The 542,249-nt window shown below is 41.4% G+C and overlaps 80 protein-coding genes, 5 long non-coding RNA genes, 6 other non-coding genes and 3 pseudogenes across 153 annotated transcripts in view; 53 read left to right on the forward strand and 41 right to left on the reverse strand.

Annotated features, from left to right (window-relative positions):
• Window positions 1-1,553, forward strand: part of LOC115746074 — a 2,124-nt pseudogene extending 571 nt beyond the window's left edge.
• A 6,016-nt stretch (window positions 1,554-7,569) lies between these two features.
• On the forward strand, window positions 7,570-9,817 carry LOC115746026 (scarecrow-like protein 14). 2 transcript variants are annotated; one of them, XM_048281429.1, is made up of 2 exons: window positions 7,570-8,329; window positions 8,366-9,817. In XM_048281429.1, the coding sequence occupies exons 1-2, from the start codon at window positions 7,620-7,622 to the stop codon at window positions 9,789-9,791; spliced, it is 2,136 nt and encodes a 711-aa protein (XP_048137386.1). In that variant the 5' UTR covers window positions 7,570-7,619; the 3' UTR covers window positions 9,792-9,817. The 2 variants fall into 2 exon arrangements, with proteins under 2 accessions (XP_048137386.1, XP_030537582.1); XM_030681722.2 differs by having other exon boundaries at window positions 7,570-9,817.
• Window positions 9,818-20,696: 10,879 nt separating this feature from the next.
• LOC115745906 (scarecrow-like protein 34) lies at window positions 20,697-24,744 on the forward strand. Of its 2 annotated transcripts, none has more exons than XM_048280497.1 (3): window positions 20,697-20,823; window positions 21,685-24,244; window positions 24,348-24,744. In XM_048280497.1, the coding sequence occupies exon 2, from the start codon at window positions 21,778-21,780 to the stop codon at window positions 24,145-24,147; it is 2,370 nt and encodes a 789-aa protein (XP_048136454.1). In that variant the 5' UTR covers window positions 20,697-20,823; window positions 21,685-21,777; the 3' UTR covers window positions 24,148-24,244; window positions 24,348-24,744. The 2 variants fall into 2 exon arrangements, with proteins under 2 accessions (XP_048136454.1, XP_030537392.1); XM_030681532.2 differs by having other exon boundaries at window positions 20,704-20,823; window positions 21,722-24,244.
• An 11,866-nt stretch (window positions 24,745-36,610) lies between these two features.
• On the forward strand, window positions 36,611-38,948 carry LOC115745907 (annotated as a pseudogene).
• Window positions 38,949-41,736: 2,788 nt separating this feature from the next.
• On the forward strand, window positions 41,737-47,157 carry LOC115746076 (scarecrow-like protein 34). Its single transcript, XM_030681799.2, has 3 exons — window positions 41,737-41,811; window positions 44,211-46,729; window positions 46,828-47,157. The coding sequence occupies exons 1-2, from the start codon at window positions 41,737-41,739 to the stop codon at window positions 46,632-46,634; spliced, it is 2,499 nt and encodes an 832-aa protein (XP_030537659.2). The 3' UTR covers window positions 46,635-46,729; window positions 46,828-47,157.
• A 2,486-nt stretch (window positions 47,158-49,643) lies between these two features.
• Window positions 49,644-50,402, forward strand: LOC125315425. Its single transcript, XR_007198678.1, has 2 exons — window positions 49,644-50,046; window positions 50,342-50,402. It is a non-coding gene; the product is annotated as an uncharacterized LOC125315425 (long non-coding RNA).
• A 20-nt stretch (window positions 50,403-50,422) lies between these two features.
• LOC115745931 (scarecrow-like protein 30) lies at window positions 50,423-52,912 on the forward strand. Of its 5 annotated transcripts, none has more exons than XM_048280288.1 (2): window positions 50,423-51,475; window positions 51,512-52,912. In XM_048280288.1, the coding sequence occupies exons 1-2, from the start codon at window positions 50,546-50,548 to the stop codon at window positions 52,694-52,696; spliced, it is 2,115 nt and encodes a 704-aa protein (XP_048136245.1). In that variant the 5' UTR covers window positions 50,423-50,545; the 3' UTR covers window positions 52,697-52,912. The 5 variants fall into 5 exon arrangements, with proteins under 5 accessions (XP_048136245.1, XP_048136246.1, XP_030537423.1 ...); XM_048280289.1 differs by having other exon boundaries at window positions 50,423-51,470; window positions 51,507-52,912; XM_030681563.2 differs by having other exon boundaries at window positions 50,423-51,463; window positions 51,506-52,912.
• A 210-nt stretch (window positions 52,913-53,122) lies between these two features.
• LOC115746066 lies at window positions 53,123-56,538 on the reverse strand. 2 transcript variants are annotated; one of them, XM_030681787.2, is made up of 5 exons: window positions 56,275-56,538; window positions 56,045-56,145; window positions 54,452-54,533; window positions 54,280-54,365; window positions 53,123-53,725 (listed from the first exon to the last, which is right to left on the reverse strand). In XM_030681787.2, exons 1-5 carry the CDS (start codon window positions 56,314-56,316, stop codon window positions 53,470-53,472), a joined length of 567 nt encoding a protein of 188 aa, XP_030537647.1. In that variant the 5' UTR covers window positions 56,317-56,538; the 3' UTR covers window positions 53,123-53,469. The 2 variants fall into 2 exon arrangements, with proteins under 2 accessions (XP_030537647.1, XP_048136247.1); XM_048280290.1 differs by having other exon boundaries at window positions 53,486-54,009.
• Window positions 56,539-63,127: 6,589 nt separating this feature from the next.
• Window positions 63,128-65,801, reverse strand: LOC115746024 (suppressor of disruption of TFIIS). 3 transcript variants are annotated; one of them, XM_030681719.2, is made up of 10 exons: window positions 65,686-65,801; window positions 65,608-65,646; window positions 64,991-65,078; window positions 64,788-64,853; window positions 64,599-64,696; window positions 64,461-64,498; window positions 64,273-64,360; window positions 63,851-64,168; window positions 63,568-63,633; window positions 63,128-63,460 (listed from the first exon to the last, which is right to left on the reverse strand). In XM_030681719.2, exons 3-10 carry the CDS (start codon window positions 65,049-65,051, stop codon window positions 63,305-63,307), a joined length of 891 nt encoding a protein of 296 aa, XP_030537579.1. In that variant the 5' UTR covers window positions 65,052-65,078; window positions 65,608-65,646; window positions 65,686-65,801; the 3' UTR covers window positions 63,128-63,304. The 3 variants fall into 3 exon arrangements, with proteins under 3 accessions (XP_030537579.1, XP_030537580.1, XP_048137134.1); XM_030681720.2 differs by having other exon boundaries at window positions 65,608-65,763; XM_048281177.1 differs by having other exon boundaries at window positions 64,991-65,054; window positions 65,608-65,756.
• Window positions 65,802-67,287: 1,486 nt separating this feature from the next.
• Window positions 67,288-72,720, reverse strand: LOC115745925 (ATP-dependent zinc metalloprotease FTSH 10, mitochondrial-like). Its single transcript, XM_030681550.2, has 8 exons — window positions 72,404-72,720; window positions 72,057-72,297; window positions 71,786-71,857; window positions 70,596-70,720; window positions 69,846-70,325; window positions 68,953-69,720; window positions 68,110-68,337; window positions 67,288-67,932 (listed from the first exon to the last, which is right to left on the reverse strand). Exons 1-8 carry the CDS (start codon window positions 72,452-72,454, stop codon window positions 67,453-67,455), a joined length of 2,445 nt encoding a protein of 814 aa, XP_030537410.2. The 5' UTR covers window positions 72,455-72,720; the 3' UTR covers window positions 67,288-67,452.
• A 139-nt stretch (window positions 72,721-72,859) lies between these two features.
• Window positions 72,860-74,532, forward strand: LOC115746040. Of its 2 annotated transcripts, XM_048279916.1 has the most exons (2): window positions 72,860-73,649; window positions 73,773-74,532. In XM_048279916.1, exons 1-2 carry the CDS (start codon window positions 73,239-73,241, stop codon window positions 74,439-74,441), a joined length of 1,080 nt encoding a protein of 359 aa, XP_048135873.1. In that variant the 5' UTR covers window positions 72,860-73,238; the 3' UTR covers window positions 74,442-74,532. The 2 variants fall into 2 exon arrangements, with proteins under 2 accessions (XP_048135873.1, XP_030537601.1); XM_030681741.2 differs by having other exon boundaries at window positions 72,871-74,532.
• A 2,425-nt stretch (window positions 74,533-76,957) lies between these two features.
• LOC115746064 (abscisic acid 8'-hydroxylase 2) lies at window positions 76,958-97,492 on the reverse strand. Of its 2 annotated transcripts, none has more exons than XM_030681785.2 (8): window positions 97,272-97,492; window positions 96,863-97,184; window positions 96,524-96,673; window positions 96,156-96,410; window positions 95,605-95,694; window positions 95,305-95,490; window positions 94,358-94,476; window positions 76,958-77,191 (listed from the first exon to the last, which is right to left on the reverse strand). In XM_030681785.2, exons 1-8 carry the CDS (start codon window positions 97,490-97,492, stop codon window positions 77,068-77,070), a joined length of 1,467 nt encoding a protein of 488 aa, XP_030537645.1. In that variant the 3' UTR covers window positions 76,958-77,067. The 2 variants fall into 2 exon arrangements, with proteins under 2 accessions (XP_030537645.1, XP_030537644.1); XM_030681784.2 differs by lacking the exon at window positions 76,958-77,191 and adding an exon at window positions 92,823-93,056.
• Window positions 97,493-112,301: 14,809 nt separating this feature from the next.
• LOC115746013 (small polypeptide DEVIL 13-like) lies at window positions 112,302-113,051 on the forward strand. The gene has a single exon (XM_030681697.2). It carries the CDS (start codon window positions 112,457-112,459, stop codon window positions 112,829-112,831), a length of 375 nt encoding a protein of 124 aa, XP_030537557.1. The 5' UTR covers window positions 112,302-112,456; the 3' UTR covers window positions 112,832-113,051.
• LOC115746019 (laccase-17-like) lies at window positions 112,533-117,697 on the reverse strand. The gene is made up of 8 exons (XM_030681708.2): window positions 117,533-117,697; window positions 117,309-117,460; window positions 116,969-117,213; window positions 116,715-116,840; window positions 115,621-116,583; window positions 115,349-115,520; window positions 112,584-112,588; window positions 112,533-112,544 (listed from the first exon to the last, which is right to left on the reverse strand). Exons 1-6 carry the CDS (start codon window positions 117,629-117,631, stop codon window positions 115,390-115,392), a joined length of 1,716 nt encoding a protein of 571 aa, XP_030537568.1. The 5' UTR covers window positions 117,632-117,697; the 3' UTR covers window positions 112,533-112,544; window positions 112,584-112,588; window positions 115,349-115,389.
• A 4,679-nt stretch (window positions 117,698-122,376) lies between these two features.
• LOC115746011 (zinc transporter 1) lies at window positions 122,377-124,368 on the reverse strand. Its single transcript, XM_030681695.2, has 2 exons — window positions 123,697-124,368; window positions 122,377-122,877 (listed from the first exon to the last, which is right to left on the reverse strand). Exons 1-2 carry the CDS (start codon window positions 124,337-124,339, stop codon window positions 122,486-122,488), a joined length of 1,035 nt encoding a protein of 344 aa, XP_030537555.1. The 5' UTR covers window positions 124,340-124,368; the 3' UTR covers window positions 122,377-122,485.
• A 4,655-nt stretch (window positions 124,369-129,023) lies between these two features.
• Window positions 129,024-136,051, forward strand: LOC115745905 (pumilio homolog 2-like). The gene is made up of 10 exons (XM_048280121.1): window positions 129,024-129,488; window positions 129,589-130,277; window positions 131,008-132,539; window positions 132,633-132,774; window positions 132,891-132,998; window positions 133,342-133,554; window positions 133,641-133,751; window positions 134,272-134,466; window positions 135,256-135,430; window positions 135,580-136,051. Exons 2-10 carry the CDS (start codon window positions 129,672-129,674, stop codon window positions 135,645-135,647), a joined length of 3,150 nt encoding a protein of 1,049 aa, XP_048136078.1. The 5' UTR covers window positions 129,024-129,488; window positions 129,589-129,671; the 3' UTR covers window positions 135,648-136,051.
• Window positions 136,052-137,890: 1,839 nt separating this feature from the next.
• On the forward strand, window positions 137,891-141,415 carry LOC115746027 (transcription factor BOA-like). Of its 2 annotated transcripts, none has more exons than XM_048281245.1 (2): window positions 137,891-139,133; window positions 140,777-141,415. In XM_048281245.1, exon 1 carries the CDS (start codon window positions 138,119-138,121, stop codon window positions 139,106-139,108), a length of 990 nt encoding a protein of 329 aa, XP_048137202.1. In that variant the 5' UTR covers window positions 137,891-138,118; the 3' UTR covers window positions 139,109-139,133; window positions 140,777-141,415. The 2 variants fall into 2 exon arrangements, with proteins under 2 accessions (XP_048137202.1, XP_048137203.1); XM_048281246.1 differs by lacking the exon at window positions 140,777-141,415 and adding an exon at window positions 139,455-139,768.
• Window positions 141,416-141,881: 466 nt separating this feature from the next.
• LOC115746042 (protein TOC75-3, chloroplastic) lies at window positions 141,882-146,153 on the reverse strand. The gene is made up of 7 exons (XM_030681748.2): window positions 144,840-146,153; window positions 144,322-144,543; window positions 144,103-144,210; window positions 143,824-144,015; window positions 143,464-143,712; window positions 142,492-142,746; window positions 141,882-142,388 (listed from the first exon to the last, which is right to left on the reverse strand). The coding sequence occupies exons 1-7, from the start codon at window positions 146,013-146,015 to the stop codon at window positions 142,149-142,151; spliced, it is 2,442 nt and encodes an 813-aa protein (XP_030537608.2). The 5' UTR covers window positions 146,016-146,153; the 3' UTR covers window positions 141,882-142,148.
• Window positions 146,154-147,199: 1,046 nt separating this feature from the next.
• On the forward strand, window positions 147,200-149,570 carry LOC115746048. The gene is made up of 4 exons (XM_030681754.2): window positions 147,200-147,590; window positions 147,733-147,990; window positions 148,150-148,986; window positions 149,345-149,570. The coding sequence occupies exons 1-4, from the start codon at window positions 147,494-147,496 to the stop codon at window positions 149,386-149,388; spliced, it is 1,236 nt and encodes a 411-aa protein (XP_030537614.1). The 5' UTR covers window positions 147,200-147,493; the 3' UTR covers window positions 149,389-149,570.
• Window positions 149,571-149,651: 81 nt separating this feature from the next.
• Window positions 149,652-152,407, reverse strand: LOC115746047 (ribulose bisphosphate carboxylase/oxygenase activase, chloroplastic). Its single transcript, XM_030681753.2, has 6 exons — window positions 152,243-152,407; window positions 151,425-151,741; window positions 151,216-151,321; window positions 151,041-151,126; window positions 150,451-150,923; window positions 149,652-150,174 (listed from the first exon to the last, which is right to left on the reverse strand). The coding sequence occupies exons 1-6, from the start codon at window positions 152,279-152,281 to the stop codon at window positions 149,888-149,890; spliced, it is 1,308 nt and encodes a 435-aa protein (XP_030537613.1). The 5' UTR covers window positions 152,282-152,407; the 3' UTR covers window positions 149,652-149,887.
• On the reverse strand, window positions 150,183-157,162 carry LOC115746043 (D-xylose-proton symporter-like 3, chloroplastic). 2 transcript variants are annotated; one of them, XM_030681750.2, is made up of 14 exons: window positions 156,806-157,162; window positions 156,583-156,683; window positions 156,110-156,188; window positions 155,932-155,991; window positions 155,774-155,840; window positions 155,556-155,680; window positions 155,362-155,463; window positions 154,909-155,286; window positions 154,734-154,781; window positions 154,584-154,646; window positions 154,406-154,486; window positions 154,181-154,279; window positions 153,683-153,844; window positions 150,183-150,195 (listed from the first exon to the last, which is right to left on the reverse strand). In XM_030681750.2, the coding sequence occupies exons 1-13, from the start codon at window positions 157,061-157,063 to the stop codon at window positions 153,689-153,691; spliced, it is 1,617 nt and encodes a 538-aa protein (XP_030537610.1). In that variant the 5' UTR covers window positions 157,064-157,162; the 3' UTR covers window positions 150,183-150,195; window positions 153,683-153,688. The 2 variants fall into 2 exon arrangements, with proteins under 2 accessions (XP_030537610.1, XP_030537609.1); XM_030681749.2 differs by lacking the exon at window positions 150,183-150,195 and adding an exon at window positions 153,124-153,635 and having other exon boundaries at window positions 153,707-153,844; window positions 156,806-157,160.
• A 4,771-nt stretch (window positions 157,163-161,933) lies between these two features.
• On the forward strand, window positions 161,934-169,206 carry LOC115746041 (serine/arginine repetitive matrix protein 1). Of its 7 annotated transcripts, XM_048281344.1 has the most exons (16): window positions 161,950-162,094; window positions 162,168-162,289; window positions 162,492-162,648; window positions 162,860-163,027; window positions 163,114-163,200; window positions 163,337-163,467; window positions 164,100-164,144; window positions 164,242-164,298; window positions 164,472-165,338; window positions 165,782-165,841; window positions 165,954-166,085; window positions 166,299-166,499; window positions 166,584-167,212; window positions 167,378-167,450; window positions 167,762-167,836; window positions 168,986-169,206. In XM_048281344.1, exons 2-14 carry the CDS (start codon window positions 162,174-162,176, stop codon window positions 167,386-167,388), a joined length of 2,661 nt encoding a protein of 886 aa, XP_048137301.1. In that variant the 5' UTR covers window positions 161,950-162,094; window positions 162,168-162,173; the 3' UTR covers window positions 167,389-167,450; window positions 167,762-167,836; window positions 168,986-169,206. The 7 variants fall into 7 exon arrangements, with proteins under 7 accessions (XP_030537605.1, XP_048137305.1, XP_048137301.1 ...); XM_030681745.2 differs by lacking the exon at window positions 168,986-169,206 and having other exon boundaries at window positions 161,934-162,094; window positions 162,200-162,289; window positions 162,526-162,648; window positions 167,762-168,640; XM_048281343.1 differs by lacking the exon at window positions 168,986-169,206 and having other exon boundaries at window positions 167,762-168,640.
• Window positions 169,207-170,108: 902 nt separating this feature from the next.
• Window positions 170,109-173,078, forward strand: LOC115746044 (protein PLASTID TRANSCRIPTIONALLY ACTIVE 16, chloroplastic). Its single transcript, XM_030681751.2, has 5 exons — window positions 170,109-170,711; window positions 171,054-171,500; window positions 171,659-171,727; window positions 171,867-171,925; window positions 172,343-173,078. The coding sequence occupies exons 1-5, from the start codon at window positions 170,256-170,258 to the stop codon at window positions 172,881-172,883; spliced, it is 1,572 nt and encodes a 523-aa protein (XP_030537611.1). The 5' UTR covers window positions 170,109-170,255; the 3' UTR covers window positions 172,884-173,078.
• A 3,292-nt stretch (window positions 173,079-176,370) lies between these two features.
• LOC115746077 (transcriptional regulator TAC1-like) lies at window positions 176,371-176,931 on the reverse strand. The gene has a single exon (XM_030681800.1). The coding sequence runs from the start codon at window positions 176,929-176,931 to the stop codon at window positions 176,371-176,373; it is 561 nt and encodes a 186-aa protein (XP_030537660.1).
• Window positions 176,932-180,173: 3,242 nt separating this feature from the next.
• On the forward strand, window positions 180,174-182,886 carry LOC115746050 (tropinone reductase homolog At5g06060-like). Its single transcript, XM_030681761.2, has 5 exons — window positions 180,174-180,662; window positions 180,760-180,967; window positions 181,644-181,860; window positions 181,961-182,067; window positions 182,374-182,886. Exons 1-5 carry the CDS (start codon window positions 180,400-180,402, stop codon window positions 182,560-182,562), a joined length of 984 nt encoding a protein of 327 aa, XP_030537621.1. The 5' UTR covers window positions 180,174-180,399; the 3' UTR covers window positions 182,563-182,886.
• A 187-nt stretch (window positions 182,887-183,073) lies between these two features.
• On the reverse strand, window positions 183,074-184,208 carry LOC125315372. The gene is made up of 2 exons (XR_007198606.1): window positions 184,098-184,208; window positions 183,074-184,041 (listed from the first exon to the last, which is right to left on the reverse strand). It is a non-coding gene; the product is annotated as an uncharacterized LOC125315372 (long non-coding RNA).
• Window positions 184,125-184,198, reverse strand: TRNAV-CAC. The gene has a single exon. It is a non-coding gene; the product is annotated as a tRNA-Val (tRNA).
• A 56-nt stretch (window positions 184,209-184,264) lies between the features above and the next one.
• On the forward strand, window positions 184,265-189,495 carry LOC115746045 (paramyosin). Its single transcript, XM_030681752.2, has 15 exons — window positions 184,265-184,425; window positions 184,547-184,637; window positions 184,753-184,799; window positions 185,059-185,148; window positions 185,253-185,306; window positions 185,622-185,699; window positions 185,785-185,853; window positions 185,927-186,082; window positions 186,168-186,294; window positions 186,414-186,454; window positions 186,647-186,736; window positions 186,833-186,937; window positions 188,422-188,610; window positions 188,860-188,969; window positions 189,111-189,495. Exons 1-15 carry the CDS (start codon window positions 184,375-184,377, stop codon window positions 189,184-189,186), a joined length of 1,374 nt encoding a protein of 457 aa, XP_030537612.1. The 5' UTR covers window positions 184,265-184,374; the 3' UTR covers window positions 189,187-189,495.
• Window positions 189,496-189,970: 475 nt separating this feature from the next.
• LOC115746051 (serine/threonine-protein phosphatase PP1 isozyme 2) lies at window positions 189,971-194,712 on the reverse strand. 2 transcript variants are annotated; one of them, XR_004015994.2, is made up of 5 exons: window positions 194,162-194,712; window positions 192,885-193,444; window positions 192,586-192,804; window positions 191,126-191,186; window positions 189,971-190,420 (listed from the first exon to the last, which is right to left on the reverse strand). XR_004015994.2 is itself a non-coding variant. In XM_048279970.1 (4 exons), exons 1-3 carry the CDS (start codon window positions 194,364-194,366, stop codon window positions 192,631-192,633), a joined length of 939 nt encoding a protein of 312 aa, XP_048135927.1. In that variant the 5' UTR covers window positions 194,367-194,709; the 3' UTR covers window positions 189,971-190,420; window positions 192,586-192,630. The 2 variants fall into 2 exon arrangements, 1 of the variants encoding a protein (XP_048135927.1); XM_048279970.1 differs by lacking the exon at window positions 191,126-191,186 and having other exon boundaries at window positions 194,162-194,709.
• Window positions 193,768-194,003, forward strand: LOC125315371. The gene is made up of 2 exons (XR_007198605.1): window positions 193,768-193,906; window positions 193,957-194,003. It is a non-coding gene; the product is annotated as an uncharacterized LOC125315371 (long non-coding RNA).
• Window positions 194,713-201,384: 6,672 nt separating the features above from the next.
• On the forward strand, window positions 201,385-203,823 carry LOC115746049 (metal tolerance protein B). Of its 5 annotated transcripts, none has more exons than XM_030681757.2 (2): window positions 201,385-201,607; window positions 202,645-203,823. In XM_030681757.2, the coding sequence occupies exon 2, from the start codon at window positions 202,672-202,674 to the stop codon at window positions 203,812-203,814; it is 1,143 nt and encodes a 380-aa protein (XP_030537617.1). In that variant the 5' UTR covers window positions 201,385-201,607; window positions 202,645-202,671; the 3' UTR covers window positions 203,815-203,823. The 5 variants fall into 5 exon arrangements, with proteins under 5 accessions (XP_030537617.1, XP_030537618.1, XP_030537615.1 ...); XM_030681758.2 differs by having other exon boundaries at window positions 202,653-203,823; XM_030681755.2 differs by having other exon boundaries at window positions 202,672-203,823.
• On the reverse strand, window positions 203,767-204,040 carry LOC125315434. The gene is made up of 2 exons (XR_007198691.1): window positions 203,890-204,040; window positions 203,767-203,850 (listed from the first exon to the last, which is right to left on the reverse strand). It is a non-coding gene; the product is annotated as an uncharacterized LOC125315434 (long non-coding RNA).
• Window positions 204,041-204,242: 202 nt separating this feature from the next.
• LOC115746052 (ras-related protein Rab2BV) lies at window positions 204,243-207,114 on the reverse strand. 2 transcript variants are annotated; one of them, XM_030681764.2, is made up of 3 exons: window positions 206,839-207,114; window positions 206,553-206,726; window positions 204,243-205,072 (listed from the first exon to the last, which is right to left on the reverse strand). In XM_030681764.2, the coding sequence occupies exons 2-3, from the start codon at window positions 206,715-206,717 to the stop codon at window positions 204,590-204,592; spliced, it is 648 nt and encodes a 215-aa protein (XP_030537624.1). In that variant the 5' UTR covers window positions 206,718-206,726; window positions 206,839-207,114; the 3' UTR covers window positions 204,243-204,589. The 2 variants fall into 2 exon arrangements, with proteins under 2 accessions (XP_030537624.1, XP_030537623.1); XM_030681763.2 differs by having other exon boundaries at window positions 206,553-206,735; window positions 206,839-207,113.
• Window positions 207,115-208,926: 1,812 nt separating this feature from the next.
• On the forward strand, window positions 208,927-211,633 carry LOC115746067 (protein THYLAKOID ASSEMBLY 8-like, chloroplastic). Of its 2 annotated transcripts, none has more exons than XM_030681788.2 (3): window positions 208,927-209,413; window positions 210,112-210,502; window positions 211,258-211,633. In XM_030681788.2, exons 1-2 carry the CDS (start codon window positions 209,036-209,038, stop codon window positions 210,499-210,501), a joined length of 768 nt encoding a protein of 255 aa, XP_030537648.1. In that variant the 5' UTR covers window positions 208,927-209,035; the 3' UTR covers window position 210,502; window positions 211,258-211,633. The 2 variants fall into 2 exon arrangements, with proteins under 2 accessions (XP_030537648.1, XP_030537649.1); XM_030681789.2 differs by having other exon boundaries at window positions 211,295-211,633.
• A 441-nt stretch (window positions 211,634-212,074) lies between these two features.
• On the forward strand, window positions 212,075-212,156 carry TRNAS-AGA. Its single transcript has one exon. It is a non-coding gene; the product is annotated as a tRNA-Ser (tRNA).
• Window positions 212,157-213,267: 1,111 nt separating this feature from the next.
• Window positions 213,268-215,868, forward strand: LOC115745894. The gene is made up of 8 exons (XM_030681518.2): window positions 213,268-213,491; window positions 213,616-213,856; window positions 214,018-214,023; window positions 214,376-214,458; window positions 214,711-214,871; window positions 214,965-215,043; window positions 215,123-215,185; window positions 215,460-215,868. The coding sequence occupies exons 2-7, from the start codon at window positions 213,726-213,728 to the stop codon at window positions 215,137-215,139; spliced, it is 477 nt and encodes a 158-aa protein (XP_030537378.1). The 5' UTR covers window positions 213,268-213,491; window positions 213,616-213,725; the 3' UTR covers window positions 215,140-215,185; window positions 215,460-215,868.
• Window positions 215,869-216,506: 638 nt separating this feature from the next.
• Window positions 216,507-218,061, reverse strand: LOC115745887. The gene has a single exon (XM_030681510.2). It carries the CDS (start codon window positions 217,983-217,985, stop codon window positions 216,507-216,509), a length of 1,479 nt encoding a protein of 492 aa, XP_030537370.1. The 5' UTR covers window positions 217,986-218,061.
• Window positions 218,062-218,537: 476 nt separating this feature from the next.
• TRNAD-GUC lies at window positions 218,538-218,609 on the reverse strand. Its single transcript has one exon. It is a non-coding gene; the product is annotated as a tRNA-Asp (tRNA).
• Window positions 218,610-220,259: 1,650 nt separating this feature from the next.
• On the reverse strand, window positions 220,260-221,611 carry LOC115745893 (universal stress protein PHOS32-like). The gene is made up of 4 exons (XM_030681517.2): window positions 221,162-221,611; window positions 220,938-221,047; window positions 220,715-220,833; window positions 220,260-220,532 (listed from the first exon to the last, which is right to left on the reverse strand). Exons 1-4 carry the CDS (start codon window positions 221,334-221,336, stop codon window positions 220,442-220,444), a joined length of 495 nt encoding a protein of 164 aa, XP_030537377.1. The 5' UTR covers window positions 221,337-221,611; the 3' UTR covers window positions 220,260-220,441.
• Window positions 221,612-224,587: 2,976 nt separating this feature from the next.
• Window positions 224,588-226,558, forward strand: LOC115745888 (UDP-glucose iridoid glucosyltransferase-like). Its single transcript, XM_030681512.2, has 2 exons — window positions 224,588-225,307; window positions 225,431-226,558. The coding sequence occupies exons 1-2, from the start codon at window positions 224,833-224,835 to the stop codon at window positions 226,333-226,335; spliced, it is 1,380 nt and encodes a 459-aa protein (XP_030537372.1). The 5' UTR covers window positions 224,588-224,832; the 3' UTR covers window positions 226,336-226,558.
• LOC115746079 (18.5 kDa class I heat shock protein-like) lies at window positions 224,967-232,544 on the reverse strand. The gene is made up of 2 exons (XM_030681802.2): window positions 231,969-232,544; window positions 224,967-224,977 (listed from the first exon to the last, which is right to left on the reverse strand). Exon 1 carries the CDS (start codon window positions 232,465-232,467, stop codon window positions 231,982-231,984), a length of 486 nt encoding a protein of 161 aa, XP_030537662.1. The 5' UTR covers window positions 232,468-232,544; the 3' UTR covers window positions 224,967-224,977; window positions 231,969-231,981.
• On the forward strand, window positions 226,452-228,974 carry LOC115746078 (annotated as a pseudogene).
• LOC115745889 (UDP-glycosyltransferase 76E1-like) lies at window positions 226,788-231,805 on the forward strand. Its single transcript, XM_030681514.2, has 3 exons — window positions 226,788-226,825; window positions 230,022-230,560; window positions 230,685-231,805. Exons 2-3 carry the CDS (start codon window positions 230,074-230,076, stop codon window positions 231,554-231,556), a joined length of 1,359 nt encoding a protein of 452 aa, XP_030537374.1. The 5' UTR covers window positions 226,788-226,825; window positions 230,022-230,073; the 3' UTR covers window positions 231,557-231,805.
• A 356-nt stretch (window positions 232,545-232,900) lies between the features above and the next one.
• LOC115745895 (mitochondrial import inner membrane translocase subunit TIM10) lies at window positions 232,901-235,982 on the reverse strand. Its single transcript, XM_030681519.2, has 6 exons — window positions 235,819-235,982; window positions 235,533-235,583; window positions 235,285-235,337; window positions 234,365-234,403; window positions 234,113-234,182; window positions 232,901-233,394 (listed from the first exon to the last, which is right to left on the reverse strand). Exons 2-6 carry the CDS (start codon window positions 235,575-235,577, stop codon window positions 233,344-233,346), a joined length of 258 nt encoding a protein of 85 aa, XP_030537379.1. The 5' UTR covers window positions 235,578-235,583; window positions 235,819-235,982; the 3' UTR covers window positions 232,901-233,343.
• Window positions 235,983-237,619: 1,637 nt separating this feature from the next.
• On the reverse strand, window positions 237,620-242,654 carry LOC115745891. 3 transcript variants are annotated; one of them, XM_048280896.1, is made up of 3 exons: window positions 242,377-242,618; window positions 238,076-238,408; window positions 237,620-237,973 (listed from the first exon to the last, which is right to left on the reverse strand). In XM_048280896.1, the coding sequence occupies exons 1-3, from the start codon at window positions 242,426-242,428 to the stop codon at window positions 237,807-237,809; spliced, it is 552 nt and encodes a 183-aa protein (XP_048136853.1). In that variant the 5' UTR covers window positions 242,429-242,618; the 3' UTR covers window positions 237,620-237,806. The 3 variants fall into 3 exon arrangements, with proteins under 3 accessions (XP_048136853.1, XP_030537663.1, XP_030537376.1); XM_030681803.2 differs by lacking the exon at window positions 242,377-242,618 and adding an exon at window positions 238,511-238,586; XM_030681516.2 differs by lacking the exons at window positions 237,620-237,973; window positions 238,076-238,408 and adding exons at window positions 241,523-241,862; window positions 241,962-242,291 and having other exon boundaries at window positions 242,377-242,654.
• A 527-nt stretch (window positions 242,655-243,181) lies between these two features.
• Window positions 243,182-245,320, reverse strand: LOC115745890 (tubulin beta-9 chain). Its single transcript, XM_030681515.2, has 4 exons — window positions 245,297-245,320; window positions 244,784-245,241; window positions 244,396-244,665; window positions 243,182-244,095 (listed from the first exon to the last, which is right to left on the reverse strand). The coding sequence occupies exons 2-4, from the start codon at window positions 245,175-245,177 to the stop codon at window positions 243,416-243,418; spliced, it is 1,344 nt and encodes a 447-aa protein (XP_030537375.1). The 5' UTR covers window positions 245,178-245,241; window positions 245,297-245,320; the 3' UTR covers window positions 243,182-243,415.
• Window positions 245,321-246,622: 1,302 nt separating this feature from the next.
• LOC115745885 (AT-rich interactive domain-containing protein 1A-like) lies at window positions 246,623-261,516 on the reverse strand. 3 transcript variants are annotated; one of them, XR_007198959.1, is made up of 11 exons: window positions 261,263-261,516; window positions 260,986-261,052; window positions 258,425-258,677; window positions 258,128-258,343; window positions 257,688-258,044; window positions 254,424-257,597; window positions 254,080-254,267; window positions 253,891-253,981; window positions 253,663-253,813; window positions 252,385-252,475; window positions 246,623-248,412 (listed from the first exon to the last, which is right to left on the reverse strand). XR_007198959.1 is itself a non-coding variant. In XM_048281505.1 (9 exons), exons 3-8 carry the CDS (start codon window positions 258,629-258,631, stop codon window positions 253,900-253,902), a joined length of 4,230 nt encoding a protein of 1,409 aa, XP_048137462.1. In that variant the 5' UTR covers window positions 258,632-258,677; window positions 260,986-261,052; window positions 261,263-261,516; the 3' UTR covers window positions 253,389-253,813; window positions 253,891-253,899. The 3 variants fall into 3 exon arrangements, 1 of the variants encoding a protein (XP_048137462.1); XR_007198958.1 differs by having other exon boundaries at window positions 254,424-257,547; window positions 257,632-258,044; XM_048281505.1 differs by lacking the exons at window positions 246,623-248,412; window positions 252,385-252,475 and having other exon boundaries at window positions 253,389-253,813; window positions 254,424-257,538; window positions 257,623-258,044.
• Window positions 261,517-266,820: 5,304 nt separating this feature from the next.
• Window positions 266,821-270,287, forward strand: LOC115746015 (mitochondrial uncoupling protein 2). The gene is made up of 9 exons (XM_030681699.2): window positions 266,821-267,071; window positions 267,893-268,111; window positions 268,198-268,276; window positions 268,402-268,535; window positions 268,770-268,868; window positions 268,973-269,077; window positions 269,266-269,340; window positions 269,662-269,748; window positions 269,898-270,287. Exons 1-9 carry the CDS (start codon window positions 266,991-266,993, stop codon window positions 269,925-269,927), a joined length of 909 nt encoding a protein of 302 aa, XP_030537559.1. The 5' UTR covers window positions 266,821-266,990; the 3' UTR covers window positions 269,928-270,287.
• Window positions 270,288-270,306: 19 nt separating this feature from the next.
• Window positions 270,307-272,305, reverse strand: LOC115746014 (protein GRAVITROPIC IN THE LIGHT 1). Its single transcript, XM_030681698.2, has 2 exons — window positions 271,371-272,305; window positions 270,307-271,290 (listed from the first exon to the last, which is right to left on the reverse strand). Exons 1-2 carry the CDS (start codon window positions 272,038-272,040, stop codon window positions 270,530-270,532), a joined length of 1,431 nt encoding a protein of 476 aa, XP_030537558.1. The 5' UTR covers window positions 272,041-272,305; the 3' UTR covers window positions 270,307-270,529.
• Window positions 272,306-273,511: 1,206 nt separating this feature from the next.
• On the reverse strand, window positions 273,512-273,583 carry TRNAG-UCC. The gene has a single exon. It is a non-coding gene; the product is annotated as a tRNA-Gly (tRNA).
• Window positions 273,584-274,115: 532 nt separating this feature from the next.
• LOC115745998 (DExH-box ATP-dependent RNA helicase DExH11) lies at window positions 274,116-289,942 on the reverse strand. 2 transcript variants are annotated; one of them, XM_030681669.2, is made up of 23 exons: window positions 289,646-289,942; window positions 288,332-288,583; window positions 287,855-288,115; window positions 287,685-287,753; window positions 287,346-287,424; window positions 286,198-286,373; window positions 285,961-286,068; window positions 284,860-284,961; window positions 284,369-284,569; window positions 284,113-284,223; window positions 283,817-283,884; window positions 283,266-283,656; window positions 282,326-282,481; window positions 282,130-282,240; window positions 281,862-281,915; window positions 279,852-280,109; window positions 278,721-278,830; window positions 277,549-277,702; window positions 276,660-277,122; window positions 275,575-275,789; window positions 275,223-275,461; window positions 274,422-274,548; window positions 274,116-274,344 (listed from the first exon to the last, which is right to left on the reverse strand). In XM_030681669.2, exons 1-23 carry the CDS (start codon window positions 289,778-289,780, stop codon window positions 274,132-274,134), a joined length of 4,053 nt encoding a protein of 1,350 aa, XP_030537529.2. In that variant the 5' UTR covers window positions 289,781-289,942; the 3' UTR covers window positions 274,116-274,131. The 2 variants fall into 2 exon arrangements, with proteins under 2 accessions (XP_030537529.2, XP_030537530.2); XM_030681670.2 differs by having other exon boundaries at window positions 287,688-287,753; window positions 289,646-289,941.
• Window positions 289,943-291,399: 1,457 nt separating this feature from the next.
• LOC115745932 (alpha-glucan phosphorylase, H isozyme) lies at window positions 291,400-301,778 on the reverse strand. 5 transcript variants are annotated; one of them, XM_030681567.2, is made up of 17 exons: window positions 301,562-301,778; window positions 301,304-301,355; window positions 300,788-301,020; window positions 300,382-300,561; window positions 299,820-299,996; window positions 299,649-299,734; window positions 299,307-299,496; window positions 298,959-299,051; window positions 295,927-296,111; window positions 295,661-295,778; window positions 295,460-295,588; window positions 294,683-294,901; window positions 294,374-294,577; window positions 293,668-293,826; window positions 293,255-293,518; window positions 292,325-292,515; window positions 291,400-291,744 (listed from the first exon to the last, which is right to left on the reverse strand). In XM_030681567.2, exons 3-17 carry the CDS (start codon window positions 300,998-301,000, stop codon window positions 291,618-291,620), a joined length of 2,535 nt encoding a protein of 844 aa, XP_030537427.1. In that variant the 5' UTR covers window positions 301,001-301,020; window positions 301,304-301,355; window positions 301,562-301,778; the 3' UTR covers window positions 291,400-291,617. The 5 variants fall into 5 exon arrangements, with proteins under 5 accessions (XP_030537427.1, XP_048136973.1, XP_048136974.1 ...); XM_048281016.1 differs by having other exon boundaries at window positions 300,788-301,022; window positions 301,278-301,355; XM_048281017.1 differs by having other exon boundaries at window positions 300,788-301,022; window positions 301,273-301,355.
• A 6,393-nt stretch (window positions 301,779-308,171) lies between these two features.
• Window positions 308,172-310,048, forward strand: LOC115746081 (protein OCTOPUS-like). Its single transcript, XM_048281018.1, has one exon. It carries the CDS (start codon window positions 308,313-308,315, stop codon window positions 309,960-309,962), a length of 1,650 nt encoding a protein of 549 aa, XP_048136975.1. The 5' UTR covers window positions 308,172-308,312; the 3' UTR covers window positions 309,963-310,048.
• Window positions 310,049-310,165: 117 nt separating this feature from the next.
• LOC115745923 lies at window positions 310,166-311,114 on the reverse strand. The gene is made up of 2 exons (XM_030681549.2): window positions 310,973-311,114; window positions 310,166-310,789 (listed from the first exon to the last, which is right to left on the reverse strand). The coding sequence occupies exons 1-2, from the start codon at window positions 311,004-311,006 to the stop codon at window positions 310,335-310,337; spliced, it is 489 nt and encodes a 162-aa protein (XP_030537409.1). The 5' UTR covers window positions 311,007-311,114; the 3' UTR covers window positions 310,166-310,334.
• A 595-nt stretch (window positions 311,115-311,709) lies between these two features.
• LOC115745922 (beta-glucosidase BoGH3B-like) lies at window positions 311,710-316,435 on the reverse strand. The gene is made up of 9 exons (XM_030681548.2): window positions 316,106-316,435; window positions 315,674-315,878; window positions 315,268-315,358; window positions 314,620-314,765; window positions 313,912-314,155; window positions 313,610-313,714; window positions 313,341-313,523; window positions 312,756-312,957; window positions 311,710-312,277 (listed from the first exon to the last, which is right to left on the reverse strand). Exons 1-9 carry the CDS (start codon window positions 316,272-316,274, stop codon window positions 311,793-311,795), a joined length of 1,830 nt encoding a protein of 609 aa, XP_030537408.1. The 5' UTR covers window positions 316,275-316,435; the 3' UTR covers window positions 311,710-311,792.
• A 605-nt stretch (window positions 316,436-317,040) lies between these two features.
• LOC115746020 (sugar transport protein 6-like) lies at window positions 317,041-319,774 on the reverse strand. The gene is made up of 4 exons (XM_030681709.2): window positions 319,302-319,774; window positions 318,803-319,122; window positions 318,046-318,672; window positions 317,041-317,839 (listed from the first exon to the last, which is right to left on the reverse strand). Exons 1-4 carry the CDS (start codon window positions 319,432-319,434, stop codon window positions 317,399-317,401), a joined length of 1,521 nt encoding a protein of 506 aa, XP_030537569.1. The 5' UTR covers window positions 319,435-319,774; the 3' UTR covers window positions 317,041-317,398.
• A 3,734-nt stretch (window positions 319,775-323,508) lies between these two features.
• LOC115745898 (phosphomethylpyrimidine synthase, chloroplastic) lies at window positions 323,509-336,188 on the forward strand. Of its 7 annotated transcripts, XM_030681524.2 has the most exons (15): window positions 323,515-324,769; window positions 325,488-325,553; window positions 325,632-325,766; window positions 325,881-325,946; window positions 326,709-326,894; window positions 326,980-327,066; window positions 327,148-327,261; window positions 327,338-327,462; window positions 327,566-327,678; window positions 332,338-332,647; window positions 332,762-332,889; window positions 333,539-334,365; window positions 334,724-335,403; window positions 335,556-335,659; window positions 335,813-336,188. In XM_030681524.2, the coding sequence occupies exons 1-13, from the start codon at window positions 323,888-323,890 to the stop codon at window positions 335,399-335,401; spliced, it is 3,717 nt and encodes a 1,238-aa protein (XP_030537384.1). In that variant the 5' UTR covers window positions 323,515-323,887; the 3' UTR covers window positions 335,402-335,403; window positions 335,556-335,659; window positions 335,813-336,188. The 7 variants fall into 7 exon arrangements, with proteins under 7 accessions (XP_048135805.1, XP_030537384.1, XP_048135807.1 ...); XM_048279848.1 differs by lacking the exons at window positions 332,338-332,647; window positions 332,762-332,889; window positions 333,539-334,365; ... (1 more) ...; window positions 335,556-335,659; window positions 335,813-336,188 and adding exons at window positions 328,068-328,193; window positions 328,726-329,049; window positions 329,185-329,308; window positions 329,498-330,138 and having other exon boundaries at window positions 323,509-324,769; window positions 327,566-327,674; XM_048279850.1 differs by lacking the exons at window positions 323,515-324,769; window positions 325,488-325,553; window positions 325,632-325,766; ... (4 more) ...; window positions 327,338-327,462; window positions 327,566-327,678 and adding an exon at window positions 331,593-331,726.
• Window positions 336,189-338,178: 1,990 nt separating this feature from the next.
• On the forward strand, window positions 338,179-339,650 carry LOC115746022. Its single transcript, XM_048281156.1, has 2 exons — window positions 338,179-338,780; window positions 338,943-339,650. The coding sequence occupies exons 1-2, from the start codon at window positions 338,315-338,317 to the stop codon at window positions 339,392-339,394; spliced, it is 918 nt and encodes a 305-aa protein (XP_048137113.1). The 5' UTR covers window positions 338,179-338,314; the 3' UTR covers window positions 339,395-339,650.
• A 2,077-nt stretch (window positions 339,651-341,727) lies between these two features.
• LOC115746009 (biogenesis of lysosome-related organelles complex 1 subunit 1-like) lies at window positions 341,728-342,896 on the forward strand. The gene is made up of 2 exons (XM_030681692.2): window positions 341,728-342,171; window positions 342,280-342,896. The coding sequence occupies exons 1-2, from the start codon at window positions 341,791-341,793 to the stop codon at window positions 342,367-342,369; spliced, it is 471 nt and encodes a 156-aa protein (XP_030537552.1). The 5' UTR covers window positions 341,728-341,790; the 3' UTR covers window positions 342,370-342,896.
• A 5,016-nt stretch (window positions 342,897-347,912) lies between these two features.
• On the forward strand, window positions 347,913-349,643 carry LOC115746068 (cytochrome P450 86A1-like). Its single transcript, XM_030681790.2, has one exon. It carries the CDS (start codon window positions 347,934-347,936, stop codon window positions 349,476-349,478), a length of 1,545 nt encoding a protein of 514 aa, XP_030537650.1. The 5' UTR covers window positions 347,913-347,933; the 3' UTR covers window positions 349,479-349,643.
• A 5,863-nt stretch (window positions 349,644-355,506) lies between these two features.
• On the forward strand, window positions 355,507-361,531 carry LOC115746070 (cell division control protein 6 homolog B-like). The gene is made up of 17 exons (XM_030681793.2): window positions 355,507-355,974; window positions 356,383-356,485; window positions 356,579-356,799; window positions 357,288-357,362; window positions 357,435-357,538; window positions 357,716-357,822; window positions 357,941-358,000; window positions 358,334-358,407; window positions 358,795-358,845; window positions 358,955-359,004; window positions 359,390-359,522; window positions 360,084-360,173; window positions 360,377-360,439; window positions 360,518-360,613; window positions 360,722-360,811; window positions 360,908-361,001; window positions 361,194-361,531. The coding sequence occupies exons 1-16, from the start codon at window positions 355,759-355,761 to the stop codon at window positions 360,938-360,940; spliced, it is 1,566 nt and encodes a 521-aa protein (XP_030537653.1). The 5' UTR covers window positions 355,507-355,758; the 3' UTR covers window positions 360,941-361,001; window positions 361,194-361,531.
• A 2,662-nt stretch (window positions 361,532-364,193) lies between these two features.
• On the forward strand, window positions 364,194-369,377 carry LOC115746017 (anthranilate synthase alpha subunit 2, chloroplastic). Of its 2 annotated transcripts, none has more exons than XM_030681703.2 (11): window positions 364,194-364,436; window positions 364,908-365,092; window positions 365,240-365,429; window positions 365,679-365,830; window positions 366,161-366,276; window positions 366,398-366,644; window positions 366,724-366,786; window positions 366,898-367,050; window positions 367,602-367,682; window positions 368,198-368,284; window positions 368,915-369,377. In XM_030681703.2, exons 1-11 carry the CDS (start codon window positions 364,268-364,270, stop codon window positions 369,236-369,238), a joined length of 1,767 nt encoding a protein of 588 aa, XP_030537563.1. In that variant the 5' UTR covers window positions 364,194-364,267; the 3' UTR covers window positions 369,239-369,377. The 2 variants fall into 2 exon arrangements, with proteins under 2 accessions (XP_030537563.1, XP_030537564.1); XM_030681704.2 differs by having other exon boundaries at window positions 366,724-366,780.
• Window positions 369,378-370,481: 1,104 nt separating this feature from the next.
• Window positions 370,482-373,051, forward strand: LOC115746055 (probable NAD(P)H dehydrogenase (quinone) FQR1-like 3). 7 transcript variants are annotated; one of them, XR_007198601.1, is made up of 7 exons: window positions 370,525-370,624; window positions 371,328-371,487; window positions 371,591-371,697; window positions 371,803-371,896; window positions 371,979-372,244; window positions 372,376-372,676; window positions 372,748-373,051. XR_007198601.1 is itself a non-coding variant. In XM_048279967.1 (6 exons), exons 2-5 carry the CDS (start codon window positions 371,672-371,674, stop codon window positions 372,614-372,616), a joined length of 627 nt encoding a protein of 208 aa, XP_048135924.1. In that variant the 5' UTR covers window positions 371,302-371,487; window positions 371,591-371,671; the 3' UTR covers window positions 372,617-372,647; window positions 372,738-373,051. The 7 variants fall into 7 exon arrangements, 1 of the variants encoding a protein (XP_048135924.1); XR_007198602.1 differs by lacking the exon at window positions 371,328-371,487 and having other exon boundaries at window positions 370,482-370,624; XR_007198604.1 differs by lacking the exon at window positions 371,328-371,487 and having other exon boundaries at window positions 370,523-370,624; window positions 371,643-371,697.
• Window positions 373,052-374,409: 1,358 nt separating this feature from the next.
• On the forward strand, window positions 374,410-375,197 carry LOC115746056 (pleckstrin homology domain-containing protein 1-like). The gene has a single exon (XM_030681773.2). It carries the CDS (start codon window positions 374,502-374,504, stop codon window positions 374,931-374,933), a length of 432 nt encoding a protein of 143 aa, XP_030537633.1. The 5' UTR covers window positions 374,410-374,501; the 3' UTR covers window positions 374,934-375,197.
• Window positions 375,198-375,979: 782 nt separating this feature from the next.
• LOC115746082 (LRR receptor-like serine/threonine-protein kinase EFR) lies at window positions 375,980-378,510 on the reverse strand. Its single transcript, XM_048280782.1, has 3 exons — window positions 378,276-378,510; window positions 378,019-378,150; window positions 375,980-376,197 (listed from the first exon to the last, which is right to left on the reverse strand). Exons 1-3 carry the CDS (start codon window positions 378,508-378,510, stop codon window positions 375,980-375,982), a joined length of 585 nt encoding a protein of 194 aa, XP_048136739.1.
• Window positions 378,511-380,779: 2,269 nt separating this feature from the next.
• LOC115746006 (zinc finger CCCH domain-containing protein 25) lies at window positions 380,780-384,232 on the reverse strand. Of its 2 annotated transcripts, none has more exons than XM_030681683.2 (5): window positions 384,064-384,232; window positions 383,657-383,902; window positions 382,734-382,843; window positions 382,416-382,603; window positions 380,780-381,678 (listed from the first exon to the last, which is right to left on the reverse strand). In XM_030681683.2, the coding sequence occupies exons 2-5, from the start codon at window positions 383,827-383,829 to the stop codon at window positions 381,106-381,108; spliced, it is 1,044 nt and encodes a 347-aa protein (XP_030537543.1). In that variant the 5' UTR covers window positions 383,830-383,902; window positions 384,064-384,232; the 3' UTR covers window positions 380,780-381,105. The 2 variants fall into 2 exon arrangements, with proteins under 2 accessions (XP_030537543.1, XP_030537544.1); XM_030681684.2 differs by having other exon boundaries at window positions 383,657-383,914; window positions 384,064-384,231.
• A 2,984-nt stretch (window positions 384,233-387,216) lies between these two features.
• Window positions 387,217-391,248, forward strand: LOC115746003 (meiotic recombination protein DMC1 homolog). Its single transcript, XM_030681681.2, has 15 exons — window positions 387,217-387,326; window positions 387,425-387,507; window positions 388,260-388,351; window positions 388,443-388,514; window positions 388,606-388,644; window positions 388,817-388,874; window positions 388,962-389,007; window positions 389,102-389,147; window positions 389,590-389,651; window positions 389,784-389,850; window positions 389,938-390,030; window positions 390,110-390,178; window positions 390,258-390,336; window positions 390,580-390,746; window positions 391,109-391,248. The coding sequence occupies exons 1-15, from the start codon at window positions 387,310-387,312 to the stop codon at window positions 391,151-391,153; spliced, it is 1,035 nt and encodes a 344-aa protein (XP_030537541.1). The 5' UTR covers window positions 387,217-387,309; the 3' UTR covers window positions 391,154-391,248.
• Window positions 391,249-393,383: 2,135 nt separating this feature from the next.
• LOC115745999 (villin-1) lies at window positions 393,384-405,386 on the forward strand. Of its 3 annotated transcripts, none has more exons than XM_048281392.1 (23): window positions 393,392-393,690; window positions 394,359-394,447; window positions 394,713-394,812; window positions 395,041-395,196; window positions 395,605-395,841; window positions 396,263-396,440; window positions 396,584-396,716; window positions 397,235-397,400; window positions 397,804-397,954; window positions 398,042-398,127; window positions 398,239-398,394; window positions 398,539-398,607; window positions 400,205-400,273; window positions 400,390-400,527; window positions 401,333-401,461; window positions 401,546-401,693; window positions 401,828-401,838; window positions 402,791-402,931; window positions 403,260-403,385; window positions 403,476-403,538; window positions 403,745-403,964; window positions 404,419-404,597; window positions 405,000-405,386. In XM_048281392.1, exons 2-23 carry the CDS (start codon window positions 394,392-394,394, stop codon window positions 405,111-405,113), a joined length of 2,826 nt encoding a protein of 941 aa, XP_048137349.1. In that variant the 5' UTR covers window positions 393,392-393,690; window positions 394,359-394,391; the 3' UTR covers window positions 405,114-405,386. The 3 variants fall into 3 exon arrangements, 2 of the variants coding, with proteins under 2 accessions (XP_048137349.1, XP_030537534.1); XM_030681674.2 differs by having other exon boundaries at window positions 393,395-393,690; window positions 395,128-395,196; XR_007198937.1 differs by lacking the exon at window positions 403,745-403,964 and having other exon boundaries at window positions 393,384-393,690.
• Window positions 405,387-407,318: 1,932 nt separating this feature from the next.
• LOC115746001 (non-specific phospholipase C1) lies at window positions 407,319-410,527 on the forward strand. Its single transcript, XM_030681678.2, has 3 exons — window positions 407,319-408,501; window positions 409,341-409,517; window positions 409,934-410,527. The coding sequence occupies exons 1-3, from the start codon at window positions 407,346-407,348 to the stop codon at window positions 410,251-410,253; spliced, it is 1,653 nt and encodes a 550-aa protein (XP_030537538.1). The 5' UTR covers window positions 407,319-407,345; the 3' UTR covers window positions 410,254-410,527.
• Window positions 410,528-412,482: 1,955 nt separating this feature from the next.
• On the forward strand, window positions 412,483-418,072 carry LOC115746000 (protein DAMAGED DNA-BINDING 2). The gene is made up of 11 exons (XM_030681677.2): window positions 412,483-412,987; window positions 413,091-413,181; window positions 413,917-414,044; window positions 414,694-414,816; window positions 414,915-415,003; window positions 415,087-415,207; window positions 415,359-415,450; window positions 416,203-416,332; window positions 416,524-416,772; window positions 416,860-417,056; window positions 417,565-418,072. Exons 1-11 carry the CDS (start codon window positions 412,748-412,750, stop codon window positions 417,788-417,790), a joined length of 1,686 nt encoding a protein of 561 aa, XP_030537537.1. The 5' UTR covers window positions 412,483-412,747; the 3' UTR covers window positions 417,791-418,072.
• A 545-nt stretch (window positions 418,073-418,617) lies between these two features.
• On the reverse strand, window positions 418,618-420,045 carry LOC115746008 ((S)-8-oxocitronellyl enol synthase CYC2-like). Its single transcript, XM_030681691.2, has 2 exons — window positions 420,018-420,045; window positions 418,618-419,739 (listed from the first exon to the last, which is right to left on the reverse strand). The coding sequence occupies exons 1-2, from the start codon at window positions 420,043-420,045 to the stop codon at window positions 418,646-418,648; spliced, it is 1,122 nt and encodes a 373-aa protein (XP_030537551.2). The 3' UTR covers window positions 418,618-418,645.
• A 2,372-nt stretch (window positions 420,046-422,417) lies between these two features.
• LOC115746005 ((S)-8-oxocitronellyl enol synthase CYC2-like) lies at window positions 422,418-423,582 on the reverse strand. The gene has a single exon (XM_030681682.2). It carries the CDS (start codon window positions 423,537-423,539, stop codon window positions 422,418-422,420), a length of 1,122 nt encoding a protein of 373 aa, XP_030537542.1. The 5' UTR covers window positions 423,540-423,582.
• A 1,729-nt stretch (window positions 423,583-425,311) lies between these two features.
• Window positions 425,312-428,559, reverse strand: LOC115746002 (vacuolar cation/proton exchanger 3-like). Its single transcript, XM_030681679.2, has 11 exons — window positions 428,198-428,559; window positions 427,970-428,037; window positions 427,840-427,868; window positions 427,501-427,697; window positions 427,183-427,404; window positions 426,582-426,698; window positions 426,344-426,460; window positions 426,176-426,229; window positions 425,947-426,063; window positions 425,764-425,854; window positions 425,312-425,665 (listed from the first exon to the last, which is right to left on the reverse strand). Exons 1-11 carry the CDS (start codon window positions 428,477-428,479, stop codon window positions 425,607-425,609), a joined length of 1,353 nt encoding a protein of 450 aa, XP_030537539.1. The 5' UTR covers window positions 428,480-428,559; the 3' UTR covers window positions 425,312-425,606.
• A 4,844-nt stretch (window positions 428,560-433,403) lies between these two features.
• LOC115745921 (nudC domain-containing protein 2) lies at window positions 433,404-436,043 on the forward strand. Of its 3 annotated transcripts, none has more exons than XM_030681546.2 (5): window positions 433,404-433,626; window positions 433,726-433,874; window positions 433,992-434,040; window positions 434,313-434,455; window positions 435,551-436,043. In XM_030681546.2, the coding sequence occupies exons 1-5, from the start codon at window positions 433,578-433,580 to the stop codon at window positions 435,764-435,766; spliced, it is 606 nt and encodes a 201-aa protein (XP_030537406.1). In that variant the 5' UTR covers window positions 433,404-433,577; the 3' UTR covers window positions 435,767-436,043. The 3 variants fall into 3 exon arrangements, with proteins under 3 accessions (XP_030537406.1, XP_048136231.1, XP_030537407.1); XM_048280274.1 differs by having other exon boundaries at window positions 433,405-433,626; window positions 435,663-436,043; XM_030681547.2 differs by having other exon boundaries at window positions 433,415-433,626; window positions 435,680-436,043.
• A 1,975-nt stretch (window positions 436,044-438,018) lies between these two features.
• LOC115745916 (inositol 3-kinase) lies at window positions 438,019-441,475 on the forward strand. Its single transcript, XM_030681540.2, has 3 exons — window positions 438,019-439,171; window positions 441,001-441,300; window positions 441,354-441,475. Exons 1-2 carry the CDS (start codon window positions 438,308-438,310, stop codon window positions 441,265-441,267), a joined length of 1,131 nt encoding a protein of 376 aa, XP_030537400.1. The 5' UTR covers window positions 438,019-438,307; the 3' UTR covers window positions 441,268-441,300; window positions 441,354-441,475.
• Window positions 441,476-442,240: 765 nt separating this feature from the next.
• Window positions 442,241-444,946, reverse strand: LOC115745920 (peptidyl-prolyl cis-trans isomerase CYP19-4-like). Its single transcript, XM_030681545.2, has 7 exons — window positions 444,798-444,946; window positions 444,058-444,133; window positions 443,535-443,582; window positions 443,404-443,427; window positions 443,091-443,273; window positions 442,908-442,983; window positions 442,241-442,632 (listed from the first exon to the last, which is right to left on the reverse strand). The coding sequence occupies exons 1-7, from the start codon at window positions 444,861-444,863 to the stop codon at window positions 442,494-442,496; spliced, it is 612 nt and encodes a 203-aa protein (XP_030537405.1). The 5' UTR covers window positions 444,864-444,946; the 3' UTR covers window positions 442,241-442,493.
• Window positions 444,947-445,876: 930 nt separating this feature from the next.
• On the forward strand, window positions 445,877-456,501 carry LOC115745911 (phosphoinositide phospholipase C 4-like). 3 transcript variants are annotated; one of them, XM_048280272.1, is made up of 10 exons: window positions 445,877-445,894; window positions 451,880-452,276; window positions 452,773-452,969; window positions 453,673-453,808; window positions 453,885-454,118; window positions 454,238-454,473; window positions 454,616-454,733; window positions 455,041-455,193; window positions 455,300-455,386; window positions 455,926-456,501. In XM_048280272.1, the coding sequence occupies exons 2-10, from the start codon at window positions 451,962-451,964 to the stop codon at window positions 456,217-456,219; spliced, it is 1,770 nt and encodes a 589-aa protein (XP_048136229.1). In that variant the 5' UTR covers window positions 445,877-445,894; window positions 451,880-451,961; the 3' UTR covers window positions 456,220-456,501. The 3 variants fall into 3 exon arrangements, 1 of the variants encoding a protein (XP_048136229.1); XR_007198674.1 differs by lacking the exon at window positions 445,877-445,894 and adding an exon at window positions 455,557-455,669 and having other exon boundaries at window positions 451,721-452,276; window positions 455,926-455,962; XR_007198673.1 differs by lacking the exon at window positions 445,877-445,894 and having other exon boundaries at window positions 451,722-452,276; window positions 455,926-456,339; window positions 456,393-456,501.
• LOC115746083 (pyridoxal 5'-phosphate synthase subunit PDX1.3-like) lies at window positions 445,902-447,030 on the forward strand. The gene has a single exon (XM_030681806.2). The coding sequence runs from the start codon at window positions 445,959-445,961 to the stop codon at window positions 446,889-446,891; it is 933 nt and encodes a 310-aa protein (XP_030537666.2). The 5' UTR covers window positions 445,902-445,958; the 3' UTR covers window positions 446,892-447,030.
• A 1,557-nt stretch (window positions 456,502-458,058) lies between the features above and the next one.
• Window positions 458,059-460,853, reverse strand: LOC115745909 (putative serine/threonine-protein kinase-like protein CCR3). The gene has a single exon (XM_030681535.2). The coding sequence runs from the start codon at window positions 460,667-460,669 to the stop codon at window positions 458,243-458,245; it is 2,427 nt and encodes an 808-aa protein (XP_030537395.1). The 5' UTR covers window positions 460,670-460,853; the 3' UTR covers window positions 458,059-458,242.
• Window positions 460,854-462,522: 1,669 nt separating this feature from the next.
• Window positions 462,523-463,983, reverse strand: LOC115745917. The gene is made up of 2 exons (XM_030681541.2): window positions 463,230-463,983; window positions 462,523-463,119 (listed from the first exon to the last, which is right to left on the reverse strand). The coding sequence occupies exons 1-2, from the start codon at window positions 463,981-463,983 to the stop codon at window positions 462,779-462,781; spliced, it is 1,095 nt and encodes a 364-aa protein (XP_030537401.1). The 3' UTR covers window positions 462,523-462,778.
• Window positions 463,984-463,990: 7 nt separating this feature from the next.
• On the forward strand, window positions 463,991-491,487 carry LOC125315423. The gene is made up of 2 exons (XR_007198675.1): window positions 463,991-464,030; window positions 491,371-491,487. It is a non-coding gene; the product is annotated as an uncharacterized LOC125315423 (long non-coding RNA).
• LOC115745908 (U-box domain-containing protein 43-like) lies at window positions 465,840-470,863 on the reverse strand. 2 transcript variants are annotated; one of them, XM_048280269.1, is made up of 5 exons: window positions 470,394-470,863; window positions 469,307-470,095; window positions 468,367-468,673; window positions 467,706-468,170; window positions 465,840-467,157 (listed from the first exon to the last, which is right to left on the reverse strand). In XM_048280269.1, the coding sequence occupies exons 1-5, from the start codon at window positions 470,655-470,657 to the stop codon at window positions 466,046-466,048; spliced, it is 2,937 nt and encodes a 978-aa protein (XP_048136226.1). In that variant the 5' UTR covers window positions 470,658-470,863; the 3' UTR covers window positions 465,840-466,045. The 2 variants fall into 2 exon arrangements, with proteins under 2 accessions (XP_048136226.1, XP_030537394.2); XM_030681534.2 differs by having other exon boundaries at window positions 470,229-470,863.
• On the forward strand, window positions 473,289-475,203 carry LOC115745919 (selT-like protein). The gene is made up of 4 exons (XM_030681544.2): window positions 473,289-473,540; window positions 473,621-473,700; window positions 474,243-474,561; window positions 474,873-475,203. The coding sequence occupies exons 1-4, from the start codon at window positions 473,379-473,381 to the stop codon at window positions 474,987-474,989; spliced, it is 678 nt and encodes a 225-aa protein (XP_030537404.1). The 5' UTR covers window positions 473,289-473,378; the 3' UTR covers window positions 474,990-475,203.
• Window positions 476,034-477,925, reverse strand: LOC125315422. 2 transcript variants are annotated; one of them, XM_048280275.1, is made up of 3 exons: window positions 477,793-477,921; window positions 477,642-477,762; window positions 476,034-476,409 (listed from the first exon to the last, which is right to left on the reverse strand). In XM_048280275.1, exons 2-3 carry the CDS (start codon window positions 477,748-477,750, stop codon window positions 476,258-476,260), a joined length of 261 nt encoding a protein of 86 aa, XP_048136232.1. In that variant the 5' UTR covers window positions 477,751-477,762; window positions 477,793-477,921; the 3' UTR covers window positions 476,034-476,257. The 2 variants fall into 2 exon arrangements, with proteins under 2 accessions (XP_048136232.1, XP_048136233.1); XM_048280276.1 differs by having other exon boundaries at window positions 477,642-477,925.
• Window positions 484,710-486,603, forward strand: LOC115745918 (gibberellin 2-beta-dioxygenase 6). The gene is made up of 3 exons (XM_030681543.2): window positions 484,710-485,272; window positions 485,782-486,106; window positions 486,202-486,603. The coding sequence occupies exons 1-3, from the start codon at window positions 484,785-484,787 to the stop codon at window positions 486,421-486,423; spliced, it is 1,035 nt and encodes a 344-aa protein (XP_030537403.1). The 5' UTR covers window positions 484,710-484,784; the 3' UTR covers window positions 486,424-486,603.
• A 4,540-nt stretch (window positions 491,488-496,027) lies between the features above and the next one.
• On the forward strand, window positions 496,028-498,709 carry LOC115746087. Its single transcript, XM_030681808.2, has 3 exons — window positions 496,028-496,382; window positions 496,717-498,603; window positions 498,677-498,709. Exons 1-3 carry the CDS (start codon window positions 496,281-496,283, stop codon window positions 498,707-498,709), a joined length of 2,022 nt encoding a protein of 673 aa, XP_030537668.1. The 5' UTR covers window positions 496,028-496,280.
• LOC115745910 (increased DNA methylation 1) lies at window positions 498,617-504,046 on the forward strand. 3 transcript variants are annotated; one of them, XM_030681536.2, is made up of 10 exons: window positions 498,617-499,335; window positions 499,474-499,603; window positions 499,688-499,779; window positions 500,442-500,686; window positions 501,021-501,107; window positions 501,241-501,340; window positions 502,244-502,451; window positions 502,536-502,671; window positions 503,387-503,450; window positions 503,536-504,046. In XM_030681536.2, the coding sequence occupies exons 1-10, from the start codon at window positions 498,712-498,714 to the stop codon at window positions 503,665-503,667; spliced, it is 1,818 nt and encodes a 605-aa protein (XP_030537396.1). In that variant the 5' UTR covers window positions 498,617-498,711; the 3' UTR covers window positions 503,668-504,046. The 3 variants fall into 3 exon arrangements, with proteins under 3 accessions (XP_030537396.1, XP_048136227.1, XP_048136228.1); XM_048280270.1 differs by having other exon boundaries at window positions 503,553-504,046; XM_048280271.1 differs by lacking the exon at window positions 503,536-504,046 and having other exon boundaries at window positions 503,169-503,432.
• Window positions 504,047-504,980: 934 nt separating this feature from the next.
• Window positions 504,981-507,900, forward strand: LOC115745915 (protein PMR5-like). The gene is made up of 5 exons (XM_030681539.2): window positions 504,981-505,437; window positions 505,537-505,708; window positions 506,156-506,334; window positions 506,511-506,669; window positions 507,393-507,900. Exons 1-5 carry the CDS (start codon window positions 505,103-505,105, stop codon window positions 507,727-507,729), a joined length of 1,182 nt encoding a protein of 393 aa, XP_030537399.1. The 5' UTR covers window positions 504,981-505,102; the 3' UTR covers window positions 507,730-507,900.
• Window positions 507,901-508,198: 298 nt separating this feature from the next.
• Window positions 508,199-512,579, reverse strand: LOC115745912 (asparagine synthetase [glutamine-hydrolyzing]-like). 2 transcript variants are annotated; one of them, XM_030681538.2, is made up of 13 exons: window positions 512,462-512,579; window positions 511,380-511,518; window positions 511,083-511,178; window positions 510,640-510,781; window positions 510,351-510,541; window positions 510,112-510,273; window positions 509,950-510,030; window positions 509,618-509,839; window positions 509,387-509,521; window positions 509,184-509,264; window positions 509,005-509,091; window positions 508,777-508,884; window positions 508,199-508,682 (listed from the first exon to the last, which is right to left on the reverse strand). In XM_030681538.2, the coding sequence occupies exons 1-13, from the start codon at window positions 512,539-512,541 to the stop codon at window positions 508,440-508,442; spliced, it is 1,767 nt and encodes a 588-aa protein (XP_030537398.1). In that variant the 5' UTR covers window positions 512,542-512,579; the 3' UTR covers window positions 508,199-508,439. The 2 variants fall into 2 exon arrangements, with proteins under 2 accessions (XP_030537398.1, XP_048136230.1); XM_048280273.1 differs by lacking the exon at window positions 512,462-512,579 and adding an exon at window positions 511,578-511,618.
• A 10,219-nt stretch (window positions 512,580-522,798) lies between these two features.
• Window positions 522,799-522,883, forward strand: LOC115746094. Its single transcript, XR_004015996.1, has one exon. It is a non-coding gene; the product is annotated as a small nucleolar RNA SNORD25 (small nucleolar RNA).
• A 93-nt stretch (window positions 522,884-522,976) lies between these two features.
• Window positions 522,977-523,128, forward strand: LOC115746095. The gene has a single exon (XR_004015997.1). It is a non-coding gene; the product is annotated as a small nucleolar RNA snoR136 (small nucleolar RNA).
• Window positions 523,129-525,633: 2,505 nt separating this feature from the next.
• LOC115745899 (probable protein phosphatase 2C 25) lies at window positions 525,634-528,008 on the forward strand. 2 transcript variants are annotated; one of them, XM_048280049.1, is made up of 5 exons: window positions 525,634-526,296; window positions 526,766-526,832; window positions 526,872-527,104; window positions 527,221-527,400; window positions 527,512-528,008. In XM_048280049.1, the coding sequence occupies exons 1-5, from the start codon at window positions 525,802-525,804 to the stop codon at window positions 527,671-527,673; spliced, it is 1,137 nt and encodes a 378-aa protein (XP_048136006.1). In that variant the 5' UTR covers window positions 525,634-525,801; the 3' UTR covers window positions 527,674-528,008. The 2 variants fall into 2 exon arrangements, with proteins under 2 accessions (XP_048136006.1, XP_030537385.1); XM_030681525.2 differs by having other exon boundaries at window positions 525,637-526,296; window positions 526,766-527,104.
• A 5,267-nt stretch (window positions 528,009-533,275) lies between these two features.
• On the forward strand, window positions 533,276-534,883 carry LOC115746089 (mitogen-activated protein kinase kinase kinase 18). Of its 2 annotated transcripts, none has more exons than XM_048280048.1 (2): window positions 533,276-534,313; window positions 534,353-534,883. In XM_048280048.1, the coding sequence occupies exons 1-2, from the start codon at window positions 533,424-533,426 to the stop codon at window positions 534,876-534,878; spliced, it is 1,416 nt and encodes a 471-aa protein (XP_048136005.1). In that variant the 5' UTR covers window positions 533,276-533,423; the 3' UTR covers window positions 534,879-534,883. The 2 variants fall into 2 exon arrangements, with proteins under 2 accessions (XP_048136005.1, XP_048136004.1); XM_048280047.1 differs by having other exon boundaries at window positions 533,276-534,302; window positions 534,342-534,883.
• Window positions 534,884-542,094: 7,211 nt separating this feature from the next.
• The window catches only part of LOC115745900 (ran-binding protein 1 homolog b), a 3,627-nt gene continuing 3,472 nt past the window's right edge, over window positions 542,095-542,249 (forward strand). The window contains exon 1 of the mRNA XM_030681526.2: window positions 542,095-542,249. This exon is cut by the window's right edge and continues 107 nt beyond it. Within this exon, the coding sequence (XP_030537386.1) occupies window positions 542,202-542,249 (48 nt within the window). The 5' untranslated portion in view covers window positions 542,095-542,201.

The following is a 542,249-nucleotide window of genomic DNA, read 5'->3' on the forward strand; positions in this document are numbered from 1 at the left end:
ATTCCGTTCCAGAAAGGATTAGAGGAGGCCAGCAAATTCCTTCCTACCAACAGTCAATTAGGAATTAACCCAGAGGACAGCAAACCACCGTCGGAAACAAAGAAACCCCAAGAATTCGCATCAATGAGGAGATCAACACGATGCGCATGCCTAATGGATTCATGGGATTAAAGAATCACGTGAGGGACAAAGATGCTTTTGAGGAAGGTAGGGCTAATAAGCAAACAGCCTTGTACACAGAAGAGAGTGAGCTTTCACTTTTGTTCGGTAAGGTGTTACTATGCAACGAAAATGGCCGGTGAGAAATCCGTGGAGACAGGGCTGAGCAAAGACATATGTCCACAAAGGAACAAGCGCGGTTTCAGTGGAGGTAGAGGTCGTGGTAAGAAGCAGGAAAGCGGGAATATTGTTGACTTGAGATCTCTTCTGATTCTCTGTGCACAAGCCATCTCTACTAGTGATTTCAGGACGGCTAATGAATTGTTGAAGCAGATTAGAGAGAACTCTTCTCCATCTGGCAATGGGTCTCAAAGATTGGCTCGTTACTTTGCCAATGGGCTAGAGGCACGACTGGCGGGCGACAAGACTCGAAAGCAAGACTTTTATTCTGCTTTGGTTGCCAGGACGACCTCAACAGCCGATATCTCAAAAGCGTACCACCTCCACATTTCAACATGTCCGTTTCTGAAGTTCTCCATTTTCTTTGCAAATTACATGATTTTGAAACTAGCAGAGAAAGCCACTACGCTGCATATAATAGATTTTGGCATTGCATTTGGTTTTCAATGGCCAATCCCCATACAAAAGATCTCTTCTCAATCAGAACGGCCCTCTAAATTGTGCATCATAGGGATAGAGCTTCCATAGGCTGGTTTTTGCCCGGCAGAAAGAATAGAGGAGACAGGTCGTCGTTTGAAAAAGTATTGTGCGCGTTTTAATGTCCCTTTTAATTTCAATTGCATAGCGTCGAAGAACTGGTAATCCATCAAACTTGAGGATCTCAAGATCAAGCAATGAGACAGTTGCTGTGAATAGTTTAGATCTGTTTATGAATTTCCTTGATGAGACAGTCGGGGACAACAATCCGCGGGATGCTGTGTTGAATCTAATTCGGCAAATTAAACTGGATATTTTTGTTCATGTTCTACGAACGGCTCCTATAGTGTGCCCTTTTTTGTGACAAGATTCTGAGAGGCTCTTTTTCATCTTTCTGCTACGTATGATATGTTCGATGCTATTTTAGATGGTAACAGCAAAGAGAGGTTGGTTTTAGAGTGAGTGTTCGATGGATGGGAAATTATGAATGTCATAGCATGCGAAGGCTCGGAAAGGGTTGAGAGGCGGGAAACGTACAAGCAATGGCATCTTCGTCATATGAGGGCTGGGTTTAAGGCGCTTCCTCTGGACCAAGACCTCATGAAGTTGTTCAGGGGTAAGATGAAAGCATGGAAGGATTTTGTGCTTGATGTTGACGGCAACTGGATGCTGCAAGGCTGGAGAGATCCGATTATTTATGGCTCCTCCTGTTGGGTGCCCACTTAGGATGGTCGAAATTTTTTTTTTCTGTCATGACCTGTACATTGCAGGGATTCTTCCCGAGTCGACAGGTCAAGGAGTTTTATTAGAGTAGCTCAGAATGTACCTATTTCCTGCTCCTGTTTGGACATGTATCTTTTTACTTGCAAACAATTTTGAGTCTGGAATGTTTGCTTACTATTTATCTAATTCTTGAGATAGGAAGTTACACTTTGCAACTTCTGTGCCACACGGCATTGTGAATTTTCCTGATAATGTGAATCAGGTTGAAGCTGATGATGGGTATGGGTGCGGCATTGTCGCGTATGGCTTGTGCTGTTCTCTTGATGGCTCTGTTGTTTACTAGTCTCCTATGATACCGAAGGCTGTTTAGCTCTGTTCAGAGCTTGAGGAGCCAAGAAGGGTCTAATGGAGGATGCATTTCAAAATAGGATGCAGACAGAAATAGAAATGCTAAAGTTGGTTCTGTCTTCAAGTAACTTGAGGGCAATTTGAACTTCCGTATAATTTTTCTGCTCTGGCATTCAGGCGTTACATTCATATCTCCAGTTTGGTTTTTCTGTGAAGAAATTCGATCGGTCAAATTGTTGGTTCATGTACAAGGGAGATCGAGTACCTTATTAAACAAAATATTTTTTGTATAATTGAATTCTCATGCAAGTCAGGCTCCACTTGGGAACCACGCTCCCGAAGCCCCTAGCGAAATTTGTGTTTGATGAAATTTTTAGAAACCATCTTCATGAAAAGTGAGCTTTGGGAAGGCTTACAACTTCCACAAGTCAATGAAATATTCTTAATTACCATTTATCACGCTAATTTTTTTAATTAAAATTTCAACTTTAACCCTTTCTAAAATTAGAAACCCTTATCTACCTCTCTTCTGAAAGAACCGGCTCCTCGCGCTCTCTTCGAAGGAAGAACCGGCCGCTCGCCTCTCTCTTCGCTCAGAACCCAGTTGCTCGTCTGACCTCGAGACCAGGTTCTTTTGTTTCGATTCCTTCTCGTTGTGCTTTTTCTATTTTGGATTCTTAAGCGCATGGTGCTTTAGTGATGAGTCTTGAGTTCTTTAATTTTTGGGCAAATATAAGCAAATAAGGGTCTCGGTCACTACCTAATTAGAACCGACTTTCTTTTAATATGAGGAAAGCAATTGGGTTTGTCGGGGTTGCTGGGCCATGCTCGTCACTCCAAAGATTTTCTCCGTGATACTAGTTTCCTATTTTTTTTTTTTAATCGAAAACTAGTTTCCTATGTTTGTTCGTGCCACGGCTGACCATCTCAATGAAACTGCTTGTATTGGTAACTTACAGGGCATATTGAGGAAGGCAGGGAACAAATCGTTGGGCTTCTATTCTATGGCAGTGACTGATAGATCATTGCTATTGCCACTAGGATAAGTTCAGGTATTCTTGACAAATGCTGTTGAGTTGGATTTTGCTCCATTTTTGCCATTTTTAAAGTTTCTAGCAGGTATAACTGCACCACTGAGGTAAGGAAAACTGATGTGGTGGCATATTCTTCGATTGTCATTCGTAAAACATGGCTGCCGTATAAAAACATGGCGCTGTCGTTTGAATATTACGATTTTGCTTGTCTTCACATCAAAGTTTCAATGACTGTTGTTGTATCTTATGGGGCTGACATAGCCTCTACATAGGCAAGTGTGCATTCATGTTTACGGAATTGGGTCAAAGATAATCTTATTTGTTTGCACCTCTCAAATGAGTTCATGTTCATTGTACTAGAGGCTGGCAAGTTTATCAAAGAAAAAAGCATATTGGGGCTTGGAAGATGTAGATACTTTTTGTAAGTTGTGCATTGAACAAATTGAAATAGGCAATCATCCAGCAAACAATAAAAGAGATGGTCGGAATAAGGGTTACTCTTACATAATTGGCTCAAAGTATATCATCTTCATCATTGTGAATTTTCATTTTTGTAGGCCTGGCAGTTAGGGGTGTCAAAACAGAATTGGAACCGAACCAAAATTTCGTACATAAAAAATTAATTGTCTTTTTTTCCTAGTTTCGGATCGTTTTACCGACTAACTGAATTGAAAAATAACCCAATTCACTCATAAAGGGTTGGGTTCTAGGAATGGTAAATTGAGTTGAGCCCGGCAAAAAAAAAAAAAAAAAGGTTAATACCACGAAAACCCAAACTGGTACACCTATGACAAATTTAGCCCAAACTATTTCTTTCCATAAACATCCCCAAACCGGTACACCCGTGACAAATCTACCATAAACTATTTTTTTGACCACCAAAAACCCTAAACTAGTACATTTGTGACAAATTTACCATAAATTAATTTTTTTACCATAACAAAATTTCAAATTGGTACACCCATGATAAATTTACCCTCGGTTAAAGTGGGTTAATACCTCAAAAAATCCTAAATTGTTACACCTGTAATAAACATAGAGTAAAAATCCCAAACCGGTATATCATGAACTACCACATATCATCAAACTCAGCAATTTGATGGGTAGATTTAACGAAAACTAATGGAGGGTAAATTTATCATAGTTATACCAGTTTTGGGTAAATTTTAGATTTTTTGTGGTAAAAAAATAGTTTGAGTTAAATTTATCACGGATGTACCAGCTTGAGGTTTTCCATGATATTAATCCAAAAAAAAAAAAAAACCGAAAAATCGAACTGAACTAAATTGATTTTTTGGTTTGGTTTATATGAGGTTCGGATCACGGTTCAGTTCAAAGTTAATGCACACCCCAATAATTTGATTCGGATTTCTTGAAAAATTGAGCAGAATGGAAACATTGACACCCTCACTTGTAGTATGTGCAAAATAAACCTGACGGGCCTTGCCCAGCTGGATGGAAGCCTAGGAAGAAGTCCATGAAGCTAGACCCTTAGCTCAGCAAGGAGTACTTTGCTGTCATATAGGAGCAGATAATCGGTTTGCCTTGTTTGGAGATGTGATAGAGTCTGCATCTTTGTTATTTATTATTATTTTTTGTTGCATCTTTCTCCGTTGAAATGAGTTTCGAGCGGCATTTGTCATTTCTCGAGCAATGTAGCGATGTTTTTTTGCTTTTGACTGAAAGCCTTGAAATGGTTATGGTTCCTCTCCCAAATCATGCGATTATCTTATGTCGAAGAATAAACCAATTAGCTCAAGGTTTGTCTGAAAATATGAGTATTCATGAGCAAGTGTTACCCCCACCTACAAGTATAAAATTGAGTATAACCCGTCGAAATGCTACGAACTTAAGAGACGAAATGTCAAAAAAATGATGGAGTAATTTCACTCGTTAAGGCTCCGTTTGTTTCACAAAAAATAACTTCTAGAAAAACATTTTTCGGGTCTTCCGAAGTTTGGTTCGCAGAAAATAAATAAGTCTGAGGAAAACATTTTTCCACCCATGAAAAAAAAAACACATTTAAAAGTGAGGGAAATGTTTTTCCCTTTTTGAGAAGAGGAAAACATTTTCCTTCATCTTTCCTCCCTTTACTCTTTTACAGTCATTTTCTTTTTAATTATTAAAAAAATCCAAATTTCTTAATTTTAATAATTTTTTTTAAATAATTTTTTTTTATTGTATTTTTTTTTTTTTATTTTCCTTGTTTTTCTTTCTTTCTTCTTCTTCCGATCGCCAACCATGGTGGCCACCAGCGACTGGCCACAAGCAAGGATGAGCCTCACTAGCTTCAAGTGAGCACGCCAGAGAATGGCGATGCCAAGGCCTTGCCCCGAAAAATTATTAATATGAGTTTGAGGAGAAAAATCAAATCGAATTTTTTATTATCAAACAACAGAAAATCTTTTTTTAGTTCATTTCCATAATTTAGCCAAACCCCGAAAAATATCGTCATTTTCCCGGAAAATGACCAGCTGGAAAATATTTTTTTTAGAAATGCGATTTGGACGGTGAGTATCTTCTAAATTTTTATGTGTTTCTATATCTTAATTAAGCATAATTCTGCATGCGTCGTTGTTGCGCGCTAGTCCTAAAATTTAATGAGAGATGTCTTTGTTAAACCGATAAGAACACTTGCACCTTGCCGCATCCTTGCAATAATATGCTTCGGTGATGGAAAGATCACATTAGTTAGTACTCAAAGTTTCTTTTCCTTTAAGATCTAAAGCTTCATTTCTTTCGTAAAAATGAATAATTTAAAGTATTCTTTTAAAAATGATCTCTTGAAGTTATTAGTTAATGAACAAAAAAATTTATTTTCATTCGTTTACTTTTATAAATGATTATTTTTAGAAAAATATTTCTCAAATTAAATACATTTACCAATCTATTTCTCATTAAAATAAATGAAAATGTTTGTCCAGTGATCTATATCTCACAGTTTCAGCAATCAGTAAGTTTTGGAATCGTGACATTGATGTAATAGAAAGGGATACCGACTATCATGTTTTTTGTTCCTACTAATGTTGTTAAATATTGTAGAATATTGTTCAATTAAATTATTATTTTGCTGTCCTGTCCTGCCTAGTGAAAATTTTATTTTAATTGTCGATGTAATGATATTGACACACGTGTGATTAAAATTTGCTAAATGAATGGTAATGATTTTACGGATTTATGGTGCGCATGTGTAAAAATCTTGACAACGTTTTGAGTGCCCCATAACGACGTGCGGCTCTAATATTAGTGTTGGGTATTTTTGAACCTCTTTCGATTGTTACATGGACAGGGAAGGGGACATTGATCTTCTTTTGTTTTAACCGCGTCGGGAATTTCACTATGCCACTATAATATAATATTGCTGTTTCAAATCTTTTTGGATCTGGAAGTAGGAGTAGTGCTATGGCAAAGCTAGCTAAAAAGCCCTCACTTCTCGGACTATCCAAAATTGGCTGCTCACTCAAGAGTGGACTCACCATAGCTCGCTAAATAAGCATGCACATGACATGTAATCAATATGCTCGGGCTTTTCCTAATTATTATAAAAGAGCCTAGGTCAGAACAGTAATAGATCTAGACTTATTGATAACCTAGACTCGAATATCAATATTTGGGGGTTTTAAGTATCTCTTTCATCTCAAAAGTTAGCTCAAAGAATGAGACTTTCATTTGCACTTATAAATCGACCACGAGCCCTTCTACAATCGATATGAAAAAACCCAAACATTATTTTCCAAATGAAAATCATGTGTTTTCTTCATTAAAGTTCTGTTGAAGCCACATTAGCTCTACCTTTTCTTTTTCCTTTTTTTTTTCAGTCGCTCACGTAATCCACTACGTAGGATTTTTAACAGTGATCTTGTACGGGACTGCCACATATGCTATCGATAATCACAACGTACATAATTTGACATTTTTAATGGCAAAAAAAAAAAAAAAGGCTTACTTCGAGAATTTTGTTGATTTTTCCCGTCACTTTTATCTCTTTGTTTTAACTTTTTCACTTCGCAGACGCCGTTTTTAATTGTCTGGTCGGCATAACACATCATCATCTGCAACTACCCCCAGTTGACCGATCGTTTTCCCGGTCGAAGGGAGAAGAACACGGAGTGGATGATGACACCGATGGAGATCATCCGGCCCGGCTTATTGTCGGACCAAACTCTGCCCAACGCAATCTTTGAAATTATCTGCAGCTTTTATTTTATGTTTTTCCTCGGACATCAAGTTGAAGTGGAGTTTTGCAGCTTGTCCACTTCGGGGAAGTTTCCGAACTTCACACCATCCTTCATCTGCTGATTCCCTCGGATAAAAATCGCATCAGAGACTATCTTTCTTCATCCAGCTTCCAACCCCACTTCTCCATTTTACGGTACGCGGCCATCCCATCTCTGTTTCTCTTTTGTCTGTTGTAAGCGATAAATGAAACGTGGGGTCTTGATTCAGCCATTATTTTCTGAGTCTCTTCTCATTTCATTTGGTTAGATAGGCGCATGTCGACGTTTACTTCCTGCGTGGTACTTTCACCTTTGAAGCACTCCACTTCGATCTGTTATCTTCATCTTTAGTCGACTTGTTTAAGCAAAGGAAGTAAAGTACATTGAAGAGTGAGTTCTTTTGTTGCAGGCTGAGAGCATTCTGGTCCAAATATACTGGTGGTTTGCATCAAAATCTGATTGCTTGTATCATCAAGAGTAGATGACCATGGATTCTTTCTTCTTTGATTACTCTGCTTGTATCAATGTAGATGGAGGCTCATATGGTCCATGCATGAGCTTGAGTAGGGGCCAGAGTCCAGAGGGAGATTCTCTCTCCCCCTCTGGGGACAGTGACTCATTGGATCCCGTTCTAAAGTACATAAGTCAGATTCTTATGGAAGAGAACATGGAGGACCAACCGTGGGGATTTGCCGATCAGATTGCTTTGCAAAATGCTGAAAAATCTTTGTACGATGCCCTTGGTCAGCAGCAATTAGAACAGTCTGATCAGAGCCCCTCACAGCTTGATTTAAGCCATTATATCAAGAGCCCAACTAGCAACCTTTTTGGAAGCAGCAGTGCTCACAGAAGCCATGATTCTACAAACCTTACTTTTAGCTCTAGCGACTCAGCCGATGCCAATATTGGGCATACAATCGGAGAACGTAGCCATGCTGTGCCAACAAATTCTGACCAAGACTCCCAGTCGAATGTGCGTTCCATTTCGAAGTTCTTGGCCAATTCTTCAAGCAGCATCACCAATTATGACGACAGGTCCGAGGAATCTTTGCATGGGCTTGTTGTCAAGAGCATTTTCAGCGATGAAGAGTCTATGATTCAGTTCAAGAAAGGATTAGAGGAGGCCAGCAAATTCGTTCCTACCGGCAATCAATTAGCAATTAATCCAGAGGACAGCAAACTGTCATCTGAAACAAACAAAGGAACTAGCGTCATTGAGGAAATCAACACGAAGAGCTCATCTAATGCATTCAAGGGATTAAAGAATCGCAACAGGGATGAGGATGCTTTTGAGGAAGGCAGGGCTAATAAGCAAACAGCCTTGTACACAGAAGACAGTGAGCTTTTGGAGTTGTTCGATAAGGTGTTGCTCTTCACCGAAAATGGTGGGGGAATGTTTTCTGGCTACGAATCTGCAGAGACAGGGCTGAGGAAAGACATACGGCCACAAAGGAACAAGCGCCATTCCAATGGAGGTAGGGGTCGTGGTAAGAAGCAGGGAAGCAAGGATACTGTTGACTTGAGAACTCTTCTCATTCTCTGCGCACAAGCTATCTCTACTAGTGATTTCAGGACTGCTAATGAACTGTTGAAGCAGATTAGGGAGAACTCTTCTCCATCTGGGGATGCCTCTCAAAGATTGGCCCATTACTTTGCCAATGGGCTAGAGGCGCGATTGGTGGGCAGCAAAGTTCAAACGCAAGACATGTATTCTACTATTGTTGCCAGGATGACCTCAACAGCCGATGTCTTGAAAACTTACCAACTTAGCTTTTCAACATGCCCGTTTATTCAATTCCCCATGTTATTTGCAAATTACATGATTTTCAAATTTGCAGAGAAAGCCACTACCCTTCACATAATAGATTTTGGAATTGCATTTGGTTTTCAATGGCCCATCCTCGTACAGAAGCTCTCTACTCGACCAGAAGGGCACCGTAAGTTGCGCATCACAGGGATAGAGCTTCCTCAGGCTGGTTTACGCCCAGCAGAGAGAATAGAGGAGACAGGTCGCCGTTTGAAAAAGTATTGTGAGCGTTTTGATGTCCCTTTTGAATTCACTTTCATAGCATCAAGGAATTGGGAATTCGTCAAACTCGCGGATCTCAAGATTCAAAGCGATGAGACAGTTGCTGTGAATTGTTTAGATCGGTTTAAGAATCTCATTGATGAGACGGTGGAGGACAACAATCCCCGTGACGCTGTGTTAAATCTAATTCGGGAAATTAAACCGCATATTTTCGCTCATGCTGTACGCAGTGGTTCCTACGACGCGCCCTTTTTTGGGACAAGATTCCGAGAGGCACTCTTTCATTTTTCTGGAGGGTTTGATTTGCTTGATGCTACCATTGATCGTGACAACAAAGAGAGGTTGGTTTTTGAGAGGGAATTCCATGGGCGGGAAATTATGAATGTCATAGCATGTGAAGGTTCGGAAAGGATTGAGAGGCCAGAAACGTACAAGAAATGGCAGGTTCGTCATCTGAGGGCTGGGTTCAAGGCGCTTCCTCTGGACCAAGATCTCATGAAATTATTGAAAGTTAAGATGAAAGAATACCACAAGGATTTTGTACTTGATGAAGATGGCAACTGGATGCTGCAATGTTGGAGAGGTCGGATTTTTTATGGCTCCTCCTGTTGGGTGCCTACTTAGGATGTTCCAAAAATAATGTTTTCTGTCATGACTTAGGATGTTCCAAAAAGAATGTTTTCTGTCATGACCTGTAGATTACTGGGATTCTTCCCGAGTGGACAGGTCATGGATTCGTATTAGAGTAGCTCAGAATGTTCTTATTTGCGCCTCCTCTGTTTGTTGATGCATCTTTTACTTGCAAACAGTTTTGAATCTGGAATGTTTTCTTGCTGTTTATCTAATTCTCGAGATCGGAAGATAGAATTGGCAGCTTCTATGCCGCACCGCATTGTGAGTATGGCATCATCATCATCATCAGTTACTGTTTGTGTTCTCTTGATGGCTCTGTTGTTCGCTAATATCCTAGAAGACCGTAAGCTGTTTACCTCATTTCAGAACTTGAGGGGCCAAGTAGGGGCTTAGATGTAAAAGCGATGCTCATGCTAAAGTTGTTTCCGGCTTCGAGTCGGCTTGAGGCAATTGAACTTCAGGATACTTGCTGCCATTACAGGGATTATAACTTCATCTCCGTTTGGTCTTTTCTTTGAAGAAATTTCGATGTTTCAATTGTTGTTCGCTAATATCCTAGAAGACCGTAACGAGAAATGTCTTTTTTAAACTTGAAATTTTATGTTGTTATCAAACGAATTTTTGTTCCGACAATAGAAATTTTGTGTTGTGATCAAACGCGTTTATTTGCTCAGAAACTCATCTAGAAACTAAAAACACAAAAATGCATTTTTGGCCAGAAATTGATTCTAGAAACATAATGGTTATCGTTCACGTCCTAAAAGTGCTCGCATGTAGCTGCGTCCTTGCAATCATAAGCACCCATGATGGAGAGATCACATTAATTAGTACAGTCGAAGTTTGATCCGGGCTCCGTTTGTTACATGCAATATGATGATTAGGATAATATTGTTCCAACAATGACTCTTTTTATTTCTTATAAAAATTAAAATGATATTTTTTATTGTCCACAAAAATGTATAGAAAAAAATTGTTGTCAATAATGAAAACACTTTTCCTAAGCTATTTCAAGCGATACAAACAATCATTTTTAGGAAAATGGTCTCCCAAATTATTTAATTTCTGTGAAACAAATAGAACCTCATTTTATAATCTATTTCTTAGTTTAAAAAAAAAAACGGAAATGCTTGTGCAGTAAATCTTTATGTCACAGTTTCAATAGCTACATAGTGTTGGAGTCGTGCTCATTCATGTGTAAGAATGAGACAACGATTTCCATGGTTTTACTTCCTATTAATGTAATTGAATATTGTACGATGCTATGCATTTAAATTAGGGTTAATGCCACGAAAAATCCCCAACCGATACATTTGAGACAAATTTACCTCAAACTGATTTTTTTGACCACAAAAAATCCTAAATTGGTACACCTATGACAAAGTTACCCGAAATTAATTTTTTTATCACGGAAAACTTCAAACTACTACATTTGTGCCAAATTTACTCAAAACTAATTTTTTGATCATGAAAAACATCAAACTAGTATACCCGTGAAAAACTTATCCTCCGTTAGTTTTCATTAAATTTTACTGTCAAATAGCTGAGTTGGATGATACTTGACAATTGATGGGTGTACAAACTTGGGATTTTTACCCTCTATGTATCAGTTTAAAATTATTCATGATATCAACCCAATTTAAGGAAGGGTAAATTTATCATAATTGTATCAATTTGGGATTTTCGATAGTCAAAAAATAGTTTGAGTTAAATAAGTCATAAGTGTACCAGTTTGGCACTTTTTGCGAGATTATTTTTCACAATTATACCAATTTGAAATTTTTGTGGTTAAAAAATTAGTTTGAATTAAAATTTTCACAAGTATACCAGTTTGTGATTTTTTATGGTAAAAAAATTGGTTTGGAAAAAATTTGTCACATGGGTACCAGTTTGAGATTTTTTGTGGTAAAAAAATTAGTTTGGGGTGAATTTGTCACAGTTGTATAAGTTTGGATTTTTTGTGATAAAAAAATTAGTATGAAGTAAAATTGTCATAGGTATATCGGGTTGGGTTTTTTTGCGATAAAAAAATTGATTTGAGGCAAATTTGTTACATGTGTACTATTTTGGGATTTTCCATAGTATTAACCCTTTAAATTAAAGTCTTCTGTCCTATCCCGCCTATAAAGCTTAGTTTAATTGTTGATGTAATTAGGGAAAATGATAAAAAAAAAGAAGTCAAAAACCTATTGATTAGAGCCAATTCGGTCATAAACTTTTCAATTGTATCAATTCCGTCCTAAACTATTTTCATTTGTACCAATTGAGTAAATCCGACCAATTTTGAATGGAAATCGCTGATGTGGACGCTAATCATCATACGTAGCACTATTGACGTGTGCATTTTTAAATAATTTCTTGAAACCTTTTTTGTTTTTTTATTTTTCTTTTCTCTACTCTTTTATCTTTATGAGGGGCAGCGAGGACCAGTGACCCTCGCCAATATTGGGCAAGTGTGTCGCGGCCCTCGTTGGCTCAAGGTGAGGGTAATGAGGGTCGTGCTACCGTCGCCAAATCCGGGCCATTTAAGGGCATCGTGACCCTCGCGAGGTCCGGACGAGGGCGTTGCCTCCCTCGCCTAGGGTTGAGAGAGGCTGCAATGCCTAGATCCAACAAGGGTGTGCGGGCCTTGCCCAGTGCTAGCGAGGGTCACTAGTCTCCACAAAATAAAAAGAATTGAAAAGAAAAAGAAAAAAAATCAAAAAATATTAAAAATAAAAATTCGAAAAGTAAAAATATTTAAAAAGTTCGAGTCGGCGCCAGCCACGAAAGACAACCGACAGCCAAGTCAACGATTTTTAGTTAAAATTGGTTAGATGGATTTAATTGGCACAAATGCAAAAAGTATAAAACTAAATTGACACAATTAATTTTAAATTAGTATCAACACAATACATTGAGGATTTTTTTTTGTACACTTTTCCCGTGTAACTATTTCGACACTTGCATAATTAGAACTTATGAATGGCCATGATTTTCTAGGTTTATGGTGCCCATGCCTGAAAATCTTGACACTGCTCATGGAAATTGCTCGGTTCTACTGATGGGCCGCCGTCGAAGTTAACCTAGGAGAAGGCTTGAACCTCAAGCTAGGCCTTTAACCGGCAATGCCAGGTCACCGGTTTCCAGATGTAGAATTTGACCAAGTCGAAAGTAGATGCTCGTATTCGAAAAAGAAATCCCAAATACATCTCCTGAAAGAACGAATATTACCACAAAAAATTCGAAATTACGCTAATTGTGATACTAATAGCAAAAATATTATTGTGATACCAACTGTGACACCGATGCCCTCCATCACGATTCCGTCCAAGATCGCCATTAAAATGACAACAATGGAAAGCTGGTAGAGATTTAGTGAAAAACAACGTTGTTTTGCTGGGAAACAAATGGACATGGCTATGAAATAGAAATGGCGCTGCTTTGGGTGCCGAAGTCGATTTGGAGCAAAAATAACAAATATAGTGGAAAATAATGTCGGCTAGGAATCAAATGGACGTGATCATGAAAAAGAAACGAGGCTGTTTTTGTTGCCGAAGTTGATTTGGAGCAAAAATGAGGATTCATTGCTCTCTCTCTCTATATATATACACACACATGATGTTGAGAGACGAAACCCTAGAATCAAGGTCACATGAGACTCCGGGGCAATCACAGCAATTGGATGCACCCAAGCTCGAATTCCAAGTGGACAGGAGCCTCCATGGGTTGGAGAACGAGTTCTTGAGCTGGATGAGGATCCATTCTTCAAGATCACTCAAAACGACGATTGAAGAAGAAAGTCAAGAACATGAACAAAGTGGGTTTCGCTGATAAAATGGAAGGAAAAATGGCATTAATACTATTTTAAACTTTGGCCTAACGTGTAATGACATCTTTGGACTTTTAATTTATTTAATGTGATCCTTAAATTATTTCTCAATATTCAATCTATTCCCAAATCAATTAATTTGTTCCAACTATTCCCTCACCTTTCCATAAAAAAGGCAAATTAGTCCATTGGCATCATTTACCATAACTGTTGCCCAGATTTCTAATTTCTTTGGGCTTGGGTAAAATATAAGTGTGGGAAACACGAGCGTATTGAGCGATTGTACCTCCGATTATCCTATTATAGTGAATTATTTTTGCTGGCTCTCTGTGTGGATGTAGGTACCGATGTTCGAACCGAATTACGTAATCTCTAGTGTTCTTTATCGTTCCTCATTATTTTTTCTGGGCTTTTCATATTGACTTAATTTGCAAGATCCTGGTTAGTTTTCATGTTATATTACAACAAAAAGAACCGCAAGAACGCGCGTCAATGAGGAAATCAACATGAAGCTCTCATTTAATGGGTTCAAGGGATTAGAGAATCATGAGAGTACGAGGTTGCTTTTGAGGAAGGCAGGGGCAATAAGCAAACGCCCTTTTACGCAAAAGACGGTGAGCTATCGGTGAGCTATCGGATATATTCATCATAGATTTCGGCATTGCATTTGGTTTTCAATGGCCAAACCTCATAGAGAAGCTCTCTTCTCGATCGGAAGGGCCCTATAAATTGCGCATCATAGGGATAGAGCTTTCGCAGGCTGGTTTGCGCCCGACGGAAAGAGTAAAGGAGGCAGATCGCCGTTTGAAAAAGTAATGCGAGCGTTTTAATGTCTCTTTTGAATTCGGTTTCATAGCGTCAAGCAAATCATACGCTGCAGAAAATTGGAAAGTGCCTCTCGGAATCTTGTCGCAAAATATCGCGATTGTGACAACAAAGAGAGGTTCGTTTTACAGAGAGAATTCCATGGACGGGAGATTATGAACGTCGTAGCATGTGAAGGTTCAGAAAGGATTTTTTTTTTTTTGGTCGAAGGTTCATAAAGGATTGAGAGGCCAGAAACGTACGGGCAATGGCAGGTTCATCATCTGAGGGCCGGGTTTAAGGCGCTTCCTCTAGACTAGGATTTCATGTAGCTACTCAGAGGTAAGATGAAAGCATGGCACCGGGCTAAAGTACACTACACGTATCAAAACTTGTGTATGATACTCACTTTAGTACCAAAACTTTAAAAACGATCATTTAAGTGCCAATTTTTTTTTAAAAACGATCACTTCGGTGCCAACTCGGATTTGAGCTGACGTGGCTCGTCAGAAATCCGACGTGACCTGCCTTTTTTATTAATATTTAGGCTGACGTCGCTCGTCAGAGTTAGTATTGAAGTGATTATTTTTCAAAACATTTGGCAGTTTTAAAAAAAAAATTGATACTTAAGTGATCGTTTTGAAAGTTTTGGCACTAAAATGGTTGTTTTTCAAAAAAATTGGCACTTAAGCGATCGTTTTGAAAGTTTTGATACTAAAGTGAACGCCATACACAAGTTTTGGCACCTGTAGTGTATTTAAGCCCATGGCACCGCAAGGATTCTGTGCTTGATGAAGATGGCAACTGGATGCTGCAAAGTTGGAGAGGTCGGATTTTTTGGGGCTCCTTCTGTAGGGTGCCTGCTTAGGATGCTCCAAAAAGAATGTTTTCTGTCATGATCTGTACATTAGTTGATAGGTCAAGGATTTGTATTATATTTCCGGCTCCTCCATTTGTTCATGTATCTTTTACTTGCAAACGAATGTTGAATATGGAATGTTTTTCTTAGTGTTCCTATAATTCTCGAGATGGGAATATGAAATTTGCAGCTTGTCCGCGGCACTGCCTTGTGAATTATGCTGCTAAGGTGCCTGCGATCTGTCTACCATAGATCTCACAAGTTCTGCAAGTAATACGGCAGCTCGAAGCTGATGAAGGGCAAGGGTGCAGCATTAATCAGTCATAGTTCGCGCTCTTCTCTTGATGATCAAAGAGTGTGAGTAAGTAGTTACATTTGTTCATAAAGTGTTCATTGCTCTACACCTCTCATAATCTCAGTGGCAGTTCCTTTTTCGGGTTTTGTTTAGCTCGTTTCAGAACTCGAGGGGCCAAGGGGGGCTCACGGAGGATGATCCATTTCAAAACACGATGGAGACGAAATTATGCTGATGCTAAGGGGGGAATCGTTGTCATTGATGAAATAGAATGGAAATTGACTTTCATTTTCTTTTTTCCTATAGGAAAATTGTCCAAAAAATTATAAACCTAATGCACTTTCGCCAACTGCTTTTTTGTGCTTTTTCTTTGAGCGGACCAGAGTCGTCGACAACCCTCACCGGCCTTGAAGGCCTAGCTCACGGCCAGCGGGGTTGCAATGCCCTCGCCCATGACCATCGCGGTGTCGTCTGTCATGGGCTAGGGCACGAAGGCCCTAGCCAGATTTGGTTGGCGCCTTCGTGGCCAGCAAGGGCCACGTATGACCATTGCTGTCATAGAAAAAAAACTTAAAAAAAAGTAAATAAAAAGTAAAAATTAAAAATAATAAACAATTGAAAAAGTATTGAAATATCATTGCAAATTATCTACATCAACATCTGTCATGCCATGTAGGATGACCAAAGTCTACTTCGGTAATTTTTTAGTAAACTTAGCCAAATGGAATTAATTGACAAAATATGAAAATGTTTAGGACTCAATTGACAAAATTGAAATGTTTAGAAATGAATTGAGAAAAGTGCAGTAAGTTTAGAACTTTTTGGATATTTTTTTGTTCTTTCTAGTAATGTTGTGGAATTCCATAGAATGCTATTCAATTAGATTAATGACTTCCTTTCCCCGCCTAGTGAAAAAAATTGTTTTACAATTTTATTAAGACTCCGTTTCTTTCGCAAAAAATATGATGTTTTCTGAAAATATTTTTCAGAAAGTCATTTAAAAAAAAAAAGACGATATTTTTCGGTGTTTGATCGAGACTTGAAAAGGAACTAGAAAACAATTTCCATGTTTGACAAAGAATTGATTTTCGTATGAAAAATCACCTAAAAATTCAAAATTTTAATTATTTTATATCTTTATATTAAAGAAATATTATTTATTTTTATTTTTATTTTTATTTTTCCCTTTCTTTGGTGGTTGCTGGCCATGGCCAGCCAACTTGAACAATTTGAAATCACCCAATTTTTTAAAAAAGACACTTGCAGCTTAAAGGTTCGGTTATGGAGTTGGGCGGCAAACTCCCTAGGGCCCTTTTTTATAACTTTCATAAAGATGTGATATTGGTGGATCATGATGCATTTCCTGATACCATGCCGATGAACAAGCAGACCAAAACCTCCTGGAAAGGATCTAGAAATAGTGTAAAGACATGGGAATTGCTCCATACGTGGCTAACTCTTGGTCTGGGGAAGCTGTGTGCTATCTAGATAGAAGATTTCCAATTATTAGCTTTGGTTTAAGAAGCTCTATATTTTCGCAATACTCGCGAAAAAAAAGGACTGTTTTATTCGCTTTTTTGGGTGGGCCTTTCGTACTCTAATCTGCAGCGATCGGCCACGACCATCCGCCCGAGGTTCTACCTTGACAGATTTGTTGAGACTAGACCTCGCTCAAGGCCGGTTGGGCGAGTGGCAGAGAAAGAAGAAAAGGAAAAAATAATAATTAGATAATCAATAAAATTAATAAAAAATTAAAATTTTAAGAATAAAAAATTATATTTTTTAAATTAATTAAATTGAAAATGAATGCAAAGGAATTGAGGAACATAAATGAAAATGTTTTCCTCTTCTCCAAGAGAGGAGTACATTTTCCTCATTTTTGAAGGAGTTTTTTTTTTATGGATGAATTTTTTTTTTGGCTAGCTTATTTTTTGCAAACTAATTGTTCGAAAATTCAGACAATATTTTTTTGAAAATTGTTTACGGCGAAACAACCGGAGCCTAAATAAATGGTCACGATTTTCTAGGATTTCGGTGAGCATGTGTTAATTTCTCGATGATGCTTATGGAAATTGCTTAGCTCCATTGATGGGGACTCGAAATGACAGCTCTTGTTTTGATTTTACTACTAGATAGAATGAGGAGCTTCGACTCGTTTGGAAAAGGGACTTCTCTATCAATTGAATTTTAACCCTTTGTAATTGAACATCTTGCTTGCAATCTAGATTGATCTGTAACACAAAGAGGATCAAAATTCCTAATCAGGCAGTTATAAAGAGCTTGGAACGCATCCCGGCCCGATTCCACCTGGTTCGACTTGATTCTCTTCTTATGACGGGGCTGGTTTATCTTGAACACGAAACTCCCTCAATTTCACCACCTTCGCATCAATTCCAGTTCTGATCAATTCATCCGGCATGAGCTCATTATGGTCATACATTAGCCCATTAACCAATTCAACAATTTTTTTAGCTCCATCACGTGACACAAAGGAAGGCGCTTTAATTGTTGTTTTGTTTGTGAAAAAAAGGAGTGAGGGGAGATGATGAACGCAGGTACCTTTCTTGAAAATATGCATACCGAATCTTTTATGATTGGGTTTGATCGTTCGAATTTCTAGTCAGAATAAGACTGGATAGGATATGATAAGAAATCCAAAAATTTTGTCATATCCTATCTATTATTTGATAAAACGTGGATTTAAAATCAGATAAGCAGAGGTAAAGCGCGGCTGAGATCGATTTATTTTGGTAAAATATCATGATGCTTAGTGATTATTCATTGATGAATTCTAATGAGTGAGTTATTGTTGAACAAAGGTTTGTACCATCTAATTCGAGCACAACATCGAGGGAGCAAACCTCGTAGCATCGAGATTCTTGATTTGGAGTCGAATCCTTTGAGAATGACCTGTTAGCATTACTCATTATCTTATTGAGGGAGTTAAAAAGATGAACAATCTAATTATTTGATCTCTTTTCGCAAGTTGAAGATGCACTCTTGCAAGTCATCCAAGAGAGCTAGTTGATGATCAACCTTAACTTCTTCATAACATGTGTAGATCCCTTTTAAATGTTGAAAATGTTCGAGCAGTTAAAGACCGAGAGACGTGATTTTATATCATACCAAACAATCGATTAAAGAACATGGTTGTGGAGATACTCGACTCTACAACAGGAGACCCTTGCCTGGCTCCGCCGAAGAAGCGACCATTCTTAATAACCACCACCGCTGGAGAGGTGGCCTGGTACGGTGGAGAGGCGGCCCAATACAGAGGAGAGGCGGTGATTGTGAAAAAAACCTAGTTCTCCTCATGTATGCTTTCCTAAGAAATCCTATTATGGTCTATCCCATTCTTTTCCTTAGGATTTTTTTGTCTAAGCTATATCCCTCTATATCCTATACTAGATAGCTATCAAATACATGATAGAATAAAACATGTCATATCCTGACGACCAAACGCAACCTATAAGTATAAGTTGTCTAGTATAAGCATTACAACAATGACGCCGCATAATTACATGCATATATCTAATACCGTAAAAAGCCCAAAACTCTAGCTCCAATCACAATTATATTTTAGAATTTATTTGTCAAATAAAAAACCATCAAACTTTAGGTTCAGTCCTAATCTATCCTTAGCTTTTTTTTTGTCTCATAAAAAATCACTAATGTTTACTTGAAGCCAAAATCTGCCTCTGTTAACCCTTCGTCCAAAAGTTCTCTTGACAAGCGAGAGATGAAGAACTCTCGAGTGCGAGCTATTCGAGTATCCCCGAGCCGAGTATTGCAAGTGCGAGCTTTGCAACCGTAGAACTTGTAAGATTCTCGAGCACGAGAGATTGAAGGCTGAGTGCGAAATTGAAGATCTCTGAACGAGACGAAAGAAAGGCTCTCTTAAGAGTAAGAGCAAACGAAGAAAGCAAACCCTAATTACTCTAGGTTTTCACGAAATTTCATATTGAAATGTAGAAATTCATCTCAAAAAGACGTCTTTTCGAATCTTAAATTTGAAGGAAAAGCTATAACAATGATGTGGAAATGCCCTATCACTATGGCCGATTTTTAACGGGATTAATGGGGGAGAGATATATGCTTAGGTAAAAGTTAACGATTTTTTATGAGATAAAAAGTGTTCTGGGTGGGCTAGGGATTGTACAAAAAATTAGGGATTTTTTATGAGGAAGTTTATGGAAGAATTGCTATTACAACTAAAATTGGGGTTTTTTTTTTTTTTTTGTATTAGGCATGTGTGTGTATATATATTGACAAAGCCTCTTTATATTCTATCAAGTAAAACAATTGGTGGCGGCTATCCTCGATGACTTTTCTGGATGAAATTACCCTACTTACCTTATTAACTAATGCATGTCATGTCCGCACCCTTTTTTTCGGTCAAATGTCCGCACTTGAACATCGGACAACCGATAAATATAGATCTTTGGAAAATTATCCTTTTTGGCCCAAAAAGAGGCTTCCTCACGTGGAAGGAAATCGCGAGGGGTCCCCCCACCCCCCACCAAGTTGATTTGGACAGACTCCCTCCGGTCGATCCAGCCTGGATTTACCTGCGGTTTCGGCTTCAAGGGCCGCCAGTCTCCTCCAACAGTCACAAGGGACGCGTGACCGGAGCCCCCGGTGAACCGGTGGGCGCTGCCTTATCTGACCGGGTCAAAACCTGGGGGAAACGTCAGAGCCCACGTGCTTGCTGTTGCTCCGTCGCGTTTCCTCGAGTCTGGTCGGCTCGGGCTCGGTGCATTGTCCTATTGGGTTTTTATTACGTAGGATGACGATGATTACCTAATCCCATTAGACTATACCTCGCGATCAGCGTTCACATCGCAATGCTCACTTGGTCGTCCCCCGCCCCCCCATCATTACACTCTTATAGAGCCGTCTCGAAGCGGCTTGCTGGGACTCGACTCGCCGCTCGCCACGTGTCGGGGTTGGGACCCGCCGCTTCGACTTCCCCCGTGGTCCTTCCTCCGCTCGTTCTTATTCAACGGTCGCAGGACCAAAAAGTACTGGCCACCTCCGGCGAGTCTCCGGGATCATCGTGTCGCTGTCGCTCAGTGCTTCAAAGGCTCATTGACCATTCACCGATATCCCCGAAAGAAAAAAAGAAAACATTTCTTCTTGCGCACGGTCCTCTCTCTATATACATATGCAAGAGAACCCACTGACGTTCACTCGTGCCTGTTGCTCGCGAGCTTCGTTCAGCGGAAACCCTCCTACGAGCTCCATATATCTCGCTAAGGTACGCACACACCACGCAGTGTTCTTCTGTTTACATCTGTTGCTTGTGGTCGTGCGACAGTCATTTCTATTGATCTTTCATGCCAGTGATGATGCGTTCCCTTCGCTTATTCCATACGTTGCTTTTCGCGTACCTGTGAATGGGTTCTTTTGTAGGTTTTTTCCCCCCCTTCTTTTCCCTTCTGGGTCTTAGGACCGATGTTGGTGGTTTCGAGTCCTAACGTCCAGAAGGCTGAGGTTCATGAACGTAGGCGATTGGATCTTAGGTTTCACGTGTACCCATCTTCATGCTTTTATGTTTCTGTGATTTCTATGAGCTGGCGTTTGATTTTGAGATTAATCCTTCGTCAGTCAGTCGTTGTGAATGACTTTTCGACCTTGGTTCCATATGAACAAGTCTGAAAGATTGAGAAATAAATTGAATCATCTGATTTGATTCGTTCTGTATAGCCATGGGATGATCATTTTAGGGTGATCTTTTTGTTGGCGGATGCTCCTATTACACTCAAGAACCAATTATGTTGCATCTCCATCGAGAATTGTGTAATCTCCGATTGACTTTGTTTATGATCCCTGCTTGTAGTTTTAGGTTAGGAAAATTGTGGTTGGACTAGACTAGATACACTGTAACCTTTGATAGGTGCCTGTGTCTGCTCATTCGTCTTGAATTACGACTCTGTGTTTTGCAAATTACTTTAACCATCTCATGCTCATCCGATGTTAACTAATTTATAGTTTGAGTGAATGTTATCCCTTTGCTCTCTGTAGTTTTGGTTGTTTGCCTCGATTTAGGATGTATTGTACAATTTTAGGAAAAAAAAAAAGTTGAATTCTCTTACATCGTGGTCAATATTCAAGCTAGGTTTCAAACGGGTAGATACTTGCTACCTCTGTATCAGACATCTGGTTGAGTTGAGGTGGTGAGCTTCTGAAAGATTTCGAGACAGTGGTGACTATGGAGTCCAACTTCACTGGATTTACTTATGCTGTGGATGATTTCGAGACCAATAGCCTCACTTATCCAGCAAATGCAGATCATTCCCAGAATCTCTCAGATGGATTCAACGTAGACAAACTTTACGTTGATTTCAACTCTGCAGAAATTACCTCTCTCCTTCACCAAGCTGAACCCGCTTATCACGACCCATCTGTTGCAGTTAACCTCGATGGAGACCTTGATTTTCCATCCACAGATGTGAGTTCCAAGGATGGCTCGTTGCACCATTCTACGAGCCCCGATGATGAAAGCCCAAATCAAGGTGGGGAACCTTTCTCCCCCTCTGATTACAGCAACTCGCCCGATCCTGTTCTCCGGTACATACATCAGATGCTCATGGAGGAGAATGTGGAGGAGCAACCCTGGATAATTCCCGATGATTTGGCTCTACAAGATACAGAGAAATCTTTGTATGACGTGCTCAGTGAGAAGTGCACTTTTTCCCCTGAACAGGCTGTACAATTCGACATCAGTCAGTTCATCGGCAGCCCAAGCAGCAACTCTTATGGAAGTAGCAGCGATCAAGGTGGTGATGGCACTACTGACACCAGAACCAACCGTACCCAGTCTCCTGGTGCTAATTCACCCGATAATCCTGAAGGAAAAAACCACGCTTCCCTTCACGGCCCATATCCTGGTGATGGAGTCTTGCCATTGAATATCGATACCAATTCCCAGCTGTATACCAATCCGATAGAAGGCTTGCAGCATCGCGATGAGTTTGGTGATTCCCTTTCGACTAATCTCCTGGTCAGCAATATGTTCAGCAACAGCGATTCTGTCTTGCAGTTTAATAAAGGTTTGGAGGAGGCCAGGAAATTCCTTCCCAGTAGCATCCAATTATCAATCAACCGGGAGGATGATAAGTTGGCTCCAAATGTCAGAGAGCCTGAAAAGAATGGCACTGACTATGAGAAGAGATTGAAGAGTCTCTCAGAGAGTGGATCAAAGGGGAGAAAGAATCACAAGAGAGATGATGAGAGTTTTGAAGAAGGGCGATCCAACAAGCAATCGGCATCATATACGGAAGACTCTGACCTTTCGGAAATGCTTGATAGGGTGTTGCTCGGCTCCTGTGTTAAGGGTCAATTGTCAGGTTGCACACCGACGAACATGAGCCAAACCAATGGCCCACCTGGTCCAAATGGTAGCAGGGGTCGCCGTAAGAAGGGAAATAAGAGCACAGTAGACTTAAGGAGTCTTCTGATTCTCTGTGCACAAGCTGTCTCCGCTAATGACTTCAGGACTGCTTATGAACTGCTAAAGCAAATTAGACAAGATTCTTCTGCCTCTGGTGATGGCTCTCAAAGATTGGCGCATTACTTTGCCAATGGGCTGGAAGCACGCCTCGCAGGCAGTGTCAGTGATAAGCAATCCTTTTTCAATTCTACCGAGTTGCAGAAGAGGACAGTAGCTGATAAGTTGAAGGCGTACCAGCTTCATCTTTCCGCCTGTCCATTTAAGAAATTGCCCATCCTCTTCGCAAACTTCATGCTTCGGAAGGTCGCAGCTACCGCAAAAGTGCTTCACATTATAGACTTTGGAATTGGTTACGGTTTTCAATGGCCAATCCTTATTCAGGAGCTGTCAAAGAGAGAAGGTGGATCTCCTGAGCTGCGAATAACTGGAATTGATTTTCCACAATCTGGATTTCGTCCTGCCCAGAGAATTGAAGACACCGGTCGTCGTTTGACTAAGTATTGCGAGCGCTTTAAGGTTCCCTTCGAGTTTCATGCGCTACCATCAAGGAACTGGGAATGTATCAGAGTTGAGGATCTCAATATCCGAAGTGGCGAGCTGGTTGCAGTGAATTGTCTCTCTCGATTTAAGAATCTTTATGATGAGACGGTTGAGGTGGATTGTCCACGAGATGCTGTCTTAAAGCTAATCAAGAGTATAAAACCGGTCATCTTTGTTCATGGCATAAGTAACGGATCCTATAACGCACCCTTTTTCTTGACTAGATTCCGCGAGGCTCTTTTTCATCTGTCTGCAGTTTATGATATGTTCGATGCCACCATAGCCAGTGACAACGACCAAAGGTTGGTTTTGGAGAAAGAGTTCTATGGACGGGAAATTATAAATGTCGTGGCATGTGAAGGCTCAGAGAGGGTTGAGAGGCCTGAGACATATAAGCAGTGGCAAGTTCGCCTTGCCAGGGCTGGTTTCACACAGCTTCCTTTGGATCAGGAGGTTACGGAGATGGGTAGGACTAAGTTGAGCAACTACTACCACAAGGATTTCGTGCTTGCTGAAGAAAGCAACTGGGTGCTGCTTGGTTGGAGGGGCCGGATTATTTCTGCTTGCACTTGTTGGGTGCCTGTATAGATTACTCCCAAAGCATGTTTTCTAACTTGTCAACTGGCAATTAGTGAGATTCTTGCTGAACTGCCGGGCCAGGAGCACAGGTCGGAGAGAGGCTGAGGTAATGCTAATATTCAGGTCTCATTCTTATGTGCTTGCATTATGTGCGCATTTCCCTGTTGTTTAGCTTCTGTTTGGATAATCACATGATTCTTTTCTTGCAGATCACTTGAAGGAGCACACACAATGACGTGAAACGTGTAGAGGGTTCATTATAATGGCTGCAAACTGTTGCAACAAAAGACTTATATCACGGAAGATGAATATTAAGCAATTGCTATTTTGGGCGGAGCTATGACATAGAAAACTGTGTATTAGAAGGATCAATAGAGGGATTGGGAGCATTTGTGCAAGACGTTTATTACTGGTAGTGGTGGTCAACTGGGCTTGGTTATCCATGTAGTGCAATGCTAACTTTATCAGTTTCTCTTGTTTGTAAAAGTTTGCATGATTTGGGGGGATGATTTGAATAATATCTGCTGTTCCATTACAATATCTGGGATTTGCTTATGATATTGGAGGAAGAATTATGATGGCAATAGCATCGCCAGATGTGCGGAAGTAGACTCTTAGCCTTACCCATCGGATAGCTTTACCAGATACGTGGAGGTAGACTCTGTGCGCAAGCTGTCTCTCTCGACATTTTACTGACTTCGCTAGTTTTATTTCTCTACGATCTATTTGTTTTGTTTCAGTTTTTGAGTCCTCTAAACTTTCTAGTTGACGTGATTGAATCTATTTTCAAAGTAAAACGTTATTTCAGTTCTCTGCCTGAACTTTTAACAACCTGACTTAGGCTAGTTTTGCAAGATCTTTTCTGTGGGAACTCTTGGAATCACTTGCGTAATCATCTATGTTTGCTTTACTTAATGACTAATTCTTGCAATTGACATGAATATTTTGTTGGTTCAATGTTTCTTTGCATTTCCCTTGATCAAAAGCGAACGCTAGCCATTGCTGCACCTCAGTCGGGGCTGTCCACCTTTAACCACCCTTACATCGACTTAGCACATATCATACGTCGCCACATTCCAGAGGGGGCTACGACCTTTTGCTATTTGGTTCTAATATCTAGTTGACTACAGGAAATGCAGCCAAAATTTGCTTGAATCTGCCTAGTCGAGCTTCAATGAGAATTGGCTGCGATCCTTGTTTTCTTTTGCCGCATGAATCTGGGACTGCAATGGAATATGGACACTCAGGTATCTGTGTATTGCAAGCACTTCGTTCTTCCTCTCGGATTTTTGAAAATGCAGTACTGGATCTCATTGACTATGTATGAAGTTTGCTGTTCCCATGGATGCAAAAGGTTCTAAATGCCAATTATAGAGGTGAACGATTTCAGAGTTGATCCAGATTCCACCTCGAAGTTAAAACTTACTTATCGGAACCAGCTTCCCAATTTTTGGAATTTGAAACCTATTCTGTATATCCTGAAATTTGAAAACTACCTAATCACAGATTCTAGGATCTACTAAGGTTCCACTCGTAATGAATCATCACTTTTAATGACAATTATTTGTTATTACAATACATTGATCATAACTCATATTTAAATTGCTAAAGTATATACCCACATCGATTGACAACACGTGCTAAATGCTCTTTATATTCATGTGGCCTTCTTCTACCTATTAATTTTAGCTTTTTGAGTTGGACTTTCTAACATGATATCAGAGCAAGGTTATCTTTTCGCGAATGTATGTGGTCAAAATTCCACGTGAGTTTGTACGCAACAAGAACATCTCGAGAGAGGGAAAAAAAAAGAAAAAAGAACTCCAGCAAAATCTTGAAATGTAGTGCTCATCTGAAGATATAAGAGTTACCATGGAAGTTGAAATTGTTTTGATGTGGTCAAGAGCAAGTAAACTACAAGCCACGGGGCAAATGGCCCGATGGTTGGGTGGGGATGTGAGGGCTGGGGACGGCGGGACCGGTTTGGGAGCCTGGGATCAAAGCCATGATGATGTCCAGATGCGTAGAGAGACTTATCTGCGATCGAATTTCACGTAAAGCAAAGTTTCCCTCCGGTCATTTGATGTCATCAAAGCAACGTAAACAATGACAAATGTAACCTAAGTGAGAATCCATTTCTGAGGGGATGAACTTTTGCCTTATTCTACAAGACAGTAAGGGCGTGAATGATAACCATTCTAGTTCAGAAATTGATTTACGGCTAGAAATAGTTTTTTCTATTTCTGTTTCTGGATGAGTTTCTGAACAAAAAAATGTGTTTGATAACGATATAAAATTTCTACTTTTGAAAAATATGTTGGCCGACCGACGGCAGTGGCGGGCGGCGGGCGACCGGCGGCGGCGGCGGCGGGCGACCGGCGGTGGCGGCCCGGCGGCCGGGTGGTGGTTGGCGACGGCGGGTATTTGAGAAAAAATGAAATTTCTATTTCTGTTTCTCGAAAAAGTAGAAAATTTTTGTTTCACATTTTTTCTTCAAATCTATTTCTGAAACAACTTTTTGTTTCAAAAATAGAAAAATAGAATTGCGTTACCAAACGGATTTCTGTTCTAGAAATAGATTTGAAACAGAAATTCTGTTTCTGAAATGTTTTCATGCACCCCCTAAGTAACTCCAAGTTTCCAACTTCTAGGACAAGCTTTCTACTCTCTCTCTTATCTCATGGGCCAAGCGAGGATCTTGTCGCTTGTTAAACAAGTCTCTTGTCTCATGGACAGCCTTCTTTTACAGTAAGGTAGCAGCCATTCACTGTAATAAAAGAGACTGACCTTTGAACAAAAAGTTTTCAACCTTGGAGGCTAACCAAGCAAATTCTAGTAAAATACCTTTTATTCCGTGTCTGGGGGTGCAACTGTTCCTGGCAATGTCCTTTTGAGCAACGTTTGGGACCAACTTGATGACAAATGGGCACTTATGCAGCACCTCGGGGAATCACCAAGTTCTATTCCAACGACGTTAAACACTCCGGAAATTTAACTAGTCAGAGTTTCTTCCACATTTCACAGCTCAGAGAGAGAGAGAGGGGTGTCACCGTGTCAGGCTTTTCACGCATTGCATGTACCTTAACTTCGTCAATGACAACAATATTGTCTGCACGGCATGCAATTTGGTAGGACAGACGGAGCACCTAAAAATCTCTTCCGGGGTGGGTCAGTGCGCTTTTCCGCCTGCAGAGCATATGCATCTGCGGTTGTAACTCGTGAGCTTCGTTCAGGTACGCATGTCATTAGCAGAATTGCAGTTGTTATCTCTATCCTTGTGTTACGACTGCAGCTTAGTTTTGATTACTAATCTGTATTGATCTTTCATTTCAAGTTTTGATTACTACATGCACCTGATCACACAAGTAACTAATTCCCTAAAAAGCCCTCTGACTTTTATGTCCAGTCCCAAATCTACCCAGAATTTTTTTTTTGTCTCGAGAAAAAAATCCAACTTTCGGTACAATCCCAAATCTGCCCTGAACTTTTTTTTGTCTCAGAAAAAATCCCAAATTTTGAATCCAGTCCAAAATCCCAAATTTGCTCTTCCCAAATCCCATGGGCCATTCAAATTTGGGCGGACATGTCTCTTTGCTTATGCAAACCTCATTCTCAGCAATAGCAGCCATTCACTGTATCAGCAAACGTCATCCTTTCAACAAATATTTCTCCTTGGAGGCTAATACCAAGCATTTAATAATTGCTTCTAGAGAGTCCCGTGTGATGTCCGAACTCTGACATGGTCCAAACGTTACGCAACTGTCTTATGGTAATGATCTACTGCCTTCACACCAATTCCGGGGAAAATGAGTCCAACAACACTGTTCTGACCAAGAATTGAAAATGATTAGAGCAGGTGAGCTTGACTTGAGAACATTAGTAAACATAGTTTACTATGAAAAGGAGATGAATGATGTCATTGCCTTATTCTGCATATGTAAAAAGAGAACAACTCAAAGTTCAGGGGGAGCAGGGGTGTTTGCAACTCGTGAGCTTCCATTCAGTTCAATCCTCCTCAAAGTTCTATGTTTCTTCCTTCGGTACGCCACTTGCAGATTTCATCTTGTTGGATACTAAATCCGATCTAATACATATTCAAAAAAACAGCGGAAACATGCTCAATAGATCACCAGATTCACCGATCAACGAAGATACATCACGAGGACATACCTTATTGATCAACGATTAGATGCCCTTTGCGTTCCCGGAGGATTTCTCTGTCAAACGACAATCGACGATGGGAGGAGCGTTCTGCGTTTTCTATTTTCTTGAAGTGACAGAATGAAGTAACGGGGAGAGAACGAAGGAGAGCACGTCGGTTATTGACGTAAAACCAACCAACGTGATTCTTCACGTTTGAGCAAATAATCGCTCACTGGGGTGTGGTTGCCCGCATGGGCGCACACCGTATCTCCTGTGGACCTCACTTTAATATTTAGTCTAATATCTCCCACTAGCCCATGTAGGGCAAACAACTCCTATTTGTCCACGGAGGACTAACAACTAAACTTTTTATCTTCGCAAAATTCATATTGGCAAATAATCCGTGCGACCAGCATACATCGAGAGCTCGTTGTCATATATCCGTTGGGAGTATATAACAGCTCTAAAATTGGGCATAAAAAGAAATGAATTGTATGCTGTACCCTAGATCGATTAGTCACATATAAATTTCTCACTAGATCTCATTTTAAAATTGACATATCATATTCATAATTATGATCACACCAAATAATCATAATTGACCGGTCTGTGAATATAATTCATAATGTGACTTAAAACTCCAAATCAATCTTCCTCATTCATTAGATCTCTCAATCTCGGTTCGGCTGGCTTTTCTAGAAATGTCCCTTTAGATCGAATCAATTTCATGACCATAGGCAACACCCTAAGATAGCAAACACTAAATAGAGACCTTGAGAATAATGAAGAGTCATGAGGGTACTTAAAATGAGGAATTTTATCCTCGAGAGTCTCACACGGCACATAGAAGTTGAGATCAAAAACTCTTGCCTACTCTCATTGGTCGATAGTGCATACGTAATATGAAATACGTATTACGGTATGTTCTCCTTCCCTATGGAGCGTATGTCTTTCTATTTTAATACCGTACGGATGCTCATCTTGACACACCCAGTGTCTAACTTGAGTTCACGTAACAACTCTAGCCAAGAGTTTTCATCAGAACTCTCATCCGGCGTTTAAGACAGATAAAGCGAAATATGTGGGTTATTTTCACTTCCGGACGTTGTAAGTAATAAGTCATCATCTTAACATCGTGTTAAGGCGGTATTATTATTTTAAGCTTGAACTTTCAATTATCACCTAGATAATAAGCTTAAAATTGCCTCATCTCTATTCACTACATAAATAAATAGAGGCCGTTACCCGTGTGAGTGGGCTAACCTCTCATCTGTCCGACATACCTTTTCAACACATAGTGCACAAAGCATTAATATGCATGAATATCAAATAAACTTATAGACTTTAATATTGATAAACAACATCATCAATTATTGACGTTCATGGAAAAATTACAAATATTCAATACATTAACCTCTACGCAGTCCTAGAGTCTTTATATGACCAAAGAAAACATCTCTAGGAATTAGTTTTGTCATGGGATATGCTAACATTCTATGCGTAGATATATATCGTAGGTTCACTTCCTTTCGTGCTTCCATATCTTTGACATAGTTATACTTAATGTCTATGTGTTTGGTCTTACTATGAAACTTAGGATCCTTAGTATAAACCATTGCTGCTTGACTATCACAATAAACCTTCACGGGTTTTGCAGCATCTCCCGTAACACCCAAATGATCCATAAATCTTCTAAGCCAAACACCTTCTTGTGCTGCCGCCGATAATGCCACGAACTCAGCTTCCATGGTGGATAAGGCTATACACTGTTGTTTCTTCTTGCTCCATGACATGGCGCCATTATTCAGTAAGAATACATTTCCAGAAGTGGATTTTCTCTCATCCAAATCTCCTCCCCAGTCAGCATCAGTGTAGCCCTCTAGGTGCAGATCACTTCCTTGATAAGTTAGCGAGTAATCGGCGGTTCCTTTCGGATACCTCAAGATTCTCTTAACAGCAATCCAATGTGCTTGACCTGGATTGGATTGGTATCTACTGACCAATCCAACTGCATAACAAATATTAGGTCTTGTACACATCATAGCGTACATGAGACTTCCAATAGCACCGGCATATGGAACGTTTTTCATACGTTTTTGCTCTTGTGGAGTCTTAGGACACATTCTTCGGCTCAACCCATTACCTTTTGCAATAAGAGTATCAATGGGTTTGCAATCTTGCATACAAAATCGTTCGAGAATTTTATTGACGTACGTCTCTTGCGAAAGAGATAATGACCTTTTCGAACGATCTCTCGAAATCTTAACTCCGAGAATGTATGTAGCTTCACTCATATCTTTCATTTCAAAATTAGAAGATAGCCAACTTTTGATTGTCTTCACAAACTCCATATTATTTCCAGCAATCAATATATCATCAACATATAATGATAAAATTACAAAATGATCTTTGGACCTTTTAATATAGATGCAATTATCTTCATTAATTATTTCAAAATCATATGCCACTATGGCATTATTGAAGCGTATATACCATTGTCTTGAAGACTGCTTAAGGCCATATATCGATCTCAAAAGTCGACATACCTTTTGTTCTTGGCCCTTTTTAACAAACCCAACGGGTTGTTCCATGTAAATCTCTTCATCTAATTCTCCATTGAGAAAAACAGTTTTTACATCCATCTAATGTAATTCAAGATCCAAATTAGCCACTATTGCTAGAATGAGGCGAATCGAGGTAAATCTTACCACGGGAGAAAAAGTATCTTCATAGTTAATTCCTTCCCGTTGGTTATATCCTTTCGCCACAAGGCGTGCCTTATATTTCTCAATTGAGCCATCAGCCTTGCGCTTTATTTTGAGAACCCATTTGTTCCCAATAGCTTTGCGTCCTTTCGGAAGATCAACCGGTTCCCAAACTTGGTTTGATTTCATTGACTCCATCTCTTCTTTCATCGCTTTCATCCATCTTTCCTTATCGGGGCAAGATAAAGCTTCATTCACATTTCTTGGCTCATCTTCATCTAATGGAGCGATCATGAAAGCTTCCCCTTCAATTTCAAAGCGTCGTCGAGGAATGCTTTTGCGACCAGTTCGTCGTGGAGAAGATTGTACCAAGGGTACTTCATCCTCCAATACGCTCCCACTCGGACGAGATAATGGCATTGATTCATTAAGTGGTTGCAATAGAGATTGGTTTGTATTCAACTCCCCATCTCTCACATTGCTTCCACTTGGATCATTATTTCCAACGATCTCATTATCTTGATCCAATGTCTCAAATAGGGAACAATCTTCACCTATTTCGCCCTTTCTTGGAAATTCATTCTCTAAGAATGTGTCATCTCGTGATTCAAATTCAGTCACATTTTCACTTTCTTGCTCACCTATGAACACATATCCTTTTGAGTGTTCCGAGTACCTTATGAAGATACTCTTTTTGCCTCTTGGTCATAATTTTCCATATTTATGTGAGGACTCATGAGTATAGGCAGCACAACCCCAAGGTTTGAGAAAGGTTAAATCGGGTTTTCGACCTGTCCACAATTCATATGGGTAGAAGTGAGCGATTTGGAAGGCACTCGGTTAAGTACATAGGCAGCGATTAATAAAGCATCGCCCCAAAAGGCAATCGGTAAATTAGCTTGTGCCATCATAGACCTAACCATTTCAAGTAGGGTTCTGTTTCGTCTTTCGGCAACACCATTTTGTTGCGGAGTGTATGGAATAGATAACTGTCTATCTATTCCCTTTTCATCACATAGATTTCTGAACTCATCAAATAAATATTCTCGACCTCGATCGGATCTCAAAGCTTTTATTTTCTTATCTAACTGATTTTCCACTAAGGTCATAAATTTCTTGAAGCAACTAAATGCTTCTGATTTATGAGATATCGGATAGACATATCCATATCGAGTATAATCATCAATAAATGTGATGAAATAAACAGCACCATGCCTTGCCCTAACATTCATCGGGCCACGGATGTCGGTATGGATTAATTGCAATGGGAATTCAGCTCTTGTCCCTTTTCCAAATGGCTTTCTAGTTGTTTTTCCCATTAGGCAATGCTCACAGGTAGGCAATTCAACTTTCTCAATATTGCCTAATAAGCCATCTTTGGCTAATCTATTCATTCTTTGTTGGCCAATATGACCAAGTCTAGCATGCCATGTATTCACATCATTCTCATTAGAACTAGAAGATGCAAACAGGGAATAACATACATTCACACTAGCATGTTCAATATATAATACAATAAAGCAATCCATGAAATAACCAGAACCATAAAAAGTTGTTCCTAACAACAAATCCACACCATTATTGTGAAAATTCATACTAAAACCAAGTTTGACTAATACCAATACAGAGACAAGATTTCGACGAATCTCCGGAGCGTACGGAACATCATGTAGAAATAAAGTGCGTCCACCACGCATAATAAGTTGGCAAGTGCCAATTCCTTTCACTTCTACTCTGGAATTGTTTCCTACATAAATCCATCTCGCTCCACTTGGAATTCGTCTAAATTCCACGAACGTATTTCGATCTCTGGCTACATGGTGCGTGGCTCATGAGTCTACGATCCACAAAGGATGAGATTCAGTTAAAAATACAGAACTTGATACGTAACAAACACTTTTAATTGTGTTAAGGGTTTCTACCTTCTTCGGCTCACCACGATCGCGAGCGAAGTGACCCTTCTTGCCACGGTTGTAACATTTCATCCTTGAAATGTTCTTCTTCATGGGACGTTTCCCTTTTCCATGCTTCTCAAACTTTGGTTTCTTGCCGGATGGTTCAACTCTTTTGCTTGTCCACTTCTTAAACTTTCCAAGATGCTTGCGCTTGAAGCCCGAAGCTCCATGTGAGCTAGATCCAATAACATATACATCGGATTGTATCTTAGCCGCTAGAAGGCGGTCCTCCTCTAGCTCCAAATGGCGCACAACATCCTCAAAGGTTGTGACGTTCACATTGTGGGTCGGGTTCACCTTCATGTGTTCCTAATTGTGAGGCAAAGAGCGAATTACAGCCTGCACTTATTGTTCATCGGACAACACATGTCCAGCATCCTTTGGCTCACTAATCATGTTCGACATCTTCCTCAAATGTTGCTTTATATTCTGCCCATGTGGCATCTTATAAGTGTCGAACCTGATTGTAAGTCGCCTCAGCTTGGTGACGTAAGTCCGACCAAATCTAGCCTTCAATGCATCCCACATGTCTTTAGCATTTTCATGCTGCCCGAACTCCCTCATGATGTCATTATCCATACTACTCAACAATGTAATGCGAGCAGTTGAGTTCTTTTTCTTCCAGGCAGCATAGGCTTCTTTGTCTCTTTCGTGCTGTGCGGTATTACCTTCCTCCGGCTCGGTCATGGTCGGGTTAAGAGCTTCCAGTGCCTCTAGTTCTTCAAGTACATACTGGATTTTCATGCTCCAGATTTCATAATTTTCGCCATTCAATTTCTCACCATTGTTGAGCTCAACAACAATATTCTTAGATGCCGTTGCCATAGTATCTGAGTATAACATTTAGCACGTATTTAAAGTCTATTTGTATGCAACAAATGCAATCATATTCATGCATCTCGATTACCTTGGTATATAGTTTCAAAAAAGGAATTCTAAAATCAACAATTCACTAAGTTTCCCATCATCATCCAGATTTTCTTATCTAAAACCAATACCAATATAATCATCACTTTGTGTTCATCATACGATTACTAAAACTTATGAACACTCCCACTCGAAATATATACACATAACACAATGCATATACAAAAAATCATCAATACAACAATCGCAAGTCCTTAAAAGTCTCCTAAGACATACAAGAAATGAACTAGCTAAAAATAAAAGTCTAAATATAATAACGTGTGATCCTCCTAGCTCCGGTTACAACATGAGCATATGTAATTTCTTTGGTATAAGGAAAAGAATAATTAAGGTCTCGAGGAGGATTATGAATCAAATCAGGGGCCAAAATCAGCTCCTTTGGACAAAACCTTTGAGGACCCTTGCCTTTACGCCATGACGCATTCTGCCTGTGCCAAGATATATTCATTGCAAGCGATGACGTCTTCATCGCTCCGATCCTTATAAAATCGTGTAAGAAATGTAGCACGGATTTCTTATATGTGGCGGCATCATTCCACCACGCGATATTCATCAAACCATGCCATTCTACGGGTATAGTGTTACGTAGTGCATAAAATGCATCTACTGGGGTCATTTCTTGTCCAGCCCATACTATTTCTTGGATCATTTCGTTGACCTTAATAACATGGGTTATAATGTCAGAAGCATTATCCCATTTATAAAGACCCAATATTGTAATCTTTTCCCTTAGAGCTTGCTGAGCTTTAGCTCTCCTTGGCCTTTGAGGTGTTCTCGCATTTCGTCTTACCCATTGCATTGTTCCCGCAACGAATGCCGAACACAAATGGCTTACGAAAAATCCAATTATTTTGTAACTATTATGAACATATCATAATAAATAAAATAATAGGTAAAACAAGACCCCTTAGTATTGACCAACAAGAGTCTTTTTTTTTTTTTTCCGGGTTAACGGTCAACGGTCAAACTCAACGGTCAACGGGTCAACGGTCAACGGTCGCGGGTCAAAGGTCGGACCGGGTCGGGTCTGTAACGGGTCATGGGCCGCGGGCCGGTCCTATTAAAAAACGAAGTGGGCCGGCCCTTTTTTTTTTAAATTAAAACACAAAAGGGGCTTCGTATTGGGCCGGGCCGGGCCCAATACGCCGCGGGCCGTGCACATGGCCGCGGCCGGGCTTGCCCACGTGCGCCGCACGTGCGGCGCGTGGCCGGCAGTCCGGCCTCCTCCGGCGACGAAATTTCCACCAAAATTTTCGTCTCATCGAGACGAACACGATGGTATATTCATAACTCAATAATGACGAACAAAAATGGACATTAAAAGGATGAAACGCCACGGCCCCGCGACACTCCGCCCCGTCGTGACGCGTGGCGCGCGTGCGGCGGCGTCCGGTGAACTCTCGGGGCCGGCGACCACTCAAAACGATCGTCTCGACGAGCCCGTTCTAATGGTATGTTCAATTTACTATTTTGACGAACAAATCATAATCAAAACGCTATGAACAGTAACTTCGCGATTAGGGTTAAAAATCTTCAAAACGCACCATATCAACACAAAACGATCGGGAATCAAGTAACACATGCTCTGATACCAATGTTGGATACTAAATCCGATCTAATACATACTCAAAAAAACAGCGGAAACATGCCCAATAGATCACCGGATTCACCGATCGACGAAGATACATCACGAGAACATACCTTATTGATCAACGATTAGATGCCCTTTGCGTTCCCGGAGGATTTCTCTGTCAAACGACAATCGACGATGGGAGGAGCGTTTTGCGTTTTCTATTTTCTTGAAGTGACAGAATGAAGTAACGGGGAGAGAACGAAGGAGAGCACGTCAGTTATTGACGTAAAACCAACCAACGTGATTCTTCACGTTTGAGCAAATAATCGCTCACCGGGGTGTGGTTGCCCGCATGGGCGCACACCGTATCTCCTGTGGACCCCACTTTAATATTTAGTCTAATACATCTGTTTTGTTATTGTGTTTGCAGCTTTTGATTACTCTTCCGAACAATTTGTTCTAGTGGTTCTACGTTTCCTTCCACTGATTCTTTTCTTTGCTTTCAAACGTCTAGAGAAACTAGATTATGTTCACGTTAAGGACTCAACTTTACGTGTCTCTCACTCTGTTCATTCTGGTTGATCCGGAAGCCATAAGATGATTCCTTTGCTTTTCGTTTATGCTTCTCCAAATATCCGTAGTAATAGACCCGAACATCTTAGATTCTTAGGGGATTCGATTGTCTATAAAATAAGTGAATTATATGTAGATTAAATAGTCTTAGATTACGGTTAAAGTTCAAAGCTAGGCTTCTGACAAGCGGTTGCTTGATACTTCACATCAGACACTCGTTTGAGGCGGTGAGCTTTTGTAGGATTTTGAGACGGTGATCACAATGGAGTCCAACTTCCCTAAATTCTCTTCCCCCGTTGGCGGTTTCGAGGACGATAGCCTCACTCATCCAGCCATTTCATATCATTCCCGAAATCTCTATAATGCAGTCAAAATCAATGAACCTCATGTTATTTCCAACTCTGTAGAAATGGCCTCTCCCCTGCACCATCCCAAACCCATATATTATGTACCATCTGCTTCCGTTGACCTCAATGGGGACCCGAATCTTCCATCAACGGATACAAGACCCTTTGTAGGGATGCTTCGCCATTCGACTAGCTCCAAGTGAAAGCCCAAATAAAGGGGGGAGTCTCTTTCCCTGTTAGATCACAACAACTCAAAGGATCCCGTTCTGAAATACATAAACCAGATGCTTATGGAAGAGAATATGGAGGAGCAACCCCGGGTCGTTCCCAACATCATGGCTCTACGACACACAGAGAAGCCCTTGTATGATGCACTTGGCAAGAAATACCCAAATTCCCCCAAGCAAACCGAATGGGTTAGTACCAATCAGGTCGTCAACCGCACAAGTTGGAGTTCTTGTGGAAGTAGCGGTGATCATGGCAGTGCGGGCACTATCAGCAGAGGCTCCAACTCTTGCCATTCTCTGGATCCAAATTCACATGATGGTCCGGAAGGAAATGATTATGCTTCCATTCATGCCAAAAGTCCAGCTGACTTGGTCTTGCATTCGAACGTGGATCGCACATTTCAGTCCTCCATCAATTCTGTAAACAACTTATCTAAGTCTTGGGAAAAGTTTGGTCACTCGGTGCCAAGGGAGCTACTGGTTGGGAATATGTTCAACAACAAAGAGTCCGTCCTGCAATTTAATAGGGGGTTAGAGGAGGCCAGGAGGATCCTCCCTTGTAGCTTCCAAATAACTATCAATCAGAAGAAAAATGAATTGGCTCCAACCATCGGAGAGAACGAAAAAAATCGACATTAATGGCAGCAATCGGTCGGAGAATGGGTCAAGGGGGAGAAAGAATCATGAAAGGTATTATGCCCGGTTGGAAGAAGGCCGGGCCAACAAGCAATTGGCTTCGGACAACGAAGACTCGAGCTTTCGAGACTTGCTTGAAAAGTTGTTGCTCGGGAACAAGAATGGGGGGTTTCTATCATTAGAATGCAAATCTGAGAAGTTAAGTGAAACCAAGGATCTTCATGGTCCTAATGGTACTGGGGATCATAGTAAGGAGAGGGGAAACGAGAGCACATCGGACTTGAGGAGGCTTCTGATTCTCTGTGCCCAAGCTGTCTCTACTAATGACTTCAAGATCGCTCGTGAATTGCTACGGCAAATTAGACAAGATTCATCCCCCACCGGTGATGGTCCTCAAAGGATAGCCCATTACTTTGCAAATGGGCTGGAAGCACGCCTTGCTGCCAATATTGGTAGAAGTCAAGCTTTTCACCATTCGGTTATCGAGAAGAGATCGCTAGCCGATAAGGTGAGAGCATACCAACTTTATTATTCGGCCTGTCCATTCACGAAATTCCAAATCCTCTTCTCAAACTACATGATGTTGAAATCAGCGAAACAATGCGAAGTGCTCCATATCATAGACTTTGGTATTAATTTTGGTTTCCAATGGCCAATCCTTATCCAAGAGCTCTCAAAGAGAACCCGAGGGGTTACTAAGCTACGAATCACGGGAATAGAGCTTCCACAATCTGGATTTCGTCCAGCCGAAAGAATTGAGGGAACAGGTCGCCGTTTGGCCAAGTATTGTGAGCGCTTTCATGTACCTTTCGAATTCCAAGCGGTAGCATCAGCGAGCTGGGAATGTATCAGAGTGGCAGATCTCAAGATTCGAAGCGGAGAGGTGGTTGCTGTGAATTGCCTTTCTCGATTCGAGTATCTATATGATGAGACTGTTGAGGTGAATTGTCGGCGAGATATGGTCTTAAGCCTCATCGGGAGTATGAAACCTCATGTCTTTATTCATGGTATAAGAAGTGGATCCTACAATGCACCATTTTTCACAACAAGATTCCGCGAGGCTCTTTTTCACCTCTCTACTATGTATGATATGCTTGATACTACCTTAGATCGTGACAATGCGCAGAGGTTGGTTCGGGAGAGAGATTTCGTTGGGCGAGAGATTATGAATGTTGTGGCATGTGAAGGTTTCGAAAGGGTTGAGAGGCCCGAAACGTATAAGCAGTGGCGAGTTCGTCTTACCGGGGTTGGTTTCCAGCAGCTTCCTCTGGATCGGGAGCTCATAAAGAAGGCTAGGGCTAAGTTAAGTGGAGAGTACCACAAGGATTTCGCGCTTCATGAAGAAACCAACTGGATGCTGCTTGGTTGGAGGGGCCGGATAATTTCGGGATGCACCGGTTGGGTTTCAGCATAGTTTATTCCCAAACCATGTTCTCTTATCATAATAACAGACGATGAGAGAGATTCTTCCTGAATTGCCAGGTAAGATTATGTGCGTGATATGCTGAGGTTCTGCTTAATTTCCTGTATTATCTATCTATGCTTGCCTTACGTACCCATGTATGAGCCAGTTTGCTTCTGTTTGGATAAGTATTTGATTCTTACTTGCGGATCATTACACAAAATTTCAAATGTTTCGAAGGTCTAGTATAATTGCTCGAAACCATCCCAACAGAAGATGTTACGGAAGAAGGATCTTAGGCGAATGCCATTTGGGCAAAACTAGGATAGATAGGACTGATTTAGCAGGAGGATACCAATCAAAGAGTTGGAGTTGTTGCTTTGAAGACATCTTGCAGAGTTATAGCACCTCTGCTTCTTGCTTGGGGTTTTGGCCAAAGAAGGGCTTAAGTACACCTCAAGTGTCATAAGTTGTGTACGGCGCTCACTTTAGTGCCAAAACTTTCAAATCGATCACTTTAGTGCTAAGTTTTTGTAACTTCAATCACTTAAGTATCAACTTCTTTTAAAAACGATCACTTTAGTGCCAGAGCTAACGTGGCTTGCCGAAAATTTGACACGTGGTATTTTTTATTAATATTTGAGATGACGTGGCTCGGTAAATTTGACACTAAAGTGATCGTTTTTTAAAAACATTGGCACTTAAATGATCGTTTTTAAAAAAAGTTGGTACTTAAGTGATCGTTTTAAAAGTTTTGGCACTGAAGTGATCGAAGTTACAAAAACTTAGCACTAAAGTGATCGATTTGAAAGTTTTGGAACTAAAGTGAGCGCCGTACACAACTTATGACACTTGAGGTGTACTTAAGCCGCCAAAGAAGTATGACGCAATTCTTGCTTTTCTTCTCTGAACCAGTGGAGTTGTTTCTTGTCTCTTTCCTAGTACACCATTCGCATAAAATATAGTGCAAGTTAACGTTCATTAAGACTTTCCAACATCCGGGACTAGCTTTTGGCCTTTTCTTAGTCCCATGGACCGTTCAAATATCACCTTATAATTTATGCTGCCATATCAACTACTCTTGACTTACGAAAACCTTTTTCACGTCGAAATAGCAACCATTGACTGAACCTGAAATATTATCCTTCGGGAACTTTTCCTCTTTGGAGGCTATTACCAAGCAAGCATTAATAATCACAACGGTTCCAGACTGATGTGGTCCAAATGTGGTGCAACTGTTTATGGGGATGGTCTCCTCACTTGACACCACCATCGGTGATCAACTTGCCAGCATTTTGCAAATCCCTACTTTACTAACATGCTTAGGTACTTACTGACAAACTAATGGAATTGCTAACATGAAATTATTCACGTCTGAAAAAAATTATGATGACCGGAAATGATCCGGGACAAAGCATATAGTTAATGTCTTTCCCTAATAAAAAGCAGGAATATGCCATTTCCTGTTCAAGCAAAAGCAGATTAGGGAAGAGGCATTTTCTAACCTAGTTGGCCCTCCATCAATTATGCAAAAATGATACAAAAAGGATCCTGCCATTCCACGTTGTGACAAGTTCAGATGCTTCTGAGCCATTTCTCACTTCAGCACTGAGGAGCAATAATTGTCTGGCCAACACAGAGAGCAATAATTGGTATTAGTTAACGTTTGTTTGTATTTGCTGTGAAATTCTCTTTGGTTCGACATACCTTTGCAGTTCCTTTATATAGCCGCCCCCCCCCAAAACAAAACCGAACTACGCAAACTATTACAGGGTTACCCTCACATTTACTTAGTATAACCAATCATCTCTTCCAATTTTCAAGATTGTAGTATCGAGATGTCATTTACAAGCTCAAGCTTTTAGATCAACTGCAATTGGTCCCCAAAAAACTTCAAAGATGATGGAGCTTTGAAATTTGAACTAATGTTGGCTCTTGTTATCGAATAAACTGTTGAGAATATTTGATTGATGGGGGCATATTTGTGCATTTCCTTTATTATTTTATGTAAGGCGGCAACAAGGGTGATATTGTGATTTTGACCTCTAGACTTTATTATAAATAAATAACTTAGGGTTACATCGGCCTATCCAAGAATTCAGTGCATTTTTTTCTTCTGCGTTTTTTTTTTTTTTAATCTTCTCATTTGAGATCGTTTCTACCTCGCCATTGGTCTATAATTGTCTCATTTGTGAAGGCCAAAGTACTTCTATTCATGGGCCACCGTGAAAGTAAAGTTCTTTCAAAAGAAATCGAATAATGGGATAAGTACACTACAAGTGCCATAAATTGTGCGCGACATTCACTTTAGTACTAAAAGTTTCAAAACGATCACTTAAGTGCCAAATTCGAGAAAATCATGTCAAATCCATTACTTGGCCTTTATAATTAAAAATTTTATCTAACGTGGCATAACTTTTTATAAAACTCTGGCAACGTGGAAGTCCACGTAGATTTCTAAGCTAAAAAAAATAAAAATAAAAAGGCTTGTTCAGGTGGCGAGGATGGGGGATGGCCAGCGGGGGTCACCAAGCCCCGGCTAGTGGCCGGAAACCCCCGACTACTAGGTGAGGTCTCCTCCGACTTGGTTCGAGATTAGAGTCTACCTTCTATACAAATTGAGGTACGGGATTTTAGGGGCGAGGTTTTGGGGCTATTTAGGGTGAGGATTGTGGATTTAGGATGGCAAGAGCGAAGTGAAGGAAGACGAAGAGGAAAATTGGGGCTTCGAAGGTGGCCATCGTCCGCTTTGTTAGAGAGGGACTTGTAGAAGATGCTGTCTTTTTTTTTTCAAAAAACCTTGGTCGGCAAGAACGCAAATAATACACCTCTTCATCTTTCTTCGTTCCTTTGAGAAGCAGTGCGAATAAATCTCATTCACCACATTGGAGAAGAGGCCAAAAAAGGCTGCCCGTATGTTGTCAAGGGGGGATTCCCTTTGAAGATTCCTGGAGTCCCTTGTGAGTCCAAGTCGATTGCGGATCCGATTTGCAGCGCTCCCACGAGCCCTCAGCGAGCGTCCGAGCCGGCCCCGACTAGTCTAAACCCCAACCTTGCCCAGCCACTGCGAGGCTTCATCCTCGCCCAAATTTGCGAGGTCGAGCCTCGTCATGGCTTGTCAAGGCCTCTCACCTGTGTTGGCAAGGGTCATTGGCCACTGGTCGAGGATCGGCGACCCCCCGCAGGCAATCGCCCACCCTCGCCATCCTTTGTCGGCTTAACAAGCCCCCCTACCAATTTTAGTTTTCATATTATTTCTCTTCAATTTAATTTAATTTTTTTTAAAATAGATAATTTTAAAATTTAAGTCCACATGTACTTCCAGCGAGCCACGTCGGCTTAAATATGAGTATCCAAAAGGCCATGTAGGATTTCCAACAAGCATATCGGAGTTGGTACTTAAGTGAACGTTTTTTTTTTTTTTAAATAGGACTTAAGTGATCATTTTGAAACTTTTGACACTAAAATGAGTGTCATACATAGCTTGTTGCACTTGTGATGTACCTCTCCCCAGAATTATCATCGATCTTTTTTCAGGTTTTCAAAAACCTGCAAAAATTGATTTTTGCGTTCCCTTGAACTGATTGGGCTTATTTTCGGAGGACAACTTCAGCCTGCTACCAGAGGACTTCATTCCAATTTTTGGCCTTTTTCTGGAAAGTTTTGGTAGTTCAATTAATCATTTCACACTTTTTTAATCAATTTCTAAGACACAATGTGTGAGGATTCAACTGTGAACTCTGCACCTACAGGATATGGCCGTGCAGATTATATTGCCTTACTACGATGTCTGTGAAGCTTGATGGAAGCCAACCTAATAATATCAATAATAAAATGAATACAAATCAGTCTATTTGTTCCCTGGAGCATGAAAACATATGTAATCCTCAAGAAAGAACATAAGCTCAAAAGACAATTTGTGCTTAAATTTTTGCCACGAATTAACATGGAACTAGAGGCGTCACATAAGTGTGTCGGGTCTGGTTTGGATCGGGTCGAATATGGTCCAAGAGGAGACACGTTAATGAAAAGCGAGAAGCCGTACCATAGGGGACCGACCAACTATGAATAGATCTTAGTTAGGGCTAAGAGTAGGAACATCAATTCACCGACTATTATATCTTTTTATAGGTTAAATAAAAATCAAGATATAAAAAGCTTGAATAGAATTTTCTATTCCTAATTATTCTGAATCTTCATATTGATTCATTTATCCATTTTGACCTATTTTCATGCAATACAAAACTAGTAACTCATACCCGACTCGGCATGTATTACTTAAACACTTTCAAATTCAGCCAAATTATGAAATATTCATTTTTTTTAATAATTTGTAAAGGAAAATGATATTACTAAACACTTTCATGCAATACAGTTAAATTTATTTTTGAATTTTTAAATTATTTTTTATTTTTAATAAAAAGAAATTATTTGTAAAATGTTTTTAAAAAGTATTTTTTATTTTTCTTTTCTTTTCCTTTTTTTTCTAGGCAACGGCTGAAACAAAGTGAGGGATCTTGTTTCTCAAAAGTGATTCTGGAACAAAAAATTAACTTTTTTATAATTCTTGTTTCTTCTCCAAATCTGTTCATAAGAATAGAATTTAAGAATTTAAAAATTAGAATTATTTACCATACCAAATATTTTCTCATGTTTTTCTATTCCGGTCGTTGCCAAACACAGACAGGCCCTTAGTCTCACGTGCCATTCAAACTTAGTCGGATTGGTCTCTTTGACTTTTGGAAACCTCATTCTCAACCATAGCAGCCGTTCACTGTATCAGGAAACGCCATCCTTTCAACAAATTGTTCCCCGTGGAGGATAATATTAGACATTTAATAATGACTCCAAGGGTCCCTTATGATGTCAGAACTCTGGCCTGGTCCACAGGCTTTGCAATTGCACTATCTCAATGATTTTCTGCCTTCGCACCATTGCTGGGGACATGAAAGTCAAACAACGTTGCTCTGACCAAGAACATAATATAAGTACTGTAGTAAATGTGTTTTACCATCAAAAGGAGGTGAAAAGATGTCTTCTTATTCTGTATCCATAAAAGAAGAACCACTCGAAGCGCAGGGCCGTTTGCAACTCGTGAGCTTCTGTTCAATTCGATCCTCCTGAGAGCTCCACATTTCTTCTTTCGGTACGCTACTTTCAGTTTTCATCCGTTTGTTATTGTGGATGATGCAGCTTTTGATTACTCTTTCGATCAACTTGTTCCCGTAGTTCTACGTTTCCTTTCACTGGTTCTTTGCTTCATTTTCGACGTCTAGAGAAGCTAAGATTACATTCGCATGAATGATTCAAATTTACGTGTCTCTCACTCTGTTCATACTTTTTGAACTGGATACCATAAGATGATTCCTCTGTTTTCCGTTTGCGCGTCCTGGGAATCTCCAACAGATTAGAATCATCTTAGACTCTCGGGGAATTCGATTTTCTAGAAAAAAAAAAAAAGGTGAATTACGTGTAGATCATATAGTCTTACATGATGTTTATAGTTCGAAGCCAGGCTTCTGACGAGCAGTTGCACGATACTCTCTGCATCAGACACTCTGTTTGAGGCGGTGAGCTTTTATAGGATCCTGAGACGGTGATCATAATGGAGTCCAACTTCCCTGAATTCTCTTCCCCTGTTCGCGGTTTCGAGGACGATAGCCTCACTCATCCAGCCATTTCATATCATTCCCGGAATATCTGTAATGCAGTCAAAGTCATTGAACCTCCTGTTATTTCCGACTCTGCAGAAATGACCTCTCTCCTGCACCAACCCGAACCCATATCTTGTGCACCATCTGTTCCCATTAACCTTGATGGAGACCTGAATCTTCCATCGGCAGATACAAGACCCGCTGTGGGGATGCTTCGCCATTCGACTAGCTCCGGTGAAAGCCCAAATAAAGAGGGGGAGTCTCTTTCCCTCTCAGATCACAGCAACTCAAAGGATCCTGTTCTGAAATACATAAATCAGATGCTTATGGAAGAGAACATGGAGGAGCAACCCTGGGTCGTTCCCAACATCATGGCTCTACGACACACAGAGAAGTCCTTGTATGATGCACTTGGCAAGAAATACCCAGATTCCCCCAAGCAAACCGAGCGGGTTGATACCAATCAGGTCATCAACAGCTCAAGTTGGAGTTATGGTGGAAGCAGCGGCGATCATGGCAGTAATGGCACTATCAGCACCGGCTCCAACTCTTGCCCTTCTCTGGATCCAAATTCACATGATGGTCCAGAAGGAAATGATAACGCTTCCATTCATGCCAAAAGTCTGGGTGACATGGTCTTGTATTCGAACGTGGATCGCACATTTCAGTCCTCCATCAATTCTGTAAACAGATTGCCTAAGTACGGTTATAAGTTTAGTTACTCTGTTCCGAGTGAGCTACTAATTAGGCAATTGTTCAACAACAATGAGTCTATCCTGCAATATAATAAAGGGTTAGAGGAGGCCAAGAAGTTCATCCCTAGTAGCATTCACATGTCTATCAATCAGGAGAAAGATGGATTGGCTGCAACCATCAGGAAGAGAGCAGAAACCAGCATCGATGGTTGTAATCAGTCAGAGAATGGGTCAAGGGGGAGAAAGAATCATGAAAGGCATTATGCCAGGATCGAAGAAGGGCGGGCCAACAAGCAATTGGCTTTGTACAACGAAGACTCTGAGCTTTCAGATCTGATTGAAAAGTTGTTGCTCAGCAACAAAAATGGGGGGCTTCTATCATTGAAGTGCAAATCAAAGAAGTTAAGTGGAATCAAGGATCTTCATGATCCTAATGTTATTGGGTTAAGTGGAATCAAGGATCTTCATGATCCTAATGGTATTGGGTTTCATAGTAAAAATAAGGGAAACGAGAGCACATCGGATTTGAGGAGTCTTCTGATTCTTTGTGCACAAGCTGTCTCTGCTAATGACTTCAAGACCGCTCGTGGACTGCTAAAGCAAATCAGACAAGATTCATCTCCCTCCAGCGATGGTTCTCGAAGGGCAGCCCATTACTTTGCCAATGGGCTGGAAGCACGCCTTGCCGGCAGTGCCGGTAGAAGTCAAGCTTTTTATTATTCAGTTATCCAGAAGAGATCGGTAGCTGATAAGGTGAAAGCATACCAACTTCATTATTCAGCCTGTCCAAGCTCGAAATTCCAAATCCTCTTCTCAAACTACGTGATTTTGAAAGCAGCAGATACAGAAAAAGTGCTTCATATTATTGACTTCGGTATTAATTTTGGTTATCAATGGCCAATCCTTATCCAAGAGCTCTCGAACAGAACCGGAGGGGTTCCAAAGCTGCGAATCACAGGAATAGAGTTTCCACAACCTGGATTTCGTCCCGCCGAAAGAATTGAGGAAACAGGTTGCCGTTTGGCCAAGTACTGTGAGCGCTTTAATGTGCCTTTCGAATTCCAAGCGATAGCATCAGCAAGCTGGGAATGTATCCAAGTTGCAGATCTCAAGATTCGAAGCGACGAGTTTGTTGCCGTGAATTGTCTTGCTCGATTTGAGTATCTCTATGACGAGACAGTGGAGGTGAACTGTCAGCGAGATATGGTCTTAAACCTCATCAGGAGCATGAAACCTCATGTCTTTATTCATGGTATAAAAAACGGATCGTACAACTCGCCCTTTTTCGCAACAAGATTCCGGGAGGCTCTTTTTCACCTCTCTACAACTTTTGATATATTTGACAGTACCATAGCTCGTGATAATGCGCAGAGGTTGGTCCTGGAGAGAGATTTCCTCGGGCGAGGGATTATGAATATTGTGGCATGTGAAGGTATGGAGAGGGTGGAGAGGCCGGAAACATATAAGCAGTGGCAAGTTCGTCTTACCAGGGTTGGTTTCGAGCAGCTTCCTCTGGATCAAGAATTCATAAAGAAGGCTAGGGCTAAGTTGAGTGCAGATTATCACAAGGATTTCATGCTTGATGAAGAAAACAACTGGGTGCTGCTCGGTTGGAGGGGCCGGATAATTTCCGGCTGCGCCTGTTGGTTATCAGCATAGTTTATTTTGAAAGCATAGTTTCTACTATATTAAGCCACGATGAGATATATTCTTCCTGCATTGCCTGGTGATAATCATGTGCGAGAGACACTGAGGTGCTTCTAATTTTCCCATCTTATCTATATATATGCTTGCTTCAAATATCCGAGTATTAGCTAGTTAGCTTCTCTTTGGATATGATTCTTCCTTGCAGATCATAAGAAGAAGCCAACACAATATAGGCAAGTTGTTTATAGATAAAGTATAAATGCTGTAAATCATCTCAACAGAAGATGCCACAGGAGAAGGATCTCAGCCCAATGCAGTTTTAGGCAGATTTATGATAGATAAAACTGATTTAGAAGGAGGATGTCAATAAAAAAGTAGGGGTTCTTGTGTGGAAGACAACTTCATAAGTTCCTGTTATACATGTATGCAGTGCCAACTCCATAAGTTCAGATCTTGCAGAGGCATAGAACCTTCTTGCTTGTGGGTTGGGCTAAAGAAGTTTGATGCGGAATGTTGCTTTACTTCTATGAATAAATGGAATGTTGGAACTCTCGGAATCATTACTTGATCTCCTCCATGTTTATATCATTTCCACCGATTCTTGTAACTTGAGTGAGCCTTTTACCAGTTCAATGTGTCTTTCCACTTGTTCGGGTTTCAAGAAAAACACATTTCACAGCTGCCTTTGAGTCCAATTACCTCATGTCCTTGTCCATCCTTAAGTGAGCAAAAGCTTCCAATCATCATTCTCGCAGAAACTCAGAAGCAATCATCTTTACCAAGTCCAAGTACCGATGCTAGATAATGGTGCTTCAACCTATAGTCTGTCGTTATATCTGATTAACTAATGGGAAATGTGACTTCATATGCTTAGATGCACCTAGTCAAGTTCCAGTGTATGTAGGCTGCGATCCATAATTTGACCGTAACAGGATAGGTTCCTTCAGTGTCACAACCCAGAGCACCACACAGAAAAATGAGATTCAGTCAGTGAATACCTGTGCAAGAATCAATGCCATTTCAGAATTTTTTTCTGAAGTGCTGATCTGTTTCTCATTGACTAAATTTATGAAGTTTGCAGTCTCCATGGCAATGAAGGTATGATGGTTGTAACAACTTCTGATATATGGATGCACCGCAAACGACACTTTAAAATTGCCAATTCTAATAAGGGCCAACAGGATTTCCAATTGACATGTCACAATTGACGTACGGCACTGGTAAGATCCGAGAAGTAAGTCGAGGCTTTTTGCATGTATCAAGAACATCTGAATAAGTACGACATAGTAACTATCACAATGAGGGCCACATTCGGTAAACTATGTATGAGACATTCAACCAAAATGAATATTTTTCAGTTTCCAAGTTCCAAGATTTTGTGCAGATAAGACTTTCTTGAGATCCAGTTCAGTGTGCAGCATGCAATTTCCTTCTGACTGTACAACAACATCAATCTTGTCCTGCAGGTACAATTTCTTCCCCACTTCCCCCTCCGGTTATCGCTGGTTCTGAGAACCATAGGCATTAAACATCAGACAAAACATCAACAATGATATATGGAGGCAACTTAGTAAGCATAAAATGTACTGCAAGTGAACATTCATTTCAGAAAGGATGAATCTTATCTAAAACTGAGACTTTCCAACATCTGGGACTAGCTTTTGGCCTTTCTTATCCCATGGACCATTGGACTATGGGTGGACAATACTTGGTGTCATATCAACTAGTCTATTGACTTACAAAAACCTTTTTGACATCAAAATAGCGGCCATTCGCTGAACTGGGAAAAATTATCCTTTCAGAAAATTTTCCTCTTTGGAGGCTATTATCAAACAAACACTAGTAACCACAACGGTTCCACATCCAATATGGCTTAAATGTGGTGCATCTGTTTATGCAGATGGTCTACTCAATTGACACCAATATTAGAGATCAACTTGATGACAAATTTTGCAAAATCCCTACCTTACTAACACGTTTAGGCAGTTGCTAATAAAATAATGGAATTTACGAACATGGAGTTATCGACATGTCTAAAAAATCAACAACCACGGCTGTAAAATTACTGACCAGGGAAACGATGTGGGTCAAAGTATTGAATGATGGAGCATAGCACATATATCTGTCCTTAATAAAAGGCAGGAATATGTCCTTTCCTGTTAAAGCTAATGCAGATCAGGGAAGAGGCATTTTCGAATCCTGGTTGGCCTTCATCAATTATGCGAAAACGCTACAAAAAGATGTTGCTGTTCCACGTTATGACAAACTCAGAAACTACTGAGCCATTTCTCACATTAGCAATAAGGAGCAATAATTGTCCAGCCAAAAAATAAAGAGCAATAGTTGGTATTAGCTATAGCTTGCTCTTTGCGACAACGTAGATGGCAACTTTGTAACCGGACACCGGCGGCTTCCGATTACTCTTTAACAAAAGAAGAAAATGGCAGGCACTGGACTGGTCCAAAAAGACCAGTCGTATGGCAAGATTATGAGACTAAAACCCTAGTTGATGGTTGAAAGACGAACCACTTTCTTGATATTTTAATCTCAGGTGAGGAAGAAAAGGTGGGAAGATCAAGAAAATCTTGTGTGACCGAGAGTGCATGTGCTGGTAGAACCAAGAAGATGTTCATAGGTCACCAAAGACCAAAAGAAAAGACACAAACAGAAACCAATTAAATAAAGGGGGAAATCACGGATCTGCCCAGAAATTTGTCAGCATGAATAGGCCCACACACTATCCTTTCTTTCTTTCTTTTTTGGGTCAGAGCCCCCCGCTATCTTAAAGTTCTCTGAATTGGGTCTAAATGTCTCAGGATTTGCTGATTTGCTTATCCAATCTTGCTCATTAAGTTTCAGATTAGATTAATCATAATTGAGATGTGAGTAAGCAAGTGGGTGAAAAAAAAAAGGGATGTAATTATGGAGCAGTAACAGGGGAATTAATAATTCTTTGGATATCTACCTGTAAAAATCTCTCCTTTACTTTACCCCAAGTTTCTAGAGCATCTCAAAGGTGCGTTCCCACTCGCCCAATAATTGGTCAAATATCTTGATCGGCAAGAAACATTTTCCATCTTGGCCGCACGTACAGAACAGGTATCGTGAAAATTCAACACGGTCGCCAAAAAAGTCAATTCTTTTATTCATAATCTGCACAAGACATCAGCGTCGCCGATCACTGGCTGGATTATTCTCGCCAAGAGTAACCTGTGAGGGTCGAGAGGTGGCGGCTTTCTTTGTCTCGTTTGGGAGATGTTTCCTTGAAGTTTCTGTGCAACTTGGGGCGGGTCTCTGTTGTTATCGTCTTTCCCGTTCCGCTGCCATGTGAGAGAGAGGATATAACTCAAGAATCAAACTTTCACATTAGTCAATAGATTACAGTTTGTCCTTTCAGCACCGTATATTCTCTTGCTTTCTCGAGGTACTCCTCTCTCTCTATCTCTCTCTCTCTCTCTCTCTCTCTCTCTGTTTTTTTCTCTGTTTCTCGTTCCTGTTCCTCCATTTTCTTCTTTTTCGGGGGGATGATCTGAATCTGCGGGTTTTGTGTAGCGTGTTGGCAGTATTATGTGATGTCTGAATCACTTGGGTTGCTTGAATTTTTCTGCTTTTACCCTTTGGCTCAGTGTTGTTGGCGGCGTTGTTGACTTGGATTCAATTACCTTATTTTTGCTTCCGTGTGGATACTGAGTTTCTCCCTTGTTTAACCAAACATTCAGGGCAAGATTTTGCAAAGCTGACACCCGAAAATTTGGACTGTTGATTGCAAGGAGAGAGAGAGAGAGAGAGAGAGAGAGAGAGAGAGAGAGAGAGAAGGAAAAAAGAAGAAGAAGGGGGCCTTCTATTCACTTTTTGTTGCCCTTCTTTTGTTTCTCAATCTTTTGCAAGCAATTGTCTTCTGGGTTTTTCTGGGTTAGGTTTTTATGGAATCCCTTCTCACAGAATATTGTAGTTCCTTGAGTGGGTTGAAGTTTGACCATGGATCGATTTCGATCCACCCGAATCGTATCATTAATGGGTTCAATCATGATGCCGAACCCAATACCCCTATTTCCAATGCATCGCTGGTTTCCGGTAGCTTGGAGGTGGAATCTCCAGAAGATAGTGATACCTCGAATTCGCTTCTCAAGTTCATAAGTGAGATCCTCATGGAGGAGGACTTGGAGGAGAAAAACTGCATGTTGCAGGATTGCTTGGCCGCCCTCCAGGCCGAAGAAAAAAATTGGCGTGATGTCCTCTACCAGAAGGATACCCCTTCATCAGATCATTCATCCCCTTCCGTTAATCAAATCTTCACGAGTGGATATGATCATTATTCCCCTGACAATAGCAATTCTGATGGTTGTTACAACTGTGCGATTGTATCAAACCATGTCAAGTTCAATGGAGTACGCGAGCAGGGTAATTGCAATGTCCCTCGTGCTGCTGTAGTTGATTATCTTGACTCATGTAGTGGAATACAAGCAGCTAATGAGCTCCTTTTAAGTAGGACTACGGATATTCTTGGTGTGGGGAGTAACCGGACAATGTTTCCGGAACCAAAAGAAGTAATTGATCATGCTGGGTCAGAGGGTGAGGGAAGTCAGTGTTCTCCCGACAGGGAAAAGAAAAGTCACGGACGGGAAGATGGAGAGTACCAACAAGGAGGACGAAGCAACAAACAGTCGGCGATTTTCGTGGAAGAAGAGTTTGATGAACAAGCAGCTTTGTTTGACAAGGTATTGCTTTGTCAAAGTGGAAGAGATGACCAATTATGCCCTCTTTTCGATAACCCAGAAAAGCGAGAAGATGAAGAGTTGCAGCGGAATGTAGCATCAAAAGGATCCAGTAGTAGCAGCGGCAGCAGCAGCAGCGGCGGCAGCAGCAGCAGCAGCATCAGCAGTGGCAGCAACGGCAGTGGCAAAACAGCACGCAGGAGGAAAAAGGGAGGCGAAGGGGATATGGTGGATTTGTGGACCCTTTTGACTCAATGTGCACAATCAGTGGCAAGCAATGATCACCGAAGTTCACATGAACTGCTCAAACAAATCAGACAGCATTCTTCTGCCTTTGGTGATGGCACCCAGAGGCTGGCCTATTATTTCGCCAATGGCCTTGAAGCGCGTTTGATAGGCACAGAGATGCCATCCTATTCGATGCTCATAGGTAATGGCGCATCTGCTGCTGAAATCCTCAATGCCTACCAGGTCTATGTCCAAGCGTGCCCCTTTAAAAGGATGTCGAATTTCTTTGCAAACAGAACAATCCTGAAAAGGGCTGAGGAAGCACAAAGGCTTCACATTATTGATTTTGGCATTCTCTATGGCTTCCAATGGCCCTGCCTCATTCAACGTATATCGAGAAGACAAGGTGGCCCTCCCAAGATCCGCATGACGGGTATTGAGTTCCCGCAACCTGGGTTTAGGCCCTCGGAGAGGGTCGAGGAAACTGGGCGACGGTTGGAAAAGTATGCCAAGAGATTCAACGTGGACTTCGAGTACCATGTGATTGCGAAAAAGTGGGAAACCATCGAATTAGCGGATCTGAAGCTTGAAGGAGACGAGATGACTGTAGTCAACTGCTTGTACAGGTTGAAGAACCTGGCCGACGAATCAGTGTCGATGAACAGTCCGAGGGATGCAGTTTTGAATCTGATAAGAAGGATTAATCCGGATATATTCGTCCATGGGGTGGTCAACGGCTCCTATAATGCTCCTTTCTTCGTCACGAGGTTCCGAGAAGCGCTGTTTCATTTCTCTTCGCTGTTCGATATGTTTGATGTGAATTTACCTCAGGAGGATCCCCAGAGGATACTCTTCGAGAAAGAGGTGTTTGCCAGGGACGCAATGAATGCCGTTGCATGTGAAGGTTTTGCCAGGGTCGAGAGGCCCGAGACGTACAAGCAATGGCAGGTCAGAAATATGAGGGCAGGCTTTAGGCAGATTCCGTTGGATGATGAGATATTCAGGAAAGTGAAGAAAACGGTAAAGGCGCAGTACCACAAGGATTTCATCATAGATCATGATGGATATTGCATGCTCCAGGGTTGGAAAGGAAGAGTTATCCATGCACTGTCGTGCTGGGTACCCGCTTAGAGATTGTGCGCGCTTTCGGAGTATGTTTGTATCTATTTTTTATTTTTATTTTTACAGATTGTGTTTTGCTGCTAGAACTGATGCCATGTAAATCCTAGTTCCTTACTGCTGAGCCTATTGCAGAATATTTGGCCTCTGGGTAAATGTAATGTAAATACCTTCTTCATTTTCGTTTCAAGCTAAGGACAAGACTATCATGGTCTTTTGTTCTCCTAACGTATGATTCAGGAGATCTTTCCCGGCTGGGTTTCTTTTTGCTTTGACGCTTTTGGCAGTCTCCTCACGAAATAGCTCACCTAGACAGGATAACGAAAGGAAAGGAAGATAGGATAGCCCTCGTTAGAGGCAATCGCATGAACACCCTTCGAGGCCTTCTCGCTCGTCCATACTAAGCCAAAATCTGGTAGATAGTACATAAAGCAAATGTCAGGTCAATAGCACATCTCAAATAAGCTCCAATAGTTTAGCCAATATCCACAATTAAAATACTTTGACCAAAGGCAGAGATGCTTAATTCTCTGCATTTGATTGACCTCTCTCTCTCTCTCTCTCTCTCTCTCTCTCTCTCTCTCCCTGATTCAGAAATCCATAAGGGAAGTACAGAGCAATTGGGCAAAGAAATTCAATGAACTAGAGATTTGGCATAACAACCCACACAATGCTTGCTCCCATGACAACAATCAACTGCACTATAATTCTATCGATTAAATGTCTAACAGAGACGGTGGAACAACAAGATCAATGAGCATCCTCCGTCAATACTTCATACATTCTTATTTTTCTAGTTGACCCTTCGATGGTCTCAGAATATTCCAATCTAGCTTTTCCCGTTTTGGTTGCTTACGAGAACTTCGACTGCCGGCAGGCGATGACTGTTGAGTATCACTTTGCATAGTTCTTGGCAATTTGCTGGGATATGGAGTCCCTGCTACAACTTCAGTTTGCTTTCTTTTAAGGTCTCCATTCCCTTCAGAATTCTGCTCATCAAAGCTAACAGGTTCTTCTCCATTCATTGCAGACCGATTATCCCTGTGGCATTTAGCAGAGACATTGGATGTCAATGTACATTCTACAAGGTCTTCTCAATCACAAACATTATTCTTGATTCTGAGACAGCAATTTCCCCACTGGCTCACACGAGAATTCTGTAACTCGGAACCAAGTAGCATCACCAAAATTGCATCCTGCTAACAAACCAACTTTAAAGACAAATTCGAACCCAAGTATTCCCCTTATTAGTCTGCCTTGGGAGTGCTGTTGGTCGTCCACAATGCCAGTACTTCTTGATGAGATAAAAACCATCAGTATCAGAACTAGAGAGAAAAGGGGGAAGGGGACAAATCAAGAATTAATAAGCAGCTCTCTCAAACTAAAGTCTGCATGATAGCGTAATCTGCACTATTATGCTTTTTAATAGTGGGGAGTAGCACAAAGGGAGCAGAGGAGATCAAACTTTTTAATAAGCAGTTTATTATTTAATAACAAATCTCCCTTCTCAGATTATGCCTTAAAGGACAACTTCGTGAAGAACTAACATAGATAAAAGGATTAACAATTTCCAGATCTACTCACAATCTTCATACCTGAAAGAAGATCCTTCACTTTGAGTACCAGAAGATGTCACTGGAGCATCTGGCTGACGAGGATTTACCGCCTCTTCATTCATTTTCTAAGGACAAGACACTTTGACATGAACGAGAAACCAGGACTAGAACTACAACTGTTATCATCAGGCTACTAGGATTCACTACTTACATCTATAGAAGGATTAAAACACTGGAAAGACATTCGTCCAATGACTGCTCCAGGATGAGGATCACCTTCCATTATGACAACGCTGCACGAAGTATAGGAAACAGAACCAATTAAGCAAGTAAACAAAGGAGACAATTCATCATCACAGCAAGGAAGAGGTTCTCAATGGACCTAATGCGATCTCACAACTTATTTGCGTCACTCTCTAGAACAATCCTAAACCTAGAGAGATGATCAGAATCAAACAGAAAGGTCACATTGCACCCACACAATTACATTAGCAACCTTTCAGATGCCTGTTGTACCAAGTAAAAATTATCATAGCATGTTGAAAGACTATGACAAATTGTGATAGACATTTTCATGATAAACACCATATATGTCTGAGGCTGTCCTGATGCACACAAATTAGTAGACTTGATAGCTATAGGTCTACCTATAGCCATGAAAGTCACAGATTGTGGGATCTTCCTTACAATCTAGTCGAAGTCATCTTCATTTTAACGCTGAAGTGTTGAATTAAATATTCGGATAAGTCAGTGACCAAAAGTCTTAACAGATACCGCACAAAATACCCAAGCATCTGCAGCCGAGGTAAGACATTAACCCCTCTTAAAAGCAGGTCCATTTGGTTTATGAATTTCTCGGCTGTCCTTGCAGAAGCATCACTCAACCAAAATGAAGGCATAAAAAGCAATTGATCAAACTACTATACAAAATAGGCTTTTAAAGTTGTGCTATGTTGATGCTGTTGGGTTTGGTAAAAAGTTCATCTTTTTCAATTCCACTATACCATTTATTTCCTTTCGCATAAGAAAGTTCAGTAGCTTTTGGTATTTTCTGGGATCAGCCCCATTTGGGCCATGGCCGGTTTGACAATTGTCATTCTGTAAGAAAATGCTGTGGTTCATTCTTTTATTGTTTTCTATCCTATCATTAGATGTTCTTTTTAAGCATGGACTCAAATGTTTAGCTAAGCTTGCTATTTTCTTCAACTATTCCCATTCATCTCATATAATTCTTCGGTCAGCATAATCCATTGTGGGGAGCATCTCAAGTTCATATAACTCAGTGGTGACTAGTGAGGGGTTCCTAGCAACCAAAAGGTGTCGGCATTCATAATTTAATCACGAATAATTAGCTTACATGATTTGACATTAAAATCATTGATCGAAGGAATGATTCTTCTCAACACCAAAACGTGAGTAAAAACTTGTGAATGAATAGGGTGAGATGATCGTTGTGAAAAAATAATCAAAGAAATCTTTTCACTAGTTAGCATCTTGGTTAAGGTTTTGCCGCAATGCCATTACCCCGTGTAAAGATATTGAAAAGAAAAAACCATCGAATCTAAGTGAATATAGTTGAAAGAATTGTCATATCTAGGAAACTGGTGTAACACAAAGGAATCGCCTCCCAGTGGCATTCGAACAATTGAAGTCCGACATCCTACTCTTAACAACACAAATGGTCAAGCAGTGCAAACAAGCATAAGAAACATTCCAACAAATGAATGGATGACTCCAATCAAGTAAGCGAATTCGCCCACTAATCGTTATTAATAATCCATCAAAACAGTTCCTCAAAACGTACCATTTCTTACGAACTGAAGCAGAGGAAAGGAAATCTCCATTAGCTTTCGCTTCACCCTCCTTCTTGGGCTTCTCCTCTCTCGCAGCCGCCCTTTGCATGAACTGCCCAAGAAAGGAACCCGATAAACAACAAGAATCGACATTTACTAGTTAAGCCAACCGCACAGCCATAACCCTGACTGGGTTTCCGGAATAAGCCTCAAGCTCGAGAGCCGGACCTCGGGTCGTTACCTTCAAATTCCTCAAGGTGCTTGAGAGCTCGCGCTTCGCCATATCAGCTATGAGATTGCTCAGATTCACTCGCGGAAAGCCGAAGCGACACTGCAAAGAGTTATTTCGCCAGCGATGTCCCGTTGGGTCAATGAAAATCTTCTCGGAAGAACGGACAATTAACTAAAAAAAGAGGGAAGCCTTCGGTCTCCTTCAGGAGTCGGGGCTCGCGAGTCGCAGAGAAGATGAAGCAAGAGCACCAAACTGACGGAGCAAGCTAACCCTCGCTGGTGGCTAGTTGTGCAGACTGACTGACAGAGGCCCATTTATTCACGGGCCAACCCAAGGGGGCCCCTATTTAGAATTAGTGTTGTGCAACTTACATATTTTGAATAAAAAGTAGATCAACCCAAGGGGGCCCCTATTTAACCCAAAGTAACTTCGGAGGCGGTACTTTGGAAAGTTGCATTTCCGAAATACAACAATAATTTTTTTTCTTTTAATTTTTCCCTCGCTAAACTTTCATAATTCCAAAAATGTCCTCAAAAACACTAATTTTATCGACAAAGGACTCAACCATAGGCGAAGGCTCCGTGAGTGGCCGTCAACCTCACTTGAGGTCACCCGACCTTAGGCGAGGCCTAGGTCACAACGCCTAAGGTCACGCGACCCTAGGCAAGGCAGCTTGAAGCTATGCAACCCAAACGACGCCACCTGGGCTCACTCGACCTCAAGGGAGGCCTAGGTTCGGGTAGCTTGGGGTTGCGCAACCCCGAGAGAGAGCGGCCGATGCCTAAATCTAGCCGCCGACGGTTGGCAAGAGGCTAGATCTAGCTACCGGCGGTTGGCCAGCACATATAATCAAAAAAAGTTTAAATAAATTAAGTAAAATTCATTTACAAACTATAGTTTTTACTAAATGGTATTTACATCAAAGTTACTTTTCATTATGTTTTTAAAATTTGCTTTGCCAAACACTACTGCATTTCGAAAATCCCTTTTAACCCAAAGATATTTGCATTTTTCCAAGGACATTTCCCAAAACTGAACCAAACAAACCCAATCTTATAATTTGTCAACATTTTAACATTTTATTGGGTGTTCGAATATGAACCCTTTTTAACTTGAAAATCAATTTTCTTAATGTCCAGTCTTTATCGGATCGAGGACGGGTTGGAGTTGGGACTAGCCCGACTATGATTAAGAAATGTCAAATTGTTTTAAAGAGAACTTGTAAAATTTGGGTAGGCTTAATTAGGGAAGCCAAGCCCTAGAAGAAATAGCACATGTCTACTACATGTTCATAGGGCCAACAGTTTCAATGTCGATTTAGGTTTCACTTGGAACCTTAAACCTACCATACATATCTTGAAACAGAGAACCTATCCTATCGGGGGTTCCATGATTGGTTCTGAAGAACCTATCCTATCGGGGGTTCCATGGTTGGTTCCCAAGTTCCACTATATACTTAATTGAATAATTGCGGTGAATTATCACCTCTAATGACCATCATTTACTGCTACAATCTACTAGCCATAACTCATATTTAGAGAAACGAAGAATATGAGACATCAATAAAGTAAAAATCTTGGTAATATAAATATTGAAAATGAAAGCTCATATTAATAGATTACAAATTTATTATCAAACGCCATGGAATATCGCAAAATCGTGCGAAGACTTAGAGTAAGAAAAATACAAATTCATGTTCCAAATTTCAGTTTCCAGCTACCCATCAAAATTGGTTTCGCAATTTTTAAAAACTGGAACCTATCCTGCGTATCATAAAAACAAATTACTCCTTATAGAATAAGCAAATACCTGGTGGTGGTGAGGAAATTCCAAGTGAGGAGTCTCAAGTGCTGCCAAGAGCACTCAACAATCCTTGGCGGATCCTTACCAACTAGCATACACAAAAGTAAATTTCATATCAAACGAATAAACACACATCATATTTCGAGTACTAATTCCTTTCCTGCGTCTAGATAGGATCTCCTTAGATACAGGTACAGAAGCATGCACATGGATGTCATCAATAGTGCCTATGCAACCATATCATTTTATCAAAGACTAGCATTATACAAGATTATCAACAAATTAAAATTGATGGTGTAAAGGAATGAATGAAAATCGTACCTTGAAATAAAGTTCATGTTAAGGATTCATAAGAATCTCCCTTGGGGCAACATCAAAGGAAGGTGGTATGATAACCTCTTTTGCCAATTTGAGAACTACATTTAACACTTTAGTGAAGCATTTGTTGATAGTTTGTCCCAAACATTAGAATCTCTCACATAAATCTCTATTGGCCTTCTTATGATAAATCATAGATAAGAAAATCGCAACTTGTTCGTCTACCTTAATATATTGGCTACCTTCCAACCAATCTCTTTATATCATCAAACTACAAAGGTTGAGAAAGACATGTCACTCCCTTCTAAAAGATTCATATACTCTATCCGATTGTCCATAAATAATCTCCCTTACACATTTGATTCCCGACAATATGTTGTCCCTAATTGTTCTCTTGTGTGCATGGACATATCCACTGTAACAATACACAACTATGCTATCACTATATCAGTATCAAAGTCATCAAGGTCCCGACAATACGCTGCCCTTGATTGGTTCTCTTGTGTGCATGGACATACCCACTGTAACAATGCATAACATGATATCACCGTATCAATATCAAAATCATCAAACTCCTCTTGAACTTATTAAACTAATGTTATCTGACCATTATTCACGCTCCTTCCATCCCCCTCCATATTACCTATGCCATCACACGAAAGAAGAACATAAACACAACAGATAATTAAGGAATTCAATGACGTTCAACAATAGCCACAACGTCATGATAATTGCATCATAAGAAAAATTACAGTATCTCAAGTACATAAGTCATAGAGTGAAATTAAGCCAAATACAAATCCATAGCATATTTCGCAACATCTACTTAAAGAGATTCGGGAAGTCTATATCTCCTTTCGGGTAGAGTTATGTTGAAAGTCTCTCTCCAGGAAGCATTAAGGCATGCTTGGTTCACAGCTTTGTTGTAAAGATTCTGGTCCAAGTGAGACATGCCATTTAAGATGCCAACCACTATTCCAATGGAGTAGGGGTCTACCGATGATGAGGCCTGTGAGGTGATGAAGTCACTGTTGATTGACCCGTCCTTACTTTGATCATTTCTTGCGGGGCTTTGCAAGTACTAGAAACATCAAAAGTGTTACTCTTTCTCCTCCTCCTGGAATTTGGAGCCCTATCTAACTTGTGCTTCACAAGAATTGGGGCGAAAGACAAAGTAGGTGTAAAAACTTCCTCATGAATATGTTGTTCATTAAATTCTTCCGGATCACTTGTTGCATGATAACTCTATTTTATATAGAGCTTATTTATTATTTTAGACTTAGTATTTGCTTAGTTTTAATTGGATTTGAAGTCTACTTTATTACAATCTTCAGCCATGCAAATTTGAAATCAAGGAGAATCAAGCTTATTTTGGGGAGAAATTCAAAATCCAAGCTAAATTAGGAGTTTTATTATTGGGAGAAGTCTATCGTTGCGGAGAATCTTTGATTGCAATCCTATTCTGGTGTGATTAAGCTTTCTTTTTTTGAAAACAAAAAGAGGTCCATATGAAGGAAAAAAAAATGAGATTTTCAAGAGGAGACAGAGAAAGGAGACGTCTTTTTCGTAAGACATTTAGGGTTCTGCTATCATTCCTTTTCAATGTTGAATGCCAAGTGAAGAAGAAGAATACGAATTCAAAGTCAATCCTTGATTATCCTTGGTGAACTTGTTCTAGTTCTTCATCATGTTTAGTTTAGTCAAATTTTTTTTTAATCTTCATTATGTTCTAAACTACTTCTTGTTAGAGCTACGATGTAAATTAACTATGATTTATTAATTTTTTAGACTCATTTATGCAATTCTAGAATTCATATGTGTGAGTGATATATCTTGTTCTTAATGCTTTTAAGTGTTTGATCACCACTTGCACGATTTTTGTTGCGTGTTTGGGACCGAAAGGAGATTCCATACGAGTGCTTTATGATATATAGCCATGAATTTAACATTGATAGAGATATCTTAGGTTTTTTGCGTGGTTTCGGTAGTATGTAAATTGAGGGCGATTTATTGAATTCGGAAACATTCATAATCTTAATGCATTTGGGTTTACTTAAATTCACATGGACCAAGTGTGTGTTATTAAATCCAAGTAGGGTTGCTATACCGGACCAAGGATAGTGATTTAAATTAGGAAGTTCTATCATCACACTATGGATTCAATTTGATTGCATGACGAGATTGGTTAATTAATCATGATTGGTGCTCTAACGTTTTTCATTTTTAATAGAAATCCGTTTTTCATTCCTTCTTTATATTCGAAATTTCTATTTTTGATTTTTGTTTCTTGCCTTGGTTAATTTATTTTTCTTTAGAATTTTGATTCATTTATTGAATCTTTAATTGGTTAGATAAATTTTAGAATTGTTCACCTTTAATAAGTAATTTGATTGATTTGTCTACAATCTTTGTGGGAACGATACTTTTATTTATCACTTTATTACTTGTTCGATACGTGTTGCGTTGCTAATCAAGAGAACACTGCATCATTACCACCATTGTCACCACCACCACCATTGTTATCTCCCTCCGATAGCACTAAGTCTTATGCATTTCTTGATGCATAATCCCCAGTAGCATAGTTATCAAACACAATACACAGATCCGGATACCGAGGAAGCCCATCATTCCCGAATCTAGCTCAATCTTTATTTTTCTGCAATTTTTATAATAATGACATATGTCAACAATATAACCAAAGCTCATAAACAATAAGAACAAAATGACCCAAGTAAAGATATATCTCGATGTGAGACTCCCATATACTTGGATCATCCACGACAACTGTTTTGTTTACATTATCCCATCCAAATCCAGATCGTAAAATAAGCTTCTTAAAACTACTATATTGTGTCCTCGGTTTGTTTGTCGTATTCTTCAACCGAACTAAAGTCAAGTCGAGTCTTGTTCGTTTATTGAATTCGATACGTATGGTATTCCACCTTGCTTTGTTGTAGGTATAGATGGTGCGATTTCCCTTTTTTCATCTCTTCTACCAACAAACTTACAAAAATATTGGTCAAAGGCTCAATCCACTTTGCCATAATGGTCTCTTTTTGGGATTTCATTTAACCTTAACTGGTTGAGAATCATAAGTACACAACATCAAATCTGGTTGAGCATTGCTTCAGCAAACGTAGGGGAAAAGGTCACATAAGCATTAAATCAATAGATTTAAACTTGAAAGAAAACTAACGGGATCATCAATTTTTAAGCAAGAAAAGGAAATTAGCAGGATCTCATATCATCTTTCTGCAATTGAATGTCCTCTATGCATTGTCGCTCAACGTCCTATTTACTTGGTAAAACTAGCAAAATACAATCTCTCAAACATACAATAACTAGCTTCAACCCACTTCCAAGCAAAAAGTAGTCAAATCTTGTTACATAGCAAAGCTAAATACAAACTCTAGTCGCAAAGTCATTACAAGAACGACAAATGCACAAATATCTCGCATAGATAAATGTAAACAGCTAGTAGTGAAGAATAAGAACCCAAAACCTAAATAGGGAGATGTTAAACGAAATGCATGATCGACCATAAAACCACTACATCCAAGACAGAATCACGGATCTCGACACCAATAATGAAGTAAATTGACCGAGATTCACACAACAAAAAAGGACGAAAGAGCATAAGCCGCTTGCTCTACCAACCAGCTCGAACAAGCTCGAGCACACAAGAACCCACACCTGGAACTATTCCATGTTCTGCTTTAGCTAATCGAGTCGACGGATCTAAACGCCATCCGTAAATCCAAAAAGCCCTAATCGAGTTGACAGATCAAGAGAAAGGGGGAGGGAGGGTGAGAACTCAAATCTGCCATGGGGAGAGGACGAAAAAAGACGCGAAGAGAACCCTTTCGATGAATGAGAAGAAACCCATTTCTTCCTCGCTATTCTCCACTAAGAGAGAGAGAGAGATAGAGAGAGAAGAGTTATGAGGAGGAGGACTTGAGACACGACAAGGACTTGAGAAAAAGTGAGGGGGTTATTTCTGATTTATGTTTCTCCGAAAAGCTATAATTTTTAGATTCTCATTTCTTTTTTAAATCTATTTTTGGAACAAAAATTTGTTCGAGAAATAGAAAAATAAATTACGTTACCAAACGAATTTACATTCCAAACCTATTCCAGAAATAAGTTTGGAACAAAAATAGAGAAATAGAATAGTTGTTATGCCCGCCCTTAGTATTGTGAAAGAGCAATCGGTTCATCGACCAAAGAAAATCGATAATAATCACGTGGATGCCAATATACAATTTTTTAATATAACTTATGGCATTTTTTCCTTTTTTTTATTTTTGAAATTTTTTTTCTTATGTGGCATTTGGTGAGCAACATGTCAACAGTACATGCCTTAAAAATTAATAATAAAAAATGCCTCATCAATATTTTTCGGAGTTAACGAAATGACTTAATTGTACCAAGTTGGTAAGTTTTAGAACTTTATTATATCTTTTATAAGTTTTAGGACTCAATTGCACTTTAGCGACAAGTTTTAAGTTCTAGTGAACATATCTCTTTTATCAAATTACTGGAACATATCATCGAGCGAACGATTTTTAATCGATATAGCAATCAAGTGATTGAAATAAAAAATTATGGATCTCAAGTAAACATTATATGAAAGTTAATACACTTACAATATTCTTATCATCGCTGATTATTTTAAAAATCATTCCAACGGTAAAGATCGTGGAAACATATCTGCTAATCTTGGCACAACTTAACAAAATCCCTCATGAAGAACGATCAATTAACAATTACCTCGAATTATGGGAGAGAAAAACAGTCGACTCTCTTTTATTTTCCTTACAAAGACAAGTGGTTAGAGAGATGCAATCACAGTGCACCTGCAAGTGAGGGAGGGTTTGGACACAGGCCTTAACATCGTCCAACGATCATCTCGTAACAACTAGGCTTTCACTGATGTCTCGATAGCAACCTCCCCTGAATACTTAACGCTTTCAGACTTCATGTCTGCTTCCCAGAGTTCTGGCAGCGCCTCCCGGATATTATGGATGCTCTCTAATGCATAGTCGACCCCCTTGGTTCGGTGAGCCGTGCCAACCTACATACATCGACATCAGCAACAGCAAATTTTTGAGGATTTCTCTTTGTAGTGATCATCAATGCGTATTCCAAGCAAATAATTCAGATTTTCCATCTATAGCCTACCAGCACAGTATGGAGACCCATCTGTTTCCCGGTCTGTAAGTTGCGGACACTATCCTCAAAGAACACCTGAAATGAGAGAACTGCAATTTTATAAAATGTTTTTGCAAGGTTTGTAAGTGAACGAATCGCGGTGATCCAGACCTAGTTTGAGGCTGTAAGCCATCCAGAATTCAAAATGACAATAACAGATCTGAAGTACCCAACTTTGTAAGTATAGACCACATTTGACAAGGGACTCAAAAGTGAAATGAGTTGTTCTGAAATGTAAAGTCGTGTTTCTTACCGTTCTCTGAGAGTTAATGTTAAGTATCTTAAAAGCTTGTTCAAATGCCTCCTCAAATGGCTTGCAAACAACTGGACTTTTAGGAAGCATCACATCCGCATTGACGCCGCCAGAACAAGCACCAACAAGAGCAGCTTCACCGAGGGAAACAGGCCCCGTTTGAGCGCATCCCAAATTATTGTCTTTCTCATCAGGTGAAGCGCTACTTTTGTTGGTAGGATTTAGAGTCTCAAAGCATATAATCCCATCAAAGCAGTCCTCCAAACCAAGCCTGGCAAGAACTCTAGCTGCGTGAGCTTTGTCTGCATTGGTAAATATCTGCAGAAACGACCATATTCACAAGGAAAAGGCTGTGATCAGCAAACAACCCAGTAATAGAATCCTTCATCCTAAAGAATTCAGTACGAGAGCACAGAACTTACAAACTTGCGGATTGGAAGGCTATGTAAAAGATGTCTTAACACAGGGTCAGGCTTCAATAGATTGTATGGCAATGTCCCATGAACAAAACTGTGAAAAGCGCATAATATAAGGACTTTAGCCCCACAAAACAAAGAGATACGGTAAAAGGCAGCCCAACACAAAACAAAGAAAAGGGAAAAGCAAGTACCCATGGAAGTCATCGTAGTCAAAATTATATCCAAGTGCCTATAATCAATTAGAGCGAGAATAAATGACTCATTAGCATAATTCACCAAGAAGAACATAACGATGACAGCTTGATGAAACTAAAAGGTCAAACGCAAACCTTCAGACCAGCCATAGTCGTCCCATAATTCTTGTAAAGTGATAGACACAATTCAGGAACTGCACTCTCCTCGATATGAAGCTTGTGCACCATATATTCTACGGACAAGAAAATTTAAGGAAAGACAATTGTGAGGAACGCATGTTAACTCAAAGAAAAATCAACAATTTTGATTGCTGAATGTGTTACCTCGAATGTTCTTGGTAATCTGCACTGACAGACCAGAATTAAGTGGATACAAAGTGTCATCTAGATCTGCAATTTCAGTAATCACCAACAAGTTAGATTCATGTCATCGGTCAAGTCATCCCGACTTGGCGAGAAGCAAATCAAAGACAGAATGAGAGAGAATTTAAGGAAGACGGCATCAACCTTGATAAGAGAAAACTTACCAAATAACAAGCACTCGTATTTGGGCTCTGGAGCCTGCTGGTACTTCTTTTCGCAATCCATGGTCTGAAATTACTAGAGAATGAAAACCTGAACAGAACCCAAGCATTAAAATCGAATCAGACAACTGCGCCATCAAAGCTCAGGTAATTTCAGAAAAGCAAAGACTGTTTGCGATGTTTAAATTGGACGCTCCATGAGATCATCCTTTCTGCATAGAAATCCAAAAACCCAAAAACGAAACAATAAATAAAATCTCCCAAGATCGTCCATTCTGCCTTGAAGATTACGGGAAAAGAAAATGCTCAAAGTTTCAACATTTAAAACATCCCCCACGGACAGAGGCAAGTTGAAGACTAGCAGACAATGTAGAATGAGGACAAGCACAAAATTTTAGCACGAAAGCGAACTGATTATTGGACTGCAGTCTTGACCGTTGCTATCAGCAACAGATCTAATTCTCGAGGGTATATCACCAAAACCGCGACGAGAAAGCATAATGTAACTACTACAAAAGAACAGATCTCGTCCAACAAAACCAGAAAGCGCAGTGTCATTTACAAGAGTTCACGAAAAAGCAACCAAAAACCCACACGATGTATCCGGTAGCGAGCATTACCTCAGAAAAATTGCAGAGAACACGAAGGATGCTTTGAACGGAGAAACACGGAGACGGCGAGAGACGTGACTTGACCACAAGATGAGAGGAGAGAGCACTTCAATCGACGAAGGGACCACGTGAAGAAAACAGAGAGAGAGAGAGAGAGAGAGAGAGGAGAGGGCTCGTATAAATGGAAGACGTGACGCTTGGCGAAAAGGGAAGCGGAAAAACAAAGATGGAAATTGCAATAACCCAATAAACAAGGAAGGATGCGAAAAGTGGATTTCCTTCTTTAAGTCAGAAGAAACGCAGAGGTGGGAGCAGTCATCTTCCGACTTTCCGTTGGCCGTGTGAAGCCCATTTAAAGATTGACGCGTTGCGATTCCAAGGGGTTTGAACAGACACGTTCCGACGGACACGTGTCTCCGGTTCGGATGGATGTCTCTCCTCTTGGAGAGTGTGAACGTGAACATGGGAGGAGGAGACCTCGCGCGCACGTTTCGCAGCGCCCGTACGGAGTTTTACTTTCAAAAGATTTACCGAGCAGCCAAAAAGGCAAAAAGATCAGATCTTTTTAGACATTTTCGTTTTATTGTAATGCGATACGATTGGAAAACTAATACTCACCAACTACCCTTTATTTGACTATGTGTTGTACCTATCAGACGGTGAGAAAAGATTAGCTGACAATAGCCATGCAACTTATATTATATTATTAGTGACTTACGCAAGGCATCATGAACTATCAAAGAATCGATCAAGAGTGTTTTTTTATGGATGAGAGATTGCTCAGGTGGGCAAGGAAAGAACGAGTATAATAAAGTTGACCAGTGGAACGCAGACAACCTTTCATCGAAACATGCATAACAAGATATGTTTGTATCTTTAGTTGTATAGTATATCCGATAATTAGTTGTCTACTCCCGGGGCCTTCGATTTGAACATGCACATCGAAACATGTTTCTTTTTTAGCCGAATAATTAGTTGTTAACTGGCTTTACTTGCTTCCTTTTCAATTTGTGGATGACTCCTTGGTCCTCAAAATATGCAAAATCCATATATATATATTGGTTCGTGTAACGTACCTTTATGCTTCCGATCGATTACAACGGAGTTCAAAAATGAAGATCAATCAATTTTCTTTTGCTGCTGCGATTAGGTGAACGCCCGGACAAAAACAACGGCTCCTCGTGCCCCTTCATGGAAAGGCAGAGGTTGAAGGATCGTTCATCACCTTCCTGCCCAGTCAATTTTTACTGGGTCAGAAAATCGGCCGGGTATACACCAACATAATGCAACCTCGGCTTTCTCAGAAAGATTTTGATGAAGTGGAAGAGATGAAAATAGGGTGCTGCAGTGTGTGGAGCAATAATGTCTCTTTCTCTTCTTTCACCTAAGTGAAACTTAATACAAAGTAATCAACATCATGCAACTTGAACAACCACATCAAAGGATCATCACAATCAAATGAAGAAGAGGACGCAGTCGGTGTCTTCTATCAAAACGAATGAACCGTACGGTCCAAGATCTCACATTTCCCTGAAATCATGTAGTATCAACTTTTCATGAAGAGAACTTATCTTTGCTTTCTACTCTGTCATGTCACATGGACTTGATTCGTAGAACTGAATTACACGTGAGATGATAATGCGCTCGGTGCATGCAATGGCGATGAAAGAATTCAATAACACGACAATATGGAACTGCAACCACAGATTTCTCTTGGAATTATTCCACAAGATAAATATAGAACACTGTAATGCAATGTACAGCTTTTATTGTTTTCCTTTTTCGCTCCAGCAAAGACTTCGGGAAACAATACGAATCATTTACAAAAATAGTCTCAGCTAGAATTCCTGAGAACTAAGTCGGGACTACCTGTGGATCCAAAGGAGGAGGAGATTCATCATCCTCCACTGCACCAGTCTCTGAAGTCTCTGCACTCTTCTCCTCCTCTTGAAACCCTAACTTAAATCTGTCATAATTGGTCATCTCACTCGATTTAAATGGCCGCTCACCTAAAACACGGAGCAAATCGTCCTGATGAAGAACTTCCTTTTTTAGCAACAGCTCAGCGATCTGAGCAACATGCTCTTTGTGCTCCGTTATTAACTCCACTGTACGATCATATGCTTTATTTACCCATTCGCGCACCTCGCCATCAATAATAGCTGCAGTCTTGCTGCTGTAGGGCTTGGTCATCTCCATTCCATCCTCTCTTTGAGGAAAGGAGAGGAGTCCCACCTTGTCGCTAAAGCCATATATTGCTACCTGGGCATACGTCATTTTTGTCACCTTCTCCAAGTCATTTTGAGCTCCCGTTGATATTCTACCAATCAAAACCTGCAAATTTACATTAATATTCAACTCATCAGAATCGAAATTTAAAGATTGGAACCTTACAGGAACATATTTGCCTCATTGATCTTCTTCAATTCAATGGGCAAAGATGAAAATAAACATTTTCTTCACTTCTACTATCCTTAGAGTGAAGGACAAATAGGAATTCCCATAAATCACCTGTTCAGCAGCTCGTCCACCAAGGGTCATACATGTCATGTCGAAAAGCTGTTCCTTGGTCATGAGAAGATTCTCATTAGGCACATATTGGGCAAATCCTAGCGCAGCAGTGCCACGAGGGACTATTGACACTTTCAATAAAGGCTCCGTATGCTCCAAGAACCAACTAGCCACAGCATGACCTGACTCATGATATGCAACTGTGCGACGTTCTAGTTTGCTTATTACCTGCTCCAAAACCAAAGTTTAGGTTGACTTATCTCCTTTTGTACATGACCATATCAGAAAGTCAGTATTAGACATCATCTTTACATCAATCTGTGCCAAAAGCAACTAAACCAATTATTGGATCAACCCATAAGACCAAGGATCAAAGAATTTGATGAGAGAAAGACGTTGTCACTGTTCATGATATTTAAATGGCAAGATAGTGAACAGCACCAAAAATCGTGTGTGAAAGACAAGCATCAATAACTGAAACAAAAGCTCACTGTTCGGTGACGCTAATCAAAATAATTTCTAGCTTTACTTTCAACCAATAACCACATAAGAAGATGAGTAAAAAGAATACAAAGATGCTAAGACCAAAACCATCAGTTGGAAGTACCAACTAACACACCCATCTCTATCATCAGTAAAGAAAAGCTATGATGTTGTCCATTCAATAAGCAATCAGCATAGCAGCCAGACAAAGACACAATAAAATTCTTAGTTGGGTCATGATGAGAGAGGATCGTAGAAACAAATAACATGTGTGCAAGAGAACAGTGTGGCTGAAAGAGCAAATACAAGAAGAGACCAAGAATCAGCATGATGGAGTGGAAGAGAGAAAAGACACGTTACCATGTTCTTCTTCTCCAAACCACCTATAATCCTATCTATAGCTGCCTCAAAATGTTCCATGGTCACCACGGTTGACTCGTTCCTGGCAGCAATGAGAGCAGCTTCATTACAAACGTTAGCTATGTCCGCGCCAGCAAATCCAGGCGTAAGGGCTGCAAGCCTTTGTGAATAATACAAAGGCTCGTGATCAAGCTTAATCTTTTTCAGGTATATCTGGAATATTTGTTCACGGCCTTTGATATCAGGTTTATCAATGCTGATTTGCCTATCGAATCGACCAGGCCTCAACAAGGCTTTGTCTAAGATGTCAGGCCTGTTAGTGCCAGCAAGCACGACTACCCCTGAGGTGGTACCAAAGCCATCCATTTCTACGAGCAACTGGTTAAGTGTGCTCTCACGCTCATCATTGGCACCTGAAAAACCTCCACGTCCTCTCGCTCGACCAATTGCATCAATTTCATCAATAAATATTATGCTAGGAGCACACTGTCTTGCTTCTTGAAATAAGTTTCTCACTCTTGAAGGCCCAACACCAACAAACATCTCCATGAAATCGGAACCTGATATAGATAGGAACGGCACGGCAGACTCTCCAGCAGTTGCTTTTGCTAAGAGAGTCTTCCCTGTACCTGGAGGACCAACAAGAAGAGCACCTTTCGGAATCTTCGCTCCCAATTCTTCATATTTTTTCGGATTCTTGAGGAAATGTACAAACTCCATAATTTCTTGCTTCGCTTCATCACAGCCAGCGACGTCCTTAAAGAATACCTAATCAGAATTGAAACAGGACACAAATTTTCTGGTTCAAACATCTTTAACCTCCCACAACAAAATGGAAAAAGAGGAAAAGGTTACAGCACGGAAGCAAGGCAACTATTTCATTCGAAACTGACCTTGTTCTTGGCATTCTTATCCACTTTAGTAACATGAGCCTTTCCAATGTTAAATATACCCCGAGCACCCCTTCCACTACTGCCACCAGCACCTAGGCCACCTTGCATTCTCTGCGCCATGTACAAGAGGGATCCCAAAAGCAGAAGATTCGGTACAAATCCCAATATCTCTTGGTACCAGAGCGTCTCAGAGACATAAGTAACAGGAACGTAGTCATGGGGGTCAACGCCTAATGTTTCTTGGGCTTCCTCCAATTTTTCTTCAAAAGATTCAACACTTCCGATATTGAAGTAGTACTTATACTGACCTCCATGCCCTCTTGCAACATTGCCACTCTCGGGTCCTTTGCTGATCTCATCACTTGTTTGATTTGGCTGAGAATTTCTTACATACACTTTTGCTACAGATTTGTTAGAAACAACTATATGGTCCACCAAGCCTGGTTCCAGAAGCTTGTTTTTGAACTCTTGAAAGCTAATCTGCAATTTAAAATGTTCAACAAACACGAGACCAAGAAAACAGACTATATCTCCATTCTTTAGATGACTCAATCGTGATTGCACTGCTGTAATGAGGAGATTGCATACATGACCCCAATCAGAAAAAGATCACAGTTCAACCAGCAAAATATGGACATAAACAGCAAAACAAAAAAAGACCAAATGACCTGAACCTGAGCATGCTCATTATGGAAAAAAACATAAAAAATAAAAATAAAAAAACCCCAGTATGCTCATTAGAAGATCTACCTGCTGTTGTTCACGAGGACCAAATGAGAAGGAGGAAAGGAACAGTCCAATCACTACCAAGGGCATGATCATATTCTGGAACTGCTTCATGAAACTTTCCTGATTGTCGTCTGTATTTGAATCCCCTGAAAATTGGGTAAAAACTTTAAGGGACCTGCTTTACATAGATTTATTTAAGTGGAAAGCTGGAAAGAACTACAATGCAGTGCTTGAAAGTGTGCATATAATTCACTTTGCAATCTATCTCTGCATCTAAACTGAAGTTTATGTTAGTATTGCAAGGATAACCAAATGAGGGGCCAACGATAAACATGCATTTCCTATTTCAGACAAGAAGGAACAATCTGGTTTGAAAATTGCCTACATAAACGAACTCATTCCTTCACTCAACCAAATTTCATCCTACTGCAATTACTTCTGTTCCTTCAATAATAAATCTTCCCATGTCTCCCAGCTAAATAGAATACTATTGTGAAATACATCCATCCAAGGATCGTTGATAGATCACAACGAGAAGTTACCATTCTTTGGGTCCATCTCAGAACAACTCAATCATATTGGAAGAGTCAGATCAACGTCAAGTGGTCGATCAACCAATTCAGCCAAGAGAGCCTCAATTTCTACCCATGATATAGGTACTTTTCCATAACAGTGTTCGAATAGGGTACAAGCAGGGAGGGTATTATCCAACTAAAATAATGGTCTAGCAAAACAACTCCTAAAAGGCCAGCGGCCACCAATACTATGCCTTGAGCGCACTCATTAGATGGTTAAGTATTGACAAGCTAGGACTAATCCCTTTAACTTTCACATCAACACCCTGGAGATTACAAGTAAGATGAAAACTTCACGATTACGTATAGGATATAAAGAAACAAATCCAATATTGTCAACTTCAGTACCAGACAGGAAGACTAACTAGAAAATACAATATGCAGCTTATATATAAACAATCCGGCATGACCTCATAACCTAGTTAAGTGCCAGGCGATTGATCACCAAACAACAAATGATGCAGCAAAGATCGACAGTGAATGGTTATCTCAAATGTACAATTCTATATACCCGATTGTCGGAATGAAACCACTCAACAATTCAATTCAATGAAAAGGAGATAAGAGAAAAAGGTAGACCCAAACAAAGATTTCAATCCACACATAGAAATTTGTACCATGGAGAAAAAAACCTACCTTTGGACTCTGATTTTTGTTCATTTCCTTTAGGAATTTCCTTCCTCCCCTTTGGATAGAAGTTCTCATAATCTGCGAAATAGCATCAGATATATGTGAGAGATCACAATAAAACCCAACTATTTAGTTATTCTTGCAGAGTTGAAAAGCCAAAAAACTCTCAAGGACAACACTTGCAAACACCAACAACTTCTCAACAGCGACTTCCTAAGAAAGACACCGGCTTTGTTTCGGCAGACATCGAACGATTCAATACGGTGAATGTACTTACTCTTCTTTTTTGGGGCTTCGCTGGAGAAAAGCCGGTGGACTCTGGGATTAGCAAGAACGTAATTTAGATCGGATAGATAAGATTTAGCAGAAAACCCCTTGAGAGCCCCAGCAGAAGCTAAGTATTCCCTGACGAACCCTAACTTTGCATCTAATCCGCCTAGCCCACCATCCAAGCGCGGCGTTTGCAATGACTCGCCATTCGACAGACCGGATCGTCCAACACCACGGTACAATGTATTCTACAATCAAAGGATATGAAACTAATCATTACGCGAAAAAAAAAAGAGAGAAAGAGAGAATCAACTCAGAAAGAAAGCAGAAAGAAATCGAAGCACGATAACAAACCCTCGAGCGGGAAGATCTCGACAACGAACGGCCAATCCTAGAAAAAATCATCGCTAGGGCACCAGAAAGGACGGGACTTGCTTCAACAGATCTGAGAAGGCGGCAGCTTTTAGAGAGAATCGTCTCTATCTATCGGAAAACAAGCGACGAATTAGAAAAACAGCTGAGAATCGGTGTTTCAGAGAAGTTATTTAGGGTTTTGACGTCGGGTCGAAGGTGGACATTAACGACTCCGTGAACGAGGACAAGTTGTTCTCCTTTTTGTGGATGGAACAGAGACTGGTTCGTGTGATGTTATTGTCTGAGACAGAGAGGGAGTGGAGTGTTTTGGGGTGGAGATGTTTGGTGTCCAGCGTCGCGGTTCTTTGTGATTCTGCGTAGGGGCACGTAAATACGTAATCGACTATAGTATAGAGTCAGTGCAGGGGAAAAGGTGAACTTTTGCCTGCTTGGGAAACAAGACAAACCTCAGGTGAAGCCCATGGTTTTCCAACGGAAGTTGAAAATAACGAAAACTACCACACAAATGCAAAATAGTTCCCGTCTCAAGCCACGAAAGACCAGCAAGCACCATACATGGATGATTCTCTCCTTATGGTAAACGAGGTATTCGACCTATTGAAACTCAGTGTTGTTAGTTAAATCCTAGAGCTTCGTTGGGCCGAAAGATGAGATAGACGAGCCGAAGTGAAGCCCATTACCTTCATCTCAGTTCGCTCGCTGATTAGATCCCTACCTAAAATCCCTTCGTTCCCACCACTTCTCGGACGATGGTTTCGTTGGATCAATGTTAGGCTCGCCGTGAAGCTGGCAATTCTTGCCTCTCGGGAGAAACATGGAGGCCACTTCGATGCTTCTTCACTCGAAAACAGTCCCAGTTGGGTTGAGTTTCGACTTGCAAAGAGCGCGCTCTCGCGGGCATTTCATCAAACGTCTGCAGTGCGGCGAACGCACGCGCAGTTTTCACTTCGACCGGACCGGCGATTCCTCCCAAAGCTCGTTCCTTTGCTCGAAGGTCTCCAATGTTTCGTTATCATCAGCAAAGAGGGCGAGAACCCATCTGTCACCTCCTCTCAAATGTTCATACTCGGGCAATGCAGCCGCAGAATCTCGAAACCCCATTACGGAACTCTTCAAGTACTTGTCACTCGATGCGGTGAAAGAAAAGCTTCTTCAGTTAACTCCTATAGATGTTGTCAAGCTGTCTGGGATTCTGTCCATTTCTATTGCGGTGGCAAAGTGGACGGTCCGTTCGCTATTGAACCCTTTCTTCTGGATGTATTTTAGCTGGACTTGGTTGTTTTGGCCCTGGATTGTGGCCATAGCTTTGGCGATTTATGGATTACATTGTCTCCGCAAGCACTTACAGGGCGAAGCTAACATCTATGAGCAGCTTGCTGTGGTCACTTCAGCGTTTACTTGGCTCACCCTTGTCCCCCCCGCTCACTTCAATGGTTATCTCGAAGGTTGGCCTTTTGTGTTTCTCTTCGTGTACCATTATTTCTTTTTCTTCAATATCAGTGTGAGAAGAAGATTGTATGGCGATTACTATGCTCGCCCACATGATCCCAAGTGGGATATTGACCCACCTAAATGGCTGCGCCTATTATTTTGTGTTGGAGTCATGGTTGGTCACTGGCTTGCTGCCTTTGAAGGGCCGGAGCTCCATCGTATCCCAGGTGGATGGAGCAATGTAGGGGTGTGGGTCTTGATATTGATAACTATCTTGATGCATTACAATTCCACATTGTATCTTGCAAAATATTCAGAGAAGGTGGTCGTGCCGACTGCAGTTGTCCAGTTTGGACCATATCGGTGGGTTCGTCATCCCATTTATGCGTCTACAATGCTTCTCTTTGTCACATATTGCATTGCACTTCGGGCTCCTTTTAGCTTGCTGTTTGTTGTTGCTGTATGCTTGTTGTATTATCAGCAGAAAGCAAAACTGGAGGAGGCAGTGATGGTTGAGACATTCGGGGAAAGATATTTGGAGTATGCTGGTAAAGTCAAGTACAAATTCATCCCTTTGGTATACTAGGGTGTCATGGGTGTGCTGCAGTTATCTCTTGTGAATTATTTCGTTCTTGAAATCTATTTTATGACCTTGAGGTGGAAGTTATTATAATTACCAACTTAGCCTTTGACTTATTTTACATTTTTGTCACACATCGTTGGCTATGCCGATATCAGCAAGATTTAAGAAGTGTTATTCACTTTAGTGACGAGGCCTAGCCTAGTACACAGTCATAGAGCTTATGAATACTGTAATTTTCTTTAGAGTTGAGTTTAGATTCTTACCGGCATATCACATCTGGGAGGGGCTTGAACAGCCCTATGGCATTGTAAGTGCTGATGTTGTCTTGAACTCTATATTTTCTGTTGATTTGTAATTATTCTGCATGTTCAGTTGTTACAGCTCAATTTGATGAAATATGTTTGTGTGAGAAACTGTGTTGCTCGGCATCACTCTTGGCATAGAAGCTGCTAGTCTTAACGAAGGTGATTATTCTTGAGTCAAAGTTGCAGAATAAAATGAAAAGCCAGTATCTTCCCTTCTGATCTCACAAAATAGTGCAACTTAAGTATGACAAATCACTTTAAGGAGTAGAGGATCTATGGGAGAGGGTACTGGTCATTGGCATGTGGTGGCGAGAAGGAAAAGCCTTTCTTTGAAAAAATGAAAAAAAACAAGGAACAGGCAAAGGGGAATGCACTTTTTTATGCCGGTTGGAAATTGACTGGATAAATTTATTTGGCAAAATACTAGTTGCAGACTTGCAATGTTTAAAGATAAGGAAGTTGAGACTTGGGAACCAATAAGAGTGTTTTATTTTTGGGTAAGGTAAGAACCAATAAGAGTGTTTTTGTCTTTATTAGTACCTACAAATGTTGGTTGGTGAAGATGAAGTGGGTGTTTACTTCTTTGCTGGAGAAGTACATCCTGTGAGTATAGAAGCTTCGGTAAGTAGAGAATGGTAATGGACTGGACACATGGAAAACAGCTGACACCAATGTCAGAGACTTGAGGAGGAGGAGGGACTGACTATTGATGTTGGACTCTTGGCATAAACTGGACATAAATTTTCGCTAGTACTGTGGGGTTTTGCTTCTTGAAGAAGAATATATAGATGAAAACCAGAAAAGAACTTACTCCAGGTGCATGTGTTTACTTAGTGGTCAAGATCAAAACAGTACTATGCCAATATCTCTTTGCCTTGCACCTTGATAGAAGCAATGTATTCAAAGTTGTCCTCATGATTATCCAACATATATATTTTAGAGTACCTAGAGCAGCACTACACCAGTAACCTCACAAATCAAGTCCAATCACCATTTCTATAGACAATATTGAAAAAATTTATCCTCTGCATCAGACCATACAAATCCAGCATATCTCTCACGACCAAGTTATTCCATGTGTACAGCCTTTTTTTCTTCTCTCATATTATATTTTCAGGCTATGATCCTTGACCTATAAGTGACTTTTATCTAGTGATAGCTTTTGAGCTTTGCAGTCGCGCAATTGGGTGATACCCTTCGGCCTTGATTGAGTCAACGGTTGAAAGCACTTAGAGGGGTGTGTGTGTAACCACTTACTATTGCATGATGTGCGTATTGCATATTGGTATGCGTCACTTGAGAAACTTGGATCCAATTTTACGTTTGTTTGATCCGCTGGAAAATCTTTGTTGCGGAATATAATCAATTTGCAGATATCAAGGATTCTGTAGATCAAGTACACAAAAGCAGTTGTTAAATTTTCCCAGGGCAACTCTGGATTTGATAATGAGCTGTGAAATGGGGTAGGAATTGGTGGGGGAATATAATACCCCATGTGCAATTGTGTGGTGTGACACAGATTTTCCAATCCACTACAGTTCTCCTGATTTTTCACGACTTAGCCTCCGTGTCAGGAGCAAAAGAGGGGAACAATGTAATCAATGAGCAGAGAGATAATTATGCCTACTTCTTACCACAGAATTGACACACGAACTATTCTTGGTCATGAAAGTGTAAACAGTCCTTTCATTTGGAAAGAAATCTTCATGCTTGACATAGAGTTGCTGGTGCTGATCATGAAACCGATTGGGAGCGGCGTTACTGGCCGCAAAACCAGGCTCTTACGTGGTTCCCTTGCCGCATATTCTCTCTAGGTCTCCTACTGATCTTTTAGAAATCACGTCATTTCGGATAGCTCTAGTGAGCATTCTGAACCAACATCTCCAACTGGGGCATGTCTAGTCATCGACCTCGGTTAATGTGAGTGCTTGGACAGTGCGCTTATGATGATGATTCGCCACCCAATCTAAGACCCAGGTACATGGAGATGCTATGGCCGAATTCGGTTGGATATGACTCTGAGTTGGCCGCAGGAAATTGTTGTCTGAGCACACATTTTTATACATAAAAAAAGATTACAAGAAGAGTTGCATCCTTTTCATTCACCCGGTGAACATTTGGAGGTTTCGATGACATCTACTGCCATTCCCATCTCGTCTTCACTAACACTGCGCTTTACATAAATCGAAGAAAGAACATGGAGAGCGATCATACTAAACTTCAATGGCCAATTTCTCCAACAACCCCAAAAAAGAAACGAAATGAAAAGCCAAGAGATAGAATCATGTCTTGGATTGGAACCCTTAAACAACACGTACATTACATCAGATGATCCGGTCCATCCTCCTCTCGTTCCACGGTCGGACTGTGACTCGAATGGGTAGGCCTCCTTTCAGTACAGGAAAAGGCCCATACTGTATGCCATCGTCCTTCCCCGTGATTTCCCACCTGCAGCTGAACGAGACCAGGATGAGAACGTTGGTTGTAAAATACATATATGATATTTATTGTATAGTTGATCTTATAATGTAAAGAAAAGAGCAGAACTTTTGGGGGAAATTAGAATATATAGAGTTGCTTTCGAAATGACTATTCTTGAAAAGAAAAAAATCACGTAATTTTCATTCAACATTGTCTTTGTAATGAATTTTTTTTGTAGAGCATGTGAAGAGGAGAGATCTCAAAGTAATAATTCCTAAATTTACTAAACATATATACCAGGGGACAAATGCAACGCCAGAAAATGGACCTCGATGGCTATGGTGGATGTTTGACCAAGCATGTGATTGAAAAACGAGGACGGCAATCGTTTGGTCTTCACCAAAGAAAACAAAAGTGAATTTTTAAGTTTTGAGGTTGCTAGGTAACAGGAAAACCCAGAAATACAGATAAAAAAAAAAAAGATCGAGAAAGAAAAGGAAAAAGAGGACGTAACATGACAAGACATCATCAATAGGTTTTCAAGATCTCGAAGTTAAAGCAGACTTTGGATCCCATGCAAAGAGATGAGGATTGCGTTTGACTATAGCATCGTGCATGAAGGACACGTGTAGGGTTCTCGATGGGACCAGATGTGCCACATGTCGACCTGTGAGTAGTTTAATACAAATCTCATGTGGCCACGTGTATGGTTCTTGATGGGACCAGATGTACCACGTGTCAACCTGTAAGTAGTTTAATGCAAATCTCATGTGGCATATCTCAATTATGGGATATTTTCTCCTTGACCAAAATCGCTATTGGGATTGCGCAACAAAAATCTGATACCTCCACCCTAAGAGTTCGCCAAAAGGGAGCCTAAGTCCGAATCCATCAATATATCAATTGAATCCATCTTCACTCAAAAATTTAAACTAATGAGTCATAAGCCAACATATTAACTGCTCCACGTTATATTAATTTTTCGATGTGAAATTTCTCTAACACAACTCATACGTATATCTCAACAATCTTCCTCTTACATGTGAGCTCAATATTAGGTCTGCTCCCCCTTAATTCAAGTATCTTTCTGCATCAACATATCTCAACTTGAATCTTCATCAAAACCCACCTTCATTTTAGTCTCTTCCTCCAAACCGAACCATGAAGGCTTGCTATCGGGCCCGCATTGCTACATCACAATGCTCACCACTCAAAAATCGTGTCGACCGTGAAATTCTTTCCTTGAGATATCCACCAAATACCGAAACATATTGTGGGCTCACCAATTAGCCATTGGCTCTAATACTATGTTGGGTGATCTTTGGTAAGTTGGGCTCAACACCCACACGAGAGAAATACAGGCTGTTGTTACTTTGATTCAAGGCCTAATATGTGACGATAAGATTATTGGAGTTATCCCACATCGGTTGTGGAATGGACTGGTAGTCGATTTATAAGTGTGAAGGAAAATCTCTTCTTTTAAGCTAGCTTTTGAGATAAGAAAGGTCCAAAACCAAAGAAAATCGCGTCATCTCAACCTCAATGGTTTATTGGTGAACCCGCATAAGTGACTCTTTATCTAGTTATAGCTTATGAGCCGTGCGGTGACTCTTTATCTAGTTATAGCTTATGAGCTTTGCGGTTGAGCAAATTTATGAGCTTTGCGGTTGAGCAAATGTCCTTTCACCGGAAGGACAATATAACTGCTAAAGGTCTCCATCGATAACTCTATCGCTCTATTGGTCGCTAATCGAGGAACCTAAGAAGATGGGGAAAGGAATGTGTGAGCAACTACAGCTTAGTGAATAATGCTTATCTCTTCTAAGCGGATCGAGGGCCCATTATGCATATTTACAAAACCATAACCGAACTCAATAATCCTAAATTTGATTGGTAATATACGCACAACTTCAAATATAAGTTATTTCCTTTCAGCACAAATTCGTACGCATATAGTCAAAATACCCAATAAAGTATGCGGTCACATTGATGACAAAATACTGAAATACAAATTATTTTCAATTACCACAATCCATACGTACAAAACCAAAAGCAGTTACATCTTTCTAGAAAAATTTTATACATATTAGAAATTTTCATCTTAATCAACAACAATGAATCAAATATCTATGGTTTATCCTATTAATCAATCTCATATATAACCAAATGACGATGGTCTATCCCATTGACTAATCTCAAGTGACATGTCAATTGTCCATTCCATTGACCAAAGTCGTGCTCAAATATCTAATCATGGTCTCACATAACGCCACGTGACAAAGACAATCAAGATTTCTCCCTAGCAAAGTCTTCACATATAATGCCGGTGGCTCGACTTACAAGGATATCTTCACACTAGTGTGCACATATCCACAAATCCCTAATTGGGTCCACAGTAATATTGCGTATCACACAATTTCACAACATCATTATTCACACATCACAAGTCCATTCGGAATCAATATCACAAAACGATTCCACAAACGATTTCACATAATCTTTCTCACAAACCAGAATAATTTTCATAACCTAACATATAACTTTTCCCAACTCAACTCATCCACCAAAAGTGAAGCATTTCTCAAATCATTCTAGAACTAATTCCATAAACAAATTCGAAACTTGATTTACACACACATATATAATATGTATAAACATTCACATTACATAACATAACATAACACATTGCTCAAACTACTCACGGATCAGTATGAATAATATTTCATAATTCCTTTCATCAAATGATCGATCTAAAGTTATGCATCAAATGTAGTTTAATCACCACTTTTGCCTTTTAGCCAAAATCAAACTTTGCATATAATACATCTTGCATTTTCATTTTTTTTAAAATATGAATTTACAAATTCAAAGAAGAGGAAGCACCACCCACCTAGGAAAATTGAAAATCAACTTACAATAGTTACTCGAGTTGACGCACTCATCTTCCTATCAAATAATTGGAAAACAGCGTCAAAACTAAGTAAAACAATATTCTAACAAACAACTAGACTAAGTTAAGCCTATTCGTCAATAAAATGACACATACGCGCTAACAAAAAACTCACCTATAGCGGAAACACATCGTTGTCCGCTTTAGATAGCTTGCGCGCTAAAATCATTTGCACCATAACTTCCTCCATGGAACTCCGTTTCAAGAAAAATTATAGTCCATAGAAAGCCCTTTCAGTAAACTACAAAACCCCTAACTTGGGCGACCCATCATCTAGCCAGAAAGTGCCGAATATTGGTCCGGAAGATACTGTTTGCGCATTGTTCAGCATGCATGCCCGACTCTAGAAATTTCTCCAAAAACGTAGGTCTAAATAGAGATCCCTCAATTCTCATGGCTCTACAACACCCTAATATTTCATTTTTATATATTTTACTTATATATTTGTAGACATGCAACCTAATAACTCTTCAAACAAACAGAGTAGCTCAAAATCAACATAGCTTCGAAATTTATACCCTAACACCGAAAATTTATTTAATGGAATGAAGAGAGAGGTCGAGTACTTATCGGACATTGTAATTCGTAGTTGAATCGGCTCGGGATAGTGACCGTTCGTAGATTTCTCTCATTTCCCTTTTTTCTTCTTCTCTTCTTCACGGGTAAGGGTCCCTTCTTTTTCCTTGTTTATTCCGTCGCTTCACAAGTGTGCACATAATTCTGTTGAAGGAAAGAAAAGAAAATTTGTAACATTTGGATTTTCTTCGTAGCTTTATAACATTTAACATATTAAGTTAGTGAAAGTTATTGAGAAAATAGAATTAGCATAGAAATTGTCTATGGCGGTTGATATACTCCTAAATACGCATCGAATAATTTTCAAATGTTAAAATGTTATTGAGTTTAGATGTCTCTATTTTTCTGTACATTTTCTTAACAATTTTAGTAGTTTCAAAATATTTTTTCGATTCACCCACGTTTCAAATGGATACCAAATTTTCGATTTATTTACCCCAACAAAAAGCATCTACTCAAAATAACCTCATATCTCAATCTTTTTACCCTAAATCATAACATTGTCACGTCCCTAGTTTGAGCAAATGGCTTAATTCTCACCTTGTTATTTGACACGTGCCCATAATTGAATCTATTGAACCTAGCTTTTGATGATATCATGCATGATATAATTTTTTAACCATACTAATTTTATATCTACTATTAGCCCTAGTTAAATGACATGATTATTTTTAACTCAACATAATTAATGTGAGTTGAAGTCGCTCTTCAATATAGAATAAATGTAGGATACAATAATTAAATATACTCTTTCTTTCCCCCATTTTCTACATCAATTTAACTTCTTCATCTTCAAGTTCATAAAATTTTCTGTTCTAAGTTTTTTCAAGACAATCAATGACTTTTAATCTAGTGTCTCGTAAGGTATATTCATGAACTTTACTTTTTCAAGTTATCTCTATTGTTTTCTAACTATAAAGGTTGTTAATTTTAATATTTATTTGATTTCAAGGTGATTAAGGGTTTTCTTTGTTGAAGATTAACTCAAGGTAAGTGAAAACCCTAAGAACAAAGCTAAAATGATCTACTTAGTACTCTTTAGCTTAGTTGATAGATCATTTGTTCATGAGTCTTGATTTTATTATATGTGTAATTAAGTTTCAATAGTTGTATGTTTAGTTCTTGTGATCGTGAGGCTTGAATTTAAAAAATTTCCACTCGTCTTGGATGTCTTTGAGAGATTACTAATGATTTTGTTACATCTTAAATGGGAAAAAAAAAGTATGAAAATGGTGAAACTAGGTAAAATAAGGACATCTTAGTCGATTTTTGAAAATTTTAAGGGGCAATTTCGAAGTTTATAGAGGTGAGGGGGGCCGTTAATATAGTTATTTAATAAGTTTTGGTGTTAATTATTGGTAAGTAATATTAACTAGAGGAAACAAAACTGATTCAAAAAAATGAGTTTAAAAGTTTTAGGGACATTTATAATTTCCCCATGATGGAGGACGAATCTACAAATACTGAAAGTTATGGGAACTATTTACAACTTGAGAAATCTTATTAGAGTAAGTGATTAAGTTAATTTTTAGAGATAATTGCTCAATTTAAGCAACGTGTTCAACTATGCAAAATTGGAACAAATTGTAGTAATTAAGTAAAAGCGGGTTGTTTTGATAGATTTTTATAATATGTGATATGTCTATAGTGTAAATAAAATGTTAATAGGTCTTAGATAACAAAATAATAGCCTTTAGTATTTAATTTAATTAAGATGACTTGATTTCACGAAAATCGAAATCTATGGGCAATAATGCAAAATGAGAAATTTTATTAGGAAAATAATAAAATATTAAAAGTTTGGAATTATATATGACGATTCTTCATCTTTGTGGTAAAAGTGGACTTGATAAAGGAAGATTTAAAAGTGAAACGGAATGCACATGAGTTACTTAAATTATAGAGTAGTAACATCTAATGCTAAATACATATCCATAATTAAAGAATTTGTAAAAGTTTGCTACTAAGTGATATTGGCTTGGAGAAAAGAAAAGGAAGGATTACATGTTAAATTGAACATACTTGATCGATTGTCATATTGTATATAGGAAATGCCAATAGATTAATGTTATGTAATTTGCAATTATAATTACTGAAATATATGGGGCATTTATTGTGTTGTAGCTAATCCTTGTTATGTTGCCATATGATAAAGATTTTTACCACGGCCTATTTGTCACCGAGCGAATGTATGTATATTAGACTCGGAGTTAGTCAGATATTCTACCGTATGATATGGTTACGTGACAACTATTCACACGTGATTTTTAATCAGTCCTTCTTTAGAAAATCTTTTAAAAATTCATAAAAATTCATAAAATTGCAAAATCAACTTTGGAAGCATTGGCCAAGCCTAAGGAACCAATTTTGAATAAAAAATATTTTTCGTTATTTTTTACATTTTTTAATATTTTTAGTATATTAGGAAAATACCCAAAAATTACAAAAAAAATCATTTGTGGCCATAAAAATATGAAAAAATAATAAATATTTTAATTTTAATTTCATTTTAATTTTCATTTTGGACATTTAAAATTTAAAAAATTAAATTTGGGATTGCATGTTTCTTCACAACTATGAACCTAAATTGAGCCAAAAATTCATTTGAGACCCTTCTTGTCTTTTTCTCCCTTGGTCCAAGTTTTGACATTTGATTACTACACCTTTAACTGCATTTTGGTCCAATAATTTTCATTTTTTTAGCAAATTGCAAAATGGACCTATTTGCATTTTCGATTTAGTCCCCGGTTTTCAATTAAGGTCAAATTGATGATTTTAAAGACGAACCCATGCACAGATGAACCTTCATCCCTAAATTTTTTGGCTTTCTAAACACTTTGGTGAAGTCAGATTGACATGAACCAATCGTAAAAGTCCTTATTAGTCAAATTCCTATTTGGGGTTAAATTTTGGACAATGGGTTTTTCGTCAATTGGAATCAATTGAACCCTAAATTTTCATTCCTAGATGAAACACATGCCATAGAACCTAATTATAACTTCAATTTCGAGAAAATTGGTTGTTTTTATAATCAATTTGGCAATTTTCAAACGTCTGGATCTTTCGGGTTGGGTGAAGTCAAACCCGACGACCCGGATTGCAACCCATCTTCCCCAAAATGCTCATTTGCACAGGTTGGAGAGCTCATAAGAGACTTGAAGCGAACAAAAAAAAAAAAAAGAATCGTTTGGAAAAGAGGAGTCGGTTGGAACAGATTAGGGACGGCAACGAGCGAGAAGAGGGGATGAGTTCGAGAGAGGGGGATAGAGAGAGCAAGAGGGGAGAGAAAAATCCTCTCTGCAAGCCGTTGGTAGCCATTGAAGAACCTTTGGGTCAGAGTTGCTCAACCTTCGTCGACGCACCTCAAGTGACGCCCAACCGCACCATCACCGTCCCGAGCTCCGCCTCGATCCCGCAAACATTTTGAATCATCTCACTCGTCGTTTCATCGCAAACTAAGGTAAACTTCGTGAAAGGATCTTGAGCTCAGCTTTAATGGTATCTCGCTCGTCCGACCATATCTTTTGAACTTAATTAGTTGAATCTTGTCTCGAGTCATCCCTAAACTCTGTTCCGTTCGTTTTTGTGCATACAAAACCCACCATTGTTGAACCTCCCGAACCTCACCGACATAATGAGCCGGAAAATTTTGTCGAACGATCCCCGAGCAATGAGGATGTCCAAGTGAGTTTCCTAAGCCTTTGTAGATGCTGGTTGTGTGTTTAAGATCGGGCTCGAACGATTGAAAGCGTAGAAATGGGGGTCGCCGGAATCTACAGTTTTGGTGGGAGCCGATAAGGGCTGTTAGAGTTGGCGAACGGGTTTTTTAGGCCCATATTTGTATTTAGATAGTCGGTTTGTGTAGGATAAGTGAATTTGGCGAAAAAATGGCTCGTTTAGGTGATTTTTCAGCAAGATTGCCAGTTTTTCTAGTAGGAACAGTGTCTCCGTTGATATTATTCATCATCTTCCCCGGCGAGGGTTGACTCGATCAACGAGTGTTGACGAGTCAATGCCGATGTGGCGACACATCACGTGCCACGTGTCGTCCACGTCGCCAGGAGAGTTGATAATCTGTTTTAGAAAAATAAAAAAATAAAACTTGATCCAACAGTGGTATGGCTGCCACGTGTTGTGATCCTGCTTTTTTTAAAAATAAAAATGATTTTCTGATATTAAAAATCATTTTTCGAAAAAAAAAATAGATTTTTCGATCATGTGGCCTAGGTTTGACCACACGTTGTGATCTCAATCGTCCATCCTTTTTCTGAAATTAAAAATTCAATTTTTTGATCAGACGGTAGAGATCTTGCCTTGTGTCACGTCCTAGAGTGTAGGATTATATAGGTGGGAAATTATGAAAATTCTTTCGAAAATTCAAACGAAAATGTTGAAAACGGCATTGTTTTTTTCGAGACCGGCCTAGGACCCATACGATTTGGGCCGAGCGCCCGTGAGGCGTGGGCCAGGTCAACTCGATCTGGTCCGGAAAAAGAATTTTAATAAAAATTTTTTAAAATGATTTTTAAAAGTAAAAAAAAGGAAATTCTTAGAAAATTCATAAAAAATTGAAAAAAATCATAAAAAGTTTTAAAGATTCGAAAAAATCCCAAAAATTAGAAAGTGGGCTATTTTGACTCGCCAATTCTAATTTTGATGTTTTTCCCATTCGATTCTTGTGAAAATGACGATTTTACCCCTCAAGGTAAATTGTCCCCCAAATTCCCCAAAATTTCAAAAAAAAAAAATCCCTAAAAATAGGAAATGGGCCATTTCGACTGGCCAGTCCTATCTTTGGTGATTTTTCCTTTAGTTCCCTTTGAAATGACGATTTCGCCCCTCTTGAGCAAATCGGTTCGAAAATTCAATTAAATTCCAAAAAAATGTCGGAAAATAGGAAATGGGCACATTCAACTGGCCAATCCTATTTGTGATGTTCCCAGGTTCCTAATCCCTTCTAAAATTATAATTTTGCCCCTTACGGGAAAATTGTCCCTCTTTTTTCAAAATGACGATTTTGCCCCTCATGGGCGAATCGCCTTTAAATCATTCCCGAACTCCTTCCAAACTCCAAATATCCTTTCTCCAAGATATTACCAGGGATGCCATGGTTTGTATTGATGCGTTTTATCCGCACGTTATTGGATCCTTGATTTGCACACTTTCTTTAATGATTGTGTTTGATAGGCTAAATACTCCCGTCCGCATGAACTCCCAAATTACCCCAAATCATCTGCATGAAAATCTTGGTTAGAAAAATCATTCAACTTAGATACTGAAAGGGTGTCAATAAACGAAACTAGCGTAACTAAGTCCCCGTTTCCAAATCTCTGGTTCCGTATGAGTTGGACGACTCCTCCTACCGCCCGACGAGGTTTTCAATCTACCTTCCCAAAAGATTGATAGCAACTCTGAAGCATGTACACTTATGCACATATCACCCGACCACGCACGTTAAGGTCGAAACCATCTGTAAATTCTGTCATCGCGCGAGGTGAGGACTTAAGAGAGTCCAAGCCGATCCGTGGATCACCACGGATCTATAGAAATGAGGCAATCACCCCTAAATTCCCATCCTAACCGGATGAAGGTCGCAACAACGACCCCCGGACCAATATCCCGATTTATCCTTTTTTCTAATTATATCTTCGAAAAAAAATTATTCAACCACTATTCTTCAAATATTAATAATAATCATTTTCTAATATTTCTTTCATTTAGAAATTTCCTTATGGACTTCTAATAAAACAGCTTATAAATTACTCAACTTTAAGACACTTTTAGTCTTCTCATTTAATTCATTATTTTCGGCCAACCTCTACTGTTAAACGTAGTTAACTTCTTAACCTATTTAAACAGTAGACATAGCAGCTTCCAAGATGATTACAATCTACTTAATTTTATATAAGTGGGTGCTCATCCCTAAACCATCATTACATGTTCCGAACTTTTCTAATTTATCTCATATTCCAAAATATAGGAAAGCCTACACATCATGCCATAGGATTACAAACCACTACCTCCCAACATATCTTATAAGCAAAATTCGTTCGAGGCTATCCTATCGTCCGCTAATCCATTCCATCATATAACAGACATGGGACGGAGTCACCTTTTCTCTTAGAGCAGCTGGCCCGAGGTGCCGCAACGCTATTGCCTAGATACCCAAGTGGACCCCTAATCATCCCATCCTCAAGCGGTTCGTGCCACGAAATAAACTCAATCGGAACTAGATTCACCAGTCCAATGTCAATTCATACGGTCGAGGTGAATATAAATAGCTTCAATATCAACACAAACTACAATGTGACGGTGGTGGGTCGTGCGTGTTGAGAAACCAAATAGATGCTCCCATGGAAGATCCATTTCTTTGCACCTGAAAAATAAAGGAACGAGCGAGCATCCCACTAAATGAAATTCCTAGGCTTAAAACAAGATTATCATAATAATAATTAACTTAGTGGTGGAAATTTTTTTGACACGAAACTATTTTGTTATCCATTTCATAAATGTCATGATTCAACCATCGTAAAACTTTATCATAAAACATCGTATAAAACGATCCATTAACTTTTTCTTTTCACTTTTAGGCATCCTCTCCGAACCACTGGTCAGAATTTTAGGTACCAAGCAACGTCACCACTATACGTGTTCAACGGCACGTCGAATTCATGTCATCATTTAAGTAACGACGTTTACACCATCGCCTCAAGTAAAACCATTAGCAACTGATGATAGATTCATCCGTTATCGCGAACAACGGTCATTAGAGGTTTATAAGAATACGTGGTTACTCCTAAGCCTCTACACCGTTGTTTTTCTCGCTAATAGTGGCACGTCAATGTTTTTTAATGCCATCAACAACATTGCAAGTGCATGATCCATTATTATCTTTTACGTTATCAATCATGCAAGAATAAGTAGATAAAATCAAAATCGAACAAGGATTAAATCAAATCGTTTCAAGTCAGCAAATTAACACGACCAAATCCGAGGCCCATGTACCCATTCAGCCTAATTGAACCAAACCAAAGCAAGCCTCCCCAGCCCGGCCCAAATCGAATCGGGTCTAGTTGGTCCGGAACAAGTCTAGGCCGACCCAATACTGCTCGGGTCGGATCCAACCGGATCCAGGCCCGACCGATGCTGGTTTGAGTCGATTCTCGGGTCCGTTTGGCTCAACGATTTCCATTTTTCCTTCAGTTGACCTCCGCTCGACAACCTCGAATATTCCCTCGCAAAATAAATCATGTAAATTGTAGTTAATGCCATGATACTCATGCAATACATACAAATCATGCGACAATGCACACCGAATCAAGAAATAAACGGATATTATCGCATTAGATCTAGAAATGTCATTTACCTTTCACGTTTTTCTTTACCGTTTAAATAGGATAAAACGTCGTTGGATGAAAATAATGGTTGGAATGATGACAACGGTGTGACGTACAGCGGTGTGACGAATGCATGACGATGGTATAGCGGACAATGGTGGAGTCAATAGTGGCGTGGGGATGGAGGTGAACCGGCGTGAGAGGAGAGGGTGTGTGAGGAAAAGGAAGTTGGAACAAAGGACAAGTAGTCTTGAAGTGGTCATGGAGTTTTCAAGAACTATGCACCTCTATTTATAATAAAATTTCCTCAGCCAAAACTTTCTCTCCATTTTTCTTTGGAGTCAAAGACTTTTATTAGATATCTCTCTCTCTCTCTCCCTTGCTCTCACGTGAGCTTCAAGAAGGAGTCCTCCCTTATTGAACATTTTAAAGTCCTATCACAAGTTTTCAAGACCCTTTATCAACACGATATTTATTATGCCTCTTAGATATTTTAGCTTTGATCAACTTCTTTCTTGTACAAGATTTATTGTTAGCCACACACTTTTACTTAATTTAGGTTGAGCCACATCTCTCCATTCCGAGACTCTCTCTTAGCTTAGTTAATTGTAATCTAGTCTTAAATAATTTAATCATTCATTTATTATATATTTATATATAATCTTATCTTATTTCACTATGTTTAAAGAATTTTACAACAAATAATCGTTGACGAATAAAGGAAAGAATAACGGGTCCATCGACTCTGATCGACCGATCTACGCCTCAAGTGGCGGCGATGGTGGGCGCGGCGTTCTACGGTGCGACGTGCCGGTGGGGTGGGCGATCGACGCCCTTGCCGTTCTTGCTCCAAAGTGCCAATTATTCACTTAAGTGACAAAAGAAAATGATCGTAGAATTTTTCCGTTTCTTAAGACATTATCATAACTCTTTGGAAAGATGGGATAGTTACTTGAGAATGGAGTCTTCTTGACATGAGCATCTTCAGAAGCTATCATGTCAACTTCCTTTGTCATCACATACTAACATCTTAATAATTTATTTTCTTTTTAAAAGACATAACAATAACCTTTTTTAAAGAAGAGGAAAACTTGAGGTCTTCATTCACGTGCATTTCAAAAGCTCTTGTGCCATGATACTCTTTTGTCTTCTCTTATCATGGCTACTTTTCCAAATTTTCAACAACATTTTGATAATTAATCTTTTCAAAAGATCAAGACTTTGTTTATTGCTTTTACTTTGTCTTCTTGTGCTTTAATAATCCTAATTGATTAGTTTATCATTCACTTAAAATTAACTTCATAATATTTCCTTTGGTTCATGTTTCTAAGATGAGTTACTTATCAAAATCTTATAAATTCGTTTACAATACAACTTATGCTAATTATCCTTTTAGATTATTCTTTTAATTAATTAGAGACGAAAGCAAGACGAACTCAAAATCAGCCATTCCTCGTTGAGAACCGCCAACCAGTGATGGCGGTTCGCATGGACGTCGCCAATTTGCGCCGTTCCTCGGCGGCGTGGCTGGTGGCGCTTGCACCGACGATTTGGCCGACATTCCTGGGTCGGCCTTGTGCTGGCCAGGCGCGAGTCGCCCTAACGTCATCGTCCGTCGTTGGCTTAACCATTTTTCTCGTTCTAATATCTTTCGTTTCAAATTAATCTTTTGTCGTTTGTTTTGTAATTTATTATTTTCATACGTTTTTCCTTTGCAATTCTAAGAACATCTTAAATTGACTCGTTAACGACATTTTACCCGAATGAGTTTTGCTATATAAAATTATTCAAGAACATCTTAACTTTACTAGTTTTTCTAATGAAATTTTACTTATAATTCAATTGTAATCCTCTACTTCTTATCTATGTTTTCTTCACTAAAACTTGGCAATCAAGTTTTAGACAATATTGACATATTTATAACACTTTGACTTTACTAATGAAAGTGACATTGATTTTTATCTTAGTATTTAGTACTTGAAAGTGACACTTCTATTTTTCATTTTCTTCTCAACTTTGTATTGACTTAGAAATATTATTTGCTATACATTGACTCATTGACAATAACCTTGTTTTAAATCTTTTAGAAAAACTAAATTGACATAACATTATCTTTTAAAAAACTAACTTAGTATTGATCCAATTCAAGAGCAAATTCTAGGTATCCCATTTTCCTATAGGAATTTTTTAATAGACCTTATAATTTTAAAAGAAATGAATTTCTTGAGATATTTCCAAATTAACTATCTAAAGTTATAGAATAGCCTTTCTAAAATTTCTTAAAGAATTTATCCGTAAACATTTATTTCTCTCTCTGATTATTTCTAATATAGAAAAAATTTGGGATGTCACGGATTCTCTACAATTTTGATAGGACATTAAATATTTTGATGACATGGCTCGTGGAGCCATGGTATGATGTTAAGAAATGGTCAGCATCACGTGGACGCACAATAGTGTATTCATCCTAGCTAATGTAAAGGACACTTGTGAAAAATAAACTAAGAGGTTTGGCAAATGGGTATATATAATTTTGTTTCCCATGAGTTGGTGGTGACGATACCTCGTTAGTTGTGAGATGCCTCCTGAATTGAGACGGTCTCGACCAGTGACAAATATGAACTCATATGTATATTATGTGATATTTGTAATATGTAATATGTTATCCGCTTGCATAGGAATGATTAATCTTATGCAATATTGCTGATGTTTAATTGACATGTCATATTCTCGTCATAAATTGTTATTTTGTACCGCCCTGAGCTCATGATATTTGTTATTGCGGGTTGAGTGATAAGATAATCTCCTACTTTAGAATTAGAGATTTCATTTATTGGGTCTCGGCTCATTCCTTTATTTTTCGGACGCGTAGGATGGATTTCCTCGACTATCACTTTTGGAGATCATGTGCATGTTGAGTATGTTTATGAAGATGTGTTCGTTCTTGAGTCAACTATAGTGTATACGAGGTATACCTCTATGGGTTGATGTTGGACTGGTCGAATGGACTCCTCATTTATATGTTGCCAGGTATTAAAATATCGAGGGTGGGTTAGTTGGATCACTTACTGATTTTGATGATCCTCCTGGTTTTGATGGCAATGACGCATCAATGGGTTTGTCGAACTCTTAGTTGATAGTTCGATGTTTGTTCATGTAGGCATTTGGGAGTAGAGCTATAGTGGTGGAGATTGGTGACCCCGACCCTTCCCGGGACTGTTGTGTTTTCTGTTTTACTTAGACAATGCATTAAAATTGTAATGCTTGTGTTTAACATAGAAGAAGATGCAAATGTATTTTATTAAACTCATGTGATCGTATTGTAATTTGTGTTTTCACTTGCCCATATTAATTCGTTAGTAAAATTGAAAAAAAATAAAGAAGTGCCACACATGACGTTCTAGGGCATCACAAAAACGGGCTGGGTTGAGGACTTGGACACGAGCTGGGCTGTGGGCCCATATATTACGGATATCCCTTCCCCCTTTATCGAATCAACGATCAAAAGCGCCGGGAGGGGTGTGTGGGTTACTAGTTACTCATGTATGATATACATACTGCATTTGGTATGGGTCACTTGATGCACTTGGATCCTCTTTTACGTTAATCGATTCGATGGAAAATTTTTTATATCAAGGATACAAAAGCAGTCACTAAATTTTCCCAAGGAAACTTTGGATTTAATATTGAGATGTGAAATGATGTAGGAATTGGTGATGGAATATGCTACCCCATAAGCAATTGTGTGGTATGATAGAGAGATTTCTCTTGATTTTTCACAATATAGCCTCTGTTTTTGGATCAAAAGAGGGGGTCAGTGTAATGAGTAGAGAGATAATTATGCATATTTCTTAACCCAAAATCGACATACAAGAACTATTCTTAGTCATGAAAGTGAAAATGAATCCTTTTATTTGGAAAGAAATCTTTATGCTTTGCTAGGTTGCACGTGAAAGTTGTGATAAAGAAGTCTCATATTGAAAAATTAGTGTAGTATTAAGCAGTTAATCTATCCACGTTGGTTCATAATTTATTGGCTTAAACTTGTAAGTGAAAGTGGGTCTAACTGGATATGTTGACGGGCTCGGATTTAAGCACCCTCTTAGCAATCTTCTCGAGCAAAAGTGCCGGACTTCTGCTGCACACTACCTAACAAAAATAGTATCATAACCGATAGTTAATTAGTTAGGTGGGTGGATTAAGTTGCCGATGTTGATTGGGAGTCGCATTTCAAGCTGTATGCCAGGCTCTTTCATGTTTGACTTGTCGCATATTTTGTTTCGTTCTCCTACCAATCTTTTATAAATCACGTCTTTTCGGATAGCTCTAGCGAGCATTCTAAACCAACATCTCCAATTGGGCATGGTTAGTCGTCCATGTCGGCTAATATGACTGTGCTTGGATAGTGCGCGCTTAAGTGGACAATTCGACCCCCCACCCCCACTCCAGTCTACGTCCGAAACTGGGCATGGTTAGTCGTCCACGTCGGCTAATATGACTGTGCTTGGATAATACACTTACATGGACGATTCGCCCCCCCACACTGAAATGCTAAGGCCGAATTCGTTTGGTTATGAGTTTGAGTCAGACACCACAAATTGTTGTCGGAGCACAAATTGCTATGTCATGTTAGAGCCGTGGGAAAGGAATGACCACAGAAAAAAGAGATTACAAGATGATTTTGCATCCTTTTAATTCACCTAGGGAGCATTTGTAGGTTTCGACGACATCCGCCGTCTGCACAAACATCGCGCTTTACATAAAATCGAAGAAAGAAGATGGAGAGCCATCATCATAAACTTCAATTGCCAATTTCTCCAATAAACCAGAAAAAGAAACGAAATGAAAAGCTAAGAAATGGAATCATGTCTTGGATTGGAACCCGTGAATAACATGTACATTACATTAGATGATCCGGTCCCTCCTCCTCTCGTTCCACGGTCGGAGCGAGACTCGAATGGGTAGGCCTCCTTTGGGTACAGGAAAGGGCCCATACTGTATGCCATCATCCTCCCCCGCGATTTCCCACCTGCAGCCGAACAAAGACCAGGATGAGATTTGGCCACCCCCCTTCTTTTTTCTACGTGGAAAAAATAAAATCTATGGGGTATAAAATTTACGTGGCTTAAAGATTTGATTTTTTGTTCTTTTTGTCGGGATTCCAAGCGTGGTGGAGTTTAGAACAACAATGCACTTTTACAAAACCAAGGAGTACAGCTGTCCATCTTTGTCCCTCGTACTAAAAACACCCAACATGCAATTGGTTCAGTGAGGATCAGAAAATCTTTGATTTGAAAATGTTGAAAATTTTCGGGATACAGAAGCGATTGCGACGGCTATGGAGGAGAAGGAGACGAATCCACGTCGGAGTCTGCTTTTGATGATGAGAAAAAACATAAAAACGAAGAGATTGGGGAAATCAAAAGGACAGACTAGGTTCAACCTCCGGTCCAGCTGATTGGTCCCCACTTAATTATGTCGCACGTCGTACGAAGGGGTTCGCATATTTGTTCCAGACACGTGACAAGATAAGCCGCTTTGTCACTTGTGTGCTTGTGATGATGAGTTGGTTGCGTGTGTCTATAGATACATATAACGTAAAAAAAAAAATGAGCAGATTTTTTGGGAGAAATTAAAATAAATAGAGTTGCTTTCGAAATCAACATTCTTGGAAAGAGAAAATCACATAATTTTCATTCAACGTTATCTTTATAAAAAAAAATATTATTATTTGTGAAGAGGCGAGACTCTAAAAGTAGCACTTCTTAAATTTAGCCTTACCTTTCGTTTTAAGGCCATGCCATCACATCACGGGGATAAATGCAGAGCCAATAAATGGACCTTGATGGCTATGGTGTATATTTGACCAAGCATGTGATTGAAAAATGAGGACAGCAATCGTTTGGTCTTCACCAAAGAAAACAAAAGTGGTTTTTCAAGTTTTGAGATTGCTTGGTAATGGAAAAAAACTAGAAGTACAGAAAAAACAAAAGCTGGAGAAAAAAGAGAAAAAACAAATTCATAACATGACAAGACCTCATCATTAGGTTTTCAAGGTCTCAAAGTTAAAGCAGACTTTGGATGCCAAGCAAAGAGATGAGGATTGTGTTTGACTATTGCGTCATGCATGAAGGACAAGTGTATGGTTCCCCCATGCGATCGGTTCTCGACCATCATTTGCCTAGACTCGTTACGTTAAAGCCAGTCCAAAAATAAACAGGAAAAAAATCGAGAGACCGTACATTGTAAAACATAGAACGAACCACTTCATTGTTTTTATCTCCACACAGTATATGCTTCAAAGTTACGTATAAGCAATAACATAAGAACCTGTAAGAGATGGTAAGATGATGGAGGAGGATGAGCATTTCCAGCTTAGCCAACTCGCTGCCGGGACAAGAGTGCACTCCGTTACCAAACGGCATGTATGTGTGTGGCCTCGGTGGCACCTGCACCAAAATCATACATTAGATCAATTCATGGCCCCCTGAAAGTTGTACATCATCTGCATGCTCGATTTCAATAATACAACGAGTGTAGTATTCGACACTTGTCTAGGAGCAAGTGTTCATTACTTGTCTAGGAGCATGAAGTCGGCTCGCCACCATGATCAACCGGTGTCGAGGAATAAGAAATTTAGTCGAGTGCCTGAAGAGTCGATCGATCCATTATTACCCAAAACTATTACGAGTCTCTAAATCAGAAAATAAGGGAGACATGACACGGACACACTTCCAATTGGAAAGCAGCTTCACGGCGAGGTCGCTACCTTATAAAATCGACTCACGTGGTGGGATACTTCGTAGGTTTCACGAGCAACATTCCTTGAAATAGTATACACAAAAGATCTATACACACATATAAAGACAGATATTGATGGAAGGGACAACTACGAGGCTAATAAGCCTTGCCGAAAGAAGAGACATTGAACTGAAGAATGTTGATAACATTCGCGATAGACAGTATCTTGTTCCGGTCGTGTCTTTGTCTTGACATCCTGCCACGACTCCATCGAGTAGATACATCCTTCCCGAATTCGACGTACATCGAGGGAAGAAATGGTTAGGGGTGGCAGTTCTTGGCGCGACATGAATCTTACTCTTTCGAGTAGATAATCCCGAATTTGACGTATATCGCGGGATAAAAGGGATGGGCAGTTCTTGACCCGACATGAATCTACAAATTACTTGCTAGACAATGTAGTATAATAGCAGGACAAAGGATAACGATGGCATGAATTTGTTTTATGTGGTATATGCACTGAGAGCTTAAGTCACCTCAAATCTCGAAGGGTCGAACTTGTCGGGCTGAGGGAAGAAATCTTCGCAATGGTGGATGCTTCGGAATAGAGGGAGGACCTTCCAACCTTTTGGGATCACGTACCCTTCGAGCTCCACATCCTCTGCTGCTTCTCTAAATGTGAAGGACAGTATACTTGCCGTCCTTAATGTCTCTTGAATCACCTGACCATAACCATGTTGATCATATGAGCACCGAAGCTTCGTTGAAGCTATAGTATGGAGGAGGAGGACTATTTTCTCTAAAGTAAACATCCTTAAATTAGGGTAGATTTATACCCGGCTTGTCAATGGCATCCGTCTAGTGTCGTCCCAAGTAAGACTGCGGTTCGATTCCACCAATTTGCGTCGAATTCCCTCTTGCTCCCTCTGAAAACATATGTTGGTACATTGTTTCAATATATGTATCAAAAGAATACAACACTAGGCATCCAATTCTGTGTGCTATCTTAAGAACAGATATATCACTATACAGGGCGGATCCTTCTTCTTGAAATAATTCGATATTAACCATGATAGGGGAAAGAGAAATATGTACCCCTGTTTTTAAAATGATCTGCGGAATCTTCCTTAGAAATCTGGATTCCCTTGGTTCAAAGGGTGAAAATTATGTTGAAAAATGAACCCAACATACGGTGTGCATAAGCGAGAACGATTACGTGAGCTAACATCAACCTTGAATTGATAGCAGACATGGGCGACCGACAAAAAAAATTGTGAAGCGTAGAGATTTCAAGAACCGTTTTTCGTTTCCTTTCCCCTCCCAACACGAGAATCACTGGACGAACGACAATAGTAGGAGGAGGAAGATGGAGTGGGGGGCAACTCACGGTCACAGCTTCGAGCACATGGCTGTTATCGTGCAAGTACTTGAGCACCCACGTCAACACGCTCGCGGTGGTGTCGTGAGCCGCGAACATGACGCCGATCACGTTGTCGGCAATCTGCGAATCGGTGAGCCGGTCCATTTTGGGGTCTTCAGCCCTCAGCAAGACTTCCAACAAACCTCCACTCTCGCCCTTGTCGCTCTCCCTTCTTCTCTTCTCTATCAGCCCCCTCAGTGTCTCGTTCAAGAGACCCCTTGCCTGCAAGCAAAACCCAGAATCCGTAACTGTCGAAAATACTCTCACAACCATTAGCAAAACTCAGAATCTGTCTCGATGATTCAGGGGAATTTGTTGTTGTTATTTCGATTCACCTTCATGGCTCTATGAAAGGGAGTTCCAGGAAGATCCAAAGGCATGGAGTTGTAACCCTCCGTGAGGCGTTGATACAAGTGTTTGATGCTCTTCACTTCGAGGTCCACATCTCCTCCGAAGACCGAACTCATTGCCACATCGAAAGCAAACTGGCACAACCCGAGATGAAAAAATAAACAATTAAAAACAGATTCAGACAAGAACAAGTTTGAAAGCTTTGAAGAGATGATTCTTCTTCTTCTTCATCGTCGTCTACGATACCTCCAAGACAAGCAGAGAATAAAAAAATATATAAAGAATGAAAACAGAAGACGACACCCGTAAGTCGCGTTGCGTACCATCTTCATTTCGTGCAACGTGTTGATGATGGAGCGATCTCTCCAAGCGGGCAAGAGCGCGAGGACGATGCGCTCGATCTCGGAGACAGACCCTTTAATGGAAGAAGGAAGGAGCGAGGCCTGAATGAGCTTCTTGAGCCGGGAGTGATAGGCCCCTTGGTGAAAGAAGACAGCGCTTGGTCCGATAATTCGCTCTTTGCTCGCCGGATACGTGGGCCTGAAAAGGTGCGCCTGGCTCACCAGCACCACCCTCGCCGCCTCCGGGCTCGTCACCATCACGCACGGACAACCCAGGATGTGCGTCTTGAACACGTCCCCGTACCTGATGCAAGAACACACATGCACGACGTGACAACATAAGAGTCTCCTCCCAGGAAAGCAGTAATATGCGGGGCTGTGCGTGTGGTACCGTTTCTGGCGGATGGAGAAGAAGGCGTTGGGGTTCTGGGTGTAAAGCTTGAGGGTCTCTCCAATGTAAGGCCAGCCCATGGAGCCGGGAGGGAGGAGGCGGCGCTTGTTGTCGCCGCCCTTCTGGCGACGCCATTGGAGGAGCACTAGAAGGAGAAGATAAGAGAGTACAAAGTAAACAAGAAGGAGAAAAGGCGATGACGCAGAGAACGACGAGGTCATGGTCGACGACGACGACCACGAAGAAGAAGAAGAAGAAGAAGAGGACGAGTGTGTGTACGATAGGTAGCAAATGATCACTTGGAACAGATTTGATCAGAGAGAGAGAGAGAGAGAGAGAGAGAAAGTGAGAGTGTGTGTGTGTTTTGTGAAGAGAGGTTTAGGGGTGGGGGTTGGACTTATGTAGAGTTGGAGGAATTCAGGGACAGGCGTCACCAGCGCTATGACAACGCATCATTTTGCCCTAAGACTTCTGGCTACGGCCCCATATGATGTTCAAAACTTAGACATGAGTAAACTCGTTAAATTGCTTCATGAGATGTAAAATTTGAGAGCATTCCTTGAGATAGAGAGAAAAAAAATATTTTTTTTCAACTTATGAGGTAATGGTGGAAAAAGTAAATTCCACGTCATCTTTATATAGTTACCGTCGGATATGGTCATATAATAGATCTCGCGCCTGGGGTGAATCATCGAAGCTTTGACTCCAACATCGTCAAATTGTGCTTCGCACAATATCTTTAAACTAATTTATCGGTGACGTACTCCTAATTTAAAGACACCCCGCAATGCTTTTACTAGATCACTCCAATGACGTTTTATGAAAAAAAAAATCGAAACCAAATTTCTTGTAGGTCTATCTGTTTTATTGAATTGAATTTGTCCATCGCATTCGTCTTTTCGAGTTGTGCGTCCCCTATCCCACTCCCGTGACTGTTTTGAATGCGGACTCTCTTAGGATGAATGAAGTAGGATCCAATCGGACAAATCAAGGTTTGAGTGGACTCAACCGGCGAGACCCTTGATTGACATGTGAAACTCTTCTAGGACATTAGCTTGATGTCCAATCTTAATGTCCTCTCGCATAATATCCAAAGTTCGAAAGGAGCAGCGAATTTCGAATTGAAGTGATTTCTCCAAGCGGACGATATATGTCAAGCACTACATGTTCTATTTTCTTTATTTATATAACACGAACAAACTGGTTTCACCTATTTAAATTAACTTGTTATCCGAAGAAATTAGCTCTCCCATATGATACTAGCATTAGTTGTGGAGTAATTTGGCAAGTTTGAAAGAGGTGCTTAGACAAACGGGATCCATGTGAATGATTGATTCATCTAAACGTCGATGCGAGATCTTATTAATTTAGCCCGAGCAATCAGGATTGTGTGCCTAATTCGTGCAATGAGGGGAGAAGATTAGTCGGGAATGTCACCAACCACAAATAAAAGAGAACGGACATTGCATGGTTGAGATTTTCCGCAACCTCCTTCCCCCTTGGCCTACACCTTCACCGGCCAGCACAGGCCACACCTACCAATGAACACGGACGCTTCTGACTTCAATTCCTGCGTCTCACGTTTGTGCCGGCCGAGTTACGTGTCGCCTTACCTGGTTTCACGCCTTATTTTATTCTCCTTCATCCTTAGACCTGGGAACTTTCACCAATTGTGGGGCCAGCTTTTCTAATTTTCACGAGAAACCGGAAAGAATTATATAAGAAAATAAAATGAATACCGTTTGGCCATTTTGAGCAAAACATGGGGCATCGATTGGGGGCAACTCATGACAAGTGCCGATGAAGAAAGGGGCGAGGATTGAGCTTGCGCTTCTCTTACGTAGCTGATCCCATCTGGCCCATCACTGTTTTGAGCTCCCACCGTAGTTCTAGATTAGATTGGTTTATGTAAAATGAGCGTAAACTTCATGGTGTTTCTTGTTCTATAGGGGTTGATGCATAGACACTTTGGAAGAAATTTCTGCATCTTTCTAGAGCGCCGTCTTTTGTGTCCGTTCTAAGGCTCCGTTTATTTCATGGAAAGGAGTCTCATCTTTTGTGTCCGCTCCACTGATTTCTAAGACTTCGTTTATTTCATGGTAAACAACTTCAGGGAAAATGTTGCGTTTAGTTTGCGAAAAATAAGCTAATAAAGGAAAATATTTTCTACTCATGAAAAAAAATAACTTCAAAAGTGGGGAAAATATTTTCATCTTTTTGAAAAGAGGAAAATATTTTCCCTTATCTTTCCTCTCTCCACTCCTCCACATTCACTTTCTTTTCATCATTTTTTTATTCTTCTTTTCTTTTATTTATTTTTATTTTCGAGTTTCTTTTACTTTTAAATTTTTTTCTCTTTGTTTCTTCCTTTGCTGGTTGCCCGCCACAACGATGGCCAGCAAGCTCTCGCGCCTTGCCGGCTTCAAGTAAGGCCGAGCCTCGTCAGCCTCCGGCAAGCGCCGCCCCCCCCAACCCCCAACCCCCAAATCCCGGTGAACTCGACTCTCGCTCGAGCTCACCAGATTTCGATGACCGAGCCTCGCCCCGGTCAGCCACTAGCTGAAGAAGAAAGGAAAAAAAATTCACAAAAAAAAAAGATAAAAGAAAATAATAAAATAAATCGATTTTTGTTTTAAAAAATTAAAAATAAAAATAAATTATTAAAAGGCATCTATGTTGAAAATTAATTGTCCTTACCAACCGGCGAAAAAATAATCGGTTCATTTTCAGGATTTAGCGGAAAACATAAAAAATATTTTATAGAGATGACATATATATCTCGTGAAATAAATGAAGCCTAATTGCCCTAGCTCTCAATCCTACTTTTTACCCCCCACACCACCCCCTCCTAGTATCCAAGTATTCATTTTTGAGGAAAGTGCTAACATGTACTACAGCATTAAGACAAAATGCTAATTATTCGCTTCAATTCAGTAGCAATACATCGATAAGAATTTTTGCATGCATATAATGCAGTCCAAAAGTTCGACATCTCATATTAAGCCGGACATGCCAGATATTAAATAAATGACCCGGATTCTTATATTTAGTTATAATTATTTAAGTACAGCAAGACGCTCCTTCATGTTCACGATCACGACCGCCATCACAGTTGAAGTGGTGCAGTGCAGAGAAGCCACTTAGCTCGGCGGCGGAGTCGCCCCTCGGCAACCCAAGTTGGAGTTCTCCTCCTCCCTTTGTCCGTCGGCGCCGCGCTCCGTCGTCCCGCGCGTGGGCCCCGGGGAGGCATCCGCGCCGCACACTTGAGCCCCCGCAAGTGCGCACGTGTAAAGCGCCGACCTGGGGGAACGCGGTAGGCGCGGCCGCAATCGGATACGTCAGATCTCCGGAGCGGGGATGAGGACACGGCGATGGCCCCGATCTCGCCACGTGGCCGCCCTCCTCGGGATGGCCGCCGCGCTTTGATTGCGGACGGGCGTACGTGTGAGTCGTCCAGTGGCCGGATGGCTTCGTGGGGAATGAATGAATGGGGCACGATGGATCCGATCCCCCTCCCGGTTGTCAACGGCGCACGTGGCGATCCGTGGGACGGTGGCGGTGCCTCGCGGCTTTGAAAAAAATTCCATTTCGTGATCATCGTCGGGCTTCGCCAGCAAACTTCGAAATCTTTCCTTTTTTTTTTCTTCCTCTCGGTTCAGCGTCGGCCCTGAAGTTGTCGCGCAAAGTTGGCAACCTCTTGCCGGGATTAAATTCATGTAATTTTCAAGACTTCGGGCCCGACACATCGATGAATCTTTGTCGATGATACCGAAATCTCAACTGAACATGAACTCTCAAGCGCAGAAAGTCGCATCTGCTCTTTGAAAAGACGAACGACACGTGTGAATATGGGGGTGGGGGTGACGATTTTCGATTTTGTTTTCTCTCTTTCTTATTTTTGCTTGGCTGAAGGAGACGCAGAGGAAGATATTTTGCGGGCAGAGATAGGGTCGTCAGCTTAGCCTCAGGGAAATCGTTTTTTCTATTCTTTCGGCTTCGATCAAGAAGATATTCCCGGAAGAAAATGGAACAACATGCGTCATTCAGATTCAGAGAGTTCAAGTTCCGATTTGGATCTCCGCCACCCGAGCCCCAGTGACTGCCTTGACTTTTTGCAAGAGAGTTTTCACGTATCATTGGAGAGGTCTCTTTTCGTCGGACCACGCTTTGTTTCGATTCAATCATATGTTCCTGTTACACCTCTTCAAGCGAAGCGGATAAGTACTAGGGTTCCTCACCTCAAGTTCAAATCCACTAAAGCCGGGCATGCCCTTCTTTCTTCTGCCAGACTCAATCGTATATGTCACCATCTAACTCATATTAGCAGCAATGATATGAACAAAGCCCTACAACATATTGCCTCGAGAGATTGTGATCTAAACCTCCTCCTCGATTTTCTAATTCCAAGGTCCTCTCTCGTTCGCGAGGGCGTAATTTGTTACCGCAGTTATATTTCGCGTGGTTTTGATTGATCATATGGTCACATTCTTATCTTAACGGTAACGCTTCATTGTAGTATCATGTGGGCAGCATCCGTTCGTTGTACGGGGCCAAAGCCTGGCAGGACAGCGTTATCTTCACCATGTCAGGAATGTTCAGCCCACATCGTTCGATACATCTCTACTCTAGCCACACACGAAGAAGGGGTCAGGACGATGGACACGATTCACTCCTAACCAAGAAAAATCATGAATTGGGAAAAACGCACGGCTTGGCACATGGGCCATTATAACAACTCAGAAGCACAAGAGGATGGGAAAATAGGGAAAGCCCTAGCCCTACCAAGCTTGAAGCCCAACAGGCGTCCCCAATCCAACACGAGAATAAAGTTCGGATAAAGAACAGCACCAAAGGCAACCCAGGACTTGCCGGCAGTTCGGAGGTTTACTCAGAAACGAAGGGGGTGACTGGCTTGCTGGTTACTGATTTTACCGTTTTATTAGAAAAATGTTGTCGACACAAGCAGAACTTTGGACTTTGTGATTGGGACTCAAACTTTGCAAAACAATTTGGTTATGATTTATAATGCTGCCTTGATTCGCTTAAAGATGTTAGAAGACCGTTGTGCACTCGCTTGAATGCAAAGTACAACATAACTTTTAGGAAGCAAATCGCTCTACTAATTGGATTGCTATTCTTAAAACCGATAAGCGCTTGGATGCTAGATTCTTTTCTTCAATGAGCATCTTGGAATGTAATTAATTAATTTATTCCTATCTAAATGCTAATTAATTATTTTCTAGAGAGCTACTTCGTGTTTTATTAGGCGATAGAATAGAGATAATAGATCTATGATGTTCAATTATTATATTCGATTTTTATCTCTTCTTCATATCTTTAAAAAAAAAATCTCGAGTGCCAAGAAGAAAATGTCAATCCCAAGCTTCATTTCTCGAGAACTTCGTGACTTTGTACTAGCATCACTAATCATGCGGGTCAATTATCTTTCCGATAGCACTAGAACCATATTTTCGAACTTGAGCAAGTCCTTAAAAGGTTCAAGGGGAGATAAGGGGAAGAAAATCCCCGATATGGTGGATGGATCTCCTTTGTAAGCTCTCTCTGTGGAGAAGGCAAAGATGCAGAGGGAACTCAAAGCCTGGAACGACGAGAAAATGATTTCATTGAAAACATTACCATTTCTGCCTCTGGTAATAGAGATTTTTCCATGCCACAAAAACATGTATATCGATTCAATAGAACATAGCCATTTCGTGTCCCCAATAAAACTGAATTTTCCATGCGCGCATATATATACACAACCCGTTAAGTTTGATTTCTGAAGAAGCTATATAGCTTATCAAAATTTTAGTCGAAACAAATTCAAACTGATTTGTAGCATTTGAAATTTGACTTTATTATTTTCTTTTTGGTCGTAAGGTTTCACTTAATTAGGAATTTTTTTTCCAAATAGTCTTAAACGTTTTGTTTTTTTTTAACAATGCATCAATTTTAGCTGAAAATCGCTCACGTGGCGCAACAAGTGCCGACGTGACTAATTCTAATAATATTTTTATTTTTTTACTTTTTATTTTTCTCCGGTTTTCTCTTTGCAGCGGTTGGGTGAGGGTCGCCTAGATCCGGGCATGGTTGCCTCGCCCATGCTCAATGAGGCGTCGCGGCCCTCACTAGCCGCCATCAAGAGCATCACAGCCATTGTTGCCAAAGAGAAAATCAAAGAAAAGAAAAAAAAATTAAACATTAATAAAAATTGATCATGTCAGTTATTTTTTATCAAAATTGACCGGAAGGATTAAATTGGCACAAATACAAAAGTTTAAGGATTGAATTAGCAAACTTAAAAAATTTAAAATTGAATTGATAAAAACATAAAAGATTTAGGACTTTTCGAAAAAATTTTCTCACTTTATTCTTTGGGACGGGAAAGTTACGCAGTATTTCCCCGCGGGAGGAGGATTATGGCTCATCATAGATATAATATATATATTTCATTTTCATTCTCAAAACGTTGAAGAGCAATCAAGTACACGGACCATTTTGATTGGACAGACAAACAGGAGGCCGACGTTCAAACCGCAAGGGAGGGCAGGTCTTTTCCCGCTCTCCCGTATTCGGCCTCCCCCAGTCGCCACGTGTCCCCCCACGTCGCTCCGGGGCCCGACACGTCAGCCCCACCACCTGCTTAGCTGTCACCTTATCCACCACGACCTCGAACGGGAACCCTCCACCAACTTCCAGAACACGCCACGGCACAGACACGACGCCCCCCCTTTAAAACTTCTACACTACTCTTCTCACGAATTCCTTAAAAAACTCCCACAAGCTCACCTCGGTTTCTCAGAAACGCAACGCGTATTCATAGCCCAATCTCTCGCGTTACTTCGCTTGAGATCCTGAGTTTCATTTTTTTTTCCCTTCCTCATTTTCTTGGGTCGTGTTGTCGTCTCGCTCTGGTTGATTAATTAACCCAAAAGAGAAGATGGGGTGCGAGGATGAGATGCTGTGTGAGGAGGCGATGATGATGGTGATGGAGGAAGAGGGTTGCGCGACGCCGACGCGTGGCGAGTTCAGGATACCGGCGGCCTCGGCACCGCCTCCGCCGCCGAAGAAGAAGCCGGTGTGCGGCGGCAAGAAGAGGGGCCCTCCCAAGAAGGGATTTTTCCAGCCTCCGGAAGATCTCGAGCTTCTCTTCGCCGCTGGGAAGCGGCGAGCTTGGTCTTGAAGGATATATACGATAGGAACGAATGCCGGCCTGTCGATGTTTTTTGGTCGCCTGTTGGCTCTACTGTTGTCCAGAGGGCGAGAAGAAAGAGTTTTGGTTTGTTTTAATGCTTATATTGTAACTAGTCAGGGTGCGGCTTCATTTTGTAAATTCTGCTTATCGATGATGGCCCTTCGTGTTCGACTGGTGCACTTGACATGCTTGCATTTTGATTGAATAAGGTTTAATCGGTTGTTCGAGAAAAAAACCAATTGATTTTGTAGCAACTGAGGTCCATCTATAGCTATTTTCGCTATCCATTAAACATTTCAACAGTCGATTTCATGCTTTGCATAACAAAATTCTCTTCTCAAATTGTTTTTCTTTAGAAAGATTGATTCTCACATTATCTCTCACGTAGTAATTAATCCCATTTCTAAGTTTTTGGAAAGATTCCTTCGCACGTTATCTCTCACTTAAGACTGATGTAAATATTCTAAAAATATTGACAAATTTTGGAACATCAGCTCAAATTGTGTTACAAATTTCAATGTTTCATGTTTTTACCATTTCTCGACTTTGTAGCTTTTGGGAAAGTTGCTTAAAAGAAAAAAGAAACACTTTTGCCCTAGTGTTTTTTCCAATATGCAAAGAGATTTGCGTGTTTTCTATTGATGGTAGGCTATCTGCTGGTGATGGCAAGTGTGGCTCACATCACGTCACAAATCTCTATGAGCGGATTAGTCCGTGATTATTACCGTGCTTCAATTCTGCGACTTGGGTGTTCAATGTAGAGAGTACACGATCGTCAAATCAATGTACGGAAAGTACCCGGCGATCTTGTCCGACTGTTTAGCAGTGAGTTTTGGTTTTAAACCTTTCATTTCGCAGATTTCCAGACTTAGCAGAATTTGGCTCAAATGCTTGTAAAATCAGAACTTTGCCTCTGCGAAGGTTTAGTTTGAACCTCTTCACACTTAACTAACGTCATTAAACAGTTGTACTTAGGCTGTTTAATCATCGAAATCTTTCAGAGTTACTTCCCAACAATCATGAGAGACTCTGGGGTTATCTTTGCTCCGATCAAACTTGATGGCACAAGGCAAGGCTAGGCGTCTCCCACTCGAAACCCTAATTTTATAATCCTTTCTTCGTGCGAAACGACGAAAGCTACCGAAAGATATGAACTCGCATTTCCAATGCAGGCGCGTCTTTTTTCAACAGGTAGTACTAGTGGGGCAATTAAATAGCTTATTAAACACGTGATTAGTGCGGGTTTGTCTAATCCCACTTACACGTCTAGATCTTGATCGTGCGGCCTTTCTGGTGTAGAAAAGCAGAGGGAAAGCAAGGGTGAGATTAGCAAACTCACTGTGTAGTAGCGATCGGAAATTATGCCAAGTATGAAGACGTCTCACTCCCCCGGGGCGGGATATTTAGGACTGTGATAATTACTTTTTCGTTCAGTACAAAAATGGAATTAGCCAATGCTTCACAATGGACGGGACGAGAGTTTAAATTCAGGGCAAACCTGTTGAACCATGCATTTTGGGCTGCCTCTGGCAAGTCACGTCATTTGGAAAAAATATATATAAAAAAAAAATAGTACTAAAATGAGTGCCGTATGAAACTTTTATTACTTTTGATGTTCTTATGCCTTATGTTATATAATGATACAATATCTTTATTGAGTCTGGTACAAATCCTTGGCAGCTTATTAAATATGACTCCTTTCCAAATTTTGGAAAGGAGACATAATTGAAAATTGGAAGAGTTAAGACAAGAATCTCAAAACTCTAATGGATTATAATTTTGTTTTTTTTTTCATTTTTAACAAGTCATCAGTTTGTTTTTTTTTTTTTTTTTTTGTCGAAAACGAGGCATCAGTTTTTTTTTTTTGGACAATACAACAAGGCATCAGTTGAATGGCGTAAAATTTGTCAAAGTAAAGTTAGAATTGCACGTCACCATTATATAGCCAATTCACAGATAGTTCTTCTTCTTCTGAATTTGACGTTTCTTGGAAGGAAATTCTGCTTAACTCTTTTATTCCGATAACCCATTGCAAATTTTTAGAGATTAGATAGATCCGGAAAGCGAAGATACGTGATGCTGCCAAACGAAACTCTTTCTTACATTTATATTTCTATTAGGGGATTAAAATTGCATCTTATACTCCGTTTATTTTCCGACAAATGAATCATTTGAAAAATATTTTTTGTAAATAGAATCGCTTGTATCACTTGAAATAATTAGCTAATACGACTCCGGCCACTACTTTCATCGCCGTAGCCTCTTCTACCGAACATCTCTCTCTCTCTCTCTCTCTCTCTGGGATCACGAACTGCGAGTGAAGCACACGGGGCTCAAGCGACGACCGGTATAAAGGTCGCTTAAGCATCATGAGTTACTCCACGTTCGACTACATAGAGACAGACAGATACGACCGGTGGTAACGAGGACGATAACAGACCGGATGACCAGCACTTTGAATAGTTATTAAACGTGTATAGATGAGGGGGTTACATGATGAAGAGAGAGTCATGTCTATGTTTAAAATTTATTTTCCTGCAATGGTAACAGTGGGATATCTAAAAAGAGAGAAAAAATTCACTTGGAACTTAAATTCGTACAAATAAAGATTCATGAACCCATAACGGGCTTTTTAACCTGCCGTTTCCTCTCGAGAGAATGATTATAAATTTAACATTATTCTAGTTCGTTCATGATTCCACAATCGCACGCTTTTCGTACACCTAAAGATCCGAATTCGGAATCAATTTTTACCGAAATCGAGCCTAACACATGAAGACAGAAAAATTGAAAACGTGTAGGCCTTCATCCCATTACGTGCATGTTCAATTTCAGTCTCGGTACAACCACCAAGACTTAGCTGATAGTTGACAGCAGCGTCTATCCTCCCCTCCTATGCTTTGTCATCAAGTCACGTTGACGTAGGCCTGTCAAATGATAAATCAAATCGAAAATAATCCAATTCAAATAGACTTAATTAACTCATTTTGACCTATTTTCATATATATATATATATATATATATTTATCCGATCAAACACATATCTAATATGATGCATATTCCTAACACATCTTCATATTTAACCTAATTTAAAAAAACTCGTACTCAAATTGAAGTAAACTCGTACCCAAACTGAAGTAAGGATGTCAAGCGAGTGAGCTCGAGTGAAGGCGAGAGAGAATGAAGATAGAATTGTAAATGTGAACTGAGTCTAAGTGAGTTGTGAACACATTTACGACCTATTTAACACATGTATTATGTTTACATTTATTCATCATTCGTTCATCCAATATTGCTATTCTATCTAATAACCAGCCTATCATATGTGGGGGTAGAAATGAACTCATGATCTATTTTGACGTGTCCACGCTGATGCTCACGAACATATCGAAATGTAGCTACTTCAGCTTCGCGAGCCTACAAGGTGATAACAGGATCTACTTTGTAATCTTGTTAACGTCGTTTTCTTCTGGAGGAAGAAGATGGAGAAGCTACTGTTTTCTGAGCACATGTTAGCACGCGGACCGTCAAGAATGCGGGGTGCTTCTTTAACGCACGTGGGCGTGTAGTACTTCCTCGAACGCAGACCAGTTGAAATAGTCCGCTGAACGATCCACATCTGATGAGGTATATACTTCGTTATTGACACATACGTGATGTGATGGACTAGCGATGCGAGGGGAGTATTGGCGAGAATCGCGATAAATTTTTGTATGTATTACTTAAATATTAATTCACGCATGTATATAATAATTTAATTAAGTTTCGAAAATAATTGGCATACATCTCGCAAAAAAATATTTTTATTAAGGAAATATTCGGTGCTAGCAAAGGATTGTGTTGTTAACGCAACTTATTTTACAGTTAATATCACGAAAAAAAATTCGAATTGATACGCCGGTGATAAATTTGACCAAAATTAATTTTTAGGTCACCAAAAATCATAAACCGGTATATACGTGTCACATTTATCCTTCGTTAACTTCCATCAAATTTTACCATGTAATTACTAAGTTTGATAACATATGGGAATAGCTTAGTTGACTTAGCAAGTACAAAGGTAAATATATCTATCCACATGTGCTATTGACGACGGAAGGGTAATAGCCTTTCTATCATAAAGTCCACGATCAGTAGAAGGTTTGCTTAGATATAACTTGAAATTTATTTGTTTATCTCTCGAATTTTCACGTGGATTCGTTAGGTCAACTCAGTTATTGTCATATATCATCCAACTCGACGGAGGGTAACGGAGGGTTAATGTGTCGTGCATATATCAATTTCGATTTTTTATTTTTATAGGTGTAGCAGTTTGTGGACTTAGTGACACAAATATTATTCTAGGGTAAATTTATTGCAATACCTATTTGTAATTTATGGTGGTAAGAATTCATCATTTTACACAATTTTAACATTGTGGGGACATAAAAAGAAGGAAAATTTTCAATTAAGAGCTCAAAGTGCTCTCATTTTTTCAAATAATGGCATAAAGTAAATATTGTTTCAAATAATGACTTGAAACGAGTTCATTATTTCAAATAAGGATATGAAGTGGCTATGATTGTTTCGAACGAGGGCCTGAGCTCGCCGGCTGGCTAAATATTCCGATCGATTAAGAGTATTTTCGTAAAAATACAATTTAAACTTATTTTTTAGTTAAATTAAATTAAAAGAATAAAAAACCAAATAAAAGAAAGAAGAAGAACACATGCGAAAGAAGAAGAGAATACAAGCGGGAGGCCCTCCCGCCTGTTGCCACCGCCTCATAACTAGTGGGGCATTGGGCATTGTCGGCGGGGTCGCCAATGCCTCGACGACGGCTGGCGACCCTGCCGATCCTCGGCAAGGCACCAACATATCTCTTTCATTCGACCTTTTCACCTTGTTGTTTGAAGAAGAGGGAAAATATGAGTGCTTTCCTGTAGATGGTCATCGCCATCATCAAATTGAGGGAAATATGGGTCATGGTTGTCCCTTTCTCTAACAAATTCGTAGTGGTTTTGGTTCATCGCCCATATGACGTCGTCATCATTGGGAACAAGAATTATCACGATCGCTCACATTCGCACCGCGTTCTTCATCACCCTTTCGTATCCATTTTATTATGAATAATCCTTGGATTGGAGACCTGATCAGGTTGAACCATGAGCCGAAATTCAGCTATGACTCCGGCGGGTGAGGCTGTCGCGACCCTCGCCCAAGCGAGGGCCGACCACACTTGAGCAAGGGGAGCCCTCGCCAAATTCAGGTGAGGTCGACGAGGGTTTGGGCGAGGACACCAGCTACTAACGAGCCCCTGTTGATCCCACCACCACCACCCCCAACCCTCCCCCCCCCTCCCTTCCGAGGATTTGGGCAACGGCTAGCGGGCCCTTGCCTCTAGTCGACGAGGTCGGTGCCCAATGGCGGTGGGAGTGGCCCCTGTGTGTTCTTCTTATTTCTGCGTTCGCCATCTTTTTTTTGGTTGCATTTAGTTTTTTTAACATTTAAAAAAAACATAAAAACGATTAAAAAACAAAGAAAAAATAAATAAATGACGAAAACACCCCTAATCGATTGGCGAGCAAAGCCCTTTTTTGAGACCGATATTCACACTTCAGGCACTTCTTTGAAATAAAGACGGCACTTCATGCCCTTATTTAAAACAAAGTCAATTTTAGACTCTTATTTGAAAAAAAAAAAAATAATGACACTCCATGTCATTATTTGAAATTTTTCCTAAAAAGAATGAAAAACATTTAAAAGAGAATCCTTCAATGACAACAGCTACCGCTCACGGAAGAGAAAGTATCGGTATTAAGAAACTTCTTGGGGTTAGCAGTGAAAGAAAGAGCCCGGTATTCACCTCCTAGTGAAAGGGCCAGTTTTTCGAGGGAAAAAAAGAAAAGGAAGAAGAAGAAAGGGCTAGTTTGACTAAATAGCCAGTCCCCGACGACGAGCGGCCGAATACGTCTGCTCGTGCGCGAATCCAGTAAACAACTGGAGGGGTTGAACTGAACTGAACTGTGTAGCGCAAGATTCGGCACCTCATCGAGATGCTCTTGTCCTTGTGCAGCCGTAGCCGTCGGGAATGCTAAGGTTGTTTGTACTAGTTGTGAACGCATGTGGTGCCTTTTTTGACCGGTCAAATCCATGCTCATCGAACTTAATAGAACAAATTCAAAAATTTCGAATTTTTCCTTTTCGTCTTTGTCGTGAGTTGGGACTTCCAGCGAACCTATGTACGAATCAACTAATCCGAGATAAAATAGGTAACCTCTTTCAATTTGGTCGAGTGCGCGCGTCTTTCTTCATGCTTAAGGCCTTTTTCCGTTTTGTTCTCATAACCACGAGCCTATATGGAATCTCACTACTGTGTTCTAGGACTTTGTTCCGCAAATTCAAAACGTGTCTCCCAAATTTTGAATGTGACACTAGCACGCGTTGTGAATGTCCTCTCATGTTTTGGACGCAATTGGTATCAAAATCTAGTAACAGTTTGGTATTCATGCCGACCATTTCACGTCGAGTGTTCGACCATGATCTCCACCACTCGTGTATTTTAGAAACAGCATTTGACAAGAAAATAACCTATTTTCATAGCTTTCTCGTACTTCTATCCGGTTTCGGGTCATGCTAACCACTTCTTCCACGTGTGTGGCTGCCGCATGTGCCAAAGTGTATGCTAATCATTTATGCCATGTGTCTACCAACCAAATGTGCGAAATGTTCGCCACCTGCTCATGCCATGTGTATGTCAGCCGCTCTGAACGTACCAATCTTCATTGCCCTCTTTGATATTAGCCATTCATGCCAAACATGTCGAATTTTGGTGCCAACATCGGCTAATGCCAGTTCGCATACATGAATCCTCTCGGTGGCCAAACCTGCACTAATCACAATTTGGTCGTCATAATTTGCATGATATTTTACAGTTGCAATGCCAATATCTTGCTTAATATGGTCGATTTCTCACGAAATCAGTGTCTTCTCTCAAAATGGTCAACATCTATTTTGCCAATTTTTAGGTTGCCGACATTTCAATTAAAATGAAAAAGAAACCCAAAAATCTAATGATAAATGGCGATGGGTGCTCTTAAGGCAGTCCAAAATCCTTGTAGATTGAATCTATCGATAAGCGATCCGATACAAAAAGAGTGTACTTCAAATTGAACATTGCAAAGGAAGATGCCCTTTTCTGCTAGCATTCTTCCTACTATTTGAACACTTCTCAAAGAAAGCAGATAGGAATCAACCAAAAGTTTATTCCCAAAATGCCCCTCCTATCCACCCTTATTATCAATTTTTTTTTTTTTTTGCTAGCATGACAGTATAACAATAAAATGCTAGGCATAAAATCAAATATGGGTCTCGCCATGATTACTAATTTTTTTTTATCATTCATAATATCAATAGTTGATATTGCACCGTTATACTATTACATCAGTTTTTCAAATCTTTTTTTTTTTGTTTTTTTTTTTGCCTTTTTGAAAAGTTAAATTTAATACCATCATCTCTCATCGATCTCTTATTTTTTATAATGCCTTCCCTTAAAGATCCAAAATCCGAACACCATAATCGACCTCAAATCTAGCTGCATTAAAAAAATAAATGCATCTAGGGTTACCACACTAAGTATACACATCAAACTCATTCCTGCTGGGATTTGGCCGTTCCTTGACGACCTCTGTCTTGCTGAAAAAAGGACTGAAGGTGTACTGTCGCTGTAAAAATCGATTTTTGACCGTTTTCCTACAATGATTGTCGTATAAAACAATCCGTTCGTATCGGTCTTCGAATGCCGATCGCGAAGTTTGTTCTTTTATCTACAGATCAAGCGATCGTTTGCATCTTATTGAAGTCATTTGAAGAGGCATCGCTCCTTAAGAACACCCCTGCTCGCTCACACACACACACACACACACTCTCTCTCTCTCTCTCTCTCTCTCTCTCTCTCTCTCTCTCTCTCTACCTCTACCTCTTCGCTTCAGACACTCATTGGAGCTTGAGCATGGACGAAACGTGGAACAAGATGTCGAAGAAGGAAGCAGGCGCTTCATCGTCTTCATCTTCGAAGCCTCGTCTTCTGAGAAGTTTCTCTCAGAAGATCACCTCCTCCTCTAAATCTTCGCTCCCACGAAGCCTCTCCCTCAAGAACACTGCATCCTCCTCCAACAATAACAACAGCAGCAGCAGCTCGTCTCTCACGAGAAGCTCCTCCTCCAAGAGCGCGAGCGCGAGCGCTCTAGGGAGGAACCCGTCGCAGAAGGGAGGGTCGAACCTGACCCGCAAGTACAGCAACCTCGCCAAGGAGCAGAAGGCCCGGTTCTACATCATGCGCCGGTGCGTCGCCATGCTCGTCTGCTGGCACAAGCACGGCGACTGATCTATCCGAAGAGCACCCGGCATTCGGTCTAGTTTAGGATCCGGCAATGGAGAAGGCTAAATTCGATTGGTCCGCTGCGATCTCGTCACGTAAGTACGTAGAGAGATCAAGAGAATGCGAATTACGATACGTATAGGTAGGTAAATGTAATGTCGTCCTCTTTGGGTTACGCATCTGGGGTCAGGGTTTGGAGGATATTGACGAAATCAGCAATCTCTCTCTCCTTCTCTCTCTCTATCTCTTTCTCTCTCTCGCTCTCGCTCGCTCGCCCATGTGAAATCATTGAGCTGTGAGTTTCAGAGATGGTCGGAGCTGGTCGGTGCGTACAACATGTTATCTCTTCCACTGTTTGTGTTTTCTTGCTCTTCCTTTTCCTTTTCCTTTCCCCTTTTGTTTTCTTTCTCATATTCAATGGCGGAAATCCGAGGGAAGAGAGAGAGTAGATTCCTCTTCCAGATATTGGAACTACCACTGTAAAGAGAGACAATTTTTCACATTGGGAAGATGTAGAAGACGACTGATGAGGGGATTGTGCAGCAACATTCAATAACGCATCGACTGCGTCATGCGGGGCGAGCGCACGATGGGTCGAGTCGAGTTAAGATAGGTCGACAAAGTTTCTTCGAACATAGACATTATTTACTTCAGTTGTACATTTGCTGCATTATTGGTACAACTCGAATAGAATGATTCCATCTTTCTTATTGTATTTAATTTTTGTTTGGGAGGATAAGGGGCTGGGGTACTGCTACCGTGCGCGTTTCTAAGGCATTGATATTAGTCTCTCATGGGGAGTACAAGAGAAACAAAGGATGGCATCGCCGAAGTAAACGACGCGTCGTTTTCATGTGCGACGTAGGCCCCCACCAAGATGACTTCCTGTTGTGGTCCACCCTTTTGAGTTCCTGGACAGGGACGAGTCGGGAATTCACAAAACGGATTCTTTATTTTTTTTATTTATTTATTTTCGGGCGGAGATTTATGTGACATTTATTTTGTCGTTTAAAAGATTTTTTTTTTTTTAAATAAAAGGAAGTCCTAAAGCGGATGAAGTTGTATGCATTATTACAACTTAAATGTACCAACATTACGTGCTTAGTTTGTTAGTCACTTTCTATTAGCTAGTAAAAAGTCGTGCTAGTTTGACCAAAGTGAAAGTAGCCCAAATATGAAGTTGCTAAATGCTGATCGAGCAAAAGTTCATGAAGTCACTAAATGAAATGCTGATGCATTTTTTTTTTGGGCCAAATAGATCCATTCTCATTTTTAGGATCCGGCCCGCTTGATTGGTGCCGAGCCCAGCCTGATTCTGGCTCAGTCCGGTCTGAACATGTTCGCTTAAGATTTTGGTTTGGAAACCTTGCAATCTATATAGTACCGACACGACACGATACGACGCGACACGTGGACACGTGATTTTTTATAAAAATGATGAATTATCAATTTTATGATTATTTTAATTAAATTAATTTGATTCAAATTAATAAATAATCAACAAAAAAAATTAAAACGAATTTACGGTAAAATTTGAGTATTGTTCAGCCCAACAAAAACTTTGACCAAAAAAAAAAAAAAAAGCCCAACAAACACCCTATTAACCCTCAGAGTCACCTCTCCACTCCTCATAGGCCCATCCCCTTTCTTTCTTCACTTCATCCTCAACCCCACGATCTCTCTCCGTCCTCCTCTTCGGCCATGAGCACCAACCCCCTCTCCCTCAATTCCCGCCTCTGCGCCGGCATCTTCCTCCTCTCCTTCTTCCCCGCGGTGGCCGGGATCGCCGGCCTAGCTGGCTACAACTTTGCCGTCGCGGACATGGAGCACCGACCCCGCGATGCCCTCCACTGTCTCCACGCCAGAGCCAAATCCCGGGGTAACGATGGAACCCATCCTCGATCTCCGTCGATCCTCCAACCCTTTTTTGATTTCAATTTTCTCCCTCGAATTTGGTCATTCGAGTCCCACACGTCCCTTTTGTCGATTTTCTACGTCGAATTTCCCAATGGCCCCGGACAAGCGAGTCCCGGCGTGTCCATTTTGTTGACTTCCGACACGCGCAAAATGGCTTCGAAAGTGCAACATAGCGTGCGACCCCAATAATTTTTGGTGGGTTTGGCTTGCAGTTGTTGGACGTTGGGAATAATATATATATATAGAGAGAGAGAGAGAGAGAGAGAGAGAGAGAGAGAGAGAGAGAGAGAGAGATGAAGAGTAATATTATTGCTGAGGCTCTAACCAAAACATCGACACAATCCAGTGCTAAATACAATACTCCCTCAAAGCTACATTTCACTCTATCCCGTGGTAATGGAAACTGGAAAGGAACACGAATTCATCGGACCCCTCGGAGGAAAACAGACAAAAAAGAAGAAAGCAAAGAGATACAGACAGACATGTATTCCTCTATTGCTGAAGTTGGCCTTGGACACAGAGCAGGAACAGTGACAATAATAAGTTAGGGAAGCGCAGGATGAAAAGTGTACGAAGAAATAGGGGGGTCAAAGTAAAACCGACAACAGCCGATGGCGATGGCGGGGGGAAGAAGGGTCAACGGAGAGTCAACACATTGGGAGATCGGACGGCGGGGGAGGGAGCTTCTGGTTGGGGAGCTTCCCGTCCAGCACGATCCACATCATCTTCAAGCCCCAGCTCAGATGGACCTCGAAGTGACAGTGCATGAACCAAGCACCTGTTTTTCACATTCAAATGAGCGGATTCATGTGAATACAATTTGGATATGAACGAGTACGTGGCATTATTCATGTTATAAGAATTCTCGTGACACAAACCTGGGTTATCGGCCAGGAAACGGATAGCCACCCAACCGCCCGACGGCACGCCGACGGTGTTCCTCTCCACGGGGTCGACCAGATTGAACTTGGCCGGGTCCTTACTCTGGTTGAAGTTCCCGAATCCCTGCCCGACGACGAAGAAGTTGTGCCCGTGCAGATGAAGAGGGTGGCTCTCCGCGCCGAAAATGCTCGTGCCTTGCATCACAAGCTCCACGCTCGTGTTGTATGGCAGCACCACCGCCTTAGTCCCGTTGCTGACAAACGTGTTGTTCGGCGGCGTTCCGGTGTAGTTGAACGGCATTAAGGGGGTGGCCGGGAAGTCGGTGGTGAAAACGCCATTGGATTTTCTGAAGAAGTAAGACTGCAGGATCGCGGTCGTAGGGAGGGTGAAAGAGACATTGTTCAGCGACGCCTGAAATTTGGTCCCGTTGGGTCCTTGGCAAGTTTGGTTCTTTGGGCAGGGGCTGCTCCCAAGGCCGATCGTGAAGAAAAACCTCTTTTGGACGGTCAGGGGAACTTGGGCTGGGTATTGCTGGCTATTCAAATGGCGGAACATTTGGCTGAAGTTGGCGACGACGTTGGTCGCGTTCATTGCCGGTAGCATCGGTAAAGATAGGGTAAGGTTCTTGGGAATGGTGTTATTCCGAGAGGACTCGACGTACTCGAGGAATCCGGCCACGGTTGTATTGTCGAAAGTGCCCTGACCCGTGAAGTAGGGCCGGGCTGCCATAAGGTACGTGCCCTTGTGAGGGTTCAGCTTAGCCTTGAGGAGGATGTTGGTGGTCTGGCCCGGGCCGATGACCAGGATGTCGGTCTTGAAGGGCTTGACGTAGACTGCATCGGCTTCGACAACAGTGAACGAATGGTTGGCTATGCGGAAGAAGAGCTCGTCATTGAGGGCAGCGTTGATCAGACGGAGGAGATACGTCTTCCCCGGCTTCACCTTCAGCTTGAACGTATCTGCATGCGTGCATGCAAATAAAACAATCGATTTTCATCAAATTTAGCAACTACGTTGTAGGGATACTCTATTCTTTCCACCTGATAAATTAATGGACTTGTTTAACAGAGTTTCTTATGATTGCCATTGCCTGATGAGCAGTTGTACAGCGGGCCGGGCTTTCCGTTGATAGTGTAAGCTTCGGAGACGTTTGGGCCGCCTCCGGTCTGGAGCGCCTGGCTGATGATGGCCTCTGTGTCGGCATTAAACCACTCTCCTGCAATTTGTATTCCCCCGGAAAAGTGTTCAATGTCATTATTTGGTGTTTATCAAATCAATTCATGCGTTCACTGAACAAAATTCTCCTGATTTTGAAGAATTAAGCGCTCGATATGGTTTATTTACCAAAGAGGATCGGGACTTCCTTGTGGGGTTTAGCAAAGGGATAAGGAACGCCGCGCTTCGGGAGGATGATCAGCGGTCCGTAGACAGTCGCTCTGAGCCAGGAGATGTGAGCATGCCAAAAGAAGGTGCCCCTTTGGCCTGTGATTGTGAAGTTGTAAACGTAACTCCGGTTGGTCTGAATCGGACACTGCGTAATGTAGGACGGCCCGTCCGCCCATCCGCTTTGGAGTTGTCTTATCCCGTGCCTGTGCTCGTCAATTTGCTAATCAAATTTAACGTCTCTGTCCCGAGAGTTTCTAATCATATATATGTTAGAAGTGATTATTCGTCTCCTAATTACCAGTGGATGCTGATGTTGTTGCGAACATGGTTGACCACCTTGATCAGTACCTGGTCCCCCTCTCTGGCAACGACGCGAGGCCCCGGGAACTTCCCGTTCACGGTCACCATGCTCTTCGTGTGGCACAACCTGGTCACGTTCTTCATCTCTAGCTGCACCAAATCAAGAGAATCATCATGTACTAACGAACTCACAGGCGAAGAATGTGAACACATGCGACGTACATTGAACGTGTAGTGCCTCGTAATGCCTGCATGGGCAACCTCAGGAAGAAAGCAGCTCATCGCTGCAAGAAGAAGAGCCAAGAGAAATGCAGAACTCATGTTTAGGAAACTCAAATTCGCTCTCGAGTTAGGCTCTGTCGTCGGCGGCTTCTGAGAGGCAACAGGGTGTTCTTATGTATATATAGGAGGAGAGAGAGAGAGAGAGAGAGAGAGAGGGGGGGGGTGTTTGGTTTGGCTCGTCTGGGTTTCGGATGTGAAACAGAAAGGGTCACCTACTGTCGGTCCGCATGATCACTCTAGAGTGTTTACTAAGTCGACTAATTTAATTATGTTAGATAGTATCTTAGTTTTGGTCTTCCGTACGGCCGCCATCCCTTACCTGCAGAAAAACATCACTTGTCCAAAAGATTTTTGATAGAATTCACTCGTTATTACATGCGTTACCAATTGTTATCTAGTTTCTACGATTTTGTGTTACGATTGTCGGGGTTCTTCTTACCACAATTGAAGGCAATGGAGAATTTTCAATAATTTCCCATTGCACAAGTGAATAGAAATTGTCGAATCTCGAGGTAAGACCGGTCTCCGTCATCAGGCTGTGTTCTAGCTGGATATTGCCAAGAACCAACTTCCATGTTCAACCGTTAAGCCTTGGTGAAGAAGACAATACTCTCTGAAGCTTCTGGGGTCTACCTCCACCAAATCTCCGGTCGTCGTCGGGTCAAATCCATCTCCTTAAGTCATTTTAACGTTCATTTAATCATCATTACCCCACGTAACAACACCCTCCTGATCAACATGGAAGATGGTGCAATGCCTAAGGGTTGGTGCCTGCGTCTTTCTTAATTAACCAAGAAAAAACAATGGACCCTAACCCTAACCCTGAACTGATGCTCAACCGTAGGCGTCCAAATTCGTGAATCTGTCCGATGGAAATCAGCCACAAGAAGAGGACGTTCGACCCACCTTTCTTTCAAGCAACAAAAAGGGAATGTGATTGATAGGTGGGATTAGGTATTATCGCTTTCGTTTGGTTCGTTCTCCCGCTGGAAATTTAACGACCAAATTAATCAATCTCGCAAAGCTTCACGGTGAAGCTAGGGTGCCCGATAGGAAGAAAAGTCGCACTTTTTCTAGGATGGGGTTGCTCGTGATTTTGCTTCATTGGTTAAGGTGAGTGTAACTTCGTCATGTGCAGCGACAGAGATTGCATAGTTGCACCCACTACGCTTCTTGTGGGGTACTAATTTTTAACCTAGCCGTCGTATACTTGCTGCGCAATGTACGCAGGTCAACGACGTGGCTCTTTCACGGACGCTGATCCACTGCTTACTTGATTTCTTGAAGTAAGATGCATGCAAAGTTGCCATCTTTTCCCTCGGACTGTAAGATTTACAGAAGTTTTATAGGTGTGGAGATGTTGAAGTATATGTTGAAAGAAGCTTGCTTCCCTGGTGATTTGGCTATGAACCGAATAAGTGACTTGGTTGCCCTATCTACCTGCACCTCTGGGCTGTAATAGACGTTTGAAAAATGCGATGTGAACTCGGCTCCGCGAATGAACGACGCAATGAAGAGAATCCATAATCGCGAACGGAGACATTTCATTAAATTTATTTGTGCTTTTTCGAGAAACTTATTATGTGGCTCTCGGTGTTTCTTGAAATGTGATTGACTTGATCTAGTAAAACGAGTCTAAGTAATAATTACTCAACTAAAAAATTCTTGGAATTGGCTAACCAAATGAGGAACAAAAACACGTGTACAGATTAGATCGGTGGCCTTTCTGAGTATGTGAAGTAAAGTATAGTTTCATGCTTGCTTACCCACTCATTATCCATAATAAGAAACACTAGAAAGCTCACTACAAAACTGACTCTTAGCTTACGTTACACTAGAAAGCATAGGTTAAGAAAGCTTCTTTTGGTTAATAAATTAGGTATGTTCCAACAATCTCTATTAGATTCTTTTTCCTAAGCTAGTGACACTTCCCATTCTCTAGCTTCAAAATCATGTCTTTGCATCTCCTAATTTTATTTTCCACACTTCACATCCTAAAATTCCACAATGCCGTAAAATACAGTTTTCTGAAATGTCGAAGTGCAAAAGTGTAAATTATTAGACGGATTGGTGATTTTCAGTATTTCTTCTTCTAGCTAAAGTGTTCGTTCTTCATCAGGATCCCGATGTCAAAGAGCTATGTTTTTTTTTTTTCTGTTTGTCCTAGTCTAACTCTCGTCTCTCAAACTTTTGCCGTGTCTCTTTGGCATCGTGAGAGTCGAACCTCACTCCCGAAACAAAACGTCCCAACCCCACCCAATTCCCTTGTCACTGGGTATCAAAAGACTAATTAGTTGGCTAGTTTTTATAGGTCAACAGCATGAGGAAAAGCCCCCAGCCTCGTCCAAACTTTCTCTAGTGCGAATATGATTGATCTTAAATAAAATACAGGTAGATTAATGCGTCTTCATCTTTCTTGCAACATAAATATGTTTTAAATCTACATACATATGACAAAAAGTATTTGTCGTTCTTCTTCTTGTGAAGTAATGTAAAAGCCAACGAATTTTGCAATTTGAGTATAATGTGAGAAGAAGTAATTATTAGAGGAATAAACGAGGAACGGGAATGATACTAGAGAATTATGTGATTTAGTCCCAGCGTCAGCACCTGCTTAAAGGGGAGAGCCAACTGCGAAGGAATCACTATGAATCTAGAGGATTACAGAGTTATAATTTGTAGCATGTCGAAAAACCAGCTCATCGAGGTAGTTCGGCCGCCGCTGCTGCCTAGATGAAGCCGGGAGCCGAGGGAGGTGTTGGGGGAGAAGTCCGCAAGTTTGGAAATTTTGCGGCGTTTTGTTAGATTATGCGGATAGGGGAGGTCCACGTAGCTTTGTATGTGCATAGTTGGGACTAGGTGTTCCCAGTTTAACCATCCTCATGTGTGCTGGTTTGATCTTTTGTGATGTAGTTTCGTACTCACCTAACAACTAGTGCCGAACTTGTGTAAGCCCTAAGCTAATGTGAAATATGAATGTTGAATATTTGATGTGGCACAACCTGATCTTCCTATTCACTATGCAATATGAAACGCACTCTGCACGATAATAACTCCCTTAATGAACGGAATTAGTCAAGCGTGATGACCCGAGTGTCACGGCTCTGCTAGTAGTGCCCGGAGTGGGGGTGCTACATAATCGCTCCATCACTCAAGTGTTTCCAGCCCTAAAATTTACTGAAAGCGAAGTGTACAAATGTTATCTCACAATCTCGCGTGTGTTCACTCAAAAATCGCACAGAACCCTCATCATTCTTCTTATTTGGTCTAGCGTGGAATAACCGAACCACAAGTCCTATTCAAATTTGCATTTTCTACTTTGATTGGATTTCTTTTATGAGCTCAAACTCAATACATAATTTAACAATTCTCTACATTGAGTCGAAGTCATGGTGCTCATCATTGCTTACCGACTTCACCTTAACTTCTTTACTGTTTATACTTTTTACAATCTCTTCTATAGAGCCCTACTTCAGCGCAATAATAACATCAATGGTAGCGAATGCTAAATTTCGACTTAAAACAGCCCATGCATTTGCTATCTCCAAACCCTTTGCATTCGTTGACATGTCATAATATATGTTATCTTCTTGTAACTTTTATTGCCACTAAAAGCAAGGCGGACTTCACCTCTCCCATTGCACTCGTAAAGCGCCCCTATAGTAGGGAATCATAAAAGTGCTAAACAAAATCAAGAGTAAAAGACGCCAACAACATCATGCCCTCTGTTTTAGTAGGCAAGGCCTCATTAACATTCTTCAACTCCATTATGAATTTATTAAACTCATATTGAACTCATATAAAGGGGTACTGACGGATGTCTGTCAACCACTTGAAATTAATACTTGCTTTTTGAGCAGTTACAAGTGATTATTCAAAACCTTCTTCAGATAAAGTGACTCAAGTTTTGCCTACAATGTTGTGAAATCATTGGCTTCGACCACTTCAATTAGCACTTCATCCGATAGATTCAACAAAATTACCCTTTTTTCCTTTCCATGAGCTCTATCTCATCGGCCACTTTCATCGTTTTTGACCATTTTTCCTCACCATCCAACACCTTTGCCAAACTTTTGGTTGTTAACCAAGCACGCATATTAATGCTTTACAATAAAAAATTGCTCCTTCCGTTGAACTTCTCAAACTCAACCCTTGCTTCGAACATATTCTCAAACACAACATTTCAGATAGTGATGGGACAAGTAAACACTCCAAATCAACTCTTGGAACCCTAACCTTAGCTCTATCGTTAATTGCTTTGAAATAATGCGGAAACCGACGAATTTTGTAATTCGAGTTTAACGTGACAAGAATCACCAAAGAAATCAATGAGAAATAATAAGGACATCGGATATCTATGTGATTTGATATAGGTATTGATAGCTTTCCATGGGGAGAGCTAACCACATACAAATCCACTATGAATCCTGAAAACCGCAAAGCTATAACTGCTCGATCGTCGAAGTGTTTCTAATCATAGAATAAACCAAAGAAAAATTCCACATGTGTTACATCACATTCTCCTATAGATAACTAAAAAAACTCCCATACTTTTCTTGTTTACTCTAGTGTGTGATAATTGAGTAGGATAATGTTTCTACATACTTTGATGACATGCCGACTCAAACTAGGAATCCAATTCCATCATAGAAATTGTTTCAATCTAACTTGTTAGAGCATAAAATCACAAATGTAACACTGGCTCGGATTTAAAGTTTCTACTTGGATCAGATGCCATTCACTAGCTCAAACTCGAAACTTAATGTAATATGCCCAACATGTAATTCAACCAAACAGTACGATCACACATTAATTTAGAAATGGTCCCAAAAGCTGTATATATCCGAGCATATTGAAAGAGAGAAATCAACCAAGATGAAGGTAGACACATCGTTAATCCCAAATCATGACTACAGCTATAACAGCCACTCCAAGAAGCACCGCCAGGAACTTATAGAAAGGAGTATCAAAGACGCACTTGTTCTGAGGCCTGAACCCTTTGGCTATGAGATGGTTGATGGCGACGTAGACGAACACCCCACAGGCGAGGCCCATGGAAATGGCGTACATCCAATCGGCAACATGGCCTTCTGTCGTCGCGTCAATGGCTATCCCGATTCCGACCCCGATGGGGCTGGAGACGGCGAACGCGAAGGAATACGCCCCCGTCATTAGAAACGGCCTCTTCGGTAGCATCCTAAGGAGGGCGATTCCCATCGAGATGGCCGCGAATATCTTGTGCAACGATATCGTCCACAGATTCCTCCATGCATCGCTTTTGGTCTCTTTCGTTAAAATGACACAAGATGCGAATTAAATGAATGCGATAATAAAGCCGTGTCAAGAAAAGTTCCTTGGTGCCATGTTAATAATTCGAAATTCAAAGATAGTTGTGGTTTACTATACTTTAGAAGTGGCAATTTTTATTGGCTATTCAACACATACTTCCATAATTAATTAAAACCAACAAAAGCTGAATGCTACAAACCCTAATTGATTTCTACCCTATAGTTCACCTAATTATGATTTGATGTGATTTTACTAGGTTGAATGAACTAGATGTACCTTTTGCTTAGTATTTACATCTTGATGATGTCAAAAAATCTGGATGATTTGCATCTAGATGTACCTAATTATAAAATGCTAATGCAAGAATGAAGCTTGAAGCTTGAGCTTGATGCACATGGCTAAAATATTTGCCGCTTTATATGATTATCAATCCCATAAAAAGCTGTTCTGGAATCAATTCTTACATCCCCTACTATTGGTGGGGTAACAATTTGTTGGTAGCATACTCGATCAAATGGGTGATTTTCTCGCCTACTACGGATCCCATACTACCCTCCATAAACTGAAAATCCATGAATTTAATTGCTATGGGAATACCGTTTAGTCGACCCGTGCATGTTTGAATAACATCAGTTAATCCTGTCTTTTTTTTTATAAGATCAACTACTAATAGCTCAGTCCCTTCCTCATATTTAGCTGCTTCCTAATGGGGAATGTTCACAAAAGGTAAACTATGATCCGCATGCTAGCCACTGTCTTAACTAGAAATTAGTCATGACAAATATATTACACGCGAGCTCATTGAACGTAATTACCGGAAACTCCGACGGCAATGCCCTCGAAGACGGAGTGAATGCAAAGAGCCAAGATGAGCAAAATCGTGTCCCCGAGAGTCGTCGTCTGTAAGAACATGGGATTCACATCCTCCTTTCCTCTCGGATTGCTCTCATCCCGCCTCCCTTCTTCTGCGACTCCAACTTTGTTTGCCGAATCTCCGTCGGCGGCATTCCTGGTGACGTACATGATCACGCAATCCCCGAGCATCGTCAGCAAGTACCCGGCCGACGCCAGCATGAACGAGAACGGGTAACCCTTGTCCGTCAGATCGCCGAAGGTCGACGTGGAATCGCTCAGGAAGTGCATCAGCGAGGTCCCGAGGAAGACTCCGCCCGCGAACTGCGTCCCCAGCAGCAAGAACGCCTCGTTCCACCGGAAGAAGTAGGGCGACACGCCTCCGGCAAAGGTGGTCACCAACATGATGATAAGGCACCATACCTTGACCAGGATGAGGCCCCTCGCGCGCAAATCCGGGGTGCCGCCGCCGGTGTCAGGGGACCCGTCGCTGCCGCCGTGGCTGGCGGAGAGGGGGAAGTGGAGGAAGAGTTGGACGGCGGAGAAGAAGAGGGTTGACTTGAGAGATGGGAGAGAAGCCATCGATGAAGAGGTTAGTCTCATCATAACTTACTGGGTTAGATCAAATTGCGGTTCGTGTATATAGCGGGATGAAGAGAAGAGAACTGATTCGGGGCAATGTTCGTATGGTTCCAGCTTTTAAAATTTCATGGGGGTAGTACAGGTTTGACTTTGTAGCTTTGTACTGCACCATAAAACCAGCTCATTCCCAATGGCCGGCTCGTTCCGGATGGACTCGTTCGTCCTTGCGTTTTCTCGGGGCACCCGACCCGAAATAATCTCGATAATGCAAGTACGAATTAACCCCCAATATCAAACACTCAAATTAAAGAAATGATTATGTGATTATTCTTAGTTCACTTAAGATTAACAATCTACTTAATTTGTGATCCACAACATGACGTGACTCTCACAATCAACAAAAGACTATTATGCCAACAAAACTTCGCAAATTAATTCGCAAAATTGGATTCGACATAATAATAGTTGACGGCTCACTTATTTAGATATCTCAAAGTTTTTCACTTCATTTCATAACTAGCTTTGAAACCGGTCTCTAAATTTCTAGCATTGTTCAATGAGTTCGTGCGTACATCAAATGCGGGGAAAACGATCGGACACGACAATAAAAAATATATGGAAATAAATCAAGCGCTAAATATACGTGATTGGGTTCGTATATAACTCCTTCTATGGGGTGATAATGACCGGATTCCAGTATAATCAAGAGATACAGCGACGCTCAAGTTGCTCAAAGGACTATCAATGTTTCGTGGGCACCAAGCACACACAATAACTTAAACGATGTTTAACACTCGCAATTTAACAATCCATCAATCTCACAAAAGAATTCACAAAAACTTCACAAAATATTTAGTGGCTTCAAAACACTAGATATTTCTCCACGACGTAATTCGCGGGCGTGCCACACTGTCAATTGTTACGGCCGAAAACTCAAATGTTCATTGATAGGCACGAATTCGAAATAGGAAAATTCGTCTAGAATACCTACACAAGTTTTTTTAAAAGAAAATTAAAGGGTTTCTTCTATGGTCTCAAGCTTAATACCGATTATCAACTATCAATATACGTAAGGTTACTTATGTGGACATTATCAACGAAACTTAAGCAATAGGGATATTGTTTTCTTTGGGTGTACTATGGTGGAATTTTATGGTGACGGAGGCAATAACGAACGATAATGACTTAATTGATTTCCATACCTTGGAATTTCGACATGGGCACTTTGTTTATTCTCCGGAGGAAAAAAAGAAAATTTCTCGATGACCTAAGCACGAATGGATTCTGGGGCCCATGATCGAAAACTCAACTAAGTTAGCTGCCAAATGATGTTTATGCATACATAAACCATGTCTCCACTTAATTAATCAGTGGTGGTCCGGTGGACCACTTATTCCTAACTTTGCCAGATGATGGTGGATAGAACTGAATTCATTGGTATATTAAAAAAAAAAAATTTGCCAAATATTTTTTAAGTCTATCGCGTCGGTTCTAAACCTTTCAATATGACAAATTTAGTCCTAAACTTTTCTACGATTTGACGATGTAACCCTTCTGCTCAATTTTGGCCGGAAAGCATTGATGTGGATGTCGGCCGTCCTACATGGCGCTTCCGGAGCTAACGTGGACGATTTCTGAATTTTGATATTATTTTTTCTTCTGTTTTATTTTTTATTCCTTTCTTTTCATTTTTTTCTACCAAGGTCGCCCGTAGGAAAAAAAAAAGAAACAAAGAAAGAAAAGTTTTCTTAACTTATAAAAAGGATTTAGAAAACTTTTAAAAAAATAAAAAAAATATATGTGCTAGTGTTCACCGTCTTACATGGCACTATCGGCGTTCATATAAGCAATTTCGGGTTAAAAATTGACCGTGAGAATTATAATCGTCAAAACATTTATGACTAAATTGGCCAAACTAAAATATCGAGGACTTAATTGGCATAAATGTAATTGGTTCAGGACTTCTTTGACAATTTACCCTTAATATTTTCAATAATCAGCCAGCAAGGCAACACTCGAATGTTAAAAAAAAAGAAGGGAAATAACTATCTTCGGATAACACGAGCTGAAGAAGAGAAGGATTGGATAGCGACTTGGCAAGGAACAAACAATCACATATCTCAAACAAGTTTTTCCACACTTTGCTAAAATGATTCTTAAAATATGTAATTAGTTTATGCACGCACGTAGGTGGTGACGCGACATGACCGAGTGAGACTCGTTTTGGATTCCGAAGGAGTAAACTCGCTCTTTCCCAACGAGAAACCACGTTGAAATAATAAATTCAAAGTTAAGAATGTCAGACAAGAAACGAGGCCGAAGAGGTGGGTGTGGTGGGCCTCCTTGGATCAACGGGACTTGGAATTTAGTGCCCGCATAGGCGGTCCACTAGGCAAAGAGGCCCAATCGCTCTCTAGGGTTTCGATGTCTTGGGGTCCAAAAACGACGTCGGGCTACAGCATAGGTTAAGGTTAAGGTTAAGGAGAAGGAAAACTCCAATTTTTTATGTGGGGACATCGAGGGAAACCCTACGTAATTTGGGTCTTTTCCCTCGTGAGCTGCACGGACATTGGGGTCAAAACTCGTCATAAGTCGCGCCCACAAAAATGGAATCTCCCATGTGAGCCAATAATCCCACCTTCAAAAGGGAAAATAGATGTCGCGATTAACGATTTAGGGCCTGTTTGGTAACGTTTCTGTTTCAAAAAAGTGATTTCGATTAGAATCAATTTTTTTGATTATGTTCCTGAATGAGTTTTAGAGAATCAGAACATGTTTGGTAACTACATAAGATTTATGTTCTTAAAACAGAAACGCGTTTAGTAGCTGCACAAAATTTCTACTATGGGAAATAATTTCTCATCTCAATTTGTCATTTGAATTAAATAATTACATAATCGTATTTGATGACTTTTCTCCGGATTCACAAGTGTGGTCCTCTTACACCATGACATCTTATTGCTCAAAATGAATAAAATCCATCTCTAGCACATAGGTGGCTCAATTTTACTTTTGGATATCATTCGGGTGGTCACTAGTGCAGCACGGTACTCCGACAACAAAATCAGGCAAGGCTTAGGAAAAATGGAAAGGCAAAGTCCCTAAAAACAGAATTGGTCAGTTGAATTGACCAATTTTCTACTTTTTCAGATTTTTTTTTTTGGAATTTTCAGGATTTTTTTGAACGATTTGCCTATGAGGGGCAAAATCGTCATTTGGGAGAAATCGAAAGGCAAAAACTTCAAAAATAGGATTGGCTGGTTAAAATGACCCATCTCCTAATTTTTGAGACTTTTTTAGAATTTTTGAAACTTTTTCTGATTTTTTTTTCCAATTTATTTTAGGTTTTTTTATGAAGTTTCCATTTTTTTGAACTTTTTAATCATTTTTTATTTTTTTTATTAATTTTTAAGTTTTTTATTAAAAATTTTATTCTGACCGGATCGGGTTAACCCTGTCCATGCCTCGGAAGCACCCAACAAAAGTGAGAGAAGATGTCGTTGCCTTTTTCATTTTCTCAAAAGTGTTCCTTTTCTCGAAAATCAAATTTTTTTTTTTGTTCTCAAAAGTGGTCTAAAAGTGTTCCCGATAGCAGAATCGGAATCGGAATCATTTGTGTTACCAAACATGTTTTTAATTCTTTTTTGTTTCGAGGAACATAAACCTTACCAAACAGATCTTTAATAACTAGAAATGTACTATCTCAAGAGGCTTGCAATGTGGAAGTTCGAAAATGGCCAGGTACCACGTAGATGTGCTGCGATACGGAGGCCGGCAAAGGCAAACGTTTTGTGGCCACCTCAAGCGGTGGATCCTTATCGAATCATATCGCGATTTTCTTTTTCTCTCACAGCTGGGTCGAGGGTGATTATCAACATTGCGAGTACATGAGGCGAACTCGGTACCCTTAGGTCCGAATGATCATGCTTCGTCCTCTCGATAAATAAACGAAGAACCAGGCAATTTCCCCGAAAAGAATGAGATGGAAGTCGCTGTACTTGATTGAAAGCTCTCGAGAGATGAAGTGGCTAATAGCTCAAGCATCATATTCCTCGGGGCTCTAGCTATGGACGAGATGAACTATGAGCTGTAAAAGATATATCTGTCCTTATGAGCAAAAGAAAGTAAAAAAGGATAGCAATCAAAGCAAACGAATATCCCCCGGGGGGTAGTGCAAGAGGCAAAAGCCAAAAACTAAGGGAGGAACTATCTATGGCGGATGGTCAAAGATTATGTTTCCTTTCCTACGACTACATAGATAGATAGACAGGAGAGAGAAAAATAAGGAAATATCCGAAAATAGACAGAAAAATAGGAGTTTTAGTTTCGGATAAAAAAAGGTAACCGGAATTACCGGTTGTACTTGCCTCACTTTTTTTTTCACACAGCGAGGCCCCCAATGAGGAAAGGGGCTTTGGGTCCGGAGCGAGGGCCAGCGAATCTATGCGGCTGACGTGTCGCTCCTAGATTCTTCCTCACGTACTCAAAAGCATCTCTCTCTCTCTCTCTCTCTCTATAATTTGGTTTTTGTGCTACTTACATCAGTCGGTTATCGCTTGGTCAATCACCCCTCAAATTTAGGGAAAACGATTAATAGATTTACTTAAAAATCTCTCCTTTTTCAGTACAAACGAATATATATATATATATATGACCATAAAAGAAACCCTCCCCTGAATTTCCTTTTTTTTTTTTTTTTTTTGTCCTTCTTTTAACTTCGCTGCGTGTGATCGCCTCATTCGAATGTAACAAAACCCTAAAGGGTTCTTGTAAGAACCGATCGCCGCCGGATTGATCTGGGCCGTCAGTTCTCTCTTCTCCCCTCCTCCCACCCCACCCCCCGTCTTCACTCTTCTTAAAGAATCCAAGCTCGTATTTATTTTCTTTCGGCTCTTCTTCCCTTCGCTTTGGCAGCAACACTCTTGCTTCCTGCAATTATCGTTATCGGCTCTTCTTGTTGCCGTTACATGGGAACTTGTTGCTGGGAATTTGCTGTCGAGCGAATTCCCCTGACCCAATTCACGAGGACATAGTGTCTTCTGTGTATGTTGTATGTAGATAGTGCTGAGAACCGTAGGTCGAGGAGTAACTGTTTAACATTTCCTGGCTTTGGAGATTAGGAGTTCGATCAGCTTAAAGTAGGCGGTTTTTTTGGCGTGTACATGGAAATTAGGTGTTTCTTCCGTCAAAGTTTGGATTTTTATGCTGTATTTGAGCTTAGGATTGGTTTTTTGCTCATGGGTTTTGATAGAATGAGCTGTTGATGGGTACGTTGTGATGATCGTCAGTTCGGTGGCGAGTTACGAATTGGCTTGAGTTTTTGAGGATTTCTTCTAGCGATCGCCGTAGCAGACCGATGTTGGGAAGCAGCGAAGGATCGTTTGGAGATGAGTTGGAGAAGGAGATAGGGATGCTGCTTCGGGAGCAGCGGCGGGCAGAGGCAGACGATCGGGAGCGGGAGCTCAATATTTTCAGAAGCGGCTCTGCTCCTCCAACAGTTGAGGGTTCATTAAGTGCAGTCGGGGGATTGTTTGGAGGCGGAGCTGGTGGCAATTCCGTGTTTCCAGACTTTTCTGGGGTTAAGAATGATAATGGGTTCGCATCCGAAGAGGAGTTACGGTCTGATCCAGAATACCATTCTTACTATTACTCTAATGTGAATCTGAACCCACGTCTTCCACCCCCGTTACTTTCCAAAGAGGACTGGAGGTTTGCTCAGAGGCTGAAGGGTAGCGGCTCGGCCTTAGGTGGCATCGGAGATAAACGAAAAGTGACTAGGCCTGAAAATGGTGGAACTAGGTCTTTATTTTCTATGCCACCTGGGTTTAGTTCCAGAAAACAAGGGATCGAAGCTGACTCAGAGACGGTGCATGGCTCAGCTGAGTGGGGAGGCGATGGTTTAATTGGATTGTCCGGATTAGGCTTAGGGAATAAGAAAAAGAGCCTTGCTGAAATTTTTCAGGTGATCTCTCTTTGATTGCGTGCGCTTCTAGTTAAGTTCTTCATTCTCGAGTTTAGTGAATCTGAATTATGAATTAGGTCCCTTGTGACATTTATATCAAAGTCATTCTTCGAGAGCCAAGCGCTTGACACTCTACATGTTCCCACATTCGATGGGCCTTTAAACTGATCTTTTGTTCCATGGTACTATATTTTACTTCAGTGCCATGCTTCATTTTGTCTTACTTGAAATTGGATTGTTTAAGATGCTTATCAATGGAAAGCTTTTGACCTCTCCCGTGGGACAAAATGAGGAAATCTTTATGTAGGATTAAATCTCCAAGTGATCCAATTCTTCCAAAGAAATCATTTAGCTCATCTATGGATCATTGTAAATCGAGCTAACGCACATTCTTATTTTCCTTCGCCTTGGAACCAATATATATCTACTTGCATTTTCTGCTTTTTATCAAATATCTAAACTGATGATGCAGTGTTCTCGATAGTCATATGTCTAAGCACTGCATCTATGTGCTGCTGGTTGCTAGCGCCGAAGAAGAATAGTTGGATGTAATGACAGAATAAGATAGCTATATGAGCTGGCATACATTGGTCCAATCTTTAGCCTGAAGCTAAAAGCAATTTTAGTGAATTCTCGATATTTCAATTGCAAAATCAGTATAATGTTCTATTCGTCCTTATGACCACTTCTCTTTCCTGATTTGGCTGGTTTTTGCTTATTGCTCCTACAGGACGATTTGGGACAGGCAACACCGATCACAGGGCACCCCTCTCGTCCAGCAAGCCGTAATGCATTTGATGAAAATATCGAGTTGGTTGCTTCTGCCGAAGCTGAGCTCACTCACTTGCGCAATGAGTTGGCATCTGCTGATACTTCGAGAGCTGGTGCAAATGGTGGCTCATCTGCAGTGCAGAATATTGGTCATCCTTCTTCATATTCATATGCTGCAGCTCTTGGTGCTTCTTTGTCTAGAAGCAGCACCCCTGATCCACAGCTTGTCGCCAGGGCTCCTAGTCCATGCCTCACTCCCATTGGATCAGGGAGAGCTGGTGGCGCTGAAAGAGCAGTTGGTGCTCCTCACTCTTTACATAGCACCTCTTCCAACAATAACAAGCCTGGGGACTTGGTGGGTGCTCTTTCTGAAATGAATCTGTCGAGAAATGGTACAATTGATGAGCAGAACCGTTTGGCCCCAAAGATGGAACATGATGCTGATATCCACCAGGACTATCTCTTTGGCCTGCAAAGTGGTCAGAATATGTTTCTAAAGAAGTCAGAGTCTGGGCATCTACATGTTCCTTCTGGTCTTAGTTCATCTGATCCGGTGAAAAGCAATGGGGGTGGACCTAATATTAGTGCAGCACTGTTAGCTGACAGACATGTTGAACTTCAGAAGTCTCCTGCTGTTTCCAGAAGCCCCTACTTGAGAGCCTCACCGACCTCCCCTCTTAATGGTGGGGGCAACTTTGCTTCCCAATATCAGCATCTAGATAGTCCAAATTCTTCGTTCGCTAACTACGGCTTAAGTGGGTTCTCTTTAGATCCAGCATTAGCATCAGTAATGGGTGGTCAACTTGGAATGGGCAATCTGCCGCCTTTATATGAGAATGCAGCTGCAGCCTCGGCCATTGGAATGCCTGGAACTGAATCAAGGGTGCTGGGAGGAGGTTTGGCTACTGGATCAAATCTGACGGCTGCTGCCTCTGAACAAAATTGTCTTGGTAGGATGGCAAATCAAATGTCAGGTGGTGCTGTGCAGGCACCTTTTGTGGATCCCATGTATCTTCAATATTTGAGGTCATCTGAGTATGCTACTCAGCTAGCTGCTCTTAATGACCCTGTTGACAGGAACTACTTAGGAAGCTCTTACCTAAATTTACATGATATCCAGAAAGCTTATCTTGGAGCATTGTTATCACCTCAGAAATCACTGTATGGGGTTGGCAGTAAATCTGGTGGTTCCAACCATCATGGGTACTATGGTAACCATGGTTTTGGCATCGGAATGTCTTATCCTGGAAGTCCCTTGGCAAATGCGGTCATTCCGAATTCCCCAGTTGGACCTGGCAGTCCAATGAGGCAGCATGACTCCATACGTCTGCCTTCCGGGATGAGAAACTTAGCTGGGGGACTCATGGGACCCTGGCACTTGGATGGAGGCATGAATGAAAACTTCGGATCATCTCTACTGGAAGAATTTAAGGGCAATAAGACCAAGTGTTTCGAGCTGTCAGAGATAGCTGGTCATGTGGTTGAGTTCAGGTAGCCTCCAGCCTGATCATTGGCGCCCTTTTGTTTGGCTCACTACCTACTCTTCTGTTTTTGACCTCTTGTTCATGAAATTTTGTTTTGTAGTGCGGACCAATACGGGAGTCGGTTTATACAACAAAAACTTGAAACGGCGACCACTGATGAGAAAAACATGGTTTATGAGGAAATTATGCCCCATGCTCTTGCTTTAATGACGGATGTGTTTGGTAATTATGTTATTCAGAAGGTACATATGCCTTTGTTATGATACTGCCATCGTTTTTCTCAACTTGATGTTCTAGTGTGATTGTTTTTGCAGCTCGATGTTCTTGTGGGATTTATTTTAATGACTTCCATGTGCAGTTTTTTGAGCATGGACTTGTGTCCCAGCGTAGAGAACTGGCCAACAAGCTTTTTGGACACGTGTTAAATCTCAGCCTTCAAATGTATGGCTGTCGCGTAATTCAGAAGGTACTATTAGATAATTTGGGGTACCGTGTTTTTGGGCAATCATTTGCTTCTACCATATTGTTCTGTTCAATGCACCTTTAATACTCCCACTTATGTTTTAAAGCCACTTTTCGTAGACACTATATGGTTGGACATCATATTTTGAGATCTAATGGAGCATTGGATTGCCATCTGGATTCCCTGATTCACGCGTTGACTTAGCTTTTGATGTTTTGCGTTAGTGATCTACATAGCCTTGATCATGTTTTGGCAGAGTCTAACTTTTTATGATATTCCATTGCTCCATAGCAAATTTGATCGTAATTCGAGGTTAAGCTTGCTAATAGAAGTTTTTTGTCGTCAGGCTATAGAGGTTGTTGATCTTGATCAGAAGATTAAAATGGTTGAAGAGCTTGAAGGTCATGTCATGCGCTGTGTTCGTGATCAGAATGGAAATCATGTTGTCCAGAAGTGTATTGAATGCGTCCCAGAAGATTCTATACATTTTATTGTCTCGACATTCTTTGATCAAGTAGTGACCCTTTCAACACATCCTTATGGTTGCCGTGTAATACAGGTGGATAAACTCTCATATTGCTTAAGACCATTTTTCAGGGCCTTAAATATGTATAGTTCCTGAGATCTTGCCTGTTCATGTGGCAGAGAGTATTAGAGCACTGCGAGGACCCTAAGACGCAGAGCAAAGTTATGGATGAAATTTTAGGATCTGTAAGCATGCTGGCGCAGGATCAGTACGGCAATTATGTGGTTCAGGTCTCTAAATATATCCTAATAACTCCTTTGCCTGCCTTTTATATGCTGCTATTGTTGATTGGATGATATGATATCCATTCTTGTCCCCTGGTCCATGATTACTGCTGTCTTCCTTGGGTGATAATCCCTTAGCACATTTTCACTCTCTTGAATAAGGTATTATTATGTAAGATCTGTTTTTTATGGGAAATTTTCCATGTACTTTGACTGTCTTCAGTCCCTGTCTTTGTCTGTGTTGGCTGACTGTTAATTGGGTGCAACTTAGAAGGTATCATGTGAGATTCATCTCACCCAATAGTTCAGTCTAAATCATCAAGAACTATTAGAGTGATTGCCATTTTCTTTTTCTGCATTCATGTCTCATAAAATTGTGGATATTTTAACATGAATTTCTTATGCAGCAGTTTCTTTTGGACCATTAAGATTAATAAACCTTGAGCTGCAGGCTTTGCTGGTTTATTTGTTGAAGCTTCATGCCAAGAATTATCCCATTTACTTTCTTTTTCTTTGTTTTGTACAGCATGTCTTGGAGCATGGAAAACCTCATGAGCGTTCTGCTATTATTAAGGAATTAACAGGGAAAATAGTTGAGATGAGTCAGCAAAAGTTCGCTTCTAATGTTGTGGAGAAGTGTTTGACATTTGGTGATCCTTTGGAACGCCAGTTGATGGTGGATGAGATGCTTGGCACTACTGATGAGAATGAACCTCTTCAGGTGTGGGCTCCCTGTTATAACTTAACAGGATAAAAAAAATACATAATATATTTCCTGTGAGCTTGAATCGAGAATATTTTGTGTTTGGTCCATAAGATGGAGTAAAACTTATTTTGGAAGTTATGGCAAACACTATTTTTCATGACAATCTTGGATGCAGCACTCATAAATCCAGTGTTTTTTGTTCAATATGGTAAGTGGGATAGCATCCTCATATGGTGGGCAGATTGGAGTGTGAATCTATCTGATCAGATGGAATAAAATGCATCATCTTTCACTAACTTCTGAAGCTGAATTTCGTCATTAAATAAAAACTCTCAATTGGTATTTAGGGCTGATCAATGCTCAAGATGATGTTAAAGCATTGTTTTGACCCACTGAATTACCTTCTTTGCTGCTCGTATAACCTGTGGACTAGGTTGGGAAGTTTGTTCAGTGAGGCTTTTGAAGTCTTGTTGTCTCTCTTAAGATGCCTGGATCATAATGAGGTTCAATTAAATGGTGATCATGCCTATTTCAGCAAATTCACTCTTACATTGGTTGACCATTGATGAAGGAATTGCACGGCCTTTCTTCTGGTTTCGTGTTCTTATTTATTTGAAGTTGCATGGATGGCTCTTTGTAGGGATGAATGCTCGTGTCAGACTTTATGTTCTAGATACTGAAATCTCATTTACTTACACATCTGTTGATACTGTAGTCAGCCTGATATTTTCTTATCATTCTTGCTGCGTATCCTTCTTTTAATCTTGGGCACTTCTGTTCTTGCTGTCGACTATCTTCATCCAGGCAATGATGAAAGATCAGTTTGCCAATTATGTCGTACAAAAAGTGCTGGAGACATGCGACGACCAACAACGTGAGTTAATTCTTTCGCGAGTCAAAGTTCATCTGACTGCACTGAAGAAATACACATACGGAAAGCATATCGTGGCGCGAATAGAAAAGCTTGTCGCTGCTGGGGGTGCGTTTTCTCTCTTGCAAATTCTTGAATGTTTCCTCTGACTCTAGCGAGGAGCTCTTGATTTACTCATCCATTTGGAGAACTTTATTTTGTTCCTCTCTCTCTCTCTCTCTCTGCACAAATGACGCTCTCTGGTCAATCATTTGCAGAAAGGAGAATGGCTCAATCTCCACACCCTGCGCAGGCTGCGCGATGCGAAGCCAGTTTGTATAGCTAACCGACGCTAGTGTGAGAGCTTCCTCTTCATTTCTTTGTTTCTAGAGCTCGTGGCGGTGCCTATCTTTTCAGGGAAGGAAGTGTGAGCCAACTGAAAAAACAAATAAAGCTGATGCCTGTACTGCTAAAGAAACTGTAAATTATGTAGCTTTTACTTCAAGTTTTATACGCGCGAAATCTAGCAAGCCGAGGTTGCTGATGTGGAGAGCACAGCTGATGAAGTTCCTGGTAAGGTAAATGACTGTACAAGTTTTCCTGGAAGAGTGTAAAAAAAAAAAAAATTTGGATCAATGTGGTGGTGGTGGGAGGTGGAATGTACAAAGAATGTCACTCATCTGTGAGAGCTGTTAATGTTGTTAGATGAGGCCAGAATTTTCCCTAAATGAAATGTTTTGACTTTCTTTATTCATTTGGCCCCCCTCTTGGCTTGGCTCATAGTTTTGTTTATATTGTGGATGGATTATAGTTATGAATCATGTTTAGTCTACTCCTTAAATGTTTAACAACTTGGCCAATTCATGATTTAATTTTCTTCCTAATATTGCTTTGGAAAATGAATCTCCAAATTCTTGTGCTCGTCATTTTATCTGGGACGGAAACAATCAAGAGCTTGAGGTTTGATTCTTGGGTTAATGGGCAAGTGATATGTTAAACAAAGTGTTCATATTATTAACAATCTCAAACTGTTACTCTTGGGTTACGTTCTCGGTCCGTTCTCTTATTAGCTTCCATTCAATATTCCCGTTAAATTGTTGAAGTGGGTTTGATTTCTCGAGTGGGAATAATAATTGATTAACTGTCGCACCGGGAGAAAAAGATTTTATGTTAAGTGTTATATAAGTATATGTTGAGTGTTGTACGAATATACCAATTTGAAATTTCTTATGATATGAAAATTAGTTTGGATAAATATAACATGACATTTCATCTTGATATTTTGGTGGTGTTAATCCTAAAGAAATTAAATAGGCATAAGCATCTACCTCTATAGGTTAATGCTTATTATTAAAACTTTTATAAATTAGTTAAGTAGATACCAAGACCTACTTGTTGAGAGTAGCACTCTGAACTACACTATCTATTTGAAAAGAAAATAATTGTCCATTTTGCAGTTTGTTAATACTATCACTTAGAGGGGAGTGAATACGTGATTATAATTAAATTTGATAAAATAATACGAAATTAAAAACTTCAAGTTTGATAGGAGCAAAAAATAAGCTCTAACTAATCAAAGGAGCACCAGCCATATCATAAATTGTTAGTGAGAGATAAAATAACATAAAAAACATTGAAGATTAAGATTATATCTTGCTATAGATGATTGAAGATATCCCCCTTAATGCGTTGAGGGAATTTGCTTCTGTTCATATAACATGTTTCAACTGGAATAGTATATTTGAAAGAATAAGACTTAGCTGATAATGAATACGCAGAGCATAAAGGTATATTCAGATGATGTCCTCAAGCATCTTCACAAAGTCTTTTCAAAATATGATTGCAGCTTTGTCAACTTCAAAATTGGTTTCTCAACACATTTGTTTGAAAAGAAAACTGTTTTGAGGAAATTATTTTTGAAATTTTCGGTGCTTGGATGATGAAAAACAAATTGATCACCAAAAAAAAATTTTTTTTTTTATGGACCGAAAACAGCAAACTTAAATTGGAGAAAACGATTTCTTCTCGTGAGAAGAAGGAAATCACTTTTCTTAAACCACAAAACCAATGAAAAATTAACCATTTTCCTCGACAGTTAATTTTTATTGAAACAAACGCAAAAAAGAACTTGATAATAACGGAAATTATTTTTCAGAAAAGTATTTTCTCTTTTTCTAGTCAGGGAATTAATTTTCCAAAATTTCAAGCATGTGTGTTTTCTTGGACTTTAATTTTTTTTTTCTCGTGAGCTGATCATTCTCAAAAGAGAGAAAATTCGGGAAAATTGTTTCACTCCAACAGAATCACACATGCTTAGATTGTATTATTAATCACTAAATACACATAAAAAATTGAGTACGGATTTGATTAAAGCAGTAATTGCGAGTCTGCATCGGCGCGTCGTGGCAGCTTGTCATAGGTGGGCTCATCTCTCGCACGCTGACGTGTCTTAATGAGAGAGCGAGCACAGTAAAATCGGCAACGCACGGTATCAATTCCGTCACGGGGGCCGGAAGATATTTGTCAGGCAGAGAGAATCCCTAACCCATGCATCATAATCGAAAATATCTTGATAAGTCCTCCACGTCAGCAGTGTGTCCCTGAGACTGCGCTTTCGTCTCGCTTTTTCCTCTTCCCGGAAAAAGAAAATCAGAGACTTTTTCCTTTCCATTTTCCACCGAGTGGAGCAGGACCGGATCGTTTCCTTCGTCGCCAAAAGCCAAACCCTAGAAAAGCCAAACCCTGCAGATCTCTAGCTCAGATTCCTCTCTTCCTTTGCGTCAGTTTGAGACGTTGCTGGACCCCATCGGTGGAGAAATGGGCGAGGAAGTGAAGATGAGCGAGTGTGCGGTCGAACCCCGCGACGACGGCGGTGTCGGTGGAGATGGCGAAGTGGACGACGAGGATCGGGTCATCGAGTGGGAATTCGGCCTTCCCAGTTCCAACGATTTGACGCCGTTGTGTCAGGCGTTGATTCCGCCCGAGCTGGCGTCCGCATTCAGCATCGCGCCGGAGCCTTCGAGAACCGCCGTCGACGTCAATCGCGCGTCGCGGAGCACGTTGACGGGCTTGCACGGCAACAGCGCGTCTTCGCAAGGTTTTTCCACCAACGATAATTTCAAGTCCTTTGTTGATAATCATCAGAGCGAGGAGGAGGAGGAGGAGGAGGAGGAGGAGGAGGATGGTGCTGATAAATCGGATTCAAGGAAATCGAGGAGGATTGAGATGGCCGAAGAGGTGGATTCCACTCCGAGGATGGATAATTCGCCGGAAGATCCGTCGGGGAGGACATTAAAGAGGCCACGGCTGGTTTGGACACCTCAATTGCACAAGAGGTTTGTCGACGTGGTTTCCCATTTAGGGATAAAGAATGCAGTGCCGAAGACAATTATGCAGTTGATGAATGTTGAGGGATTGACTAGGGAAAATGTGGCGAGTCATCTGCAGAAGTATAGGCTTTACTTGAAGAGGATGCAGGGGATGTCAAGTGAAGGACCTTCGTCGCACGATCAATTGTTTGCCTCGACACCGGTACCGCATAGCTTGGATGATGTTGCAGGCAATAGTGGTCATGGTAATGGGCAGATGCCAATGCCTATACCAATGCCTTACGGATCACAGCCGCCCGTGATGCCTATCCCAGTTTATGCGACGGGGCATGGTTATGGACACATGAGAATGCAAGTTGGTAATTTATCTGGGTTGGAGTCAAATCAATACGCAATGCAACAGAGAGATTGGTCCAGTAATAAGTATGGTCCGGTTGCTTCCTACCCACAGCCCGCTTTGAATGAGAGACGACTCTAGTGGAGTTTATCGAAGATAAACAAAGGTTAACTTTTTGTTCTTGTAAAATACTCTTCATGATGATTCATTTGTCGGTGGTTCCTTCGGGCATGGTGGAGTAGGTAATTTGCCTTTTACGGGGTGATTTTTGCTGCCTTAACCACAGCGGTCAGATTCTCATTTCTAAATTTACATTTGTTCTGCAAGTAAGCTGAGAAACTATTGTGCCTCCCAGTCGTGAAGGCATCCTTAGCAGAAAATTTAACTGCTCAAAATAGTCCTAGCCAACGGGTGTTATGATTGTCCTGCCCTTTATCAACAGAAGGATTTAAGACAAGATTGTGAAATCTTATATTCTGGTCAACAGTTGGAGGAGGTGATCCACTTGAATGGATACATCACAGATCTGTTCTGAAGGTGCCGGGCAGGGGGTATTGGGTCATGGTTCAGAAACCCACAAAAGCTCTAAAACCAGAAGTAGAAATATTGGCTACGGCTGTGTGCTTGCGCACATTTACATATGATGTTCCCTCGTGGATAAAGGTTTATGGAGAAATAATTGTTGAATGTTCTGAACCTTGTCTTGCATGTGGATTCATCTCTTTTGAGTTGAATGTACAGTGCTTTTGTTTTGGTTAATTACTCCTTTCCTTCTATTACTATTCATGCCTTCACTATTTAGTAAAGCAAACTAATATCTTAGCTGATATTTTATGACTTTCGCATATCTTGATAACTTTATATTTAGGAGAATTGGCTTGTGTCTTGTTAGTGTTGGTCTATGCTTCAGCTAGTGTACTACGTTGAAGTTATATTTAGGTCAATATGTTCCTTCCTTTCCTTTTAGTTAAAAAGGTTCAAGGTCAATTTCAGCTGCTGCAGATGTTGCGAAAAATGCGTTTATAGCCATCCGAGCATGCATCTTTCAACTTCATCCTTTTCTGTGTTAGAATAAGTTAAACTTGTGGTGTGAGTCTTTATCTTATGGATTTCCAGTTTTACATAGAAATTGATTTTTCTCCTTGTTTTGATCTATTTTTTGTATCACTATTCCTTTCTTGAACATTTTTTGGGCCAAAGATGCTTGTGTTGATTTAAAAGCTTAAATCGAGTAAATTTTCCTGGAGGACCTGAATACTCTTTTGGTTTTACTCGAAAGATTCAGTCTGTTTGCTTTTGTAATTTCCGTAACATAAACCACAGTAGCTCATACATGAGATTGAAATCCCCTTGGATATTGCTTGCCTGCAATTGTGGCCATGTTGACATTTAAAAGATTCGGCTCCAGGAGTCTTTCCAGTGATTAAATTCCTGGAATTTCTTGAATGTTCACTCTGCAGCATTTCTCTGCTATTGAGTGCTTTTGTGTCATGGTTGGAATTATGGGCCCCATCTGGATGAATTGCATTATCTAGAATTCTTGTTGTTCTGGGACAACTTAAGCACGATTGAGTTTGTACCACCTCGGAAACTTGACTTTAATTTGAGTATGAGATGGAAATGAAAGCACACGCTTTGCCCTTTATTTGCCATCTCTGGCTCTGGTTTATGTTCGTTGTTCTCCTTTGAGATCTTCTTTTGAAGCTAGATTCTGACTTTCATAAGCCTCTTAAGTTCCTGACCCGACTTATGTGTTGCCCCTTGCTCGCTGGTTCTTCTCGGATTTTTCGTTTCTTTCGGTGGATTTAGCTTGGAAGTCTTTGGTCGCCTCGTCAACTTCTCCAGCTGTTCTGTCTCAAAAAGTGCTGCATAAGGATTCTCATTCCAGACCGGTAAACCACAGTGAGTCTACACTCCAGCTTCGAGATCTAGGCTCTTTTCAATAAATTAATTCCTTGAACTTGGATTCTTGAAAAGAGAAAGAGGCTAGGACCACTTTTTGCAAGAGGCTTTCTTCTTCATACATGCGTTGCGTCCTCAGCTGGATTTGGCAGTAGCCTGGATCGGACAAACCAATAGAGATTGAGTAGTAAGGCTTCGACAATTTCCTGGAGGCTCATACTCATAGTCACAGGACAACCAAAAAAGAGAGCGCATGCGGAGATTTTTCAGGTGATGGGAAGATCTGACCAAAAGAATTGTTATTCTTCCCAGGATTGTGTAAGGTTGGAATTTATTCCTTTCGACAGAATAAGTGGGGCTGAGAACTGTTGGCCGTGTTGCCGCATTCCTCTTATGTGTCATCATAGTTAAAGTTCGGGGAGAGAACTGCGAGGCTTCTTATTTGGCTATAAAGAAGCTTCACGCTTGTTTGAATCTTCGGATAGGATTTTTCATTTGACTGATTGGAACCAGAGAAAATCTCTAGTAAGAACGTCATAGTTATATCACATTAACACTCTGGGTTATGTAGGATTAATGATCTTGAAGACACCGGAAGACGAGGACACAAGTTTCCAGAAAAAAAAAAAAAAAAAGCAGCAAAATGTAGACATAACCTTCAATTCTATGAAGGCTATCAAAACGATGGGGCAAATGATCCGAACCTGAGACAACAGATGAATTAATCCAAAAATTCATATCCACAAATTATCCCACCTTGTCATTTACTGTCCGTAACTTCCTAAAATCCAAAAAATAATTGTAGTCAGGTCGGTCTAACAACTTTCTAATTTTTTCCCCCATTTTTGGTCGTTTTTTTTCTGTCGAACTTAGAGGACAGCCCCAAAAACGGAGGCTGAAAAATGTAGATCCGTGGCTTCGCATTGGTAAGAATCTGAGATCGCCATCAGGGACCAACATCGGGCCGATGGCAACGGTAAGAAGAAGTCCTGCATAAATGAAGCTGGGCGAGTAAAATCAAAGTTCACCTACGGAATTATGCAAAGAGATGAGGGACATCCTGGATCCATTGATTATTACACGTCTTGAATTTAGTCCATTCATGACAGGGTATCACTACAGAGAAAAGCTTCAACCACTAATTGAAAAGGTAAAGCACAAACTCGGGTAAAAACTATATCTGGTTCCTAACCACCTTTAAAAGATCTCGCGGAACTGAAACAGCTTTCTGAAACTCGCAATCCAAAATAATATGCAACACAATAATGGTCAAAACGTATCAAAACCTCTCTCCGAACCGGAGGAATAAGGACCCGGTGCCTGAATTATGATCGACAGCATATTCTGCGCGTACTAGACCAAACTTAGCACCTAACCCATATGATGAGCCATGACCCATACGCCTGTAGACCTCTGTTGGATTCCCTTTGACCAGTTTCGAACTTCCCAAGTCATTGCCATGTTCTGCAAATACATACATGTGTGTATTCTTCACTGGTATCCGTAGCTCAGCTGCAAGCTGCGCAAATCAAACTAGAATTACTTGTCCATTCCATCAAAAGCTCTCATGATTTCGTATCACATAGCACACGGAAAAGGAAGGTTAAACTATGAATTCCTACCTCGAGGATATTTCTTGCCGCACCTAGCTCGCCCATGTTGTAACCTCTAACAGAATATGGCCCGCCAAGGGTAAATGCGTCATAGCTTGGGAGGTCTCCCACACAACCGCCGTAATGGCCATGTAGAACTAGAACAGGTGGTGGCGGTTTACCAGCACCTTCCTCCACTTGTTTCAACTGAATAAATCCTGTACATGTTAGTTGATGGCGATTGAAGAACGGGAAATTGCTGCCAATTCCAAGACCTTGGTCCAGCTGCAAGTTTGTCATAAGAAAAAAAGACATTATGTTAGCATAAGACCAACATCTTAAACATGAAAGTCAGAAAAAATAGTAACTTTGAATTTTGGACTGTTACAACAAACAGTCAAAAGCTAAACGAAAGAGAGACAAGCACTAAAGATGCAGCTCTTCAGCACCTTAGACACGACCCTCCAACAAACAAGAATTTCATCCATTTCCGTCAATCCCAGAAGAAGTTCTAAACAGTGTGATGATCATGGAGACAGTAACACGTGCACTATAAAGAACCATAAGATATAAATTTTATCCGAATCAACCGGGAAACATGGAAACATAATCAACATGATCAAATAGTAAGCATCTCAATTTTAAAGATCGTCCTGTGAATTCGTGGAGAGGTTAAATTATGAATGAAATGCGCAAACTGTGCACAAGTCCAAGGCATAACACATTAAAAAAGAGACCTCATTCCGCAGTGCTACTAGTTCTAGCTGTTGATTATAAAGTTCAAGCCCCCTCCCAATACAGAATATACAGAAAAATCTTGGTATTTTTCTGGATCCTCACTTCATCCTATAAGAGACTATATAGCATATATCCTGTCTTCAGCGTCATTTAACGAATTTGTTTCTCAGATTTTCTTCCAGATAAATTTACTTCAAAAAGAACGCAAACATCTAAATAAGAAGTGCGTGCTAGTATTGATAAATGAGGGGAACCATGACCCACCTGAAATACATTCCTTTGGCCAACAATAGCACCGTTAACATACTTTGTGTTGTCACGTGTGATATTTGCCTGTAAGAATGCCAGTCTGTCGATGCCGGTTCCACTGAGGGTTGTTGGAGGTCCATCTGCACTGATTCCTCCACTTGGCAAGACTCTTTGGCCATAAGGGGAGATATGACTGCTTTCATCCCGAGTTGTCACTTCTTCCATCACGAGTCCATAAGTGAATTTGCTTTGCCGGGTGAAATTCTGATGATACTCAGAATTATCAGGATTACTTAAATTTTACAAACTGAAACTGATGACAAAAGAATTACATAGTCGTGGGATATAATCAGTGGACTGGACATATTAAGTCACCTCAGTGATATTGGCCTTGAGGCCAGCTCGATCGACCCATATAGGGGGGACTTCATCCACTCCAGGACCACCGGTGAACACAGGACTCAGCTTCCGGCTGTTAAAGCAGCTGGCGCGGAGGGTTCGATTGCGTGGATTAGTCACTCCATCCAGATATGGGTGCACATACTCGAGCTTGAAAGCCAGATCATCCTATTGCCCCAAAGATAATGGTATCAATGACACTTCAACAATACAAGGGTTGTAAGCAAGTGAAGGGAATTATCAATGCAAAACTACCTGAGGATTGAAGAAGTTGCTGGTTGTTACTGAACCAAGAATTGACCTGTTGAGGCCCTTGATATTTCTATGCTCAAAAGAAACAGTTCCACCAGGCTGGAGCGAAGCCTAAACAAGCAATGAAGAAGAAGTGAAAATTTAACTAAACTATATACACACACATACATATATATATATATATATATCATGAATAATTGCCACACTGTTACAGGATCATACCAATGTGGGACGACCTCCTCGACCAGGTACAATGCTCCACTCTGTACTAACTTCAGCCTGCTTTTGCTCTAGTTCTTTGAGCTTAATCTCTACGATGATGCCCCCTTCATTCTTCTCATCAGGACGAGGGTTTACTTCGATATTCGAAAATAGAGCTAGAGAATTGATGTTTCTAAGTGCTTGTTTTCCTGCTTCTATGTTGAAAACATGGCTTTGGCGAAGCTGTAAAGTTGTTCAAACATAAAAATGGCCATGAGAGACAAGCCCTTGGAAAACATTATAACCGGGCTTAGAGATGTGTAACAACTAGAATTATTAAGCTAGAGTCTGTCAGAATGTGAAGCACTTGGAAATTTTCATCAGACTGAGATTATTGGCCGCAAATGGAAGATCAAGTGCATATAACCATTCTATCACAAGTTTCAATGCTCTAAGACTTCAGTATTCACATCGGCATCATCTCAAGCTAAAAAGGGAGAAGAGAAAAAGATCACAAACACATCACGTGTGCGGTATACCTGCTTAGGCAACTCCCTTCTAATGACAGGAGTCTGGGTATTCCCTTCAACCACATTTCCCAGCTTATCTTGGAACTGGATCACAAGCTGAGTGATATCCCCTTCCACAACCTCACAAACCACCTCCTTAGTATTCAAATTCCCAAAGTTAACCACTTGAGCGCATGCATAGCCTTCATCATGGTACCACTTCTGCACTCTATCCCGAATCTTCTGCAGCAGCCGCGCGCTCACCTTACCCTGATCTCTCAACATCTGCAGAATCTCCCTATGCACTGACATTGGCAACATACACGGCCTCGCCCTGTCGATTCTCCTCCTATAATCCTTCTCTTGGCTCCTGTAATACTCCAACTTCTCCTTGTCGGTCATATCCGGGTCCATCTCAATGGGTTTGGTCTGCGGCATCAGCCCCACATTGATACACCTAAACTTATCAGCAGATTGCCACGTACTCTCGGTAAAAGAGATGGTCAAACTCAAAGTCCCGTCCGGTTTGGTCTTCCCTTCCATGTCAACTTTTTCAAACATCCCACAAGTGGCCAAAGTCTCGAGCTCCTTTTGGAGCTGCGCTTTAGTGTAGATGCCGCCGGGCCTCAAGGAGACCATCTCGAAGAAGGAATCCTCAGTCCCCACGGTGGTCCACCTCCTCCGATCGAAGAACAAGATCTCCGAGAGCTTGTACTTCTTGAAGCCGCTGAGCTTGTTGAGCTGGACCACAATGTTGGCAGGCAAGCCGTGGGAGTCCCACTCCGGATTCTGCTGTTCATCGGCGATGGCAGCGGGAGAAGAGAAAAGCCGCTCCCAGAAACCGCCGCCGCTTCCATCTCCACCACCACCACCACCTCCACCGCCGAACCCGTTGCCGCCGCCGCCGCCGCCGCCGCCGATGGGGGAGAAGCGGAGGAGAATGGCGAAGGAGGCGGCCGCAGCAGCAGAGGCGAGGGACTTGGGGATGGAATCGAGGAGGGGGCTAGGGTTGAGGGGCTTGACGGAGAGGCAATCGGAGGTGGGAGGATCGGAAGGGGAGGAGGAGGAGGAGGAGGAGGAGAGGTGGCATTTGAGGGAAGTGAGGGGTTTAGGGTTTTGGGAAGAAGAGGGGAATCTGCGACGGGAGGAGAGAGAGTGAGTGAGGGTCGGGTTGAGGAGGTGGCTGGAAGCGGCGAACGTGGGCATGGCTTCCCTACTAAGCTTCCTCCGATGAAGGAGGAGGAGAAGGAGGAGGAGGAGGAGGGGATAAGGAGCAGAGAGAGAGAGAGAGAGAGAGGAGAGAGAAAGGGTTTTTGCGCCTGTTGCAGAAGAAAACCTTCCGGGCGAGAGTTTGTTGGGCTTTCTTTCTTTGTTACTTTGGGCTTCCAACTCATTTTGGCTGTGGGGTTCTGCGGACTATCCCATGCAGATGTATGTAATCCTTATGCTTCGTATTCATTTTTATCCCAATCCTATTATGCTTAACATCAACCTTGTATTATGACTTCCATGATTATCTACCCGAACATTTTTTTTTCTCGGTAAAAAAAAAAAATCCCCAACTTTAGTTCAATCCTAAATCTGTCCCAAATTTTTACTTTGCCTTGGAAAAAAAATCTCAAACTTTTGGCTCAGTCCCAAATCTATTCCGAATTTTGTTTTTTGTCTAAAAAAGTATCAAAAGCTTTAAATCTATTCTCGAATCTATCCCGTGGTCCAGTCCCAACTTGACATGGCATTTCCATGTCGGTAAAAATCCATATCATTAAAACAAATGGGACGATGAGGACGTGGTATTTTCATGTGGATAACAAATTCACCCCAATAAAAATTATTAAAATTCTCCAAAATGAAACCATTGGGGGATATGGAAATTAAGGACTAACGTCGATTTTTGGACAGAATGCTAATGGGGGCAAACTCGAGATTAGAGTAAAATTGATAATGTTTTTTACTCTTAGATAGAAAAAAAATTCGGAGTAGATTTGGAACCAAACCTAAAATTTGGAGTTTTTTCTGAGACAAAAACAAAAGTTCGGGACAAATTTGAAATTGAATTTAAAGTTGGAGACTTTTTGAGATAATTATGCTCGGAAAGTTGTGAGAAGTAGCCCTGGGCGATCCGTGGAATTCTAATATAGAATAGGCATAGTCAAGTCTCGATGTTTATCCTGACTATCAAACATGGCCACAGTTTGTGCAATAAATCGCGAGTTGTTGTCATATTGAGTCGCAGGGTCAACACAAGCCACTGGCCTTTGCGCTCGTGTCTCCAAATCATCGGCCGATGTTCAGGGACAAACGGTTAGAGCAGTTGGTTCCCGAGGAACTGGGATTTTGAAGGATCTGAATTTGCTTGCTAGTGCCAATAACCACACAACATTCTCCGACTCTGTTCGGACAAGTGTAATGCTTACGCCCGCAAGCTTTATATAGCCCATCCAATCTGGTGGTACGGGGATCTCCCGCGCTTCTTCGTCCTCGGCTTTAGGCCCCGCAAAACAGTGCGCGACCCTCGCTTCTCAGTTCTTAAAGCTCTCGGACCCTTTGGGACGATGCCCTCTTGAGAGTCGATCTTGAAGAAGGGAAGGTCGCAGAGAAACCGAAGCTCATCAAGGGATTTGTTTCTTTTTCTTTTTTTTGTTCCTTCTGTTCTTGTGAGAATTGTCAGAATTTTCGGCGAAATGGCTGAGCGATGGGATGGGAAGCAAAGATACAGCACCAGCAACTCCGGCAGTCCTCGAACTCCGACCACCCCGACGATCGAGCAGCTTCTTTACGGTATGAGATGGATGCTGAAACAGCTACGGCGCATCGGCACTGCTCAATGATTGCTCCTTCGTTCTTGTCGGTGTGATTAGCAATGATGTTCCATTGGCCGCCATGTGATTCACACGCTCTCGTGTTCTAAACTATGTTACAGACGGGCTGGGCGAAAATTCCAGGTGGTCCTCGAGCTCCCCCACGTTCATGAGGGGCCACGACCTGGAAGACGACCACATCCACCAGTACCCCAACAACAAGAAATCTGTTCTTGCCAAAGTGAAAGAGAGGGCTAGAAGATGGCGCCTCGGCCTCGGCAAGAAAAGGAATGCCGATGACGGTAACACCACGCCGTCGTGGGGGGTCAGCTTGGATGAAGATGATGCAGAAGAAGACGCCGAATACCTCGGAGCCCCAAGTACTGCCATCCCCCTTTTTCATTCTCTACCGAGCTCGCCGTGAGAGTATATTTTTCCGAAGTTATAAGGATTAACTTCTAGCAGGGAATCAAATCGTTAGAAGTGTGACCCTGGAGATTAAAGTTCTGAGAGATCATTTTTCCTTTTTTGCTTTTCAGTGTATGAGTCGGAGCTGGCACCTGAAGACTGCAAGGAGAACGCGAGGCAGCATCCAAGAGCGAATCCGGTCATATCAGAGAAGCATATTTTGCCAAACAGCATCCATCATGAAACCGAACCCGATAAAGGGAACCCTCTAAGTCCTAACAAGACAATGACCGAAACCGTGACGGAGAAACAGGCACCGGCATATGCCATGGTCTCTGATGCAACTCAGGCTATCACTTCCAAAACCCAAAACGCACCGGCTTATGCAACTGATGCAATTTACGCTATCGCTTCAAAGATTCAGAATGCGCCGGCTTATGCGACAGATGCAACTCATGCTGTTGCTTCAAAGATCCAGAACCTTACGGTCTGTTCTCCGGCAGCAGGTTCTGCAGCTGGCGGGCCTGCTAAAATTGCTGTTAGGGGGCACGAGCAGGATACTCCTGCAGAGCAGAAGTGGGATGAGGGAGTGTCGGCTAAAACTGCTGTTGGGGGGCACGAGCGGGATATTCCTGCCGAGCAGAAGTGGGATAACGGAGTGTCGGCTAAAACAGCTGTTAGGGGGCACGAGCGGGATACCCCTGCCGAGCAGAAGTGGGATAAGGGAGTGTCGGTGACGGGATATATAATGCAAAAGTTTGAACCAGGGGAAGATGACAGGGCACTGTCTCAAGTGATATCGGAGGCCATAAGTCCTCGGAAAGGTCCTGGCGATGCAGGTGTGGTTGAGAAGGTCAGGGAGGCTGTCAGTAATTTGCTTCGAAACCAAGAGGCATCATCCAGTACTGCTTTTCATTCTGCTAAAAACTCTTCTACGCATATCGCGGCATCAACCAATGCTCACGAAGGTAAATCCTGATCGTTCTATTCTATGCCAATTGTGACATTCCTTCTGAGGTCAAAACAAACAAATGCACTAGCTTTAGTTGATTGGCAACTGCTAATGAGAGAGCAAGCGCATAGACAAACCATCGTAGCATTCCAGGAGGTAAAATTTCATGGGTTGTTTTTTGGCATTCCCCTGCTAAAGTATGCTGCTTAGCCTTCTGAAGGATGCAGTGAAAATGGTGGAAAGAGACAGTCACAGGAGTATTGAGGAAATTACAGTAACCATGAGAATCCATGTGCACAACTGCATTGAGCATTGTCCCAGGTCTTTTTTAACCTTCTGTGAATCTTAACGCGTGCTTTCTCTTGCATTTTTAGCCATGGAAGAAGAGAATTATGGACGAGTACTCCAAACCAACTGAAAGACTGTTAGTGGAATGGACATCCCCTGCGCTGTCGATAATAGAATTTCATTTTTTTTCTTGATTTGTCGTGTATATTGTGGATTAACAGATGTTAATTATGTTGTATCGGTGCAGCATTCATTCTCTGCAGCCTAATATGTAGTATATACAAGCAATAAAAAGGATTCTTTTACTGTAAATTACTACCAACTATTCAGCACAGTGACTTCACTAGGATGTAGGATCGGTATTAGGTTGTGCTTTTGTTCTCTCCAAACATGTAAGCAAATGCGAGACTGAAAAAGCATTGCCCAAACATCAACAAACAAACAAGAAACGACAAAGACAGAATGTCTTGGTGCTTGCAACTACCCGTCTGTTGAAACAAATTCTGATCGTGAGGAAGGAATCCGTTGCTTGCATTCATTAAGTATGAGCTTATGACTCCTCATTTTGATACCACTAAGAACAACAGCAGATGAATAGACCAACCAATCAAACTTCCAGAACGAGCATTCTAGTTGAAGAAGGTTCCACTCTCCATGGCATCCTTGTTCGCATCACCGAGAGCGGCCTCGCTCAAGTACTTGTCAGCCAACTGGACTCTCTTCACATTCTCCTGCTCCTGCACAAGCATGCTTCCATACTCAAGGAGCTTCTCGAGGGTCATCTTGGGCTGCTCGAAAGTCGGGGGACCCTCCTTTGAGTTCACGAGCTTCTTTCCAACGCTGTCAACTCCAACACCGGAAATCCACTTCCTTACTTCGTCATCGTAGACGCGAGCACGCAGGGCACCAAAGAAGTCTGCAAGCAGGAGCAAGCAAACTCATTTATGACGACATCGCCTCAAAATGGTTGGCAGAATTTTACTAAAACTTTCTTTCACTCAACATGCATTAATTCTCAAGTCAGTTTTCGGTTTCCAATTTCAAACTCCCGCAATCTCAAGGGAGAATTTTTCCATGATCACAATATTAATTGCAATTACTACAACCATTCATAGAGGCGTTTGAAACTTGATCCCCTTTGGAAAATTTGGAGAGAACAATTGCCAACAGAAAATTCTATGTTTATACTTACCAATAGATTGGCCGGGGAAGTTGTCAACAAGCTTGACAATGTCTTCGTCAGGGACATTGTCAGACCTGAAGATACCTTTGCAAACACCAATGCGGTCTTCGCGTGTTGGTGCCCAGTAGAATTTCTCCATACGACCATCACGGATAAGAGGGGCATACAATGTGGAGAAGTCGTTACCAGTGACGATGATGGGGACTCGGGGGTTCTCCTCCTTGTTGTACATACCTGGGAGCTGGACATTGGTCGGGTTATCAGCGATGTTCATGAGGGTAGCGTTCACCATCTGGTTGTTCACAGTGTATTGAGTGGTCCCACCAAGCCTACCGGCACCGGCGTCAAGATCATTGATGAAGAGGCAGCACATCTTTCCCTTCTTGATGATATCAGCCGCCTCACGATACCTTTGCCTGATCAATTTTGCGGGCTCACCAGCATTTCCACTTTCCAGTTCTCCGGCACTCATCATAATGGGGCTGATATTGCACAATCAACCAATTAGTTGATAAAAGCATAAGAACGTATTCCCTTTATAGGTTAGATTTCCCTTTTGATCCTTCCAAAAATTTATCATAAGTTCATGAAGAACTCACTTGATTCCCATCTTCGCAAAGACAAGTTCACACTGGAAGGATTTGCCCTGTCCCTTGCCTCCCCAGATACCCAAGATCAGAGGAACCTGAAACAGAATGACGATAACCAAGATCAAACGTCGGAAAAGCAAATAACTCCTCGGCCTCATCAGAATCAGAAAGTTCAGCTACTAACCTTGATGTTGGGCAGGGTCATGTAGTTCTTGGTGATGTGAACTACAAGCTTGTCCATGAAAGCAGGAGCAATGTAGAAACCATCCATGTTGTTGTCCAGGTTGTATCTGAAACACGACAAATTTACAATATGAGCACAAGTCACATGGACCATCTCGTAATAGAGAATCGCAAGCACTTGTGCCGGACGGTAAACATGTTTACACTTACTGGCGAAGGCCAGCACTAAGGTATTCGTATGAGCTCATGACCGCATAATGTGTTCCGGACTGCATGGGAGCTTGGAAGAGCGAATCAACCATGCCCTTTCCTCTGGTGATGTCCTGTTGGTCATCAGAAGTATCGAAGGCAAGGCCTCTCCATTTGTCCTTGTCGGTCTGCTTATCCTCTTCAACTTCAGCGACAACCTTGAAGCTCCCGGATAAAACCTTTGGGGAGGTGAATCTGGAGTTCACCTTCTTTAGGCTGCTTCCCAAGAAGACCGAACTGGGGACTGAGCCTCCAGAGCTCGAGTTGTTCAAGCTCAGCTGGATCAACACATGATTCTTTCGATGAGCATGCAGTCATTTTTATTAAAGAGTCAAAAACAGTTTTCACAAGCTGTATAAACAAACTAAAATGAATGTGGCCGGACAGTTTAGTTGAGAAGCGTGGTTTTGAGCTTGGACCCTTTACCTGAATGGCTGAAGAACAGAAATCAAGTACAAGTTTTAGTTCAATCTTCCCAAATCTAGAAAACCCGAAAGGCAAAATCAAGAACATGATCAAGGACCCTTGATCTCATGCATTACCCCTCCATAAGCTACAAGAAAATTTTGAACTTCCCACGAGAAAAAAAAGAGGATGAACTTAAAACCAATGCACGAATGAAAATAGCAAATAGTCACTTTCTTAATGACAGCCTAGTGTAAACTGTCGAACATCATAAGCACACACCCTATTGCTTCCACAACTGAGACAAAATTGCAATGAAGGTAGCACGAAGAAAGAGAGCGAGTTCTCAGAGCTGGAAAATGGCGGGAAATTACCGGGTTAACAGTTCCAACGGTTGAAACCGTGGCAGCCATGGGCTAAAGTTTACTTGTGACTTGATCAAACGACAAGCTGCTTAGACAGGTGCTTGAAGCTCTGTGTGTGTGTGTCTCTGTTGTGACTCGGTCTGAACCCAAGCGAACAAGCACCTAAGCGCAGAGAAACAAGAGGACCGGTATGGTTTTTATAAAAGCTTAACGGCTAGACAAGCCCGATTGCTCGGCTGACACGTGGCGCCAACTCAAGGCTACCGTCTGCCATGTAGGACAAAGTAGGATCCTCCAGTGTTCCTGTATTGGAGTGACAATTGAGGCTGAGGTCACAGCTTTTCTCTTCACCACTGAAAAAACTGGTACGCTTTTCCTTTTTTCCGTATTATTTTCTTTTATTCTGGAAGACAAAACAGTAGACATTTTGGTGAATGGTGACAGGTTTGAACTGGTTAGAACATGTGGATAAAAGCCCAATCACAGCTCAAAAAAATCTTGGTACACGACAAGTTCAGAATAAATTTCTGAGGTGGAGTGAAGTGATGCGTCAGTTTCTTACAGGAAGCTACTAGAGTTCTTCCACATTAGTGGCTCGTGTTCAACACCCTATCCTCCAATAAGAAATGAGCCTGCAGTTTTGTAGGATAAAATGTCCTCAAATTTTCATGGCCTCTGTTGATGAATGTCAATTTGCGACCTTAGGAAAATAGTTGAAGTTACCCAACGAATGTTGTGCGCTTTCAGAGCTTTTCTTCTGCTTCAACGGCCACAAGATGCTAATCAAGAGCAAACTTCTTCCTGTTGGCAGCTAAAAGGCGAATAAAGAAATAACATGGTAAAGAAATAAGAGAGCTCAGATGATACTGTGAAACAAGCTCGAGCGACTTAACGTGCATCGGGTTCACCAAGACAATTTACATATACACAAGTCTACATCCGGAATTCTTACAAATACAGGAGAAACAAGTATAGCTCTACAGCTTCACACCAGTCACTTCTGATGGCCATCTAGCAAAGTGCTCGATTTACATTGCATCTCTTGATCAGGTTGATTTTGCAAACTGTGGCCTCGACTACAAAGATATCACTGTGCAATGTCATCAACTGAGAGTACTTGCTTGTTCTGTTAACAGTATTAGGACTTGAGAGTGAAAAGGAGCATTTGAGTAGTCCTCCTAATTGCCCAGCTGGGAAGAGAGATGCATCAACAGATTCGTCAAGGTTCTTGTTGTCATAACGACAAACTGATATAGTGTGACAGCCTTCACTTGAGGAATTTGGACTCAATTTCTTCCAAGCTCAAACCTTTCGTCTCTGGGACAAGGAGGACTACAAACAAAAGCGACAGCAAAGCAATAGCCCCAAAAAGGAGGAAAACATTTTCAGCTCCTAGCAACTCCTGCAAAACAAGATAGTGTTCTCAATCACCTTAGAGAAGCGAAATACACCAGATCACTTAAGATTGACTACCTTTAAAGGTGAGAAGGCGAAGGTCACAATGGCATTTGAACCAAAGTTTATCAGTACTGCAAGACTGATTCCCCGCCCTCTGGTTCGCAGTGGAAATATTTCTGACACCATGAGCCAGCTGATGGGTCCAAATGATATCTGACAACCAGCACGAAGAACTACGCGCTTGACAGTGGCTCACTACTCATGTATTAGGCAATATGTAACAAGGGCATGTGTGTAAGTGAAAATGGTAAAAAATGACGGGCTAATTATGCCTATAACATCAATTTGCAAGAATCCAATGCTGATTTCTAGTTTTAATTTCGAGGCAGAAAAATAACTATAGAACTTTGAGAGCGGTAGAATGGAAAATAAACTATTAGATTGCATTCAGATTATTGACATGACAGATTATTTCGAATGAATTTTTGAGTCGAACAGCGGAAAATGGAGAAGCCAGGAATGGCCCTTTGCAGAAGACACGTTAGTCACCTGATAGCAACCCACATAAAGGAGCAAAGCAGCAACAGCAACAAGAGGGAATCCTCCGAGAAATTTGTAATAGGAAGACAGGAGGAGTAAAGAGATAGCCTGAACACATAAAAAAGAGAATGAAACAGTCCATTATAATTTTCTGGGACATCCTTGACATTAAAGACTAATCGAGAGACCGGGACGACTTTTGGGTGGAAAAAAAATGCAGGACAAGATACATACAAGCCCAGCAACACCTCCAATCAGCAGGGGTCTTCTTCCAAGGTCATCAACTTTTAGAACAGCTATCCATGTCATCAGTAACTAAAGAAGTATCATTGGAAAGGAAAACTGGTCACTGAAAAAGGAAGCCTAAAGACAGAGAAACACGTGACAGGCTGTTAAAAAGAATTAATCATGCCTTGAAAAGGCCAATTACAACTGAAACTCGGGTGGCATCAGCAGCAGCAGAGAAGCCAGCACTCTTGAGCATCAACAACAAAAGTTTGATCAGGTGGAATCATTATTGATTGAACTTCGAATGATAGAAGTGCTGGAAGTTGTCATGTACCTGGAGAATGGGGCCTGCATAATAGAGAACACTGGGCTGTCCAGTGATCTGCCAGAAAACCAGGTAGCGAATTGGTTTACCAACCACGACTTTTACCGGTCTCCTGTAAATACCATACGATAGAAGAAAGGAGCAAGAAAAAAATATGCCACTTTAGGCGTATCAGTAAATTTACCTGTTGGAAAAGGACTAAACCGCCAGCAATGATGAAGGCTTTTAGGCTAGGCCCCTGGAATACCTCCAGAAAACTTCCTTCGGGTTTCTCATCTGCATAGGCAGACTTCAGCGAGAGCAGAGTGCCTTCTATTTGTCTTTCAGACACCTTGTCACCAGCGGGCCGTCCCCTTAATCTGCTCAGGGCCACAACTGCTTTCTCTTTGTAGTCTTGTAAAGGCCCTTTACCTTGGACAGCCCTTAGAAGTAACCAGCGAGGAGAAGGAGGGAGACTCCATATGCCCAATCCCATTAATAATGCAATAGGGGCACCCACTCCATACATGTATCGCCACCCCCCAATGACATCAATTTGAAAGCTTCCCACAAAATAACCCAACTGCCAAAAGGATCGTTTTCTTTTTCAAGAAAAGTATGCATGTTTTCTCAGAAATACACATTTTCTAAGAGTTACCAGAATCCCAAGAACTATGAAGAGTTCCTTCAAAGATATCAGGGTTCCACGAATCTGAGACGGGCACGTTTCCGCAATATAAAGAGGAGCTCCGTGCATAGCCTGTGGAAATCGCGTATTTGACGCATATGGCCATGAACAAGATGAGAATTCACGACAACAACAAAGAGTGTTCGAATGTTCAAATAGCTTACCAGGCCAATTCCTAGGCCATAGAGTAGTCTTCCTAATAAGAGAACACCAAGAACAGGGGCAAAGGATGTGATAGCACCACCAAAGGCATAGAGTACAGCCGCTGTAATAAGTTCTCGCCTCCTCCCTTTTAAAGTCAGAAAAAAAAAAATTCTAGGGTATCTAAGAAGCCGGCTTTTTGAATTATAAAAGACAAGACAAATGCAAGCAAGGAGAGTACCAAGAAAATCTGCAATCGGATACACAAGAAGGGAACCTAGAAGAGCTCCGTAAAGGGAACCACTAACCTATGACCAATCGAAACGGATATTTCAATTGGTGCACGTATTGTACAGAAATGAAATTCTATAAATATGAGATTCGATATGTGAACCATACCACAAGACCCAGCTGAACAGCTGAGAGGTTGTACCAAGTAGTGCCACTAAGCTGAGCAGACTGAAAGAATGGCAAAATGACAGACTCAAGTATCAAACAGTACAGTGCTTTTACTTGATCTTCCCATACTCACATTTGACCGAAAAAAAAAATGATAAACATGACTATATCTTTTTACCTGCAACAAGATGGTTGCACCCGAAGTGGCACCAATATCATAACCAAATAACAATCCCCCGAGTGCCGGGAACAAGAACCTGGAAAATCCATTCCTTAGATTTATTGAAGGCAGTAATTTCGTGGCTATATGACACCAACAGACCATACAACGTGCACAGCGCACTCTTAGACAATTTATTTACTCATGTGCCTTCGATGCCAAGTGATTGACATATAATTTCGCGCAATTAGAACATTGTGATAACAAAAAACTAGATTAAAATTTCCCTCTATGCTCTCCAAAAAAGGGGAAAGGAGACCAATGCAGGTCTCAAATTTGATGTTAATCTCACGTATCCTCAAGCGGAAGCACTGTCACGGGGAGTGCTGAATTATGTGGAATTACAAACAATGCCATGAGTCCCCCATGGACAAGCTAGCCATGGGAAGGATAAAAACGAGAGCAGCACAAAACAGGGAGAGAAATCCTACGGAAGAATAACAGACGACCAAGAAAATTCCTCTTGGTTTGGGTCGGAAATAAGCGACTCGGCATCTCCAGCTGCAGAACCATACTCTCTCTGTGCACCAACCTGTCACAGAAAAAAGAAAGGACCACGAAAAAAACCAAAAAAGCTCACTTCTTAGAATACCCAAAATCCAAGTGGAGGCAAAAAAAGAGTCCAAGAAGCCACATCAGGCACTGATCCCTCACAGTGAACTCAAGCTTCGAACTTGGCAACAAGGGCAGATTAGGAGGCTCGACATTTCCGGATTTGAGACGGCCCTTGTGGTGGAGGCTTAAATTTTGGCGAGGATGATGAACATGGCGTTGGGTGTATGATGAAATGTGGCGTTGCTGGTTCTTGCGTCGAGGGAACGGAGGTTGGGCTTGCGGGAGCTTGAGCTTGAGCTTGAACTCGAACAGGGGTTGATGAGCCACGATGCCGCAACTGCAAGTTCCAGCCATCATCAAGAAGATCGGAGAGCTTCGATCGAACTCTTCCCGCTTTTTTATTCTATCCTCTTCGTAGCGTCTGGTTGATATTTCTGGGCTCTCCTTTGGATAATATTCGGTTGACTTTTTCGGTTTCACCACGTTGCTCGCAGTGGACCCTTGATTGGGGAACTATTGACTGGAGCTGGATCCACGCGAATTGGGTTCTTAACAGTCAGATTCGTATAATACCAATAATTAGATCCGAGTTCACGCAAAAATTTCACGGGTAAAGCATGATTTTAAGATAGAATCGAGATCCTAAAATTGGATAATCGAAATGATGAAAATGCGGTAGGTTTTAAGACTCTAAAAATTGAGAAATCGATCTTGACAGATAGGTTTCATTTTCAATACGTGGAACCTAAAATTTGAAATAAGTTTTTATATTTTTTTTGTTCTATATTTTTTCGCGATCCTACGCTGCGCTGTTCCATCATCCATATCTTTCAGTAATGAGCATATAATATTGAACCATTACTCCGAGCTTTCATTTTCCGGCGCTATCCATGATTGAGACTTTTACCTTATTAATATTCTATATTCTTCGTGTGTCTAAATATGAGCTATAGTCAGTGAATTATAACCGCAAATAATTCAACTCACTTTGTTGACCACGCTTAAAGGTTACAAATTTCTCCTGACTTTAAAATTGGTTTTAGTTGTGGAGAATTTAAATGAAGAAAATACTATTGCAACGAATAAAGTTATTGACTGCTATGAAAAGCATACTTCATATGGCAACTCACTATTCCATACGAAAAACTTCGACCCATGTCCGAAAATTCTAAGTAAAGATCCGTTTATTCTTAGCATTGAAAATTACCAAATACGCGGTAGAATTATTGCTCTGCGACCAAAAAACTTATGTTTTTACAGAGGAAATTATTAGCATATATGAAAAAATTAAATGGTATATGAAGATGTTAAGAAAAATATTAACTAGACATGTATTGTCGTGGGTATATTAATATTTCGTTATCTATGTAAATAAATTCAATAAAAGGATTGAATGAGATCTAGAGGTGGACATGGGGATCGGGGATTTCACACTGGATGACCATTCAGAATGGAAGACGTGCCAAAAAAATTGTTAAAGATGAAGATTTTCAATAACGCGAGATCTTTTCATAGGTGCCTCAGTCAATTTTTACCCGTTGACGAGAGAAAACGAGATATGTATAAACGATTGAGATAGGACAACAGAGAGTAGAGAACGAATGGCTCCGGAATCGACTGGTTCCGAGCGGACTCGGGGAGCTGCTGCTTGGATTATTGTGGAATAAGATGTAGGTGCGGATAGTTTACGACAGGATTTATGGGGTGTGCTTGTTTTCGGTTTGATAAAGGGGCTTCTAGGCGCTGGTGACTCCATAATGATGCGGCCTTTGAACGAGCATATAGACTCAAGGGAATTTACCCTTCAAACAAAGCCTTGGCGAAAGCCCCTCCTTCCTCGACAAAAAAGCGTACTAGACTAGATGTTACACTTTTCCAGTATAACAAAGTATCCTTAAGCTCATTCGTGAGTATTGTTGGAACTTTAGTTTCAAAGTCCCTTAAGAAGTTAAATGAGAAATGAGGAATAGAGAATCTCACATTAGAAAAAGAGTAGATGAGAGAGAAGTTTAAATATTAGAACCTCACAAATGGGTTTGGGTCACAAGGGGCATCCCACTTTGCGGAAGGGAGAGGACCTATGCAAAACTAAGTTGGCCCACGCACGCATCGCCCTCTCGCCGGCAGGCTCGGGCGTTCCAATTTTTTATTTATTTATACCCATCAGTTATTTTATTTTTTATTTCGAATAGACATGTTTGTATGGAAAGCTTTTCATGTCCGAACAGACACGTTTGTCTGAAATCTTTCTTGAACAGACACGTCCATTGAAAGATGTCTATTCGGTTTTATAACTCTTCATTCTATTGGAAAATGTCCATTCGATTTCGTAACTCTTCATTCGTTTGAAAGTGAACTGTTCGAATTAGTGGCTTTTTGTTCTTAATTTCTATTTCGTAACTCTTCGCATCCTTATCTATAAAAAAAGCATTGACCGTCGCATTAGAAACTATTGTCATTTTCGTCATTCATACTTCATTATTCATCATTTGTGCGAGTGTTCTACGAAGTTGCATTCGAAAGTTTTCTCTGAAGAAGTATTGCTTTAGAGGAAAGACGATCTGTTCTATCCTAGGAGGCAATTGTCCAAGAACCTCGGGTAGCGGTAGAGGAGACAAATTTGTCTTAAGGACACAACATCATTCCATTGGGCTTAGATCAATACTCTACATTCAAATTACTCATTTGCGTTTGATTTCAAGTTTGTCGATTAACGTTATTCTACATATATGAACACTTATAGGCGACTACAACTACAAGAATGCGCCTGTCCGATTCGAGACTCTTCAAAGAGCACCATGCCGGGCTCGAGGAACCGTGTCATTAACGAAAAAATTGCAAATTGAGAGGAACATATTCATGACCATCAAAATGAGGAGAGTCGTGATCAATAAATAGCTTTAGCATGTGCCAGTGTGGACTCTAATATGCATTTTGGAAAAGTGATTAACGCTAAATATCACATCAAAATACTGTAATAATTTATCAAATATTTTCAACCATTATTTTAGGAGAAAATTGGGTTTCTTGTCACAAAAAAGAAAAGTCGTCCTTCTCTAGGAGCTCCTCAAAATACTATCAGCCATGGGATTCTCGGAAAATTCTCTCAATTCTCGGAAAATTCACTCGAAACGATGTCCCTCTCTACTCCCCCAAAAAGCAACCTCGATCCGTCATTTCCGTTTCGACTTCCTCGCAACACCAAGTGCTCACAACTTTGGATCTCCTCGGCTCCTCATCAAGCCAAAGGCATGGCCACCACCACACACCTCTTTGCTCGTGTTTCTTCCTTTCCTTCTCCACGAGACGATAAAAAGCCGTCGGCGGCTTCGACCTTTTTCTCGCTCGACGATGGAGAACGGCTTCAATTTCCGAGCCGAGGGAACGAAGAAGTGCCAAACCCGGCTTCAAAAGCGCGCCCCCAAGTCTCTTCGACTCGATCGCGTCGCCAATGGTAGTGACGCGGTGGCGGACCCTTTTAAGCCCGTGGTGATCCCGTTGCTGTCGCCGGTGATTATATGCGCTCCTCCATCGCCAGGGGGGGACGATTTCCGGTTGCGACGCCCGGTCAACGACAAAGACGACAAGAGAGGTTGCCACGGAGTGCCAGCATCTCCGACTAGATTGGCGGACCCTCCCTTGCTCACCGTCTTCCAGTCGCGATGTGTTCTTTAGAGAGCCCCCGCGCCGATACACAAGGCCAGCCGTCCTCGCCGACGTGAGTTAGGAACGCAAAATAGGTCGGCATCAGAAAGTCCGTTGGATTAGATTATTGACCTTAATTGAATCCTTGTAGCTCTGTAGATGCATGATGGTCGAGTGTTGCATCCTCCTACATTACGCAAGGAAGCATGAGTTAAGGCCTTCCATTAAATTAAGTTATCGATGAAAGTAGACGTGGTTTGTCTTAGCGATTTCGGTGGATTTCGTTCTTGCAAGCTCAGGATGATCTCCCTGGAATCTGTGTGGAGAATGGCAATCAATGAATCGGAAGGGGCGAAATCGGAATCCAAACAATTTACTTCCTTTGCGAGATTAATTCCAGATCCTAAGCCATTGTCAAATGTCGATTTAAATCTTGAGGATAATTGTCCAAATTGTCGTAAACTTTTCAATTGGCGGTCTAAAGGATTACATTGCAAATCGTCAAAAGATATACTATTAAAGTTGTCAAATTAAAAAGTTTATGATTGAATTGGCTGCAATATAATAAATTTATGATTTTTTTGACGATTTTTCCAAAATATTTTTGCTTACCCTCTTTTTGACTCCCACGTAGTGATGCACATTAGTCAGTAATTTTAAAAAAAAGTGACCTACTTTTATTGGTGACGGGTAGTGAGCTCGAACTACAAGAATCAATTTAAACATTTTAGTAGACGATGAAGTTTTTGTTCTCGTTCATTTATTTTTATAAGTGATATAATCAATCATTTTTTGGTTAAAATTTTTCGAACCATTTATTTTTCATGAAACAAATGCATCCTCATTAATTTCATTCCACTTTCTTGATTTCAAACGCACTATTTCACTTTATGAAGGACGGAGTACAATTTGTTTTGAGCGTCATTAACAACACTTATTTTTTCATTCATTTTTGTGTTTACTAGATTTGCCAAATATGTTCGCCTTCGACTTTAACGATTCTCTCATTGTGGTCGGGGTAGTTTAATCAAGTGATGTGTAGATTTACGCCATTGTCCTTTTTTGTCGTGTATAGGCGATTCCCGTGAGTCAAAAGTATTTCAATTACCGATTAATCGAAAATGGACGTTATATTCATTTTTGGGCAATAAAAGCATTTTGAGTGATCAATCGGGAGCACAAATGAAGCGCATGCTCGTGGAACATGAGCTCCAATAATCTTTCTACTTTTACCAAAAGTCGTAACAGTTCCTTTACCTTTGTGGGCTCGAAATTGTCCATCTACTTTTTAAATGTTGTCGCCGATCATCTTCGCCGATCATTCGCCGATCATCCTTGGATAATTTGCCGACGTGGATTTTTTTTTCCGACTCTCTCTTCGCCCTCCCCCCTCGCAGCTATCTTCTTCTTCTTCAATTGAAATCCCACCTTCCGACCAAAAGGAAAAAAAAAAAAAAAACCTTAAAATGCCACCAAATTCAAATGTGTAGGAGGACTTAGGGCTTACCGGAATTTTTCTCGATTTGGGCCGAAACATGGTATTGGATCCGATCCAAAAGACGAAAGGGCATCATCATCACACCGAGCGCGCAGGAGCACGCCCGTCTCTCCCTCTCTATCTATCTCTCCCGTCCCTGCGGCAGCGACGTTCTCCTCTCCTATCTTCACCTTCTCTAGGAAAATCCATCTTCCTCCGTCTGCTTCGCCCCCAAAACCCTAACAATGTCGGGAGGGTTTTTCCGGGTAAGCTGTATGCTCGAATCTATTCGATCCGTCGCTTTACTGTATTCGTCTCGCCCGCTTTTGTACCTATCAGTTCTAGATGGTAATGCGTAATCGCGTGTTTAGGGTACTTCGGCGGATCAGGACACTCGGTTCTCGAACAAACAAGCGAAGCTCCTCAAGACGCAGAAGTTTGCTCCGGAGCTGGAGTACCTGGTTAGATTTTCGCTCGGAGATGGTTGAGATTTTTCGTTTTCTACGTCCTTAGATTTGACACTATGCTCGAATACCCGTTGAACTACTGATTGATGGTATAATAAGTATAGGAAATCACTGAGACAATCTAAATACGCACGTTCGGATGTACATTTGCATTCGGCGATAACTTGATGGGAAGCGTATTGGCTGACGTGTCTAGGAAATGTATCGACCGTCCTAATTTCGTGTTTCAGGTGGACATGGCGAAAGTGAAGATGGATGTCATGAAACCTTGGATTGCCACCAGGGTGACTGAGCTTCTAGGGTTTGAAGATGAAGTTCTCATCAACTTCATATACGGACTTCTGGATGGGAAGGTATTCTACTCTGTGCTTTTAGATTCTTGGGAAAGAAGTTCTTGGTTTAGTGCTTTATTACATATTCTCTTGTGATTTGTACCTCTCTAAGGTTCTAGCCACATAAGGATGTTTCGAGGGGTGCATCATAGGCTGCTGCATCTGTTTTTGGTATGCGAACTCCTTGTAAATCGACTACAAAAGTCAAGCTGTTATGTTTTTCTTTCTGCAGGAGGTTAATGGAAAGGAAGTTCAGATACAACTAACAGGGTTTATGGAGAAAAATACTGGCAAGTTTATGAAAGAACTCTGGACTCTTCTTCTCAGTGCCCAGAAAAATACAAGCGGTGTACCTCAGCAGTTCTTAGATGCCAAAGAGGAAGAATCTCGGAAGAAGCAGGTCTAATTTCTAATTCCGCGATGAGCTCGTGACTGAAATAACTGATCGTATGTTCTCAGTGACTTTTCTTTTTCATGATTATTCAGGTTGAAGCCAACCGTATTGCTGACGAAATTCGGAAGAATAGAGACAAGGAAAGTAGAGAATTTGAAGAGGAGAAATCAAAGAGGATGGTAATATTATTTTATTCAGGCTGCAGTTACATTGACTAAAGCTGCGGTGCACTTTTAACTTATGTTTGTGTTTCTATGCGTTCAGCTAGCTTCTGCAATTATTTGGGTTCATGTCCTTTACCTCAAACTACTGTAGGACGGTGTGGTAGAGATGAAGGCTTCAAATGATGCCTTGGAGAAGGACTTCATATCTTCAAGGGCCTCAAATGTTCGTCGGGATGATAGAAATAATAACGGAAGGAGGGGTGCTTCAAGAAGAAGCCATGAGTAAGGGATTAGTTGTGATGCCTATCATCTGCATTCATTTCAATCCTTCGAGTATTTTAAACATCTAGAGCTTGTATTTGCTGTTGCACTTACCTTGCATAGTTGATTTAAGCTATTCAGAGACGAGGTCAAGATGCATTAGACATTCAATTCTTGAAAATTAGCAGAAGATCTAACAGCGAAAGAGATGTCTCTCAGTTTGGATTAAAGAAGCTTCTTTTCACTGGCCATTGTATTGGGCTTTTCATACCCAATCTTTTGATATTGACAGATCTATCTTCATGATTCTCATTTATTCTTCCTTCTTATTTGATTGGGTTGGGGCTTGAGATTCCTAGTCTCCCTATGTTGGATTCTAGAGATTATTTTCAAACCTTTGTTCTTTGCAAAAAATTGTCATCTCCAGCTTTTATTTAATGGAAATTTGATGTAGTGAGCAATAGATTTAGTTATTCACTGTTAAAAAATTCTTGTTTGGGCAGTTCATACCATCCATACCTAGTGTTTTGACCTAAGATTTCAATTCTTTGATTATTGTGCAAGTATTATTGTAGGATATGGCAAGTGATTAACTGTGATTTCCGCAAGCTACCAATGCAACTCTTAAATGCTGACTTGCTTATCTCCTGCAGAGTTTTGAGATCTCATTCGGCGGACCATTCCTCTTCACCCCTTCGGTGAGCATCTACTGCAGTTTTGTGTGATTTGAAACTTTTTGGTTGATCTTTATTTGTTGGATGATACTCTAAGAAGTATTTGTGAATTATTGTTCAGAGCTTCACCTTCTAGGTCAAACAGCAAGTCATTTTCTAAATCCAGGAGTTATTCAGAGTATGTAACCGTACTTCTCCTGCTACAGTAAATTATTTGTCATTAATACAGTTCTTAAATTGTTGCGGGACTGAGGAAACAATATAAGTGTTTATCTTGTTAGTTGTTGTTGTTTTTTTTTTTTTTTTGCTGTATTCTGAGATTACTTTATATTGTTGACATATGTCCTTTAGTGAAAGACGCAGGTCCAGGAGTATCTCTGCATCACGAGAAAGACGAAGCCGTTCAGTTTCTTCTGGTAAGGGGTATCGTGCTCCTCGAAGAAGGTCTATGACACCTCGTCGGAGGTATTCTCCTAGAAGATCCCAATCTCCAAGACGAGGAGCGTATTATTACAGGCGAAGATCAATATCTCTGAATCGCAGATCACCATCTCCTGTAAGGCGGAGGTTGCATTCACCTCCTCGACATAGATCACGTTCTCCAGTAAAGCGTAGATCACTGACCCCTGTACGCCGTCGAAGATCTCCATCTCCTGTACGGCGTCGTAGATCTCCATCTCCTGTCCGGCGTGGGTCCCCTTCTTTTGAGAGACGAAGATCACCACCTCTGTTGCAACGTAGATCTTCCCTTGTCCGACGTAGATCACCCTCTCCAGTACGAAGGAGGTCACCGTCTCCTGCACGGAGGAGGTTGCCCTCTCCTGTTCGAAGAAGGTTGCCTTTTCCCGCACGACACAGATCACCGTCTCCCAGGCATCGTATATCGCCTTCACCCGTGTCTCGCAGGTCATCTCCTGTCCGTCACTTATCAACTTCACCTATGCATCGCAAATCATCTCCTCCGGTACGCCATGGGACCCCATCCCCTGTACGAGAGCGGCTACGGAGATCTCAATCGATTTCAGGGCAAAGGTCTCCATCTCCACGGCAACGAAGATCGCCCTTATCTGTTCGCAGGAAATCAATGACCCCTCCACCCCAGAGGACATCTCATGAGTCAAACTCTGCATCTCCGATTGGTCATAGATCTCCGTCCTTGCTGAAGAGATCTCCTCCATATGGAAGATCGCCTGCTGGATCTACTAGGGAAAGAATGAGGTATATCCTTCATTATTCTTCTTACATGACTTGTTTACACCTTCAAGGTTCATTGAGTAGTAGTGTTTTCCTTTTGTTTGTTGAGGATGCTGTTCAGGAGAGGAATGTGTTTTGTTTATCAAATCATCGGCCTTTCCTTTTCAAAATGATATATTGCCTATAACGGTTGGTTCTTCTTATGCATAATTTTATTGTGAACTTATGGAAATTGTTAAATGGGGCACATTTACACGTATACAGATACACCATATCGGTCTGACTCCTCAGGGAGTCGCTCAGTATTATTGATCCCATTGGGAAAATATCCTCTCTCTCGCTCTCTCATGTTTAAAGAGATGAATAGTTTTGAAAGTAGGATTTGTGGATAGAGTTCATACTCACTTTACCCTCAAACTACATGCATCTGATGGATACTTCTGCATGTGCGTGTCTTCTGATACAAGGTCACCGAGTCCATATGAGAGTCCTGTAAAGCAAGCTAGGAATGTCCGGAGACGAAGCAGGTATACCCTCGAGGCCCATCCTGCATTAAGCTGAAAACATTTCTAGTTGTTGTCATTTTTTTATCCTCTTGATTGTCTGTTTTGCTGCTAAAAGGTCATCTATTCCATACAGGAGCCCACTCAAGCAAGTTAAAAATCGGGTCAATAATGATGACGTTTCTATTTCACTGCGATCGAGAGAACGTAGGTCACATCAAGAAAGCCCAGATAAAAGTAATGAGAGGGGAATCAATAACAACAATCGGTTAGATTCCAAATCTCTAGATTATTGGTTCCCCCCCCCTCCTCTCTCTCTCTCTCTCTCTCTCTCTCTCTTCATATTGTTGGCTACTATTGTAAGATGAATAGTCAAATATTCTGAGAGTTTTGATTCTATTTGTCTGGTTGTTTGTAGGGGAAGTAGAATTGTCAAATCCTCTAAAAAGTTTTAATTTCTGTTTATTCTTGTTGTTTGTAGGGAAAGTAGGGATCGTGCTCTCAAGCCTAGAGATAAAAGATCTATGAACTCATCCTCTTTCAGTAAACAGGGAGACTCACCCATGAAGGTGCATGACAAGGACATTTCTCCTCCTGAAAGAGCAGCTGGAGATCATTCTATTGGCTCTAAGGGCCATTCTGATGGCTTGGATGTTCGAAACAGAGACCAGGAGAGAATGAGGTGTGGGCTCTCCCCATGAATTTATCCAGGTACTTTTTTGTATTGCATGCTGTCTGTCTAATAGTGTAATGTCATTGTCGGCAGGGAAAAGCCCTCTGGAAAGGGAGTGCTGCCACCTTCACTGAACAAAGAATCTGGTGAGAAGCTACAGACATCTCACTCCGTTGAAGGTAGAAAATCTGATGATAGGAATCGTTCTCGAGATGGTATTCAACGGCATAGATCTGAAGTCACACAAAGATCTGTGGAGAAGGTTGATCATAGTAAACACAGCAGCTTGTCTGAAACAGGTTCTGAGGAAAGTGATAAGCACATTAATGAACGCAAGGAGAAGAAAAGGCACAAAAGATTAGATAAGCGAGAAAAAGATTCAGATGATAATAGCTATGATTCTGAGATAGAAAATCGGAAGGAGACTAAAAGGAGGAGGAAAGAAGAGAAAAAAATGAGGAAGGAGGAGAGACGTCGGCGTCGAGAGGAGAGACGTCGCAGACGTGAAGAACGGCGTGCAGAAAAGATGAGAATGAAGAAAGAAGATATTGTCTTATCTGATTATGGAAAGCACTCCAGAGATGCATCCTCCTTGGATGATGAAGATGTTGACAGAAAGGCGTACCGTTCGTATGATGAAGAAGCAGATACTAAGCAAAAGAAACTGGAGATTGAGCTACGAATGAAGGCTCTTGAGTCGTTTAAGGCAAAGAAGGGCATAGGTCACTGAATTTGCTTCTAGTGTTGGAATTATGAACTTTTTTGGCTTGTTTTATTATACTGACGAGCCTGTCTGTTTCGTTGAAATTGCTTTGAATTTCGTGTTGTGATTCAAATATTTTGATATGTCGATAAATATTTAATTAGTCTGTCTTTATTGCTGGCAGTTAATCGATAAATGAGGTTCCTCAGCTATTCTGTTGATGCGACTTTAATCAGGCATTGCCGCTAGATTTTCTGGTAATCATTGTTTTCCCCTTGTAGGGACGTTAGAATTTGTTGCTTTACAGGTTATCGTAGATTGGAAAGGACGACTCCTTGCCTTCATGCATGCTTATTCATGTGATTGTGCTTCCATTATAATTGCCAGGATTAGTTTGTCTTCTTACTCCATTCCTAATGAAATATAGTACGAAGAATTCAAATGACGATGCATATAGCTTCTAGTGATGGCTGCTTAATATGTTCTGGAGACTAAATCAAGTAAAGGCTTTTTGTCGGTTCTGCTAACTTGAAGTTGGTACTAAATTGGATTTCTCATCAATTGGTAGATGAAAAAATATTCAACTTTGATGACTTGGTTGAGCAGAACATTGCGCAGATCATCATTCTGAACATCAACTCAGGTGATGTATTTACATCTTTCTCTGGGTTCATTTAGGATGTTGTTTTCAACACTGAGAAGTTCATATATTTATATGCCCACTTCTCTTATGATTGGTCGGGAGTATTTTTGTAGATTATGTTTCTTACCTTCCTGCCTGTGTTGAGGTGGACATCATGCCTTCTAGGATGTCTAGATTCCTGAGAACTCTGTTTTTCTCTTTTGGCGTGGCCCTACAATAGAAATTTGGTGTTGAAGTCCTGGAGATACCCCAATTAACTGAGGAAATGTTAAGTTCTTAAAACCTGACATGTACTCAAGCAGTTTTCTACTGATACAAGAACTTTTACTATTCTCGTTGGTTATAGTAAGTGTCGAACTATGCTCTTGATAGAAATATTGTTCTCAGAGGTGTATAAGAGGCAAAATTGTGTTAATAGTGCGATTAGTGTTGCAACAATTCCATATCAACTATTAACTACTTGGTCTTATTTCATTTCTTCATGAGCTTGGATGTGGCAATCCATTCCATGGCGACTCTGAAGCATTTCGTTTAAAGTTTGTAGAAGCAGCTTACATAATCTATTGCAACAATATTGGTATGCCTTACTACCTTTGCTCCCTTTTGCTAATGTGTAAATGGAGGTAATGATGTGTAATGTGGGTTCTATCACTTTTTCTGGGTGGATATGTAGTAGATTGAGAATAGAGTTCAGTAAACAATGGATGAGTGGCCTTTTGTAGCTAGGACGAGCCTTCTCTTTTTCCGTGGTGCTTTGTGTTCTGAGTACTCATTCGTTGAGTTTTGCTACAGGTTTTTTCTTTGCACCTGGCCTTTAGCTCAGATGGTTTTGGTGGGCTATTATGAGTGTCATATCGTGTTTCCCCTTCCATTTCTTCCCATATTTACTGCTCAAAATTGCCTAAAAGCATTTATATGTTGCCAAAAGTTACATATTTGCCAGCTCGTCCTTTGGTAAATGCTCCTTCAGAAAAAGTCCAAGAGGGCTTTCGCCCTGCATACTTCTCTATATATTATACCCTCAAGTCTCACAGATCTGCCCCTATCATCATCTCTGTCTGTTTGGGATGGTTACCATCGTTTGTATACTCTCTTCGCTTTCCTTTGTTTACATACATCGTCATTAACATACAAGCCATTGCTCCATAGGAAGATTGAAGGGCTAGGTTGATGTCGCACTGGCTGAGGGCATTAGCCTTGGACCGATAGTACTGAACATAATCATAACTGGTCTGTCGGAGGCCATTAATGTCTCTCGCGTCCAATTGTCCCCCCCCAGCAATAGATTTATAGATGAACTACTTTCCAATGTGAACTCGTATTTAAGGTGTCTGACCAGCCTCGAAACTGTCCAGGTTGAACCCCGACGTGACTTTGTATTGGATCCATTGCCCGAGTCCATTGAGGCAGTAAAATATTTAATTGCATTTTCAAGTGGCTGCAAAATGTGTTTACGTGGGTTCAGCACAAGAGTTGCGTACAAGATATCCTCGCTGGTAAATCTCGGGCTAGTTAATTGCTTATACGGACATGATTGGTGTTGCTGTCGGTGTTGAGCTTTGAAAGTCTGAAAGAGGGACTCTCTATTAAATAAGCTCGAGAAGTAGGTGTTGACTTTGATAGCAGATGGCCTTCAAACGATGAGTATAATTCAGAGAGACTATATTCATTGTGAGATTTCTGAGTTTATTGACGTGAAGCTCCCCCTAAACAGAAACCAAATTTGCTGCTGCCTGTTGAGCCAGCACATGAGACATTCGCCTTTGGCCCTTGTTAGCAGAAATCTCATGCCTCGTTTCGAAGTAATTCGCGCTAATTTTAGGTTTTTTCCATTAACAACACCGTCTAAGCAAAGTTTCTGAAGGCAAAATAAATAGCGATGATCAACTATCCGGTTCCTCAGATTGAAGTTAGGTTTGATGCCTAGGGTCACAATATAAAACTCTCCTAGGCCGGCAAAGCTTTGGGCAAATATTAAAGTGAATCGACATATTAAGTTCTTAACGCTTCTGACCGGAGTCACTGTGGCTCTAGCGACGTTGAACCGAGTTCCACGAACGCCAATCGGGAAGAGGTTCCTTCTCTCTCTTTGATGGTGGCTCGACGTGCTTTTCATCACCTTCCTTTTCTCTCTTCCCATCCCAAAAAAACGTCTGGTGTCCAACATTTGGTGAGCAGATAAAATGTGCTCCACGTGGGCTCCTCTCATTTGCTTATTGTGGCACACCATCCGATCTAGATAATCCTCTAAAAGATCGAACAAAAAAAAAAAAAAACCTTTGGTATCATTTCGAGCGACCTCATCCATCGGCCATATGACCAGACAATATCTGAATGCGTCCACGCAGCGAAGCCATGGACATTGAGAAGCCCTTCTCTTGATTCACCAAGGAAAAAAGGAAAGAGGGTCGGTCTCGCCATGGCTCCCACTCTTACCTCCAACTCATTCCTCCTCACAACTCCACCGCGCTCTAAGCTCGGCCCCCTCAAGAACTCCAGGCTCACCACGCTCGCCAAGAAGTCCGGTCCCAGTCCATTCCCTCCGTTTCGTCTCGGCAATGCCTCGGCGGTGGCGGAGGAAGGACCGATGTCCGGGGAGAACGGGGAAAATGGCCCAGCCAATTTCAATCCATTCCGGCTCAACTTAGGAAAGATCACCGACATGAAGTCCATGGTGCCTGTCATGAGCGACAAGTCTTCGGGGTTGTCGTTCGCTAGGAGGAAGGACCCGGGGACGGTGTTTGTCGCGGGGGCAACGGGCCAAGCCGGTGTACGCATTGCACAGCAGTTGCTGAGGGGAGGTTTCAGCGTCAGGGCAGGTGTGCCGGATCTTGGCGCAGCCCAGGAGTTGGCTCGCCTGGCCGCTCAATACAAGGTTGGTGCTCAGCAATATAATCACTTTGATGAACATACTCGCTTAACATACGAAAAAACTCTCGTCGATTTTTAACATTTCGATTATGAGTTGCTGTTAATAGTAGATGCATTAATTGTTCGACTCTTGCTTCAAACTGGCATGATAATTCACGGGATTACATTTGATTGGTTCTTTGAAACATGAATGGTGTTTAGGACATGGTGGTTTGGTTGGTTTATCTAAGTAACCAGTAGATGCTTGCAAGATCACCGGTAAAGAGTCATGTTTCTTAGATTTATGAGAACATAGTAAATATGGTCGTTTAGCCGGGACTGATAATTTGCATCGACGTATGGTCAGATAATATCGAATGAAGAATCGAAACGCCTGAACGCCGTTGAATCCACTTTCCAAGGCACGGAATCGATTGCGAAAGCCATTGGAAACGCTAGCAAAGTGGTGGTCACCATCGGACCAGCCGAGTACGGCCCCACCACGGAAGTCACCACCTCGGACGCCTTGCAGGTGATCCAAGCTGCCAAGTTAGCGGGAGTTGGCCACGTGGCGATCGTCTACGACGCGAACGCGGCCTCCACATACAACGTGCTGGATGGCATCTCCTCATTCTTCAACAACCTCTTCTCCCGGTCGCAGCCGTTGACGATGCCCGAGTTCTTGCAGAAGCTAGCGGAAGTCGACGTGAGCTACACGCTCATCAAGACAAGTTTGACGGAGGATTACACACCCGAGAGTTCCTATAGCATTGTGGTGGCGGCCGAGGGAAGGGGTGGCGCGAACGACTACAAAGTAATGTAATGTATGCAATAGGATCTTTTCCATTGTTCCAATTTCTCCCATCACCATTCGCTTATTTTTTCTGTCTTATTACATCAATCTTCGATTCTCAACATTAGTATAACGGCTCTAAACAAGCCAATCTACATACTTTGAATCTTTTTGATTAGGTTGCAAGGTCTCAGATAGCATCACTTGTCGCCGGCGTTTTCTCCAACACAGCTGTGGCAGAGAACAAGGTAGTATACATATGTGCTCAACCTGTTCACACTGTTATGCAAGATTCTGCTTCTTTCTTGCGTGATTTCTTCGAGGGAATGCTGTCACATTCATGCATTTTTCCATAGTAAGTGAACCATGTAAGTTGATCAAATGCAGGTGGTGGAAGTTTCTACGGACCCATCCGCTCCTTCGCGGCCTATAGATGAGCTTTTCAGGTAATAATTTCTTTTCGCAGGAGGCCTTGTGTTCACCAGACAGAGTAAGTACATAAAGAGAAACTTGCACATCTCTTCCAATCGTGAGTATACATAGTTTTTGTCTGAACATGTCTGTCCACGTAACAGGTAAGCTTTTCCCTTAACCTGGGCAGTATAGACGAGGAATACAGACAATATAGACATTTCCTTTTGCGTTTCCTTTGCCCTTCTTGTCGTTCCCCATCTAACTTCCGCTTAGGTTGTCACTTTCTTCCTCGATATTTTCAAGCTTGAGAATGCCGCTACTCTCGCGGTTATACTCTATTTGGCGACCTTAAAGACAATTACGCGGACTGGTTCTGATCTCTTGTGTATTACGCATATGTTCCTTTCACCTTAGATAAACCTAAATTTTGCACGTCGGATTTGTTCTAGTGCCATCCCTGAGGACGGAAGAAGAAACGAGTACAAAGAGGCGCTTGCGAAAGCGAAAGCCGAGGAGGAGGCACGAACAGCTGCCGAGAAAGCCCAGGAAGCGGCTGAGGTTGCAAAGAAGCTCGAGGAAGAAGTGAAGAAGCTCTCGAAGCAAGAGGCCAAGGCCACGAGTCTCGCGGAAGAAGCCAAAGAGAAGGCAGAGGCTGCTGGGATTTCGATGGAGGGCCTATTCAGCAAAGCCCAGGACTTCCGAGCGGGTCTAAACTTAGACAAGCTTGGCTCTGAGCTTGTGAACTCCGCGCGGAGTTCGGTGGAGAAGCCGAAAATGCAGATCGCTACGGTGAGAGGGCAGGCCAAGGCTCAGAGCTTAACTCCGCAGAAGGCGCTGATCAAGCAGCCTCGCCCAACCCTGTTTAGTCCAAAAGTGGCAAAGGAGGAGCCGAAGCCAAAGCCGAAACAGCAGGCCGAGCCGAAGAAGGAAGTGAGGAAGGTGTTTGGTGGGCTGTTTCAGCAAGAGACCATCTACATCGACGACGACTGAGAAAAAGAAGATCACCCTTGTTGGTTTTGCATATTAGTATGTCACTGGCTAGCATTTGTTTGTCGCGGTTGAATTTGAATGCGTAACCAAGAGATTCATGAGTTGCAGAAAGCGAAGTTGTATTTTGTTTAATGCTTCGGCGCAATATTTTTCTCATGCTCATGGAAGTGAAATAACGTCAGCGCAATAGCCGGTAAAAATCTATATTTTCAATGGAAAAGGAGGCTCTTCTCTGTGTAAATTCATGAATATGGACCCAAACATTTGCCAATTGGACAGATTTTCTATTAAACATGATAGCAAAACCAACATTGATAGTTTATTGCGGGGTCAATCTCGAACGAGAGAGAGATGGACAAGAACAAACAAATACCTCCATGAAGAAAACAACAAACGGATGAAAGATCATCCTCACATAGTCATGGCAAAAGTCCAGGGGAAAAAATTAAATCCACTGGACTTCACAGACTCAACAAACCACAGTCAAATGAACAATTGAATTTATCAAACTGAGCATAGGTCAACCATAATTACAACTTGAAACCCTAGTATGGATTTTCGCTCAGTTTCGAAAAAATCATATGCCAAGGGAAATAAGAGTCCTCGTCTTGTCTTCCCGTGAAAACTTAAATCAGAAGTTCGATGTACATCAAATAAAGGAGACAAACAATGCGCACCACCACCCCGCAATCCATCGACTGTGCATATGTGTGGGACTCATCGATTTATGTCTCTTTCTCCGGAAAAATTTTTAATCAGAGTTTTCGTGTCTGCATCTTGGAACTTTTCTATGTCGGATGCGAGGATAGTCTTTCACATCCTTTCTTCAATCAAATTCATGTCTTTTGCACGAGTTGGAGCAATATTTTATCTCCGACAGAATTCGACTAGAGACAATTACGTTGTCGAAAGCGGGATTTTTGTTGATACTACTGAGATCCATCAAAACTACGGGATACTTCTTCACAGCATCCTTTCTCATAAAAGTGGTGGTTTATTCATAGAACGGTGATTTCATTTCTTACATCCGTGAATTTCATCTTTCTTTCTTGCTCATTTTGGTTTTCTTTCCTTTCTCCATATCGAATTGCACAGAGGCAGAAATAAGCAAACTGAATTCATAAGAGGGGGATAACAGAAGAGACTCGAACATGTTGAGAGACAAAGCTAGATTGATGAGGTTGTCGCGAGAAAATGCCATCACATTGCAATGGACTCACGGCGCTTCTCAATTTTTGATCCGATAGTCCGAGTAAGATCAAGAATGTTGTGTATTTTGAAGTACCCTGATGAACTTATTAGTACATGAAGCTAAAAGGCTTGTGGAGTGCAATCTATACAAAAGACATTTTAGTTGGTTGGCCTCACATGAAACCGGGAGCAAGCAAACATTGTCCATGAGTTCAAAATCTCCAACATGAATCAGAAAGTCTTTTCGCCACAAATACGCTCTTTCAGCAGTTGGAAATAATGCTAATAACGCTGCGAAAGAAAAACCATTAATGTTGTTGATGTGAATATGTACGAATGTATGCAAAAGATTGAGGAGTTGAGTTTGGACCTCTAATCCGTACACCATTGCAAATCAAATTTCCACAAGAAGTGTTGCTAATGGAATTTTTCCTATTACTACTGTTAAACTGTAAACATTTCTTGTGAAAATCATGATTTCCATTCATTGTGAACTAAAACAAATCAATGAAATTGTCTTAACAAAAAAAAAAAATCAATGAAATCGTGCTATTAATTCATGGTAGCAACCCTAATTCTCAAATGTTAAAGGCCGAGGAAAAACGTGCTCGGCCAAATGGGAGGAGGTGAAGGAAAAACGTTGCAGATAAATATCAATGCTAAATACAAACACACATCTTCATCAAATTTTTGATGTGAAGCCCATTCAACACAATGACATATCCACTTCCTTTTCCGGTGAAAGTAGAACGCAAAACAGCACAAGAAAACTACGATCTCAAAGCAATTGTTGGGATTTAAAGCAGTGATTTACAACTGATAAGTACCTGATAAGTAGAGAAAGGGAGGAAGTTCATGTGATACGAGGACTACATAGCATGTCTTAATACATAAATACAGATATAACTTTAGAGAAACTTCCTTAAAAAACATCCTCAAATGTGCGAGAACAAAACATTTCCTTTAGATCAATGAGGATGGAAATTTCTTTCTTATCATTGCTTTCATATTCATTTTGAATGTTCAAATATCACATCATCCGAAACACAGTCATGCTTATACCTATGTAAGAACAAACGTGAACACTAAAACAATTAATCACACTATGACGTATTCATGTTGAATGCGTAATCAATAGCGAGTTATCTTATTGGCATGATGAATTTTAATATGAGAGAGGGTTAAAGTTATGAAAAATAAGTCTACTGAATATATGGATCTCATCAAGTCGCTACTGCTCATTCTTCTTTGTAACATTTAGCGAAAAGTAACGTTGTACAAGTTAGAGAGTTGAATCTAATATACTCTCGTATGAAATTAATTATACATTTCGAATGAATCTTTGCTCTTCTTTTTGCAATCATGAAAACTTAAAAGCCATACACCCCAAGCAAAAGAAATCGTTCGAACTTAATTGGGTAATTTAATTCAATTTCAAAAGTATAACCTTACCTAAAGTAAGACCTAAAAAATACTACTGACATTTTTTTTTCCTTATCTTCAAGATTGGAGAATGTGGCAATTGGATGTCGAATAATTGTTGCACGACAATGCAGGCCAATTCATTCATATGTCCTTCTGTATATGAGGGGAATGATGATAACTATGTTTTTGGAACAGTCAGTCTCACAAAGGAAATTACATGCTTCAACCAAAAGTACCAAAAAGAAAGTCATGCTCAGGTATCTAATCAGTAAAACCCAAAGGAGTACACACTAGCTGGCCAATTTTGCATAATTGGCTTCAAATATCATTGTAGCCAAATGCAATGCATGATATTTTTATATGTTTATATGGCATGTTGATAAACCCTAAGAACAAGTTTGTCTTCATACAGCAGGGAATCACTTTCGACATTAAACTCCTTGTTGTCATGGGAATGGAAAGAATTAAGAAATATTTCTTGTTAACAATTAATTTCGCTTGGTTGGCTGGCAAAAAATTGATTATGATCATCCAAATCATATGAAGCCAGAAAAGAAAACCATCAACAGATCGAAGAAGATAGAATGGAGAGTCCATGCAAGAAGAAATGGTTTATGGAAGAAGCCCAGAAGAGATATAAAACCAATTAAAGAATATTTCTCATTCACACTAAATGAAACACCAGGTAACATAAAGTTCTAACGAAATTCGATCACTGGCAATATCGGTAAAACAATCGGTAGAAGTCTGCATATACAGCTAGCTACGTACAATGATATCCGAAATCAAGGAAAGCACATGGAAACACAATCAGGTTCAAGATGGAGGATGATGAAAAAGACTTGGCAATTAACCTTAGTAATCCGATTTTTCAGAAGAACTTTTTAGTACCCTTCGGTTCTTGAGGTTCTGGTCCCAGCCTGAGCTCGAGGTCTAGTTCTGAAGCAGACCTGGAGGAGCTATCGCCGCCCGGTTTACCCTTCTCCGAAGTTTGAATATTTTGTCCTTGATCGTGATCCTTCGTCGAGGACGGTGTTTCGGAAAACAAGGGTAATTGTTGAACTCCACCAACCTGGGAATAATCATCCTTCTTGCGACTCTCCTTCTCGCCTTCCCGCCGAGGAACCCAAGGCCAAGATGCTTTGCTCGTATCTGAATTCCCAGTGAACTTAGCATCCAAAGATGGCGTCTGCGGCAGTGGCTGGACAGTCGAACCCGCAGAGTACGACGAAGTCGTGGAGGATTGCTTGAGCTTGGCTTTGTCTTTTCGGTGGATGTTCATGTGACCTCCTAGGGCTTGCGCATTTGAGAAGCCCCTCTTGCAGAATATGCACTCATAGGATCTAACCTGGCTTGAGCCTTGCTGTTCTTTGTTCTTGGAAATCGCTTTATCAGAATCTTCTTGTGCAGGCTCATGGTGATCACTGTCCATAGTATCAGACAGAGAGAGAGAGGGTGGTCAACTGCAGGCTGCTACAGAGAGAGAGAGAGTGAGACAGAAATTTGTGTAGAGAGGCCTTGATCTTTTCCCTTTTTTTTTTTTTTTTTTGGGGGAGGGGGCGCTTTGGAGAGCGATTTTGATGCCTAACAGTAATTAAATCAATGTTAAAACGATCATCATGGATTATATAGTCATGATAGGGAAAAGGGTCAAGCTAGTTCCGGAGACTAAGCTTAATATAGCTTTTCTTTATTATGAATTTTGCGTACGTGTTAGAATTTTCTTTATTATATAGACTAGGCTTAATTTCTAGAACTTTTGTGTACAGGCCAAGAACAACTGTTCTCGTACGCTGATGGGCAAGTGTTAGAATTTGGAAATAACTACGTTCGACATGAGTTGGATTATGGAATGTTTAGGAAACTCCTATACACCCATTTGAGGAGAGTTACCTGTCTTTGAACCAAAAGGCTATGATCCTTATGATGGCGGCATGTGTGATTAAATAACATCGAGCTTGACAAATTCGGAACGTATCGAATAACTTCAGTTTCCATAATCCTATAACCGTCGCTCGATCCAACTCAAAAAGATACTAACTCTATCATCAGCATAGTACTTCGAAGAATTTCCTTTAGTGCATAATACGGGTTTAGTGCAAGGACAATGGGGAATAAAACCAGAAACCCTAAGTCTCTATCCATGGACAAGATGAGGCATATTTGCAAAGTGATTTTTCCGAGGCAAAACAAGAAATAAGACGAGATTAGAACATTCGTCTTTCCAGAAAAAGAAAGGGAAAAAAAATCAAAGGCCTATTAGCATTTTCCAAATAGATCGGCCGTCCTTATGAGCTGTACATATCCATGATATGATCAAGCATCAGCAGCGGCACAACCCATTAATGGCCTTGTTTCCTGGATTAACGCGGTAAACACCACGTCAGAGACCAAGTCATAGGATTGTTTCTGTATTGACATGTAATCAAAGATTATTACGCAATATATAGATAAGAACGATTGAAGCTGGCAAAGGTAAATCATTTCCTGATGGAGAGCAGAAGAGGCACCGGCCCTTTTTTCCAAATGGAAGGTCAAGAGACATCTCCTAAAGATCGCCACGATATGAGCTTGATTTACAATAGCTAGGGTTTGCTCAATTATGTTCTCCTCTAAAGATAGGACACATATTAACCTCGACTTTAATAAAGTAGTTATTGGCGATTTGTGAATCGCATAAAACTATAAGATTAAGCTTTTAGATTAATTATGACAATAAATTTTTCTCGAGCGAATTCGTTCTCCTTCTATTGCCGTTTCGCGTTTTGTATCTCACTACTAATGGTTTTTTTTAGTAAATCAAAGGAAAAAGAATTCGAGCTTGTTTTGTCCTTACCAAAAAAAAAAAAAAAGAATTTGAGCTTGTTTTGGATGGGTTTCGATGGCATTTTCATTTAAAATTGTGATTTTCTCGATCGATTAGCTCCGATTTGTATATATTAGATTACACATGGAGTGAAATTAACTTTTCACTAAATCGAAAGGAATTCATTCATTTTTCATTTTCTTTGGAATTAGTACAATTAATTCTCCATGAGAGAGAACGTGACTATGTATCCAAGGGTGATACGTTTAGGGTGGGCTGGTTTCCACTTTGAAATCAGGAAATGTCCACGAAGGGCTGGTTTCACTAACTAGGAACCGAAAATCACCCATTGGTTCCTAAAACCATCCTGGAGTAGAAAAAAGTACCAAAAAAGTTCTAAGCCTATTGTGTTGGTACTAATTCAATTCTAAATCTTTCAATTAGACCAATTTAATCCTAGACATTTTCATACGATTCCGGTTGGGTCAATCCGGTCAATTTTGGCCGAAAATCACAAAACCGGACTTCGGCCGTCCTACATAGCACGACTAACACTGGCGTGGACATTTTCAAATATTTTTAATATATTTTTTATTTTTTATTTTCCTTTTTTCCCTTTCTATTTTTTGTCCCCCTATTCTGTTTGCAGTGGTGGTGAGGCCATCTTGCAGGCCAAAGATGAGGGCCAATCTTGCCGCCGCTCACACCCCGGGAAGGGTGACCTTCGCTGGCCACCGATAAAAAGAAAATGAGAAGAAAATTAAAAAATATATAAAAAATCATTTAAAAAATATCCACGTCAATACTGCCTATACCACGTAGGACGGTCAGTATCCACGTCGGCAATTTACGGCAAAAAACTAACACATGGATTGAATTGGCACCATGTGAAAAGGTTTATCATTAAATTGGTTCAATTAAAAGATTTAAGACTGAATTGGTACCAACGTAATATGTTTATGACTTTTTTGATACTTTTCCCTCCCAGGTGAATCCATAGAATCGGAAAATTGGTTGTACATGCAAGTTCCTAGATGGTCGTTTCCGTTACCCTTTTCAACACTTCCACACGGGTGGCTTGACAGGTTCTTTGTTGGAGATATTGATGTTGGTCGCATTCGCGTATTGTACATGATTTTGTGTCTGTTTAATGCAAGGCCCAATATTACAAACGTCCAATTGTCTTAAAAATGTGAAAGCGATACATGATTTAGTGTGCTATGATTTGACTAACTCAAGGAAACTGAAAATGAGAGAGCTAAGGGTTGATTCATTGAGCAATTGATACATTATCCAACTTGAATAGTTAAGACAAACAAATATCTCTTCCGTTCACAGAAACACCGTGACATCTTTTTTTTAACATATCATCCATCGACTCTGATTTTGGTAGAGAAGAGTAGAGTTCGATGAATTAATCTCAATGAAGCACGACAGTTCTCATTAAGCGAGCAAAATTAATAAGTATACGTGAGGTAATGCCTTCAAAGAATATTACTTCTTCAAAGTAAGAGCCTTTTTAAACATAAATTAACATATATATATATATATATATATATGTGTGTGTGTGTGTGTGTGTGTGTATCGATCTGGTCCGATAAATGGGTCTACATCTACAACCGCATCGATATTCATCGATTTCGATTTATTGAAATAGAGAACCGCTTAGAACTAGATCATTTAGTTCGGTCCGGGCAGTTTCCGGTTGAATCCTATTAGTTTGCTCACTCCTACACGTGTCTATTGCAGGACAACCTAGTTAACCGAGGTGATGAAATTATCACCTAGAGTGGTAGCTGTGTCATGGTGAAGGTGAAAGTGGCAAGTGCAAACCGTCTTTTTTATGTGGTTACCGTGCTTGGAACTGGTGAAGCCATGGTACTCCTTGGGACCTACGATGGAGTTACGGTGATGGGCTCACGCGAGGAGGTGAAAATTTGAGCCATGGAGGAGTTTCCAGAGTCGAGGCTTCAGGTGTGGTGCGCGAGTCGAGTTTACCATCGCCTTTATGGCCCAATGAGAATCCACGCTATCGAAAAAGAAGAAGGGTAAGAATCCACGAGAGGGAGCACGAGCATTCCACTCGGCTCGGACATGTTTCAAACACTTGGTCCGCACTGTCCTCCCTCTTCACTCCCTCTCTTTCCCAAACCCCAACTCTCTCTCAGACCCACTCTCTTTACCCGTCAAACCGCCCTCGACATAAACTCGCTGCATTGCTCCCGTAAAAAACACTCCTTTCGCTCCATAACCAACTCGCTCCCGAGCGCCGGCACTACCACTGGCCCGAGACTCGACAACAGATGGTCTCTTCGAGGAATGACCACCCTCGTGACCGGCGGGACTCGCGGTATCGGGTAAGTATAATCATTTAACTTGCTTTCGAATGGCGATGCACTTTGAAACGTTCGACGAGTTGTTGGTTTAAAATTCGAACGAGGATTGGACGTTCAGGAATGCGATTGTGACGGAGTTGGTGGGCTTTGGGGCGAGAGTGCACACTTGCTCTCGAGACCTGAATGAGCTTGAGAGATGCTTGAAAGAGTGGGCCGCTGGCGGCTATGAAGTTACGGGGTCGGTTTGTGATGTTTCTATCAGGGAAGAGAGGGAGAAACTGATGGGCACTGTCTCTTCTGTGTTTCATGGGAAGCTCAACATTCTTGTAATCATCTTTCCCCACTGTTCCAATTCTTGTTCCTTTTCTTCTCATAATTCGTTCGGCATTTAAAATTCATTTCGAAGCTTCGAGATTGCTTTGAATGTTCAAGTCTATTAGTACTGAAGCTTGTATAGAACGAACGAAAGTTTGCAGTCCAGAAACTTCAGTCAATTTTAGATCCCACCGAAAATATTGAAGTTTGAGCTCTTGATGGAGGTTTGTATAAGCTGCGATTTATACCCTTATGCAACGACCCAAGATAATCACGTTTAGATACACAAATTATAGATTCATAAAGTAGAAGCATTGACGCACCTTGTTTCGGATCCATCGTTCTTGATGCGGAATTTGCGACGATCCGTTGCTCAAGAACTTCTCCTCTATGAACCCCCTTTAACACTGGCTTCAATGAGACGGCCCCCTCACGTATCGTTACCGACGACTCTTGATGTGAGGTTGTGTGGACATCGGGGTTTAGAGGAGGGACTTGAGCTCTATTTATAGAGATTGAAACATTATCCTCTCATTACAGATAAAGCTTATCTCGGCCCATACTTATCCAGTCCCATATCAAATTTGAATTAGGATTTATCTATCTTTATTAGACCAAATTATATTCACAATAACAATTAATAAAGCCCATATTAAAATATTTGAAATATATTCTAACAGTTTGCAGGTAAATAATGTGGGCACCAACATAAGGAAACCAGCCGTGGACTTCACGGCTGAAGAATTTACTCTTCTTATGGCTACGAATTTCGAGTCCATGTTCCATTTGTGCCAACTTGCTCATCCATTGCTAAAAGCATCGGGGCTGGGAAGTGTTGTCTTCACATCCTCTGTTTCTGGATTTGTTTCTTTAAAATCCATGTCTGTTCATGGGGCAACCAAAGGTTACCACAGCACAGCTTAAATTTAGAGCATTTTCCTCTCAAGCTGCAAGCATGAAGTTTATCGGGGATTTATGCCATGGTCCCTGTTGTGCACTTGCAGGGGCAATTAATCAACTTACCAAAAGTCTGGCTTGTGAGTGGGCTGTAGACAACATAAGGAGCAATGCTGTTGCACCTTGGTACATCAATACTCCTATGGTGGAGCAAGTAAGATCTCTTTCTCCGTTATGCACTTGATTCATCTATCGCCTACCGCCGCTAAAGAGTGTGGTTTTTTCTGTCATGCAAATTGCAAGAATTTTATTATGGTTGAGCAAGCTAGGATCCAGTCGTCTTGTGCATATGCAAAAACTGAGATCTCTACATCGATGCACCAATGTTGGTGTAGTAAAAAAATAGCTTCTGCACCATACTATAGTATTCCTTGCACTGGCAAACGCACCAATCCTCTTCTACATAGGAATGTAGGAAGAGATTGATTGAATTCGGCATTTTTTTTTTCTTTTGTGGAAGGTGCTCAGCAATAAGGATTATCTGGAAGAGGTGTACTCTTGTACACCACTCCGTCGCCTGGGTGATCCAAAGGATGTGTCATCTCTGGTGGCATTTCTTTGCTTGCCTGCATCATCGTACATTACCGGCCAGATTATTTGCGTGGACGGGGGGATGTCCGTGAACGGATTCTACCCAAGACACGATTAGATCCGAAGTATTCACATGTTGTGCTGTGTGACAGTTATCATCCTGTCTTTGTTACTCTTTTTTTTTTTTTTTTAAACATGTGTGCTTACTCCACTCACCAAAAATTTACAATCCTTTGTTTAGAAGTTGATTTGATAAGTTTCAGTGGTCTTGGAGCCAAACTTGAGGTATGGCAGCTTCCAGCCAGTTTATCGATCCGGGTTCATACTGGCCCTGTATTACTGCAATGCAGTTGCACTTTTGTCTTTGGTAGATTGTTGATTCGATTGCCTCTTTCATGTTATTATCGTTTCACAGGTCTTAAGTCAAATGTATGTTCTTAAAACTAGATCCTATCAACTGATGATTATGACAATTAGGCAATACAAACCGGTCGAACCAGTCTTGGAAAAACCAATTGTATCAGATATGGAACCTGACTAAAAGAACCCAGCTCTCAACAGTTTGATAATGATACCACTAGGTAAAATAACAGCAGTAATAGGGTGAAAGGATGGCAATTGGAATCAGAGCACGAAGTCCCGAGTATCAAAACAATAATCACATAGGAGGAAAGGCAATACCAACGATCCCTATTGATGATAAAAGTCCTAATACACAGCTTACAAAGACAAGTTAAATACAATCCACTGGTGTAGACAAGTGAAATGCCTCTGAACTCCCAAATTCTTTGGAAATAAGCAAAAACAACCATAGAGATCATGCGGAAACAACTGAGTCACACACTGAAGCCTGTCATCCACCGCCATCGCCGCTGCTGCCATCGCCGCCGCTTCCAACTTCTCCAAGACCGTGGGAACCGACACCTTCACTAACGACCAAGGTTGAAGAGGCATAGGCTATGCCCACCATCAAAGCGGTCGCGCCGCCATCATTGGTGCTGGATCCATGGCCATCGGCACCCTGCTCATTAGATGCCGTAACGCCAAGCCCTTGGCTTTTACCTCCACGGTGAGCCTTCGGACAGCGAGGCTTGCCGCGCGGCTCCTCGCGCTTGTCCTCTCCATCCCTAGGATCTGCTATGCAGAAACAGAGTTTCCTCAACCTCATCAGAGCAAAAACAGATGACAGTTTGCCTAATGCCCTGTGCTCTTGGTCTTGGGACTTACCTTTGCCCTGCCAACTCCAGTGGGTTTGGAAGCTGTCTAAATAGATTTGAAGAAGTAAAAAAAAACAAAAGGGCGGGCTTCTGTTCTGCTCCAATAATTGGGCCTCCTTCCTTAAACCTTTTCTAAATCTCCTTCACACGTTTTCTTTATTGAAAAGGTGCAATCGAAAGGCAGGAACACATGGTGGGTAGGAATAAGGAGTGATGGAAACTGGCTTTTTCCTGGAGAGCGATTCCTTCCTAAGGAAGCAGGGGTCACATTACAACATCAATCAAATGTGAAAATCCCATGATTTATGTTAAACCAATCAAAAGACACGACAAGAATAATCGCTTGAGTCACGGGGGGATTGCCGTGTTACAGTTAGCAACTTTCCCTCCTAAGCTTCTGCTTTTTCAAAAAGAAAGCTGGAGAAAAGAAAAACACGTAAAGATAGAAAATAAGAAGGAAAAATGTCTGAGCCCGGGTTCGAACCGGGGACCTCTAGTGTGTGAGACTAGCGTGATAACCGACTACACCACCCAGACAATTGATGTTGTTTTAATCATCTTATAAATGATAATCGGTTTTATTTGGAATTCAATGTCCCGTCGATTCTTCTTTACCTTCTCTTCTTCTGAAATTTTTGAATTCAAAATTGCTTGCGTCGATCCATCGTAGAGGAAGGACGAAGAGGCAATTCTGCAGTTCGAGCTAGAGGTGGATGTCGTCCTCCAACACGGACGCGCGTCATGCTTCTCTCGGTCGACGAACGGTACGAGATGCTCGGATTTCCCCACTTCCTGACAATTCCGTTTCCTCGTTTGATGTTTTCCATTGGTATGGTGACCTAATACCTTCCTGGTTGTTGTGTTTCGAACTCGGGATCGTCGCAGTTGGAGGAGATTCGCCAGAAAAGAGCGGCGGAGAGATTGAGCAGGGCTCCCTCGGGTCCAGATCTCGCCAAAGCTTCTTCCAGCTCCAATGGTTGGTTGATCATTCTTCATTTTCCGCGCATTCCTCCAATCCCGGATCGATCGCTTGCTTTTTTCTTTGGGTGGGTGAGCTAATTATATTTTTTCGTGTGTTCTATCTGCCGTAGGTACTGAAGGGATGAGAAAATCGGAGAGTGGAAATCGACTCTCGGAGGTTAGGTTATATACCATTTCTTTTAGGTCTTATATTGTTTCTTGAAAGTCCTTTGCCGTTGGACTGTTGATTTCCATTTGCATATCGTGTCTGCTCAACGCCTTTCGCTTTGGCAAATGATATGAGGTTTGAACTGTGGAATGTAAAGCGAAATTGTGCACTTTTGTTTTTGTACCAGTTAGGATAATTCATGTGATTCTATACGTTTGGGTTTGCTATTATTGAAAGACCTCATGCTTATTGTAAACTGCAAGGGCAGTCCGATGTTAGCAGCTTAGTTTCTCAGCTGAAGGACTTTCAGAAAATGAATCTAGAATTGGAGGATGAAAACAGAAGATTTGCATCGCAGGTAAACTAATCCTGTTCTTTTCCTTGGTGATTGCTTAACCTTAATGTAAGCAAAAGAAGGGGGCAACGCCAATTCTACGTGAGTTTATCTTTGTTTTTTTACAGCTTCAAGCAAAGGAAGTTGAGAATGCTACCCTGCTTAAGCGTTTAAATGATCTGGTAAGAAGTATACATTATCTGGTTTTTGTGTTAGCTAACAATGTCTGCAAATTCTGATTACATTTTGATGAAAAGTTGGTCATCTTAGCTGTACTGCTTCTATCTTATCTACATGAAGTGACCACACTCATTGACATGTAAAAATTTTGCATTTTTGAGAACATTGTGAACCACAAAGCTTTCACCTGAAAATTTTTCGGTGATTCTTCTCTGCTTCTCTTTCTAATTATTCACTATCCTCCGTCTGCCCTTAATGCCAAATATTCGCTAAGGCTCATGACAGATCCTTTGACCCATCTTTTGGAAAAATTTCAGGAACAGAACACAGTACCTTCTTTGAGAAAAGCTTTCAGGGATGTCGCTATGGAGAAGGATGCAGCAGTTGTTGCACGGGTATTTTAACTTAGTATCTCTTCATTTTACAAATTCCATCTTTTGCTGTCTATGTTTTTCATGTTTCAGTTGTGATCTAGTGTAGGAGGATCTTTCAACCCAGCTTCGAACACTTAAGAAACGTCTGAAGGAAGCCGAAGAAGAGCAGTATCGAGTAAGCGGACAAATTGTTTTTGAATATGTGAAAGCATTTCGAATTTCCTATCTTTATCAGTATGTTGCCATAGGCGGAGGAAGATGCAGCAGCTTTGAGAGCAGAACTCAACTCAATACAGCAACAAGCAAACAGGGATCAGTTTGGTGGAATACCCTCTATGGACAACTCTTTTAACCACTTGCAGGCCTTGGAAAAGGAGCTGAGTAGGCTAAAAGATGAGCTCCAGGTTGGTTATTTGTATAATAGTATTTGGCCACACCCCTTTGTTTCGTCCGGTCTTTTTACTAGTTTGTGTTGGGCTTATGAAATAGCAAGAATCTACATTGAGGCAATTAGAGAGGCAACGATATGTGGACGAGCAAGCTCGAACTTCTGAACTCATGTCTGAAAAGCAAACATTAGAAGAGAAATTGGCTGCTCTGTCTAAAGAACCTTCTGGTATGAGATTTTTTTAATATTGTCTGGCGGGGGAACAAGTAATTTTGATGCCTTATGCTGTCTTTACCAGTTAAAAGGTTGAACTTTTTCTCATCATTTGTCTCGGCTCTGCATTTCAGAGAAAGCTCTAGAGAACGTGGTTCATGAAGCAATGTCAGTGGTAATTTGTTTAATGCTTTACTTATATGCTGTCCTTCATGGATGAAAATCTGAATGGTACTTGCTGTTGATTTTAAAGTGCTTGCTGGTATTTGTTTTGCAACTTTTTGATGGTCGGCACCAGGCAACTATATAAGTTGATCATCATGTCATACTACGGGGCATTTTATTCCTTGTTCGGTATATTCTGCAGGAGGATAAGGAGAAATCAGAAAAGCAGTTGCACGATATGGCTGTGGCAGTTGAGAGGCTGGAAAATAGTAGGCAGAAACTTCTTATAGAGGTAGCCTTGCTTCTTTTTCTTTCTCCCAAGCCATTAAAGGGCACATTTTGGCATTTGATGGCTTAATATATGGTTTTTACATAAATTTTGGTGCAGATTGATTCCCAATCTTCAGAGATAGAAAGACTCTTTGAGGAGAATTCCAACCTTACCTCGTCTTATCAAGAGGCAATGAGTACAGTAGTGCTCTGGGAAAATCAGGTAATTATTAATAGATTTTACCTAAAAGGGAAATACTGAGTTGAGAACTGGCAAAAAGGAGATATTCTACGTTTCCAAATTAGTGAGACGTGACATACACAAATGTTACGCAGCTATGATCTTTGTGTCTCTTTTTTCTGTATGTTTGTTTGCTGAGTGGACAAGGTGTTATTTAATAGATTTTACCTAAAAGGGAAATACTGAGTTGAGAACTGGCAAAAAGGAGATATTCTACGTTTCCAAATTAGTGAGACTTGACATACACAAATGTTACGCAGCTATGATCTTTGTGTCTCTTTTTTCTGTATGTTTGTTTGCTGAGTGGACAAGGCGTTATTTAGCAGTATTACTTGATCTTAATGAATCATCTCTTCATCAAGAAGTCATGAAGGAGCTACGTCTTGCTGTTTGTCATGAACAACCAATTTTCTCTACCCTTGGAGTTATTGAATTTCATGCACCACTTGGTCATGGAAAATACGATACGAAGTTCCACGTGTTCAAGTTTTTATTGCTTGATATGCAAGTATTTTGGAATGCTATGTTCCAAGATAGTTTTATTTTTTTTTTTTAATAAGTCGAAGTTTGCCCCGACTATTAGTGATGTGTTTCATTTTACAACTACAATATAGAGAATTTTTATTCTGAAGGTGTTGCGAAAGATTCGACGAATCAATTTGGTTCCAAGAGATACATTCCTAATCGGAATCAATGATCTCCTAAATCGAAGTAAATCTGTCTATTCACTGGTGAATCTGTTCGATGCGTATGTGCCGATTCAAGGGTTCAGGGGTTCAATTTTTTCTAGGTTTGCTTGCCTATTAAGTGGTCTAACGTCCATAGTATACTATGATGTACACGGTATTTGGATAGTTATGGTATAGTTGAAGTAAATACTGTGAACTTTCTAATGCAATAATCAAATGGTGTATAAAGATTTGTGCCTTACATCTTACTCATACTTCATATATTCTAATATTCTGCACATAGTTTCTAAATGCCAAGGACACAGAATCCAAACTTTGGGGTACATATCAAAACTTACAATTCGATTCGATTCTCAATTCACAATTGATAAATATAAGATTTCGATCACAATACGTATTTTGATTGAACAACTATGGTTGCGGATTTGCGCGGTGACTTGTGTAGTTTATATTTTGGTATCCAGTAAGGTCTCCAAACTCCTGGATGCCCTTCTGATTTTGGCCCATGGCTGTTATCGGCTCTGCTTATTGGATTTTCACAATTGAAGTTATTGCCCAGGCTTAAATATCTGCTTAGCTACCAGTTACCACATACTTCAAATGCAGATTGATTTAAATTACTTTAAATTGGGAGCTAATTAGGACCTTATAGCAGGTACACCATTTTACATGCCATATTTTTTCCTGGAATTTGACAGAGCTATAGTAATTTCTTTCTCATCATTGTTTTGATGTTTCTTTCGTATCTGTAAGTGCCCCTAATGAGTTTGCTTGCAGGTGAAAGATTGTCTTAAGCAAAATGAGGAGCTCCGAGGTGTTATAGATAGATTAAGAGCAGATCAGGCCAGTCTGCTGTCTATTAATGAGAGGGAGGCGCTAAAAGGTATAGTGGAATCTCATGGAGATGGGGTCAAGGAGATAAGTTCGAAGCCACCAGCATATATGTCCGAAATTCTCTCTCTAAAGGTTTGTCCTTGTCTATGGTTTTGTATACTGTACTCCGCCATGAATAGAATTGAACTCTTGGTGACTTGTTGGACTGTTCAGTTCAACTAAAGATGCTCACTTTTCTTGTAAATCAAAGGCCTTGAAAGTTGAAAATTGCGTTTTATGAACAAAGCTCAGGCATAACTTCCTCAACTTCTGTCGTGTAGTTTTAAATACACTACCTTGGAGCATCTTGTTAATAAGTGCAATGTCCTTCTATTTCCCAAGGGCCAACTTGCAAAAGAGCAGACAAGAGCAGAAGCACTATCGGCAGAGATCATGCAGCTCTCTGCACGACTTCAGCAAGCTACACAAGCATACAATGGTCTTGCACGCCTGTGAGATGTTCGCTCCCCTGTTCTCTTGATATCAAATTCCCTAGTCCTAATTTTTCCATTCTACTCTGCAAGCTACATGATAAATTTTTCCTGCCTAATTCTAGGATAAGATGCTGACTGATTTCCAAAATACCATTGCAGCTATAAACCAGTCCTGCGGAATATTGAGAGCAGCCTCATCAAAATGAAACAAGATGGCTCTGTGACTGTGCAGTGAAAAGCAAAAATTTATAATCAGTGTACTATTAGGACCAAATTTTGGTGAAAATGCCTAGGACCAGCTCATTGATCAACTTTACATATACGTGGTTGCATTTTTTTTATAGTTATCTTTATTGACTAGTTTTTTCCATTATCAAGAGGGGAGGTTTGAACCCTGGCAGCTGGAAGAGTTTAGTTTATGTATTGATTTTCCTTTGACATCTATGCTGGTTTCCTGCTTTGCTCGTGAGAACGTCGTGTGACCTAACCTTTAAACTTATATAAATGTGTATGGTTCAATCGTAAAATCGCGTTGGTTCTGTAACCATTAGTCATTCGACTGCATTTTCGCGGTACACGAGAGACAAGGCTCTTGGGAGGTAGGGATGTGCGCAATTGCACGCCAGTTGAAAACATAGAATTGGGACATTTTGTTATGATCGAAAAACATCCTACATCTACGTTGTTCATTTTGAGACCGCATGACGACAAATCTTTGAAATTATATGAAACCGCGCTTCTAATTGGTTTTCTAGAGATTGGAACAAAAAGATTGCCGACATGCAAGTCCTTCGCTTGGGACAAACGGTCAATTCTCCAAAAGGAAATGGCGGCTGAAATTAGAATCAACCACGGATTCTGTTTCTGAAGATTGAGCCCCAACGAAGATAAACCCAACCTAGACATGCTTTACCCCACAAACACAGCATACTGAAATCATCCTAAGCACAAATCATCATGATGTGCCGAAACTAACACAAATTGCCAATTGAACATCCATGAGCAAACAGCTTATCACCACAGAATAAAAAGCACGACCCAATATTGAAAAGAAGAAAGAGAAATCAGCGTACTTCGTTTCCAAGCTATTAAGACTCAACGAAATCACAATTGCCTGGCCCCTTAATGAGCAAAACAAAGGTTTACATCTAACATGTGATGAAAAATTCTTCTACAGGCGTCCACAATCTACAATTGTAATGTCATTTACAATCGAACTATTTAAGATCGGGCACCGCCATCTGGTAAGTTATAATCGAGAAAAGGAAACTCAAATCATCTTCATGCTGCCACTATTAAGCTAAAGCTCCCACGTCGCATTCCTCCCCTTTTGATCACCATTCTGTAGACCCCAAAAGGAAAATCATGATAAAACAGATAAGAGATGCGCCATGGCAGCTTCAATACCAGCAGTCATTTTTATCCTCCAATTCCAAGTTACGTGCCCAAGTCACCAAATGATGCGAGCTCTGCAAGGTAAAGTTTGTGCTTAGTAAGCACAAGAGATTTACCCAGATATTTGGATTTTGCATGACAGACACAACTTGGAACTGGCAGAACTTGACATATTTAACTACTTACAATATGAAGCAATAATTCATCATCATAGATATAACCTTTTATTTTTTTGGCACAGTTAAAACCTTAGCAAATTGACACAGTTGCCACTACTACTGGAGGTTTGAAGATGGAGAATTTATTGCTATTAGTATAGCTAAAAAACTGAAGACAAGGGTTGATATGGTATTATGCAAAATCCCCCATGTAATATAGAAGGCCCACAAGCAAACTATGGCTTAAGAACAAAAAAAATGGAGAGTAATTTTGATCTTTTTTGAACTGCGGCCCTTGAAGCAATCAGTAAACTGCAATTATTTGGCATCACAAATGCCAATGATTACCAAATTACTAGCTATGTCAGGACAAAATTGGAATGGGAAATCCCAACCTTTTTTTTTTGGGGGTCGAAAATCCTAACCTTTACTAACCCGAAAATGATGAACTATTGCATTGCTAGCAGAGAGAAAACAGTGGCGATGCTTAGGAGTTATCTTAGTGGGGCAACAGAGAGAAGGCAAAACTGTTTTAATGGAACAAAAATTGCATCCATGAAGTTGAAGGTCAATAACTGCTCCGAATTGACCATCGACCTTTAAAACTTGAGATATTCATACCTAGACTTTTATTTGCAATATTGGTCCATTATCACGTTTTCATCAAACACAGCTTGCAATTCTTGCAAATGATGAAGTTAAGCCAGTCATAGTTACAAAAAAACTAAAGAAAAAGGTTCAAAAGCAATCAAAGAATGTCCTTGGAATTGGGTCTATTGTAACAGATAGAAAACGCAAATGAGTTTTAGAAAGCTGAAATTGTGCAAATATCATAGCACAATTCTTGCTATTGACAATACCGAATCACAACATGACTATACAGTCAATATTAACAATCAAAATAGTTACCCTTTGAGATTTAGGTCCTATGCAGAAAAGGCAATACTACTTAAATAGAACTGCCTTGCCAAGAACAAATCGATGGAAATGGGAGTACTTACTATAAAACCAAAATTGGCAACATGCATTAGAAACCTCCATTTTCATTTTTCTGTTCAAGAAATTACATAGTTGAGTGTGTTCAAAGTTAGAACTATTTTGTCAAAGTTGGGGCTTGTTAAGTTCTTTCAGGGATTTTGACCCCCCAAAAAAAAGTTCTAATTTAGTGGTGAAAGCTTAAAAGAATGATGTCAATTAGATAAAAACTTAAAACATGTACAAGTACTAATAAAATTCTTTTGAAATTGAGTAGGGTCAATTGCTCCAACTCAACATAAAGAGCCACCATCATTGCAAACAGAGATGCAACTAAAAATCAAACAAAATGTCTTAATAAAACATAAAGAATGATGTCAAACAGATAAAAACTTAAGAAATAAACAAGTATTAATAAAACTCTTTCGAAATTGAGTAGGGTCAATTGCTCCAACTCATCATAAATAGCCACCATCATTGCAAACAGAGATGCAACTAAAAGTCAAACAAAAAGTCTTAATAAAACATAAAGGATGATTTCAAACAGATAAAAACCTAAGACAATACAAGTATTAATAAAACTCTTTTCGAAATTGAGTAGGGTCCATTGCTCCAACTCAACATAAAGAGCCACCATCATTGCAAACAGAGATGCAGCTAAAAGTCAAACAAAATGTGCATAAAGGCACAAAAAAAAAAAAGTGAATTAGCACAAAGTTTCATATGCACAGTTAAATTTGAATGCAGGACCAACTGTAGATCTCTTTTTTGTTGTTGGTACATCTTGATCTTCGTAAGATCTTCAAAGAGAGAAAGAGAACAGTAGCCAAAGAGTTGCAAAAAGTCTAAGCAGGTAATTTCCGTAATGACAACCAAGATGAGATTGAAGTTACATGCGAAAGAATGTGAATGGCGAAAAGGATCGTGCATAAGTGTTCATGCCATCTTAGAAGGGCCTGAGCAGTGAAGTAACTGATGCATATCAAAGAATAGTTGAGTTCTGGTAATATCGTAATTGGTACTTTTCATTGGTGACCAAGGGGGGCGGAACAAACTGCAAACCCATATTACATGGTGAAAGAGAAAAAACAAAGATCATCACTTACATTGCAATTTTGGAGGTGCTCCAGCAGCAATCGTTGCATCATTGTTCAGATGAATTTAGCTTTTTTATCGGCAGGCTTAAGAATTTGAAATGAGCACATTAAGCTTTCATCCACACTCATCATTGCACCGGCATTGTCAAATTCACCACAATAATTGGGAGCAGAGAATATGGTCACCAGTTGTCTATCAGCAAAGAATTCATACCCATCTTCAACAACCTGTCACAAGCAGCATTATTAATGCTGCTGTTTCTGCGGCTAAAGGCACCAAAACAAGAAAGCATTAACATGTCATTAACCTGGTGGGCACGACAAACAAGGTCCATATCATGCTTTGTCAAGAATTCAGACACTCTATCTGGGCCAAAGGTATATGAGACACCTCGATCATTCATTCCCCAGCCTTTGACATCTCTATCAGGATCTGACCAAAGCAAATCGCAGAGTAGACCCGAATCTGGAACATCAGCTGGACGTGGCAAGTTTCTAATTTGATCTAAACTTGTTAAATCGGGGGAAAGGCCACCATGCATGCATAATATCTTGTCGTCTATGAGAGCAGCTACTGGAAGACAGTTGAAACATTCAGTAAACGTCCTCCAAAGCTTAACATTGAAGCGGCGTTTACATTCATCATAAAACCCATATATCCGATTAATAGAAGCACACTCGTGATTTCCTCTTAAGAGGAAGAAATTCTCAGGGTACTTAATTTTGTAGGCAAGCAGAAGGCAGATTGTCTCAAGACTTTGCTTGCCGCGATCCACGTAATCTCCTAGAAATAGATAGTTGGCGTTAGGAGGGAAACCTCCATATTCGAAAAGCCTCAAAAGATCAGAATACTGCCCATGAATGTCACCTGCAAAAAGAGAGTGAGGTAAATGACTCGATCAACCGAAAACACACTTGCGAAATATGGTTTACGAGATAGAGGAATCACGCAGTAGGAATGTATCGTGCACAATATAAAAACATCCAACGGTCATTGTTGACCTCAGTGACAAAAGGTTTGAAAAATAGTGAGTGTTTCTATTCAAATGGAGCAAGATGTCAAAGGAAAGATGAACATATAGCTAACCCTGCCAAATTAAAAAGGGAGGTTGCTTTCATTGAAGCTTTATATGCCCCAACCCCAGTAGTCCTCATATATTGGGATAAGAGATCAGCTTAAAGTTACAGAAGGATTAGAGAATCTTCTCTGACAAAAAAAGTCTCACTCGACAAACATTCATCACATTCCAATCCGCCATCAAGGAGAGAACTCGTAAACCAGACCACTAATCCAAATCCTAATCAAACGCCATTCAACTTCCCTCGGCGAGTTCCAAAAGCGGATCTCAAGACCTAATTATCCCTCAAACCAATCAAAAGGTCCAAACTTTCATAGTCCAGGTCAACAAACACAACGCCTCCGAAAACAAAAATCTGAACTTCAACCAAAATCGCCCAAAAGCACAACAGCAACAACGCAGACGAACCAAACGCCGCAAAAATCCAAAATCAAGAGCTTCGTGCTACCACATCTCAAAGACTGTACAAAGATTGAACTAGACAAGACAAGATCATGATAGATTACCGCAGATCTTGATGGGAGCTTCGAGCTCGAGGAGATTGGGCTGTGAGAGGAAGATGTCGCGAGAGGCCGTGCAGAGCTGGCGGATCTCGGCCTCGGTGAGCTGGACCTGCTTGCACGCCCTGCTGTTCCTGAAATCCAACAACCTTTTAATGATGTCGTCCAACGCCGCCGTCTCCAATCCCACCGCTTGACCTTGTTTTGCCATTCAACTATCAATCCCTAATCAGCGCTTCCCCTTTTCGCTTCTCTATCGCCGTTATCTCTCTTATTGCGGCGAAACCAACGTAAGGCGACCCTTTCCGATGGAAGAACTGACGAGAGACGACGCAATTAGGGTTGTGCAGCTATCGAACCAACGCACGATTACTACTGATTAGGGAAGGAACAAAGACGATGGAGAAGAGAGCGAACGAGGAGGAGGAGGAGGAGGAGGAGTACAGACAGAGAGAGAGAGAATGGAAGGGCCTCTGCAACTCCGCTGCGGCGGACGCCCCTATAACTATGAAAAATTGTTTTCGTTGGAGACGATAAATCCGCACTTCGCTCTGGAGATTGCCCTCCGAGTTCCGTCTTATTTCCAAACTGCCCCTCCCTCCCTCCCTCGCTCTCTCTCTCTCTCTCTCTCTCCCCCCGGTGTCGCGTGATTCTGAATTGAGTGGATAACAATTATAGTTGCAACTTTTATATTTTGATTATTTTCCTCTGCTTTTCTTGTTTTCAAGGGTTGGGCAACTTTGGAGACTCACTTCAAATCCCAAAATAATTATATATTTGGGACACTAGATATCATTTAAAAAAAAAACATAAAAAGAAGGCATGATACAGAAAATCACACCATTCCAACGATATAGGCTCCAAGTTCCAAACCTGAAATTTAGCTAGAATATGAAATAAGTCTTTGTGTGTTTTCTTGTTTTATGTTTTCGCGTGAATATGCAATACTTCATTGCGTTCGATGGTGAGGTGTAATCTGGAACCACTAATTCGGACTTCAATTTCTAGCGATATTCATGAGTAAGACTTTTACTTTGTTAACGTTTCATATTCTTTGTGTTTTAAAATAAATTGTGATTATTGGATTGTAGCACTAAATGTTGATCATTAGAGGTGGCGATTCACTGTAATTGTTTAATTAAAAATACAGTTTGAAGTTAGATGGGACCCTAGAATCGTACCTAGAACCTGTGATATGATAGGTTTCAGGTTCTAGAATATGCATCATAAATTGGAAAATGACTTTCGACATAAAGATTTCGGGTGAAATCGAACGGCCCTGAAATCCTTCACTCCTATCAAAAACTCTGAAACCCCGCTTAACGATATTAAATTTGTTTGATAACTCAAATAATTCCGTTTAACAACAGGCTTTCTCAAATAGTTGTTGACTTCCCGTCACTTTTCGAACCATCCATAAAGATAAAACCTTATAAAACTAGATCCAGCTACAAATTCCCATTCATCGTTGTGAATGGGCTCGCATTTCCACTCACTCGAGCAAATCCATAAAGTAACATATCTTCGCTTAGCAAAAGATGGATGGTTTTTCCCCGCGACCAATGCAATCATGAAAACACCGATCCATGCCGAAGCTCAGGCGATGTGACATCTCAATTTGCCACCAGCTTATTAACTTCGCGTTCTTCTTTAATCTCTTATTATTACATAAAGTATACTTAGCGTATATGAAAGAATAACTAAAACAACCGATCGGCCATACAATACACAAGTACATGTCAAAATATACAGCAGACACACCTAATAGGGTATGGCCCTAATGAGTTTTCCTAACCTGACAAAGTACATCGTAAACAGTAAGATCACTCGATAAATTGGTTAAATACTTCATATTCATATGTAATCTAAGCCATGTACATCATTTCTTAATTATATTCACTAGTTACGCAGGATTGTGAAGAAGGGCAATCTATTCCCGAGTACTAAAAAGCTATCAACAAACTCCGTTGTTATCCGTACAATCCTTAATTCCTTCTTTTAGGCAAATATCATAGTAGCGCCTGTCCCGGAATCCACGTCGTCAGTCGAATCATCCACCTCTAATTGATGAGGTGCAACAGGGCCGATCCATGCAGTTAAGTTTCAATGGTAAATAGCTATGAATTTGAATGCAACCATTCCGATGGGTGGACCCTCATCCACGATAATATTGGAGCGAATAGTCTTATAGTGGATTCGTAGCGGACTATTGGGTCGAACTTCGATATACTCTTCGGTGGATCGATTAATCCATAAGGGTTCGCCATAAACGCGTTGTTGCACAAGAGTCGGTGGGTCCGGCATATTACTAATCTGAAAGAGATTTCAACAAACGGAATGAGTATGAAACCCAATAGGAACTCTAGTCCGAACGACGACACCACATTTAAACATAAGACGCACAAAAGCACAGTCTCGGGATCATACCGAATTATAGTCACCACAAATCAAGATTGGCCGGTGCGCAATGCTCACAATTACGAACCATAGTTAGTTTGATAATAAGGGCTAGATATCTACTTGCCTTATTCTTTCCAACGAATGAAGATTGCCATGGGCTGTCGTTGCGCTGTCAACTTTTGTTTACCATTCGGTCTTGATCACGTGCAGCTCGTGAAAGGATATGGTGTTGGCATAGATGGCACGACGGCGATGCTCAAGGTTGACGTGACAAGGTGAGCTGCGAGGTGAGGCAAACAGGCGAGAGAGATGGAGCTCGGTTGAACGAGAGGGGAAGAGTATCAAGATGAGAGATGGATGGAGACGGGCTGTTCTGAGGAGGAAGCTATCTTTGAAAGAGGTTCGAGGGGGTATTTATTGACGTTGCTTGGTTTGGTGAGTCACCGACCCGTGCGCCATGTGGCACCGTGGGGCTACCACAAGGTGACACGCGGCACCGACATTGACACGTCACTTCAATCAGTGACACGTGTCACCAGTCAAGGACACACATTGCCACGTGTCACTGGGGTGACACGTGTCGCCGTTGCATGACACGTGTCGTTTTTTTGCCTCTAATCATTTCGATTTCGCACGTATTGATCAAATAGGACCCAAATATATAGTGTCTCTAAAATATTATCGAGCTTAAATAAATCCACTATAGTAATAATCTCCTCAAAGCTCGTTTACCATTGACTCGAGCTCGACGAGTGCTAATTTGCTCGTAACTTAAGCTAGTGGAAAACTTGGGTTATTACAGGTGATCACTCACGATACTTTTTTTTGTCAAGAAGCCAAATGCACGCTTGGTAACGCTCCCCGTTTCTTTAATTCTTGTTCTTTTGTTCCCATAAATTGAAAAAGAACAATAATCTGTTTGAGAATGTCAGTTGATTTTCTAATTCTCGAGAATAGATCGGTGGCTAGGGAATAGATTTAGAATAGACACAAGAACAAAAAAAAATCATTTCTACTCAAAAATTATTTTCGAGAGTAAAATTATTATCAAACAGGTGGTGAGCATCACTTTTAGTTGCTTTTCTTTCTTTTTTTTTCCCTCATACTATGAGCATACATACCCATCCGGGGTTCCAGTTTCTACGGGCATGCTGAAGAGAAGGCCAATTGGGATCAAATCACGTTCCCTGGGCTTCAGGAATGGCACTCTCTCTAGCAACCCATGACGATATGAATGAGCCACGGAATCCACTTTTTGGAGAGAGATGGATGCGAATCCACTTTTTGGAGATTGCTGCCAATAGCATTCCATTCCCTCTCTAATGGTCGGCCAAGTGGGGTCACCCGCAGCGGCCGGACACGCCACGTTGGGATCGTCTTCATCTCATGCAAAGAGGAAGAAAAAAAAAAAACAGAAAGGAAGAAGAAGCTCTCTTGGTTCCCATCTCCTACTTGCGGCAAGGGACCAGCAACGCCATTAGACTGATCATTTGCGTTCGTTTACATGACGATGGTGAGCAGCTACATTGTAGTTGGTACGTGGAGTAATATGGCTGATGGAATCGTCCAAATTAGAGTAATCCAACAGGAATTTCTCCCTTTTTTTCGGTCAAGCACCTGAGTTTGACTTTGATGCGTGATCCGTTCCTCTCGTGCCCAAGTTCATCATTGTATCGTCCGCGCATATCCACCTCATCACGCTCAAGGCGAATAGAGAAAGAGAATAAGAGTGTGAAAGATTGGATGCGTTTTTTTAACGGAAAGCTCAAAACTGGAGTAATCCAAAAGGGATTTCTCCTTTTTCTGTCAGGGTGCCCTGAGTTTGACTTTGGTGCGTAGCCCGTTTTATCATGCCCAAGTTTAGCATTATGTCGTCCATGCATATCCACCTCGTCACGCATAAGGCATATAGAGAAAAAGAGTAAGACTGTGAGAGATCGGGTGCTTTGTTTCACGAAAAACTCAAAATTAGAGTAATCTAGAAGGAATTTCTCATTTTTCAGTCAAGCGCCTAGGTTTGACTTTGGTGCATGATATGTTCTTATTGTGTCCAAGTTTTGCATTATGTTGTCCGTACATATCCACCTCATCACGCATAAGAGAAACAGAGAAAAAGAATGAGAGTATAAAAGATTGGCCACGTTTGTTTCATGAAAAACTCAAAATTAGAGTAATTCAAAGTGAATTTCCCCTTTTTCAGTCGGGTGCCCAAGTTTGACTTTGGTGCATGATCCGTTTCTATTGTGCCCGAGTTTAGCATTGTGTCTTCCGTGCATATCCACCTCATCGCACATATGGCAAATAAAGAAAAGGATACAAGTGTGAAAGATTGAGCTGCATTTGTTTCGCAGAATATTCAAGATTTGAAAAACATTATCTGAAAAATGATTGTCTATATAACTTACAAAAAAAATAAAATAAAATATGTTTATTACCCACGAAAATCATTAGGCATAAATTGTTGTGGACAACGACAATATGTTCCGTTGACTAATTTTCGTAAGCGACACAAATGACCATTCTATGAAAAATATTTTTCAAATCTCTAGTTTTTTATGAAACAAACGCACCCATAATGTATTTTTAAGCATAAGATATTGATAGCCCTTTCATTTTTTTGTGAAGAAAATTTAAACCGATATTACAAGCGAAATATTTCATTAATAACATAAGGAAGGATAAATGACACGACATTACTATTAACATATTAATTAAATTAATGTCGTTACCTTTTAAAAAAATTAATTTCATGCATGAGTTAAATGATAAAACTAACATTTTCATCTTAGGCTCCATTTTTTTTTTTATGGAAATCTTAGGCTCTTTTTTTTTTTTTTTTTTTTGGGTCGGGAATCTTAAATAGACAATTTTCGTCTAAAAAACTCTTACAAAATATTAACAGTTCGTTCGGTTCAGCTTTTTTATCAATTTTGGGCTTTCAAATGCCCTTGAGCCGAAATTTTGGTTTTTGGTACCACAATGCCAAGGCTCTTTGATGTAAAGTTTTGCTTTGCAAATGTTCAAAACTCAAGACAAATCCCATCCAGTTTGGATTTGCACATTTTGGAAATGCTACTTTTGGGGCTAGTTGGATCAACTTCTTAGTATTGGGACTTGTTAGATTATCCTTTTCGACAATTACTTCAAGGTGAAAATGTGCATTTGAGGCCATTTTTTACAAGGGTTCCGTTCCTCTTTCGGGCTCGATTGTGGACGCGAGGCTAGGTCTTTTTTGACTATGTTTTCGGGTTTGAAAGACCTTCTCCGAACGTTAACAAATGATTCAACTGAAGCTCTTAAGTACGGCCCAATAGCCACTAAAAAGACAGATTCTGTTTTCTAAGAAATAGTATAGTATCCACCCTTCCAATATGACACTTACCGAATTGTATTTTTATTATCAATTTCATTTTCCCATTTAGACTTAACTAACGTTAGGCGACATTGCTAACAAGTTTAGATCGGACAAGCCAATAACTTAGATTCGACACCGGCACCATCTCACCTAGGGTCGCCCGACTCGACGGTCCACCCCCTAGGGTCATGCGACCCCACTGTCGCCTAAGCTTTCCTTCGTCGCTTGAGCTGTCCTCTGCCGCCTAAAGCTTATATGTTATCATTTTCTTTGTTATTTCATAAGTTGCTTTATAAAAAGTATTTTATGACAATAGTTGCTTTCATGAAATCCTTTGAAATTAGGGCGGGTTTGGTTCGGCTTTCCCAAGGGGCTTTTAGCTCTCAAAGCCCATTGGGAGAATGTTGAAGTGTTTGGTTCAACTTTAGGTTAGCATTCAGCCAAATGCTAGCCTTGAAAAAGCTAAAAGCCTAATGCTAGTAGGGACTAGCTTTGGGCTTTCAAGATTTGGCTAAACACGAAAAGATTTTTTTTTTTGTTCCAAAACTATCCTTACTAATTTCCCATTTTTTCGACTTTACCTCTCTCTATTATTGTTCATCTTCTTCATTGAGGAGCCAGATCTAGTGTTCCAAGCGAGGACCATCCAAGGGAAGGCAAGGAATTGGCAAGGGATCAGTTGCCCAAGTGAGGCCGACCGCCCATGTAACAACACTTGGGTTGCCCGATCCAGCAGCGGATTCTGGTTCGCACAAACCCAAGCGTCGCTCGAGGTCGTTCGCGCGACCCGGGCGACGGCTCTTGATTCATACGACCTCGGGCGGCGCTTGGATTCACGCGACCCGGGCGGCCATTACCTGGATCGCGCGAACCCAGGCGACGGCGCCCGAGGTCGCCCGACCCAGGTGTAATTGCTTGGTAGCAAACCCGGGCGCCACTTGACCTCCAAGGGCCCTCATCTGAGTTGTGCGACCCTCGCCGAGGACGGACCGAGGTCGAGCGATGGTCGCCGACGCCAAATCTGGCTTGTCGGCGGCCGTAAACCTTTGCCGGCCTGGCAAAGGTTATTTTTGATTAAAAAAAATAGATAATTGCATTCAAAACCCCTTTACAAAGTTATTTTTACCAAACACCAGTTAAACTAAAGCCCATTTCAAATGATTTTTTACTGAACGCAATTAGTATCGTCCCAAAACCTTTTAGGTTAAAGGCATTTGCATTTTTTCAAAGCCCATTTCAAATGCGAAAGCAAATCCATCCTAAGTCCTTTATGTAATTTGCAGATTTTTTTCGTCAAGAATAATGACGTGGAATATTTTTTTTAAAAAAATTAAAATTTAATTATATTTTTGATAATAAGTTCTAGAATTTTCAATGCAGTTATCCGTTTTATTTTCGTACGAGCAAGGAACCAAATAGTTGCTTGACGGATATTTTCCTCCCATGAAAAGCGAAACGCATTCCGCGCGTAAGATTCACCTCCAGGGCAGGAATCTTTCTCTTCCCGGCCGTCCCGTTCACGGGTTCAACAGATGGAATCTGCGAAGCCCGCTTCGTCTTTACATGTATAATGGCCCCATCGCCTTCTTCATTATTTATACCGACCCATTTCGACATGATCTTGAATCACGAAGAATTCTCATCCAAAACCCTAAGGAATCAATTCTCGCTGCCGCCTTCGTCTGTTCTTGTGATAGGTAAATACTCTTCTTCACCCTTTGTCAACATCCCGCTGAATCTGCAATCATTTCGTTTTCCTTCTGCTTACGATTGTTTGTGAGGTATTATTTAGAGCTCTTCATGGTTGATCTTGCCCTCTTTCTTTTGTTTCTTGTTTGTTTTTTTCCCAATTTTGCATCCGGTCAAAGATGACCGTTGCTGAGATCATCGTGTCCAGTGAAATGAGGTTTAATGGTCATTAGGAATTCAATTGGGCTTGTATGAGGGTCGAGTGGAGGTTGAGTCATTAACAATCAGACGCAGAAAGATTCCGACTTTAGCGACAGGACCCCGTGTTTTTAGTGTCAATTGATTGCTAAGTGCATCAAGCACAACCAAATGATGGAAGAGGACTTTAGGTCTAACATGGTCTGGAAATGACTCAGATTATCTACCCCCTGCTGGTGCATCTCTCTCTTTGAGACAGACTATCTATGTCGAGGGTGTTATACTTTGTGCATTTGTTGGATTGTGATATATGTTACACGGTAAGATTGAGTGGAGATTTTAGCAAAGATGTTTGATGGAGTCTGGAGAAACATGTGAGGTGGATTAACCAGACATCGTTCTGTTGTGCGAGGCTGCTAGTGACGTTACTCGGGATATTGCATTGGAGAAAAAATTTATAATGTTGTGGTATGGAAGAGCAATCCATGGTATAGTGTGGAACATGAAAATGGTATCTGTTAGATTTTGTTTATTTTAACTGGTAATAGCCTTTGCAAGTATCATGTTTACGGAGATGTTTGATTGAACTGGAGCTGTTGCTGTACTGTCACCAATTCTGTCCACTTTGATCACATTTCCCTGTCCTGGGCTTATGCGTTCAGTGAATACCTCGTCAGAAGATGGGCATGCTTGTATTTTTATCTTTCCAATTTATACGATTTTATGAGTATATGATCTAGAGCGTTAAATTTATAGCAAGTCATGACAGTGAATTGCAATTGATTTCCGTCAGTTGCATTGTCACATTCTTGTATGAAGTTCTTTAAAATCGTCCCCGTGCTTCAAGTAATGAAGGTTTGATTAACAAAAGCAGATGGAAGACCCGGCAGATTCTGTCAAGGGAAGAGCTAACCAAGTGGAAATTGAGATTTCATATGTTTCTGAAGCTATTCACGATCATCCAACTCCTCCGCGACCTTGTCATCTTCTTTGTGCCTTTTCAAAGCTAGAAAATGATGAAGAAGCGTCTAATCGCCGATTGAAGTCATTAACAAAACTTTGTGGACTAATGATCCTATACATGGTAGTCATGTTAGTCGAAGTTGTTGGTGGCATCAAAGCCAACAGTCTTGCAGTTCTAGCTGATGCAGGTCACCTACTCACTGATGTCGTCGGGTTATCAGTCTCTCTTTTTGCAGTGTGGGCCTCTAGTTGGAAGGCAACATCACACTATTCTTTTGCATATAACCGCCTAGAAGTTTTGGGTGCACTTTTTTCGGTGCAACTTATCTGGGTGGTGTCTGGTCTCCTGTTATACGAAGCAGTTGACAGAATTCTTCACAAATCTGAGACGGTGAATGGAAAGCTCATGTTCTTTATTGCAGCATTTGGATTTATAGTAAACTTGATCATGGTCACGTGGCTTGGACACGATCATTCGCATCATGGATGTGATCATGCTGATCATGATCATGATCATGAGCATGATGGTGAGGGTGAGAAAGAGGAATTGCGTGTGCTAACTGCTAGAGAGGACCACGAAATAAATCTTCCAGTCTCCACCCCGTCAGCGAAGGCCAAGATTTTGAATATAAACCTTCAGGGGGTCTACTTGCACGTCATGGCTGATCTCATTCAATCGGTCGGGGTGATGATCGCAGGAGCCATCATATGGTGGGCACCACAATGGCAAGTGGTGGATTTGATGTCCACTCTCATTTTCTCTGTCCTTGTTCTTAGCACTACTCTGTCCTTGCTTAAGAATGTATTTCGTGTTTTGATGGAGGGAACACCAGGGGGGATTGATGTTGAGAGTCTGGCGGATGGTTTGAAGGGCATCAAAGGAGTTCATGAGGTTCATGACCTGCACGTTTGGGCCATAACACTTGGCAAGATCGCCCTGTCTTGCCATGTTGTGGCCCAGTCCGGGGTTAGCTCTGGTGAGATAGTTCACGATGTCAGGGAGTACTGTGAAAGAACCTACAGTATTCATCATGTCACTGTACAGGTGGAATAGTTTTTGCCACACCTCTCTCTCTCTCTCTCTCTCTCTCTCTCTCTCTACTGTCATGTGATCTTCCCCGGGAACTACAGTGAACGGGACTTCCGTTAAGAGTTTTACTTTGATCATTCACCAGGTTCGCTATAATTGAAGAGCTATGACCTGAAAACTCCAAAAAGAAAGACAATTAACATCCGAGCGCATCTTGAACGGTTGACCTGTATATGGCAAGTCATGAATATTTCCCAAAAGTAATATCCCAACCCCCTTGCTTTTATTCCAAGGAGACTTGAACGAAATTATTGTCCATAGAAGTATCAGCACCAAGCTGTGGACCATTTGCCAACCACAATGACATGAGCTGCTGATAAATGCAATTAAATAGAGAATGGCAAGACACTGGAAGCACTTTTATTGGACAGATCTGAAACCCTGGAAGAAAGTCAACGAGGCCAAAGGGAACGCACTAGTTTATATAACCAATAACCACGTCTGAACAACTGTATGTCGTGCCACCCATCTGACAGAGTCTCCACCTAGCGAATTGCTGTATTTTGCTCTCACTGAAAATGACAAAAAGAATAAACAAAGTATTGCCTCTTCAGAAGCTAAAAATACCGTTCATCAGGTCTGGTCACACCTCAACAAACAAACAAAAAAGGGGGGGAGGAGAAAGGAACAACACAAATATTCTACAAATGTCTCGTTGACCCAAAAGAAAATGGGCTCATATCTAAGCTGCTTGGGTTAATTACCACTCAAATTTTGTCTCCTGAATCACAGTGTTGCCTTAAGTTGAACAGCAGCCTCTCTTGTTATTTCCTGAGGCATCAGCGACATTAATTGTGGTTCCTTGACCAGGAAGCGTGGTAGCAGCAGCTTCCTGAGCTGCCAATGCCTTTTTGCTTATGATGTGGTAGATCTCTGTCAAAATTGTCTGAAACGCTTTCTCAATGTTAGTCGTGTCCAATGCTGAGGTCTCAAGAAATGAAAGGCCCTCCTTCTCAGCCAAGGCTTGACCATCGTCCCCAGGTACAGCTCTTAGGTGGTTCAAATCAGACTTGTTACCGGCCATCATAATTACTATGTTAGAATCTGCATGGTCCCTCAGTTCCCGAAGCCACCTCTGGACATTGTCGAAGGTTTGCCTCTTTGTTATGTCATAAACTAGCAGAGCGCCCACTGCTCCCCTGTAGTAGGCACTGGTAATGGCTCGATATCGCTCTTGACCAGCAGTGTCCCATATCTGTGCCTTGACTGTCTTTCCCTCAACCTGAATTGAGAGGCATACTTAATATGTTGCGCTAGAATCAGACAGAAAATCCAAGACTCATACATCACAATCTACAAAACCATATCATTGTTAATATTTTTAGGGCCATAGAGTACAGTATCGGAGGCAGTCATATCACGTACACATCAAGTAATTGTTTTTTGTTTACAAATTATAATCATTACCATTTGATGCAGAGTCTGATCAGCAGGCATGAATGCCAAACAGAGAGAGTACCCAGTCATCAACTAACGCTGCTTTCTCATCCAAAACATATGTCTACCCCCCGCCACAGACCTCATTCAGCAGCGTAAATGCATTTACATTCAAAAGAACCTTCAATCAAAGTTACAGTAGGGAATTCATTCAAGTAAAATCAGCTGATTAACTTCAATGTTATGACAAGAACAGAGAAATCTAAATGCAATACCGGAAGGGTAGAAGAGGAGTTCGAAACATCGCTACAAGTTTAGAAAAGCAAACATCTACTGACTTTTACTAACATGGACACCATAGTAACTCCCAAGATCCCAACAACTGCTGATCCCAACAGTTGGCCATCACATACAGAAAGAATGCCAGGACACCCACCAGTTCTAAGTGGCAAATATCAATCAAACAAAATTGGATCAAGAGAAGAACCAGACTTCTTCTTCAACTACATCGTATAGAACCGAACTTTCAAATCAGAAAGTACCCTCTCTATTCTCAGGTAGGCCTGCACGGTTTAGGTTACACGGAAGGAATGGAATGAAATGATACATATATATAACCAAACACCATAACATTATCGCACTATGTATAAAGCCATCCACCTCCTTTGCAATTCCCCCTTCTTTTCCTCTCCCTTTGACAACAACACACAAAAGAAAAGTTATAAGATCAAAATAACCACAAGACCACCCCATCCCCGCCACCAAAAAAGTTTCTAATTTATCACCCAAGTGCTGCCTGAGGATTCAACAAATTTCAGGTTGCAGTAATTCGATAATTAAATGGTGACCAAAATATTGGGCTAATCATCAGGATCTAGATCCACAATAAAAAACCAGGAAAAGCAGAATTCCTTCAATTGGTGAACACATAAATTTCACATTTGAGCCATGTCTACGGCACATGGTGCACAAGTCAGATCTTAAAGATTGATCCAATAGCCAGCAATTCACAGAATGACAGCAAACAATTATATAAGTGTGATAAATCTACTCAGATTACTTCCACTTAATTTAAAAATACCAAGAAAGCGCCTTCTTCCAAATACGTTATTCACTGTTAATTAAATAATCCAAAAGGGCAATCAAAACGAAGCAAGAGCTAAAATCTTTAGGTAGTGCAAATAGAAGAAAGAAGAAGCATTAGCTAGATCAATTTTCAACGCACCAAGGAAGTCAATCAAATGATCGGACAACCCAACTAGCCAGGATGATTTAACGACGACCAGAGTATGAGAGAAGAAATCAGAGCGTGATGAAAAGTTCACCTGCAGAGTTCTCGTCGCAAACTCAACGCCGATGGTGGACTTAGATTCCAAGCAGAACTCGTTCCTCGTGAACCTCGAGAGGATGTTCGATTTGCCCACGCCAGAGTCCCCGATCAAGACGATCTTAAACAGGTAATCGTACTCATGATCCACTCGGTTCGCCATTCCCGATGCCTAAAAGACCTAACACCAGATTCGGCCGATGCGGAATTCAACACCGGAACAAACAATACGACCAAATCCAACGCACAGACGCACGATACGAACGAAACCCAGACAAACTTACGCGGAGAAAGGGAAGTCAAGCGCGAGCGATAGCGACAGATCGGCACGCCCCGAGAATCGGATCAAATGAGCTCGCTTTGGATCGGGAGTAGGTGGAGATTGCGCGTAGGAACTCGTAATGAGAGGGCGCGAAAGGGAAGGCACGATTCGACGAGGTCTGAGAAGCAGAGAACCAGAAGCGTAGTGGGGGCGTTCGCCGATTGACAACGGAGGAGGAGGGAGATGATGACGGGGGGCTATTGAAACGGGGCCAAGGAATTGCAGAGAGATTCGTATAATTTCTTTGGTAGTTTCTACCGGGCGGGGGGGACGGCGCCGTTTCAAGGGTGTGACTGTCAGGAATCAATCAAGTATACAATAATTGTCAAACATGTGACGGGTGAGAAGTCGGGGAGACGACAGTGGGCACGCTAGGCTGGCCGAGGTGGGCGGAAAGAAAGGTTAGTGTCTTCCACGCCGTGCCATGTTTTTATCAGTCGTTCTTCCTACTTAAAATGGGGGATTCAGAATTACTATGCTTACACATTTTATTAAGACCATTCTTCAAAATTATGTATTTATGTGTCCCTGACAGCGAATCGAATTGTGGGAGAAAATTCCATAGAGATTTGTCGGGTGTTTAGAGAGCCTCAAATATCTTATTATATAACAAAAAAAAAAAAAGAAAGTGATCTACGAGCTCCATCAATAAAGGGGATATTTGGTTACGGAAGGTTGAGTATGTCGAACTCAAACAAATCTATCTTCAATGTATCGGCAAACTTGAACATGATCTTATTAACTTCATCATTGGATTCATGTGTATTCACAATAGCCCATTCAAGCTCATAACATTCGATTGATTGGTAGGCTACTACGCTTATATAAAGAGCATGTGAGCCACGAAAATGTGGCACGCCCAAAGGCCACTGCAATTAGAGTGAGAAACACATTGCATGATAAAGAAAAGGGATTAGCACGTACATGATTTGGAATTCATCGAGATTAGATGCGGAACGACAACGAACTCTATTCCCTCTTGGAACGCCGGTCAAATGAGACAATTATGATCAAAACATGAAGGTACATTCTAATTTCTGCATTAAAAGATTAGAGGAGAGACTCGAGTCTTTATATAAAGTTTCCAGCGGCGGACACTCTCATTACGAGCCGGGCCTAACTCGGTCCACACTAGCTAGCCCATATTAAGACTAATTAAGAATACATATATAAAAACGAAGTAGCGAGACCCTCTAGATTCATCTGTGCCCTATCTCATTGCTCAAAACTCCAATTGTCGTATGTGAGTGATAAAGGAATTTTTGAATGACTCGTCAAAAATCTCACGCGTCGAAATATCCGGACCAACACAATCGGAGCAAGGCGTCGAGAAATCGAGCATATTGTATATTCCTTTATTTGATAGGCTGAATTAGATTTTAGATAACAAATAATTTCAAATATAAAATTGCATATGGAAGATGGTCGTAGCATATGAAAGATAAAAAATAAAAGGGTTAATATCACGAAGAATCTCAAACTAATATACTTATGATAAATTTAACCCAAATTATTTTTTTGACCACTAAAAATCTCAAATTGGTACACTTGTGATAAATTTATCTCGAAATATTTTTTTGACCATAAAAAATTTTAAACCGATAGATATGTGATAAATTTACCCTAAACTAATTTTTTTACTACAAAAAATCTCAAACCTGGTATATGTGTGATTAATTTATCTTCCGTTAAATTGGGTTAATATCATGAAAATCCCAAACCGATATGCCTGTGATAAACAGAGGGTAAAAATCATAAGTTGATACACTGTCAACTGTCGCGTGTCATTCAACTCGATAATTTGACTATTATATTTAATAAAAATTAAAGGAGGATAAATTTATTACATGTGTATCGGTTTGAGGTAAATTTATCATAAATGCATCGATTTGAGATTTTTTATGGTAAAAAAATAATATAAAATAAAATTTTCATAATATATCAATTTGAGATTTTTGTGATATTAACTCTAGAAAAATTGCTAAATTCTATCCGGTAACTTTTTTTTTTTTTTGGGTGGTCAAAAGCGGGAGGATTTAATGCCCCTTTCCTTTTGCTTGGCAAATCTGCTCTACCTTCAGCTCAAGGGGGACTGTGAAACATCCCCTTCGCCATTTCGATTCATTGATCCATTAGCGTTTCTTCTCACAAGAACTTCAATGGCGGGTCGACTGTTCTCGAAATCAAAGTTCCAATTTTTCGTTTCTTCTCTCCTCCGGAACGTCAGCCCATGTACGCTGCAAGAATCTTCCCTGCTTTTGAAACCACGAACTCAATTCTTGGACCAATGTTCAGCCAAAGACGTTCATTGGGTGAGGCGATTCCATGACGGGAGGCCGAGGGGACCCCTTTGGAGAGGCAAGAAGCTCATCGGCAAGGAGGCGCTTTTCGTAATCTCGGGATTGAAGCGGTTCAAAGATGACGAGGAGAAGCTTGAGAAGTTCATTAAGACCCACGTTTTGAGGCTTTTGAAGTTGGACATGATCGCCGTTCTCTCCGAGCTCGAGCGCCAGGAGGAGGTCTCTCTGGCTGTCAAGGTTTTGACATATTTTCCTCTTTGAGCATTCGCTCTTCGGTTCGTCGGCAACTGCGATTTAGTTAGGATGTTCTGTATCAGCTGTTACACTTACCTCTGCTGCATTGTATGTTTCTCGCACTTGGGCAACAAAATGTTTTGCCTACGTAATATAGAGACTATCAAACCGTATAGAAAGGCAAGGTACGCGGGAGGAGAAGTTCGGGGACTGTTGCCTACTACTTGGTTGATGAAATGCTTGAATGATATATTTCTCCTAGAACTGAGATTAGACAATGTTAAGGTCTATAACTGATAAAATATAGTTACCTTATGCTTAAAGCTTGTGATCGGGATTTTATGCTACTTTAAATTTAGTTTTGTTGCACTCCAATGGCTGAAGATTGGTTCGCTTAAATAGAACTATTCCTTTTATGTATTGGTTTTTTTTTGGCTCAACTGACACTGTTTGCGAGGTTGATAATGAGTTTATACTGTAACTAGTGTTTCAACATTTTTTCTTCTTTGTGAAAGTATTAGGAATTCAAATTCCTTTAATGAGTAGCCAGGTTGCAAATTGCAGCCTGAGTTCATTTTATGAATTTTTAAATGGGAAGCCCAATAATCAGAAACTTCCAAGGTTATTCGATTTTCCAACCTTTCCAGCACTACTGTGGCATTTATCTGTTGTGGCTCAAAAGCACCTTGTGGAAATTGCAGATGTTTGGGGTCATTCAAAAGCAAGACTGGTATAAGCGTGATGTGTTTCTTTATAAGGACTTAATTGTTGCATTGGCAAGATGTAAAAAGATGGATGAGGCCATGCAATTGTGGGAGACTATGAGGAAGGAGGAGTTATTCCCTGATTCTCAAACATACACTGAAGTCATCAGGGGCTTTTTGAGGTATGGATCTCCAGCGGATGCAATGAACATATATGAGGACATGAAGCTGTCTCCAGATCCACCGGATGAGTTGCCATTCAGGATATTGTTGAAGGGACTCATACCTCATCCCCTTTTGAGGAACAGAGTCAAGCAGGATTTTGAGGAGCTCTTTCCTGAGCGGCATGTTTATGATCCTCCTGAAGAGATATTTGGTGCATGTTAAGGTTAGTCATTGATTGTGATCTTTCTCAATATTATTTACTGGCTCAAGCATATGAATTTCAGCATTGGTTTAGAAGATGCTGGCTGAAAATGTAGATTTTGTACTTAAGTATGAGATGGCATTTCTCTTAGCTGTTGAGATGGGAATTGGACAAAGCAACATACGATGCAAGTCTATATAGAGAAACAATGTGAGGAATTTGAGAAAAGTTCAAGAAATGGAATTGGATTCCGGCTGCTTCTTTTTCATAGTGTGATTGTTAAATACTTCAAAGACTAAAACAAATCAGAATATTTAATCTGAAACTAGATTGTAAACTAGATTGTAGTTTTACAACATTGATGATGATTGCATTTGCATATTTTGATACTGGGGAAGATACGTTACATGAAACACTCAGTAAAAGTTTCCAAGTTAAAGTAGAGACCTGCATAGTAGTACTAGCCACTGTGTCATGTTGGAGGAATTATGTGCATCTTTAACATATGTTTTTGCCGGCAAAGTTGCAAAGTGTGTTTTTGCATTCTTGGGTTAAATTTACTGTGGAATGTGTGGCTGCTGCTTAATACTTGTTGAATATTCTGCTGCTTAAGTTCAAACCATTCTTTCTAGAATAGGTGCGAACATAATGTGTCGGGCGATGTGCACTTAGCTACCCTGATCCCCTCATACACTAATTAAGAATGAGGTGAATGCATTATGAGTAGTATCTTCTCGTCCCTTTTTGGATTCATTTCGCTGTTACCCTCCATGCAGGAACGCTTCACTTATTGTGTAGTTTCTTAATCTACAGTTTTGGAGCAAGGGCTGTCAGTATGTCAATATTCACTGCTGCATTTTCGGGCAAGATTGCATTCGGTTATTACAAACGTTTTGGCGGACTCTGGAGAAAAACAGCACAATTTACAGAGAACAGAACAGTGAAGCCATTCGTGCCAGATCTCCCATGCTTCCTTTTTACGTTTCACAGAAATTTTGATGTACTACTAGTGATGTCAAGTCCGCCTTGTTTGAACTCTCAACTAGTGGAGTACCTAATGATTCGTGGTAAGTAACTTTCCTTGGTGGCTGCCTGAGCACTGAGGTTCGTTCTGGGATGTGCTTGATATTGAGAAAAATCACATCTGGCATCTCTCTCTCTCTCTCTCTCTCTCTCTCTCTCTCTCTCTCTCTCCATTTGGGCCAATCTGATTGGGAAGGCCTGAAACCTTCCTGTCATCATTGTCTGTTGAGTAGAAGGATTAAAGATCGTGCGCTAGGATCATATCGTCGTAATGATCAGTCCGCAAAGAAAGGGGAAAGAGGGGGGCTTCAGGCTTGCCGTTTAGAATATAAGGGGCCAGTTGAGAGGTAGTCCAATCAAATTGAGAGGATCGTTCCATTGGGTAATCATGACCATCAATCTCATATAAGTATAGGGTAACGGAAAATTCTTTGATTTCACGATGAACAAACCAGGAGTGGCCATGTAAAGATTAGTTAAAATTATAGAGGAGTGACGCATCTTAATTCTCAAATGTCTTTGCCAAATACAGTTATGTACCTTAATATGGTGAAGCTTCGAAGAGAAGGGGTGGGCGTGCCGGAGTGGTTATCGGGCATGACTAGAAATCATGTGGGCTCTGCCCGCGCAGGTTCGAATCCTGCCGCTCACGCTTTTTCTCTCTTCGTTTCCCTAATGCTATTCTTCCTATCTTCTTCCTCCACCTTTGTGAGTAGGCAATGATCAATTCGGTTCGCGTCGGCCCACGTTTCCTTTCCTTTTTCCTGATTCTCTCTCTCCCTGATCTAATTTTTTGTCCCATTCTTTGACACTGGACTGGGACTCCATGATTCATCGATTCTCCCTTTCCCTTCCCTTCTTTTCCTGCTTGAAAATAAATGATATTCCTTTATTCTTTCAGATGCTCAGCCCACCCAAAACGAAAGCCGCCCCTATCCTCCCTCCTTCCATTGACCCTCCAAGTCCATAACTACTGTTCTCTGTTTCATAGTCTTCCACGCACAGTATCGATCTTCAGCTTCTAGGATCGATTTGCTATGCAAAGTCATCATTTTTCCTTCACTTTCTGTGACCCCTTTCCGTTTATCTCGTGAAAACTCTGTGAAGAACATTGAGTCGGCAGCGATTTCTGGGTGTCCTCGTCTGTGTGTTATTGTCCTTTTAATCCCAGCCAGAGACACACATACTGCAAAAAAACGGTTTGTTGTTTACCTAAAGTCCAAATGCGAAGATGACTTGCTCACTTCATGGTATCTTTAGCATCTCTGTCAGCTTTCACATCTCAGGAAAAATGGGGGTCAACTGCTTTCGGCACACCCAAGTTATTGGCGGTGCTGTGAAATTTACTGTTGGGCATATCCGACTCAAAAGGACAACCTTATCTAGTTATCCTCTTGTCCGGATCACAAAGTTTTGGGATATCTACTTCATAATCTGATCCTTTCCCTCTCTAAAGTCATCTCCTTTTCTTATTTCCATTTTTTTTTTTTTGCCCTTTCTTGTGCTATCTCACATCCAAGAGAAATCTGCACCCCAGGAAAGGTCATTGGCCAGGGAAGAGAGCAAAAAAGTTCAGGTAAACATCATGAACATATGCTATCTTGAGCGTGTGACTACTGACTAGGGTGAGCAAAGGGATCAGCAGGATGGATTAACTCTACCAAGAGCGAGTGATTATCAAGTGATGCACACGTGGGGCCAAGCGGTACGTCCACTTGGGTCGAGCGTGGACCCTGCCCGACACTTATCCGTTGGGGGTTCGATGATATTATATTGGAGGCAGAGAATAGAATAGAACTGGGCCACATCTTGGGAGGAACTCCAAGAGAAACTTCTACAAATCTTGGTTAAAATAGAGGGAAAGAGAAGATATCTTGTGCTATTTTCAGAATCTACAGATTAGATTTGTAGCAAAGGATCACCACTTTCTTTTCCCTCTTGCTCTGTACTGATGGCACATGGGCGGCACGCCAAGTGCCGTCTTTTTGTGAATATAAATTCGAGGTCTGGAGGTCGTTGAGTCTGTGCGCTCAAAAGTTGTGTGAGATCTTTGCTCTCTCTGTCTGCCTCTCTCTCTCTCTCTCTGCTCCTGAGTTACTGTCTGCTTTGAGGTTCTTATTTGGCTGGTAGCTGTCAGGGAATTCAGTGTTCAGATAGTTTTTTCCTCGAAAAGTTCCGGTTCGGCTTTGTTTTTCGAGTACCCAAGAAGGGAAAGATCATAATGGAGTTTAAGAAGCAAGGCAGTTCGTCTTCCTCGTTCACGGCTGACATCTTTGGAGCCAAGGATTTGCCTCCGTCGTCATCTTCAACCGGAGTGTTCGCGTCTATTTTCCCTCCACCTCAGTCGGTACATACATTCGCTGATTTCTGTGCTGCGTGGATTTGCTCGTTAGCAGTTTTGTTTGATAGCCTACCCTATGTGATTCTGATGCCTTTACTGAACTTACCATGTTTTCTGTGCATCCATAACGAGAATATGACGCTAGTACGTGGATAGAAGTGTTGTATAGGAAAGGGAGAAGCTTTATCGCGTTGAGTTGATGCAGGATTGTTTTTAAGGATCGAACTCAGATTCTAGATTTATGCTCATATCAGATATCACTATGTGGTAATAACATGTCACAGAACTCTCAAGAATTATCGTTACAGCCCCGTGTCCCTGACTTCTGTAATGAGTCCACCTTGTAGTGTAACCATGAAGTGTAGTCTGGTCTTTGTTTCAGGAGGAGAAGCCAAATTTCCTTTTGTTTTTTTTTCCACTTTTTCGAAAATGGTATTGGCCAGTCATAGCTCTCAGTCCTATTGTTCATTTTCTTAGAATGAATCCATTTGCATCATCTGTGTTCCTAATGAAGGCGAATCTGTTTTACAGAAGTCAAGCTCTGAGGTCATGGGATATAGACAGAAGCAGCACCATGAAAATCAAGTGTGGAACAGCAAACAGGGTAATCCAGGTTGGTGACCAGGATTATTTGTGACTACTTATTACGCTTCATACTAAAAAGACTTTCGTTTTCATATGAGGAGTAGAAAAAATACACTTGATCTCGAGTGAATTGCTTCGTAACATGCGGTAGTCAATAGTTTCATTGCCTGTCATAGCCACCCACATCAGAATTCGTATGTTTGCTGTTACATGATATTTGAAAATTTGATGAGTAACTTCGGTATGTTCTCAAACTACGTGATTTGTCTATATGTTACAGTGAGTCCTGAGCGTGCGAGTTGCAACACAACCAACAGGGATGGTTCGATCTTCCGAGAAGAAAGAGGAGAACCGTGCCATCTGAGTTCGTCAATACATTATGGTGGGCGAGATGTCTATTCCCAGCCTCCTGGTGCCCAAACCTCTGCCTCCTACCCAATAGTGAGTTACAACCCGTAACATGAGTATATCTTTCTAGGGTAGTGAGTGATGCGTGAAATTGACTGCTCTTTATCTGCCGTGTCAATCTTCCAGTTAAAGAAAGATGGAGGAGAAGATGACCAGAATGGAACTAATTCTGTCAGTGGTGCCTCTAGAGGAAACTGGTGGCAAGGTATGCATGTCAATGAAGATTCTGAATCTAGTGAAGCTGTAATTGCTCATCTCTGAAGTGATGGTTTGTACTTCTGCAGGTTCGCTTTATTACTAGGATCTTGCCTTCTCAAGGCATGATAATTCTAGGACTTATTTTTAAGGTAAGTTACAACCACCCGTTTCTCTTGCCTGAGCTTTATTTCTTAACTTCAGAAGAGTTGAGTACAGGGGCTGCACAAATTTCATCTTATCAAGTGGTAATCTGAACTTGTTACTTGTTTGCCAAAGATAATGGCCACCTTGTCCTTCCTGAGTCTCTGCCTCAAGAAAATCATGATGTTCATGCTTTCCGTTATCCAGCATCCTCATTCATCTGCTTGGGGTCGGGTCATAACCTCACTTGCAAGTGCTCTTACCAACACGTGTGTTTTGCAGGACTTTGGAAGCCTGGGCAGTAAATAAGTTGCAGCATCTGTATAGCTAGTTTATCTGTAACAAGAATCAGAAGCATTTTGTTATGTTCCCTTTTGTAAATAGTAGATGACCTGAAGTCTTGCCTCCATGTAAGCCTTTTCAAGGCATTTGTTAGGCTTACGAGAATGTTTTGATAACCCCACTCACTGCCTGATGCAGTTATTTGCTCTTCTGAGAATGTGAGGCTTTTTATATAACAGCTCATTGTCTACAATCTATGTAGTTATATTGCTTTGCTTGTAACTCTCTCTCTTATCGGTCGGCCAGCGGGGCCATCTTAGATATTCCAATCCCAGAATCTCTTTCAAGTGCCCTAGAAGGATTCTTTTGTTCTTTCATGGAATAAAAGTGGTGCAGAAATAGTCTGATTTCTTATACTAGAAGGAAAAAAAAAAACATGCAACAGATGGACATTCTGCTCGCTTTCAAGTTGACCAATATTCAGTCAGAAGTCACAGTAATACCGCATCTATGAGTCTAACTTGCAAGATTACATAGTCGTGTGCATCCTCACAAATTCACTAACTGAAGAGGAAGCAGGCATTATCTTCAAGTTGCATGCTCAGGAAACATCAGGAACTGCCCACTGCTACGTTAAGCAAACCAGTCGAGTACAAGACAGGCTAGAATAAATTGCACCCTCACGCAGGCAGCAAAAGGATGTTATCTTGAAGGCTACTGGCAAATAGTCCAGGAACAGCAATACCCCTATCTGCCGACAAAGTAACTTCGGTCTCCAGCCGGTCGTTCCTGTATTTTCGTCTTCCTATTGCAGAAAAGCAGCATATCAACAGTGTTCAAAGTATGATGCTTTATCTCTACTAGAACTTTCCACTCTAGGCACGGATGGCTGTATCCATTCTGTCCCTCCTTTCCTCAGTTCTCGAACACCTCGTTCTAGCACTGCAGATTTCATCGCAATTCATTTGTTCTCGGGAAACCTCTCAGCCTCAGAAAGCGCCACACCTCTCAACTTGCTTGGTCAATAATCATTACCATTCGCGAGCATTAGGGAAGTGGATCATCGTATTTACAAAAAGTTTCTCCTTTTGCCAAATCGCTCGACATACACAAAAACAACCTTTCATAGGCAGCAGCCATCTTGGTGGCAGCAAACAAATGCAGGCCTCTATTCCGTGCAACTTGCCCTTTTCTCTCCAAAATGATTCTGCCATCACCCCAAACTTTGTAGAGAGCTTTCTTTAGCGAATCCACCGTGGGCGGAAATGTGTATCCCACATCTGCATTAACAACGACAGACCCAGTTATACTGGCAAGCCTCGTGGCAAGGACTGGCTTACCGGAAAGCATTGCTTCTAACAGAGTATGATCCAATCCTTGAGCTCGTAGAGTTGGGTTCGCAAAGATATCAATCACGTTATAGAATCTTGCAATTTGAGCCTGTTCTAGCGGCCCCAAGACCAGAACGTTGGAACCTAGATCTCTATATCTGGTCCTCCAGGGACCGTCTCCAGCGACAAGAACCAGGACGCCTTCTCTGAACTTTTTGTTTTCCTTGAGTATCTGCTTTAGGGCTTCGAACATTATCGGGTGTCCTTTATCTTTAACCAGCCTCCCTGCCAACCCTATGACCAGTTTTTTAGAATCCGGAATGCCAAAGTTTGATCTAAAATCCCCACCGCCGATGACATCTGGCCTGAAAACATTCTCATCCACACCGTTGAGGATCACGTGGACTCGTTCCTCAGGGATCATGTAAACTCTTTTCAGTACATCTCCAGCATGATCACTGGTGGAGACGTGGTGAGCATAACTCGGAAAGAACTTCACCTCTTCGACCACCCTCATCACTCTTTCAGTCAACGAGTACGACTGCGGCTCATCAGAAGAACGAACAAGTTCCTGAATGACATCGGAATGTATGGTCTCGTAAGCGATTCCATGCCAGCTCACAGCTAGGTTGGTTATGTTCCGCGACCGAGTGTGCATCAGACCGACGCTCTCTGTGTGGATCACATCGAATGGTCTACCTGTGGAATTCTGAGACTGGAACTGCTTCCACACCAGTGCTTGGTCAAGATAACCGGCAGCGGTTGGCTTAGAGAGATGAAAGTACAAACTGCTTATGGGGTATTTCGGGAAGGACGAGTTCGGAGGAGAAGTAGTGAATACATGGAGTTCGTGCCCTCTTCTGGCGAGCGCTAGGTGAAGGGTCAAGGCATGCCTCTCGAGTCCGCCTGCGTGAGATCTGTGAGGCCACTTCTTGACGAAGACGGCAATCTTGAGGAGTTTTGGAGGCCGCCCTGGGGTGAAATCAAGGTAGTTCCATGCCGAACCAAATGTGAGGAGGTCGATAGGTCGATCTTCATATCGGCCCAGTATTTGGGTTTGCTTATGGCAAGGACTAGTACTGGTGGTGCAGTGAAACCAACAGAGGAACGAAGCAATCGAAAACCCAGAGAGGATGAAGATGATGGAGCATAGACAACGAAAGCTCAAGACTACAGACCTGTAATCCCTGGCCATTGAAACTAAAGTCCTAATGGTAGAATCAGATCAAGATCAGATGATCCTGGGGGGGAAAAAAATCAAAACGCCCGAATGAAACATGAAACTTAGTGAAGAATCTGAAGTGCTGCCTGGGACTTCATATGTTTGAAGTGGCTCCTCCTGCACATGGGACCGGCAATTTTGGGACTGGAACACAGCTTGAGATATGAGCATTCAAGTATAGGCTTTTAATAAAGTTTAATGGTGTGAGGCTTAACTAAGCAGCAACAACGCCGTTGACTTGGGCTGCAAATTTCTGCACCTATTTTAGAATTCCTAGCCTTTGCCATCACCGATGCAGATTTCCCTAAAAAAAAAATTGTCCATTCGTAGAATAATAAAAGAAAGATAAAGAAATCGTTTCGGGGCTCATGGTGCCATGTCCAATAGATGCTGTCAGATTTATTGTTTTTTCTGTGTTGATGAGGGAACCCATAAACCAACAGAGCTCTGAACGCAGGAGGACGACGAAGAATACACACAAAGGAAGAAGATGGGATCAGAACGATCAAATTGAAAAAAAGGAAACGCCGTTGCCGGGGATCGAACCCGGGTCACCCGCGTGACAGGCGGGAATACTTACCACTATACTACAACGACTTTGGTGAGATTCGTGGCTCTTATTAAAATTTTTATACTTAAATTCATTGATGATTGATGAATTTTAACCACTTTCATTCAATCAGTATTGAAATTATCTATTACTAAGCATGACCCAACACATGATAGAAAAGAGATTAATATCACGAAAAATCACAAACTGGTACAACTATGATAAATTTATCCCAAACTATTTTTTTGACCACCAAAAATTCCAAACTGGTACATCTATGACATATTTACCCCAAATTAATTATTTTGACCACCAAAAATCATAAACTGGTACATATGTGATAAATTTACCCTTTGTTAGTGTTCGTTAAATTGAATTAATACTACGAAAAATATCAAATTGATACAATACGGGGTGAAAACCTCAAATATGTACATCCGACAAAAGTTGCGTGTCATCCAATTCAATAATTTGATGATAAAATTTAACGAAAATTAGGAAGGTAAATTTGTCACGGATGTATCAATTTGGGATAAATTTGTCAAAAGTGTACAAGTTTAGGGTTTTTTATGGTAAAAAAAAAATAGTTTGGGCTAAATTTATCATAGGTGTATCAGTTTTGAATTTTTCGTGATATTTACCCATAAAAAAATTGGCTGGATTGAGTTCAGGAGCAAAGTGAAACATAAAGAGTCGACGAAAGGGCAAATTCGCAATGCTCGTTTGGCTAACTCGTGAGCAGCTCTATTCTTCGAGCGCCGTGTCCTGGAAAAACTCCAGAACCGATTCCTGAGAGAAGCACATCAACCTTGGACCTTCGGTGTTTATAGCACTTATCACAGAAAGAGAGGCTACGGTCCCAGCCTTGTCAAGACGCGGTTTGCGTTCGACCCCTGGAGCTTTCCCTTAGGCTTGGAGAGCAGAGCGCGCTCGAGTCCCCCATACAGAGTTGTGGAGCACATGATCTCTGTGTTCTCGAGCCAGTGTAGCTCTGGAGACCCTGTGTACCGTTCACCACCGCATCAACCAACATTCGAAACAGCCTAGTGGGGAAGGAGTCCATGACAGCACTTCTAGCTGGTTGTGAAAGTTGTCGGAAATTGGGATGATGTTATAATGCTTTGTATGAGCAACTGCAATTACATCTGGACTGAGAGTCCACAGTTTGGTTTCGATCTTCCTAGACACTGCCAATATGGAAAAATTTTGGATACCTGCTGATGGGAACAGCAACTCCTTGTACATGTACATCCATACAACCGAGCCGAAGAATATCCAAACCCCGACGCGTTTGTCGCTGAACGACTTGAGTTACTGGGCAGTGTCTAATCATGTGGAGAGGTGTCTCCTCCGAGCTCTCACAAATGGGGCTAATGGATAATGCTGAGTATGTTGACATGGCATACAAACTTTCGATTTGCTAGACGGTGTAGCACACGGGGTAATAGGCATTTGAATCCGAGTCCGAACAATCGTTTGAGTTGTACCATGTTGCTTAGAAAATCATTCCAGTTATGCCTCTTCGAGGCATTATGTCTTGCTGGGAGTGTTGCCGATGTCTTTCTCCTCCAAAGGCGTGGCTCATGGTTTAGACTTAGTTGAATTGGTTTAAAAGAATCATCCTGATACTACACCACCAAACGATCAAATCCAATGTGATGGTTCCTCTGAGTGATAAGTGATAATCAATCATCCATAAGGAAATAGAATTAGAGAGATACACATCCAAGAGCTGAAACGCAAACTAAGTCCATCGAATTCCAGTTACACAAAGCATCAAACAAAGTGCGAAAAGCTTAGGCAGCGCCTCGTTCTAACATGGGAAGCACAAACACTATATACGAAATGACCAGTTGTCCCTTGGCAAAGTCCAGAACGATCAGAAACCATGACAAGTCGGATCTTTGACGATGGTCACCGGACATGTCGCGTTCGCCATCACATGATTGGTCACGCTCCCAAGGACCACCCTGTTTGTAGATCACAACACATTTATTCACTCCAATGAGACCAACTTAGGGAAAGAATAATTCATGGTCCAATTCGTAATTATCTCATTCATCCTATAATTTCTGCTCTTGGGAACCAAACCAATTGAAACAATCTGGATTCCTTCAAGATGGACATGCGCTATTTTAAGAATTTAATGTACCTTTGAATGGTGCCGAGGCCTCTGCTACCCATGACCACGCAATCGAGCTTGAGATCTCCAACCGCCGCGCACAGCTTGTCCCTTGCATCGCCCCAGTATATCTTCACAACCACAGTTACCTAATCCATATTGATCAATCCCCATATTTATTTCGATTAACGATACGATAAACGATCTTATAGAGAAAAAGTGTAGGTATACGCTAGGAATTAGAAGGGAGTACATGTTTCTGGCGGCATCCTGTGTCAAGCATGTCGAGGACCTCAGGATCGAGCTCAACTTCGTACTTCTGGGCGACCTCCTTGTCCCGGAACTCCGACATGGGTATCAGAGCTGCATATATTGAAATAATCAGAACGCTGGTGCTGCCAATTATCACCACAGTTACAGGATAATTCGAACTCAGCAAGATAGACAAGAGCGACCGATATAGTTTAAGGGGCGTACGAGAGCCGGTGGTGGACCAAAGGAGGTTGCGAGACTCGTCCCCGACGAAGGGCTTGACGTGGATCACATAGAGCGTGTCGCCTTTGTCCACGAGGTTGTCGATGGCCCATTTCAGGGCCAGTTTGCTTCCCTTGGACAAGTCGACGGCCACTCCGATCTTCCTGTCTCTGGTCATATTGGTCGGATCCTCCTCTCGAGCCGATCCAAAGAAGAGCAAGAAAGAACAGCTTCAAAGGTCGAAAAGATAGATAGAAATCTTTACCGATATGGAAGTGGATTGATGACCTTTTGGTGAGGCTTTATGATGATGGTGGTGATGCCGTGATGATGCAAAACCACAACTAACCAAGTCCACTTTATAAGAAAGAAAAACAGGGTTCGCAGCTGCTTTGCATTGAGGAGATAAAGGTCAACTTTACTAGGGTTGAAGCTTTCACGTCGTGGGCAAATTCAATGAGATGGATATGAGTGAAGGAAGGTGGTTAAGGGGAGAGATTTGCAGTATTTTAATTGGGATGTGTCAGCTGGTTAATTCTGTAGATTATATATTATGGCTATGCATTAGGGTTAGATTGCCACTATTTTTTTTTTCTGTGTATGTGAGAGAGAGGGGACAAGCGACCCAGATCCAGCTAGCTAACAGTCACAACCATTGGTCAACGGATATGGATGGTAGATGTTTGACTTGAGGTGATTCACAAGCACCATAATTGTGAAAGAAATGCTTTATTGCACATTCTGTAGTAGAAATTCGCATTTGAATATATTATAGTACTTTAAAATAAATGAGCAATTAGTTGCTAACCACAAAAAGATTATGAATAAAATTAAAGATCTTAATGGTATAGATGGTTCTGGGACTTGGAGTTTCTCAGTTGATTCTAAATGCATGGTAAACTTTTACAATATCATCTTCTAATTCATCCTTTCCTTGGATGCTATACTTAGTTAATAACATACATCCACACCCCAGAGTAAACTAACTGTTATATGGTTCATAATCCCCATCGACAAGAAAATACACAGTTGATTTGGGCTTGAGTCCATCAATAGCTACTGTTATATATAATATCTTTGTTTTGTAATTGAGAGTTCCAACATAAGACTATTATAATTTGAGCTTTTATTTTATTAATAGTTTGAGCTTAAGCCTATAGTAACCATTGTTCTTTCTTTTATAATTGAAAGTTATAATATAGAGATGAGATATATTAGTTATAGTAGAATAATTTTTTGGATATAGCTACGGTTTAAGAGTGAATTGGGATAAACTTTTGTGTTTCAATTTCTCTTTTTTGCATTTACTTTTTACTCCGTTGTGATTGTGCATCGAATCCTAACACCAATACGGTAGTCTCTCTCTAATATTGGGTCAAGGAAAAGTCAACTATTCAATTTCAGGAAAAGTCAACTATTCAGTTTTCGTAAGCAGTGATCGGGCATGTACCTCAGGTTGGGCTTTTTGTCGTTCATCCGACATATTTTAGCTTCACCACGAGGCATGAGCTAAGCTACTAGTGGCCCATTAAAGCCAAAACTGAGGAGAGAGCAAAGAAAAAAAAGAGATCTTTCAGCGTCCAATTCGATGCTAACATACATATGTTACAAGTTTTTCTTCAGACAGATTATGATCGCGCCCTTCTCTATACTTTAAACTTTAAGCGCTTTGGGAAGATGGTGAGTTTTACCATCTGTGTCCGGTATGATCTCCACTGATTGGCATTGGAGATTCCTTCAGCATACGGGGCTTGGCTTCATTTCCGTTCTCCATTCTTCTCTGCTTCGTATCTGTGCTCGCTACATGGCTCGAGAAGGGGATGGGCATGATGATAGGAGAGGCCAAGTTCATGATTTTGCCCGTAGAGGCCAAGCTGCTGCTTTTGTATGCTCTTCTCTGTCTCTGCTTTTGAATGATCGAACATAAGATTCTTGGCTTTGGTTTGACTTGGGTTTGGTTCCGCACACCACAGCAAGAGTGTGATGTACTGAAGAGGCAGCTTTCACGGGCTAGTGCCCTGCCACGGCCAAGAAAGGTCCGTTGCCATCCAGGTGCCGGTTCGGGCGTGAAAGCCTTTTTCCTTGGTGGGACAGGCGTTTTCTTGCCCTGTGGAGTAGGCCATTGATCCAGTACTACTCCTTTACGGTAGTAGAAATAGTTTTCATGTTGTGAATTCAGTTAATGCTCGACCGCTATTCTAATTGCGTTCGAATTGCTCTGGTCTTTTGATATAGTCTGTTTCGAAACCGCAGGCAAAACTATATAATGAAAGCTTTACATCACAATGTAAGTTAGCGTTTCAATAGCCAAGTCGACGTTCTTCTCCTTTTCTGGGCCAACTGCGATCAAAGCAAGTTGAGACAAGCTTGAGTACGTAGAATACTTTGCTGAGGTGAGCTTAAATTTAAATTTTCAAGCTCAATTCCAGTTCAAGACAAGCTTGAGCATAATCTATCCACTTCGACTCTAGCTTGATTGCACTGTTAGGTTCAGTCCAGGTGAAGTTTGCTCCTTTTTCTCCTTGAAACCAGATGGAATAGAATTTGTCGTTTGAATTTGATAATTATGGGGTTTTGGATCACAGGGTGTTCGACTGTACTTATGCCTGCAGGAGTAGCACAAGCTTTAAGACTCCACTTTGACAGGATCAGCATGCAGTTTGATCCCGGCGCGGTCGGTGGTTTTCCCGTGCAACATGCTATGTTCTTGCCAAAAAGGTAACCACGAATCGAATGTTAAGTAGACAACCAGGATCATACGAACTCCCAATTACACACCACCTCCATTGACTTTGTTTTGTTGTCGCTTGACTTAAATATTGTTTGTGATGATCTCTTTTTTGGCCAAACTCTCTGTGCAGAATCTCTGATGGCAAGAAGGCGCGAAAACCAGAAGGTACCAACACTGAATGATTCAGTAGACATGTCTCCCTCAGGAGTGTGCAGTGTTCTCATCCTCTTCTGAATTTCTCAACGAATTATTGCCCAAATTTCGGTTTCCGGCTTTTGCTTTGCCAACCCTTGAGCTTTCCATGATTTACTGTAATGGCACAAAAAAGAGAGAAATATAATTAACTGGAAAATGAAAAGGACACAAGAAAGAGCTTTTGGCCCCTTCCTTTTGTCTTATACTAGTTCATGTAAGAGTGTTTTAAGTTCCTCGATATAAGCTAGTCTTTCATTCTGTCTGAAAAACTGTAGATGTAATAAAACGGCAAAGGCACGCGATCACATCAGACAGGAATTTCAAAGTTGTGGAAGTATGAAATTGGAACTCTGAAAAACTCCTTGGCAAAGACGTACAAGATCTCTCTTCTGACTCGTATGACTCAGTTGAAATGTCTCGTTTTGACTACTTCATCAGCCAGAGACTCCCAAAAACAAATCGGTCAAATGCAGATGTCGCTTAGCTTTTCCTGGATTTATATTAGGTGCTTGTTCGAGTTGCTTCCGAATGCAGTTTTAGTCAGAATGGTGAATTTTCCAAACGGGTCCCTTTTGAAAAGGGGAGTTGTACACGGCAAAAATTTCCTCACTGGTTTCGCAGACTCTTCAAAGGGTCCTAAACGTCCTTAAATACTCGCCTGGGTTGCCATTCATGCCGCAGTTTTTTGCACAGTCAGCAGTTTCGAATTCCATTTTCGTAGAGTTTGGGATCGGTCATCATCCCTGCCATGCCTGTAAGTGAGAATCGCCGCCTGGTGTTGGTCCTCTTCCCCTTGCAGGGCCACATCAACCCCATGCTTCAGCTAGCCACCATACTGAACTCGAGAGGCTTCTCAATAACCATTGCTCATCCTGAGTTCAACTCTCCCGATCCTTCCAACTATCCGAATTTCACCTTCTTACCGATACCTGATGGCTTGTCTAAAAGCAGCTTCGCTGCTCAGGACTTCCACTCGACGATGATTGCCATTCACAGGAACTGCCAGGAACCCCTTCGACGATTTATCCTACAAACGTTGGAACAGAATAATCCACAGGGTCAGGTTGCATGCATCGTCTATGATGCGGTGATGCACTTTGCTCAAAAGGTGGCTTCTCAATTGAATCTGCCGAGTATTAACGTTCGAACCAGTGCAGCTGCTTCTATGTTGGCTTTTGCCGCCTTTCCCCGGGCCGACGAGCAAGGCTATATAACTTTCGCAGGCAAGTTTGAATTGAGAAGTTTATCTGAACGATTGTCGAGGCAATTAGGAAGACGTTTTTAATATCACACCCGGAACATCTAGTTATCCGAAACTAATGCTAGAATTGCTTCTGATTTGGCAGATTCTTTAACTCAGGATGAATCCCACAAGTTGCAGTCCCTCGAACTCAGGGACCTTCTCATTACCATGGGGGAGAATCCCTCAGACACCACCCTAGAGCTTCGGGCTGCCACGACAAGTGCGACGAGAAATTCCTGTGCAACCATCGTGAACACAATACAGTTCCTCGAAGAGGAGACGCTACCGAAGATTCGAGAATATTTCCATGCACCGATATTTGCCATTGGCCCTTTTCACAAGTTAGCCCCTTCTTCCTCTAGCTCGCTACTGGAGGAAGATACCGGGTGCATTTCATGGCTCGACAAGCAAGCTAGCAGATCGGTCCTATACGTGAGCTTCGGCAGCGTGGCTAGCATGAACGAGGAACAACTGCTTGAAACTGCCATGGGATTGGCCATGAGTGAGAGGCCTTTCTTGTGGGTGGTACGACCCAGTTCGGTGGGCTGCACGGAGTGGGTCGAGCTCTTGCCAAAGGGATTCCAAGAAATAATAGGACAAAGAGGTTGTATTGTGAAATGGGCACCGCAGAAGGAAGTTTTGGCTCATGGTGCAGTAGGAGGATTCTGGACTCACTGCGGATGGAACTCGACCCTGGAAAGCATCTGCGAAGGCGTTCCCATGCTCTGCTGGCCGGTGTTCGGCGACCAAGTTCTGGATGCGAAGTACATTAGCCACTTATGGAAGATCGGACTGCAGTTGGAAGCGAAGCTAGAACGTGGGAAGATCGCAAGAGCCATCAGACAACTAATGGTAGAGGAAGAAGGGGAGGAGATTAGACGAAAGGCCCAGGAATTCAAAGTGAGAGCTGAACAAAGTCTCGACATTGGCGGTTCCACCAACACTTCATTGAATGAATTGGTGGAACTCATCCTGTCATTCCAATCTCAACATGTAACACCAGACTAACCGCAAATTCTGGCCTCCAACCGCCACCGAAGTATCTGTTTATGCATTCTAATACCATCTTGTCGAGGGGACCTTTCGCTCACACCCAAAAGTCCGGTGACAGATCGGATATCAGCATGCCGAATGAACAGTGTTTTCCGATAGCGTCTTTTTCTTTGTTTTATATGTTCAAAAGATTTCTTGCGATCTAGTGGATGGTTGCGACATGCTAGAGAGAATTTGACATTTGATACACCAATAAAGATGATGCACGAGTCGTGCTGAAACTGCTATCAGCAACTTCACCTATTGCTTCGACCAAAAAAAACTTCTCCTACTGCCAATTTTCTGCAGCATTGGCCCCAACATGCCGTGTCCAACTCCCAATACAATATTTTGACTCAGCCAATATCATGTGAACCTTCTTTATTGAACTCTTCCACCCTTTTGACTGGCCGGCAGCATTTAACAATCGTCCCTTTCACGCCCATTTTAATACGAAGAAACGAAAATGAACTGCAAATTGCTTGACGAAAGACCACTCAAGTGAGTTTTGGCCTCACACCGACTGGCAAAGGCCGGAGATCGGGGGCGGCGCCATTTGGTACTAGTGCCGTGTCCTTACCAAGGTCACCTGAATCCGATGCTTCAGCTCGGAGGAGCTCTTCAGTCGATCGGCTCTTTCTCTGTCACAGTAGCTCGCACGGAGTTCCACTTCCTTAACCAATCTAACCACCCTCAGTTTCATTTTCTTCCCATAGCAGATGGCTTATCCAATGCCGACAAGTCCTCTAGAGGTGCGCATCTCTGGTCCTGAAGCTCAATGTCAACTGCAAGACCTCGTTCCAGGAATCCTTAACAAGACCAAGGGAACGGACAAATTGCCAAGAAGAGTTTACCTGCATAATCTGTGATCAGCTCATGTATTTCACAGAAGAGGTAGCTTGAGAGCTGAAAATCCCATGTATCATCTTCCGCACCTGTAGCGCTACCAATACTTCGATCATCAACGAGTACCCTCGACTCCAAGAAGAAGGCTTCATTCCCTTGCAAGGTAAGTAAACCTCTATGCCAGATATCTAGACTAGACATCACTCATCAGGCGTAGCTTTAGACCAACGTGAACACTTCACCCCCTTGACGGCCTAATACCAAAGAAAAAAAAAAAAAACCCTCCAACCTTAGTCTCTATCTCAATTATATTCAAAAAAATTTTTTGTCTCGTAAAACACTCCCGCTTGTACTTTTATTCCTATTCTACCGGCCTGAAATCTAAAAAATCATCAACTTTAGCATCTGTCTAAATTATATCCACAAAAAAAAAATTCTCATAAAGATCCCCAAACTTTTATTTTTGTTCTTATTCTACCACCGTCCGCCTTCCGTCCATAATCACCATTAGTTAATCCTATATAGCTCGAATTTTCTCGCCGAACTCAGCAATGATTCGAAATTCAAAACAGCAAGTTTCAAGGGCAACGAGATTTGATATCATTTGTCCAAAAAATCATATCTCCACGTCTAGTCGTTCTTTGGGCTGTTGAGTGTCAGGGAAATCCAAAACACCTTGTCTTAAGTGACGGGTAGAATTGGAACAAAAGTAAAAGTTGGGATTTTTTATATGTCAAAATTTTTTTTGAATATAATTAGGATAAGTGCTAAAGTTGAGTTTTTTTTTTTTTTTTTTTTTTTGTGTGGATATTGAGCCCCCTTAACTAGGCTTTGCATTCATCTTTATAAATTTGCAGATTCGAAAGCACTGGAGCTCGTACCTCGGCTTCATCCCCTCAGATTTAAGGATCTTTCCATTTACAAGTCTGGAGGCTTTGAAAAATTGTTGCCACTGCTCGAGAGATCTAACCAAATAGGATCTTCGGTCGCATTCCTCCTGAACACCATTGAATGCCTTGAACAGTCATTATTGATGAAGCTCGGACAGGAATACCTGGTTCCCTTTTTCACCATAGGACCTGTACACAAGATTGCTCCACCTCTCTCCAGCAGCCTAATCGAAGAGGACGAGAGTTGCATCGCGTGGCTGAACAAGCAAGCCAAGAATTCGACCCTGTATGTGAGCCTGGGAAGCCTAGCGTCCACTAACGAGAAAAAGCTAGTCGAAATGGCTTGGGGACTCATAAACTGCGAGCAACCCTTCCTGTGGGTCGTACGTCCTGGGTTGGTTCCCAGGTCGGAAGCCATCGACATGCTCCCCGATGGCTTCGAGGAAATTGTGGGCGAAAGGGGTCGTGTCATAAAATGGGCACCACAGCAGAAAGCCTTGGTGCATGAGTCGGTCGGGGCGTTTTGGAGCCATTGAGGCTGGAATTCGACCCTCGAGAGCATCTCCGAAGGAGTACCGATGATTTGCACACCGTGCTTCGGGGACCAGAGAGTGAACGCCAGGTACTTGACCCATGTTTGAAGGGTAGGCCTGCTGCTGGAAGCAATGGAAAGAGGAGAGATCGAAAGAGCTATAAAGAAGCTTATGGCCAGCGAAGGAGGAGAGACCGCGAGGCAGAGGATGACGGACTTGAAGCGCGAAGTGCTACATGGTATCAAAGAAGGTGGCTCTTCTTACAATTTCCTGCATGTACTGGTCAAGTGCATCAACGCATTATAGATGACTTGTGGAGGTGCAGTTGATAGTTTCCTATTTTTCCAGCAGCATTTTGAGTTCTTCTTAATCCACCTCAAACCGAGCACAAGCTCCTTACACAGGAAAGAATTGTTGCAGTGTTCTGAGAAATGGTAGCTTAGCTCTTGTTGCTTTCTAGAAGTGGAAGATTGGGTCACAAGCTTTGGTACAAGATCAAGAACTGAGGCAATGTAGCGTAATTATCTGTGATTATCAGAACCAGTTGTTTTCCGACGGTGTCTTCTTCTTTGTTTTATATGTCCGAAAGATTCCTTGCCATTTAGTGGATGGTTGCAAGGGAGAACTTGATATTCAATTAAAGATGATGCACGAGTCGTGCTGAAACTGCTCAGCAACTTCACGCCTATTATTGCCAAATTATCTGACTCAGCCATTATCATGCGAGCCTTCTTTAGAGAACTCTTCAACTCTTTTGACAGTGATCGAGGAGCGGCGAATGGGTCCCAGTGGTTGAGGGACGAGAAGAGGTCGTTTTTCAGGTTCATGGAGCAGTCCCAGACAACGTCCAGACAAAATGGGTCGTCATTTTTCTCTCTGAGCTTATGTTTAAATTTAATTTTTTTTAAAAAATTGAATGTTTAAAAAAAATAGTTTTTTGCGAATTTTTAAATCTAATTTTATTTTTTAAAAAAAGTTGAAAAGTTCACGTATACTTAATTTTTTTTTTAAATAATGTCATTTTATATTAAGAAATTAATTATAGATAACACTTATTAGTTTTGGATTTGAATACCTCACCGAAATCACTTAACTAATTTGGATAAAAAAAAAAAAATTGGCACATATGAGCGTCGCACATGACCTCTGATATTTCTAGCGTTACTCTCCCCCCAATAAAAATGATGCACGAGTACCACCGTGCTGGAAACTGCTCAGCAACTTCACGCCTATTGCCAAATTCTCTGGCTCAGCCATTATCATGTGATACTTCTTTTGGGGACACTCGCACTCTCTTGACTGACGGGCGGCATCTAGCGGTGAGCATCCATCACTGAATGATTGTGCCCGCCCGTACCTTTCGTGCCCCTTTCCAATACGAAGGAATCCAACCCCAAGATTGCGTAAAGAAAGAGCCACTCCAGTGAGTTTTGGCCTCCCACCGAATGGCAAAGGCCGGAGATCCGAGGCGTCGCCTTCTGGTGCTAGTGCCGTGTCCTTACCAGGGTCACCTGAATCCGATGCTTCAGCTCGGAGCGGCTCTTCAATCGACCGGCTCTTTCTCCATCACAGTAGCTCACACCGAGTTCAACTTCCCTAACCAATCTAACCACCCTCAGTTTCATTTTCTTCCCATAGCAGATGGCTTATCCGATGCCGACACGTCTCTTAGAGGTTTCGTGTCTCTGGTCTTGAAGCTCAATGTCAACTGCAAGACCTCGTTCCAGGAATCCTTAACAAGATTAAGGGAACGGACAGATTGGCAAGAAGATATTGCCTGCATAATCTATGACGGGCTCATGTATTTCGCAGAAGAGGTAGCCCGAGAGCTGAAAATCCCATGTATCATATTCCGCACCTGTAGCGCTGCCACTTCTTCGCTCTACAACGAGTACCCTCAACTCCAAGAAGAAGGCTTCATTCCCTTGCAAGGTAAGTAAGCCTCTATGCCAGGTATCTAGACTAGGTATCACTCATCAGGTGTAGTTTTAGTCGACCATGAACAATTCACGCCCTGAACTGCACAGACTTTGCATCCATCTTTATCAATTTGCAGATTCGAAAGCACTGGAATTCGTACCTCGGCTTCATCCCCTCAGATTTAAGGATCTTAGCATTTACAAGTTTGAAGGATTTGAAAATTTGTTGCCACTGCTCGAGAGATCTAGTCAAGTAGGATCTTCGGTCGCATTCCTCCTGAACACCATTGAATGCCTTGAACAGTCATCGTTGATGAAGCTTAGGCAGGCATACCCAGTTCCCTTTTTCACCGTAGGACCTGTACACAAGATTGCTCCACCTCTCTCCAGCAGCCTAATCGAAGAGGACGAGAGTTGCATCGCGTGGCTGAATAAGCAAGCCAAGAATTCGACCCTCTACGTGAGCCTGGGAAGCGTAGCATCCATTGACGAGAAAGAGCTCGTCGAAATGGCTTGGGGACTCGCAAACTGCCAGCAACCCTTCCTGTGGGTCGTACGTCCTGGGTTGGTTCACGGGTCGGAAGGGATCAATCTGCTCCCCGACGGCTTTGCAGAAATTGTGGGCGAAAGGGGTCGTGTCATAAAATGGGCACCACAGCAGAAAGTCTTGGCACATGAGTCAGTTGGGGCATTTTGGAGCCATTGCGGCTGGAATTCGACCCTCGAGAGCATCTCTGAAGGAGTCCCGATGATATGCACACCGTGCTTCGGGGACCAGAGAGGGAATGCCAGGTACTTGAGCCATGTTTGGAGGGTAGGCCTGTTGCTGGAAGACATGGAAAGAGGAGAGATCGAAAGAGCTATAAAGAAGCTTATGGCCAGCGAAGAAGGAGAGACCGTGAGGCAGAGGATGACGGACTTGAAGCGCGAAGTGATACATGCTATCAAAGAAGGCGGCTCTACTTACGATTTCCTGGATGAACTGGTCAAGTACATCAACGCATTATAGATGAGTTGTGAAGGTGCAGTTGATAGTTTCCTATTTTTCCACCAGCATTTTGAGTTCTTCTTAATCCACCTCAAAGCGAGCACAAGCTCCTTACCCAGGAAAGAATTGTTGCTGTGTTCTGAGAAGTGGTAGCTTAGCTCTTGTTACTTTCGAGAAGTGGAAGATTGTGTCGCAAGCTTTGGTAACAGATATGGAACTGAGGCAATGTAGCATAATAATTTATTATCATCAGAACCAGTTGTCACAGCAGTAAAGTAGCGGATAACACAAAGCACCGAAATTTCATCTTAACACTTCCTCACACACGCACAAATCCCCCCAAGCCATCCAGTCCCCGTCTGTTCTCACACACAGACACTGTTCCTGGATTATAACTATACATTCCATTTTCAAACCATGGATACAAAATCACACACCAAAGGCGGTCAGTCAGTGATCTCAACGACCCTGACATTGTCTCGCCTCGGAGCTTCTTCCACGACCTTCGGAACAGTAACGACGAGAAACCCATCCTTCATATCGGCCGTGACCAGGTCCAGCCTCACGTCCTCCGGCAAGGAGAAGCTGCTCGAGCACTCGCCTCCGCTGATCCTGAGCACTCTGTTGGCACCCACCTCGATGACGACGTCGTTGCCACCCAGACCCGGGAAATAGCCCTTGAAGAAATGGGCTTCGCGGGTCTCCCTCCAGTCGATCCGGGTACGGACCGGCGCAAGAGCACCGGTGAAGAAGTCCGGGAAGCGAGAGGAGGGCGAGGAGGAAGGGAAAGGGGAGGTGGCGAATGGGTCCCAGAGATCGAGGGACGGGAAGTCGTTTCTCAGGTTCATGAAGGAGTCCCAAACGACGTCCAGAGAAAATGGGTCGTCGTCGCTGGCGACCCGTCTTCGGTCGGTGACGTGGATGATCGACATTTTTCTCTCCGAGCTAGCTAATTCGAGTGCGAATGGGAAAGTGATGATGCCCGCAGAAAGAAGATCCACCCATTTAGAAATTGCCCGAGCTTCTAGTAAATTCGGTAGACACCGGTGGCACCTATCGGGTCGGGTTAACTTTATCCACCAAGTTCGTGGGCCTTCTTCCGATTGGCTTCGTTTGAGTTGGTACCACACCGGCCATGAATGATGATCATGCACCCCCGAGTTTCTATTATCATTTTTTCTTTTGGTCGAATCATTGTTTGTAGTGGATAGGTGCATTTTCCGTAGGGCTAATTTCTGACGCGACAACGATGAGAACATCTTCAAGCTCAACATGAACGAAAATACTCCAATACCGGTCAAACTTGAGCTAATATCAGCAATGATAGTAATGGCGGTGCTACTAAGACAAAGACAATAAGGTCCACACAATTAATGATTGAAATTATATTGATTCGCATAATGTAGAGACCATCTATAACTTCTGCAATGGCACGACACAGGTCTGACACCCTCATATAATTTCATCAAACACCTGTGAATAACAATCAAGACTTCTTCAGATATTCAACAGCCGGGTGTCTGATCGTGCTTTACTCTTCAGTAAGAACCACATCTCAGAATTCAATTCAACCGAAACTAACGCTGCTATTTATTAAGAATACAAGTCTTCCCAAGAACTGTGGACCGCGAGCATTCAGGACCGCCACGGCCCCAAAGTGCAACCAAAACAATAAGCAAGAGGACCTCGTAAACTCAAAAGACATACAAGAAAATGGACTATCAGTATTCAATATAAGTTCCCGGCTTTCCTCAAAAAACCAACTGGGCATCTACTCTAGGATGACACCGATCAGCTGCACCGCAATTCTACATTGGCGGACGACCAGACCCAAGCAACTGGCCAATTAGACTATTCACCTGCAATAAGTTTTTAAGAGAATGAAAAGTATACTGCAAATTTATCCCAACGAACAATTGTACTGCTAATGCAATCATATAGCAACACAGGAAGACACCTCAAGATTACCAAAGAAAATAACTAAAACCAGTAAGTTGTTGGAATCCGCTGCTTTTTACAAGTTGTGGATATTGATAATTCCAAGAATAAGAACTAGTTAGTCAAAAATGATATTGCTTTGTGTGACAACTTTTCCGTTATAGAATGAAAAATGGAACAGCTAATTTACCTACTAAATGACCCCATCACCACAAACTTGAAGAACTCATATTTTGTGTTGGACAAAAGACCAACAATCCATATTCACGTGTACTTGTGAAGAAAACCTCCTTTCATTCCAAAAAACAGCGTAAATTTTTCCAGTATGCAAATCTGTTAGTAATAACAACGATCAACATAGTCCAATTAGCCAAGTCAGATACGACAGCAGAAGCACTGACAGTACATGTTCTTTTTCATAAGTAATGACTCTAATCAAGTGAAGAAGAAAACACTGGACCAAAAGAACTCCCCACGAAAAGGAAAAATTGTTTAAACTTCTGAAAACCAAAACATAAATACAACTGGGAATTTCAAGCACAAAGAAAAGAACAGTTGCAGCAGGTGTTTAGAACGCATATCTCAAAGTAATAAAAAAATACATCATTATGAGAAAAAATACATCACTCCAAGCCTTACCTGCCAATACTTTGAAACACATCGATCAATGCAACTATTTTCACCCATATTTAGCTCTGATTCCTTATACCTGGGAAAGCATGGAATAACATTAAGAAAAGCACACGATCAATTAAACTCACTTACAATGTCCCAAGAGTAATTGATAAATGCAGCAATAGGCAGCTCATTATCATAAAGGGCAGCTAGAACTTTCTTCTTGCACAGCCAAAAGTAAAAGGATAGCTTAGTGCTAAAAGAACGGGAACTTACTTTTTCTCGACGCACTTGTTAAAACATGTGTTAGTAAGCCTGCATCAAGGAAGGAAAAAACTGATGATGTGATAACAGGGGAAGTGGTCGCTAGAAACCGAAAGCACTCCATTATTTCAATGATTGAACAATTAAGAACACTGCAGTCCCATTCAATGACACTCCGCATGATCAGACTGCTCGGCAAAGAAAAGTGTCATAAAAACTTCCGAACAAATTAAGATGAATAGGAGAGCTAAGCTTGGAGGAAGACAGACACAAGCCTTGTCTCAAATGCTCCTTTCTCTGTTCTCCCTCGGAAAAGAGGGTCCCCAGGATTAGATCCTGAAGTTGTCCCAAATATTAGTCATTTTCTGCTAAAAATCACCTATCATTGATGGGAAAAAACAAGAGAAAAATTCAAACTACCTATCTGTAAATTGGCTTTTTAGATCAGAGGTTTTATGAAAATTCATTGCACTATGATCACTTTTCAGATATCCTAAAAAAGTTGCTCTGCTGTATATTTTCAATGCCACCAACATCAAAGATGCTTGAATAAAAGTCGTTTCCCATGCCACTCTTAACCTCACCACCAGAATCATGAGCACTACGATATGAGCAAGAGTGACATTGAACTGCAAGTTAGAGACAGCGTATTATCGATGGTCCATAAACTATAAAAGCACATTCATCCTTGACTCATCTTCCGCAGAAAGGAAGGTACTAGTCGCAGTGCATTGGAACAAGAATTGAAGACATACACCTTAAGCCCGAGATGAAAAACATGTGGGCATATATAAAATAAACAATAAGAAAGGGAATTGGTTACACCAATAATCTGATCCATATCAATGATCAATGAGCTACTCCATATGGACAAAGAAAAGATTATTGCTTTCGTGGAATAAGCCATTGGAGAAGTACATAAGAGGACCTACTTGTTAAAAAGTTCCACCCGGTATTCCATCTCCTTCTCTGCCATGCCAAAAATCTGCCAGAGCAAGGACTATAAGTGCAATGCACAATTTCAACGAGAACAACAAGCAAATCAACTCCTGAAAAATTTCTTAAGTCCATTGAACATAACAGAGACATCCATCACTTTGCCGTGAAGTTCAACCATCTAAAAAATCTGTGGGCTCGGGTTCAAGAAAAAAAGAGAGGAAACATATAAACAGCTAATCACCTGTTCCTTGTCCACACCTGTTGGAACGTTATTAGCGGCGGCCATGATAACCTGAAAGCAACAAAATTACCAAAATCCAACCCATTCAGCAGCAATCGACGATAAAGAATGCCAAAAAAAAGGAGGATGAATAAAGGAAAGATGGCTAGAAGAGATTGACGAAAGAAAACGACAAGCATTTGTAATCCTACAAAATCCAGTAATTGCAGGGAGATTCTCTAGCTCTAGAATCCGTCTCAAAATGCATGTGCTAAATGAAAATGCACCAGAGAGAGAGAGAGAGTACCTGGCTGCTTGCCGCTGAAGAAGACGATGTGAAGTGGCGTGCTCAAGCGTCGCTCAGGTGAAGTTGAGAAGCCGGCTGCGATGGAGACGGACCTCGATTGAAGCAGGAGAAGGTCTTACTTTGAAGTTACTGCAAAACCCTAGACTAATAATGCTCCTTTCCTCCCCTCCCTGCGATGTAATTGATATGCACTTACGTGGCAGGGGACATTACAAAACACAAAAAGAATTTCCCTCTGTCTTTTTTTTTTTTTCCTCTTTAGTCGAAATTTTTTCCTCCGTTGATTCACATTTTTTCCTTAAAATTTTTTGCCCCCTCTTTTTTTTTTTTCCAATTTCTCAATTTTTTGCAAAACCATGTCGTTAACACGTTAAACCATTCTAATTCCCAAGTGTGAAATGCAAAATTTGGCTTCGATACAATCAGAAAGCTCAATAAATGATTATGTAAAAAGAAACTACATGCAATTGCAGCCCAATAATCTCGTACCATGAAGGGACACTTTAAAACGTATGGCGTACAAACTTAATTTTTCGCAATGGATAAATATCTTCGCTTATGACAATTTAGAACCTTAATCGAGGATGCGAGTCAAATACTTATTCCATTTTCCTCCGATTTCTCTGGTTAGGCCTCTTTTTTTTTTTATACCCAAAAACCAATTGGCACGGTTTTTCAGAAAACTAAATACGGTGTGCATCTCCGTGCATTTCGATGATCAAGCCAATTGATGAAGAAGTGGAATTATGTCCCAAGTTAGGAAAAATTACCAAAAAAACCTGAACATATTATAATTATGTTAGTTTTTTTTTTTTTTAATCCAAGATCCGCCGGTCGTAATCGGGTCAACTCACCACCACCCGAAGGGCGGCGAAGACCATTTCCGACGGCGACTATACCCGGAGGGAGGCTAGCCCTGCAGCCCACCAGCAAGGGCCCCCCACTTAAGTCCGAGAAACGCGTTGGGAGGGTTTTGAACCTTCGACCGCCTTATGCCTTAAGGCCAAAGAGCTCAAAGCTCACCAAACGCGCCATGCCCGTGGTGGGTATAATGATGTTAGTTCGATCCTATACTTTTTGTTTTTTTCAGCCAATTTAGTCTACCTGGCTAATATTGGCCGGAAATCTCCGTCACGGACGCCGGCTATCCCCGACGTGGACGATATTTTGTTGTCATTTTTTCCTTTTCCTTTCCTTTCTTTGTTTTTTTTATTATTATTTTCTTACTATGGCCGGTGAGAGCCTAGGGAAAAATAAAATAAAAAGGAAAAATTATTAAAGTATAATTACAAATTATCACGTCAACGCCGACCATGCCACATAGGATTGTTGGGATCCACGTTAGCGATATTAGGCTAAAATTAGCTGGATTAAATGAATTGACACAAATGCAAAAGACTTAAGACTCATATGATTTTTTTTTCGAGCATACACTTTTTTTTTTGCCAATTGAGTCTTAAACCTTTTACATTTGCGCCAATTGAGTCGTAAATCTTTTGTATTAACACAATTACAATAGATTTAAAACTTTTTTGGTAATTTCACCTCTTTGAGTTAGCATCAATGGTGGAGGAGTGGAAGTTTTCTCAGCAATTACGGGGTGGCAACCATTGAGGAATTATAGAGACATATGAGGATGGGACGATGATGGGCGCCTGAGATTAAGATGCATGTTTTGTGGTCAATGTCTTCGTTGCTTACTAACGCCCTAATTTTACAAATTAACTTCAGAACTTGGGTCTGATTTACGAATCATTAAACGTATAATGATAATAATGTCACTACTTTGGCAAAACCTGTATTTGGCAAATACCGTACAGTGTTCTTCCTTCATTTGCCAGAATAGCACACACTACCATAAATGTTTTTGGTGACAGAGCACCTTTTCAATTCTCATATCTATAGCCAAAAACACGGCACGCCCATGACAAGCTAAAGCAATCCGGGACAGGTACAACCACAAACACAATCATATATGGGTATGACCCCTAGTAATACATGGGAGCTTCGGTAGGGGCATCATAGTACTCGCCAGGAGGAGTCCCCATAGGCGCGGCGCCCATGGGACCGGTTGCCGCGCCCGAACTTCGAGCCTCTCTCATGACCCGCTTCGGGTTGCTCCGTTGCACCTTACCGAGATTCGCCAAATAGACACCTGTCGAAAACCGGCGGGAAGGGTCAGCGATAGTAAAGATTTCAGGAGGACAATGTTGCTTGGAAGCAGGTGGGGGCGGATTGATTCGCGGCCAGGAATTACCTTCTCCGAGGGCCAAGTTGAAGTAGAGATCAACAATGTTGGGGCAGTTGTGGTAACGAGCCGGCGAGCAGAGCTTGGCAATGAAGCGAGATTGAAGGAGAGCGTCTGAAGATATGCCGACAGACTCCCTATCCACTCCGCAGGCACGGATGCAATCATTGGTCTCGATCCACTCGTGCATGATATCCACAGCCACCTGAGAGGTCTTGCATTCGTGTTCCATCTTCCTCTCCGTTGTCGGGCTCACATAGTTCTCCAGGACGCACCGCCTTCCATTAGACGCGATCGAGAACGAGCAGAGCTCTGTAGGCAACTGCTCGCATACAATGTCACCTGGCAAAGGAAAACAAGAAAAAGAAAAATACGGGGTCAGTTAGAGAAATCAGATAGCTTGTCGCAGTTGCGCCATGGCGAAGAAGAACTGCCGGGTCTTACCAAGAGCTCCTCGGACGAAGAGGGAGAAGGCGAGGAAGAGAATCAAGGCCATATCGACAGAAGAAGAGGAAGCCTGGTTCTCTGGGTGTCTTGCTTGTTGTACTTGGTTTTGCAGCAACTCCTCTTTGGCTGGTGATGAATCTCTGCGGGGGAGGATGCAAGTTTATATAGCACAAGGTGTTGAGGACCTCACTGGAACAAGAACCTTCGCCATGAATATAAAGGTGGAAGCTAGTGAAGGGGTTGTGCTTGTTTCTGTACCGCAATTCCCAAGGAATTCAATTGACCCTCCCATGAGACAACCATTAAGGAAGATTGAGTGTGGTGGCAACGAAATCGGCAATTTTTTGGATTGATCCAGTCCCTCCAATGTGCCACGTGGAAGCTTCTCACATGACTGGATTGAGAAAGATGGTTGCCGGAGCCATCAAACATCTCAGACGCCTTTTGACGTTTAGCCCGGGACCCATGTTTTGGCCGTCCCATGCAGCCGCGATCCTTTCAAAGTGAGACTTTCGCTATCAAGTGACATTCATCAAAATATGCAGCTCATCGTACGGTTTGAGAAAAATACAAATAAGGGCATGAAGTGAATTATGAATATTGCTTCAAGTAAGGACCTAATTAATGGACATTTCCATCCTTTTCTTTTTTTGTCAGGTCATTATTTCTTTAACCTTGATTATTTGATCCTATCTCTTGATAACTCATGAGTAGTCTTCTTATAAATAGATCTTCTTGTAACTTCAAGCTTCAAAAAGAATTTCAACTTGTATCACTTTCCAAACTTTCAATGAAAACAAAGTTTCCATTATATGTTGTCAAAGCTTCAAAATACCATCTTTGAAGAGTTTATAATGTGAACTTGCATGCTTTATTCTCTTTCATTAAAATAACTTTGTTGAAAGATTAAGGTTTGTTAATGTTTCTTCTTGTTTATTTTGCCTTGAAGGTGGTAAGGTTTTGAGTTGTTCAAGTCTTTACTCAAGGTAAGTGAAAACTCTAGGGGTAAAGTTTGATTGATCTACTTAATACTCTTGACTTGGTCGGTTGATGTTTGTTAATTATTTTCAATTTGATAGCAAGTGTGAGCAACTCTGGATAATGGCGTGTTGAGATATTACGATGATTTGACTTGTCTTGATGAGTTCTTACATGCCGAAAATGTGTTTGATTGATTTTCGTGAGGTCTAGTAGCATGTTGGATGTGAAAATGATGAAACCGATAGATATGATGCACGTCTACGTGTATGCATAAATAATACAGGAACCCGAGTCTATTAATGAATTAATTGGTGATAACCGTGCATTACAATGTGTTATGTCATCCTCTCGCATTTGAATGAACCGTCTTGTGCAATGTTGTTAATCGTTGACATATCACATTGGAAAGATAGAGCATTTGCTTGTGCATTTGTCATACAGGGTTATTTAGTAATGGACTTTTACTCACATTGTGTGCTGGTATCAGGATGAGAGGTAAGATGATCTCATACTTAGATGAGATTTCATTTACTGAGCTTCAGCACAACCGTTGTTTTTCAAATTTGTAGCATAGATCATCCTCCACCATTGCAATTTGTAGTTCTCGTGTATTTTGATTGTGAATACCGAAATGTGCTTATTATACCTGAATGGTGGTTGTACATACCAGGTGCAATTCTATCATGTAGACCTACTAGAGTTAGCTCCCTATCGATTTTTAGCTTGGTACTTGGCGATGAGTTAGTTGGACTGTTGAGAGGCTTCGATGGTGACGACGCCATGTCCATGGAAAAGATTGTCGATCTATAACGAATGACTTGACTATTTGTACAAGGGAGGTTTGGGGCGCAAGAGTGAAGCGTTAGTGATAGGTGACCCTGACCTTTCTCAGAACTAATGCAATTGTGTTTTGCTTGAACACTGAATTAAGATAGTACCTATTATGCTTATACAAAGAAGCAAACGCATATTAAACTGGTTGGATTTCTGGCACGGAACGATGTGATTATTTTGTTATGCTTTCGCATGCTAATATAATTCTAAAGTATAACCGAAAAGGAGAGGCAAAAGGATATCCGGAGTGCCAATATTTATGTACAGTGCTTACTTTAGTGTCAATATTTTTTTATCTTTTAAGTGCCAATTTTTTTGAAAAACGGTTACTTCGGTGCCAACTCCGGTGGGCATCGCCGGAAAGCATACACGGTATCTATGTGGCTCGCTAGAAGATACTCGTCATTTAAATAAAATAAAATAAAATAAAAAAATTCTAGGTAATATTAAAAAAGTTAAAATAAAGTTAAAAAAGAAAAAGTTGAAGCTGTAGTAGCGAGGGCTTCGGCTCTCGTCGCCGCTGCCCACCATCGCGGGCCTCGCTAACCCTTGGCTAGGCCACGGCGGGAGTCGCCGGGGCTCGGTGACCCCCCTAGGAACTCCCCCACCCATCGCCGGCCGGCGATGGTGGATGATGGATGCAAGGGCTCAAGCCCTTGAGCCCTCGCCACCGCAATTGCGGGTGCAATTTTTTATTTTTTTTTTTGCTTTTTTAAAGTTATTTTTCTATTTAATTTTAATTTTTTTTAAATGTAACTTAATTTTTAGTTTTAAAAACCACATGGTGTGCACGTGGACTGAATTTTTTTTTTAAAAAAACTGCCACATGGACGCCAAGTGGACTGACTTTTTTTTAAAAGTTTCACATAATATTAAGAAATTAATAAAAAAAAAATGACAAGTGTCTTGTTTGGCCGGAATTGGCACTTAAATTATCGTTTTTGGGCAGAATTAACACTTAAGTGATCGTTTTTTCTCCAATTTGGCACTTAAGTGATTCAAAAAAAAAAAACATTGGCACTAAAGTGAGCCTTGAATGCCGTACGCAAATATTAATACTCCATGTGTCCTTTTACCGAAAAGGAGACCATTGATCGTGGACGCCTAAGACTAAGACGCGTGTTCACCAATCATTGGACGTACAATGATAATGTCACTGCTTCGGCAAAACCTGTATTTGAAAAATACCGTACAATGTTCTTCCTTGATTTGCCAGAATAGCACAATACCATACAAGTTTTAGGTGACATAGCACCTTACAATTCTCATATCTATAGCCAAAAGCATGCCATGTCCATCACAAGCTAAAGCAATTAGACAGACACAATCACAAACACAAACACAAACATATATGACTTCTAGTAATACATGGGAGCTTCAGCAGGGGCATATCCAATCTCATAGTATTCACCAGAAAGACTCCCCATAGGTGCGGCGCCCATGGGACCAAATGCTGCGCCGGAACTTCGAACCTCTCTCATGACCCGCTTCGGGTTGCTCCGTTGCACCTTACAGAGATCCGACAAAGAGACACCTGTTGACAATGAATGGCAGAGTCAGTGATAGTGAAGATTTGGGGGGACAATGATGCTTCGAAACAGATGGCGCGGATAGATTCGCAGTCAGGAATTACCTTCGCCGAGGGCCAAGTTGAAGTAAAGATCAACAATGTTCGGGCAGTGGTGGTAACATGCCGGTGAGCAGAGCTTGGCAGCGAAGTGAGGCTGAAGAAGAGCATCTGAAGATATGCCAACAGACTGCCTATCCACTCCACAAGCGCTGATGCAATCATCGCTCTCGATCCACTCGTGCATGATATCCACAGCCACCTGAGAGGTCTTGCATTCATACTCCATCTTCCCAGCGGTCAGGCTCACGTAGTTCTCCAAGATGCACCGTCTTCCATTAGACGCGATCGAGAACGAGCAGAGTTCTGTAGGCAACTGCTCGCATACAATGTCACCTTAAAAAAAAAAAAAAAGATGGGTCAGTTGAGAAATCAAATAACTTGTCACGCTTGCACAGTGGCGAAGAACAGCTGGTTATACCCAAAGCTCCCTGGAGGAAGAGCGAGAAGGCGAGGAAGAGAATCAAGGCCATTTTGAGACAAAAACCGGAAGCCTAAAAGAGGGCCAGTGAGAGATCTGGGTGTCTTGCTTGTTGTACTTGGTTGTGTAGCAACTTCTCTACTGCTGGTGATGAATCTCTCAGGAGGATGCTAGTTTATATAGCACGAGGTGTTGAGGACCTTTTTTGTAACAAGAACCTTCGGCATGAATACAAAACTGTAAGCTGGTGAAAGGATGCTTGTTTCTGTACTATCACACTTAATAGAGGAAGTTTAGTTTGGTGGCAACGAAATCAACAAATTTCGGATCGTTTCGGTATCTCCAATGTGCCACATGGAAGCTTCTCAAATAGATTGGATTGAGAAAGATGGTGCCGGAGCCTTCAAACATCTCAGACTCATTTTGACGTTTAGCCTATGACCTATATTTTGGCAGTCCCATGTAGCTACGATTCTTTCAAAGTGGGACTTTGAAATCAAGTGACATGATCAAAAACATGCAGCTCCTCATACATTGTGAAACAATACAAAAGGACCGCAGGATTAGCAAAGTTTAACATCTTTCAAACAAATTCATATACCTTCGGAGACATAGCGATCCACATATGCATGAAAGCCTTTACACATCCAAAATTTGCTAATCATAGATTACCAAATTTTATGAGTGACAACCCATTGAAACTACTCACACATCCAAAACCTTGAGACCAGCATGATGCCTTTACTAACAAACGCATTCACCATAATCCAGCAAGAAAGGAATCAAGGAAATGAACATTGCCTCAAATCCAATATGAGTTTATAAAAGATAATAGGAATTCGCAGCATCTTGTCTAAAATATAGAAGTAAAATTGCAGGTTACAGAAAAAGCTAAAATATTGTCCTTAGTTTTTTCCCCCCTCATCAACTAACTTCACATCCTACAAACCAGCAACTGGTAGTTGAGGTTAGAAAGAATGGCTGCTAAAAGATGATAGCAACTTCCAACTGAATTCAACAACCGATCGGATGTCCCTCCCTACATCTCCTCCTCCTGGTAATCACCCTCCTCTTCCTCGTACTCCTCATCATCAGCAGTCGCATCCTGATACTGCTGGTACTCTGAGACCAAGTCGTTCATGTTGCTCTCTGCCTCGGTGAACTCCATCTCATCCATTCCCTCCCCAGTATACCAATGCAAGAAAGCCTTCCTCCTGAACATGGCGGTGAATTGCTCGCTTACCCGCCTGAACATTTCCTGAATCGAAGTCGAGTTGCCGATGAAGGTCGACGCCATCTTAAGGCCAGTAGGCGGAATATCACAGACAGTCGACTTCACGTTGTTGGGAATCCACTCAACAAAGTATGAAGAGTTCTTGTTCTGCACATTGAGCATCTGCTCATCCACTTCCTTGGTGCTCATCTTTCCACGAAACATGGCAGAAGCGGTGAGATAACGCCCATGGCGTGGGTCTGCTGCACACATCATGTTTTTGGAATCCCACATTTGTTGAGTTAGCTCAGGGACTGTGAGGGCTCGGTACTGCTGCGACCCACGAGAGGTAAGCGGAGCAAAACCCACCATGAAGAAGTGAAGACGAGGAAAGGGTATGAGGTTCACAGCAAGTTTCCTAAGGTCAGAGTTGAGTTGCCCCGGAAACCTCAAGCAGCAGGTAACTCCAGACATTGTTGCAGATATCAAATGATTCAAATCTCCAACTGCAACAACAAAGCATGCATAATATTTTGCTCAGTTCACAAATTAAGCCTAAATGCAGGACAAAATTAGACCCGCCCCTAGTATATCTTCACCAATCACCGCCAGTATATCGCCCAAAATCAATTCAACCATCTAATCAATTTCCATCACATAAACATGACACTCGACTAATATAATCTTAGCGTTTTTATCATCTAAAAGCGATCTGTTTTAAACAGGACTACACAGCAACAAACTCATCTTAATGTAAAAAAAAATCTAAGATATGAGACTTTCTGCTTAGGAAAGAGGAAACTCACAGCTAGGAGTGGTAAGCTTGAGTGTTCGGAAGCAAATGTCATACAAGGCCTCATTATCAAGAACCATACACTCGTCGGCATTCTCGACGAGCTGGTGCACGGACAAAGTGGCGTTGTAGGGCTCCACAACAGTATCAGACACCTTCGGAGATGGAAAGACCGAGAAAGTGAGCATCATCCTATCGGGATACTCTTCTCTGATCTTTGAAATCAACAGCGTCCCCATTCCGGAACCAGTGCCTCCACCCAATGAATGGCACACCTGGAACCCTGCCCTCAAATGACAAGGAAAAAAAAAATCAATTCTCACGCGAAACCAAAACCCCTAATTGCAAGCAACAATTATCATAGGTCAAGAGCGGAGGAGATGAGAGAATGTGTTTCATACCCTGCAGGCAGTCGCAGTTCTCTGCCTCTTTCCGGACCACATCGAGGACCGAGTCGATCAACTCGGCGCCTTCTGTGTAGTGCCCCTTCGCCCAGTTGTTGCCGGCGCCGGACTGCCCGAAGACGAAGTTGTCGGGCCTGAATATCTGGCCGTAAGGCCCCGACCTCAGGCTGTCCATGGTCCCGGGCTCGAGGTCCATGAGGACGGCGCGGGGGACGAATCGGCCGCAACTGGCCTCGTTGTAGTACACATTGACCCTCTCAAGTTGGAGCTCGGAGTCCCCGTGGTACCGACCGGTAGCGTCGATGCCGTGCTCGGCACAGACGACTTCCCAGAACTTGGCGCCGATCTGGTTGCCGCACTGGCCTCCTTGGATGTGAAGGATCTCACGCATCTTCGCTCAAACGATTGAAGGAGAGAAGAGGATTCAAAAATCGGAATCTCAGAGAGAGAGAGAGGGAGGGCGCTTGAAATGGAGGACGGCGAGGTTTGTTCATATATATACAGAGAGAGAGAGAGAGAGAGAGAGAGAGTTAGGGTTTCGAAATTCAAACGGTTGAGAGATTTGTTTTTAATTTGTTAAAGAAATGAGTGGGGGAGAATCGATGGCCAGGTGGCTGCCACTTCAAGGCTTAACGGATAGAAATCCAACGGTTGTTACGAAATTATGCGCTGTATCCTACTTTTTGAAATTTCAAAATTGAAGCTTGAGCGGGAAACGGTGAACAGCTTGGTCTCGAGGGGCGCACTCGTAATTTCACTCTAACGCTTTTTAGGCAAACGGATAGAGAGAGGAGAATATCTATCCGTTCATTTGATTTTAAAATTCAATTTTGCTCTTATTCACCGTTGATTAGATTAATTTTAAAAGTGCATCCTTCATATTTACGTGGACAATTGTGCTCTCTGACGCTCCCCCACATAATCTTCAAGTGAATACTTAATTAATCTTACATTTCTAATCGCTTGAATCAATTGCAACTATGAATGAATGAAAAGAAATTTCAACGTCCCCGAAAATATTTCAATATAAGCTATTATTGGTACTAAAAATATTTTTCATTAGTGAGTTATTTTAAACAATATAAGCAATTATTTTCGAAAAAATTTTAAATAGATTATTTCATGTGAAATAAGCAAAATCTAAAATGCTAAACAAAGTTCTAAGATTAGGGTGCATTTAGAATTAAAGCGGACCGAAGATATAGGGCATTCAAATATCAAGCTCAAAATCACTTTTGAAATGGACCTACCGTATATAAAAGCCACTCTGCAGCCAAAAAGATGCACAAGCAATGATGACTTAGGAAGAGGAAAAGGAGAAAGCGATAGGCCAATATTTCAAAAGTCCCCCATAAGGTGAAAACACTTTTTTTTCCCAAAAGAATTGAATGAATAAAGACAAATTCCATATAAATGTTCATTATTAAAGGGTAGGATTCTAAACGCCTAAAGAGAACCAAAAACTGGAATCCATACTAATCTTTCCATTCCATGTCTATAATGCCTTTGATCTACAGGGTTCGTGTAGAAAACCCCATGGGCTAAAATTTCAGAGAAATGCACCCAGCAATCTAAAATTTCAGTGCATGGTCTCCCGTGCACTGAAACTGCCATCCAGTACTTTCAAGCATTCATTTTGAAAATCTGAAGATTTTTTTTGGGGAGGGGGGGAGGTGTGTGGTCTGTGGTTTCCACACAAACGATCAAAGCAGGAAGAAACCTATTTTGATCCAGCATCCTCATCAATTTTACGTGCGATTGGGATCGATGCCTGCTTTATCAACATCAACAAATCAAAAACACCGGGTAGTACAAAAAGATTTGAGCACTTCACACTTGAATCCAACTCAATGCATTACACATTTTAATGTTCCTTGACATATCCGTCTTTCATGAAATGATTTAGCAGTAGTAATCACTATTCCCTTTTTCACATTTTTTTTTTCTTCCTTTCCCCTCCTTCCTTCACTCTCTCAGTGCTCATCGTCTTCTTATTCTGGCTTCCGCCTTGGCAGTGGAGAGACTGGCTTTTGGTATCTCACCACAGGATGGAAACCTCGGAACATTTCAAGCTCAACAGAAAGGGTAAAGACGGAACCCATTCCACAACATGACACCGAAGTAATGAAAAGGACAGTCAACAAAAGAGAAAAGTAATCTACCCTGCACAACTGAAAAGAGGGTTATTCTCCAGGAGTTTAAAACCAACCTAACAGACAGTAAAGGATGTGTACAGAGCTTTGGCTCAACGTCGACACTTTTCGAAGCATTCCTTGAAAAAGCAGAAAACTTCATGATCATGTTAGCCAGGAAAAAAAGGAGAGCATAATGTTCACGTTAAATAAGCTACCTACTAAGGAAATTCAGGCGTCGCTCTAAGCACATGTCAGGATAACTGAGAAATGCAAGCAATGTTAAGACGTCAAATCATTGTGTCAAATTTCTTCTATCCACATGAAAGGGCCCAAAAGTTCTTGTAAGGAAATACCATCCAAAGCATAAAGATTCAACCAAAATCAAGACAGCATAAGTAGGATGATCCAAAATTTGCACACTCTGTGCCTTAGCAATATGCCTTCGGAAACCGAAATCAGCACAATTTGCTGGCACTCTCCCTCCACGACCAAATCATTTCTCCTAATCTAATATACATATGTAGAATGACTAGAAGGCTTATCAACGGCTGTCGAATGGAGATAGATCGAGACCACTGCACGAGCGATATCGTTTTATACTCCACCATAATACCAAACCCACAAAAGCTACATTCCGATACTGTGTTCAAGTCCTCAATATAGTCCATGATCTTCCTATTCTTGCTCCCAAAAATAAAATAGGGTGGGCAAAAGGCTTGAAGTTGAGTTGCACCTCAACTAGAGCCACAGAATTTCAAGCAAGAAAAGGCTCGGGCAAAAGATATCAAAAATCTATACATGCATACCAAGGTCAAATACAAGTTGAAATACAGTAAACAAAAGAAAGACCTCAAGATAACAAAGTCGCATTCTAGCCCTCAATACTTCCCTAATTGTCCCTCAGAATGGACCCAGAAATTCTAAAAGCATTCAGTTCTAACCATACCATAAATTACCATTGTGTATGGCACCAACTCTTGCAAAGCAAGAAAAACAACAAAAGCCACAGGAAATAATTTGCACATTTGGCCAAGTTTACTAAAGTAAAGTGTACTGCCACTATGATTAATCTATCACATAAAAGGGCACCCATAGATTAATAACAAATCCAACTCTCATCTAATAGCCCTCTAAAGAACTAGTTGGTAGAATAAACATCAAGATCAAGAAAACCCGGAAGCCCTCCAGTCCAGTACAAAATGAAGATAACAACCAAATCTATGAGCTAAAGTGTTCTTATCAATCACGAGACACACTCTTACTGGAGTAAGGATGCTATTTGGTGAGCTGTTAGCACTAAGCATAAAAGTTTATTTATTTATAGCGATATCAAGACACTAAGATGATAAAGAGAAATGGCTAGTGCAAATATAGATTTGATATAAAATAATAACCAGAATGATCTTGTAAAATTCAGGGGAAACACGAACCTGGCCAAAAACACAAGGAAGAAGCAGAATTTCAAGTCCACAATTGCCCATAGAAAGAAAACTGCCCCATAGCCAACCATATCAAGAAGACACGGACAACTTTGTTAGTAGAAAATTACAAATGACTTCACAAATAGTAGCAATTTTAGAGGGTTTCATGATTCACGACTACAACTCAAGCAGAGTTTTGTGAACACGCGATAGTTTTTTCCAAATGCACCAATCATGAGTAACTAACTCAGAATTGAAAGCAAACCATAAAAGTTTCGCAAGTGGCTTCACAAAATCATGACAATTCTGTTTTTTAAAGGAATGTCACCATGTGTCAGTCTCAATATATCAGAAGCTCACAGCTGCTGATTCGAATGAAAAATTCTGATATAACAGACAAGCAAATATATAGAGTTAAATAGCTGTCAAAGAACTAATTGAATACTTCTGTGAGATATTGGCGCAGTTTGTGAATCTTACAAATTAACTGACATGGCTTTTTTGAAGATAACGACCATGATGCATAATCCATGCATCTATTTCTAACAGATACGAATCAAATGGAGATTAGCCTATTTCATTTATGTCCAGCTCAGGCATGTAATGCGCGACATATTTTTCTTCATCAATTGAAGATACATAGTAATTATCATACTTTTCAGAAACACCACAATTGATGTTAATGGATTTCCTTTTCACTTGTCAAACAAATTGAATACTTTAATGAAATAACCTACAGCAGTTTGTAGACCTTAAGAAAGATGTTAGTTTTTCTATTTACCATAAAAAAGGAAGTCATTGCCATGCCTCATTATACATATAATTCTATTTGTAGCATATGAATCAAAGGGAGGTTTATTTATAAAAAAATTTGCATCGTCAATATTCATTACATCAATTTCCCACTCTCACAGTGTAATCTATCATATACCTCATTCGCCTATAACCTTAGAACTACATAAACATTTATTATAGTAGTTTTGCAGGATGAACACTATAAACTTTTTTTCTTTAAAAGCTTATTGCTTATAACTTTTGTTAGACTTATAAGATATTAATTTCATCATGCTTTTTAGAATCGACGCAAAATATTGCTTGCAACAGATTTTTGTTATGTATGTATTCTTCTGAAACACTGTTCCAATTATTCATAATTAATAATTCCATATTCCACTTTGACTTGAGCGACATATATAGACTTTGCTTTTTCCTATAAACCATAGGACGATCCATATAAGGACCATTCTACAGTAATTAAACGGCTAATTTGGCTTGATTATCTGGTAACAGTGGAAAGAACATGTTACATTTGTCCAAGAAATGAGAAAAAAGTTCAAGTCACTGGTTTATTGCACTGCTCACTTTGCAAAATCTGACTGCATGAACTCTCCAGTCCATATATAACCCCATTCCATACTTAGTTGAACCATCAATTAAACTGCTCAAATAGCAAAATCACTACATGTGTCTAATCCATAGCTATGTTACTTCACACTAATTGCACAGACACGACATTCAACTTGCATTATTGTTGAAGTATGTCCCACATTGCTTGACAACGGGTTCTAAATGCTCTTTTTATTCATGTGATCTCCCTCCACCTATAAGTTTAAGTTTTTGGGTTGGACTTTCTAACATGATATTAGAACCAATGCTATCCCTTTCGTGAATGTGCGCGGGAAAAAATTCCTCGGAACTCCACGTGAATGTGCGTAGTCAAAATTTCACGTGCCGCTCATAATCCGGCTTGCAAATGAGTGGGGGTATTGAAGCATGTCCCACATTGGTTTACAACGGGTTCTAAATGCTCTTTATATTCATGTGGTCACCCTCCACTTCTAGGCTTAAGCTTCCTCCACCTAGAAGCTTAAACTTTTAGGTTGGATTTTCTAACAATTATTAACATATAAACATACCATAAACAAGTTGAATGTGACAACAACCACCAGTTGTTTCTTTCCTTTTAACAATTGAAGATGCATAATAATTATCATACTAACAATTGATTGTTTTTATAACGCTTAGGCATGTAGGAAGTACCGGAATTCTCCCACAACCCAGATCACAGATATCACATAAGGGATGGGATGAAGATTCAAGTCACTCAATTAATGCACATCACCTGGCAAAATCTGATTGTGTAAACTCTTTAATCGATATCTAACCCCATTCCATACTTAGTTGGATCATTAATTAAACTGCTACAATAGCAAAATCACTATATGTGTCCAACCAATATCTATGTTACTTCACAGTTCACACTAAGTTCACAGCCACGACATTCAACCTGCCCACAATTACTAACACATATACATGCCATAAATAAGGTGAATGTGACAACAACTACTACTTGTTTCTTTCTTTTAACAGTTGAAGATGTATAGTAATTATCATATTAACTAATTATTTACTTTCCCTTCTCTATTTTCCACCTATCAAGTCCAACTCAACCAAGAGAATGAACTACTTTTACAGTTTTACCACATTGGCCCTTGTATTCCAACCGTGAAAACTGTCACAAGGAAAGAATTTATGATTCTTAACTACATCACTATATCAGTGATTCCCCCATCTTTGCCACATCCCTGAAAACTTCTCTATGTGCACCCACGAAGAACCTATTCAAAATGAACCACTATTTATTTAATACACTCACCTTAAAATAGTAAAAGATTTTACAACTTGAAGGTGCACATGATCCACTGTTCACTTTAAAAGCTGGTCCACTAGTTTAGTTTCGGTGCAAAAGCTGATTAATCGAGAAACCAGTTTAACAATCAGAAATACGAACATTTCCAGCACATTCACTTAAATACTGTTACACTTTTACAAGATTAAATCTAGTAAGGTTGACCTCAGGGATTGATCAGGGTGGGCAGACATACAATGACCATAAAAAGATGGATGAAAGAAAGCCATCACATAGGTTAGATGGACATGGATATAAAAAGGGAGTGACCAGGCCAATCGGGCCAATGATAAGCAACAACCGTTCCAAAAATTCCTAATTCAATATACTATTGTTGTCCCCTCACAGCTTCATCTTTGCCATACTCCAACTTTTATCCAAAAAAGTTCAAACTATTCCACCTCACATTGTAATATGCAATGTGTTAGTCAATATGGAAATTCCAAATATCAAGCTGTTCCTCACTGCTCTTTTCTTATCTCCTTTTCCCTTCAGTTTTTTTTCTTTTCCTCCCTCTTGCCTTCACCATTATTTTTTCCACATTTCAATTCCGTCAATCACCCTCAACATATGACTTTTGCAAGCTAAGAACCTTACCAATCTGAGTTATATTCATAGTACTTCAAAGATTCTTTACCTTTTCTATCTTGCTTTAGATTATCTCCATTATAAATGTGTTTCCGAACATCTTACGTAACTTTATGAATCCTCTCGACGTATGACTTTTGCAAGATAAAGAACATACCAATCTGAGTTGCTATTCAAATAGAATTTCTAAGATTCTTTACCTTTTCTATCTCCTGCAGATTATCCCCATTATAAATGTATTTACAAACATCATACTTAATATTACGAACCCGAGTAAAGCCGATTTGGCAAGCCATAATTACATGTAAACAATTGCCAAACATAGGACTAGTGCTAGTTTGCCAACCATTTGGGACATATATATATGTTCTCAAATCTACGATCTTGTTAATTTATCGGGATGTGACAATATACCAATTGCAGTCGTACCAAAAGCATTTTACTACACAATTGTTACTAGGAAATGATAGATGACAATAGCATCTGATCAGGTGATTTAAGAACCATTTATCATCTTCCATTACACGATTAATATATTAAAGTAATAATGGTTATGACTATACATCAGTAAATTTTCGGATCTCGGAAATACACAATCATCAATATTCAATTCATGGTGGGATCAGTCTTACACAAGCCAAACTGGGACAAGTGAATCAACTCTCAAAGTGAGAAAGCTGATGGCGATATTTATCAATACAAGACCTACTCATGAATATTGAAAGATTTTACTTCTGAAAAAATCTACGTCAATAACAATCTTACCACATCAAAATATGTGCAGTAAACCTTTCCACAAAGTTTCGGCCTTTCTTTGTCAGCTTCCCCGAAAAAACACAGGTCGAATTGAAAAGATCTATTATAAGAAGAAATTTCACCAGAAACCAAAAAAAAAGAAAGAAAGAAAGAAAGATCAAACCTAAGAATCATCTTCGAAAAAACATAGTATGATTGCATGATGCAACAGGAGAAATTCAATGGCGCTGACATGCAGTTTTTTGTTTTGGCGGTAAGAACAGCTAGCTAGTTGACTTGTAGAACAGTTAAGGTTCTCCAAATGAAAATAACAGGAATTTGAACACCTCCAAGGTAAGAAACATTTAAGATTCTGCTACCCTCTCCCCCTCTCTCTCATGTATCTACGAGATATGCCGAACATGTACTTTTTTAAAGTTTAGCAATAAACAATTATTTTCATTAGGTCCATAATATAGAGCATATCCAGGCTGTTGTTGAACCAACTGAAAATTTATCCGAAATACCATTGGCTATTACATGACTACCATCCTATGCAAGTAGGCACAGTACTTAGAAGCATTTAATGATGCCTTAAAGCAAATATTGCATGATAATGTGTCAACTAGCACTCCAGCTCTTACCTATGTAATTCAAATAATTTAACTACTTGAAGTTCCATGCAATAGTGCGTAACTTTTTTCTTGCCTTTTACCTTTCAAATGGCTAAAATACTGTAGGAGCATTGAAGTCTCGACCTAGTGGTAATATTTCTAAATGGAATTTTCTTTAAGGTACCCTAAAGCCATTGGCTAGACCCAGCAAGAAATTGCATTCCTCCTAGAAGAGTCATTGGTCAAGACATGGTGAAGGCACAATGAATCTTCTTAAAATAAGATTTCATATATTTGGGAGGGCCTCCCAATGATAAAACCAGAGAGGATTCTTGTTATACTTGCCCAACCACAATTTTTTCTTTTCTCCACAGAAAACATGCATAAATATCAAAACCTAAGAGAACTGTCTCCATAACATCTCAAGAAAAATATAATGTTCCTGGAGAAGTCAATAATGTATTTGTACATACGGATTTTTCTCCTTTTCAGCTTAAATGACGAAAGCTAACAATCCATACTAATAGCGATTGATGCCATAGAAGAAAAGGAGGGAAAGCTACTATGTTTGCGGTTGGAGCAATACAAGAGTACAGGAAAAACACTAGATATAGGTTCAGGATCATAGCCAACAATCTTAGCAAAAGTAACATAAACTCTCCCGAAAGCATAAAAGAGACATGCAAGGTAGTACCTAGATTTCTAAGTCATAGATACCAAGAAAAACAGGTCATGGCAATCAACAGTGCAGCGCACAGCCAAATTTAATGCTTCTTCTCTCATCCTCAAAACCAGCATTTTTGGACTTGCTAGCATCTTCAGCTGAAATTAGTCCCCCAATTTGGCTGCAGAGTCAACAAAAAGAGCAAATTAAACAAGGCTAAAAAAGAGCAACAGTCACAATACTAAGACAAACATTTACATGTTCTTTTTAATGCTTATTTTCTTGACCCTCAATACCGGCATTCTTCAACTTGCTAGAATCATCAACTGAGGATCGATTACTGGAACTTCTACAAAGTCACAAAAAAAGGATACAATAAAACTAATAAATCAAAAGGAATCAAATGAGAGAAAAGGAAACACCCATGATACTAAAATAAATGTTTACATTTTCTGTTTCTTGGCATTCTGCTGCTTAATGCTACGAACCATGTCCATAGCTATTTTCTGGTGCTCCCTTGTTTGTGAATGCAGGTCCAGACCTTCAACTGTTTCACAATCCACTTTACAAATCCGACACCAGCCCATACTTGCAGCCTTTCTCTTTCTTGAGTTTTCAAAAGACTCCAAGTCACCCTTCATGCAAAATATCAACAAGGAAATCATGAACAATTCGTCCTCAGAAATATAAAGAATATCCCACAGGTTAACCAAAAAAAGACAATGATCAAAGAAGGAATAATCCATGAAAATATGCATGAAGTATGCATTTAAACATCAGCGCTACTCAACTGTATACTTTCCATCATTAGGGTGTCCTTGGAGGGGAAAGCTGCTTCTGAATCCAGTCTCGCCAAATCTTGGATGACCAAACCTGTTGCCTCGAATTGACTCAAGCCCAACTGGTTCTCCTAAACGAGTATGGCTGTTGAAGGTGCCCACACCACCCGGCTCACCCATCCGAATTTGCGTAGGCAGGTCACGAGAGCCAAAATTATCACCTTTGCGTACATGGCTCAACATAAAATCATCACCACTCAGACCACCATTCCTCAAATGCTCGCCCATCCTTGAATTCCTTGTGTCCTCAAACTGACTCTTATGAAAGTGGCTTGGCAAAGCTGGAAACCTACCTTCTGGGAATGAACTGCCAGCACCATATACACGCGGCTCCCTCCTACCACTGTCGTCAGGAGGATTTCGTTGAACACCTGGACGGCCTTCAAATCCGTGTGAAGGGATGCCAGAATATTCTCTACCTGGGCTTCGATGGGTCAAACCATCCTTATGACGTTGACTTGGCAGCGCTTCAAAAACTTCACGACCAAAAGAAGCACCTAATCTCCCAGGATTATCTTCGGGATGACCTAATGCTCTTTCACCAAGTACACCAGTACGATCGTATGACTGGAAGTTCCTTGACGAGTCAGCTGCATACTTAGGTCCATTGTCAGGATTAAATCCACGAAATTCTTTGTCAAGAGGATCTTTTGTAAAAGGACTTCCGGAGGAAAAGCGCCCCCCATATTTTTGCACAGCCTCAGCATCCAGATGATATGGTCCACGAAATCCCCTAGTATCTTCTTCAAAAGCTCCACGGTCAAAACCACGACGAGATGGACCCATAGATTGGCGATTGAACCGTTCATCAGGCAAGGACTTAAAAGCAGAGTCAAATCCAGGAGGCTGGCCCATTCTCAACAAGTTTGATTGGATTTCTGAAGGATGTCCAAAGACAGGTTCCATGTTCCTCGGAAGATTACTGTCAGTTTGTCTACCATCCATGAAGACAGGCCTCTGGTTTGGAAAGTTTTCTGCCTCAAGTAAATTGTTAGGTTGCTTATGAGCCATTCCACGTGCAGGTCCAAAGGCAGAAGGGCCTTGATTATACATACCATCTGAAAGAATGGATTGGGGGCCAAATTGCCCTTGACCTCTCCCAAAGGATGCTATAGAGCCTTGACCAGGCGGTAAATTACCAAAGCCAGGAGGGCCATGATGAGATACAGAGTGACCTGGCATTGGTGGGTGTTGTGGAGGTCCAAGAGGAGGCTGTTGCAACATCGGAGGTGCAGAAGGCCTATGTTGAAAGGATGATCCATGAGGGAGCTGTGGAGCTTGATGCCTATGTTGATCAACGACCTGATTTGGATGAGAAGGCTGCAAACTACCGCCAGTCTGAACATTTCCAGGAGGAGGGAAACCTCGAGGATCATCACGCCCGTGAGCAAAAGCAGTAACATGAGGCTGAGGCAAGTTTCTGTCTTGCAGTCCAGACTGTGGTGCAACTTTTCCATCGCTGCCGGAACGCTGTGGCACCAAGTTGGAGTTCGGCTGCAAACCGGTCTCTTGCACCAGAGAATTTCTCCTCGATGAGCTATCCATATTTCCCTTTTCTTCTCGTGCCACATTCTCCTCTGATATGGGGCCAATACCAGAACCATCTTTCTGATCTCCCACAAGAATCGCACCTTTTCCACGGGAAGACTCCATCATATTTTCTGTGGTTTCTCCCTTCACCTTTCGCTTCACATAATACTCTGCATCATGTGATGCCGGTGCTTCAGATAGAATCTCACGAGTGGATGTATCTGCATAGTTAGACTCACCAGGTTCCCCAATAGCCTTGTGATCATCATCCAGATGCTTTGCCTCGGTTTCAGATCTCATCATCTTCATCTCACTAGAATCAGTTCCAGATGATGACACTACATCCTTTTTACCACCCGTTTGAGGCAGTAGATCAGGTCGCTGCTCGCTCACACTTGATATTGTTGCCCCGGGCTGTTGCTCCAAAGAGAATTGCACTTGATTATGGGAACTGACCAAGTTATTGTGGTTGAAACCAGCCTGCGTTGACTTGAACTGGACTGGAACACCTGACTGTGAGTGGAATTGTGATGGGATCCCCTGATTTGGAAAGTTCGGCCTCCCAACACTCTGCTGTGGCTGTGGATACATTGTGAACTGTGGTTGCAATGGATGAAGAGGAGGACCATGAGGGCGCAAGTGCGACTGCACCTGCTGCTGCTGAACAAAAGCACCTTGATGTACCGATCCAGATTGTCCACCAGAGGAAGGCTGCTGAGTTGGATATTGTTGAGACATCGGCAGTTGAAATGGTGGAATGACTGCTCGTTGGGGGACTGGGTGTCCTGGTTGTTGAGTATGGGAGTAAATGCCCTGCTGCTGCTGACCAGGAGGAATGCTCAAGTTTTGCACAGGTGACGGCAACAGTGCTGGTTGTTGCTGTTGCTTTGGAGCTGCAACTTGAGGAGCTGGATTCATATGGGGAGAAGGTTGAGGAAACTGACCCTGCATTTGATTAAACTGCTGAGCCTGTTGGTGAGGACGAACATTCATGATGTGCTGCTGGGGAGCTTGAGGCGGAGGCTGAGTTTGTGGATAAGACTGATAACCAGTTACCGCCTGAGCCGATGGATGCTGTGTTTGAGATTGCCCCTGAATCACCTGAGGATGGAGGTGAGCCTGGGATGGAGGTGGGACCTGTGACCCAGGTTGAGTTGGTAAATGATGTTGAACTTGAGCAACAGGTCTCTGTTGAAGCTGGAGCTGGGGAGGCACCTGAGGTTGAGTCAGTGGATGGGGATACTGTGCCTGCACTTGCAGTTGCTGATGCTGAGGCACCTGTGCATGTGGCTGTGAATGAGATAGAATGGGGTACTGGGGTTGTGGTTGGGATTGGGATTGAGGATACAGCAAAGCCTGAGATGGCTGAACCTGAGCCTGAACTTGCAATTGCGATGGCATGTTTGATTGAAGTTGCTGCTGCGGATTCTGAGATTGAGCATGTGGTTGCAGTTGCAGCTGCCCAAAGACCTGAGGCTGGACTTGGGTTTGGGCCTGAGGCTGACCCTTGGGCTGTGTATGAGGCTGAGGTAGGGGCTGGGGCTGGGGCTGGGGCTGGGGCTGGGGCTGGGGCTGGGGCTGGGGCTGGGGCTGGACCTGGGGTTGGGGTTGGGGTTGGGGTTGGGGCTGGACCTGTGGTTGGGATTGGGACTGGGGCTGGGTCTGCGGCTGGGTCTGCGGCTGGGCATACACCTGGGTTTGCAGGATGGCCGGCTGCTGATATGGATAGTACTGCTGATACTGCTGTTGATATGGATCATATCCGATATACTGTTGATAATACTGATGATAATTTTGCTGTTGGTGCTGATACCATTGCTCTGGAGTCAGAATAGCAGCCTGACCGACACCTTGGACCAGAGAAGTTGAGCTAATTTGTTGTGATGATGTTGCAGGTGTAACAGTTTGAGAAGTCTGAGCCTCAGGAGCCTGAGAACTTGCAGTCCCAGCCTGATTAGTACTCTGGCCCTGGCCAGAAGTAGTAGTATTTGTACCAGAAGCCTCTTGAGAACCCTCCGCTGGCTGCACTTGAGGATGCACGCCCTGCCACCACAATTGATGGTCATGAACAATTCATACCCAATTCACAATAACTATCTAAAATTTAAGGATGTCCTTGTACTCACAGGGCAACTCTGTGCATGTTCTTGGACTTGACGATGCACAATCTGAATTCCACACCTGTTACACACAACAGGAGAATTGCCAAAAGCACATCCAGCACAATGAGTGACACACTCAGAAAGTGGACCTTGCCATGTGCATCCACTCCTGTGGAAGAGACAATGCACCGGTATTTTGTTGATAGTCTCGGCCAATGCCTTATTTGAATCTATGAGCGGCTGCAACAAATGAAAAAGCCTAAAAACTCCCGGCCTAAAATATTAAAACAACGGTTGTTAATACAACACCAGGATGCAAACCTTTGAATCTGCTTCAGTAACCAGATAGCCATCATAAGGGCAAGCCTTAGTACTACCCGCGATGTATGCCAGACATGGTTTACAGTAAAGGTGAGTACACTGCGACTGCAGAGCTTCATTTGGGTATACAAGCAGACGACAAACTGGACAGAAGTACTCTCCAGCTAGAGATTGGATGTTCAAAATGCATTCGTTGTCAAACCCCATGTTAACTCACAGGTAATCAACCTATAGTCAGACTTTCATAATCTGTCTGAAAGCACAAAGTATAAGGAGCTGTTAATACAAAAGAAACAGGAAAATCGTAAGCAATAGCTATTATAAACTGCAGAAAGCTTATTAGGCCACATAAAAACATTGTAACCTCAAATAAAACCAAACTAGAAAACAAAATACAATGAACTCTTCGAGAGAATTTCAAACAAGGATGCACAAAGATGGCTAACTAATTTTTTCTAGAATGATCAAGCGGACATAATGTGTACAATGATAAACGAAAATCCAAAGTTTCCTTAAGGTACTTTTTCTCTTAAACCAAACGAAACAGGCATCATCAAGTATAGATGTAAACCCAGAAAAAGAAAAGCACTGAAAAAGACTTATCCATCCCACCCTCCAGCTGCAAGATCCACGCGTATATTATGATATGAGCTGAAGATCAGGATTTCACTGATTCTTGAGGGCAAGAAGACAGTCCAAATACAAAAGGCGAAGCAAGATTGATTGATATATATTGTCTTGTAGAAGGTCAGAAATTGGACTGTGTCGCTATTTCATCGGGTGATCAAACACGATTAAGCGCCTCACGAAGATCATTCCACTTCTTCTGCCAATAAAAGCACGTCGATAAAGCGCAAATCTTCCCCACCAGTAAAGCATGTTAAAGTACCCTATAAAGCCAGGTTGCCCTAGACTTCATTTCATCATATTGAAAAACAAATGCTATCTAGCTTATCCAGCAAGAATCCATTCAATTATAGAAAAAATCCTCATGAGATGCAAATCTCTTCCCAATTATTCTTTGAGAAGAGATAATTCCATTTATGTGGATGAATTAAATGCAGAGTTTCCAAATGGCGAAATCTTTTAGAACGCATTTCATTCTTTCTTCTGATCTGGAGCAAACAATTGGAGCTTGATCGGCGTGGTTAACATTGCATGACAAAAACCAGGAACAAAATGCATCTAAAAGAGACACATTCATCAGAGACTTCATCCCGCATGGCAAACTAATTTGGTGCTTTCTCATGGTAATGTCATGTGAATTACATAGCACATGCACATACCCAATTTCATGCTCCACATAGAAATTTATTGCAAAGTGGGTCAAACTCCATTTGTAATTTTACTTGCCTCAATTTTATCTTAATTTGAGCATTTGATGTAATATTCCACATCATGTGGTTCTGGAATTAATTCAGGGTTTATTCTCCGTATCTATGTCTCCCAAACAGGCGGATGCACCACCCCCTGGTGCTTATTTATTAAAGAGAAACCATCATTATTATGATGCAAACAACAGAAAAAAAATTCTCCGCCTGAGACGGTTAGCCATAAATTAAATGCAGAACTGTTGAAAACTTGGTTTGCACAGTACACGTGTTCAAATAGTGACGATCATAGGCACATGTCACACGTGTAAATTTAAGACAGTATATTACACCCCATGCACGTCGGCTTCAGTTCGAAAGGCTGATCCATGCAGTGTGATAGTAAATATTTGCAATCAACCCCAATAGAATGATGACAAAACTGAAACTTGTTTCGATCAAAGAACACCAAGTCAAAGCAATATGCTAACAGGAGAAAATCCAGATTGTTCAACAGATGCAACACTGAACTCCTTTGAAGCACGAGCAGATAAAAGGATGACCTCAAGGGTCAGTGACTTAGGAATCAGCATGCTGCTGGCATCACGGTCCGGGGGTTACAGGAGGGTGAGGGTATGAGAAGATTGTGAGTAGTCCCAAACTACCCTAAAGATAACAAATCATCCCAAGCACATATGAACAAACACTAGGCTTAAGGACCATATCCTCAACCTGAACAATAATAAGTTCAAGCAATACATCCAAGGGGAAGCTGAAATAGTAATGGTCACCGATAAACAAGATAAACTGCTCCGATCGGAAATAGGATTGCATAGGGATTAACTAGATTCTTTATCACGAGAGAGCACTAAACACAAGATAAACTACAAAATCTAAGTCCAGCAACCATTATGATAAGTCAAAACACTGTGTGTTTCCACTCTTTTTCTCGTTTAGTTTTAAAAACCCCACATGCATGATGTTAAAACCCACTTCCATTGCCGCTAGCAATCTCTCCAACCACATATCAAACTTCTAAACCAGGAAAGTTTCAGCCCTTTAGCTACTATAGTAAATCCACCGATGGCTTGGTTTCCAGAGCAAAAGAAAACTATAGCCTGAAGCAACGAACTTGTTATCATCGGAATTTCGGAAACAAGGAACCTATCAATGAAAAGCCACATGCAAGAATTTAAACATCTAACCGGGGAGAAAAGTTTCTGCCTTCCTCTACTTATCATAAACCCATACCTCGCAAGAAAGTGGCCCAACAAATTCGATTTTCAGACAAAAAGCCCTGTAGCCTGACTCGATGTACCTGTAAAAATCAATAACGCGGACCCGATCAATGGAAAACAAAACAGATAGAGGCCGCAAGGGCTACCCAGATACCAGATAGATTAAACAAAAATACCTAGGAACCTTTTAAAGAAAGGCCAAGAAACCTAGGGCTCGCGCATCAACAGAAGGATCTATCATCATCGCAAACTAAAGCCAAACCAAACAGTAGAGAACCAGAGATCCTGACCTTCTAGGGGAAACGATCGAGGCAGGCAGAGAAATCTGAAGCGAAGCAAGAACACAAGAGAATCGGTGCTTATCAAGCGCGAGCGAGCACTATAAATGCCGGTGAAAGGGAACCGATTTCCCCGAATTGTGAGCAAAATGACAAGCGGCGTCTAGCGAGAAAAATGACCTAATGTCAAGTGACCCGACGTTGAACTCAGGAGGGCTTATATAGTGATGACGACGAGCCGAGTTTGAAAAAGAGTGGACTGCTGTCTCAATTAGATTTCGTTTTCTTCCTCTAAGCAATCTGATTTTCTTAGCCAAGCCCTGCTGACCAATTTATACGGGGGTGAAGATGGTTTCAGGTGGAACCAAGAACGGATCGGTTATTTCGGATTTTACGGTATATATGATAGGCATCTGGTTTCAAAAATTGGGAACCAATTCCGATGGGCTTGGAACTTAAATCAAAAAGTTGGAACTTGGATTAAGTTTTTATATTTTTTTTTTGTGCTATGTCTACGCACAATTTTGCGATATTTCATGATGTCCGATGATAGATTGTGTAATCTAGAATCACTAATATGAGCTTATATTTGCGGCAACATCCATAACTGAGACTTTTACTTTACTAATATTTTATATTTTTTTGTGTGTCTTAATATGATTTGTGGTGGATTGTAGAAATCAATAGTGGTCATTAGAGGTGGTTCATTTACTAGAATTATTCAATTAATAATAGGGAAAAAGCCACCAAAAACCCTAAACTATGCTCATTGTGACACATTTACCCTAAACTTTTCTTTGTGACATAAAAAATCCTAAACTTATATGCATGTGACACATTTACCCCAAACTTGTGCTCGTGTGACACATTTACCCCAAACTTTTTGTTATGACACTAAAAACTCCAAACTTATATTCGTGTGACACATTTACCTCAAAATTTTGAGATAAATGTGTCACACTAATATAAGTTTAGGATTTTTGATATCACAAAAAAATATTTTGGGGTAAATATGTCACTCGAGTATAAATATAGGGTTTTCAATGTCACAAGAAAAAGTTTGGAGTAAACGTGTCACGTGAGTAAAAGTTTGGGATTTTTGGTGTCACAAAAAAAAGTTTAGGGTAAATGTGTCTGAGTTGGCATAGTTCGTAGTTTTTGGTGGTTTTTTCCCTTTAATAATATAGGTAAAATCTAGGTAGACCTTGAAACTTATGATAGAGGTTCTAGAGTATGCAGGCAGGTTTCATGTTCAAAAAATCGGAACAAATCCTTAAACATTAACAGGGTAGCTTTCAAATTCAAAGTTCCAAAAATTGAAGAATCGGTTCTGATAGATAGGTTTCGGGTTTCATGTGAAACCTAGACCAACCCCAAAACTGCTTGTCCCAAAAATGTTCTTCCGATCTTTTTCTTCGTAACTAAATTATTTCTCGTGACATTACGGAAACAGCTTCAAAATCAACTCTCGATCATGGGAATTTAAAGTATCTTTTTTCTTAATAAGTAATTACCTCAATGAATATGAAAACAGAAACGAGGCTGTGATAAAGCGAATGACCGTAGTATTTTAAGAATGTTATTCCATGATGAAGTGACGAAGAGAGTGGTGATATTTCTTCTGCCCTAGATTTCAATTCAAATTGAACCTAGAAAAGGGTTTTTTTATGTGTAGGTTTTCAACTGAATGCTTGCGTACAATAATCATTCTTCACTTTGATGATTTTTCGATTCAAATGGATCAATGGTTCAATGTCCTCAATTCTAGTACATTCAATATTTGCATGAATAAAACTCTTTTTAATTTTTCGTGCCTCGTGATGAAATTATATAGAAAGTTATATTCAATAAAGATTTGCGACTAAATTGATGAATTCAATAAGCAATTTCTTTGTGGTCGTGTTGGCGCCGCCTGTGGAGGCGACCGCGGCATGGGAGCATCTCTCCTCGAGCAATACTTGCATGCAATGCAATGATCAACTAATCGAATAGTACATACCATTTTTTGGGGGTCGGAGAAGAGTACATGCTTCACCGAGTTAATAAATACCCACACGGAAATTACTTTTCCAAAGAATATGTGACAATGGACAATTCCAATCCCGAGGCCATAAGGAATGATAGAAACGGATAAAACCTGCTAAAGGACGATAAGACACACGACAAATTTCGCTAGGTCAATTGCTTCTTAAGAATTAACATTGACCACAAAAGAAAAATATAGATCAATTAAAAAAAATATTGATTCTTTAAGATTTTTCGTTTCTTTGAATTGAATGAATAGAGTTAGAATCTGATCAATTCTCCCAACATCTTTCTGGATATAAGATCCTTTGTTGGATTCATTGGAAATTTTTCGATTTCTTCACCTCCTTTTTGCGACATATGGTCAAAAGTTTCTTAAAATGCTGAAATTCTGTTGAGAAATCCATTAGATATCAGAAATTGTCGAAGAAAGAATAATATCTTTCTTCGGTCCCTTCCACGCGATTGGGAAAAAAAAAGAGTGGGTAACAAATTCAAAGTTAGTCGCCCTGGCATAGAGATGACTCTATCCTCTCTTTAGAAGGCCCCAGAAATGGCCGTGTTGTCGAATTGGCATCGCAAAGCGCGACTTACCTCGTCGCTTTTCGGTCGGATCTTTGGCAAAGGTGACCATTGTCTGCTTAAACATGGACGGAATCTCTTGGAACTAGTTAAGTTACTTATCTTCGGTGGCTAACTAAAAAAAACTACACAATACCGCCCACTTCTTCTCATTGTGTCCATAAGTTGTATTTAGTCATCCGAATTTTTAATCTGCATAAGATATGATATGAAATTTAAAGATTTCGCTATATTATTATCGTATCACATCATATCCATTATTTAATAGGCGCTACGTATCGGTGTAATTTGCAAGCGTGTCCTTATATGTTGCCCATGAAAAATGTTGAGATTACACCATCGGAGAGAGCTACTCAATCTATAATAAGGAAAGGAAAAGAAATTTTAGAAGAAAACGATGTCGTCTCATCTCGTACACAAATATATTCTCCGGAAGATTCCAGCAGTACGTGTACTCTCAATAACCGTTTTGGCAACTCTGAGCCCTGGTTTGGCAACTCTGAGCCCTATTTTGGCAACTCCGAGCCTTGACGAATTAGAGTGACAAGAAGAAGGATCAATAAAGGAATTTCTATATTTTTTGTTCCTTTATCTTTTTTTTTTGTGTTCTGGGATGTAATTAAAGTATTGACTGCTCTAGACCTAGATTCTTTTGTTATATAAAATTGAAAAGATGAACGCTGAAGGTGATGCGCTCTCGGATGAAAAGTTTCGTGAGAATGAAGGAAATGGCTATAGCAGCAAGATTTCTTCCTCCTCTGCTTTGACTCTTTCCTTCTTTTATTGAATCTTCTTCAAAAAATACCATATTTTATCGTGGTTACCACCCGAATCCAACAAAGAAAGAGGAAAAAAGAAACCTCCAAAATCATGCTACTTCAAAAAATTTGCATAAATCAATCGAGATGGAAAAAAAATAAGTACAAAAAAAAAATGTTATGTTGTCCTTTATCACGATAAGTAAATGTATGTCTATCCATCATAAGTTATTCCACACAATTCAAGTTATTACTCTTAATGAGGAGGTTAGGCTTATCTAAGCAAACTCGGCTTCTAACAATTATCCGATTTTTCAATATGTGCCTGTAGTAGTGCCTTTCGGCAGTTTTGTACAGTGCAATCATATACATCACACTCACACACATAAGCAACATTTATAGGTTCATCTGCTCAAACAATAAAATGCTAAGAATTTCAAACTGTCGGGTGAGCTGATCGCAAAAGGCCCCGCAACTGAAATGGGAAGAATGAGAACCGCGTTTTCTCGCGGGATCAATCCATAATTATTGCTAGAAATGCACAAACATAAAGTATTCACGAATCTTTATCATGATTCATTCTTTAGCAAAAACAAGTGCAAAAGCCGAAAATAGTAAGAATCTCTCCCGAACTCATTGCTAAAGAAATTAGAAAATATAATGCTTCGACTCACATCGCTTTTGTGAAATTTCCATGTGAGCTATGAAGCTACGGAGGAGAATGAGTTTCGTCTCTCTAGCTACTTTCATAGAATTTCGACGCGAACTAGAGAGTTGGAAAGAAGTCACGAAGCTTAAATATGAATTAGAGCTACAGAGGAGAAGCCGAATGAGAGGGTAGGCGTTTTTTTAGAGAATAGCATTTATACTACCGACACAAGAAATCCCATTCACATTTCCCCTGTCCCTATACGTGATATTTTTATCGGGGTAATATCGCTCTTAAATATGATTTTATATTGTCTTGAACAACGACTGAATAGAAGATAAGATAAAATTGATCCTATCACGACTTTTATACAGGCTAGCAAATGTAGCCATAAGGTTTTAAACGAAACAATTCATACGACATACCGCCCTTTTCCTAGAGCGAAATGACAAGATTTTCCAAGTGGCGATTTGTTCCAATGCGGAGGCAACCTAATTGAAGCACGAGTGTAGAAAGAAAAAGACCGCGCTCGTGTATTTTGACTTTTTCCTAAAAGTTTCACAACATATGAATGTTGATCCGTAATGTATATATTTTTCATATTTCCCCGAAATCTGGATAAAAATTCAAATTTCAATGAGAAAACAAGCAATTAATTTTTCACTTTTGCAAAAACTTGTGCAAAAACGCTCGTGTAGCATATTATTAACTTTTTTCCTTTTTTTTTCAAATGTTTTATACTTTTTGTTGTTGTTGTTGTTCCTCCTCCATGAATATAATCTATTACAGTACATGATCGGTTTCAGGATTTTTTTTTCGTACTTTTCTGTACCTTCCGCAAGATATCTTGTGAAAAGACACGAGTACCCTGTATAATAGTTAGATAAATATACATGTACTAAACAATCTATAGTTTTTTGCTTATTTAAAAAAAAATCATGTCTAAATGTGTGAAATAACGGGACGAAGAAGAATCGTTTTTCCGTCTTTCACTTCGATCTTAAATATGTGTTGAGATTATGTTGCCGTTAGAGCAAGCATGTACTTTGTTATGTTAGCGCCTTAGTAGTTTGAGACAAATCCAAAACATGTGAATAATTAGAATTTTGGCATTTTTATTTGATAAGTATTTTCTCAAAAGTTTAGGTGAACAAAGAAAGTAAGTATATGACAATAATTTTGAAGCATAAATCCATTTGATAAGGCAACTTTTGGAACAGAAATTTTTTACTTACATAATTTCATTTTTTTACTTTTGGTGTATTTTTTTTTTTCAATCTAAAAATACTTTTACAGTCACTTGAAAAAATAAAAAAAATTACCTTTTTTAGAAATAGAAAAATTAAATTTTGCTTAAAAGCGAAAGTAGAAAAAATTAATTTTTTAGCTAAAAAATTAATTTTCCGAGCAAAAGTATTAAACGAATTTGGCGGTCAATAAATACCATGTGGAACTTTTTATCGTCGGTCTTAAAAAATTATACGAACTTGGGAGGCGAGAAAGAAATATAATAATATCCACCTCAGATCAACTCAACCACCCCAATTCAAAAAATGATGGCGACAGCAAGCGAATCCAGCACATGCTTCTTGGAGGGCCTTCCTTCTCGTCCCCAGTTCACCATCCCCAGTTCACCTTCCGATTCCGAAATCCCTAATCGCCTCCCTCCGTCCGCCATCCCCGCCGCGGTAGTTCGCGCACTACAGCTCCCGTTTCTCGGCCTTCGATGGCGGATCTCAAGCCTGGGTCCGAGGTTTCGTTCATCGAGACCTTCTTCTGCAGCGCCTTCGCTGCTTGCTTCGCCGAGGTAATCGCTGATCGCTGCGCCGTTTTGTTTTTCCTGATGAATCCGAGTCTCGCGACTGCAATGTGGCCAAGTTTGTGTCCGCTGTCCAGTTTTCGTTTATGGACATTTTTCTTTTTTGCTGCTGTGTGAGATCTTGTTGAATGATGTTGTTGAAGACGAACTTAGTTGGAACCGATCTTGTTTTTGTGAATGAGGATTCGCGGTGGCTGGAAGTATTTCTAAACTCTTATCGTGCTTCATTTGGCTCACAACTGTTCTCATTCACGAATAGAGGAGGCCAAGAAAAGTAATAGAATGGCACAGCGCAGCTGAAGTTCTCTATGGCTGTATGAACCCTTGCCTTGTATACGGTTTCCTCCCTACAAATCTCTCTTAGGGTGTAATTGGTACTTTTCGTTATTTCTCGTATGATATGACCCCTAAAATGACCAAATTGGAGTTGGCCCTGCTTTTAGCTTGTTGGATTGGATGCTAGATATGCTAGATATCAAATGAAATATTGGCGAACGAAACTCGTCCTGGAGTTCGGAATTAGCATCATCATCTGTTGCGCTGAAATCAACGATTGGTCAAGCGTCAGAGGCATGTGATTTCCCTTGTGCACGTTTGTTCTCATCAGCTGCTAATAAGATGTAAATCATCAGACATTTCCCCCTCCTTTTGTGAGTGTTCCTCAGGGATGTTCTCCTTGTAACTTTTGTGACTAGCTCTTAGTTTTATCTGCTCATGACTTCTACTTTCTGCTGCGAATTGACATCTTTTGATTGGTTTTATTATCTGACCAATTGATTGGCCTGAATTTTACTTTATTCTTTGCATAGTTCTGTACCATTCCTATGGACACAGCTAAAGTCAGGCTACAGCTTCAGAAGAAAGCACCGGTCGGAGAAGGAGGCCATTTACCTAAATACAGGGGCTTGTTGGGTACTGTTTTTACCATTGCTAGGGAAGAAGGACTACCGGCACTTTGGAATGGCATTATTCCAGGGTTACATCGTCAATGTATATATGGTGGCTTGAGGATTGGATTATACGGGCCTGTGAGTCTCCAATGGATTCTCACAACTATCTAAATTGATGATTGCTGTGGGTAAACTGGGCATTACAGAGGTTTTTTGTTAAATAGGTCAAATCATTTTTAGTTGGCAGTGACTCTGTTGAAGACACTTATTTGTTCCAGCAAATACTTGCTGCATTATTGACTGGTGAGTATATTTTGTGACTAATCAAACTACTTCTACTAGTTAAGTTTCTGCCAATCTGTAAGATGAAGGTAGACAGCTGTTACTCTACTTCACTTTATCTGATTGCGTTTCGCATTGTCAAACAGGTGCCATAGCAATTGCAGTGGCTAATCCTATGGATCTCGTTAAAATTCGACTTCAGGCTGAAGGGAAACTGCCACCTGGGGTGCCAGGTCGTTATTCTGGAGCTTTGAATGCTTATTTTACAATTGTGAAACAGGTTAGCTAACAATTAGTTCCTATTCAAACTGTGGCATGTCCCCATAGATATTACGTTCTAAGCAGATCGATCCAATCTTCAGGATCCAACCAAGAAAACTTTGATCATTGATGAACCCGAGTCAAGTATTTTTGGGTTCAGGGTTGAGAAAGGGGGATGTGTTCCAGATTAAAATCACACTTAATGGATTCTGTTTTGATGCATCTTCTGTTAACAAATTGATTTTGTACTCAGGAGGGACTGGCGGCTCTTTGGACGGGTCTTGGACCAAATATAGCACGAAATGCTATTATAAATGCAGCTGAGCTGGCAAGCTATGATCAAGTGAAACAGGTAAAGCTGGGTTGGTTAATGTCCTATATGGTTTGTAATGCTCATAAACTAGTCTTACTTGCAGCTTCTGTCTTACATTTCCTAATTTCTCTGAACTTATGCAGACAATTTTGAAAATTCCAGGGTTTATAGACGATGTGTTTACTCAACTCCTGGCGGGTCTAGGCGCAGGGTTCTTTGCTGTCTGCATAGGTTCTCCTATTGATGTGGTAAGCTCTTGTGTAATCAGCAAAAATCAAATCAAGAAGTCTTCATAATGTTTGTCATCCCATTACATGATTTTTGTTCTTCTCCTAGGTTGGTGCATGAATCTAGTTTCATCTATCTGTGATGATTGGAACTCTTGATCAGCACCCTTACATCGTTATTACTTGCCTGTAATGCTGCGCAATTTCAGGTTAAGTCAAGAATGATGGGCGATTCGACATACAGAAGTACTCTTGATTGTTTCATAAAGACTCTGAAGTACGAGGTACGCGCCTCTATCAAATTTAATCATTGTCCAGTGACTGCGCTACACTCTAAACCACTTGAAGATGCTGTTTGTTAACAAGCCTATGCTATCTCTCTGCTCTTGCGAGGTTCTAGATTTTCATTTCTGTTCCAATGCACTGTCAATTCTGTAGATTGTGGATCTGAATAAACAGAATAAATTCTGTGGCCACCTTTTTTTCTCATCTATCCTTCGAGTCCACTGACTTAGATGATTTGTCTACACCTACGCCTGGTTTATAATTTTATGGAAGAGCCTTCAACTTCGACAGGTCTTTAATTCACGCTGATTTACTGGCAGGGATTTTTTGCCTTCTACAAGGGTTTCTTCCCAAATTTCGGGCGTCTGGGATCGTGGAATGTTATTATGTTTCTCACCTTCGAGCAAGTAAGAGCATAGATTGCATGCTCTTAATTGACTGGGCATGTCGATTTCTGGGATGAAAAGAGTATTGCTTGTCCAAATCTCGTGGTGAACAGACTCAGCAGGACTATCTCGGTTTTTAAATTGCTAACTGTTCTGTATTGTCATGATAGGCAAAGAGATTTTTGGTCGGAGCTGTATGAGAGAGGCCTTGGTCATTCACGGTTAGGGTAAGCAGGAGGTCGCGGAGTCCCGGAGCTTTGCCGAGTACGTACCACCGCCACTCAACTGTCAAATGGGGTCATGTCCTGTCAGCCGATGCTCTACTGCATCTATCAACTCCATGAATAAGAACAGGTAGTGTAATTTCCCGTGCCAAGGGCATATTTATCGGGCCTCGATTCTTTCTATGGAGAGACTGTAAGCCATGGACCAATCGATGTGATACACACATAATTTGTTGATTTGTGCCAGAGCAGGGGCACGTTTGTTTGCAGCATTCGCATTTGTTGCTTGTTCTACTTCTTTCTGGATTGTATCCAAGAGGCCTTGGAGCCTGATAGGTACCGCCCGTGTCGACACTTGCATCAAACGGTCCGCTCCATTAACTGAATCAGGACCCGCATGTCGTCAAAGCGAAAATGCAGTCACCACATCCCCATTACAGATACACACCTCAGCTCTAAGCATAAGTTACTAGCACACTACCAAAAAAAAAAAAAACAAAAAGAAGAAGAAAAAAGAAGCAGTCTCCTGTGGCTATCCCATAGGATCTAACTACAATTAGGAAAATGCAGCTCCAATTTCACACTCGGGACACCAAATAAACCCTAGCCTTGACCACTGACCCGTTGCCTAACCTGAATCCGGGACTCACCGGGAAGCCGACCACGTGACCCGCCGGCACTTGCCCGCCCGAGAACTTGACCACGCTTTCCATGTACTGCGGATGGAACTCTGCCCCTCTGCTCGCCTCGAACAAGCTTGGAGCCGGATCCAGTGAGAACGCCAGCAAGTGGAGGAGCCACACCGCCTTGGCCAGCTTCAGAAAATCGCCGTAGAACTCCGTCCTTGGGTGGCTCCCGGCCCCCACCTGCTTCTGTTGCTCCAGGCTCCCGAAGAAGGACTCCTCCATCTTCGCGTGCACGATCGCCAGGTACTTCTTCGAGCAGAACTTGCCGAAGTCGCAGCTCGGCAACACCCCAAGCAACTCCACTGGGTCCATGGCCTTCATGTCCCGGTACCGCGCGAAGCAGTCTCGCCGGTACTGGCTGGGGTTCAGCAGCGACGAGAGGCTCCCATCCATGTAGAAAGTCTCGTGGTCGAATCCTTGGAAGATCTTGCGCGAGATGTAGGACTCTAGTGCGTACTTGGCGTGGTGGACCCCTACGATCGACACGTTCGCGGCCGCCGCACCGCCGGCAGCCTCGATCGAGCGGACTGCGGAGGCGATGTCCCAGTGCGCGGCGCGCATTAGCGAGAGGAGGAGCGAGGTGAAGGACTTGGACGCCTCCCGGACTTGACTCATCGTCGCTTCGAAGAGCTCCGGCGCCGGGGACGCAGCAACTGCCAAAAAACGATTTTCCAAACGTGAACGAGCAGCAAAATATGTGAGATCGGAATTTGAGGGAGGGAGAGAGAGGGACCTTGAGCTTGACTGCAACTGAGTCTCCTCTTTGACAGAGACCGTCCATTCCTTCCATTAAGACTGGTCGAGCTCCGGAGCTTCTCCTTCAAATTGTCGACCTCCACTTCCCTGGCCTTCACCTCCCTCTTCATCTCCTCCAAGGCCGCCTCATACGGCGCCACCACCTCTCTCACCTCCGCCGGGCGGCTTCCCGGCCTCCTACAACCGCCGCCGGCTCCCCCGTGACAAATCAGGCTCCGCCGGTACCTCTCCCTCAGAACCGCGAGCCTCCTAAGCTCCGCCACAACCGCCACGTCAGCCACCCTCATCTTCTCTGCGTCCCAGGGGCAATGCGCCTCCTGCAAGCTCACGTAGGCTCTCTTCATCGCCGACACCGTGTCGAACACTTCGTTCATTATCACCTCCATCTCCACCACCAGCCTCTCCGCCCTCATCTCCCTCTTACCCCGCTCCCAAACTTCTTCACTCTCTTCCACTTCTTCCACTTCTTCTTCTTCTACTTCCTCTTGATCTTCAAATCCCTGTTGAGAGTCACATTCTCTCTCCCCTTCGTCTTGATCGCTCACGAGCTCTCCGGAGTCGTGCCGTGTCGGGGCCAGTGGATGGAGCAAACAAGAGGCGGTGACCCGCTGTATCAGATGGGAGAAGTTGGAAACCTTGCCCGCCATTCCTTCCTTCTCCTTCAGTCGACTATTGGGAGGAGATGAAGGTGTCGTCAGATGCCTCAGATCAGATGCACCTCCATCCGTGAGCTCGATCACTGAGCTTTAGTCAATTCTTTAAGGGACATAGATTCTCGAGCCTTGACGTGACACCTCTATCTCTCTCTGTGTGTGACTGTCTGACCGCCCACGAAAGGGGTGCGCAGGATAAAAGAGGCGCCATACCCGTTGACGGTAGCAAGAAGCCTTACATATTTGTGACGACTGACTATTTATAGCGGCAGGAAAAGTCAACTAAAATAAGAGAAGACAATGGTATGGGCTTGCGGTCGGAGTCCGTTCAGTATTTTCAAGGGACTTTCAACTCCTAAAATCCTTCGAAAAAATTCTGAAGTATTTGACTTAATTTTAAACCAAAATTTGACCAAATGTTGACATTGAAAAAGTTGAAAGCCCAATGCTGATACAGACTAACATTGGGCTTTCAGCATTTAGCTAAATGCTAAGAGATTTTTTTCTTTCCAAAATTAACCCTATCAATTCGCTATTTTTTAGATTTTGCCCCATTTTTTACGGTTTATCTTCTTCGCCGGTCCGGCAGTGGTAAATTTTTTAATCAAAAATTAAAAAATTGCATTCAAAGCCTTTTTAAAATGTTATTTTTACCAAATACAATTCAATCCAAAGGCCATTTTCAAATGAGATTTTATTAAATGCAATTAGCATTTTCCTTAACCCCTTTAGAGTTGTCGATTTGGTTTTGGTTTGTGGGCTTTTAAGGAAGATGTAAAAGTATGCTGTGGAAACGTGAGGTATATGCTTTGCTACTAACTGGGGGATTGGGAATGTTCAAATAACATGCCATAACTATATTGTCGATTTAAAAAATCCCAAAAAGAAATGGTTATCTAACACGGTATTAGAGTCGAATTTTTCTCAATGTTAACATTGTGCGCGAGACTTCCTGTTCATTAATTCCATGTGATGTTTTCAGGTCCGTTTGCACAAAATTAAAAGCTAACTTACGGGACATGACTTTGTCAATTCCGATGCGTCAAACAATGATTTTGTGATTTGCTTCTCTCTTTACGGGGCATGACTTTGTCAATTCCGCTGCGTCTAATAATAATTTTGTGATTTGCTTCTCGTGGCCTCAATGAGCATATAAATGTAGCTTCTTGGATGCAATTGAAAGCATGGTGGCGCCGATGGTTTGTTTTACTTCTGAGGCTTTTATTTTGGAAAGCTTCGTCTGCTCCAGCAACTAATTTTACGTGGCTTGGGGGAGTTCAAAAACACGGTGCCATTCCTCGGATGAGAAGATATGACGAAAAACATGGCAGAGAAAGAGGGACCAGACAGTGGGGCCCACACCATTCATTATCTTAATGGATCCTTACGTACGCGTGTAAGAACTTGCAATTTTTAACAAAAAAGAAAGCAAAAATATATTGTCCGAAACGCCAAATTAAGACAGTGCGTTTGCCGGGAGTCGAACCCGGGTCTATTGCTTGGAAGGCAATTATCCTAACCGTTGGACTACAAACGCTTCTTATCCTTCTGCTTCGTCAACGAAAAAATTTAGACTTGTATACTATGATCAGTTATCATCCTAACCATGCTTAGAAGCCTTGCATGAGTATGATGTACCGTGCCCGTGTCGCCTCAATCGATCTTGGCAATTCTGGAGGTCTTAGAAATATGTCAGTACCGTCATTTGTACACATGATTGAAAATGCAGCTAGAAAGAACGGTCCAAGCCCGGTGCCCGAGGGCCGAAGGCTGGTTTCATTGAAGTAATGTACTAAATGATGCTTATGAGAAAGAAAATACCTCGCTGATTTTTTTTTTAATTCTCGCTTGTTATGATGTCGAGCAACGATAACATTCTATCTCCGTCAAATGCGCTGATTCAAGGACATTTTTGTGCCTTAGCAAGAGCAATACTGTATCTTCTATATTAACTATGAAGCAAGTCTGGATGAGTTGGCGCAAACAAAAATGCAGGACCAAGCACATCCTTCGACTGCTCAGACCAATCTCATGGCCAACATGTATAAAAAAAGTAAGTATAACCCAAACTTCCCACAAGGTACATCAGACTCCAGTTATATACAAGCTAGCAGCAAAGACGATATCACGCTTTATGGCATTGGAAGCTGATTCCATTTTCTTGTATAATGCAGAATTACCCATTATCGATGCTGCATTTTTGAATTCCCGACATGTCTCATCCAGTCTGACTATGGTTCGCACTATAAGGCCTTCGGGAACATCAGTGAGCTCACAAATATCAGCAAATGGAGTGCCCTGCATGAGGAAGACCATGAGATCAGCCGTTCAAGAACATAGCAATTGGTCGAGCTCAGAGTGTTCGAAAATAAAACCTTTGCCCATTCATAAACCACTTCAAGCAGACCAAACTTTAGATTTTCTCGAGCATATTCCTCAGGGTTTATCTGCAGGTTGCATTCGGCTTGGAGCTCACCAAGTCTTATTGCTGTTTCATATAACCTGTATAAGAGTACATGTTCAATGAGAATGCATCTGATGTTATGGATACAGCAAGGCAAAAGTGCTAGAGGCTTACTGAAGCAAGTACTTCAATAGCCACTGTTTTTTACTTTTCAAACGGCAAAGAAATTTTCAGCATTTGACTCATTAGGTGAACAACAATGAGAATTCACAACTCAAAAGTTAGACCTTATAGATTCAATTATCTTTTATGATAGCTTATAGGCACAGGTCAGATTGGACGATTCTCCTGTAGGTCACTAGATCAGAAAAATAATGGCATAGTCTTCATCACATGTATAATTTCCCTTAAAGATACAAACAGGACAGCCCAAAACGAACAAAGACAAGCATGGAAAGATAAATGAAACCAAGTGATACAGCCAAAACATGATGAGATCCCCAAGAATCAAAATACCATTCATATACTGCACCGAGTTTCGCAGTCGGACTTAAAATCAGAATGGACCATTTGTGTGAAGATAAGTAAGCCTAAAGCATAAATGTCCTATGGCTCCCTATCAGAAAAGACCCCTGACAGAGGTGCCACATGACAGTCGCAACACACTGCTGGAAGTTGGTTCAATCGGAAACTGATATGCAAGCTTCATTATTGGTCCTAAGCGAACAAGGAGGCGAAAAGTTAAAAGGGAAAGGCTGGATGAAAGAGCGACCTTTGCTTAGCATGAGACAGCTTGGGGGTAAGAGAAGGTTCAGAAGTTTTTCTCTGCTGGAACACAAAGGCAGACATTAAAGCCACTGCTTCCTCTGGTTCCAAGTCATCTAGCTGATTCTCAAACAGACACTCTGTGCATATCAACTCCTCCCCAGAATTCATCTCACAGGCTACGCGGCCTTTTATTTGAACAACAAGGTCAGCATCAATGCATCCAATTTCTCTCAGAACATCTATCTGCATATTGAACAAAATATACCACTTAGAAGTCTCACAAAGCACAAAACTTTAATTTGTCCTGTACTCTAAAAAAACGCTGAAGATAAACACTTATATCGTCACTATATTACCCGGCCCTGAAACTCTGGCATCTGTTGAAGTGCTTCATCAGACATTTGAAACTTAAGAGCATTAACCTCTTCTTTATGCCCCTTTATTTCTTTTGCCAACTTCATATGCTCCTCCAGTTTGATACACCCATGACACTTATTCTTCGCCATGTCCTGCATCAGGGAATTCCATCTGCGATAGATCTCCACATGCTCCAAATCTCGCAACTTTAAGTCTGAAATATAAGGATGTAACCATGTGAGAATACCAATAAAAATGTACCCCAGATTACAGGTAGCAGCAATTTGATAAGAAGCAACTAGAGCCCTGTCAGTAGTGCAGCTAGGAGAACAACTGATTCACATTTCAGTAAACTCGACTGAACAGACCACTTTATGATAAAAGCTATCCACTCACCAAGACTTCTTACTTGAGCCTTTTAATAATTCCCCCATAGGTACTTTGTAATCCCCTTGCGCAAGGTGATTTCACATTGCCTATCAGTTACAATGCAAGTAAATTAATTTATGAGATAGCCTCCTCCCACCAAAACTTTTTACACAAGCCAAACGAAAAAAATCGCCCAGTATTAGTTGTATACTCTACAATGCACCCACAAGTTACAACACGCATATAGTATCAACAACCTCCATGGCTGTTCAAAGAGCTTGTGCTTCCTCTAGGCAACTAGCATATGAGAACCCAACTAACTACTTGTCCAAATGGCCATGGACTCCACCATTATTAATTTGTTTTTCTATATGTAGCAGATCACACATGTACTCAAAATGGATTATGTAAGTGATATATCCATATATCATTCTCCTTCTATTTTGAAAATAAGTCAGAAATACATGACTCTTTTGACATGTGAAGCAGTCTCTCTTAAAGCCACTAAGACATCCTATGATGCTAACAATGAAGATGAACAATCCATTATCAGTCAGTGACGCGCAATATTCTCCCCTCTGCTTCAACACCATTTGTAAATCAATAAGGCTCTCAGTTAACTAGATCAAAGGAAGACGAGTAGTTCAATAATATACATAGAGGGGTCATTAACTCAACAATACTTTTCAAGGAACTTCTAGTGAATAGGCAATACCTTTCACTGGATCTAGCGCCGGAGGGTACTTAAGCCCATCAGATTTCAGAGCCAAAAGCTGTTGAACTGTGTTGGAGTAAGCACCGGTGCTACAGTCTTCAAGAAGTCGAACCTGGTCTATCTTTATCTTGCCATTGCAGATGCATAAAAATTCTTTTACATCAACTTCCCTCACCTCATAAGCCATCCCAGCAGCATTACCATAATGCGGCAATGTTATTTTGATGCTACCTGATCCTTTGCGAGAAGTAGAAACCGAACAATATTCATCATCGAAAGTACGTTTTGATTTTGGCAACAGAAAAGAACCTGGTGCAAAATTAACTGCTTTGTCTCCTCCGATGCTCTTGCTACTTGGAGAACCCTGTGTGGCTGATGGAGAGTTAGGTTTCAGAAGTAAAACTATATATTGTTTTTTCCCAGATACTGCTCTGACAATAGCTCCAAGTAAGTGGTCCTGAGCCTGCCCGCACAAAGTTAGCACCTCTAAGGACATAAACAATATTCAGAATTTGAAGACAGAAAGAAATGTATATGTTCGAACCCCCCAAAAAAAATGTAAATATCATGCTAACAGTAGATAACAGGACATGCATACAAGCATTAACCAGTAATGTCGATGAAACACCACTTAGCAGAATCATAGAAATCACCTCACTTAATGAGCTATCGTGCAAACTCACCTAGCTGATAGAGGAAATTTTGCTCACATTGAAAGTGGTCATAACAATGATAACATAGCATTTTTAGCTCCCTTAGCTCCATGTCATCACTACTTACCAGGAAGCTACTTTTTGACCATGATCTAATAATATCATGTGTACCTTATTTACATTTTGGCAGGAGATGGTAAAAGAAGCACATGCTCCAATCAAGGAAACAAACTTACCGATTGCGATTTGACAACTACCACCCTTCCAGGTATAAGATGTGATTGGGCAACTGAGGAGTTCATGACAGTTTCATAAATCTGTGTGTGACGCTTCTCTGCTTCTAAGTGCATATCATAGTATTCCTCAATTGCCGGTTCACCTTTTATACACCTGCATGCATTATATATGAGTGACATGTAACTCAGATCGAACTGTTTAGCTATTGAAGCTAGTCCTTGCCCTGCAAGGGGCATTTCAATACTACTGAAGAAAAAATGGGAGAAATGAGATAGACAAAACACAGGGAATCCAGGGGCCATATCAAGGTCAGATCCTGTGTGTTTAGCAACAAAATGGGGCGCACTGTTAGTAATACAACAATGCTGGAATGATGTCCCAGTCCTTTATGCCAGTTGAAAATGAGAACAGCCATGAAGGATAGCTAATTGTGGGCCAGGTTTAAGAAGATTATAATCACGAAAGACAAAAGGACCAGAGGGCCATAACTGAGACAATAGCAGTGGTTCACATCTGAACATATTTTCCAGACATAACAACACCAAGCTCCTCTCATTAATCTGACTAAAAATCATTCACAACCTCGTTTCCATGCACGAAAGAATTCCTTTTGGACACTGAACAAACCAGAATGAGCGATTCAACTAGTGCATAAAAGCCACCAAAACAAGAGAGAGTAACTTTCCTAGTTGATGGAACATCTTGCCAGGTCAAACAGTCAGTAAACTAGCGTCAAGTGATGAAAATACAGATATTAACCATTTTAGAAGAGCACCGCAACAAATATATGCATGAAAATAGCCTGTAAGTACCTGTCTGATGAACCGAAATAAACACGTGGACGTAGCAACATTGTTGGACGTACAAAGGGGGAAGGTGATTGTGCCCCACCTTTTGCCCCAATGGACCTACTCTATTTTCTAAATATAAGTGGAATAAATGCGAAGGTGATGGTGCCCCACCTTTTGCCCCAATGGACCTACTCTATTTTCTAAATATAAGTGGAAAAAATGCGAGAATTTCTATTCAATATTATAGCTTATCTACACCTGTTTAATTATAAGACACAGAGCACGTATTCTGTTCTAAGATGACAAAAGTGAATGACATAAACTGATAGTGTTAGACCCAACGCAGAAGTTCAAGGGAGAAGATCCTGTTCTGAACATACTCTATAGATTTTACAGGCTGAGTAAGCTTTCTCATTAGAAGCTGTTGGTTTTCCGGCAATTTTTTCTGAGCATGAAATTCAGCAAAACTTCTTTTTAGCATATCCTCCACCTGCAGATACCACAATAAAATCACGTAAGCAATATATCATTTCGCAGATAACTTCTGTGCATAAATTTTAAGTCCGCAGCTTCGAAAGAGAGATGAGATCACATTTGGAAAACATTACATGAGTAGCATGCATATTTTGAATGCATATGCTTTGAAGGCTTCTTCAATAAATGCTATTAGGTGACAAAATGGCCTTTAGTAAACTCAAACAAGAATGAATCCGTGAGCCAAACTCGATGAAATCTGCTAACATTTCTCAAGAAACAATTATATGGTAACAAATTGAGACAAATATTTACTCTAAAGCAGGTCATTTGACAACAAATTCACCGTGAAAGAGGAGAGGCTTCCATATAAAACAGGAACTTGAACCTAGAATGATTAATTTTTTAGAGATAGACAAAGTCATGCAGAAGACCGCACCACTACCACCCGCCCTCAAGAAGAGCTCTAAAACAATAGATGATATTGTGAAGTCAAAGACTATAAATCAGCAAAAGTGTGAAATAGATGCATTGTTTCTTTCCTTCCAAACAAAAAGCACAAAACAGAGGGGTGCGAGAAAAAAATTTCTCTATTTTCCTCCATAATATACAAGACAGGCACAGCAAAAGAATGGCTACGCGTCATTCCATCAAATTCCAAAACCCAAGGGACTGACAGGGACAGCCACCCCATTTGGCTACCAAATGTTCAATTAGTGCATTCATAAACCTTGTTTCTTCTCCCATTTTTCTCTGAATTTCAAGATGTTTAATTTTTTCACCTAAGCCCCCAACATCAATTTCGTCATCGTCATTGAGTACTATAAACAGAACTTACATATTTTAAACAATACAAGTAACTTTCATCTAACACAAGTCACAAATGTCCTAGCTCAGAAATATAAATTACAGATATGAAAAAAGGCATAGTAGGAAAGTAAACGATTGTAATACAACTTCATTGCTATATGTGCATGACCACCATACGTGTCGAACACCAGCTAATTCAGTAGGCTCCAACATCTAACAAATAATACCTTCAACTCTTCAACTCGCAGGAGATGCAGAATCATAATATAGGTCAGGCGAAACTGTGATTCCAGCTTGGTGGCATTTCCCACGATAACAAGCTTCAAATCGCTCTCCTCTGGGATCTCGTCACGACACATTACAATAACTGTACCAATTTTATCAAGTCCTCTTCTGCCCGCACGACCAGCCATCTGAGTGTATTCACCAGGAAGCAATTGTCTGAATTCCTTTCCATCAAACTTCCTCAATGTATCAAAAACAACCTGCAATGTGTCAAACAGATCTAAACTTTGTAATGCTTCCTGGAGACACCATGTAGAACAAAAACTTCAGTGGCAAAAACTAAATAATATCATCAAGTTACATATATGCTTAGACACAAATCTAAAAAGTCACGGCATGTAAGCATAAGCTTCCAGAAAAATAAAAAGATAATTCTATATCGTGTTCTATCGAAGCAGAAACAACACCCATACTTATTTTGAATGTATGAGAGCATTATCCTGAGCAAAGTCCAAATTATTTCCTATATTTGCAGTTAAACTTAACGACAATATCTTGATTAGTAAGACAAAATCAGAGCTTCCGTAGACAATGTTGCTGGAAAAAATCAGATCTCCCATCAGGTAACTTCCTGAATAGGCTATCTGGCATTCCAAGAAAAACACACCCATCACGAAACGTAGACACAAGGAAGCTGTTAATTCAGAGGCAACTGCTATGCAACCAACTAGTGTGTTAGTAGAGCATAGCAGTACTTATATTTTTCCAATCCATAACATCGGGAAAGCTACAAAATAAATCACAACAAATTGAAGATAGAGATTGTTACTAAAATTGTGAAAGCAGACACTTTACTCCCTGACCTCCCAAAGAATAAGAAAGAAAGGAAAGAAAAGAAAAGAAAAGCACTAAAGCTAGCTTACTATTTCTACTTCTTTCAAAAAGAAAAAAGACAAATCTATTCAGTTTTTTTTCCCTTACACTAAAAAATCAGATAGACAGAAAATGTGGACATTGCTAATTAGCAGACTCATTTTTGGTGAAGTAGATAAAAGTTCGATAATCTTACTCATACTCTCCTTAAAATGCTAAGTCAGCATATCGCCCATCTTCCGTAAGCTCATTTGCTACTTGAGATACCTAACCCTTCTTCTGTTCATGTGGCTCCCACACATAAGAACATAAAACCAAATCGCGACCCTAAAAGGAAAAAAATCAGAGATATCTTCCCAATACCACGTACTTTCCTTATCTAATGGTATCTGTTGCATACCCTTTTTGTCTTAGGATGAACCGTTTGCACTTTCATTCATATCTACCTGTAGTTGTTACAACCTCGTTGACTTTGATAGAAATCTCCTAGAGAATTTGCATCAGGACTACTACTTACAACCAACATATTTGAAAAACGATGCTCCAGTCTTAAACAGTCTAAATGGGCCAGGCGCCACAATATAGTTGGGCTTGGCTAAAGGACTTTGGTCCACTGAGTCCGGGTAGAACATTGGGCATAGGATTTTTCTAAAGCTGGACTGGCCCACGATTGCAGGTTTTTTTTTTTTTTTTTGTGTTGGGGGGGGGAGGGGATGATGAAAGTGGGAGTGTGAAGTACAGACGATTTTAAATTTTCTGTCAGGAGGTGAAGAAGGGAAAATTTTAAGTTTTTAGTATTTTTTTCTCCCCCTATCCCACACATCGTTCCATAAAAAAGGAATTAGAGTCAAGCTTCTCGAAACTCAATTGAGCAATGCATCCAGAGTGCTCATTGACACTGCTGGTAAGAATATACGCAGTTAGTACTGAAAGATGTATAAGTGCTAATTTCAAATCTGCTATCCAATAAATTCTGAGGAAATCAGATTAAACTACTACTTAGCGATTGCATCTCTGAAAACATCATATAATTCTAACAGGACAAAATTCAATTTTCGAAACCCACAAAAATATAGCAAATAATGAATGTTAAACATGCATAACAGAACTGAGAAGACCGGCCTATATATGAAGCTCACCGTTCTTGCTGGGGCGTTGACTCCCATTGCAAATGTCTCAGTTGAGAACAGAACCTGCGCCACCAGGTGATAACAACATTAGCAATAAAGTAGCCAATGCATTGATGTCAAATCAACTAGTTGTTAACCAATCAATCATTTAGAGTACATGGTATCATGAAATAACTTAAGGATAATTCCTTTCCATTCAGGAAGAGCACAACATATGGTCATAAATTATACCAATATAATTATCAGATTAAAATGATGACAGTCTACTTGTCTTTACCTTGATTACACCACGGCAAAAAAGCATTTCAACAACTTCCTTAACAATTGGAAGCAACCCAGCATGATGCACACCGATTCCTCTGTGAAGAAGGCTCTGAACTCCAACAATCTGTGTACCGCATCATTTACACTGACTTTAGAACTACTATATGTATGGCCAGTTTTCGTGTTATTATTAAAGAAAGAAGTCAAACCTGTGGTAAGCTCCTGTCAGATCCCTTTAGCCGTGAGAATGCTTTGTCACAGAAAACGCGAATCTCACTTTTTTCAGAGCTGCTTGTGAGGTCTGTTCCTGATATGCTATCAGCTGACTTGTCACAACGATTCTTAGAGAAGCAAAAAATAACCACCTAAAAAAAAAAAAACCAAAGTGAAGATGTGAAGATAAGAAAATCTGCAATTTTTATTTAAAACAGATTGTGATAACATTCACTAAAAGAATTGAATACAATTTTACCAGTCAAAGGAATGAGTTTGTTTATCTTTATTTAGCACACTTGTGAAAACCTAACATGGAAGAAATACTAAGGTTACTAAAAGGAACCTGTCATGGCCACGACATCCATGTAATACTTAAGTAATGTTATCTGCAAGGACCATCAGGACGCCCTTTACTAAAAGGAATGCACCAAGTTACAGACTTCTACATGGCAGTTCAGTGCTAAACCTAGCAAAGGAAACAAGGAAGAAAAATTGAGATAATGCACTTTACAAGTTGCTTCCCCCAGAGCACTGACAGGTTTCTTCCTAGAATATTAAAGGAACTACCACATAGTTCAAATGATATTTTCAGAGACCAAGAGGGCATTTTATGGGGCTTTTGTTTTTGGAAAGAATATTAAAAGTTTGCATTTTATTTGGACCACACACTTCTTTTCATGATTTTCAACTAAAAAAGTTTCTCATTTTGGGAGGACTTTCAAAACCGGCTTTTCCATTTGGCTTTCGAGCCAAACCAAGTTCTACTAAGAGCAATTTATTGGTTTGCAAATTGTTATGCCTCCATGTTTTCAGTTTCATGTTCACTTTTCAATTTGCATGGTAGCTCTATATTTAAGCTGAAATGTACTCAAAGTCTTAAATTTGGTTATCAGTCACTCAATGGAAACCTCAGCATTGCAGATTCAAACTTACAGGTAAGAGTGATTTATTAGAGAGCTTGTTAATAAGCTGCAGCCACACGGAAGCTTCTGATCTTCTCGCACCCCAGTTGTTTTGACTGCTGCCATTGCTCTGAAAACCCCCTCCACTTCCAGTATGTTTCCCCAGATGTTGGGAGCTAGAATGCTTGTTCTGCTTCCCTCGGCTGAAGTTTTCACGTTTCTCACCTCGAACCCCTTCATGATTCGATGAATGCCCAGCATATGATCCACTAGAACCTCCATGTGAAAGTGAACTTTTTTTCTTAAAAGCGTCTCTTGCAGATTTCAGTCCCTGGGAAATAAATTTTTCACTTTCACATACTCTGTAAAGTTCTCCAGAGTAAAATAAGCAATGCTCTAAAGGGACTGGTCTTTCAGTGGTCCTGAAAATTAGAAGAAGGGCATTAGGAGATGTTAATGCTACAAGAAAACAATCTCTCTATAGTGAAGGGACAGCAATAGTCTGAGGAAAAGTCTCCTTAGCATCAGTCTTGATTACTTCATAAAGCATAATTCAAGCATCATCTCAGGTATGCCATTTACCCAGTCACACGAATTTTTTTCCGCTTAGTCCGGCCAATCCAGTCTGCAAACTCCATTGTGTTAGGAACCTGCAGCATACCATGTGAAATAAGAGAAGATTGAGTCATTTCAGCAGACAAGACTTTTTGCTTCAAGAAATTAAAAGGCTCTGGCAGCAAAATCAGAATAGCTATTAAAAAATTATCAGCCCAAAAGTTATCAGCTTAGTACAAACTGTCAGATTGGTTGCATATATTCTACAGCGGTATACAAGAATTGCAACATTGTGATTAATGTATGGCAGAAATTAGAAGTACCGTGGCTGAGAGAAGAATGATATTGACATGTCTCGGTAGCATAATAATTACTTCTTCCCAAACAACCCCTCTTTCAACATCATTGACATAATGCACTTCATCGAATATAACCTATCTCGTCATAGACAAACAATTGATTAGCACTTTAACAAGATCACATAGTGAAACAAAAGAAATAGAAGGTCATCTTATATGACAAAGAGGCATTACGTGTCGAAAAAATGCCATAAAGAAGAGGGATCTTTAAAGTCCTTACCCACTCAATATCACGAATGATATCGGCGCCTCGATAGAGCATTGACCTTAAAATTTCAGTAGTCATTATCAGACAGGATGCCTCTGGCCTTAAGCTGACATCGCCAGTAAGAAGTCCAACATCAAACTTCCCAAAGAAATCTCTGTACTTTTGATTGCTGATAGTCTTAATAGGAGCTGTGTAAACTGCTCTGGTACAATGCTGCATGAATAAACTTCAAATGAAACTAAAATTTCAAGTGATGACGAAAATACAATTCGAATAAAGGCATTCTTCTAGATGAATTGCGATGCCTGCACACTAATGAAACTCCCTTCACATCCCTGCAGGGTCTAATCACATCCTTTTCTGTGTTAAAATTAGGGTGATGAGACATGTGATCCAATATTTAAGTCGTAAGGAAGGAGAAGAAATTAAAAAAACAAAAAACAAAAAACAAAAAGGAAGAAGAAAGAAGAAAGTGAAACCCTGTTTTAATATTGAAGCCATACCTTTGAAGCCAAAGCAAATGCATATTCTGCAACGACCGTCTTTCCAGCGGATGTGTGAGCCGACACGAAAACTGAGTCTCCCTTTTCAAGATAATATATAGCCTGTAGTACCACGAGCCAGGACGGATAGTTTAGATACAATTAACAGGATCTCACAATTTTTAGTTAAAATTTTCAGGAAAAATATGAATAATTTCTCAAGAATCACAAAGGATGTCAGCGAAGGAAGGAATTAAAAGCCAGTTCATCAAGCAACAACTAAAGTTCAGAGAAAATAAATAAAATTCGCTTGGCTCAAAGAATAAAGACGATCTCTATGCATAATTCAAGTAGATCACTTGGACTTCAAAAGTCTTTGACAAGATGTTGGGGATCATCGCTGATAGAATTTTCAAATAGATGATTCAAGCAGCACTCTGGGGCAGTACCTGAGTGTGATTCTCAACATGTTCCATCCCATCACAGAATTCATTTAAAAATTGAACAAGCAAACTGGAGATAGGTCAATTCAAGAACTACCCTTGCAAAAGAAGCCTTGATTCTACTCAAACATGCATATATTTAGCTCAGAGACACAGTTAGAATAAAATTACCAATCAGAAAATAAGCATATTATTTAATTGCAGTAAGCCTTAGTAAATGCCCTCAACACAGTGGTTCAAACTCAATTTACAAAAGATCGTGTTTATATCCAACTAGAGCCCCCACAACACTGGTAAGCATAATTATTAATGAATGATTTGCTTTTCAAAATTGCGTCTGCCATGAGAAAAGCCAGTGCATCAACAGCTATGAATTTTATTTTTTTTTTGGTTACTTGACAAGTTCCCTGAGGGCACTCTTTAACAAATCCACTCAATTATAACAAACAGCAGGGAGAATTCATTTGAAAGGACGGGTTGAAATAAAAAGACATCATGATGAATACAATGAATGCACAGAATCTCAATCAGCTTCAATCAAACTGAGTGTTCAGAGCCACGCCTTCAAAATTAAAATAAACGAAAGAAACATGATCAGTGAGACTGGGATAATTGGACAAGGTTGTATCATGATCAGTTCATTCCCTGACTGTCAAACATACTGTAAGTTCACTTGTACCTCCTTTTGGAACTTATCCAACTCAAATGGAAAATCGAGGGCCATGTCGGGTATAAGTTCATGAAAGTGATCAGCAATCCCATCATTGTCTGCTCTAACAGCCCAGACCTGCCAATTTAGATGATTTTAGACGATCGCGTCAGGAACATTGCCAAGCAACGGTGTAGACTACAATGAGAAAGCTACTGCTACTTGCAAGTAAGAGAGTTGTTAAGTTCAGCTTCAAAACTAGTTAACCTCCTGCTGTTGTCCATCGTTGTTCTTCACTGCATCTGGTTGAGAGGTCGATATTCCTGGTTCAACAGACAAAATTTCATCTAGCATGGGTAGTTCATCTTCTCCCACCCTGCTAGCTTTGTCAACAATGCTAGATTCAGCTTCTGGGGCAAGGGACTCTGATTCTGACATACGACCTTCACAGACATAATGATCATGACTGTTAGCGGTATAAAATAGGAGAGAATTGATTAGAAAATCCAATAAAAGAAAACAGGCTTCCGGAAGCCAATTCCCTGGGTAAATACTCAGCAATATTGGCATGCTAGAGCTTCCCTGATTGTAAAGTGGAATTTTCATATAAGGAAGTATAACATATCGTAGGTGATCTCAAGCATCCTAGAAGATTTCAAACAAAGCATCAAGACAAAAAGGGGCAGGACAATAGCCATCCACGCAAGCTTCTAAAAGCATCACCACTACCCTAGGCATACGTCATCAACTTAGTTCTATCCTCTTTAAAAGGAGGCTTAACACAAGAAGCCATGGACCAGGTTTAGATTAGAAGGTAATTGTTGAATTATCCTGATTTTTAGGTCCTAATTATTGGGAATAGCTGGTCCCAATTATTAGGAATAGCTATAATTAATTAGCTAGGAAATGATTTCTTAGTATCCCATAATTTGTGGGATTGGTCCCGTAATTTGTGGGATTACAATAGCTTTTTTTTTTTCAGATCTGCTAGCTGTATTTTTCAGATCTGTTTTTCTCTTTAGCTTGTACTTAACATAGTCCTATAAACAGCTTTGTAATAGTGGTACAAGATGAAATGAGAATTATCACAATGCTTTTCCCTAAATTCTTCAGTAATAAGTAACGTTAATTGTTTCACAGGCAGAAAATCGAAGAACATTGACTTTAAACAGTCCACTTAGATCAGGTCAGTTCGATTGTTTGGGCTGATCATACGATGAGCATATATCAAATAAACATCAAAACGTAAGCAGCTCATCAAGTTAAAGCAACTATTATATTCTCCACCATTCACAATGACAACGCAGTTCCACAGTGGAAATCTGCTAAAGCTTCATTTTTCATTGAAGCCCATTAACTCTATAGCACAAGTGGACAAAAAAAGCCAAAGAAAAGTAAATGCAGGAGGACAAAACCTTCAGTCGCATAATCTGCAAGAGTTCCCTCTTCCCAAGCTTTCTTGAACAAGTCATCAAACTGTACAGAGAGCTCCGCCTGCAGTGCCGGTGATAAATGAAAACTTACTCAGACAAAACGTTCTTAAGAGTTCAGTACTGAAAAAAAGTCTTCCAGAACTCTCGTGACTCAAGCTGTTCAGACGAAGTAACGACGAAGTTAAGTTTACATAGAGTAGAAGCAAAGTCTTCCCTAGAAAATCCTAGCATTCAAAATTTCTGAAAATCTACTAAAAGCATCGAGAATGCATCCGATACAATGGAATGATAACTAAAGTTTAAATAACTGCAACAACATACCACCTTTTCGTCTGACAAGCTCTTGACAGAATTCCAGTCCTTGGACACATTCCATGAGCATGGGAAAGCCTGAGAAGACACGTTTGTGAATAAAATAAATTTATTCAAAAAGCTCACTGACCTTTATGTTATTTAATGCAATCTAAAAGACGATAATCAATAAGGCTAACCTGGAGATCCCCAAGAACCACGCCATGCTTGAAGCTAGGAGGAGTGACCTGTGGAGAACCCCCATTCAACAATTCCCATACCCATTCACCGCTAGAAGCACCATCCGGTACAATCCTCTCCAGAGATTGGGCATCATCCAGACCACCTGGACGGAAGGGACGTTTGTTGATGCTTCCCCGCAAAATGTCTTTTGTGGGCCCAGCCATTCGTGGTAATGAACCAGAATCTTGAGCATCCACCATTAGCTCTGATACATCCACCTAAAGCACAAGGGTTAGAGGTAAAGTTGGGAAAATAATGAGGAGAAAAGAGCAACAGAAAGGATGATAAGTTCTACTTCCACAGGACAATTGCCACCTTATTTTTTAGAGTACCAATTGGCATAAGTTTGTCAAACCCTGGTGAACCACAACGGTTACATCGGAAAGACAGAAAATTGATGCCAAAGATACATGATTTGAAAAAGAAAAATCTACCTCCACAGATTTAGGCTCCCATACTCCTGATTTGCTCTTTTGGCGTCTAAAGGGCAACTCCCACACAGGCACCATAACAGATCTTGGTAATGATGGGTCTAACGGTACATTTGCCTCATCAAACCAGTTAAAGTCCCAATGCTTTCCAGCCTTTTCCGGCGAAAACTCATCAACATCCAGGGTGGGCATTAGGTAGTTCTCCTCTATATACTCCTTTATTGATTCAGGAGTTTCCTCGGCAAAAGCAGGTGGCTGAAATAATTACTGAATGGAGGTAAATATGGTGCTTCGAAGTATGAGGCATTGAAGCTCATATTAAATAAGGAGATAACGATCACATTACAATCAAGCATGTGCTGCAAAAGGAAGAGAAGGGAGCCAACCCACCACTTCTATTCTTCCAGAAAATTAAACAGCTTCCAAAACCCGCAATACGGTTGCAAGAATTCAACATCTAATGTATAGAATGTTTTAATTGTGTTGATTCTATATCTCCAGAAGGAAACACATAAACCCGAAAAGGCAAAGTTGTTGTACAAAAAAAATTAACAAGTGGCACCTAAATATGAGATTCCTTAAATAATTTATTGCTGAAAACAAAATCCTCGCTCAACCAACTTCATGTTGCATGAAAAAATCTTGTTTTCGACTATCCTAAACATTCCCACTACTTTAGTAGTTGCCACCTATGCCTCTATATTCTTGGCAATCAAATGAAAAAGACGCCCTCGATCTCACAAGAGACAAAATATCACTTCGATATGAATTATCCGGAGGATGCAGTACTTATTCAACAAAATCGCAAAGATTGACAATCAAACACACTCCTCCACTCTATTCACATAGAAGCCAAGCCACAAGAGGCTAAAGCCAACATAAGAAGCCCTTGCTAATTCATCATAGCCTACCCTACTTAAAATCTCACCTCGCTCTACCTGCATGATGCTAGCGATTTCAGAGAATAGAAAGACAGAGACTCGAAATTTAGATTCTCGTTCCATGAGAACTGCAGTTCCTTTCTAGCTGGAACAGTGAACGCACACGCACGCCACACACACACACACACACAGAGTCGGAACTCATTTCGTTAGAAACCTCAGTGAAAACTCAAACGCAGAGCCACAGAGACAATATAAACAAAGGCGGTCTTCCCGCACCATTACAACGCCCTCACCGAACCCTTAAAAGGAACAATCGGCCGCGCACTAATGTGCGATGCAAAAGATCAGCGAGTTGATCCACTGCTGGCTTTTTCACACATTGGGTGCCGAAATTCAAGACTGAAAAGGTGGAGAAGGGAAGCGAAGAACTGACTGAGATGAAATCGGGGACCGATTTGAGCGGGTTACTGCGCTCAACGGTCGAGAGAGGCTCGACCCTGAGGTGGCCGCTGTGTCCAGTGAAACCGACCCGGAACGACAATCCATTCGCCGCCTCAATCGGATCCATTTGCTTCTTCTGCTCTCGAACTCGTTCCTCAGGAGTCTCGACTTGGTTCTAGGAGAACCCGTTCTCATTGATTTTCAAAGAGGATTTTCAGTTTTCGCGCGAACTGAGAAAAAAAATATGCCAGCTTCGGGAGCGAGAGCTCACTAAGCGTGGAGACTCAAAAGCCAACGCCGAGGGATGGGCAACGAATCGCGTCATTCCAAATCGGGGATGAGTGCATAAGCGGACAAGTACACTATCAATGCCATAACTTTTATACGGCTTTCACTTGAGTATCATAATTCTTAAAACATTCGTACCATAACTTTAAAAAATCGTTCGGTTGAGTATCATCGCCGACGTGACATGTCGGAAAAGTCGAAGTGGACGTCGGAAAAATTGACGTAGCACTCGATTTTTTAAAGTTATGGCACTCGAGTGAACATTTTGAAAGTTATGACACTCAAGTGAACGCCGTACACAAGTTATAACACTTACGGTATACTTATTTTCAATTCATTTTTGTTTTAAGAAAAAGAGTGATTTGAAAAATATTTTTTTAAATACAATTATTTACATCGCTTATAAAATGTTTTTTATTATTCACGAAAATATATAAATATAAACTACAATTGATAACAAAAACATTTTTTATTGAGTCATAATTCCAAACTATATGTTCAATCTTTTTTAGGAAATTATCTTCCAAATTATTCATTTTTGACCAAATAAACGGAATCTCAATATGCAAAACATTTTTATAATTTATTGATGGAGCAATTATTGTATAACAACGTTTAGGATTTCATATTTGTTTTTGCAAGAGCTCATTAAACCACTTATCACACAAGCTTGACATCGAATCTTTCCCCAAAAATATTAAACTTAAGTTAAAATGCTAGGAAATCCATATTTAATAAGATGAAACTACAAATTCAGGAAACATGATGATTTTCATCACTACGTAAAATGCATTATACCATGTTTTTATTATCACAAGTACGAAATCCAAAGAAAAGCTAGTTACAATCATCTTTATTTCAATAAAATTAACACCAGAAATAATATTTTATGTCCTATCGTGTTGTGTTGTATTTGTTGGATTATTTGTCAAATTAATTCGTGTAAGGACTCAATTTAGAGGCACAAGGATAATGGAGCGAGTGCATGATTGCTAGTTGCTGACGGACCATGTCAATGGCATGTGCAGTGTACCTCTAGCAAGAACTCTTAACAGTTTTACTTGCTGCATGTCTGGCCTCCAGACATGCTTCAAGCGTCGTCCAGTTGCTTTTCGATTTGAGAAGAAAAAAAATTTGAAAAATCAATACAGCATCGGCCACCGACTTTGAAAAATCAATGCAGCATTGGCCACCGACTTAACATGCGACTGGTTAGTCACTCCGAATCAAAAGGCACATCTTCAAACAAAGTTTGCCTAATACCAGACTACTCCGGAGAACTATAGCTATAGGCAATATCTGCTCCCACTTTACAGAGGTAGTAAACCGGCATCTTTTAACTTCCATGTTGGGCTTTGCTTTTGATTCGGATAGGTCATCTGCTTCTTGCTACGACGCTCAAGATAAATTCAATTGAAGAAGCTCGCCTTTCCATCTTGAATGCAAGAACTCGGCTAGTACAGAGAAACATCAATTTATAAAGGAATACACTGTATATTATTACATCCATGCTTATTTCTCATCCTCAGTCAGGCAGAATGCGTTTGTGTAATGAATCTAGTTTTACAAACATAAATTACTGCATATGGTTGTCGCCGTATCGCAATACAAAAGCGAGAGGGAGAGAGGAGGGTGGAGGAGGAAGCTTAGAAGCAGGTCTAGTTTCGAATTGCTTTTCATGGTACACAGCATGCCTCTACGTTCCAGATTTCGTTGGCGTACTGAGCAATTGTACGGTCACTGCTAAATTTGCCACTTCCAGCAGTGCTTAAAATAGACATCTTTAGCCATCTTCTTCTGTCCCTGCAATACGAATGATGATGTTACAATTACTTCAATGGTACAAAGGAGATTTCAACACTAGTAACCCAGTAAAGGATGCTTGAGAAATGACACTACTGAGATCCAGGATGGCATTGCTGAGTATCACCATGCTCCTATAGCTTGGCGCTGATGTTGCAAAGCTTGATGATTTGACTAGTAAGTTTCAAAATTTCAAGTGATTTTCACGACTTGGGATCCAAAAAACCAAATTATACATAACAAGTCAAAAAGTATGTTCCTAAATGAGATTCTTTTAGACATAACATCTCTCAAAGGTAGCCATTTGAAGCGGCTGCTGACGACAATTCTACTTAATAGATAGTTCATTGACTAGGTATCCATCTTCTGGTTTTGGCCTAACAAGAAGCAACTTCGGGTGGCTTATCTACTTTCTGGCTGAAAACCAACTTTTAAGTGTTACTACGTTGTCTCGGGCATAGAACACACGTTTTCCTTAGACAACTTGTATTTTCTGGGGTCAAGCAGTCATTTCAGTTGCAGAAAAATGTTCAAGCACAAGTAATTCGTAACATAAGTATATGGAGTCATGATAGCTTACTTGTAGGCATCATCTACTCTTGCTTGGGCTTCCATATAACTGGGGAAGTCCTGGCCAACAAGAAAATAATCTCCACGACCATATCCAGAGTTGCCCTCCAGAGAATCAAGGAGTGGATTGTAGTCATAGCTTCCAAATGCTCCGCTTCTTATAAATTGCTTAGCCTCTTCAAAGCGGGGATCTGGTTTGAACTGCAAGCAAGGAGAAATTAAAACAATGGAGCCCAAAGCTATGCTTTAACAGCATGGTGCGAAACTCTCAGACAAAGAAAAAACTGCTGGTACGAAACAGTCATACAACAAATGAGGTAAAGGGGAAAATGCTACTATAGTACTATTCCTGCTCCTCGTTTAGGGGAAATTTTAGCATAATATTTCACAAATATTGCCCAACAACATTGCTTTCTATTGTACTGTCATAGTTTAATCTTAAAGCTCAGTTTTTCAGGTGGCAGAAAAGCCTCACGTTTCATTGAGGACTAGAGAGGTGGATTTAGAGGAGACAAGTAAATGCAGATCAACTTCCATCTGTTGTAGAAAGAAGAAATCACCAGCATACGAAAAGAGCCTCAAAACACAAAAGCATATTCCGACAAACTTAAAAGGGAGTCGCTGCATTAAATGCAGTTTGAGGACTCAGTCATCCATGAATTTTGCCCAATTGATCCTGGTTAAAACTTGAACCGGCAATATACCAGCTGGCGCCATTGCAGAACCTTTTCTTTTTGTTTTCATTCAAGACCATTGCAGAACCTTAACCATGCAGTCTTGCAAGTTGCAACAGCTACCACTTGCATTTGAATTTAGTTTGAGAACTTGTGAATTAAATTCTCACTTTCCAATCTTAGTTTTTTCTATGTGTAAGATGATTGCAGATTTACTATCATTCAAGCTATACCAGCCATCTTTCAGGAAACTCATAAATTCGTACCAGTCCATTTTCCCTATCCTTCCGCAGCCTGGGGACCTCATCAGCTGTTGCGCCAAAGAGGAAGAAATTCAGTTCCCCAATTTCTTCCCTGATTTCCACGTTGGCCCCATCCAATGTTCCTATAATGAGGCAGCCATTCAGTGCGAATTTCATATTGCTTGTGCCACTTGCCTCCATTCCTGCAGTGCTGATGTGCTGAGATAGCTCACTTCCAGGAATAAGCATCTCTGCTACTGAGACATTGTAGTTCGGAACAAATATAACCTGAAATATGCAAAAACTAGATAAATGGAACATAAATAATGAATTTAATTTATGATATTTAAAGTACATGCTAAAAAGCAGTGCAAGCTTCGTGACTGTTTCTGGAAAACCAAAGTTCTGTGTTTCTGTATTTTGGAAGTTTAAATTACCTTCAAGTAGTCATTGACTTCAGGATCGCAGTTGACAACATTACCAACATCAGTCACAAGCTTGACTATTCTTTTAGCATTTGTATATGTTGCAAATGCCTTTCCACCAATCATAACTGTCCGTGAAGTTGTCTTTTTCCTCTCTTCAGGACTCATCTCCTGCATTGTATTTAGTAAAAGTTCTTTGATGCATGGCAATTTATAATACAAAATAATAGCAGGAAATAGCCCTATGACAAATTAACAATCCAAAAAAGTAATTTATGTCTGTTTAATACAGAAGTCTCTACTCTGTGAAAGTAATATATAACTAACTAATCTGCATAGAGTAACAAAAGTTCGTTAAGAAGAAAGGAACGATCATCTTGGCTTAAAAAATACAACAAATTGCATTACAACTTCTTCATCTTTCATAAATTTGGTTTTCAAGAGATAAAGAGGAAGCAATATTGAATGTGACTGAACAAGCCAAAATATATGTACGTATGTATACTTGGATACTTAGTCTCAATATGATATGGGGAAAAGAAACTGGTGCGGAAGACAGACAATGAGAGGAATCTTCAGTTTCATCACTTTGATATGCATCATCACGCCTAATGATCGAAGAAGTAATTGCATTTCTTGCACTTATTTGAGAAACAAGAAAGATAAGTACTTCCTGTTCACAATATGAAACTAAGAAGAGATGGAGTCAGCTGCTTACCTTAAGTTTCTTATACCTATAGATCACACCCAGAATATTCAGTAGTTGTCTCTTGTATTCATGAATACGCTTTACTTGAATGTCAAATAGACTGTTTGGGTCAATACTGACACCCGTCACCCGCAATATGTACTGTGCCAACCGCTGCTTATTCGCCATTTTTGCAGAGGCCCATTCATCTTGGAGGTCTGCATTATCAGCAAACTGCCGAAGCAAGCATAAGTGATAGAAATTCCTACAGAATCAAAAGAAGCTAGCCTCCTCAAGGATTTAATCTTATATCATAAAAATATAATCTGTGGCACCTACTTGACGAAGACCAACAAGGAGGTCTAAGTTCTTCACCCACTGATCAGTTTTTAACCATTTGGTGATAATGCCACTGAGTTCTGGACTGCAAAATCGAAGCCACCGTCGAGGAGTAATACCATTAGTCTTATTCTGGAACTTGGATGGCCAGATGGAAACATAGTCTGCGAATAACTCGGACTTCAAGATGTCACTGTGTAATTGAGCAACTCCATTAACCTACAGTAACATTACACTTACATTGAGTTCATCATTTTATAATAACCAATTCAAATCTCTGCATGGGAAACACAACATATATATGGTTACATGGAAGATGAAATTATAACAGGTAATCCTATTAATAATACACATGAAGAGCAGAATAAGCCGTAGCTTTCAGGGAAATCTACTCAAACAACAGCACACATTTTGTAGCTTATGGTGATTATTTCCATCAAATTTGTTTGAGATTTCTGTCTAATATGAAAGGAAATACTCAATAGACATATGTGCTCCACCTCTTTTAGTGCATGCAATAGCTTGTGACCTCTAATGAATGCACATACACAGTAATGGAAGGAACTGACACTAAATGGGATATGAAATATTCTTGTTTGGCTGATGGAGCCTCTAAAGAGAAACCATGTCTGGACCACGTGACAAGCAGGCTTAAAAACATTGACCCCATGGATAAGTATTCAAATAAAGATTTCTGATGCTCACAAAATGGCGGTTTTAGGAGGAGAATAGTAATCAAGCGAGCTTTAAAAGGACTAGTATTAATGGAGCTCTTACCGTGTGTCCAGATACCACACATAAGTTTGCCATCCTGACAACTGGCTTTTGGGGGTTGTTATCCAAGATTCGCAGGGTGGAGAGCTTGTTCTCAAGGTCATTTCGTTGTGTGTGCACCATTTCCATGAACTAGGAAATAGTCATCATCCACTCTCAGGTACTGTGCACATATATCAGGAACATAATGAACAGAAGGCATACCCTCTTATCTACTTCTTCAATGATCTCCATATGTCGAGGAAGAAGCTTCCACATTACAGCTTGTGACCACTTCTCAAGAGCTTCAGGAAGAACTGTGTGATTAGTATAGGCAATTGTCCTGTGCCAATAACAAGATTTTCCATATATGAGATGGTCATGAAACAGAGGAGAAAAAACTAGATGTTGCAGAGCTAAAATTACCGGAACATGGTGCAATAGACTCGTAATGCAAATCATTGGCAGTACAAAGTAATGTTATGCTTCACCTTGTCATAACATCCCATGCCTCGTCCCACCCAAGTCCTTCATCATCCATTAACAGACGCATCAACTCTGGAATCGCAAGAGTGGGATGAGTGTCATTCAGCTGCACTGCAACTTTCGTTGGGAAGTCAGCCCACTGCCATGAGCCTTCTCCACCTTTCCTTTCCTTGAACCTGAAGATTATATCCTGCAAGTGATTGGTTTTAAAAGCAAAAACTTCGAAATTATAGAAAGTGGATCTTGGCATTAAGATGATCCCCACTATAAGAAAATTAAAACAAACCAATACAATCATCTAATAGCTAACTGGAAAGCTTCTTTCAGTCTGACTTCTTATCCGTTTCAAAACCCTTCGTAAAGTAATAAGCAAAAGTTAACATATAAACTCCATCCACCACCCACACACCCACTTCCTCCATGGAAATAATAATTAACCTCACCCATTCATCCACTCAGAAAATAACTATCCCTTTCCTTTTTTTAATCAACTCATGATCTACTTTTTGACATATCTATTCAAATTGGCACATGCGCATAGCTCTTGCCCAACAGTAGTAATTACAAGGGGAAAAAGATTTAGGGAAAACACCGAAATATATAATTGTGCGCCCTTGGTGGAAACATATACTGAGCATTTTTTCATAGAGATAATGACCTAAATGGTCCCCGAACTTTAAGTTAATGTGCATTATGGTCCCCGAACTTTAAATCCGTTCAATATGGTCCTTGAACTTTAGTCTAATGTTCAATATGGTCCATGAACTTTTAATTTGCTCAATGTAGTCCCAGGACCTTTGCTACAAGTTCAATATAGTCCCTGACTTATATGAAAATATTTAATGTAGTCTTTCTATTAATTTTGGATCGGAGATTATAATGAACATTTTCATACGGTCTAGGGACTAAATTCATGCACTAAAAGTTTAGGGATTACATTAAACAAGTCAAAAGTTTAGGGACCAAAATGCATATTGGGCTAAAGTTCGGGGACTACATTGAACAAGTTAAAAGTTCAAAGACTATATTGCACATTAGACCGAAGTTCGGGGACTATGTGTGTCATTTTTCCTTTTTTCATAATATGAACATGAAGAAAGAAGAAAAATAACAAAACATTACCGGAATGAAAAATCACTAACGTCAATATTCGTACTATTCTTTAAGGGAGAGATCCCTTCTTTTGGTCTCTCAACCTAAATTGCCTCAAAACCAAGTTACAATAATAACTTGAATTTATTTTAGATTAATCCATGGGCTATTTTCCCCATTTAGCTCAGTGAAAACCACCATTGTTAGGTAATATTCAAGTAAGGGTAGAATAGTCATTCTACGTATATTCTATGTTTAGAGGGTTTTATATAACCTTGTAATCCTTCGTTAATGATAATATAGAAAAATTATCTCAACATGGTATCAAAGTAGGAGGTTCCGAGTTTAAATCTTTCTAAGTTCCATTTGCCTCCCCCATTAAATATATCCACACTTAGTACTAGGCAAAACACCATACTAAGTGTCGACCCAAAAAAGAAAAAAGACCGGACTATTGGGGGGGGGTGATAGGGTAAATAAATATTAAACCACACCTTCATCTAACAACTTAAGCTTTTAGAGCTGTTGATGATGGTCTCATCAAAAGCCGGTAGATACTCCTATGGCACCTAATGTGAAACTTGATGTAGAACATGGAGAATTGTTACATGATCCAAGGAAGTATCGGAGATTAGTGGAAAAGTTGCACCATCTTACTGTCACAAGACCTGGTATATTCTTTGCTATTAGTGGAGTCGGTCGGTTCATGAGTTCTCCTCATACTACTCACTGGGATGTTGTACTTCGAATTATCAAGCACTTGAAGGGAGCACCGGGTAAAGGGCTACTTTTCAAGAGTTATGGACATCCGAACACTACGGGTTTCTCCGAGGCGGACTAGGTTGGATGTCCTACTTATAGGAGATCTACAACGGGTTATTGTGTGTCCCTTGCAGGTAATTTAGTTGCTTGGAAAAGCAAGAAGCAACATGTGATTTCCCGATCAAGTGCTGAAGCGGAATATAAAGCTATAGCACATGTGACATGTGAATTGCTTTGGTTGAGAATGTTATTATCGGAAATTGGTTTGTCAACATCAGATTCATCGGTATTACATTGTGATAATCAATCAGCTATTCACATTGCAAATAATCATGTCTTCCATAAACGAACCAAACACATTGAGGTTGACAGTCACTTTGTATGAGAGAAAGTTTAGAAATAGGAGATTATTCTTCAACACACAAGGACAGAGGATCAGCTTGCAGATATCATTACTAAATCTCTTAGGGGGAGTAGAGTGCATTTTTATGTAACAAGTTGGGATTATTTGATATTTACATCCCAACTTGAGAGGGAGTCTTAGGAATATTTAGATAAGGGTAAAATAGTCATTCTACGTGTATTCTTTGTTTAGAGGGTTTTATATAACCTTGTAATCTTTTGTTAATGATAATATAGAAAAATTATCTCAACAACCATTAACCACCACTCTCCAGTCTCCACTACTCTACACCATCTAAATGTAGTTAGTCAACCGACAAACCAAAGAAAAAAACGGTTACTGCATTTTTTTAAAGAGGGAAGTATTTATCATTTGAAAATTTGTAATGGGCGTCACCAGCCCAATCTAATGTAAATGGCTTGTGGGGGTCTTGCTTTCTTAATAAAAGACAGACGAAAGAGTCACGATGCTGCGTCAAACCATCAGGAGTGTCACTGTAATTCTGGTACTTTTGAAAAGTTGTGCATGTTTATATATTAGTCTAGGAGATAGCTGTCCTCAAAACCCAAAAGATTGAATTACCAGCCGAATCAACTTGTCTTTGGCTCTTCCTCCAGAAGAAAAATGAAACTCTTACCACCACAAAAATATACTGTTACTAATCATGCTAGGACCTTTGTTGAACAGAAGAATGTAAGTTTGGATCTATATATGGTTAGAAAGTGCAGCCACAAATAATAATTCCCTCTAAAAAAAAGAAGAATAAAGAAGAAAGAAAACCTGCAGTGATGCACTACAGAGAAAAAATTGTTGCTTCAACCGCAAAAGCTTTCCACTCTCTGTTGCATCTCCAGGATATAAAACAGCACATATCTGCAAAAAGATTGTTCATATCCATAACTTTAGGATTGTGAACAACTTACAGCATCTAATAGGACAGAATCTTTAAGAAAATAATCACAATAGGGAAAAAGAGATGGTAGAATGTGCCAAAGCATATAACCTATGCCAAATCAAAGAGGTGTGCTTTTTGCTTAATGAAACAAGACTACCACTTTCCATGCCAAATCAAAGAGGTGTGCTTTTTGCTTAATGAAACAAGACTACCACTTTCCAAACGCCACTCACATGTTCAGCTTGAAAGTGCAACTGTCCAGCTGATTCATACTGTCCATCATTGAATTGGAAAAGGTTGAAATCCTCAGAAGAAGCTTTTGCTTCCCAGAGACGAAGACTATTAGTGTTCTTGGTCTTGTAGCCCGGAATTGGGACATCATATGCTAGAGCTTGTATAACTTCTCCATCCACCCATTTCCGGCTGCAATGCACATATACTAAGTGAATGCTTTAGGAACACCTAACTTGCTTATGAATTTATGATGCAGTATACACAAGGCTTGTAGCTACATCAAAGAAATTGTCATGCATTCCTCAACCAACCCCAAGATGAAGTCAAGAAGTGACGCTTACGATCCATTTGGAGTAACCTCCACATGGCCAAAAAATCTAACAGGGAAAACCACATCATGCCTGACAATTTCCCAAGGACTGAACTTCTGCAGTAATTTGCAAAAACAGATCTCAACGAAATTCCATGAAACAAACAATATTTAAAAAGTTATCGACTGGTCAAAAAAGAACCTCCAGCCAATCCTCAGCACTTTCTTCTTGTCCATCCTTAGTAATCCGCTGCTTGAATAAGCCATATCTGTATCGCAAGCCATATCCCCATGCAGGGAGATTCAATGTTGCCATAGAATCCAGGAAGCAGGAGGCAAGCCTCCCCAGGCCACCATTTCCAAGTGCAGCATCTTTTTCCTAAAAACATGTTCATTAGAAAGCTCTCTTTGCAAGAGCATAGATCCAGCTTACATAGGCAACGATCCACCACCCAATTCAAATGAAAGGGCAAAATGTTGCATTGAAAACCATAATCTTTGAGTCAAATACAATCACCTTAAAGAACTGTGCTCAATTATTCACTGAAATTACGCAATTATGATCTGATCAAGCTCACTTTGCTATATAAGCAGTCAAGTAAGCTGTATAGGCTCCGATGTACAATATTTCTTTTAAAGGAAACAGTTAACAGAGTTCAATCTCAAGCGACAAAGCACTGACGTCAAAGAGGATAGTTGCATCAGTTGGAATCCTCAAAAACAGTACTCGAAGACATGAGGCAACTCAAAGGAAAATCAATTACCTGCTCAACAATCTCCTCTAGATCATGTCCCAACTTTTTCAAAGCATCACCATATGCATCATGGATGTCAAGATTCCCAATCGCATTAGTTAATGCCCTTCCTTGAAGATATTCCATTGACAGGTAATATATTTGTTTCGGATCAGTTCTGTGATAGTGAAAGTAGGTCTCGTTCCATTGCTGAACAAATATCAAATTAGCAGAATGTGACAATTATTCGATAAAATATGTAATAGACATCCAAACATCAGCACAAATTGTCATGCTTATATTCCAAGTAATTACAAACTGCGAAATAAGCACAATCCCAAGCAGTCAAACTAGAGTGATGATAAGAGTTCTTGTCTTCCTTTGTAAAAATGTTCCGGAACAGAGTTATTAACAGAAAGTCGTTAAGGGTACAAACTTGGATGAGGCGATCGCGGACACTTTCAGCTGTTGCGTAGTATGCTTGCTCCGGCTCAAACTTGAAAGGAGAAAAATGAGGGCTATACTTAGCATGGTAATGGATATTTGACGCTATTGTAGACGGCTCATCGGCCAATGGACACGCAGATGCAGGTACTTCAGCAGAAACACCATATGTCCTTTTTCCATTAGTCTCCGTAGTGGATGCCATACCGAGTCCTTCTTTACTATCTCTGTGCTACAAACATCAGCATACTCCATCTTAGAATCATCATCAAGAGCGTTTCACAAGAACCAGTGCTCCCTAATACTTGCCTAAGAACATCATCTCGGAACTGAGTAATTTTACACAGTGAAATCTTATAACTGCAATTTGAAAAACAAGAAACTAAACATGCTGATTGGCTCTCTACATTCGAAAAATATGAGCTCGAATCCCTGATCAGCTGCCCTAATTGTAAAGAATAAAAAAAAAAAAAAAACAATGCCAGAGCGAAGATTGATCGCCGGCGACAGCTGCGCAACTGATATCCCCCCGTTCCAAAATCAAAATTGTCAAAAGACGCCTATGAGTCAATTTAACGTCGAGTCAGAAGTCAAATTCGATAGAACGTTGTGCAGAAATACATGCAATGACTTCAACCAACAACTGTCCCGGAGAAGCTCCGGCGAGTCACCTTCGACTATACGCACCGAGCGAAAACAGAGAGAACGCAGAGAGAATTCGAACGAAGAGCTCGAATGAATAACAAAATCCGAAACGTCTCGTTACCTTAAAGCAGGAAAAATCGCAAAGAGAGGAGAAGATATTTCCTCAAGCAGGCAGCGAGCGAGCGAGAAGATGCGGACTGATATTAATGGAAAAGCGAAAAGGGACAAAGGATGGGCGAGACTGAGAGGGACATAACTGGAGCTTCTGCGAAACAAAGCCAAAGGCGATGGAGAAGTTGCAGAGAGAGAGAGAGAGACGATGGAGATGATTTGGAGCCAAAAATATCAGAGAGCCTGAGTGAATTCTGAGTTTGAGCTTTGAAAGTATGAATGAGTTCACATGACTGGAAAGGAGGAAGTGGGAAAGCGTGGGAGCCAGAGGTGGACATGGCACGTGCGAGTTCAGCATCGGGATTGGATCTTCTTCTTTTTTCTTTCTTTCTTTTCCTCGTGATTTTTTGCTTCGAGAGAGGTGGGACTGTGGGAGTCTTGGGACTGGACGAGGCGCACGTGATGGAGTGAATTATTGGCGCGCACCGGGCGGCGGGCGACATGACGCCGGAGGCGTCCACGAGACTTATCAACTCACTTTCTCTTTTGTCCCCTGCAATTTTGGGTAACCGTATGACTTCTACGAGAGATCCATTCATGGGTATCCCACCTCATAAGAAAAACACACTGCGACCATACATGACAGAGAATAGATTCCTAGTCACTAATGACTTGCGAGCTAACGATTTTAAGACTCCAATTCTGTTCTTCGAAATAAAAAAGATAGTTATGTAAATGATTCTGCAGTTTTAGAGCAAAAACAATTAAAAAATTTAATTTTGAAAAAAAAATCACTTTTGAAAATCACAAAATATGATGAAGTCCAATATCTCTTACTTTTTCCTTTTTAGTTCTCTCATGGCTTTTCTTTATACCTAAAACAGAACAAGGCCTCATTTTCAAATAACAATATATAAGATAATAAACAAATAAAATAAAAATTTAAAAAAAATCTCTAAAAATAGAGGAAGCTTGGATTATGCTAGTTTGACCTCATTTTCATAAATTTTGGCCTAGATTCCTAGAATTCATATAATTTTTTCTTTTTTAGGAAAATCATAAACACCTTTAAAATTAAACCCGAAATACATTTTTTTAAGCACTTAGGGTTTCATTAGGATTTTATGGTGCGATTTATCAATGCCATGATTCCTTGATTGCGCACTTGATTTCATTAATTGTGATTTGCCTAGGTTTAGGTACTTTAAACTTAGTCTAGTTTTAAAAAAATTGTAAAAAGACAAAAATAATATGCGTAAACACTTAGCATTGGCTTACCTCGTAAGTTTAAAAATAAATTGAAAATTTGCATAAAACGCGTATAGAAAACACTCAACTTCGGTGCCGAAAGGGCGTCGGTAGAAACACCAATGTAACAAAGTCCGTGAACCGTATATTTCTTTGGTTGCGTAGCATTGAACGGTTTCTCTCGACCGCTCGATAAGGTTTCCGGTCTACATTCCTCAAAGATTGTGGCGATTCCATTTACATGTACACATACACATGCCACCGATCACACAAAGATAGCAATTCGATATTCCCTCATTGCAATTTGGTACAGGCCTGGGAGAGCCCAAGCTAATCCAAAATTACATAGTAATTCAACATGGCCTCTCCTTTTTTAAGCTTAAAATGATTGGTTATTACACTGCAATTAAACGGAATAGCACGAAAAGGTGTTATATGCAATATGCAATATGTTATATAAAAGAATAAGTATGAATTAATATTCAATTAATTCGAAATGTAAGATGAAATTTGACAAAGTAATTACATAATTATTTGACTTAAATGACAAAATTGGAAAGAGAAATTATTCATGAAAACAAAAATTTTGTACAGGTTACCAAACGCGTTTCCGTTTCGAAACAAGAATTTTGTGCGGATATTAAACACGTTTCGATTTTCTAAAAACTCATATAGAGAACAGAATCAGAAAAAATCAATTATAATCGGAATTACTTTTTCGAATCATAATCGTCGTCATGCGAGTCCGAAAAAACTTTTTTTTTTATGGCCCTAATGCTACGAATCGAAAGCGTGAAATCGAAATGGCGAAATTGCTTGCAAGAAAAACATTGCGAATATGGGAAAATGAACATGAGCTCCTGCTTTTAGTATCACAATGATGGGATGCGGTGACGGATTTATTAATCTCGAACTTTCCTGATTGACGGTAATGGTCGGTAACTGTGGCTCAAATTGTATATTTCTCAATAAGTGGATATGAGTAGCTAAACCAATCAACCTTGCTATGTTTCTTTTCCTTTTTCTCTTTTTTTTTTTCTTTTGCTACGGCCGGTGAAGGCTCGGTGACCTTCACCGGGCGATGGCGACGGCCGGCCTCGGTTATGGCTAGCAAGGGCGAACTTGCCTAGGCGAGGCCGTCTCTCGTCCAGCCATTTTCGAGTATTGCCGGTGATAAGCCATCTGCGAAAAAGAAAAAAAAGAAAAAAATAAATAACAAAAATGCCCTTACTAATCTAAAAGTCATATCGTCACTTGAAATAAGCACTACTTCATACTTTTATTTGAGAATACGATGAGCCTTCAGATTCTATTTGAAATAACATCTACTTCATATATTTTTTTAAGAAAATAATGACATTTTATATTCTTTATTTGACATTTCTCCTTCAATTTATTTGGAAAAACTTATTTCGTGGTATCCGTCGTCAAACAAGCGGGACAAATTGGGTCCTCCTTTTTGCAATGGACACCGACACGAACGATGGAGAAAAATCTGGCTTTCCATCTTTCTGAAAATTCTCAATTTCATTATGTCTTGTCTCGTTGCGTGTGCGTTTAATTTGTCCGGTTCCACACACATCAAATTTAACTGCAGAGAAGCAAGCCGCACTCGGGTTGAAGCGATTCACCCGGAAGCACGGCTGAAATTGACTCGTGAATTTGTAATGTGATTTTTCATCTTTATCAAAGCGCTAAAAAGGTTATATTTGATTGTCCATATATTTTAAGATAAGCGTATGTTATTGAATATTATCAGAGTGATGACATGTTGATATCTAAAGTTTTATCTATTATAATTTTTCAACTCTTTGTTGTTCAATATAATTTCGAAACTTTTAGAATATGGACTAATATTGTCCTTCCATTAAAAATATGGAAGGAATTTGCTGACAGAAATTATATATTTTGTTAAGTAAAACAGTGAAAAATAAATAAATGAATTTGCTGAGATGGACGCGGAAGAACTCCGTTAGTGGGGTCTGAACGCTGCTTTTTCCTCCCTCGCCCTCTTTCTCCTCCTCCGTTGCCACAACCTCACTCCAACCGATTGCTCCTTCTAGGGCCTCAAGAGAACCACTACCAAAACCACGGTCGCCATTGCCACCGCCGCCGCCGCCGTCGCCGCCACGAGCTTAAGCATCGCCGCTAAAACCACCAACCATGTAGATAATTCCACTAAGGATAAATTTAATCGAAAATCACCATAAGTATGTAGACCACTATATTTACTTGGTCAAAGGTTGAAGCATCTTGGGTTTCTCTCCGACAGACACCCACGTATCACGAGCTAGCTCTTTACATCACGATGGTGCGGCACTCGGACTGTGAGTTGCTCAGCTTGGTCTAACTTAGATTGTGAGTTGCTCGGCTCGGTCTAAGTAAGCATCTCATGCTCGAGGAAGGGATTTTTAGAGAGAGAAAGTAGAGATATAAGCGCTAGAATATTTGTATTGCTCGGATCAAGTGGATGATACAAGTGAGGGGAACGGCTCCCCTATTTATACAATAGTTCGTCATATTACAACTATCAATCTACTATACGATCTAACAGTAGGGAATATTAATAATTGTCTAGTCAATCGGGTGGTGAAGATTCACTTGATCTAACGGTGGAGGATAGTAATTCTTGTCACATTATCCAACGGTGGAGATTTGCCTTATCCAACGGTTGAGATCATCAATTCTTATCAATCAAATTCGATGATAAAGATTATTGAGTCCCTGTACAATCAAATGACTTTGATGAGCTCTCTTTAAATTGATGACGGAACGCTCTTTGATCCACGACACAAGCACACCCACTCGAGATCGAGCTCATAGCTCACCTTCCAATTCGAGTGTCGTGACCTTCATCAGAGGGATAACGATGGCCGTGCCCCCCTCAACCCCGACCACGAATTGAAAGCCTTGTCTTAGCTCGAATGAGAGAGATAGAGAGCGCTTCACCAAGGATGACACCGATGATGATGGTTGCAAAGGTCTGGCAGGTCAGATTGATTGCAATGACATCATGGCCGACCTGAACGAGAAGGAGAGGGAAAATGACATTAAAAGCATCATAACTTTGGCGTTCAACCTAACGTAAAAAATATTTTCAGACAATCAGTTTTTTTTTTTTGGTCGAAAAATAATCAGTTGAATAATTGGTGGAAAAATATTATTTAAGTGCATTCGGCGACAGATTTTTTTTTTTTTTGTCAAACCGGTGACAAATTGATAATTCGTGCAACGTGTTGGTTTTTTAAGTAAAATTTTTTAGTATGATGTGACTTTATTTGCAATAAATTCCACTCTAAAATGAAAAATAAAGGAGATGACTAGGCAAACTAAGACAAAGCGATAAATTTCTTTTCCTCTCGGAAAAATAATACGAATGGTCTTATACTTTGGTTTAATATGCAATATGATCTTTAAAATTTTAATTTAACCAATACGACCTCGGAACTTTAGCACAATGTGTAATGTGGTCCCTCGATTTTCAATTTATTTAATATGGCCCTCGAAATTTTCCAACGTATTCAACTTAGTCTCTTAACTATAAGAAAATGTCTAATGTCGTCATTAAACTTGAATTGATTGAAGGACTACTTTGAACATTGAGTTAAAGTTCAAAAATCACATTAAGTTTAGTGACCATTTGTGTCATTATTTCTTCCTTCTCTGTGTGATCGCATTGTACGGAAATATGCCTTTCGTTTTGTTCTTGGTGCTTCTCTTTGCCAATCTTGCTAGTGATTTTGCAAAGTGTTTGGCATATCGTTTGTTTACTTACAGCAACGCTTGTGCACTTTTATAGTATTCACGTATCTTATCCTTTATCTACCATGCTTAATTGAACCGAATAAATCACAATTATAAACTAAGTAGACGCTCGGTTTTCATTTGACAATTACTAACACATGGTAAGTACTATGGTTAATAGTGCGTTTGATATTTCACGAAATATCCAGGACATTTATCCAGGTACGATGGACCTCGGCTTTTTTTTTTTTTTTTTTTTGTAGCTTTGAATGTGTATTTGGAAAAAAAATATATTATCAATGTGAACTTGTAAAAAATATGGTCTTTGACCGCACCAACCAAATAGTCCAACTTATTTGACTCCATACAACGTGCCAATTTAGAAAGCCCGTCTTGTATGAATAAAGAGGCCCAGCCCAATACCAAATAAAAAGAAAAGTAGATTAGAAGAGAGAAAATCATTGATAAATTTCGATTCTAGTTGGATTTTTAAAAGCCCGGCCCAAACAAAAATAAATAAGAAATTAGTGTTTAATCCATAAAACTTTATTCTCGTGCTTTTATAATTTAACTCTGACTTGCATTGAATCTAAATCATCATTCTTGCATATAGTCATCTTAGCTCCCAACATATTTCGAGATTATCCCTTTGCAATCATTCGAGAGAAAGGTTACGATCTTACTTTTATTTGACTACAATTTCACAGCACGTGTTTACATTTAAGGTGCGTTCGTTTGAGTGAAAGAGATTTTTGAGAATTAATTTTTAAACTTTGATGTGATAAATTAACAGAAAATCATTTACAGTCAAATAAAATATTCATAATCAAAGTTAGGGTATTAAAGGAAAAATATTTTCCTCAAAAGCGATTTTAAAAAAGCACTTATCTTTTATCGTCAATTTTTTTTTTCTGAAATAAACACACCCCTAACTTTGTAAACATTTTGCATTGGCTTTTCTATCGTGACTTGACTTGGTAATGTGGTAGAAATTTGATTCATAGTCAATACAAACGAGTCTCGTGAATTGAAATCATATAACTAAATGCAAAAAAAATTGGCTAATTGCTATGTTAATAGTGTTAATGGTTCTCTATTTACCAGAGCACGAAAGACCTGGCTAATTGCTTTTAAAGAATTTCTAATTTGATAGATAACCAATCAATAATAAGTTTTAAGAAAGTAATGTATCATTAATGGTGCATTTGTTTCACGAAACACGAATGATTTGAAAATAGTATCTTATAAGTGATTATTAGTGTCGCTTGAAATAATCAACCGATGAAAAATATATTTATTCATGAATAATAATCGATGTTCAAATATTTTTATAGATGATAAAAAGTACTTTTTGTTCATTTATTTTTGTGAGTGATAATTTTTAGAAAAACACTTCTCGAATTATCTATTTTTAGAAAATAAACGGAACCCAAATATTGGCGCTTCCAAACCATCGAAAGTTTAAAATTGATTTATTTTGACAGATGAATTCGAAAAAGATCATTCATTTTTATTAAATTTTCCCGAGAAAAAAAATCCATTTTCATCATGGGTTATTGCAGTGGGAATAAGTACACGTGTAAAAGATCTTAGAATAAACGCAGTTTTAATTTGGAATTAGTTTTTGTTACGGTGGGGGTCAACGTCAACTGCCACAGCTCCCACCCGACTCTCCCCAGTGCCACTTCACTCTTCAGTCTTCACTTAGCAGTTTGCTGCTGCACGCCTCTCTCTCCCCCGAGCACTCGCTCACCCTTCACTCAATCGCCATGCAAACGCAATCGCCTCCATCGCCATCAACGACCCTTTATTCCCAACACCGACGTCCCTCATGCCGCCACCGCCGCACGACCAGGCCGACCACCGCCGGCGGCCTCTGCGCCTCGTGCCTCCGTGAACGCCTCGCTGGCTTCGACGCCACCAACTACCGCGGCATCTCCAATCATTCGGTCCCTCGCTTTGTAGCCGACAATCTCCACCGCAGCAAGTCTCATCGAGAGTTCAATTGCGGCGCCGCCGCGCGCAGCTCGGCCGAACCGCGGCGTAGATCGTGCGAAGTTGTCGGCGGTACCAGCCCGATCGGCCTCTTAAATCTAGAGGATGGACCGGGTGGTCGGGATGGGAGTTCTGGGTCCAGGGAGGGGAACGAGGAAGGAGGGATTCGGATCTGCGATAGCGATGTTGAGCAGAACGAGGAGGTTGATAATGGAGGAGTCCATGATGATTTCGAAGGAGGAGCTGAGTTAAGGACGGTGAGGGAGTTCATAGATCTCGAGTGGGAGAGGAAGAAGCGCAGGAACAAGGATTTGAGAGGGTTTTGGGGGGTCGCTGCGGTTTTGACCGACAAATGGAGGAAATGGAGAAGGAGGGAGAAGATCACGAATCGAGGTCCAATAGGACTTGTCAATGGCGGCAATGTGGCAATTGGAGAGGAAGGTGTAGATAAGGATAAGGCTAATGTGGGGGAATTAGGAGATATGAGAAGCGAGGTTGGAGAATGTGGAATTGGGAGGAGATCTTGTGATTTGGAACTGGTTAATGGTGGTAGGATTTCTTATGATGTGCCTAGGGCTTCTTTGGATGGCCACATGACCGGTAGGAGTTCCATGTATCAGCATCTGAATCCAGCGGTTTCTGCGGTTAATGATGTGAAGTTGGTTGATGATCAATCTGAGGATGGGGTGTTGGTTGAGGAGAAGTTGGGCTGTGTCTATGAGAATGGCAAGAGTCCGGGTGGGCGTCTTCAGACTAGGTATTACTACAAGGAGTCACCGGCATTGCAAAGGCGAAGAAGGAGCTTCGAAAGATCGAATTCGCACAAGAGTGCCGAACATGAATTTGAGGTTGATGAGGCGAAGCTGCTGCTGAGGTCGAAACCATCACCTGCTGCAATGGAATTGTTTAATGGCACGAAATTGCTGATAACTGAGCAAGAGTTAATGGATTGGAGGCTTAAGTCAGTCAAACAAGATGATCTGGCAACGCTTGAATCCGCTTTTCAGAATGCTGCTCCTTTTGTTGGCAGGCAGGACCAAAAACGGTGCAAGAAATTGCAGTTGCTGGGTTGGCGGAAGGCCTGGAATACGTGGAGTTTGATGCACTCTAGAGGTGAGAAAGCAGATGTCGATAGAAGGATTAGTTGCGTTGCCGGAGAGTTGGACACGAAGTTGGTGGTTACTGAGTCTCGGCAAGAGCGGAACAACGTTGCCAAGAAAGATGAACCAATTGGTAATATTAGCCAGAGGCTTAAGCTGAGTAATAGTGTTACTGCTAGGAGCAAGAGTGCAGAGTCTTATGGGGATAACATCGACAATGTCCTGCGACCTGTCTATCTTGCTCCATTAAGGACTTCTAGAAGTAAATCAGAAAGGATGAAGGCCGTCTGCCGGAAAGAGTACTATGAAGCTGTCACTACTTAATGTAACAGAGACACACTGCACTTTTTCGCAAACATGAAAGCTTGAGTTGATTATATGCAGTTCATTGTTGCTCTTGTTCTCTGGAATTCATTGTCTCAGAGAGAAAAAATCAATATTTTATTTGTTTAATTTTAGAAAAAGCTTCCTCAATCCTTTTCCAGGACCGGACACGCGGCCGGACGGCGATGCCGTAGCGATCAAAATGACACCAACCAAATTTTATTGAGAGCAAAGGTATCAAACAAAGCAAAAGAGTGAAAAGCCAGATAAGAGGGGAACCACATTGCGCTCAGACTCTGTCTGGAAATTCAACACTCCCAATTTGCTCATACAGTGCTTTTACTTCATGACATGTTCTCAAACACTCCTGGTTCACTCAATATCATATCCTTTTTCTTGGAGCTCCGTAATGACCTCATTCCTCATCCTAAACCACAGCTTCTGAGCTTCTTGCTCAAACTTCTTGTTCTGCAACTCCTTCTGGTAGTTGTAAGCATCTTTATCAGTTTCAACAACCCCCTTGGGCCCAATGGCTGTGCCGATCATACCCCCCTTGGCAATGAACTCTTCCATGGCTTCTTCGTCACCGGGGTACGGAAACTGTCGCCGCTCGTACAAGTGCGCGAGCTCTCTCTCCTCCTTTGGCCGAGGCTTCAGCGTCCACCACCCTAGGGGTGACGTTTCGTTGTAGAGCCATGCGACGCCCCCGAGTGTGGATGTGGCTAGCAACCCCTTGCCTATCTCCTTCCAGAAGTAGCGGTCTTCTCTGCCCATTCCTATTTTGCTCAACACCTTCTCGGCATCGAGCGATTTGATGTATTGAAGCCCTGGATAAACGTATCGTCACGTCAGAAAGGAAGACTTTCTGTACATAACCATTGTCCAAACAAAATAGACTCATTTGAGCATTTCATCGAACATCTATGTGGCGCATGGTGTGCCTCGAAGGATGATGCTCCAACCAGACCGGAATCTGCCACGATAAAGAAATCAAATTTTAGTGAGCTCACCTGTTTTGGCTTCATGGAATCGTTTACGAACCATTTTTACGAGTGCAACTTCAAATCTTCAACGGGCTCGATCGTGCTGTTATGGCTTGCTCCGAAAAATGGTTTGTCCTAGTCATACGACGAGATGTGGGGGAGAGAGAGAGAGAGAGGAGGCGGAGAGAGAGAAATAACTGACGATGGCAGGAAATCGGAGAGTATCAGTCTTTTGATGGCCCAGTTGGCACGTCTGGCATCGCGGGAGACCAAAAATGGATCCGCCAAGCGATTTTTAATTGAAAATGAATACAAACGAGTCAATTCCAACCAATTTCGATTAACGTAAAACCGGGTCTCGTCGAAACTGAGTCTCTCTCGATAAATTCGTAAAGATTGCAAATTCATATGGTAATCAATAGACTGAATCTCATATTTACCGTAACCATACTGCATTAGCTGCTTATCATTATGCATGCCATCATTACAATCAATCCACGGAAAAATCGGCAGTTCTGGAAAAATAGCATACAAATTATACAATTCCACTTTTCTGCTTCGAGGCTTCCAGAATTTTAACAAAAATTTAGGCTCCGTCTGTCTTACGAAATATGAACGATTTAAAAAACATTTTCCAAAAAAATAATTGTTCGTATCATTCAAATAAGAAGTTGGTAGAAAATATTTCATTATCGTTTCATAAACGATACAAATGTTTTTTTTGTCGAGAACACGTAGCTCCCAGCACTAATACCTTGTTCAGAGGGCATTTTTCAACCGGACCAGCTACTTCTCCCTCAGTCATTAACTTCGTCATTCACTCATTGCTCATTGCATTGCCTCGTCATCAGGCTTCTTTCTTGCCTTTCAATCCGAAACCCAAGGGGAACAAGGGATCATAAGAATTAGCTTTAGCATCCATGGGCAGTTGTTCAACCGTTCTAAGCCACGAGATGGGTAATTGACCTTCGAAATCATAGTCACCGAAGACCACATCCGTAATGCCCGTTCCCTCGGTTCCAGGTAACCAAGCGGCGACAAGAGCATCCATCTTCTCCAAAACCTGTGGTTCTATAACCAGGGGTCTTCCAGAGACGATAAGTACGAGTGTAGGTATTCTCTCGGTGACCGACCTTATCACGTCCGTTCCATTGAATGGGATTACGAGCTCGGCATTATCGCCAAGAGTTTCTGCATAAGGGCCTTCACCAACAGCAACGATAGCAAAAGTGTAATCGCCACTTATTAATGTGGAAGGCGATGGATTTGGCTCGTAAATCACTTCCGTGTCGCCTCCAACTGCTTCCTTGATTGCATCTAAGATAGTCGTACCTATAAAAGAAAATGTTTCGTGTTCATCAGTAAAAATTGTAACATCACTCTGAGTGATGGCATTATGAACAATAGATGTCTGAAATACAGTTGGCAGGTTCAAAATTTTTAACAAAGAGCTCTACACAATTAGCGATTAAAATCTTCCTCATGCTTCTCAAGCATAAAGCTAAAAGTGGATTCAATGTATAACTACGGCCTAAAGAGAGCCAAAATAGCATATCGTATCACTAAAACCTAAAGAGAGCTCAACATTGTGAAGAAAAGAAAGCTGAACAAACTAAAGATACTGAAGAATATCCAAGTTCTCTTTGTCGGTGCTCATGCACTACTCTGTTGATATTTAGGGGCTATATGTACTCCTGTTTCCATGTATCGCGCATGCACTTTCACCCAATGCCCAAGTAAATCTCTTTCACTCAAAGCAAATGTGGAGTGCAATTTCAATTACAGGGAAGATATCAGTAAGGATGCGTACCGATTGTGATCCTGCCACTGCTTCCATGCCAAGTGCCGGTCCACCCTCCACATTGATAACCTAAATCATCAGCATGACTTCCCGCAACAAGAATTTTCTTGGCATTTTTATCCAATGGGAGAAAGGGTTTATTAGGATCCTTCCCATTCTTCAACAATACCAATGACTTTCGAACTGCTTCACGTGCTAATTCTCTATGTGCCTGGCAACAGATGATTAAGGTTAGACTGCTTGTCCAGGCCAAAGTAATATATCCTTATTAATACATGGCTGAACAGTTTTAGATATATTACCGGAAACCTTAAACATCAACATCGCCTTCATCCCAAACTTGTTGGGGTCGGCGACCAGAAATCTTAAAATGCAAAAAAAAAATATATATATATACATTTTGAACAAGTATCCTAGAATTCTAACCAAAAAAAAAAAAGTATCCTAGAACTTCATTTAATATGCAGCTGTTGTAATGTATGCGAAATATACTAGAGTGCCCAAAACTTGGCCTTGATGAGACAGTTGAACACATCTGCATATTTTATGGCAGCTAAAGTATTTGTCTAACTCGAACACTCCTCCCAAGTTTACCTTGCAACCAACAATCTGGAGCAATGATCTATCAGAAAAAGGATGCTCAAATAGACCAGATACAAACTTGACTCTCAGTATCCGTTGGACGGCATCATCTATTCTGGACATTGATACTTCCCCTGATTCAGCCAATGCCATCAAATCCTCTGCAAACTTTTCATATCTAAAAGGCACCATAATCTGAAAAAGGGCAGTATTAGTTAGCATATAGATCAGACAGTATGGATCGCACTTAAGAAATTTCATAGTTACTAATCGATCCTTACCATGTCAATCCCAGCATTAACTGCGAGAGAAATACACTGACGGTAGTTTGAGCCGCGAGGTTGACTAAGTCGGTCAAGTCCTTCCCAGTCTGAAATGACAAAACCCTGCATCAACATTTCTGTCATGTCAGATGAGTGATCGCACTTACAAATCTCAATGTGGTAAAAGAAAATACAGGGAATTGCCATATTGTTCCAACAGAATCCAGCCACATACAGTCTTCCGATATATTTGTGTTGAATGACAAGCTCAACCATCATATTGAAAAAAATTCAGTAAATGATTCGCTGGAATTGCTCACCTGAAAACCTAACTTATTTTTCAAAACCTCTGTAAGGAGAAAATGGTTAGAATGCAGCCTGCGACCATTCCAGCTAGAGTAGGATGCCATGACTGTGGAAACACCTTGGGAGATACAATCCAGATAGGGGGCCATATGTATCCTTTCTAGATCTTCATAAGATGTTGTGGTGTTTCCCTCATTTACACCTCTTTCAGTTCCTCCATCTCCAACAAAATGCTTGGCACACGCAATAACGTTGTTTCTAGTGTCAAATAAGCAAGAGATGATGACTTTGTTAGAACATAGAGATATATTAAGTTTTGAGAGATTAAGAAGTGAGAGAACTAAAGAGCATATTGACAAAAATAACTCCCGGAAATTATGGCTGGGACGAGAACAGGTGGTTGAGAGAGAAAATTAGATAACATATTAAGTGCTTAATGCCACTCCTCCACATGCTTAAGAATACACAACAGGTAAAGCGGCATGCAGCATACCGGCAGACATACTTCAACTCAGTAAAGCAAAGACGAACAGCACCTCATCCCTCAACTACCAGATTTTAAGCCACATCCTAGAATGCTATCATGGGCCAATCAGAAATTAGGAATCACAAAAGGCATCTATGATAATAAGGTCTATATTGCCTTTCCAAACTGACATGACGTGGGTAGATCATCATGTAAACTGGAAAAGTTCAAATACCAGATAAAGGTCTATCTTTACCTTCCAGCTATGAAAGGATAGCCCTTCGGGTGCCCTTCGGGGGGCTGGCCCTGCAAACCTGTTACTATAGCAGTCATCTTTCTAACTATATCAGTGTCTTCACTGTAGCTCTCATAAGATCTTCCCCATCTGGGATCTTTCAGCACCTGCCAGAAGCCATTCAACTAAAATTCTCAACAAGCTAGGATTAACGGTGAAAAAAAAAATTGATGAGAACGGAAGATTTGTGAAAAGAGAAGAGGTAACCATTACAAAACTGGAACCAAATCAAATAGCTTGAACTCGAGGTCACATGCATTTGTGGATTACCATCAAACAGCTCGACTGTATAACTGATCCATTCCACTTAAAATGGAACCAAATCCTACCATAGCAATACTGCAACTCGCTCATTTGAATATTAGTAATATAACTCTTTAAGACCATGCGTATAACAAATATCTTGGGTTTTACAACATTCCCTTTTTCAATTCATCCATGCAAACTTCAATAGGCTAGATTAGTGAGCTCTCAAAGCTACACTAGCTAAAAAAAATCATCTATGTCATGGTTTTTCCCCCTAAACAAGAATTGTTCATCTAGCTGGCGAGCCATGTTATAGAGAGTTGAATACTAGAGTGTGGAAATAGAGCGAAAGAAATCACTTACAGCCACACACGGAGAAAAAGTATAAGGAATGCCACTTGCTCTGACTTCAAGTGCTGTTGCAACCCCAATCCTCCGAGCCAGCTCTGCATCTCTATCAATTGTTTCAAAAAATTAGGTTGTTCGACAACAAAATGATAACATGTGTTCCAGTTGTGACCATAACATAGCAAAGACCCATGTACCACTGTAAAACGATAGTTTAGTTCCTTTATAACCCATTTTTCTGTCAATGCCCTAGCATATCAACTGTCATTTTGTTTTTAAAACTGCCAGTCCTTCCGCTCCCTTCCATCCATCCCTAAGCAAATGCTTAGAGACTATTGACCGAAATAGTAGTAACGTTAGAGAGGACAGTGAGTCCAAATCTTTACTCTTAAGCCTCAGAAAGAAAGTAAATGAAACTGACCTAGTGGCTCCAAGGCCAATGTTGTGGGGGAATATCGTGGCGCCGTATATACTATTGTTGCCATGAACCGCATCAATCCCGTAAATAAGCGGTATTCCCAGGCGGGACTCTAGCGCCGCCTTTTGGAATCCGTCAACCATGTCAGCCCAATCGGAGGACAATGCTTGATCAAATGGCCCACTGCCTCCAGCACTAAGTATACTCCCTGCACCAAATCCTCATCATTCGCTTGAATTTTGGTATGAAACAGCGAAACCGGACCAAAGAAACCAACTTTCAGCAATTGAAACGCCATGCGTCGGTGCATTGTTCAGATTGAACCAGACCAGAACCACTTTAAGCTCAAGAAGTTCGCCACAAATGCGCGCATGCATGCAAAGAATCGGCGATTCAAACTAGGCACAGCGAATTAAAGTCAAGAGAGGAGGTTACCGATGGACAAGCCGGAGAGCACGGAGGGAGTGGCGACGCGCCTCTCGATTTGGGTCATCTGGCCGACCTTCTCTGTCAGGGTCATCCGAGAGAGCAAGTCGGCGATTCGATCCTCAACGGCCGCGTCGGGGTTCTTGTACACGCACTTCGCTTCCTCAACTGAACTCATCTTTCAGCTCCAGCAAACCAACCCTGCGAATCCAGTCGATCGAGAAACAGGACTCTGACACTATCCAATTCGAGGGATGATGATGATGATGATCGGCGTGTTTGGCAAGGGAGGATTGGGTGGTGAAGTGGAGTGCAGAGCGTGACAAAGAGACTGAGAAAGACACGATTTTTAATAGCGGGAAAAGAAGGTAGATGGACAAGAGAGAGAGACCCACAAAGAAAGCGCAGCAAACAAACAATGTGACTAGCTAACATTCACGCTGGTAATTCCAAGTCAAATAATGCGTGGCTTTTGACTCTGGCAGACGATTTGCGGGAGACTGCTAGTTATGCATGTGGGCTCTATGTTTTACGTGCCTTGTCTTCCAGGATGTCAACGATTCTGGACACAGTATATTCAGGACTACACATTGATGATCGAATGGAACGTGCGATCTGCCGCTGCCGCAGTTTTCCAATTTCCGGTGATTTCAAATGTTTCCGGACAACTTTGGACCCGCGGCAAGGTTGGGTTTAATCTGGTTCCATCGAGAGCCAGTGCTGGGTCCATTTTCGCTCACTGTTGGCCGTAGGAAAGAACACAGAAAAGTATGGCCCCCGATGCCCGAAACTTATATTAGGTGGGATCATTGGCAAATGGGTCGCTGGCCTCCGAGAGGTTTGGAGGAAGTAGCAGGATTGAATTTCATTAGGGAATGTGAGAAATCGGATTTTTCTTCGTCGGGTAGCAACGGCAGTTAAGCTGGCACTATTGAACGAAATAATCCAAAAACCGTTCTCAGCACTCCATAGTCTCCTCTCTAACTCGGCGAATGAAGCCTAAGATGATTGTGGGACTACCGGTCACAATGCAGTCTCTTTTTATGAGGATTTACATGTACTCAAAGAGCATCAAGCTTCATCTTCACCTGGCAATAGCGGCATCCTACCGAACTTGGTATTCCATTGTCCAAGCTTAAATTGCGAACAAAGAGAGTTCGGCTTGGCGGATTATGTCAAGGCTCATGATTATTATTCTTCGATCCAAAATGTACAACTGAAGGACTAAAGACTAGTGAACCTGAGCGACCTTGCATTACTCTCAGACCCAACACTAGAACCTTAACAAACAAGTACATGGTTTTAAATCCTAACTTTTTGGTTATCATCTTCGTGGTCGAAGTGCCTCTTCCAGAACCAGTGCTTCTTCCATACCCTCTCATTCATTTCATCAATGGGTATGCCCTTTGTCTCGGGAAGCATGACGGCTGCAAAACTGCCCATCACAATGATCCAGGCGGAGAAGAAGAAGAAAGTCGCAGATCTCATGGTGCAGAGCATGGTCAGGAACACTTGAGCGATGAGGAAAGTGCACAGCATGTTCATCCCGACTGCGAAGAAGAAGCCGGCATTTCGCGTCTCCAGCGGGAATATCTCACTGGGGATGAGCCAACCCAAAGGACCCCACGACCACGCAAAGCCGGCCACGAAGAAGCAGACCAAGAAGACCACGAAAAGGGCGTACCCCTTAGGAATTTCATTGGTGGATTTCAGTTGGATCGCGAGCGTGATGCCCATGGCACTCTGTAAGCAACCGAAAAAGAAAAGATCATGATGATTCATGCCAAACACAAACCTAAGGAACATAATGCCACAGATAAGGAAGCAATGATCTCAAAATGTGGAAATCGGCAAATGATGTTTCTCTTTAGTAACTCAAACAAGTTAGCAAGGTGGTGAGATGAAATTTTGAAAACTAGATCTAACTGTTCTGGACGGTTTGAACTGACCTGGGCAACAAGCATCTGAATCGCCGCCTCGACGAGCAACACCTTCCTCCCAAATCTATCCACGGTAAAAATCGCAACCGAGGTGGACACCACATTGACAAGACCCATGACCACGGCAGATAGAAGCGAGGCATCGCTGCCAAAACCCATGGTTTGGAACAGAACGGGAGCATAAAACATGATCACATTGATACCAGTGAATTGCTGGAAGATTTGGAGGATGGTTCCACAAATCAACTGAGGCCTACTCGAGCGTTTCATGAGAGTTTTGAATGAGCTGTCCTCCTTTTTGGCCATCTCTGTGGCCTGCAAGATTTCTTCGTATTCGGCGTCAATGTTATCCGTCCCCCGAATTTTCTTAAGTGCCCGACGTCCTTCATCTAACTTCCCCCGCTCTATAAGGCTAGTCGGAGTTTCCACTATGGCGAGGGAGCCAATCAAAAGAGCTATGGCAGGAACTGCCGCTCCGCCTAGCGATACCCGCCATCCGTTCGGATGCATCCGAGACGTTCCGTAATTGATGACATTGGCGATCAAAATCCCGACGGTGATCAGTAGCTGAAAACAAATATTGAGGCCGCCTCGGTAGTTGGCAGGAGCAATTTCTGATATAAACAGTGGTACTGCCTGTATGTACAAGAGAAGGATTGGGGGCATTATTGTTGGTAGTGAAATCTCAAAAAGCATAAATGTCAAAATGGATCAGAAGGATTCCATTATGGAGAAGCTTTGCACAAATGAGAATATATCAATTCACCTGGTTGCCAAATCCCACTCCTGCACCTAGTAACAGCCTTCCAATGATCAGCATGGCCAAGTCCATAGCAGCAGCGTTTATAATGGCGCCGACCAGGAAGAAAACGGAAGCGGCCTGCATAGTCGGCCTCCTGCCCAGCCTCTTGCAAAACATCGAAGCAACCAAGCTAGCCACGATGGCCGCCAGGTACAGCGATGACGTGAAGAGCTGAAGATACTGGTCATTGAACTTGCAATAGTTGTTCTGCTTGGCGCGGTGCTTCTTCTCATAGACGCCCGGAAAGAACTTGATCAGAAAATCGTCCATGGAAGTTACTCCTCCTGCAACCACCACAGCAGCAAAAGTCAAGGACGTTTGCTAACACAGAAAACAATATCTTGAAACTTGAATTTGCAATGTAAACACAGAGTCAGACAGGCCTAACGAAAGCCGAACCGATCGCATTATCTCCATCTTTCCAACTTCGAGGGTCAAGAAAATGCGTGATTGCTGACTTTACCTGAAATGCCAATGTCGTAGCCGAACATGAGACCGCCGAGTGCAGCAATTATGCTGCAGATCAAGACCTGGCCCGTGAGCTTGCCGCCGCCGACCAAGCCACCGCCAGAACCAACCACCGCCATGGCAGGCATCTTCTCAGCAACCCCAATTCACTAGCAAACTCTCTCTCAAGCAAATGAGCAAAGTTTGTTATCAATGGCGTCACGGATAAGTCGACATCCTTGCTCGGCATGGAGGCAATAAATACTTGGACCGAGACCAATGGCGGATCTACACGCAGAGGAATCAGTTTCAGGATTTTCGTGGTCATCTGAAACGTGCTGAAACGAATCGTTATCTGGGTTGGATTGCTCGTCGAAAAACTCGGGTTTCGGATGCGGTGACTCAGACGAGATCCTAGAATCGCTCGCCTCTTTGCTGAAAACCCATCTGCTGTTTGACCTTTCTTCCCCGATTCTCTGTAACGGATAATTTCGCGCTCTGCAAAGCTGTGAGCGTGCGCATACGAGGAAGAAGAGACCCCGCACCCTCTCTTCTAGCCGAATCCTGCTCCGTAGGAAAGATAAAAGTTGACACGTCTTAGAATAAACTAGTTTTTAGATAAGCACCTCGAATCGAATAAACTCGATAAAGCAAAATCAGTTTATAATCTAATGGTGGGAAAATTGGTTAGTCAAATGAATGAAAATTAGCAAACATACAATTGAAATTTTGTTAGATATGTAACTAAAAGTTGGTAAATGATGACAAAAGTCGGTAACTCCAATAAAATCAAATAAACGTCGGCAAGTAGTAGCTCAAATGAGGACCGGTCATCTAAAAGATTAATCGATAATCGAATCGAAAGAATGTGGCAAGTCACTCAAGCAGATATTGATACGGTCATTTAAGAGTTGATCGACTTTTGACGTGTTTGTAAGAAAATTAAATAAATGACACGATACGTCGATATTTTTAAACTGTCCTAAAAAGTATTGGCAACTTGTCGACAAAGTATTGAAAATCAGGTAACAAGCAACTTTTCACCGATAATTTTTTATCCTTATCGACTCTTTCATGAATGAAACCGCACGGAAAATTCGTTAGTCAAATAAATGAAAATTAGCAAATATAAAGTTAAATTTTTTTGTAAGAGTGATAAATAAGAATTGTTAAATGATAACAAAAGTAGGTAGCTCCAATGAAATCAAGTAAACATTGGCAAGTAGCGGCTCAAATGAGACCAGGTAAACTAAGATTAATTGATAATTTGATCTAAAGAATGCCGGTGAGTCACTCTAGTAGATATTGATAAAGTCATTTAAGAGTGCATAAATTTGACTTATGATACGAAACATCCATATATGTAAAATTGTCATAAAAAGTGTTGGTAACTTAACGATAGAGTATTGGAAATCGGGTGACAGGTAACTTTTTTATTGATAAAATTTACCCTTACTAATTTTTTCATAAATGAAATCGCACATAAAAGGATATACAAACATTTTTTTCTTCTTCTCGTTTTTCAAAGGAGAGGTGGTTTTTTTGAAATGGTAATCGCTCTACACAGTGACGCTAATCTCGCGGGAGATTATCGCATGACAAACCTGTTCGGTTGCAACATGAGCTGGGCTGGCCTAGCAAAGTAGCAAGCCCAATGGGCCAACAATCCCCCGATGATCGGCCCTACTCAGGACCCGGTCATTGTTCAAAGCCGCAAGTTCGCAACTATATTGGTTCGTACATTTCTTTCTTTCGCATTCATTGTGAAGTTATTATACATTTTTTTTTGCGGGGGGGAGGGGGGGGTCAGAAACTTATTATACATTCAAGATTCAACAACCCAATTCATGCTGTATGCCCCTACACAGTTTTGTAATGGTTTCCCCTTTTTCCTTTAAGCCGATAAGAGAAGTGCACCAACAATCCTAAATGTTATGTCGAATGTGTAATCAAGAGCCGCCTAGCCTCTTTTTAAAACCTAGGAGTGGCTCATCTGCCATTGATTGTTATTCTTCGAACCCTCTTCTAACCCTACATCAATACTTTCCCCAATCGGTAAGAACCCCACTTGACTTTATCACTTAATATTTCTTTTTGCATTATCCAAAGTTTAAGCAGCTTGCTTGGAAGAGTAAGGATTGAAGCAATGTACCATTTCAATTGGTGACTCCTTCTTTCAATGTACTTGTTTCTATCATTGGTCATTCTATCTAGTCAAATCTTATCCCGACGTGTCTGGTAAAGTTGTTGATATGGCAAGCCGGATATATCCAACATGCTGTGCTTTGTATTGGGACAGACATAGTCTGCATTAGAATAGACCATAATTGGACAAAAAAACAAAAACAAAAATTGCCCAAAATCTCTTACAAAAGGGAATATCAGCTAACTCTAAGAGAAGAGTGGGACCATGACCTTGCCTAAAAAATTAGGGGCTGAACCCCCACCGCCATATTTTGGAGAGGGCAAATGACCTTGGCATCGCTACCATCGTAAGGTTGCTTTTTTTTTTTCTCTATTACATACTTTTTCTGTTTATGCTTGATTTTTTGATGTGGCGCGGGCGCCATATCGGTGACACCTAAAATCGTATAATTAAAACAAGTGCCTAGTGGGATAGGCCGCATCGGTCATCTAGCCTCATACCTCGTCGAAATGACTTGCTTTTACTGGATACAAATTTTTGAAGACTTGATTTCACTTTTTTCCGACGCGACAAATTTGATTGCATATGGGGCAAAATATTTAGGGCATATATGATGACAATTCTGGTTTTCCTATTTTATTCTCTAGAACAAAAAAGGATGAGAATCATATTTGGTAACGTAAATGATTCTGATTCTGTTATCATGAATAGTTTTGGAGCAAAAATAAGGGAAAAAAAAGTTTGTTTTAGAAAAAGAATCACTTTTGAGAATCACAAACAGAATAAAGTCCCACGTATCTCGGTTTTCTTTTTCAGTTCTCTCATCACTTTTCATTTGACCTAAAACATAGCGGGATCTCATTTTCAAAGAAAAATATATAAGATAATAAAAAATAAAATACAAATAAAAAATTCTAAAAAAAGCTAAAACGTCATAAAATTTTCAAGAAACCCCTAAAAAATAAAAGAAGCTTATAGGAGGCTAGTTTAACCTCATTTTCAAGAATTTGGGCTTACATTCCCTAGATTTCATAGATTTTATTCTTTTTTGGAAAAATCATAAGTACTTTTGAAATTAAACCCGAATCACATTTCTCTAAGCCATTAAGGTTTCATTAGGGATTTATGATGTAATTTATTGATGTCATGATTCCCTCATTGCGCACATGATTTCATTGATTGTGATTTGCCTAGGTTTAAGTACTTTAAATTTAGTCTAGTTTTAAAAATTTTGGAAAAAGACAAAAACGACTCGCATGAATACTTAGCATTGGCTTACCTCTCACTCTTAAAAATGAATTAAAAACTGCATGAAACGTGTTTAGAAAACACTCAACTTCAGTGCCGAAAGGGTATCGATGGAAACACCGACGTAACCAAGTTCCCGGAATTTAGATTTCTCTGGTTGCGTAGAGTCAAATGGTTTCTCTCGACCATTCGATAATGTTCTCGATCTGTCTTCCTCAAAGACTAGTGGTGATTCTATTTGCATGTATACATACACACACCATCGATCACACTAAGATCGAATTTGATATTTTTTTATTGTGATTTGGTATGGACTTGCAAGGGCCCGAGCTAATTTGAAATCACATACGAACCCAATATGATTTATCATTTTTTAAGCTTAAAATGATTCGTTATGACACGACAATTAGACAGAATAGCAAGAAAAAATATTATATGCAATATGCAATATATTATAAGACAATCAATACGAATTAATTCGAAATGTATGATGAAATTTCACAAAATAAGTACGTAATTAATTGACTTAAATGATAAAAATTGGGAAGATAAATTATTTTCAGAAACAAAAATTTTGTGCGATTACTAAACGTGTTTCTGTTTCAGGAACAAAAATTTTATGCGCTTACCAAACATGTTCTGATCTCTAAAACTCATCTAGGAAATAAAATTAAAAAAAATTATTTTAATCAAAATTATTTTTTCGAATCATAATTATTACCATGCAAACCCTTAACTTCTATAATTGATGTTGGCAAAAAAACCCACTCTCTTTTTTTTTTTTTTTTCTGGTCGGAAAGCCATTCTGTCTTCAATCTATCTGTATTTTCCCAAGGACCCACAACGGCCAAAGGGATGGGCGATTTTTTCCCGTCGTAACGTGTCGAAATCGAATCAAAGCCCACCGGAATGGAGCAACTGACACCAGAAAAAGTAAAACAGCACGCACCGCTACTGGATTTCCCACTAGCCTCATCCGTCCATCCGATCGAACGGCCCAGATTTCAAGCTGCAATCTTCTCCCGAAGCTCTTCTCTCGTCTCCCTCTCTTCCCCTCTTTGTCGCAGAGCTTCGTTGATCACACAAAACCCAGATATTAATCCCGCGCTCGCGTCCACACCATGCATAAACGACGCGCGATCACACAGGCAAGCTAAGATATTTACAAAGTTTCATTCTTTTTTTTTGGCCCTTCCTAGGGTTTCGAAATGATGACTATTGAGTCCCTCCATCCTGTAATCCATGGAAGATTTCACACGAACGCTCCCGGCGCGCTTCACTGCTCGCGCGGATTGAGCTTGTTCTTGCATCAATCCCGGGGGTTCTATCACAATTCGAATCGTTCCGCGTTCAATTCCCCGTCCGGCGCTTCGTTGAATTGTGGGCAGCTTTCGATTGCTTCGACCGGCTCGAGCAGGTTGAGCCTATGGGGTGGTTCTCTGCGCAATCATGGGTTGAGGGATTCCAGAATTCTGGCGAGCACTCAGGACAGCGACTCGACTGCGAGCCCGAGCGAGAAAAGCGAAGCCAAGTCGGGGGAAGGCGCTGGAGTTAATGTTAATCAGAAGCCGGGAACGGGTTCGAATAAGAGGAGGGAGAAGCAAGGGAAGGGGAATTGGTGGTGGTGGTCTAAAGGCGGGAAGTGGCGGTGGCAGCCGATAATTCAGGCGCAGGAGATTGGAGTCTTGCTTTTGCAATTAGGAATAGTTATGTTTGTTATGCGGTTGCTTAGACCAGGGATCCCGTTGCCTGGTTCGGACCCGAAAGCCCCAGTAGCTTATGTCAGTGTTCCGTACAGTGAATTCTTGAGCAAAATTAATACTGATCAGGTGAAAAAGGTGGAGGTTGATGGAGTGCACATAATGTTTAAGCTGAAATCCGAGGCTAGCAGTGGAGAAAGTGAGGTGGGAAGTGTAAGTAGGTTGCAGGAGTCGGAGTCATTGATTAGAAGTGTGGCTCCAACTAAGAGAATTATTTTCACTACGACAAGGCCTACAGATATTAAAACTCCTTATGAAAAAATGCTCGAGAATCGGGTTGAGTTTGGGTCACCTGATAAGAGGTCTGGCGGATTCTTAAACTCGGCATTGGTAAGTTTTAGGTGGATGATGTCCCATTGCTTTACAGTTCCATGAAGTTGTGGAATTATGATTGATTTAGATGATTAACATCAATTGGTTTTTTCCAGTAAAAAGTTACCTATTTTCATTGATGTTCTGCACACTGAAAATGTTTGTTATATCTCCCTAACTAGTGTTCACGGAATGATTTGATTATTATGACTGCTTCTTTGGATGGAAAATGTGTTTTCTGTTCCATTGGCTATGAGCTTTGAGACTTGATCTATTTTACTATGACACGCAACTCGTGCTCTTGTAGATTAATTGCATGTATATTGCAATATTTAATGGATGAAGAATTCGTATAATTATTGGTGAATAGAATGAGTGCTCTGCGATCTGTCGTTGATCAACCTGTTAGAGTAAGTATCCGTCCAATGGTCTTAACAGTTTATCGCTGTTAGTGCTAAGCTTGACTTATTGGAAAGCCTTTCTACTCTCCTTCTCTTCTATTCTAAGAGAAGTTCACAGTGTTCTCTGTTCCACTATAGTGAAGGGATGTTCTGTCTTTTGATTTGTTGAATATAGTATGGATGGATGATATAGGCTTTAGGAAACTGCACAGAAGGCTAAATGTTATCTTTGAATCAAATTACATAATTGCGTTAGTGGAATTTATGTTAATGTTTTCTCTTTTCAGTACAGAATGAGACAGAGTCTCCTCATTTATTTTACTTTGATATTTCAGATAACTCTATTCTATGCAGCAGTGCTTGCTGGTCTTCTACACCGGTTTCCCATGAGCTTCTCTCAGGTTGTGCGAGCTCCCTATTGTTTCTGTATGTTGAACCTAATGCTTTGATAATTTTTAATTGGGTACATCTTATTGCAGCATACCGCTGGTCAGCTTAGGAGTCGCAAGTCTGGGGGTGCTGCTGGCACAAAAATGTCCGAGCAGGGGGAAACAATAACGTTTGCAGATGTTGCAGGTGTCGATGAAGCTAAGGAGGAATTGGAAGAAATTGTGGTATGTCAAGCCTCCTTCAGTTCATTGTGGTACTGCAATCAAAATCTAGTCATAATCCTGAAGGCTTCATATTTATTCAGGAAATATCATTTATTGCTGTTCTTTACTGCTCAGGAATTTCTGAGGAATCCAGACAGATATGTACGGGTCGGTGCTCGGCCTCCCCGTGGTGTCCTTTTGGTGAGTTTTCACTGAACATAATCGATGTCCACCATTACTTCAGAAAATTTGGATCAACTGATGTCCAACACAATTCCTGACATATGAGATTGAAGTTGCTTCCTTTTAGTGTTGATGCTATCTGCAGTTATGATAGCTGTATATCTTTGCTAAGGACTTGATGGTGAATACTTATTTCATTCATATGGTTGGCAGCAGCTGTGATTACTGACTGGGATCCCTATTAGTCCATTGGACCTGAAGCCTCATCTCATTTGAGTCATTAACTCATCAACAAGTGTTTATGATATGTTCTTTACGAATAACTTGCAACTCTAAGGAAAATTTGTTGATGTCGTTCTGTTGGAATATATAAATATTAAACCACGCCTTTTTCTATCAGCTTAAGCTTTTAGAACAATTGGTTGTGGTTCCATAAAATCTTTCATGGTATTAGAGCAAGAGATCCCGAGTTCAAACCTTTCCGGGCTCCTATTTGCCTTCCCAATGAATATGTCCACGCTTAGTACTAGGCAAAAGACTAGACTAAGCGTGAGGGGGAGTGTTGGAATATATAAATATTAAACCACGCCTTCTTTTATCAGCTTAAGCTTTTAGAATAGTTGGTTGTGGTCCGATAAAATCTTTCACTTTCTATCCAGTACTTTTCATGGGGAATTATGTTGTTGTCCGTGTTATTTTCTCTGTGTCCGTAGAGACGGTTGTGCATTCTCTTAATCTGAATTTCGGTGGATGATTTTTAGGGCTTTGTTTATGGAACAGGTAGGTCTTCCTGGGACTGGTAAAACTCTTCTAGCTAAGGCTGTGGCTGGTGAGGCTGAAGTGCCTTTCATAAGTTGTTCTGCTAGCGAGTTTGTTGAGTTGTATGTTGGCATGGGTGCCTCTCGTGTGAGAGATCTTTTTGCACGGGCAAAGAAGGAGGCTCCATCTATAATTTTCATAGATGAGGTAAATGTCTACAATATTTCCTGCATGAACATCTTCGACCCTCTTCTCTTTGGTTGTTTGTCAGGAAACATTTTCGGTCTTGCAGATAGATGCTGTGGCAAAAAGCCGTGATGGTAAATTTCGCATTGTCAGCAATGATGAAAGAGAGCAAACCTTGAACCAGCTGCTGACTGTAAGCTTCATTTGAGAAGTTCCTTTTAGGATTTTATATTAAGATCATATAGAGGATAAGTTATTGTTAATCTCATTGCAGGAGATGGATGGGTTTGACAGCAGTTCTGCTGTTATTGTTCTTGGAGCGACCAATCGCTCAGATGTCCTGGATCCTGCTCTTCGTCGACCTGGGAGATTTGATCGTGTGGTTGTGGTTGGTTATTCTATCCCTTAATCGAACAAGTGATAAATATTTACTTCAAGAAATAACTTTTTCGGGGACTCTTTAGGTGGAAGCACCTGATAGAACAGGCAGGGAAGCCATCCTTAAAGTTCACGTTTCCAAGAAAGAACTTCCTCTTGGAGAAGATGTTAACCTCACTGACATTGCTTCTATGACGACTGGTTTTACTGGGTAATTTTCAATTTCAACTCTCCTCACGGTGTGCCATTCTATAGCAAGGCGCAACTTGTAATTATGGCCTAACCTATTAAAATGTCTTGTGAATTTTGTGCAGGGCTGACCTTGCAAATTTAGTGAATGAGGCCGCTTTGTTGGCAGGTAGACAGAACAAACTTGTTGTGCAGAAGGTTGACTTCATTCAAGCGGTAGAAAGATCAATAGCCGTAAGTCTCTCTCTCTCTCTGGTGCAGCATAGGTGCTTTATTTGATCAAATCTAACATCTTTCAGCTCATTTTGTGCGGAGTTGCTTGCCAAATTACTAGTCTATGGTTTAATGTGTCTCTGGATGATGATTATTATTTTTTTTACTTTCACATGTGAACACTTCTATAGTGGAGTATGCACACAGTGGAGCTATTACTTGTCTTTAATTATTTTTTTAATAGATCTATTGCTTTATTGTAATCGTGGCTTTCATACTTCATTTCCCTCTGAGATTGCAAATGATTCAATAGACGTTTCTTGCTTGCAATAATGTTGGATAATGAACCAACAAGCATGTAGAAGCTTGTAATTGTTCGGTAAGATAAATGGTCTCTTTGTCAACTTGTACCAGGGCATCGAGAAGAAAACTGTGAAGTTGCAAGGAAGCGAGAAGGCAGTTGTTGCACGCCACGAAGCTGGTCATGCAGTGGTAGGCACTGCTGTAGCAAATCTGCTTCCTGGACAGCCACGGGTTGAGGTATATTCTAGCTATGGTTTAGCTACTCCTGCTCTTTTTGTCAAGGCCTTTGCTGTCATGAAATTGCATGGTTATGTGTGGTGTCTTAGAATTTGATTGTACTGCATGCAGTGGGTTTTCTTTCTTAATATTGGTCAGTTCTTTCAATCGAAGTTTCAGGGAAAATTTAAAATGATGGTTTTTCAGAATGGAGTTATAGTTCCTAGGCTATTTCTAATGAAATTGCTAATGGGTTATTTAGGCTGTATGTTTCTGTTTTTCCCCTTTACCTTTTCTTTTTCCTTTTCTTTTTGGTGGTTTTGCTTGTTCCATCTATCCTGCATTTATAGTGGATGCATTGTGCTGATTGACTTTTCATCATTCTTTCTGTGACTAGTTAGGTGTCAGCTATAAAGTTATAGCGGATGTTGATAGTTGATGTCAATTTTTGAAAAAGAAGCTCCAAACATTCAAGTTATATTTTGGATGATGTACATATTTTGTATTGAAGACCAATACGGCACAATAACATACATCATTCATGTTCTTTCAGAAGTTGAGCATTTTGCCTAGATCAGGTGGTGCACTTGGATTTACTTATTCTCCTCCAACAAACGAAGATAGATATCTACTCTTTATAGATGAGCTACGTGGCCGCTTGGTCACTCTTCTTGGAGGACGTGCAGCGGAAGAGATTGTTTATTCAGGAAGGATATCAACAGGTGCACTTGATGATATACGACGAGCAACTGACATGGCATACAAGGCTATAGCTGAGTATGGCCTTAATCAGACAATAGGACCAGTATCTTTGGCAATCCTTTCTGGGGGTGGGATCGATGAGTCTGGCGGAGGAGCACCCTGGGGAAGAGATCAGGTCTTGTACATTATCTCTCTTCTATCTTCCTCTGTTCTTAGTGACTCATTTTAGGACAAGAAACCATTCCCAATAACCCTGGTTCAAGAAGGTATGTGCTTTTGCAGTGTGATTGATCTGCTATTGTAACGACAGGGGCATCTTGTTGATCTTGTTCAAAGAGAGGTGAAAGTATTGCTGAAATCTGCAATGGATGTAGCACTCTCTGTGATTCGTGCTAATCCTGCAGTATTGGAGGGGCTTGGTGCACATTTGGAAGGTAATTACTCCAACCACCTGACTCTTTGTACTTTCCTGTGCATTCTGCCTTTTTTATGCTACCTTGTCATATCTATTAGTGCTTTATTGCATGTCTCCACCATGATGATTATATTGAGAATCAGTCGAGGTTTGGCTCTTTGGTGCATAACTATCTTTTATTGGTGACATACTATTTGTGTTTCATCAGAGAAAGAAAAAGTAGAGGGTGAAGATCTACAAGAATGGCTGAAAGCAGTGGTTGCACCCGCCGAGCTTGCCACTTTCATCCAGTGCAAGCAAGAGTCTTTACTGCCTTTGCAGATGGAGATGGGGTCTTGATGACGGTCTATCTGCTCTTTTATTGCAACCCAAATGCAGAAGATGCAGGTTTTCATTTACACGCCTACGTGGTCAGTGAGTCAGCTTAACCTTGCAACTACGTACACATCGGAGTAACCATAAGTTTTCGAGTCAATCTGACACAGGCCAGCATATACTTTGGTTTTCACCTCTCCTTGAGTGTCTAATGTTATTGGCAGTGACGAAGTTGAAGGCGGGATGCTCTGTGGGCAGTCTGCAGTGCCTTGCCATAGAAAGTAAAGGAATGGCCACATCCCAGATCTTATTTGGCTGGTTGTGGTCGAGGTGCAATGACTGTTGTATACTTGGGTATTTTTTACTATCATGGCTGGTGCAATTGATACCTTCTCAGATGTATACCTGATATATTCTGTCGATAGGCATTCAGTGTGTTGATAGAGGCTATATGTAGATATGTGATGTGTATATATGCTTCCACACGGACTTGTTTACAAATGTTTAATCAAGAGAGCAGATTTTGGATGGATACCCAATTTGTCATGGATTGGATGTTGAAAATTTTTGGAGGTTGTTTTTACGGAGTCGGAGGCCGGGTGGGGTTATGCTTGATGGACTCATAACATTGTCCTCATAGTGCTGGTCGAAATTTGTTTTTTTGTCTATGGGCGAAGTATGGGATCCTGTATTGGTGGGCACTAGGGAGGAGGGAGCCACGTCCATGATTATCATGCAAAGGACATTTTACACGGATTTCGCAAAGGCGTACGATTGTCCTCTACGGTCGATTTCATGTGATTCATTGATATTTTTGCATGTGGGACTGGAATATCTGTGTTGCTTTCTGAAAACAGACGCTAGCCAACGTTTGTTTTCTGCTATGGGAACAAAATGACGTGGTCAACCTGAATAGGTAGCTTGGGGAGGACCACTAGGCTTTGGGCAGAGTCGACCGGTCTATAAAGCTGCGGACTCGGTTTATGCCTTTTTCCATCAGCGAGGAAAGTATCTAGCCGTGTTGGGCTTGAGTGGTTGGAGAAATTTCTCGTCTCAGAGTTATATGGTCTACATTTTATACTGCGCAATTTTTTTTTCATGGTTGCTGTGTAATGTTGTGATGTCTTTAAACAAAAGACACACTTTCTTTAATGTTCGCAAAAAATTGCAAATGGCGTCGTAACGTTTTTTAGGCGCAATGTTGCAGTATAGCTAGCAAACCTGATTTCGTAGATAGACAAGTATTGATCCTAAATTGCTATTTTCAAGCGAATGCTCACGTTAGCAATTATCTCGTCTTTGAATTGGTGAAAATGGAAAGAAATAGTCTCTTGTACACACAAATGCTATGTTGCTCCCAAGGAGAGAAAGGGCAGGACTTCCTTTTTGGCGTTCGCTCTCCATTATGCAACCATCAAAATTGATCTCAGCATTCTATTCATTCTATTCTTTCATAAAGTATAGGGGACAGATTAAACATTAATCAAAAGTTCAAAAATCATATTGAATAATTTAAAAATTTAATGACGATATTATATGTTGGGTTAAAGTTCAAGGAATTAAAAGTTCATAGATCATGTTTAATAAATTAAAAATTTAAAGATAACATTACATATTGAACCAAAATTAAAGGATCATCATCTGTGTAATTATGCCGAGGAAAAAAGCAAAAAGCAAAAAGAGAGCAAGGATCTGAGCATGTAACGGGGCGTTTTGATCCATGTCTAGAGCTCGATCTGTTAGTCCAAGGACATAACAACCGCGATCTGCCTTGGCAACATTCAAATATAAAGGACGGTTCAAATGGTATCGGTTCGATAGTTTCTGCCAAATGAGGCAGTCATGCCGAGTCCACGGACAAACAAGCTCGTAGCGAGCAAACATTTCTGATTCAGTGACTGGTAGTCTGGCAACATTTCAGAGATGGGAAGTCCTGATACGGGGCGGAATTCAAAAACGGGAAGTGATTTAAACGTCGTTTTGACTCTGTCTCCTGGCGATTCTACAAATATCTTTTTGCCCCGAGTGCCACGCGGGCATTCGCTTTCTGGTAACCTTTTTCGGCTTCCTATAAAATCTGAGTGTGAGACTGTAAAGAGATAAGACGCCTTTCTTCTACCAGGTTCTCTCTCTCTCTCTCTCTCTCTCTCGTTCCAGGATGTTTCAGGATGATTTCGCATGTATGCATTTTCATGTTTTTAATGAAATTTGTCGCACCTTTCTGGTCTTCATTAGGCTTGATGCGTGGAAGTTGTGTTTCTTACGTTTTTTTACGTGTTGGGTTCTTTTTCTGGTTTCTGATGTTCTTTATCACACGATCTCTATGTTGATGTTTGCCTCCTCGGAGATGCAGATTTTCATCGTGAAATTGAGATTCAAGGGCAGTTCACTACAGCTTTTGGTCTGAGATTCGCTCTGGTACATTCGTTGCTTCAGCCTTCAGGCGATAGTAATTCCGCATCTCATATTATTATCTCCATCGAGTTCCAATTTAACTACCTCGAAACACTGCCTACTTTGGGACTCTTTGGCCTTTTCACACAACTAGTTTCGGATAGGGCGTGATCTGTGAATTTTGCTCCCGTCCTGTTGATGCTGTGTTTTGCAAGAGAGGTCTCGTTTTGGCGCTTGTTATTTCTTCGATTTTGTCCGGATGCCTCGAGTAGATGCTGCATTTCTGTTGCTTGCTGAGATGACTGTTTTAATCCTCGCAATTTGCGGTTTGTCGTGCAGACATGGCATCAGTAAGTGCGAGCTTTGCGTTGGTTGTATGCAACAAATGCAGTCACTCTGCTGTAAAGTTTCCTACCTCTGCCTTCCTGCCGGGATTTGATGCCTTGGGCCGTTCTTCAAGTGCATGCAAAAAGGAATTCTGTCCTGCCTCAAAAAGCTCAAGTCCTAAAGCCACATTGACCTTTGATCCACCAACATCGAATTCTGAGAGAACCAAACAAAAGAAGCACACACTTGACCCTGCCGCTCCTGATTTTTTGCCCCTTCCTTCCTTCGAGCAGTGTTTTCCAAAGAGCTCAAAAGAGTACAGGTTTGTTGGTTTCAGCTACTGGGAAATTTAGTCACGGTAAAAGTTAAAGTGTGGAGTTGCATTCTGATGCAGGAAGAAACATGGACATTTACATATGTATTATTTGCTTTGTAGGGAAGTCATTCATGAGCAAACTGGTCATGTACTGAAAGTGCCTCTCCGACGGGTTCACCTCAGTGGAAATGAACCGGACTTTGACAATTATGACACAAGTGGACCTCAAAACATTAGCCCTCGCATTGGTATGTATATGGCATTTTCCTTGCTTCTTGCTCGGACCTCGGTCCTGTCTGCTGTCATAATCCCTTGAGATGGGCATAAGATTATTCCTTATCATACGACATCTACTTTTTTCCCCTATGTGATTATCATAAACATGTTTTTGTTTGAAGGTTTCACTTCATGAGTATTATTTTCTTTCATTGAGATGTTGTTATCCGGTTGCTCTCGCCATTCCGTCGAACAAGGAATAGGAAAGAACTCTTTTGATGTATGTGATGGTCTTTGTGTTGCACTTTTGTTCTGGCTGAACCCCAAAAGGATAAACTCGGGAAAATCTTTATTTGGGCAGTTCATTCCTTTTAAGGCACCGTTATTTATCTGGAACAGGCCACAACTATTTTTCAGAGTGCAATTTCATAGAGTCATGATTGTCCTTAGAAAACAAGGAGCAAAGCACCAAGGAAGTTTGGTTATGCCTGCTTTTTTTTTTTTGTCCTTTTTCTGAACTGGACCTGGCCTACCTTATGGGTGGCATGTAGATTGACATTTTCGCTGAAGTTATAGAATTATATCTTGGTTGTCATGTCGGTTCTCGATGTTTGGTGCCTAAATATCCCGGAACTTTGCTTTGCTTATTCATACGTTGATGGGATTTTTATTGACAAACAGGGCTGCCCAAGTTGCGGAAAGATTGGATTGACCGGCGGGAGAAGCTCGGTGGACCAAGATACACCCAGATGTATTATGCTAAGCAGGGAATAATAACTGAGGAAATGTTGTTTTGTGCCACTCGCGAGAATCTAGACCCAGAGTTTGTAAGGTCAGAGGTTGCTCGAGGGCGGGCAATCATTCCATCCAACAAGAAGCACTTAGAGTTGGAGCCTATGGTTGTCGGAAGAAATTTTCTTGTAAAGGTTAATGCTAATATTGGAAATTCTGCTGTGGCAAGTTCCATTGAGGAAGAAGTATATAAGGTTCAGTGGGCAACCATGTGGGGTGCAGATACTGTGATGGATCTCTCCACGGGTCGCCATATCCATGAGACCCGTGAGTGGATACTCCGTAACTCTTCTGTGCCAGTGGGGACGGTACCAATTTATCAAGCACTTGAAAAAGTGAACGGAATTGCGGAAGATCTTAACTGGGAGGTTTTCAGGGATACCTTGATTGAACAAGCTGAGCAAGGGGTTGATTATTTCACCATTCATGCTGGCGTTCTCCTCAGGTACATTCCTTTGACCGTGAAGCGCATGACAGGGATTGTATCTCGTGGAGGATCTATCCACGCAAAGTGGTGCTTGGCTTACCACCAAGAGAATTTTGCTTATGAGCACTGGGATGACATACTGGATATCTGCAATCAATACGATGTGGCTCTTTCAATAGGTGATGGTCTGAGACCTGGATCGATATATGATGCTAATGACACTGCGCAATTTGCTGAGCTTCTGACTCAAGGGGAACTGACTCGTAGAGCTTGGGAAAAGGATGTCCAGGTAATATGATAAATACTGGAAGGATCCTCTGTTAAAAGAGTTCTGGCTGAGAACAGATTCCAATATGCTGGACTGGTTAACTTTAAGACACCCTTAAGACCTATATGCATGGAGAATTTCTTTCTTGTTTCATGTGATCTTGCCAAACAGTCACTTCAATGTTTCTTTGGAAGTTAGCGCTTAATCTCTAAGCATGTAAAGGATAAATGCATCCTGGCTATAAAGCTCGTCATTTCTTTCATGTAGCACTAGATAATCTGGCTTTGGAGTTCTAACTTGCAATGGCCCCGACATTGGTGGTTCTTTTGGCTTTTTAATCTCGGTTAAGAGTTTAAACTTGTCGGTCTTGTTTTTTCAGGTAATGAATGAAGGTCCTGGTCATATCCCGATGCATAAGATCCCTGAGAATATGCAAAAGCAACTGGAATGGTGTAATGAAGCTCCTTTCTACACTCTCGGTCCCTTAACAACCGATATTGCTCCTGGATATGATCATATCACCTCTGCGATTGGTGCTGCCAATATCGGGGCTCTGGGTACTGCACTTCTGTGTTATGTGACGCCGAAGGAACACCTTGGACTTCCCAATAGGGATGATGTAAAGGCCGGAGTTATTGCTTATAAGATATCTGCCCATGCTGCTGATTTAGCTAAAGGTCACCCACATGCTCAAGCCTGGGACGATGCACTGAGCAAGGCAAGGTTTGAATTTCGGTGGATGGATCAGTTTGCTTTGTCATTGGACCCCATGACTGCCATGTCTTTTCATGATGAAACTCTGCCATCAGAAGGAGCTAAAGTTGCACATTTTTGCTCAATGTGTGGACCTAAATTCTGCTCTATGAAGATAACAGAGGATGTGAGGAAGTATGCTGAAGAGCATGGCTATGGGACCGAGGAAGCCATCCAGCGTGGAATGGATACTATGAGTGCTGAATTTCTTGCTGCTAAGAAAACTGTCAGTGGGGAGCAACATGGTGAAGTGGGTGGAGAAATATACTTGCCAGTTGACTATGCAAAGTCAGCCGAGAGATGAAGGTAAGAATCCCCTCATTCTTTTCTGCATTCCCTGTTGTAACGAATTGAGCTAAGCGTAGCACTCATAGGGTGCTGGCTGTATTTTCCATCTAACCTACACTTTTTATGATTAAATCATCTCTCTTATGATGTTTTATGGGAACTCCTTGCAGGATCGTGTGATAGGCATATCGTTTTGGGAATGTCAAGTAATTGAAAATGCGACAAAATAGACTCATTGAGCATCACGATGTCCGGTTTTAGTTTCATGCTGTTGGTGAGTATGTGGTTTAGTCAAACATCTTTCTAGATGTCTACTGCTTTTTTTATATGTCTCAGTCAATAAGAAACTTTCTGCTGATTGTTCCATTTAGAACTTCTTTCTTTAATTTATTTCCTGGACTGTTCCATTGACAAAGAAAAGCACCAGGGGTGTCTGAATCTGCTCTAGCCTAGCTGTTTTGCTGGGATGGGGGTGATCAGGCTGAGAAAGTCCCTTTGAACCTGAACAGGGTAATACCTGCGTAGGGAGTGTGCAATTTCTTTTCGTTTTTTTGCGTGCTTCCACAGGGACAGAGCCTTTAGAAATGGTTGGGGACAAGTTGACCCATGCGAGATGTACTTCCGCAGAATAGCTCGCTTATCATTCCCGTGAGCAGAAAGTTATATAACAGGATATCCCACAATGTTCACTGCTTCACCCCGAGATTAATAAGCTCACAAGAGCTAATCATCTTGGGGATCCTTTTTTCATCTGCCAATTAACCGACTTCAATGAGGTAAGGACGCATTGTTTTAATGTCAAGTTAAAAAGCAGAGACTCTAGAAGGGGTGGGTTGAAGTCCACGTATAGTTTGCTTGCTAGTGATGGGCAGAAAATGGTTTTCCTTCTCTCCAAGCGAATTGGCGGGTCGCCCTGGAGATAATTCATAATTGTGCCTAATGTATAAACCGGCCCCATGTTGGAAATTGCGGTATGCTGTGATATGTCAATACTTCACTGTGGATATGAGGTCAGTATCATCTATGCTTGAGAGAAATGGCCACCCATGGTAATTCCAGTGTCTCAAGCCGAGCCTCGTGTTCTGGCCTGGTACAACAGTCCCGGCAGATATCAATATCTTTGATTTCGCTTTTTAGGTGATGGATGGGTCGTCCATCATCAGGCAGCTTGACTGTGATTATAAATGAGGATGCTTCGGATCTTGAATTGGAGATATGGACAGAAAGAGCACCATAGTTCTCCTACTAAAGAAGAAACCGATCAGGATGTAGTGACCTCCGAAACTCAAAGTCGGTACTCTCTTTCTTTGGTCGCTGAAAACTCGAAATTGGTACTCTTGACCTTGTGGAAGTGATGAATTACAAGTTTCATGCAATCTGGGCTTGAGCTTGATTCTCAGGAACCACCTCGTTCGTTTCCCAAAATGACCGTCCGACCGAATACATCGCGTTTGCTATGCCAAAGGTTGCCCCCTCGTATATCTATCGCGAGTAAAAGCGCCCTATCGTTCAGAGAAGTTTGTGTGTCCAAAGTGAATTGTCCATACGGCCAAGTCTCAACTTCTTTGAAACTAGCTTCTCCGATGCTGTCCCTTCAGGCATCCTCGGCTTTTCCCCTGTGCCGATGGCTTCAGATTTCCAGGAAACCGAATGTTCGCTAATCGTCGGGGACTCAATGTTGGCTACTATTTTGAATAGTGTGATCGCTGAAATTTCACATGTTGAAAGTCCTACACTCGCAAATTTCATTACAGGAAACGACTACATTTCAGAATCATCGATGAAATTTGAGCTTTATTTGTTTCATGAAAATTGAAAAATCGATCACTTGTACTTCTTATATAAAATATTTTCATCACTTAATTATTTTAAATGATACAAATGATCATTTTCAAAATTATTTTTTTAAATTATTTAATTTTCCGCCGAACAAACCCGCTGCCACAAAGATGCTTTCCTCTGCAAGGAGTATTTTCACTCCCTCGAAACCTCGGCCGGTGCCCACGACAATCGAACTAGTGGGCGTCGACAAAACCGGAATCGTTGGATGTACACGCCCAAAAAGACAACATTAAAGTGTCTTTTGGTCCTACTTTATTTAATTAGCAACTACATTTGCTAAATCCGTGTGCAGGCACCTTGACATCGTGCCTCTTTTCGCTCAGTTCGACTTAATGTTTTCATTTATTTACTCTCTACAATTCAAGTTTTCGCGTTGATCAAGAGAAGAGTAAATTCATGTGGTCATTTTCAGATTTGTTCGGATATTTCTAATCCGAACAAATTCGAGTTTAAGTATTAAAATTGCTTGCCCAATTCGTAACGAATTGCCCTAAAAAATAATTCCAACAAGATCCTTTTGAAATTAAGTTTTCGTCAGAATATGGGTGAGCATGACAGCATTTCGACTCTAAAAATTAACTTCTAATCAGAAGTTAATTTTTTTACTTCTAGAAAGAAGTAAATTTTTCGAAGTAGAAATATTCATCTACCCAAAGAACAAAAGTACAAACGTCCAAACATGGCAATCTTTTTTTTTTTTTTGTCATGTTTGAAAAAAAAAAAGATTTCTACGTTCAAACATGGCAATCTTTTAAATGGAAAAAAAAAACATGGCAATCTTTCGAACCAAAAAAATAAAAAAAACATGGCAGTCCAACATCCGTTTCCTTTTCCTTTTTCCAAAAAACAAACAATTAGAAAAATGATTGAAGAGTTAAAAAGCGTCCGCTATTTGGGGACCCACATGTAACAAATCCACTTTCCGCGATGGGTCGCGTTATCCTCATTCTCTCTCTCTCTCTTTCTTTCCGAAGTATCTCCACCTCCGCGTCAACCTTGCCTCCTACATCTATTCTAATCCCCTCCCCTCAAGACCCCAAAGCGCCGCCCTCCGCCTCCACGGCCGCTGCCGCCGCCGCCGCCAACCATGTATTCCCCCGCACTTCTTGACCTCGAGATCACGGTCATATCAGCTAAGCACCTGAAGAACGTCAACTGGCGCAGCGGCGACCTCAAGCCCTACGCCACCTTCTCCCTCGACCACGACCCTTACCTCCGCCTCTCCACCCGACCCGACGACTCTGGCTCCACCCGCCCCGTCTGGAACGAGATTCTCACGATTCCGCTCACCGCCGCGTCGCCGGCCGATGCGATACTCACCGTCGAGGTCTTCCACTCCAAGCCCTCCGAAACCCCCAAACCCTTGGTCGGCTCCTCGAGGTTCCCCCTCTCTCACCTGATCGACTCGGAAGGTGACGCCCCTAGGGTTTACGCGCTTGACCTCTATCGTCCTTCTGGTCGACCGCAGGGGAAACTCCGCATAAAGCTCGCCGTCCGAGAGCGGCCTCGTCCTCCGCCTCCCCGATATCACGACTTTGCCCCGGAGGATCGCGGTAATTACTTCACTCCACCTCCTTTTTCGCAATTCAATCACTCGGTTCCGTGTTCTGGCTATTCTTATGGCCATTATTATTATGCTCGTCCTCCACCGCCGCCACGGCCGCCACAAACCCCTCCAATGCGGCCTTTCTCTGACCACGCCTCGAATTATGGAGCTCCAAGTGTCCCTACAGCTCCAATTGATTTCTCCTCTTATGCTGTTGATCATAAGCTGAAGGTGCCCAGCGGTTACAGTTCCCCATATTGCCCATCCGCCCCAGTCGATTTTTCCTATCCTGTTCAAGAGCATCGGCCGATTCCTCCGCCTCGCTACACTGCATCTGCTCCTGGTGAGTCCTTGAGCAGTGAGCATTTGATTCCCACACCACGCTGGATCTTCGATCACAGGGCATCAGCTCCTGTCTATCCTGCACCGTCAAACAGTCGGAGCTCAGACAATCTTGTCCCAAATGAGCCTGCAGCACCATGCGATTCATCACGGCGTGAGCAGAGGCCATTGCCACGCTGTGAAGATGTTGGCAGTGTGTTGGGAAGGTTGAATTTGGAAGAAGGAAACGCCCGCGAGACTGATTATGCAGCGAGGAATGCTCCTGGCTATGGCCATTAACAAAGTGGTTGTTGAAGCACAATGATGCTTGGGGTTCTTGAACTCTACAAAAGAGGGTAAATGTGGCTAATAAGTTAAACTGATATGCAGATTCCCGTGATCTACTTTTGTATATGCAGTCATATTCTGTATGAAGTTGCCACCTGACTTTATTTGCATATTGTGTGGCTTGTTTTTCTCCTACATTATCCTACTTGAAGCGCCAAGGCACGATTAAAGTACGCATCTTTAATGACATACTCTATGCTATTGCTGTTTCATTTCTTGAGGATGATATTCTGTGATATGTGAAATGGTTAGGTGCAATTGCTTGTTTGGAGAAAGGTATGATTGTGGCATGCTCTTATGGATGCGCAGATTGATTGATGTGTTTGAGATTTCTGATGGTAATTTGGAGAGTTTTACAGTTTCAACTATAACAAACCTTGGGGTCACAAGGTTTATCCCCCTCCATAACGTGGGTTACCTCAGCCTTGGTTTTAATAGCTTGACACGGAACTGTCCCCTCTACATACATCATTGCACGACGACATGACTTAGTTATTCTTTGAAATTTCTAGTGCAGATTTTTGGCGCATCTGGAAAGTATTGAATAAGAGAGCCTTAGAAGGAGAGGACTCTCTTGTTTCTGTATTTTCTAAAAATTGCTTCGAACTTTACAGTTTTTGGTGAAGCAGAAAATTCTATGTGCATATATATACATTGATTAACATTGGAGACAGAATCTTGTAAAAGAACTCTGCGTTTGTCCTTGTGCTCATTTGTAAATGCTTGTAGAACCCTGCTGCCCTTAGCAAGTGTTTCTTGATATTTACCCATAAAAATTTAGGGTTTTTCTTAGGCTTAAAGATAGGAGCTTATGTTCTGTCAAATCCCTAACAACTGAAAGAAGGAACAGTAGATCCGATCCGAAGAGTTGGTCAAATTCTGTGTTGAAGATAGATTTGCCGGATTAGTAAGGCAGGGAAAAGTGAGTTGAACCGCGAGAAGAAGAAGAGGAAAAGGGGAGACCGCGGGGGGGGGTGTGGGTGCGGGGGGCGGGCTGGGGGCTGGTGGTGGTTGTTTTAGTGCTTCAGATTCATGGTGTTTAATTACGACCGAGGCTGCAAAAACCAGAGGGACCTCTGGAGAAAGATTCACATGCGATTTTTAATGACCTTCCTTGCTAATGATGGCCACTGTGATAGTATTTGGGGATGGTATGAAAGCTGAGGAATACTGCAAGAAAGAAAGGGACTTTCGGTCCATGCTGTTTAAAGTGTTTGGAGCAGGATATGCGTCCACTTTGCATGGACATGATATAGAAAGGTACAGGAATCCACACAAAAATTGAAGTGGACAATTCTGATCTCTCCTAGAGTAACAAAACAAGAAGATGTAGTCTAAAGAGGAACTGATACTTTTCTTTGACAATGAAACCGCCTTCTTATTTGTTTTATTCTTCTGTCTTGAAATCCGTGGCAGAGTAGACTCCTGCAATGTACTTTCTTACAGATCGAAGAAATACTAACTGAAGACAAGAAACGGTAATAACAAGGAGTTTGGTTATCGCGTTTCAATTAAATGAAGTTGACGATTCGATGGCTCGTCATTACACAATCAACCATTTCATATCTTTGGGTTGCCCTGTACATCAAACCAAGTAGAAGGCTGAAACAGCTCCTATGCTTAGTGATATGCTGCAAAGCTTCTATATATTAGAACGGACGGTATCTCGAGTTACTTTAGAAGAAAGATGGCCATACCCTTTCTGATTTTTCCCCATCCCAAGAGTCACCCTTGTGCGGCTATAGCTGGTTTTTTCTCTTCATCCAAGCTCCCGCAAGAGATCAAATGCAACTGCTATTAGGCTTTGTGCCTAAATCAGCACGTGCATCCACTATGCCTTGAGTTCAGATCACTTTCTTACGGTAACATACAAGTGTACCCCTAAGATCTTGGCTTAATAGACTCAGTCCAGTGCTGCCTAGCTCTATAAGCCTGAACTAATCAGCATGTGAAAAAAGAAGAAGGGAAGAAGAGGTGAGATTCCATGATTAACAAGCCTACAAGGAGTAACATTATTTTTACGCGAGCACTTAGGACGGTTGCTATGAAAAAAAATCAAAGAAGCCAAAGATATTGTTTCGGAGTTCAGTTGAGGTTAGTCAAATGGTTCGGCCCAATTCTGGAAATTTTGATTAGATGACCCGGCTTTCTCAATCCATCCCATACTGTAGAACAAAGTCTACAGACGTTTTTGGAGAATACTAGTGTCTTGTTTGGGCCTTTAACGCTTGGAAGTGGGCTACCCCGACTGCCCCCACCAACCCCCAATCCACACAACCCAACTCAACCAAGCGAAATGGCGCGGCGCCACCGAGAGTAAGATAGAGAGAGAGAGAGAGAGAGAGAGAATGTATTCACCGCAGCTGCCACTTGCTCGGACGCGCGGGTTTTCTCCCTCTGAATCGGAGAAATCCCAGGCCGATCGCCATCCCGTTGGCGGCAGCGGCGGGGGATTGGAAGCTTCTCTGGTCAGCGTAATGCAACGTCACCACCACCACTCGGTCGTCCTCCGAGACCGCACTGATAAAGCCCGGAAAGATGCAATCAGGAGCGCAGCGGCGGTGTCGGATCTGCTGGTGGAGGCGGTGAACGGAGGGGTGCAGGAGGCCTACGTCAACCAAAAGCGCATCGAGCTCGAGATTCGAGCTTTGGCCGCCACCGTCTCCCGCTTCATGAAGCAGACCGATCACTGGCTTGCCTCTACTCATGCTATTAACTCCGCCATCAAGGTCTTTTTTGTTTTTTTTTGTTGCCCTTGGCAAGTTCTTATTGCTTTACCAAACTAAGCCAAAGAACATGGGATGTCTTGATACGTAACTTATATTCGCGGGGCACAGGAAATTGGAGACTTCGAGAACTGGATGAAGATAATGGATTATGATTGCAAGAGCATCAATGCAGCCATCCGCAACATCCATCAAGCTTGATTTTCAGCACTCGCAAATGGAATCCATCCCATTCGAGTCGAAGCTACAGGATCATGGGCCTGTCTTCATCTATCCACTAATAAAGCCGGAACAAACCCTCTGCTTATGCATGGAGGAAGTTAAGAAAAGTTCTGTGATGTGCTGAAACCTCATATTGGACGCTCCATGGGAATGGTAAGTCGACATACTTGTGTCATGACAAGTGGCTCCCTCGTGGTGTCTTGTCGGATGTTATTCTTGAAGAGCTCTTTGCAATGTGCCGCTCTGTCTTCTATGCTAAAGTAGCTGAGATTATTCAAGACAGTGACTGGCATTTGGTTTGGTGTTAGATCGGATGATTTTGTAGCTACCCGAGCTGCTTTATGTGGCAATTTCACTCCTAACTTTGTTGTTGACATTGGAGTATTGTGCACTGTTCCTAAATGTCGCACTTTGCATTCTGCTACTGCTTGGAATCTTGTGAGAATGATTGGTAACAGAGTGGAATGGCATAGCTTGATTTGGTTCTTCCCGCTGCTGTCTCTTTACGGAAGATGGATTGAATCCCCCCGTCCTGTCCGGTTCTCAAGTCCCTGAAGTTTCTGTAGGGGAAAAATTCGGTGACATACCCCCGAGCCACGTTTTAATAGCATAATGACACCGAGCCCTCACTGCAGACCGAGCCCCCGAATTGGCTGCTTTATTTTTTGTACCAACAATTAAACACTGTTTGTACCTAAGTTTGCTACGATTTCCTGGATGTCTCTCTTGAATAGGCTTCAAACCCTGGATAGGATTAGTGCTTGGGCATCAACCTCGGCTACATCTCCTGTCTGCTTCTTACATATGCAGGCTGACGAAAACTAAGATCGTTGTCTTTGGCCTGCAGCTTCTCTTCCCACGTTTGGAATAAGATTTTCATTGCTTTCCGTGGACGATAGCTATGTAGTGGAAGCTAGCCTGGAATGGATTATTTAATATTTACTGTCTCTGGCAAGCGCTGCTCTTCTTGTTGATAGAGTGGTCAACCTGGTTTGTTTTGCTCTAAAAATACTACTTGAAGTAGGGGTGTGCAACCGGACCGGGTTTACCCGGAACCCGGATCGGCCCACCCGAAAAACAGGGTCGGGAATCGGTTCTTGCTCAAACCGGTCCGGGTTTCGGTTCCAATTTTTGGGAACCGGTTGAAACCGGTCCGGTTCTCGGTTCTAGGTGAAGACCCACCCGGACCAGTTTTAGAACCGGTTTTTAGTTACTTAAAAAAAAAAACCCTAACGTAGTGTCCAAATAACTATGATTTTGATTTTATGCTCGTGGTGTTTGAGTTTTTCTAGTGCTAGTTCATGCGCGCTTAATGTGGTGTCTTTTAGCATTTTATTTGGATCCCGCAATTTCAGTTTTTTTTTAATGGGTACAACGAAAATTGAAGTGTGATAGAAAGACTAGCACTATGTTAATTCGGCGTCCTAGAGGATCATTGTTGCTTTTGGTGGATTGCAAATTTTATTTTTTATATTAGGGTTTGTTGCTTTTAGTGAATCATACTATTATTTATTATTTTTTTTGGATTGTTGCTTTTGGTGTATATAATTTTTGTTGCTCATTTCATCAATGCTCATATTATTATGATAAAAAAAAAAAGGAAAATAGGTTCTCGGGTAGACCCCGAAATCGGACCGAAAAATAGGGTTGGTTCCAAAACAGGTTCCAAGACAAACAGGGTCGGTTCTCGGTTCCAAAAACCGGGAACCGGTTATAACATGGTCGGTTTCGGGGTCTAGGTCCGGACCCGGCCCACCCGGCCCATGCTCACCCCTAACTTGAAGGACGTGAGGGTCTCGAGTACAAAGCCTGCTCAACTTTGTGCTGACTATCAATAGGCAAGCAGCTTTACTAGTAAAGGAATTTAGGGGAGTGGAGACGTTAGTATCATAGGTGTGGGGTTCAACTCCCGCACTCTATAAAAAGGCAGAGCAAAAGTCGGATAGGAGAGAGTTAGAGATAGGGCGGACAAAAAAACTTTGTGTTAATTGAGATATTTAATTTCCTAGTTAATTTGATTTTTTATTTCATGCATTACCCTTGACACTTGTAGCATTGGTAGGGCTGGTTTGAATTGAGTTTGTACTCTATTTGGCTTATAGTCGGCTTGATTTGTGATGCAATGGATTCTGGCTTACCTATGAATAAAAGAAGGATTAAACCTCCTCTGCGCGAGAACAAGGAAGAATAGAGAAGTCCACCCGCTAAACTATCTATCACTAAACATTTTCATTGATTTGATGACATTGAATTGAGTGTGACTTGGTGGTGAGTGGATGAAAGTCGTTTTTGGTATACCATACTTCAATTAGGAAAACTAGGCTTTGGCGCGAAAATCCATAAGATCTAACCGCTCACGTGAATTTTATGAATCACGGTAATTTGGGCCTAAAAAATTAATTCGATTGGGATGATGCCCATGTCGAAGTTGTTGGATTGCGACCGAGTAAATAAAGAGCTTAGCTCGACCTTTTTTTTTCAAATAAGCTCTTATTTTCCCTAAGAAGAAAATTTCTCGAATTTGATTTATGAAAGGACTAAAATAAGCTGCTGCTTGAGCTTGGCTCTGATTTGTGGATTCAAGATATGAGTCTACTATGCTCGCATCGCATTGCATGTGATTCTTAGCTCTTATTCTCTTTTGAAAAATCTCTCTCCGAGTCCCACACACACCTAAAGACACCCAGAACTTCTGAACCGCGACCCCGACGTGGACGTCACAGAAGTAGACCAACCCTACCGTTCATTCTCTCGCCGCCCGCCACCTCTGTCCCTGCGCCCGTGTCTCTGCTTGTGACGAGCTCGCTCGCGCCTCACGGGGGAGCCAAGCTCATGTACCCCGCGAGCTGTGCAAGGTGGGCCTCGTGCTCATGAGGGCCACTGCCAGCCACGTGAGCTCCACAGCAGGCTGTGAGAGCTCTTCTATAGAGCTCGGTCATGGCGGCCATGGGAGTTTTTTTATCGGAGCTCAGCCACGGCATCCTCATGTCGGCCTTAATAACAACGAAAGCAAAAAAGACCAAAAAAAAGTTCAAAAAAATAAGAAAATTTCACGTTAGCGTTGGCAATGTCCCATAGAACAGCCAATGGACAGTCCGTATCCATGTCATTAATTTTCAGCCAAAATTGGCCGGATCAACTCAATTGACAAAATATGAATAAGTCTAAAACTCATTGTAGAACCTCCTTGAGAGAGAGTAGGAGACTCTCTCTCTCTCCCTCCATCTTCCCTCTCCCCTCCTCTCTTTCCTTTCCATGTCCTTGTCTATCTCCCAATCTCTTCATCTTTAAGAATCTTCAAGACTTTTTCGTTGATTTCATGTACGTCATTCGAGCGCTCCGCAAGTCTCTGAAGCTCCTCTCTCATTGCGTTCAACGGTGAGTTTATCCGAAAGTGTTTCGATTAACAGTAATTATTTTGTAGCTCCTCTCTCGATTTAGATTTAGATTTAAATCTGGGAGTTCTTCTATCCAGATCTATATCTAGATCTAGGGTTTACGAGGTGTTATTTGTGCTTTTTCAACATATTAGTGTTATTGTTATCTCTGTATAGTGATGGTGCTAGGAATGCTGAACTTGAGCGCGCACCGCCTTTTGGCAAAACCGTTATTATAGATGAAAATTTCGGCGTGTGTTTATCATCGATGATGATCCGAGTTTCGATGATCGATCGTCCGAATGTGCTATGATGTTATGATAAATCTGTTCTTGTAGAAGGATGAAGTTGCTACAACTACTACCAAGTTGATCTATTTTTTAGATTTGCACTTGATTGTAACGCTTTATAATTGGCTGTCTTGATGCCATGTACGCTTCTTTTAAGTGAAATGAAAATTTCCTTATGACAAAAAAAAAATTATGATTGAATTAGCACAATTGCAATAGATTTAGGATTTCTTGGTAATTTTTCTAGTGAGATGGAACAACAATAGCTAATCCTTATCTGTATGAAAATTTGAAAGGTCAAGCATGTTGTTGTTAGGGAATCGAAATAAAATAACTTAAAATCCCTATATAAAACGAACTTCTCTTACCTTATCTATAATTGGACGCAACTTTTAACCGTTAGGCTTGTAAACAAAATCCAAAAAACCCTCATCGAGAATTAATCCTCCTCCTTCTTCACATGATGTCTGTTCTGACGAAAGCAACAATGCAATGATTTGGCTAAGACGGATCCCAACCAATACAAAACGTCAGAAAAAAATCAGTCATCACAGGTCCACATGGTCAAGAAAGTTCTAATTCTTTATATTTCTCCCCAAAAGGAAAAACCGCTGGGATCACTTGCTGTTCTTCTCCGTCTCATGCACGTCTTAGGTTCTCTCCCTCATATCTAATGCCATTTTCCCATTGCCGGTAACCCGCCTCTAACCACCTCTCTTTCTCTCTCTAGATTGTACTTCAAGACTTGCCAAGAAGAGACATTGGCCTTAATTTAATTGGGTATGTGGGACAAGAAAGTCTTCAACTTTAGGTAATTAGCTGTGTACTGTTGTTGGCCCTTTAATTAAGAGGGTCAGGTTCAAGCCAAGTTAGCACTGGCATACCCACATCTTTACTCATGCATCAGCTGCTTAGACAGATGATTATATATCTAATCCCCGTGTCTTAAGAAAGCAACAGAAGCAACATCTTAACAAATATGAAAATGATCGCTGCATGTGAGCAGCAACATCCCAGAAAGATAAAGGAGGAGGAGGAGGAGGAGGAAGAAGACGAAGAAGAAACAAGAGCAGTTTGAAAGTGGAGTTAAATGGTAAGATTCCGCTATCGCTTTTGGGTGAGCAATGAGCATAGTTAAAAGAAACTTAGATTCGACTAACAAGTAATAAGAAAGAGGGTTAGGTGATTTCCAAGTGACACTGACGTCCGACCATATTTATCGCATTAGCAATGTGCTAAACATGTCCAAACGTTTTCCTATCTCTCTCTCTCTCTCTCTCTCTCTCTCTCTATATATATATATATATATATATAAATGTGTGTGTGTGTGTAATCACGCATAAAAGTCCTAGAACTCATAATTTACTGTGACATGTCAATTGCCAACAACATTAGGCGGATAAATTACATAGCTTCATGAACCGATATGAAGTCCAAGCTAGAGAATTGTGTGTGTTCTCAAAGCTAAGTTTTCTCGAATTGACTTCTCAGTTCTAGTAGTAATAAGCAGATGCCACGTAACTGCAAAGATTAGAGGCGAACTAATGGTACGAAAAAAAAAATTCACTATTTATGAGTTGATACACCAAAATCACACTCTATCATCTTAATTAAAAGCAAATTAAATGGCCCTAATTTGACGTTGTACGCTAGCAACTACTCAGGCGACTATACGAACGGCTCAATCAAACCCCGTAGAGATTTTCAGGGAAGCTTTCTTGTATTCACTCCTTTCACTTGGTTCCCATCAACCCCTATGACTTCAAGATTTTTCCTAACCACTCCTACATCTTCCTCACGCATATCCCAACTATATATTCACAACAACTCTCATCATCTTCTCTCTCAGCTCGTGACCCTCGGTCCGCAACACACCATGGAAATGTCACTCCTCTTCAACTTGTCCGCTCTTACTTGTGCCTACCTCATTTGGTTCTATCTCTTGGCCAGGAAACTCACTGGCCCGAAGGCGTGGCCGGTTGTGGGCAGCCTGCCGGGCCTCTTCGTTAACCGGAGGAGGCTCCACGACTGGATCGCCAGCCACCTCCGGGCCACCGGCGGCGCCGCCACCTACCAGACGTGCACCATTGCTCTCCCTTTCTTGGCCCGCAAGCAAGGGTTCTACACCGTCACGTGCCACCCCAAGAACATCGAGCATGTGCTCCGAACGCGGTTCGACAACTACCCTAAGGGCCCCACGTGGCAGACTGCCTTCCACGACCTGCTCGGCCAGGGAATATTCAACAGCGATGGAGAGACGTGGCTCCTGCAGCGCAAGACGGCGGCCCTCGAGTTCACCACCCGGACGCTGAGGCAGGCCATGGACCGATGGGTGAACCGGACCATCAGGACCCGGTTCTGGAAGATCCTCGACAAGGCCGCGAGTGAGCGCATCTCTGTCGACCTGCAAGACCTCTTGCTTCGTCTGACGTTCGACAACATCTGCGGGCTCACGTTCGGTAAAGACCCGGAGACTCTCTCGCCAGGGTTACCAGAAAACCCTTTCGCTACAGCTTTCGACAAGGCCACTGAAGCGACCCTTCAGCGGCTCCTATATCCCGGCTTTCTATGGAGGCTCAAGAAGGTATTCGGTGTCGGAGCCGAGCAGAGGCTAAAGAAGAGTCTCAAAGTCGTCGAGGACTACATGAACGACGCCATCAATACGCGCAAAGCGACTCCTTCTGACGACCTCCTCTCGCGCTTCCTGAAAAAGCGGGACGTTGATGGCAACCTCTTCCAGAGCTCTGTCCTCCAGCGGATCGCGTTGAACTTCGTCCTCGCCGGGCGCGACACGTCGTCTGTTGCGCTGAGCTGGTTTTTCTGGCTAGTCATGAACAACCCGCGAGTTGAGAGCAAGATCGTGCATGAGATAGTAAGGGTCCTCAAGGACACCCGCGGCGATGATCGCAGCAAGTGGCTGGACTCGCCATTGGTGTTCGACGAGGCCGACAGGCTGGTCTATCTCAAGGCGGCGCTTGCCGAGACGCTGCGGTTATACCCCTCGGTGCCGGAGGACTTCAAGTACGTGGTCGCGAACGACGTCCTGCCCGATGGGACCCACGTGCCAGCTGGATCGACGGTTACATACTCGATATACTCCGTGGGGAGGATGAAGTCGATATGGGGCGAGGATTGCATGGAATTCAGGCCGGAGCGGTGGCTTTCAGAGAGCGAGGGCCGGTTTGAGACGCCAAAAGACAGCTACAAGTTCGTGGCCTTCAACGCCGGGCCGAGGACTTGTTTGGGGAAGGACTTGGCGTATCTTCAGATGAAGTCCGTGGCCTCGGCGGTGCTCCTGCGCTACCGGCTGTTGCTGGTGCCCGGTCACCACGTGGAGCAGAAGATGTCGCTCACTCTATTCATGAAGAACGGGCTTCGCGTCTATCTGCATCCGCGGGATCTTGCTGAGGCTGCATGGTGAAAATAAGTTAGGAAGATCGAGGAAGTGTGTGCATTGGTCTTAAAGATTAGTGTGCATGGGGACGTTGGCGCATGTAATCACTTATGTTCTTGCCATGAGGTTGTATTTGTCTTACCTGAAAAAAAAAACAGTGAAATATATTTATAAAAAAACATTTATTTGTTACGCTTTAGGTACTCAGAATGGTCTAGCTTCTAGATGAGTAATTGATAAATTTGGGTGCAACCCTTTGAAAATGCCTGTCTTCACGCAAATCCGGGGTCCTAATTCACGACGAGATGAGTCTGTTCTTTTGAATAGCACCCGTTTAATGGGACAGAGATACCATCCAACGGGAAAAAAAAACATAGTAAATTTGTGGTTTCATAGGGCAGTAAGATTGCTGAATTTTGATTTCGAATTCAAGGTGGATACCTAATGGCGCCTGCAGTTTTCAGCCAATTCATCAAGCTCGAAAAGGCAAGGGTGTAATTTTGATGAAAGTGAGTAAATTATACGGAAAAGTTGGTATTTGAAATTTGACAAACTAAATGTAATCGGAAACTTAATTGGAGAAAAGTCATGACTGACGCAAACTAAGGTTGATAGTGTAATGTGTATGAAGTTTGTAACTTTAACACGTGGGGCTTAAGTAGGCAAAAGTTGGTAATCTATTAAAACGGTTAGCAATTAGCAACGGTCAAACAAATGTTGATAATTTAATATAAGAGTTGATAACTTTTTTTTTTGGCTAAAAATAAGAGTGAATGACTTATTAATGAGTTAGTGGACAAACCATTTATCCATTGCTTTTTGGTTACAGCGGTAAACTTAGTGATTTATCTGAATATACAGATTGATATGGCATTTAATGTGGCTAATAGGCGAGGAAGTGTATAATAAACACATAGGGAAGACGAAATGATATTATTCATAACGATAAAAAAGAAAAATACGATGATGTTCTTGAGCTTGTCCTAAGCCCGGTCACAGTAATTTTATGATTTATAGACCAATAACATGTCTTGTGCTTTGAGATCTTTTGTTTAATTCGTTACTATTTGGATCAATATTCAATTGTGTACCACATTGTCATTTATCCTTAATTCCCAAACCCTCTCTGAATTCCCCATTTTTGGATTTTTCTTGTTTTGGTAAGCTAGTCCCAATCCATTCAGTTGTCCTAAAAAGGAAATTCCTAGTATTAAATTAGTGGACCGCCAGTGCCAGCCACTAGCAATCCTGCGACTATCATAAAATGCGACAAACTGACTATGGATAAAGAGATCTCCGATGGATGTAGATGGTTTTTGTATCATTTATGCATGTTCTTCGATGTTTTATGGTCCACGAAATTTCTATCGCTTGATGCAAAAGGCGAAATTTAATTTATTCTGAAATTTGCCGGATATAGGAAATAAAATGGCCACATGGATCTTTTCATCAGTATTGCAACCATGCGTTTTTCATTTCCTTTAGAAGTTTTTATTTTTATTATTGTATGTCGATACGAACGTACTTGAATTGTGCTCATCGAAAGAAGAATAATTTAGTAACATTGTAGATATGAATGCATTTAAATTCCATAACAATCAGTGTGTAATTCTTCGAATCTCACTTAATTCGGGTGCTATTCATCGCCAATATCAATTTAGACTGTTAGGCAATGACCATATTAATATTATGCACTACACATTGAGATCTGAAGAACTTGAACTAGTTTTGTTTCAACGCGACAAAGTATTGGCTAGAAAATCAAGTAAGATTGAACCCACCAAAATCAAATGACATCAAATTGCTATAGACTGATGTTAAATGATGTTGGCACCTCAAATTTTTGTCATCAAATCAGGTGACCATTCTTGTAAAAATTTTAAAATATAAAGATTTTGAAAAGGACGAAAGATTTTATGAGATCACATCCTATTGTTGTAATAGTTTAAATTTTATATGAAAGTGTGATTTAATATTTAATTACTCTAATTGGGTCAACTGGACGTTCTATGGATATTCTCTCTCATCTAACAACCTTGGCGAAGCGCTCGGAGGCAGAAAAACAGAATCAGTTTTGGCTCTCGGGTAAAGCGGGGATACAGAAGATCCTGGGGATATTTATTCTCAATTGAGCGAAAGTTCATAGCTCGCATCTCAGCGTCATCGCCTAGAGCCACCGTGGCTCCTCCTTTTTACGCTCCTCAGCCGCCACATCCGCCAACAATGACGGCCGACCTCCTTCAGCTGACACTTCTGGAACATACGCGCCTGGATCTTCTCATTATTCGGAGCTAGAAATCCTGCTCTGTCCAGGTAAAGTTCAGCGACCTTTCGCCTATGATATGCTCTGTTTTCAGAAAAATGGAACCGAATGTGATAGACTGTCGATTAGGCTTAAATCGACTCGGTTCAGATTCGTGCCTGGGATCGTAAATATCCTGGATTGACGTTGTGTGCATCACATATTCAATCTGAGTGTTTCGTGCCTTGTTTCCTTCTTTTAGTTGTTGCCCATCACATGTTCGACAAATGCCCCTCAGAGTAAAAAAAAATAGTTTCCGCTTTGGTCTCATCTGATTGTGATTCGTGCGAAATAGATCAAGTGATCAGATATTAAACATGAACTTGATACATGGTGGGATTTGATGAATGCTTTGCTGAGTTTGTGTTCTCCGTGTTTTATGTATAACACCTTGGGTGATATCCTGCTTGTGGCGGTAATCGGAGAGGAAAATGAGCAAGAGTTATCGGCGTGCATATTAGTCAAATCTCCGGTAATGTACTTCGGTGCTTGAACTTTTGCATTATGTATATGTTCGTGTTATTGAGATTTCGGTGCTGGAACAATGGAGGTAGCGTTTTGATCACCGGAGATTATGGCCGGGATGGTCCGGCATAGTAGACGATTAGAGGTGATGGTTAGTGATTTCGGTGATAGAGTTTCGTGACGTTCTCGGTGATGAAGTCTCGGCAACGACACTAGCGGTGGAGAGAGCAAGCCGGAAAAAAATGAATAAAAAATTATAAAAGAAAAGCAATAAAAAAATTAAAAAAAAAACAATGAAAAAAGGGAATAAGGAAATAAAAATTAATCACGAAACAAAAAAGAAAGAATAAACGATAATAAAAAAAAAAACATTGCCTGGACACTTAGTGCGATGCAATATCTGTTACACATACACAATAAATCAAGTAGAGTGCTTCAGGGCTGGTCAAATAAGACGAGATGGAAAATATGCAATCGACGTATAGTGTACGTCCAGGAATCGAAATCTTTGCACAGTCAAATAGACGTTATCCGGGACCATCGTCAAATTGCAAATTCTTTGAAGGCGTAAAGTCAAAAGATTTGTGCAATTAGATTTTGCCTATAAATTGCATAAGTTATTATTCATCAACGAAATTCTACTTGTAAAAGCGTACTCTTCTTCCTTTGAGGCTTCCTCTAACTCTCACATGCTCTTGCAAAAATTTAATATCTAGGCTTCTCGATGCTGTTTTAAACGCTATTTTACAAATTATTTTGTTTATTTGGACTTGTTTCTTCATCGCACTTCTTACATTAACCAAATTATGCAATGTGTTGTATTATTTATCGTGTGTATGAATATTGTTGAGAAACCCCTTTGCCTTCCCATTTTCCATAAGAATACACAAATATATCAAATTCTCTGTGAATTGATATTCTATACATATTCGATTTAAAAAAAAAAAGATAATCTATACATAAAGCAGAAAAATTAATCCTCCCTATCTAAATCCTAATAATAGACTAAAAAATTCGAACACTTTAACCGTGCCTTGTTTTTTTTTATAATGGGTCATCTTCGCAAACTCCTCATTTTGTCTTTTTAGATGTCAATGTTGTCCTACTTCCCAACATTCCTTCCCACCTTATCAACCAATAATGGCAAACCAGTGCACTCTATAACCACGAGTAAATCAAAAATTTTAGATGAAGACTCTTTGTAAAGTTTAGTTAGGAGTCATTCCGAAAAATGTGTATGCAACAAGCATGGCGCATGAACGGCAATGCAAGACATGTTTATGGCAGATGGGCGGCGCAAGGAAATTTTATCGTGATTATTTTTTGTCCCAATTGCATGGTGGGGTCGGGCCCAAATGGGTAATACTAAACAATCCCAACTACTTTATCAAAAACTTCTTTTTCAGAGAGATAGAATTTCTTGAGAAATTTTCGTCGGTTTTTCCTTTGAAAATTTATTATCGTGATTCTTTTTTGTCCTCATCTACATTAGCAAACATTACTCATTCGTATTGTGTATTATAATTACTCTAAATACCCTAACGAAGGCTTCCATTTTTACCAAATACCCGCTACTTATAAAATTATTTCCTCACTGCTCCATCATATCACGGTTGACCATAATTTTTTTTTTTAATCTCTATTTTCCTCGTTGTAGATTTCAACTCGGTGTATTTACCAAAAAAATGCCCCATCTTCTTCGCCGTCTGCCCCTGCATTTTCGGCATCATTGTACAAAAGACCACCCATGCAACGCTTGCAATCGTCGTGAACAAGAAGAAGGCACGTCAATGGCGATTGTCTTATACAACGATAAGAACATCATTAATAACGCTTCACTTATCACTTGAATCAAGGCAACGCCGATTGCATAACCCGACGCACGCAGCCTCAGTGGGAATATTTCTGAGCTGTACACCACATGATCGGCCTCATCCCGACGGAGTAGAAAGCCATGTAGAATAATAATGACGCGATGCATGTGAGCTGTGGTTGTGGTCAACAATAGTGAGGCATATTTCGAAAGAGGCGAGATCATGGAAATGTACCTCACCATCATCAACCATAGCCACACGAAACTCATTGGGTGATGGTCATGTGCATCACCTCATTGTTCTCCCATGTAGCCTTCTTCTCCACCGGGATGGTGTATGACTCAGAGATCTTCTCATGGAGGTTACGTACGTAGGGGTGTGTAATCGGCGTTACGAAAGTACTGAGTGATTAGTGGAGTATTATCGATCATGTTCTTATCGACTTATGAGGCAGTCACCATAAATGGGGCCTCCTTCTTGTTTGTGGCAATCACGAGCTTCGCGTGGGAGTTCTTCTGCACGATGATGTCAGAGACACACCGGCGAATGCTGGAGGGGATGAGGTAAGTTTTTCGGTAAATATACCAAGGGCAAGTCTACGGCAAGGGAAATGGAGATGCAAATGGACAATGGGGTCGACGACTACTTGACGTAGACAGCCGCCAGGGCAATTGGGGAATGATCATAAGGTAGGGGTACGTGGTAAAAGTTCGTTGACTTTGCTAAAGTATTTATCAGTGACAATATTTTTTTGGGCTTGGCTACCTTAACAGTGTTGTAATTAAATTTTCTCGCCGTCTGATATCAGCCAAGACTTTTAATGGAGGAAGCCGGGACATTGCTTTGGCTGGTTTCATTGTTTTTCCCTTTACGAAGTTTCCTTTTTTCTCTTGGATTAACTTAGGATTAGAGGATTTATATAGGCGCTAAGAACGCCAATTTTTTTTAGAGAAATCATATGTATCGTAAGTTACCACGATACCGATAATCAAAAGTAAACAAATATAGGAAAATTATTTCATGGCCACACGATTATTTTACAAAATGAACGGTGCGATTTTGTATTATTTTTTTTTCCAACGAATTGGTTGGGTTTTCACTTTCCACTATATTAAAAAGAAACAAGATGAGATTTAATCTTTTTGTTTTATTTTGAAAAACATCAAAAGTGATAATATTTGAACAACAAGAAATATATATTTTTAAAATAGTATTTTCGACAAAAAAAAATGATGGATATTGTTCCTAAATAAAAGAAATTTAAGAATTTGAAAAAAATGGAATGTAAATGTCTAGTATACTTGTTGAACTTCCGTTAGTTTCTTTTTATGAAGGTATCATACATTTGTTTTTTTGTCGAAAAGGCATCATACATTCGGAGGGACATGAAGTCCCCCAAAGATTTTGAAAATGCTAAAAAAAAAAAGAAAGCCTCAATAAAGGATTGAAAAGAAAAGGTTTCGGTCAAACGATAGTCAAAACTGTAGAGGATTTTAAAAGCAATAGTCTTCAATCGTACTCGCGCGAAACGAAGCCGCGCTCGTTCCTTCCCGCTAAAAACAAACCGCGCTATATCATCTCCCATTTCTGTCCTCCCCCAAATTCGACAAACCCTACCCGATTCGCCATTTGATTCTTCCTTCTTCTCTTTTACTCCTCGGCGGCAGCAGCTTTTCCGCCCGACGGTGACACTCTCGCCCCCTTTCGCTCTCAATTCTCATACACAATGCCTTCCATCGCCAAACGATGTGCCTCTCCGATCTCTCCCGCCCACAAAGATCTCCCGCAGACTCTCGTTGGATCCGACGGCGATTCCACTCCTCAGAAGCGGAAGCTCAGATCTGGAACGCCGGCAGCTCTTCGCGAGAGCGGAGTCGCCTATCCAGGGAAGAGAGTGTCGCCTCGTCGATGCCTGAATCAGAGCCCAAATACTCCTCCAAAGGTGAGCTCAAGCTTCTCTTTTATACTTCTGTAGTTATGCCGTTGTTGAAGTCAACTTTTCGCCGTTGGTTCGTTGCTACAACTGAATGGATACTGATTTGCTGATGGCGAGATCATTTTCTTAAATTCTGTACTCATCAAATTGAATGTGCGTTTATTGCAACCACTAGGAAGTGAAAAAGTGATTCAGATAGTGGATTGGTTATGGCGAATTTAAACTGTCGTTTAAGGATAATCACGTTGTTATGCCATTATGTAAGATTCCATTGATTAATATCAGCCATAACTTTGTTCTATTTCTGGGTTTACACTGTACTGGGGTACTGAGGTTAAGTCATGCAATTTTGGTGCACGCCTGACTACGAAGTTGGAAACACCATTGGTTTTGCTAATCTAAAATTATCTGCAGAGAATTGAGTCAGCAGTTGGTGATAAGCCCATGAAACCGAAGAAATCACCAGTCAAGAAATTGCCTGATAGTCTTGTCTCTGATAGCAAATGGAATCCAAGAGGCAAGTAGAACATATCAAGATACATTGAACACCATAGCAGCACAGACCTTAATTGCAACGATGGAAATTAATGTTTCTATAATGTGACGATAGATGCTCAGCAGATGAGCGCAGCAAAGGAAGCGCTTCACGTGTCGACGCTGCCACCATTTGTCTCTTGCCGAGAAAATGAACAAAAGATGATTGTGGATTTTTGCAAGGGATGCATCAAGCAGGAGAAACCCGGCAGCTTATACATCTGTGGATGCCCTGGGACAGGAAAGTCCTTATCCATGGAAAAAGTGAAGGGGCTCTTACTGCATTGGACACAGGAGGTTACCTTGCCGTTCTTTACTGCTTGATGATGCTGTGGCCATATTAATTATTTCTTTCTGTGTATAGGATCCCAAGAAGCACCATCGATCATTTTAGATGAAAAGATTCAACAAATTTTGGAACAGCTGCATTTCCACAAGTTAAACACCTTCACTAAGGAGTTAGGACATGCCTCATATATGATGAAATTGTGTCATTGCTTCTCACAGGACCTCAATGTTATTCGTGCACATTTTTCCTCGATGGTTTGATCACATAGTATTTACCTTTATTGAATATCAGCACATAGAAACTCAGGTCTCCAAACTAAATTATAGGAGTTTTTTGCTCGTCTTCAAAATTGGCAAGTCAATTTTTTTTTTTAAGCATGTTTGCTAGGAGTGAATCAAGAACCAGAAGTGACAATCATTTCTGATTTCCTCTAATATGTCTCAAGTTTTGATCCGTTTGTGATCTCTCTTTACAATTTTTCTTTTAATGTATCCAGGCTGGTCTTCAGCAGCCAGAAGTTTTAACTTTAAATTGCACTTCTCTATCCAGCACATCTGAGATCTTCAGCAAGGTGCTTATATTGGAAGCATGTATATTTGCATGTTAGAACTTCAACGTCCTTATCTGCCATGTTTGCTGACAGATAATATCCAAGTACCAATCACCAAAAATGACAAATGATCGTACCTCAGCTTTGCAACTGCTTCAGAAATTATATTCAGAGAAGCAACAATCCACGAAGATGATGTAAGGAGCAATTTCATTGACTATCACACCATGAGGCAATATTGGCCCAAAGTCATGTAGATCCTGATAGAGTTCGACATGTTACAAGACGATGCTAATTCTTTTAAGTTGCTCACATTTATGGCAGTAGGAGCATATGAGTCTATGCTTCTACTGAACTCATTTTTCCTCTTGCAGGCTAATTATTGCAGATGAATTGGATTATTTGATCACAAAAGACCGTGCTGTGCTTCATGATCTTTTCATGCTCACCACTTTCCCATTCTCTAAATGTATATTAGTAGGTACTTATCATTGCTCGCTATATCTGGTTGTACTATATCTTTTACTTTTCTTAATGGTTTTACAAAGCAATATGCTACACGCAATTTGATGCAAGTTTTGCCGTATTCCTTCTTGCAGGAATAGCAAATGCCATAGACTTGGCAGATCGTTTTCTACCGAGGCTTCAAGCCTTAAATTGTGAGCCATCTTTTCTTGATTTGATAAGATACAAATGTTTTGTCTTGATAATTTTATTTTTTACTTTTTGCTTAATCTGAACTTTGGGGCTCCCGCACTTCCATTTTCTTTAAATTTGAAACACTTGAAGCTATCGCAACCTATAAATATTGACACCCATATTCACGTATAATTCCTTCAAAAAAATTTCAAATTCAGATGATGTTTTCGATTTCAAGGGGAAGCACAAAAAATACGTTTCGATTTTGCTGAATCTTAAACAAACAAGCCCTTGGCGTTTCTCTGATCTTAATATAGTGCTTACTCCTATCTTTGTACTTTCGTTCCTGTTAGGCAAGCCTATCATTGTAACTTTTCGGGCTTACTCCCCAGAGCAGATCATCAGGATTCTTCAACAGAGACTCAAGGTAATTACATGCTTTTCCCTAGTAGAATCTTTCTTGTGTTCTCAGTGCCATGCAACATCTGACCACTAAACCCTGGATATGTTGCCTTTTTGAAATCGAGTATTTGGGTATTTGACCTTCAATGTCATGATGCCTAATCTACCTCTACGTGTCATTTAACGAGTGCGTCTTCTTTTTTCCATTTTTCCTTCGATTGAAGATCTGGTGGCTGTGCATATGGCACATTTTACTTATCACCTTGGAACTTAATGGTCAAGTTCACACAAAATTTTCTTACGGGAGATAAATTTTTGAGGAATTCTTTTTAAGGACTTTAATGAGAAGACTTTGCTGAAATCACAGTAATTAAGAGCCATTGATGTTTATTTAGGGCTGTTTATTTGACAGGTGCTCCCTTATCCTGTCTTTCAACCACATGCCCTGGAACTCTGTGCCAGAGTGAGTCCATTAGTAATTTTTTTCCTCCTGAGTTTGAAACTTCTGCATCATGTCCGCTCTTTCTTTAATTATTGGTAATTATGCATACTAAGTGAAAGAGATGTAACAGAAAGTTGCAGCCGCATCTGGAGACATGAGGAAAGCTCTTTGTATTTGCAGGTTCGTAACTTAACACAAGACAAGTTCACTCGTAGCCTATAGTAGATTGTTAGATTTGCAAGCATTCATGCCATGATTTCTTCCTGTTACTGTATTTTTAAAGAACATAAGCATTTATATTATGATAAAAAATGCAGAAATTGATAGCCTTTGCGAGCTCTATATCTCAGAAACAAAAGCCTCCATACCATTGTCATCACTGTAGGAATTACTACTATTTAAAGAGGATTTTTTTCCTTGTTTTGGCAAATTGACTTCTCAGTCTGTTAGCTTCTCCACAACGCCGGTGAAGGAACTTACCAGTTATTGCAATCGATTATATGATTTCTGTTATAAGTTTTCCTCCATTGCCATGAGCAGTAACTGAAGTTAGGTATTGATGCAGGGCTGCTATTGATATGCTAGAGGCGGAGCTTCAAGAGTCAACAAGAAGCCTATATTTGTCAATGCATAATGAGGACAAGGGTCAGCAAGCAGTCACAGCGCCTGGATGCTCAAAACTGCAAGAAATAGATGCTGTGAGTGTCTGCTGTAGCGACTTTGCATTCCTCTTCCAAGCTGTGACCTCTCTAATTTGCTCCAGTCATACATACCTGTAAAAGTGAAGGCTTTTGACATCTGTCAATTGATGACAAGTGTTTGAGGAAGAGATTTGCCTTCTGCATATCTGAATTAGGATTATGTTCATCAAAAGTAACATTCTCTCGTCGGCCACTCAGACGCATTAAAACCCGCTGGGGTTGTCCTACAAATAACTCATTCATAAAATTGTTGTAATGATAATAGATCATAAACTGTAAGAACATCGAGCAGATAAACTTTAGAAGAAAAATCATGTATATGTGGAACTGGAAAGCATGCCGCATTTAGTTTATAAAGAGCAGTGGTTTTAATTTGTCTTTATTTTTTCTGTCTAGGAGTGGGGATGTACCAGTATCAGATTAACTTTTATAATTGTTGCTATGTCATTTTATCATCTTAAGCTTTTTCAGGTTGAAAACTATGTTGTCTAAAATTGCTAAAGAATATTTTTGTCCATCCCCTTTTTAGCCGTTTCTGAGTTCTAAAACTTTTGACAGGTCAGGGTAGATCACATGGTTCTTGCATTATCCAGAACATTCAGATCGCCAGTGGTGGATACCATTCAGAGTCTTCCACAACATCAACAGGTATGTTTAAGCAAATTCCGAGTGCCATCAAATTACGTCATATGTCTAGCAGGTTGAATGTACAGTTTCATGTATTCTTGATGTTTTCTTGATGTTTTCAGTGATTAGCCATTTATAGGCATGGCTTTTCATTTCTTCCTGACTGGTCCTTAGCTGGCCATGCTATTAAAACTTTTGTTACTTGCTTGACAACCGGGCTGCAGATTATACTTTGCTCTGCTGTGAAACTTTTCCGTGGTCGGCAGAAGGATACAATAGTCGGAGAGGTGCGTCTTATTTTGAACTTCTGACTGCAGAAGTATTTTGCAGTTGCTATTGCTAGCTAACTTGGTATAGAAATACAGTTATACAAAAGTTACCTGGATGTCTGTAAGTCAACACACATACCTGCGACTGGATTTCTGGAGTTTTCTGGTATGTGCAGAGTCCTTAGTGATCAGGTAGTATACCGTCCCAAATGCACAATTTTTCTTTTGTCCTTACCTCGGAGATTGGTCTTTGAAATCAAATACTATCTGCTTAATTGATGGCCATCACTGAAATTGCAGGGTCTTCTCAAACTAGGTCAATCTCGAGAAGATAAATTGCGAAGAATAGCATTAAAAGTTGATGAAGCAGATATTGCATTTGCATTGCAGGTATTACAACAAGATGCTTTCCTCATCATCTACCTATAGCTTCTTCCATTATGATATCTCCAGTCCAACTTTCATATTTTACTATGTTCTGAACAGGGAGTTCGTTTCTTCCGAAATTGTCTTCAGTAGTGCTGCAAACGAAGGCCACAAACTCATCGCTCTTCACTTATCTGGTCACTCGGATTTCAAGGTTAGAATCAGCTCTTCAGGTTGCGTTATAAGAAGAAGAAATTGCGACTAGTCGAGTTATTCATAGTGATCTTAACATAGTGTCAATGATTTGAATTTGTGTGGACAAGTCAAGACTCCCTCCGTCCTGTCCTCTTCTATTCAAAGATGGAGTAGCTCTAACATTCTTCTTTGCATTCAAATTTGTTGTCAGGTGTCTTCTCTCTCCCCTTTGAGATCATTGTTACTAGTGTTTCCTCCATCAAGAAGCTCAGTGGAAAAGCATCAAGGGGAGCTTGAACAGATCGTGTACAGAAGTTATCTCAGACGTACAGGATCGAAGAACCCAAATCGTACCAGATAAAATCAATCAAAAATTTGAGTATAGGTCTAATGAAAGTTTAAATTTTGTCTGCGAGCTATTAGATGAATAAATTTTAAGAGAAATAAAAAAGATTTACTGCACTAAGTAAATAGCTTAGCTGAACAAAGTATTTCCGTGGGGATAAAGAGAACAACTTCCTGAAGGATTTTATGGGAAGCAAGATGAATGCAAAAAAGGATATTATGGCAAGGAAAATTTTATGTCTCTCGAAAGATATACCTTATATTTGGCAACCTCTTGACGCACTTCTTTCAAGTCACCCTTTGTGAAGATCAGCCCCACATTTCCCCGATTCATTCAGAGTTTCCTGTGTAAAGCACCTTTGCAATGTGAAGCAAGCCTCTATTTCTTTGCAAAAATTAAGCAACAGTGCTAGCATGAATACAGCAGCCCCATGGGTCGATGGACCTGTGTGTTTCTCAAAATTTAAAAGACCGGCATTTTTTGGGTTCTTCTCTATTCATCGGTTCCATTTAAGGCAATAAAAAATGAACGTGAGATGTAACGTGTATAGAGTACGAAATCATTTGAGAAACACTTCTTTCGATAAACCAATTCTAAAGATGGCAATAACCTGTTCGGGACTTTCTTTGCAAACAACCATTGGAACCTTACAAACCATGTAGGTATTCTATCTCAATCAATTTTGATGAGGATCCAATCGATGCTTCCCTCCTCTTATTGTGATCGTAAGGATTTGCTAATTTGGGACAGCAATAACAATGGTTCCTTCACAATTAAAGAAGCATATGAATTAATTGCACGAACACAACAAATGCCGGCTAATCAACTCTAGAGTTTTCAACCAAAAAAAAAAAAAAATACTCTGGACTTTAGTGTGGAAATTAGCTGAGTCACAAAGAATCAAAAGCTTCTTGTGGTTGGTCTCTTACCAGTGTTTACTTACTAATGATGAAAAATTTGACATAAACTCACAATGGATTCTTGATGTGCAATATGCCCACACTCGCCGGAGATAATCGTACATGTACTTAAAGACTGTAAGTATGCAAAGGCAGTTTGGCAAAAGTTTCTACTTGCAAGTTCTTAGGATGAATTCTTTACTCAAGATCTACAACCATGATTTATATCAAACCTATCCAGTTCTTCAACTAGTGTTCAAGATGGCTCGTCTACGGTTGCTTGTTGGCATTTTCGGAACCGGAGGAATAAACAAGTATTTGAGAAGGACTTTTGTATTACTAGAGTACTCTTGTGTCTAATTCTATATTGTGTCAAGGACATTCTATCGGCTCAAGTAACCAAATGTACATGATCTCTTCCTAGGAGAAACGAGATAAGCTTGTGGGTTGAACTGTCTCTCCAATTGGTTGGGTCAAGCTCAATTCTGATAGGACCTCTAAAGGCAACTCGAGCCCTACTTCAGTAGGTGGGCTTCTGTGTAATGAATTAGGTGCTGGCTCATTGGATTTGCTCGGATTGTGAGAGCGTGCTTTTCGCTCAGAATAGAACCGTATGGGGTAAATGTTCGTTTCTTTGGGCATCCCTAAACTTAATGTGGAGGTGGACTCACAAGCGGCTGTTTCTTTGCTCCATAAATCAACTACCTCTCTCAATTCTGGCGACAAGCTTATTTCTCCGATTAAGAAACTTTTAATGTATTTCCAACATGTCAAATTTCCGCATACATTTAGAGAAGGAAACCCATATGTTAACAGGTTAGCAAATTACTTCGTTTACTTGTGTAATGGAAATGATATCTTTAAATAGGCTATCGAAAGGTTTGGTTCCTTTATTGATAGGAGATCGGTTGGATCAAGTTTTGATAGGTGATTTTTTGTGTAATATTTGCTGCTTCGCCCCTTTTATTATAAAACAAGAAAACGAGTAGGAAATCATTGAGAAAAAGTCATCTCAAAAAGGAAAATCTCTTCGCAATCACTTTCCACCACCGTGAAACTGTGGTGGCACGACGTATTGGGTGTGAGACAAAACTCTAGAAGTTCATAATAGATTAACAGTTATATCGTGTCATGGTTTCTCACACTTTTTCCTATAATTGTACTGAAGATTAGAAAAATTGCTATCAGATGAAAATCTCGCTTATCACGAGTATTAAAGAACTCACCCGCATTCGCAACATTCTTAGGACAACATTGATCGAGTCCCCGTGCTGATAAAATGCCAAAAACAAAGTCGGCAATTTCCTTCTACTATATGGTTCTGTACGAGTTGGATGGGTCCCACAAGGTTCTGGTCAGTCCAGTCTCGTCTCTTGCCTTAATTCTATTGTATTAGTGGGGGCCACGAGATTATGGGACAAATGTTTGACTTTAGTAGGCTTACTGGGGAACCACAAATTACGAAGCCTGTGTTTTGTCCTTAGCTCCTTCGCGCAAAATCTCTCCCGTTGACCGGACAACGACACTTAAATTTAATAGTCCTATACATATAAGATGGTTGCTCCACTACAGGTCAATTCCTAAATATATTTTATTTGAAATAACTCGATCTTTTAAAGTGCTGATTGTACGGGTTATAAGAACAATCAATGCGTTAACACTTAACAGTATATATAATCTCTCGCGATGCGGGGATTCCACATGCCCTGTTTTAAATCAAGCTTCCACTCTATGAACATCTTTAGAAGCACTCACTCGACTAACTCTTTCATCTGATCATACAAATCTTTTGGGCCATAATTATCGAGGAAAGAAGCTAGCCCAAGCCCAAGCCCAAGCCCAAGACCAAGCCCAAGTTTCAAGACAGTGGGCCTATCGATAGGATTTCCCGGTCCCCATCAAGCAACACGTCCCCGCAAAGACAAAGCGAGATCATCATCCGTTCAAAAACGGCCTCCACACTGTTGAGCCGTTTGAATTCTCTGCCTCTCTCCTCCCTTCCGTTCTCTCTCGCCGACACCGAATGCTCTGAAGACTCCCATGGAAACCCTAGCTGTTGCGCCTCCCCAGCTCCCTTCGCTTCCCAGGTTGCGACTCAATGCGGCCTCCGTTGATTTTGGCGGCGGAGTCTCCAGCTCTCTCGCTCTGTTCAGCTCGCGCTCGCGCTTCCCCATTCTGAGATGCTCGGCTCAGTCCTCTCCGTCATTAGGTCAGTCTTCACTCCTTTCATGTTTTGAATTAGGAAGCTGCCGACATGAAGTTGGGATCCGACTTGCGTGTGCATTGATTGCTCGGGAATCGGTAGGATGAAGTAACGGAAGAATGCGATTAGGCACGTGTTTATCTCGTGACAACGATTTCCGTGGCTGAAAAGACTTGTGGATAGCTGAGAAATGGGTCCGTGAGTTGAATGAACTCGAGCTTTGTTGCTGGATATGCAAATTTAGGTAGAAAGTGACGACAGGTTTTGGACTGTGGATCCTTTATGTATGAATTATTAGCAACTGAATTGCTCAACTAATTGAATTTGGCTGGCTACTTTACTCTCAAATGAGGTAATCTGCTTATTTGATTTGGCCAAGGTTAGATATTGGTTCAGTACTAATAGGTTTTTCTGTGTTATGTAATAGAAATATTATGTTTCTTCTGCGCTTTGTGATTTTTGACATTTAATTTCTAGTCGACCTGTCGGCAAAGTTCCAAGAAGCTGCCAAGAAGGGCAATTTGGTTCCACTATACAGATGTATTTTCTCTGATCATCTCACTCCAGTGCTTGCTTACCGGTGTTTGGTGAAGGAGGATGACAGAGATGCTCCTAGTTTTTTGTTTGAGTCTGTTGAGCCGGGTTTGCAGGTTTCTAGCATTGTAAGTCTTCAACACTTTTTCTTTTGTGCACTTATTCCGATCCACGTAAAATGCATGACTTTTGGATTTTGTTGCAGTAAGCTGTTCTCTATGTGAGGAGAGCATATTCCTGTTAGGAGCTCATTCTGCTGTATTATTTTCTTTTAGGGGAGGTACAGTTTTGTTGGAGCTCAGCCAACAATTGAGATTGTGGCTAAAGAGAATATGGTAACAATCATGGACCACGAGGAGGGGTCCAGGACGGAGGAAATCGTGGAGGATCCAATGGTTGTTCCTCGTAGAATTATGGAAGGATGGAAACCCCAGATGATTGATGAACTTCCAGAAGCATTTTGCGGTAGGAAACTTGATATGATGGCTTTAATCTTCTGATATTCATATTGATTTGCTTTATTTCAGCTTTGTTCTTCTAAGCAAAACTCACTGAACAACAGTGTCATCATTATGAAAGTATTTTGTCTTGAGTGATGATGGATTGTGAATTAAACTGATCAACTATTTCATGATATCGAAGTCTTATGTGTTTTGATAATTTTGAACAAGTTTTCATCTTTCGTCTGGAAATAAGAAACTCCTCTTGGACCAGGTGGATGGGTTGGTTATTTTTCATATGATACGGTGCGCTATATGGAGAAGAGAAAACTACCATTCTCTAGTGCCCCATCAGATGACAGAAACCTACCTGATGTTCATCTAGGCCTTTATGATGACGTTATTGTATTTGATCACGTGGAGAAGGTATAATTATTGTATTTGATCACGTGGAGGAGGTATATTCTCTTAGTTCATGAAGCATCATTTCAGTTGAAGTTTAATTTCTGTGCCTGCTTTTCTTTTGGCATGAAAGTACCTTCTGTAGCTGAAAATTCTGAATAAAGAAATCGGAAGACATGAACTTGGAAATATTCATGCATGGTGGCTTTTGATGTAAGAGTTCAATTTGTTAAGGTTTTTTTTTTTCTCTAAAATCACAAATAGGTGATAGAATATTCGCATAATGATATACAGCTGATGATTTTGTCACTGATTTAATGTACTTGATTCTTCATTTTGTTTCCCTGCCGCCAGAAAGCGTACGTTATTCATTGGGTTCGATTAGATCAATATCCTTCAGTTGATGAGGCGTTCGATGATGGAATGAATCGATTGGAGACTTTAGTATCTAGAGTACATGATATAGATCCGTGAGTAATCTTCCTTTTACATGCTAAATGAAGTAAGTGCTTTTTATTATGATCAAGCAGAATGTAAAGTACTTTAATTGACCTGCTAAAGCTCGATTTTATTGATGAAATCAAATTTCAGTCCAAGACTGCCAGCCGGTTCCATAAAGCTATTCACTCGCCTGTTTGGTCCAAAGTTGGAGAGATCAAGTATGACAAGTGAGGAGTACAAGAAGGCGGTACTGCAGGCAAAAGAACATATTCTGGCTGGTGATATCTTTCAGATTGTGTTGAGCCAGCGCTTTGAACAAAGAACATTTGCAGACCCTTTTGAAGTCTATAGAGCATTGAGGATTGTTAATCCAAGCCCATACATGGCTTATTTACAAGTCTGCCTTCCTTTCCCTGGGCTTGTTTAATAGTACAGAGTTATTGTGGAAGCTGAATTATATTTTTCATTTGGTTCAGGCTAGGGGTTGTATACTTGTTGCTTCAAGTCCAGAAATTCTTACGCGGGTGAAGAAGGTAAACATGAGAATAACTAAGGAATTTCCCTTTAGATTTTTTTTAGCATCTTTTTCCATACCGTGTTTTTGCTGCACTTGGAATTAAGAGTTTCCTGGTACTTTTCCTTCATGACAGAAAAGGGTTACTAATAGACCTCTTGCTGGGACTGTTAGAAGAGGGAAGACACCAAAGGAAGATTTGATGTTAGAAAAAGAGCTTTTGAATGATGAAAAGCAGTGTGCTGAGCACATTATGCTTGTGGACTTAGGTAGAAACGATGTTGGAAAGGTTCAATGCTTCACCCTCTTTGTTGTTTTGTTTTTCTATTTTCTTTTTCTACAGGATAAAGTGTTGTAGTGTGCAGATACTACTCCTTTTCTTTGGTGATTCTTTCGGTTGGTCAACTATGCATAATCAGTGTGTTGTGACAATGCACGGCTAGTGTTTGCTCCCCATAGTGGACTTGTGTATTAGTGCCCACGGAAGCACTCATCTTCATTTTCTCAACACCTTTCACCATGGATGATTTTTGCAAACTTCTGGCAGATACTGCCTCTCGAGTGCTCTCACTCATGTTCATGGTTTGTATCTAATATACTCACAAAATATGAGAAATAAAGTTTCGTACTCAGGCCTATGTTGAAGTGCCATTTGGCTTTTATTGGTTAGGTTATAACAAATTAACCAATGTTGAAAATGTCATTCCTATTGCTTACCAAGATATTCCTCATGCGTTAGGTTTGTTTGCTAGACAGTTAGCTAGTGTGCTGCTTAGTGAATTTCCCGATCTTCATACTGTAGCTTACTTATGCATGGAGATGACACCCACTTTTTTTCAGGTATCGACACCTGGTTCTGTCAAGGTTGAGAAGCTCATGAATATCGAGCGCTATTCTCATGTGATGCACATAAGCTCTACGGTAATTGTTCTTTTAAATTTTTATCCTAGAGGATTGCTGAAGAGAAAGTCTTCCCATGTTTTCATGCAATTGACGCAAGAGGAACCAGTTAAACATCATTTTCATCGATGTTTTCTTTCTGTTTGCAGTTCCTTTTGCTCTTCACTTATCGGTTTTTAGCATTTGGAGTTTGATTTTATCTTGAACCGAACACTCTGAGCTTTTAGAAACCCATTGCTTTGAACATTTATGATCGATTGCAATCATGTCAAGTGTTTCCTGAATTTATCTGCATTATTTTGTATTTCTATATGTGGGAAAGTCAATATGCGACTTGCTGTTTGAATTACAGTGTATGCCTTCTGCAATTTTAACTGAACTTCTGCTCTTTTCCCCCTCATTTTTATCACACTGTGATAATTGCTCTTATGATTGTGATATCATATATGTGGTACTTCTTCCACACCTCGAAAACAAAGGAATAAATTCTTATTTATCGACTTCTGTCTCACATAGTAGCATGCTTGCCATTTTAGGTCACCGGGGAGTTGCTTGAGAATCTATCCAGCTGGGATGCTTTGCGTGCAGCATTGCCTGTTGGAACTGTTAGTGGTGCACCAAAGGTTTTCTTCTGACCTATCAGTAGTTTTTAATATCCAGGTTACTTTTTTATACTACCATATCGGATTTCCAACTGTGCAATTTGCTTACAAAAGTGTAGTCGTTCTTTATGCATAAGTTAAGATGAGAATTTGAAAGAAAACTGACCCGATTGAGCACAAGCTACGTAAAGGTCTATTGATTACTTTCAGATTGTTGGCATATGTAACTCTTGATGCGTTGCTTTAATAGACCTCCTGCAACTTTTCCTTTAGTAAGAGAAGAATCAATTGGATCGCCTATGTGAACATTACAATAGGAGCAGTAGTATTGCAGGTTGATATCGAGAAAGCATAGTATTCTATGTGCTAAAAGTCAATGTATCTTTTCAGATAAAGACATCTCGGTATTTCCAGGATATTGTGCAAATATGGTCTCAATTCCTGTTTATTAAAAAGGGAAAAAAACCACAGTTTATATCAACGTGTGTACCTACCTGGGCCTTCTCTCTGCCAGAAGTCATGTTACTCTGTTGCTCATTATTTACTTGCCATGGAGTTGATTGATCTCGTTACTCTGTTGCTCATTTATTTACCTGGGCCTTCTCTCTGCCAGAAGTCATGTTGCTATGTTACTCATTTATTTACATATAGGTGAAAGCCATGGAGTTGATTGATCAGTTGGAGGTCACCCGGCGTGGGCCTTATAGTGGTGGATTTGGAAGCATTTCATTTTCGGGTGATATGGACATCGCGCTTGCTTTGAGAACCATTGTGTTCCCTACGGGAATCCGATACGACATGATGTACTCGTACAAGGACATGAACAAGCGTCGGGAATGGGTTGCTCACCTTCAGGCTGGTGCAGGTGTTGTGGCTGACAGTGATCCGGCTGATGAGCAGAGAGAGTGCGAGAACAAGGCTGCTGCTCTTGCCCGTGCTATTGATCTTGCTGAGTCGTCTTTTGTCGATATCTGACTTTTAGAGTCCTACTGCTGTAAAGTAGTTGTTTTCTTTTGAATCCACCCCGTTCTCAAGCAAAATTTGAGGTTGGGCTTGTCGTATGGACGAGATTTTGGAAACGGTCTTAACTGACCTCAAGATAGATGTTCATCTACACCTCAAATTTTGGGAACAGGGGACTCAATGCTAAGAAAAAAATAATAAACACGAATCCACTACAAATCAACATGTGGGATGGAATAAACACAAATGAATTCCTAAGAGCTGCACTTAAGAAAGGAAAACAATAGAACGACGCACGCTACCCACAAAGAAAATTGGATCTTGGCCAGAAAAAGGAAGAAACCTAAGATGATCGAATCGGTTATTACATAATTGAGATAGCTGAAGAATGTTGGTGGCCTTCGACACTATGCTTTGACTGCAAAGTAAACCAACTTAACCCGCTGGCTATTCTGACCAAAAAAAGAAAAAGAAAAAACCAGCTGGCTATTGGAATGAAGGCAGATGAATTGTTAATTTGTCATTGGGGACCCACATTGGATCAACAACTCTTTTTACTTCTTTGGCGCGTTCCTGGTGTCGAATCGGGCGATGTTGACGTTCAATAAATGTCACGGAGCCAACCAACTTTGCCAACGGAAGGCCATTCTGTCAGCAAGCCTGGAACTAGGAGTTACAAATCATATGATAATAGACGCGAGAAAGTTACCTCGTACCCATTCGAAAATAGTGCATTGAGCGCAAGGATCCCAATTGTCTTAGCCTAAGTCAGCCTAATATCAAGGCAAATACTCGCCCGGATCCAGATCGATTAGGTTGACCCCACACAATCGTCCACCAGGGTGTGTTTGAGTTTATGAGCCCAGGTCCATGCAAGACTTAACTCTAATATCAACCCCATCCGGCCAAAGAAAAGATGGAAGTGAAATGTCTTCTTAGCTTTTCTTCGGATATGGTACCAATACTTAGCGACTGACTACCTACTTTAATTGTTATGCTTTCAATAATTGCATAGCCTTCCTGGCGTTAATTTATAGTTAAGAGTCGCTTGTTTTCCAGGGAAACGCAAAACGACACAGGACTGCCCCGATGACGAGAGCATATAACATTGTCGTACATGCACAAGGCAGCCCGTGAGCTGTAAAAGATTGTTTAAACACGTGCGTTGTTTTAGATAAGGCCTCTCTGCTTCTGCTGCCACGCTGGCTAGGACAAGACAATTACGACCCAAATCCAAATCCAAATCCAAATCCAAATCCGAAAGCATTGTTAGAGGCCACAGAGAGAGAGAGAGAGAGAGAGAGAGAGAGAGACGTACCATGGGTTAATACCGTTTGCAATCGCCATCTTCATTCCGAGAGCGTTTGGAGGCGACCCTCCCTAGAACCTCGAAACCGGGTATCTCCTCCTCTTCCACCACCTGCTGGTTTGTCGGATGAATTCTTTATGTGCAATCTTCTAATCAAAGTTAATGATATTATTTTTTTTCTCGAATTTGCGAACCTCTTTTGGTTCTGGATGATTTGAGAATACCCTCTTTCGGATTCAAGTTCTGGAGCCTTCCCAGTTCACGCTGCTGATAGGTTTCCTATCCACCCTTTCTGTCGTCTGATAGACTTTCGTGATCCCTGTTCTTGTTCCTAGTAGCGTAACATCAGGCTGCAATGTGGAACTGGCTGGACTTTCCTCGGGGTTAAGATTGGTCAGAAACTTCAATGTCCTTGATTGATATATCAAATGTGTGCCACGACTGCTTATGAAGAACAAACTGTTATGGGCTTTGTTTGACTGCTGTCGGCATGCTCCGTGTGGGAGCATACCTCATTGTGTTTTTCTATCCCTTTCCTTTGTAGCGGAGGGATCGTTGGACGTTTACCTTAACATTTGGGACTTCAGTCTTGTCTTTGATTAGTTGTCCTAGTCTCTTGCATAGAATGGATGCATAATGAGTCCTACTTAAGTATTCTCCACAGGCCACAGCTGCTTTCAACGATGAAGTAGTTTGAGTTTGATCTTGTTCTTGGAAATGAGTTTCGACCTCATCATGTGTTGGGCCATTCTCACTCTATAGTACGGTGCGTGATACTTGTTGATGTTGCAGTGATTTGAAGCTTGAAGGAGATTTAGATGAGAGCGTGCAGGGGAATCTGACTGCCTTAGGTTGTCTGGGGGAGGACTCTGAATTCAACTCTTGCCCCTTGTCAATTTGATTGGGCTTCCTTCTTATTGAAGCGAGAAATTGCACCACAAATTTGTTTACAGTTAACCAATTGGTTTTGGTCTTCCATATACAATGCTGCTTGTCTGCCAATTATTCCTAAAAGAAACATGTTTGATATGCTTTATGAACTTTTTGTGAAACAGCTATACTCCATAAACTGATGTTTGTGTTTTTGTGGTTTTTCTGGGCCACTAGCGGGCTGACAGTGAGTTTGGCTTTTGGGGATGACAACTGTAAAGATTTATATAGTGTAAGTCTATTGATCTCTCTGCCCTCTCATTGGGACAGATTCATATTAATGAAGTTACATGTAATGAGTTTTGACTTGCCTAAAAACTATGAATGTTAATTGAAGGTACTATTCCTTATACGGGCATGTGGAGACTATGGCACGAGAAGTGCAGCGAGGAGCAAATACTGTTCAAGGTGTTGAAGCAACACTTTGGCAGGTATTTGTCATTTGACAATGATCGTCTCGAAAATACTGAATGTCGATTTTCTGCCAATCTTTCAACTGATGGAATGAAGCAGGTACCCGAAACGCTCTCTGATGTGATATTGCAAAAGATGAAGGCCCCTAGTAAAGCAGATGATGTGGCAGAGATCAGGCCAGAACAGCTTTTGGAGGCTGATGGCTTCATGTTCGGTTTTCCTTCTCGGTTTGGAGTCATGGCAGCACAATTTAAGGCCTTCTTTGATGCCACTCACGAAATATGGGAGACTCAAGCACTAGCGGGCAAGCCTGCAGGAATCTTCTGGAGCACCGGTTTTCATGGAGGTGGCCAAGAGCTTACAGCGTGAGTGCATTTTCTTCTTCCGATTTCACTTCATGGGAATTTGATGATGCGGCAATCTTTAGAGTTTCTACATACAGCATTCAATCTTTTAAGTACCTGGCTAATGCTAGTATGCTTGCTCGTGCTTGCAGATTAACCGCTGTTACACAACTAGCGCATCATGGAATGATATTTGTCCCTCTTGGATACACGTTCGGTAGTGGCATGTTCGAGATGAACGAGGTCAAGGGCGGCTCTTCTTATGGTGCTGGAACCTATGCAGCCGATGGGTCACGGGAACCCACGGAACTGGAACTTAAGCAGGCTTTTCACCAGGGTAAGTATGTGGCTGAAATAGCTAGGAAGCTCAAACGGCCAAACCCCCAGACCTAACGACAAAGCAAGTAGTTTGTACATATGAATGGTGGAAACTATTTCCAAAATTCGAGTATAGTTGATATAAGCTGGTAACTGTGACATTTTGTACATTTGAATGGGGGAAACTATTTCCAAAGTTCGAGTAGAGTATAGTTGATATAAGCTGGTAACTGTGACATTTCATTTGGATTCAAGTACAAGACCTGCCATTTTGTCCCTTACGTGGGTACGGACGTGGCGGTAAAGTCTGCCGGAAAAGAAGCATGTGATGAAGGGGATTTCAGAAATGTTGTTTTGAATGTACAAGATGTGAAGAAACAGCTTTACTACTTACCTTTTATCGATGTTCTGCCCTTTCGTAGTTCTGGATCAGAAACATGATTAAGTAGTCTCATAGTTGTTTGATTGAATGGTCAGTCGGGATAATTGATTTAGGAACAGTTCCTGGTTCAGACAGGATTGCCTAATTCATGCAGACGTGAATTGAACATGTCCATGCTGCTTATTGCCACGGATTTCCTTATTGCTTCTTCAACTGAGTCTGAGATATTAGCCGGTTCAATCAATGCGATGGCTTAGATCGATGAACTTAAAGCCGAGGGAACAACTTCGCCATTAGAATGGATGTTCCAGCTTATAAACCAAGAACATGATCCGATTGAACCAGATCTTTAGTCCAGCAAAAAGAAAGATGAAAGAAAACGAGTGATTCAAAAAGCAGATTGGGGGGGCAAGTGAACATCTTCTCCCATTTCAGTTCTGGTAAGTAATGAACGTCCGTCCTAGTGCCGACATCGCATCTGGGAAAGTTTCTTGCGGACAGAACATGCGATCAGTTCCTTCATCATCGTAACTCCGTCATGAACAGACACGCTAATCTACCTCCACTGGCGACGACTGCACATGATCAGGAGGTGGTAGTGTTGAACAGAAAGTCGGGGGTTGTCCATCAAGATTCCATCTCCGGGTGCATCCCCCGCGCCAATCCGCAGGAGCAAAGACAACTGCACCAGAACAAAAATCACCGACGGAGCCTTCTTTCTCGCGGGTCTATCAACAATCTGTGTCGGGATAAACGAGGAGCTAATCGTTAGTAAATTCCTCGACGGGGTTCTTATCTGTTCTTCATGGATCAATATCTTGATGCCTAACTAAACAAAAAAATATCATATTTTTATCCTGTTCTTACTTGATTGACTAAGCCCTCGATGCACATAGAAAGATGCCACTAATTATCTGAAAGAAAACTGCTCACTATAAATTGTATAAATGGTTACTTTTTTGTCTTGGAATTTACTATTTACATTATGAAGTTAGTAATTGAGTGTAGTTTTTATTCTTCTACTTTAAAAAATTACTAGTTAAATAAAGAAATTACAAGTTTCGAAGGTTTCGAATCTACTTCTCCATATTAAACTCGTTAGTTATCCATGTGGATAAACTAATTTCATGAAAAGTAACTTATCATTGTAGTAAGCTGCTAATTTCATGAGAAATACATTAGTGATAAATTTAACTTTTCAACACAAAAAGTTATTAATCACTGAAGTGAAATTGTCTAATGTGTTTAATTACTTGTTGCTTTATGGAAATATTACTACCAAATAGCGTGGCGCGGAAAAGTTACTAATAAGTGCTGAATGGTTGAAAATTTAGTTTTAATTTTCCCTGCAAAGTTAATAATCGTATTAAAAGAAATTATTGATTGTTACATATTTACTGATAATTCCTAAGCACGGTTTTTATTTTTATTTTTTCAGCAACGAACGACATCGTTCCCGCGGCTGAGCTGACCGAAGATCAACTAACAATTTCGTGCAAGACAACAACGCAGCACCTCGAACAACCCTTCTGCAAAACTTCTCTGTCTCTCTCTCTCTCTCCATTGACCGTCGCGAGAATGGAGAGCCTCTGGCGAGCCGCGACTTTCCAAGCCCCGGACCCCGAGGACTACGCCGGAATCGAGTTCTGGGCCGACCCGGAGCGAGCTGGTTGGCTCAGCAAGCAAGGCGACTACATAAAGACGTGGCGCCGCCGCTGGTTCGTGCTCAAGCAGGGAAAGCTCCTCTGGTTCAAGGACTCCGACGTCACCCGCCTCTCCGAGCCACGCGGCGTCGTCTCCGTCGGCCGCTGTCTCACCGTCAAGGGCGCCGAGGACGTCCTCAACAAGCCCTTCGCCTTCGAGGTTTCGACCAATCAGGACACCATGTTCTTCATCGCCGATTCGGAGAAGGAGAAGGAGGAGTGGATCAACTCGATCGGCCGGTCGATCGTGCAGCACTCACGGTCGGTGACTGAATCGGAGGTAGTTGATTATGATAGCAAGCGGTAGTGCCTGTAATCGTTCCTTCCCTCCCTTCCCTTTGCTTGTACATTAGATATAGGTTTCTGTGATCCGCTTGAGGAATATGTGTGTTTATAGTCGGTGGTTCTCGTTTCTGCCTGCTTCACCCGGATAAATGTAAGGTGTCGATTTTGCATGTTTTGTTTTGATATGTCGTGTCTTTGATTTTATCTGTCGAATTTAATGCAATTCAGTTGGTCTCTTAGGCCCCTCTGAATGAAGATATGGTGATTACCTTCTGATTTCTGCCAATGAAAGGAAGTTATCTTTTTTACTTTCTCTTAGGAAATCCTTGATTTTGCCTGTTCCAGCCATTGATCCCTTATTAATTTGTGAGTAAAGTTGAGTATTTGAGTTCCTTGATTTCACGATGGCAGCTAGAATTCACCGAATGTTAGATTTGATCAATTGAAGCTTACTTGTCATTGATGGTTCACTCCGACTGACCTAATAGCTATTTAGGTACCTTGTCGATTGATCAATTGGAGAAAATCATGCTACCATCTGTGCTTTACCGATGATCTTAGGAAGCATTGAGTTAAGTATCTGGGTCGGTCTGAGTATATGAAGATATATTAGGATATCCCAGTAACAAATGACCGACATGTTTTTCATGCGAGCTAATTTATGATTTTGACTTCATTGGCAAATATTGAGGAAGGGGATAGATAAAGTGGGTGACGTTGAAGAAGTTACCATGGAATGAGTGCACTCCACCATTTATTATCATAAAAAGTACAGTGGTCATAAATGTACTGGCTATGGTGAATTTACTGATGCAATTGGTGCTAGCCAAGAACCGAAGACTGCTCTTAGTCACGCTGTAGGAACTGTGCAGCATGATCATGTTCTCTAGCCAAGGAAATTTGCCCTGATTTCAATGAGTTCCGTCGCATCAACTTTCATCTTCATGTGCTTATTAGGACTTTACAGTGAACATAGGACTCCAATCCTCAAAAGAACAGCAATCAATTTTGCCCATTGTGGTTCTACTGCTCTCAACATTTTCTCCATGAAAATAGGCTCTGCTGCTCTCATCCACCTCTCTGTGACTCCGATGATGCTTCTTGTAGCAGTGAAGGTTCAACAATCTCTTCCGCTCTTCCATGCAAAGCTGTCTTAGCATATTCTTGGAAGGTTGTCCCATCCTTGAACATGCCATCTGTGGGGTGTTTTCCAGTGAAAATGTCCAGTAGCAGAACCCCGAAACTGTAGACATCTCCAGGCATGGATGCTTTGCCACCTATGCCTCCTAACAAAATGCAACGAAACTCAATAATCATAGAGAAGCTTTGTTTATATGCAAAATTCATTTTCCCTTACTATTTATTTATAAAACCAAAAGTTGAGGCAATTCTATCGACAGAGGGTCAATATAGAGGAAGATGGTGAAGTTATTACCCAGAGGAACATACCGGACGGTTCCCTTCACTCCTGTTGAGCTGCTTTGACTCAGTGAGCGTTTATATGGTAAGGCTCATGGTAGAAATTTTGCTAGCCCAACATCTCCTAGATGAGCTGTCATATCATGATCAAACAGAATATGGCTCAGCTTTTGATTGTCATGAAGTACTGAAGTTTCGCATTGGTTGTGAAGATAGTCGATTGCCCAGGCCATATCAAGGGCTGCATTCAGTCTCTGAACAAGGCTAAGATTCCTCAAATCAGGTCGAACATCAAACTTTTTTACTTCAGGTTGATATTCTTTTTGATGCAACCACTCGACTAAACTTCCATTGTGCATTAACTCATACACTAGAGCTTTAAAACCGACACCCTGAAAGTCAATGCTTCAGCATGTGGCAATGATCTTGACAAGATTTTGGTGTCGGACACTTCGCAATGCCTCGCATTCTGCAATGAAACTCATGAAAGGGACTCTTGAAAGCTCCCTTTCATCTGAGATTGAGTATCTTGACTGCTACCATCATCCTTTCTTCTCCTAGAATTCCTTTGTATACAGAGCTGTAACTTCCTTCTCCAATCAAATTCGAAGATGAGAAATTATTTGTGGCTTGCTAGATCTGAAGATACGAAACTTTTGAAAAGTGTTATTTGATGGATGATGCTGAAGATCATTTGCTTCCAGATTTCCTCGGCCTGTTCAGATGAATAACAAAGCATGCTAAAAGGAGGAAGCACAAAATGGTTAATGGAGTCACTAAATTAAGAGTTATCTGCTTCTTCTTTCTGTCGATTTGGCATGAAGGTGGTAGTTTTAGTTCCTGTGTGCCCCAACAGAGGTGGCTGTTCCCAGTAACTGTTATAGCACTGACATTCCGAAACAATCCATCATATGGTACTTTCCCTTCGAGGTATTGAATGATAAGTTCAGATTCTGTGGGAGAGTGAAATTCTTTAGATATTTCGCAATTTGACCAGATAACTTGTTCCTTCCTAGGGCAAGAAGGTGAGGCTTTTTAAAGCACTGAGAGATGAAGGGATGTTTCCTTCAGATAGGTTGTTTCCCAGATCAAGACGCTCATTATTCATTCCCCCAATGTCGTAGGAACAACTCCCAACAACTTATTGTTAGAAACATCCAATTCTGCAAGGTTTTTCATATTACCCCACTCTTGGAACAGTTCAAGAGATTGCTAGCCAAATTATGAAATGGACACGAAAGGAAGGGTGACGGCCTCTGCTGGTATTGTCCCAATGAGGTTGTTACTGAACAGGTTCAATGTTTGGAGTTGTTGACAGCTTCCTAGACTAGAGGGTATATTGCCTTGTAAACTAATTTCTTGCAAGAACAGTCTTGTCAACTGGCTAATGTTTCCAAATGAGGGGGGAATTGCTCCAGAGATTTTGTTGTGGGACAGGTCGACTTCTAATAATTTGTGAAGCTTTCCGATGTTTTCAACGAAGTTCCTAGACATGTCCAAGCGAGTCCTACTTTTCAAGCTTTCCAGTCCTCTTGGAATTTTGCCTGATATCTGGTTTGATCCCAGTGTTGGCCATTCGAGCTTACTCGAGAAGTTGGAAACTGAAGGAGGTAATTCACCTTCAAATTGGTCCATGGTCATCTACAATAATTGGAGTCTGCTACAGTTGATTAAGGGAGTCATAAAACTGAAGCCGTCGTCCTTCAAATTTGTTAGCTTGTTCTTAGGGAAAACTGATCTGACAAGCCCCTTTAAGTTTCCAAGGTTTAGAGGTAGGGATCCAGAGAAACTATAGTCGGCGAAGTCGAGTTCTAGCAGTCCTGTTGCATTGAGTAGCAGATATACCTGTGAAGCTATTTCTTCCAACACAGCCCTTTTAAATTATCTGGAACTTGAAAACTAATCAGTTTGATTAGGATGCTCTCCAGTTCGGCTAGGATCTTACCTGTTAACTTGTTGCCTGTCAAATCCATGCCCAGAAGTTCTGAACAAGAAGTCAAATTGATAGGTATCTCTCTCTCTATAGCGTTATTGCTGAGGTTGAGGTACTTAAAGTCAGTATAAACGACCAACCTCCGGAGGGATCCAACCTCGGTTTCATAGCTGCTGAGGTAAAGATATTGGAGGAAGGCGAGATTTCCAATGGATGCCGGTATTGAGGCAACCAACTGATGATCCATTAGGATCAGAAAGGTGACGACCCTTTCTCTATGCCGATGGCTACATCTTACGTCAGTCCAATTACAGAAAGGCAGAGAGTCATTCCATGAGCTCGTCAACCCCGAATGGATCATGAGCTATATGGATCCTGAGGGAGATCAATTTGAGTTTGTTGGGTGCATCTTCGGAGTACGCCGTCGTTGCTGGGGAAGACATGCATCTTGGGGGCATCATGCAGGTCAGAATGCTCAGAAATATGGGAATTCATAATCTGGTGCAGATTTGTGAACAAAGTTCTCTCATTGTGAGCAATACGAGATTGCAACAGAGGAGGAAGTTTTAAGGTCGAGTGTGGGACATTGAATTGCATCGGCATATTTATTGATCTTCCACGGGCATGACAGGGAACTGAAAATAGTGCAATTTCCTTGCATGCCGCCCCAACAGCAATAGAAACATCCATATTCACTTCTGTTCATGTCACTCCAGTGTTGTCAATCAATGCGCGCGAGGACTTACTAGTCATACTCAAATTTGCACGAAAGAGGTAGGGCATGACTTTGCCAGTTGGATAAGGTGGGACAGGGACATTTCTTATTCTTATTTCAGCTTTATGCCGTGTGGGATCAATTGGTTAATTAATCTCAACCGTTGAATGACGGTAATGTATGGTACATTAGGAAATCTTAATAATTTCATGTGATAAAGGACTCGCACACGTGGAAATTGCATGAGGATACATTATCAATATCAATGCTCGATTCTAACAAGCTAGAAACAATCGAAAGCTGTGGCCTTAGCATGCAAGCGGCATGGTCCCCCTTTTTGATAGATGGCAAATCAAGAGGTCTCAAACTCTTGAAGTTACTTGCATGCTTTCTAGTTCTTCCGCTTCGGCAAATATTGCCGGATCGTATTTCGCCAAAAACGTTGCATAACTTCAGGTAATGTGGATCTTACATGGACATGAGAAAGGGATGGTCGTAGTTATGATCTTACACGAGTCTCTTAGTCTCCAATCTAAGAGACTCGTGTAGGAATGAGGTGCTTATTTTACGGGCGACTGTCAATTCATATGATGCTCGAGTCTGAGATATTCTTCATCCACGGTAAGTCAATGTTCCTTTGAAATGCCATAGCGCTGAGGGAGGCTTGTTTGTTTATGTGAGGTTCTTTACGGCGGTATTTGTTACCTATTGGAGCTTTTGCAACCAGAATTCGTCCACTTGCAATTTTGCAAGGTGGGGGCATCGACTTTATTTATGTGAGTGATGGTCAACCCTTTGCTAGGAAGGAACTAAGCAGGCTTTCCCGACGGAAGAAGAATATTGTTTTCCTCAGTCACCAGTTTCGCACGACTCATAATGCTTTCCGCTCTTTTCCGAGGCAATTCCTTGCTCGTGTGGGGTCCACTGGATCGGATCAGCCACCATCGTCAATCATGCGAGCGCTATATGAGCCGCATACATGGGTGATGTGTGACCGATGGGTGTGATCTCGCCCGGATATAAACAAGAGTTACCCCAATTTTTAGGATGGACCTAACACCTTAGAAGGACTTCCTAATTGTCTTAGAACAAAGCTTTAAGAATGAACTAGGAAGAGTGAACTTTGAACTGATATGCTCAATTTGTGAGATTGTTTCCATAATCAACGTGCAAATTCCAGTGCCGAGATGAATTTTGAAATATGGGTACTTTGGTTAATCATCTAATGGAAAGTTTTCCTCGTGGCCTCTCAAAATGGTTTGTCACTCGTGCTTAAGAATCAGTAAATTGAGAACTAGAGGTGATTAATGTCTCGAGTAAAAGGTATGTTGTGCACTCAAGGATTAGTCTCCCGCTGAGAATAAGGTTCTAATTTCTGTAATATACATTGTTACTATAGACAAGTAAATACTAGTAAACGTGCGGTTTGACGTGTCCGGGCTATAAGGGTGAAGATGCAAGAGGTGTAATTATCACGTTGAATAGAGTTGGGTGGTTTATTCAATATTGGATCTCCGAAGGTTAGAAACGGACATGAATTGTCAATAGGGGAAGTCGAAAGCAATCCAATCAATTCTCATGTCAGGAATCATTCCTTACGGCCATTCGAACTCTTACCGTTCCATATTAAGTCTACGATCTATATTCTCCATCGGACGAGCAAAATGCCGAGTGAAAAAGAGCTTCATAGATTCAAGTTCGATGATTAATTCCCGAGCAGGCTTCTTCTTTTGTTAGGATTCTCACGGTTTTTGCCTACCTGGCGGATGAATAGTATGGAAAATAATCACGATAATTTCGCCAACGCCAAAACCGCATAGTGACTACCATTTTGATTCTTAAATGCATTAGTAAGTTTCGGGTATACTAGCCTATCCATGCGGTATTCAGTAACTATTTACATGTGCAAGTAATCATCTCTCGACTCTTCCATCAAATTTGCTTTCTGATATGAAAAAACTGAGCCATTGAGTATTCTGGTTAGCTAATGCAAGCACAATGAAAAGTCCTCGTCCACTCCACAGCAACTGCCAACTGGATAGGAATCCATCTCTCTCAGAAGCCTACAATAACAAGGTTCATTCACAGAAGGGAAGTCACCCATCTGATAACCCCTCATGAGAATTATCATCTCTCCTTCCTAGGGCGAGAAGATGGTTCTCTATCATAAGTCGACCTACCATCCGATTCGTGCTTCTTGGATCGACTCTCCTCCTTCCACTCATAACCATCTCTTGATCTAGGCTTCGTATCCTCATCATCATGCCGCCTCGATCTCTTTTCTTCTCTCCTGTCATAATCTTCTCTCCTCCGGGGCCCATGATCATCATCATACCTTTTAGTCCTTCCTTCTTTCCTGTCCCGGTCTTTCATACCTCGCTCAACATCGTCATTATTACAGTCCCTCCTGAAGTTCTTCTCCTCCCTATCAAACTTCCCTCTTGACTTTTGTTCAAAATCATCAGGATCGTGCCTTTTTGATTTCCTGTGCTCCTCGCCTTGACGGTCTCCCTCTCTCTCCTTCGCAGTGAAACTCGAATCCATACTTCGCGACTTATGGCCATCTTGCGCTCTAGATCCAGGAAGACCGTTGCATGAGAGACCACTAGACCTTTTCTCTCCCCTTTCTGGACCATAAAACTTGCCATGACCCCACCGCCCGTCCTCATCCTTGGCACCCCAGCCAGTGTTAGCAGCTCTCTGATAATAGAAGAAAAACAAAAATTAACCTGTCAATTAATAGACAGTAGTAAGCATACTTGGAAAAAAAAACATTTAATTTGCTTCCAAATAGAACACTTAACACAACACAACAGTCAAGTTACTATCTCTACTAGCTTTCTGATTAAATAGATTAACCGGGCCCAGCTTGGCACAAACGGCAGTCATGTAAAGGTGTTTTAACATTATTCAGAATCAGAAGCCCTGTAAAAAGTTTATCGACCAATGTGTAAATTGCCAACTGAATATACTATATACAAAGAAACAATCCATGAACTCTCGTAGCTATGTATATGTATGTCTGACCAGATCATAACTCATTGCATTTAGGAACATCGTCATTGCAATCTAACAATCAGAAAAGAAAGGAAGACAACCTTTCAATTCAAGCCATCCATTCCCTTGCCTCCTAAACCAAACCAGAGAAACAAGAAAGACTAGAATATTCCAATACTTTCTAGCTCCACCCACTAAATTTGGTATTGCAGCAAAGGGATCACAAAAGAAATTACACTATCTACATCTTCTCCAGTAAATATAAAGTCTGAACCAACTTAAGTGCGGGAAAAAAAATGCTAACATCAGACTTGAATTCAAGGTGCTTCAAGCGTATTTCCTCGTCCAGATTCCAGAAGAATAAGCATCTCAAGCGCATCCATATATGTTCCAAGAAAGCACTATAATAGTGACACTAAACTGACATTAAAGCATCTTACTTGCTCATCATGTGAAAATTTGCACCCAGCTCCTCGAGTGCACTCGCCTCTTTGGAAAGCACGGCACACACCCCGTTCTGCCCTTTTTCTCTGCTCTTCCTCCTCATCCTCTTCTTCCTTCTTCTTATAGTTGCTGACATGGTCTACTCTTACAATTCTACCCAATACTGATGCTCCATTCAGATTATCTAACCATCAATCAGAATCGTGAGACCTTAAACAATCAGTCTAAACTAAACGTCAAGACAACCATCCAGTATGCACAACTGTGCATGTACACAGAGAGAGAGAGAGAGAGAGAGAGAGAGAGAGACCAACCTACAGCAAGGTTTGTACTCCGTTGATCCTCGTATGCAATGAATGCAAAGCCTTTTGATTTACCAGTACCCTTGTCTCTAACTAGGTTTACATCCACGATCTCTCCGTACCTTCAGAACCAATTAGGAGACTAATCAATGGAAAGTAAACAATGTCAAAATCAATTTCAAAAGCCGCGATGAAGACTAAAAATAAACATGAATGATGTGAATTTCTGTATCCATTAAAAAGATGATGAGGCAAGAGATCCCGTTGAAAAAGCTTTATCTGTACCCCTCGACAAAGGAACTGAAGAAAAGCAAATCTCAATCACAGTTCTACCAAAAACTTGATTTCACAAATTGCAAGACATCAATCCCACAGATTAAATCTTCAAAGACAGAAAACACTACAATATTTGGGAAATCAAAATATTCCAGACCTTAGGCTGTCTAAATATGCACCCAATGCTAAAACTTCCTCTACTCCGGAGTCTCCGCAACCCGGATTGAGTATGCCAGCTCATAGAAAGAATTGAAACATTGCAGCAGCTGGTGATTTCCCAACCCACAACATCTTAAACCCTGGAAATCAGCTAAGAACGCAGGAAAGAGCTATAATGTGTATGTGATACGTGTAGGTGCTCAGAAAAAATGTCATTATGCGAGTCTGAAATTCTGATCCTATCCAATCAAGCTTCGCATGTCAAAGGAGTTTCCCAAACAGTGAAATCAAAACACCTCACGAGTGGTAAACTTGAGTCATTTACTTGAATTTGGTCGTTTCAACTTCAAGTCACCTTCGGACAACAGTCTGCGAATATACATATATTTTTTTTTTCATTTGTTTCGTTTTGAAGGTCATCAAGGATCTTTGACTCAACGAAGAAGATGAAATAGATGCAGGCGGGAAACAAAAAGCAGCCAAAGAAGAGGCAAGCTTACTGGGCAAAGACTGCGAGGAGGTCGCCTTCAGTGAGATCGAAGGGAATGCCACCAACGAACACATATGCAGAGTCCTTGTATTTGGCATGCCAGGAAGCTTCCTCCGATATCCCCAAGGCCGCTTCCCTAGAGTTTATATTCTGGATGCGTTTCACTAAGGTAAGTGGATTCATGTCGTTTCTGGCGATATCTCGGGAACAAGCAGCGCTTCTCTCCCTCTCTCAGCTCTGTGGCCCAATTCCTTCGCCGTTAAGTTCACTGAATACACCGATCGAACGGAATTGATCACGAGAAGCAGCACAACCACAACAGGGCATACAAAAACACGACGAAACGGGGGGGAAAACACGAAGTAAGGATGAGAAATTAGGGTTTCAAAGGGGTACAAGAAGAAGGCGAGGACTTACGGTGCGAGGTGGCCGAGTTGCCGCCGCTAGTGAGGCACCACGGCTATGAAACCACCGATCTCGGTGTGCAGATGAAGGCCGAACACGCACCGATTCGGCGGAGAGTCGCGCGCGAGAGAGAGCGGTGCAAGCCGGAGGAAGTAGAGAAGAGAGAGCTCCGGTCCTTGGAGAGTCCGAGGCATCGGAAAAAATAAACAACGTAAGTATAAAACTAAGGGAAAATGCCAAAAAAAGGCCCTAAGTGGAATTGTTTTCTCAACTAAGGGCCTGAAGTGCGACTTGTGTCAAAGAAAGGATTCAAGTGCCATTTTTTATTCAAACGAGGGCCTGAACGGGGACATTTTTGTCTTTTTACATTTTGTGATTATTTTCCTTTTTTTTCTTCTATTTTTCTTCCTTTTCTTGCAAAAAAACCAGGACGTTATTGGTCCCGCAAGGCCGATGATTAGTCCGGATTAGGAAACGAATTAACGATAAAAAAAATCTGTGGTCATCCGATAATCACCCTCCCCATTTTCAGCATTTCTCCCTTGAAAATTAATCAACATAGAAAAGAAACAAAGATTAGAAAGCGATTTTGCTGGAACTTGATTGATTACCCAGTGCCTTGTTTTCTGGTCTCGTCTCGTCAAATTTGAATAGACTTCAAAAAATCAAGAACATTGAAGGATATGGGAGATGAAGGCGGGGATGGCGGAGGCGAAGGCGGAGGTGGAGGAGGCGGCGGCGATGTGTCGTCGCCGACGAACAAGGTCAAGTTTTTGTGCAACCACGGCGGGAAGATTCTGCCGAGACCCGGCAACGGACATCTCAAGTACGTGGGCGGCGAGACCCGCGTCATCTCCATCTCTCTCGACGCTACCTTCTCCGGTGCCTTTTTCGCTTTTCTTCGTGACGATTTAACGTTGGATTTGTTCGTGTCATATGGAACTCTGAGCATGTTTTGCTGTTTTGTCGGAGCAGATTTAATGAAGAAGGCGATTACTACCCGGATCGATGCGACCTTGCACCCGTCTGCAGCCGGCGACGAGAGATCCGCGGGCCGAACGGCCGAGATCGCGGGCGGTGAGGACGCTGGGCGCAGAGACCGAGGCGGGGGTCCTCGCGTCGCTCGTCGCCGCCGAAGCGACCTTGCACTCGTCTGCAGCCGGCGAGGAGAGATCCGCGGCCGAGCGGCCGAGATCACAAAGGGCGAGGACACGGGGCGGAGAGATCGAGGCGGGGGTCCTCGCGTCGCTCATCGCGGCCGAAGCGATCTTGCACCCGTCTGCGGCCGGCGACGAGAGATCCGCGGGCCGAACGGCCGAGATCGCGGGCGGCGAGGACGTGGGGGCGAGAGACCGAGGCGGGGGTCCTCGCGTCGCTCATCGCCGCCGAAGCGACCTTGCACTCGTCTGCGGCCGGCGAGGAGAGATCCGCGGGCCGAGCGGCCGAGATCATGGGCGGCGAGGATGCGGGGCGGAGAGATCGAGGCGGGGGTCCTCGCGTCGCTCATCGCGGCCGAAGCGATCTTGCACCCGTCTGCGGCCGGCGACGAGAGAGCCGCGGGCCGAGCGGCCGAGATCGCGGGCGGCGAGGACGTGGAGAGGAGAGGCCGAGGCGGGGGTCCTCGCGCTTGTTTGCGGCTCCCTACCGGGTGGTGCAAGGGGAAGAAGAAAGAAGAAAAGGAAAAAAAAGAGAAGAAAAAAAAAAGGAAAATAATCACAAAATGTAAAAAGACAAAAATGTCCCTGTTCGGGCCCTCGTTTGAATAAAAAATGACACTTGAGGCCCTTCTTTGACACAAGTTGCACTTCAGGCCCTTAATTGAGAAAACAAGTACACTTGGGGCCCTTTTTTGGCATTTTCCCTAAAACTAATTACGCAAACTTTCAAAAAAAATTACAAAATTTTTTTAAGACTTCTCGTTAAAAAGTACAATTGAGTCATAATAAATAACTTTTTTTTTATCAAAGAAATATAAATCAATATTAGATTGTTAGAAATCATGTAAATTTATTGGTGCAATGAACTCGTACAACAAGACATGGACATGCCACGATTCCATCTATATATTTTACATAGTATAAATTTTATTCTTGTTCTTGATATATTGTTATGATAACACTCGTGAAAAGAGCTCGATGATCTTCCGAACGATGATATTTATGTATTTTTATAAAATTAAAATGTTCAGATTACCTGAAAATTTTGATATAAATTCGTAATGAAATATAATATTCTAATAAAAATTACTAGATTAACTTATATCGAAATGAAATATTGTAATCCATAGATAATAATAATAATAATAATAATAATAATAAAATATCTTCACATTGTATATAAATCCAGAAAATTATCTGAAAAGAAACCTTAAAACCCAAATTTGAAGATTGATTTGCTCATCCTGCAAATTTTGGGAAAATACATGCAAGAGATTATTAATGTTGTAACTTTCAAGACTAACTTGCTTTTTCTGCAAATTCTAGCCGGAAAGATTCAATATCAAATTAAAAAAAAATCAAATGTCAAATATCTTAACAGAGGAAAAAAAACCTTAAAACTCTATAATTACTTTGTAAAATCCCCTATTAGGTGCTCCATGTTTATCGCCCTTCATTGAATCGAAGGATATTGACCTAACAAAAGACGAGTCTGCCGAGCCTCTAAAAGCCTTTAATTGTTGGTTTATATCTTCATATGACTTTTTGGGCGATAGGTGCGGAGTTTGAGCACAAATGCAGTTTAACGAAAAATTAATTATTAAGCACATCGTTTCTTTTTCTTTTGTAAGAAGATTTTTACTTGGTACTATTTGAGAAAATTATAAATCGAGAGAGATCAAGGCGACAACGAAACCAAATCGGATCAAACTGAGTCATTCAACGCGGACCAAAAATCAAACCGAATTTTCTCTCTCCCTCTTATAAAATGGATCTTCTAAATTCTTAAAAGTTATCTATTAGTTAAACCTCTTTTTTTCTAAAAAAAAAAAAAAGAACGGTCCGAAAAATAAACCAAGAGCCGGTTTTCTCCAGTCAAGAGAAAAAGTTGAATAGCGATTCCACACCATTACTCGACTCGGAATTAACCCGGCCAAATCAATCCCGCTTCCCGCCTTCATATAAATATATAAACTCCAATTCCGATCGTTTCGCATCCCACAAAAATTTGAAACTCTCTTCTTCTTCACAGAGCAAAGCAACCTGCAAACATACGGACGCAGAGAAATCCATAGCCGATCTTCACACTCCATCGTCGAAGATGAATTCATCTTTCAAGTGAGTTCACGAGCTCCACAGATTTCTGTCATTTCCTTTTCGTGATGTGATCGCCGTGAATGATTCTGAGTCGACTTTGCCTTCTCGTTGATCTTCAGAGTCGAAGAGCAGAGCCAACTGCAGATCGTGGAAAGAGAAGACGTCGACGACGAAGATGACCTGTTCGAGACAATCGACAAACGTAAGTAAGAACCGAAGTTCGTGTCGCCGCTTTGTATTGAGTTTTGGTGCATCGTGTTTAGGCTTGGGAGTGAAGATTCGGTTTGATTCTGAGATGATTATCGTGATTTTCTGTTCACCTAGGTGATTATTGACTTCACGACTTTGTTGCATTCAGTTTCGTTCAAGTGCATTTTCTCGTCGTGGACAGTTAATTTTGTGATCTACGGAGATTGCTCGGTTTCTGCTCTTAAATGGAAATAGAATGCAAATGGTTCGACGGAGCTATACCTATAAATCTCTTTGAATATCCATATTTAGTGATTCAGAATACTGCTTGTCAGTTTGGCTTGATTTTCCTGGAGCATCTCTGTGCGTCCGTTAGTATTCTACAACTCAAAATTTCTCTTGTACTTGTCGTGATTTTATGTGCATATGATAGTTTCAGTTTGTTTCCTTAAACGATGAGGAGTAATTCGCCGCTACTTGAATACGATACGTCTAATTCACCTACTTGACGTATGTCTTCTAAATCAGACAAGAGCAATTCGGCCTCTGTTATGCTGCGTCACATTGAAGTTGCACCATCTTACATCTGTTCTCCACGTATTTATGGCATAGATGGATTATTAACGAATCTCCTAAGCTAAGTTCGTCAACAATCACTACTGCAACACTTGACATTCTACTTTCACCAGAAACATGTAGTTAAACATGATGGCTGAGTTGTTTTCATTTTCTTTCTCTGAAATATTCCCGTTCTTTTGCTTGCAGTTATATCTCAGGGAATAAATGCTGGAGATGTGAAAAAGCTACAGGATGCAGGAATCTACACTTGCAGTGGCTTGATGATGCATACAAAGAAGGTATTGTTCTTCAGTTCTGGAAATTAAGTTGAGGTACCTCTTCTTATTTGGCCAAGGTGATTTTCTTTGTCTTGGTTCTGATTTCTTGCAGCACCTAACTGGAATCAAAGGTTTATCTGAAGCAAAAGTTGACAAGATATGTGAAGCAGTTGAAAAGATAGTGGTTAGAGTCTAAATTCTTCTTATGCTGGGATGGTAGCTGCAATTGGAACTTCATAGTGGATCTCGCATTAACTTCCTTTTGTTTTCACCAGAATTTTGGTTATATTACTGGAAGTGATGCTCTTATCAGAGTAAGTTCTTAATTATGCAAACTTTGAGCTAAAATTGTTCGGAAGACCTCAATGAGTCATTGGCCCTTGAAGCAAAGCCTGCATATTAGTGTATCGACTGTAGATAGCTGTACTTGCATGAAAACACTATTGACCTTACAGCACAAAGTACTTTTAATGGCTTTGTTTTCAGAGAAAGTCAGTTGTTCGCATAACAACTGGAAGCCAAGCCCTCGATGAGCTTTTAGGCGGTAATAAACTTTCCTTTGTTGACTGTATTATTATTTTTCATGCGTTTCAACAAAAACAACTTTCACTTATTTGGCAATGTTAAACAGGTGGTATTGAAACTCGAGCAATTACAGAAACATTTGGTGAATTTCGGTAATTATCACAGTCCAACAACGTTATATTTAATGAACTCTTAATTGCTTTTGTTAGATGGCTATCTAAGAAAATGCTGCTAACGTCACTTCAGGTCTGGAAAAACACAGCTTGCACATACCCTCTGTGTTTCTACCCAGGTTTGTCTGAATTGCATATTGGGTTTTGGCTTTAACTTCTATTGCGTTTTACGTTTCCTAGATTAAAAACACAAAATAGCAAGGTGTTGATTGAATTTCTAGTAAAGAATAAAGCTGTGGGTGATCTTGGCATCAGAACGTGTGTATTAGTTGATTCTGGAAGCTTGGCACTCTCAATTTCTGTAAACGGCAGTCCCTATACTGGAACGCATAATCTACAGTGGTTCAAACCAAGTAGGAAAAAGGCCAGGACAGTATACTATGTCATAACTAATTAAAAGCCTGAATCATTGTCAGACTCGGACTCGGGTTAATCATCAGTCGAATGTGATGCTTGAAGATACTCTACTTGATTTGCAAATCTTACAACAGTATTTTCCCCTCTTTTCTATGACTCTTTATTTGTGGTTTATGGATTCCATGTTCCCAACAATCTTTCCAGCTGCCAACTCACATGAGAGGAGGGAATGGGAAGGTAGCTTATATAGACACAGAAGGAACTTTGTATCCTATTATAATCTGTCTGTTTTTTCTTGACCTCGACAAAGCTGCTTTGGTTTCATCATTGTCTTACGGCCATGTAAGGGCATATGCACTTTCTTGCTTGTACACTTTCTTAACTTAGTACACCTGCAGTCGCCCTGATCGTATTGTACCAATAGCAGAGAGATTTGGCATGGATCCTGGTGCAGTCCTAGATAATGTAAGCAATGCTTTCTACACGGATGGCAATTCTTCCTTCTTTTTGGATAGTGTATTTGCTATAATCTTGTCTTTCCATGAATTTCAGATCATTTATGCTCGTGCCTATACTTATGAACATCAATACAACTTGCTTCTTGGTTTGGCTGCCAAAATGTCTGAAGAACCATTTAGGTTACTGGTAAGACAATGCTCGAGAATTAAACCGTCCAGATTTTGTGAGGTGTGAATGGTTGACCATAGGTGAGTACCATTTTCAGATTGTGGATTCAGTGATCGCTCTCTTCCGAGTGGATTTTACTGGAAGAGGAGAACTTGCAGAGCGCCAGGTTGATCCTGAAACCATCAAATCATGTGAGTTGATCCTTCAGCTCATCTGGTCAGATACTAATAGATTCCGAATTGCAGCAAAAATTGGCACAAATGCTCTCACGTTTAATTAAGATAGCCGAGGAGTTTAACGTCGCAGTCTACATGACCAACCAAGGTATCCCATCACATCTCATTTCTCTTACTAGTTGCATGTGTTAAAAGATCCTATCCAGTTTAGCCCTTTGATGGTTGCACTGAAAGATAGAAATTTGGGGAATGCACTGAGCTCATACTAATTTGCGAAATCTCAAGAAACAGCTATTTAGTGCTAACCAGTGATACATAGAGTAGCTGCAGTCCATGAATTAGGAAAAAAGATGATTTTTTGACCACTTTGTCTTTGATTTCTTTGTTTCAGTCGTAGCTGATCCAGGTGGTGGCGTTTTCATATCAGACCCAAAGAAACCTGCAGGTGGGCATGTTCTGGCTCATGCTGCCACAATCAGGTTGATGTTTAGGAAAGGCAAAGGTGAGCAGCGTGTTTGCAAGGTGTTCGATGCCCCAAACCTACCTGAAGCTGAAGCTATATCCTTTTTGCGCCGGACCTTCATCTAGCTATACATTTAAATCTATTGAACTTACCAGATAATTCTGCAGAGAACAAATGCAGTATCTAGAAACCTATATCAAAATCAGAGAGAAAGTCGATACCAGGTCTACATGTGGATGGGTGGAGACCAGATTTTAAGCACCATACTTAAAGTATACTTGATGTTGCTTGGAGATCCATGAACATGTCAAATACAAATCTTGTGCGCAGCCTGTGCTACGCACAGAACACACATCCAGTACCATCACTTAATTTCCTTAGAAACTTTACCGAGAGCTCGCCATGTCAAAAGAGAAGACTGGATTTGTTTCATGTGTGTTAAACTTAACAAACACACGTTTTTCAGATAACACCAGGAGGCATAGCTGATGCAAAGGACTAGAGAGGTCTCTGCAACCAGAACAATAAGGCCAGGAGAAGTGCCTTCCTTGGTTAAGCACAATTTGACATTAGTTATAATATTGACAGCTTCCTATATCTTCCTTCATATTAAGTCTGTATCGGCATGCGTCACGTTCCTGTTGACAGCATAACTTGACTGCTGCTTTAGCCTTACCTCAAACATTCTATGATTGTCTGTTATTAAAGTTCAGATGATTGGGCTAACTCGATTTCCATATAGGAAATAGCTTGCTCAAGGTTATTTCGGTCTAATATACTAGTAGAGATATCAGTAACCCAAGAGACAACTAAGCGAAAAGGCATAACATTGGATAAACTCTGCATGATGGCTAAACGAAGTGCCAGAAATTATTGCACAGAGCATATTAGGTTTGTAAAGGCTTGGTTTTATAAGCAACATATACAGCCTGTATAAAAGCAATGTCATTTCAATCATTAGAGCTGAAAATTGTCAATGTATGAATTATGAGCAATAGAAGGCCATTCAATAACTAATGGCGTGGCCAATAAAGGGCCATAACCAAAAGACTCAGTAGTGCGACGACCAGTTCGCAGCACTCCCCAATCTAGGCATGCTGGATTCCTCCTTATTGTAAATATTCTCTTTGAATGTAGCGATGCACACTTGGTCAGAGCTGTCGACCCTAGGGGCTGGCTTCACCTCATTCAGTGGGTGCTAATAACTCCTCAGACCTCCAGAGCTAGTAAAGAAGCATCATGAATGGGAAAAGAAGGTGCCTTTAGAAGGTGAACGGTTTGGCGCTCGAAAACCATTGGAAGGGCAACATTGTAGGTGAAAATGAGCATGCCAAAAACGAGCATACAGATAAAGAATACCATTTTTACCTCTTCTAACTCATGCCAAGCCTTATACGTCTTTCCTTCCTTTAAGTCTTCTCATATGTTGTCACCCAACAATGTAACATTTTCCTGTGAACTCTGCTTAATATCGGCGGAGCTCATCTCATCCATCCTTACTTTTCACATTCCAATGCATGGTGGAAACGCCAGTGAAGCTGCATCAACAATCCGTAAAAATAATTACCTTTACGGAATGGTGCGAAAGATTTTCCCCCTTTAAGCTACCGTTATTTTTTGAAATACCCAGCAGGGCCAGCACCCTCCAAGAATCCTTTGGTTGGGCATGGTACCCTTCTGTTTGAAAATTTTAAAATTTCAGAGAAAAGACAGACACCCCTAATAAGGAAACCAAAGTCGAATAAAGTCACAGAGCAATTAAGGCTCCATGGGTTTTTTTTTTCGAAAACTGACTGATTTGGATAATATTTTCCGAAATAACAACGGTGTGTACCGCTTGTCAAATTGAATGAACGAAAAATATGTTCGTCGTCCATGAAAATATATAGACATAAATTATTGTTTACAGTAAAAATATTTTTCATTAACTAATTATTTCAAACAATACAAGCAAACTTTTATTAAGAAAATATTTTTTAAACTATTCATTTTTTGCGAAACAAATGGAACTTAAGATACCAATCATATCCTCACACAATATCATATTAGGATATAACTTCACAATAAATGAAAAAAAAAGCATATAACTTTGACTTTTTAGATAATATTCCTCACGCCGCCATAGCAAACGCAGATAGTCCACTTTGAAAAGCAAGTCACCACACAATATCTACATTAAAGGCATAACAAAACTGATAGTCCGATACCACCATCGAGTTTTGATGATTTCAAATGTAACTAAGGACACGATGCTCAACCATTACAATAAACAGAATCTATAACCAAAATTGTAACATGAGCGACTTCGATTGCGAATTCATCGAGCAAGTCTTCCATATCATTAGGCTAAGTCCATAACATCCTCTAGCCACACAGCCTTCTCTAAACGGGCCACCCAAGACGAACTGCTAACCAATTGACCAAGCCCTATCCGACTAGCCTGTCTGCTACTTCACATGTCTTTATATGTCATTACATATATAAACTCCAGATCGAGTGGGAGACCACAATTTTCCATTTAGCCCCTCAAGTCGAACTATTTACTCATTATGGTCCTAAAACATAAACATCAAGTGGGCCCGGAAGTAAATGATGGGACCCGACAGTTGGGTCCGTTTGAGAAAGTTGAAAACATCCAAGGAGCCGATCCGGCGGGAACACGGGGAACCCGATCGCTTTTTCATTTTCCTTTTCCTTTTTGGCAGGAATGGCAAGCAATAGTAATGGCAATGGCATGCTCGCTTTACTTTGTCGTCTTCTTCTCCCCTTTTTTTTCAGCACTATCATCATCACGAGCTTTCACCTGTCGCTTGGCCCTCCATTAGCTGTACTATCCAAAAAGTCTCTCTCTCTGTACCTAACGATGACACGACACACTGACCCTCCTGTTTCCCTCCACTCTCTTCTCTCTACTCTGCCATTCGCTCTCGCTACTTCCAGATTCAGAGACGCGTTTCTCCGTTAGATTCAAGTTCTGGCATCAAGCTCCTCTGTTGCTGTCGGCCGGCGTCTTTCTCGCTGAACTCCGACGCGATTCTCGTGAGTTCCGTCCTCCATTTCATGCTTCTTGTCTCCAGATAGATTCACGAGTGCGCATGTCTGCGTTTTTTTTTTTTTTTCTCGAGAGAGAGAGAGATGGGTTGGATTTTGTAAGAAATGCTGTTCTGCGGGATGGGAAAATTGTCCAAGGCCAGGTAATGTGACCTGTGGGGCTCTCCTATTGGTGCTCCGTCGGGTCAGACAAGCATCGGTGACCGGGCGCTTTAAAGAATTATCGTACGCGTATTTGCCAGCACGTTCCTTTACTTGTACTCCTCAGTTATGATTCTCAGATAATTTTGGCTGTGGACACTATGACCTGCGCGTCTCGGGGTAACAGTGTCATTGATCGAGCCCTGTTTAAGTCTTAGACGTCGGTGACATTCAGATTCGCTTCATTCAACTGCCAAGTGAGCTGCACTATGTGTATGTTCCTGGCCCCGGGAGAGCGCCGTGGACCCCACAATTATATCTACAGTGAAAAAAACTCTGGCCACCTAATTTCGTCGTAACACACGATTAATGAATTACATGATGCTTGATGTTTGAGGGCGAATTCCTTTCATTATATACAGCAATTGAGTTATGGATGACCACATGAGTTTCATGTCGACTTTGGCACCAATGTGCGTAAGTATACTGATTGCACGATATACTGCTCATGCCAGGTAATTTTGTGGAGTGCTTTCTGATGAGAGACAATGTCTCATTTGTCTAAAGATATTGATCCGGCATTCCAAGGCGCAGGAACGAAGGGGTATCCTTACAAAGCATTTAGTTTTGGAAGATCCTTATATGTTTCTCCTTACAAATTTTGCAATGTTGCTGATTCCAGGCATATTGCTGGTTGATTTTCCTTTCCAATTTGCTTGATAAATACCTACCAGTGTAACTAGTTTCATTTTTCTAATATAGTTCTTCAGGGACATCGGAGTTTTCTATTCCACTAGTTTGTTTTAGTGCCTTGTGATCATGTTTTTTGTTTGAATAATTGGTATCATCCTTAATGGCGTTATATCCAGTGGTTTAGAGATCTGGTGCATTGAGAATTTTCACTTAGTTCGCGTCCCAAGGGCTTCACATGGGAAATTCTATTCTGGGAGCGCGTACATAGTATTGGATGTAAGTGGTTTACCCTCTTCAGCTTGTTCTTCTGCAACTTATTTCAAATCTTTGACCACTGGGAATTGAGGATAGAACAAAGGATGGAACCTAATTGCCTCCTTTCCTTTAAAAAATTTTGAGGACTTAAGCAGCTTTCCCTCGTAGTTTGCGTACTCTCCAAGAAAAATAATAATGCCCTTATATTTAATTTTGAAATGTTTTTCCCCTGGCATGTGCAACTGCAAGATGCCAGGCATCAACATGGTTATTCATTCATCTTCTTCATTTGTGCATCATGGCATTGACATTTTTTCTCCCCTTCATACAAGACAGACAGTTGTGGGAAAGAGTGGCTCTCCTCAGCATAGCATTCACTACTGGCTAGGAACTGATGTTAAGGAGGTACTAATAATCTTCTTACTTGTCAAAAGCTTCAGAAATTGCACTTTTGGTGTTTTATTGCTATGTGCTGGTAGAGAAAATTAGGATGCATAGAAGGATTGCCAATCACCCTCAAAGGTCATGAAAATATGATATTTTGAGTAGGCTGACTGATTTCCCCTGCCTTTTTCCAAGTGAATGAGAAGAGGTTGTGCGAATATGAGAGGAGCTGCTTAGAAACTCCAAGACCTGGTCTGTGGGCTATAACAATGATTAGAAGTGGGGAATGATGGGAAAGTATTTGAGTTCATCTACACCATCTCTACTATATGGCACTGTTAGATGATACACCTGCAAACCAAAACTAGGCTTAGTGTTTCCATTCTCATATCCCTGTTTCGTGTCATGTTTTTCCTTACAACTTGGCAGGATGATCTGGCCCTGGCATCAGACAAAGCCCTTGAGTTAGATGAAGCACTAGGGTCTTGTGCTGTGCAATATAGGGAAGTTCAAGGCCGAGAAACAGAGAAGTTCTTGTCCTTTTTCAGACCGTGCATTATACCCGTTGAAGGAGTGTACAGGTCAGAAGCAGGAATTTTGAATGGGGAAAAGTACTGCATCAGCTTGTTTGCGTGCAAGGGAGAGCATGTTGTTCATGTTAAAGAGGTATGCTCTGCTGAAATTGGTGAACAATTACGCTGAAATTCTCATTAGCTTCACTGACCTAAGATTTAAGCCCATTCTTGTTCATGTGATGAGAAATAAGGTATAGCAAAACTAGTAGCGTCATGTTATAAAAGATATGTTGTCATTGGGAATGGTGGCTAGACTATCCCAAGGGTCATGTATATTAGCTAGCATATCTCGTGATAGTATGCTCACAATAAGGGGGACATGGAGAGTAGAAGAATTGACCAATTTCCATTGTTGCAGTATTTTACTGGCATGTTTCATCCTGGTTATGCAAATATTCTCACATGTGTTGCGCACTCTAGTGTCGAATTTAAGCTTCCATCGTGCGCAGTGACCATTGACCCTTATATACTCTTAATCTACAAATCTCTCTCCTGGTTCACTTTTTGAGCAGGTTGCATTTGGTCGGTCATCCTTGAATCACTATGATGTGTTCATATTGGACACTGCTTCAAAAATATTTCTTTTCAGTGGGTGCAACTCTAGCATACAAGAAAGAGCTAGAGCTCTGGAAGTTGTTCACTATATTAGGGAAAATAAGCATACTGGAAACTGTGAGGTGGCAACAATAGGTTAGATCTACTTACAACCCCTCCCTCCCTCTCTCTCTCTCTCTCTCTCTCTCTCTCTCTCTCTCTCACACACACACACACACACACACACACACACACACACACACAATGAGCTGCCAGCAAGAGCTGATTTCATGCTGCAGAGGATGGGAAGTTTGTTGGTGATGCTGATGTCGGTGAGTTCTGGAGTTTCTTTGGTGGCTATGCTCCTATTCCTCGAGATTCGCCATCTGCATTCCAGAAGCAGGAAATTGTTGAATCTGTAAAATTATTCAGGTGACTAGTGCAGTGATTTTGAGAATTTTTGGCTATGACTGATTTCTGCTCTTGTATGTTTGGTTCAAATATTAGCACAAAATCTGTAACTGAGAGCAATAGTATATGAACCATCTGAACTTACTAGCTAAGTGTGCAAACAAGTTCTACTAAACATGTCGTAGTTTTGCGCTTTAGTCTTCATGAACGATGAAATGAATTAATTTGAACAAAACGGAAGTCATGTGTTGGTTGGGAACTACAATATAAATAGCATGAGCATGCTAATAAGGAGATAGCCTTATCTATATGACCGTAAAATCCACTGAAATAAAGTATACATATGAAGTGTTGTAACTTGAAGCAGATTGCTGTAATGGGAATGTCTTATGTGAATTATCAGAAAGTATTAAAAGGAACATAAAGATATACATATGTGGAAAAAAGGCATTCTGTTGTGTCATCTCCAATAAATTGTTTGCGATTGTCTTTCTTGTCATTTTTAACTCCCTACGTGGTGCTCATGCATCCTAGTGCAGGATAATGACTCGATGGAAACTATTTGAAGTGGGAAAGGAGCTATTGAACCAAGAATTGCTCGACACGGATAAGTGCTATTTGTTGGACTGTCACACAGACATTTTTGTATGGATGGGCAGGTGCACCTCAATGATGGAACGGAAGTCATCGATTTCAGCTACAGAAGTTAGTCTCTAAGTCTGATTCCACAGCACACGCACACACACCACCCCCCCCCTCAAACCCTTCCTTTCCCAACAGAACTCATAGAAATTTAATGCAGATGAAAATTCAAAATGGACATTGGATGAAAAATATAAAAACACTTTGATTAGTTGTGCATAAAACTTCCAAATTATCACATTTCTAGATGTATCTCCCATTCCCTCATACCAACCTAATTCATCGCACCATTGATCAGCTGATTTATTTAATCAATTTAAAAGTAAAATTCCTTTAGCAAGCCAGTGCTGTTCTGGAGACAGAAAAGGATTGCTCTTTTGGTTGGAGAACTACTAAAAGATGCTTGCTCACAATTATCCCCATATTTTTTCTGCTGAGACAACTCATCAGTGAACGCGTGTTACAGGATTTTCTCCAAAATGAGGGCAGATCAACAAGGACTCATGTGACCTTATTAACTGAAGGATTAGAAACTGCCAGGTTCAAGTCACACTTTGTGAATTGGCCTAAGAAAGAGGAACTGAAATTGTATGAAGAAGGTCGAGGGAAAGTAGCAGGTTAGATACCTGGTGAAAAAATTGTTTTGCAGTAAGTATTCAAGCTCTTCAGATATACCAACCTTTACTCTAATTTTTCCCGTTTAGCAATGTTCAAGCAACGCGGTTATGATGTAAAGGAGCTTTTAGAAGATGACCATGAGCCATTTATAAACTGCAGAGGGACAACCAAAGTAAGTTTTAGGTTAAGAGAAGCTTGACTGCCCTTGTTGATTGTGAATACAAACTTGACATGGTCCAATGTGTTTTCTTTCAATGACCTTTGCTGTTGCTGTACACTTCAGGTCCTGCATGTCAATAGCAGTGAGGCATCCCTCGTTCCAGTTCCAGATCAGTCAAAGCTTTTCAGTGGTGATTGCTATATCGTGCAGTACACTTACCCAGGAAAAGGAAGGGATGAAAATCTTTTCTATGCTTGGTTTGGACGTGCTAGTCAAATGGTGAGCATTTGATTGCTTAACTTTTGGTGGTAGAGACTGTCTTATCCTTTATTTGGAGTTGCTATACAAGAGCTTTCATTCGCTGTCCTTAAGTACAAAGGACATTCCTTTTCTTCCTTAATTAACTGTTTCTGCTGCTTGTAGGAGGATAGAGTCGTTGCTCTTTCTCATATGTACACCATTGCTGATTCAACCAGGGGGTTTCCAACTTTGGTTAGCTTCAATTCTTCATTCTTGCATCCTTAGCCTCTGTTTGGGAAGATGGGAAAAATAGGGGGTGGGTTAAAAAAAAAAAGAAGAATTTGTCAAATTTATGTGAGATGGAGGGGGAGGGAAATTTAAAAATTAGCCAGATTTTCCTTTCCCACCTATCTGCTTTCTTCCTTTCCTTGGCTTCCAAACAAAGAACCAATCTACATTATGCGCTATTGCAAATCAAAAATATATTACTACTAGAAGATTGCCCATGCCATGTACAGTTGCTTATTCTAATACGAGTGAGGTTCTATTAACTAGTTTCATCTGTGAAGATATAACGCTTGTTGTTTTAGTCTCATAATAGAAGCTTAGCAATAGTACAGTGAAAAATTTACTTATGTGACACTTCCATAGTCTGTTAAGCTTGTCTCATTCTAAAACTTTTCCCCATACTTTCCATAACTAACACAATCATTACGAAGAATGTAGAAAAGGGAGCTAACATATGTTGTTCACCTAACACGGACCCATTATTTATTTTTCATTTAAAGGTGATTTATTTACTACGTCATCAAATCATTACGATAGTTGGTGGTATGACGTGAAATATTAATTTAATTGGTTATAGGTCAAGCTTAACGTTCAATTTGTTCCGCTCTTCAGTGCACGTGGCTATAAATTTAAGGCAACTTTTGATTCTTATTTGTCGATTAGTTGGTCTAGGATATGCTAACATGTCTGAATTGTATACTAATTGTGAGGCGACCAACAAAAAAAAAAAATACTGACTGTGAAGATAATATCTAAAATAATCTAGATTAATAGGTTGTATATGAAGTTGTCGTATGGAAAACAAAGTTATCATCTAGAACGTAAAATTCGTGAAAATTTCCCTCATAATATCCGCGTTAAGGTAATAACATTGGCCAACAAAAGGTGATAATTTCTACATTGATCTGGTATGAATACTTAATAGAAAAACTATTTTACAACAATAAGGGTATGAATCTAAATTAGCTTCATATACAAAAAGGGAAAAGAAAGCTAGCTAACCCATGACAGGTCGCAGTTTCGCTGAATCTCACAGGGGTACTCTCTTTATCTTGAGGTCAAGAGACAAGCAAATTGCATGTATTGAGATCACGGCATCAAGAAGACAGATGCTGGAACAAATATTTTGAAGTTGTTATCATCTCTAACTTGTAACAAATGATGGCTTATGAACCTGTTGAATTTCTTTGATGAAAATGTGGAATACTTAAATTAGGAACTAATTTGCATCTTATTATATATTTCCTAACTATGAGTACCTGACCCCACAAGAGGACATTGTTTCTAATTTTTTTGCCTAACTATGGATCTTTAATGCGTGGACGTGATGATTTTTCAGTTCTTGGCACATATTCTTGCACAAATATTCAACTAGTAGTGCAGGCAATATAAGAGGTGCTGTGGTGTTAAATTAAAGTGCCTCCTTGATATAGTACCCTTAATCCATACAGATCTTGAGTCTTTAGTAAAGTATCAACTGTTTCACAATCGCTGGATACGGATTGTCTTATATAGTTCTTTTAGGTCATGTATTCACCTCTAACTTGCTTTTATGTGACAGGCTCAGGTTTATCAGGATAACGAGCCAGAACAATTTTTCTTGATTTTTCAAACATTAATTATTTTCAAGGTCAGAACACCTCAGTCTTCTATATTGTCAGATTGCATAATACGTTCTTTGAGGTTGGTGTTGTATATAAGCCATAATCGCCAGTTTCTGTTATTTACCTGTTGGCTTTTCACTAGGGAGGTAAAAGTTCAAGGTATAGGAAGCTAATAGCTGAAACAGGCATGCCTGATGAAACTTTTGATGAGACTAAGACAGCACTATTCCGTGTCCAAGGAAAGAGTCCAAATAACATGCAAGCCATCCAAGTTGATCAGGCAAGTTTAAGCTTTAAAGTTTTCTGATGGCGTCAGAGACCAGTTTCCTGTAATCCATGTCTTTAGTGCTCTTTCAAAAAATATATCGGATAATATGCAAGCCATTCAAGTCGATAAGGTAAATTTAAGCTTTTGAAGTTTTCTGATGGTGTCAGAGACCAGTTCCTGTAATCCATGCCTATAGTATGACGAGGGGTATGCCCTTTCTTTAAATGTGCATGCATATGTGTGTATGTGTTTGTGCATTTAAGTGTTTATGTATATCAGTCTTCCTTGACAACAAACAGTTATATGTATAGTGGAAAAATGCTAATGTAAGTATATAATGCTCCTTCCTTTTAACAGCAGGTTCTCTAACATTCCTCATACACATCCTAAGCACGAGAATTTGTGACTGCTGCATCCTGTTAATGTATATTAATTACCTACCATGTCTAAGATTGCGCTGCTTCTCTTTTTTTTTTTTTTTTTTTGTGATTCGGCTCTGTAAAAGCAGCAGTTAATGTGAATATTATGTCATTCGACTTAACCTAATATTGTGCAATGATTTTGACTCTCCCTTTTTCTTTTGGTTTCGTACTCAAATTTACCTTCTGAATTGAGCATACACAAACAAATTGATCTTGCTTTTGAATGTGAACTGCAACGGATTTGTAGTTTTCTTTAAGAATTGTGTATATTTCGTATCCAGCTATCTTGCCCCTCATTTTGACCACGAGTTACTTTTCTTTTGTAAGTTTGTATGTGAAGCTGCATTTGATCTCGTTTTTTGAGTGTTATGTATTGACGACATGTGCCTTAGCAGGTTTCATGCTCCCTCAATTCATCTTATTGTTACATCCTCCAGACTGGATTATCTGTCTTTGCTTGGATTGGAAATTTATCTTCAACTGAAGATCATGAACTCCTAGACCGTATGATTGAAATCATAAATGTAGGCAGATGTTCTTATTCTCTGATGTTTAAATAATGCTAGTTAAGACATGCTCTCTTCCATTTATAATGCTTCCATTTGCAGCCCACATGGCAACCTGTGTCTATACGGGAAGGAAGTGAACCTGATATATTTTGGCAAGCACTGGGGGGAAAGACTGAATACCCAAGGGAAAAAAAGGTGAAGCAATACGTAGAAGGTCCGCACTTGTTCGCAGTGACTCTAATTGAGGGTAGGCAGCGCGTTGTTCTCTCAATTCTTGTAAAGATATAGTAGAAAAGCTATTCAGATGATTATCCTGGCATTGGCTTTCATGTCTAATTGCATTCATGTTTCTGGGCTGCTGGATGCAAAATCTCCTGGCAGGTGATATCAAGGTATGCAAGCCGTATGTCTCTAAAAATGCATAATCTATTAAACACTTGAATGAGCCATTTCCCTTGTTAGAATATGTCTTTTGCACATGAAACCTCATTAAAGAAAAGGAAAAAGTACAGAAAAATTGTTTTGCAGATTACATGTCAGACTTTAGTCTTTAGGCCTTTGGGTAATTATCTCTAGTTCCTATCTGAACACAAACTGAATAAGTATAACAACCACAACTTGTCAGTTTATTAGTTTAATGATGACCCAAAGGAATAATGCAACTAGCCTGCGAACTCATCTAGCTTAAAAAACTATCAGAATCGGATATTAATATCTATTTGCAAATGACTTAAAAGGTGCAGCTGACAGCTCCATTGTGGGAACCAAAAAACTGAAGCTTAAACAATGAACAAGTTGTTTTCTCTGATTAGTGTAATATACTTAAACATATTTGACATATTAATTAGAGATCTTTGCATATTAGAAGATAAACACCTTACTACATGGCTTTTGAGTTGAAGCACAAGACATCCAAATTCAATTTTGACGTATTTTGGAGTACGTTATTGTATGGTATTTTCCTATACTCTTTCAGAGCTTGAGGGATATTTTCAAGTTCTTTTTGGACAGTGGATGCTAAGTGAACATACAAATACCAAATAAGTATTTCATTTTTAATTATGGCTTATTATCAGAACAAGGTAGGAATCATATTCGGAAATCGCTGCTACGTAATGAGTTGAGAAAATCTCATTGGTGGCATTCACTTCTGGAGATCAGAGCATCTTAGATTGCCCTAGGAAATTTCTAGGTGAGCCAGCAGATGCCAAAATGACTATGGTGATTTTAATTGTAGTTAAGCATTAATGTTAATCTTCGCAGAAAGATAGAATTGCTTTATCTTGACACACACAGGTTCTTTTAACATTGTGAGTAACCTTCAATTTACTTTTTCTACTTCAGCTAAAAGAAATATACAACTTTACACAAGGTGATTTGACAACTGAGGATGTTTTCATATTGGACTGCCAAAGTGAACTATATGTTTGGATTGGGCGCCTGTCTAGTGTTACATCAAAAGAAGAAGCCCATACTCTTGGCCAGGTTAGCTGCTTTGTACTTACTTTCTTGAATCAGATAATCTCAATGTAACGTTATTTAGTTGTAACGTGTTAGGCCCATGCTCACCTTGGTGCATTCTCCCAACTAATTGCATTTGTAGCTTTCATACATGGGTTCATTATGTTGAGAACCTGCAGCACAATTCAGATGTAACTGGTTGTGACAGTGCTTTGGATTGTGAAATTCATATCCTGCTTTTGTGCTTCTATCACATTGGAGTATTGCAAATTTACTGAGTTGCTTTTTATAATAATGGCATATTGCATGTCCTGAATCTTTTCATCACCATCCTCTCACTTGGAAATGGCAGAAATTTCTTGAGATGGACATTCTGTCTGAAGGACTTCCTCGGGAGACTCCGATGTACATGGTTGTTGAAGGACAGGAGCCTCCATTTTTCACTCGCTACTTCTCATGGGATCCGTCAAAAGCAAATGTTGGTGATTTTGTCACATTAGAAAACTCAACTTGTTCATCATTAAGATGTTCATGGTCCTTTTCAGCTTTTAACTAATGTCTTCCATAGATGCATGGCAACTCATTTGAGCGGAAACTTGCTCTACTCAAGGGTGGATCACCACAATCAGAAGTACGTCTGTTGCGAGACCTGTTGCAATTTTATGCAGCCTGTAACTTTTTGTATGCACAAATTTCTTCTTTCTCAGGGGCAGGGACTAAATAAAAGAATAAAAAAAATTGACGTTCTTAAAGTTGGGATTACTTGCTCTTAATAGTCTTCAAATTCTGTACCAACAGTTGCAGTTGAGAATCCACTGATCTTTCTACGTTGTACAGGGATCTGTGAGAAATTCATGGCCAGCATGCTCCAGAGGGAGCACCCTGGAAAGTTCTAGAAGAAATTCAATCAGTTCTAATGGGTGGGGGAAAAGTGCATCACCTATTCTCAATGTTCTAGGTACTGAAAGTTGGGCTTCAGAAAACCAGCTTCCTTACAGCCCTAGTACAGTTAAGGTGAAGCTGTTTGCAGGATCTTCTCCTCAGAATGGAAGTTCTGGTATTAGAAGTTTCAGCACCCTCTGCATCATGAAGCTTAGTAGTAGCTATACTTTTTTGAAGTACATGGCAGCGCATCAATTGTGAAATAATCCAAGAAAGGATCCTGAATGTGTGCTTTTACGAAAGACTAATAGATGTGCGCTAAGGAAAGGAAAGAAAAGGCCTTAACCTGGCCATGAGCTGCCTTGAGTGTAGATGGATCCCTCTTAGTGGTTTTTAACCTATTAACTCCCACCAGAAGTGAAAGCTTATGACCCTTTAATCACTTGAGCTGGTAGTCTTTATCCAAGTGGTCTCTTCATTGTGATTTTAAATCGTGCACTTGCAATATTTAAAGTTGGGCCCCATTTACTTCTTCTTTTCTGCATATTCATTAGTTGAACTTAGAATCTATTTGTTTTTGTCCCTTTGTTCTTCTAAGTTTTGATAAGCTTCTCCACATGTCTGGACAGATGATTCATCGGCATTTGCTAGTTCTCCTGCATTACAGCCAGTGGTGCCTCCTGACAATATTAGTCTCGATCAGGTTGAAGGAAGTGATGCTTCCAACAATTTGTTAATATACCCATATGAACGCCTGAAAGTGAGATCAATGGACCCAGTTACAGGCATTGATGTCACAAGAAGAGAGGTGAAGTCCGCCATACTTAATGGCACTAAAAGACTGTTATTAATCCATTGTCACCTAGATCCTACTTTCTTTCTCTTGACGCGCTATAAGATACGGAAGTTTTCTTCTTCTCATTTTATTTTCTTTAGGCTGGAGCTATTACTAAAAGTATTCGCCTTTTGGTCATTCACTAGAACACTCTTTACTAAGTAATTAGACATAGTTTCACGACTATTGTGATTTTCTGTGTGTATGATCTGAAACATGACAATATTCTATCAGGAGCAGTTATTCATGTCTCTACTACTCTCAATCTCATGGTTTGACATGTCGCTTTTCTAATCATCTATATAGTTTTGCTATCACGTATGAATCAAGCTAGTCTGAGAATTGAAGCATGATGATCTTTCTGGTGATTTTCAGGCATATTTATCTGAAGAAGAGTTCCGAGGGGTGTTTGGAATCACGAAAAGAGCATTCTATCAGCTCCCTAAGTGGAGACAGAATAAGCTAAAGATGTCTCTCCATCTGTTTTAGACAGCAAACATTAGATGCGCCCTTGCAGGTCTTCTAACTGTTGCAGATACACCAGCGTATATTCTGATAGGAGTGGTGGGGCTGCGCACAGATTATAGTATCAAATGGTTTGCTCACTTGAGTCTGGAATTAAGCTTGAGGATCAGTGTCCCATGAACATCTGATGATTAATATGTAGTTGGATATTGGATGGAAGAGCCTCTCATTTACTTTTAGGTGACACGCACTGGCAGGGGACAGTTAGTTGAGATCGATAAGAAAGGTAGATTTGCTAATGCTGTCTAAATATTCTTTTCATTTTGCAGTACATTAGAAGATTGTAACCTGATGGACGGCGTCTGGTTTGTCTAATTAGATTAATTAAGTGATGGTGTTTACTTCTCTTAATAATTTTTAATCCTCCGAGATAAGCCCTCCTTAGCATGGTTATCTTTTTAAGGATTTTTAATGTACGATATGATCGGTTGAATTTTCTTTGGGTCTTGACTCAACAAGCCTGTCCTTTTATTGGGACGTAATGGAGGGATTGTGAATGGTGATGCTTGATCGTTCAACTTGGGTTTCCGCTTCAGAGATGATGTTTTTGGATGCCAAAGAGCTGGTGAAAGACGCTGATAACAAACAAGAGGTTCCCGAGCTGCAACCTTCTTGGCAAGTCCGAAATAATTTCGTGAGCCCTATTTGCATTCCGTCATCCTTGACATAATATTTGATGTGGAATTCCGCGAGACCCCGATAGCGAGCTTGCATGATCGCAAAACCGATCGGGACATCAGCTAAAGCTGGGGACCGTAAGCATCTTTCTCAGATGCTACCCTACATGCACGATTCCTTTCATCTCGTGGCTCCATCCGGCAGCCAGATTTTCAAATGCACACGTCCAAACTTTAGTTGTTGTAGGATCATGGCAGAAGGGTGTAATCTGATTTCATTATAGAAAAAACAAGGATCGTGTTTGAGGCCCTTTTCAATTTAGGCTCAACTTGCATTCCATGCGGACCATTCTCCAATTACTGGCTCGACGTTTTTGACTTTCTGATACAGGGAAGCATTCGAGTTCCTCACGTTAAGTCATATCCCAGAATATGCTCTTCCCAAACCAAAATACCATCTTCCTGCTTCGAGTGGGGGCTCACCTGCTCAGTCAGCGTCCAACTCCTACGGTCCAGATCCTTGCTGCGTCATCAGAGCCTGATCTTCAAGTTGCTCCCTGCGACCGTGACGTGGCCTTCTTTTTGGCAACAAAATTATGTGGAGTGCGCTGGAGGAAAGAAATAAGCCTAATATCCAAGAAAACCTTTAATTTTAATATTTGTGATAATTATATCTAATTTTTTTTTCTCATATAAAACCTCAAAATTTTACTTTTATCTTAATTCTACCTCAAATTTTTATTTTTGACCCAATTCTATCGGCCTTGTACAAAAAAATCCTCAATTTTAGCATATGTCTCAATTATATTCAATTTTTTTTGTCTCATAAAATATCTTCAATTTTTATTTTTATCCTAATTCTACCACCGTTAGCTTTCCGTCCATAATCGTAATTACTTAATCATACGTGACATTTTCACATCGTTAATGAGTTACTCCTCAACAAAACCGACATGAAAAACCCACAAACTTTTCTTCTATTATTTGCTTCTCCTACATATTATAGCGAGATACAAAGTTACGCAAGACGAGACGTTTCGTATTTTCTTCGGCACTCAACAACCCAAAAATGACTGGATATGTATATATTTTGATGAACGATCTAAAATATTATCGTTCATAAAACTTACTATTTCTAAATTTTAAAGATTCATTGGTAAGTTCGGCAAGGAAATTCGAGTCATGTAAGATTAACTAATAGTGATTATAGACGGAAAGCTGGCGATTGTAGAATTGGGATAAAAGTAATAGTAGTGGGTTTTTTATAAGATAAAAAAAGTTGTAGATATAATTGGGATAGATACTAAAGTTGAAGATTTTTTTGAGTATAAAAGTTGGAATTTTTTATAAGACAATTTTTTTAAAATATAATTATCATAAATATTAAAGTTGGATTTTTTTTTTATATTAGGCCGAGCGAAATATCGCATAGTTTTGAGCAGAGTGGGGTCCAGCTGTTGTACCTACTGAACCGTGGCACTTTTAAAATTGGCTTTTCCGATGAGGGCACTTGCCTTCTTGTCGTTTACGTTTTAAATGTTCTTGGCCGAGACGCCTTTCTAGTATTCTTCGGCTGGCGATGAGCCCACTTTACCTTTGGCTCTCTCTCTCTTCCTTATTCTTCATTCGTCGGAAGATGAAGTCTCTGCGGCGATCGACGCTCGCTCCACTGTTCTTCCTCTTCCTCGTCGTCTCCTCTCAATCTCTCGACCTGAATCGTCAGAAGAAGCAAGGGATCGATGGGCCCATCAAAACCCTCGTCGTTGTGGTAATGGAAAACCGCTCCTTTGACCACGTCCTCGGCTGGCTCAAATCCACCCGGCCCGACATCGACGGCTTGACGGGCCAAGAGTCGAACCCCCTCAACTTGTCGGACCCGAGCTCGCCCTCCGTTCGGGTCGCCGACGATGCCATCTTCGTGGATTGGGACCCGGGTCATTCCTTCCAGGCGATCCGAGAGCAGATATTCGGGTCGAACGATAGCTCCTCGGACCCGAATATGAACGGGTTCGCCCAGCAAGCGGAGAGAATGGAAGAGGGCAAGTCCAAGACCGTCATGAGCGGGTTCAAACCGGGCCTTCTGCCGGTTTACACCGAGTTAGCAAACGAGTTCGCGGTGTTCGACCGGTGGTTCGCTTCCGTGCCGGCCTCGACCCAGCCCAACCGGTTCTACGTGCACTCGGCGACCTCTCATGGTGCCACCAGCAACGTCCGCAAGGACTTGATACACGGGTTCCCTCAAAAGACGATATTTGACTCTCTGGACGAGAATGGGCTCAGCTTTGGGATATATTACCAAAATATCCCTGCGACCATGTTCTTCGGCAGCCTGAGGAAGCTGAAGCACATAACTAAGTTCCATAGCTACTCATTGAAGTTCAAATTGCACGCCAAATTGGGCAAGCTGCCTAATTACGTGGTGGTGGAGCAACGTTATTTCGATGTGAAAATCGATCCGGCCAACGATGATCACCCATCGCATGACGTGGCGATCGGACAGAAGTTCGTGAAGGAGGTGTACGAGACTCTGAGGGCAAGCCCGCAGTGGAAAGAGATGGCCTTGTTGATTACTTATGACGAGCATGGTGGGTTCTATGATCACGTGCCCACGCCTGTCTCTCACGTGCCTAGTCCCGATGGCAACGTCGGGCCCGACCCGTTTTACTTCCACTTCGACCGGTTGGGCGTTCGGGTACCGACATTCTTGATCTCTCCGTGGGTCGACAAGGGTACTGGTGAGTTTTCGTCACTGAAGTTGCTTCACGTTAGCTCTGTGTATAGGAATGGGGATGTGGTGTTGGTTTTCTTTTCACTGAAATAAGCTGTCGTGGTTTATCCGTTGCTTTAGGTGCTAGTTAAAGAAACTTTAATCGATTACCAAAAAACTGGTTTTGATCAAAAGCTTAAGCAATTACGTGGAAGAGAACGCAGGTATACAATTTCTACTGAGACTTCAGAATGAGCAAAAGTGGATGAGATGCTAAATAGGTCAGTGTTTGTCTTGAACAGATAGGTTTGGATCTATGTTATCCTCACTTTTCATGTTGCCTGTCCTTTGCAATTAGCTGCGGATTGGTCATCATGAGCTGGTTCTGATCGTTACAGACCTTCAATGACTATCCGGGGTCATTTTGATGAGGTCATTTCAGGATCGTGTGGTAGTTACGTACTTCTTTCCATCAAAGACAGCTGAACTATAATAGAACTGCTAATGATTGCTGAAGAAGCAGGTAATTTGGTTTTTGCAATCTTGCGGTGTTGGAGTCGAATCTTTGTCAAATTTCTCACGAATTGAGCTGCACTTAGGGGTTTGTATATGGTAACAATGCTCTAAAAATATGAGGCTTGAGTGAGGATGATGTGTGATTCGATGAGTAAGTTTGCCCGTCACATAATAAAGTAAATTTAGCTACGAGTTCCTTTGGTGGGAAGTGTCTTCTTAAGCTGCGTATCTCCTTTGAGACTGCCACGATTGAACTTGATCATCCAGTGTTAAATTGTTCTAGGATCTTCTCTATGTTGGATTTTTTGCTTCTTCGAGGATTTGATTTAACTGTTTTGTGGTTTGGTGCAGTGATACATGAGCCTCAAGGGCCGACACCACATTCACAGTTTGAACACGCATCCATCCCTGGAACTGTCAAGAAGCTTTTCAATCTTAAGTCTAACTTCTTGACAAAGAGAGATGCATGGGCCGGCACTTTTGAGAAGTACTTCTACCTACGTGACACTCCTCGGGACGATTGTCCTGGTATGTTTTATTTCCTTCGTTCTTAGTTTTTGGAGTGGATTCCACATGCATCACAAGCATGATTTTATATCTTTATGGGGGTATTGCTGGCTTTTCCATATTGAACATGCTGTAGGGTGTAACTCTCCAGTCAGCGCTTTTCTATTGCAGCTTAGTGTACATATTTCCACTGGCTGTCTGTGTTAATAAGTTGTTGCTCTTAGGACTTTGAGTTGCTCATGTAAGAGACATTCCTAGATGATTGTTGGAATAAGGGAAAAAGAAAAAAAAAACAGCTTTGAGGATTTTTTGTGTTTCTTTTGGAATATAAGCCTTTGTGACATCTTGACAGTCCATTGTAAAACCGTGATTGTGACTTTCTTATTTTGAGAGAACAATTAATCGAAGTCCGATCTAACCCAAACTTATCTATGCAGAAACCCTTCCAGAGGTTACAACACAACTTCGGTCATGGGGCCCAAGGGAAGATGCTAAACTCTCCGAGTTCCAAGTTGAACTGATCCAACTCGCGTCACAGCTGAACGGCGACTATGTGCTTAACACCTATCCGAACCTTGGCAAAACCATGACAGTAGGCCGAGCCAACAAATATGCGGAGGACGCGGTGAAGAGGTTCCTGGAAGCTGGAAGGGCTGCTCTAAGAGCTGGAGCCAATGAGTCTGCGATCATCAAGATGAGGCCATCCCTCACGAGCCGAAGCGCAGGAGGACATCAGAGTTGGTGTGAAGAACTATGAAGGGATTCTTCTTGCGATCGCTGTCTGTATATAACCACCGGATCAATGGTGATGCTTCTGTTATATGTATGAAGTTCAATGAGATCCTGCTACAAAGGGATCTACTCATTATTGGGGTACTACTAGATTCAGGTGAAATCAGAAGTATAGTTAGTTACTGGCAAATGGAGACCATGAAAGACTGTCAAGAAATTGCATTTGCCATCTTATGTACCTATAAATCATACTGGCGGTGCAGTTTTAGTGACATCAGGGCATGAGTCTGAATTATCCATACATGGTTAGCAGCATGTTCAGATGACGAGTCCAATCTCGAATCGATAATCGTGATTATCCTACGAATAGGCCAAACTAAGTGAGATTTTGTTCTTTTTTGGTCGAAAACTAAGTGAGATGCAATTGCTCTGTTTTTTGCGTAGTTTTACGTCCCGATTCGAGAGAATCACACCGTGTTGGGTTATTTCCATTCCAAAGTCAGTCATGAGTTATGTGATAATGTCCAATTCCATTAGAAAGCAACAATTTTAACTCAAATTTTAATTCTAATTCGATATTTTTTTTCTGTTTCTTAAAATAAATTAATTTTATCTCGTGTCCCAATTCTAATAAAAATTATTTCCTAAACAAGTAACTTTAACATATATCCCAAGTCTAATTAGAATTTTTTTTTTATTTCATGAAAAATCAGTAACTTTTAATTGGTACCTAGACATGACCCTTTTTGAGTTTCCGACAAGTTTTCGCTAAGTCCACGTGGAACGAAGTTTGACCGGCATCAACGGGCGAAAAATTGATAGAGGCTGGATTAGGGTACTCATTAAAGATTTACGTTTTTTTATAAGATAATAAAAAATGAGTCTGATCTAAAGTTAATTTTTTTTATGTGACCAAAAAAAATATTTAATCTAGAATTTTGGGTTTGATTTAAAAATTTATACTTTTTTATGAGATAAAAAAAGGCTCGCGGTTTTTTCACCTTTCATTGGGCTAATACACACTTTTATTTAGTGTTTTGACAAATTTTATCCCTTACTTTTCCTACCTTTCGCATCCTTGTACTAAGCTTACCTCAGATGTGGGTCCCATTTGTTGTCCCTCTTGTTTTATTTATTTCTTCTCTTTTTAATTTCCTCTTCTCGCGTGTTGGAACAGGTTCCCCGACCTTCTTCATTTCGCATCCACATCACCAACTGGGCGGTTTTGGTCTGCACCTCCTGCTTTTTTATCCTTCGCCACCGCAGTAAGAAAGTTATCCTAGTTCGAAAGTAAGCCCCATTGGGAACTTCGAGGTATTTGGCGAGCCTGAACAAGGCGTCGAGAAGGCAATTCAAGTTTCCCGAGAAACTCAGTTACGGCCGAAATCAAAGCTGGCTTGAGGATCACCATTAGGTTGTTCATGTGCTTGTGCTTCCGCATCGAAACGCGATTTGAGATCATCCGCTTGGCTTTCACTATTCCTTGATCTGGTTATGCTCGTGCAAACACCCTCGGAGTGCAAAGGAAGACAACCCTGAAGATGCTCCCGCACTAGAGAAAGACTCCAATACAAGTAGAACAACACTAGCAACCAAAACTCCATCCCGGAAACTAGGAAAAAGCACGCAGTAAAGACTTCAAGGGGAATTCTATCAAACACTTGGTTGGCACAAGAGCGGATTTGAAGAAAGAAACCATAGAACCAATAGAGGAGGACGACGGAGCAGGTTGAACAAGATGGGTTTTGCAACCGAGGGTGGAGTTGGTCGTAAAACCCAAGAGGAGGATCTCGCTAAGCACCGGAGATGTCACGAGTCTTGAAGCATGAAGAACCGTGGCGTCTCGTCGGTAAGCACAAGATCGTGGAATAGAGTTCGTGAAGAAAGTTTCAAATTTTGTTCGTGCAACGAACGGAGAAGAGAAGATTAGAATCACAGAAACACAGTATCGGGATGGATGGAGCAGAAGAGAAAAAAAGAAGAAACAAATAAAAAATAGCCTAATAGGGAAAACAAATGGGCCCCACATTTGAGTCTTCGTGGTATGAGCATGCTGAAAGGTGGAAAAGTAAGGGATAAAATGGTCAAAATGCTAAATAAAGGAGTGTATTTTTCATAGGTTTATGTCGTTTTTTTTTTGTCGAAAGGTTTATGCAGTTTCATTGCCGCCATTTGTGCTCTTTCTGAAGAGCATTTATGGATGTCATATCAACAGTCATTCGACTGGCCCATCGAAGACTCTTTTTATTACGGTCGTGACACTGCACTGGAGGGCATAAACGAGAAAGCAACGGCGCATGAAAGGCCACGTCACCATCCCGCCGTGTTCCCCGCCCCGTCGGCCATCAATCAGAAGCGAGCGGGCACACACACACTCTCTCTCTCATCCTTCGGTTTTTCCCTTCAATTCGTTAAGTCGGTTCCGTCGCTTCGAAATCTGCGACTGTCTCGCTTCCACTTGCCGCCTATCGCTTGGACGCATCATCACACGTTCTCTTCTGCATTGATTTGGCGGAAGGATGATGACGAGGAGGAGAAATTCTGCATTTCCAAAGGTGGTGATTGAGAGGGGCGCAGACTCTGAAGAAAGCTCCTCCGACGACGATGAAGGTGAAGATGGCCCAGAACCAGAAACCTCGGAAGAAGAAGGAGAAGAACTTCCGGAGGGTGAAAATGGAGACAAAAAGGAAGAGACTTTGATGGATGCTAAGCAGAAAAGCAAAGCACCCATCACCATTAGTCTCAAGAAAGTTTGCAAAGTGAGCCCCTTTTGCTATTTCTTGCTTTTCCTCAGTCTATTTCCCAGTTAATCAAAGCTTTGGATTGTCACATGATCGTATATGTTCTTGTTTGTGTGATTAGGTTTGCAAAAGGCCGGGTCACGAGGCAGGATTCAAGGGTGCTACTTACATCGATTGTCCTATGAAACCGTGTTTTCTTTGCAAAATGCCTGGTGATTGTTCTCCTTCCTGTATTTTTGTATATTCTAATCTCTAGTTTCTACCGGATTGTGTAGTGCTAGGATCATCTATGGATGTAGAAGTCAGTGCAGTGTGCTTTATCTTTTCATTACCAGTAAAATGGTTTCTTTCCCCTTCTCTTTAGTCATTCATGCTGGTCGTCCTGTCTAATGTTTTCGCAGTTATTTATTATTGATGACTCATTAAAATTATGCACCCCGTGACAGCCGATTGTCGAGACAATTTTGTGTGGATGCTTAGAGTGAATTTTTCTGTATGACTCTTCCTGACAAGTTCGTAGATTTTTCCAACAACAAAGAATAAAGTGTTTACGGCAAATCAACGAAAGCTTCTATCTTTGTATGTGGTGATGCACTTTGTCATGTCAACCTAAAGTAACTGTCTTGAATTTTTCCCTCATTTACTGTCCTGTTTTTCTGTTTCAATTTGAAAAGATCTCCCCAAGCTTTCTCATCAACGCATCTGTACTGGTGCCTCAAGCAAGCTCTCTAGTATTATCGTATTCTTTTCTCCTCAATTTAGCATGGCAAACTCACTCTCTCTCACAACTAAAGGTGCATGCACATCCCTGTTTGACGTTTTAACTTATGATAGTTTAGTCTTGATTTGACATGATTTGGATGTTCGACTTTTACTGGTTAAAATTATTCTTTTTGTACTTTTCGTAACTGGTTAATAATACTATTTACAAATTGGATTAATTGAAGGCCACACTACGGTGACATGTCCCCATAGAGTGGCTTCTGAGCATGGGGTTGTCCCAGCACCCCACAGAAATACTCAAAATCCTGTGGATTATGTCTTTGAGCGCCAGCTCATTCCGAGAATTCGCCAAGTAAGTAATGAGATAGAACTTATCGTGTATGCTTCTAACGGTTTTTAGTTCTGGAATTGCAATTAATAGCAATGATACAGCAATCATGATTCTTTGTACTGAATTGTTCTTTCTCCTGTGACATTTGATGCAATTGAGGCTGTAAGTTATGTAGTCTTCTATTAAGTTTGATTCATGGGTTTACTGGTAAGAAAGGTACGATTGGGCACTATTTGGAATGGTACAACTTCAGAAGTAGCCTAAGGAGGAATAGCCTAATTATCTGTGCCAATCAGCATCTTCAAATTTTAATGTGTCTGAGCTGGCAGTGTCTTGGTGGTTTCACAATTCTTTTCAATCTGGCAAGTTAAGGCAGTAATGATGCCTTCTTTTCATCTGCCTGGCTTTTGTGTACTAGTCCAATTTTCCCGCTTGTGAAAATGATCTGCTTTTGGCCTTTCTATAATTGAGCGTGGGGATAAGTCAATATCTGGATATTGAGTGTTAACTGAGTTTTTTAGGTTGTTTTCCATCTGAATGCAGTGTAATGATTCTTTTATTTTTTTTTGCCTTTGATGGTATATATGTCATATCACGTTCGCAATTGCTTGGGTGTCTCGTCATTTAATTCTGATAACTATTTTGTGTGTCCAATTATGTGCCACCACAGTGCAAACCAGCTTATGTAATCCCCGATCAAGTGAGTTGTGCAGTTATCAGATACCACAGCAGACGGGTCACGTGTTTGGAGTTTCACCCAAGAAACAATAACCTTCTTATATCTGGAGACAAGGTCAGGCTTAATTTTAGTCGAAAAATTTGATTGTTTGGATTTTGGACTATTTTCTCTAGCTGATGTTAATACCTTCTTTTAATTGTTCATTGTGAAAGAAAGGACAACTTGGAGTCTGGGATTTTGATGAAGTGTCTGAGAAAGTAGTTTATGGGACCATTCACTCCTGTATACTCAACAACATGAGGTTTTTTATTTTTCTGTTCCTGTTCAATATTTATTCTCTTCATAGTATCTTAACTGAGATACTAACTTCCTTAATGTTAACAGGTTTAATCCCACAAATGATGGTATGATTTATTCTGCATCTTCAGATGGAACTATAAGTTACACTGATCTTGAGACTGGAATTTCATCGTCTCTGATGAACCTTAACCCTGATGGATGGCAGGTGAACAGCTTGTTAATTTGTGAATCTTCAGGTCCATTTAACATGTTCTTAAGAAACAATAGAAGAGAGAAGAGAAGTGGATCTTATGAATGCTTGAACTTTGAAACAACTGGTGTGAAACATATCAGGCAAGAGGGTTTTTTCACTGTAGGGCCCAAGCAGTTGGAGGATGCTTTACGGAATGGATGTGAATGCAGAGCGAGGTCTTGTGCTTGTTGCTGATAATTTTGGTCTCCTGTATTTGTAAGTATTATTCTTATTACAGTGTACAAAGGGGGTTTCCTCATATCCTTCCGTTGCTAATCACGTCTTCATGTGCTCCTATTGTGTCCTTCATGCATATCTGTACCATTTTGTATCACAAACACTTTAGGGTCCCTGGAAGGTCCATACATGACGGCGTATCTATGTTTGTTGTTAGTATAATTTGGAGTTGGCCTGTTAATCAGTTGGGTGATTTCAGCCTTTAATTTAGACTTCGCTTTGAATTATGCTCGTAGATTATGTCTTTATATTTATTGAAAGAACTGTAAGCGGTTATTTATAATGGAATTTGTCCATGAAATCTCCTACATTAGCCCCTATAAAAACTCAGTTGATTCAATTGAAGGGTGTTGTAGTAATTGAATGAGTAGCTGCTCTCTGGTTTCCCCACCACTCCCGCCACTCTCACCCCCTCTTTTCACCAGTCTCTCTTTCTTTCCTTGTACACATGTATATGCATGCGTAAATACTTGTTTTATGAGGCACAAATGGGAGAATTTATCCTGGAAGCGGAAGAACCACTGAAACTGTGCGAAACCATCACAAGTTTTTAGTGCTAAAATATATGGTCACTGACAGAGAAGACAATTGGAGAAGGTAATGGTTACAAATCAAAGAAATAGATCATTCTAAGGCACTCAAGGAATATGGTCACTGTAGTTTATGACGTGATATTTTTCCTCCGTTACGACGGCATGAACTTGGTTTTCTTCTTCTCATGCCATAAACAGGGTGGATACCCGTTCCAACAACGAGACTGGACAGGCAGTTCTGATACACAAGAAAGGCAGCAAAGTTGTTGGACTGCACTGTAATCCTGTTCAACCAGATCTTTTGTTGAGTTGCGGAAATGATCATTTTGTGAGTTTGTACTCTAATCATTTTGTTGATGTTGCTCTCTTCTCCTGCAAGCAAGCTGATAGTCTCTTTAATTTGTAAAAGACCTGTCGAATTGGATTAGGAACTTGAGATCCTAGACTCCTAGTAATATGATTCTTCTATAGGTTTATTGGTATGTAGTCTCTTCATGATATATTGCTTCTTCACATCAGGCTCGTCTATGGGACATGCGTAAATTAGAAGCAGGGGGTTCACTCTACGACCTCGCCCACAAACGCGTTGTCAACTCTGCGTATTTCTCTCCTATGTCTGGAACCAAAATCCTCACTACTGCCCAGGATAATCGACTCCGGATATGGGATTCAATATTTGGCGATATGGATTTGCCAAGCAGAGAAATAGTGCATAGTCATGACTTCAACAGACATTTGACTCCATTTCGAGCTGAATGGGATCCAAAGGTGTGTCAAATTCAATTTCAGAGCACTTATTTGTTACATTATTCACTTTCAGCCGAATGTTGAGATTGAGATAACTTCGTCATTCAGGATTCATCAGAGACTCTCGCCGTCATTGGTCGCTATATAAGTGAGAATTTCAATGGAACTGCTCTTCACCCCATTGATTTCATTGATACCGGCACAGGACAACTAGTTGCCGAGGTCATGGATCCAAATGTAACAACTATCAGTCCTGTGAACAAGCTCCATCCCCGGGATGATGTTTTGGCATCGGGTAGTTCAAGGTTTGGATTCAAGTTCCCAAATTTTACACGTAGGAATAATTCTCCAAAAAGTGCGGTTCACGTTAACTTTATGGTTTGGCTATGCATGTTATTTTCGTTGTGAGACTTGTCTTGCCATGATTAAAGATCATTTCAAAATCTTTCTCATGCTTTCAGGCTTTGTTTGCATTGTTGGCATCTTATATTGCGCTCTTTTTTTTTTTTTTTTTTTTCGGGTTGGAGTTGAGACCATCATCTATGCTTTTTATTATGTACAATGAACCAAATTGGATGGACTTGGAATCATTGCATCAGTCCTTTTGATGTCATGCTTCCCTCGTCAAATGTTCATGTTGTCTGTACTTGCACAACACTTGTTATCTTGTTATCTTAGTATTGTAGAAGTTTAAAACTGCTGCACTGTTTTGTACTAATGTATCTCCTTTTTTCCTTCCATTAGGAGGCCTTGTATTGAAATATCTCCTTTAGGTATATAATTGCTTCAACACAATTTGTGGTGAATTTGCAGGTCTCTTTTTATTTGGAGACCAAAAGAAAAATCCGATTTTGCGGAAAAGAAAGAAGAAAGGAAAATTCTTTTCTGTGGCAAGGCGGAGAGGAAGAAGCTGAGGAAGAATGTCGGTGATGAAAGTGAAGACGATTCTGATTGCGGTGGATTCAGCTCTAAGGGAAAAAGATCCAAGTTCAGTAAGAAAGAGGTGATATGTAAGAGCAAGCGGAAAGCTAAACGCTAAGCTCAAGAAAGATTTCCTGAAGCTGATTTTCGGATGTTTTGTCAGCTGACATCCATACCCATACAGGCAGTTTAACTCATGACTCTCTTAACTGTTCGGTCTTTGTCGGGTGTCCCCCTCCTAACGCAGGTAGCCTAGCTCATTACCTTCCCTCACTCCAGATGAAAATTGGACTTAAGTCTGTTTTGCTTTGGCTACTTGTAATTTTGATCTTGGGGGACAGTAGTATTCCGATGATGTGCTTACGAGTTCACATTGTGCTAGTCCGATTTGATATTTTCGAGTCTGTTCTCCCGTCTCTCAAATTTGGTGTGTGATGTTTAAGTACGCACATGAGAACATCTATATAAAGATATATTGTTGCGAGAAACGGTCGGCGTGACCTACTTCACGAGAAGGAAATAACATTTTGTGTTCGGTCGCTTGTTTTTCACAACGATAAATATGAAGCGATATTTGTATGTTCTAATAATGATTCGGCTGTCGCTAGGATGAATATAGAAGGCTCCTTACATAAAACATTTGGCTGGTTTCCCCCGTGGGGTGTGAAAAAACCATCCAAGTAGGACGTGGGATCCACAAATTACAATCGTATGATACGGGACCCACTAGGTAGTCTTGTTAACAGTCCATCAGGACAAGCATGTTTTACCCAAGTTAAATAAAAGACACCTCCAGTACCCCAAAAAAAAACAATTTTTGAAAGACACCGACTTTGTCAAGGAACGCCTTTGAGCGGTCAACAGCGCATTGTGAGAGTGGCTTTCGAACTTTTTTAACAGATTTCTTTTGAAGCGGCACGGTTAGTGAGTGGCGCACCTCATTCTCCCCTACTTGCCAACGACCGAAACAAGCCTAAGGGATCAGCTTTTCGTGCCTCATGCAATCAACGTAATTCAAGATTGAATCCAATGTTTTACACTGCATCGTGAATCCAAGCCGGTCGACTTTGTCCCGTGTCCCGAGCAGTTTAACCGGGCACCGGAACAGGATGTCCAGGAAATCCCAATTTGCCAAAGCCTCCATTTCCGTTTGCACCAGCCCTTCTTTCTCCACGATGGCCCTCCATACCTCTTTCTTACCGGCCATGACTTTGGAGTACCAATGATCCTGCAAGAACATCTCTTCAGGAACTCGCACCCTGAACTTCTCGCCGAGAGCAGGCCAGATCTCTTTCCACGTGAAGCTTGGCCCGTTAATGGAATTAAACGCCCGACCATTGGTAAAAGAAATGTTTTCACTTGTAGCTGCCCATATGTGCTGTTCAGCTACCAGACCAGCATCAGACCCATCAATGCACACCTCTTCCCAACACTCTCTCGTCCCTCCAAAAACAAAGGGTAGCTCAAGGTGCTTACAAATAGAGCCATACACCCCCAAACATCCCATGATATTATATAAGGTCCTTCTCGAACTGCCTATCAATAAACCGGGCCGGTGCACGGACCAACCCACCTTGTTGGCTAACTTCTCCTTGAGCAAATCTTCTAAATGGTAATAGAAATTGTACCTTGCGCTTGCTCTTGGGCAATTCTCATTGTAGTAGCAAACTCGTTGGCCATCAAGTGGGTTTTGTAGGGACACGTAATGCTTCATCCCCGTCTGAAGTGAGAAATGCCTGAGCGAGGAAGGATTTGGGAGGATTGCATCCAAGGCATTGCGCATCATGGCCCTGTTCTGGTCACAGCATTCTGGACTGTCAAGTGGGAACCGAGTAGCCCAAGTAACCCAAAACACATGAGTCACATCCCTCAAATTCGACAGCCTCCGTTGGGTGTCCGAAGGATTCGGGAGATCGCAAGAGATGAAGCGGTAGTTGCAACTCTGTATGGGCATGGTCTCCGGCCGGCAAGCCATGCCGTAGACTCTCCATTTGGATTTGGAGATCAATCTCTTGGCAAGTTCTTTGCCCACAAGCCCAGTGACGCCGAAGATGACGGCCACCGATTGTTTTCTTTGAGATTTATCAACTGCCATTATTCGTGTAGCAAGTGATTCAGAAATCGCAAACAACACTCGAGGGTTTAATATGAGCTTACGAGTTTTTGTTCACATGGAGAGACTCATGGACGTGAACATTTTTTAGGGGCTTAGGACCTGCCTGTTAAGAGCCCGAAATTTACAAAATTCAACATCTTTTGAGGGAGGATTTTTAGGATTGTTTTCAGAATTGTCCATTCCACCGTTGGCATTGCCACCAAAATAAGATGCTAGTTGTTGCTAAGATGAGCAACATCTCTTTGTTCATTCACCATGCCCCATGAATATTCTAAGGCAAGCTCTTTCCCGGTGTGGTGGGATGGACTAGTCAATCATGGTTTCGTACGTAAGCTAGGCCTAGTCTCTTTTATGCGCATCCTGATTCGCGTGCAAATAAAGTATTCTGATTTGACTAAATCTCCATGATCTTTGAAGCGCTTATTCTAAGGAGGATCAAAACATTTGCTGGCTGAAAGTGAGGATGGCCGCGAACTTGCTGGCTTTATGGTTACAAAAGAATTTTAAAATAAGTAAAAGCCGTGATCATATTGAGTCAGCTTGCATCTAGGGTCGACATACCTATACCCTATACAAGAGTGTCTATCTCGGAGGATCGGACAATAGCTGCACTTTAGATCTGACAAAATGGGTCGTAAACTTATTTCTTAATCCATATATAATGGACAGAGTTATCATATGGATATGTTATATTCAATAAATGTGTCATAAATGAATTTACAACTTACTTAGACATAACTGACCTCTACAACTCTCTCTTCATATTCTTTCGATCTCGCGCTCACTCGATCTCTTATCACTTCAGTTTGGGTATGAGTTCTCTTAAATTGAGTCAAATATGAAAAGTGTTCTGGAGATACCGATTGAGTCGGACATGAGTTATTAGATTTGCATTGCATGGAAATTAGTCAAAATAGGTTAGATAAATCTATTTAGGTCATACCATTTTTTACTCTACCCAACCAATCCGTTTGACGAATCTAATGCGGCCCCACCGTTGTACAGAACCTCATTTTCGTTTTATTTACTAGAAAAGATAACCCAAAAAAGTAGTATCTTGCTTAAAATGTCTCCTGAAAAGTTGGAGTTTAGATAGTCCATGTCTCTGATGGCGCCGGCACGTCCATGTCTTTGATGGCGCCAGCACGTATACTGCCTTAACATAGAACCAAGTATATTCATTTTAATACATGTGAAAATAGCGTTCACTTTAGTAAACGATTTTATGTTGTCGGGTCGCAATCGAATAAGAGGAGGAAATGAGTACATTTGAACATATTTCTCTGATGGCTTGGCCAGAATCATTCAAATGTTATAGCGTAGACGAAGAGAGAAGATTTTGGTGCTCTGAAATTAAACAGAAAGAGGAAAAAGAGCTGTCATTTGGTACGGATTGAACAGAAGATGTCCAACTTGGCATCAATTTCATCTAGCTAGTTATTGCAAATCAGGATCCATTTTTATTGCCAGATGACGGATCCTACGTACATTTCCGATGGAGCTCTCTTCGCTAGAGAGATCCTTTTCCCTACTTCGGTCTTTCTACTAGCAAGGACAAGGACGGGTCGAAACCCTTTCAAAGAGAAGAAAAAAGGGGGAAAAAAGAGAGGAAAAATCTGTCGAATACTCTACAAGCAAAGTTGCACGAAAATCGGAAAACGCCGCTTAAATATCCGTGGGGTCGAACCATCGCGTGTCGACTATTACTGTACATCATGGGCGTACATCGCATGTTCATGGGCATCAAAGGTGGTGGATTAATTAATTCAAATCAATTAATTCCAACAAAAGGTAAAACACGATTTTGCGAAAAAAGAAGGGAGAAAGCAAGGCGGAGAGGAAGAAGCCGGGGAAGAACGTTGGTGATGAAAGTGAAGGCGATTCTGATTGCGGCGGATTCAGCTCTAAGGGGAAAAGATCCATGTTCAGTAAGAAATAGTTGCTATGTAAGAGCAAGCGGAAAGCTAAAACGCTAAGCTCAAGATTTCCTGGAGCTGATTTCCGATGTTTCGTCAGCTTACATCCATCCCCATGCGGGCAGTTTAACTTGTGACTCTTTTGACTGTTGGTTTCTTCCCACTCCTGACGCAGGTAGCTTTTGCTCATCGCCTTCCTCACTCCAGATAAAATTTTGACTTATTCTGTTTGGCTTTGGCTACTTGTAATTTTGATCTTGATTGACTGTCGGAGGAGGAAATAACATTTTGTAATTTTGATCTTGAAGCCAAATTTGTATGGTCTTCTAATGAATCGGCTTTCGCTAGGATGGATATAGAAGACTCCTTACGTAAAACATAATGGCTGGTTTCACCCGTGCGGGGTGAGAAAACCATCCAAGTAGGATGTGGGATCCACAAATTACAATCGTACGCTTGTCAACAGTACATCAGGACAAGCATGTCTTAGAGCCAAGTTAAAGAAAAGACGCCTTCAGACAAAAAAAAAACAAACAAAAAAGAAATAAAAATAAAAATAAAAGACACCAACTTTGCGAAGGAACACCTTTGAGCGGTCAACAGTACATTCTGAGTGTGGCTTTTGAACTCGTTTATGGATTTCTTTTGAAGCAGCACAGCTAGTGAGCGGCGCACCTCAATTCTCCCCTAATTGCCAAGGACCAAAGCAAAGCCTAAGGGATCAGCTTTTCTTGCCTCATGCAATCAACGGAATTCAACATTGAATCCAATGTTTTGCACTGCATGGTGAATCCAAGCCGGTCGACTTTGTCCCGTGTCCCGAGCATTTTAACCGGGCACCGGAACGCGATGTCCAGGAAATCCCAATTTGCCAAATCCTCCATTTCCGTTTGCACCAGCCCTTCTTTCTCCACGATGGCCCTCCACACCCCTTTCTTATCGGCCATGACTTTGGAGAACCACTGATCCTCCAAGAACATGTCCTCAGGAACCCGCACTCCGAACTTCTCGCCGAGAGCAGGCCAGACCTCTTTCCATGTGAAGCTTGGCCCGTTAATGGAATTAAACGCCTGACCATTGGCAAAAGAAACGCTTTCACTTGTGGCTGCCCATATGTGCTGTTCAGCTGCCAGACCAGCATCACAGCCATCAATGAAGACCTCTTCCCAACACTCTCTTGTCCCTCCAAAAACAAAGGGTAGCTCAAGGTGCTTACAAATAGAGCTGTACACACCCAAACATCCCATGATATTATAACAGGTCCTTCTGGAACTGCCAATCAATAGACCGGGCCGGTGCACGGACCAACCGGCCTTGCTGGCCAACTTCTCCTTGAGCAAATCTTCTAAATGGTGATAGAAATTGTACGCGTCGCTCGCCCTTGGGCAGTCCTCATTGTAGTAACAAACTTGTTGTCCATCGAGTGGGTTTTGAAGGGACACGTAATGCTTCATCCCCGTCTGAAGCGAGAAGTGCTTGAGTGAGGGTGAATTGGGGAGGATTGCATCCAAGGCATTGCGCATCATGGCCTTGTTCTGATCACAGCATTCTGGGCTGTCCAATGGGAACTGAGTAGCCCAAGTGACCCAAAACACATGAGTCACATTCCTCAAACTCGACATCCTCTGTTGGGTGTCCGAGGGATTCAGTAGATCGCAAGAGATGAAGCGGTAATTGCAACTCTGAATGGATGCAATCTCCGGCCGGCGAGCCACGCCGTAGACCTTCCATTCAGATTTGGAGATCAATCTCTTGGCAAGTTCTTTGCCCACAAGCCCAGTGACACCGAAGATGACGGCCACCGATTGTGTTCTTTGAGATTTATCGGATGCCATTAGTGTAGCAAGTGATTCAGAAATGGCAAACAACACTTGGGGGTTTAATATGAGCTTATGAGCTTTTGTTCACATGGAGAGACTCATGGACGTGAACATCATATTTGTAGGGGGCTTAGGACCTACCTGTTAGAGGAGAAAATATTCAGTGATTGACAAGCGCCACGTCATCGAAATTTACAAAATTTATCTTCTTTTGAGGTAGGGTTTTTAGGATTGTTTCCAGAATTGTCCATCGCACCTTCGGCATTGCCACTAAAATAAGATGCTAGTTGTTGCTAAGATGAGCAACATCTCTTGGTTCATTCATCATTCCCCGTGAATATTCTAATCGGCAACTCTACCGCGTCTTCCTCTTTTTTTTTGCAATTTCCGAGATCAATACCATTCTTGTTATGACAAAAACACTTTCTAAGGCAAAGCTCTTTCCTGGTGTGGTGGGATGGACTAGTCAATCATGTTTCGCACGTAAGCTAGGCGGCCTAGTCTTTTCTATGCGCATCCTGTTTCGCGTGCAAATGAACTGTTCTGATTTGACTAAATCTCGATAATCTTTCAAGCGCTCATTCCAAGGTGGATTAAAACGTTTGCTGGCAGTTTTTGCTGGCAGAAAGCGAGGACGGCCGCGAAACTTGCTGGCTTTATGGGTACGAAAGAATTTTAAAACAAATAAAAGCTGTGATCATATTGAGTCGGCATGCATCTAGGGTCTACATACCTATACCGTAGATCCGTCAAACGAATTATTCGAATTTAATTCACCTCAGTAAATGATCCAATTTATGTAAATTTATTTTATCCATTTATCACTTATTTAAATTTAATAACTCATACTCGACTCGATCCGTATTTCTATAACGTGTGATGATTGATCGGAAGATCGAATGAAAAGAGAGTTGTAGAGATGAATTGGATTAAGTAAGTTATAAATTCATTTATGGTTATGACTCATTTATGATCCATCTATGATCATTTAATATTCATATTATGTTTAAATTCAATTATGACTCATGTATTGAATATAACTAACTCAGCTCACTATACGAACGACTCATTTTGATAGATCTATGTAAGGATATCTTTCGTGGAGGATCCGGCCATAAGCTGCAGCCACACCGTTGCCCATAACCTCATCGTTGTTATATTTCCTAGAAAAGAGAACAAAAAATATATCATCTTGCCTAGCACGATCTTGGAGTTCAGGAAGTCCATGTCTTGGACGACGCTGGCACATGTACTGCCTTAAGAACAAGTCTGTTTCTTTAATACATGTGAAGATGGCGTTCGCTGTAATAAACGATTCACGTTGTTGGGTCGCATTCCAATGGAAGGAGGAAATGAGCAGCAAGCGTAATACGATGCCTGAAGCGATAAACTGAGTAAAATATACGTGCGTGGGCATCGTGGATTGTATAGAAATTAGAAAGACCGAAGCCCTGTTCCTGAAGGAAGCTATCCTGGACTGGACCCACGTGATCTTCCTTTCTTGCTTGTTAGGCTTCAGTGATTCTCTGCACACTGCGTAATCTCCATCAATACATTCTTAAACACAACTGATTCCCTTATTTTATTTTCTCTGTCCTCGTGTAGAATCTCCAGAACATTTGAATATATTCCTGATGGATTTTGCCAGAATCGTTCAAATATTATAGAGTAGACGAAGAGAGGAGATTCTGGTGCTCTGCAATTAAACAGAAAGAGGAAAAAGAGCTGTCATTTGGTCCGGATTGAAATTAGAAGATGTCCAACTTGGCATCGATTTCATCTGGTTATTGCAAATCGGGATCGATTTTTATTGCCAGATGACAGATCCTACGTACATTTCCGATGGAGCTCTCTTTGCCTTTTCCCGGGACAAACATGCGATGCGTCGCGTCTGTCCTTCGGTCTCTCTGCTAGCAAGGTCAAGGATGGGCCGAGACCCTTCTCAAAATACTCGCCAAATTCATTTAAGAGATGGACATGACAATGTCGGGTCGAAAACGAATGGATTAATCAACAAAATCTACAAGATAAATGCGCCAGTTTATTTCGGTCTCTGGTTTCATACTCCGATAATATATCCGACTAAGCTGATGAGACTCCAGCTGGTGCTTCGACTCCTAAGTTTGAGATATTCATTGGACCTGCATCATAAGAATTTAGGAGGTGAAATTGTTACCGCTTGGGGAGTGAAACTCGAGAAACTATGTCGGTCGAGGCAAGATTTCAGCTAGGAAATTACTCTGGGGAGTTTTCTGGACGAAAAAGCATGCCGCGATGACGATGTAACATAAGAACAGAACCGCTCCCTTCATGTAATGCGACGTTCCATCCTGCGAAAACAGAACCAAGACGGTCACTTTAAATGTCTTAATACTAATTCTTGTTTTTAACCAAAGCTGAAGGGGGAACAGATCAAGAAAACCTGTAAGGTGAAGGAGGTGATCAAGATGGTGAAGCCCAGACAACCAGTTTCGATGAGGCTGAAATCAAGATCCATAAGCGTGCCCATGATCCAGGACACAATTACACAGAACGGAACCTGACAATTTCAACGACAAAGATTTTGTTAGGCTAATTTGCAAAAAAGTTAGGATTTTCAAAATCCTATTTAGTACCCAAATCGTGTGAAACTAGGATTTTTCACTACTTACGACAAACATGGAGATCTGAGTTGCTGATCCTAGAGCCACTCCCAAAGATATATCCTGCCACAAAACAAATAAATGGAAGTGAAAAGACGTGCACGCCTATACACATATGCTACCAACTCGACCATATACTTCAGATGAATTTCCAACTTGGCGACAATTAAAACATACCAACTTGTTCTTGAGGGCAAAGATGATGGAACCAGCATGTTCCGCAGCATTGCCAACGATCGGTAGCAATATCACACTGATGAAACTGACTGAAATCCCCCAGGTACTCGACGTGGCCTGCGGTTGCAAGGTTGCGTTCGTGACGGCCGACATGAATTGGATGGAAACACACGACACATGAAAGCAACTAATGTATGGAATGTCCTTCATAGGTTTCACTTTTATGATGTGTGGTTACCTCAATCGTGCCTACGACGTATTCGGATAATACAGCTATGATCATTGTCATGCCGATCAGCCAACAAAATGCGCTCCAGAATCCTATCACCGCCTTCTCCCCGTCCTCTTCATCCTCCTGATCACGATGACTAAACAAATTAACCATCGGAACATTATGATACATTAGTTCAAAGAAGGTTTAGAAGGATTATACATTTGAAATACGTATCTTTATGGCAAAATAGAGACTATGTATGGACAAGTCAAGTTCTGCGGAAATGGAATCATGACTACAACTTAGCACGTGTTTTGGTTAATTTATGGGATCATAGTTTTGCCAAGAATGTACACATACAGCTAACAAGAGCTTACCTAAAGCCTATAAAAGCTGTGTTCTCCTAGTACATAGCTAAGAACTTGTTGCATGCACATGTACATATATAGCTAAGAACTTGAGGGCCGGTTCATGCGATGTGGAGTCCAATTCACAAGAATCGGATCGGATGAGCCTCGTGTGAAACCCACACGATCTAACGATCCATGAAAATTATTCTCACAGGAATCGGGTACCATATAATACTTGCTCCCTCCAACGGGACAGAATGTTTATTGCGAGTCACCTCTTGAGACTCGAACAGCTGCCGGTGAGTTTTAAGCTGGAAGACAATGTAAGCCACGTATGCGAGAAGCATCACAATGCTGCTGGCTCTCGACAGCTGAAGCGTGTAATCTGCAATCGAGGCCGCGCCGGGTCCGCCGCTTCCTCCATATCTGACCATCAACGGCAACAAATGGCACAGCAACCCCAGTAACAGAAGGAGCGAGTTCACATCAGCCTGCTTCTGTTCAGACAATGATCCAAGGAACAAAAACATAATTGGTAAGACAAACTTGTCATCTCGATCGAATCAATGTGATCAATGCGGGTGTTGCGTTACCCTATCGTATCTCTGTTCCTTGTTGAGGTTGGCCAAGCCTCCACAGAGAAGAGATGACCCCAGCACGAGGAGGAGGTTAGAGAGAACCGAGCCCAGAAGTGAGTACTTCACCACATGTATTTTATTTTGGTGGAGCGCGAATAACGCGATGATAAGCTCCGTCGCGTTCCCGCACGTCGCGTTCAGTAGCCCCCCAACTAGAATCAAGCCCATCGATCACATTTACGTCAGTTGTTCTCCCTCACTTTAGAAGCCAAAAAATTATTTCGCATTTAAGGAAGAAGAAAGAAGAAATCGTCACAGTTCGCTAACAACCGTTGGTAACGGAGAAACATGTACCTGTTGGGCCTGTGAAATATGCAATTTGTCTGAAAGGAGTAACCATAAAGAACAATGTTAGATAAACGTAAGTGTACTGTCGATTGTCATTATCTTTTCCTGTAAGCACTCTAGGTAAAGATCTGCTTACTCGGTTAGGAAGCTGACTCGTTCGGCGAGCGGGGTGAGGCCGAGCAAGCTCAGAGCAAATATCCAAGCCTAGGAGAGATGGAAAATGTTATCACTAAGCAGTTTCATTTCATTAGGTGATGGATGTATTCAGAGACACATTGTAAGGTACTGCCAATCTTCGCGGTGGAGACCATCTAGACAGTGGCTTGTTATTCTTTTCAACCATTTTCATGAACATTGCACTCACTCTTCCAAACTTGTAAAAGTCTGCCGCGACCGCCAGCGGGATCGCCGGGAAGAGTATCGCGAGCTTGGTCCCAAGGATCACCTCCTGCAAATTGGCAAACACTTGTCTGAGCACTGGGAATCGAACCCTGGCCGGCACAAGCATCAGATCGGAGTTCTTCCTTAGGACCGAAGAAGCCGAGGTACTGTGCGGGGCGCGTCGATCGGCGGAGGATGCTTCCTTTTCTAAACCCTTCACGTCAGCGCCGCCGTTTTCCAAGTTCCACGGCTCTTGAGAATCCATGGAAATAGTCCTCAGCCCTTATACGTACTTAATTAGTTTAAATGGAGAGATATTAAATGCGAAGAGGCTCTTTTGTGGCACGGGCTGCTGAGGTGGTTATATATAGAAACGTCGATGCAAGAAGCGAAGTGTACCGATCAGGGAGAGCAGCTTCCTGGAATTTTCCAATCTTGTTTTCTTTCTTGCATGAATTTACACGTACTTAAGGATGAAGGCGGGCAGGTGCTGGACTTTTGGTGGTGTGCACGCCTGAAGTTGGCCATATATTGTTGTGTCATTTACGTGTTTTAAGCGTTACATTTGTAGCGCACAGATAAGAAAATAAATTTGAAGACACCAAATCAATTTGAATGCGTCAATTTGCTGTGGGTGCCGATATACCCATTTGTCAGCAGCTTTTTGTAGAAGCAGTAAAAATCATTTAAACAAAAGAAGAAGAAGAAGAAGAAGAAGAAGAAGAAGAAGAAGAAATTGCTGCTTTATCGAGTATTTCGAATGAAAATTGACAAATGCTGGGACTTCGAGAATGCTATATTCGCTTTAAATCAGTTTACGAGTGATTTGGTGGACAAAATCAGTCTCAATCTAGAGAAGTTATATAGAAACTTGTATTGTTTTAGTGGGGGAAGTTACCAAAAAACTTCGTAAACTTATTGTAATTATATCAATTCAATCTTAAATCTTTTTTTTTTTGTGGCCAATTGAGACTTGAACATTTTGCATTTGTGTTAATTCATTCCATCGGATCGGAAATCACCGACGTAGATGCCGATAGTACTACGTAGCGCGGACGGCGTTGATGTGGACATGTTTTAATAATATATTAATATTTTTCAACTTTTTTATTTTTTATTTTTTCTTTTCTTTCTCTTTCTTTATTTTCCTTCCCAGCCAAAGGAAGAAGGGAACCAAAAAAAGAAAATTAAATTAAATTAAATTAAATAAATAATTTTAAAATATATATAATTATAAAAAATAATCCACATCGGCCTTGGCCGCGTTGCGTAGAATGGCCGACATCTAGGTCAATAATTTTAGACTGCATAGGCTGAATTGGCACAAATACAAAAAGTTTATGATTTTTTTGGTAAAAAAAAGTTTAAAATTAAATTGGCATAATTGTAACATGTTTATGCAAGTTATAACTTTAGATTTAGATAATTATTGCAAATGAGACATGCCGTCAATTCAACCGAACCTGTGTAAACAGTTTTTCGGCGGGCTGTCTAGCAAATATACTTTATGAATCGGCTTGTATCCGCAATATTAGTGTACTGGATGTTGAAGCACTCATTAATAACATGTCAATTATCACTTTCATAAATGAGTACTGTCCATCCTAACGTTGTTCTTTTCAATGGTTCCGCATATCAAAGTAGACAACTACTTTGGAAGGATAGCGATTGCCTCGCGAATGAACTGACACGGCACAGGAAGCTACAACTAGATGTACAAAATCTTTGTACTCATCTAAAACTACAACACTTACTAAAAACTATTTCATCGTTGTAATGATCACGACTTATCTATTATGTTCTTTCCTCGAAATCTTTGCCTTCAGTGCGCCGGAAGTATTTATATGCATCGGGCACACAAACGTACAGAAATGTCTACGACGTGCAAATGTATACAAATGCACAATCATAAAAAAAGAAAAATTAGACTCAAATCATTTAGAATTGACTTAGTGGTTAAGGATCGAACATGTGGATGCATTAGACGCAAGACACATTGTGTTCGATTCATTACGACATCAGTCCTCTATTTAGGGCATGTGTTTAACCCGGTCCGTGAGGTTGGTAGGCATACTTCATCAACCGGGAAATTACAAACCTCCGTAATGAGATCCCGATAGTGATAAAAGATAGTAATCGAGCTGTTGTTGCAGCATGATATCCATGCATGAGGTGCGCGTGTGCAATAAGTAACAGCGTCTATCTTGCGATAAGGGCCATTGAACAAAGTATGAAGGTGTCCTGCATTGATCGAGCGTAGTTCGATACAGATCGAGGAAAATGACCTAGAATTTCTCTCTGGCATTAATGAAAGCATCAGTATTATATTGCAAGAGGGAGATACAGCATTGGGTGTTGCTATGCTGATCGTTGCATGCCAGCCACAAATTGTTTTGTAGCTGGCACACAACAACAAAAAAAAAAAAAAAAAAAAAATCTGCAACTTTTGATGATAAGTATAGCACGGTCATATTGCCACGCACAGTGTAACCGTCAGCTAATAATTTTCCAGAACCAAAAGATCCAAATACTTCCAACTTGGGTGTGCTTCATATCACAACTATAAAGAGGGATCTTCTATTGATATACTTCGCTGCATTGTCGGAAAATATAGAATATAGATTATCTCTTTTTGCATGTACTGCATGCCTGAGGTTAAGGGTTGATTGTAGTGTTGGCAGCCAAACTTGTAGGAAAATAAGCATATTAGTGCATGGAAAAGTACCAAAAAAGTCATAAACCTATTGCATTTATACCAATTGATCCTAAGCTTTTTAATTGAACACATTTAGTCCAAAAACTTTTCACATTTATCCTAATTGAGTCCATCCGGCCAATTTAGGCCGGAAATTACTTTCGTGAACGTCGGCTGTCCTATGTGGTATTATGGGCGCAGATGTAGACTTTTGTTTAAATAATTTATTAAATTTAATTTTCATTATTCATTGTTATTTTTTAGTTATGTATTAAAATTAGCAGCCACATCGGCTTTGGGTGAGGGTTGCCGGCGACCTTCGCCGGCCAAAATGAAAGGACAACATAACAGTAAAAAAAAAAAACAATAAAATGACAAAAAAGAACGAAAAAACAATGAAAGCACCGACCACGTCACTTAGGATGACCGGTGTTCATATTAACAATTTTGAGCCTAAATTGGCCGAATGTGCTCAATTGCTACAAATGTGAAAAAATGTTTAGGATTAAATTGGTATCAATGCAATATATTTATGATTTGTTTGGTACTTTCCTCTGTTGGTGCGGCATGCGAGAACCTAATCTATCTGGTCGATACGTACATAGATAGGGCGAGCGAGAGAGCCAAGGGGGGAAGGTGTGTATTTTCTCGTGGAGAGGAACGAAAGTGTCTATTCGAGAGCTTATGCGGGGAAGAAGAATCAGGCCGTACGCCAGATGTAGAACTTTCCCGGAAATTTTCAGGCGGGCATCGTCCAAGCGAATCAAAACGCTGTAGAGACTTACTTGTTTTGTTTTCTTTCTCTTCTTCATCCCAGAATACTGGAGACGAAAATGAAAGTAGGGGAAAAAGGGGTTTGCATAAGCTGCCATTGCCATTTTTGGTCGCTTGTGTTGTGGACTTGGAGGAGAAGAAGTCGGACGAAGTTTCCTCTCGACCTCTCTCGTTCCATCCATCATTTTGAGGCCTTGTTAAGTTTAAGCATTGCTGTATTCACGCTTCTAGCGAGCTCTTGCTTGGGTCATATGGTTTCCCCTAATCTAGTTACGCGAAGCAACGTCTCGACAATATATGAATTGCATGGCAATACGAGGATTGAGTACTTGTCGTGAGATTAGTGGAGAACTTTCTTTCTGAAATAATTAGCGAACGGACGTTAATGTTCAATGGATGTTGTGTCGGTAGCAGGAGCTTGTCACTGCTCCTTCTCCGATCTTAATGAATTACCCGAACCCAGAAATATCTATGGTGGGGAAAAATTATTAAAAAATTCCTAAACTTATTGCACTCATCCCAATTCGGTCATAAATCGTTTACTTTGGCCAAGGTAAATCTTTTGACAATTTGCTAATTGAGTCCTTTCAGCCTGAAATCGTTGACATGAACACCAACCACTCTATGTGGCATGAACGGTGCTGACACGAATAATTTTTATTAATATTTTTTAAAGAATTTTGAATTTTGAATTTTTTTTTTTTTTTTTTTTTTTTTTTTTTCACTGTGGACGGTGAGATTGGGCTAGTCCTTTGCGTCCGGCGAGCGTTCCACGTCAATGGTTTTAGGCCTAAATTGGCTGAAATGACTCAATTGATAAATTGTCAAAAGGTTTAGGATTTAATTGGCCAAATTGAAAAATTTAAGACCGAGTTGGTACAAGTATAATATATTTCGGACTTTCTTTCATTGTATGCTTTGAATAGCTACAATTGAAGTGGAATGGCCCACATTTGGAAAATGAGTTGATATTTTTGAAAGCAAAAGGTTGCCCTCGCTCGAGCACGATTCCTCCATTAACAACCGAGGTTTTTGTTTTTTAATGTCATAGTTCTAACTCTTTTTCTCTCGGATTTTTGCTCTGCGTTTTTGCAATGCGCAGGAGTCGAACCCTTCACCTACGATTTTCTCAATTTCCTTACCACTAGACCAGTGGGTATCTACAACCGAGGTTTACGGAGCATATCATCGGATCAAAACAAAAACAAGCTTATCTCAAGAGACATAATGCATTTCGCCATGGCACATCTTTGTTGTAATGATAATGCCATCAATACAATCATGTAAATCAATAGTACATATCCAGCTTTTCGGTAACAATTGGGTACACTCTCGAGGTATGCAAATTCGAAAACCCAAAACGGGGTCGTGCTATAATTGTGTTGAATATCGAAACAAATCAATTGTGTCGTGCGTCGGAACTTTTCTGAAGTATACCAAGCTTTAGTCTTTGATTTTTCATGAGCCACTAAAGCCAGGATGTGTTGGGTGCACATGTAAGAGGTGTGAAACAAAGGAGTCTCACATGGGATGTCGCGATAAATATACTTAGCTGGCTCATAACTTAAACTTCCAAATAAGGATCAGAAATGTTAGATTGTGAATGGGCTCAGATTTTGGGTTTCCCGGACCACTCAAATCTGGGCCATATTGTCTTGGATCACGGTCTCAAATCTGTCAAAGCCCAAGATAGTTCGGATCTGCATGTAATGGGTCGACCTTGTATCTGGTCGAAAGTTTGCCCGACAGAGATCCACTGGAGCTCGGGACATGGGGCATCGGGCGACTCTTCCAGAAGAGACGCCAACGAGTAAAACCGAACCCGACACAACAGAATCGCTGAAAGCAGGAGAGCGCGGAGGCGATAAGCAACCGAAGCTCTGTAGACTGGATCATGGCGGAGAAATTGGCTCCCGAGAAGCGCCACATCTTCTCTCACAACGGTGTGTTCCGCTTTGTCTTTCTCTTCATTTGGGGGATATTGGAGTGCCCGGAGATTTCAATTTTTGATTGCTTCGTGGTGCGCCCCTTGTATTCTACAGGTCAAACGGTGTTCGAATGGGATCAGACCCTGGAAGAGGTTAACATGTATATTAAATTGCCTCCGAATGTTCATCCCAAGCAATTCTACTGCAAGATTCAGTCCAAGCACGTTGAAGTTGGCATCAAAGGCAACCCTCCTTATCTCAATGTCAGCCATTGTTTCCTCAATTCTCACACTCATTTTTTTTTGTCCTCATTTTAGAGGTATTTGGGAATAAAGTTGTGCTGTTCCATTGATGGCCCTTTTGTTTTCCTGCTTTGTTAGCACGACCTGACGAGCCCCGTGAAGACAGATTGTTCTTTCTGGACTCTGGGTACTGCTTCTTTTTTTCTCTTGTTCGAGCACTTTATGGTATTATGCGGAATGAACATAATAGGAAAGTTTATGTCAAGCCCAGCTTATGGTTGCTGCTCATTGCAGAAGAAACCTACAAAAGTATTTCTCTTCAGTATGTATTGGTGTGACTGCACATAATTGAAGTGTTATTGTGATTGAAATTTGTTAGAGTGCAGCAGCAGATGCAAATGAGCTTAAAATCATTTTGTTGCATGTTGTGTTGATTAGTTGTATGTTCTTTTGGTGTAGAGGATGATATAATGCATATAACCCTTCAGAAGAGGGACAAAGGTCAAACATGGTCTTCTCCAATACAAGGCCAGGGTCAGCTAGATCCGTACGCGTCTGACATGGAGCAGAAACGCCTCATGCTTCAGAGATTTCAAGAAGAGGTGATTGTTATGGCTTTCGAGTCAAATTAGTTTTTCATTGTTTTATAGGTTGTTGTTAGTTCCCCTTATGCTATTAATGTTACGAGGCCTTCTGCGGTAAGTGTATACTTAATGAGTTAAGCTGTGAGTGTTTGGTTAGCATAATGTTTTAGCAAAAGAAACTTGTTGGTCAAACATGCTCATCAATACTAGTTTCATATGCATGTTGAAGTTTAAGATGCAAGAACTGCAATAGTCCTCAAGAAAGTAGTTGCAAAGATCACTGAGAATTTTATGTGCTTTTGTTGTTTGATTCGTGTATCCTTTCCTCGCATGAAACATTTCATAATGCTTAGCAGCACGTTGTATCCTATTGCATCAGCGTACTAGTGCTTTGGCACTTGGTTTGCTCCGCTAGATTGCCTTACATTAGGATTCTCAAAAGGCAGCTATTTTGGCTTTGTATTGATTGGGATCCTTAGGCAGTGCCACCCCTCCTTCCCTTTCCCCTCCACAGATGATGCATCACCTTAGCACCTGCTGCCCCAAAGAAAGAGACTGGATGGTCCAATACCAACGAGCTTACCAGAAAATGGTTTTAGTGTATCTATGCCTGATTTTCATTAGGGGAAAGCTTTGTTGCTGTCTTCCTTTTTTAGACAATCTTCTAGGAAATCTTTCTGCTCCTTTGTTCTGTCTCGTGACTGAAACCCTGCTTGAAAATTGTATAATTGGGCTGAAAAGTTTAATTCTTGTTATTCCCCCCTTTTTCAGCCTACCAGTTTTGTCATTCCTTAAGAGCCTAAAGATAATATAAGTTTTTCGATCCAGTGTGTTTAGTTGTTAATGTACTTTTCTGAGAGGATTCTTGTGATTCTGCTGAATGTTTCTGTTAAGGTGAATCATGAAAATTGCGATTAGAATGAGCTCAAGAATTCATGTTTTCTTAGCCTTGTCTCTGAGTAACAAATCATGGACCCTCCGAGTGGAATGAGTTCATTTTTCGGAGTTCTCTAATTGTCTACAAGTATCTTCTACTTTTTTCTTCTTCTTTTTTTCGGTCACAAGTATCTTCTAGTACACTTTGTGATTTTTTCCTTTTTCTACTACATGCAGTTACCTAATAATGAGGTGTTGGTTGACCAACTTGGTTTTTTGGTGCTCCAACCTTTTTCTACTGCTCTACTCAATATTCAAAGATTTCTCTATGAACTGTCCCTTGATGAAGGTGATCTCTTTGTGCAGAATCCAGGATTTGACTTCTCTCAAGCTCAATTCACTGGCAACTGTCCCGATCCAAGGACCTTTATGGGTGGTATTCAGTCTGGTTGACAATCTTTTTTCCATGATGGTTACTTTTATTAGCTTCCATATGAACTTCTAACAATCTGGTATATAAAATGATCTAACCTGGATCGTGCACCATTTCCAACTGTAGCGCTTGGATAATTCGCGCATGTTCTGGATAATGTTTTCTGTCAAGTGTAATTTTATTTGGAGACAATTAGTGAGTGATAAAGCTGGTGAAACTCTTCTGTCCATCTTCTGTCTCTATGCAACTCTATGCATAAACAATTAGTAAGTGACAAAGTTGTGTGTTTCACCTGTCTTTGCTTCCTTGTGCGCTTGCAGCGATGACAAGTCGTGCTCCTGCTATTAGGGTAAGCTCTGACTAACCTGTTGTACTCGATGTCATTCTGTTATTAGAGTGGTTATTCGATTATTTCCTTCGTAGGGGGGTGGGTTTATTGATTTTGCCACCTTTCTCGTAAAGAAATCTTTTTGGAGAACTCTGGTGCGTGAAGGATGGTGCTCTCTGGTTTTAAGAGACTGAATTTATGTTGGGTTTGGAAATCGACTATCTAGGTTTGGAATGTTCATGGGTTTATGTTTGCTGGTTTTCTCAGGCAAGGATGGTAATCATTCTTTTCTCCTATTAAATCGCAACCTGCGTAGGATCGGGGAAGGTAAATTTAGCCTCATAACCGAACCAGGACCACAAGCAGATTCAATTAGACATATGTTTTGAGGTGTAGAAGAATCTCTTCTGTAGAGCTTGAGACGTAAGAATTGTGTCGCCTAGACGAGTTCTCAGCGGTCTGAATCTGTTTATGTGTTTCCGAATGCTGCCTGTTTGAGGCATGGAGGAAATTAGCAGATGGGGAGTATGAAAGCGAGATATTTGGATTGCAACTGAGTAGATCTAAGCTGTGGATTCTTGATGTTTTTGCTGTCTTTGCTCCATTCTCCTGGTGACGTCTGATCATAGAATTCACCATGTTGCATGAATAATATTGCTTAGCCCTCGGCTGCTGAAGAACAAAAAGCAGAGAGTGGTGGGAATCTGGTTCTTCTGGGCACGATCAAGAGTCAACCGGAACACGTCGGAAGAATGGTTTTCTTTGTAGAACCGCAACTTTATAGGGCATCTTTCATATTTTCTTCCTTGGTGGCCACTGGCAAATATTGATCTTCCCACGGAATGCCATCCATCAGCATTATTCTCGACGGAGGGCGTGCGTCTCTCCCTCTGTGTCTTTTGTTTCTTTTCTTTTTCGTTTTTTCGTGGGTCGGAGGCGTGCGTCCTTTTAGCCACCAAGTCAACTCCGGAATCTTTTGATTCTACAAATCTTATAGTTCGGCAAAAATGAAAATTTTAAGCTTTTTGTTAATGATTTTGTTAAAGAGTGTCATGTAATTAATTAGGAAGGTTTTTTAATTCAACGTACGTCACTTGCTTAGCGACGAAGGAATTCGACATTTCGACATTTCTCTTAGGCAAGAAAGAAATTTAGATTCACGCACTTTTAAATTAAAATTTATGTTTGTCTTAATGAGCTCTCCTTGTGCTAATTTTAAAAATAACAAAAATAGTCCCGAACTTTGAAGAATTATGAGACATTACATGTATGACTCTGCATATATTCGAAAAGGTTTTTGTATGAAAAATTATAGGGTTAATATCATGAAAAATTATAGGGTTAATATCACGAAAAATTTCAAATTGATACACTTATGACAAATTTACCTCAAATTATTTTTTTTTCATGAAAAACTTCAAATTGGTATATCCTTGACAAATTTACTCCAAATCGATATACCTGTTATAAATTTATCCTCTATTAGTTTTTGTTAAATTTTATTATCAAATTTTCGAGTTGGATGACAAGCGATAATTGCCGGGTGTACACGTTTGAGGTTTTTAGCCTCTGTATCAATTTGAAATTTTTTATGGTATTAATTCAATTTAACGAAAATTATGGAAAGGTAAATTTGTCACATGTATACTAATTTGAGATTTTTGGTGGTTAATTTGTCACATATATATTAGTTTGAGATTTTTTGTGGTTAAAAAAATAATTTTGGGTAAATTTGTTACAGGTGTATCGATTTTTGAGATTTTTTATGATCAAAAAGATAATTTGAGATAAATTTATTATAGGTGTATCAGTTCGGAATTTTTTCGTGATATTAACCCAAAATTATAAAAGCCATAAAATGTGAAAAGAAGAAGAAAAGAAATTCGAAGCAGACCTCAATTCTTGACCTTTTAACCGCGGAAAATGGAAAGGTTGGTCCCCTGCTCTGCAAATCACCTCTGTGGCGCGACTTCGTACCAACGACACGACGCACTCCCCGAGATGTAGCCTCCATGCAACAACTCTCACTTTTGTTTTTGCTTCGTCTTCATCACCTTCAGATTCACAGCCTGCCCCTGATCTTCCTCTTGTCTTCCTCCTCATTCCTCCTCCCATGGACCCTTGCCCTTCCTAGCCCTCCTATTTTCCTTTCCTTCTCCACCCATGATCGTTCCTAGATCGCAGTCTCACGCTCCTCCTCCAATCCTTCTCTCTCTTGCCCACCAAGCTCCTCATGGTGAGAGACTCGACGAAGCCTTCTCAATCCCCCGCTCCCCGCGGTCTCGTCGCCGGGAATTACTGCCACGACGTCCTCTTCCGAGACGGCACCGCCGAGGCTGAGTCCCTCGGAGGCGCCGTCTCCTTCATCTCCGCCGTGCTCGACGGCCTCTCGATTGCCTTCGACTCGGTGTCGAAAGTGGGTCCAGATTTTAAGTACTCGACGGCGCGCTGCCCAATCGCGGCACCCAATCGCAAGACCACTCTCTTCCATGCGTACTTCGATTCGGGCTCGGGTGAGAACGGGCATGTGGACCGTGTCCTAAAACGGGTCAGCTCTTGCGACCCGATCGCACCTTCGGATATCCCCGAAGCAAAATTTAATTTTGGGATGGCTGTTGGGGTTGGGGGCGAGATATTGGTGGAGACGCTCGAGAAACTGATTGAGATGTGTAACGTGGTGTTTGTAGATATTCAGGCCCTGATTCGGATCTTTGATGGTGTTGATGGAACAGTGAGGCTTGTGGAGTTGAAAGAGAGTGGCTTTTATCACCTCTTGCCTCGAATTGGGTTCATAAAGGCATCGTCCGAAGAAGCGGCTTATATGGACGTGGAGGAGGTGAGGAAGTGGTGCTGCGTTGTGGTCACAAATGGGAAGGATGGGTGTACTTTGTACTGGAAAGATGGGGAGATGAAGATTGAACCCTTTGTCGCTAGTCAGGTTGATCCAACAGGTGCTGGTGATAGCTTTTTGGGTGGGTTAGTTGCCGGGCTTGTGCAGGGATTGACTGTTCCTGATGCTGCTCTTTTGGGGAATTTCTTTGGTTCTCTTACAGTTGGGCAAGTTGGGCTTCCCAAATTTGAGTTGAGACTCTTGCAGGTTTGCTTTCTTGGCTTTGTTTTTTAGCTTACAATTGGCATGTCGCTCGTAGGTGGGGTGATGTCTTGCATAAGAGGGATCAGATTCTGAGAGCAGGGGATCGTAAAAAATAAGATTATGTTTGCAGGTTAAGCATTGATTTCGGATTGTGCTTGCATGTTATGTCTCTGTGAGAACATTGGAACTTAAAAATCGATGCAATGGATCTTGTTAGTTTGCTCCTTTTTATGACACCTGTTATGTGATGTCGCAGAAGTTCTTGGAACATGCTAATAAAAGCGGGATACTATTCCATGTATTAGTTATGGTGCTTGCATGATGAAGCAATGTCAACCAGTTTCCAACGAATATGTGTCACAGAAAGAAACCACCTTGTACCTTGATATTTGAATGAACATTGAATTCCTAATTCTCAGTGGTTGTTTTTGTTATTTGTCAATGACTTGTGGGGGATACTTTCTCAAAAAAGAGAGACCTTTTTTAAATAAGAAAACGACACAAATGGTCCTTGAACTTTGGTTTAATGTGTAATGTGACTCCTAAACTTTTTTGTTATTTTAATGTAATCCCTAAATTTTAATCCAATGTTCAATGTGGTCGTCCCCAAACTTAATTGTTTCTTTTGTGGTTCCTAAACTTTATTCCAATGTTTAACGTGATTCTTGAACTTCTAAACATTTTTATATAGTCTAGAGTCTACATTGAACATTTACCAATAGATTATGGATCACAAGTCTAAGGACAACATTATATATTGGGCCAAAGTTTAAGGATCATATTGCACAAATTAAAATTTTATGGCTACATTGCACATTGGACCAAATTTCAAGGACTGATTGTGTTATTATCCCTTTCTAAATCTAGCAAGCTTGCTGGGGAAGATTGCTCTGTTGCCATGATATTAGATGGACAACCTCGCAAAATTGGTGCAGCAACTTTTGTCCTTCAACAATTTATGGTGGAAGAGTTTCTTTAAGGACTCCATAAAGTTGTTTGATAATTGTTTCATCCTAAGATCAAGCAAGTGGATTTTCCCATGTATCGCACCAGATATGCTGTCTTGTCAGTGGTAATTAAGCTTCTATATGTGGATGTCTGTCCTACAATTAATTAAATGTCAAAGAGAGGACTCCCCTGAACTCTGCAACTTTGTTAGCTGAACTTGGTAGGGGAGGCACATCTTTTCCGAGGCTTCCCTGATGAACATGTGAACATTCATTCAACTGAGGAGTTTCATTAGTTAGTTTTTTTGGTCAGTAATGATATGGTTGACTTGAAAGGAAATTTGATAAGGCTTAAGGCTGGTAAATATCCTATCAAACCGTCGCATGCCTTTGTTCTTTGCCTGGTCCATTGGGGATGGTTTATTACTTCAGTTATGTTTCCACTTCATCAAAACACACTTCATTGTCATTGGACAGTTGCTTTGGTTGATCAAACCTTGACTTCGATAATGTCAATTAGATATCCCTCAGGCTAGCAAGCTCTAATTCTGTTGTTGTTGATCCAATTTCCTGGTTCCAACGTAAGAGTATGCACTAGGCTGGGATATTACCTAGTCAGGAATTTCTCGTATAATGTTGAAGGTGGAACTTTGTTGGACGATGCATGTTTTGTCATCCACCTACCATAGTGTAATTAAGCATCATCCAGGCTTTCCTTAACAGAAGTTTCGGACACTGTTGTTTTCATATTTTACGAATTTTGTTCTCGGTATTTGCATCTTCTTACCTTATGCAATCACAATGCTCACCCCATGACCTCGTTGACCTGGCCATGCTCTGTTTCCATGAGTTGATGAAACTTTATTTCTGTGAATATTTTTGTAGGATGTCAAGGATGAAGTAGAAAGGCGGAAGATGCAATGCATGCATTGTCTCAATGGAATAAATGATGAGCCGAAGTTTCTGAAGCCGGCAAGACATGATGAGTTCCATGCATCCCTTAGTGCATTGAAACTTCAATCCAAGTACCCGATCCACGATCGACCGAGGGAGCAGTCGAGTCCTGACAAAGGAACCGAACATCCCAGTTCGACATCTCCAACTAATTTAGTTGAAATTAACGGGGCTAAAAAAAGAGCCATTTCTTTTTGAACAGGTGCTATGAGTCCTATTTAGTCTGAGATATGTTAGATTACTAACTCTAGCAATGTTGGACCAAAAAAAAAAAAAAAACTCTGGCAATGAGGCCTCCGATAGACTTACGAGCCGCAACTGTATATTTCCTCGATATGGTTGTCAACATTGTTCTGATTGAGAGCCGCTCATTGTCTCGGTTGTCATGCAAAGTTGTTTTGGGATAGTTCCTGCTGCTTCTTTTACTCTAGACAATGAGAACTGTTCCCGTTCCCAGAGTCCATGTGCGAAGGCCAACATCAAGACCGAGTTAATTTTGTTGGAAGATGCACTTCTTTAAGGAGGGAGAGGCATCATCCATTCCATCTGCAGCTTCACTGAATACTTGCAAAAGGCCGGGAATGAGAACGAGGAGTCTAAACCGCATTCATTAAGGTGAAGGAAAATGCACAATCACCTAAACCATGGAAAGATGTTTTGGGCACATGTCCTGGAGAAAGTTCAGCATTGTTTTCGACCTTACCAAGCCCACCGGCCAAGATTTGGACCAAAACTGAGCTTCGCGTGGCTAATCAATGGAGGGCCCTGTCCATTGAGGCTCGATGATGAGGATGTTGGGCTTCCGATCCACAATTCCACTATTTAGTTTACTGAAGTAATTTTTCTGGAATATAGTAGCAGGAGAAAGAGTAAGTACATTTTCAAATTGAAATGCTTTGCTCACGTACCTTATGTTACAAACTACAAAGTAGAAAGACAACCAGAGAAACGGTCATAGAGGCCCATTGAGGCCCAAGCCACGTGCGTAGCCAATGGCCCACTTTTTAAGCCTAGTCAAGGACTAAAACTTTGGGTCTTAACTAATCTTGAACATGGGCCTTGGCCCACTAAGGCTAAAGGCGAGCCCATAGGTCTCGATGGGCCCATAAATTGGCCTTATTGGCCATGAATGCCCACTGCGAATGGGGCATGTCTGGGCTTCACGGGCCCATTGAAGGCCCAAAACAACCGGCCCTTTTTGTTGTCGCAAGTCGAATGGCAACATTACTTGATACAAGCGCGAAATTAAATCATGTAGAAAAGCCCGACTCCAAACACATTAGAACAACCCAAATACCCAAACAGAAAAGTACAGCTTTACTTCCAAATCCACATATCGGTTTCACATGACCTTCACTGTTTTCGTATCTCTCTTAACTGCTGTCTAAGAGCTACTTATGGTAAACATGTTGGCATCAGTTCGATCACAGTGGGAGTTCACCACTGTCTGCAATCACGACTTTGCTTTTTGGGGTGCCGCTCTGCCTTCCCTCAGCTTCAATCTTGTAAACCACATCCATTCCAGACAACACTTTCCCGAACACCACGTGTTTCCCATCAAGCCTGTGACACAATTAAAAGTTAGCCTTTCGGCAGGTACCCACTGTGTATTGACCCCACAGAACTTTCCAAACATAAAGTCACTAAACAAAATGTCCTGAACACCCTTCTTCTAATCCAACCAACACAATGAATTATTTTCAGACGAGTTTCAATGACAGAACCAATCATTAGCCAAAGAGATCACATCGACCAGCAAGCGCATTGCTATGTATATAGCTAGTTCATTTCTACATAGTACAGAAGACAATAATCTTTCCATTAAGGATTTTACATACCAACTAGTTGTCACAGTTGTGATAAAAAACTGTGAACCATTGGTGCCAGGACCAGCGTTCGCCATAGACAAAAGCCCTGAAGAGAGAGAGAGAGATGTAAAGCCATCTTTCAGCTAACCGAAATCACTGACAAGGGAAACTCTCCCTTAACCTACAATCCAAGTAGGATAACGTCAAACCTACCTGGTCCAGTGTGCTTCAACTTAAAATTCTCATCAGCAAACTTCTCTCCATATATGGACTCGCCACCTCTGCCATCACCAAGAGTAAAGTCACCTCCCTGTAACATGAAGCTTGGAATGATCCGGTGGAAACTGCTTCCCTTGTAGTGAAGAGGTTTCCCACTCTTTCCAATGCCTTTCTCACCTGAAATTGAAATGATTTACATATGAAAAAGGACCGAAGCATTAAACTGAATCTGACACTGTGGTAGAGTATAAGAAGGGCACCAAAGCACGTACGAATGCCAAAGATGGGGACAGAACGAGCCACTTACCAGTACACAGTGCTCTGAAGTTTTCTGGAAAAGAAATCATAAGTTGAAGTCAACAACTGAATTAAAAATCCGTTACCAAGGCAGATATAGATATGCTTCTCTTATAAGCAAAAATGGTAGCCATTCCGTACCAGCAGTCTTGGGAACTGTTTTTCCAAATAGGCCCATGACAATTCGACCTAGAAACACAAGGTATGTCAGCAATTGCAAGCCAGAACTATCCTTTATGCAGAAGATCCCTACATAGCATTCTCAAATCACGTGCACCAGTGAACGTAGACAGCACCATCATTTAGATTCCTTATGTTTTCCCATATTTGACAGAAAGCAACACCTTCCTCTCCAATAGACTATGTTAGAGGACACAACTGCCTAACATGTATAGAGAATCAGAGGAGCATTATTAGTCAACACAGAATCACAAGCTTCATTTCACACTTGGAAAAAAAAGCTTTCATGAGCGATATCCACTAGGATAATTGCAATTCGCATGTAATAATACAGTACGAATTGACTTCTCATAATCCCAACAAGTATGACGTGTAAATGTTGGAAACTACACTATTAAAGTAAAATTATCAGAATGTATGGGTTTTGAGGTAATTAATCCTGTGTCGCACAACAGGCAGACTATCCAAGTGAAGTAGAGTGTACCTGCTGGTTTCCCAGCTATCTCCACATCAAAATAAACTTTGTGAGTCACCTCTTTCAAATCCTCAGACTTCTTTGCCTGAAAAAGCAGTCAATTCAAAATATTAGACCAAGAAGATACTGTAAGTAGCTCATGGCATCACCTAATTACCCGTATCCAACTGAGCAACCAAAAAGCAGTCAATTCAATATTATGGACGCCTAATGGCGTCCATAATATTGCACCTAACAATTAAGATTGATCATGACTCATGAGTGAAGATACTCACAAGGCGCTGTGAGTTTAGATCTGACAAACAAATCTCGATTATCTCGGATCAACTTTGAACGCGTCCGCGGCATGATAGGTTTAATGAGAATCAATTCGATTTCCGAATAGAGAAGAATTGCGACAATCAACACCAAACAGATTCGATCAATTGCACCAAACAGATCCATTAAGCAGCTCACGGCATTGCCAAACAACTCGTTTCCTACTGATTAATGCAAAGTGCGTCACTACACACCCAGAAACCTCGATAATACTGCGTCTAAAAATAAGGATTGATCACCGATTCGTGATTGATAAGAGCTAGATGACGTTAAGAGTGAAGATCTAACTGACGAAGAGATTCGGTTGTCTCGTATCAACTTCACCCTACTTCGTGGCAAATCAAGTTCCATGCGATTCAATCGGAATCAAAATAGAGGAGAATCGCGACAATCTACAGATGTTAAGAGCCAGCCGTTCGAATCCGAAGTACCTGAGTGAGAGATAGGGCTGCGAAGAGGAGTAGAGTACAGAGGAAGTGCGATCTCGCCGTCGCCATCTGCACGATCTCCGAGCACGCTTGAAGAACGTTTGAGTAGAGGCCGATGACTGCAACTAGTACATCAAGTAGGAAAACAGACCTAATTAGTGAACAAGCATCGCCAATAGGAGAAAGACACGTGGATCTGCTTGGATCCTATTGGCTGGAGACGCGTGGACGCCAATATGGTCATCAGCCCCTACACCCCACCCCTATCCACCCACCCCGCACGCCAAATTTTTAAGTTGATTAAAATTTAATTAGCCGTTCGCTAAAAATTGATTAGCCCGAATATGTTGATTTATCTTCATTTTCATGTTAAATAAATTGACTGAACTGCTGATAAATAACATGATATGATTTAATAGGTAGATTAACACTTGATATAATTCCACCGTACAATTTTTGGGCTAGTTAGAACTAATTAAATAATTGGTTAAAAGAAACCGAATTAAATTAAAAACCGGTGATAGATATTTATTCCTTGTACCTTAATCTTATGCGGGTAACTGTGGTTGTCTTGTCTGTTAGGATATACTCCCCCCCGACATACATACTTTTTTTTGGTTTTTTTTTATAATTTTGAATAACCTTTTAAATGATATGTTGCGGAGATTTTTTTTTTTTTTTCCCTTAAGCGGCCAGGCCAGTCAAATAGGTCTCATTTTGTTACTTGCTTAAGCATCTAATCTAGAATTAAAGCTCTGGACCAAATAAAAAGAGAGAGAGAGAGAGAGAGGAGAAGAAGAAGAAGAAAATGTGGAATTAGAGTAGCTATCATTAAACCAGAATCCATGGCACAATGAAGACCTCCAGATTTTCCTGCCAAAGATAGAAAGATGTGATTTTTAATTCCGGTTCTGCTCAGCCCATGGATAGAATCTCCAGAAATGACCACAAACTCCCAAAATCTCTCCCCAGCCCCACTTGTTCGCCCCTCACTACTTATATTTGTTACTCATCCGATCATCCCTCTCCTCTCAATCTCTCTCATCTCTCTCTCCTTCATTCGTTTCTCACCTCTCTCTCTCTCTCTCTCTCTCTCTCTCTCTGAGTTTCTGAGCAATCCTCATCTTCAATCTTCTCTAAGCAATAAGCATCGTCCATAATCCAATGGAGGGTTCGGGCGTAGTCACCGTGTACGGCAACGGCGCCATAGCCGAGACCACCAAGAAATCCACCTTCTCCGTCAAAGTGGGCCTCGCCCAGATGCTCCGTGGCGGCGTCATCATGGACGTCGTCAACGCCGAGCAGGCCCGCATCGCCGAGGAAGCCGGCGCGTGTGCCGTCATGGCCCTGGAGCGCGTCCCCGCTGACATCCGCGCCCAGGGCGGCGTCGCCCGCATGAGCGACCCTCAGCTCATCAAGGAGATCAAGAACGCCGTCACCATCCCGGTCATGGCCAAGGCCCGGATCGGCCACTTCGTCGAGGCCCAGATCCTGGAGGCGCTCGGCATCGACTACGTGGACGAGAGCGAGGTCCTCACCGTCGCCGACGAGGACAACCACATCAACAAGCACAACTTCCGGGTACCCTTCGTCTGCGGCTGCCGGAACCTCGGGGAGGCGCTGCGGCGGATCCGCGAGGGGGCGGCGATGATCAGGACCAAGGGCGAGGCCGGGACGGGGAACGTCGTGGAGGCGGTGAGGCACGTGAGGTCGGTGATGGGGGACATAAGGGTGCTGCGCAACATGGACGACGACGAGGTGTTCGCGTTCGCGAAGAAAATCGCTGCGCCGTACGACCTGGTGATGCAGACCAAGCAGCTGGGGAGGCTGCCGGTGGTGCAGTTCGCGGCTGGAGGAGTGGCGACGCCGGCGGACGCGGCGCTGATGATGCAGCTGGGGTGCGACGGGGTGTTCGTGGGGTCGGGGGTTTTCAAGAGCGGCGACCCGGCCAAGAGGGCGAAGGCGATCGTGCAGGCGGTGACGCACTACACCGACCCGGAGTTGCTGGGGGAGGTGAGCTGTGGGTTGGGGGAGGCCATGGTTGGCATCAATTTGAACGATGAGAAGGTCGAGAGGTACGCCAATCGATCGGACTGAGAATGAATTAGCATTTTAGCGCTTTTGCATTTTGTCCATTCCAGTAATTGTCTAGATTTCGGAGCCTGGATTGTGGTGTTATAGTCACTTTTCTGATACATTGCCATTGATAATGTACGACAAAATTTGTTCCTCGGCACCCGCATGTTCTTAAGTAAAATTCCGAGCGATCGAGACTGATTTTGAACGGGCTCGTCAGGCATAGAGAGAGCATAACAGATCCCGAGTGGTCTTTATCCGTCGATGATTAGCCATTTGGCAATAGAAGAAATGGTGAAGATCATTTAGATACCTTGCCGATCAGCCCGACTTTACGAGGTCGGAAATCGAACTTCTCCGGAAGACTCTGCAAATAAACTGGTCGGCGAACGGCCGAAGAAAAGCCTCCATGGGATATCACCGTTGAGCACGGTAAGGCCCTGTAGTGTATCGATACAAATAGTTGAGCAGTTCCCGGATTCAAACTGGAGCTCCGCATGCTGCTGGACCCATTTGGTAAATCAAGTGCAGAGCACATCTCAAGTAGAGCGACGACGGCTCTAGCTTAAAACTCCAATGCAGCATGACCCATAGCTTCTCAAGAAGCACAAGCCGTGTGGCAGAGTCAACAACAAAGGAGCTCAAAAGAGATTAGTGGGCTTGGGCGAATTGGGACTAAGACGAGAGAACTTGTTCTCGGCGAGCTCATTGTAGACCGGCCCGAGCCTGTCAATTGGGCCAAAGTAGAAAGCCTCGGCGGAATGATGTTTGGGCCCATGATGCGACGGCCGCCATGAGAATATGGTTTAAGGTCCACTCGTCACGTGAACGAGGTCTTGATCCACGTTTTGCACCCCCGACAGCGTCGAGTGATATAGACGTGTCCTATAATGTTATAAACTCAAGGTCAAAGTCGCGAGTTCTTGGTGCAACAATTTTTATATTTTTATTTTCTTTCGTACATATTTTATTAATGGAACATGGCGCACGTACGACTAATAAATGCACGTTAGTTGAGGTCGAGATTCGGAAATTAAAGAGTTCACATGCGATGGGATATTAAAAGCGTTCACATTGCCAATGCCAGAAAGCGAGAGAGAAAACTATAGGATCCGCGCAAACTTCCAACAGGAAGTTTTACTCACACGGAGTACTTGGCTCATGCTGTAAAACTTTTTACTTACCGAGGTGAATATCAACCGACATGACAACGCATGCATATCTGTCTAAGTCATTATTAAGTGTTCGAAAAGGCCTTACGAGATTTATATTGCGAGTTGGCAATCGCGGGTCACTCGAATCGTCAGCGTGATGACGCTATTCGATGTCCTTCGAGCAATACTCGTTGGAGGCACTTTTTGTTTTTGGTCAAGACTCTTTCTCATTCTGTTTTTTCGGTGGCTTTCCACTCGAGACACGTTCGGACCCAACGAAGCAAATGAGGCTACGTTTGGTAATAATTTATTTTTATCCTTTATTTGGCTCCCGCACAGGACAAGATAAAATATAATAAGAAGGGATATAACTTGAATAAAATTATCCCATAAGAAATGCGGAATAAAGGTGGATATAATTTTTTATGTTCATGATATAAAAGCTATTTTCTGAAATAAAAAACTTATTGAATTATGAAATTAAAATAATAACTAAGTATGAATTATATTTGAATTCTAATATTTAAAACAAAATAAAAAAAATTATTTATTCATATATGTATTTATAGATTTTAGCTTCTTTCTACTTATAATATATATTTTGCGCTATATATTGATATATATGTATATATACACATATACTTCCTATCTATATCATTACATACTTTAGGTATGGTAATATAGTTTATTATTTAATAAAATATTATTATGAAATGATGGAACTGAATAAAAATAATGAAAAAAATGAGATATAAAAATGAAAAAATAAGTAAATGAAAATGAAGTAAAAGAACCCAGATTTTAGATGAACAAATTTGAACTTGAAAATGATCTTTCTAATTCTCGGAGAATGCGAGGCAATGAAGTTTCTAAAAAAAACTTAGGAATCTCTATATCATTCTCTTATGTATCTTTGGTTCGTGTAGAAATTTTACTACTCGTTTGAGTTGAAGCTTCTTCTCCTGTGCGGGTTTCGTGTTGAAATTTTAACGAAAGTAGCAAAGAGAAAACTTCTCATAATTGCAAATGTGAATGATCGTATTTATCTCTCTTACTAGAGTAAGAAGTGAGTTATGAGAGATTCTTATAGTTTCTGTTTGTGTATTTTACGGTTCATTTATATTGATACGTGTAAATACCAAACAATGAACATGAAAGGATATGAACATGCTTTTTGAATAACAATTCGATCAAAATTGTGATTCTCCAAACAGTAGATAGGATATGGCAAAGTCCATGGATTTCATATCTTATTCTATCTAATCACATCCTATATAGAAATTCAGACGACCAAATGTAGCTCGAGGGTTACGGATAAATCGATTCTTGACGTGCTTTCCGAATAACGATTTGACCAAAAATAAACGGAATCACGTACTAAAGAGGAAATAGTGCTCTTGAAATAGATAATGTGAAATTGAAATCATTGCCTAATTTCACATCGGAAATTTAGTGTTGCATTTTTGCATAAATAACCATGTGAGAGGCTCTCAACTGTTTTATAAAGAAGATGACTTCTGTTTTGGAAAAATGAGATAAACGAACATTGGACTTTGATTCAATATGCAATGTTGTCCATGAGCTTTTTAGTACATGTTCAAACTAGTTTATAAACTATATGAAAATATTAAATGCTATCATTGAACTTAGGTTAATGGGAAGATAACATCGAATAATCTCATATAGTTTGGGGGTTAGTTTGAACATGTACAAAAAGTTTAGGAACCACGTCGAGTAAATTAAAAATTCAAGGACGACATTGCACATTGAGATAAAAATTCACACATTGAACAAATTAAAAGTCAATAACCACATTACACATGGAAAGTTTACCAAAAAAGTCGTAAAAAACTATTGCAATTGTGTAAAATCAATCCTAATTGTTTTTTTTTTTTTGCTAATTGAGTTTTAAATCTTTTGCATTTGTACCAATTCAGTCTATTTAGCCGGTCATAGTGGGGGGAAGAAGAAAGGAAAAAAAAAGAAAAAAAAAAGGAAAAAATATTTACAAAATATCAAAATAATTTTATAAAATATTTAAATATTATTAAAAATTATCCATGTCAGTGCCGGTCTGCCAAATTGATTGAATTGACATAAATGCAAAAATTTTAGAAGTCAATTGACCCAAAAAAAAGTATATGACATGTTTAGGACTTTTTTTGGTAATTTTTCCTTGCATGCTAAGCCAAAATTTAGTGAGTATCTGTGTCACCATCCCTTCTATTTGCTGGTTCGTGAGAGTTTTAGCCGAAGTTCTTCTACGTCGGCAAGCATCTAGAAGTTTTGATAGGGAAGTACAGATACTCGGAATCATCGTGGTCTTATATTTTATAAGCGTGAAAATCCCCTGCGAATCGCCTAGAGATGGAGAATGTGAATGGGCATTACTTTGACCTTAGTCGCTTTAACTCCGTGGCTTGCAGATGCAGAACCCTCTTGATCAAAGGCAAAAAGAAAAATGCAAAATTAGCCACGTGGGAGATGGGAGGAGACCTTCCAGTCAACTGATGATGGAGGTCAACATACAAAATGGGGGGCCAGGGACAGCCACTACTGACGAGACAAATGTCACCTTCATTACGAGGGTCACAGAGCATCGTACAAAATCTTTGCTAATTCTGATAGGACAGATTCGCATGAACATGTAAATACCGGCTGAAATACCCTTTTCTTTTTCTTTTTCTTTTTTGCAAATGGAGCAAGTTCACAGCTTTGGCTGCTCTGCTTTAGCTTTCCGTCACGGTCGTTCATCAGGAACCAAAGGCAATGATCTTTAATCATGTCCGGAAAAAAGTACACTTTTAGTGTTAAAAATCATGCACGGAGATCACTTTAGTGTTAAAAATTTCAAACGAATCACTTTAATGCCAAATCGAAGACAAAAAGATCACTTTGATGCCTCCGGCTAAAATTGTTACATGGCATTTTTAAATTTTAATTGACATTTTTATTAGAAAAATGAATTCCACGTTGGTTCCACGTGGACTTCAAAATAAAAATAAATAAATAATAAAACAAGATTTCTAAAAAAGAAAAACTAATAGAAAATTGTTAAAAATAAAAACTTTATTTAAAATAAATTAAAATAAGCTGAAAAATCAGAAAAAAAATGCTAAAATAAGATTTGGGCGAGGGTCGCGACCCTTGGCCGAGGCTCGGTGAGCCCCAATGGCGATGCCCCACCCTCGCCGGCCATTACCGGCGATGGTGAGGCGGCGGCGAGGAGGGTTACAACAATCCTCGCCGCCTGCAATCTTTTTTTTTTTTTTTTTGAATTTCTAGCTTTTTTTTTTCAAAATTTCAGCTTATTTCTTGAATTATTTTGAATAAAAAATTTAAATTTAAAAAAAATGCCATGAAGGACCGTCGGCGAGCCACATCAGCCGAAAATAGTAATAAAAAAGTAACACATCAGATTTTCGGAGGAGCAAATTGGATTTGGTATCAAAGTGATCGATTTTAAAAAAAATTGATACTAAAGTGATCCGATTGAAACTTTTGACACTAAAATGATTTCTGTACATCATTTTTTATATTAAAAGTGCACTTTTCCCATCATGTCTGATGTAACTCCGCCCACCACAAGCAATGGATCGAATAAAATATCCGAAAAAGCAAGAAGGGCCGATGAGCCGAAGAAGTTCGATTGCATGTGTTAAGCGAAGGAGACGAGCGAGTGCATTAATTTAAACATATATCTCTCTGTCTCTCTGCTTGAATCCATGGCGATCATGACCACCTAATCAACGTTTTTTTTTACCCATATTAAACTCCGTCGGCCTGCTAATTCTTTATTGGCTCTTGCTCTGTCCGTTCCTCTCCTTCTCCCCCTTTGTCTCTCTCTCTCTTCTCCGGTCGTTGTCTTCGTCTCCCCAAGTATATGAAGGGGCAGATCGAACCAGCAGCCCACTTGCTCTGATCTTTGGTTCTCGTTATGGGGAGCTACAGATGCTGCCTGTGCTTCACCAGGAAGTTCAAGGTGAAGGAGGCGGAGCCCCCGGAGGACGTGAAGCAGGCCTTCAAGAAGTACGCCGATGGCGGCGCCACCATGTCGGCGGAGCAGCTCCGGCGCTTCCTGGAGGAGGTCCAGGGAGAGGGCGGCGCCTCGGTCGCCGACGCGCAGAGGGTCGTGGACCAGGTCATCCAGAAGCGCCACCACATTGCCAAGTTCGCGAGGCACGCTCTCACCCTCGATGATTTCCACCATTTTCTCTTCTCCGCTGATCTCAACCCGCCTATTGGAACTGAGGTATGATCAGCTCCTTCTTACTCTGGTTGGATTTGAGCTGAATGAAGCTGTCAATCTTAGTCTTCGCCTTGTGTTGACCATCGGCTGTATGGTTTCGTACTAAAAGCGAGCTCTTTATTGCAAGTGGTTCAACTCGTTCCTCAAATGGAGCTTTCCTGGTTTTGGTGAGTGAAGATCGTGAGAGTTTCTACTACATCTGCACGGAGTGGACTTAAGCGGAATGAAATGCTTCTTATGGGTTTTGGGGAATTATTGTTTGTCGTTGTACTCTTCTTAATACTATTGCGCGGTCTGCTGTGTTGTGATCCAGGAAAGATCTCGAATTTACTAGTTTCCATAACCATGTGAATTAGCAGTGCATCCATATGAGTATTTCTCTGCTAATTCACTCTTGAACAATGCGTTCGTTTCTAATAGATGTAATGACCAATAAGGACCAACTTTAGCATGAAGGTGAGATCTTTGTGGTCATCAACTCAATTCGTCTTTCTTTCAGGTTCACCAAGATATGACAGCTCCCTTGTCCCATTATTTCATATACACGGGCCACAACTCGTACCTCACGGGAAACCAACTAAGCAGTGATTGCAGTGATGTCCCAATCATCAAGGCGCTGAAGCGAGGGGTGAGAGTGGTGGAACTTGACATATGGCCAAACTCGGCAAAGGACGATGTGCACGTTCTCCATGGAAGGTTTGCATCCAATTCCTTGGCATCTTTCTTTGCCTGACGAAAATCTTTTCCCTCTACTTCTTGAGATGGGCTGAAATACTCTCCATTGGTAAAGTACTGATGTATGCACATTCCACAAATAAAATGTGCTATCTCACTAGTCCAACCAAAGCTAGACGCCATAATGGAAAATCCATCAATCCACCTGTGTATCCAGCATCGCCTCTGTGATTCTGAAAATGTCCTTTCTCCATAGAAGTTCTACGATCTAGCCAAGGCCGCATGGCCCGAGTTTAGCCTTTTCGAATTGCTTGCAGTTGCAGAGCAATTACCGCAGAATCCAAACATCCACACTTTTCTCATAGAGCATATTTTGTGTAGGATAGCTTTTCTTCTGGCAAGGAAAGCCCAACATAAAAAATGACTCCACTTTCACAAGGAATGCTGAATGTCGTGCGGAGTTATAGGGGGTTAACAGACTATTCTAACCCTTGGTATGTATCAGTTCAGCACCTTGTGCTGTATTAGAGTTGACAGCGTAATCAATATTCCCAAACCCATTTTTTCAATGTACGAGTAGATCAACTCTTCTATCTAAGATGGAGATGTGAAAAGGTCGTCTGATTGGTTTATCAATTAATAATTAAGCATTACAACTCCTGGGCAGGTTCCATCACCCAGCCTTTCCAAATCTCGTCTGAGTTTGTTTTATGTATTGATGCAGAACCTTGACAACTCCGGTGGAACTCAGCAAATGTTTAAAATCTATAAAAGAGAATGCTTTTGCAACATCTCCTTATCCTGTTGTAATAACACTCGAGGACCACTTAACTCCAGATCTCCAGTCTAAAGTAGCTCAGGTGAATTCTCATCAGTCTCTTGTAATCTAATCACCCTTTCTTGCTTGCACTTTAGTGATGAAATCTGTATTCGCAGATGGTCACCGAAACATTTGGAGATATGCTTTATTACCCTGAAGCTGAATTAAAGGAATTTCTCTCGCCTGAAGAGTTGAAGTATCGCGTAATTATATCAACCAAACCACCGAAAGAGTACCTTGAAGCTAAAAGTATGAAAGAGAGCGCTCATTTGGAGAAGAAGGATTCTGAGGATGATATATGGGAAAATGATCCGATGGATGTTTCGATTACTCAACAGGAAGATGATAAGGTCTGCTGGGCTTTCAGTATAGCACTTACCCATATGCAACTTTTCATATCTTCTTAATGGTGCTGAAATACTCAACTTCCTAGCTTTTATATTGATTGCTTCTTTTTCCATTTTCCTAGATCGAGGGAAAAATTAATGAACACGGTCTTGAAGCTGAAGAAAGCGATGATTGTGAAACTGAATCATGTCAACCAGGGGGTTCTATTTACAAGTGTCTAATTGCTATACATGCTGGGAAACCAAAGGGTGGGTTAAAGGAAGCACTAAAGGTAGAGGTTGATAAGGTTAGACGCCTCAGTCTGAGTGAACAAGCACTTGAGAAGGCCACCGAGTCTCATGCGACAGACGTTGTGAGGTACTCATACCCAAGATAACATTGTTGAGTGGACTTTCGGTACAGATTATAGGCCGTTCTGCTGATATCCATGTTATTGTTTTTTTCTTTAATAGATATATCAAAGTCTACTGCATATGATGTTTCTGCCTGCTAATTGCAGATTTACTCAGAAGAATTTCTTGAGAGTCTACCCCAAGGGTACTCGATTTAACTCCTCCAATTACAAGCCGCTAGTTGGTTGGATGCATGGAGCTCAGATGGTTGCATTTAACATGCAGGTTTGCTTCAGTAATTCGAATTTCGTTAAGCGTGGGTGGAATGTGTTTCAGGTGGCTCCCAGCATTATGTAGGGGAGAGGTCTTGCCATAATTTGCAATAGAAGTAGCTGTCTTTGTTTTGAGGCTGCTTATAGGAAAAAAATCAATTGCCGTATAGGTTCCGCTAGCAAAAAGCTAGTAGTCCAAATTCTGTAGCGAGACGGAAATATAAGCGAGTTTCGTCTTAAATTAAACTCTTAATTCGAGGGGGTTATAGCTCATGGGCTTCAAGAGCGATTGCTCACTCCATGTTAATCGCCAATTGCAGGGTTATGGACAATTTCTTTGGTTGATGCATGGTATGTTTAGAGGCAATGGGGGGTGTGGCTATGTCAAGAAACCCGACTTTCTGATGAGAGTGGGTCCAAATAATCAAGTTTTTGATCCCAAAGCAAAACTGGATGTGAAGAAAACTCTGAAGGTACCGAAGCAAAGATCTCCTTCTGTTCCAGCCCTTATACCTTGGTCTTTGTCCGCATATTGTCCTGTTTCTTCGGATCAAAGACACTGTATTCTTTTGTTTACAGGTGAAAGTGTACATGGGAGATGGATGGCATTTAGACTTCAAACAAACGCACTTCGATTTGTATTCACCACCAGATTTCTATGCTCGCGTAAGCCTTTAAGCTTTTTTATTTTAGTTAATGAGATGCATGCTTTGTTAAGCTGGTTGACTGTCATTTGACATGCATCTTCATGAGGCAATCCAGTCTTGTAACCTGTAGGGGGCAATATATTTGTTCCCAAATGCAATTGGTTCCTAAGCAAGTTCTATAGTAAATAGGCTGCTTTCACTGCATATCCAACATCATCCACTCTTGGGACAACATAAAAGTAAATTGAACTTTGAATACATTAAAAGCACTGTAGTGGATAAGTGGATTCTTGTGCATATTGGTGATTTTCCTATCTAAATATCTCATACCGGGCTTCTTACCGAAGCTCCTTTTTCTTTTTGTTGCCTATGTTTTCTGTCACGATGCTTTCTCAAGAACACATCTGTTGATAAGTGGTGGTACAGATCTTGCACTTGTAAGACTAATAGGACTTAGGGAAAGGCAGTTGCAAAAGGGCCTTTCTTTTTGTATTTTTCCTCCAGTTTGGGGTGGCGGGTGGGGAGTTGGGATTTATTCTCACGACCATTTTGGTGCAGGTTGGCATAGCAGGGATGCCGGCTGATACGGTGATGAAGAAAACTAGGAAACTAGAAGACGACTGGACTCCCGTTTGGGATCAGGAGTTTTCATTTCCATTGACTGTTCCCGAGCTGGCTATATTGCGGGTCGAAGTTCATGAGTACGACATGACTGAGAAGGATGATTTTGCTGGCCAGACTTGTTTGCCAGTTTCTGAGTTGAAATCAGGGATACGGGCCATCCCACTCCATGACCGCAAGGGGAAGAAGATGAACTCAGTGAAGCTGCTTATGCGCTTTGACTTTGAATGAATACTCTCCCTTGCTCAGGTCACATCATCTTCGTGTAACATATGTAGTCTCTAAATTTTCGTTTGCTTCTCTCCGAGTTTTGTCTTTTCATCATCCTTTCGATGTGGTTTTTATTCATTTGTTCGTTGTTTTCTTCCACTCACTCGAAGCTGGGTCGTCACAACTCTGCCTTGGTGATCCTGTTGTGCGTTTCTCCTTGTGTGTGATCTCGAAAACAGAGTAGAGATACGTATGGTTCAAGATGTTTTGACAGATCGAAATAAAAAAGGGCATTCGAATGTATATATTCTGTTCTGTTGTGCTCTTCATTTGAGTTTGTACAGACAAGTCTGGAAGCCCATAATCTATCATATGGGGCTCTGACTATGCAAGAACGTAAGAATTAGCAAGATGGAGTTCTGTAAGAATGTCACAGGGAAGCAAGAGGTGTAAGCCATCTTTCAGTTGTCTATCCGTTCATTTTCCATTCCTAACTTTTGTTGGTACTTTTTCTCTCTCCACTACTGTATTTTTCATTGAGTAATTTTGTGATTTTATTGCCTTTTCTACGTTTTCCTTCTTTTTAATTGTTCATTCTTTTTTCAAAATGCCACCGCCAATGGCAAAAAGAAAAGGAAAAGGAAAATGCATATAAAAAAAAATTTACAAAAAATTATTGAAGAAATATATTTAAAACGTTAACGCCGGTCGCCGGTTGTGCCATCTATGATGGGCGGCATTCACATTAATAATTTTGGGCAAAAATTAGCAGAATGGACTGAATTACTATCAATATAAAAATGTTTATTATTAAATTAGTTCAATTAATAAGTTCATGACTTTTTATTATTTTTTCCCTCTAAAATTGAGGATTTTCAGGGGATGATTAGGGCGTAGAACGATTGGATTTTTTCATTAACTTTTCTCATTTATTGCATTTATTCAAACTCATTGCTCGTGGGAATGAAGGATTTGACCGGTGGTCTTTTGTAGCAGGGCCAGAGGGAAAATCTCTAAGTCCCTGTCCATCAGGTTTCGGGCCTAAGTCCATGAATTTGTCTTCGGAGTATAAGCATAGTTTTGAACAGTCTGGAGTAATCACGACTTATCGACGTGGCATAATCCAACAATTTGTTCCTTATTACTTGTTGCAATCTGATTTATAAATCAGATGCACTTCTCCTGAAAACCGACAACGTTTGTCTGAATGGGTAAAAGTCCGCCACCTCAACAGATGGAGATTTGCCCTTCTTCTCCCCGATGCGAAACAACCGGTGGTGGTTTTCACTTGATCTGTCAGAAATCTGGTCCGGTGGATGACACCAACATAAATGGATCAGCAGATTGCAGGATCGTGCCCGTTTAGTTTACTTTGAGAAACTTATCGAGCTTGGAACCCAACTGACATGGCTGCATTCAATGTCCATCTATGTTGGGACAGGGCCTTGCCTGTACATGGATTACATATGATAAGCAAACCAACCAACCAACCTACCAACCAACAAGCAATTGTTAATTGCTTGCAAGAACGTGATAGGTGATGCCCCCGTCCTCCGCAGTCAACAAACACGGCTCTGCTGTAATTTTATTTGCTTCGTATCAGTCAAGAAGATCCCAACTGTCTCCATAGACCCAACAATATTTGATATGGGATTAATTTAGATAAACGCGTCCAGCGACCATCACCTTTACATAATGAAAAGTTATACTGAAAAAGATGAACGAGATCGAACGGACAATGACTCTTGACGTGCTCCGTCTGAGCTGATTCGATTACCTTGAATAGATTATTTTTCCATCCCCATCCTTTGATGATGATTCAAGTCAAACTTAGGGTGAGAATGACCCTAAACTAGGCCGTTTTCAAGAAATTTCCTTTTGGATATAACGTCGATGGAAGAAAGATGATAAATCTGCAGAGTATTGACATTACAGCTCTGGAAAAGAACCCTGAGAGAAACTACAGAGAAAGAAATTGACAGAATCGCCCATTCTCCCTTTGGGATTTAAACAAAATTTGTCTCGCAAAAAATTGGAAGTTCATTCATTCCGAAGAAATGGGAAATGTTGGATTTGTGAAGCTACTGTGGCTTCCTTCGCACAGAGAGTTTGCTCTCTCCAAATCGGTGACAACCTTGGTCATGTCGGGCCTTTCTTTGCCCTCCAAGCTCACACACCGAATGGCAGTGTGAGCCACCAGCTCCACTGCTCTCGCCTCATTCGTTGACGGTGGCTCCGCCCTCCTGTCGAGCACCATGCTTAGCTCTCCGGCTAATATCCGTGGCCTCATGTACTCCACCAATCCAGTTGGTCCTGAACCGTCTTCATTCCTGAACACGGACCGTTTTCCTGTCAAGAGCTCCAATAACACTACTCCTAAACCATACACGTCGCTTTTTGTCGTCAAAACATTCATCACGTAGTACTCAGGATCAATGTACCCAACTGTCCCGACTGCTTTGCTCGACACGTATTCTTGGTCCGATTCCGGCCCCATTAGAGATAACCCAAAATCGGATACTCTGGCAGTCCAATTCGAATCTAAAAGAATGTTGGATGACTTAATGTCTCTGTGGATTATGGGTGGCACTGCATAATTGTGGAGATACTCGACGCCCCTAGCGGCATCTAAAGCTACTTTAATCCTCAATTTCCAGGAATTCAAAATCTCATTGCTTGCTCCGATGGCCTCGGTGTTATGCAAATGGTCATGGAGTGAACCGTTGCTCATGTAGTCATAAACAAGAAGCCTCTCGTCCTCATCCTGGCAAAATCCTACTAGGCCCACCAAGTGCTTGTGGTTCAAGCGCGACAGGAGAGCTAGTTCCGAGCCGAATGCGCTTTCTTTCTCCTGGACTTTCTTCGTCCTCATATAAGTTTCGCCCCTCTTGATCGCCACTAGGCGACCGTCCGCAAGTTTCCCTATATAGACCGCGCCAAAGCTGCCGCTGCCAATCTTGTTCTCTGGTGAGAAGCTGTTCGTAGCAGCCACAAGCTCCGAAAGGGAGAAAACTTCGGTCTTGTCTGTTCCCTTTGACGACCATGATCCGCTTATGTCGCGGTTCAAAGAACCGGAGCTCTGGCCCTTGTACGAAACCGATCTCGAATGCTGGGCACTAGGATCGACATTAGCCGATGAATCCAAAGAAGCCTCGGGAACTTCTTGTTGCACTTGCTCAGAGTCGTTCATTTTCTTGCCAAAGTAACCACAGACTCCAGCCCACAAGCAGTAGAGAATCGTGCAGGCTCCCGCGAAAACTCCAACCGACCCAACGATCAGGAATGCCAGAGACAGCCGGTTTAGGGATCTTCCGGGACGAGAAGGCGGCTGCAGATTTTGGGAAGGTGGGGATTCCACTGGCGGAAGTGGCAATGGAATTGGAAGTTCGACTTGACAAGATATGCAAATGGCTCCGGACCCGTGACACAACGTGTTGGAATTTGGATACGTACCGCACATGGTGCACAGAGTCTTCACACAGGGGCCGGGAATGATCATACCTAGAGGAAGATCACTTCCGAGATTATAGCTAGAGTTGTCGGACAAACCTGGTCCCCAACATGTCATGGTCAAGTTCCAAGTGATCAGCCCACAAATTACATCTGATCCTGCCACAATTGTCTCAAACGACACACTCTCCACCAAATCGCTATCATACTCAAATCTGTTGGTCTCTCCTCCCCAACATATGACGAGGCCGTTCGTTCGCCGGACTGCGCAGCTAAAGTTCGCCCCCAATGCGATGCCAGAGAACTCGAAAGCCGAGTTGAAAGGAACGACCGACTGCCCATGGTCGTTGTTCCCCTTGCAAACTAGAGTCCCGTCCGATGCCAATCCGCAGGCGTGCGAAACTCCGGCGACTAACGTCGACATTGTCAGATTACCGTATTGCCCCTGAATCTCCGCTCCAGCTGCATTGTGCCCCCAGCACACGACTCTGCTGTTGTTCTTCAGAATCCCGCACGTGTAACCACTCCCGGAGGTGATCGCACGGAACCCCCACTCCTCTGGCGGCGATGGGAACTTCGACCCCTTTCTCTCACCTCTCCAGCACCTGGCGATGCTCGTGTCGACCTCTAATGCGCAAACATGATCGTCGCCCACGGTCAGATCGGTCAGCTTGACCGTGTCGCTGTAGTAGATACGCTTCGGTGGGAAGCTCGTGGCGGCCGTGTCCCAGCAGAGGACGGCAGAGCCGCCGGAGAGGAGGCCGCAGAAGAATGTGGAGCCGCCGGAGATGGCTTCGAAGGAGGTGTTGGGCTCGACGGAGAAGAGGCGGTCGTTTTGGTAGCACTCGATCCTCTGGGTCGGCTGGCCAGCCACGATGCCGCAGACGGTGGACGTGCCGGAGACGACGGCGGCGGTGGAGGGGGAGCCGAGGGCGTCGACAGCGGCGCGCGGCGGAGACGCGATGGAGGCAACGAGGAGGAAGCCGAGGGCGATGTTAAGAGAAGAGGGTGAGGATGTCATTGGGAAGGCGAGGCTTGGAGCGGGAGCAGAGAGGTGTCTCTGGCTCTGCAGTCTACTTCATCGAGAGGGCGAGAGAGAGAGAGACAGAGAGACAGAGCACGAGGGGAATGACAGGAGAATAATAAGGGAGTGAAATGAAACAAGTAGCTCTATTCTATATACGTGGAGCGTGGTCCCGCGAGCATTGGCGAACAAATTGGGGATTATTCAAGACAAGCGAGACTTCTCTGCGACTCCGTAACCATGGATTTGACCTCGGAGAAACCAAGTTCCATGGCGGCATGGGGTGTTTTCTTTTTTTAAAGCTTTCTGGCCAGAAAAAGGAAAGATTTTTAAACAGGATTTTGCTCGATCAAAGCAGAGAGGAGAGAAGGAATGGACTTGACGTGTGGATTTTCAATTGGGCTCAGTTCAGGCCATTGATTTCGGACAGTCTCTGCTTCCTGTGGAGTCACGGGCAAAATTGCCCAACGCCTTCTTCTCAATTCCATGATGAACGCGAATGGGAACGTCACGTGGCCATAGGATCGATCCCATCTCATTCTCACCTGTTCCTTCACGCGCACGACAGTCGTTTCTCATCATATTATTTTGGATTTCCCGCCCTTTTTTTCCTTTGTATTGTTCTTGACCCCATGACACGTTGTGCAGCAATTTGATCTCCCCTTCGTGACTATCGGATTCGGTGGTTCTCTTCTCGGGACTTACAATGCTCGTAGCAAGCGAACTCCTCGGACTCGCTTTCATTCGTTGGTTTCGCTCTATTTGACAAGGATTCCTGCGGCCGGTGCTGATTTGTTGTGAATCTGAAAGTCAGAACTGAATTTGGTCTTACTAAGTTCCAACTCGTTGCGTGCCTTAGGCCCAGAAGAAGAGAGCGCCTTCAGCGGAGATTACTTAATTTAAAAGATGGGCTCCGATCGTAGCTCCCGAACCAAACAGCCACTTCTAGTTCTGTTGACGGGGGCCCGTCTCTGACTCCCAAGCAAAGCAATGGCCCGTTCTCTTTCGAGAACTGACATAGTCATGTCCATATCCAGATGAATATTAAGTGTGTGTGTGTGCAAAAAGAGCCCTCAAATTTCCAGACCCACTTGCTTGATGCAACACTGCCCATTTACATTCTGCTCTAGCGTTGGCTCTTGATTAGCTGACATAAGTTGCCCATTTACATTATCTTTAACTCTTTCAACGTTGAAAAAGGAGAAGATACTCTGATGTATCTGTGTCATAATAAGGAGAAAGGTAAGTTAAATGAAACACTCAACAAGGTTATCGCGTGACATGTCGTCGCCTCGGCAACATCTTCCCTGCTCACAAGACACGAGGAGGTGATTTATTATGTAAAATCTTGTGGCATCACCGTCGATTGCTCTAAAAATTGAAGATCGGTAAGTAATTTACTTTGACTGTTGATGTATTAATCATATGACACTAGTGATACATGGGGAAGTAAGCCCACCTAAGTATAAATTCTTGGAAGTTCAAAGCAATGTTGGCTCAAAGTCATCGTCATTTGACTCTTTTGCACTGCCTAGTGATCTGTCTGGAGCCCGTCTTCCACTATTGGCCGCTCCAACCCAAGTGCTCTTAATGACGAGGCGATTCCTACGAACGACAAAAAGCCCCCACACTCGGCGCAAAGTTAACCACATGCATCATGACATTGTTCATTGATTAAGCGACTATACAATTCGAAGCAATCATTGTTGGACACCAAATGTCAAAAAGAGTTTGAATGTCCCACCAAGAAAGTGAGTTCGAAGAATTGCTTTAGCAGCACTTTTGGTGCTGAGTAGTCTCGAATCTCTCCATCTCCTGAAAAACCTAGCTCCACTCTGGCTTTAGCTTCGTCGAAAGAGAAAAAGGCGAACGTTCGTTTGAAATCGCTTTAAAAATTTGCACTTCCTTTGACCGACCAGCCGACCCTGGAAATTTGAAATCCAGGGTCCCCTGTTCCGGTTAACCAAAAGCATAGTAATTCCAGAATTCGGCTGTTTTTTCTTCTCTCTTTTGCTTCGGGTGAAGAACTCCAGTTGCAGAAAGTTGATGCGGTATATTTTATTACACTATCTATTGTCAATGTACAAAGTCAAGTTTCACAATTTTTCATTCAGGAGTCGAAGATGTATTATCTAGTAGCTCATCTAGCAACTCACAAAAGATCTGCAGTTCAAGTTCTTGGCCGATGCCTTCAATGTCTTCACGCCTCACCATTCTTGGGTCCAACCAATCGAGTTCAATCGTCTCTTCCTCGCTAATCTTGCAGATCTGGCTCCACATTTCCGAGTAGCTCTGTCTTCGTTTCCTTGATCCATGACGCTTGCCTTCGCTTTGCTTCGGCTGATCGTCTAGGAGATCACTGTCGCTACGTGGAGAGGAGTGCTCGTTGTTTTCAAGCTCCGGTGCCAATTTCTTCCTCGAGCTTGGACGTTCCGATCTCGAGTCATCTGTTGAAAAAAAAAATTTCCTTTTAAGCAACCCACGAATAATTTGTACAAGCGAGTTATATGATGGGACAAAAAAGGAACAGTGAGAACTTGATGTGAATGATGCGAACCTGATGTGGACACTTGAGGGTCACTAATGAATTCGCCAAAATCAAGAACTGAAACTGGGCTTGAATCTTCTTCAGAGCCGCACGCTGCTTCCAAGCTACGAACACTTTGACACACTTTCGTAACCTGAGAACGTAATGTTTCCGGTGTGCCCAGATCATCGTTCGCCAAAACTGAATCGCTTGAGCTTGACTCTGTAGCTCCGCCTCTTTCACTTTCCCCCTTCGGTTTTCCACATTGAGTTTTGCTTTTGCTTGATCTTCTCTTCCTCCCTTCTTTTTCACTGCCGTTTCCGAAATTCAAAACCAAGAACTCTTCGTTTTCTATCTCGAGGTACGTCGGCGTCTCCCGGAACGACAGCGTCGAACTGACTCGGAGATGCTGCCATTTCGTCTCGTCATCGTCGCACTCATCTTCTTTGAAGTCCAAGTAATTCAGGGACCGGCTTCTTGAAATTGAATTAGGGGATTTGTGGGTGTGCGTTGAGCTGGAGTTTGGTAAAGATTCCAAGCCCATGAGCCTCGCGACGATGCCTGGAGTTGTGTTTGGTTCGTTCTTCCCTTTGGGCTTGAACTGATCTCTGTCCTTGTCACACTCAAATGGATGAGTAGGGAGGCTGCGAGAGCAAAGGATTCTGCGCAAGACTCCTGTGATGCATCCACCACTTGTTGAACCTTTAGGACTGCACAAGTATGCATCAGAGGAGGTGCAAATAGTGGAGGAAGAAAAGGAAGGCGATGATGATAGCAACTTCATTGTCGAAGAGAGAGAGAGAGAGAGAGAGAGAGAGAGAGAGAGAGAGGGTTGAGTTGTAGTTATTGCAATTCTGCTTTGGACCTGAAAAAGGAATAGTGAACCGAGGGAAAAAGGAGAGGTTTTGAATGTTGTGACGATCTAAAGTGAGAAAAAGTTGGTGAGAGAGAGAGAGGGGTGGCGGGATTCGTATTCAAAATGTGGTCAAGCTGATGGAACTGGCAAGAGTTGTTGCAGAGAATATGTCTCCATGCGCTTGTGTGAAGTCAATTTTGAGCAGAGATTGTCTTGTGGGTGTGTAGTGCGGTCATGGTCCAAAGTCCAACAAACAAAGAAGCTGCTGGTTTCTCTTCTGAGATTTGAGGACGCACCGGGGAAGGAAAGAGGGCTAAAGTGTCTGAGGTTGATTGGACATGGTGGGAAGGGGACATTGAAGAGGATGTGTGACTGCGAGTTCAAGTGTGTCAGAGACCTTGTCCTAAAATGTGGAGGGGCGTGTGACATTCTTGCGGGTTCGATCTGCACCATTTGCAGCCGAAAACAGACTCTGTTTCTGTTCATTCGTGGCTGAGACACCATAAGATAGAAGAGAGAGAAGAACGAAGATGAAATTAAACAAAAAACCAACAGAAGAAATTGGAACGAAAAAGAAAAGAAGTAGAGAGAGAGAGAGAGAGAGAGAGAGAGAGAGAGGGCCAAGATATGAACGCAATGCTCCCTACCGACCAGACTGCCATTTGCAGATTCCATCTGCTATCCTGTTGGGCATTGAAAATCCAACTTGCTGCAAGTATATGCTTTGGTAATTTTGTACATTTAAAGAAGAAACCTCCTGGACTTTATTTAATTTGTCAGTGGGAATTTCTGCTTTTCCAGTAGTGCAAGGATGATGAGTTATTGAATTGAGGAGTCCCTGTTTGCCTGTTGATGGCAGGGCAGGGCTACCTGGGGCTTCATCGCATTGAATAAACTGGGGGTTGTTGTTACTGGTTACTCCATCCTATCTCCTGCATAGCTTCAACTGAACCTTCCATGGGACAATCCCATGCGAAATTGGTGCATCAAATGACGTGACGCACTTTTGTAAGATTAGGTCCCTTATGGAGTTAGATCATATCGAAAACGAACTTTGCAAATTAGCTTCAATACACTTTGTATTACTTTACAAACAAAAATGACTACCGCCTCAACCAAATGGCAATTCGGTACTTCCCGATGAGACATCCAAGTTAACTTATATTTGCTGATCAGCTCAAAATTTTTCTTGATGTTCTGCAGATACTTGTAGATTCTTTCTATGGTCTCTACTTGCCTTCCACGTGAACCTTCCACTTCAAAAAATAAGGTATCTGAAAGTGCACTATCAAGTGCGCTCAGTGAAATAACTTAAAAAAAAAAAAAATGGAAACTCTAATGCGTATCCTCCTTGTGAAAAAACTTATTCTGATCTCTTAAAAAAAAACACACACACACACACACACCAAAAAAAATAAAAAAAATGCAAACTGAAGACTTTATGATGGGGTATGACGGGTTAAATGGCATTGGATCGTCCCTCTGGATTCTGTGATTGGTGCAGGAGTACTTGTCAAGTATAATGCGCATGACGAACTTGTAGGAGAACTTATCAGAATAACCATCCTTACCTCTTTCGAAGTCTCATATATTCCACCGTCATTTCATTACGACTGCATTGAACTTGGATGGACTAGCTTGTTTCGATTCTCCGATTGTTCTGGTCATGGAATTAAATTCAGAAAACTTCTCTCAAAATCAACTAAACCCGGTGAGGTAAGAAGTAAGTACCGATGTGAAACCTCAGTCCTTGTTCTGACTGGAGTAAATGTAGCTCCTGGAGATTTACTGGTGCATAACTTACACCTACCGCTTGTATTAGAACATCTTGCTGTTGGTACAATTGTATTGCCTTCACCATTGCAGCGTTTATTGATTAAGTACAGCATCGAATGCCAAATTTGGCAATACCTACTGTACAACAAGAACCTATTTCTAGATCTACAGACAGAATGCATTGCATCCAAATACAAGCTCCGTCACTAAATAACTACCTTCTTAACTGAATCTGACTCGAGGAACTTCCACTAACTCCTGATATCTGTTTTAGATTGGTAAGAGCATCTTGAGCATGCCTCTTTGTGTTAGCATTCCCATGCCTCAAGGCTTCTATCAAGGCCCTAACCAGGTTCTGATTGAGCGAGTGGCGAGAGGATTGGCTTTCCACTCTAATTATCCTTTCTATCATCCAAGCCGTCCTCTCCTGAAGTTCACCAGCTCGAACTTCCGAGAAAAGGTTAATTAAAGCATCAACGGCATCTTGCCTCTCAAACTCCTCGACAGCACACTTCAAACTCCTGGAACTTTCTAAAATGAGAGTGGAAAGCGCCTCCACTGCAGCGACTTGGACATCAGTGTCCTCGTCATCAAGGAGATCAACTAGAGGCTTGATACAGTTGCACTGTAGCAAACACAAATGAGCGTGCTCTTCGCACAGAGAGTTGTGTATGGGGCATCGAGAAGGTTCGGGAGGGACACAGCCACACATGAATACCAAGGAAGAGCACAACCGCTGAGGTGGCGGTGGTTCTAAGTGTCCAGCAGCAACCACCCTTCCAGTTTCCGACAGATTCTTCAATCCAAGGGCAGCGAGTTGCTTCATTCTGGGTTTTGAAGGAAAGTTAAGCTGCTCACAGAACACGCTCATCAGGCTCAACTCTCTAATCACAGATAGAATCTCCGGGTCAGTGGATCTGGTAAATTGAAGTAAGAGGCCAAGAAGTCCTTCGACCATGCTTGGCTGAGATTTGAAAGTTCTCCCCTTAGACTTTTGCTGATGATTTTTTATCGTATCGACTGACCATCTCAAGAAACTAGCTCCGAGGAGAGTTGTCACATCCTCTTCGGCTAGAGGAAGATTAGCAAGTATGCATGCTGTATCAGACCTTTCACTCTCAATTGTTTTTCTATCTAAAATCTTCTCTTTAAGCAGAGGAATCTTGTCGGAAGATCTCAGTCGACTTGCTAAATCTTGATGAAATCGTTCAGAGAGCAGTCTAGTAAGTTTGCAAGCATGAAGTCTCTGTTCGTCTTCTGCATGATCGAGAAACAATATGATCTTTTCGAGTCCCTGGCCGTCCATTATGTAAGAAGCTACAGACTCTGCAAAAAGGAGAGGAATAAGCTGGCATAATTAACTAGAAGATTGAGAACCCATTTACAGTCATACTTGGTTGACACAGATATTGTGGTGATAACATTAAGATGGCTTAAAACCTTTACGGATAAACATTTACTGGTTTCAAAGTTGCCTCTTCATGGAAATACAAATGTGCAGATGACTTTATGCCCAGTTAATGAAAAGCAGCAAATTTGGTAGCAATCTTCTGGACCAAAGTTAGCTAAGCAGTAATTACAGGAAGGTAGTTCATTCTAAATAAAAAAACTTGAAAGCCTCATGAAATTCATTTCCCTTATAATATACAAAGTACTCTTAGTATAGGCAGTGTTACCAGCAGCACATCCTAAAATTCTACACTTCTTTCGGTGAGTAACTATAATATATCTGACTATGAACACAGCACGAGGCATGTTCGGATATGTGTTAGTATGCCGGGGATCATCCAGAAGATAAAATCATATGGGGGCACGAGCCAAAAAGAAAAACAGCATACAAGTCACTGAATCAGAGTATGCAAAAGCAAAATCACCTGATGCCTGTGGAGACAATGACATGCCATATAAAATGCGAAGTGCGGAAGCTTGGCATTTAGAAGAGGCAGAAGATAAGAGCCCCAAAAGTTTCGTGATAATTGGTTTAGACTGCAGTAAATGGCCTTTCTTGTCAGTACATGCTAATTCCCAGTGCCCAGGATTCGAGACTACATTAGCCATTGTTGAGGCTGCTAATTCCTTCAGTTCCAGTGAAGCATCCTGGTCCTCGAAGAGGATGTATATAAGAGATGGAAGCATGGAAGAATTAACGAGTATGCTAGCATTATCATCAACGCTTGATAGGTTATGCAATGCCCGCAAGCTAGGTGCCTTTCCTTCTTCCTTCGCCAACATTGGAACAAGTATTTTAGCGCTTTGTCTGGCAACAAGCAATTTGCTGTTACTTGTCATGGTCATGCTTCCCAACATGGTTGCCATCGTTATTCTGACCTCATCACTCCCTGTTCCCAGAAATCCAGAGAGTACAACTCAGGTCTCACAATAGGAAAAATTGTCACCAGATGGACAAGAGGAAGCTTAAATGTTAGAAGTCTATTATTGCTAAAAGGTAAGCAATTTCCATAGTTCATTTTTCTTCTTTCGCATGTACTCTTCGTGAGTGATGAGAAAGGAGACATGCTTCATACAAAGATGTACCTTCACAGAGCCGGCTCAGTAGCGGTTCAAATCTTCCAGCTGCTGCTAAATATTGGATGTTCTCCTCAATGGTCTCAATTCGTGCTAAGACCTCCACTGCTAGATTGGATAAAGTGGGATGCTCAAGATTTCCTGCCAAGCTGGTGAGGAGAACTAGTGCCCCTTTCTCCAACGCGATCTTTTTGCAATAAGCTTCATCATTTGAGAACTCGCGCAACAGTTTAATAGCATGCTCTCTTTCCTTTTCAGAGCTCCCAGTAAGACTGTGTATTGCCAATCTAGTCATCCCCTCCTCAAGCATTATTTTCTGGAATAGTCGACATAATCTATCAGAAATTACAGCAGTGTCAATGTTCAACAGTGTCTGGCATTCTGAGTGATGTCGCAGAAGCAAACGAGTTCATGGAGATATCAGTTTCCAATTGAAGGAAAAAAGGCTTGCAAAAATTTGTGCATGATATAATCTAACCATGTCATGAAACCACAATTATGGAACTTCCAAGGAGCCTTAATCTCTTCCTAAGGATACATGCATAATACAAGATTGAGTTGCCCACAACTAGAAGTCTGTAATAAATCCATCCACTGAACAACATGTCTTGCTTAATCGCTTGAAACAGTTAGTTGCATATCATGCCCTCTGCCTCCATTTCCTCAGTTAGATAAACATTGATAGTTTGAGGTGACAACCATCCTCTAATTTTGGACATGTTTGAGACACCTTAGACCAAGCAAATACCAGAATAATTTCCACTGGGTTATTCGCACTTATTTTTCCAGAACTCAATCATCACAATGAAATATGAATACAGTCACTCTCAAGATTTGGTATAAAATACATCCTTACTCTACCTATAATTCTTTGCAAAAAAATCAAGCTCGAATCAAGTGAAACGACACAATCAAACTAGAGTTATACAGTGAGAGGAAAGAATGTAACCTTGCTTTCTTCATCCTTTGCCATGCCGAGCAAGGCAAGAAGAGTTTTGCTTCTCAAGTGTGTTCCGATGCTCTTTGAAGAGTTCCTAAGCAACTTTATGATGATAAGAACGAGACCAGCATTCCTCACTCTGTATCTGCTAGAGGGATAATCTTCTGCTATCCTATATATACTGTCCAGTACTCTCTCAACCTCGTCTAACTTAAGAGGTTCCTCGCTAAGACACTGCACTGCTGATTTGACCTGGATTTCTATGTTCCTATTAACCCATTCCTCAATTGCCCCAGCCAGTCCGATGTTTGGTTTAAGCTCTAAAGACTTGAGCACTTGACCTGTGACAGGGCAAGTCACGTCTCGGGCATCGTCTATACACCGCTCGAACCAATACTTGATTGCCTCCCGCTCATACGTCTGAGATGACTCCAGCACCACGGGATCCTTCATGACTTCCTTAGTCAAGGGACAGAGGAAGTTCTTGAAAGGCGAGATTTGTGCGCCTTCTTCAAAATCGAGATCCATACCGCCGGTCTGAATGTTGGGTTCCATGGACCAGTTAGTCAGAATCTTCTCCAGAGAGATCAGAATCCGCCTCTCTGTTATTGAGTTTGAGCGAACTAAGTCGTTCTTCAGGAGCTTAACTTGAGCAGATAATTCTGTGTACTTATGTGCTTCCATCCCTAATGCTCTAGCTAGCTCCATCACTATAGCACTTTGCACTGCTTTACTTGCTCTTCTCCCTTCTCCTTCCTTCTGCAGACTAAGATGCACTCTCTCCTCATCCTCAGTCACCTACCATGGAGTTTTGATATTTTAATTATTTTTACATCGGCAAAACATGATATTCATCAGTCAGAATTTGAAGAATCTTGATTTTGCTACGCTACTTATGTAGGAGAGGGTGAAGCAGAAATTGGGGTCGTACTATGAATTCAGCCTGCTTCATGTCTCTGGAGAGATCGGCAATTTTTTTCTTGAGATCAGGATTTTCGTGAATAGCCGACTCCAGCAACGCGAGCCATCCTCCAATCGCCGCCGTCCGTTGCTGAATTGACGCTAAAAGCGACTTGCAATTGATGAGCACGAAGACCTTGCTCTTGCTCACGTACGCCAACACCGTCTCGGCCGCGCTCTCCAGATCGACGGCGATCCCCCGGAGGGAGGTCTGCACGGACGCGGGGAGGTTCTCCGGTGACGGCGAAGGGAGGAGGAGCTGATCGATGAGGAGCTGGAGCCGCGGGACGAAGGCGCAGAACCGCTTCGAGTTCTCGAACTGGTGGTTGTGGTCGGAGGAGGAGAGGCGGGCGAGCGATCGGCGGACGGACTCCACGGCGGCGGCGGCGGATAGCGTCATCTGGAGGCGGGGATGGCTGACAGCGGAGGAAGTGAGCGGTGATGGTCAACGGTCGACATTGCCGGGAATCTCATTCGCCTTTTAGAGGAGGCCTCACTCAGTCTTGTGCTGAGAATGGGTCATGAGGAGGACCGCGTTGCCGTGGCCATGGAAGAAGGAGTCCAAAGCTTGACTTGGCGCAGACTTGCCATCTCAACCATTGCGGCAGAGAAGCTTTAACAGTTAATTAACGGATTCCATTTCCACTTTTCACGGAAAAATTTTCAAAAAGGGTTCTGAAGTCCGAACGAGGTCTTGAAATAAATTTTATTTTAAATAAAGATCTGAAATGTTTTTTTTTTTATTTTAATTTTAAAAAGTCTGATCAGGATATTTTCGTCTTTTTACATTTCTGATTTTTTTTCTTTTTATCTTTTTTTCTCTTGCCCCCCGCCGGTGGCGATCGAAGCTCTCTGATCCTTCTTCTGCGCATCGAAGCTCCTCTTATCCCATCCCAGCCTTGTTTTTTTTGGGCCTTTTTGTCTTTCTTCTTTCCTTTTTTAACCGGTATGTACTAAGAAGAACATCAAGACTCCCAGCCTTCTTATCCATCCTCCTTCTGCGCATTGAAGCTCCTTTCATCCCCGTACCAGGTTTTCCAGTTATTCAGGATCCAGAGCAAGCTCACCAAAATCCGTCTCCTCATGATCACAACCAAGACACCCAACCCAAGCCCACTTGGGTATCGAATCCTCCACATCCTCCATTGAATAGTACATCACCAGGTCGCACGCGTAGGCTGGTGCGACCACACCCCGCACCACCGTGTCGAAGGCGAAGAAGATCGGGGATATGAAGCGGAAGAGCCGCTCGGCGAAGGGTGCCTCGGCTTTCCGGGCCTTGGCGAAGCTCCATGTGTTCTGCCAGGGGCTGGTGACCTCGGCGAGGAGAGGAGAAGGAGGATCGCGTGGGCACCGTGGGCGACCACGTAGCGGCAGATGAGGAGGACGAAGAGGGTGACGAGATGGTGGACAACGAAGAGGACATCGCTGGGAAGAAGACGAGGTAAGAGAAAAAAGAAAAGGAAAATGGAAACAAAAAAAAAACCAGAAATGTGAAAAGACGAAAATATCTCTAATCAGGTCTTTCTTTGAAAAAAAAAATGACATTTCAGACTCTTATTTAAAGTAAGGATCACTTTAGACACTTAATTGAAAAAATAAAAGCATTTTTTGAATTTTTTTTTCACTTTTCACCGTTGTAGTGTCATTTTTTACTCTTTTTCCTTTCTTACCTACAATTGTCTCGCGAAAAATAATCTTAACTAATCCAATTTGTGTTTTTTGGACAAAGAAAACATTATCCATGACCAAATCCTAAAATTTTGTGATAGCAAGAAAGTTATTAATTGGTATATTTTTCCCATGTTATATAACCAGATATATTAACAATTATTAATATGTCCAAACTCGCTATTACCATTTATCGGAAGTTCTTAATCTAAGATAATTTCTCAGGTCAAATTTACTGAGCAAATAGTAAAATTATGCTCTTGTAAGTCTTGTGACTAGTCCGCAAGTCTCGATCCTAGAGAAGGGTTCTCAAAATAAAACAAAATAGACAACTACTTGTCCATGGACCAAATTCATCTCTATCGTTAATCGGAATATGATTAGCCGTGAGGCCTCTACACGACAACTTGTCCTAGGGTCAAGGGTTGAGGAAGGCAACCTTGTCAATGTAACCCTATTATTCGGATCAAGATTCCCTAACATTGCTTGTTAGGAGTGACATGATCGATCTGGGCCATCCAAATAAAAAATGAATGGCCCGGATTGATCCGCATCACTTTTTTTAAAATTTTAAAATTTTTCGTCAAAAAATTCCCCCCTTTTAAAAGATGATGTGGATGAATCTGGGCCGTCTATTTTGAAATGGACGGCCCGGATCCATCAATGTGTTATTCCCGGCTTGAAAAGTGATGTTTCACGTGAGGATTGGATCTGGGGCTTTCAAAGAAGGCACTAGTCTTCTCCCCCGTTGACCTACTACATTCGATGATGTAAAATCGCTATCTATTTTTCGAGCGTGTACTTCTTTAATTGTAAAAGGGCAACACATATAAGTTAATCTTTTTGATATTTTTTTGACTTTGGATACTCTTTATCGGAGAAAACAAGAGCCTCAACTTATTCCACATACGTATGATCGAATTTTATGCATATTGTTAAGAATTCTTCAAATGCAACTATAGAAAGTAATTCAAAAAAATAACTATCTGAATATATGATTATCTCCATGTACCAACGTGCTCTTGAAATTTTAATGAAGTCAAGTAATTATTCAAATATCACTAAACTAGTAGTGTATATTGAAACAAACTTTAGTCATTTTTGTAAGATTGTTGATGGGATAAAATGACGATTTAAATATAAAGTTGAATTCAAATAGGAAAGAAAGCTAATGAGCGAGGTCAACATCAAGGTAAAATATTTTTATCACTCATGAAGCACATATTTTTTTGATTTTTTTTTTTTGCGAAATAAACGGAGCCTCTATAACTTATACAGCAAGGACGACTAGTTGATCTAATTCCGGTTCAGGATTATTCGATCTGCGACCCGAGCGAGTAGATCCAAGCAGCCAAACGGGTCGAGCCTTAGCTCCTGAGATTATTCGATCGTCGTAACTTTCTGTCGCTCCTCCATCGTCGGTCCTCAGAACTCCTGCAAGAACCAGGAAATGGATCGAGGGCAGATTCTGCTGCTAGGGCTCCCACTCTTCCTGCTATGCTCCGACCTCGTCAACCTATTCACGCCTCCACCTCCTAAGCCTCCTCTCGCTCACCGCCACCGCCAGCCGCACCATCACAATCCCCCCGAAGCCCTAGAGTTCCCTGCTCAGGTGATTGAGCTCATCGCGCGATTGCTTCGAAAGAGGGGTTTGTTTAGTTTTTCTAATCGTTTGTCCATCCGGATTTTCAGTTGCAGAAGCCGAGCACTATTGGGGGCATTGGTCTGGGGAGCACAGTCGTCATCAATTTTTGTTCTTCTTGCTCATATAGGTACTTTCACTGTATTCTGTTCAGATATGGATTTATCGTCTGTAGTGATGGGTTGCTCCTGCTCACGATTACCTGCATTGCCTGGATTTGATCGCATGCACGTCTCCATTTAGTGCTAGAATGCTGCTGTACAGTGCATGTGTTAGTCGCGATATGATCGTCCGTGCGGGTAACAAGTTTGGTAACAGGCGATCTTGCTTATTGCTCCCTTTAGTGGGATATGTTTTGTTTATGCTTGGAAGGAACAAGCTTGGGATGATGCCAATTGATAACCTATTGAAAATTATGACTCGCCATAGTTGTTGATCTATGGGAACGTGGAGGGTTTGCTGTCTCCTTTAAAGTCTATGAAGTGATTGCCAAGATTCTGTAAAGTATGATGAAATTGGTGGAGTAACTTCTGTGATATGATTTACGGCGGTAATAGTCACATTAAACTTTGGATCCTTAGGTCTCAGATCTTCTATTGTTGATTGGATCAATTCCTGGTTTTGTTGTCTGTATTAGGTTTTCATTCCACTCTTATGAATTGTTTTTGTCAGGGGTACTGCAGTGACAATGAAGAAGATGCTGGAGACGCAGTTTCCTGGTATTGATGTTGTTCTTGCAAATTACCCTCCACCACTGCCAAAGCGCATTCTGGCTAAATTGGTGCCAGTCGCTCAGATTGGAGTATTTGCTATCATCATGGCCGGAGAGCATATATTTCCGATGGTTGGGATTGCAGTGCCTCCACCTTGGTATTATTCTCTTCGTGCAAACAGGTTTGGGACTATTGCTTCAACTTGGCTTCTCGGCAATGTGTTCCAGTCCTTCCTTCAAAGCTCTGGTGCTTTTGAAGTTCACTGCAATGATGAGCTGGTTTGTTTTTCCTATCTGTAAATGCTTTATCTATTTTGAAATATATTGTTGCAGGACATAGATGTCATGATACTTTTGAGTTCTGATATACGAGCTATCTACAACAACGGTGTCTTTTTGTCTTATAGCTCTTGAGGTTCTGTTGCCTTGCTAATTCTATGGCTTCTTCTTGGAGATTGCTAATTCTACAGTCACGAGAAATGCCCTCATTTTGACTGGCGTTTGTTGTCTACTTTGATATCTTATTGTATGTTTCAATCTACCAAAGAATTATTTTGACCTTGACTCCTTTTCTCTCTTGCATTTCCCAGGTCTTCTCAAAATTGAAGGAGGGAAGGTTTCCTGGTGAGATCGAATTGAAAGATTTGGTTGGCAGAAGATTGGCAAATTCTAGAGTTACAGATGGCCTTGGGGGTATGTGGTCCTAGTTCTTTAAGCTGATTTGCTGTTCCAGTGAAATCTTAAAGAACCAGTTGTTACCCCTGTTTATCAGCAGGTTTCATTCTGTGTACACCAATACGCATGTTTGGCCACTGAATCTATCTTCATCTGAAAGTTACTTGTAATTTCGATGTTTCTAATCTTAGAACCCTTCACTTAGTGTTATATATATCACAGTCCGACTTCCTTTTTTCTGGACTAGCTCCAGTTGTTTAATTTTTCTTCTAAAACAACAAATGAAACGAAAATAAACAAACAGCACTCTGCGGGGATCCTCTGCCCACAATAAGAGGAATTTGAATTATGGTTGAGTCTTCATGTGCTCTGTTGTGAGCCAATTTTGCAGTTGAATATGCATTTGCCTCGAGGAAAATGATGAAGCATATAAGAGAGCTAGAGTCATTACAGTAAGGGTGGCATGATATGAATTCAGAGTTGTAGATCGTATGAATTTAAATCAGGAGTTTCTTTGCACTGGAAATGCATTTGGGATTGGAAGTATAGAGGATGGCGATCTGTTATTTGAAGCTTGCTTCAAGTAGGGCCAATTTCCCTATGGCCAATTTCATCTGTGACATTCACCCTTATAGAGAGGATGGTAGCGATGAAAAGGCAAACATGATATGGCCAGATTCATAGAGCATATGTCGGGCACTCATTGCGATATCAGCAAAACTACATTCAGGATTACCTCTTGGGGCCAGTAATTGCTCGCTGTCCTGTTCCCACTCAAATTAATGAACACCGATGCTTCTTTGCAAGTTCTGTTTGACGCTCAGTGCGATTTGTAGGCGATAGGAGAAGTTCGGGTTAGAGTTTTGAGATGACTTGTAGGATCTCTTTCAATGGGGACTGCTACTGCTACTAGAAAACCTCGAGCTTCTGATTCAGAATTTTTTGGTTTACTTGTTCCATAAATTTATAAGCTATGAACAGTTCATGCTGCCTCTGTCTTTTTTGCCTTTTCCGCATGAATGCTTAAATTTTTTTTTCCATGCGTGATTAGCTGAAAACACCAGCCAATCAACTTAACTCGCAAAATTGAATGTGTCGGGCGTGGTGTGGGATGAGTGATGTTAAGCACTTGCAGAGCATACTGTTGCAACAATGCAATCATAAAGACAACATTTCAAACAAGTCACTGCATCAACTTTTTCACCCCCCAGGAGAAGGAAGATTCAAGTATGTGCGGTAACCGATGGGTAAGGTTATACAAGTTCCACCAGTCAATAAGAAAGAAAGAGTTCGGCCATTATCAGCCTCTCCTGCCGCCACCACGATTGCCGTTGTTGCCGACCTTCTTAGGTGGAGTCGGAGGGTCATGGCCACGGTTTGCTGATGGACCACCATAGTCGTTCACTGTCACTTTCAAAGATCTTCCTTCCACCACCCATTCATCTTCATACTCTGCAATCGTTAAGATATTTGAGTCCTTTTGGCCAACCATTGCCCTTTTTTGAAGTTATGGCTATTGGTGACGAAAACCATGAATCTCATTGGAGTGAAAAGGAAGAACCCAAGAAAGGATTGATGATGATGTTAGCAGAATTCTGTCCTATCCAATGCTATAAACGCCGCAACTTGCTCCTCGTGAAACTTCTGACTCGCATCAATTCAGATTAATTTCGTCTGTGGTGATTTTGGGCGGTTGATATCTTCCGCTCCGGTGTTGGTTTTAATTGAATGAGCTCTGTGCAAGTGATCTTTTTCTGTCCTTTTTAAGCTAGATTCTACCAGAACCGTTTCATGTGCCCATTCATTTTCATTTGTTTCAAAATCTTTATGAGACAAATTGGTCAACGGAGTGGTCGAAAAGAAGACTGAGAAAGACATTTTAGGCCTGTAACGCCCCCATAAATAAAAGAAGAAACGAAATCATCATGCGCGAGATACAAGACAAGACAGGCATCGATACCCTCGTGGACCCGTATAATTTAAGCCTCCTTCCAGGTTACACCTAGCTGTAATGCACGCAGTACGTGCCATGCAATCTCAACAAGTAACGCCGAGAGAGAGAGAGAGAGAGAGAGAGAGAGAATGTGTAGTTTTATACGACGGAAATTTGCAGAAAGCGTCCAAGTCCAACCATGTATAAAGAAGTGATTAATACCAAGAGGCTCCGCTCGAGGAAGTGACTATCGATCCAATCGCAACAAAGAACGCGTAAAAAAACTCAAATGACCCTGTGTCACGTACGTACCGATCGAACCTGTCGATCTTAATATATTTACTGCCTTTTTTTTTTAAATTCTCAAGACGAACATGCCCACATGTCATGTACATCATTCAAGACGCAATCTCGCTCTCGCGCAAGATCTTCCTGCAGTCGACAGCTTCATCCCATCATCCTCAGAAACGTTTTTATAATTCAAACTGAAAAGCTCTTCTTCACAAGATTATGGCTGCATTTGGCCACTGGCCAGTTTATTTTCAGATCAGTCTGCTGAAGAAAAAACAAAGCTGTTTTTCTTTTTACGGAGAGGGAGGGAGAGAGACAGACGAAACGTCGGAAGGGAAGAAAAAGAAACGAATCCCCGACAAAAGATTGTTCATTTAACCGGCAAAATAATCACCTTTTCGAACCAAAAAAAAAGGAGGGAGCAAATCAAATCATGCTCGTTCAATGCATACTGGCTTACCTGATGCAATGTCAAGCGAAACGGTGCGCCGTCCCCAACAAAGCGTCGGAGAATCTTGCAGCAGCAGCAGCAGCAGCAACCAGAAGCACAAGCTCCCTCTAAAGGACATCTTCTCTCTCTCTCTCTCTCTCTCTCTCTCTCTCTCTCTCTCAGATCGCCTGACGAGGACAAGATTGAGCAAGTTGGTCACGAGAGACCAGACCAGGCTACTAATTTATAGGCTAAGTTGTAGCTGACAAGGCACGTGGGGATATGAGCAGTTGACGTTTGCCAATTTCGGGGTGGCTGCCACGTTTTGGGGATCAATGAACACAAAACCCCTTTCCTTCCTCCCGAATCATCCTGGCCGCCCATTTCCATTGAGTCAACGGCGTTGCTGTCAACGGAAAAAGGCTGCTCTTGGTACGCGATCTCCTTTGTGGGGCTGCCGCTTTGCAATTTGACACGCCGCATCTCCACTTCAATTGATGTATGGACCAACCTATGCTAACATTGTCTAGGGCTTTTCCTCTCAAGACATATCAATCACACTCCATTGACGTAGTTACATTTGCTCCTGCGGCTAATCCTACGTGAAGGGGTCCTGTGCAGACGCCCGAGGCACTATTCTTGAATTATCTGCCGTAATCAAGTGCAAAATTGTTGGAACAAGTCAAAAATTTTGAAAAGGAACTGCCTGATTTAATTTGTTACCCATATACATGAAATGGTCCTCTTAGGACGATCCTTTTGTCAAGGTTACACTCATAACTTCTGAAGGATGGGAAATCGTTACGTAGCATATGCATCGAGAATGGAAGTATTGCATGCGACATTAGCCCCATAATTCGTTTATCCTAAATTGTTTCGGTGTTTCCAACTCTCTCCACGGACAGACCAATAACACCAATCGCAAAGCAAACCCCCACAATTCATGCATCCTTCTCCTTTTAGGCTTTGGTAAAGATCCAAACCCTATCTCACAGCCTACGATTTGTTAGACCAGAAAATACCAACTTTTGCATCGGAAAACTCACGTATGAAACCATCCTACTTTAGGATTCGTGCCCTACAAATATATAATTCACTTCAATCTGGGGGAACTTTATTTTAAGTACTACCGACGCCGTTGACTCGCTGAAGCAGGAGTTTTGGGCCACAATGCTATCTTCCCAACCTACGCAGCCGTAGATTTTTTTAAAAAAAAAGCTATCTGGGTCGCGGCTAAATCGGCTGGTGCCATAGTCAAAGCACCAAAAGCTTTCGGCATCAACTCCACCATGGTGTAGAACTAGAAGTGCCTCATCATGCCGACCCTAACTATGTCGGGTAATTTCACACCACCGAGACTCTAAAATGGACACACGCTACTCGTTTTCTGATGGTCGAAACATGGGCAGCTAACAAAGAACCCAATAGAAAGCAATGTAGATATGCTGAAGAAGCCGTATCGATTCATTGATATCCAAATAAAAACTCGGGCCACATTAGCGCACAGATACTCCATCCATGTAATTAGGCGCCTTGACTCTTACTCATCTTTGCAAGGAAACTAGCTATGCCTTAGCACAACTCACGGTGAAACTTAATAACTTAGGTTGCATTCGGAGGGCCGGATAAAATTTCGAGGATAATTTTTATACTTTCCGATGTTTGGAGGGATGCGAAATCCAAATATTACCGGATATAGTCCGGATAAAAAAGAATCCAGACTAGATGGTGGGATAGACCTAGATAGGATATGTGAAATATAAAAAATTAACACAAAGAAAAAATCCCGTTTATTTTCTCACACCGCTCTTTCTCTCTTTTCCCAGCACCACTGTGGCCAACTCCAATGGCCACGACTCCTCCCATCGGCAGCGAGCTGCTTCCTGAATTCGGCCTCCGGGAAAAGCGACTCCGGAGCTCACCAGCCCTACCTCTTTCTTATGTCGCTCAACTCCGTGAACAATCTACGAAAATGAACTAAATTTGAGTGGTGAGGCCTATAAATTGCTCATGAGTTTGCTGGAAATCGAAGAACGCCTGAAGTTTGTCTATGAAGCTTCAGGCGCGACGACATTGGTTGCTATTGGCGATTGTGGGAATTGCTTGTTGTGATTGCAGGAAGGTCGGTAGTGCTGAGCATCGGGTGGGGGGCGAGGCGCGTAAGATCACTAACGGGCTGTCGAATTGCGATTGAGCAGGGCTGGAGATGCTCTCACCCATGATGGACTGCTTCACCGGGAATTTGTGACTTCGTTGCAGTTCGCTTGCTGGTGACTATTGTAATGGCAAGATGGCTCTGGACACTACTTAGCGTCAATAGGTGCCGGAGAAGATCACCATCATCTATTTCAAGGTGTTGACCCGCCTGGGAATTCGCTGAGTGACTGGCTTAATCCAATCTGCGTGTCCTCTCGGCGGAAGCTGTTGAGGCAGCTGTCAAAGCGATATTCGCACTCCTCAATGGGGATGGATTCGCTGTAGAAGAGGAAGGTGTAGAAGGAAGGACTGATAGAAACCTCGAACTCGGGAGTGTCTTGAAGTGGTGAAGTCAGAGGTATTGAGTTGGTCGAGGACTAATATTTATTTGAATCCATGTTATATCCGGACGCCAACAAACATTGGATGCGATTTTTAAAATCTGATCCTATCCTTATCTTATCCGACATTATCCTATCCAACAAAAAAGTCCGAATGACCAAATACAGCCTTAGTGCACTAATTGCTTCACAAAGCATCATGCAAAAAAACAAGGAACGCGTTGGAAACACATGGCTCTGAAAATAGACCTATTGTAACCTCAATCATGCTGTTCACTTCGGCTACAATGAAAGGTATGAAAGAATGATTAACTATATTGATCGTATCCCTTATCCTATTGGAAAATATAGATCAGAGTAGGATGAAATGGAATTAGACTTTGAGGCGTGATAACACTTCCTTTAAGGATTGATTTGCCCTCAATATTGCTAATGGTTTCTTGTAAATATCCTCCAGGATACAACAAAATCTCGATGACAGTAACAAATAGCAATTCTAATAATTCTTCAGAATTTCTCAAGGGAAACAATTGGAAATAATGATTGTGCATCTTTTGAGAAAAGGAAAATATCAGTTAAATTTGAAAATGAACAAAATCACTCAATATATAATAATTGAAAAAAGATAATTTTTCATGTCTCAAAAACTGTCACTCGGACCCAACTCTTCGTGTTCAAAGAATAGTTAATTTTAGACACATCTCTTCATGTTTGAAGAATAGTTAATTTCGGACACAACTCTTTGTTGTTCGAAAAATTGGACAAGACTCTTCATTGTTCGAAAACTGTCTTGTCTGAAAATCCGTAACTCTTCATTGTCCGAAATTAATAGTAAATTTGAAATAGAAAAATAAGAACATATATGGATAGAACTTCTAGTGGGGTCTCGAAAAATAAGCAACATCTTTCGGGAGGGAAAATTGTCAAAAAAGTCCCAAACCTTTTAAGTATGCCGATTTAATCCTAAATCTTTTCACTTTGTGCCAATTCAGTCATATTTGCTGGAAATCGCTAATGTGGATGCTGATCGTCCTTCATAAAGCTGCCAACTATCCAGGAAGGATTGTTGTCCTTAAAGCCAACAAACCAAAAAAATTAAAAATAATCAAAATTTTCAAATAAAAATTTTAAAAAATTATTAAAAATTATCTATGGCGTTGTCACGTAGGATTGGGCGGGGATAGCCGGCCCCTGGACAAGAATTGGCAGGGGTCGATGACCCTCGCGAGTCCCTAGCCGAGGGCCGCGAATCCCTTGCTGCCGATGGCTAGGGGTCGTGGCCCTCGCTCGCCTTCACCGTGGCTAAATCCGGTCACACGGGGGTCATCGTCGCCATATCCGGCCATGGCGAGGGTGAAGGTCACAACCCCTCACCTTCGACCTCGAGGGATTCGCGGCCCTTGCCTAAGGACCCGCTGGGGTCGTCGGGCCCCACCGGGTCTAGTCCAGGGCCGGCAACCCCCGCCGGCCCTAATCTGGGCCGGGGTCGCCGGCTTTGAAGCCAACAAAAGAAAAAAAAAGATTTTTAAAAATAAAAATATTAAAAATTATTAAAAAAATTATCCACGTCAACATTAGTGGTGCCACGTAGAACGACCAACGTCCACATGAGTGACTTCCGGTGAATATGACTGAATTGGCATAAAGTGAAATAATTTAGGACTAAATCTACAAACTTAAAATATTTGGGACTGAATTGATAAAAATATGAAAGGTTTAGGACTTTTTTTTGATAATTTTCCCTCATTCGAGCCTTTATCCTTTGTCAAGTTCACTAGGATTCGTATTAGTTGGATCTTCCATTTATTTTGGTAATAATTTGATATCTTTAAGTATATTTAAAAAAAAAAAAAAAGTTCCACAAGGGATCGTGATGTCTTTCTATGGTACCATGGATCTCTTTATTTGTTCCTATTTGTGGTGCACAATTTCACGGAATGTGGGTGGTGGCCATCATTGGTTCAATAGAAAAAAAAAAGGAATAGTGTGTATTTTTCATTGGGGTACCTAGAAAAAATCGTCACATCTTCCTATGATTTCGTATGAATACTATTTATTTACATCAAATAAGAAAACATTTAGGCTTGTTATCCAGGAACTTGATCAAAAATACTATAACGAAAGGAACATAAGAGTTTGTTGCTAGGTATTTGATCAAATATGATTATCCAGTTCCACCGAATGTATCACTAAAACAACCCTACAAAGGGATAGGGCTAAGCGGAGAGAGCCAAACCAGTTCATCCAATGCAGCCCTTCTCTTCTATACAATAGCACCAAAGTTCGACTCTGCGCTTAAAGTTGCTCGTCCACATGAAGTAGGAGTACCTATGTCAAAAGTCAAAGGAGAGGCAAAGACTAAATTAATAAGCAAAGATAAAGAGTCATCAATTTATTGATTTATTTGTACTACCCTTGTTTTTGAATTAGAAAGTGTTCCTTTCATTCTTAGATAGCTTCTTTTCAATGGGGTTTCTTCTTTATCAGTGAATATTTTAGTAAAAGATATAACTTTTTGGAATTAAAATTTATTCGTTTTAAAGTAAGTGCATAAGTCAACGAGAAAATTCATTACATGTCTAAATTCTAATAAATCAAGATAACCATTCGTTCCCATATAACTAACTATTATATGTTCTTCCACCATGAGAGTGGTTGATTGGGATTGTTTAAACTATTCACGTAATTATTGATCTCTTGCCAATCGATTCCAGCTACTGTTTCATGGCCGTATTTTGAGCTGCAAATCCTACTCTAGAAACAGAAATACCCACATTAATAGTAGGCCTGATTCCAACGTTGAATAGATCGGCTAATAAGAATATTTGTTCATTTGTAATGGAAACTGCATTAATATAAATGAAAGCCGAAACATCTTCCAAATGGATCTCCACTATTGGTAATAAACTGAATTGTAGGAGAAAGGTGAGATTTTTAGCGAAGCAGAACAATCCAGAGATAAACGGGCGCTTTAAGCCCTCAAGTTGAAGGGCAGGCCTACATATGACGGGGCCCGGCAGCGGCGATGGGCTTTGAGCCTCCTTGCGGAGCAGCTTGAGAGTCAGACAAGTTCTTTGTGGCAGACGTGTGGAGAACATGAAATGTCAAATGCCAAAGGAAGATGTCCATGCATACCACACTTGTGAACACGTGTTGGATCTAGACCTGCTAAACAGGTAGGTTGGATTGGATATGGGTCGGATCATAATTGATTTGACTCAAATTGACCAATTAACCCGTTTATGATCCATTTATTTCAATGCAATTTGTTTGACCCATACCTGACTCGATTCATACCTAATCCGGCTCATATTGTTAAAACGTTTCATATTTAATTCAATTTAAAAAAATTTATCTCTTGTAAATTTTTTTAAAAATTATATTATATTTTTTAAAAATAACATAAAAGAATCTGAATTTTTTATTTTTTCTTTATCTTTTACCTTTTGTTTTCCTTCGGAGTCCAGCGAGGGTCGCCGGTCATAGGCTAGCCGCTCGTCCAGCAGCGCCGCGGCTCAACAGCGCCACTGCGACAACTAACACACCACAGACACTCTGGACTGGTACTTGTACAAATTTCCCTCCGCCCCTTCCTCCGCGCCGGCACCACCCTGAACCACCGCGGCTCAACAGCTCCACGACTAGCATCACTCCGGCAACCAGCAAGCCAGAGACACTCTCGACTGGTACTTTTACAAATTTCCCTCTGCTACTTTCTCCCGCCGGCACCACCCTGAACCGCTGCAGCCCCGACCAACAATGTTGACTCTGAAATAGCAAATCGCTGCCGCTTGAGACAGAATCCACAAATTATCAAAAGGAAAGCTGCAGTAATCAACCCTTGGAAATCCAAAAGAAGATGCTTAATGTATATTGCAAAAGCATTGCGCTCAAATCCAGGTTGTGGACCGAAGTACACCCATTAGTCGTCCTCCTCCTCCTCCTCCTCCCCTCTTCTATCGAGTGGCTCTTCGGATCATCAATGTAGAATTGAAAATATATTGCTTCGACAACACATTGATCGAATCTGAAAGGTTAAGGCTCGGTTATAGGCGAAGAGCGAGCCCTCGATTACCTAGGGTCTGATTCGCTTTTGGGTTTCCACCAGATCTTATTGATGCTTCGTGAAGGACCTCCGCTCGCCGGAAATCTCCAAGCTCCTCCGCTCATCCTCTCGCACAAGTTTGTGCGAGAGACGGCGAGGCTGAGGCGCGAGCTAGAAGCGACTGGAGCTAGGTTAGAGGAAGAGAAGAGGACGACCAGCGAGAAGGAGAGAGCGCAGAGGGAGAGAGAAGAGAGTCAGGCCTAGTGGGTTGCAAATGGGTTCTAAACAGAACCCATTTGGACTCATTTATTTTAAGCTTTAAATTTTAAAATCCATTAAAAATGGGCTCATTGAATTTGAAGTGACCCATATACGATCCATTTAGCAAATATATGGGTCATACGTGGATTTAAGACCCATTTTGACAAGTCTAGTCGGATCGTGGGGATCAGACAGCCCGTCCCCAGAAGTTAACTGGACCAGCTCTCTGTCCCTCTCTTGTCTCTCAGGCCTTATCTATTACAGTGTTTGAATTGGCATAATCCATGAGTTGACCCAGATTTCTTTAAGCAGCCGCTGCCGAACGATACCATGGAGCTGGAGTCGTCATATCCTCCCCTGTTTCGCCGGCTGAGAGACTCGGCCCCAGCCATCGACCCGGACAACGGCTCCCCGACGGCGAACCCGATCCCTGAGCCGCACCCGATCCCGCTCATAGATCTCCAGCGCTTGGACGTCGAACCTGAGCGACTCGGGGAGGCCTGTCGAGAGTTGGGGATATTTCGGGTGGTCAACCACGGGGTCCCTCTCGACCTGTTGACCCGACTCAGGAGCCATGCGAGGAGGCTCTTCTCGCTCCCCTTCGAGTCCAAGCAGGCCTCCTTCACGACCCCGCTGTCCTATTTTTGGGCCACTCCGGTCCTCACGCCGTCCGGGTCGGCCGTCTCGCGAGGCTCTCAGAGCGTGAACTGGGTGGAGGGTTTGCAGGTGCCGGTCGGTCAACTCTCGCTGTTGGGAGACGGTGACGGCGACGATGACGATGGTGATGACGATGTAGTGACTGTGCTTGCTGGTTTGAGGTACGCTAACGCCCGTCTCTTTGATCTCGCTGTCCGATTGCATTTTTGGTATTATTGTTGTGGTTTGGTCGGGTTTGGTGGGGCCTTTAGGATTTGGGCCCTTCTTTTTTTTTACCTTGGGATTAGACGGTCGCATTACTCATTGGATGGTCCCCCGCCAGGAAAGGCAATTGAAAGAGACCACCAGTTTATGCTCGACCCATGGAATGATTGTCTATATAAATTAAATAGGTCCCGTGATCGATCAATTGTGATAGAATGGGTAAATAATTATTGATTAGTGTAATAGGTAAAGTATTCTTGTGGATATATTTTCACCATGAGAAGTTAGCGGCTGAGGCGCATTCGCCGCATTGCTCGAATGGATCACCATGTCGCTGGACAATTCAAACCGAATCACCATAAATTGTCTTGCGATTTTTCGTCATTTGTGAACGAGAAAGTTAAGTGACTAGAAATCGAGAAGTAAACCACTTTTGTTTGTCTCTCTCTGTAATCTGTATGACTAGGAGTCTGCTCCAAGAGTATGGAGTTCACTTAGCAAGAATCGCTAAGCTCTTATTTCAAGCAATGGCCGACGACTTGAGACTTGATCCGACACACTCGAAGAGTTACCTATCTGAGTCAACGGGATTTATACGCTTGTATCGTTACCTGCATTGCTCAAAAGCCGATGGCGACATGTCCGGTATGGAAGCTCACAGCGATAGTTCGGTGCTCACCATCTTGTGTGAGGATGATGTGGGCGGGCTCGAGTTCTACAAGGATGAGCAATGGATACGAGTACAATCTGCCCCGGACACTCTGATCGTGAACGTAGGGGATATGTTGCAGGTTTGCCATAACCTCTCCCCAGCGCTGCTCTTTTGCGCAATAAGCTTAATACCAGTCAGACACGATCTCCTTTACTTTCTTTTCGGAATTGGCAGGTTATGAGCGACGACAAGTACATAAGTGTGAAGCACAGAGTGAAGGTAAAGAAACCAGAGGATCGAATCTCGCTTTGCTACTTTGTGTTCCCAGGCCAGGACAGCGTGATCCGAAGCGTAAAGTACAGGCCGTTCACGTACGCCGACTTCCAGGCCCAAGTGCAGCGAGATGTCAAGACCCTCGGGTTCAAAGTCGGGCTCCCTCGATTCAAGCTTGATTAAAGCCCGGCAGTACTAATGAATTGTTCATGTCTTCCCCTTGCTTGTGTAACGAACAGTTTTCAAAACTCGATCCAAGTAGAAATTCAATGTCCAAGTGGAACTCGTGGTTTGACGTCTAAACACGTCATTGAGTCGGCAAATCACATAAGAACACTTGAAAGCGGAATTCTTACTGGGTCATTGCACGCTGAAGCGAACACGATGAGTGCTGGGTTCTCGTCGTATGAGTTTTCTAAGTGAATTTTCTATGAGACGATTGAGCTTTGGTAAATATCTGAGTAAGGTCTATACCATCATTCCTCGTTGATTTCTTTGATAACTTCTTCTTGTAACGTCAGATTTGAATTGCAAGAAGATTAATTAGTTTTTGCGTTGTCAGACGACATGTATTTTGAGTTCATGGAGTGAATGACAATCTGACTCTATTTCATGGCTAGAAATAGATTTTTTGAGCAGAGATATACGTATGATAACATTTAGAAATTTATTTGATAATAACATAAAATTTTTACTTTCCGACCGGTGGGCCTTGACTAGCAGAGGGCAGTCGGAGATTAGCGGCTGATGAATGATGAAGGGCAAATGGGAGCTAGGGACCGAAGATAGGAGACGGGTGAATGCCGAATGGCGAACGTCGGACAGTGATTGACGGATGGTGAACAACAGGCTACAACAGGGCACACAAGAGAGGTGACTAGTGATGGGCGACCGACAAGCTGTAGGGACACGAGAGAAGGAGACCACACGTGAAAGAGAGGAAATAAGCAATAAAAAGATTTCTTATTTCTATTTCTATTTCTATTTTTGAAATAGAAATGCACAAAACTTTAATTTCTTATTTTTGGGGAAAAAATTTAACAGGAAAATAGAAAAATGAAATTGTGTTACTAAACAGATTTCTGTTCCAAATTTATTCTTGAAAATAGAAAAATAAAAAAAAAATAGAACTGTTGTCATTGTTTGTCTTTCCACCGTGAAAGGGGTTGATTGGGATTTTCCAAGTAATTCACGTAATTGTGGACCTATTGCCAATTGATTCTAGGTAGCTTTATCGAGATCAGAAGCAAATTTTGCAAAAGCTTCTGCTTTTGCGAATTGCACTAATTTTTATTTTAATATTTTTGCTACTTGTCTCAAAGGCTTTAATATGAGTTGCAAATCTTACTCTAGAAACAAAAATACCCATATTAATAGCAGATTTGATTCCAACATGAAATATAGCGATTGATAAGAACATTTGTTCATATGTAATGAAAAATACTGGGAATATAAGCTGAAAGGATCTTCCAACTGGATCTCCACTATTGGTAATCCACTGAACTGAACTGAACTGTAGGAGAAAGGTGGGATTTTTGCAGGAGGGAGCAGAACAATCTAGAGATAAACGGGCGCTTTAAAGTTGAAGGGCAGGCCTCTATATGACCTGGCCCGATGGCGGCGACGGGCTTTGAGCCTGATTGCGAAGCAGCTTGAGGGCCAGACGTTCTCACGTGACGAGAATATGAAATGTCAAATGGCAAAGACCTGTAAGCACGTGTCGGATCATGGACATCAGTCGGCGTCAAATGGCGAAGAAAGATGTCAATGCGTACGACACTTGTGCGCACGTGTCGGATCATGGAGATCAGTGGTCCCGACCCCCCAGAAGTTAACTCGACCATCTCTCTCTCTCTCATGTCTCGCGTATAAAAGTGTACGAATTCGCATGATCCCATGAGTCGGCCCAGATTCTTCAGCCGCCCCTGCCGAACAATAACATGGAGGAGCTGGAGGAGTCATAGCCTCCCCTGTTTCGCGAGCTGAGAAACTCGGCCCCTGCCGTCGACCTCGACCGGGACAACGGCTCCCGGACGATGAACCCGATCCCCGAGCCGGACCCGATCCCGCTCCTCGATCTCCAGCGCTTGGACGTCGAAACCCGAGCGACTTGGAGAGGCCTCGGGTGGTCAGCCACGGGGTCCCTCTCGATCTGTTTGACCCGACTCAGGAGCCATGCAAGGAGGCTCTTCTCGCTCCCCTTCGAGTCCAAGCAGGCCTCCTTCACGACCCCGCTGTCCTATTTTTGGGGCACTCCGGTCCAGACGCCGTCCCTGTCGACCCTCTCGCGAGGCTCTTGGGCCGTGAACTGGGTGGAGGTTTTGCACGTGGCGGTCGGTCAACTCTCGCTGTAGGGAGACGGTGATGATGGCGACGATGATGTAGTGACTGCGCTGGCTTGTTTGAGGTTTGGTGGGGCCTTTTGGATGTGGGCCCTTCTTCTTTCCTTGGGATTAGACTGTCATATTACTCATTATGGCAGTTTTGGATGTGGGCCCTCGGTCTTTCCTTGGGATTAGACCGTTGTATTGCTCGTTGCATGAGTCCCCGCCAGGAAAGGCAATTGAAAGAGACCGGTTTAGGTTCAGCCCAACGTATGCATAATTAGGTCCCGCGATCCATCCATTGTGATTGAATTGGTTATCCGATAGTACTAGTCTGATTTTCCAAAATGAAAGACATGATGTCGGCAAACGAAATTGGAATTAGCTTAAAAGTTCAGGAAAAATATTCCGGTGGGTGTAATTTCACCGAGAGAAGTTAAGTGGTTGAGGCGAATGCGCCTCGTCCCCGACTGACTTTATATTAAGTCTTTCGATAGATCACCATTTTCCTGAACAATTCATATTAAATCGCCATAAATTGTCTTGCAACTTTCCATTTATGAAGAAGAAAGTTATGAAACCAGAAATCGAAAAAGTAAAACTACTTTTGTTTGTCGTTATCTGTTTGACTAGGAGTCTCCTACAGGAGTATGCAGTTCACTTAGCAAGAATCGCCAAGCTCTTGTTTCAAGCCATGGCTGAAGACCTTAGGCTTGATCGGATACACTCAAAGAGTTATATCTTGGAGTTGATGGGGTTTATACGCTTGCATCGCTACCCGCATTGCTCGAAAGCCGATGGCGACGTGCCCGGTATGGTAGCCCACAGTGATGGCTCGGTGTGTGAGGGTGAGGTGGGGGGTTGAGCTCTACTAGAACGAGCGATGGATTCGAGTACAACCTGCCCCCGACTCTCTAATCGGGAACATAGGCGACATGTTGCAGGTTCGACATAACCCCTCCCCCCGGAGCTCTTCTTCGCACTACAAGCTCAATACTGGTTAGGCATGATTTGCTCTGCTTTCTTTTCGGAATTGGCAGGTTGTGAGCGACGACGAGTACATAAGTGTGAAGCATAGAGCGAAGGCAAAGAAACAAGAGGATCGTATCTCGGTATGTTACTTTGTGTTCCTAGACCAGGATAGCGTTTACGTACTAATGAATTGTTCATGTCTTCGCCTTGTGTAACGAACAGTTTTCAAAACTCGATCCAAGTAGAAACTCAATGTCCAAATAGAACTCGTTGTTTGACATCTAAACATGCAGTTGAGTCAGGCAAGTCGCATTGAACTTGAAAGCGCAATTCCTACTCGGTCATTGGTCATTGGTCATTGCGCACTAAAGCAAACTAGATGAGTGTTGGTGTTCTTTCTCTGTAAGTTCTTTATAAGTGAAATATCTATGAGAGGATTGAGCTATGGTAAGAGCGTGAACGATAATTATTCTGTTTTTGAGAATTATTTTTGGTTAGAGAATTCGTTCTGTGTTTTAGAATTATTTTTGGTTAGAGAAACGCATCCGATAAAAACGCAAAATTTCTGTTTTCAAAATAGCAATTTGTTTGATAATAGCATAAAATTTTTACGGTTTCAATTATAGGCGGCCAAAAATAGAAATTCATTTGATAACAGCATAAAATTTTTACAGTTTCAATTATAGGCGGCCGGTGTGAGATATCACATTGTTCGAGGAACCCTAGATGCTATTGGAGTAAAGGATCGTCAACAAGGGCGTTCTATTGCGTTGTAGATTCTTATCCAAGACTTGTATCATTTGATGATACCATGTTCCACTGATCTAATTGTTGAATCGGTTGAGCCCCGTAATAATTTCGAGAAAAAAAAAAAGCCGCTCCACGGTGGTAAAGTCTCATCTTGTGTGTTGGCTGAAGTTACAATAATCACATTGAACCTTCTAATATGTTCGAAGATCTCGAAATGATCTTCCGGTTCTGACGGACGATAAAGGTAAGGTAAGGGACGGAACCAATGCTGTGTGGATCAATTGCAACAAGTCACACACTCATATTTCAGAAATACAAAAAGAAAGAAATTCCACATGATGTAACCCTTTAGGAGTAATCCATTTAATTGGTTAGATCAAATTGGTTATGTCTAACATAAGAATATCCTTTTTATATGATCTCCTATAGATATCCAGTAAAAGCCGTAAAGGAGTCAACCACTTAGCGGATTTACGAAAACTCTTCTTTAGGCTCTTCCTTTTACAATCATGCAAAAACTTCGGAAGGACCCTCCCGCCGATGCCTATTACGGATACGAAAATAATGGAAAAAATTGGCGCTACGTTTAAACTTCAAACGATTTAGCTTTAACCATATTAATGGTCCCACATTATTGGTTAATCGAGAATCAAAGTGGATTTACCAATGAGCTTTCGAAAGTTAGTCTCGATGATCTTGCTCGATCCGGGCTTTATTCCCAACTAGAAAAGATTATGAAAATAGATTGTGGAGACCCAACCTTACTTTCTGGTATACGGACCCTCTACGTGCATAATGAAAAAAGAAAGTCACTAACCGAACCTTCAAGTTCGGATAGTGAGAAAGTGAACAAGAAGGCACAATTAGATTCTGCTATCAAGAGAAGGCTTTTGCACCTCAACATCTAGTTTCCTCTGCTCGCTTGGAGTTTAGGTCAATAGACAGAGGATCACCCTCGAAAAAAATGATGATACTGAACACTAAGCCAATCATCGCGTGGGTGGGGAGCACACTACAAATTTCCATCGATCGGACTTTGCCGGGTGTAAAGGAATACGCTGATTAGGCTATGTTGGAACATAAGAGAGTAGAATTTCGTGTGTAGGGGTGAAATCCGGAGATCTACGGAGGAAGGCCAAAAGCAAAGGCAGCTCTTTGGGTCCCTACCGACGCTGGTGTGTGAAAGCATGGGGAGCGAACATGTCCCAAAGTTCGCGATCAAAGTCAAGAGGAGTCACAGCATAGAAAGGCGGGCATCTTACTTAGTTGCTCGACCACATTGGACTCAATCTTATTGATAATAATCCCTGGCTCTTCTCTTGTTCTAGTTCTTCCTTCATCATCCGAGGGAACAAGAAGAAGATGCCCAATCCCCTAATGGACTCTTGGCATTCATCTTCCGTGTGAATACGAATCTATCTTTCTTTTTCTCCGTAATCAATCTTCTCATTTACGGCCAACATCTTCTGGAATCTTTTTTGAGCAAATCTATTTTCGAAAAAAATCGATCTATTTAATAAACCATGATCATGAGCAAGTGCATAAATATACTCTCAAAAAAGAAGTGGGTATAGGAAGTCATGTTATCGAGAAGTCCAGCCTTAGTAGAAGTGGGTACCGACACTGGGTGGACGGTCTATCCGCCCTTAAATGGTATTACCAGCCATTCTGGAGGAGCAGTTGATTCAACGATGAAATTGTGGAATGGAAGCCGACCTTTTATTTCCTTGGACCACGCAAGAATTCATCGACGACGAATTCTTGCGTGGTCCAAGGAAATAAAAGGTCGGCTTCCATTCCACGATTTCATCTATATTGGATCCTTTCAATTTAGAAATTGAAAATAGACTAGACGACATATGAAATTAAGTGAAGTACTCCAGATACAAAATATGGAAAGGTGTATCCGCCAGAAGCGTAACCTCGTATTTCTTCTAGAGAATCTCCTAATTTTTCCAGAGCAACTAGAAAGAGATTCTTTAACCGCGAGACTCAAAATCTCATGCTAAAGAGCATGGACCTCTCAGAGGGATTCGAACCCGGATGAAGGCGCTAATGGCAATCATGGATAAGGTACTAGTTTTAGTGGGAGACTCCACCGAGAATGTATGAGTCAATGACAAAAGAACCCTATTTAGGGAGTGCAATAGAGAACTTGAGATCCGATGCGAACATTAAGGTAGATATTCCAGAATTTGAAGGAAGAATGCAACCGTTTGGTTTCAAAATGCCTATACATCTCATGTGTTACATGAACGGGGTACAAGGACCCCGTGGGCTTGAGACATGCTGAGCTCTACATATTCTTGTACAGTTAAAGGGGGGATCGATTCCATAAAAGATGATATCAGTAAATGGCAATTCACTAAAGTTCCATACTTGTTAGATCGTCAATCGCCGCTTAGGGCTTGTTTAGCGTATCTTCAAGCGGACCTGAAATTTCGTTGCCTAGGGAGCAAGCGCCGTGGCAGCTATTAGACTTAAAAGCTTAGTTTAGTGGGAATGGTGGGAAAATTCATAGCTTTTCATAATCAAACAAGAGCACTCGGTTGCCCCACATCGGTCCGAGCATGTTGCGAAAGCCTCCATCTACCACCCCGGCTTAGGGGACACAGATCCACAACCACCAAGCCAACCAAGAGTAGCAGATGCTAGACTTGTATACCTCGTACCCCCTCCGGTTCAGAATCAGCTCGCGATTGCTGAAGTGAAGGTCCCCCCTACTCCCTATTCTCTCTTAAAGCTTTCTAAAGCTCGGCGAAAAAGGGTTGGTTAAGAACTATTGACTGTAAACCATTCCGAAAGAGTACTTTTGGTTGGTGTCATATGCTTGTCTCGTGCATACGGCTTTTTCACCCGGCCCCGCCACTCTTTAATCAAGGAGAGGCGAGACTTCTTCTTCATGTGCACCTCTACTAGCATGAAATTCCATACCCGATGAAGAGGATAGGACCCTTCCATGTAAGAGTAAGAGTGCTTCCTTGCTTTGATGTGTGGTGAGATAGACGAGTGTGAGAGAGGATAAAAGAAAAGTTAAAGTACACTACCCTTGACTCTTCCTCCACAAAGCAAACATATTTTTCTTTAGGAATAAATGGAGTAAGGGACAACTTGGCAAGCGGAAAGAACCCTTGTACTATACTTGGTTGCGGGAAGCTAGTCGAATGCGTGCTCTTGTATCCCTTTTAGTGGTTTTTTGCATTCCGGTTTTCACCCTTTTGAAGTACCCGATAGAAGAAACTATTAGATAGATAAGGAGTTAACGAATGTTTTTTTCTCATCAAACAACGGAAAATTCAAATACCGGAACTCCCTCGGCACTTCCTTCGTCCGCTTTCTTTCGCCAGTACTCTTCTTGCTCCTATTTTACTATATATTTGACACGGGTTTGCCATAATGCTGAAATTATGGCGAATGCATCTATCGTCATTAATGCATAAATAAAGAGAGGTTTTCATCATTGTCGATAGAAAGAAAGGAGTGTTTTAATTTCTTGAAGGAGGGGGAAAGGTGTATGCTGTGGGGCCGGTTGCTCAATTGGATTGGCATTTTGCCCCGGGATAGCCTCCGCTGCTATTGATAAGGGCTGCTAGCCTTTTGTTGGCTGCTTCTTCCATTGAGTTGGAGGAATCCATAGGAGGCCGGCCCATTATCCATTGCATGAAAGAACCTTTCTTTCTATGACTTCTCTTTTACCGCGGCTGCTGGCATAGAGGAATATGTGGAGCTCAACATGTCCGGAAGCATAGGAGAACCTTTGGAGTTGGGGCTCCAAATTTGACTTTATCGTGTCCTTCTCCGTCCCTTACTGCTCAACCTAAGAGCGGACAGCTAATGCGTTCCACTTATTGAACGGGATTCTATGGTCGGTCCGCGACCCCCGGATGCCGAAGGCGTCCTTGGGGTGATCGGACAAGGAAAAAATATTTAAAAAGTCTTAAATTTATTGTAATTATGTTAATTTAGTTTTAAAGCTTTTTTTAATGAATTCGGTTCATTTAGCCGGTCCATGCTAACTTGAAATTTTTTTAAATATTTAAATATTTATCTTTTTTCTCATCCCCGTCCCCTCTGCTTATGGTTGGCAAATTCGTCGAAGCTCGCCGATCATTGGACGAGGCCATTGCGACCGCATGGCGAAGGCTAGCCTTGCCAAGCCAAGGCATCGCTAGCCGTAGGGAAGGCGGCCTTGTCGGTGGTAGGCGAGGCCATGACCACCTTTGTCGTAGCCCTAACGAGGCTAGGCTTGCCCGGATTTAAGCGAGCTCGCGGTCCGATGGCCTCGCCTGGGTGATGGGGGTGGGCAAATGCTTCGAGGCCCTTGCCCAGTTGCTGGCGAGCTCCGGCGATCCCGCTGACCATAGGGAAGAAAGGAAAAAAATGAGAAAGAAAAGAAGAAAAGAAATAAAAGTATTAAAAGATCAGTAAAATTTTGCTAAGTTAATGTCGACCGCTCAAATGGACTGAATTGATACAAATGTAAAAGAATTAGGACTGAATTGACACAAAAAAAGGTTTAGCATCGATTGACACAATTACAATAAATTTAAGACTTTTTTTATAATTTTTTTCGGGGACACGAAAGAAAAAAAAATGAGTGACGAGCAGAATTATGATTTCCATTCAAAAAATAGAAGAGTATGGAATTTCTCATCTTCCAAGCCTATTTATGGGCTAAAAATTTGTCCGAAATTGTTTTATCAAACTGATTTTTGTTCCAAACTTGTTTTCCGGGAACAAAAAAAATACAAAACGGAGAAAGGTTGTCATCCGAGTAAGTTCTATACCATCAGTCGCCGTTTGATTTCTTCGATAACTCTTTCCTTTGACTTCAGATTGAAATTGCAAGATTAATTAGTTTTTGCATTGTTAGACAACATGCATTTTATGTTTTATCGCTAAGTTCTTCGGAATGTTCTCCCCCTAAATTTGTGACTTGCTCGTATCATTGTCGGCGAGAAATATGTCTATTTAGGAAACCAACGGGCGTGATGTGATCGAGACAGCAAGTCAAACGTACTTAACGGAATCGTGATCTCCTCCCAGTTATTGCAAATTAAATGCTCCTTCTCTAACCCAAATTTCAAAACGGATCGTGGTCTGGCATAACATCGTAGTTCGCATGATGAACACAGGATCTCAATGGATTTATAGTTGGAGTTGATCCGCAACAATGTTTCTCGTTCCTTGGGGGCCCGACACCGAAGAAAAAGGAAAAGGGGATCGCAAGATATCTCGTTAAGTTATTTCCGCAATCTTCTTATATATTTCATCTCTAACGAAATTAAGATTTGAAAGTTGGCTCGTTTACGATTTCCAAAATTCGGATTAAAAACGAGATTGCCGGACCCAAAAGACGATTCCCGCGAAAATCCTTGTTTATCGCGGTCCGACGTGGTTATCTTGTCGCACGTTCATGATGGCAAACTGCTGTACTTAGGCCGTCAAACAAACATTACCGTCCTCAATCTTAACCTTTTCGAGATGCCTTTGCATCATCTTTTACAAAGATGGTACGGCCGCTTGTTAATTAACCTTGTAAATTCAGAAAAAAAAAATAGGAACACGCTGGCTATTTCGCCCGTCCAATTTTGTCCACGGGACGGTGCGCTAATGCTTTCCTTCTCGGGACAAACATGCCTTTTTCACTCCGGAGGGGAAATTAAAGAGCAAGAGAAAAAGTAAAAGGAAATCTCTGACGGCTGGATACGCATAACAAGCCAGTCGCTAAAAACAAAGGGACGGCTCCGATTTCTCCAGAAGAGAGGACCGAAGTCAAATTGCCGCTACTCACTCACTTCACTCGCTTTGGGTTTCGGCGACTGTTTTGTTGAGGGGCGGCCTCGCTCTGCGCGTGTTTGTGGGTTCTGCGCGTGTTTGCTTGGCGAGCAAGGTATTCTCCAGAGCGACTCGCAGAAGGGAGGTTTTCTTGGCGATTCCCTCTCTGTTTCTCGCCGCTGCAGCAGGCAATTGTCTGCGGGTTCCTCTGCAGCGATGGCGATGACGCTCGCGGAGCAGGAGGGTGGTGATGGCAGGAGGAGAAAGCGCAAGAGGGCGGACTCCAGGAGGAAGCTTGTCGCTGGTGATAAAGTGGAGGTGATATATTACAATGCGACCGTCTTTTCGCTTGTCCTTAGTCATTACTCTTTAATCGGGTCTCTTGTCGTAGATAAGGTTTTCATGTTTGCCGATTGCCGCATTGTTGAGTTCTGCACGTTTTCCACGTCATGGGTTGCTGTTTGCTCTGTTCGGCGCCTTTGTGTGGTAGTTCCGTAGTTTACGTATCAGGTCGACAAGCGCAGATGGCGGCTTGTGATCAAGTTTGTTCTCTGTCCTCCCAAGTGCAAGAAATTCTCTCTGGGACCCTTTGATTAATCGAATATACCTTCTCTTATCTCCGAACGAGTAAACGGGTTTAACTTCTGTGCAGGTAAGGAGCGAGGAGGACGGCCTTCTGGGTTCTTGGCACTCAGCAACGGTCACTAGATGTGACGATCAAATACGGGAGGTTCAGTACAATCGTATTTTAAATGATGATGGCTCCGGTGAGCTCACCGAAGTTTTGCATGTTTCGCCGCTCCTTGATGGCCGATACCCTGGTGATGTTGACCAAAAAAGTTGTCGGGGTTATATAAGGCCTTCGCCTCCGGTTGTGGTATTTGGTCCATGGGACCTTCCTTATGGGTGGTGCGTGGATGTTTATCACGAGAACGCTTGGTGGGAAGGAGTCGTATTTGACAATAAGGATGGCTCAGAGAAAAGAAATGTTTTCTTCCCAGATTTAGGTGATGAACAGTTTACCGCAATCGGGGACATACGCATTACTCAGGATTGGGATGAGAGCACATGCCATTGGCGGAGTCGTGGCTTCTGGTCATTTCTTCAGATGACAAAAGCCCTTGAGGAAGAGTGGCCCCTCCCTGTTTCTGTGAAGCAAATTTGGTATGACTTGCGAGAGAAATGGGGCCTTGACAGGACGATCGATTGGACTTCTCGTGATGAATCACTGTGGAAGAAGCTGGTGCTTGAAGTCATTAATGAAAATCTTGAAATAGTCTTAAGGGATGTTTTACCCCTTTTGGACTCTGCAAGTGACCTAATAGAAGAAGACTGTCCTGTTTTTGAGTTACCAGCATTGGCTGTGAATGTTGAAATGCTTCCCAAGGGAGATACGGATGATCCTCGTTCTATCCTGCCTGTTGATGAGCCATCAGTTGTGGAAAGAGCTGATCAAGACACTAATTTGACCGACATGGTAAATCGCGTTGTAGATGATGTCGATGAAACTGCTGCCAGATTTCATAGCTCAGGTTTCAGTGTTAAACCTGGTCAAGAGGTGCGTGATCCGGATATAATGGATTCTTTCATGGTACATGGTGTGCCAATCATGAATCCTTATGATGAACAAGAACTTTCTTGGGACAGCAAAGGGCCTTCTATGTTACCTGAGGCTTTACCCCTGGCACCCTTTAATCCAGAAAGGAATTCTTGCAACATTTCTCGAATCACTGCTAAAGCTTCTTCTACAATGAACTCCAACCAAAACTCTGACACTACATCCGATTCAACAGGCAGGAACTCCGGAAACTGGCTACCTCTTGGTCCTGATTTGCTTCCAGGAGCTCAGTTCTGCCCTGATGCTGTTGTTAATTATGTGAAGGTAGGAGGAAGACATGCTACAGATTCTCTGGTAATGAATGTTAGAAAACATCTTTCATCTTTGGGGTGGGAAATGCAGTGCACGAGAAGAGGGGGTCCACTCAGAGTAAGATACATGTCTCCTCATGGGAAATGTTACTATTCTCTTCTGCGAGTCTGCCAGGATGTAATGGAGAAGAATGGAGAGTTTTTATCACTTACATCTGAAGATGCTGACAAGAGCGTGGTTAGTTCACCTATAGATCTGGCAATGTCTTTACCTTCACAAGATCACAGCAGTTGTGGCCCTAATTCTGCCATCCCATTTGATGTTCAACCTATCTACTGTCCTCAAGCTGTTGTTGACTACTACATGCTTCAATTACAGAAGGGAGGTCCCAGCTACCGTAGCAACGCTGCATGTGAACTGAGAGTGAAGGTCAAGATGCACCTCTTAGCAGTTGGATGGACATTCTGTCAGGTGTATAAGGGAGGAAGGTTTCACAAGCAGTATGTTTCACCCAGTGGAAGCCCTTATTTTTCACTTCGAATAGCCTGCAAACGTTGCATGAACGATAATGTGCTGAAAACTGCAAAAACCAGCAACCAAATGGACTGTGAGTCATCGAGCAACAAACTTCCGTCTCTAGTTGGCAATCTAGACATTCAGAAAACCTCGGTGCCAAGTGACAAAAATACTGGCCGATCAGAGTTAGGGGAAGTTCCTAACCTCAGTTTCGTCAATTCAAAAGGGAGAAAAACATTTCGATCGAAGAAAAATCTAGTAATGCATTGCAAATCTCAAACTAGTAGTAGTCCAGGGCAAGTCAGTACAAACGCTATGAGAGAGGGATTGACGAGGTGTTCTGGTTCTCTGTCCAAGTCAGGAGATGACTTAGAAACTAGTCAGCCATCTCCCACTCTAGTTTCGAGAAAGAGAGTTCGCCATATGGCTCCCCGGCTATCACAGCATCACCCAAAAACTATATTGTCTTGGTTGATGGACAACAATGTAGTGTTGCCAAGAGATAAAGTATTTTACCGCCGCAGGAGGCATTCCCGTAATTTGGCTAACGGGCGTCTAAGACGTGATGGGATCAATTGCAGTTGTTGTGGCAATGTTTTTACTTTAAACGGTTTTGTGAATCATGCTGGAGGTGCCAACATTACTGACATGAAGCCAGTTGCCACAATTTTTCTAGGAGATGGCAGGTCTCTGTTAGACTGCCAGCTACAGGCATTTCGTGGTAAAGGCATGAGTCGCATCATGAGACAAGCAAGAAGTGCAAGGACGAGTAGTCTTCATGACATCCAGAATGACTACATATGCTCCGTCTGTCATTATGGGGGTGAACTGATATTATGTGACGGGTGTCCATCCTCTTTTCATAAGAGTTGCCTTGGTCTAAAGGTTGGTCATGATCATTTTAACTATTTTGCAGCGGACTCAGGCAATTTGGCCTCCATCAATGTGTTTGTCTGTTTTCTATGCACGAGCAAACTTCTAAAATGACAACACGATAACATCTGATTATGTTGAAATCTATAGGATGTACCAGATGGGAACTGGTTTTGCCCCTCCTGTTGCTGTGCAATTTGCAACCGATGTAAGTCCAGAGAAGATGCTGGTTGTTCTGCGGATGACCATGTTTTGCGTTGCAACCAATGCGAGCGTAAATGTATGTACGTAAGCCTATAATTGCTATTTTAATACTGAATCCTTTTGTAACTGCTGTTGTTTTCTGCTTGATTAAATGCTGTAGATCACATTGGGTGCCTGAGGAGGACCAGAGGGGTAACTAACTTGGAAAGGGATCATAAGATGAACTGGTTTTGTAGCAAAATGTGTAAAAAGGTACGTCAAACTGCTGTTGTTTTCCTTTTGAGTTTCCAGCAGTATGTTAAGGAGTAAATCACTAGATCGGTTCTCTTTAGTAAGGTGGATACTTGATGGCACAGGTGTCTTCCTCTTCTAGAAATAATTTCAGTACCGATACTTCTCACACAAGATTTAAATCAGACAATAAGAGTTCATTCTAATCTTGAGAATAAAATATAGTTGTTTTCCTTTTAAGTCAGATGATTGACCTGTAACAAGGGGCTAAAGGAAATAAACATTCATTTACTTGATGATTCAGTATTTAATGTTGCTACTCAATGAAGTCTAAATGCTCTAGAGGTGCAAGATCTTGATGAAAACTACTATTCGATGACACTTTTTTACTTGCTGTGGATGAAAAGTTCAATGTAGAGAAACCCTAGAAGTTTTTTCTAAACTCCACTTTCTTCAAATCCTAAAGGTTTCTCCAAACACTTATAAGAGTTTTGGGACTTTTGCCCAATTTCACATTTTCTAGCTCTCATTACAATCGTATTTGGCACCTTCTTTCAAAATAGTAATCACTCAACTCCATTTTCCTTTTCCGTGCTCATTATAAAGGGGTGCCATCATATAGTGACATGAAATATGGGTTGCCTGACATGAAATTGTGTTATCACATTATGTTGTAATGGCAGGTATCTGTAGGTCTGTCCGAGCTCTTGGAAAAGCCAAGAAGATTGGGACCTGATAACTTAACCTGGACACTGTTAAAGTGTGTAAAGCCTGATTATAATGGTGTCAATTTTCTTGATGATGAGGCTGCTGCAGAAAATTACGTCAGGCTAAACCTTGCGCTCGATGTGATGCATGAATGCTTTGAGCCCGTTAAAGAGCCTTACACTAGTAGTGATCTCATCGAGGACCTTATTTTCAACAGGAGGTGAAACATCTTAATTTCCTCCACAGTCGTTCTTCATTTTCATAATGATAGTCCCTGTGCTCTAGCATACTTTTCAAGTTTACTTCTCCAACCGAAGTCCTTTGGTTTATGCATGTCATTAGTAACTGTTGCATCCCATGCTTAAATTTCTTTATAGGAAGATATTAGCAAAATGATGTTGAAAATGCGGATCAAATGATTGCGAAAACGCGCATTACCAAATATGCAGCATCGCAGGATGTGCTTAGAGCCTTTCACGCATTCCTCATTCTTCCTTAATTCAGCGTCCATAAATTTCCCAGTGTCTAAATCCTTGTGTTTTGCCATTCAACAGATCAGAGTTGAATCGTGTAAACTTCCAGGGATTTTATACAGTACTTCTTGAAAAAGATGATGAGTTGATCACGGTGGCAACTGTAAGGTATACATTCAATACACCGTAAAGTTTGTCGGCTTATAGGCTTTTTAAATCAGTCCTTTCTGTTTTCAACTTTCACTTTTCACGTACCGCAAAATGATTGGAACATCTCTTTCTCTCTCTTCCCAAAACAAAGGATCTATGGTGGAAAAGTGGCTGAAGTGCCTTTGGTTGGGACAAGGTTCCACTACCGTCGGCTTGGAATGTGTCGCATTTTGATGGATGAGCTTGAAAAGGTACTTCTCAATGTTTACCATGTTAAACCATGAATGTGATGTGCGTCAAGCTATTTTCCTTTTGTTCTTCCCTAATGGTTCTTATCTCTTTCCAGGATTTTGTCTCTGTTTTTCCATTCCCTGTGCGTTTGAGTTTCCTTCATTTTCCCTTTGCAATTACAAAGTAGATTCTTTTTAAATCTTCCATATGTTATCAATAGGATGTTTCCAATCCATCTTGTTTCATTGTGAAATTGTTTGCTTATTGATCATATTGGTTATCAGTTGTTAATGACAACATCAGGTCTCTCTGTCATTTTATAGATAAGCCATTAGTGCAAAATCTATATGTCTCCTAACAATAAAATAGATGCCGTGGTAATCCTTCTCTTCTTTTTATTTTGTCGAGGTCTGGCTCTCAAGATAAACCAAACTGGTTAAGATTCAATTGTTTTATGATCTTATTCTTTTCTTTTGTCAATTTCGTGGAACATTAATGAGATATTTTTCTAGGGGTGCAAACCCGGAAACCCATGTTCAGAATAATGCAAGTACGGAGGCTTGACTTTTTCATGAATCGTAATCAATCTGAAGAGTTATGACCAAGGATGTATCATTATATGACAACTGGAAAATGCGTCTTAGGTTCATATATTTTGTGTAACCGGCTATCTATTATATATGAGATTGATTGTTTTCCATTTCCGGGTTGTTTCATTTCCTAGATGGTATCTGGGTGATATTTTTGTTTTGCTTAGTTTAACTTTGAATGTGGCTTTGATGTTTGGCAAGTGGACAACTTCTATGACAAGCATTTAATTGAAAACAGAGGTGTCCAGCGGATGAACTTTCAGTCGCTGAATAGAAACTTGACTGTCTTGCCTTCTAAATTTGCTGTTGTGATCCATATGCCCCTCGTTACAGAGGCTGAAGGAATTAGGAGTGGAAACGCTGGTTCTACCTGCTGTTTCTAGTGTCCTAAACACGTGGACCACTTCATTTGGATTCAAGAAGATGACAGATAGTGAAAGATCACAATTTCTTGGTTACACCTTCTTGGATTTCCAGGGAACAGTCATGTGTCAGAAACGTTTAGTTGATATCACATCGGCAGATTCAAACTTACCTGGAGGTAAGTTCAGAGGAATCTCAGGCAAATAAAAGCAGTATATTTCGTAATTCTGCCAGTGATTTGATCATCCATGCCTTATTTCAGGGAGTTGGCACAATTTTGAAGATGATGCAAACCATCAGCTCGATGAAGTTGATTTGGTGGGTTCCAGTGCTGTCTTTGACATTCTTCGAGAAGATACCACCGAGGGGAGTGAAACTGTCGCTGAAGGCCAGTCAAGGTACGCATCACCTCTCACTTTGCTACTAAGCTAACTTGGAAGGATTTAAGGATCAAAAGGAAAAGCAAAAGTGTTTGCAGAAAAATGCTTTATGTGTAGGAAAAAGAATGTGCGATGCTTTGTAGTTTAAAAAATGGAAAACGCCTACAAATATTGGCATGGTTTCTTGAAGTTATATGCACTATGACACACAATATTATAACTTACTAGGCACTCTCAGTTATCAAGGCCTAAGTTTGGAAGGCAAAACTGAATCAAGAGATTGTAGTTACCTGCATGATTCACATGAGATGGTAAAGTCTTTATTTTGGTGCCTTGAAATGATGTGGTTGAAGCATGTGCACCAGCCACAATTCCATCGTAAGTTCGTCTGCAGTTAGACAATATAATGCAGCTAATAAGTAATCAGACTTAACAGTTGGTCGAAACCTAAATTAGTGATGCATGATAACGACAACAAAGACAATAGATTAGCCTTTCCAGGAAAAATGAAGCAGATAAATCCTCATGCTCTATTCGTCCATCTAGCAAAATTTGGAATCCTTGGTTGTAAATTAGGAAGACCATTTCCATTGCATCAAGAGGAGGAAGAAAGGAATGAAAATCTTGGACTGTTCTATTAAAGGTGATCTTGCTTGGGCTTCTGAAGGTGCCCTCTTTATAATTGTATAATGGAGGCTCCGCTTCTATTGCTTATAACTGTGATTTTTTCTAGTTCTGCTGTTGGCTCTGTTGTTGACCATGCTAAAAGCTCCAGCTGGGAAAATTTTTTATTGTCGGTATGTCGTGTTGTTTTTAGTTTCAACGAGCTCTATCATTTCCTTTATAGCTCAGAAAGGCTTATGTATTCTTTTATGTTTATAGGAGATAATGGATGACAGACAGTGTGGTGTTGAAGCCAGTTCTAAACTATCCAATGAGAATGCATTGGAAGTACAAAGTGGAGAATACAGTGATGGAAGATTGAAGTGTTACCAGAGAAGGAGAAAATTGTAAAGCAGAAGCTGAAGTCAGTTGGCACTCTGATAAATTATTTATCTTGTCAATTGATCCTGTGTAAATTTAAGAATGATGAGCGGAGAGTATACCAATTTTGGCGCAAAAAGCGCCGTCCTTTTTCAATTAGAATGATAGAGATAGACATGGAAGGAATTCTTTCATCAGTCATTCCTATGTATAAAATCCTCATAGCCCTGAAGTCTGTTGGTTGCTTCTATTTCCATTGGGTTTGGAGGGTGGCGGTTTTGTTTTCTACATTCGATGCGGTGTAAAGAGTCCGAGCATTGATTGCTGCCTGTTCTCTGTGTTACATTGTTTTGACTGACCATCGTCCTCCTCTAATCCGTAATGGACAATTTGATATGCTGGAGAGATTTTTAAGTTCACATGCTTTTTTCCCTTCTCTCAGCTTGTTCAAGAAGTTGCACATTGTTTATGATATAAGCTGACACGAATTGGCCCATGAATCTGGGCAGAAGTGGTTCAGTGTTTCTTGTCAATGAGTGCAGAATCTAAAAACTCAAATCTCAACCTTTCTAGCATGAACTAGACACGAAGCCATCTGGTGTTCTGCAAGGAATTAGGACATGCTTCACTTGTGGACAGATTTCCAGGTTATGAGTATTAAATGGGACTCCTTTTTCATCAAGGATGGGTTTGCCCGTATGCTTATATGAGGAATAACTTACGGTATGCAAAGTTTGAGAAGAAAAGGCAAAGAACATTTGGTCCAGATACGTGCCTTTTGGCCTTGGACAGAAAGTTCAAAATCCCTACTTTTTTCCTGAGCCACAAGCAATCTTTTCTCTCATGCCAGAGAGAACATGGATGCGAATCTACGAGACCCACGAGTCTCGCCATTAGTCTCCCGTCCCATGTACACGCAAAACAATAGTAAACTCTCTTGGGATAGATCAGTAGGTCTGTAAAGTTATCTGATTTATATGCATAAATAAACCAAAGCTTAGATTTTTCCCCCTTCCTTAGAAACTGGATGATTCGTTTTCTTTAACTGGAGATTTGTCTGGCTCGTGTATTTTAAGGTTCCGACAGTAGTCCAAGTCAACCCAACGGTTCCAACCCCGTGAACCCCATCCCTGCCAAATCCGAAATCTAGATGCACTTTACAGTTTACATAGACATACCACGAGGAAAACAAATTAACTTTGTTTTATTTTAATTCATCTACCTGGTGACGTCAGAGAAGTGAAAAAAAAAATTTCTTCTTTCTCATGGGTATCACTTAAAAGAACCTCTTTTATTTGTTCTAAATTTGTGATTGACGAATTGAAAGTTAGCAACAGGGACGAGATTCCATCCCTCGTTGTCCTTTTTAATCCGGCCATTGCTACTGCTATCAGAGCCCCTCTCTCTCTCTCTCTCTCTCTCTCTCTCCTTTTTCACTTCTCTGTCCAGAAAGACATTTTCCGAAATGACTCTTCCCCGTTCACTAACCCATCTCCTTCTCCCTCATTTCCTCCTTCTCCGTCTGCTTCTGGTTGCGCTTCAATGGCGAACATCATCTTCAGCTATACTCATAAGCTTGAAGAACCACCGTACCACTCACCACAGCCGAACCCCCACGCTCCGAGCCAACCAGACCACGTGCCCGATCTTCTCCGGCACGTGGGTCCGTGACGACTCCCTCCCTCTCTACCAGTACACTTGCCCATTCATCGACCCGGAGTTCAACTGCCAGATGTACGGCCGACCCGACTCGGGCTATCTCAAGTACCGGTGGAAGCCTCTCAACTGCGAGCTCCCCAGGTACTTCATTTACCACTTCCTCGTTCTTCTTCCCTTTTTCCTTTTCGGATTTGTTGTCTGTGGTCAGTGAATGGAGGGTCTGGTTTGATGCGTGCGAAGGTTCAGCGGGGTTGAGTTCTTGGAGAGAATGAGAGGGAAGAGTGTGATGTTTGTGGGCGACTCGCTGGGTAAGAATCAATGGGAGTCGTTGGTCTGTCTGATCTATGCCGATGCTCCTCAGACGCAGACTCAGATGGCCCGAGGTGATCCTCTCTCTACTTTCAAGTTCTTGGTAATGTCCCTCAATCTAATCTCACCTGCATTTCCATTTTCATCCGAACCCACATCTGAAGATTTGCTCTTATTTGCATTTTCAGTTTAGAAAAATTCAGAAGGGTTTTGGGAAGGAAAAAAAAATAAAGAAAATGGGGATTTTCAATCGGGTCCAAGAAATCATTTGAAAATTCAGGTCTCGCATGGGACCCAAAAAGCTGTGTTTGGGGTCAACACTTTTTCTGGGCAGTTGTTGCCAGCTGCAATACATAAGATCTGAACCCTGGCAGTGGAACCTCCCCCAGAATTCAAGTTTTGGTCTTTTATTAATAATTTTAGTACTGCTATGTGTTTTTTTTTTTTTTTTTTTTGGGGGGGGGGGAGTTTTCACCCCTGTTGTATGTCATGTTTGGTGAGCAAGTTTGTGCGTTTTTGTTAATTGAGGTTTATTGTAACGACAAGGCAGGACTATGGCGTGACCATATCGTTCTATAAAGCCCGGTACTTGGTGGACATAGACGTGGTGCAAGGTCGGAGAGTTCTCCGGCTTGACGACATCTCCGGCAACGGCAACGCTTGGCGGGCGGCGGATGTGCTGTCGTTCAACACGGGTCACTGGTGGAGCCATACAGGATCTCTCCAAGAGTAGGCAAAAACAGCTTCTTCCCTTCCCCTTTTTCCTGTTTATGATTTTGCATTATGATTGTTTTAGACTCGTTACTTCGAACCGAATAAATAAACAAAGAAAAGATGGAGAATTTTTGGGGAGGGATTATATTGGACTAAGTAATGACTGGATTGGAAACGGTGGATGGGCCTAGGTGGGATGTGATGGAATCAGGAGGGACGTATTACCAAGACATGGATCGTGGGGTGGCCATGGAGAGAGCGCTTCGAACATGGGCCAAGTGGGTCGATGCCAATGTTGACCGCACTCGAACCAGCCTCTTCTTTCTCGCCATCTCCCCTACTCACTACAAGTATCTCTCTCTCTCTCTCTCTCTCTCTCTCTCTCTCTCTCTCTCTCTGGTTCTTATGGCAATTGATGTAGAAAATGAACTAGGGAAGAACAACTCAACTGTTGATGATTCGTTGTACAAGCAGTTGTGCAAGACAAACCATCTGTCTACTGATCAGATGGGTGTAACAATTAGTGTAAAATATCTGTTATGTTCTCTGGAATTATTGTTTTGGCATTCTGTAAGCAGTTCTCTGTATGTGCAAGCAAAAGGTCCTCAAATCTGGGCAATTTTTCTAAGCTCCTTCGTAATATCTGAAGAAAAAGTATGGATTCTAGCATTTGAAAAACTGGTTGGATGTTGGAGTGATGTGAATGGAAGCTATGCAGGTTGCGCAAGAGCTTGTATTAGGCTCGTCTGTGTCGTTGCCAGCCTCCTTCCCTGTTTCTATAAGTCTATAATCCGTTGTATAACATAAGCCGGCTCATCAACTTGTGTCGTTCGCATGCCTAACAAGATAATGTTGAGGTTTATTGTACCTTAAGAATGTTGGTGAGTGTGAAGGAAAAAAAAAAAAACTCATTCATGCTATAAGGTTGAAGCCAGCTTCCTCCATCTTTGATATGAAATCCAACTGGAAAAATTATTGGCCAAACATGAACCTCTGTCTAGCTCATCCTTTCAGCTGTTTCTTTTCTTTGAGTAAAAATGTGATTGAATCAAGTGACTGTATGACATGTACAGCCCGGCTGAATGGAGCGCTGGAGCAACAGCCAGCACAACCACCAAAAACTGTTACGGCGAGACGGTGCCGATGAGCGGAACTGCATATCCGGGTGAATACCTAGAGCAGATGAGAGTCATAGATGAAGTACTTAAAGACATGCATAGTCCTGCATATCTTCTCGACATAACGATGCTCTCAGCTTTGCGAAAAGACGGACACCCTTCTATCTACAGCGGCGAACTGAGCCCAGAGCAAAGGGCTCACCCTGATCGTTATGCTGACTGCAGCCATTGGTGCCTTCCCGGCTTACCTGATACTTGGAACCAACTTTTTTACACAGCTTTGTTTTATTGATCTTCCTCTTGTTATGATGTACACTAATTGGCAATTGTAACAATTTAATTCTCTGCCTCTGCCGGCAATTCTATGGGGGAGTGCAAAGATGAAAATGTCTCCTTTTGTCATGTAAAGAAGACTCAGAGCATATTGTTTTTGCTGAGAAGTGAGGTGACTCATTTTCACTTAGCATCTACCTATTTAACTACTTAGGTTATGTTGGATTTTGGCAGATTTTCCTTTCTATTGTGTAAGAATTATATTGTCCATACCAAAATTTCATGGTGCGAGAGTTCTGAGTCTGTTGATTTTAATAGGACTCGAATTTACAAGCTGGAACTAGTTTCTTCCCTTCTCCTTGCTTAACAGTAAACATGTATATGTAAGAAAAATCGCAGAAGTAAAGATTGGAAAGCAAAACTTAAGCGCGGAATCATTATGCAAAACTACATGTTCAGGAGGGTAAGAACACTGTTACCCGAGTTGGTTCATGTAAACAGGAACACGGTTTATATTGAAGTTAAGATACAAGCTTTGACCATACCACGACACAAACCTTTAGCTGCTTAAAGCAAAACAAACGTCAAGAAGGTAAATGGTATTACACATATCAAGATACATTGCCATCCGAACTAGAAAGCAACTATTCACATAATGCTGACATGATTTGATTAGCAAAGCTCTCACAATGAAGCTGGCGAAGGACTGCTGCCCCTAGAAAGCAAATACTAGCTCTGGATTGCCAGTCCAGCAGTAACTTCCATCATACTCCTTACGTCCCCTCCGATATCCGATGGCACCATTCCACCATTAACGGCGGCCACATGCTCGTCATAAGCTGAAAGGTGAACCCCGAGTGCAGCCCTGCCGGAAGGATCAAGGTTATTCGACCATGCAGCGTCCCACTCTATAGCCTTGGCAGTGCTGCATGCTATACTTGGTCCTCCGGGAACAGTCAATCTCGCTGAGTTCTGCATGATCAGAAAAACATGACCTCGCCAGCACTAGCTAATATGGACTGGCTTGCTACTTAAAAGTGAACTTAAGAAAGTTCAGAAAGAACACCTGTGGGAAGAACCTCTCGAAAGTCATCCTATAGTAGTAGGCTTCCTTTGTTGTGGGAGTGTTATACGGGAAGATATGTGAAGCATGCTGCATCATTTTATCTGTGACCTGACAAAAGTATCAAGCGGGCGATCGTAAGCAGTTGAATGTGATCCTATACAATGTTGAATATGGGGAAAAAGTCGAGAAGATAGAAAATCATTGCAAAAGTAGTTGGAAGAGGCGTACATGTTGGGCCGCATGTTCTTTAAGGCCATCAATCCAACTGTAGCCGACACCGTCGCTAAACTGTTCTTTCTGCCTGTACAGGATGTGCTGCAGAGCATCATACTGAACACATCAACCCAAAGGTCCAAAGGTTTTGACAGTTTTTGTTGAAACAAATTTTCAGACTACAATTATCACACCTTTGGCAAGTATGGATGCTCCTCGTCATCAAAGGCCTTCCGAAGCACCCATTTCTCTGTACGTCCTTCTTCTGGTTTCACCTGCATATGTGTTCAAATTACAATCTGTCGTTTCAAATTACAATCTCGCGGTGCACAACTGATTCTCAAGAACAATACGAACAAACAACCACCATAACATGATTGATGGCATTGTCTTTTACCATTTTCCACTTAGGGTCGATTGACATCGCAAGATTGATGAACTCTTTATCCAAGAAGGGAACACGGGCTTCCAAACCCCATGCAGAAGTAGCTTTGTTGGCTCTCAAGCAATCATATTGGTGGAGGGCTTTAATCTGCTGACAATTTACACATGCAGGATTATCTTTGACATAACTTATTTTCCAAGAAACTCCCATAGACAAGGGTTTTGTCAATAAACTTTTTGTCACCTTGCGACATGCTTCACGATGAAATTCTTCTTTGTTGGGTGCCTTGTGGAAGTATAGATATCCACCAAAGATCTCATCAGCTCCTTCACCAGAAAGCACCATCTTCACACCAAGCGACTTGATCTTACGAGACATTAGAAACATAGGGGTGCTTGCTCTAATTGTTGTCACGTCATATGTCTCAATGTGGTATATAACATCTTCAATAGCATCAATGCCATCCTGTCGTAGTTCATACAGAGGAAATCACAGGTTGCAAAGATATTATCCAATCATATCAAGAAATTTAAAAAAAAAAACATAGAAATGAATTCAAGTTTTAGCAAAAGTACCTGCACAGTAAAGTAAAATTCATGGTGAACTGTGCCCAAATAATCCGCAACTTCCTTTGCAGCCTTTAGATCAGGTGAACCCTGCTCGACAGATTAGCACTTATGAGATCTAGAAAAGCATCTCCTCAAGTTCTGATTTCCCAGATATAATCTGTGAAATACCTCTAAACCAACACAAAATGAATGGAGTTGTGCCCCCCATTGCTTTGCAGCTTTCGTGCTTGCCAAATGACGTGCAGTGACAGAGGCAACAAGTGATGAATCTAGGCCTCCAGAAAGCAAAACTCCAAAGGGGACATCAGTCATCAGTCTTTTGACCACAGCCTATGAATTCACTCACAGATTAGGTCTCCCATCAAAATTTCCAGTTGGATGATTGGAACAAAGAATGGATCACTTACATTTTCAAAAGCACGCCTTAGAACAAGAGGATCATAAGGAATTGAGGGGATTGCCTCTGAGAACCAAGGCGGATTATACCACCTTCTAAGTCCTCCTTGCTTGCTTGAGTACAGATGACCAGGTGGAAAGCACTCAAAATGCTCGCAATCATCGTTCAGACCTTTCAGTTCTGATGATATCCAGACTGAGCCTGAACATAAACAGCAAAAGAAATGTTTACCATACTTAGATATCTACAAACCTTTGTTACTCGTTTCTAACTCGCAAGGTCTCTCTGCGAGGTTTTACCGTCTAGTCCCCATCCGATGTAGAGGGAAGTGATCCCGATAGCATCGCGGGCAACGATAAAGCTGTTGTCTCGCTTATCCAACAGCACAAGGGAGAACATTCCATCTAGCATCTCCACAAAACTCTCCCCATATTCTTCATACTATCAGAGGCAATAAAAAGTAAAGGTGGTAGTTTGTTAGGTCTGCCATGGTACTATATTGAATCAAACTAGGGACTGCTAAGATATCCAACTATCAAGTCAAACAAAATTTTAGGCTGGGAGTTTCGTGCACCACTGCGAGCTGCTCTTCAAAGCTTAAATTAGATGAAGGGATAAGTCAACATGTAAATGTAGTAACATAGACAATTGACTGATGAGGAGATATCTGGTCAAGAATTAGATAGCTGCTTAGTATTCTAGGAAAAAAGACGAGGAAGTGGAAGTATGCCAAGGGGCTCACCAGATGTGCAATTACATCACAATCGCTACCAGTTCTGAATTTGTGGTGAGGCAAAAGCCTCCTGAGCTTTTCATGGTTGTATATTTCTCCATTCACCTGAATTTGAGATAAAAAAATCTTTGGTTTCAGCACAGTCAGAGAAAGAACGTGACCGTAATTCCAAAATCGAATCCAACTGCTGGTGTCATGATGAAATTACTGATTTTGTCTAGCACGTTTCCTTGAAAGGGAGAAATTTGGAAGCATGCATAGTTTTATTTCTAGACATAATTATGCCCGAAAGTAAGCTTAACATACAGTGACAACGACTGTCTCATCCTCATTGAGAAGGGGCTGATCACCAGAAGCTGGATCGATGACTGCCAGCCGTTGATGGGCCAGATAGCAGTCTCCATGCTGGTACAGACCGCTCCAGTCGGGACCACGATGCTTCAATCTGTTTCGACAAAAAATTAGCAACAACTTCAAAGCAAATCTGTTCAAGAACCAACCAACCGTAATTCGGGTTCCAATTCATTCATTACTTAGTGGAATCTCGTATGCGGGCCAAAGCAATACGAGTCGGCCTGGGGAAGTTCATCATCTTACATATTATGTTAAATTGCACCAACACCAAAAATAAAAAATAAAAATTGAGTTTTGAACAGTAAAGGAAACCATAAAACAACGAGGAATAAAAATCCTAAGAATAATACCAACACTACGGATAACGTAGGTAAGCTAGGGGTCCGGCGGCCACGTCTGGATCTCTAAAGTGAGATGGAGGTGCTGACGGAGTCTGTGAACAGAGTCTATTCAAAATATTTAATCAGCCAAAAGCTATAGAGAATCAGATAGCGTCTAGACGTGGCCGGTTCCACGGAACCGCCGGTTCCGGTTCCTAAAAAAGGTGGAACCGCCGGTTTCTAGGCCAAATAACTCTTTTTCCCCAAGCCTCCTCCTTTTTTTTTTTTTTTTTAAAGCCGAGTTGGAACCGTGGGCCCGGTCAACGGGCCAGTTCTGGGCCCATGGTTCCATATGGCCATGTCTACCAGATACATTCGGATGACTGAATATTCCCTCTGATCCATCAAATTCATATCATATCATGATTATCGAAATTAAAGTAGTGCATTGTCCGATGCGCTCGTTCATTTCCCGCGCCCATCCTCTTCCGAGGCATTTATCGGAATCGGAACAAATTCACCACAGGACCTTTGCGTGTCCTCGTCGTGCGACATACAAAGACGATGTGGCTCGTGACGCAAATGGGTCTTTCCTCCACGTTGAAAAGCAATATATTGGAGAGAGAGAGAGAGAGAAGAAGAAGAAGCAAAAGTCGACACGCATTGGCTGCTGGGAGATGCAAAAGGGTAACAGAGGAAGAAAGGAGGAATTGCCTGCGAGAGAGCTCGAGCACTCGAACCCGCTTGGCCTGAGAGTCGCCGCAGAAACCGAGAACGGCAAGGATTCCACACATCCTGGCAACCGGTTCGGCCGAGAAATTCCGGAGAGAGAAAAAGGTGGGGGCGGGGGAGGTGTGTGTGGTAAAAGCAAAGGAAGCGGCGGAGGTGGAGAGGCGAGATGTGGGGAGGAAGCAACACGTCTGAAGCGGGAAGCGAGCGGCGACGAGGAGAACGGTCAGAGGAGAATTAGTTACGACGCCGCTTCCACGCCCCCGGCATACTTATACTGCCAGTTGCCGCGCCATCCGTGTGTACTGGCCAACGGCGTCGTTTCGTCGCGGGACACCTGTGCCCTCCTGGTTCGCTGGCGGGTCGCTCATCTATTTTGCCCGGCATGACGAGATTGTTTGTCGTGTCATGTGGATCAACTGATTTTGATTGACTAGTGAAAAAGAGGTTGGTGCATAATTAATTACCATCTTGGGAATTAGTGACGCGAATTAGTGGATGAATAGATATAGGATTTGTGAGTGGTTTACAATTGTCAACATAATGACCATGCCATCAATATTTAAGCGCCATCCATATTTGAAGAAGGCAATAGCATAATCTTTTCGTCCAGGGAAATATCACTTCGTATTAGACGTTTTCACGTTATGACTTTGAAATAGAAAGCTCATCAATCGAGTTCCTTCCAATATGCCCATCCAATTCCGGTAAGACGATGAGAGCTTTACAAATCTTTCACCAAATTAGAGCACAAACGAAAAAGAAATAGCATAGACACGTCTCATGGTTTTTAGGATATGGCCATCTCCAACGTAATATTATTCCTTTCTTGTTCTCTTTAAACTAAACTCTCTCTTCGTTTAAGAGCACCAAATTCAAAAATTCTAACATCATCCCGATTTGTGGTCACCTTGATTGATATCGCATATCAAAACACACATGGTAAATTCATTTAAAAGAATAATGTTGAGATCAAGCGTTCAAGTAACGCCATATAAAATATAACAGTTGACACGTAGAATCAAACGAGTAACGTGATACTTCTTCTTTGTATGTTGGTTGGCAAAAAGTCAAACGTGATGCGAATCCACCTCATCAATGAAGAGGATAATGGGAAGGTCCACAATTTCCTGGGGGGCAAAAGGGCTTATCCCTCCTTGAAAGTTTGAGGAGCTGAGTCAGCCATAACCTCACCTCTTCTTGATCAGAACTACTGATCAGCAATGGCGGATTTATCGCTGCTTCGTTCCATCCATCTTCCTCGAGGCTGTCGCATTGACCAACGACAACTAATTTCCCCTGTCGAACCAGACATTTGGGAAAAAAGAAAAGAAGATAACGAAAAGAGAGGTTTTTCTGTAAAAAGATCATAAATTTTTGAAGGAGTGGACATCACAATAATTTTTAATCAATTGTTATTTTTTTTTTTGTGATCCAAAACAGATCGTTAATTTGATAGTTAATTAAAAACTATTACATAATCAATTCTTTTTTGTGAAATAAAGTCTTCGGAAAATCATCCTCGACTTGAAAAACAATCCCGAGATTGAAGTATTTGCTTCGGATTGATCCTAAGATGGTATATGCCACGGGTAAACGAAACCTGAAATTCTCAATTAAGAAAGAAAAGATGTGGAAAAACTCAATTTCATCGTTGCCATTATTGTCTGAGAGATCTCTCAAGATGATGACACTCGGAGCATCATTATTGAGCGGAGGTCTCTTTCTTCCATGGACTAATCTATGCCATCGATCCAATCTTCTGTTGAAATGGTCGACGCGAGGCGTGGGAACAAGTTCGTTTATTGAATTTAATATGATGGTTTGGTAATGGCTTATAAAACTTGATACGCGACCTTTTATTGGGAAGATAAAACAATCTTCTTATCGTGTCTTAATAGGCAACTGTAATGGCCTGAAATTTTCACGTATGTGAGAAAACTGGATTCGATGAATTTTAAATTATAAATTTCAGCCGGATAAATAAATTTAGATTCTTGAGGATTTAAAAGATAAAAATTGGATTGTTCTCAAATGTCGGTCAAAGAAAGTCAAGCTAGAATAATCAAATCATCGAGTCGTAGTACCAAAACTTTTCGCGATTGAATCTAGCCCTGACCGAACCCTAAATATGAAAATGCTAAATTGTCCTCAGTCGGTTGAGCCAAATGACTAACCGATATCTATTTACCAAATTGCCATTTCGCCCATGAATATTTTACATTACAGGACGAAAATTTTTAAAGTGTGATTTGAGCCGTAGGGCCCCTCAATCCCATCGGCCGCCCCCTTGCTCTCCCCGTCTTTCTCTCCCCCTTTTCTTTTTTGTCACCCCCCTTGCTCTCTACATTTTTCTCTCTCTCCCCCTTTTCTTTTTGGGTTATTACCATAAAAAATCCTAAATTGATACACCTATAATAAATTTACTCCAAACTATTTTTTTGACTGCAAAAAATCTCAAACTAGTATACCCGTGACAAATTTACCCAAAATTATTTTTTTAACCACCAAAAATCCGAAACCGATATGTTTATGATAAATTTACCCTAAATAAATTCTTTTGACCATGAAATAACCCAAATTGGTACACTTGTGACAAATTTACCCTACATTAAAATGAGTTAATATCACGAAAAATTCCAAATTGATAAACTTGTAACAAACAGAGGGCAAAAACTCCAAAATAGTATACCTGTCAACCGCCACATGTCATCAAACCGAGCAATTTGACACTTAAATTTATTGAAAATTAACGAAGGGTAAATTTATCACGGGTGTACCAATTTGGGATAAATTTGGTATACTTTGGAGTTTTTTGTGATTAAAAAAATAGTTTGGGGTAAATTTGTTACAGATGTACTGGATGTACCTCTCTCTCTCTCTCTCTCTCTCTCTCTCTCTCTCTCTCTCTCTCTCGAACCCGACAACCCCCATCTCCCGCTTCTCTGTTCACTTGCGCGACCAAATTCCCCCCAACCGGCTACCACCTCTTCCGTCGCCGTCGTTCCACCTCGCCCATCGCCAAGGTCGCTCGGCCGCTCAACCCGCGCACCCTCGAGCTCCATCGTCCTTACCGGTAGGCGGCCCCACCCACACGACTAACCACCTCCTCCTCCTTCCTTTGTCCGACCGCCGCCTTCGCCACCACAGGCAACCGAGACCGCCAGCCCGACCCCACCATGTAGTCCACCCATCCCCGCGACTCCGATGACCTCCGACCGGCCCGACGCCCGGCCGGTCGCCGTCGTCCTAACCCTCCTACGTCCGAGCTCACCCACACAGCAACCACCTCCGGTCACGCCACCACTAGTCATCCCGGCCACGATCCCAACCCAACGCCCAGCTGACCCTAGTCGTGGAACCCGACCACCCACGCCCCCGAGCTCCACAACCCACGGCCGCCGCCCGATCCCTACGACCTGGCAGCTGCCTCGGATCCGAAACCCATAGCCTTCTATTCTATCCTCCGTGCTCCAATCGCCATCTCGTCGAGCCGTCCGTTCGCCTCGCGCCTCGTTGCCATCGGCTCCCACCTCAGCCTCCAACTAGAGCCACGAGCCACCGCCGAATAGTCCCCACCGCCATGAGCCGAGTTGCTGCCGTGTCCCGAGCCAAGCCCCGCTAATCCCAGCCATTGCCCGGTGGACCGAAATCGCCGGGACGGACCCGACCCGAACCCGTGTTGCCCGAAGCCCTCCAGAGACCCGCCCGAAGACAATCGACCCGACCCGAACATATCCAAATCCATTGACCCAAACCGAATCGTATAGTACCCGAATCCTGTTCATGTCGTTGCTATTTCATGAGCCCCGCCGTCCTTATTGCCATTGTACCCGACTTGATATCGACCGCCGAAGTTTGTGAGTTAACCTCTAATCTGTGATTAGATAGTTAAATTGCCCTTATGACTAGTTTAATTAAGGTTAATCGCGGATTAATTAGTTAATTGTGATCGGGTTAGGTTATTAACCCTGGTTAGGTTAAATGACCACGATTAGTTAAATTAGCCCCGAGTTAGCTTAAGTGGACCGTGGTTAGTTGATGATAGACTGATTTGTTTGATAGACCGTGTTTGATTGATCGTGAGCGAGTTAACTAGCTGGAGCCAAGTGAATTGTGATTTGTCGAACCGATTAATTAAAATAGGCTTAATTAACTATAATTCGATTAATTAATTACAATCGGACTAGTTAACTATGATCGGGATAATTAATTATTATTAGTAAGTGGCCATTGAATGATTATTGGTTGATTGTTGTGTGCATTGGGTATGTGTATATATGTGAGAATTGATCATCCTATATCGGATACAAAGTCTAGCGGATAAATTGTGCATTCATATAACCACGTATGTAATCAAACCGCATATTTAAGCATAAAAATGGCCTTGGGCCAAGTCTTTGAGCACGATCGTATGAGTATTTGACTAAATGCAAAAGATAAGAATTGATTGATTGTCCGGTGTGCTCGTGTGGTCATATGATGGTTTCTCGACAAGTTTGTGCTGTGCCGATCGGAATCACACGACTTGTCGGGTGCACGTCAATCCGTAATATTGGGTTGGTCGGATGCCGATTGCGGCTTGTGACGGACGACCGACGCTCCTTACGGGAATGCCTGCTACGTCGTGCCATGTCGTGTCGATCAGAATCACACCGGCCTAGCAGTTGCTATTGTCGAAGGAATGGAACGGTGTCCGGTCCCGCCAGAAAAGCACTAACTGTTTAGTGTGCAAGCATCAACTGTCTAGTATGCCGGACTAAGTGGCCATTAATAACCGAAACACGTGTGGTTTTTTGTGCATGCTAGTTGTTTGGGTGTTCTGGTTGTTTGCTTTGATTGTCGTGACTATTGAGTCAAGTCGAGTGTTGCATTACACGTGATCTAAGGTGTAGCAAGCTTGCATGTGATTGTGATATATTTGTATTTGGAAAGATGATGTTGTGGGTTGCTAAGCCCTAGTAACTGAAGAACTTCTAAATTTGGTAAAAGCATAACTGATATTTTCACATCTCTCTCTCCCTCTCCCCCTCCCCGACCTCATGCAGGCCACATTGCTGTCATTGATATTTCCAAATATTCGACCTTTATCCACATCGACCGCTTGTGCCTGAAGTACTTTGGTCCATTTTGAGACACATCATCACCTCTCTCTCTCTCTCTCTCAAAAATTTCAGCAGATATTATGCACAACCCCAATGACGAAAAGGAAAAGAAAAAGGTGAACACATTAACCCTCGACCAAAATAAATAGCCACCTTCTTTCCATCCAAGTCCTTTTCACACAACCGCTTGTGAAACATGTGCTTAACTTCACCTTGTGGTCACACAAGGTTGCCTCCACACACGTAAGTTATCGTGGTGATGGGGGGGCTGGTGGTGGTGGTGGGGGTGTTCATGGTGGTTCAACTGTCCGTGGCATCTGCCAAACCCTTCATTGCTCACTTGATGATGATGATGAAGAAGAATCGTACACTCACACCGGATCATAGCACGCCCATCTAGCTCGAGCATCTAATCCCCCGAGCAACACATACATAACACTTCAATATAATAACTGCTTTTGGCCTACCATGACCTCATTAGGAGAAAGGCATCGGCACCCGATAAATTTTTGCACAGAAGGCCAACCCCGACATCAAAGATCTACTCAGATGATATTCATCCCATTCTAAGACTTGTAGAACAAACATCCTGATGCTACTCCCACATATTAGTTGTATTATCTCTTTTGCATCACTCACTTTTCATTCTAATGCCACAAACTCCACTCTTCAGCTCACAAGGGTACGAGGGAATTCGGTTCGTGACATTTTCCCCCACCAACTTCGACATTGCCCTCATTGTGGGCAGCTTTGTTGCCTTCTTGCTTTCAACAACCATCAATGCCACTCCCTCAGGACTTACGTGAATGGGTAAATGCTCGTCCAATAGATCAAGTCACTCCACTCCCTTGGTAGCTTTCCCCGATCAACTTCGTGTTACCAATTTTTCATTTGAGATAGTTACCAACGATGAAAGTGATGCACAAAATCCTCTTTCCTCCTTTTTTTTATATTTTTTTCCCATCGACCGGCACGGCTTATGTACCAATCTCCTAGAACGGTGGGCGAACGCAAAATTCAAAAGGAGAGAGTCGAGACTGCAAGCTAAAGCATGGGCAAGAGTCGGCATAAAAAACCTCAAAAGTAAAGAACCCTGAAGTTGACCCAACACCATGCTGAGGGTTTCAATCCTATGTGGTCCTTCCTACGGAAGGGACAAAAAGACCCATGGCATACTGATGAGGACCATAATTGCGGGAACTACACATGTTTCACAAGACTGGAGTTGTGGCCCAGCGAGATGACAGAGAAATTAACGCACGACTTTCCAGTTGGAAGATGAGAACAGCACTGGAGGATTGGGATGGGCATTGGTAGTGCCGTGGACCAATCCAGTTTAAACTTCAAAGAGAGAGGTAGCCACGATGGCGTGGGAGAACGATTTGGCGTGTTTTATGGCCGTCGTTATTGACTTTTTTTTTTTTTTTTTGGTCCAAAGTCGTTATTGACTTTAGTCGTGCGGAAAAATGACTGAAAAAGAAGCTAAGGGTGGAGCATCTTCGGGTCGGAGCCAACCTTTTGGTGCCGAATTCATTCACCGACAGTACGGTACTGCTCAAACTAAAGCACGCAGTACGGGGGCGGGCCAAGACTGTAAATGAATCGAGACCAGCTGCGAAGAAAACAGTCCGACTCGTGCAAATACGTGGCGACTGGATTGATAGATGGCGACCGACAGTGCGCACGTGGCCGGGGGGTGGGGGCCCGTGGGGGGTTGTCCGCATTTGGCTACGCAGCACGAGATAATTGTCGATGGGGAACGGATAAGAAGCGGCAAAAAACCGACCCGGCAAAAACTGCATCTTTAATCCAGTCGTTGGCTTTTAATTTCGGCAGTTGAACGTGGTCTGACCGTGGCGGGAACCATGGTGAAGATTGGCGTTTATCAACTGGCCGCATCAATCTTCATTTGGGTCAACTTCAGAAGCGGGAGAGGGTGCCACGTTTTTTCACTCGGCCTTATCCATTTAGCTCCCCAATCATTAAAAAATTGCGAGTTAAAGAGTTGTAATCAAGTTCTACTCCTTGCCCACCTTCTTCCCTTCACTTTGATCAGATAAACATTGATGGCGTACGATCCAAATCTGAAAAATTCAGACTTTTGAATTTGAGGTTGGTCCCCTTGTTTACTAACTCTATTCGTTGTTGAAAATATGGATTAATGGATCAACAAAGTGAATAAAATAAGATATGTCTCTTCAGTTTGTATATCTCTTGAATTCATGTGTCTACTACATAGCTTCTCAAACTTTATAAATTGATTTGAATCATTCTTCATTTAGAGAGAAGTAGGAAAAACAACACATCTCTTCACTAGGAGTGATCGGCTTCTGATCAAGTCCAATTTCCAGGTGGTCCAATTAAACCGATGGATTATGAATAGTGCTAAGCAACGCGGACTTTAATTTCAATATATGAGTTATAATTGGGTTTATCATTAAAGAATAAAAATAAACAAATATAAAGTAATAGGTCCGATTCCTCCTACAACCGGGAACCCGATCGAAAATCATCGGTTTCAATTTTATGAAATCGGGAACCAAATTGACGCTCCCGGGAACCGAATGGTTTGGTCAGGACGGCCAATTCCCAGTCTGATTGATCGGTCTTGCTCACCCTTAATCTTCACATCATTTTTCTCTAAGCGTGCCGGTTTCAAAAAGTGTTTGATTGAGTCATGTTTGTATAGTGCTAATACAAACATATTCGAGGTGTCGTATCTTGAAAAGTATATATCTGAGTTTGCATAACACCGTTAGCAGGAACTAATTGCCTTAGGAAGATTCGGTAATCCGTACCTCACCTCTCATGTAATATTGCTACAATCCATTCGATTTTTTCCACGTGATGCGAGGTAAAGTCGAATGACTGTGGCGACCACACAATGCAACTTTTGGCAAGAGTCCACGGAGGCTCTGCACGCTTCTCTGCCTCATCTCACCTAGTGAGGAACTCTCGCGCTCAAAGCATTTTCTCGTTTCCAAGACAGCATCTCTTTAAGAAGATGGCCCAGGGGCTTTCCTAATCGATGTCCAGCACAAAGTTAGGCAGTAAGTTGTTCACTTCTTCCAATAGCGGCATTTGTCAGAGTTAATTTGTTATCGCTTTATCAATGTATTTCTAGTCAGTTCATTTACGGATTACAACAAACAATATTGTGATGCGTATTCCTACAGTCACTACATTTAAGTCCGTCCATGTAAATCAAACTCTTATCACCCACCAAAAAAGAACAAAGCGAAATGTATGCCATTCATCCACTGATCTAAAAGATGATAAACGCTCGCAAATTTGTGCTCCACTCATCTGTTTCTAATACGAATGATGACAACCCCCCTTGTTGGGTAGGTCCATTTGGGAAACATTACTCCACTACGTGCTAAACGTCAACTACCTACGATTTTTCTGAGAAAAAAAAAATACCCACAATTTCCAATAGCACAAAAAGGTGCGCAATAGCATGCGAACTCTCAATTCGCACTTGTTTCATGTGGAACTTTAAGGCCTATTTAGCAAAGATTCTGATTCCCTACTTCTGTTCCTTAAACAAAAAAGGACGAGAAATTTTTTCGGTAACGTAAATGGTTTTGATACTAAAATTTTCTGATTCTGTTCTCTGGAATACTTTTGGAGCAAAAACAAAAATAAAAAAATGTCGATTTTTTGTTCTAAAATCACTTTTAAGAAACAAGATCAACAAAAAGAGACAGCTCTCACTTTGTTCCGTCCGTGGCCGCCCACCGTTGTTCGTCGCCGACCATTGCCACCGAACGCCTGAGAAAAAGGAAAATAAAATAGGAAAATCAAAAATATTTTTTAACAATAAAAAAAATAATTTTTTGATAATAGAAAATAATTTAAAATTAATTGTTTAAAAATTTATATTAAAAAAACACATATTTTTTCAAAATAAAAATAATTTAAAAAAAAATCCTCTAGACTTGCATTGATTCTTAACAAATTATAAGAAATAAATATGTCATGATTTGGTTAAATATAGAAGTGTTTAGGTAATAAGAGTCGGGTTGGGTCGGGTCGGGCATGATTTTGCTTTAATATAGAAGTGTTTAAGTGCAAACTTGTAGCAAAAATTCAAGTGCGAATTTGCCTATTGAGCTGATGTTTTTTTCTTAAGGATCTTGCACATGTCTTTATATTTCATGAAATAAATAGAATAATTATGGATTATGCATGCTCTGCATTCGTTTAATTAGTGATGCTATGTAGGTTAATTTTGTAGTGACAAGGCGTAATTATTTGACTCAAATTAGAAAAATCGGGAAGGGAAATTTTTCCTGAGAATAGAAATTCTATGCAATTACCAAACACATTTCTGTTTCAGGAATAAAAATTTTGTGTGGTTATCAAATGCGTTCTGACGCTCAGAATCATTGTCAAACGCGCTCTTAGCCGAGTGGAAAAAAGAAACACTTCAAAATCAGTGGGGGAAAAGGGACGGGCAAAACGAAACAGATGGGATAAAACATAAGCCCAGTTTTCAATTAAGCGAGCCCACACTAAATGGCCCATCCGAGGGACAAACTCTCACACGGGCCAACTTTATGGGCTTCCTCAAGGCCCAACAGGTGGTACGCAGCTTCGCACGCCGTTGGTTTGGGGGGAACTAGGGCAAACATTCGGCCAGGCTCGTAGCCGAAACGCATCAATCGCCGCTCATCTCCTGAAACGAGACATCATGTCGACCGTCGGATTTTCCCCTCTCTCTTATAAAGGCAGAACCCGCTTTTCTAAGTCCCCCAAATTGCCACGGCGCTGAAACGTTCGGGGAAGCTAGGGTTCCGGTTTGCACGATATTCCTCTTCGATTCAATTAGCTCTTGCGTTCTTCTTCTTCTTCTTCTTCTTCACTGTCGGATTCGATACACGCTTCAATGCTTTGATTAGTTGGATTGTTTCCGCGTGAACTCGTTTTTCGTATACGTCGACATGTCTGTCGATCTGTGCGAGATTAGGATCGGCTTTGTATCTTGAGCTTCGCAATCTGGTCTGTGAGGAGGTTGTTCGATTCCCACAAGACTCGTTCCCTTGAAGCAATATTACTACGTGTTGCTTTTCTTTCTACAACGCTCCCTCGGACTTCTTTCGTTGCTTTGGGAGTAACACTGGAGCAACTACATGTCCCACTTTTAACCGAAATTGATGTCACTTTTTTGTGCGTTTTGCTTGCATTTTCTGTTTTCGTTTGGTGTTCTGTAAGTGAGACGGTGATGAGCTCTACAGACCTGTAATGACTTGCGAGAATGATCGCAACTCTTTATGAACATCTAAGGGACTGAGTCTCACCAAACAGATTGAGTCCTCTCTCAAATCCAAATCCAAATCCAAATCCAAATCCAAATCGAATACTCCAATCCTGAATTTGAGACTGTGTTAGTTTGGCTTCATGTTGCTGCCGAAGCAATCAATGGCTTACACTGAATGTGGTTGTGTAGGTCAGTTTCCAGATTGGAGCCGATAAAATCGTTCCCCTCGCTATCCAGTGCTTCATTATTGGTGAAGTAATTTTGGACGTCGGGGAACTACATCTTTGGTTTTTTAACCATTTGGAAGTCTTTATTTTTTCCGGTCCACGACAGTTTTCTTGCATCAACACATTAGTAAGCCTGGATTAATCCTGATTGCCCCGTAAGTGCCCTTTAATTTTCTTCGAAGAAGAAGAAGAGTGAACCGCTCACGTCATTTGACTTTTGAAACAAAGGGTACGCCTTCATGAAGAATGCATAGTGTGCATACTAGCATACCCAAATCTGAATCGAGGCGGACCAAATGAAGATGGACTGGACAAAGAAATAGAGAACTGGAAATATAAGAAGCGCTCTTACTAAGCAATTTGGACCTTGATTTTGATTAATTCCGATATTGGAAAAAACTATTTAAGGTAATGAAGATCGATTTTGAATTTTGGTCATAATGAAGATCAATTTAATGACACAGATATGTGAGAATCATGGTCACGAATTTACAAATTGTCAAACTAGTGGGGCCTCCAGGAATTCAAGGCCGACGCAGTCGGGTCTACGAGGGTGTTGGAATTGAAGCAAGAAATGTCTTTCTAGTGGCCACTATGGACTGACTTATACTTCCTGCGGTTTCCTTCGACGGTGGATTTGTTTAAATGGCAAGGAAGACGAAATATGATGGAGACCCCTATGAACCTCGTTATGTCATCGTGTGCGTCTCCAAAGAGAAACCGTGTTAATTGACAAATAGCAACCAGCTTTTGTTTCAAGCCTGTTGCTATCGCGGGAGTGTGCGTGTGTGAAAACACGAGGGAGGGGTCTGTTTTCACACGCTTGAAAGATATTCTTTCATTCTTTTTATGTTTTCTTTTCAGTTTTTCTTCTAAATTTTGAGAAGAGAAAGTTTCAAAGTCCAACCGGAAGTGAGATTTGATTTCAAAACACCTCAAAAGTAGAATACCGACCTCCAATTGCCTCCGTGAAGCGGACGAATGTGTGGCAATCGCGCCCTAAGGTCACATCTCGCCAGGAGGACGAGCACTTTTGACCCAGCGTCCCGAGATTTGAGCATGAAACCTCAATGTAAGCCCTAGAACCCCCAATTTGCGAGGCCATAAACCCAACTCAATTTGAGAGAGAAGTGAGAAATCATAAAAATAAAATCAAAGCGATTTTTTTTTTTCTTTTGGGTCTAAAGCGACTGGAGTTCATAGCAATTGAGCGAGTGATCAAAGCAACCGGAGTTCAGAGCGATTGAGCTCTAGAGCAAGGTTTCAACCGCGGGGCCTCGCATATGGTGGAACAACAGACCATTGAATAAGATCCGACGGCACACCATTTACCACGTGGACGATTGTATTTTTTTCTATTTTTTAATATAGCCCCGCGAAAAGGCTTTGCAAGTTATTGTTTACTGTCTCGTCGGGGCGCTTGTTGACACCAATTTTGAAAACGATCGAGACGCGTTTAATATTAGCGACCCAACTGTTGCGACGGAGAAGATAGTATGTTTAGTCGGGGTTGAGATAATGGTGCCGTCCGCCGAGAAGGCCGAAGTGCCAACGGTCAATGGATGCGGAAAGGAATATTAAACTCAAAACTGGCCCTTCGCAGAGCCTAACGGTAACTTTCTTCACTTCGAGAGCGCCTGCGGCTGCCTCCCTCCCTGCCTCCTTGTCCTGTCCGCTCTAAGAACGAGTCAATTCAAAAAAACACTGGAGGAGGTGGTCGTGGGATTGGGGGGCCCCACTCGGTCGTCGAGGCTGTTGCTCCTCTCGTTCTGTTCCTTCAGTCCTCGTCTTCACAACGGAGGAAATGCCGAAAATAGAAAAATGGAAAAGAAAAAAAAAGGGAAAATCAAAATATCATTGTTATTATTGTTATTATTAAGGAGTAAATAAAAAGAAGGCGACCTTCTTGCCTTAGGGATGGAGAGAAAGCGTATTGAAACCAAGTAACGTGCTTTGACCTTTGCTTCGACTTTGAACCCTCTCTTTTTGGCTATCTCCCCTCCCCCTTCCCCCACCTACTACTGGGCAACTCCCTTCTCCCCCTCCTAAATTACCTTATTACTCCCCACGCCCCTTCTTCTTTCAATCGGTTTTACTTCATTATTCCCGTGTATTTTTATTTTTATTTTTCTTGAGGATTCTGAAAATGTCGGGTCATGATAATAAACCTAGTCCATGTCCATGTGTAGAAAACATTATAAGCGCAAACATTCCTGTCGTTAACGACTCTGAATACGATGAACGTGACAAAAATTTGAATTGGACTTGATGCCTAAATATCATAGAAACTTAATAGCTGCATACCTTAAGAGAGCCATAGAAAACGATCCCAAAGCCAGGGAAGATAATTTTTTGCAATTTCCTTTTTATTTATTTATTTATAAAACAAAAAACCTCCACATTGGTTGAAGCCAGCAAAACGTGCGTGGGAGGTCAATTTGGAACTTTCACGCGTGGAGCGTCTCCATCACTGGTCAAACCAGGGTTGAATCTGGACGTGAAAAAATCTCGCCCCATCAAACGCGCACTCTCCGCAGAAACCGCTGCCCACCAATTTATATACCTTCCACCTCTCTCTCTCTCTCTTATCAACAGAAAGAAAGACATCTTTTCTGCGTCCATCTTCTCCCAGAAAATCGAACGTTGGAGCGAACAACCATCGACACAGAGAGATCGAACAACAGGCGCAACCTCGGACGGCGGAGTGCGCGAGATCATTGACCCAAAACGATGTCTTGTTCAGTCGCAGTTGCCAATTCTCCAGTTTTCTCCCCGTCGAGAGTCATTTCGACCTCTCTCTTCTGCAACAAGGCTTCCATCCTCTCTTCCTCCCCCGATTCCCTTTCTCTATCTCTCACTCACCTCAAGCCCTCCCCTCCTCCTTCTTCTTCCCCTTCCTCCTCGTCGCCGTCGTCGCCTTTCCGGCTCCGGCTCCAGAAACCGCCGACTGGCCTCTCCAACTCCTCCTTTTCGTCTTCTACTTCTAATCCGGTCTCGATTTCGGGGTCGGGTGCGTCGCCAACGATTTTGAAGCGGAAGAGGCCTGCGAGGCTGGACATACCGGTGGCGGCGCTGAGTTTTGGGGTTCCGGCCACCCCGGCCACGGATACTTTGGCGGAGGAGAGAGAGGAGTATGGGTACTCTGTTTATTGCAAGAGAGGGAGGAGGGAAGCTATGGAGGATCGGTATTCTGCTTCGGTCGCTATCCATGGAGATAGCAAGCAGGTAAATTTTTCTGTTCTCAGTTAGGGCTTCTTCTTAATCACGATGACGGGATGGTTTGTGAATGGCTTGCGCTCGCGTTGGATCACCATCATTGCACCTAAACAATTTCTCTATAGATGAAATTGAACCTACCCATTATGAATTGAACTTGATATTGTTTCCTGGGATTTAATTCTGTTCGTCAGTTTTGTCTGGAGATGTGATAAAAAAACCCTAAAATGGTTTATGCTACCGTTCTAGAACGGTTCAAGGATGAGTTGTGCTTGGTATTTGTAATCACCAGAAAGAAACTGGTTGGAATAATTTAGGTTACTGACTTGAGATGTGAAAAAGCTAGAATCGAAGAAATGGTAATGAACTTGAGTAAAGTTTTGTTCTGAAAGGAATTTTAGTCAGTTCAGTTCATTGTGCAGCCCTCGTCAACATGCCATAGGACCACTAACCTGATTCTGCTACTTGCAATATGCAGGCGTTGTTTGGTGTATTTGATGGGCATGGAGGTGCAATGGCTGCAGAATTTGCCGCTGAGAACTTGAATAAGAATATTATAGATGAAGTGATGAGAAGAGACGAGGATGAAACGGAGACGGCTGTGAAGCATGGTTACCTGAAGACCGATTTGGATTTTCTGAATAAGGAATCACGAGGCGGCTCATGCTGTGTAACTGCCTTGATTAGAAGGGGCAACCTCTTCGTGTCTAATGCTGGAGATTGTCGAGCTGTTGTTTGTAGAGCTGGCACTGCAGAGGCTCTCACATCTGATCACAGGCCTTGTAGGGAAGATGAAAAGGAACGCATCGAGGCAGAGGTGAGGATTTAGAAAATATCTAATTTCCTAAATCTACTTGCATACCGTTGAAGATTCATCTTAGATGTCCAAGCTGAATTTATGACTTAATGTTCTGATTTCATTTTACTTTGCAGGGTGGGTATGTTGATATTTACCATGGAGTCTGGAGAATTCAGGGTTCTCTTGCTGTGTCCCGGGGAATTGGAGATCGGCATTTTAAAAAGTGGGTAACAGCTGAGCCGGAGACAAACATGTTAAAAATTGAAGCTGAGCATGAGTTCCTGATTCTTGCGTCTGATGGCTTATGGGAGAAGGTGAGCCCCAATCTCTGGAAAAAAAAAAACAAATGGGCATGCTAATTATTCGCGAATTTGGAAGCTTTGTTGTAAAGGAACTGATGAAGTTCTTTGTGCACTCGATTTCAGGTCAGTAACCAGGAAGCTGTAGATATTGCTCGGCCTTTATGTATGGGTACCGACAGGCCCGAACCAATGCTTGCATGTAGGAAGCTTGCCGACCTCTCTGCTTCCCGTGGCTCTTACGATGACATAAGTGTAATGCTGATTCAATTGGGTCGGTACATGTGATGGCTTACTACATAGTTATGACCGAGAGATTGGACTAGTATTTGATGTTAGATTTGCCTAACTGTTGCTGGAGCTGATTAGGCTTCTGGACAAGATGATACTCTTCTTCATGTTGCTCAGCTCCAGTGGCGACATTGTTGATGACGATGGCTTACAGTGCCTTCATTTAGGCTTCTGCTACTCTGATATAGTGCCTTCATTTTAACCATTCTTTTAGGGATTTTTACGACCCCTTACATCAGTGATAGGATTTATCTGACGAGTACAGCATTCTATTCATTCTTTACATGTATAAAGATACCGCGTCGCAGATTTATATAAAATTAAGTTCTTTTTACCTTAGCTGTTACTTTCATTCTGGAACCGCCTGAGTTACCAAACTCTGCTTGTGTTAGAAGCTTGTGAGATTTCTATCCATTTCATGAAAGCTAGATTAAGGACCAAGCTGCTGTATCAGCATGTCTATCCGCTAATTTCACCTGAAAAAATGTTCTTTCCATTATCATCGCTGTGGACGTAGTTCAACATACATGATTAATGTCCTAATGCTGTGGCGTGCGCCTTTGTACCTGGAGTTGTTGCAAAAAGTCAGTTTTTCAGAGAGATCCGGATATCAAGAAAATGGATGGTTTTTCATGATTCATATTGCGATTCAATGTCATGCTAGTTTGAGGTGCCATTGGCAAAAGTTACTTGCCACTCTCTCGCTCTCTCTCTCTCTCTGAAACGTCCCTCATGTTTTTCTAGTGGAGCCAAGGCATCATGAATGAAGCACGTCTCATGTTTTATGGAGTTGTCAAATCAAGGCAGAATCGTCGTTTCGCTTCCTTTCATCTTTACATGGAAGTGCTTCATCGACAGAAGTGCCTTCGGACTAAACAGATTGATAAATTGAGCTATGGAGTTCAGCAGATGACCAATACTCCAACGATCAGCATTCCCCCATGCAATAAGCACGGAATAACGTAAAAGGAAAGACCAATCCCAACACTCCTGCATATAGAACATAGATCCCCGAGGACGACGATATGCACCTCACGGAAAAGAGGGGCTTCATAAATGGCGGCAGACCACCGTCCCCCCAAAAGCCAAAATCCACCTGTTCAGTTGATAAAAAGTAAAAGGTAATGAGCTGAGGGGAACCCAGCACGACCAGCTAGGCCTTCTTGCCTATGTAAAGCATAAAGCAAAGGCCCATCCCAGCATTTGAGTCGATCGCCACAAATTAACTTTTAAATTCCAGAGACCCACGAAGAAAATAGCAGATGAAGAGGACAGAACTGCGCCTCGGCGGGGGAGGGGGGCCTACCCACGCGCGGTCACGTTCTCCACAGTGCTTCTGTTGCTCGGTTGGCGTTCAGGCTCTCTTCCCTTCCCTTGCCTGCCCCGACCTGACTTGGTCACATGTCGGCGGTGCTTCCAGTGCATCGCGCTCCAAATCCGAACAATACACATGCGATTCGTGAGCATGTCCAGACGACACCATTGAACTCTCGCTCCGCGTACCACGTATTTTCTAGTTCGGTTGTCTCCTCCTGTTTTAATTTCGTGTCCTCCGAAATCGCGGGCCAGATATGCACGAAATCTGGAGCCAGCAATGACGATTCTGAGTGTTGTCGCTAGAAGACGTGGGTTTTTGGTATTTTTGCTGACTTCTTAACGAAGGTGTCGCGGCGCTTAAGAGTAGTAGTGTCCTTGAGCATGAATGCGCATTTTCGCGTCTCCATGGCGCACGATGTTCCTAACTTTTTTAATTGCGATATTATTATAAATCAAAACCTGGGAGTCACCAAAAGAGCTCGATGCGTTCTGCGTTTTGAGTAGACAGCTAATGAGTCCAGTACACCCTTTGTCCTCCCGTTGTCGTAAAAAGACAAAAGTTTTTTAGTTGTCGGAGGAATCGCCTATGATCAATTGCTTCGTTCGTGGGCAAAATCTATAGCGTCGAAAGGGGTAGTGCACCGCTGGCGTAACTCGTGATCTAGTGGTACGCGGGTGGGTGCATGGACGATTAAATAGCTGGTAACTCCTGTTTCGGTGGGTTCCAAACGTTGGCCTCTTCGGGATCCGTGTGATGGGAAAGATCGAGGCGTGAATTTTTTTGTGGTTGTGGTCCTTGTAGATTGTAATTGCCCTTGAAAATTCTGGACGCCCTTCGAGGCTTCTTCTCTGCGGTAGAGGGCCATTTGGCGGAGGAACTTTAAGAAAATATAAATATTTTTAGACTAAAGGTCTTTTTCAAAATGCAATTAGAATTTGGTAAAGTATATTTTAAAAATATTTTGAAAAAGAAACTTTGACGTAAATATCATTTGATGAAAAATACGCTTTGTAAAAGTATTTTTACCGGTAGCGGTGGGCGGTGGTGGTTGATGGGCAGCAGTTGGTGTTCGTTGTGGCGGCGGCGGTGGCTGCAGCGATGGTGGCGGTTGCGGTGGTTGGCGATGGCGGCGGCGGTCATTAGTGGTCGGCGGTTGGCCTGTGGCGGTTGGCGGGCGGCGGCGGCAACAGGTGGAGTGACAAAGTTAAAAGGAAAAAAAAGATAGTTCCATTCCGAAAATGCAACTTTTCAAAGTACTTTGGGCTCAAGGCCTTTAGGGATCTTTGGAAATGTAATTGTATTTTTTTAAAGTTGAGCACAAGAAGAAGCAGATGCTATTTGCATTTGATCGGTGAACTTTAGAGCCCCAAAATCCTTTACAAATGCTGAACCAAATAGGCTTAGATAATATCGCATTTTCTTGTCGTGCCTCTCGTACAAATGTGTCAAGAGCTATTGGATTTGATTCTGGAAAAAAGATAATCTTTACCGAATGGTATCCGTCTCTGCATGATCGAGCGAAGCCCCCGCCATTTCTAGAAAGACAGAATCGAGAAAGTCTAAGCCCAGAGAGAAGCTTCAAAGCGACTTTTCCGTTGGTGTTAAATTTGAGGAAACGTGTTTTGTCCGGAGAAGGGGTAGATTTTCATTTGAGGCAGCGTGGGGTGTGAATACAGAAGTTTCTTCAGTATGTCCCGCGTTTGCGTTAAATGGCGTGTGGAATGACGCGATGCGAGAACGGTACGTACAAATTAATGAGCTCGCTTACATATTTGATGACATCTCTCTCTCTCTCTCTCTCTACCTGATTCGTCTAGATGATAGATAGGGTCAGGAACTTTCTGTATAATTATGGGACAGTCGTGCCGAGCTTCCTTCACGAGAGGAGAGGGTCGTGGAAGCTGCGAGCGACTGCCAAGTGGACCCTGTTTTCTTTTAGATTGACTTGTGTACGCCACGCGCACTCGGAAGGAGAAGAAGAAGGAGAAGGAGCCATGTTCACACGTCGACACCGATCTTCGAATCGCCTCCCGATGCGTGTCGTCACCGGTTACGCGATCGCGAACAGATATTATCGATTCCTCCCGTTCTTTACAAATCCAAAAAATTGCCCCATGTTAATCGATCCCAAAGTCCCCGCGCGAGCTCTCTTTAATGTTTGTCGTTTCCGTGCCAGGTGGGATTCCACGTGGAGCAGTAGGCCAAGTGTTAAGTCTTAAGTGCATTTCCTCGTTACCCATTTCTGCGAATCCCTTTCCCCTTTTTTTAATGAACCGAAAAGATTGATCCACGGAAGTTTCCAATTGCTTCTGCTGCTGCCTGTCTTGTTGTGGCCAGGACATATATGAGTTTTTAACTTGTGGACAAGCTTCATCCTCTTTTACATGATGGACATTCGCCCTTATCCATTCTTAAAACCTTCCACCACATCGTCTTATCGTGTTACACCGGCGCAATCGGGAAAAAAAGCTAAAAATGAAATGGAGGAGAAAGAAGTGCCATTATATATGGGCAAAACTTCACCAACGAAGATGTCTTATTGGTCTTTTCTTGTATCGATTTTTTTCTTTTCTTTTTTTTTTAACAAAGTACAGATATATGGTAAAGAGTACCCTCGCCACTGAAGTTAAATAAGGAGATACCTAATAGGAGATATTTTATCTTGTGTTTTTCGCACTGTACGAGTCTTATCTATGAAGGCAGCCACCATAGCCCTTTTCACGACACAAACAAACACAAAAATTGGCATCTTTGCGTGTGTGTGTGTCTCTCTCTCTCTATTATCCATGAAATAACACTATCGGACCATTTTCGTCGTCGTATACATCAAGTCAACATGTGAATGGAAAAATGTCCACCTTTCAAATTTTTCTTTTTTGTTTGACTTAGCCTGCCTTTTATATTTCAAGCCCTTCCAAGCGCTCCTCACTTGCAAAAGTTTCTAGGAATTACGAGCGGCCAATCAGAAAAAGAAAGATACGAATCTCGGCATATACGATAATGGGGGTGATGGGCCTGTCGAGCTCCATCATGCAAATTCCATGTAATAAATGGAAAATGGAAAATTTTCAGTTAGTAGTTTTCCCTTTTCTTTTCTTATGGCGGCCCGTGGTGCACGTCACTAGACTCCCCCCAACTCAAAGCTCCTCACTGCAAAAAGCCACGCCCCCCAGCCAGCATCGTTCGTTTGCCGAATCCCGACACATACGGCATCCCATTCCCCCCCTCCTTCCGCTGGCCACTTAAAAATCACATCTGCTTCCGACACGTCGGCGGGGGCGGGCCCCACCACCCCCACCCCAACACAACAAGTCAGTTCTCGTCAAAAACACCGGTCGCAACGAACCGAAATCTGTCCGCTCCTCGTGCCCATCATGTGGGTGGGTTGCATCATCATTCACTTGCGCCTTTTGGTTGCCAATTGGATTCAGGCTTTTTTTTTTTTTTTTTAAAACTTCCCACCTGTTTCATGACGTGCGCGCGTCCATCGCATCTTTCTCTCGGCCTTTGAAAGAAGCAAGCTTTCGCAAAGTCCTTCACGAGACCCACTCGGAGCCGGAGCCCAAGACACACCCACCCAAGGCACGTGATCATTAATATTCACGAACAAGAGCTAAAACCACTTCACGGATGAGGCGGGACACAAGAATCCGATGGAAGGGATGCGCTACCTGCTATGCAGGTCCACGACCCAGTTCTCCACGAATCCACTTCCTATAATCCTAACCAATTCTCCTGGAAATTGCCCTGCATATGTTTCACGTGTTTTTATTACGGGTGTGACTCGGAATTTCACAGCCAAGGAACCCCGGAAAAGAAAAAGAAAAGAAAAGAACAGTAATAAAACATTTCTCCCCTACTTCTTTTGCCAAATGAGAACCCCCAAAAAAAAAAAACAAATTAATAATAATAGTAATAATATAAGAAATGGAGTGAGAAAGCGGTGGATAAGGATAAAAGGAAGGATCATAAAATAGCCCCCCAAGACCCTTCTCTCTTTTAACTTCCGAGTTACTCCTTCGTTAAGTAATGTCCGATTCGTCCGACCCAAAAAAAAAACAAAAGAAAAAGTGATGTCCGATTTTATTTGAAATTTCATTTAATTCCACGTAAGACTCCGGAAAGGATAAGTAAAAAAAAAAAAAAAACAGAACATCCACGTTCCATTCCATGTTCCGTGTTCTCTTTCTTTCACGCGCCCGCCCGCCCGCCCGCCCATATATATTCTCGTTTTCGGAATTGGACCCCCTCAAAAGTGACCCCCCCCCGCCCCCAAAGAAAAGAGCACACGCGCTCCTCACCCAATTCGCATCACCTTCTCCTTCTCCTTCTCCTTCTTCTTCTTGCGATCTCTCTTCTGCTCTACTTCACAGAGACATCCCGTCCACAATTCAGACAAATTTAGAATTCGCGGAGCTCTTTCTCTTCCATGGCTTCGTGGGTCAGAGGCCGCTGCATCGGCAGAGGATCTTTCGGTACGGTCTGCCTCGGCTTCCACAAGCGAACCGGTGAGGTTTTTGCTGTCAAGTCCGTCGACACCGCTTCGTGCCTTCCCCATCAAATCGAGTCCTTGGAGAACGAGATTCGGATCCTCCGCTCGCTCCCCCCGTCGCCTCACGTGGTCGCGTACCTCCGCGACGACGTCACCTCCAGCGACGGTCCCGCGAAGATGACGTGCCGGAACCTGCACATGGAGTACGTGCCCGGCGGCACCGCCGCTGACTTGGCAGCCCGCCGTGGAGGCAAGTTCTCCGACGTGGACGAGGCCGTCGTCAGGTCGCAAGCCCGGTGCGTCGTCTCTGCTCTGCAGCAACTGCACTCCCGAGGCATTGTGCACTGCGACGTCAAGGGGACGAATATTCTGGTGGGTCAGGATCCAAGATCGGCGAAGCTCGCCGATTTCGGCTCGGCAATCAGAATTGGCGAATCAGGGGATAGCATCGCACCACGCGGGAGTCCCCTGTGGATGGCGCCAGAGGTGATCCGCGGCGAGTGCCAGGGCCCCACCAGCGACGTCTGGTCTTTGGGTTGCGCCGTCGTGGAGATGGTCACGGGCCGGCCCCCGTGGGAGGATCACGGCGTTGTCGACACGCTAAGTCGGATAGGGTACTCGAGCGAGATACCTGAGTACCCGGCCCAGCTGTCGAAGCAGGGCCGCGACTTCCTTGACAAGTGCCTGAGGAGGGACCCGGAGGCGCGGTGGAGCTGCGATCGGCTGCTGCAGCATCCATTCTTGCAGAAGGACGCGATGGCGGACTCGTCCCCGCGGGGCGTGCTCGACTGGGTCAGCTCGGAAATCGAAGAAGACGAGGAGGAGGAGGAGGAGGAGGAGGAGGAGGCGGCGGCGGAAGAGGAAGATGGTGGGGACGAGGTGGGCGTGAATTCAAATTCCATCTCCGACGAGGACGTGGCCGATGCCAGGGCTAGGATTGGTAAACTGAGCTCGAGAAGAGGGGCGAATTGGGAATCGGAGGGTTGGACGGTGGTGAGGAGGAATCGAGAATGCGAGCGTGAGGCGGAGGAAGAGGCGGGGACAAGCTCGCAATATCGCGAAACGTCGGGGGTAGAATTGGGGAATGGGAGCGGAATTGTGGAATATTCAAATTTTAGCGGCATGCTTTTAGCGACGGAGGCCCAGTGCAATAGCTCGTCGTCGAGTGGGGATGGGTCGGAAGAGGAGGGCGGCGGCGGTTACTTAGCTGTAGGGGAAAAGGGAATGGGCTTTTACAGCTCGCGTGGTGCGGTGGCGTTGTTATTACATTATTATTGCCATTGTTTGTTGAGAATCTTGTCGCGGAATATACTTTTGCTTTTCTGTTATTTCACATTCTCTCGCTTTTCTTCTTCGACTGAAAACTGGTGCGTTCACGATCGATCAGCATGAGCCACGTGCCCCCGTCCTTTTGAGGCGTTCCTTTTTTATAGACGCGTGTATGCGAAGCTATTTGGGAACGCCCTCTTTAACATGAGCAGTCGCGAGCAAGTGTCAAAATTCAAGCGATGCAACGTTTTTCGGCAAGGCGTTCATACCCAAGGCGAAGTTGATGTCCAAATGGGAGTCGCCGGTCATAAAAAGAGCAAATTTAGAAAGGGATGGGCAAAACGGATGAGGGACTTTGGTTTTGGGGGGGAAGATAAGATTGACTGCTATCGCGGTCGTTGGCACTTTAGCGACCAGCCGCGATTAGATATTTAGCTTTTGGGGGCTCATCGTAATTCATGAGCGGGACACATACGAGGATTGTAATTGACTCAGACAGACTCTAGTTAGTTGGTGTTTAATTTTCTGGATGCTTCAGCTCAGCTTGGAGCTGTTCCTGTTATGTTTTTTGGATTTGCCAGGTACACCACCTGTTTGTTGTTTTGCCCGTGGAGAGAAAGCGTGCCCAAGCGGTAAAAGAACATGGTAAAGACCAATCCCAGGTGAACAGGTGGAGCGTAGGGAGGATGACCTGGGACTTCTGTGGTTGGATTGGATGGACATTGAAAGCGGTCTGACGCCGTTGGGGTCCCCCGTGTCTCAGTCTTATTGGGGAGACTCCCCTCCTCATGCCTATCATACGCGTCCCGTGACCGAAAATACCAAACCTATCGCGCATGATTCGCGCTTCATTACAACAAGATAATTCACCAATGACATCTCCACAGCTGGGTCTCTCTGTTTTTCACATGTCGCTTCTTTTTCGCTCTAATCTGATTTTGCTAACATCATTTTTGCCATATGGCCTGTCGCACCCCATAGAATATATAGCCGCTTAGTAAGTTAAATCCAACTACAGTTCCTCTTTAACCTCGGATTTGGCCTCAACCGGCAACCTGTTAACACACCATTTTGACAACTAATCTACCTCGTTCTCCTTGCATTTGTTTATTGTCTTAAGGCAGCTGGCTTAAGCTTTCTCTCCCGAGCTCGTCCTGCACGATCTTTGTCGCCAAATGCTATGCGTGCTCCAGTTAATCCCAGATTTTGCCAACACCCCACGAGCAGCGTCAATGTCTCTTGTCGATTCTTGATCCCACATTCAGCTACAGCTAAACAGCCTGATGAACAGAGCTGTCAAGAATCTTCTATGCACATCCAACACGATTCCTCTTTTCCTTGCTTTAATTTTCCCTTTTTCGGATTCTCTTTTATGCATATGCTAGTGATTGGACACTTTAAAGTTCGTACTGACTAGATTGGTTTTGGAATGGGGCAAATGATGCCTTCGGCTGGTGGTTTTCACCGATCTTTCCAGCCTGAACTCAGATAAGAGACATCATTTTACAAACTCACAGCATGAACCAGGCTTAGTATGCTATCAGATAAGAGACAGAGCAATGTTGGATTTGGCTCCACGCGGGATATATCACCAATCTTTCCAGCCTGTTCCGAAGATGCCTCAGAGAGCGATCATCGATCTCTTCAATTCCTTATTGATTGCTGAAAACGAGGAAGGTAGTTCTTGATGCGATCTGTATTTGTCCATGCGCAAGTGCAGACTAGCTGGACTCAAAAGATTGGCATTAGTACTCCACGCTATTGATCCACACATTCAGTCTCGAGCTAAAGAAGCTCTTGGGTCGTCGGTACCCTCTCGAAAGAAGTTCTCGGACTTGTGGTGTCGCTTAAAACATCGTCAAAGGAACGGCAGGCTCTTAGAACCCTATACTTAAAGCTGTAATCGCCTCGGGGAATTCGACCTCCTTGCTCAATTGCAACATATTGCAAAAGGGACTAAACCCTTAGCTACTCTAACTTAGAGAATTCAAGACCATCTGCGATCAATTAAACGTTATTGGTCTCAATCTGTTTTGAATGCAAATGAAGTTTTCATGTTGCTGGAAGGCGTCGGCGCAACTACTTGTCTTTCAAGACCACCATGCTTCGACCACCCCTTGCATCATATGCACAAATGCTCGTGGTACCTTATCATGGCTCTAACAGAGTAATGATGTTCCAATTGCTCGCATTGGTTCTGGCCTTATAGGAAATACATTGAGCACTCTTGCAATTCGAAAGCAATAATCTTATTTCCGTCAATGAACCAACTAGTAGACCTTGGACTTGCTGTCAAATTAGTAAAAGTGTTAACATGTCATTTCGTTCTTCAGATTTTCGATGTTCCTATGTTTTGGACAAGAAATATTGTGATTATGGGACTAGCCCCCATTGCTTCCGAGAAAATTTTCAATAAAGTCATGAGCCTATTGCGGTTGTGCCAATTCAATCCTAAATCTTTTTGCATTTGTGCCAATTCAATCCATTTAGTTGGCCGACGCCGACGTGGATAATTTTTAATAATATTTTAATATATTTTTACTTATTTATTTTCTTTTTTCTTTTCTTTCTGTCTTCTTTTCTTTTCTTCCCCCCGGTGGCCGGCAAGAGTCGCTTGCCCTCACCAATGACCGTGATAGCCTCGTCGGCGGTTGGCAAGGCCATGGGCGCCTTCACCCACGGCCGGTGAGCTCTAGAAACCCTCACCGGCCACGGGGGAAAGAAAAGAAAAGAAGACATAAAAAAAAAAGTAATAAAAATATTACTAAAAATTATCTACGTAATCGTCAACCGGCCAAATGGATTGAATTGGCACAAATGTAAAAAGTTTAGGAATGAATTGACAAAGAAAAAAGAATTAAAACTGAATTGATACAATTGCAATATGTTTGGGATTTTTTGGTAATTTTTTCAATTACTTCGATACAATAGTTTCGGTCCGCGAGGTGCTTATTGAATATTTTTAATGATATTGTCGATTATATTCACAACGGAGAGGAAATTTGTTGGATAAAAAAAAAAGGAGAGGAATTTTTCTTTTTCTTTTTCTTTTTTGTGAAATATGTATGTCATTTCAATTACTAGTGGTAGATCAATTTGTGTGGACAATCAAGATTTTCCAATCAGATGAAGACGGTGAATTTTCTAGTAACATAGCCTACACGATCTTTTGATTCAAATGTTGTTTCTATTAACCGCTTCCCTTCTAACTCGCTACAAACGAAGAGTCCATATGAAGTATGATATTGCAAGCCGTTCGAGTATTCCATGCTTTGGGTTTTTGGATCATGTCGTTATCGTATCTACGTAATTACATAGATGAAAAGGTCGACGAGCGACCTTTGCCTTGTATCTTCTTGGGCAGCAATGGGGAAGCATAGAAAAAATCACGAGGAAATTTCAAGTGTTTGCTTCTCTTTGGTTGGTTGTATCCTAATGGTGAATTAGCAGCAATCTGAAAAGCGACATAGTGGAGATAAAATATCACTTTGGTGTAGGAAGTTGTGCACTTGCATCGAAGTTGCACATTCAATTTTAGCTTCCCCACATTCATTCGTTGTAGCGTTCCAGGGCGCAACATATTAGCGTGCTCTTTTAATCTATTATTAAATATATAGTACGAGGCGCAAGCGGAAGACTGATAAACAACAAAGGAGGCCATAAAATTTAACATTCAACCAACAGACACGCGCCTAAAGGTATGGCCAATAAAGGTTCCGTCTAACCTAACTTGTAATGCGCATTCATACAAAACATAACAAGTGCACCTGATAACATAAACATCTACACGAAAAGGTATCATCTACTCCCATCTATCTAGCACCACAGGGTGCTCCACCACCGTAGCATATCCACTACTCTTCACCGTCATCCTGACTAAAGCTAATTTGAAAAGAGTTCAACCAATGAAAGTGAGCTAAAAACTTAGCAAGTACGAGTCTAACACGTCAACTGACGAAAACATCAATCTCTAGTTACCATCAAAGACATTCGGTACCTTCTTACATACGCCAATCAGACCCTCCGACCTAACCAGTTTAACGTCATTCACAATCATAACTAGAAATAACAAACTGGATATCAAATAATCAACATTCAAACAAAACAAAACACCAGAATTCCCCCCTAAAGCTCTCGGCCTCCAATCCTTTACCGCCAATCCAATGTTCAAAGACCCCTTTCTAGCTCAGAATTTTGACATGCAATTAGCTCAAAAGTCGTAATTCACCCATGCCTTTACCTCGGGTCATTCGCGTCCAAATAACGATACGTCGCTTTTTCACCATGCTCAGACTGCAAATCTAGCCATCTCGGCCCTCAAGGAGGAAAATCCGCTCTAAATTGGTAACATGCAACTACTCAAGACCCATTGGACGCACCGAGCGCCGCCAAAACTGAGACCCTTACACGACCAAACACCATTCACTACTCAAATTGACGGTTGGATCACGAATCTAGCTTTTCCAATGCTCAAAGAAGATTACCCAACTAAAAACCAAGGCATGCAACAAGAATTGGCCACCCGATGGTCGATGAATTAGAATTACACTCGCCTTGGAATTGACCACCACGAAATTGTCGCCACACCATAATTGAGCTCGCCTTCTTCATCCTTCAAGTGACGCAAGCAAGAAACACGAGAGAGAGAGAGAGACATCGGCGAGAGGGGGAGAGCGAGACTACCATCGGGAGGGGGAAACCGAGAGAGAAATGAGAGGAAGAGAGAATGAGGGACCCTTGGGTTTTTTTTTTTTTAAACAAAATAGTGAGGAGAGAGAAAATCAAGGGTTTTTATAGAACTTAACGACTCATGCATGGGTGCCACTTGGCGCTCATGCGAAAATGGCCAGTCACATGAGTAATTTGCACTAGTTGTACCAATTGTTCACATAATTACTCTATGGGACCAAAACTAACTATAGGCGCCCTCGTCCTTCCGTCAATATATTTCCGTGCCATCGACTAAAGTCCCAAAAGTACAATTTCCAAATATTATTCCCCACTTATCCAAACCCAAATTAACTATTCCGCCGGCGGAATTTGAGGTTGTCACATTCGTCCATCCCCCTGAGTGTTTTCACCTCTTGCGGCGACGCACGATGCATCTTAGACTTGTGCATAACATCTGAAAGTAGGGTCGGAGCTGTTAATGTTTTGAATTATCTGCTCATGTATGTCCAAAACGAGTAAAAAAAGAAATTTTGGGTGAGCTCGAGCACAGTACCGGTCCGGGGATCTTTAGGCCCGGTCCATGCCAAGAATTGGACTTTATTTCTCTGCACAAGGGAGTTGGACTCGGGTGTCGTGCACGGGGTCTGGACTGAATCGGCTTAGCTACCACCTGTCCATTGGGCTTTAAGAGTTGAGGCTACCATGCTTCTGCTTCAGACATTCACGAGGATTGGACGTTATTGTTGTGGAGAAATTCCATCTTTTTTGGGATGCTCGTTGGTCATGGGGCTTATTCAATGAGAATTTTGTCGGTCTTGGTCAATCAAATTGCGGTGACATCCGCAAAAAAGGAGTAGCACATTAGGGGAGGTTGATGTGTACAGTACAGCCCTGTGATGTTGCTGCTGAGGTGAGGTTTAGGCTGGCAAGGCTCGGCTCGGCTCGGCTCGGCTCGGGCTCCGTCCCACGCCTGCGGTAAGTCACCGACAGCCTGCAGCTGAAGAAAAAATTAATAAAAGAGAAAAGGAATGTGAAGGAGTATAGGGAGAAAAGAGAAGAGAAAATAATTTTCTCTTTAATTTTGAAGGTGCTTTTTTTATGAACGAAAAATGCACTTCTTGGCTGATTAAATTTTTGATAAATTGTAGGGGTGTCAATGGGCCGGGTCGGGCCCGGTCTCATAAAGGCCCGACCCGGCCCGAAACCAAACAGTACCAAACTTGGCCCGGCCCGACCCGATACCCAAATCATATACGTCCAAGACATTCGGGTCGGGTCGGGTCGGGCCGGGTCTGTGTCTCCTTTTTTTTTATAAATAAATCTAGCTCCATCCAATACACAACACGAGCCGCAAAGGAGCATAGAGATCAATCCGGAGATGCCTCTCTCTCTCAAAATCCATAAGTTGCTCATTTCTTTACCTTTTCAAGCAAAAACATAAAACGAAGAAGTAGCATCATTACCGCCTAAGAAGCTTTAAGCTTCGTAGTCAACTCGGGGTCGATGAAGTAGATATAAATCAATGAATCAGGCAAAAACCCGACTTGACCTTAAACCCATTTCTTATACGCCATCAGTCAGCACTTTCAACCACGAACATTGGAAAAAGAACAGAAAAAGAGAAAAAACTTCAATCTCCAATGGTCGAACTTAGTTAAAAACCAACTCGTGGAGTCACTTCAAACCTTGAGCCAATCACTGCGCAAAAAATCTTCGTTTCTCGGTCCAATCAACAATTCTCCAAGCAAGATCCAAACTTCCGCTACGGTGAAAACACTCGGAACCAATTAAAGCACCTACTTCTCAATTACCCATGAATCTCCACCTCCACGAACGACCAAAAGACGATTAATCTATGAGCAAACTCCGAGAAAACGTGGTTATTCTATAGCTTTGACGAGAAGAGATCCGGTCAAGCCGATGGGGGGAAGTAAAAGAGTTGATCTCGGCGAGGAGAGATACAACGTCCCGTCACCGGTGCAGCGCGCTAAAAACAACTTGACGAACGTGACCTATCACGGTGATAACCGAGACCGCGAGGGCGTCGATGGGGGCAAGTGCGGCGGTTCTCTTGCTGATTTTTTGAAGGAGGGGGAAGAAGAAGGAACGATGGAAGTGACCCAGAAGTCGTCATTACTCGTTAGGGTTTTTGAGAGGCGTGAAGGGAACGAAGAGCTTAGCGTGATGGGCTTTTTGAGTTTCGGGCCTGAGTTAGAGCTAATGGTACCGGCCCTTATTGAAACAGTACCAACATCCGGCCCGAAAATTCCCTAAATTTTCGGGCCGGTCCGGGTCGGGTTGGGTCGGACCGGGCCGGTGCGGGTCTTTTTGACAGCCCTAATAAATTGAAGACCGAAAAAGTTTTAAAAAAAATACTTTTTTAATTTTTTGCGAAACCGACGAAACTTAGAATCGCCGTGAGCATTGACATAGGTACCCAGCGAGTTAACACTAGACCAGACAAACGGAAAATAGCCAATATGTAATGACTTACGGCGAATCCTGAACGTACTAAGATCGATGCCAGAGATTACGCCGTTAAAATTCTCCGGAGACTTGTCTGACCACTATTAGAAAAGGAAAAACCGGAGGTAAAAATATATAAAGAATAGTGAAGCGTCAAAAGCGAAAGCCACACCTGCGCTTCCGCGACTATAAATACCCTCGCTGTCCTTTACGCCCGACCCTTGCTCGCTGATCGCTCTTGCCCCTCGCCTGCCCAGCGCCACCATCATCTCTCTCCCTCTCTCTCGAATTCCGATTTCTCTTGCTACTATGGCCTCCACAGAGCCAGAGCACGAGCACCGCGAAGATGAGGAAGCC

This window comes from Rhodamnia argentea, chromosome 6, assembly GCF_020921035.1.
Source record: "Rhodamnia argentea isolate NSW1041297 chromosome 6, ASM2092103v1, whole genome shotgun sequence".
Lineage (NCBI taxonomy): Eukaryota > Viridiplantae > Streptophyta > Magnoliopsida > Myrtales > Myrtaceae > Rhodamnia > Rhodamnia argentea.

Excerpts from the sequence above, each read along its gene's own strand:
- LOC115746026 (XM_030681722.2), top strand. The coding sequence starts at position 7,620 with ATGACCATGGATTCTTTCTTCTTTGATTACTCTGCTTGTATCAATGTA.
- LOC115745906 (XM_048280497.1), top strand. The coding sequence starts at position 21,778 with ATGGAGTCCAACTTCACTGGATTTACTTATGCTGTGGATGATTTCGAG.
- LOC115746076 (XM_030681799.2), top strand. The coding sequence starts at position 41,737 with ATGGCTTGTCAAGGCCTCTCACCTGTGTTGGCAAGGGTCATTGGCCAC. Across the intron at positions 41,812-44,210 it reads GGATCGGCGACCCCCCGCAG|GATCCTGAGACGGTGATCAT; the intron begins GCAATCGCCCAC and ends GAGCTTTTATAG.
- LOC115745931 (XM_048280287.1), top strand. The coding sequence starts at position 50,546 with ATGGAATCCCTTCTCACAGAATATTGTAGTTCCTTGAGTGGGTTGAAG.
- LOC115746066 (XM_030681787.2), bottom strand. The coding sequence starts at position 56,316 with ATGGCGAAGCGCGAGCTCTCAAGCACCTTGAGGAATTTGAAG. Across the intron at positions 54,366-54,451 it reads GTTTTAATCCTTCTATAGAT|AAAATGAATGAAGAGGCGGT; the intron begins GTAAGTAGTGAA and ends TCTTGTCCTTAG. Across the intron at positions 53,726-54,279 it reads AGTGAAGGATCTTCTTTCAG|GGATAATCGGTCTGCAATGA; the intron begins GTATGAAGATTG and ends TAAATGCCACAG.
- LOC115746024 (XM_030681719.2), bottom strand. The coding sequence starts at position 65,051 with ATGGATTGCGAAAAGAAGTACCAGCAGGCTCCAGAGCCCAAATACGAG. Across the intron at positions 64,854-64,990 it reads ATACGAGTGCTTGTTATTTG|ATCTAGATGACACTTTGTAT; the intron begins GTAAGTTTTCTC and ends CTGAAATTGCAG. Across the intron at positions 63,461-63,567 it reads TGGGTCTCCATACTGTGCTG|GTTGGCACGGCTCACCGAAC; the intron begins GTAGGCTATAGA and ends CGATGTATGTAG.
- LOC115745925 (XM_030681550.2), bottom strand. The coding sequence starts at position 72,454 with ATGATTTTTTCTAGGATTGGCCGTTCGTTGTCGAGATCTTCCCGCTCG. Across the intron at positions 71,858-72,056 it reads CGAAGCCCCAAAAAAGAAGA|ATTATGAGAACTTCTATCCA; the intron begins GTAAGTACATTC and ends GCTATTTCGCAG. Across the intron at positions 67,933-68,109 it reads GTGGACGAGCTGCTGAACAG|GTTTTGATTGGTAGAATATC; the intron begins GTGATTTATGGG and ends GTAAATTTGCAG.
- LOC115746040 (XM_030681741.2), top strand. The coding sequence starts at position 73,239 with ATGGAGGCCACTTCGATGCTTCTTCACTCGAAAACAGTCCCAGTTGGG.
- LOC115746064 (XM_030681785.2), bottom strand. The coding sequence starts at position 97,492 with ATGACCTCGTCGTTCTCTGCGTCATCGCCTTTTCTCCTTCTTGTTTAC. Across the intron at positions 96,674-96,862 it reads CGTTGCACGAAATGAAGATG|TTTGCTTTCGATGTGGCAAT; the intron begins GTACGCAACGCG and ends GGGTTGTGCCAG. Across the intron at positions 96,411-96,523 it reads CCTTTCATAGAGCCATGAAG|GCAAGGGGTCTCTTGAACGA; the intron begins GTGAATCGAAAT and ends TTTTGCTTGCAG.
- LOC115746013 (XM_030681697.2), top strand. The coding sequence starts at position 112,457 with ATGGACGAAACGTGGAACAAGATGTCGAAGAAGGAAGCAGGCGCTTCA.
- LOC115746019 (XM_030681708.2), bottom strand. The coding sequence starts at position 117,631 with ATGAGTTCTGCATTTCTCTTGGCTCTTCTTCTTGCAGCGATGAGCTGC. Across the intron at positions 116,841-116,968 it reads GGAAGTCCCGATCCTCTTTG|GAGAGTGGTTTAATGCCGAC; the intron begins GTAAATAAACCA and ends TACAAATTGCAG. Across the intron at positions 116,584-116,714 it reads GCTGTACAACTGCTCATCAG|ATACGTTCAAGCTGAAGGTG; the intron begins GCAATGGCAATC and ends GCACGCATGCAG.
- LOC115746011 (XM_030681695.2), bottom strand. The coding sequence starts at position 124,339 with ATGATGAGACTAACCTCTTCATCGATGGCTTCTCTCCCATCTCTCAAG. Across the intron at positions 122,878-123,696 it reads CATTGCCGTCGGAGTTTCCG|AGACCAAAAGCGATGCATGG; the intron begins GTAATTACGTTC and ends TTTTAACGAAAG.
- LOC115745905 (XM_048280121.1), top strand. The coding sequence starts at position 129,672 with ATGTTGGGAAGCAGCGAAGGATCGTTTGGAGATGAGTTGGAGAAGGAG. Across the intron at positions 130,278-131,007 it reads GCCTTGCTGAAATTTTTCAG|GACGATTTGGGACAGGCAAC; the intron begins GTGATCTCTCTT and ends TTGCTCCTACAG. Across the intron at positions 134,467-135,255 it reads ATGAGAATGAACCTCTTCAG|GCAATGATGAAAGATCAGTT; the intron begins GTGTGGGCTCCC and ends ATCTTCATCCAG.
- LOC115746027 (XM_048281245.1), top strand. The coding sequence starts at position 138,119 with ATGGGCGAGGAAGTGAAGATGAGCGAGTGTGCGGTCGAACCCCGCGAC.
- LOC115746042 (XM_030681748.2), bottom strand. The coding sequence starts at position 146,015 with ATGCCCACGTTCGCCGCTTCCAGCCACCTCCTCAACCCGACCCTCACT. Across the intron at positions 144,544-144,839 it reads GAAGGGAGTTGCCTAAGCAG|CTTCGCCAAAGCCATGTTTT; the intron begins GTATACCGCACA and ends ACAACTTTACAG. Across the intron at positions 143,713-143,823 it reads TCAAGGCCAATATCACTGAG|AATTTCACCCGGCAAAGCAA; the intron begins GTGACTTAATAT and ends GAGTATCATCAG.
- LOC115746048 (XM_030681754.2), top strand. The coding sequence starts at position 147,494 with ATGGCTGAGCGATGGGATGGGAAGCAAAGATACAGCACCAGCAACTCC. Across the intron at positions 147,591-147,732 it reads GATCGAGCAGCTTCTTTACG|ACGGGCTGGGCGAAAATTCC; the intron begins GTATGAGATGGA and ends ACTATGTTACAG. Across the intron at positions 148,987-149,344 it reads ATCAACCAATGCTCACGAAG|CCATGGAAGAAGAGAATTAT; the intron begins GTAAATCCTGAT and ends TTGCATTTTTAG.
- LOC115746047 (XM_030681753.2), bottom strand. The coding sequence starts at position 152,281 with ATGGCTGCCACGGTTTCAACCGTTGGAACTGTTAACCCG. Across the intron at positions 151,742-152,242 it reads CCGTTGGAACTGTTAACCCG|CTGAGCTTGAACAACTCGAG; the intron begins GTAATTTCCCGC and ends GTGTTGATCCAG. Across the intron at positions 151,322-151,424 it reads CTTAGTGCTGGCCTTCGCCA|ATACAACCTGGACAACAACA; the intron begins GTAAGTGTAAAC and ends GTCGTGTTTCAG.
- LOC115746043 (XM_030681749.2), bottom strand. The coding sequence starts at position 157,063 with ATGATGGCTGGAACTTGCAGTTGCGGCATCGTGGCTCATCAACCCCTG. Across the intron at positions 155,681-155,773 it reads TCCGATTGCAGATTTTCTTG|GGAGGAGGCGAGAACTTATT; the intron begins GTACTCTCCTTG and ends TGACTTTAAAAG. Across the intron at positions 154,782-154,908 it reads GTTTAGTCCTTTTCCAACAG|ATCACTGGACAGCCCAGTGT; the intron begins GTAAATTTACTG and ends GTTTTCTGGCAG.
- LOC115746041 (XM_048281344.1), top strand. The coding sequence starts at position 162,174 with ATGGTAATGCGTAATCGCGTGTTTAGGGTACTTCGGCGGATCAGGACA. Across the intron at positions 162,649-162,859 it reads ACGGACTTCTGGATGGGAAG|GAGGTTAATGGAAAGGAAGT; the intron begins GTATTCTACTCT and ends TTCTTTCTGCAG. Across the intron at positions 165,842-165,953 it reads AATGTCCGGAGACGAAGCAG|GAGCCCACTCAAGCAAGTTA; the intron begins GTATACCCTCGA and ends TATTCCATACAG.
- LOC115746044 (XM_030681751.2), top strand. The coding sequence starts at position 170,256 with ATGGCTCCCACTCTTACCTCCAACTCATTCCTCCTCACAACTCCACCG. Across the intron at positions 171,728-171,866 it reads CAGCTGTGGCAGAGAACAAG|GTGGTGGAAGTTTCTACGGA; the intron begins GTAGTATACATA and ends GATCAAATGCAG. Across the intron at positions 171,926-172,342 it reads CCTATAGATGAGCTTTTCAG|TGCCATCCCTGAGGACGGAA; the intron begins GTAATAATTTCT and ends GATTTGTTCTAG.
- LOC115746077 (XM_030681800.1), bottom strand. The coding sequence starts at position 176,931 with ATGGACAGTGATCACCATGAGCCTGCACAAGAAGATTCTGATAAAGCG.
- LOC115746050 (XM_030681761.2), top strand. The coding sequence starts at position 180,400 with ATGTTTCAAACACTTGGTCCGCACTGTCCTCCCTCTTCACTCCCTCTC. Across the intron at positions 181,861-181,960 it reads TGTTCATGGGGCAACCAAAG|GGGCAATTAATCAACTTACC; the intron begins GTTACCACAGCA and ends GTGCACTTGCAG. Across the intron at positions 182,068-182,373 it reads ATACTCCTATGGTGGAGCAA|GTGCTCAGCAATAAGGATTA; the intron begins GTAAGATCTCTT and ends CTTTTGTGGAAG.
- LOC115746045 (XM_030681752.2), top strand. The coding sequence starts at position 184,375 with ATGTCGTCCTCCAACACGGACGCGCGTCATGCTTCTCTCGGTCGACGA. Across the intron at positions 184,638-184,752 it reads AGCTTCTTCCAGCTCCAATG|GTACTGAAGGGATGAGAAAA; the intron begins GTTGGTTGATCA and ends TATCTGCCGTAG. Across the intron at positions 186,083-186,167 it reads GGCTAAAAGATGAGCTCCAG|CAAGAATCTACATTGAGGCA; the intron begins GTTGGTTATTTG and ends CTTATGAAATAG.
- LOC115746051 (XM_048279970.1), bottom strand. The coding sequence starts at position 194,366 with ATGGCAAAACAAGGTCAAGCGGTGGGATTGGAGACGGCGGCGTTGGAC. Across the intron at positions 193,445-194,161 it reads AGCTCCCATCAAGATCTGCG|GTGACATTCATGGGCAGTAT; the intron begins GTAATCTATCAT and ends CTCTTTTTGCAG. Across the intron at positions 192,805-192,884 it reads TTGTTTGTCGTGCCCACCAG|GTTGTTGAAGATGGGTATGA; the intron begins GTTAATGACATG and ends TGCTTGTGACAG.
- LOC115746049 (XM_048280391.1), top strand. The coding sequence starts at position 202,007 with ATGACTCAGATTATCTACCCCCTGCTG. Across the intron at positions 202,034-202,671 it reads AGATTATCTACCCCCTGCTG|ATGGAAGACCCGGCAGATTC; the intron begins GTGCATCTCTCT and ends TAACAAAAGCAG.
- LOC115746052 (XM_030681764.2), bottom strand. The coding sequence starts at position 206,717 with ATGGCGAACCGAGTGGATCATGAGTACGATTACCTGTTTAAGATCGTC. Across the intron at positions 205,073-206,552 it reads TTGCGACGAGAACTCTGCAG|GTTGAGGGAAAGACAGTCAA; the intron begins GTGAACTTTTCA and ends CTCTCAATTCAG.
- LOC115746067 (XM_030681788.2), top strand. The coding sequence starts at position 209,036 with ATGGCGGGTCGACTGTTCTCGAAATCAAAGTTCCAATTTTTCGTTTCT. Across the intron at positions 209,414-210,111 it reads AGGTCTCTCTGGCTGTCAAG|ATGTTTGGGGTCATTCAAAA; the intron begins GTTTTGACATAT and ends TGGAAATTGCAG.
- LOC115745894 (XM_030681518.2), top strand. The coding sequence starts at position 213,726 with ATGGAGTTTAAGAAGCAAGGCAGTTCGTCTTCCTCGTTCACGGCTGAC. Across the intron at positions 214,459-214,710 it reads CAGCAAACAGGGTAATCCAG|TGAGTCCTGAGCGTGCGAGT; the intron begins GTTGGTGACCAG and ends TATATGTTACAG. Across the intron at positions 214,872-214,964 it reads CCTCTGCCTCCTACCCAATA|TTAAAGAAAGATGGAGGAGA; the intron begins GTGAGTTACAAC and ends TCAATCTTCCAG.
- LOC115745887 (XM_030681510.2), bottom strand. The coding sequence starts at position 217,985 with ATGGCCAGGGATTACAGGTCTGTAGTCTTGAGCTTTCGTTGTCTATGC.
- LOC115745893 (XM_030681517.2), bottom strand. The coding sequence starts at position 221,336 with ATGACCAGAGACAGGAAGATCGGAGTGGCCGTCGACTTGTCCAAGGGA. Across the intron at positions 220,834-220,937 it reads CAGGATGCCGCCAGAAACAT|GTAACTGTGGTTGTGAAGAT; the intron begins GTACTCCCTTCT and ends AATATGGATTAG. Across the intron at positions 220,533-220,714 it reads GGCCTCGGCACCATTCAAAG|GGTGGTCCTTGGGAGCGTGA; the intron begins GTACATTAAATT and ends ATCTACAAACAG.
- LOC115745888 (XM_030681512.2), top strand. The coding sequence starts at position 224,833 with ATGCCTGTAAGTGAGAATCGCCGCCTGGTGTTGGTCCTCTTCCCCTTG. Across the intron at positions 225,308-225,430 it reads AGGCTATATAACTTTCGCAG|ATTCTTTAACTCAGGATGAA; the intron begins GCAAGTTTGAAT and ends CTGATTTGGCAG.
- LOC115745889 (XM_030681514.2), top strand. The coding sequence starts at position 230,074 with ATGGCAAAGGCCGGAGATCCGAGGCGTCGCCTTCTGGTGCTAGTGCCG. Across the intron at positions 230,561-230,684 it reads AGGCTTCATTCCCTTGCAAG|ATTCGAAAGCACTGGAATTC; the intron begins GTAAGTAAGCCT and ends ATCAATTTGCAG.
- LOC115746079 (XM_030681802.2), bottom strand. The coding sequence starts at position 232,467 with ATGTCGATCATCCACGTCACCGACCGAAGACGGGTCGCCAGCGACGAC.
- LOC115745895 (XM_030681519.2), bottom strand. The coding sequence starts at position 235,577 with ATGGCCGCCGCTAATAACGTTCCAACAGGTGTGGACAAGGAACAG. Across the intron at positions 234,404-235,284 it reads CGGGTGGAACTTTTTAACAA|GCTTACTAACACATGTTTTA; the intron begins GTAGGTCCTCTT and ends TCCTTGATGCAG. Across the intron at positions 233,395-234,112 it reads GTGTTTCAAAGTATTGGCAG|GTGAATAGTCTAATTGGCCA; the intron begins GTAAGGCTTGGA and ends AACTTATTGCAG.
- LOC115745891 (XM_030681516.2), bottom strand. The coding sequence starts at position 242,428 with ATGGCCTTGATTCTCTTCCTCGCCTTCTCGCTCTTCCTCCAGGGAGCT. Across the intron at positions 242,292-242,376 it reads CTTCCTCCAGGGAGCTTTGG|GTGACATTGTATGCGAGCAG; the intron begins GTATAACCAGCT and ends TTTTTTTTTAAG. Across the intron at positions 241,863-241,961 it reads CAACTTGGCCCTCGGCGAAG|GTGTCTCTTTGTCGGATCTC; the intron begins GTAATTCCTGAC and ends CATTGTCAACAG.
- LOC115745890 (XM_030681515.2), bottom strand. The coding sequence starts at position 245,177 with ATGCGTGAGATCCTTCACATCCAAGGAGGCCAGTGCGGCAACCAGATC. Across the intron at positions 244,666-244,783 it reads GAACTGCGACTGCCTGCAGG|GGTTCCAGGTGTGCCATTCA; the intron begins GTATGAAACACA and ends ATTTGAGGGCAG. Across the intron at positions 244,096-244,395 it reads CAAGCTTACCACTCCTAGCT|TTGGAGATTTGAATCATTTG; the intron begins GTGAGTTTCCTC and ends TTGTTGTTGCAG.
- LOC115745885 (XM_048281505.1), bottom strand. The coding sequence starts at position 258,631 with ATGGGGTTTGACAACGAATGCATTTTGAACATCCAATCTCTAGCTGGA. Across the intron at positions 258,045-258,127 it reads AACATGCACAGAGTTGCCCT|GGCGTGCATCCTCAAGTGCA; the intron begins GTGAGTACAAGG and ends TTGTGGTGGCAG. Across the intron at positions 253,982-254,079 it reads AATGCCAAGAAACAGAAAAT|AAGTTCCAGTAATCGATCCT; the intron begins GTAAACATTTAT and ends GTGACTTTGTAG.
- LOC115746015 (XM_030681699.2), top strand. The coding sequence starts at position 266,991 with ATGGCGGATCTCAAGCCTGGGTCCGAGGTTTCGTTCATCGAGACCTTC. Across the intron at positions 268,112-268,197 it reads GGATTGGATTATACGGGCCT|GTCAAATCATTTTTAGTTGG; the intron begins GTGAGTCTCCAA and ends TTTGTTAAATAG. Across the intron at positions 269,078-269,265 it reads TAGGTTCTCCTATTGATGTG|GTTAAGTCAAGAATGATGGG; the intron begins GTAAGCTCTTGT and ends GCGCAATTTCAG.
- LOC115746014 (XM_030681698.2), bottom strand. The coding sequence starts at position 272,040 with ATGGCGGGCAAGGTTTCCAACTTCTCCCATCTGATACAGCGGGTCACC. Across the intron at positions 271,291-271,370 it reads CAGTTGCAGTCAAGCTCAAG|TTGCTGCGTCCCCGGCGCCG; the intron begins GTCCCTCTCTCT and ends GTTTTTTGGCAG.
- LOC115745998 (XM_030681669.2), bottom strand. The coding sequence starts at position 289,780 with ATGGATCCGATTGAGGCGGCGAATGGATTGTCGTTCCGGGTCGGTTTC. Across the intron at positions 284,570-284,859 it reads CATTTGCTTTGGCTTCAAAG|CATTGTACCAGAGCAGTTTA; the intron begins GTATGGCTTCAA and ends TTATTCATGCAG. Across the intron at positions 280,110-281,861 it reads TCAACGCCCCAGCAAGAACG|GTTGTTTTTGATACATTGAG; the intron begins GTGAGCTTCATA and ends GACACATTGCAG.
- LOC115745932 (XM_030681566.2), bottom strand. The coding sequence starts at position 301,000 with ATGGCATCCACTACGGAGACTAATGGAAAAAGGACATATGGTGTTTCT. Across the intron at positions 295,779-295,926 it reads GCATGGGATGTTATGACAAG|GACAATTGCCTATACTAATC; the intron begins GTGAAGCATAAC and ends TTATTGGCACAG. Across the intron at positions 293,519-293,667 it reads AAGTCAATGACTACTTGAAG|GTTATATTTGTTCCGAACTA; the intron begins GTAATTTAAACT and ends TGCATATTTCAG.
- LOC115746081 (XM_048281018.1), top strand. The coding sequence starts at position 308,313 with ATGCAAACGCAATCGCCTCCATCGCCATCAACGACCCTTTATTCCCAA.
- LOC115745923 (XM_030681549.2), bottom strand. The coding sequence starts at position 311,006 with ATGGTTCGTAAACGATTCCATGAAGCCAAAACAG. Across the intron at positions 310,790-310,972 it reads ATTCCATGAAGCCAAAACAG|GGCTTCAATACATCAAATCG; the intron begins GTGAGCTCACTA and ends ACGTTTATCCAG.
- LOC115745922 (XM_030681548.2), bottom strand. The coding sequence starts at position 316,274 with ATGAGTTCAGTTGAGGAAGCGAAGTGCGTGTACAAGAACCCCGACGCG. Across the intron at positions 315,879-316,105 it reads GCTCTCCGGCTTGTCCATCG|GGAGTATACTTAGTGCTGGA; the intron begins GTAACCTCCTCT and ends GATTTGGTGCAG. Across the intron at positions 313,715-313,911 it reads AAAATAAGTTAGGTTTTCAG|GGTTTTGTCATTTCAGACTG; the intron begins GTGAGCAATTCC and ends ATGTTGATGCAG.
- LOC115746020 (XM_030681709.2), bottom strand. The coding sequence starts at position 319,434 with ATGCCTGCCATGGCGGTGGTTGGTTCTGGCGGTGGCTTGGTCGGCGGC. Across the intron at positions 319,123-319,301 it reads CTACGACATTGGCATTTCAG|GAGGAGTAACTTCCATGGAC; the intron begins GTAAAGTCAGCA and ends TGGTGGTTGCAG. Across the intron at positions 318,673-318,802 it reads GAGTGGGATTTGGCAACCAG|GCAGTACCACTGTTTATATC; the intron begins GTGAATTGATAT and ends TTGTACATACAG.
- LOC115745898 (XM_030681524.2), top strand. The coding sequence starts at position 323,888 with ATGATGACTATTGAGTCCCTCCATCCTGTAATCCATGGAAGATTTCAC. Across the intron at positions 332,648-332,761 it reads AAGAGCTCAAAAGAGTACAG|GGAAGTCATTCATGAGCAAA; the intron begins GTTTGTTGGTTT and ends TTTGCTTTGTAG. Across the intron at positions 332,890-333,538 it reads AAACATTAGCCCTCGCATTG|GGCTGCCCAAGTTGCGGAAA; the intron begins GTATGTATATGG and ends ATTGACAAACAG.
- LOC115746022 (XM_048281156.1), top strand. The coding sequence starts at position 338,315 with ATGTATTCCCCCGCACTTCTTGACCTCGAGATCACGGTCATATCAGCT. Across the intron at positions 338,781-338,942 it reads CTTTGCCCCGGAGGATCGCG|CTCCAAGTGTCCCTACAGCT; the intron begins GTAATTACTTCA and ends CGAATTATGGAG.
- LOC115746009 (XM_030681692.2), top strand. The coding sequence starts at position 341,791 with ATGTATTCACCGCAGCTGCCACTTGCTCGGACGCGCGGGTTTTCTCCC. Across the intron at positions 342,172-342,279 it reads CTATTAACTCCGCCATCAAG|GAAATTGGAGACTTCGAGAA; the intron begins GTCTTTTTTGTT and ends CGCGGGGCACAG.
- LOC115746068 (XM_030681790.2), top strand. The coding sequence starts at position 347,934 with ATGGAAATGTCACTCCTCTTCAACTTGTCCGCTCTTACTTGTGCCTAC.
- LOC115746070 (XM_030681793.2), top strand. The coding sequence starts at position 355,759 with ATGCCTTCCATCGCCAAACGATGTGCCTCTCCGATCTCTCCCGCCCAC. Across the intron at positions 357,363-357,434 it reads CATCTGAGATCTTCAGCAAG|ATAATATCCAAGTACCAATC; the intron begins GTGCTTATATTG and ends GTTTGCTGACAG. Across the intron at positions 360,614-360,721 it reads GCAGAGTCCTTAGTGATCAG|GGTCTTCTCAAACTAGGTCA; the intron begins GTAGTATACCGT and ends CTGAAATTGCAG.
- LOC115746017 (XM_030681703.2), top strand. The coding sequence starts at position 364,268 with ATGGAAACCCTAGCTGTTGCGCCTCCCCAGCTCCCTTCGCTTCCCAGG. Across the intron at positions 365,831-366,160 it reads TATTTGATCACGTGGAGAAG|AAAGCGTACGTTATTCATTG; the intron begins GTATAATTATTG and ends CCCTGCCGCCAG. Across the intron at positions 367,683-368,197 it reads TGATGCACATAAGCTCTACG|GTCACCGGGGAGTTGCTTGA; the intron begins GTAATTGTTCTT and ends TTGCCATTTTAG.
- LOC115746055 (XM_048279967.1), top strand. The coding sequence starts at position 371,672 with ATGACAACTGTAAAGATTTATATAGT. Across the intron at positions 371,698-371,802 it reads ACTGTAAAGATTTATATAGT|GTACTATTCCTTATACGGGC; the intron begins GTAAGTCTATTG and ends TGTTAATTGAAG. Across the intron at positions 372,245-372,375 it reads GGTGGCCAAGAGCTTACAGC|ATTAACCGCTGTTACACAAC; the intron begins GTGAGTGCATTT and ends TCGTGCTTGCAG.
- LOC115746056 (XM_030681773.2), top strand. The coding sequence starts at position 374,502 with ATGGAGAGCCTCTGGCGAGCCGCGACTTTCCAAGCCCCGGACCCCGAG.
- LOC115746082 (XM_048280782.1), bottom strand. The coding sequence starts at position 378,510 with ATGGATCATCAGTTGGTTGCCTCAATACCGGCATCCATTGGAAATCTC. Across the intron at positions 378,151-378,275 it reads GACAGGCAACAAGTTAACAG|GACTGCTAGAACTCGACTTC; the intron begins GTAAGATCCTAG and ends TCAATGCAACAG. Across the intron at positions 376,198-378,018 it reads TTTGAAGGACGACGGCTTCA|GAGGCATAGGTGGCAAAGCA; the intron begins GTTTTATGACTC and ends GCATTTTGTTAG.
- LOC115746006 (XM_030681683.2), bottom strand. The coding sequence starts at position 383,829 with ATGAATCCACTTACCTTAGTGAAACGCATCCAGAATATAAACTCTAGG. Across the intron at positions 382,844-383,656 it reads CTCCTCGCAGTCTTTGCCCA|GTACGGAGAGATCGTGGATG; the intron begins GTAAGCTTGCCT and ends TTGGTTCTGAAG. Across the intron at positions 381,679-382,415 it reads AATTTTCACATGATGAGCAA|AGAGCTGCTAACACTGGCTG; the intron begins GTAAGATGCTTT and ends TTCTATTATCAG.
- LOC115746003 (XM_030681681.2), top strand. Across the intron at positions 387,508-388,259 it reads GTTCGAGACAATCGACAAAC|TTATATCTCAGGGAATAAAT; the intron begins GTAAGTAAGAAC and ends TTTTGCTTGCAG. Across the intron at positions 390,179-390,257 it reads GAGAACTTGCAGAGCGCCAG|CAAAAATTGGCACAAATGCT; the intron begins GTTGATCCTGAA and ends TCCGAATTGCAG.
- LOC115745999 (XM_048281392.1), top strand. The coding sequence starts at position 394,392 with ATGTCTCATTTGTCTAAAGATATTGATCCGGCATTCCAAGGCGCAGGA. Across the intron at positions 394,448-394,712 it reads CAAGGCGCAGGAACGAAGGG|TGGTTTAGAGATCTGGTGCA; the intron begins GTATCCTTACAA and ends CGTTATATCCAG. Across the intron at positions 394,813-395,040 it reads GCGCGTACATAGTATTGGAT|ATGCCAGGCATCAACATGGT; the intron begins GTAAGTGGTTTA and ends TGCAACTGCAAG.
- LOC115746001 (XM_030681678.2), top strand. The coding sequence starts at position 407,346 with ATGAGCCCACTTTACCTTTGGCTCTCTCTCTCTTCCTTATTCTTCATT. Across the intron at positions 408,502-409,340 it reads GTGGGTCGACAAGGGTACTG|TGATACATGAGCCTCAAGGG; the intron begins GTGAGTTTTCGT and ends GGTTTGGTGCAG. Across the intron at positions 409,518-409,933 it reads TCCTCGGGACGATTGTCCTG|AAACCCTTCCAGAGGTTACA; the intron begins GTATGTTTTATT and ends TTATCTATGCAG.
- LOC115746000 (XM_030681677.2), top strand. The coding sequence starts at position 412,748 with ATGATGACGAGGAGGAGAAATTCTGCATTTCCAAAGGTGGTGATTGAG. Across the intron at positions 413,182-413,916 it reads TTTTCTTTGCAAAATGCCTG|GCCACACTACGGTGACATGT; the intron begins GTGATTGTTCTC and ends GATTAATTGAAG. Across the intron at positions 417,057-417,564 it reads TTGGCATCGGGTAGTTCAAG|GTCTCTTTTTATTTGGAGAC; the intron begins GTTTGGATTCAA and ends GTGAATTTGCAG.
- LOC115746008 (XM_030681691.2), bottom strand. The coding sequence starts at position 420,045 with ATGGTGAATGAACAAAGAGATGTTGCTC. Across the intron at positions 419,740-420,017 it reads TGAACAAAGAGATGTTGCTC|AATCGGTGGCCGTCATCTTC; the intron begins ATCTTAGCAACA and ends CTCAAAGAAAAC.
- LOC115746005 (XM_030681682.2), bottom strand. The coding sequence starts at position 423,539 with ATGGCATCCGATAAATCTCAAAGAACACAATCGGTGGCCGTCATCTTC.
- LOC115746002 (XM_030681679.2), bottom strand. The coding sequence starts at position 428,479 with ATGGATTCTCAAGAGCCGTGGAACTTGGAAAACGGCGGCGCTGACGTG. Across the intron at positions 427,698-427,839 it reads ATATTTCACAGGCCCAACAG|TTGGGGGGCTACTGAACGCG; the intron begins GTACATGTTTCT and ends GCTTGATTCTAG. Across the intron at positions 427,405-427,500 it reads AGGAACAGAGATACGATAGG|AAGCAGGCTGATGTGAACTC; the intron begins GTAACGCAACAC and ends TTGTCTGAACAG.
- LOC115745921 (XM_030681546.2), top strand. The coding sequence starts at position 433,578 with ATGGCGGAGAAATTGGCTCCCGAGAAGCGCCACATCTTCTCTCACAAC. Across the intron at positions 434,041-434,312 it reads TTGTTCTTTCTGGACTCTGG|AGGATGATATAATGCATATA; the intron begins GTACTGCTTCTT and ends CTTTTGGTGTAG. Across the intron at positions 434,456-435,550 it reads TTCAGAGATTTCAAGAAGAG|TTACCTAATAATGAGGTGTT; the intron begins GTGATTGTTATG and ends TACTACATGCAG.
- LOC115745916 (XM_030681540.2), top strand. The coding sequence starts at position 438,308 with ATGGTGAGAGACTCGACGAAGCCTTCTCAATCCCCCGCTCCCCGCGGT. Across the intron at positions 439,172-441,000 it reads TTGAGTTGAGACTCTTGCAG|GATGTCAAGGATGAAGTAGA; the intron begins GTTTGCTTTCTT and ends ATATTTTTGTAG.
- LOC115745920 (XM_030681545.2), bottom strand. The coding sequence starts at position 444,863 with ATGGCGACGGCGAGATCGCACTTCCTCTGTACTCTACTCCTCTTCGCA. Across the intron at positions 443,274-443,403 it reads CTTCAGAGCACTGTGTACTG|GTGAGAAAGGCATTGGAAAG; the intron begins GTAAGTGGCTCG and ends TTTCAATTTCAG. Across the intron at positions 442,633-442,907 it reads ACAACTGTGACAACTAGTTG|GCTTGATGGGAAACACGTGG; the intron begins GTATGTAAAATC and ends ATTGTGTCACAG.
- LOC115746083 (XM_030681806.2), top strand. The coding sequence starts at position 445,959 with ATGGAGGGTTCGGGCGTAGTCACCGTGTACGGCAACGGCGCCATAGCC.
- LOC115745911 (XM_048280272.1), top strand. The coding sequence starts at position 451,962 with ATGGGGAGCTACAGATGCTGCCTGTGCTTCACCAGGAAGTTCAAGGTG. Across the intron at positions 452,277-452,772 it reads ACCCGCCTATTGGAACTGAG|GTTCACCAAGATATGACAGC; the intron begins GTATGATCAGCT and ends TCTTTCTTTCAG. Across the intron at positions 453,809-453,884 it reads TCCAGTCTAAAGTAGCTCAG|ATGGTCACCGAAACATTTGG; the intron begins GTGAATTCTCAT and ends CTGTATTCGCAG.
- LOC115745909 (XM_030681535.2), bottom strand. The coding sequence starts at position 460,669 with ATGACATCCTCACCCTCTTCTCTTAACATCGCCCTCGGCTTCCTCCTC.
- LOC115745917 (XM_030681541.2), bottom strand. The coding sequence starts at position 463,983 with ATGAAGTTGCTATCATCATCGCCTTCCTTTTCTTCCTCCACTATTTGC. Across the intron at positions 463,120-463,229 it reads CCCTCAAGTGTCCACATCAG|ATGACTCGAGATCGGAACGT; the intron begins GTTCGCATCATT and ends TTTTTTCAACAG.
- LOC115745908 (XM_030681534.2), bottom strand. The coding sequence starts at position 470,657 with ATGACGCTATCCGCCGCCGCCGCCGTGGAGTCCGTCCGCCGATCGCTC. Across the intron at positions 468,674-469,306 it reads CAAAGGATGAAGAAAGCAAG|AAAATAATGCTTGAGGAGGG; the intron begins GTTACATTCTTT and ends CGACTATTCCAG. Across the intron at positions 467,158-467,705 it reads ATTGTCTCCACAGGCATCAG|AGTCTGTAGCTTCTTACATA; the intron begins GTGATTTTGCTT and ends TCCTTTTTGCAG.
- LOC115745919 (XM_030681544.2), top strand. The coding sequence starts at position 473,379 with ATGGATCGAGGGCAGATTCTGCTGCTAGGGCTCCCACTCTTCCTGCTA. Across the intron at positions 473,701-474,242 it reads TGTTCTTCTTGCTCATATAG|GGGTACTGCAGTGACAATGA; the intron begins GTACTTTCACTG and ends TGTTTTTGTCAG. Across the intron at positions 474,562-474,872 it reads TTCACTGCAATGATGAGCTG|GTCTTCTCAAAATTGAAGGA; the intron begins GTTTGTTTTTCC and ends TGCATTTCCCAG.
- LOC125315422 (XM_048280276.1), bottom strand. The coding sequence starts at position 477,750 with ATGTCCTTTAGAGGGAGCTTGTGCTTCTGGTTGCTGCTGCTGCTGCTG. Across the intron at positions 476,410-477,641 it reads TTCGCTTGACATTGCATCAG|AGTATGAAGATGAATGGGTG; the intron begins GTAAGCCAGTAT and ends TAACGATTGCAG.
- LOC115745918 (XM_030681543.2), top strand. The coding sequence starts at position 484,785 with ATGGAGCTGGAGTCGTCATATCCTCCCCTGTTTCGCCGGCTGAGAGAC. Across the intron at positions 485,273-485,781 it reads ACTGTGCTTGCTGGTTTGAG|GAGTCTGCTCCAAGAGTATG; the intron begins GTACGCTAACGC and ends CTGTATGACTAG. Across the intron at positions 486,107-486,201 it reads ACGTAGGGGATATGTTGCAG|GTTATGAGCGACGACAAGTA; the intron begins GTTTGCCATAAC and ends CGGAATTGGCAG.
- LOC115746087 (XM_030681808.2), top strand. The coding sequence starts at position 496,281 with ATGGCGATGACGCTCGCGGAGCAGGAGGGTGGTGATGGCAGGAGGAGA. Across the intron at positions 496,383-496,716 it reads TCGCTGGTGATAAAGTGGAG|GTAAGGAGCGAGGAGGACGG; the intron begins GTGATATATTAC and ends ACTTCTGTGCAG. Across the intron at positions 498,604-498,676 it reads TAGACATTCAGAAAACCTCG|GGAGAAAAACATTTCGATCG; the intron begins GTGCCAAGTGAC and ends TCAATTCAAAAG.
- LOC115745910 (XM_030681536.2), top strand. The coding sequence starts at position 498,712 with ATGCATTGCAAATCTCAAACTAGTAGTAGTCCAGGGCAAGTCAGTACA. Across the intron at positions 499,336-499,473 it reads AGAGTTGCCTTGGTCTAAAG|GATGTACCAGATGGGAACTG; the intron begins GTTGGTCATGAT and ends TGAAATCTATAG. Across the intron at positions 501,108-501,240 it reads ATCACGGTGGCAACTGTAAG|GATCTATGGTGGAAAAGTGG; the intron begins GTATACATTCAA and ends CCCAAAACAAAG.
- LOC115745915 (XM_030681539.2), top strand. The coding sequence starts at position 505,103 with ATGACTCTTCCCCGTTCACTAACCCATCTCCTTCTCCCTCATTTCCTC. Across the intron at positions 506,335-506,510 it reads CATACAGGATCTCTCCAAGA|GTGGGATGTGATGGAATCAG; the intron begins GTAGGCAAAAAC and ends GGATGGGCCTAG. Across the intron at positions 506,670-507,392 it reads ATCTCCCCTACTCACTACAA|CCCGGCTGAATGGAGCGCTG; the intron begins GTATCTCTCTCT and ends TGACATGTACAG.
- LOC115745912 (XM_030681538.2), bottom strand. The coding sequence starts at position 512,541 with ATGTGTGGAATCCTTGCCGTTCTCGGTTTCTGCGGCGACTCTCAGGCC. Across the intron at positions 511,519-512,461 it reads GTGCTCGAGCTCTCTCGCAG|ATTGAAGCATCGTGGTCCCG; the intron begins GCAATTCCTCCT and ends TTGTCGAAACAG. Across the intron at positions 510,274-510,350 it reads TAAGGCGTGCTTTTGAAAAT|GCTGTGGTCAAAAGACTGAT; the intron begins GTAAGTGATCCA and ends GTGAATTCATAG.
- LOC115745899 (XM_030681525.2), top strand. The coding sequence starts at position 525,802 with ATGTCTTGTTCAGTCGCAGTTGCCAATTCTCCAGTTTTCTCCCCGTCG. Across the intron at positions 526,297-526,765 it reads TCCATGGAGATAGCAAGCAG|GCGTTGTTTGGTGTATTTGA; the intron begins GTAAATTTTTCT and ends TGCAATATGCAG. Across the intron at positions 527,105-527,220 it reads AGGAACGCATCGAGGCAGAG|GGTGGGTATGTTGATATTTA; the intron begins GTGAGGATTTAG and ends TTTACTTTGCAG.
- LOC115746089 (XM_048280048.1), top strand. The coding sequence starts at position 533,424 with ATGGCTTCGTGGGTCAGAGGCCGCTGCATCGGCAGAGGATCTTTCGGT. Across the intron at positions 534,314-534,352 it reads GAAGAAGACGAGGAGGAGGA|TGGTGGGGACGAGGTGGGCG; the intron begins GGAGGAGGAGGA and ends GGAAGAGGAAGA.